Source organism: Trichogramma pretiosum, unplaced genomic scaffold, assembly GCF_000599845.2.
Source record: "Trichogramma pretiosum strain Unisexual culture from Peru unplaced genomic scaffold, Tpre_2.0 scaffold26, whole genome shotgun sequence".
NCBI lineage: Eukaryota > Metazoa > Arthropoda > Insecta > Hymenoptera > Trichogrammatidae > Trichogramma > Trichogramma pretiosum.
This window is the reverse complement of record NW_019641640.1, coordinates 681503-1258218: the sequence shown is the minus strand read 5'-3', so window position 1 is coordinate 1258218 and position 576716 is coordinate 681503. Positions and strand designations below refer to the sequence as shown.

General features: G+C 39.7%; 25 protein-coding genes and 1 long non-coding RNA gene across 44 annotated transcripts in view; 16 read left to right on the top strand and 10 right to left on the bottom strand.

The window, feature by feature from the left end:
• The window catches only part of LOC106652479 (putative fatty acyl-CoA reductase CG5065), a 36774-nt gene extending 4974 nt beyond the window's left edge, over positions 1-31800 (top strand). Inside the window, exons 1-5 of one of the 2 annotated variants that reach the window (XM_014371459.2) lie at positions 1869-2097; positions 21990-22787; positions 23367-23615; positions 23691-24637; positions 25855-31800. In XM_014371459.2, the coding sequence (XP_014226945.1) occupies positions 22578-22787; positions 23367-23615; positions 23691-24637; positions 25855-25996 (1548 nt within the window). In that variant the 5' untranslated portion in view covers positions 1869-2097; positions 21990-22577 and the 3' untranslated portion in view covers positions 25997-31800. Of the gene's footprint in view, positions 1-1868; positions 2098-21989; positions 22788-23366; positions 23616-23690; positions 24638-25854 lie in introns of those variants that run through there. The other variant, XM_014371458.2, reaches the window with a different exon arrangement.
• Positions 31801-34244: 2444 nt separating this feature from the next.
• Positions 34245-52455, top strand: LOC106652489 (protein kinase 4-like). 4 transcript variants are annotated; one of them, XM_014371479.2, is made up of 8 exons: positions 34245-34469; positions 35957-36055; positions 36390-36651; positions 36755-36895; positions 49551-50023; positions 50133-50480; positions 50559-51060; positions 51131-52455. In XM_014371479.2, the coding sequence occupies exons 2-8, from the start codon at positions 35975-35977 to the stop codon at positions 51370-51372; spliced, it is 2049 nt and encodes a 682-aa protein (XP_014226965.1). In that variant the 5' UTR covers positions 34245-34469; positions 35957-35974; the 3' UTR covers positions 51373-52455. The 4 variants fall into 4 exon arrangements, with proteins under 4 accessions (XP_014226965.1, XP_014226959.1, XP_014226961.1 ...); XM_014371475.2 differs by lacking the exons at positions 34245-34469; positions 35957-36055; positions 36390-36651; positions 36755-36895 and adding exons at positions 43569-44209; positions 48271-48377; positions 48681-49318; XM_014371473.2 differs by lacking the exons at positions 34245-34469; positions 35957-36055; positions 36390-36651; positions 36755-36895 and adding exons at positions 41126-41561; positions 48681-49318.
• Positions 52456-53958: 1503 nt separating this feature from the next.
• On the top strand, positions 53959-60446 carry LOC106652570 (CUE domain-containing protein 2). The gene is made up of 5 exons (XM_014371586.2): positions 53959-54370; positions 55736-55825; positions 55907-56249; positions 56327-56503; positions 56603-60446. Exons 2-5 carry the CDS (start codon positions 55737-55739, stop codon positions 56864-56866), a joined length of 873 nt encoding a protein of 290 aa, XP_014227072.1. The 5' UTR covers positions 53959-54370; position 55736; the 3' UTR covers positions 56867-60446.
• Positions 60443-65204, bottom strand: LOC106652568 (chromatin-remodeling complex ATPase chain Iswi). Its single transcript, XM_014371582.2, has 5 exons — positions 64328-65204; positions 63075-64249; positions 62367-62988; positions 61804-62274; positions 60443-61715 (listed from the first exon to the last, which is right to left on the bottom strand). The coding sequence occupies exons 1-5, from the start codon at positions 64866-64868 to the stop codon at positions 61438-61440; spliced, it is 3087 nt and encodes a 1028-aa protein (XP_014227068.1). The 5' UTR covers positions 64869-65204; the 3' UTR covers positions 60443-61437.
• Positions 65205-65810: 606 nt separating this feature from the next.
• LOC106652569 (methylenetetrahydrofolate reductase) lies at positions 65811-69013 on the bottom strand. 2 transcript variants are annotated; one of them, XM_014371584.2, is made up of 5 exons: positions 67259-69013; positions 66957-67183; positions 66721-66896; positions 66327-66649; positions 65811-66245 (listed from the first exon to the last, which is right to left on the bottom strand). In XM_014371584.2, the coding sequence occupies exons 1-5, from the start codon at positions 67483-67485 to the stop codon at positions 66191-66193; spliced, it is 1008 nt and encodes a 335-aa protein (XP_014227070.1). In that variant the 5' UTR covers positions 67486-69013; the 3' UTR covers positions 65811-66190. The 2 variants fall into 2 exon arrangements, with proteins under 2 accessions (XP_014227070.1, XP_014227071.1); XM_014371585.2 differs by having other exon boundaries at positions 66736-66896.
• Positions 69014-69113: 100 nt separating this feature from the next.
• Positions 69114-147774, bottom strand: LOC106652567. 4 transcript variants are annotated; one of them, XM_014371579.2, is made up of 10 exons: positions 147302-147774; positions 99219-99345; positions 85561-87905; positions 84193-84634; positions 84016-84116; positions 74130-82550; positions 73754-74061; positions 73110-73678; positions 71665-72030; positions 69114-71591 (listed from the first exon to the last, which is right to left on the bottom strand). In XM_014371579.2, exons 2-10 carry the CDS (start codon positions 99235-99237, stop codon positions 69955-69957), a joined length of 14208 nt encoding a protein of 4735 aa, XP_014227065.1. In that variant the 5' UTR covers positions 99238-99345; positions 147302-147774; the 3' UTR covers positions 69114-69954. The 4 variants fall into 4 exon arrangements, with proteins under 4 accessions (XP_014227065.1, XP_014227066.1, XP_014227067.1 ...); XM_014371580.2 differs by having other exon boundaries at positions 71665-72009; XM_014371581.2 differs by having other exon boundaries at positions 74175-82550.
• A 5113-nt stretch (positions 147775-152887) lies between these two features.
• LOC111693823 lies at positions 152888-157930 on the top strand. The gene has a single exon (XM_023459616.1). It carries the CDS (start codon positions 152888-152890, stop codon positions 157928-157930), a length of 5043 nt encoding a protein of 1680 aa, XP_023315384.1.
• Positions 157931-161733: 3803 nt separating this feature from the next.
• LOC106652493 (myosin-10-like) lies at positions 161734-176879 on the top strand. 2 transcript variants are annotated; one of them, XM_014371485.2, is made up of 7 exons: positions 161734-162351; positions 171717-171901; positions 172549-173036; positions 173117-173296; positions 175279-175676; positions 175746-175861; positions 175945-176879. In XM_014371485.2, the coding sequence occupies exons 1-7, from the start codon at positions 162347-162349 to the stop codon at positions 175992-175994; spliced, it is 1422 nt and encodes a 473-aa protein (XP_014226971.1). In that variant the 5' UTR covers positions 161734-162346; the 3' UTR covers positions 175995-176879. The 2 variants fall into 2 exon arrangements, with proteins under 2 accessions (XP_014226971.1, XP_023315408.1); XM_023459640.1 differs by having other exon boundaries at positions 175934-176879.
• A 3670-nt stretch (positions 176880-180549) lies between these two features.
• LOC106652525 lies at positions 180550-185854 on the top strand. Its single transcript, XM_014371529.2, has 4 exons — positions 180550-181030; positions 182116-182212; positions 182375-182443; positions 184374-185854. The coding sequence occupies exons 1-4, from the start codon at positions 180809-180811 to the stop codon at positions 184799-184801; spliced, it is 816 nt and encodes a 271-aa protein (XP_014227015.1). The 5' UTR covers positions 180550-180808; the 3' UTR covers positions 184802-185854.
• Positions 185855-187502: 1648 nt separating this feature from the next.
• Positions 187503-190936, bottom strand: LOC106652501. The gene is made up of 2 exons (XM_014371496.2): positions 190758-190936; positions 187503-190661 (listed from the first exon to the last, which is right to left on the bottom strand). Exons 1-2 carry the CDS (start codon positions 190839-190841, stop codon positions 187878-187880), a joined length of 2868 nt encoding a protein of 955 aa, XP_014226982.1. The 5' UTR covers positions 190842-190936; the 3' UTR covers positions 187503-187877.
• A 1409-nt stretch (positions 190937-192345) lies between these two features.
• Positions 192346-193884, top strand: LOC106652561. Of its 3 annotated transcripts, none has more exons than XM_023459637.1 (4): positions 192346-192711; positions 192822-192963; positions 193298-193404; positions 193498-193884. In XM_023459637.1, the coding sequence occupies exons 1-4, from the start codon at positions 192601-192603 to the stop codon at positions 193504-193506; spliced, it is 369 nt and encodes a 122-aa protein (XP_023315405.1). In that variant the 5' UTR covers positions 192346-192600; the 3' UTR covers positions 193507-193884. The 3 variants fall into 3 exon arrangements, with proteins under 3 accessions (XP_023315405.1, XP_023315404.1, XP_014227058.1); XM_023459636.1 differs by having other exon boundaries at positions 193298-193428; positions 193502-193884; XM_014371572.2 differs by having other exon boundaries at positions 193298-193428.
• A 23128-nt stretch (positions 193885-217012) lies between these two features.
• LOC106652402 (odorant receptor 22c-like) lies at positions 217013-218742 on the top strand. Its single transcript, XM_014371328.2, is given in 6 exon segments — positions 217013-217670; positions 217756-218026; positions 218104-218203; positions 218291-218401; positions 218466-218621; positions 218692-218742. Coding segments are annotated over 6 exon segments (1209 nt in total). The 5' UTR covers positions 217013-217150.
• A 4741-nt stretch (positions 218743-223483) lies between these two features.
• LOC106652528 (putative glutathione-specific gamma-glutamylcyclotransferase 2) lies at positions 223484-225680 on the top strand. 2 transcript variants are annotated; one of them, XM_014371533.2, is made up of 3 exons: positions 223484-223813; positions 224572-224722; positions 224812-225675. In XM_014371533.2, the coding sequence occupies exons 1-3, from the start codon at positions 223806-223808 to the stop codon at positions 225274-225276; spliced, it is 624 nt and encodes a 207-aa protein (XP_014227019.1). In that variant the 5' UTR covers positions 223484-223805; the 3' UTR covers positions 225277-225675. The 2 variants fall into 2 exon arrangements, with proteins under 2 accessions (XP_014227019.1, XP_014227018.1); XM_014371532.2 differs by lacking the exon at positions 223484-223813 and adding an exon at positions 223978-224265 and having other exon boundaries at positions 224812-225680.
• A 4239-nt stretch (positions 225681-229919) lies between these two features.
• Positions 229920-232254, top strand: LOC106652473 (putative inorganic phosphate cotransporter). Its single transcript, XM_014371452.2, has 7 exons — positions 229920-230085; positions 230164-230297; positions 230421-230721; positions 230800-231041; positions 231121-231270; positions 231346-231726; positions 231803-232254. Exons 1-7 carry the CDS (start codon positions 230043-230045, stop codon positions 231980-231982), a joined length of 1431 nt encoding a protein of 476 aa, XP_014226938.1. The 5' UTR covers positions 229920-230042; the 3' UTR covers positions 231983-232254.
• Positions 232255-232347: 93 nt separating this feature from the next.
• Positions 232348-235776, bottom strand: LOC106652472 (tuftelin-interacting protein 11). Its single transcript, XM_014371451.2, has 8 exons — positions 235569-235776; positions 235328-235450; positions 235030-235234; positions 233815-234942; positions 233541-233734; positions 232984-233412; positions 232751-232911; positions 232348-232674 (listed from the first exon to the last, which is right to left on the bottom strand). The coding sequence occupies exons 2-8, from the start codon at positions 235431-235433 to the stop codon at positions 232423-232425; spliced, it is 2475 nt and encodes an 824-aa protein (XP_014226937.1). The 5' UTR covers positions 235434-235450; positions 235569-235776; the 3' UTR covers positions 232348-232422.
• A 1033-nt stretch (positions 235777-236809) lies between these two features.
• Positions 236810-245106, top strand: LOC106652495 (cyclin G). Of its 2 annotated transcripts, none has more exons than XM_014371488.2 (5): positions 236810-237085; positions 242762-243403; positions 243484-243741; positions 243820-244028; positions 244155-245106. In XM_014371488.2, exons 2-5 carry the CDS (start codon positions 242798-242800, stop codon positions 244198-244200), a joined length of 1119 nt encoding a protein of 372 aa, XP_014226974.1. In that variant the 5' UTR covers positions 236810-237085; positions 242762-242797; the 3' UTR covers positions 244201-245106. The 2 variants fall into 2 exon arrangements, with proteins under 2 accessions (XP_014226974.1, XP_014226975.1); XM_014371489.2 differs by lacking the exon at positions 236810-237085 and adding an exon at positions 238823-239035.
• A 1238-nt stretch (positions 245107-246344) lies between these two features.
• LOC106652622 (ATP-dependent DNA helicase Q5-like) lies at positions 246345-251691 on the top strand. Its single transcript, XM_014371686.2, has 14 exons — positions 246345-246822; positions 246999-247123; positions 247189-247353; positions 247423-247596; positions 247666-247845; positions 247922-248027; positions 248104-248215; positions 248303-248554; positions 248627-248830; positions 248914-249046; positions 249111-249200; positions 249270-249452; positions 249526-251161; positions 251239-251691. Exons 1-14 carry the CDS (start codon positions 246708-246710, stop codon positions 251301-251303), a joined length of 3540 nt encoding a protein of 1179 aa, XP_014227172.1. The 5' UTR covers positions 246345-246707; the 3' UTR covers positions 251304-251691.
• LOC106652624 lies at positions 247496-254954 on the bottom strand. Its single transcript, XR_001339382.2, has 3 exons — positions 254867-254954; positions 247657-247782; positions 247496-247585 (listed from the first exon to the last, which is right to left on the bottom strand). It is a non-coding gene; the product is annotated as an uncharacterized LOC106652624 (long non-coding RNA).
• LOC106652623 (programmed cell death 6-interacting protein) lies at positions 251991-254802 on the top strand. The gene is made up of 2 exons (XM_014371687.2): positions 251991-252064; positions 252132-254802. The coding sequence occupies exon 2, from the start codon at positions 252159-252161 to the stop codon at positions 254433-254435; it is 2277 nt and encodes a 758-aa protein (XP_014227173.1). The 5' UTR covers positions 251991-252064; positions 252132-252158; the 3' UTR covers positions 254436-254802.
• A 5136-nt stretch (positions 254955-260090) lies between the features above and the next one.
• Positions 260091-264012, top strand: LOC106652573 (acyl-CoA Delta(11) desaturase-like). Of its 2 annotated transcripts, none has more exons than XM_014371599.2 (6): positions 260091-260308; positions 260662-260944; positions 262502-262632; positions 262761-262966; positions 263246-263431; positions 263542-264012. In XM_014371599.2, exons 2-6 carry the CDS (start codon positions 260671-260673, stop codon positions 263819-263821), a joined length of 1077 nt encoding a protein of 358 aa, XP_014227085.1. In that variant the 5' UTR covers positions 260091-260308; positions 260662-260670; the 3' UTR covers positions 263822-264012. The 2 variants fall into 2 exon arrangements, with proteins under 2 accessions (XP_014227085.1, XP_014227086.1); XM_014371600.1 differs by lacking the exon at positions 260091-260308 and adding an exon at positions 260315-260464.
• An 843-nt stretch (positions 264013-264855) lies between these two features.
• On the bottom strand, positions 264856-299273 carry LOC106652572 (scavenger receptor class B member 1-like). Of its 2 annotated transcripts, XM_014371596.2 has the most exons (7): positions 298863-299273; positions 296671-296811; positions 276988-277243; positions 276770-276911; positions 267787-268375; positions 267191-267435; positions 264856-267101 (listed from the first exon to the last, which is right to left on the bottom strand). In XM_014371596.2, the coding sequence occupies exons 1-7, from the start codon at positions 298897-298899 to the stop codon at positions 266676-266678; spliced, it is 1836 nt and encodes a 611-aa protein (XP_014227082.1). In that variant the 5' UTR covers positions 298900-299273; the 3' UTR covers positions 264856-266675. The 2 variants fall into 2 exon arrangements, with proteins under 2 accessions (XP_014227082.1, XP_014227081.1); XM_014371595.2 differs by lacking the exons at positions 296671-296811; positions 298863-299273 and adding an exon at positions 285777-287881.
• A 622-nt stretch (positions 299274-299895) lies between these two features.
• On the bottom strand, positions 299896-303292 carry LOC111693822. Its single transcript, XM_023459615.1, has 5 exons — positions 303219-303292; positions 301741-301898; positions 301431-301676; positions 300447-300596; positions 299896-300041 (listed from the first exon to the last, which is right to left on the bottom strand). Exons 2-5 carry the CDS (start codon positions 301814-301816, stop codon positions 299896-299898), a joined length of 618 nt encoding a protein of 205 aa, XP_023315383.1. The 5' UTR covers positions 301817-301898; positions 303219-303292.
• A 233-nt stretch (positions 303293-303525) lies between these two features.
• On the top strand, positions 303526-311764 carry LOC106652403. Its single transcript, XM_014371330.2, has 5 exons — positions 303526-303672; positions 303739-304154; positions 304238-307357; positions 307437-309323; positions 309392-311764. Exons 2-5 carry the CDS (start codon positions 303756-303758, stop codon positions 311762-311764), a joined length of 7779 nt encoding a protein of 2592 aa, XP_014226816.1. The 5' UTR covers positions 303526-303672; positions 303739-303755.
• Positions 311765-312504: 740 nt separating this feature from the next.
• Positions 312505-522820, bottom strand: LOC106652599 (fasciclin-3-like). Of its 4 annotated transcripts, XM_014371651.2 has the most exons (12): positions 377857-377895; positions 348530-348589; positions 324622-324948; positions 324180-324305; positions 323909-324097; positions 323615-323799; positions 323389-323533; positions 322459-322572; positions 315463-315493; positions 314927-315010; positions 314007-314181; positions 312505-313726 (listed from the first exon to the last, which is right to left on the bottom strand). In XM_014371651.2, the coding sequence occupies exons 2-12, from the start codon at positions 348579-348581 to the stop codon at positions 313532-313534; spliced, it is 1623 nt and encodes a 540-aa protein (XP_014227137.1). In that variant the 5' UTR covers positions 348582-348589; positions 377857-377895; the 3' UTR covers positions 312505-313531. The 4 variants fall into 4 exon arrangements, with proteins under 4 accessions (XP_014227137.1, XP_014227136.1, XP_014227138.1 ...); XM_014371650.2 differs by lacking the exons at positions 348530-348589; positions 377857-377895 and adding an exon at positions 522316-522820 and having other exon boundaries at positions 312508-313726; XM_014371652.2 differs by lacking the exons at positions 314927-315010; positions 348530-348589; positions 377857-377895 and adding an exon at positions 522316-522820 and having other exon boundaries at positions 312509-313726.
• Positions 522821-524219: 1399 nt separating this feature from the next.
• Positions 524220-530246, bottom strand: LOC106652598 (protein suppressor of forked). Its single transcript, XM_014371649.2, has 12 exons — positions 529886-530246; positions 528886-529077; positions 528776-528808; positions 527353-527450; positions 526887-527274; positions 526407-526790; positions 525614-525860; positions 525471-525540; positions 525298-525394; positions 524956-525214; positions 524730-524864; positions 524220-524601 (listed from the first exon to the last, which is right to left on the bottom strand). Exons 1-12 carry the CDS (start codon positions 529916-529918, stop codon positions 524387-524389), a joined length of 2151 nt encoding a protein of 716 aa, XP_014227135.1. The 5' UTR covers positions 529919-530246; the 3' UTR covers positions 524220-524386.
• Positions 530247-568336: 38090 nt separating this feature from the next.
• On the top strand, positions 568337-568765 carry LOC111693821 (probable CCR4-associated factor 1 homolog 11). The gene is made up of 2 exons (XM_023459614.1): positions 568337-568501; positions 568553-568765. Exons 1-2 carry the CDS (start codon positions 568337-568339, stop codon positions 568763-568765), a joined length of 378 nt encoding a protein of 125 aa, XP_023315382.1.
• Positions 568766-576716: the final 7951 nt, after the last annotated feature.

The window sequence follows — 576716 nt, the reverse complement described above, 5'->3', positions numbered from 1 at the left end:
TTACTTGTTACTCGGTCGCGCTCGCTACTAGTCCACTTGTAAGGATATACAGTTGCAGCCTCGAGTTCAAAGAATAGCCATTAGCTTACGTGGGATTAAATTTTTTATCTCGCGCGTGGGTCAATTTGTCTTTATAATAAAAAATAAAAGATCCTCGAAAATAACAAAGATAAAATTATTCGCGTCCCATAAGTTAGTAAGCATATTTGCCTGCTAACAGGATTCCTACGTGTGTATGTGCGCGAGTCGAAAGGCACGTCCCGTTAGCAGATCAAGCCCGTCAACTGTAATAAGCAAGAAATTTAAACGAACGGTATTTATTTTGCGATTAATGTAGTGGAAAATTTGCAGTGATGCTAGTAGTTGGAATGACCGCTCGAATTCTCGAATTTTCGCGGTCAAAACGTTGTTGACGCGTTTGTTGATAACATAAATATGAATAAAACGTTTCTTTTTTGTCTCAAAGATTGCTGGTGTAGCAATGCGAGCTTACGCTACGTGCGAAAATATACTACTGCCCAATTACAGTACGTAATCATTTAAACATTTTACAGTAAAAACATCGTTTGAATTATTTTCTTACATATAAACCTAAGTCAAATTAAACTGCTTGGGGGTTCTAGCGATGCGACATCTATATTCTATGAGTCAACTATGAAATGCACGAGATTGAAAGACCAACATGAAAAGTCATCAAAAAAATATTTTACAGGATCGCACGTTCGTTAAACATGCAGAAACGTTGAATTTTGTAAACTTTAAGCTCGTTAATGTGCTCGCGTATGCAACGTGTCGACTGCAACGGAGCAGCAGCACATCACATCCGTAATTTTCCATCGAAAGTGACCGTTCGGCTGTTTTTTTCTTCTTTCTTTTAATTGAGGCAAACTGAAAGCAATGCCGGCGATTTTCCGTTCTACTTGCGATGTAGCATGTGTATAAACGTCGATGATCGACACGCATACATACGTTTCTCATCGTATAGTTTGTTTACACAATCTTACACACGTAGCTGCGAAGTCTTCCCTCGGAGTCGGATCGCAACGACTTCGTCCCTGTACTGCTGTATGGCGTTGCTTTTTTTTACGCACTAATACGGTGTGTGTGACTTTTATCACGCGGTCGACCTCTGTCCATGCCGCAGCCATCGCGACTCTCGAGGCAGCAAAAAATCGTCGTTTCTTCACGCGCTCTAATGCGAGAGCAACGGCGCGGCGAATGATTACAAAATCCGAGCAATCCTCTCGCCATCGATCGACCATAAGAAAACTCAACGCAACGATCAGACGGTAAAAAAAAACAGCAGCAGCAGCAGCAGTCGCTCGTGGGTACTTAAATACAGTAATTAGGCGAGCAAGATGTTGATAAAAATGCAGTTATAGAATATAGCGATCTATTTATCCATCGAATCGGATGGCTGTAATATTTTTTTGTCCCCCGCTGCAGGATAGGATACTTTACGCACGCGATCGAATGAGTTTCAGCTCGAGCTCGCGCGTACATCGTACGCACCTCTTACTTTCATCACCCCGCGCGCGCGAAGACGCCGAGTTTTCCCCCCGCGACGTTGACGCAGCAGAAGCTGTAAAGGGGAAATTGTCGCGGCGCGCAACCACAGCTGGAGAGCAGTGGTTGTCGACCAAGTGCCGATCGCTCGTTCTTTCGCTCGCGCTCGCTTTAAACGCACATTCATATAGTACGTATATACGAGTATACGCGCGTATTACACCAAAGGAGAGAGGGATATCGCGGCCAAAGCATAGCGGCTCATCCCATTAAGAGAAAGAGAGAGAGAGAGAGCACGCCTCGCTATAAGGGATATATATCCCAGGCGCAACGGGTCCCGCAGCGTCAGTCGGTCGGTTCTTGCCTCGAGCTTCGGCTCGACTGTTCTACTCCTCTTTTGTGCGCGATCACACACGTGTTTTCTTCGTTTGTATCGAGACAAGGAGCTGCTACTACTACTAATTGTGCACGCCAAACCGCGATTACAAACGTTTGTTCTTCGTCGTCCTGCGAGTGCGCCGATTGGTGATTGTTTTCTCATATATTTCTCGCTCCAAAGCGAGCTCTTCTCGTCGTGCTGAAAATTAATCGGTTAGTAACAACCACTTTGAACCATTTTGAAGCTTGACATACGAATCTTCCTAATTACTCGCAATAAAAATTGCTATTAGTGGAATTAAAGAGTCGCAATCGAAAAGCTTGTGCACGCGAAGTAATCCGAAAAGCTGCACCGGCCCAGCCGTGGTCGTTTCTTTTATTGCGATGCGAGCCACGCGCAGCAGTTGTGCATATTATGAATCTCTTCCGCGTTCGGCTGTACGTGCATATTCATATATTGTATATATGCTATATCGTGGCACTGAACTCGAGCACACACCGTTATATACCTTCGACGGCGTACACTGCACTGCACTGCTCTTTCTCTCTCTCTCGCTCGCTGCATCCATGCGTGCCGCCGCCGCCGCGCTTATAATTTATTTATGTAGGTGAGATATATATGATACACATTATATGCACGAGACTCGCTTGGGTGAGCTCGCGTGTATTCGATGCTCTCGCGGCGGAATTAAAAATTCACAAAAAATCAGGGAACGGTGTTTTTTTCACGGAAAGTCAATTAAAAGCCCTGGAGGCTCGCGTCGAGAGTCGCACACGTACGCGCGCGCGCTTGTTGTGGAAAATTCGCGTTCGCACGAGTACCATGGCCCATACTGCTGCTGCACTTGTAAAATATCTATACACACGTAGTAGTCCAAACGAAGCTCTCGAGAGCACATCGCGCTTCGCACGCTTATACATCTATACGATGAATGTCGAGGCTGCTGCTTCTGCCGGAAACGCAACTTCAATTTCTATCGCGAGTACCAAAAGTGCAAATGATGCTGCAGCAGCAGTAGCAACGGTGGCGTTGGCTCGTTTATTGAAGCGCCTGGCATTTTTCTTCTTTTTTTTTTGTTATATATTTCTCTTTTTTGCTTACACACGCACACATGCGCACTTGGGCGTAATTTGCACGCGCACATTTACCACCCGTGGCAGAGATACACACACATATAAAGATATGTAATACAGAGATGATGCATACTCCGGTTGGCGCTCGCGAGCTGTGTGTGCACCAACGCATTGTCGACTGCGCAGAGTGTACGTGTGCGATGTGTGACAAAAGTAGGGCATGACACTGTTTTCACGTACGTGCATACAACGTATGGACGCTGTGTGTTGTGTGTGTATATGTGCAGAAGAGAGACGCTCTCTCTCTCGCGTGCGCGCTTGTATCTGCTCTCGCACAGCCGTAAACATTATGCGCTCTTATAAGTATACGTATATGATCGTATGTATGCAGTGTCGAAAAAAGCAGCAGCTGCAACAACGGCGGTGGCAGTGCACTTTTGATTTTCTAATCGCTTCATCGTACGAGCCTTTCGGTGCGACGCGGTATATCACGCGTATATTATAAAACACGATGCAGTTGTCGTTGTTGTTGTTTGACGATCGATAACGATCGCGAAAAACGACGCGCTTTAAAATTATTGCCATTGTGAAGACGTACCACGGGATTCCAACGAAGGTGTAATATAATAATCAACGCTGGTGGCGGTGGTGGTGGCTCGCGTCAACGGTGCATGACAGTAATCACCGGATCGTTGGAGTGTGCACTGCCTTATGCGCTATTCATATCCTATATACGTAATGTGTATGTACCTACATGTGTGTGTGTGTGTGTGTGTGTACATGGGCTTGTTGGCGGCATGCACACATGCAATATGCAGTATCGCGAGTAGCAACTAATCATCGCTTATTAGTCACGTACAAAGCGATATGGTACGTAAGTGTGTGTGTGTGTGTGTGTGCCGCGTGTATGTTGTGTTTGTTTCTGTTTGCATGTGCGAATGAGCGGACGCGGGAGGCGCAGTGCGGTACCTACTATTGCGCCGGTGTGCTTCGATCGGTGCGTGCAGCCGAAGCATTGACCTCCTCCTCCAGCATGCGCATGCTTGTGTGCCCTAACTCGCTCCGTCATTTTCCAAACGTGTGTTATGTGTGCATACTTACAGAATTGTACATAATCGACGCGCGCCCGAGGAAATCGACGCGTGCCTCTCCTTATGCGCCTCCCGCGTCTTGTTGTTCTACCCTTAAGCAGAGCCCCGCATGCATGTGTACTGCGCGTATAACACACATCGCTCGGTGCAATCTCTGCAACGTGGGAGCAATAATCGTCCTTTCTTCGCGAGCCTCGTAACTTGGAAGTATTTTTGCTTTCCTCTCTCTCTCTCTCGTCCTTTCTTTCTTTCTCTTTCTCGGCAATTTCTTTGGCGTGACTCGTGTACTGCTACTCGCGAGTTTCTTTGTGTGCAGCACGCAACGCCTGAAAAACAAAGGTATATGCAAGTATTCCCCATTGCGGCTGCGGCTTTTTTGCGTACCGGTCAAGGAACCGACGACGCGCCAACATTTCTCTCTCCGGTGTATTACCTTCACCCATAACGGGCAAGACCACTTATACTGCAAAACCTTTTGCGATTTTCTCATTGTCTCCCTGTAACGCAACCATACCTATCGTAGAGAATTTAGCTGTTACGCGGTGAGACCCATTAGAAAAAATCGATGAATACCATCCATTTATCGTGCGTGATTAATTAAACACATTTTTCGAGTTATCGAGTCTCGACGCGATCGTCATTTTGAATTGTTAAGAACTTCTCAATGAAACAATTGCCTATCTCTCCGCATTACTCGCGCTAACTTTTCACGCTGCGTGAAGCGGTTGTATAACGCTGAAAACACTCGCGATAACTGGATCGAGCTTGTCTCACGCACGCCGCAAACCAGAGCTGCAATTCTCTCTCGTAAAAATGATAATGACTAAATTAGTCAGTTCGTTAGCCACGCAGAGTAAGAAGACACGCGTCTATAGTTTGAGTGAATCCCCGCACATTTTTGACGCATCATACTGTTCTTTTCTTTTCTTTTTTCCTCGTCGCCGAGGTTTCACTAGACTCGCGCGAATCCCTCTCGTGCTAAACATCGAACTTTCGAATATTCGATTCTCTCGTCTGTTCGTGCTCCTGCAGCGAAATAACTCATATACATACGCTAGCAAATGTAAATGACTCGTGTGTATACAAACTCGGACTTTCCTTCTTGGCATGGTTATATAGGATTGTACCACTTGCAAATTAGGAGCACCTGTTGTACTTGCGCTGTACAATTAAAAGTGGATCAACTCGCCAAGTATTTCTCTGCGCGCGCTCAATCAAAGCAGCATACATAACTCCTTAATGTCTCTGTGGGTGTTTGCGTATAAATATGCCGCGACTATAGTACATCTGCGGTTTCGCGAGCCACGATGGGTATTTAAATTGTTCTCGCGCTCTCGTGCGGAGGCAGGGCTTAACTCAATATCATTACGTGACATTTCATAAATTAATTCGCGCGAGTAATCGCCGCTCGGCGAGCGCACTCCAAATAAATTAATTCGCAGCGAGCTGCAAACAAGGAGAGAGTCGTCTATACATAATAGCACGACGTGGATGGGCATTTGACGCGAATGGCCATGATTGCACGATTTACAAGTGTACGCGATGATGCGATATATACATTGGGAAAATCACGATTGCTGCACACGATGGTTTCGATCGAGACCAGCGACGCGCTCAACCTCTCACGGGCTTACCTTAACTTTGCTCTCTCGAGATAGACGCGCGTTATATACATCGGCTTTTGACGCTTTGTGACAAGAGAAAGATAGAGAGAGAGATCGATTTGACTAATGCAACGCAGAGTTCCGCAACGGGTTCTTCATCGATCGATCGCGCGACTATACGCGGGGAGGGCCGAAATTATTCGAAACAAAAGAAAAGTATTGTATAGCAGTTATCGCATGACTCGACGGCATTTAAACGTGGCTCGAGCTCGTCAGAACTAAAACATACCTACATAATAATATAAGTGCTCTGCGGGCGAGAAACACGCATACGTACGTACATGCAGCATGTATATATACGTACGCGCGCTCGAGACCGACCTAACGGTAAAGTCGTCATCGACGTCGCGTTTCGTGTGTAATACGTGAATCATGTTTCGAGCGTAGGATGTGGCCTGCATTCCCCCGGTGTGTGTTTGCTGCACTCACGCGAAAACGCATCGCGGAAGATTCGCCGAGTAAGTACTTGGCGCGCGATCGACGATACTTACGATGCTCTCGAGCTGTACATACGCACGCACGCTTGAGGTGGTTGCTTGCAAATAAGCCGATCCAATGGTGCATTTCGCGCCACCGGAATTAGAGCTGTCCATGATATTACGACTTGTTTCTCTTTTGCCTTAATGTCTGCCTTCAATTAGCGGAGAAAGCGCTGCAACGACCAACGCTACTAACGCGCGCCTCTTCTATTTCATTTCTTTCCTTCTTTCTTCTCTTCCTATTCTTCTCCTGCTTACGCTGTACTTACCTTCTCTCTTTATTTTTTTGCTCTTTATACACCAACTTGAACTCGGAGAGCCATTACGCACTGGGGCCAAGATTAAAATGCCACTCTCGTATCTTAATTTCGACTCGTGGAGGACGCGACCACCGGGCGTCGATGCCGCCTTTGTGCTTCGAATATTAATCCACAGCGCGGCTCACCGATGATATCGCGCTGTTTTGGGCCGGCCACAGCACAGAGAGCTGCCTGCTACGGGCACACACACAAAAGTGGCCGTTATAGCAAAGCCCAGCACGCTCAGGTGTATACAGTTATGACTGCTGCCTTTAATTCCGCACGCGTAAACCTAGATCTCATCCGCAGAGCTTGCGCGCTCACTCTGTATATAATACAACTGCGAGCTTTATCGTACGAGCGCATCGCGATACGTATATATGCGTATATACGGGCGCAATTCCAATTATCCTTCAGCAGCAGCAGTCCGAGGGTTAACGGTATTTCGGAGCGGAGCAGCAACGAGCGCGAGATTCTTGCGATCTCCGCAAGAATAAAAAGGGAAAGTGAGAAGAGGAGAAATTGCGACGATTAGAACAGATGACTATGAGTACATTAACTCGAAATCGTGCGTATACAATACAGCACTGATCGTTTCTTCGCGAAGGGGCGCGCCGACTGACCCGTCTACGATGCTCGTCGGTACATTATTGAGCTACATTCGCACTATTTTTAAAAGGATCTCAAGTGACTCGTCCATCTTCGATATAATACAATTGCGAGACAAAGATCTCGAGTACAGCTACGGTTAATACAGTTAATCTTTTGTCATTCGCACTTTTACCAAAAGTTTCATTGATAATTTATACCATTCGTCACCGATTTACATACTTTCATTTTATTAGCTATCGTCACTGGTAGAAATGCTCTTCATTAATAATGATCTAATGGTCGAATAAATTACCGTTCAAATATATTTTTTATAAAGTACATGGACCATCAATTGACTTAGTTTTGGTAATTTTTCTATTACAATTAAATATCAAATAACTTGTAAAAGACCATTTAATTATTTCAAAATATTCAAACCCACCTGAATCATTAATACGATAATACCACTTTAAGTGTTCACCGCCAGGTGGCGAGTACCATTATTTGTAAATCTGCAAGAGGTGAAGTAAAACAAACTGTATAAGTCACGGCACAGTTTTCACAGGATTGTGGTGAAATGACGACAAATGTATGAATAAATAATTACAACAAAATTTCAAATTAACATTAAAAATATCTCCACAACCGGACAGTAATCAGTCTGATATACCATAAAGGCTCTCAGAAATATGGGCACTGAATTAAAAAACAGTAAAATGTGTCATAAAATGTCAACGCAACATAGATTTACTATTACTTATGTATAAGAAATGCAATGCAGTCTCTTTTTAAATTCGAAAAATCCATAGGATTGATAGATGTAAACATATTTAGTTCAAAAATGATGTTTATTAGAAAATAGCACAGAACATTATATTGAAATAAAATGTGGTAAAAAATATTACGTTCTTGGTTAGTATGTGTCGAGTTTTAATGGGTCTTTTTAGCCCAAGTGACTCTTTGTTTTGGACAAAATTTAATCATGAACTGTTGAGCATTTCTACCAGGGGTGCTTTACTACATATGTGTATGAATTCGGTTAAATGAATCATTGAGTAACGTACGATAAAACTTTGAAGAACTATGAGGCGACTCTATGTGTTGGTTTCAATTTATGCAATGATAAACCGTCTATAGTCAAGTTACAGATTGTCCTCGCGCGCAGCTGCACAGGCGTAAATTATTTTTTATTCCATAGTACCGCAGAGCAAGAGACAATATTCCTGCGAGAAAATGCATGAATATTATGGACTTTTAACGGCGCTTGCAACTCGAGATCATTGGGCGAAAAGTCGCACATGGAGATTCGTTAAACTGCAATATATTCGTCGCGGACGTGCCTTGTATACTTTAATAAAGTAACGACTTGGCGACAATCCTCTAGTCCGCGAGTTCTCGCGTTACGTCCNTTTTTCATTCTGTCGCGGAAGCTCTCGTATAAGCTGGGCCGCTACGAGACCAACTTCAACCACCCCGAAAGAGATAAGATAAAGCTACGTAGATATGCGCGGTTTGCTAGGTGCGCGCCGCGCTTTATTATACGCGACGATAAACTCCTGCGCCACTCGAGATGTGAAAATTAACACTTGAAGCTGAATCTTTTGCCGAGGAAAATTACTTTTGCCTACGATAGAGAGAGATAGAGAGCTTTTAGCATTTATCTCAACCGTATTACGGTTAACATGGTAAATAATCGATATACATCATAAACCATTGATAGTTTTTATTATTCGAGAATCCAGGCTAACCTCGTTGTATTGTGTTATATTAGAGTAGTTAGCGAGTTCGATTTCAACTTCTGAAATCCGATACTTTTTCTCTCGTGTGAATACTACACGATTCATCCATTCATTAGGGTGGTTCTCTGTTACAAGTTTTGCGCTTCAATCAACTCCCATACGCGAAAAAAATCCCGACTATATATCTCTGGCAAAAATTGCCATGCTCAAAGCGTATCAAACAAAACTGGTCGGGCGCGCGCTTGGCCCGTTAGGGAATAAAGAGATTTTATGGTGCGCGTGAGTGCGTAGTGTGCGTGCAGCTGTGACTCTCTTGCTCCGTACAGCGTATATAAAACGAGAAAGTTTACTTGCGCGCGCGCGAGCGACACACATCGCGGTTATTAACATACATTCGCTCCGCGTCGATTTTCCCGATCGGCGAATCGCCAATTCGATCCTATGCGATACGTACAAAGGCTCGTATTTACACGTATCGATTCGTCGTCGTCGTATCTAGTCTATAAGACGTTCGTTTAACAAAGCCCAGCTGTACAGCTGCCAAATAAGTTTCCAACTTCTCGGAGACTCTCATTCTCTCGTCTATATAATCGGGCACACACAGGCTGCTGTGCGCGCGAAATTTTATATCATTATATTCGTGCCCCCCTCAATAATTGGTGTTGGAGTCGAAAGTTTGTGCGAGTGTGCTGAATTGGCTCGCTCATATTTCGCCTATATATTCAGCCTATACTTATCTATCTATATATATATTTATTACAAAAAGGATTATCTAATGGTCGCTCGCGATTGGAGAGCTGATTTTCTCTTACAAGATCGTACTTATAGTGTGCGCGCGGACCGTTTAGACGGGGCTTTTCCCGATCGCTTTTCTGCAGCACTGGCCCGCATTCGAGTTTGTATAATGAACAAAACTCGTTTCTTCCTCGTTGCTTGGCTACTACTGCTACTACTCTAGATATATATATTTGAATGGGGAAAAAGGCTCTCCTCCGCTGTTGCCATAGACACGACACGGTCGCAACGATCTGGGGACCTCTCGCGCGCGCGAGGCACTAGTCCAAGTCTACCAGGCGATCGAGTGCGTTTCGACACACACACATATAGGCACTGCGTCGTAGATCGCTCGAGCTTTTATCTCACTCGCGCAGCGTACAATACGCTCTGTGCGTTTGGTGCACTATAAAGTAAACGCTCTGCGTTTATGTACGTGACGGAATCACACGCGCTGCTGCGGAATGACGGCAGCCACGAGCGTAGGAGCTTTCATCATTTCACGCTAATCACACGGCAATTGATATATACGTTTTTTTTTTCACCGTCCTCGGTCGAAGGATTTTTTTTTAATTACGCGACGTGCGACGTGCGTGATCGCGACTCTATATATCTAATACATATATTGCTCCGCGCGAGAGAGAAATTAGAGTCGAGTCGCGCGAATGAACGAGCTAGAATTCGCAATTTTCAATCGAGTTCCGTTGGCAGTTACGATCACGCACGCATTATTTCGATCCCGAGAAATTGAAAATAGAAAGAAGAAAAAGAAGAAGGGGGGAAAAAAAATTACAAGGGCAAAACTAATAGCAGAGTACACGCAGGCTTCTCTCACTCTCTATGCGTTTAATGCCGAGAGTTGTTAATAATTTGCAATATAACGATTCGGAGCCGAGGCTGTATATTAATTTGCGTATATCGGCTAGTAAGCAGTTTTTTACACACACACACACACACTGCATAAGCTGATCGCGAGAGGTAAAATCTGAATTTACAGACCTTGTGTCGCTGCAGCTGCTACTCTATATAATATGCCTCGTATCGATTGCGGCACATTTTCCGACCAGCTCGGCACTTCTCTTTCTCTCTCTCTCATCTGTGTCCTCGACACAAGCTCCATAACGTGCACAGCTCGCCTACAAAACCCAAACGAATCTATAATAGGTATATTTAATTATGGCGAGGAAATTTACATATTTTCGTTTCTACTGTCACTATTGTAACAGATACTGAACTTCGTATATTGTTTAGGCATATTAACTGATATTGTCATAGCAATATGAGTTCTGATGTAGCTAAAATTGAGTTTGACCGCTTGGGGATTTTGTCGATGCGACATCTATCGTCGATGAGTTAACTATGCAGCGTCTTGTATAAAAGATTTCCGAGCTTTACAAATAACTGAGCCTATATCGTTGATTCAAATCTCAATGTTTACTTTCACTGGAGTTCTGATCAATCAAAGCACGTTAAAGGCTCTATCTCCGAAGAGTTCTATTCCTACGATTATATTGTTCGCTCTCTCGCAAAATACTGTAGGCCCTCGTGTGTATTATATTTTTTCATGTATGATTCTGGCAAATCTTTAAAATAAAATTATTTCATTATCGTTACTATTATTTACATTCAATAATGAACGTTAAATTTAACGCGGGCAAATCATTGATAAGCGTCGGATTAAATGCAAAAAACAAAGTATCACGATTGCTGCTACAACTGCCGCTCCTGTCGCTGTAAACAAAATTGGCCTACATTTGACTGGAGCGATCGCAGGAGTTTGATATTCGAGAGCAAAGCACCTGTATACTGTTGCAGATTCGCGACAGCTCCTGTAATGGGGTTTTATGAATTCGCACGGGGGCCGTTATGTCATGGATTATATTAGCGGTTACAAAATAAGCTATGATAAAATCGTAGCGTAATGTATCAAAAAAAAAGCGCGTGCCGGTGTATCTACGCGCCTAATTCTACGTTTAATGCGCTCTTTGGCTGCTTTTGGCTTTTGTATACATACGGTCCGTGCGTGCAAACGAGTTTACATCGCTGCAAATGTTGACGGTACATACGAGTTTTGACATCGTGCTCCGCGTTTAGCTCGTGAGAGCTCGAACTACATGCAGCAGCAGCATGGCTACGTATAGGCTATGGCCTCGCAGCGTACGTTACAGTGTACATGCGCAAGCCAACATCGATTACCAATTAACGCGCGAACGCGAGCTCGAAACTCGCTACGCAGCATATTAAGCCTGCGCGTAGCGGCGCGGTAATTCGTTATAAACATTGTAACGCGCTCGATCATAATTACAGCGAGATATATGCCAAAGGAAAAAGCGAAAAAATTTTTTTTAATAAAATAAAAGCGCAAGCGAGGAATCGAAATTATGTATAGAGGGAGAGATGATTGTATTCGTGGACTGCATGAAATTCAGCAATTGGAATAAGGGACGTAGATATAGCTGCCGTAGGTAATTGGTTGGAGCGTGTATAGGCTGCTACTGCATAAATGCCAGGGTTATCGGATCGTCATTGCTCGCGCGAGCGACTATATAGCGAGCGAGGCACACGTTACATCAGAGAGCAATAACCGCTCAGTATTTCTCTCTCTCTCACTCACTCTTTCTGCAAGCAGAGCTTCACAATATATATACTCGCTAAAATAGCGATGCGCGCGCCAGCCAGCCAGCCACTGTATAGCGAATGCGAAGGTGTCGCCGCGCTCACACATACATACATATAAACTACTCACATGTATTAGCTAGTGCACATGCATGCATGCGACGAGCAGAGAGTGAGAGAGAGAGAGAGAGCGAAGAGCGAGCTTGGAACGCAGAGTAGTAACGGTAGTAATAGTAGAAGAAATCGATCGGGCGCGAGAGGCAGAGGCTCTCGGCGCACGTGCGCGCGCCTGGGCTTTTTGCGCGCCCGCCCGGCTTGCGCGCCGCCAACGCAGAAGAGGAGCGCGCGCCTCCGCCGTGCAGCCAGACCGTACTGTGCCAGCCCAACGCGGTGTGGCTCTATATTCTGCGATCTACTGTATATAAAGCTCGGCAACTGCACACACACACTCGGAGCAAGCAAACGCCTGCCTGCCTTGCCTACCTATATATTATTATTATACGAGCCCTCGAAGGAAAATGATGATGTAGCTTTAGCTCTCTCTCTCTCTCTTACTCTCTGCACGTGCTAGGCTACACACAGCGAGAGCCTATGACCGATTTTCATTCGCCCAAGCTGTAACTGTGCAGCACGGCCGCGAACCAGCTCGGATATTATGCATAATATAACTCGCAGCGAGCGAGCTTGCAACGAGCTTGCGATCCGCCAGCCCTTTAAAAAAGAAAGCCAGGCCGACGCTTTATGTGCAATTTTACTTCTTCTTTTTTTGCGCTACGGCAGTGAAGCTGCTGCGTGCGAGGTATAACACAAGTACCATCATCGCGCGCCGACCCCCGTATTGCGTATAACCTTCGGCTTTTCCTTTGTCGTTCGTTTTTTTTTTTTTTTTTTTTTTTTTTGGTTTTTTTGTNTTTTTTTTTTTTTTTTTTTTTTTTTTTATAAACATACTCATCAGCGAGGAGGAACGCTAAAAAAAAAGTTTTGTTCCCTCCCGAGTCTCTCTCTTCCTCGCTGCGTGTCAACCCTCGAGAATATATAGACTACATAAACCTTTCTCTTCCGCGCGCGAGCAAGTTATATTACAGCTCGTCGTTTGCTCGGCGCTTTTATATACATACCTATATACCTATATGCTAGCTACATAATATATAGTTGCTCTCGCGCTCCGTAGATACAGCTGAATCAGCCGATTCGCAGGCCCGCTTTATCAGCTTCATCGGCTTTTATCAGATAATCCATCTTCCGGCGACGTTGGCGCGCGCTAATAAACCAACTTATATCATTGGAACAGAGAGGCGAAATTCGTCGCAAGCTGCGGGTGGCGGCGGCGGCGGCCCTCCTGCATTATCGATTATCATTTCTCTCGTTCGTCCACCTTGAAACTGATGAAGACGACGAGCTTTTCCGTATTGGATCGTAGATATATATAGGCATAATAACATTGAGTAATCGAGCTACCAAGCCTGCTCGGCTTGAAAGTCCATAATAGCTAATATCTGCGTATAATATCGTCTTGAGAACGCCTCTTCGATCCGCGAGAGATCCTTTGTGCAAACTGACGAAATCACGAAATCGACGTTACCAACTCGAGTTATGCATTTGGCTATTATTAAATATACCCGCCGTTTGCTTGCTCGCTTGCTTGCGCGTGGTTCGTGTAATCAAATACATAACGCGAGGTATTTTATAACGTAGCGCGTGCTGATGACAGTCAATTTCCAGCCAACTTGCCACGCTTATAATTTTCATAAATCACGCCGCGTTCGTATGCATAACGCACTACTCGCATAGAGTCGCGCGCGCGCCATAGAATCCAGCTTAATGAGGAAATAATTGCGGAAAAATTACGCTACAATGTCTACAGCCATTATGTACTTGTATGAATAATAAATATAGAAGCTCGAAAGCGACGCGTGTGCACGCCTATAGCAGCGAATGCTCTCATGTAGGTGTAGATACGTGTATAGTATATAGTAGTCGGGAGGGTGGGCTGGCGGGGGCTGTGCGGATAAAAACAAAAAGTATCAAACTGTGACACACATTCGGGCGCTACAGATATAGGTAGAGCAGCGAGGCTTCTGCCCCCGACACTGTTACTCGGTGCGCTTTATATACGTGTTTTCGTTTGCATCCCCCCGCTGTGTGTGTGTATGTGTACCTATATCTATATGCTATCATATAATAAGGTACGCGCGGCAAACGGAGTTCGTTGACCTCCAAATTAAATCAATACGCCGTGTACGAGCATATGTGTGTACGCTATGTGTGTGTGTACAAAGAGAAAGAATACAGGCGATGGAGGCAGAAAAAAATCCATGGTCACGAGCGCTCGTCCGCCCGCTCGCGTATCGTCTTTCCTTCGTGCGCTGCAGGGCCAGAGGTATATCAAATTAACAAGCCCTCCTCGTGAAAAAAAAAATAATAAAACGAGGCCAAAAAATAAACACCCGAGCCGTGCGAGATGAGCGGAGTTGCGTGATTTTTCGCCGTACACACTTGCCACAGCCTTCCTGTACGTGCTGCAAAAGATGTATACGCGTACGGATCCATCGACGCACGTATTCGTGTGCTTTAACTTTCATTGACTCTCCGGTTTGCGCGAGCTTGGCGTCGTCGACTGCTTACTTATACACACACACACACACACACACACACAGTGGCAGTATAAAATATATGTATACACAAGTAAGCGACTCAAAGTCGGTGTCGGCGGCGGTGGCGGCGGCGGCGATGGCAAAGCAAGGCGCAGGCGTATAACGGGTTCCACGAGACGCGAGAACGGGGTCAGCTCCTGGTGACCGAGAGAGAGAGAGAGAAAGAGAAAGAGAGAGAAGGAGAAGCTGCGCCGCCGCTCGCTGCAACAACTGCCACCGGGGCGCTGGCCTAGAATGCGATATCGCGCATATAAGACGGACCAAAGAGAGAAAGAGAGAGAGAGAGGCTCTTTGGCGACTCGTAGGTATATATTATGCATGTATACGTGTGTACGTATACGTGTACAAAACATGCACTTGCTCGGTCGGACGTTGTAGTCTTAGTCTTGCCTGGTACACATCGAATTGATACCTAACTACGGCTTATTATATTTCGAGCGTTCAACTGCCAAGAATCCGCCTTAGCGCATAATATAGCTATATCAATTCCCATTTGTCGTCTGTTTATCGTCTGTGCTTTTCATCATAATGTACAGTTATACAGAATAGAAGACGATATTATGGGATGATGCGCGACAATTTTGATCTTCACCTGCTGCAGCTATATGTAATCCGGCCAATTTTCAATATTCGCGCCCGAGTACGATTCGGAGGACAAAACGAATTTTGAACAATAAATTTATATACTTATCGAGCTGGATCAAGACGCCTCGAATACGTCTCGCGTGCACGCTTTAGACGAATAACAATCGCCGTCGCTGCTCGTCCATCCATGCATGGATGTCTGGCATGTTGCTCTGCTGCTGCTGCTGCATCAATATTGTCGATAATTATACTTCGCAGTTTGACCGGCTCTCGAGTAGAAGTAAACATTATAGATCGTCTTGTACGATAATCTCTGAAACGAGACATTTTATAGTTAGATCATCGGATATAGATGTCGCATCACCAAAACCCCCAAACAATCAAATTCAATTTCGGTTATATAGTACGATTTTTATATACATATGTATATATAAATCGGTTATTGCGGATTTTTCACCATTGCCTTTCGAACGAGTTTTATCCACCCGAAAATGGAAAATCCTTATTTTTATCTGGAAATGGAATATTGTCCATTATACAATAAATCCCATAAATAGGCCGGAATATAGCTGAATTCAGGAAAAAACGTGCTGTCATTTGGTTGACATATTCAAAAACGATAATTTGAGTGATATATATTTGAGGAAACTATATATTGGTGTATTAGTCCAATCAATGAAAATCTGTCCCTATGTTAAAAAAAAAAAAATTCGCAACCAGAATTTTACGACGGATTCTTATTCTGGGTACCCTAAACAACTAATTTTCATAAAATGCCACTGTTTTTTGTTCCTGCGTTTTTGTTTATAAGCCTTTAAAAATGCAAAAAAGCATATTATAATTTTTAACTCGTAAAGTATAAGTTTTACGATAAAATGTTTCAAACAAAAGTTGTAGGCATTTTCAAGACCTTTATTCTGGTATTTTTTTCATATTTTTTCGTCCATTTGTTTATTCTCTAGGTCGAAAAAACCTCTAAAAGTGGCCGTTTTTACAATTGTTTATAATTATTTATTAAAACGTGCTACGGCAATGAAATCTTGAGAAAATGTAGCCCTCGTTACGCAGAATCCAATGCATTTTTCAAAATCTCGCTAAGTGCATTATTTATCGAGATATTGCATTTGTTTATTAAAAAACACTCCCCTAGTGATTGTTAAATAACTTTGAGTTGGCTCAACGTACGAAGACCAGACACAGCGCAAATTAAAGGTAGAGACCTCCCAGTCAATTTGCAACAATAAAAACAATAATTTTTTCATAAAGACATGAAAAATAAACACCAGATATAAATGTGTACGAAAATTCTTATAAACAAATTGACTTATCTGCCGAACCAGAAGTCGTAAGTCAAATCGAATTTCGGCATCTTGTTCCTTGCATTTTTACGCAAATTTTAAAAAAAAATTGACCTCTTTAACTATATTGGAAACGAAGTTAGGCTTTTTTTTTTAAAAAATCACCACGCCTTTGTTTATAAACATTAAAAGCTGAAATTTGGTATACATTCGAACGAAATGTTGAACTTTTATATGTAAACGAATGCAACTATCAATCACCGTTATTTTTGCAACGATAATATTATTAACTAACAAAACATTCTGACTCTGTCATACACTCGCATGGGTAGCGGAGTGGGGGAAGGCCGAGGCGAGCTGTTCCGGCCGCTCGAAAAACTTGAAATTGACTTTTCAAAATGAAGCGCACTGGAAAAAATAACGTTATCTCGGCTTCTATTGAACCGAATTGCTTCTTTTTTTTTTTAAATTAAAGCTCTCAACAAATAATTAACAATTACATATGTTTAAAACCATTTGACCAAGTCGAAATCCATCTAAATTAATGTTTTATTTTAAGATGGTATATTCTCGTCGGTTTTGGGCGATATAATAATTTGATTAATTGTTATTTTTACTGTGTATGATTTTTATTGACAACTGTTTATTATAAACAAATTAATTGCATTTAACCTTTTTCATTAATGGTTATGTGCAAGTTGTAACGTTTGTTTTTTTTCGAAATAAACTTAATCGAGAAAATTCTTATTAATAATTTATTATGAACAATTTCGAATCGACATTATCATATAATTTATCAGTTTCGAACCATAATAAAAATATTAACATATCAACAGTTATTCCTTCAGTAATAAAAATCAACGAAGAAGAGATTTATTCTCCTAGGAAAAACGAACGACTATTCAACCCCGATGCGACGGAACTAAACGTTTTTTGGGGTAGCATAACCCAGAGCGAGGCCGAATATTATATTAATAAAACTGATTCGAAATTGTTCATAATAAATTATTAATAAGAATTTTCTCGATTAAGTTTATTTCGAAAAAAAACAAACGTTACAACTTGCACATAACCATTAATGAAAAAGGTTAAATGCAATTAATTTGTTTATAATAAACAGTTGTCAATAAAAATCATACACAGTAAAAATAACAATTAATCAAATTATTATATCGCCCAAAACCGACGAGAATATACCATCTTAAAATAAAACATTAATTTAGATGGATTTCGACTTGGTCAAATGGTTTTAAACATATGTAATTGTTAATTATTTGTTGAGAGCTTTAATTTAAAAAAAAAAAGAAGCAATTCGGTTCAATAGAAGCCGAGATAACGTTATTTTTTCCAGTGCGCTTCATTTTGAAAAGTCAATTTCAAGTTTTTCGAGCGGCCGGAACAGCTCGCCTCGGCCTTCCCCCACTCCGCTACCCATGCGAGTGTATGACAGAGTCAGAATGTTTTGTTAGTTAATAATATTATCGTTGCAAAAATAACGGTGATTGATAGTTGCATTCGTTTACATATAAAAGTTCAACATTTCGTTCGAATGTATACCAAATTTCAGCTTTTAATGTTTATAAACAAAGGCGTGGTGATTTTTTAAAAAAAAAAGCCTAACTTCGTTTCCAATATAGTTAAAGAGGTCAATTTTTTTTTAAAATTTGCGTAAAAATGCAAGGAACAAGATGCCGAAATTCGATTTGACTTACGACTTCTGGTTCGGCAGATAAGTCAATTTGTTTATAAGAATTTTCGTACACATTTATATCTGGTGTTTATTTTTCATGTCTTTATGAAAAAATTATTGTTTTTATTGTTGCAAATTGACTGGGAGGTCTCTACCTTTAATTTGCGCTGTGTCTGGTCTTCGTACGTTGAGCCAACTCAAAGTTATTTAACAATCACTAGGGGAGTGTTTTTTAATAAACAAATGCAATATCTCGATAAATAATGCACTTAGCGAGATTTTGAAAAATGCATTGGATTCTGCGTAACGAGGGCTACATTTTCTCAAGATTTCATTGCCGTAGCACGTTTTAATAAATAATTATAAACAATTGTAAAAACGGCCACTTTTAGAGGTTTTTTCGACCTAGAGAATAAACAAATGGACGAAAAAATATGAAAAAAATACCAGAATAAAGGTCTTGAAAATGTCTACAACTTTTGTTTGAAACATTTTATCGTAAAACTTATACTTTACGAGTTAAAAATTATAATATGTTTTTTTGCATTTTTAAAGGCTTATAAACAAAAACGCAGGAATAAAAAACAGTGGCATTTTATGAAAATTAGTTGTTTAGGGTACCCAGAATAAGAATCCGTCGTAAAATTCTGGTTGCGAATTTTTTTTTTTCAAAACCTTCATTGATTGGACTATATACATTATCTATAAACGGTCGGAATCACACTAATCAGTTAATACAATACTTAAAATTGTTATGATTCAAGTTATTTTAAAATCTGTTGTTATAAACTGTAATCTCATTCTTGAAAGAATCAAACGCTTATTCACAGACATTTTTTTAGATATAAAAACACAATAAGTATGAACGCATGTGCATTTACGCTCACTAAATTCGGAGAATTTATTAAATTTTATTTCAAGCTTAATTAAGCGTAAAAAAATCTCATTTTCCTTTTGAACGTCTACCACATTTGAGTATAAAGCATACAACCTGAGTGTTATCGTCACATTTCCCAGTCTTTTATAACATCATTGAAATACGCATTCAGGCAATTATTAATTACAACTTGAATCAACAAAAAATGTGATTTAATTATTTTCATACACCGTGTAGTACAATAGTATTTGCACCCAGTGTTTACAAAACTACGGGTTTCCACCACGTAAAATACCGTACAAAAGCGTTTGTTTAAACAAAATTAAATCAACGTTTCTCATCCCTTTGAGTATTTACGAACGACAAAAAAACTCGAAGATGCGCATCGAATTAAAAAAATATCTCACGCGGACAAGTTAGATGAACTTGTTCATGTAAGTACGCTAGAGCTGAGTTAATTAGTTTGTAATTTCTTCGTTCCGGAAAATTCCATCGCGACAAATAAAATCATTCAGTCTTATCTAATGGAATTGTTCGACTTTGATCAAGGCTCGTGGAGCACGATGAAAAACTGTGAAGCGCGCATCGAAATTATTCGGGCGTAGGTGAATTTGACGCATCGTTTTATTGCGAGAAAATATTTCGATCCCGATTAATTCTTTAATTGAGATAACTCGAGAATAGAGAAATAAATAAATAAACTGTAGAAGAGACAAGCGTGAAAATTAGAAGCAGCCAGGCGTTATTTAATATTTTTTTTCCTCGTATTTCTATCGGAAGCTTCGAGTCGATGTTCAATAACAATTAGCAAAAATATTCCACTCGCGCAATAATTGGAAAAAAACAAAAGAAAGTATATAAATCTCGAAACGCAGCGAGAGCAGCGTTGAAGAAAAGGGCCGCACAAAAGAAAGCATGAGAAAAGTATATAAGCAGCAGCACCCCGAGGAAAAGATCGTGATTGAGGAAGAGGGAAAAGCTCTGCCTCTGTACATGGGCGAATGCGCATGAAAAGCAAAGCCCGCGCACAAGAGAGAAGAGAATAGAATAGAAGTAATATTGCAGAGCACTTGATTCGTTGAACTTTATGTGTAGGAGCTCTGTTGGATCCGAGGGAGAGAGAGGCTCAGGGCGCGTATATTCGAAGCACTCGCGCGCGATACGTGTGCAGCTCTCTTCCGCGGGGGAGGGCTCCAAACAAAAGGCATGTACACTCGAGCACTGCCGCCGCTGCATCCACCCGCACAGATAAGCGCTCACGCACATGTATATGACGCGCGTGCAAAGTACCCGAAGTATCGATGCTTCTATTTATACACAAAAGCAGAAAAGATCATACGCAAAAATATTAAGCTCTCGCAAGCGCGGCAAATGCGTATATGTATATTATAGTGCCGAGGGCGAGCTTTATCGTACGTGCAGCGACTCGCTACGTACAACAATGGTATTATAGTTGCTGCACCCACGCACTCACACACCCGCGCTGTGTTTTTATCGCGCCAAAAGATAAGCGATCTTTTATAAACTTGGTCGAGTCGGCGGCGCATGCAGCAGGTACATACACCCGCATAAGCTATATACGTGGAGTTCAGTAGCTCGTTCATGTGTTTGTGTGCGTGTGAGTGCGTCTGTCTCTATGAGGCCTATTCATGCCTCGAGGGAGGCCCCGCGCGCACGAGACACGGAGAAAACGCTAGAGCACTCGCGCGCCATGACACCAGCTACTGTATACCTGTACCTCTGTGTGTTTATAAGCAGTTTCATTCTCTCACCGACTCTTTGATTTTTTCCCTGCCTTTTTCCCCCCTTTTCATTTCGTTCGACTCGACGCGCGCGCGCTTTTTCTTATGCGTACGGTTGTAAGCTTCGAGTGTCAACTAGACAGTGCTTTATTTGGTGTGTATGTTTGTATTATGTGTGGATCTCCCGCGATCCTCAAGGGGAGCATCGATCGGCACGTTTTAGGTACCAGTAAGACGATTCTGTACTTTGCTGCTTCAACAGGGATGCACGAGTTCGATAAAGCTTCCGATTCTATCTCAACAGTTTTTGGCATTCGCTCATTCGAAATTAAAATTAACGCGTAAAAAAATGTGATTGTCTCTCGCATCGATGACACTACTACTCCAAATTGCATTTTTTCCATGCATTGCCCTGATGAGTGAGTACTCCATGAATCGATACGAAATTTTTCACGATTGGTCGTTTTACAATTACAAAAATTTAACGAGCCAACTTCTATCTCATTCTCCGCGTTTTTACGATGTACATTGGTATAGCTCGAGGCACAATGTGTAATCCTGCAAATGCAGTTTAAATCGAATTTTTGCCTATATAGCTGCGCGCCCGGCTATAGCTGTGTTAGTTTCTGTATGCATGTATACGTGTAAGCTTGACCGACGGTCGCCACGCGAGATGCCCAGCCGGTACTGTATCGATCGATTGCTTATACATATTACTGTCTTGCATAGACTTTTCTACTATTGGCAAAAAAATGTGTCGAACGATCGAATCGCGATGCTGTGTAGTTCATCGAACGCAGCTCAGCCTCGGGTCGGATTTCCTTCCTTCCACGCGCGCGGCACATTTTTATTTCGACAACATAGCATTGCAAAATGTAAACGGATAAACAGAAGTGAACAAAATTTAACAAAACGTTTGTTTGATTTTCCAGGCACGGAATCGCATCCTCTTTGTAAGCGCAATGATCGAGGCATCCTCGTCGAATAAACATCGGCAACAGCAGCAGCAAAAACAGGAAAAGCATCATCGTCGCGAGGCGAATCGAAGGAAGGGGAGCAATCGCACCGTCAGTCACTTGGACGACTCGCAGCAGTGCTGAGAGCAGCAGCAGCAGCAGCAGCTGCCTGCACCCGACGCCGTTACGAAGGGTCAACGAGATCCAAGCACTCCTCCGTCTCCTGTTACTCCGGTGGACGACAGTAGCAGCAGCGCATCAACAGCAGCAGCAGCAGTAGCAGTAGCAACAGGAAGGATAGGTTGGCCGGACGAGCACTCGAGGGCTGCGGCCGCGGCTGGCGCGAGGAAGCGGAGCAATCGTCACAACAGGAGCAACGGAGGAGGACAGCAACAGCAGCAGCAGCAGCAGCAGCAGCAGGCCACGGCCGGCAACGCGCCCAACAGGACCAATAGTAACAACGGCGCCAGCGGCAACAGGAGCAGCAACCCTAGCGCGTCAACGACGACGAGCAGCGGAGGAACAGGGGCAGCAGCAGCAGAAAAAACGCCTGCGGCAGCTGACATGACGACGCCAGTCATGGGCTACGTGTCGGTGAAGGACTTTTACCGCGACAGGTCCATCTTCATAACCGGTGGCACCGGATTCATGGGCAAGGTCCTGGTCGAGAAGCTGCTGAGGTCCTGTCCCGGCATCAAGAACATCTACCTGCTGATGAGGCCGAAGCGCGGCCAGGACGTGCAGCAGAGATTACAGGAATTGCTCAATGCACCCGTGAGTTTATCTTTATCTCTATTATTATCATTATTATTATTTCAATCGAATGCGTTGATTTGATATTGCTCGGAAGTATTTACCGATTGCTCGTATTCGCACGAAATTTACATTACGCAACACAAAAGAATGTCCGGTTCATCGGGCTTAAAGAAACAAAAAATCATTCCGAGTACCGAGCAACATTCAATTATTAGAATCCATCAATTTTAATTATAATAGCGAATTTTGGTTGGCGCTCGACTAAAAAGTAAGTAAACATTGCGACTTGAAAAAGCGATATGCGCTTAGTTTGTTATGTTCGTCGTTATCTTCAAAAATACTTTTCATACAGCTCATCGACTATAGATGTCGTATGGCCAATACCCCCAAACAGTCGAATTCAATTTCGGTTATATGAGAAAAGAATAGTGCCTCCTTGAACAGTTACAACTGCTGCCGAAGAAACCAAAAATTATTCGACGTACCAAGCAAAATTTAAAACGCAGAATTCATTGATTCTCAATATAAATCGCGAGCCAATATCCTCAACGTATGATCGACCCGTTGAAATGAACTGTAAATCTGTCCTCGTTGCAGCTGTTCGATAAGCTGCGTCAGGACACGCCGCACGAGCTGCTGAAGATAGTGCCGGTGGCCGGCGACGTGACGGAACCGGAACTCGGCATATCCGTGGCCGACCAGGAGATGCTCATCCGATGCGTCTCGGTGGTCTTCCACTCGGCCGCCACCGTAAAATTCGACGAGGCGCTCAAGCTCTCCGTCACCATCAACATGCTCGGCACCAAGCGCCTCGTCCAGCTCTGCCATCGGATGCACTCGCTCGAGGTAAGCACACGATTATCGTATACATTTGAAGCGGAAGCGGATGCATATATCGATTAACTCATTGTTTACGTATAGGCACTGATTCACGTGTCGACGGCGTACTGCAACTGCGACCGCATGGACGTCGAGGAGAAGATCTACACGGCGCCCCACGACCCCGAGCAGATAATCCAGTGCACGACGTGGATGGACGACAGCCTCGTGGAGGAGCTGACACCGAAGCTGATCGCCAATAGGCCCAACACCTACACCTTCACCAAGGCCCTGGCCGAGAGCATGCTGCTGAGGGAGGCGGGCAGTCTGCCCGTGGCCATCGTCCGGCCCTCGATCGTGCTCTCGTCGTTCCGCGAGCCGGTCGCAGGCTGGGTCGACAACTGGAACGGGCCCACGGGCATCATCGCCGCCGCCGGCAAGGGCTTCTTCCGCACGATGCTCTGCCACGAGGACAAGGTGGCCGACCTCGTGCCCGTCGACATCGTCATCAATCTGATGATCGTGGCGGCCTGGCGCACCGCGATCCACCGCAGCGACACCATCCAGGTGTACAACTGCAGCACCGGCCAGCAGAACCCGATCACGTGGAAGCACTTCGTCGAGCTGGCCTTCAAGTACAGCCGGCTGCACCCGACCAACGGCGCCATCTGGTACCCGGGCGGCCGCTGCCGCAACAACGCCAGCGTCAATCGGGTCTGCGTCGCCTTCCAGCACCTGGTGCCGGCCTACGCGCTCGACTTCCTGGCGAATCTGCGCGGCAGCAAGCCCATCATGGTGCGCGTCCAGGCGCGCCTCGACAAGGCCGCCAAGTGCCTCGAGTACTTCAGCACGCAGCAGTGGAACTTCAAGGACGAGAACGTGAAGCAGCTCGGGCTGCAGCTCAGCGCCGACGACAGGCAGACCTTCATGTTCGACGTCAGGCAGATCGACTGGCCGTCGTACCTCGAGAACTACATACTCGGCATCAGGCAGTTCATACTCAAGGAGAGCCCCGACACGCTGCCGGCCGCCCGGACACACATTACCAGGTACACGCGCGCGCACGACCCGCTTAACTATATTATGTGCTTTCAATGGAACCGAAAGAATCTCGTGCATCAATCCCCAGTATAATACTGAGTGGATGAGATTGAACTCGAGATTTTGACCGATTTCTCGTCTAGTGCTTCCGCTCGTAAATTATAGATAGTTACAGCTACTCTCGTGAAAAATAATACACATGTTGAATATTTTCAATGAAAAACTAAAAATTTTCAATTCGTGTATAATTTTTATACAAAACTGAACAAATATTTTTCGTAATTGTTTCTGAGGGAAAAAAGCAGTCAAGGTTACTCATTTTAAAACCATAGTAAACTTGAATAACTTTAGTAAAAAAAATTAGTAGATGCAATATGAACCTGCAGTGAATTTTTTAACGGAATCATGTAGTTCATAACAAGCAAAAATTAAGTCTTTAAAGAACGATGTTAATGCGCTCCCACTAGATGTCGTAATGGATTCCGAACGTGAAAAAATAAAGTTTTGTACATATATTTTATAATATATTTTACATAATTCGAACTGAAGTGTATCTAAATTCATTTGACAGATAAGAAATTCGAAATAAAATTTGGCATTTAGAGTTATCGAATCATATAAATTTATTTTGATAATTCGAAATCCTTGTTAATTCGAAATTACAGCCTGCATTTAGAATTTAAAATTATCGAAGTTGTACTGTATATAGTATAATTCTATAAATCGCTACGGTTTGACTGTATCAAGATTCGAACTTAGTAACTGAGTAATAGCCCATCTGCAACACTAGGTTGCTACGAAAAATATCTGTCTAATAAAAGTTTTACGACAAATACATGTTCCATATTCCATAAAAATAATAAATATCTAGATATATTTTTGATTTTGCTCTAAAAATATAAAACATGCGTATTTTTTTACTTGGGTGGACAATCTCTAAAGTTCAATTTCGATGCGAAAGCTTGACGAATTTTTCCTCTACCGCGCTTATATCACGAAAAATACATAATAGTTTATTGTACACAGCCTTCGTCCCGTAGTAAAATTTCCAATACAATAAACACAGTCAAGTTTAAGCTTGAGCTTACGCATAACTTTTCATATTTCATACGTAAAGCACAATCATTATTGTATTAAGTAAAAGTAAGCAAAAAAGTCGGGAGAGATCGTAATCAAAGGCGAATCGAAGTAATTATTTTCTTTCTATTTTCTCTGTCCACTTCAGATTGTACTGGCTGCACAAAACCGTACAGATAGGCACGGTGCTGCTGTTGATGAGGCTACTGCTGTCGCACAGCAGCTGGGCCCGCAGCGCGTGGTTCAGCCTGCTCACCTTCGTGCTGCGAATGTGCCGCATGATTGTTTGACGACTCAGCAGTGCCACGTGGCCCCCGCAGAGGAGGCCCCGTTCATTATTATCCATTATAAGCAGCAACAAGCAGCAGCAGCAGCAGCAGCAACAGCAGCGACACGACAGCAGAAGCAGCGGAAGTCTAATAACGGCATCGGCAATCGGGCATATTGTTAAGGATAAGAGCAGCAGCCCCTACTACTACTGGACGACGTTGCAGCACTGTATAAAGCTTCGGATCGTCGGCGCCCTCGAAGCGCCGAAATCGGCGGCGCGTGTCCTAATCAAGGCAGCGGCGATCGCGGCTTGAATTACCGATCGCGCGTCTCTCGATCCGCCACTCTCGGTCCAGTTTGATTGCGCAATAGGAGAAGGAACACCGACGCCATCATCATTATTCGCCAGCAACAACACAGTCCAGCCATCAGTCATTTCACTATACAATATTATACAAAAAAAATATATAAGTTACGTCTTATATACCAGCGGCAGCAGCAGCAGAACAAGAGGATCATCGCTGAAAGTGAGAGAGAACAGAAGTTGTCTTCGAGTACGATGTTAAATATTATATACAATAGATGTGAAAGTAAGTCAAGTGGATGAAAAAAAGCTAACGTATACAAGCTAAACGCGAGAGTTATTATATATATATAAATGCGGTTTATTGAGGAGTATAAAGAAGAAACAGATACTATATATATGACGATATAACGTGGAAATAAAACATAATTAAAAATATCCCAAGCCACATTGCGCGTAATGTGGTTGTAAGATGAAAAAAAATCGTAGCTTCCAGTACCAGAGATAACAAAACAACATACACTCGCGGAATCGCGACTTTACAGTAGCGTCTACTCACACATCTACACCTATGACATACAAATTAAAAATACACTCCACACACGATACACAATTCACACAAACACATATACAAGCAAACATTGTCGTATCTAAAAGACAAATAAAAATAGTATACTATCTCACGCGTGCGAAATGACAACAATTTTTCCAAAAGCAACCGTTGAAATAAACAAATAGTAAATTATATTTAACACAAACAGCGCAAAAGCCAAGCTTCGTAGTGCGATTTTTGTAGCTTCTTCGAGCCATTATTACTGTTACATATTGTTGTTTATATAATTATTATTGTATCATTATTAAATAACGTATAATCATAATTGAAGAAATTATTGCGAAACATATATTTCCGATGTGAAAGAGAGAAAATTGTTGCGCGACGATTTTTTAAACGAGTCGACGCCGCACGTAAATGAACGAGTGAGAGAATGAAAGGATGATGAGTGACGTGTGTGCAGAATGCATGAACTCGAAGATCTTCTGGAATTTACTTATGCGATAATAATTGTGCGATTTCGTCGGTGTGGCGAGTGCAGCGAACTCTTTAGAGGCCGATATAATTCAAGTATGCTTCCGATTGTCCCAAATTGTAAAACTCCGCTTATACAAGCTAATGAAAGTCCCGTCGCGGTTGTTGTTATTATTATTATTATTATTAAATTTAATTACTTTTATTGTATTTTTTTTATTATTATTATTATCATTATTAGATATTATAGATCGGATACTTCCCGTCCGCTCTTCCAGCAAAATGTACGTTTACGTAAATAACATCGGACTATCAAAAACAAAGTGAAAATTCGATTTATCGACGGTTGAAATGAATGAATCATACTTATGATATCGAGTACACGATATATATAGATAGAGAGAAAAAAAAGTGAGGAACAAATGCACCAGTCAATTTTTTTTATGAGAAATAAAAGAAGAATTAACGACAAACTCGAGTGACAAGTTGAAAAGGCGAAAAAAACACGCATATAATATTTATAACAATATTATATAATAACAAAAAAAAATTAATAAAACAATACCGCATATTATAATATATGACGACTAAGATTGTTTTTAGCTGCGAAGGAAAAAAAACACTGAAAATAAAAGTAAAATAATAATAAATAATTGTTAATTTTTACGAAGAATCCATCGATTGTAATATTGCGAGTTTAAGCGACTGCGTTTTAAGCGATTATGTATTGTAGTACGGAGTATAATTATAAAAAATTCACACAGAAACACACGTTAAGACACTCAAAGCCCATACGTCAGCGTACACGATAAACATTTGATAATAATATAGCGTAAATTCGAGGCGTACAGAGGGATAGGGAGAGAGAGAGAGAGAGTAAACGCGCTTAGAAATCCGATTACCACGTAATAATGAGGAATATGATGATGATTCACGAGGCTCGCGATTCGCCCATTTTCCACGTTAATTAATTATCGGTGGTGCGCGTATATAGAAATCATCCAATCCTTCGGTGAAATTATTGATAATATACAGTACTAATTAATGCAGATAAAAAATAAAAGGAGGGACAGAACTTTTACGCCATTACGTAAGATACCTAGATGGATATTTTTTGCTACGTCCAGTATATTTCATAGAAAAGTTATTAATAGTGAATAATTTTAGGCGAGCCCATCGGTTCCAAAGTTAACAAACTAAAAAAAAACTTTCATAAAAATCATCGCAAAAAAACTGATGTCCGATTCTTCGAGGACACGCGTAGCAGCAGCAGCAGCGTGAGCGGCGTCTCGCCCCCGTCGACAAAAAAGGGTATTTCGTTTTATATTAGAGGTAGTAAAAAAACCGCACGCGAGCGCGATTTTGCCTGGAAAAAAAATAATAAAAGCGTCAACTCGCGCAATTTATTTGGCACACGCCCGTTGCGAGAACTATGCGCGCGCGAGAGAAAGAGAAAAAGAGAGAAGTTTTTTCTTCGATTATTATAGCAATTCCCAGTGCAAGGACTATATTTAATAACGCCCTCGCGAAAGAGACGCTAACCGCGCGTGGGTCGATCGAAAAAGTAATAAAATCAATGCATAACGACGCGGAGAATGAATAATGCAGCCGTAATCGTAACTTCCAATTTGAATAAAGAGAGACATGTGTTCTTAGATACTAACGTTGAAAATACATTAATAGTCAGTAACGCGATATACATAATACGATAATAAAATATTGTCTGCTATTATTCGGATACACTCGTTGAAAGTGCATACATATGTATTGTGTGTCCTCGCGGCGCGCGGAAATTTCCCGCGCAAACTTGAGCGTGTGTGTAAGGAATTCGCGAATGCCCTCTCCAGCGGTTTGTCGCGACGAATTTTTCTCAAAACAAAAATTACGATAATGTACTGTACGTATGATAACGCGCATATGAACATTCGTTTCTTTCGCTTACCCCAAAAATATCTCTATGTATCTTACAGATCTCCTCAATCGTATAAAAATCGGGGGTGTCGGCTGTGTTTTCATCGAGCTTAGGTTTTTAAACGATTTTTCATAAAAGAAGCTTTACGTACACACACACTGCTCTCTGTGCAGTCGCTCGAATATAACGCAGATCGAAATTTGGCAATTTGGCCAATGTTGAGATTTTCAATTCGACTCGGAGCATCTGAAAATTGTCACGCGAGTAGAAGGGGTATATATGTAATTAATTAATCGATATTATAAAAAAAATTATTGAAATTCGGTCACCCGTGTCGCTCGAACTGAAGTGTACTTTCGAATCGCGATTGACACTTTTGGAGCGATTATAAGTAGAAAATTGTGTAAATAATAAAATATAAATACATGAATAACACGGAGTGAAAATGATACAACTCATATGAGCCGTAGTAGAACATAAAAGACTCTCGAATCACCAACTTCTACAGGCTGAAACTATTTTATTGGATCGTATCGTGTGAACAATACGATGCATCGCAAACGATAATGTGTACCAGGTAATATAGAGCAACTACTTGTGTGAATTATACGCGATTATACGAGCGATGAACGGATTAGCGAAGGAGCTATCAAAAGGGCTTATGTACGGGCTCTCTTTGCGTTAATATCGAGTATTATATTAATTAATTGCGCTATTGTTGCGGAGATCGACACGTCTAAATATCTCAGCCAAACTCAAGTTATTATAATCGACACATGAATTCCATTGAAACCTAATCGCGCTATACAAACAATTTTCGTATTTATGCTTGTAAATAATTATAAAATACGTAGACGTTCGAAAATCGATGTATGCATCATCGTCCATCAACGGGGGGGTATTGTTCTTCGGCAATATAATAGGAAGTTTTGAGTTGAGACCATTAAGGAGTAGCGATAATGTGTTTGTACAGAATATTTACGATTTCACGTTACGATACGCTTTAAATTATAAATAAGGTATCGAGTATTGGTTTTTACCGGCTTGCCAAATTGAGAAGTTAAAAAAAAAAGGCGACTTTCGATTATTCAGAGCACACCACACACAAACACACGACACACCCACACAAACAAGTGAATACGAGTGCAGAGTATTTGAAGATGAACAAAAGTGTTGCAAAATATTGTATAGAATTTGAAGTGCTCGGACTGCATTATTACTGAGCGAATGATTTTTATAAAATAAAAAAAAAGACGATGATTGGCGTGCTTTACGGGCACGAGATCTGTGTACGTTAGGTTATTCGTTGTTGAGTATATATTGCTATACTTTTTATTGAGTATATTTTATGTAGAGAAGCTATAAGTTGAGATTTATTATTGCTCTTGTTCGTCGGATGCAATATGTCATTATATTATATTATTGTCTTCGTTGCTGTTGTTCATAAATGCCAGATTATCATTGCGATGCGGCGATTATTATATTCAATTAAAGTCATCGGTTACAAATTATTTAACAATGTGTATATTAGCTAAATGGTATAAAAACTAATTTAAGGTGCATGAGTATCGAACATACAACGGCACAACTTTTAAACACGATGGAATTTGAAAAAAAAAATATGAGCGCGAGCTCGTCGATTGTTAAAAAAAGCGAGAAAGCTTGGACGCGTCTGAGACTCTGCCTTTTGTAATTTTTTCGGACTCTTCCGTTCTCATCGGAAAGTCATCGTCATCATCACCGTAAAGATGCACTTGATCAAATGAAAAAACGTACGTCATTCCAATTTTTATAACCGTGAAACAAAAGAAAATCAGAGAATCGAAAAGATTAGAAATTGAGATTTTCGTAATGTCGCGGGCTGCGAAACATCATCGATGCGCGTGTGCGACTATCCAAAAGCCGAAGTTAATCGGATTTTTGGCTTCAGATTTTTCACATCTTTTCCTATTCGCACTCTATTCGATCGTAATGAGCGAGTTTAACGTTCGATTTAATTTTAATACATAAATGCATTGTCGTCGACTGCAGAGTTTTCTCAGACATCTTCGAAGGATTGTGAGCTTAGTTCCGCGAGTATAGAACTGCTTTTCATTTCAAGAAAGAAAATGTTCACACAAAGTATAAGCGCGAACGTGTTTTTATCTCTTCCTCGATTTGTGATTAAGTTTTTGTATAACTGATGGTTTTTATATAGCCCAAGTATCGCTCGTTTATATAAATGTATTATAAAAGAAAGATTAAAAAAAATTACGTCGTTCGTTGCTGAAATTCTTTACAAATAGATCTTAAGCTAAAGGAAATTATTATAATTTTCTTTTTAACTTCATTATTATTACTTATTACTTTTATTACTATTATTATATTATAAAAATATATATGAACATAAAAAAATGTTATTACATACAACATATTTGGTGCAAGTGAGTTTTTATAGAGTACAATTAATCAATTTTTTTCTTTAAAGTTAGCCGATTGTAAGAGGAACTGTGAGAGCAAACGTGTTCTTTAAGAAATAAATAAAAAAAAATATCAAAGCTTAATGCGTCGCACGGATAATAAAAAAAAAATCATTGTGGAAGTGACAAATTGTTTTTCCTACCACCCTCTCTCAGAGATAATGCGTTCATTATAAAAATACATTATTATAAGGTAGATAAATCTTCCTCTCAAGTATACTTCTGTATAAAAAGAAGCTTCCAAAAGTATGACGAAGGAAAATCAATTTCCAACTTTGGCGATTTGTGAGCGAGAAGTTAGTTTAATATAATATACGTAATTACGAATGAATCAGAGAGCTTGAAAATTAAGCACAGGCTTCAGTCAGTGTGGTAAATCATCCTTCGACAAATGAAGACAACAGTTTTAGGATCTATCATTTTGACTGATAATTACCCAAATTCTATTTTACATTTGTCTCCTTGAATAAACGCTAAATAATGTCTCCTGACCGATCTTTCTAACTACGAATTTGTTGTATTACATGTTGTATAAAAAAAGCAAGAATAAACAGAACCACCTTTGAAACTGAAATAGCTTCCGACGCACTTCCCTCTCAAACTTGCAAGCTTGCGTGTATAGCGTCCTGCAACGAAAGACGAATAAAAATAAAGGAGAATTAGTGAATCCATTTTGTATATTTCGTGCCACTTGTTGCCTGTGCCTTTCAAATAAAAAAAAAGCTACAAATGATGATTGTGACGTTTGATGAGTTACTGGACTTTGTTGATACGTGTTAGTGCGTGTAATCGAGAAAAATATATTTTTTCGTTTTTTGTTAAGAGTGGGCTAGTCTTTAAGAAATCTTCCATTCCCTCGTTTGTTTTTATCTTTTATGATTTTTACTTATTCTCTTTTCTTTTTTTTTTCTTTTATTTTAATCGACTTTATAGGTACTCGATTGAGAAAATTGTCGTTCAACGCTGCCAAGAACATAATTAGTGAAATTACAAATGGCGAATAAACGTGTGGTTTAGTTGATAAAGCTAAATTGAGCAAGTACGCGCGATTATTGTAACGAATTGATATAAATATATATATAAAAAATAAAAAAAGACTTTGTGAGAGAACGAGAGAAAGAGTGATTATGTGAGAAAACGAAATGATAACAGAAAAAAAACAAAATACAAAAACAGTATAAGAAAAACATAAAAAAAATAAAAATAAATAATAATAAACAGTGAAGAAAGTGAAAAACGGTAGCGGTATAATAAAAAAAATGGTCACCAACTAGTCTCGCCTGTACTTACCCGGTCACACAATGCATACAAAATACTTAATAATTATTATTAATTTAATTAACATGGTACTGTACTATTATGAGATACATTAAAAACCGATGGAAAATTCAAAAGTAATCATTTACTAATTGTAGTTTTTTCATGTAACCTTTCAAAATAATATTTTCTTATGGTGTGGAAACCTTACACCCTTGGCTGCTGCAGCCGAAACATAATATTTTTTTTCATGTGGTAAGCATGAACAACAATTGTAATTTATTATTAAACAATTAACAGGTGTAAAAATGCGTGTAAATTATCGATAAAATATCAGTGTCCCGTGTCACGAGCATCACCAGCGCAGGAATATTAGTTTAATAATGTTTATTCAATAACTTTAGTGATTTTCATTAGAATTATAATTGGAAATGGAACTGGGGGTAAGTTTATCCATTGCATCCATCGCTTCGGTTTGACTATAAATCAATGTGTTTTGGACCAAATCGCAGCGTGAACTCGATCAATACTCGGGATCGTCGGCCTGTTACCGATACACACAGCGCGAATAAACAAGTCGCACGGGAGAGAAACGCCTCGAACGCGTCTACCCGCCGGGCTCTCGGCGTTCTCGCGTGTACCGAGCTCGCATGTGCTCGTGTGCGTGCTGTGCGCGGGGCCAAGCGCGCGCGGCAAATGACCCAGTGGCCCGTCGGCGCGTGTGCACTAACTCGGAGCATCGTCGGTGCGGATTGAAGCGCAGAGCCGGACACGCCGCCCGGTGGTGGTGCCATTTATCGATCTGCAGCAGCAGCGGCCACACATATACACGCGGATGGGCACCGAATAAAATACAGCCCCTGCTACGTAACAACTAATGCTGCGCTTCGAGACGAAAAAGGACGGGGGATGGATTTTTGCATCACCCCTGGTCTATATATAGTCGCGTTGCCGTAGACAACGACGACGACGCGGCCCTTCGGTCCCATATTTTTTTAATACATGCACGTGTATATCGAATAGTCATGCGGCATCTTTGCTCCGATATATGTATGGGCGTGTACGGTTAGAACTGCGAATTTTCGAAGCGGCTGCCTTACATGTGATGTATCATATAAACGACGACGCACGAGGCATCTCGGCGAAATTTTGCGAGCAGCCCTCCGCATTGAACGCACACAGCACGAGGCAGACACACCGCAGCACCGATGTTGTTGCCGCTGTTGTACACTGTGTGCCCCGGCACTATCGACTATTTCGCACGCGCTTCTCTCGTCCGTCTCTCAGCTGTGTGTATGCCGAGTTCGGCCATTTTTAGCCATTCGTGCGCCTCTGCACTGCAGTCAACGCGAGCGGACGGAGAGCTGCCTTTATGACACCGCATTATATAGAGACATTCTCCTCTTTCTCTCTCTGCGCTTTGCACTGCATCACACACAAGCATACATAATATAAAGTTCGTCCAATAAGTGTGGCATTGCGATAATTTAGCGCTTCTTTCTGTGTGCTCCTCGTTTGCTCCGTTGAACCAACGGTAAGTTTGTCATTCGTTCGTCATTATTTGTTCTGGCTTATAGGTACTTTTTTTAATGATAACAATTTTGTTGGTTAGATGTTTCCTTCTTTTCTTTCTTTTTTTTTATTTCAAGTTAACCTATTTACGTCTTCCTGTCGTTTAATCAGTTAATTTGCTTTATTTGTGGGCAGTTTTAGCATTGTTATCTTTTGTGCCTTTTACATTTTTGAAATCACGTTTACGCCCCTGGCTTTCTTTACCATAACAGCTGAGCGTAATCGTTCATTAGTTTTTTTCGTGTACTTCCATAATAAAGCATGTGTAGATTATTATTGAAATATTATAACTTTTGTTGCAACTGATTGATTGTATATTACAAGATGCATGCGGAAAAGCTGTTAATTTGAAGAGCAACAAGCGTATATCACGATTACGTAGTATTTAGTATTCACAAGCGATTTATAGAGTTTTAAATTTCTTACGCAGCAACCGAAAACTAGTAAACATTAAATTTGATTATTATCTTTTTACTTTGTGAAAATGAATATTAACCAAAAATCAATCAGTGCATAGTGTTTAACACATTTTTTTAATATTATGTAAATATGTTGCTGCATGTGTTTGAAACAAATTGATGGCGAAGACACATTTTCTAATAATATGCTCCAAATGTATATCAAAACTGAAACTGAAAGTCACTTTTTATCCAAAATATATGACCCTTGATTTTAAGTACTTCATTCACGCGACAGGTAGTATGCTAGTCGATAAAGCAGGTATCCATCGGGGATTCATGGCAAGGTACAGTTGTCAATCGTTACGAACGACTGTAGTTACATTCTTGCGACGTTTGAACTTGAAAATGACAAAATTGTGATTAACAGTTTGGCACGAGTTTGAAATTCATTGAAAATAGAAATATCGTTCGAAGTATGTTTTATGAAGTATTCAATCTAAAGACTATTAACTTTAAATTGCCGTCGCGTCAGGTGTGAAAAAATGTTTTGTTTTGAAAGCACAACTCAAACTAACGGGTATCGTGATAAGCAGATAACGATTGGGCTATAACGCACTCGTGGCACAACAAAGATCGGCATCGAAATATCAAAATGCTGCAATGAAAAAAATTTTGACGCACGGCTCATAAATTTTTAATGAAAATTGAGTGTTATTTAAAAATCTTTCATGCATAAATCGAAAATCGAAATCGTTATATTCGTCTAAATATAACTGTTGTATACTCACAATTAGAATATGTGAACTACCAAAAGATTCGATCGTATATTGAAAAAAAAAGACACATTAGTCCTCTCTCAAAAGAGGGGGTCATGTTGAGCAGCTTCAAGCCAGTTTCAAGCGCTATTCGACCGGCGATTTGAAGCTGTGTGTTAGCTAGCCAGCTAAATTGCCTAAATTGCCAACAAAGCCCCAATAAATATTATTGGAAATTTTTCCGTTCTTGGTTCGTAACGATCTCACTTTTTATTAAAAAAAAAATGTTTCAGATCGCAGCATTCGTAAAAATGGCCGAGGAAAGAGATCCACTGGCTTTTGAAACAATTGACATAAAGGATGAAGTCACCGAGTACAACGAAGAACCAGAGGTAATGCTTATGACTTTTAATATTTTGTCTGAGTCATTGGTAGATACTGTAAACTCAAACTTAAGATTTTGAGCTTGAAAATTCAAATTGTACAGTGCGGCGATCGTTCACAAAATAAAACACGCACGTGCCACATGAATGATCGATCGAGTTTTATTCAAAGTATACACGAATTAGTGAAGCTAATATTAAGTTTTCAATCAGAAGTATGAACCATAATCTTTCATAAAAAGTTTGACCTAGCCCAAGTACGGCTACCTGTATTTACCTTCTCAAACTTAATTATCAGCCTAATCAATACCTTATTTCTCATATATAATTTTATTACGCGCAGTTGATAATGTCAAACAAAGGCGGCCCGAAGCTCATTCACATGGGCTACATGTACACTCTTCACAAGCGTCAGCCGACGACGATACGCTGGCGCTGCGTGCTGAGAAGTCACCCTTGCCGCGGCAGCCTCATTACCAATCTGGAGTGCACCTCGCCCTTCGTGCGAACAATTCACGGCCACCCGCCGGATTACGCGGCGGCCGAGGTGGCGCGCCAACGCTACAAGACCTTCGGCGAGCCGATCTCCAACCTCTTTAATCCAGGTAAAATATATATTTTTGTTTTTTTTTTTTTTTACGAAAAAAAAACATGCCGATATCGATTGACGATCGGTCGATTACAATTGAAGTTTCGTATTCCTCGCAGATGGCACTTTGGCAGCGATTACGATTACGCAGAGGAAAAAAATGCAGGCTTCGTCGGCGATAGCTTCGCTGCACGAACCAGAAATAACGATATCGACCGTCTCGAGCTTTTCAACCGGTCAAATGTTCGGTCAAGACTGTGGTAAGTGTTTTTTCCCCTATTATCCGCTATTACTAATAGCATATAGTTTTACGAGTCAAGTAAAATGAAGTCTTAGGAAAAATCGTTAAAGTCACGAAAGCGTGAAAATGCATATAGTCATAAAGTGCGATGCTAAAGAACTTTGCAGATGAGAAAAAAAAAATGAACAAAATAAACACTTGGCTCGCGAGCAGTAGCGAGCCGAGATATACCCGAAATTTTAATGGAAGAAACGATATTTATAATGTCAGCCAAAATGCCGATCGAGCAAAATGTCAAGGCTAGAAAACGGCCACGCCGAGAAATGTTGTACCTCCGAACGATATTTTTATGCTCTATGAGCGTTTGTATTTATATTTCAACGCCGAGGCTGGAAAATCGGTGCCAACGTGGCACGCAGCTCCGGTCTATCAGACAACGAAATATCGGCATCGGTGACGCTCGGGCAACCTGATGAGCTATACAAACGTCATCATTGTCCGTGTAACACGATCGAAAGATCACAAATAATATGAAGAAAAACACCGTCAAAAACAAACCTGACGAATCGGCGAGATGAAACCCTGGGGATCGTATGCGTTTAACCCGCATATGGTCGCTCATACATATAATACATAAGCTCAAACAAAAGCTTCCAGAACAAACGAGAAAAAATCGTGCTGTATCACGATCTAAAATCGGATATGCCCCCGCTCGGTTGGTTCCCTCTCCCTCGCGCTTATATATTTCGAGTATAAACCGATCGTCCCTCGTACACGCACGCACACGAGTTCATACGCATATATGCTGCATATGTATACTCTGCTATATATCTGCCAGTTTGGAAGAAAAATGTGGTGTTGTGCTGCATGCGAGAGACTAGTCGCGCTTGCGCTGCTTCAGTCGACGTTATGTTACGCGTTGACACGAGAGAGTATTGGAGAGAGACCACACAGAGACAAATTCACACTCACACACACACAAACATATAGGTATACGTATATGGAGCGCGCGCAGATGTTTACGGGTGGCAGGAGGGATAGGCGAGGAGATGAAACGATGTCGAGACCGGCCCGCATTCGGTATCGATTTGCTTATGTTCGGAGATAAGACGCGCTCCACCCGGTTAATGATCGGATGTGCTCGCGCGCGGCCCGACTCACCGACTATACGTATACAGCAAAGCAGCAGAAGCGTAGCATAATAACGATGCGCACTTTATGTACATGTGTATCATAATGGCGAATAAACAACAACAGCAGCAGAGCAGGAGTTCGCTCAGGCGGAGAGACGACGAGGACGACTGCGACGACGCAATTTTTGTTACGCGCTCCTATTTTCGCATTACTTCTCTGTTATGCTCGCAAAAGCTCGCGAGGCGATGAATCTCTGCCTGTCATTTTTATTTATCTAAGAAAAATGATGCACGAGCCGCGTGATACAGAGTCTCCGTAATAGTTTTTTTCCTCGTGCGCAGGCGTTCCCGATTTTTCTTCCACGAATCGATGCCTCGCGTACATTATACGGAGTCGAATGTCCGTACACGATCCGGGATTAGAATGGCTGAGTTCCAACAACAACGGCTTTTCGAGATCCATCGACGAAATAAAAGCATCTCCGTTGCTCTTATCTGACCAACAAAAAAACCGTAGCAAAAAAAAGTAGTTTGCTCGCGCGAGAGCGTGCGAAATGTTACGATATGAAACGGAACGAAAAAAAAAAAATAAGAGACGAGCGACGTTGTACATCCGACCTGTAATGAGTCAAAGTGTGTGCGTGTGTACACACACGTTATATCGTGGAGAGGGAGGATACCACGAGGAAAGGGCACACGTCCGCAACGAGCCAAGGTACAACGGGTGTGTTATACCTTTGAAATGGCTCGAGGAGAATCGAAAAGAATGAAAGCGAGGAGAAATCTGCCCGACTTCCGATCCATTATGTGAGCGCGTGTATGTGCGTATGATATGCCTCTGTGTCTGTCTTCAGGAAGAAGCAAGCCAGAAACTTATTTGTTCGAGGGTGTTGACGTTCAATAAGTTTTTCTTAACTCCGTTCTGTCTCTGTTTGACGAGCCTGAATGAGAAAAGAGAGTATAGGGCCGATGATGGCTTGCCGATTATCCGCGATATCTTTCGATTTTACTCGTGTTCACACGTGCTCGTGACGCATTGTAATTTGATTCAGACGTTACGTATACGATTTCACGGGAAAACTCGTACGGACCGGTAAAAGCTTACACGTATCCAAAAAAAAGAGAGAAGAGAGAGAGAAAAATCGCCGAGTCATAGGCGCATTCTAATTGACCTAGAAAAAAAAGTGAAAGGAAAATCTCATTGTCATCGAAGTGGAGTCATATATATTGTATTCACTCGCTCAATTGGGCACCGAAAAACAAGTGCAAAGAGATTAATTCGTGTATACGCTGCCGAGGAACCGGTAAAAACGATCGACGTATTAACTGTCCTTGTATGATTCAGCTGCAGTCCAGATGTTCGCTCGTAATGTACGGAATAAGTTCGAGCTGTTGTGTGTATGCGTGCGTACGTACATGTACAATACACGCTTGTACGTACCTACACACGAAACACTTATGCGTATATGTAGCCGCAGCACCACAGATGCGCACGCACACACACATTGTCCGTGTTTACGCGAGTGTGCGTGTGCTATGTAGAAAAATACCGAAAAGAGGACCGCGATGTTTCGTCAGCGGCGTCGCCTGCCGAGTACGTATTATTATATTATATGAATACATATTGGATCGGTCGATATGCGGCTTATCCTATATGTGTGTATACCGAGAGCCTCTGCTCGACCTGTTTGATATATCGCTAAGGTCATAGAGAAGCTGCTTTAACGATTCCCGATTTTCGCAGAAATGTTTTTTTTTTGCAGGAATTCGCGATCTATAGGTAGGAATGCTCGTCGAAGCAACACACAGGACTGAGCAGACACCCATGAGTATAAAACGACAATAGAGAGAGAAAGAGAGATAGAGAGAACGAGAGCGAGAGTCAGCGAGTATAAAGTGCAGGTGGAGATGTAACCTAACCTCACAAATGTCTCGTCTTGCAATGCCGATTTATTAGTTGCTTAGAATATCGATCCATAAGGACTAGTCTCTTGGGTTCAACGGGCAAATTGGGCATCACAGAAACGCCGCGTTCGGCATCGCGATCGATCGTGCGTATACATTACGACGCCGCCTCGGCAAACAACAGATAATGGGAGTGTATTTGTTAACGATTTTTGTGTCGAAGGTTCGGCGTCGCATGGCTCGCGAGCATTACACACATAAACGACGACGACGACGACGATGTCAATGCCGATAATATACGTGCGTTCGTATTGTTATATGCGAGTTCTCTCTCGGGCCGCGCGACACGTACGTAATAATAATTGTATGTATGCGCGCTGCTCGGTAGCGGCCGCACAATATATACATATAGCATATACAGACATTAATATAGGCGCACGCAGCAGCAGCAGGCAGCGACACATACGCCGACCGCCCTCGGCGTATTATCTAATCGATAACGTTCTTACTCGCGGCCCGAGACAGCTCCTACGTACGATATACATATAGCGAACTCGGCCTGGCCTGGCCTAGCCTTAGCCTGGCAGACATCGTGCTCGCGTCGATTTCGAGCGACGCTCCCCGGCAATGTCGATCTGCTGCTACTGCCTCGCCAGCACGCGTTCGGCAAAATACCTTCGAGTATGGCATATAGGTGTACATGGAAGAGAGCCTCGTGCGATTTTATACAAAAACGAACGAGCGCAGGCAAACGAGCCATGGCGATTTATATCGTCACATCCGGCGAAACGCGGCAAATATGAGCGCGAAATAGCCGCCATACAGATATTATATCGCGCGCCGAGCGCGAGAAAGACAGAGAAAGGGAACGAGAGGGAGAGAAAGAGGCGAAAAGTCCGGGTGGTGTGTATATGCCGCCTCTGTATGCGATCGCCGCAGCAGCAGCATCGAGAGCATCGCGAGATGATGGGCGTTCGTTCTCTATATAGGTATATAAAAGCATCGCTGCTGCTGCGTCGAAGAGCTGACCGAGCCGAGCCGAGCGCGTTCCGTTGACGTTATAAAATATCCTATATGTAGCAGCAGCATAGCAGCCGGCGCACATGCGCTTTAGCCGCGGACTCGCAATGCGCCTGAGCAGCCCGCAGCACCGCATAGACCTCGGAACGACGCTCGGAGAGCAGCTCGGCCTAGCACGCCACCGATTTTCGATTTCAGTATTGGTTGGGGTTCGGCACCGACAAGAATACACTCTCTCGTACCGCTCCGCACTGTAGCCCACGTTCTCTGCCTACTACTACTACTATATCTACGCTCGCTATACAGTTCGTCACTTCCAGCGTAGCGCCGCCAGTGACTCTGTGTGTATGTGACTGCGCGCGAGTGTGCCCGTGTACATCATTCGAGTGTGTGAGTGCGCGCGCCGATCTTCGACGTTCCCGAAAATCCGATCAATTCGACGAATAGAAAGATCGACGATTTACCGACCAGTCGCGGAGGTATCGTCTAGCAGTACACTACTGCAGTGCTGAAAGCAAGGCAGTGTGTGCGTGTGTCCACTTCGTATAAGCAAGCGCGTAGGAATCGACGATCGATTGTTCGAATGCAGCAAGTCATATCGCAGACGCCTCAACAGTGTTTCAACATGTAAGTACAATCCATCGATTTTAACGCAAATTCGTGTACAATTTCTTTGCGGCAAAAAACGCGCCTGTATTTATATAGAGGCGATGCAGCAGCGAGCGATCGTTATATCCAGGGCCGTCTGACGGAATGGCTGGATCGGGCGCGCACTCGCTCACGTGTTGCTTGCTCGAGGCCTGTAATATACGACGCGTCTCTCGGTGTTGCTGCTTCATGCTTATATGCGAGCCGAGCCGAGCCGAGCAAAAGCCGACCGGAAACCGCGAGACTGGTGTTGTGTGCATTCGAGGCAGCAGCAGCACCGAAGTTGCAACAAAGAGAGGCCCCGAGTGTGCCGTGCCGAGCCGATCTGCTGTCGCCACCGCCGCGCACAACAGTTGCGATCATCGTGCAGTAGTGCGTCGCCCGGCACAGTACAGCGACGAACAGCAACGAAGGCATTACTCATGCGTCTTGACGGTTTCTTTTTTTTTTTTTTTTTGCTTCTTTTTTTCGCGCATCGCCGTCGTTGCCGTCCTCGTTCGCGTACTACAAACAAATACGAGAACGAGCGCGCGCGTGTATAATAATAAGACATACGAGAAGAGTTTATAACGCGGCGATGATGATGATGAGAGTGCAGTCGCTCTTCTCCGTTGGTGCGAGAACATGAATACCATTCATCGAAACGGTCGGCACGTACGAAAAAAAAAAATAAAAAAAATAAGAATGAGTGCGACTGACGCTTTATATTGTGTGTGCCCGCGCGCTTGCACGTGTATGTGTGCATGTATGTACGTTTGTCTCTTTTTCTCTCGTTTTCTCTTTCGTTGGCGCGCTCTCGTATGCCGCAGTTCCGAGCTTCATCTCTTTATCTTCCTCGGGGCTTCTATTCTCATTCGCTCGGGATACATGCTCGCACCTATATAAGCGAGAGAGACCGGTATAAGACGCATTAGTGTAGATAGATATATAGTAGGCGGCATCAGACATCGTCTATCTTTCTCTCTCGTTCGGCAAAATACCGGCACGATGTGTTTGGTAGACGCACGCGGAGATCGGCTAGGGCTAATGCGTTCGTTCGTTACGTTCTCGAGTGTCTCGAATCTCGATTTCGTATCGTGTATATGCCACCATGTGCACTGCTCTCCCGCTCCGAAATCGTCTACATTTATTCCAATGCTGGGATGTATATGCTAGCATTATAACAAAGTGTATTATAATATAGGGAGGACCGGTTGGGCTCTATACCGAATCTCCCGAGCGCGCACGAATCGCGAACGGCGTTCACAATGTATGTAAGCATATATAAAAGAGAGAGAGAGAGAGAGAAAGAGGGGCAGCAGCAGCGAGCAGCATGGGCTCCGGCTGCACAAGTACTTGCTCGGTTCTGCGTATGTATATAGCACATAGTCCAGGTGAAAAATCGATTGCGCACCCTCTCTCTCGCTCTCTCTCTCTCTTTCTCTCGCATATACAAGGGACGCTTTGCGCAACGCCGCTCGCTCCGTCGTCGTCGTCGTCTCTCTCTGTGTGTATACAACGTGTGCATGTGTGTGCGTTTGCCGCTGGCTGGCTGGCAGCAGGCTGCTCGACGCGCGCGCAAAGCAGCATTTCAACGGTTCTCGATTTCCCGGACCGAGCGAGCGAGCGAGCCGAGCCGAGCGCGCGTTTCGCCGTCGTCGTCGTCGCCACCACCACTATAGCGCGCGCTCGGCTCGTCATGCTGTTGCTGCTGCATATATATACACAAACAGGCAGTCTCGCTCCCTTCGATGTGCAAAAGGCAGGCAGGCGCGAGACGATCCGGCGCAGCATCCGAGCCGCTCGTCGGGTGCTCTCACGGGCCGCAGTAGTAGCAGAAGCTGAGCGCACGATATTCTAGTGGAGGGGAGCAACGACTCTTTAGTACTGAGAAAAACGAGCCGCAGCAGCAGCAGCAGCAGACCGAGCTCTCTCAGATCGGTCGATACCTGTATGTACGCCGAACGCGTGTGTCTGTCTCCTCGCTGCTGCTCGGTGCCCCGACTGCACCAATACAAACGCATATAAGCGTAGCATCTCTCGCTCTCTAGTGTACGTACCGTACGTTGTTATATGTATACGGACGGGTTCGTCGACGGAGCTCTCTCTCTCTCTCTTTATATGTGTACATGTGCTCTCGGCGCGGCGCTGACTCGAGACGCGGGGATTAACTAAAAATTTTGCAGGCAGTCGCGAGCGTGTGCAATAGTGGACAGCAGCAAACAGCAGCGCGGAGCAACCACCGCGCCGAACACTTGTTCATTTTTACGCGTATCGCAATTGTTTGTTTGTGTGTGCGGGTGACTGCTGCAGTGCACTCTGCGTGGCTATCAGCGTGTGCGCGCGCGAGTGTGTGTGAGCGTGACACTGTGCTCGATATATTAATATATATAATATAGGAGGTGCGTGTGCGCGAAGGGCCCGTCAGTTGGCCGAAGCTATATAACTGTTTACAACTACTGCGTGTGCGAGTTCGGAGTTTGTTTATATACACACACACGTGTGTGCGAGAGCATCAGGCAATAGCAGCAGATAAAGAGCGTGGGTGTGGAGCACATCGTTCGAAACGACTAGAGAGAAAATCGGAGCACGCTCTTCATTGGATTTTTCGATTTTTCTCGCTTTCTCTTTCTCTCTCGAGCCACGAGGTAAGAACAACTAGGTATAAGCCGATGTATACGAACTCCCACGCGCTCGCCGGCACCTTCGATCTCGTTCGTGCGTTGCGCTAATGCAAGTGCAAAGCATGACTCTTGTATATACGATAACAAACGGTGGCAGCGCGTCACCGTGACGGATCTGTCGCCGCCGATAAAAGACTCGGGCGCTGTGCTGCTGCCTCAACGAAAACAGTTCGCGCGATCATCATCGTCGTCGTCGTCGCATACGTACTACAATACGTATAACTACGTTTATTTCGCTCGTGCACGAGCCACGGGCCACTTATATACATTATTATAACAAACGCGCGCGTGCCTACGTATTTATGTTATATGTGTGTATATATAAGTGCGCGAGTCGCTGCTTCTCTGTCGCTGTATATATATTTTGCGCGAACTGCGGAGTCTCGCGACGCGAACGAGCGAGCGTAGTTTTCGTCGTTAAAGCGCTTGCGCGCATTTGCCGATAACGATTACTCAGTTTCTCGCAGCGCGCCTATGTATACATGTATATTATGCATGTACGCGCGCACGTACATACACACACGCCCACTATACCATGCATTCGACTTCTTAGCTTTTATACATAATGTTATATTATTTTAAAACCGCCTCGTTCCTCCGCAATTGTAATGCATTCGATACCAATCAAACGATATACAGGTTTATAAAATCGCGTTATGTTTGCTTCCTGAGCTGCTGCTGCTGCAGACGCGCAAACACACACAGACGCATACATGCACATGGCAGCAGAGCCTAGTGGAGGCGCGCGCGCCTTTTTCCCGTGAGCCCATGACCGGCTGCCGCTGCGCTGCCATTCTTTGTATATCTTATTTTGTGCGTATGCGTGTGTGTGCGTGAAGCGCCGGCCGCAATTCGGAGGGGAAACAAACTCGCAGTACCGAGTCGCGCTATAGAGCACAAGCTCCGCGTACGTATGTATGCGTGTGCATCGTGTTTTTGCTCTCTCTATCCGCGGCGTGTGAACGCTCCGCAGCCTCGTAGCACCACCACCACCACCACTGTGCGTTTGCCTTCCTGCCTATATACAATGCGCCACTGTGTACAACACATGCCTGTGTGTGTGTATGCGTGTGTACGTGCGAGCGTGGATGCTGCGGAGCGCGTACCCACTGCAACGAGAGCGGGTCGCGCGAGGGGTGGCTTTTCATATAAGCTCGACGACTGCTGCGCGCATAAATGTTCGTATATATAAACGCGCGCCGGCAGCAGCAGCAGCGGCAGCGCACGTCCTTCCACTTGGACTTTATACAACACACAACGTACATATTATATGCGCGGCGCATGTGTGCGTGAATGCGTGTTGTTGCGATATATTGTGTGTGTGCTCTCGGCAGGACCTGCACCTGGCCGTTTCGTCGCCAACTTCCTTGCATTATTTCGTACGTATGCGCGTATAAGCCCGGACGAGGCGCGCGATCGTATCCGATCCGCGCAACGAACGCGCGTCGCACTCCGGTTATTTAAGAACGATTATACTTAATCCGATTAGCGTCTCGCGAATACATATACCCACGCGTATTTACACTGTTATCGATGCTTTTCATGCTCCGGACATACAATTACACGACCTTTGCGATCGTTGCGTCGATACAATATAATGCGCAATAAGCATGTGTCAACCTTTTCATCTTCGGGCGACGTTCGGACATTCTCGTTTCTGCGCGTCGTTTTGAGCGGATGGACGGACAGCCGGGCGGGGGTACGGGGGTACATTTCGCGCGCGCCCGAGAACGAGAAAGCCTATTTTTATCGCCCGAGTGTTTGTTTATTTACCGTCGCCGCGGCACACGCCAGCCTATAGCATAGGCAACCCAGAACCAAGAGAGACGACGGAACGTTTTCAGGTGAAAACACGCGACGAATCGGACGTATACACCACGTGGTTCGTGTAACTCGGCCTCGTCGCCAGTACTCGAAGATCCGAATCGGATGTATCGTTTCTATTTTTAATGCCTCCGTATTACACTGCGCTCCGAAATTAATCCCAATGGGATCCCGGTTTAGAATATAGTACTTATATCTATATAGGTGATCTTCACAAAAGACCTTATCAAAACTAGAGCTTTGGCTTTCCATATTACTGCAACGAAGCAGCAGCAGCACACATTGACATCGAACGAGCAGCTCCAAACGTGCTCCACTGCGACGTACGGACGCAGCGACGCGAAAACGAGAGACAGAGATGGAGAGAAAAAAAATCGGAGTCGCGAGTGTCGTCTATAGCAGCAGCAGCAGCACCGAGAGAGAATCGACCGCGAGAGGGGCGAGGTTATTTTTGGCCATCATTGGTTCCTCCGAATATGAGCACTAATGTGGCCCCGCATGCGATTTCGCCTATATAAAACGACGCGATATCACGGAAAAGCGCACAGGCGCCGTAGTATCGTCGCTTCAAGCTCTCTCTCTCTTTTTTTCGTCGTGCGCGCGCGTGTTTCCTCTCCTGGCAAAATCTATACTTTTACTATTATTGTGCCTCCCCGAGGGAGAGAGAGAGAAAAAGGGAGAAGTGTCTTGAAACGAGCCGTCTGCACGATCCGCGTCAAAATATCTATATAATAATAATACGCACAGAGAGACGCACATCGCATGGCGCGCGTTTCGCAGGAATTATATCTATATATATATAGGATGTTACGCTGTGCGCTCACCTCGCAGAGATGCTCGCTCTCTCCGTGCGACGATCGCATAATATAACGCGCCGCTGCTGCGCGCGCTAAATTGCCCGGGCGTCGTCGCGAGTAAAACGTGCATGTGTGACGCAATCGATATCAATTATCGACTGCAGTTGGCCGAGGCGCGCGTGCGGCTGACGCTTCTCTCGCTCTCTCTCTCTCTCTGCTCCACGATTTTACAATCTCTCTCTCTCAGGCCGTATATAACTCATCTATAAATTCGATACGCGAATGCGCGTATACATGCTTTATAATAGAGAGAGAGAATCGAGAGCGTACACAACAGAGAAGAGGCAGCGGCGGCAGCGGCGATTCGATCGATCGCGCCTCTCGACCGGGACGACGAGCACACGATTTTCCCTGCGCTCTCCTCTGTGCCTGTCTATAACGGCCAATGAAAAAAGATTATCTCTTGTTTGCACAGCGCTAGATTACCTCGGCAAGATATATAGCCGCGCTATACGATTTAGCTTGTTGTGCTCCGGCGTCCCCGTGTGTGCTATATTATACGTGAAAAAAGAAACGACGAGATGTACATAACTATCGGTATTAATATTGACTCGCGTGTGCCGCTGCCGCCTCCTCGACCACAGAAGAGATTTCATGAATGGTGGCTCGTTGGAAATTTGTATACCGTGACTCATCGCTTCCTCTCTCTCTCTCTCTCTCTCATCTTTTTCATTGTCTGTGTGCTGGGCGCTCGATGCCAATATTTTAATGAAATTTTCGGTGAAATTCCTCATAAACCGAGGGGGAATAAAAAAAACCTAAACATCGGTGTATTAATTCGACGCGATCTTTGGCACGCTTTCATATGTGAAGATCTTATGATCACACACGGAGTCAGCTGCTACTACATTCAAGTGGCGCACAGCAGTACCGAGAGATCGGATGGAAAAATCTAATTCGATCGATGTGTACAATACTCGTGCCTCTGACTACGCTGCTCTTGGCTCTCTCGCTCACGTGTCTGCCGATTACATGTATACGTAGTATCGATTCGACGCTTCGAAAGCCTGAGCTAATAGTAACGATTTCCTCGCGACGGTTGAGAGAGCTCGCGCCGCCGCCGCGGCTTCGTAGTCGATTCCGACCAAGGTCGCGTGGCGATACGTAGTATACACATGGTAAAAGGTAACCGATTTTATACCGAGAATCAAGGCGACTCGACGAGCAATAATATCGCGTTGTGTGCCGCTGCCGCTGGCTTTCGATCTTTTTACAATCGCGCGCGCCGGCGACAGCCTCTCTCATAATACACGTCACATTATACCAATTTATAAAACGATCAAGCGTAAGGAACAAAGTAAAAATCCTCTCTCATGCCTCGATCGAATGTTTTTTTGCTTATAGATATAAGACTTCGTCGCCCGAGGTTAAAATATATCCATTTCGATCCACCGCCGCTCCGCACGTACTAAAAAAATTTTCAAAATGAACAAAAGTCTCGACAGGCAAAGGTAAAATAGCTCGACGATTTATCGCCTCGTAGATGTTTTACTTTTTCGTTCGATTTTTCGTTGGTAGTTGTTGTTTTTTTATTACTCCTCAGCCATATGTTCGCCCAGAATTATACATCATTTGCGCATGATTAGTAGGCCGCCTCTTTTGTATACATGTTTTTTTCATATCGTTTTCCGTAGGCTTATAATTTGATTAATAGTATCCACCTCTATACGTACTCGTAGCAAATCGGCCAAACAACCACACAACCACACAACAACAACAAACACTCATGCAATATTTTATGCTCATGTGCGTAGGATGAACACAATGAAAACGAGCAGTAGGAGCCTCCTCGTGTCCCCGGAGTCCAGGCGACCGGGCAAAACCATATCGTGCGTGCGTAGCAAAGCGATGCTTCACGCTATCGGTCTGACCCCGGTCGTGCCGGCGCCCGGAAGCGTCGTGCGTAGCCTCAGCCCGGATTTCGACGACGATGACGAGGATATGGATGAGGACGAAAAACCCCCCCAGTCCCAGCCGGAGCCCGAGTCCGAGGAACACGAGAACGAGGTACTCAGCGTCAAACAGGAGCCCGAGGACATGATGTCCGGCTCGGACGACATGCAGCACGACAACGAGCCCAACAGCACGGCCTCGAGCCAGTCCTCCTCGACCGGGGCCAACGTCTCCAGGAGCGTCTCGGGCGTGCGAGTCAGCTATCCCACGATGACCAGAGTGAGGTCGCACTCCAGAAGCCTCAGGGCCATGGCCAATCCGAGCGCCGTCTGGGCCCACTTCGATCTCTGCGCTAATGATCCGCTCAGGGCGCAGTGCCGAATCTGCGAGGCTGTGGTCGTTAGGGGTGGTGCCAATCCCCGACAGTGCGGCACGACTAACTTACATCGTCACTTGAGAGTTCATCACGGAGGACGACTCATCGGTCGCAGATACCATGGTAAGTAATCAGTCAATCGTTCACCTGATTTCTCGTCGCACCAAGTAATTATTCTATCGAGAAGCAAGTATACCGAATAAATTTTGGGTACGATAGGGTCACGAACAAAAAATCAAAAGACTCGTTTGAAACACCTCAAAGACTTCATTTTACTTGAACCGTTTATGCTTTTATTTAATGTAAATGTTAATACATCTCTTACCAGATAATTTATTAATAATTTTTCCAACAGTATCGCACGAAGAGACCAAAGAAGAGCCTCAGTCAAATGTTCAGTACGCAGAAGAATCCAGATCACCGAAAGCTGTACGTCTTGCTACTCAGTCCTTGATGCGGCAAATGCGTTACATAGCTCCAGCGCCGAGCGCTCCAAAACCAAGTGGTGCATCGCAAAACGTCAAATCCCATCAACAACAACAACAGCAACAACAGGCACAGCAACAGGCACAACAACAGCAACAGCACCACCAGCGACAGCAACAGCAGCAACAACAACAGCAGCGGCAAGCACAACAACAACAACAGCAGCAACAACCACGCCATCAGCCACAGCAGCCGCAACAAAAATCCCGCATCTTCCACAGAGCGGGAAAAACTCTTCAATCGAAGCCGCAATCGTTCGATCAGCACCAATCTTCGATTCCGGTGCGCCAGAATTTACAATCTGCAAAAGTCCCGGTACAGCCCGTTTTACCACCGGCAGAGGTGAGTTGAAAAATTGATCATCTGACGCTCAGCTGTCAGAGCATCAGCGTGTTCACTACCGCCAAATGGTTGTCGTATGTATACTAATTGTTGTTTTTTTTCTACTTAGGTATGTTTGAAATGGAACAGTTATCACAGCAACATGCAAAACAGTTTCCCAACTCTTCTGGACAGCGAGGACTTTGTCGATGTGACGCTCGCTTGCGAGGGTCGCTCCATCAAGTGCCACAAAATGATTCTTTCGTCGTGCAGTGACTATTTGGCTCAACTGTTGCGAGAAAATCCTTGCCAGCATCCCATTATCGTCATGCGAGACCTCAAGTTTTGGGAAGTGGAGGCTCTGGTCAAATTCATGTACCGCGGTGAAGTCAACGTAGTGCACGACAAACTGCCACAACTACTTTTGGCTGCTGAAACTCTTCAAATCAAAGGTTTAGCAGGCCCCAGTCAACCTGAGGTAAATGAAATAAAGTTTTTTGTGATATTGAAATCCCTGCCAATGAGATAACTAACATTTTTGTTCTTTTAATTGCAGCAACCTAAGCCGCCGATGCTGTTACCTCGGTCGGAAACTGCTAGAGCATTTAGCCGTGTCAACAATCAACACAAAGAGGAAAAATCACGATCCCTTCTTAATAACCCACCTTCCTCGTCTGCTTCAAATTCTGCTAAGCGTGGAATCAAGCGTCGTTTTGCTTTAATCAGATCTCGAGGTTTTCCTAAAATTCAATTTCAAAAGCCTAAAGAATCATCTGAGAAGGCTCCTGAAGTCAAATTAGAGCCTCAAGATCTGCCGGTCAGCCCTGGTGATGAACTTTATCATGCTTCGAGGCGAGGAATGGATGAAGATGACGACAATTATTCTGAACCACCTAGCATGGATGATATGCTTACCATGAGAGTTGACGATGATCCTGGCGAAGAAAACGAAGATGATCCTGGAGATGATCAGGAAGATGACGCCGATGAAGATCAAGACGATCGCGATGAAGATCTTGGAGACGAAGAAAACGATGATGCCGAATCTGTTGACACTGGTCAGTATCTTTCATAACATGAACTTGAAAATTAAAAAAAAAAACTATTTTAAAATTTCTTTATTAACAGGTAATGAAGAATCAGACGCTAATTATGCAGATGAGCAGATGGAATTTGTACCGACTGACTTTTTAGAACAAGAACAAGATACAGGTGAAGAAAACGATGACGACGCTACCGAACAAAATATTGAAGACGATGTAAGGCAAAATAATGAAGAAAATAATGAAGAAGAAAATGACGATTTTCAGGAATCTGATCAAGTACCGACAGAACCAAGTCCCAAAAGATCGAAGAAAGATACTTCGTAATGAGATGCGTTTAACTTTCACGCATCTTACTCATTAATCTTCTAAAACTTGTTACTTCAAGATACTTAAACAATTTCCTAAGGGAAAACTTATTAAGTAATTTTTTAATTATTACATTCTTTTACCGAAATTGTCGCTCTATAACTACTACTAAAAAAGGTTTTCGTAACTTATTAGTAGAACATCAAATTTCTGATGTTTTGGTCCTGTATAGAAAGTAGCTTGTTCAATCGAGATAAGATTTTTGTGAAGAAGAGAATGTGATCAATTTGAAAAAATGATTGTTTAAAAGTATTAGTCTGAAATGTTTTCCGTATTATTTTCGCTAGGTCAACTAAATGGTAAACAAAATTTTTAATTTGAGTATCCATTAATGTTGAATAAAAATTTCAAACTTCATTGATTTAAAGGAAAACTTCAATTGATTGAAATAATTGTAATAATGTTAGGAGTGTACATTTTAAGTCGGTCTACTGAAAAAAAAATCAGTAAATTACCGCAGCCAAACATTATATGTGATGCTCATTTTAATTGTGTAATTTGTAAATGTAAATACAAGTCAATATTTTACGTAATCACAACTTAATTCTAATTTCAAATCTTAACATTTCACTGCTGCGTTTTATTTTGATACAAACGTTATAATATTAATTCATCATTATAAGTAGTTTAAATTTCATAATTATTTTCGTTTTAACTTCAAAATCAGACCATTACATTGAAGTTCTAGAAATTGTACGATGTTATTCTTAAAATGCCAAATGTAATGTAAAGTTGATACCTTTAAGCATTTTTACTGTAATGAGAAATTAAGGTACGATTAACTAAATAAGTAATATTTTAAGTTTGTAAAATTTATTTGCATCTGTTTAGCATACAGTCAGTTACATATCAAGATTTTACTGTATGATACACTTTGTTTTTTTTTACTTAATAAGACTCGAGTATTAATCATGTATGCTTTTTATATTTCCTATTGATGATTGTTGTAATCTTGTCGATTTAGCACTGTATTTGTGTGCCATTCATGCTGTATATTTCGCTTACACGTTAAACAATGCATTTAAAAGAATTAAAAAAAAAGTATTGTGATTTTTTTTCTAAATCATTCATTACAGTTATGTAATATTGATCTGTCATAAGACTTTCATAGCTCAAAAATGTAAACATAATGAGTATACGTATCTAATAAAGAGTTGAATGACCAAAAATAGTACGCCAATCTTTTTACAATGCATTTTAACATATTTATATTTAATCGTGTATACGTACTAAACGTACCATTATGATTTCTTTTAATAAAGTATGTTCGCTTTCGCTATCGATTCAACTTCGGATGTAAGTCAAGATGTATTGAAGTTGTGCAACTGGAAATGTCGCGCCAAAGTTCAATTAATTTGAGTACGCACGCATACGAACTTCGCGTTGCGATTAAATTAATGAAGCACACGTACATACGTTGGTTTCCTTTTTGTTCGATACAGCTTGAATTCAAACTAAAATAGACGCAGCACTTCTGCTTTATGTAAAGACGCAAACGCGTGGATTTTATACGGAGAAGAAAAACGTTAAAATCACCCAAAAGAATTTCCTTAGAGCGGAATTTACTCATGTAAACAAGAAGAATAAGGTTTTATCGTCGAAGATCAATGAACTTTTGGCTCGGAGCACAATAAACGAATATACTATATATAAATAGGCTCTTGACATTATGCTTGTTTACTATGCAACGTATGCGCATTTTCAGTGCTTAAAAAAACAAAAACCAAAAGGGGAAAAAAATCGAACGCGATCGACGACAACAGCCGCCGTCGCTGTCGCGATCGCAATAGGTCGTTTTCTCGTGTTTTTACCTATAATAAACGGTGACATTCCCTTTTTTCCGCGCTCACAGAGACTTCTCCCTGCAGACCGCGCGCGAGAGAAAGCGAGTATATAAATAACACACGCGAATTACCTATACGAATGACTCGACCTCTTTTTTTACTTCTTTATCGAGCCGAGGGTATGTACGTTCGATTAGAGCGAGTATTATAATGCAAGAGAGAAAATGATACTCTGGGTTTCCAGTGAGTAGTCCACGCCGAGCTTCGTGAAATACGAATGACGTTGATTTCAACGATAGCGATGCAAAGCTGGGATTAGAATAACGAAATCGAATGGAAAAATACATTATTCAAGAAGGATGGAAAAAGGGAGCATCGATAGTCTCGCAACTCTCTCTACCAATGCGGCGGAGTTTAAATATTCGCCGAAAACCGACTGCTCGCAGACGCCCAATGTTCACCCCCGATGCGAGAGAGCAAAGGGGTAGAGCCGCGAGCACACACACACGCGTATCTTACAGTTGTGTGCTCGCTCGAGGCGGCGTAGGTGTGTGCTCTGTACTGCACGAAGGTATAATATCGCTCTCTGCCTGCACACACACACATTCGAATTGCAAAGTTCTCTCTACCCAACTCCCCTCCATGTAGCGCGTTGGACACACAATGCACACAGCAGCACGAGAGCCGAGCAATGCGCCGCCGCCGCAACCGCCGCTGCTCCGAGCCTTTGCGATTCAGTCGTCATCCAGCTATACGAAACATATACACGTACATATACACATAACGTAGAGTGTGTATACCTAGTGCTCGCGGCACTACTGTCACAGCAGCTCTCGCTTCTCTATATATGTGCGTCTGCGTGTGAACCATAAATACATGTACGTGTGTTTGTAAGTGTGTTGGTCGGTTGGATATCACGCATACAAACACATCTCGGGTATCGATATATCAGTGCAGCAGTAGCAGCAGCATCAGCAGAACTACTCCGCTCTCGCTCTCCTATCGTATATAAGAGCGGTATACGAACCGAAGCAATAACATCGATCCGCGGGCCCGACTTTGTGTACAAAGTGTTTAGAGACGAGAGCGAGCCCTTTGTCATAGCTGTGTTGTCGACTCTTATCTCGTTGCTCGCCCACCCCCAGCCGAAATAAACGTTATCCAGGATCCAGGTTAGAATGTCTTTCGCTTCGTAGACCATTAATTTTGTCTTATGTTAATAATGTGCACGACTACTGTATAAGCTCGAGAGTTGCCTCGTAACCCTTCGATGTTCCCAGCGCGCGACCAACACTGATCCTCGATTCATTTTCCTTTTAAATTTAGCCACTGTCGCGTCTCGTTTCCTCGCCAGTTTCTTTCAAGAAGCGTCAGTTTTTTTTCTCGTTTTTCTCTCAGCCCTTTGAGTGTCGTCTCTCCTTCGCTGTGAACAAAAATTTCCTGCGGGTCGAGTGTGCTAGCAAACAATAATAATTCATGGTTCTGCACCTCGACACGATCCAACAATCGAATTTCCCTTCGTACCGTGCGTGGCTGCGTGCATTTAAAAAAACCGACACTATGTAGATTGTTGTCATTGTCCATTGTCAAACGTAAGCTCGCGTACGAGCCGACGGCGGTGATGTAAATATGTGTTTTGTTTAGTCTGGCCGATAATGATTGTCAAACGTCGAATCTCGTCGCTCGCTGATAACGATGTTCTCTGTGCACGCGCCCACGCACTCGCATACATTTATGTATACACTTATCATATATGCCCATTTATGCATTTAACGAGCAAAGTACACGGTGCATCTATACGTAGTCGTTGCAGAGAGATTGTGTGTGCGTGTGTGTCTGTGTATGTGTGCGTTCGAATGTGTGCGCGTTGTGTTGCACACACTCGTTACTTACGCGAGTGTTGGTGCAGTCTACGTATAGATATACACTATCGCTGCTATATAGCGGCCGCGCTTCGCAGGGTTGACGGAACACAAATCGATTGCGCACGGACAACATACAGCCGTCGTCGTTGCCCTTTTTTTTTGCTCGCTCTCTTTCTCTTTCGGTTTGACACCGTTCCGCTCAATTCTTTACTTTTTCTGCAAAAATAAAAAAAAAATAAATAAGGATTCATCATCCTTCGCGGCACAGCGACTATATACAAAAGCCGTAACGACGACGATGCTTCATTATGCAAAGGATCGTTACAATTGCGTGCACGGGCAGCGCAGCGACTCCGTTTTCATTAATTTCGTCTGCTATACCTTTTCATCTGTATTATGATATGACACATACCCACACACTCGTTATGTATACAACTGAATATCAGCTCCGAACGCGTTTACGAGCGCTCGCGGCGCGTAACATTTAATAACAAAATTATACTCGGCTTGGCGAAATTTATGAATGATTCATTAACACATTCATTACTTGTAGGCAATAATATTACTAATCCGAATTGATAATTGCTCACAAATGTAAAGCAAAACATTAAATCTATGACTGCAATATTCACATTTGAAAGTTCAATAAAGTTCAATTTGTTTTTCTTAAAGGATGAATAGAACCATGAATGAAAAAGAGGAGTTGGTGAAAAAGTCATTATTCAGCTTTGTTAGAAAACAAGTCCCAACTGCCCAATTAAAGTGAGTCATTGAAATCAGTTTTTAAATGTTTTTTTCTTCTATCAAATGTAATTATTGAATGAACTGTAATTATTACTGCAGTCTTATCGATGACATTGTCTTGGGCTATGTTGTAAGCATGGTTGAAGAAAGTGCTATTGAGGAAGAACTGGATGTTGATGGAGTCAGTGAAATGGTTTCAGCTTGTCTTCCAGAATTTTCATCCATAGAAAAAGAGGCAGTCACAAAATGGTTATTCGACATTGAAAGTCAGTTACGTGCTGACTGTAAAGAAGGCAATGGAACTACACAGCAAGTTGATCCGCTGGATTGTATTAATTTGGCAGCATTACTTCCTCAAGAGCCACAGCGTACTGCACGAGTACATCATTTATCAGAAACAAGTGATGCTGGTAGTGATTCAAGTGGAGAATATTTTGCTGAGGTAAATGATCAATGATTTGTAGTATTCTTACCTTTCATTGCTTACTTTTCATTTACCTATTCTTCTCTTCAACTCAGGAGTCATCGTGGGACCAAGAAGTAGCACTATTGCAAGAAATGTTTCCTGAAGCTAGTGCTGCAGAGGCACGTCATTGCTTGGCAGTGGCCAATGGTGATATAGCACAGGCTGCACAGCTTGTTTTATGCAGACAAGAGGCTGGACAAAGTATTGTCAGCAATTGTGCATTGTTGACAGTGAGTTACTTGAAGATAATATTTAAAAAATAATAAAAATATTGCATTATTTTGTATTAATATGGCGTTGCGCTATAACGCGTGTTTATTTTTCCACAGCCTAATGGGCGCAAAGCTAAAGTTAACGACGAGGAATTGAAGGCGCGCATAATTAACCGTTATAGCTACGTCGACCGTGACGACGACTCACGCGAGCACCGTCCAGTGGCGCCGAAAACCGAGCCGAAGAAAATGGTACGTTATCTAGACAACAAAATCGTGTCTGTTAAAGGCGAGCGCTTTACCGAAGTGAAGCGTGGCGGCGAAGAGGAAGACGGCAACGAGGCTGGTCGCAAGCCCCGGGGTCACTGCCATCGCCCGTAACCAGTCGGCACGCCTCCACTTCCCGATCCACCCCCCTGGAGGCGAACTACCACTCATCTCATCTTCGTCGTCGTCGTTGTTGATCGTACAAAGCTCGAAATCGTATGCACTGACAATAACACCGGGAATGCAAATACAGCCAAAGCCGCCACCGCTGATGCTGCTGCTGCGTGACATATACTTATACACTGCGAAACGCGGACATCAAAGTTTTGCTGACTCTCTCTCTCTCATTGTTTCTTATATTAATCGTGTTCCCATAGTAGCAGCTCGAACGATTGCGCGAGCTATCATTCGACGAAATCATTACGTAAGTGCATTATATACGTTGCTATTCTTCATTGTTGAATGGATGTCATTGAGATAAGAAGATTATCCAAAGATTACTTTAGGTGCTGGCAAGGGTGACGCGATTACAATTTCGCGTCACGGCTTATCGAGCATTTTCAGCTCAAAATAAAAATTTCATCGGTAAGCTTTATCTGAAAAGTTAATCGATGAACTTTAATCCTATGATAAATATCAAATTTGACTAACATTTGCATTTTTATAAAAGTTTGGTCAGTTGAACCGGCCGCGGGGGCTGTTTACAGCGGAGCTTAAAGCTTTGAAATCTTGTTTTGATTTCGAGATTAGACTAGCTTATCACGTTATGAGATGCTATTTATACTGTGATTCAGTGGGTGAAAATTCATTGTGTAATCGGAAAGGTTCCACTGCCGTTTATTTACCGTTTCTATTTTCATGCACTGACAACCGGAACGCACTAACTTCTCTAAAGTTAATGAAAAGCTTTACACTACGACCAAATGATGATAGAATTTTTTTATTACTTTTATGGGAATTACGTTTGTTTTTATTTTTGAATATTTTATCAGATTTTTTGACATGAGCGAATGCCAAATATATATATATATATATCTTTATTACGTGTTAATTTTTGAAAAGTTTTTAGGAAGTTCGTTTTGCAATATACTTTCAAGTGACGATATTTAGTTCAATTGTAATTGAGAAAGGGGCTAAATATCGAATAGCAGGCAAATAATCAAAATAGCAAGCTTGGTAACTTTGATGTCCGAGGTTTCGTAAGTGTAAATAACTATAAGGACGTAGCGAATTATTGTTTCGCTAAACTGATATACGACTGCACGATGAAGGCCATCAAGGATGACTGCATACGTGTATTATTTTCATCGCTCTTATTGACAGCCCATCGATTTTTTGTTGAGTCTATACCCTAGTTTTATTTTTAATTTAAGACTGATATAAATAGTGGAAAATGATTTTTTCCTGACTTTACTTTACGATTTAGTTGTATAAATTATAAGGACTCTTAATTCAAAATCATTCGTGTTTCTAATTTGTTGAAAAGTCTTATATGTGTAATATGTAAAATTATTTGTGATATAAACAAGAGGGAAATACGATATAAAGTAATACACGTATGCAGATGTATATGTGTTCAATTAATGTGAAAAGGTAATAATATCTTCGAATATTTATTGTCTTGTCGTGCCGTCCGTTTCTGGGAAATGTGAATTCGCTACGTTCGTGTACATAATATGTGTCGACAAAAGTAAGAAAGATTAAAGTGATAGCGAATTTTTTGGATTAATGATAAAAACACTTCGCATCGAAGTATTATTCGACGAGGATCGAGAGCGCTCTCTAAACATTTAGATTATAGAATCTGTGTTGAACGAAGTCAGAAAAAGGGGGTATGTGATTTTAGGGAAGATAATAATGCAAGTGAATGAGCGATCGTTATCGAGCGGTTTCATACTAGATACGATTATCTCATCTTCTCTTGTTTAGCGAAAAAATTGTATTGTTTCGAGCACGATTTTTTCATTTCGAAGATATCAATTTGATATCGATATTTGTATTCTTGATTGACGATTAATTGTATGATCATATAGTTATGCATAATTTTAATCGAACATTAAGTACGTCAATCGAGAGATTGAACTTTTTAAACCCTGCTTCAGGGCTACTGAAGACTAAAAGGATGATTATTAAAATCATCGAACTTTTGCACGACAGTTTTTCAAGTTAGGCTTAGATTAATTTGATTTTTTTTAACGTGATGTGCTAAACGTATGAAAGTATGCGATAAGTCAAACTTAGTTGTTAATGATGATGATTGTTTTTTACTTTTGTTTACACTTACGTGATAATAGAAAAAAGTGGAAAAAAAGGAAAAAAAATTATTTAAAATAATAAAGAAAACAGCGATAAAATGTCCGCAAACCGTACATGAATACATGTAATTTGTTTTTCGAAAATCAATTCGAAAGCATTTATAATAAAGTTAGATAATTTTACGATTAATTAAAGAGGCTCTAAAGTTTCTTCACATTTTACATTGTCTATCAGTAAATTAGTTCTTCGTCTACAAAAAAAAGATATCATAATCTGACTGATCTTTTTACTTGAATACGTAAAACAGAATTTGAATATCTTACGATACAAACATTTTCATGTTTCAAAAGCAATGGTTTTTTGAAATTAAAAGAACTATTTGTATGGAGCATGTTATCAAAATAACACTATTAAAGTAATAATGACTCAATTGTTAATAATAATGAGATAATCATTTTTTAACTATTCATTAATTGTCATAAGTACTAATACGTCAAAGTAGCCTATGACATGTATAATTTTCACTGTTAACAGTTCGCAAGATAAAAATGTATCATCATTTATAGCAACTTTTAAAATGCTTTGGAGCCTCTTTAAAATAAGGAAAAAAACAAACAAACGTTAGGCAAATAAATACTAAGCCGTTGCAAAGACTCATTTATGATTTAATCAGTAGACAATCTTGCTTTTTATACTGAATAAAATGAAATTTTAAACATACGAATTTATCGTCAGAAAAAATTTTGACAAGTCCGTATATGACGGCTGAAAATTGGTAATTATTGCATTCAATTTACTTTTAACTCATTTATAGATGGATGAATTGTACCTACTTTTCGGAAAAACGATCCAAGCGTTCCTAACGCCATATAATTTACCAGTATTATAATTTATTTATAAATATTTATGAATTAAATTTAATTTATCATATCTTTTGAAATTTTCTTAAGGTATAACTATTACGTCGAATTTTTCATCATGTATTATAGTATTTTACAACATATTTCTTATTTTATTTTAGCGCATTTATTATTACCGTAAATCGTTTAATAATTAATAATATTGAACGAATATTTGAGCAATATTGAGTAAAGAGAACGTTTTTCAAACATCCATCCGTCTACGATATATATTTTACATTTTTAATATCTAAAATAATCATAAAAAGAATATTAAATCAACATCTATACGATAACTCGAACTTTAAAAGTGAAAATCAAATAATAATAATAATTAAATAGTACTTACGTAGTAAGCAAAAGAATAATATTTTTATTTTTCAATTGTGATTATTGTTTATGAAACTTGAAAAATCTTGTGAATCCTAAAAATGTCATTTGTCGTAAAAAAATAGCTGAATTGAATAAATGTTTATATGATATAATATTATAAAAAAATGGATAATAGTCAATAAACTACAATTAAAGTAATGAATGAATTTCATATCGTTTTATTTAGCTGAGAATCATCGCACCAGACTCATTTACTTACGAAACGCTACAGGTATAATGAAAGAACTATCTGTGTTCATTTTTACAAATCTGAATTTAATATTAATTATATAAGATCTGATTAACCATGTTTATGCAGTCAGACTCTTTTTTAAGATCAAAGTTCAGTAGACAAATACATGGTTCCGAGAATAGATGACTAAATAAATCTTGTCAATTTAGGATTAATATTGGAAAAATTTATTTCCTCAAATTACTCTATAAACCGAGGTTTATTCTTAATTACTAATAATACAAATTTAAATAATTATATCAATTATTTGCATTGTAATGTTACTGATTTCAACGATTAGTTGTTGTACTTCGTTTGTCGAATCTGTAAATAATAGTTTGATTGAAACTGGACATTTGATTTGAAAAAGACATTTCAATTAGTTCTGCAGTAAAAAATGTTCAAATTCCTCAAGCTCTAACTAACAGTTTTTTTGTTCAAAGATTTTTACCTTAGTTTAGTTTAAAATGGCTTTATTTGCTGCGTGATCAGACATTTACAGCAATTTTCCATTTTTATTTAATTGTAAAAACTTTGCTACCTGTGAACTTACGAGTAACAGCATTTAAAAATTCCCGAAAAGACTTTTTTAATGGTTCGGAAATTAGTGACTCTTTAAAAAGTTTTAGTAACTGTCAACAGAACAACACATTTTTAGTATAAAAATATGCAAATTATTGTTAGAACATAAAGATCAAATATTTTTCACAACTTCGCTAGGTAAAATACACCTGAGTTATTATTTGTTTATAACACAACTAAATTATAAAAAAATTATTTATATTATCTATTACACATGTATCAGAAAATATTTGCAACTATGAGTTTCACTCACGTTTTCCATTCATCACGCATACTTTTCCGTTCATTCATCATGTCTTAATTTTACTAAGGAATCAAACATTTAAAGTAGCAGTATCAGTCGTCTACTTCTTCTTCTTTCTGGGCTGAGGGGCTGGTAAGCTTTCAACTTTACGTTTAGAAGTTGGTTTAGGGCCCGCATTACTGCCACCTTTTTTCTTCCGTTCCTGTCTTTCACGTTCTTCAAGCTCTTGATTTTCACGTTCAATTAATGTAATCAAAGTATTACATCTGCGCTGAAGTTCTAGCGCTGTACGCGATTTTACGAACCAATCAAATCGAAATTGAGGAGCAGATCGCACTGTTGCTCTTAGTTCTTCATAAACATTTTCCTTGTCAAAACCTGTAAAAACGTTTAAGCGTTAAGGGTTTTTTTTTATAAATATACTAAACATTTTAATTCAACGAAAGCAAAAATTACGATGTTTTACCTAGTTTGTGTAGCATGCAAACAAGGAAGCGATCCTCCTCCTCTGTGTAGTTTTTACCCTTATTTGTACCATAAGCTATTCTGAGTTGGTGGAACGGTGCTCTATACCTTGCCATTTTAGCATCAAGTGCTTTTTTAATACCAGCACGTCGTTGAATTTTAGCTTCGCCTCGTTCGATTTGGGCCATAACACGGTCGATATCTTGCAGTTCATGACACCGCTCCCAAAACACGGCGGAATATTCCATAACTTCTTCTGGAGACTTACCTTCGACATCTTTAGCTATATTTTCGATATCGTCGCGACCATACTTTTCGTTTGCTTTGATGAACTGATTGAAATCACGTTTAGTCCAATTTGTGAATCCTTGAGATAAAAGACGTTCTTTTTCTGCAACTTCTTCATCAGTTAGTGGCTGCGCGTCATCGATTTTTCGTTGTTCTTCTTTTTGGGCTTTAGTAGCTTCAGAACCTAATATTTTTAAAAATGATACATGAATATTACAACTTGTATTTAAAATATAGCTATTTCAGGAGATCTGGAAAAAGTTATCAACAACTTACCAAGCTCTGGATTTTTTGGAACTTTATAGCCTACGGTTTGCCTGAAGTAATAAATTTCTTGATCTAATAGCTCAAAAAGTCTTGGAGGGAAGAATTGGAAGTCTTGAACAATAGGCTGCTTAGGTGGTCTCGGAGCTTTTGGAGCTTTTGGTTCAGATACTCGTAACGCTTCCCGGAAATAAGCATCCACAGCATAGTTAGCTTTACGTTCTCTTTTCGGAGGCTCGATCCAATGACCGATACCGAGAATCTTTTGTTTTTCTCGATAATCTTGTCCTTCAAATTGATAAACTGAGTCTGAAGGAGCATCAACAGTGAAATTTCGTAGTGACGATTCTCCAAGAGTCTCAAGTTTTTCATTCATTTCTTGCGTTTTTGATTCGCCCTTTTGCAATATAGTGTCGATATCATCGTCAGTAATTGCGCTATCTTTTGAAGCAAATACTTCATTAGCACCATGCCTGATTATGTTTAGCATTTCGTCTTTGTTCAATGCTGTTTGTTTAGCATCGACTAATCGTCCTTGTTGAATAACAAGTTTATCCAATCTCAACTTTACTTCAGCACGTTCAACAATTTTTTCTTCTACTGTATTTTCAGTAATAAGACGGAATACTCGGACCTGTGGAATAAAAATGAGGTTTTTTTTTTAACATTTGTCCATTCATGTAACAATAATAATAATAATTATAATAACATCTACTATACCTGTTTCTTTTGACCAATACGATGAGCACGATCCATGGCTTGTAAATCCATCTGTGGATTCCAGTCAGAGTCATAAATAATGACTACATCAGCAGTAGCTAAATTAATACCCAAACCACCAGCACGCGTAGACAACATAAAAATGAACTTTTTGCTGTCAGGTTCATTGTATTCGTTGATTTGCCTTTGTCTGTCCTCGTGAGCTGTGTTACCATCAAGACGACAATACTGATATCCTCTCCAATGACAAAAATCTTCAAGTATGTCAAGCATACGTGTCATTTGACTGAAAATAAGAACTCTAGAATCTTGTTGTTGCAACTTTGGTAGCAATTTGTCCAAAATAACAAGTTTGCCACAGTTATAAACCAGATGCTCATCAGTGGTGTAAGGTGGACCTGGTTCAGCTCCATCAAAAAGATAAGGGTGGTTGCAACACTTTCGCAGTTGCATGAGAATGTTTTGCAGACGCATTTTTTCAATTTTTCCAGCTCCATTTACAATATCAATATCTTTCATAAGAACTTTTGTATACCATTCGCGTTGCATTTTACTAAGACCAACGTAAATTTTCATTTCCTTTTTTGGTTTGAGAGCTTTTTCTACTTCAGATTTCAAACGCCTCAACAAAAATGGTCTGAGTACTGCATGCAACCTTTCAATTAAAGCATTGTCACCCATGAAGTTATTGGTATTAAACCATGAATCAAAATCTTCTGAACTGTTAAATACATCTGGCAATAAGAAATTGAGAAGCGACCACAGTTCGTGCAAATTATTTTGAAGAGGAGTACCAGTCAACAGCAGTCTATTAGCTGTTTTGCATTCACGTAAGATTTCAGACAGTTTGGATTTTTCGTTTTTCAAACGATGAGCTTCATCAACAACCATATAGCGCCAGTTGAATTTTTTAAAGACCCACTTTTCTCTGAGAACCATTTCATACGATGTAACACATACATCCCAATCACCTGGTAACATGACATCTCTGATGAAGGCACTTCTAGTGTCAGAGTCACCAATAAGGACTACTGTCCTCAGGGATGGGCACCATTTTTGGAATTCATTCATCCAATTTTGTAGAGTTGTTTTGGGAACGACAACAATGTGTGGTCCATGAATATTTCTGAAGTGTTTCATGTATCCCAGCAAGGAAATGGTTTGCAGTGTTTTACCTATATAAAAAATTGATTGATTATACATGAAACAATACTAAAGGAAATAAAAAGTAAATACTGTCATATGGTAATTACCTAAACCCATCTCATCAGCTAAAATACCATTGATGCCGTTTTCAAAAAGTGAAATCATCCAATTGAGACCTCGAACTTGATAATCTCTGAGTTCTCCACTTTTGATGTAATTTGGAGAGCTTTCAAAGCGAGTAATGGTAGACACATTCGAGTCAGCAGCAAGCAGTTCCTCATCTTCCTCTTGCTCAGTTTTGCTGTGTCTGTGATCATTGGGATGCCCACCACCACTGCCTTCTTCTTTTTCTGACTTGTCAGACTTGTCAAGCTTATCCCCTTGAGCCATGAGCTTCTCAGATGGTCCAGGTGTTTTGCGTGGACGACCTGGCTTGACTTTGAGGGGACTACCAGCTTTTTCCTTGGAGGAGTTAGTCATGAAATGCGAAAAGATCTCGGTCTGTTGCAGCAAAAAGTCGAAACGCTTGCTGCGATCGGTCTCGAGCTTGGTCTCGAAGTCTCCTCCACGGGACGAGTTGGTACCCGCCGAAGAATCGTTGGAGCTTTCATTGTTGCTGTTGGCGCCGTTATTATCCTCGTTCGACATGATGAAGGCAGCGAGAGAGCACCGACCGTTACGATGGGCAACGAACCCGAGGACAAGAGAAGCGACGCGTTAATCTGTCGTTGCCTGTGTATGTACGGAACAAACGCGCACAGGACACGTTGGGTTATGCTCGTCAGCACGATTCAACTCGGGACGGCAAAAGCAAGCACTCCAAATTCCTGCACAGCAACGCACAGAGATGTTGAGCAAGTCACGAGCGACGTGCCTCTCTTCAACGCTAAACAATAGTTACTTTTTTTTATAGCAAACAGAACAGAGTCGCGGTGTTGTATTGTACGCTATACTAGCGCTACAGACGCCATGTTGCTTATGTTACCGTACCGTACACACATAAGAGCGCTCGCACGTTTGTGTGTGTTAGTGAGCGTGCGGCGCGCGAACCAGCTGCAAATATCGGTTGCGCGCGCATATTTCGACGACTATGAAAAGCCGGCACACATTACACGCACACACTTGTAAAACTTGTGTATGTGTGTTTGTGTGCGCGGCCGGTTGCCGGCTGCCGCGCGCTTCGGCACTCGGATGGCGCGTGGTTTTGGCGCCATCGACGACAAGCCAAGCAAGATAGAATTGCAATCGCGAATGTCGCGAGAACTGCAGCATGCAGAAAACGAAAAAATCGCGATCGACTTGAGTCGCGATTATGTGGATTGACGGTCCTTGAACTGTCACTATTTTTGTTTCATTGAAAGGTTTTTTAACTGGAAAACGATTAGCACGTGGCTCGCTTTATTTGTACGTATAATAATGATAATAATATATAGGTTCATTGTCTGATAAGTTTTTGTAATTTTAGCACTTACCGATCGTGTATTGACTCGAGTATTTTTTTATCGAATTCGTAATTTGCCTTTGCAGACTGTTCCATTGTCAATATTATGAAAGTGTATGAATTATAATGTTTTCAATTGAAAATCTTTATTAAAAATAAGTTCAATTAACTTTATTTCATTCATAATGAACAATATTTTTTTTACATATTGTGCTTAAATCTTCATATATCAATAGAAATACATCTATTGGGAGAAAATTTCAACATTTTATCTTTACTTTTTGGCCAATCAAAAAGTTTCTTAAGTTTCTTGAAGGTTTAAACGTCCAATGAATTGAATTTGTTAATTATTCGAATTGTCACTTAAAGAAAATTGATTCTACCCTTCGAGTGCTTTGACTTATACAATTATTCTTATTTTGCCACTTGCATATTTGCAGATACAGGTACTCGCCATCTAGTGGTGAAACCCATCATACATTTTGAGCATTTCCACCATTTAAGAATATAAAATTATCGATACACATTTTTACTGCAGACCATCCGTATTAAGCTGCTTATGAATTTTACAAACTAACTTGGACCTGAAAATCTCGAATCGAATAAAATCATCCATATTATACACGCAAAATTGACTAGTATAAATGATGAAAATCTACTTTTACCTGTTTAACGTGAATAAATGATAACCGTAACTAATTCCGCTTAGCCTCATCTCCTTGATAATTTTCACCGTAATTTCGACTCCCAAACGACGTACAGCCTCGTCATCGTCACCGATGGGTAGCAATTTTTCCGACAACCACGATGGAATCTTAACTTTGCACAACTTCGTCATGCGTTCGAGTTCTCGATAAGTTTCGAAGGGAAATAGGCCAGGAATAATCGGCACTTTAATGCCGATCGCATGACAATCGTTGACAAAATCTGTGAAGACGCGTGACTCGAAAATTACTTGAGTTATGATGAAGTCCGCGCCCGACTCTACCTGAACGTGCAGAAGAATTACCATTAGCTGTTTTTAGCTGTTTTTTGAAAATTTATTCGGTGATACAATACAATCTCGGCGTGTACTTTATTTTTCAAATAAAATAGATCAAGTTCCTTGGATAACGAGGATTGATGCATTTCCGGGTATCCGGCCACGCAAATACTGAAACGTCGCCCAAACCGATCTCGAACAAAAGAGACTAAATCCGAAGCGTAAATGAAGTCACCTTCTTGGGACGATGTATCTGACATTAAAAAAGTACTTTTACTTGAAAATTTCAATACAGAATTGATATTTTTCGTACCTCCTTGCAGAATAAAAATGTTAACGATGCCCAACCGGAGTACATAATTTAAAATTTCATCGGCTAGATTTCTAGTCAGTCCTTTAGACACCAAATGCAGCAATGTATTGGCGGGGAATTTTTCCACGCATTTCAGACTTTTGCCCAACTCCTTGTCTAATTTTATTGTATTATAATCATCGTGCCACGTGAGAGCATAAAATAATGGCTTACATACTTGAAAAAATCTGTTGGTAAATATGAGGCAAGGCAGATGAAAATTTGAAAAGAAAATGTTTCACGAACAACAATGACAACCTTACCTGTGATAAACGTCAGGTACGTCAGTGGGGAAAAGCTCATAACTGCAAAAGTAATCTTTATTTCTAATTTTCGACTCGATTGAACAGGCAAGATTAACGGACTCCGTTGCTGCAACGGTTGACGGGCGATCGACGATGTCGGCTCGACGACAATCTCCTTCGATGTTGTCGTCGTCCTTGTCACTCGACGTCAACGACTGATCGAGTAGCAGTACTTGACGTCTCATGTCGTCGCCGCTAAGATTGAACTTGACGATCGTAGTAGATTCGCCGCCTGCGCTATTGAATTATTGGTAATGAATGTATGCCGATGCGTCGCGATGATAGCGCGCTGATGCCCGATGTTCTTCATCACTTAATGGCGTCTTCGTGCGAGAACGAGCTCGGTTGAACGCAATATAGTAAGAGAGAGAGAGAGAGATGCAGAACGTACACGAGCGATTGCGCAACTTTGACGGGACTCGAGAAATAATCCAAAAATTCAATTGGCGCAACGATCGATAACAGCAGCTAATGAGATGAAAGGAATATGAAAATGAAAGCCTGATATTTATTATCGAGTCATTTTATTTTTTTTCTTCTTGCAATGCTTATATTACAAAACATACTTTTTCAGACACATTGAAAATATGCTCTATTTACACTAGATGTGTAACATCTCATCTTTACAGAAATAATTAAGATTGTAATTATTATGTATAGGTATTCTCATAGGCTTTTTGTATATGATAATAATATGATTATGGCAGTAAATTTACAATAGAGTCTATTATCGTTCGCACATATAATTTTTTTTCCTACTCTGCGCTCGTTTATTTTGAAGTTTCATGATAGAGTTTTTTTACCCACCTTTGTTTTACATGAATACAGCAAAGTCAATTAAACTTTTGTTTGTTTAATAGATCTAATGTGGCCTAATTTCATCATAGTTAAATTTTAACAATTTTATTCGCTACTCTATGATTTTCTTAATTTCATTACTTTTTTTTATTAATACAAAAAATTCAAAAGAATTGTCTTTCGTAAAATAAATGTAAATAAAAAACCGTAAAAAATATTGTTAGCACAGCGTAAATGAATGCATTTCCATGAAGCTTATTGTTATATAAAGTAATTTATTTGTCAACCTTACTCTCGGTGATTCGGCCTTTTATTCTCTATAAGAACTGGCGATATGTGATAAAACCCGATAAGTTTAGAATGAGAAAAGCACACTAGTGGGTTGAATCTTATAAATTATTAAAGGTCCGATCATTTATGATTAGTTCATGTAATATATGTATTTTTTATTTAACCTCTATCATCACACTCAAAAAACCTTTTATGCTAAAAATTCAAATCGTAAGTTGATTGAACGGATTTCAAAGTAAAAAGGAGACTCAAAATAGATCCTTCTAATATTGTCTAAAAAGTACTTTGCAATCTACTTATTATCATTAATTTTTTCTTTTTCATCGCTTTTGAAAAATCCAATAGTTTATTAAGCCATTCGGATCTCAGTCCATATGTTTATCAAGTTATACATTTATTACAATGTGTATAATACGTGCAGTATGCTTTTTTTTTAATTTTTTTGTTCATACATCATAATTACATACATCTGGTATACAATGAGAAAAGTGATAGCTATTGTTACACACTTCAAGCGTTTATACGTTATTTACAATTAAAATTTGTATTTTTAAATCCTCGAACCTTAGAAGCTAGTTATATAAATTTCTATGTATAATACATTTTATCATTCAATATCACTGTAAAAAGGAAGAAAAAAGTCGAAGAACGTCGTCAAAGTTCATTGCAGCAAGAGCGGAGTAGAAGCGGTATGTATTTGAAGATAAATTCAAAAAAACGCCGTTATCGATAAATATTTATAAATACAAAAAAATTAAAAAATTATTTCATCAACATTATTGGTAAAGTCATAAGCACTGTTTGCAAGAGCTCGATGGCAGTATTGTGTTATAATTTGCAATTATAAATACGTTAGAAGTTTTGATATAATTCAAAATTTTTCACACGTTTACGATATTCGCATTAATATATTAATGAGAAAAATTAATTCTATCACATTTTAAATTGGGAAAATGAATGAAATGATTTCAAACTACTCTATAGCTGCTTAATGTTGCGGTAGTTCGGAGCGACAACTTTAACACAGATCGATCATCCGTAAGAAAATTACAGAATCATTGAAAAACACACGAGCTGGGGATAAGCATATAAATTACATTCTCCAGCACGGGGCGGTTTTTACTTTTAAACTGCATACCCTACTATATTAAACTCATATTTCAAATACAAACACTTTATATAATTCGCAATAAAGTTTCGTTACCTATGTTAAATTTCCACCCTCAGTCGCGTAATTTTATTACATACATTATATATTTATAAACACTAGATATTCGTTTTTTCACATTATACAATTAACACCAGTCAAATTTTTTTAATATTCGCGACTACTTCATTCAAAACATATGATTAATTCGTCGAAAACTCGTATATATATTGCATCGTTATTAAACGAATCAAGCCCGTAAGCTAAATATCTACAACTTACATAAGTAAAAAAAATCTCGATCGGCTAGGCTAAAATACACAATTACCAATTATTGCAATTGAAAGAAAAGCTAATAATCACATATGGGTTCGCAATGTAATAAAACTGTTCAAAGTTTTTAATCATGAAAGACGTATCAATTAGCACTGCTCCGGTGCTTCTTAGCCTTGACAGACTTATTGGCGCTCGTCGCGTTGCCACCACTAGGTGAAAAAGAGGAAGCGGTAGCGGTATCGGCTACAGGAACCATCAAAGATGTTGTCGCACTTTGGGTGCTGAGATTCAAGGCCTGATCCTCGTCCTCGCTTCGCCGGCGCTTCTCTTTCATCTGTTTCTCCATGGCCAGCATCGTGATCATTTGTTTGTGCGAGTGCCCGACGATCCAACCGTGTTGCTCGGGACATTCGTCCTCGGGGCCAACGTCTGGAGCCGGGACATCCGGAGCGACAGACACTGCGGTTGAAGTTGCCTCGGCTTTTTCATCGTCGCTTGAACTGGTGGTAGACCAGTAATAAAGTTGCCTGGTTGCAACGCGCTTCCGACGACCAATAGCAATGCCAACATCTGCGTCCACGTTGTTCCAAGAGCGTTTAGCTTTGAGCTCATCGTCCTCGTCTTTGAATTCCTTGTCTGACTGGGTTTCTTTAATCGACGAGATCTTAGGCTCTTTTGTTGACTTAGATTTTGATGATTTGTTACTGGCAGCTTTGCGTTTTTTCTGTGTAGAGGATGCCTGTTTGAGGCTATCATCGGTTTCTTCGAGCTTCGGTTTTGGTTGAGGTGTTTTTTTCGCGGGACTAGATTTAGCGGTATCTTTAGCTTGAGCCTGTTCTTTCTTATCCTCCTTGTAATCGTCGGTACCGGAGGCTTCGCTGGCCGCGCTCAACCGTTTTTCCTCCAGCTCGCGCATGATGGATTCTTCAATTGCTTTTTGCTCTTTGGCAAACATTAATTCATGCTTTTTCTCGATCGATCGCTCTTTTCGCTTCTCTCTGCTCTCGCGTAGACGAGCCTTGCCATGGCTACGATGATATTCGCGATCGGACTCGTCGTCGGAACTACTGATTTCCGCGAGTAAGCCTTGCTTACCAACGGCACATTTGCGCTGACGCCTAGCCGGTGGTATTTCGGGTGGCGATTGTTCCTCGTGGGCTTGCTCTTCCTCGGACAAATTTTGCTCTCGTTTTTGGTTTTTTACTTCTTTGCGTTTCTTTGACTCTTGGACTTTGCGATTCAAAAAGACGTGCAAAGGTAAGTTCTCGAGGTCTCCTTTTTCGCTGTTTGATTGTTTTTCCGGTAGTACAGGCGATTTTTTCATTTTCTTTTTATTTTCTTTCGGCGAGCTCCGCTTGTTTTTAGGTTTTTTCGACTCCTCTTGTTGCAGGTCGAGAATTTTCAGCGCATCTTCGACAGAAATGTATTGTTCTGAGTTAGTATTTTTATTTTCTGATATCAATTTATCCGATTTTTCTTCAGTTAAATTTTCATTTTCAGAATCTGGAACTGAACTATCTTCTCGGTACCAATCATCAAGTTCAACTGCTCGTTCTTCAGTTTCAGCATCACTGTTAGTGCGTAGTTCGGTTTCATTTATTTCTCTGTGACTTTCATCAATTACCAAAGGATGATCAGATAGTTCAGATTCAGATTTTTTACACGAATCAAGGTCTAATGCTGAACTGGCTGTTTTATTTACGTCATCTCCATCCTCCCAATTTTTTGCCATTGTTTGGTTTTCTGGGAGAATAGTTTTTTTTGAAGTCTTACTTCGATCTAAAAAAGTAAAAAACGATTTACCAATATTTTTCATAGATCAGGGTTAAATTTATAGTTTTCAACCAATTACCTCTCTTTTTTGTGGTGTTACTAGTTGTTGATTTTTTAGTTTTGATCCTTTGATCGTCCAAATTGTCTTCAAGTTGTTCAGGCTCGCTCTCTGACGAAGTTGATGACATCTCGGCAAATAGATTTTGTTTTCCCTTCGAACAGGTTCTCTGGCTTTTTGAAATCCCCACTCCAATGTCATCAGCCTTGAGTTTCGTTACGTACTCGTCCGAGCTGTCATTTTCGTACCATGCGTTGCGAGATTTTTTTTTGGCACTTTTTCCACTTTTACGCTTGTTGTTGGATTTGTTGGAATTTCGACTCGAAGAATTGGGCTGTTCGCCTGATGGACGTTTCTTCCGTCTCTCTATAAATTCGTCCATCGGTCCTAATAAATATTTAATTTAGGCATGCGTGAATGAATGAATGAACCTAATGATATCATGCATAAAGAAAGTTTTCTTAACATGTTTTTTTATTTTAACATGAGCTGAATGACGAGATCTAATAATCGACTCAATAATAAAATAAAATAAAATAATCGAAATAAATAATAATTTAAAAGCAAAGTGACTTGAAAACATACGTTAACGTTTTCGACGATTGATTTTGTCCATGATATCATTATTATGTAGTTATGATGAATGTATGAATAATTTAATTTTTTGCGTAGGTCAAATATGACTTTTAACGTGAAGATTTTTATTAAATATAGTAGTAAAAACATAGTTTAAATGTTTGTAAAATATTAACTGCATAGCATGTATGTTTGTATTAATGAGTAATTTTGTTATAATTTATTAATTATCAGTAGTGCCCACGTGGTTTTTTTAGATAAGTTGCATTAACTATCATTTATCAAAATTCATTCTTTTCTTTGTAATTTACAATTGAAGACAGATTGAGACAACATTTAATGTGGAAAAAAAATTCCCAGAGCTATTATTGAATTGCAATTTTTCGATAGGTTGATAATTATTTGAAAGGTTTCCTTTTAGATGTTTTTGAGTGAAACTGTTTATAAGTTTTATATTTTTATTTGTTTTTTTGGTATTGTATAAAGAATTGGATAAAAAAAGTAAAAAAAAGTAGTGTTTATTGTGTTTTTTATTGTTTCGTTTGTATTTTTTTACTTTTATTTATTTATATTATTTATAATAACGTTTCATTATTTTATGGTTATAGATTATACGGCAGTAACTATCATAAAATCTATTAAGTAAATTAAATTCAAAAAATTTCTTTTAAGTTTAACTCGATTAACATTGTCATTCAATTTTTTTTCTATGTTACAAAAAGTGTTGTAAATCAAAATGTTTGTGTATTTTTTTAGAAAAAATTTAGTTTGATAAACAATTTGGAATGTTCATTATATAATGTATAAATCGTGATGACTAGAAATGCAGGGTAATGCATATAAAAATTTAATAAATATAAATTATTTTCGACAACTTTGAAGAAATTTACCTATAACTTTTTTGTGATCGATCGCTTCCGATTTGGCCAATTCGTTTCTGACCAGCTCAGCATTTCGGAATTTATCATCTATCAAACTTTGAAGATTATTGCTGTAAGCTTGGACGTTTGAGGCATTGGATAAGGTGTTGTCGATGGTTCTCGAAACCAAATCAGACACGCGAAGGGAAGATGGTTCCGTTCCACTGGCGCTATCTTCGTCAAAGTCATAAACGTCCTTTGTTGATTTGTCATGCTCATTCCATGATTTATTTTTCAAGATGTCTAGTCTTTTCCTACGCTCAGCCATACCTCCTTGGAATTGACTTGAACGAATCAATGGAATATTGCGACCCTTATTTGTTATTTTACCGTCATGTCGTGATTTTTCAATAGCGCCAAAGGACCTAGCTTCACCATCTTGATTATCAGGCTGATGACCCTTGTTGTGCTCGACTGATACATTTGCATTGGAAATTCTTTGATTAGGAGAGTCATTTAGGGGTCGATCAAAGACAGTTGGAGTGTTCGATTCCGATGCTTGAGCACATGCTACTTCAGCAAGAAGACTAATCGAGCAACTGAAAAGAAAATCGAATCATTAAGACTTATTTCTTGAACGACAGGTTTGTAATAAAATTGAAAAAAAAACTTACCTCATTTCTGGTTTGGGTTGGTCGTTGCCTCTATCCGATTGATCACTTTCATATTCTTGTTCGTTGGATTTGAAGCTAGACGACGCTGCCAATAGATTTTGACCATCACCCTCTCGCATGCGCAACTCAATTTCATCACGCAATTTAATATTATATTCAAATGCCACATCAAGACTGTCATCGTTCTCCTTTTGGTAATCGGACCCATGAGCGGAGTTTTCGATCATGTTCAGACTTCGACGTTGATTTTGACGATGTTTGTAGTTGTAAGCTCGGTCGCGTACTTCGTTGTCCGGCTCACCAAGCAGCTGCAACAAATTTTCAATCAGTAAAAATGAATGATTACAAACTAAAAAAATCCAAGTCGCCAAATTACCTTATCGACTGATAACAGAAGATTGGCGAATGGTACAGCCTTTACCTGGTCATTGTGAGTGTTGGAAACATCGGGACGAACAAACATTGTATAACATTCGTAAAGCAGGTCTGCATCATTTTTTGAGACTGTGGACGATGGATTGGGTTGTTGATCGGCTTCGTTAGCGTCCGAGGTATTATCCTCGGCAACGTTTGCTGCGGAACTTGCTTCGTTTTCAAAATTCACATGGCTCGATGTTTTACGATATTTTGGCTTAATTTCAGGCTCCTCCTCGTCGCTCGAAGACGAGCTTTGACCATCGTTGTTGGCGTAGTCAGTGAAAACTCGCCGCCCACTTAAATTCCAAGAGCTATTCGACTTTTTACTAGTATCTGGCGTACTTTCCAACGTACTGGTCTCGTTAATTTTTTCTTTCGATAAAGTTCGCGTCGTCCGCTTTAATTTGCGTTCATCGACAGGCGCTGGAACATCGTCGTCGATAAATGCTTTTGATATTAGTTCTTCGGCGCGAAGTTTGCTCTGGCGACTTCGACTCGTAGTTTCGGATCTCTTTCTTTTGAGAACACGACGTGATCTGTGGGCTACATACGATTCATCTGACTCGCTGTCCGATGAACTGTTGTTCTCTGGTCGCGTTTGCCGGCTGCTGGGAACTTCTTTGACTTTTTCACCCGTTCTGCCGAACACGCTGGCGACGATTTTGTTTTTACTTCGCTCGCGTCTTTCGTTTTTCTCGATCATGGACACGTCTTCGGTATCGCTAACATCGCTAGTGGTGGTCTCGGCTCTGATCTTGGTCTCTTTGCGTTTTTTTCTGTGTGACTTTTTGGATAGGTGTTTCTTTTCATTCGCACCTGTTTCGTCGCTAATAGAGGTATCTTTGGCACTTTCAATTATCTCAGACGTCGAGTCTCTGGGTTTTTCAAAATTCATGACGTCGACGCTGGCGCTTTGAGAACTGATTGCGGCAGGCTCTTTACTACAGGCGATTTCACTTGTCATTTCTGGATCGTCGATGAGCTTTTGAATGTCCATGGACATGTTGGTGTCGAGTGAATTTTCGTCGCTATCGAAATCGGTGAGCATAGAAGGAGCCGCTTGATGCTCATTGCAACTCTCACTGGCCGTTTTCTCATTGACATTTGAAAGATCGATTTTGCTCGGAGTGATGGCCAGTTTCGTGACTATTGGAGGAATGTTTATTTCTTGCTCGGCAAGACTCACAGCAGCTGGAGTTTCGGGTTTTTCATCGGAGCGTTTATGACTGGATTTGACGTGTGGTTTGCGTTTGTTTTGAGATTTTTTTGGCTTGAGCGACGATTGTCGGTTAACTTCAGGCGTAAGATTATCTTCAACAACCGCTGATTTCGCTTCGATGGTATTTTCCTCGCGCGGTACCTCGCTATTTACAGAATTTGAAGCAGGTAGAACAGGGTCCAACTCGCTGGTATCTGGTTTTGATTTTTTAGTCGATTTTTTAGAACTTTGGGGCTTGTCGATCTCGGTAGAGGAAGAAGCAACATCGTTGGCATTTTTCGGCGTCGATTCTTTTTCAGAACTAGTGCTGACTGTTTCAGCAACTTTTACCTTATCTTTGTCGCTTTTCCAGCTTTTCGTGAAGTCATCATCGTCATCATCTTCTTTATAGCTAGGTCTTGTTCGATTGCGCCTTGGTCGACAGTTTTCGGGCTGAGTAACGTTTGAATTTATTCCACTGCGGCATGCTCTTTTGGTTTCAGCAGTCACAGTACTGACTTCTTCGTCGTCTCTACTCCTCTTGGATCTAGTTTTCTTTTTATTTTCTGTATCAGATTCAATCGCTTCGTTAGCGTTGCTCGACTCATCGACCATTGAAGTAGAATCATCGACGCGAGTCTGATTTGACGACGTATCAAGCTCAACCAGCTTTTCGACGTGATGTTTATTCTTCTTATTCTTTTTGCTTTTTTTCTGTGACGTGTTTTTGCTAGTTTCAATTTTTTCTTCCTCTACGGGTAACGAGGCTGCAGGTGTTCCCACCGGACTGACATGGTCTGTCAGAACATATTCTTCGTGGCTCATATTTTCGGTAATTTTACAAATCTCTTCGTCAAGCATTTCGTCTTCCAATTCCTCCTCGGGAGACTTGAGAGGAAGTTTGACCTCGGATAATGGTATCACTGCGTTATCAGTATCGATTTTTACTTTTTCTTCTGTGCAAACTTTTCGTTTGTTTGAGTCTATGCACAGATTGACAGGCTCTGAAAGGTCTATTTTGGTGGCTAAATTAATGGGCTGCTCATCCGCAACGTTTTTAATTAAGCTCACTGGCTCATCTTCGTTTATCTTTTTACTACTTTCCCCGTAATCAGAGTCGTCTGCCGAAGATAATTCTTTTTGTTTATTATTTGTATCGTCAGAATTAATGGTAGTATCAATTTTTGAACTATTATTGGCATTGTTTTGCCTGAGTTTAAGCATATGCGACTGAGTGGTATTATGTTTGTTCAGACTGCTTCTGCGAGTGAAAAGCGTATTGCAAACATCGCATAAATATTTTTGTTCTTCTTTTGTCAATTTGGGTTTTTTCGCATTAACGAGAACTTTGCTAGATTTTGTTCCCAGAGAATAATCATTTGTATCTTTTTTATTCGCGAGTGTTGTGTCTTGAGCGATTGATTTAGCGTTATCAGAATTATCAATCTGCTTTTCAGATGATGCAGATTTATCCAAAACCGTATTTTCCTTTTCTTTATCAGAAATTGTGGTATTTTCATCATTTTTCTTAATTTGAACCAACAATTTATCGACTATAAGATCTTTAGATTTTCCTTGGATGTTATTGTCGTTTTCCTGCGGAAGCTCTTGTGTTTCTAATTTGCGCTCTGTATAAATGGTGTCTTTGGCTGCTTTGTTTGGTTCCCCAGAAGCTTCTTGCTTCAGAGATTTGCTAACACTCTCAGCGACAACACCAACAACTGCCTCGAGTTCAGGCTCCGCGGGCACTCCTCTGGCACTTGGTATTTCAATCTGATCTTCTGTAAGAATTGCACTTTTCTTGCTCTTTTTCTTTAAAATAGGCTTGCTTTCTTTGCTCGTATCGTTTTCACTACTGTCCAATTTATTCAGATTATCACTTGCAGTAGATACTAAATTATCAGAAGTTTTGGAAAACGGTTTGACGGGCTCATCGACCAATGGCGATTTTTTCTTGTCTTTCTTTTTTGAATCGCGCTTTTTATTTTTAGAAGAATCTGATACCTTTTTGGCTACTTCGGCAATTGCTGTTTCTGGTTTCTTAAATTTCTGCTTTTGATCATTAACTTTATCTAAATACTTCACTTGCGGTTCCGGTTTTTTATTATTTTTTATATTATTATCGTTCTTTGGGTCGGGTTTTTTCATAATGTGAGCATTGCCGATAAGTTCAAGAAACTCGTTCAGTGGAACGATTTTTCTCTCTTCTTTAGTTTTATTGTTTCGTTTATGCTCGATGACAGGCTCCTTGACGAGCGATTCACGTGCCGATTCTATATTTAGAGATGCTTTCTGATGTTGAGCTTCTGGTATAGCAGGAATGACATTGTCACTGAGAAGTTCGAGACGTTCATCAGCCAATGATACATTTTTCTTTGATGTTTGTTTAGGAATTGACTTTTTCGCATTATTCTTGTCATTTACAACCGATTTTACTTCTGTAATTTTTTGTGTCTCAGCCTTTGACGTCGAGCTTAAATCATCGGTTGATTTTGTCAAAGATGTTTCAGATTTTTTTGACTTTTTATTCGAAACGCGTTTATTTAGTTTTTCATCAGATTTATTATCACTGATAATTTTAACATTCTTTCGGATGTCCCCTGAATTATCACTTTTAACGTCTTCAAGTACGTTATCATTTAATTTTTCAGTTCCATCCTGAGAGTTAATTGTCTTTGACTTACGACTCGATGAACGTTTCTTTATTATATTCTCTTCGTTTACAGAGCTGTCTGGAATTGTTTCCTTATCACTGGGAATCACAGTATGCTCATCGGCTAATGTCACACTTTTCTTAACTTTTTTAGATAAATTGATTTCATTATCGACATTGATGGAATTTTCTGTGATCATTTCTGAATTCTGAGTTACTTCATCTCTTACAGTTACATCTTCAGCTATTGTGACGTTTTTCTTCGTTCTTTGTGAGCTTCGTGTTTTCTCTTTGATATTTGTAATTTCATTAGAACTGTCTGAGGCATCGACAGTACTTGTGAGTTTAACCTGTTCGTTTTTCTTTCTCAAAGATGTTCTTTTCTCTGGTGCACTTTCTGAAACTGACGTTTTTGAAATTAAAGTAGAATCAGACAAATCATCTGCGTCTGAATTTATTTTTTTGATTTTTTTGTTATTTAATTTTTTATTTTTGATGTTTTCAGTATTTTCAGCAGCAGCGGTCTCGCTTTCAATCAAGTCAACTTTGGCTGCTTCATCGGACGGTAAAATTTCACTAGAACTCTCTATTAATGTAGAAGTTGCTTTTTTACTTTTTTTATTTTCCGCTTGCTTTGGAATTGTATCTTCAAATGTTATGTCGTCAACTGAACTAACGGAAGCATCACGGCTAACGTCAGAACTAACATTACGTCTTGAGCGTCGAGGCGTGGACGTTGTGAGCTCAGATGGTTCAAAATCAGTTTCTTTAATACTTGCGTTCAAAGTTGTCGACTTAGTATTCTGTTTTATTCGCTGACTACATCTCTTAGAGGTCCGTTTCGGTACGATCTCATCCTCTGATTCGGACAATGGGTGATATGTTGAACCGTTGCTAGAAATTGAGATATCAGTTTGGTCGCTTTCGGATATTTCTGATTCTGAATCACTAGGAATGTATAAAGCTTTTTGGCGTTTAGACGAGGCTTTGGGAACTTCGCTTGTTTCGGGAATTTTAAATGATTCTTCTGCAACTTGAGACACGATAGGTGAGCTTTCGAGCATGCTTTTTTCGTTTTTCGAGTTCTTTTTCGCAGATTTTGACAGTTGTGCTTTACTAGATTCGTTCTTTGCAACGATAGGCTGTTCATTCTTTTTAGCTTTCTTCGATTTTCCTTTTTTTGATTTATGGACATTTTTATTTTCTGTTTGATTTTGTACATTTGCTTTTTCAACAATCACTGTTTCACTCGGCTGTGCTGCTGATTCTATCTTTAAGCTTGGTTCAGTGACTGAAGATACAATTTCATCAGGCGACGTCGTTGTAGTTTCTGCTTTGTCTGAATTTTGTTCTGTTATATTAGTATTTGGTCCTAAAGTAATCGCACTTTCTCTGTTGTCGATATCTTTTTCGATTTTATTATCTACACTTAAGTCTATACTCACATTTAGAGATTTTTCTACGCTAACCAAAGAAATATTTTCATTACTCGCATTTTCTGATTGTATGACTTTGTCTGTTTTCTTTTTTCGTGCAGTTGTTTTGCCGTTTGATTTTTTAGTTACTTTAACTGACTTGTTACTTTTTTCTAAAGTAGCTAATATGGAATCCAACGTGGTAGAAATCGCAGAATCTGTCAAAGAATTGTGTATTTTTCTTCTGCCCGATTTTATTTCCTTTGACACTTCATCGAGCTTTTCTGTTGCCTCGCTCGATTTTGTACTGTCAATAATCGGCGTATTTATCTGAGTGATTAACTCTTCTTCTTTTTTCTGTTCAATAACATTAGGTATGTTCAAAATTGTGTCCTTCTGTGGCAAGACATTCTCTAAACTTTGTTCATCTGTTTTCTGTATATCAGCGCTAGTTTCAGATTTTGTATTAATTGTGGTTTCTAATTTTACAGTAGAGACCACAGAATCGATTTTTTCAATTGCACCACATGTTTCTTTTGTATTTCTTAAATTTTCTACAGCTATGCTAGGTTCGATAATATTTACAGACTTATTAATATCCAACTCTTTTTCGAGTTTTTGTGTGTCGACTTTAATAGTATTAGATTTATCAAGCGTTTTTTCGGTAACTTTAGAATATTCATTCTTATTACTACTTGCTTTATTAACTAAACTGTTCTGTTCGCCAATATCTGGCGCAACAGTACTTTCCAAATTATTTACAGATTTGTTTACGATTAAGCTATTATCTAAATTCACAGTTGTGTTTCTGTAGAATGAAATTTCAGTTTTAGCCGTTTCAACAGTTTTTGTACTATTACTTGTTTGCACATTTGTATTATCTGAATTGCGTCGTGAGGTGAGATCGAGACAACTGCCTTCACCATCGAGTAAAACGTCTTTCTGCTTTGCGATTTTGGAAACAATTTTCTCTAAGAAAGATCCCTTCCCCTTGCATTTTCTTCTAGTTAAATCTAAAATTATATCGTTCGCGGGTTGATCAGCAACGATCGGAGACGAGATCTTTTCCAGAACATTTTGAAGCGGTCTACTGGATGTTGGCAGATTGCTCTTATCTTCCACTGCGCTGATTTCAGTGCTTTTTAGCGTCACCGGTGTTTCTTCTACTTTTGTTTCGCTGACCGGTTTTTCGACTTTCGCGCTGTTGGCTTGGACCAGTGCTGGAGGTGCGGGGACATTGGCCTCGGCCGCCTTACTCGTGCTCTCGCCACTGCTACTTTCGACTGTGAGCGTGCCACTGCTTTGACAAGCATTTTCCGTATTATTGGCATCCATACCGATGCTCGTCTGGACCGTGAGTACGTTGATGGTCGTATCAATTTTTTCCATTGGTACGTTCACACCCTCAGTCAAAATGCCGATAACACTGCTCAATGAACGCTTTGTCGCTCCTACAACTTTTCCTCTTGAGCCTTTGATTTTTTTAGGCTTAGCTACCTTCGATTTTAGAATTGCGTCGGTGGAATTCTCTTTGCCGCTATCCATATTCGAATTCGAAGATTCGAGAAGAAGATGTTCTATATTCGAGTTCTGCAAGCTCTTTTCCACTGTAAGAATGGCCTCGTTCACCGATGCCACTGCAATATTAGTTTCTTCCGCAGTAGTGGCATCGATTACTTCAGGCGCTGCAATCTGAGCAATATTCTCAGTGGTGACTGGAGCTTCGATAACGGACTCCGGTGCAGGTCCAAAATCAATCTTAATTTGCGCTGGATGCTTTGGTTGTACCGGACAAGCTTTGAGCGGAGTACCCGAAATCGGTGGCTCGTATTCTGTGCTCTTCGCAGCTTGCTTCTTCTTTTTACTTGGAGCCGATTTAATTGTTTCATCTTCGCTGCTTTTTTTCACATTCTCTGAATTATCAACTGAATCGACTGCGACAGCTTTGGCCTCGCTATCCTTTATTCTCAATGACTTCCTTTTGACAGGAGTTGTTTCGAGCTTCAATTGTAACGCTACTTCGTTTAACGACGCATCAGACTCTATGGTTTCATTAACGGCTTTTTTATTCGAATTTTTCTTTTGAGATCGCTTCGAATCTTTCTTTGCTGTCGAATCATTAGCTGATTTTTTGTCAGTAACGATTTCTTGAACTTCCTTAGCTTTTGTAACCTTAGAAATGCTTCTTCTCCTGCCTAAAGAAATTTCACCCTCATCGGAAGTTATTGGAACGGGCTCCAAAATAATCTTGGCTGTCTTTTTGAGAGCTTCTGCGAGAGACCGTCTAGTCTTTGGTTCAGTTTCTACACCCGAAGTTCTCCTTAATGATCTGACTTTTGCTTCTTCGGGTACAGAGGTATTATCCGAAGCACCAGCTTCGCCCGTTGATTCTCTCTTCGATCTCCTACTTCTACTAACTGGTCTCGATTCCTCATCGGGTTTTTCGTTTTTATTCGCATCCTCTTCGAGGCTACGGCGACTAGTCGAGGTCGTTCTCGCAGACTTCTTGGATCCAAGTTTACTCAAGGCTGCATTTGCGTTTGCAGCACTTAGCCGAGTGGTACGTTGGATCGAAGTGTGTGTTTTCCAGGCGAGTTTTGCAGCAGTTCGCAATTTCGAACGCGTAAGTTGCCGCGCCGGATCATTCGTCGGTCTTCTGGTGTTAATACTTGTCGCATCAGGTTTGGCAAATTTACCATCAACCGTCCGATGCTGCAATTTGGCCTTTAGTGCATTCTGTGACAACTGAGAAAGATCGATGTTATTTAGCTTTCGTTTTTTGTCTGATGTCATCAATTTCATTCGTGTCTTTTCAACAGTCGTATTGCGAAGCCTGCCCGTTGTAACTCGCAATTGTGGCAAAGAAGTATTTTTCGAAGTTGAAGCACGCAATCTAGAGCTTTTGATTTCCGTATTTTCTTCAACTTTTTCTTGCTCTGTGCTGTCTTCGTCTTCTTCCGCTCTGTCTTCTTCATCGCGAGCGAGCTGCTTTTCTTCCCGAAGATTTTTCTTCCGTTGGAAAGATTTGGCGTTCTTCAACAATTTGTTACGCAACGCAGCCTTACTCCTGGATATACGATCCGCAGAGTTATCTGTACCTGACATTGATTGTGTCTGGAAGAGAAAATATTTTATTGATTTTTTAAAAATTTCATTTATAACTGGTACATATTATATTTTTGTATGGAAACGTATAGAAAAAAGTAATTATTATTTCCTAAAAATTATTTTTTAAATTGAAATCAATTCATAAATATTGACGATCGCGAAGTTATTTAAAGTATTTAAAAAAATCAATTCTTGTATAAATTTTATTACTAAAAATAATTTTAACTATTTTTGATTTTATAAATTTATGCAAGATCAAATAGTTTTAGAATTAAAATAGATGTCAAACTATTTAAAGGAAAAACTACCGACTGAATAAATTAAATATTTTATAGTTATTATGAACAATTATTAAATTCATTAATAATGGAAGCTAAGCAGTGTCAGTACTATTATGGTATTGACGCGTACCCGTTAATTTTATCAAGACCATTATCAGCGAAACATTTTGGGGTAAGAACTTGGCAAAAAAAACCGATAATGTCACAAAGATCTTAGAAACAGATTTGACCCCAAGGGCTGTGGGTCAAGCTTAAAATATCTCCCCCGGAGCAACCGTGATGCTAATAAATTTATTAAACATGCGCGACACATACAAGTCATCTGATTACATTATTTAATCTCGTGGACTTGTCATCGGATGAGTCGCTTTGTGCGGGGCACGATCTCTACAACAGTCATACTGTATCGTATAATCATCATTACCATAAATACATAAATATAATTTTTATATACCAATGTGTTGATATTATTATGATTAATTATTCATGGTTCAATAACGACGATTGAATATAATTACGAGAATTGTACAATAAATTTTATCAAAATTGTACCCTACGCGTAACGAGCTTGATTAACGGGTTATGAAAATTAATTTAGATTTTAGCATATTCATTGAAGTATATAATGAACTAACAGTGCTAAAATTAATATGGAGCTACTAAAATAGTTATTGTTTCCGGTAAATTGGGATTCTAATATTTTCTAAAAATGAATAACTTCTATATTCAAAGTCACCGGTAAAACAAGTATATTGCTCTTATTATCCTACTTTCTTATTTTCTTTTTTTCAACATTTTCATTCTTTAATTAATATTTTATTTATAAAACATCTGGAATTTGAACGTGTACTATGTGAAAATTTAATTACAGTCAGCGGCTATATATACTTAATGGTGCAAATACGATCTCATATGTTTAATCAATTGACACTTAATATTTTACAATTTCAAGCGCGAATTATATCACATAAAAATCAACTTATGTTTAATTGCATTATTTCTCTGCGAATATTCAATTTATAATTGAAATTACTTAAAATTTTATAAACGATTATCTGTTAATTTCAAAGTAGAAATTTGATTTTTTTAAATCTCTCGTAATGGATATTGCAATTAAAACTCTAACCCTACTGTTTTAAATTTCTTAAAACAATCGTTGTAATTAAAATATAATATGAAATCAAACATACATTACGTAATCTGCCTTGTGATCGGGCAGAACTGCCTTGAAGGACTGTTCTAGTGATCCTTTTAGCTGGCAAATTGGCCAACATTTTTTGAATGCTTTCACCTGTAAACCAATCGTTTTTGTTCAATTATTAAGAACAACATCAACCGCTTCATGTGTTTTTGAAAGCGAAACCTACGATCACTCGGCCGAACTCGCGGTGCGTTATGGTCCCTGGGACGCTTCATGCGCGGGCTCTTGGGCGCCTGTGAATTTTCGATGTTGCGCTTCATGCCTCTGCGTCGTCGTCGGCTGCCGAACGGACGCCACTTGTTCTTTTTCTTGCTGTTGCCGAAGAGACCGCTGAGCCAGACTTGGTCGCCGCCGCACTCGAGCATATGTCGATGCAGCTCCGCCAAGATCGCGTACTGCTTGTGGCACTTGGTGCAGACTTTTTCGCTCAGCGTGCTCTGCTGTCGCGTACGAATCTGCGAGGTGTTCAGCGGATTGTTCACGCTAGGCTGCGGCAGGAAGACCAAGTGCTTGTACAACTCGCGCTGATCCCCGGAGAATTCGTAATGCGAGCACCAGACGTTCGGGTGGGCCATTTGTTTGTGCTCTTCGAGCTCTTTCAAAGTCACCTGTGAACGAATTACGATATAGTTGTAAATATCGTAGATTTTTACAAATTATAGAGATAAAAGATTTTAATGACTACTACTCTGAAACTTAATTTGTTATCATCGAACTACTTTCGTTGTCATTTTAATGATCGAAATTAGATAATAATGACTCTTAGTTGTCGTTACATAACTTGATAAGGAAATTCTTCAATGAATTGACAAAAAATATATGCATAAATAAAAACAAAACAGCGAACAAACTGCATATTGTTGCATACAATATAATTCTACAATATAATTTCAAATTTTTTGAATGTTTGCGTCTAGTATCTCACCCTACAAAAGATGTTATAATAATTATGTTATAATGTAGTTATAAAAATCAAAAATTAACAGTAGATGTAAAAGTTGTATTTGAAATTGCTATATGACATAGATTTGAAGTGTTTTTTTATGACGAAAAGATAAGGCACAAGAAAGAAATGGTTCAAAATCAAGAATGATAACAAAGCGCATAAGTTTATCAAAAGAATCACATAGTAAATATTTAGATCGCATATAAACTAAGAAATGTAACGATTGTAAACAGAGGAAATGATTTCTCAGCTTGTAATCAAATTTTTCACGGGTTATTAAAGACTATAACGATTGAACGATAAAAGCGTAAGAGTACGTAATAATATTTTTAGAAAATAGTATATTCTTGGCACCTAAGGTGTGAAAAACTGGAAAATCTTAGAGAATGTGTAATTCATCAGCCGAGGCGATGCCGAGTACTATTTACTACTGTGAGTAAAACGATTACTATTACTACTATTTATTTTCCGCATATTCATTTGACATTAAAAAATGGTGGGTTATCATTTTTTTATCTAAAAATAAATTTGTATTATAACTATGCAGTGAAAAATTTGCACATAAGTAAAACATCGAGCAAAACTCACGTATTTATCAGCACAGGCCTCGCATATGTAAATCCTGGGCCTCGACCATTCACCCGAGAGTTCAGCGTGAATCGGTTTATCTTCCTCGATGTTCTTTTTTACATTACTTCCGGGAGGCCCACTATGCACTTTCATGAAACTTTGAAACTCACTACTAAACACAGTCGGCGGCTCGATCGACACATTCACTGCAGAATCGCACTGAACTTGAACTGACTCCACTACACGATCCGAATTTTCCGTTGATGAGGAGGAAAAATCCCTTCCACTTGTTTTCGACTCGCGATCTGTTGTGTCTGTAGAGTTCAATTTGATTTTTGTCTCACTAACGTCTGAAGTAGTCCACTGGAAGTCTCCTCCGCTGAATTTTGACTCGTTACCACCGATTACGACCGATCGGCCGAACCAGTGCGTGTGAAATTGTTCCATCGCAGCCGAGGCATCGTCCTTAGAGTCGTCGGAGTCAGTTGAAATTCCAGCCAGCTTCTGTCGCCTACGCAACTTCAACTGCGTCGCCAAATCGAACCTGTCGAGGTCCTCGTTTGGACTGGTCGATTGACCTTTCCCGTCGTATTTGCGCGGGAAGTTGAACTTCTCGAAAGAGAGGCGTCTGCGATGCAGTTGCTTGGCAGTATTACTGACTCCGGGCTTATCGGCGTTCTCGCTCGAGTTTTCGTCAGCGTCGATGGGCCGATAATCGCGCTCATAAACCGGCGCCGCGGCCGTCAAGCTAATGTCGATGGGCAGTTGATCGTACCTCGGCGAGCCACCGCCACTGCTCTCATTGGCCGTTCGCAGAGGACGTTCGTCCGCTGCGCTCGTAGTTGTTGTCGTCGCTGTCGTCGTCGTCGCCGACTGACGCTGTTGGTTCGAGTCTTTGGTCTGCAGCCTGCCGTCGATAAAGTGCGAGAGATTTTCTTGTATATTTCCCACGATCCTGCGATAAAAGGCCTTGTCGAACTGGTTGCTCGAGGCCTCCTCCTCTTGCTGCTGTTTTGCGTGGCTCTCGCTCACGTGTCTGGTGAGCGCGTCGCGGCTCGCGTACCTCGTGCTGCACACGAGACAGCCGTGGTACTTGTCGCTGTGGCTGCCGACCATGTGCTTGAACAATCCCTCGAGATTGCTCGACTTCTGCTCGGAGCAGTGCAGGCAAGTCTGACGCTGCTGGGCTTTGTTGCTGGCCGCGCGAGAGCCAACGGAGCTGCCGTGACTGTGGCGCGACGTCCTCTCGGAGCGTCGGCCGGTGGTCGAGCTGGCGCACCGGTGCATTCGCTCGGTGTGGCGCTGACGCACCGAGATCGTGGCGAAATTCCGATCGCAGTAGAGGCAGAGGATCTTCTGGACGGCGGCCGGGCTCAATCTCGACAAGGCGACTGGCCTCCTCACCGCCTTTTGCGCGTTCATGAGTTGCTTACTGAACGACGATGCTTCCACCTTCGTTAATGGTATGCTGCAATGTAGACTAGCACGTAGTGCAGTGGCCGTGATTTTTTTCGGATCTGCCACTGTCACCCCAGTCTTTGCCACCGTACACGGCGACGTCGTCGTCGTCGTCGTCGATTTGGGTGAAACAGGGCCGTTACTTGCCACCGGCACTGTCTTCTTTTCTTCTTTGGACTCGGCTTCTGGAGAACTTTTGAACGAATGCGGCATGACCTTCGTGTCCGATTCTTCAACAAGACGATCTAGTATGTCCCTGACTACTGACTTACAGACCTCGTTTATCTCCTCCTCTGGCTGAGCTTCGCTGCTTTCTTGTGGTGTCGTCTCCTGCTGAAGCTCCGTACCTTTGACCTCTGCGCTCTGATCGGGCTGCATCGTTGCGACCACTGCGTCCGGCTTGTTCGAGCCCGACTCGTCCTTGGTCGACGACGGAGCTGCTGCCGCCACGTCGAGCTTCGAGGACTCCTTGTGCTGATCCGTGACGGGCACGGGCTCGGGACCGTTCAACACCGTCATCGTCGTGCAAATGTCATCAACCGAGGCGATTTGAGACTTTTTCGCTTCCTGCGGCTGTTGCTGCTGCTGCGGCGGCGCCGTCGATGGCACTTTCTTGCGCAAATTGGCTATCACGTTGCTGAGACGGCTGCGCTTGTCCTCGGCGGTCTTGCAGCTACTCGTGCCGTGCGTCTGACCACTGCCGCTGTGCTGATAGGGCTGATGATTCTGATGTCGATGATGATTCTGATGCGGATGGTGGTGAGCTTGCTGCTGCTGACTCGGGCTCGCGGGCTGCTGACTTACTCGGCTCAAGTCATCGAGACTGTGAGTGGAGGCGACCATCTTCGAGACGCTGAGAGCAGCTGCGGACACCTCGGTCGCTTTGCGCACAGCTACGTCGGCTTCTGCAAAATAACCAAGAAATAACAACTTTATTAGACACGTTCTTCATAATAAGGGATTTAAAAAATCAATTTGAAAAATTTATGAAAACTGTAATGCCTAAAAATTACATAATAAATGTAATACCATAATGGTACATCATTAGTTGCTATTATTTTGGGGACTGATCTGTTATAATTATGTTATGAATATAAAATTTTTAAAAAAAGCAATAATATTACTTGAAGCCTTCACAACTAGATGGCGAGTACCTTCAGATATAAATCTGCAAGTGGCTTACTCGTGGCAATATATATAATGATCGCCAATAAATCCACTTTCAAATTTAAATGATATTACTTTTTTTTGAGAAACACTTGAACATACAAAGTCTTTCCTTGTTGATTATTCAGTGCATATAATTTCAACTAAAGCTTGTAAATTTTGAAAAAGCTGCGCTGAGATTGTTGCTCGGTGTGTAATTTCAGCCTAGCCCAAAAAGCGCGCGCGCGAGAAACATTAGGCTTCGTATCCGAAACGGTGTACACAGTACACACGCACACACACACACACTAGCAGCTGCGATAGTCGAGCATCATCGATTTTCTTCGACTGTGTTTTACGGGCAAAATCTCCGTTCGCGTCCATCCGCCGGAAGCTTTACTGCAATACATTGGAGAATAGCGATGTATGGCAAGGCTTATGGGTGTATGTATAACGTACGTACTGCAGCGCACACACATACACGGTTATACTGCCAGAGCAAAGCTTTCTCTCTTGTTAAAGCCCAACTACCGTAGATACACATGCACGGGGATGTGTGTATCGACAAAATCGGATATACCCAATTCAAGAAATCAGAGCGCACTTTGATGTATCTTTCGCTGCGGAAGACGAAGCCATTGCGAATTTTCGAAATAACAATTGGGTCAGAATTCAGAAGTTGCTATTTTGCAAAAATATAGGACTTTAAAGAATGAATTTTGTAGTGGAAGAAGTGAAATGGAAAAGCGGAAATTTATGTTTTTGAAAAGCTTTTGATCTCCTTAATGTGTCAAAAAAACCATTCAATTATTTAAAAATCACGAAATCATTTCGAACTTGTACTGTATACGAATAGGCGAAATTTTGCAGTTTTAGTTTAATTACATTCGACTGCACGCATAAAAAGCTGCTTTTGGTAAATATACTGTTTTGCGCGCTCTCTACTGAAAAGTTGCAGAGCTTGTCGCGCATGAGAAAAAAAATACACTGCAAGTAACTCCGAGAGCAAAGTAGAGGAGTAATTGTGATTTAGTTTTAAACATAGAAATACTACCATGAACTTCAACAAACAAAATTCGCGAAAAAAAATACCACTGCAGTTTTTACGAGACGAAGTGAAAAAAAAAAATAAAAAACTTTGAGCAACAACGGAAGAGAACTAGAGAGAGAGAGAGAAAGAGAGGGTAAAAGTTTATACATTCTGCCTGTGCTGCAGGTATTCATGTGAATATACATTACATAAGAGACAATGCAGCGCTCGCTATATCGACCCGTGTGCTCGGGCGTAAAAGCTCGAGCCAGACGAGTCATGTATATGGAGAGATAGAGCGAGAGAGAGAGAGAGAAAGAGAGAGAGAGAGGATGAGGACGGGAAGAGTACACCTCACATATATAACCAAAGGTCCATATATCAATTAATGCGCCAGACCAATTTCCCGCAGTTGTGTTGATTCAGATTTTCGTGTGCATATAATGCCACGCAGCAGCAGCAGCAGCAGCAGCAGCCATTCGTGGCTCTCTTTCGGGCGTAGCTCTCTGGCCTTATATATATAGCGTAAGCTAGGCCACACATCATATATATATAATACAACACACATACGTGCAGCAGCGTCGAAATAGCTCGACGCGGCTGTCGATGACCAAATAGCTTTTCTTTGAAGTTTGCTGTACTGCACGTAAGGATCGCACACGTTGTGTTATCCTTTTGAATTGAGAGCCCTGCTGGCTGTATTAGTTGGCATTGATCGGGGAATAATGTTATTCAAATGGAATCACCAATCTCGTGGCGTAATTCAAAACCGTATATACATGTAAGAGCTCTATATCGGCGGGATGAAGCATTTTCATATTCGTTATGTACCATAATAACTTTTTTATGAGCACTTTTAATTTTATACTTCGAAAAAGCTTGGGCGCTTGACTTTTTTTTCCTTTTTAACAATTTTTCGTTTAATATCTTCATCGTATGCATTGAAGTTAAATTAAATGCGAAAAATACATTTATATACGGGATGAAATTTGTAGATTTTTTGCCGAGAGTAAAATGAATAATGCGAAATTATTGCGCGTAATGGAAAAATGCGTCGCTGACGATTTCGAGTTTACATATTCATCACGAAAAATGTTTTAATAATTTAGATACTTTTTTTATTTATCTCGCATACGAATTATTATTACTCAGGACCCGCCCGTCGAGAATAACTCTGCTCCGCGCGCAAATCGTCATAATAATGCTTGAAAAGTTGCAATAAGTATCCAAAGGACGAAACAAAGAATCTCTCTCTCTCTCTCTCCTCCTTTACTTATTTCTCATGATATAAAGGAGTGAAGAGATTCCGGCGAGAGTAAGAGCGAGGGAGCAGAGCTCCACCCTGGCTTGTGCTGCGGTGGCGGTGGCGACGGCTAAAGTCTAACATGGCCCGAGGTATGTCTACATGTATACTTATACGTACACGACTCTTGCGCTCTTACAAATGCAGAGAGCCGAGGAGCAAGAAGGAAGAGAGAGAGAGAGAGAGAGAGAGAGAGAGAGAGAAGAAAAAAACAGCAGCGGGAAGAGATGAGCACGCATGTGTGCGCGCAGCAGAGGCAAACAAAGAATTCCGAAAAATCGAGCGTATGCGCGGCGTGGGTTGGGGACTTAGCATTGAAAGAGAAAGCGAAAGAGAAAGAGAGAGAGAGAAAGAAGGAAAAAGAGTAGAAAAAATCATGGTTCCTACTTATATTTATTGCAAAATAAAAATATGAATGTTGAGGAGACCAGAGGGTCGCAGTAAAAATTATTTAAATTTTCATGCTCGTTTTCTGAAATTTCTACTGAATATTTTTTTATCAAAGAGTATTTTTAAAAAAATTTAAAGGTACCGCTGCCATTTAAAGAAATTTCAGATAACGGGCTTGGAAAATTCTCATTTTTCGAGCTTCCTATCAAGATGCGGTTGGAGCTCTGATCAAGTGTTTTTAAAAATTGAAAAAGTTCAAACGCTAAGACTAATTTTCTTACTTTTCATTCGTGTTTTTCTTGTCTTCGCCTCAACTACAAGTGTCGGCTCTTCTAAGTTACAAGCGTGCGGCTAATAATGTCTTGATTAAAAAATGCGCAGAAACGGAGGTACGGCGCGCGAATATAAATTGATTCACCGATACACGTGTGCCACGACGCGCTGCACGTAAATTGCAATCGCTCGGCATCTCTCTCTGCCTCGGTCTATCTAAGCACGATCGTAAACAGACTCATTCCACAGAGCAGCCAGAAACGTTATGAGCTCGAGACGCACACCGCTCGCTGCGGTATATATACAAGTCGGCGTGCTACTCGGCTGAGGAGATCCCACTCCGATGTATATTATACATTTGAGCGCGCGCGCGCTTGAGATATACGTAAATTTATGTATGTACAGAAGTAACGGTACGAAGTCGACTCGCTGGCTCGCGAGCAGCGCCACGATGCGCTCGAGCTTATCCAGTAACCTGGTTATATGCCGCGCGTATTTACGCGTGTATGTGCAATGTTCATCCATCGCTTTCTTTTTTAGTTTTTTCCGCTCGCGCGTCTCTAGTCCATTGCCAACGGAGATGCGCACTTACGTGCGGATGCTCATTTTTCTGCACTTGCGGGAAAGCACGTTAGCTACTTAATTTTTTCTGTGTTATGTCATTTTATTGAATTGAATATATTTATCCCCACGAATCGAACTTGTTTTGTGAATTCTCATAACTTGTTTATTTTTCAGTCTTTTTGTAAAAAAAAAATGAAGTCTCGGGCGAAATATTTTCATTTTTAAGTAACAATGTACGCGCAGCTGAGCTGAAAAGGACCCCCTCGTGGATGATCACTTAAATGGCGGGAGCGCCATACCGGCGTCCGTCTCGGTGTCATAATGTACTTGTTTATATAAACGTACACTGCATAGTGTGCATACACAACACTCGAGCAGTAAAGAGAAAGACAGAGCAGCGCGAGAGAGAGACAGGGCAGAAAAAGTACAAATTTTTAACGAGACACCAAAGTTACGAGAAGATTAATTGCTGGACATTATGTGCCCGTGAGCAATCATTATATGCGCGAGGGCAAAAAGTCGTCAACGACCTCGGGGACTTTTAATCGTTTCGCATTTTCGAGGTGCTGTAAACAGGAGTCTTGCTCACGCGCGCGAACGCTATGCGACGAAGCGACATCTCGCCCCGAAGCCAGCTGTTGCGTGCTTCGTCGCACCAGGCAAAGAGAGACAGAGACAGCAATGAAAAAAAAAACAGAAGACGAATATACGATTTTCCAGAGAGCAGAAAAATAAAATAGAACTAATTAGTTCTTATTTCCAAACGAGTCTCGAGGGCTAATCGATCTCTAAGCGCGTCGAAACGTCGATCCAAGTATCGATCAGCCTCTCGGTCTTGGCGCAAATGTACACGGCAAAGGCGTTACGTAACTTTCGTTGGTTATGCGGTGGATAGAGAGATACTGCGGGAATAGGCTCCGAGCCACGGCACGTATATAGAGCGTCGATGTTGGAGCTGCAAATGGACGTATAATGTACGAGAGCGGATCATTGAACGATCGTCACTTCTCCGTTCGCAGCTCGGCACTCGTTTATCGATCGATTTATACCACTTACTACAAATTCACGAAACAATTAGCTAGTACGATTTTTTTGGATTTTGCAAAATCATATTGATTGGATTTAGCGAGAAGACATATTTTGCACGCGGATCAAAATTGTATACATTTACATAAAATAAAAACCAGTTACTCGTATGGCAAAAAAAAAATATACGTAATTTATGTTTTTTTCATTGTATGATTGGGTCGAGTTTTTGAATCCATACACCACTTTGTTCGCATTCATAAACATTCATGCGATACATTGAAAAAAGGTTCTAACTGCGTATAACCCCAAGTTGCTCGTCTTGCTGTACTACTTGACATGCGAGCAAAGGCACTGCTGATATTTCTATAGGCGAACTTTTATAACGCGTATATGCTATATATCGCTTCTTTGCATGCGTAATGCTCGTCGTGACACTGCTATACAACAGGCAGAGGGACTCGTGTGTAACTGATAATAGACCGCTATGTATGTTGTACGAGCTACTCGTCGCTCTGCGCGTCCAAGTGCTGCTGCTCCGATGCAATATATAGAAAACGCAAAGACGCGACGACACACGTATAATATAGCCGCATACATAGAGAACGACTGTAGATGCGCGGATGCGCGTGATGGAACATTAACATGCGTGTAGGACGCGTAGCTCGCCTTTCGTGTATGTGTGCGAGCGCGTATATTCGTGCACTTATAAAAGCTTAACGCCTGTAACGCCGCTCAAAAATTCTAGACGCAGTTTTTCTTGATGTCCCAACGAATTTAACAGCTTCGCATGCGACGAGAAAAAGAGAGAGAGAGAAAGACGCAAGGAAATTCCGGAGACACGTTTCTCTCTTCTCCTCGTGCACAATTTTCAATGTGTAACCGACAAAATTCACGCTTCGACGCACGTTTCCACTGCTTTTAATTCTCCTCGAGTGCTTCTCTATCTCTGGGTCTCTCGACGATAGATAAAATTTTCATGTAAAAAAGTCTGTAACGCGCGCACGCCACACGCTGTGCATAGTAGAGCGCTCGATGTGCAATATAATGTGTAATATCGTAAAAGCGACGGTTCGGCAAATGTTCGGATTATAACATGGAATTATAATGAAAAGGTCGCGAGCGCAGCGACACGAATTGCCAAAATAATCAAGTCGAAATTATTATTACAATCAAAAATGAAACTCATTGTTGGTTTTCCCGTTGGCCTGTACATAACATAATATAAACGCGCTGCATTATTTATACCCGCGCGCGCGAGAGAGAAATAATATATTCATTCGCGCCTCTGCAGCTCTCGGTAGCAGCATACAGCCAGCCAGCCAGAAGAGCACGATGTTGTAACTGTGTAGATATATAATATTCTGCAAGCGCTGCTGCGGCACTTGCACACGAGCTCGTCGCGCGCGCACAAGGAAGAAGAAAATAGGCACCAAGTGCCGCTGCCGCTGCTGCAGCTATACAGCCAAGCAGTGGATAATTCGAGCAAAATTGCCCCTCTACTCGCTTCTCTCTCGGCTCGACTCGGAGACTCTTCGTACATACCCGCAATGGAACTTAATTTGGTTCACGAGCGTTTAGAATAGTAGATCAAGCAGAAGTGTACGAGAGAAAGAGAGAGAGACCGAGCAAGCGAGAAAATAGACACGACATACGGACGAACGAAGACATATCGAATGTGCAGGCCCGGCGCAATACAGCAGCAACGGACGTATGATCGGATTGGACGCGCGATGTAAAAAAATGTCGAATAAAATCATCGCGGCAGCTGTGCGCGCGGAGGTGGACAGTGTGTTCCACGCGCCTAGATAGAAATGCCGACAAGAAAGATCGAACTACTCGCACATACATACATACGGAGCGACGAGCGACAATATATATAGCATGTATATCGAATAGGTATATGCACGCGGTGAAAGTGAGAAAAAAATGAGGCTTCGAGAGCAGACCTTTGTACATGGAGAGATAGGAGGAGAGAGACAGAGAACATCTATATATGCATGCATATCCAGCAACACGGTACTGGTAATGCATATATCTCCCGTCCAGTACATACGAGTATAACTATACCGTACGTACTATACGTGTACACAAGCGCATCCAGTAGGTACTAGCCACCAGAGGGTAGATACAACGCGCCAGAAGAGAGAGCAAGACAGATATGCATACACACGGTGGGAGGGAAAATCGATAAAACTACCCCTCTCGGGGAGTTGCTGCTGCTGCTGCTGCCGCCACTGCTACTACTGTGCTCTGCTCTGTAGAAGGGTGTTGGCAGCGGCCGCCAGCGCTAGAAACTCTGGCGCGGCGCTAAAGGATCTATATATATGTATTTCGCTGTGCCGTGCCTCGACCTGCCTGCGAATGTAATATATACATTTCTTCCCCTCCGCTTTTTATATTCCGCCACGACTATTATTGCGACGCGGATGCAAAATAAATTTTTTCCAATTAATTTCATTATTTTTCTTTTTTATCGTATCTTGTTTGTATTTATAAATCGAATGATTGTTGGTACGTTGTAGAGCTATGTGTCAAGGGGTCACTTTGTGCCGCTCGTTGAAATTCATCTCCGACCGAGATATTCGATTTTCTCTCTTGCGCTGTCTGTATACATACACATACACACATGCACATAAAGTACAGCAACACAAACTTTCTGGACGTACGGCAAGAGCAGCAGCAGCAGCAGTACGGAGCTCTCTGCGACTGCACTATACATGGTCGGGGGAGGGGAATCAATTTGTAGAAGTTTGATAGTCGGGAAATCACTCCTGGGTCAAAACATCTAGAATAGCCACAGCCCCGACCGCGCGCGCGGGCTCGCACATATCTAAGTTTGTGTTACAGTATTAAACTGATGTTGCGATTTCGAGGCAAGAGAAAGCGCATCGTCTCTCCTCGGCTACATGTGCTTTCCAGATAAAAATAGAACAGCCAAAGTATAAAGCCGAATAAGTAAAAATGAATCGGAGAACTGTATACATCGCTTACAAGCTGCCGTGAAAACAGTCGAGCGAGAGAACGAGTTCCCTTTCGTTTTGCTCTGGGCTTCCTTTCTATAATACTTACAAGCGCAGCTATATAATGTGTATATAAAGCTTGGTCGCTGCCGCGGCTGCTGCTGCTGCTGCTGCAATCTCGGGGGCTTAATTAATCCATCCCGACATCGTGGATTAGCGTCATCGAAGCCGAAATAATTGCTGCGCGACGCGGAAAAGACCCGCGCGCTGCACGGCGAAGGAGAGAGAATTTTGTATTATACAGTATATAAACTACAACGCGACATCAGGCGCACTACAAGAAAACGTACGCAAAACAAAACCGAGAGAGAGAGAGAGACGAGTATTTAAGCTAATGCCACTACTGCTCGCAGAATAAGAGGATGAGAAAGAATAAGAAACGGACAAGAGTTATTATACATATAGGTACGTGGGTATTATAGTGGGACAATTTCCATCGCAGCTTAATCCGAGATTAGATTCGCGCGCGAGACCGATGTAGTATAGTAGCTAGCTAGACGGAGGTTGAGCTTGCGCATATACACGAGATCGACCTGACACATGCGATTGCACGCGTTTACCTATGTATGCGAAATTTACACGTGCGCGCACTCGTGTATATTTATGTAAAAAGTGTGTGCATTTTATATCGCGCGAGGAGACAACGTAGAGGGTTCAAGCTGCAACTTGTATTCTTGGCGCGCTTACACGCAGCAAGCCAGAAAACGTCGTCAGCCTTGTTACAGTTAAGATTTATCGTTGCACCGTTAACTTTTGTGGTTTACTTCCTCGCGCGCACCACACAGAAAACTCGAGTCTGTGTGCGTATGTGTGTGCACGTACAATACCTGTGCGCGTCGTCGTTCGTCTAGCTTCCTCGCTGCTGAATAAAGGCTTATTTAACGCTGCACGTAGAAGCCACCGCTGCGCGCAAATAACCCAAAAGACTATGTATTATATGCAATCTTCTCTATTTCTCTCTCTTTCTCTCTCGGTTCGTTCACGCCGCGATACCGATGAATCTCACTTTCGAGCTTTCAAAAGCTATATTTCTTATCTCTTTACGTGGCGAATTGTTGGCAGAAATTGCGATCGGCGCATAAAAGTATCGAAGAAAAAGTTCGACCGATGGATGTATTGTCCGCGCTTGTTTACGGTGTCTTATCGAGTCTACTAATGTTACAAAAACAATGTCATTGTATTTTACTTGTAATCGACTTCCACTTTGTCCTATTTTTACAATATATAAAAGCAAATGATAAAAAAAGGCGTTTCCGGGTGTGTTTGAAAATGCTTTAATCATGTAATATAACAACTGATTAGAATTACTGAGTAATTAAGGACTACACAGTTTTCAAAGTTCTCTCTTAGTTCCCCTTCTCTCTTTCTCTCTTTCTCGTTCTCTCTATCTTGATTCTGCAAGATAATTTCAGACCGTAAGCAATTTGCTTACACAAGCGGCCAGTTAATAGTTTTTTATCGCCTACTAAAAAGCAGATCTAAAAACACTTAAAAGACGTAAGGTTAATTGCTAATGTTCGAATTATGGGCTGTATCTCGTTAAGTTGGGCACAAAAAACCACATCGAGCTCGGGGATTCAGGCTGTTTTCCAAAATTTTATTGCGACAAGTATACGTGTATAATTCACAGCTAAAAAGAACAACACATAAATACTTTTAGTACCAGTGTATCGCATAGTTTCATCAAAACTTTGTTGCCTTCATGCCGTAGTCGGCCTTGCCGATCCTCGCCGCGTCAATTTAAAAGCCGCAAAAACTACCGTGTCATTTTTCATTTTTATCCACTATGAGAAGCGAGAGACGCGATCGCCCGTACACGATGATTACAGATATATGAGTTTGTAATTTTTCAGCGCCGAGACGCGCGCCGTTGCTTCTAACATCTAATGCTCTCCTAGAGGTAGTTAATTTTATAGTCGCCTGCACACAAGCGCAACGCGTACGGAGCGCCGATCATGCAGTGAATTTATTAATTTGGATGAGTTGAAAGGCACGAGCAAAAAACGGCGCAGTCGACTTTTTCACGCAGCAGCAGCAGCAAGTCTTTCGAGGCCTTCGAGGTTGGCTTGCACATTATGTATCCGCGCACACACGCAATCATATATCTATATAGGCTTTATACATGAGTATATTCGAGTATACGTTCAGAACTGCGCACGACGATGCGCATACATTAGCTCGCTCCATTCTTTTAACTTCGAGGCTGATATACACGTTGCCGAGCTCCTGCAATTGCCGTACTTATGCATTATGATTTAGCTGTACGTTTACTCAAAGACTAATTATCGATGCGATATTAACATTCATGCGTTTATGTTTTTTTTTTAACTTTTTTTTGCGAGTATTCTATATCGAGAACATACCGCGCTATAAATGGAATGTCAAAAGAAATGATGGGAAAATGGAAGAGAGGGTAAAAATATTTAAAAACATTTTCGCCTTTTTAGCTGAAATATTTTTTCAAAGAGCTCGACAGAAATGCGTCCGTTGTTTTTTCGATCTCAAAAGAGCTTTTAAGTAAAGCAACGAAAATTCGTTGATAAAATTTCACTTTGGAACAATTAAAATAATAATGTAATTTTAATGAAGGAGCAAACTCAGTCGAAACAACAATTTCCAAACTCTTTTACGACTTTTAAAATTGAGCTTCAAACTCGGCGTTCAATGATGCGAGTAGGCTGTTTCGTAAAATACGCTCGTTTTATCGCGTTATGAACCCGCTAAATATAAAGTTTGTGCAGTTTCGATTTCATTAATCTAGAGCTCGTCTCGGTTAAGCGAAGAATATACGTACAATATCAGCCAGATTTCGGTAAACTATACAAATTGAAAAATAAAAAAGCCTCATCTTTATGCTTTTATTGATTTAAAAAATTATAAATTATTTTGAAGACTTGATTAAATGTTACCGATGTTTAAAATATATTTAAAATAAGATAGTTGGGCTATTAACCACTAAAGTTGACAAAAACTAAATTAATAGAATTGAAACTTTAAATAGACATTAATTATATTTGTCGACTAATTAGATGAAATTTATTCATAACTTCCTACAAAAGAAAAAAGTTCATGACCCAATAACTTGAAAAAGTGACACTATCGAACACGATTAAAAAACCACGACGACTTCAATAAATTAGTCATAAACCGAGTTAAAACAGTTCACGAGACTGCCTGAGATGAAAATCATCATAGTGACATTTGCTCATAAACAGATAATCACACTATTTTCGATACGATCATACATAATCGTTAATTTTGAAAGACCAACTGAGTGAGTAGCAAGTGACACCTTCCGCTCGTATCAATATCTGATGAGACACAGGATGTACGTGTTTATAGGATCATGGTGTCACGAGCGACCAAAATATCAAAAATAAAGAAATTGGGGAGGGCTACCATCGTCGTAGCTGTCAAAATGAGCGAAAAAAATAGAAGAGACAATTAAGAAATACAGACTCACCTCCAGGTAGTTCCCTCATACTTCCTAGTTATATGCTAAGGAGAGTAATGACAGTCTCGTTCGGCCTTTTAACGGGCCTTCGAGCTCATCGTCGAGACCCGCTGCCGAGTGACGCAGCGGCCAAAGTCTGCAGAAAATCAGACAAAAACACAAAACTCTCACTAATGGGTCATAAAAGTTTTTTTGTTGTTTTTTGTATACTGTGTCTATTTGGAGATTACGTGGATTTAGAGGAGCTAATGCGTGCTCTATTCTGATAGATGTAGGTGTGCTACGCATACTTCAGACTATATACATAATGAATTTGTTACGCACACTTACACCCATGTGATATATTACAAATGAAATGATATTGCTGCTGGTGATGATGATGATGATGACGATTATAATGAAGAAGCTAACGATGATGATGCAATGAATGATAAAAATTGATAATATAAGAAAAAAAAAGATTGATTTTTCGGATCTTTTTACAGTACTGAAACAACTCAGTCACGTTCAGATTATATTGACGATAAAGTTCGATGATCAGACTTGATCAATCGACGATTGTCAATTTTGCCACTGTTGATGCAGTACTGTTTATGAGAATGAATGGGAATGATCTCTTTACGTATGTACATGTTACAGCGATCGTTTAACATTCTCAATGATCGTATTTCAAAGTGGCTATATACAGACGATAATGAAATAGTGCATTATATAATATTTATAATCATATGATATTATATGATGGGTTGCAGTGCTTACACATAGAGAGTTGAAATTGTAAATTACACAACACTAAATATATGATATATTAAAAAATTATATTAAAAGAATCGTGCAACGGTAAATGTTAGTAAAGGTTTGTAGGATAAATGTATTGTAAATGTAGGGTAATACGTACTATAAATAATCTATTGTACTATATTACACTAAACATTATAATAGAAAAAATTGACAATATGAAACTGTATTTTATCGTTAACTTAATAAAAACTTATATTAAAAGAGTAAATATATTTGTTGCAGTGCATAGTTTCGAGTATCAATGCGTAACTAAATCCAAATGGATTCCAAAAAATTGTAATCGTCAGCAAAGAAGTCAAGTTTTAATAACTGTGCTGTTGCGCGTGGACAGTTCAAAAACTCGAGTCACATTAAATTGCGATCTATTTTAAAATTATTGCACTCGGAACAAGATATAGCTGCAGCTAGCAACTCGAGGCAATCGCACGCAGTCCATCAACCTGCTGCTGCTGCAGCGTCTCTTTCGAGCCAAACACGTCGCACCCGCCGCCGCCGCCACTGTCACGAGCGAGTCAAATTACTTTTAACCAAGTTTAACGTTAAGTCAAGTTTATACGCCGTATACGGAGTCACGCTATACTTGTATTTCATTGTATATAATTCATCGGCGGAATTACAGCTACATTAGAAAGTGGAAGCTGTGCCGGGTCGTTCCGAATAGTGTGTCTGTTTGAGGTTCGCGCGAGTAGATTGAGAGCCACTGAGGCAATCGAACCCACTCGAGGTGTATAATCTTCCAGGTGTCTCGGCGCGCGAGAACAATAATAACAGTTGCAGCGCTACTGTTCGATGCACAAACGCTATACAGTCACTGTCGATGACAGTAATTCAATTGCGATTAAATACGCAATAGATATGTCCATCAAATTTTGAGTCAACTGTCCCGATGATTACTATTTTTAATATTATAAAAAAATCATAGATCTTTACAATTGTAGTAAAGTTTGAAGTCGTATTATACTAGATCGTTATCTACAAACTTCAAATTTCACCTAAATATGTTTTTTTCAGTGTCATTTTCTAAGTAGAGAGTCATCGTGCGCGTTATCTAAGCAGGGGGATAAGAATTTCCAATAAATGTTACAAGCGTAATTTCAAACCAATAGTTAATCCCGCGTATATGCATGAGATTTACGCATAGCAGTCGATGACTGGCCGCGCTGTAAATTGCTCTTTAGTTACGCACTGTATAACGTTTCACAATGGCTCGTCGAAGGGTCAACCCTCAGGCTAAATCAGAATTTCAGGATATGCCGTGGCCTCTGCAGCAGCGGGCTATCTGCGTAGGCGCACGCACGCACAGTCGAGAGCCGTAAGGCCTCTCGATGCGTACAATATGATATAAGCGTTTGACTCGGCGGCGATACTCTTCGACGTATTACATACATATTCATGCAATATATCCAGGGAAACGAGCCTTATCGATATAGCAGGGGGCGAAATTTAATACGATTTTTTTTCTCTCTTCCGCTGGACTCGAGTGCCGTGACTCGGTTGGCCTGGAAGAATGTTTGTTTTTTCTAGACCCTGACAATACGACAATGTGGTCTATTCGTGCTGCGCCAGTTTCTAAAGCACATACACTCACATAAGCAATTGAAAACCCCCCGAGCTTTGGATCGCTGCGGCGGCGAGAGAATAGCGGCCAGCAGCAGTTCGAAAATCGATATTGTACTTGAAAAACAAAATTCATCGTAACCTAATTACAAGATGCATGATTCTCTGGTTCCCTATTGGCAAGAACGGCCTGAACTTTTGGAAGCATTTCGGGGGCGCGCGCGGGCGAGAAAGGCGAACACAACACACGAGGCAGGAATTGTTATATACAAAATGTATCATCGATACATCGCACATAACACTAAAATGTTGTGGATGTGTCGTTGCGAAACAAGGAGTCGTTGAGCGCTCTATAGTCGTGAAGGTGAATATACGTGTGTATGCGTGTAGATATAGGAAATAGTTGGGCGTAGTTCGTCGATCGCAAGTATGTATGTAGTGTACTGGAGGCGAGCAAGCGCCACAGAGAGCATATTCCACACGCCACCCTTCGTCATTCAATCCCTTATCGATTGAGGCAGCTAGCTCCTACTATACCTATACAATGTACGGCTCTCACTGCGTGGCTCGCAATCGGCTCTTTTTACCGCACGCGTCTATATAACAGAGAGTTTGCATTTCTAACTTTCGCCGTCGAAGATCTAAAATTCTCGATTCGAATGTGGAAAAGTCTAAAATCGATAGAACAAGCGAGAGGTGTACAGAGCATGATGCGTCGTAATAACGACATCACCTGATACATAAACACGGTCAACGGGCCGCGCAGCAGCAGCAGCAGCAGCAGCAACACAAAGCACTATACCGCTGCTCGTGTGCGCAAGACGCACTATACGTATCCGGAGCGCATTGATCTGTACAAGCTAAGCACGAAATCGGGCTATGGTCGAAATTTCGCTCGAGCTCGACGTATACAACACGGGTCAGCGCCGGGCGAGGGTTGTACGGCCCTCGCACGGATACGAAGCTCGCTCGCACGAGCTTTCTTACGTATACCTATATACGCTGTACGCACATAACGAGTGTACAGCTGTTATTACTAAACCGATAGGCGCGACAGCTATGCGAGTAGTTCCAAGAGGGGAACTGTACGGTATGGTGTGCGGTATCGTGTTGTCGAAGCGCGTCACGAGATTCGAGAACGAGCTGCGACGTCCATGTATATTCTCGAATGTGTTGTGTATATATCAAAGAGCTCGTGCTCACCTCAAAATATACCACTACCAAATTCACAACAATAGCTCGCACATTAAGAAGTGCTTCTCGATGTTCGTGTGTAGTCCCTTTATGCATGCTGGTGCGCGCGAGCTTTTTACGGTTTATTGTATAAGCGACATCCGCATGGAGCCACGACCAACTGGCTATTCGAACGTCGAGTTCGCGGAAAAGTATATCTCGCATCGAGCTTTTATATTATACATCGGTCATTAATCTTCGTAACTGTGTAAGCCGCCCGAGAACTGGACCATGAATCATTTCTTTTGTTTGACCTGCAAATATGAGTGCGTATGTACTGTTGAATTTGCGACGAGATTCTGCATTAGCGCCAAAAAAAAAGAAAAAAAAAATAAACAATTTTTGACCCTCATACTTGGCGTTAATTAAATTGCCTCGTACTCCGCACTCTTTCGAATCGTAACAACTCCCAGTAGGGTCGTATCGATTATTTTTTCCACCGCCCTTTCTCCCGCGCAGCTCACTCTCGCTTTTGGAGCTTTCTCTCTCTCCCTCTCGTTCTTAACGATAAAGCAATTATTCTTTTTCCAAGAGATAACTAAAGCAACTAAATAACCGAAGGCTATTCCGAGCGATCAGCCACGCGTAGGTCCTATATGAAGCTCGACGATCCACAGTGGTAACGAGCTTTAAAAATATATACCTACGCACACTCACGCAGGATCAGAGTGCAACTCTTGAGGGTAACGTCGGACGCGGACGCGTCGCGGGCTCGACGAAATCGAGTGTAATTTAGTCACGTTGGAGTCTCGAGTTTAATACCGCGGCATTTCTCTCTCTCCCTCGCTGTCCCACTGCAGCTCTTTTAAATTGCTGATTTTGACGCTACGTCGTCGCATGCCATCGCTGCTGCTGCCGCTGCTGTTGCTGATGTGTGCGGCTTTTTGGAACGAGCGACGATTTCCAGTTATGAGAAGCACGAGGAGCTCGCGCCGCGCTGCACTGAAGTAGCCGCGTCATCGTGCTGGCCGCGAAGCGAGTTCGAGAGCTTTGCAGCAGCAGCAACAGCAGAGGCGCGTTGAATTTGACACGTACGAAAATTTAAATAGAATCGCGCAACGAACGATCGTCGTCGCGCCGTACACAACTACATACGGCACACGAATTTACATTATATGTTGTGTACATATATACACGTGCGATGAACAACGAAACAGCTCGAATATACGTACATGTACGTATATACGAAACTCGAGCACGCGCAGCGACAGCAGGGGCATCGCGACGACGATCGGCCGCTGCATCAATGATCATGCGAGTGTGCAGCGTACATAAACCTCGATTTGTGCGTAGCTTGTGTCCAGGGCTTCTACCTGTATATAGTTTTTATTATGCAAGCAGAGGGGGGCGGCGACGGCAGCTTCTCTATCCTTGGAATTAATTTCCCCAAATGATCCTGCAATCGCGCGCGAGAGAGAGAGAGAAAGCTAGGCATATATTCCGACCCCACTGCTTGCTGGTGGTCAGCGCCAGCCCTCCGAACCTTTCCACGACTGCACATAACACAAGCGAGAATATATGCAATGGTGCGTGTTTGTGTGCAGTATAACAGCCGTGCGGTACGTATGTACGCGCGTATACTGCAGTCGTAGCATGCGCTGAATTCCACGTATTCGTGTTGCATTACGATTCCGAGTGTGTGCGTGTGTGCGTGTGTGCGTTTCTCTCTCTCTCTCTCTCTCTCTCTCTCTCTCGCTGTTGCATACTCAACGATTTGCGCATTGGTATATATATCGGCGATTCTCACGAAAACGCCTTTTATCGTGGTTTCATTCATAAAAATTCTTTTGATTGTTTAATTTGGGTATTTGAACACGTAGAACGCGCGTTTACAGCTTTTTTTCAACTATTCGTGCGTGACATGAAAGATATTGAGATTTAAAATATCAACGCGTCCGTCAAATTCCGTGGTGAAATTCCTTGTGCAAAAGTTATCTCGTTTCGAAATTATGCACCCATTGATAAAGCATATACACGTACAATTTACTTATTTTAAAAATAACAGTTTTCGTGATAATCACCCTGGCCTTACACGCGCTCTGTAATTATATGTATGTATACCAATTTCAAGTTTAAATTTGCAACAGGAAGAAAGCAGTACGGTAGAGCCCCTGCGATGAATTTTCGTTATTTCAAACGTAAACTTTAGCAGGTGTGTAGGTACAACCGATGCTTGCATATGTATGTATTTCGTGGGATGTACCGCTGCCGAACTTATGATGTGTACACAGCGAGCTCGAGTTCGCTTATGCATGATATATACATAATGTACGTGAATCTTTGTCGATGATGCAGAGTTTGGCTCTTCTTGCCGCAGATGTACGTATTAAATGTACTACGAGACGTTTTTTGGATCATATTGTACTAAAGCAAGCTGAGTTCGTATATTTTATACACGGCCGAATATTGCAGAGCCAAATCACGTGACGACGAAATTATTATCGGGATTCTCTTTTGAGCTTTTTCGATAATCTTTGAGCGAATTGTAACTGAATCGCGACATCTCATCACGTTACGATTGTATACTTGTAACGAGAGAGAGAGATCGAAAAAATCACTCGTCGAGTTCAATCGGCTGCTACGGCAGTAGCAGCTCGATAGCAGCTTTTATCAATGTATATATTTGCGCAAGTTGCACACTGCATCGTGTAAATATACCTATATACATTTTATATAGATATAGACAAATATATATAGACTCTCTACACGCGTTGGTTACGCAACAGTCAGATACACATATATATAAACCAACGTATAATATGAGCTAGCTCGCTCGCGCGCGCGAATATTATTTTCAACGTTTTATGAGGTCGTTGATAAAGCCGCTAAATCCCCCGAGCGTATTATATCTATACGTACTCGACGAACGAAGCTCGCGCGCGTATGAGTTTCTTCGTTCTCGCGCGTCGTCGTAATATATTACTCTTGTTCTGCTGCTGTTGATGCAGTTTCATTGTTTTGACTCGTGCACCGCGCTATAAACCGAATAATACGAGTGACGCTGCCAAACCGAATAGATTTAAACGCGATCTTTACTCGCCTTTTTTTGCCTGTATATATTTTTATACATTTATACGCTCGCGCGCGCGTGCATATTTAGCGGTGACAATTTTCATATATATCATATATAATAATTCCGTAACGCGGGATTTGCGTATGGAAATAAAAATTCCGAACGAGCGAGCGGCGGGTTGTGTGTGCACGCGGTTTTGCTCGCTGCATAAATTTGTCAGGAAAAACGTCATCTGCGAAACGCGCGGCGCGTCTACGCGGTTTCTGTGTGTGTGAGCAATGTGTGTATATGTGTATTTGTGTCCCCGCCCACACGAGAGCAAACTGAAACGGAAATTAAGCATGATTTTTTCTCCGCGTGTCCTTGCATACATATAGTATACCGCTTGCAAAACGGTTTACGTGTCTGCATATATATCGCGCGATTTCGCTCACCCCGGAGATGCAATGTATGCATGCACTGTACTGTATACCGGGAGGGGTGCGCAAAGTTCAGCGAGCAGGAAATCGAAGCTGAAACAAAGTGAAATATGGCTCGCTAGCTGCTGCTGCTGCTGTTGCTGCTGCTGCTGTACGGGTATTAAGGGGCTATTCTACTTTATCCATTTCAAAAAATCGATTTTTTTTTTATTTCATTTTTCGAAAGTAAATGTCTTTGAAAATATTGTGTCAAAATTTCAGAATGATCAAAGCCTTCTAAGTATACTCTTTGCAACGGCACTCATCTCTTAGTGCACGTTTACGCTTGTACCAGTATAATACGCCTGGCAGCTACACCCCTTTTTTCGAATCTTGGCTCATTATATACATATAATCAGATGTTGTAACGTACTGTATAGGCTTATTATAAGCGCTGAGCACGTGGTTGTAGATGATTTTGAACTTTAATCAAAGTTTAGCTGCAAAGATGTTTAGGCGGCCACACGCAAAATAATAACGAGAGCTTCAACCATTGCGTGTGGATGATGGCACCAAAACATATTTTTTCCGGTGGTGTAATTGTTGAAATTGCAACCAACATGGTTGCTTGTATCTTCAATGAAGGATTTTGCACCGTGCTAAAAATGATGGATGAGCTAAACTTAAAAATCAGATCCTATGCGTATACTTACGCTGAGAAGCGCGACGAGCAGCGCATACGTTTAGCGAACCGCCGTAGCACTGACTTGTCTCAGAAAGATAGAGCAAGCCGCAGAGACACCAGAATGGATGAAAATCAATTTCATGAAGAATCTGAAGGTCGTCTGTATGGCGCCGGTATCGGTGATGAATCGTAAGTATCAAATTTTTAACTATTCGAAAAAAAAAACTTTGAACGCGTTTTTCTCAAAATGATGTTTTTCGATATGGTCCCAGTGATTTCTCAAAAACTACTGGATCGATTCGTCTGAAATTTTAACCACTTATTTGTTACATATATACGTATGGTTGGAACCAAAATTTTGTCAAAATTCAAATTTTTTCTATTTTTTTATAAGGAAAAACCGACAAAAAAAAGGTCGTTTTTTATTCCATTTGCTCAAACGGCCGCCATTTTGTTATTTTTGACCCAAAAATGAAAATTTTGGTCCCAACTATAGCCAACCATGCACTGAATAAAAGGCTTTTTTCATTTTGTGTTTCAGATGTTTCATTATTGCTGAATCAGTAGGACAGTGCGCACCTGTTTTTTTTTTCGTGCCTGCACACATGACTGCATTATACACATATATGTATAGTAAAACTAATAAAAAAAATTTTTTTATATACTTCAATACTACCTTTATCAACCCCAAAAAGATTTAGAATGATACCTGTCATAGATTGCTTAAAAAAAAATTTGCGGAAAATACCTTTTTTTATGGCCGACAAAGTAGAATAGCCCCTTAATCGTTGCGAGCCGAGAGTAACACAGTGGCAGCAGTCGTTGAAGGAATCTTTAATCTTCTTTGGCATCCTTCCATTCCGATTTTACCCTAGTATTGTTTATAAATACCATCTCGTAGTGTCATTTTCTTTTTTATCGCATCGTACTATATTCCAAATCTCGACAGGGTCGCAAAAAAAGAACTCACGATTTACTGCATGAGAGATACTTCGACGAGAGACGTGTTGCGTTAGATGAAAACGTAACGAGCATATAGCACGTTCGTTTTCAATATTTGGAAAGAATTTATAGAGCTCAGGAAATTTCGGTATGAGAAAAGACCGATTCGGGAAGTCATTTTAACAGGGCGGTTACTTTTTCCTGCAGTGCTCCGGCAATGTCCGTGTTCTACTGTGCTCGCGCGCGAGGATTTGATGATTTTAAAGCGCCAGGAGGAGAGCTCGAATGAGTACGAACGTAAAAATATAATCTTTTAGTCTTCTCATTGCGAGCTCGAAAGAGAAAGAGTAAAGTAAAAAAAAAAAAATAAAAGTAAATAATCTCCTTTTTTTCCTCTCTTTCTCTGCCGCTAGAAGAGACACGGTTACACGTAGCAGCAAAGCTCGGAAGAGCGAGAGAGAGAGAGAGAAGATGAGGAGATAGAACGAATCGTCGAGTAAGAAAGAAAGAAGGGCAAACGGTATATGCACGCTCGCGGCCGAGGCAATACTCGAGCAGTAGTAGCAGTAGGAAGGAAACCACTAGTTTTCCGACGAAAAAAGAAGAAAAGTACAGAGCAGCAGTAGCAGCAGCGGCAGCAGCAGTGGCAGGCTCTTTGCTTCGCTCATGCTGCCTGCGTATATATAGCTAGCTAGCACTAGCTTGGCGGTGGCAGCAGTGCCAGAGCTCTGGAATTGCAAGAGAGAGAGAAAAGAGAGAGACTATATACCTATATTCACCTGCAACGTCGAGCGTCATGAAAAGAGAAAATGCGGAACGAGTGAACGCGCGGAGTAAGCGCAGAGAGCGAGAGAGAGAGAGAGAGAGAATAGTCGCCAGGGGAAAATCGATAGCGAGAGATATATAGCTCGTCGGTGCTCTCTCTCTACAGCTACGTATATGCAGGCCCTGCACACGTATAAACGTGTACATATTACACGCCAGTCCAGAAATGTGGAAATGGATGGGCGAAAAAATGTCTGTGCGCTGCATGTGTGCGCGTATATATATTCTCTTTTGTGTGCGGCAGAGCTTGAAAAAGCTCGAGATTATGCCAATGCCGCGAGCGTGCGCGAAATATGTGCCGTATTACCGCAAGCGTTTGTTTCTTCAAAGGCTCAGCAGCTCAGCATCAGCAGCAGCAACGGAGTCGCACGCTCACGCATATAATTGCTGCAGAGCACTTTCCGACTTTTTGTCACACCCTCTTGTACTTGCGCTCGCGAGCGCGCTACATGTAGCTGCCAGCTATTGCCGCGCCGAGCTTTTAAGATTAAATATCACAGTCATTTTTGCGCTTATCGAGAACAGAGATAATCTACTGACGAGAGACAGAGAGACGGAGAGTTGTAGTTGTGCTGCAGCCCCTGCACCCGCGTTACCGGAGAACTATAATGCACACATCCATAGCTGTCTTTGTGTCTCTGTAATACACAATACTTCATAATTATGCGAATGAAGCGAGCGAGCGTCGAAAAGGGTTGTAGGATTAATTCACGTGTGCCTACGCCTGCCATGCCCGCCTGCCTAGGCCTATGCCTACGCCTCATGCAGTCGACGACCCCGCGCGCGCACTCGACCAATGTGAAAATAAGCCCACCCTCGCCCATATATATATATCGCGCAGCAGCAGCGATTGTCAGTATATATGACAAGAGCAGAGTAGTATAGTGGAAGGCTAAAAGGGGAACTGTTATATGCTGCTGCTGCACACCGAGTGCACACCCAGCATATACGGTGCTATATAGCTATACCACCATTGCTAGAATGGAACTACACACAAAGCCGCATTTGAAATTCGGCATACGTCACATACACGTATATAAAATGTATAAGATTGTGGATTTGCTACGTGGACTGAGGGATGTGTGTGTATATGCGACGGAGATGGCCGGTTCGCAATCAACGTTCGACATCGATAGCGATTTTTCAAGCCGGTGCTGCTACTAAAAGTAAAAACGCAACGAACTCGTATATACTATTTATTATTGTGTTTGCAAGCCGCGCGCGCGCAACTGTTTGTACGATGTATATATTGAATAGTCCGCTATGACACGCTCGGTTGTGCACGGACTGCTCCGTGGTCACGATTTACAATATATATTATATATCGCTGCGTATATAAACGAGATAAGTTCGGAGCGCGCACACAGCACAAAGCGGAGCGCCGAGACGCCGCCGTCATCGACGTGAGATACGAAAAGTTATGTACTTATAAAAGAGGGATGGATGTACAGATAGAATCGACGATCGATTGTTTATTTATTCGCCTCGTGCTTGTATTATATACGTACGCCAGATTCATAATACAATATATATCGGGTATAGTGCGCGTTATTGTTGTATTTATGCCGTGTGTGCTTGCATGTCCCGTGTATCAGTAGGTACATATAGGTACGCGTGCTTTCAATGAATTTGACATTTTCGCGTCTGGTACCCATATAGCTATTAGCGATCTCGTATTAGTTGTTGTCCGACGTAATGTATTTCAAAACCGTTCGATCACGGCCACTGCCTACACGCCACTCAACACGCGTAAATAATACAACACTTTTCATCCTACATTACGACGTACGCAACGCGCGAAGCAGCCGTGTCGCGATGTGAAAAATCGCACCCGAAGCTCCAAGCTCGGAGCAGCGGTATACAGCAACATCAGCAGCGGCAGCGATGTCGATAATTTTAGCGCTCGCTGAGTGGTGCTGTATACGCTTCGATGAATATTATAAATTCGCGTATTAATATTTGCACGCCGCGCGTCCGGCTCCGCGGCGTCAAACGGGCGCGCGCGCACGGCTCTCTATATAAATTGACGCAATACAATAACGAATCGACATAATTTCCTCTTCGAAACAAATCTCTTATCTTATCATCGTTATATATACAATATACTGCCGAGGCAGTGGCACCGGCAGCAGTAGCAGCAGCAACAGCAGCAGCAGAGAGGCGCGCATCATTCGTCTTTATCAGCTCTTCTGCGCATCCTTATAAATAAAACTGAATTTGAAAGAAGCGAAAGAAGAAGCAAAAAAATATTTATCTTGCATTGTGAAAACCTTGCTTGCGCTCGCGCGAGCACCCGGCCTCTCGTCGTAACAACTCACAAGAATATATATGTATGCGTGTATATGAGAAAAATAGAGACAGAGCGACACACGGACGTGATTTATGAAAGCTCCAGTGTAGGGGAGAGACGGGCATGAGTGACACCATAACTTCAAACTTGCTTCCTGAAGCGAATTTTTAAAATTTTTCAAATCTGAAACGATCATTGCAAAGGGGAGCTCAAGCTCTATAACATATATTAAAATTAAAAAATTACAATGAAATTTCTATTTTTTATTGAATTTCAAAAAATTTGTCACAATTGCCCGTCTTTTTTCAATGGCCGGGAATTGTGCCATAGGAGTCGGGCACGAGTGTCATGTATATTATCATGCAAAAAATACATATATGTGTAGAATAATATATTTTTTTACTCAAAAACAATGAAGTTTAGAGAAAAAGTTTATGGAATAAAAAAGTCTCCAAATTTATCGAGAAACATTCTCAAATATTTTCAGAATTTTTTGAGATTTTTTTAAGAGATTGCACTCGACGAATTGTCGGAAAATTGAAAATCGTCTCCGAAAATTCTGAAAAAATTTGGGGCTTTTCTTTGATAAATTTTAAGACTTTTTTGTTCTATAAACTTTTTCTCTAAACCCAATGGTTTTCAAGATAAAAATCAAGTTTGGTTTTTTATAAACATTTCACTTGAGGGACGCCATTTTGTTAGAAAAAGTAGCTAAAAAAATTTAGGAAAATTCCTTACGGTACTTCTACATCCATAATTACCTCTCATCATATTTATACCTCGAATTTTATACTGCAACACTTGGAAAAAATTTCTTTAAGTTGATTTTTCGCGCAAATTTTTACGTTTGTTTTTGTTTAAACAACCATAACTTTTTGACGAAGCATCAAATCTTAAATTTGAGCCCGGATTCTGAAAGGGCATTAAATTTTACATGAAATTATGTATGCGCAAAATCTTTTTGCGTTTCAAAATATAAAAAAAAATCGCGTCGATCACGAACAAAAAATTTCATTATTCTGGACGTGAATGGGTTATTGATAGGTCGTCATGTGACACTAGTGCCCGACGGAAGGTGACCCTCGCGCCCGGTTTGAGTACCTTCTTTATTTTGTTAATAACTTTTTTAATATTAATCGTAGAAGAATTAAAAAAAAAGGAAATTAAAGTTCAAGCTTCTAGCTTTCTAGTGATATAAATTTCAAAAGCAAAAAAATGTTTTTAATCGTTTTGCTACTCAGTTGAAATATTGGTTATATTGGATTTTTTAGTCAAAAATTTTCAACAATTTTTTTTTTTTGTTAAAAAAAATGGATTTTGAAAAATTTTTTTTCGTACAAATATCATAAATGATGAAAGGACTATGAAAAAATTTATTTCATAATTTTAAGTTGAAAATTGCATTTTTTATGGGGGTGACACGGTTACCAGCCATGTTCCACTTACCCGCCTCTCCCCTATATAGCACCAATCTGAATGTTTTTCCAGTTGCGACTCTGCTACGTCATATAGCTCTCTCGAGCGCGCGCCTGCATGCGTTCCGTGTATATATATTTAATATACGAGACGAGTTTCCGCAATTCTCGCGCCTGGCTTTTCTCGCTATATATGTGGCAGCAGCGACACATTGGCTCGCTCCAATAACTCGAGAGCGCTATGTATACACACCACTTTAAATATGAGTCCCCGTATACGAGCTGCGGCGATGACCGGGGTCACCAGTGTGGGGCCCAAAGTAGCCACACGAGGCGCTACATCGTTTGACAGTTTCACGCGCAGGATATGTGCAGTGTTTGTACATGTGCGCGGAAGCCCCCGACGTTATATACATTAGGTCGTTTACGCTTCGCACGAGCGTTGACGCGCTATACAGCTATAGTACGCGTGTACTGCGTTGCGTTATTATTATTATTTTTTTTAGCTTCTGGGCTGCAGCTGTAAGGTCTCCCCCGTGAAAAATTATTCCGGGGCCGTGAGCAATACACACGCCACACAAACCACCAGCTAAGCGCGTTGTTGTGTAGTTGTGCTGTATATATAGCACGTATTAAGCGTAGCTTTGGCTGCTGCTGTTGCTATTTTTTTCAGTTTTTTTTTCATACCTCCAGCCAAGTACAGGCGCGCGAGTAATATTACACGCATCTCTCGTGCACTTGTGAACGTGCACACCTTCATTTCGTGCACATACTGCACAGCGTGTACATTCAGTTGAGTACTCGCGCAGGTCCTACGCTTGAGCAGCTTATATTGTGCCCTCTTTATCCTTATCCACGACTCAATCTGCGAGTAACGCGTCGACGCCTTTTGGCCGCTAAGCGCGGATCACGCCGACTGCACGCGATCAACGCGCCAGGCAATTGTCTGCGCGCAATTTGCAATAATAAGCGTTGAATTATTGACAGCCGATCGGACTATCGTCACCCAGTACTGTAGACGCCAATCGTGATTGAGAAAGAAAACGTTCGCCAACGTCGATGAAAAATCAAACGCGTTCACCGCTCGGCACCGCTGCGTGCACAATCTGCATCTGCACTTTTGCGTCGACTCATCCCTTTCTGTATTAAAGTACGCACGCCATACGTGCATCCACTTGCAATTGCCAGCAGCAGCAGCAACTGCGGAACGCGCTCCACGTCGGTCATCGCCTTGCATCGAATTAGCTGCGCAGCAACGACGGGAGCATGTGTGTGCTCGGTGCATCATGTGTACAGTCGAGTGCGCGGAGCACGTGAGAGGCGAAGGGAGAGGGGGCTTTGATTTTCTCTGATTTCCTTTCCGTCATGCACTCGTGATCGGGCTAACAATAGCCGCTCGTCGAGCTTTAAGAAATTCCCGGTTCAAGAGGCTCGAGACGGTACATACTATATGGTTGATTCTCCCGAAATCTGCTTTTTCGGGTATGGAAAACGAAAAAATGGTGAAAATTTTTTTGTCATATTGAACGGCGCGAACTAGTTTACCCTTTTTTAAACCATAAAATATGAATAATTATTGAATCTGGGGCTTTGAGATTTTGTTTTACGAAAACTATGTCCGATTTTATGCTTAAAATCGACTATTTTGGGTTACGGAGGTGACACACACGGAGGTGACAAATCGCTGCTTTGATCAACTATGTAAGAAAAATAAGAAACGCACAAAATTTTCCGCACAACCCGAAATTTGGTCATGAAAAACGAGTCTTTTGACGGGGCGAGCGGTTAAAAAGAATGATCATAGCTCGAGATATTCATGTCCACGGAGGTGACCGTTTTTTTGACACACGTGAATTTTTCAATAGAATAATTATCGCAGCATCGATAAAATGTAAAATTTGAACCCGCAACCTACACCAATCGAAAGCTGGGCTATAATACTTGACATTTACGTATCTAGCGACATCAAAAATGAGTTAGCGACCCAAAACAGGCGGTATGTTTGAAATTATTCAGAAGCATGATTAAAATCCGAGACATTTTTCAATTGCGTGGGAAATTTTTTTAAAACATTTTTCAAAGCCCTATAATAGACTCAAACTTTACTCTGGATGTATAGAAGCTGGTCTCATAGTTATTATAGGGTCAGGTGCTAATGAGAATGCATGGTACATGCAAATAGAGTTGATTTTGAGATGTAGACATGCCACGGAGGTGACATTTGGCATGTATATCTTCACGGCAAATTTAACTGACCCTAAAAAATTGAAATATTTATGTCCTATCATGAAGAATACAACAATATTGAATGAATGACCGAGCCAGTTTTGGCTCATCTTCACTAGTTTAAGAATATGGCATAAAGACATGCAAAAAGCAGATTTCAGGAGAATCAACCATATATGAAATTATCGTACATACGTATGCGAGGGACTAGCCGTTTAATGCGCGATGGTGATCCTCGAGATGCGCGCACGCACGCACATACAAACACGATGCGCGCACGTTGCACAGCCGAGTGCGTTTGATAGCTGACTGGTGTAAAGTCTCGTATACCTGCCGTCGTATGTACGCTCGTCTCTCGTTCGCGTGTGTGCACCTTTCGAGCCGCGTATCATAAGGATGTGTAATAAACTCGATTTCTTGTACTCGCGACTGCGTGATTGTCGTTCCTTGAATCGCGCTCGTATACGCGCACGCTATATATAATACACCGTATACCGCTGATAAATATTTGCCTGCTTATACGCTATACGCGCGCTACCGTACGATGACATTATAATAATGCCAATCGTGTGCGTACAATTATGTATACAGCGATGATTTTTTTTTCCTCCGTCGTCGTTCGATCGAAGAGTGTGCATAAACCAACGGGAATCTCTTCGCACGCTGTAAAACGTGATTCGGAGCTCGGTGATCATATAGCTTCGAATTTTAATCGCTACACGAGAATCAATCAAATCGCCTGGATTATATCGATTTGTAAGACTGATGGTTATTTCACTCGAAGCAGACGCTATATATAATGCAGCATCGATGATTCGATTCGGTGTAAATTTAAGGGCGCGCGCTTTAATTATGCAAGACGGAAGCTGCGCTGCGACGCCTGTCTAAAATACATAGTAATATAATAACCATTCCGTGTGTGCGGAGGCAGCTTTTTTTTTATTTCTGCACCAGTCGCAAACACATATAATATGTGCGTATGGGATTATACCATTACTCGAATTCAGAAGACTTATTTAGTTTCTCGAATCTCCTTATGAATAATGTAAAACGAGCCTCGCCACATCTGTCATCCTCTCTTTCTCTCGTATCTCTCCTTTTTTTGTTCGCTTAATACTCTGTATATATCGTCGGTACGTACAGCACGCACAATTTGTTCAATATCGGATATATTGCATTTTGAAAGTCGATAATAAAACGACGCGAGCGACCTGAGCTTTCTCTCTCTTACGTCTCATTTGAAGGAGACAAGGTGATCAATCGCTATAAGGGATGTAATTGGCCGTGCACGGCTCGAGTCGCAAGTATCGAATCTTTCTCTGTCTCTCTCCGAGCCTGATCAGCCGCCGCGGGGTTCATTGACAGTGACTCATCGACGAGGACGAGTATACTTACAACAGTCGGCGTATATGTATGGATTTCGTAAGGCCTAAGTTCGGCAGCTACAACGATAAGTAATACGACAAACGCACACAGGCATGACACACGCATAACACACAAGCCATCGGTATCGGACTTGTCGCGCGCTCACAAAGGGTAGCTTTTATTGCTCTTTTCGTGCCAGAAATTCCCTTTCTCCGTGAGAGTCCATTTGTGCTGCGCGCGACCGTAGTAGTACACGGTACGAATCTACGTGTGCGCGTGCGGAGCACAAGCTATATACGTTATACAGCCGCTGTGTGTATGGCGGTACGTTACCTACGATATAACACACGTACACGGGGTTACATGCAGGCGCACCGTCGCTTCGTGTGCTCGTGCCTCGAACACAGGCAAACACAGACACACACACACACAGGCACATTTATACAGGGAGACTGACAACACAAGGGAGAGTACAGCTGCGCGCAGGCTTTACTACCCGCTCCTCGCTCGCTCGCGACGGCGCTTTGCCAGGCTACTGCACTGCTCTGACGCATTGTAATTGCCATTGCTATATATACATTATACATAGGTACGAGCGTCAAGCTGAACTTTGAGCAAGCACACGACACACGTATATATACGAATAGCAGCAGCAGCAATGGAAAAGCGCGTATATGTATGCATGCGCATGTGCATGTGTATAATACATACATTTGCTGCGCGAGATGTAGCCGTATGAATTTCAATAAGCCACTACCGCGAGCCTCTCTCTCTATATATACGTCGACTACTATACGTATGTACATAATGTGCGCAGCGGCAGCCATTGCCGCGGTCTATGTGTCTGTGCACCTATGCAGATTTAGAGGCTTGCGTATATAGATAGACGCGCGTGCACGAGCTTTATGTGTACCCGAAATTTCGTGTATATTATTTATCGACTTTACCGCTACTGCCGCTGCCGCAGCTGCAGTTATCATCGTGCGCGTGTGGCGACAACTACGCGCACACAGTGGACGTCATCGAGGAGAATCGCTGCGCGCGAGGAAAACGATCTGTGACGCCCGTAAACGCGTCGATGATCGACGCTTACAAAATCCACGCGCAAGCACATCGCAAGCAATTAGCTCGCGCGTTATAGTATGTATACGCTGTATTCAGCTCTTTTTCCCCCTTCTCCAGCTGCCGCTTAAATACCGTACGCTTTTGTACGGCAGTGCGAATAACGACAAAAAAAAGACAAATTAAAAAATGTACCTACGGAGTTGGTTACTGCTGAACTGCAGTATACGATCGCGGCGAGAGTTTTGTAAGCGAGCACGCGGGTATAAGTTTAATTAAATCCCCATCATTACCATTCCCCTCGAGCAGCCGAGCAGAGTAGAGCTAGTAGCAGCAGGCAGAACCGACTCGAGCTATCCTATATATATTCACAGCTTATATAAATGTGTGTGTATGGGTGTGTACGTACAGCACATCTTTATCGAATGAATTGCTATCTGCTACTGCTGCTGCTGCTGCTGTTCTTGCCTGCTCTGCTTCGGAATATCTCTCTTTCATTCTTATCAGAGAGCAATACGTGCTTAGCTCGCTCTCGCTGTGGGTGAGCTTAAATCTGATTTTGCGCCCGCTGGCTCGAGCGTCGCCTTATATACCTCTATAATCGCGTCGCATCCACCCCACCCTAACCTCCTTCGTAGTCGTCGCACTCACGGATGGCATAAAAAGAAAATCAAGTCGGGGGGCATTTTGCAGAGAAAGAAGGAATGAATTGAAGCAATTTATGCGCGCGTATTCCTTTGAGCGCGACACATTTCGCTGCGTTTTTCCGCCGACTCTTTTCTATTCAGATCCCTTAAAACTAACTTTAACGCCCGCGCGCAGGGGCGCGGCTCGACTGCTTTTTTTATTTTTTTTTGAAAATGCACTTTTTCTTTCTTTTTTTGCCCACCGAGCCACCCTATATAAAAATCTCGCCGCAGTTTGTGTTCGTATATCTATAGACTATGGCAAGTTTTTGAAGCAAGCTGGTAAAAGAGGGCAGCCCGGATTGATCGTAAAAAAAGTGTAAGCGCAAGCGATACTTAAAAAGCGCAAGCGGCCGGACTTCCGACGTTCGAGATTTAAAGGACGAACGCGAAACATATTGACGATTCCCTCATGATTCGAGCGACCCTTGTACATATCGTCCAGAGGCTATTTTCAAGCTTTTTTTCATTTTTATTTCTTGCTGTTTCAAGACTATTTGCTCTCTCTCTTTCGCTCCGGTCGCGAGATGAAAACTCGAGGGTAAGCGGAAAAAAAGTTCGCACTCGCAGATCCGACAATGAATATAAAAGAGATGAAATAAAAAGCGCGGGCTATATATACATCGCCTGAATGATATAAAAAAGCAATGTATTCTTATTCTGCTCGGTTAAGGAATTTCAAATTTAGATTTTCATGAATATTGTCCGGAACTTTCGAAGGAAGAAGAAACCTCGCAGGACGTATGTAATGTTCTTTTTCACATTACAGCTCCACACAAACGATTGGCAACGAGAATGAAAAAAAGAGAGACAGATCCAGAGAGAGAAATATCGGGACAAGAGCAAGTGCGTAAGATTTTGGGATAATTTTTCATCTTCGAGAAGAAAAAAATTAAGTCGGTTGCGAGTAGGGCATAAAAACAGGAATAAGTAATGAATGGGAGAACTTTATAAATCTTCTTCGTTGGAGCAACGGAAAAAATAGTTTGCTATTGAAGTGTTCCAACAAGATGGAATGGTTTTTATGAAAAGGAGCAGAGATAAAGGCACGCTCATCGTAGCTCCGCATCGCAAGCCGTATATATATAATAATGTACCATGTAAGCCGCGGTATACAAACAGCAGCCCGTGTGTGTATATATGACGCTCACGCAAGCAAACACACACTCGCACACCCAAGGCACAAAACAACGCTGCAGCGCGCGAGCTTACTTTTTTTCTGTCGCTCGAGTTACTTTAGCAATAGTAGTAGTGGAATACTACGGGTACAATTTTCTACTGTTTCAAAGAGTACGTACGCGTCTCATTTGTGCGAGCGGTGCAGAGGTTGCGCACACGTAGGTATATACTTACTCGCGCAACTTGAACATTTACTGCGGCAAAACCTCATAAATTGCTTTTCGTTCATCTTTTTCCTTCGCGCTTTTCAGAAAAATAATTAAACCTGCAGCTTACGACCGCAGGTCGAGAGCGTGTACGTTTAGGGCGCGTGCGTAAAACATCCGCACGTGTATGGAAATTAGTTGAAAACGATCAGTCAACAATTATGATATTTTTGCTATGAAAACCGCATCCCGCGATGAAAATAGAACGACGTATGCGTGTATGATCGAATGAAAAATGTATCATGCCGAGAGTTGGATAGCAAGTTAGAGCTTTTGAGTTCCGAGCGACGGCTTGACTCAAAAAAAGTCAGGCTTAATTATTAAAAACGATGCGGGTTTCAAAAGTTGGAGTGGGTTTTAAAAAAGTTTTCGTCATCTCAGTTGGAGGGACAGACGAGAAAGAGAAAGGAAGCATGATCCTGAAATTACTCTCATCTCGCGTATGCATAGAGAGAAAAAATAGATAGGGCGAATTCAAGATTGACGCAAACAAGTGTATATATGTACACGTGTTGGTGTATATACGCTCTTGGTGACTCTATACATATAGAGGACATTACTGCAAGTGAAGTAGCAAATAACGAAGCGCGGGAAATAAGAACGAGTTGCTGCTACTTTTCGTTCCTTTCGTGATGCTGTACTCTGCTATATACGACGGCGACGACGACGACAACGAGAGCGAGGGAGAGGAACGCGAAGGCGTGTGCGAGAACAGCTAAAAAAGCGAAAAATTGCTACAGCAGTGTGACGAAGGTTCGTGTGTATGTGCATCTGTGCGCGCTTGTGAGCGAGTAAGTGCACACTAGTGCACGAGTGCAGCGAGTAACGAGAACGTACATACAGCAGTGGATGTAGCAGGCAACAACGACTATATATATATATTTCTACGCTGGGCGCACATACACACAGACATAGAGAGAACGGGAAAAACTCGTCCGGTCTGTTCTCTCTCTCTCTCTCTCTCTCTCTTTTCTCTCTCATTTCTTTTGAAGAAATTTCCTCTGACGCTCGAAAGAACGAATTCTACCTCTCAGTACGCGAAAGAGAGAGAGAGAGAGAGAGAGAGAGAGAGAGAGAGAGAGCGAGAGAAAGGAAGAAAGGAAAAAAGTTGCTGTAAGCTAAAGTTTTCCATTTTTTTGGAAGGGTGTAGAAGTGTCAGATTGGACGTTATGCGAAGTTTTTTTGCGAGCAGCAATGGTGAAGAGCATTTGATTGAAGTAAAACTTTTGCTGCTGCGGTTTTTTCCACGATAAAACAGATCAGTATACACAGAAAGCACCAAGAGCGCCCATCCACGTGGCGCAAAAACATTGACTTATGACAATTAAAATATTTTACTCTTGAAAAAATGGAGTATAGCGTTCATTCTGCAACGTAATTTTTCTTTCTCGTTAAGCTGAATCATTTATTAACAGACCCAAATTTAAAACTTTTTTGGAGAAATTTGAAGTTACTCGTTGTCATACACACTTGACACTCGTGCAAACGCTCAAAATTTTTCCCCTGAAAACAAACCAGAAATCATTCCTTTGAAACGATGAAATCAAATATTCATCGAAAAAAACTAGATCGTTCGTTCTCAAAGTTAGCGAGCGATGGACGTTACGTAAAAAAAAATTAAAATCTAACGACAGCGCAGAATTGACCCAATTTTGACCAGAAACACCTGCGTGTATACGTAGCTCAATGTTTATATAAGTACGAGCGCTTAACCCGCGGTCAAAGACTTTCCCTACGAAGAAAGGCTAATCCGTTCGTGTACACGTGCAGTCGAAGAAAAGGAGCCGCAGGAAAAATTCCATGCGGTAAAGCTTCTTCTCTCTCTTTTTCTCTCTCTCCAAAAGCTACTCTCTCATCAATATCTTAACAATGTCAAGCCATTAAGTGCACTCGGAGCCGTGTGCTGCTGCTGCTGCAAAGTCAGTAAACTCAGCTCGGAATGGCTTACACAATGCATAACGCGCGGGCACGCGGTAGGCTAGGAAAGTGATGTTGCAGAGAGCAGCGCAGAGCAGCGATCTTCGTCGTCGTCGTCGTCACAAAAGTTCGAGAGAGAGAGAGAGAGAGAGACAGACGCAGAGAGATGTACGCCAGTACTTCTGCAAAGAGACACTTTGGCTTCCGTTGCGTCGCCATCAGCCCCCCGAGGCCCTTTCCAGACTCCTTCGTCGTGAAGCAGCAGCAGCAGTAGCGGCAACACGCGAGAAGATGTAAAGGGCGACTTTCTCAGGATGCTAAAGTTTTGCGACGCTCAGCACCATGCTCTACGCCGCTTCTAAATAATTTTAACGCAGACTTTGATGCTCTATACCTATACACATAGTTGTATACTACACAGCAGTACAACACCCATATACATGTACATCAGCAGACGCAGGCGCACATTCGCGACAGGGCGTAGTCCTTATACTTTCTTTTAAATCTTAGCGATATATTTTATATCTTTATTTGAATTATCTTTTTCAAAAGTAAAAAAAAACTTAGTTCAAAACGTCAATGCTGAATATTTTACGTAAACTGAAATTTTTTACGAAAATATTGAACAACTTTTTATAGGTTTCGATATAAACATAATAATTTCATTTTACAGTTTCACACTGACACACTCTCATTACAACAAAAAATTTTCAAAGCTACGTACCGAAATGAGGATTTTTTGGATATATATAATAAGCGAACAATTTTTTACCACTTGCTAGTTTACAATACTCCATCTGTTGATAAAATCAATAAGCTCAGAATCAGACACTTTGTTTATGTCTGGTGGCATACCTCTGTTTATATGGGTAGGAGAAGCCTGGCCTTGTACAATGAGGATTGTGGTTATCTCCAGTTCTCACATTAAATACCGTCGAAAACATTTTTCGACGTAACGCCCGCGAGGCGAGTGATGAAAAACTTAATTTGAACCAAGATAGGTGGTTCTTCGACCGCCAGCTTATTGAAAAAGGCACATATAGAACACGCGTTTTAACATAGAAAATCAATGATTCGCTGGAGGGAGAACGAGCGAGAATGAGAGACAGCGAGAAAGGAAGATATATTATACGAATTTTCTCTTAGCCGTATGCTTCTGACTGTCTCTGCTGTTGCCGAGTCACCAAATATAAACACAGCACATACACATTCGCCTGCGCGCAGGGAGTTACAATAGAATTGTTGGAATATGACTTGTTGGATATTAATAAAGCTCGCTCTCCTGTCTACCTATATAAAGCGTGTGTGTGCGTGTGCAGTCACAGAGCGCGAGTCACAGCATTGAAATTTATAGATTATCGAAATGAAATATGCCAGAAAATCAGCTTCAACGTGTAAGCGTAATAAGAATTACGATGCACGCGTGCTCGTGTCTCTCAAACATGATACTCTACTGACGCACACACATACACACGCTGTACATCTGGCATTTTCTTCTCGACATGAAAAAGAAATGGTTTTAATGAAAATTGAACGCGAGCTGGAAAGGCTATTCAAAATTCGACTAGTAGCGTGCACGTGTATCATGTTGAAAAGAAACGAGAAACGAGTACATTTTTTTCGTTTCACAAGCGAGAGAGCGCGCGAGGCGATAACGATTCATGAAGTTATATCGAAGCTCAGAAATCTTGTAAGCTCGAGACCCCTATCTTGCTCTCTTTCTCTTTCCCTCTTTCTCTTTCTATACGTATTACATATAATAATAAAATATAAAACAGTCGCGCGAGCTCGAGATAACGAACTGCGCTGCTTTGGCGCGCGTTGATAGAGATAAATCGACGAGATAAAGCTCTCTCTCTCTCTTCGCCGCACGTAAACCGAGAAGTACGAAGAAGAGAATATCGCGCAGCGGCAAAAGTTGGCGAGAGAGGAAAAAGTGTAAACTCATTGGCCGATGTAGTTCAAGCCCAATAGGCCAGTGCTGCACGCGCGCGCGAGGTTGAATCACACGCACACACCGTACGGAGCATGGTCGAGCTCTCTGGGTATTGTGTGTGCAGTGTGCAGCTGGAACGATCGCATACAAGCCAGCGAGCGAGAGCGTGATCACCTTATAAGGAATTGCGGTACCGTGGCAGCTATATACGCTGCGAACATGCATTTATGTATACTTGTGTGTGAGTGTGCAGTGCACCGAGAGGTGTAGAGTCGTTTCAGGTGCACACACTCACTCTTCTCTCTCTCTCTCTCTCTCGCTGTACATAAATGCGCACGAATACATGCGCATGTAAATTGCGAGTACATGTGTGTGTATACGTGAGTCTACAGTGCACACACTGCTGACTGCAGCGCGTAGCTCTCGGCTCGTCGTCGTTGTCGTCACCGCGTCGCCGCTGCTCGGCCTATATTCCGGGCTTGAGTGCTGTGTGTGTGCCGTGTGCGGCCGCGCAACCGAGCACTAGGTTTATTTATACCACGCGGAAATTGTAGCCCTTTTCGACCGATATGCACCTATATAGCTGCGCTTTCTGCTCACTCTCTTTCTCTCTCTCAGCGCCTCTACCCACACACACACACACACATGTATCGCGTACAAATTCCCGTATTTACGTACGGAGGATATTATTGAGAGCTCGAGCAGTCACTGCCTATATCTCGCGCTTGTCTCATTAATTATTATTCTTATTAAACATAGCGCATACTCGGGCGCTATCCTACACTTATGTAATGAAAAATGATCGTTATGTTTGCTGGATCGAGTTGAATCACTCGCTGTACACCGTCTGTGATCCCTAATGATCTTCAATCTTGCATATATATAGATTCGCGTACGTATGTATACCCGCACGCTGCGACCGGTGAGTAGCTGCTCCGAGTCTCGCTGCTGCCACCACCGAGAAAATTGCGTTTTTGCACACGTATGTACATATGCGCTCGCGCCTGCCAACTCGCGCACAACTCACAAATATAATATGTTAATGTTGCATGCGATATTTAAATGGCACGTTGTCCGCTTGCCACTCGTACTCGTGTGTGTGTGTGTGTGTACGCGCGTGCACAAGAGACGCGATTTCATTAACAGCGCGCCTAGTACGCTATAGCACTTGCGAGTAGGAATTAAAGTCGCATGTATATGTATATTTTACACGCATTGACTTTACAATGTGATACTGCTTCGCAGCTCGCGACGACATTATACACTCTCTTTCTCCCTCACTGCGTGTGTGCATGTGTTGGTAAACGAGTGTCCAACTCCCAAGTGCATTTCGCAATGTTATGCATGCACAGCAAAGAGAGTCGAGGTACATACACACGCTGTACTCTAGCAACTCATTCATCCGAGAATTCATATGCTGTACGTATGCAGCGGGCTCGGGTGAAATTTTTCACACGACTTGGCGCAATCGTCGCGAGCAGAGTCTGTGCACCGCGAGCTACTGTCTGAGTGTGCATAATCTGACATACTTATACGCGTGCGCGCGTATCACAAGGCTCGAGGCGACTGCGCGAGCAAAGAGACACCAAGAACGCTGTAATTAGTAAAAATTGATAAGTCGCGAATCGCAGGACCGATAATTACTCGCTCGGCGGTTGTCATTTTTCTATTTTTTTATTTTTTTTACACTGCATATTATTATATATGCCGACGACGCACCTGCGCGCACCGAAAGCCGCACACGCGTCGAGCTCGGAGTAGAGACTTGCGGTCGCGCAAGCAGTTGCGAGTGAGAGAGAGAGAGAGAGAGAACCCACGAGGCACGGGCGCAGATAAGAGTATGTGTACCAAGAGAGAGAACGAGTTAGCTAGCTGTGAGTATATGTACGCGGTGTATTTACGCAGATATATTATACACGTGCGAGACCCTATACGCGGCTGCCTGCCGGCTCGCATTAAAAAACTTTTTACTCCGCTTTTTTGTTCGAGCTGTGCGCGCGGGCGATGTTGGGGTTTTCCCTGCACGCTGATAGGGACATATATATACAGCGGTGGTGCCCTGACACCCTTGCCCACGCTGCATGCAGCCGCTGCCGCCGCCCAAGCTTACACCGCGACGAGATTCTGCGTATTATATACAATATACATTTATAGCTATAGGTTTTTCGCTGCAGTGGCGACTGCGGCGTGATTTTTTTAAAGATTAACTTGTATCTATGCTGAACGCAGCACCTTCTCAGGTCGTGACTTTTCAAACTATTCGTCAACATTTTTGGATAATTTTCGAGTAGGAGCTAGATAAAGGTGGTGTTTCGCACGTACGATTGCGTCATCGTAAATAAGAAAAATGTAGACATTCGAGGAAAAAGCGCTAGATACGTAGTGCACGAGCCAAAGAAGGGCCTTTGAAAAACTGCTGCAGTATCGTGATATTTTACGCGGCGTATTTTATAGCGCAACGCGCGCAAGCCGAGCTGCGAATGCGGCGCGTAATTCTCGCGCGCACATCTCGGCACACGAGCAATCAAAATCCTATACACGACTGTGCTGTACGGTCGTACGTATATTCATAAACAATCTCGCGCAGACTTGTTGTGGCAAGCTGTAATATAATCCATAACGCCCGTGCCGCAGATATTGAACTGTATCGAATTTTGCCATCATTCCAGTTAAGTGCGCCGTGCGAATCATCGAATAAACATGACTTATCGGGGAGGCAGTCGATATTTTTGTTTTGATACTAGGTCGAAAGTGAAAATAATGTCCTCGTTAGCAGACTGTTGAAGAACGACTAGTCTCGGTTAACGGATGTTTGATATTGCACGTCTACGACATTGTAGAAAACTAAAATGTCTTTAGTGTCAATTCAATTTACTCTCTGAGGCAATAATTGATTTTCCCTTTCAAGTATTTCTTTTTTTTTTTCTTTACTACCTCTTAAGTTCAGTTTTATTTTGTTTCTTCTTCCTTTTGTATTGTAGAAGATAAGTAGATGTAAGTTCGAAAAAATTTTCAAAATTTCATTGAGTTAATCAAGTTTCAAATGTATGACGTATTGACAAATGCAAACAAATTTATCATAAAACGAGCATTCTCCTCGTTTTTATTATGATGGGTTGAAGTTTGTTAAGTTGAGGTAACCTTTAGAGTTAGAATTTGAGTTAGAGTTAAAGATTTTATTAGGCTAAGGACTCAAAATGGCCCTCTATAGTCTGGCTCAGTATATTACAAAGCATACAAGGTTGGAAAATTTTTCGATTTTAAATCAAAGGTTATAGTTAATATTTGTCTTTTCTTCTTGCGACTTTGCAATACTCCATGTGTTGGTGGAATCAATAAGTTTGTAATGATAGGATAGGAGCATTGCCTTGAGTTAGCAATTAGCATACGGGTTCGATCCTCGATATTACATTAAACACTGTTACAAACATAAATAGTACAGTCCGAAAACAGGAACAGTAACCAAATTAACGATGATCAATATTCGAACTGCGAATATTTATAAATAATCGATGGATAAATATTCATAGTGTAAAATTGGTGGACTTGACCGCAGGAAGAACCGGGTATCTGGTCGATGCCAAATTCAGGGCTTTGATACGATACGCGTATCAAAGCCACGAAGCGCGGTAATGACTTATTTCTTTGAGTAGTGATCAGTGTGCTACACAAACAAAAAAGAGAAAGAGAAGAAAGGGAAAACGAGTCCATGATAGTCAAAGGCCGGCTCATTATCAGGCCGGGCATTGTCAACGTCCGCTTCAAGCTCTTACGTTTATACGTGGCTAATAGCGTACTTATATGCTTACGGAGTACGCGTTTGAGAAGCGTGAGCTACTCTAGCACGCTTGTGTATTATATTATACGTATAGTTTGTACCGTAATTCTTACGGACAACTAAGTACTTGCGGCATTGCTGCGAATTTTTGTTTCGTTTTCGCTGCGGGTATACGTAGCAGGTAGCAGTAAACGTCCGCGCATTCGCTTTGGTCGAGTATAGCTTATATACTCGATTGGATGCTCCGAATTGCGCATCTCTCGCGTAGAATTTCGATGTTCGACCGGCTCGTTCCCGCTCGTGATTAGAGATCCGATCGATTGTAATTGCTTTTCGTTATACATACGCAGACGTGTGTGTGCGCGCAAGCTCGGTCGCGCTCATTGCATTATCATTCGTGTTCTGCACACACGCGCGTATGTATAACGCGCATATTATATATACGCGTAAAAGCTGTAACGACTCGAGAGTGCAGCACGCATACACATATATAATATACATGGCTTAACCTTCGACGAACCGATATCGTAACGAATTTCAATTATTCCATATAATGCATGCACACACATACGCTCCGTTTCGTCACGTACACGCACAAACGTCTTCTCTCGCACATGCGCATTACACATACGCGTATACATCAATTCGCTTCTGCTTTTTTTTTATTTCTCTATCTCCTCCGCGTATATGTGTTTTTCTCCCGCGTGCGAATGCAAAATTCAGCCAAGGTGATCGTAATTTATGTTTATATTAGCTCGCTACGTAGCTGCTGCTGCTGCTGCTTTACATAAGCAATGTACTCTATACGTGCAGCATTATACGTACGGCAATTTACGCAAATGCACGTGAAAATATTGCCGCGTGCGTGCATGTGTGTGTGTGGATTGCGACGATAAATCGGATATAGGCTTTCACGCGGGTATATACGCCATCGTCGTCGTCGTCGTCGTCGTCGTTGTCGCGGCGCTTGCAACGGGCCCTCCTCGGTTTATCTGCGTGGCTGCGCACACCGTGTTCACGAGCGATTATATACGAGTAAGAGTTTGGAGAGGCTCGATGGCAATGTCTCGAGGTACTAAATCAAGATGACAAATTGTACATAAATACGAGTGTGTACATAAGCTCGCTCTCGACTCGCTCCAAAATCTATCGACATAGAAAACTGCAGTGCGACGTTATTACACGACTGTTTTCAAGGTTAACGCTTGGCTAATGCGCGCGAGTGATTACGAAAAAAAAAGCAAGAAGAATGCGGTCCGGCTCCAGCGTAAAGTCGGCTTACGTTTTTCTCGGAGCAAAATATTTCTTACCTAACTCTGCAGGTCGAATTTCGAGGGACTTTTCCTTCCGATCGTATACGCCATAGAGAACGAATTCGTATCACGAAGAGCTGTTATCATCGACAACGAAGAGGAGACAACGACGACGACGACGACTTGAAAGAGCAGCAGCAGCAGCAGCGGTAGCTGCATGTAGCATCATTGCACGATGCGATAAAACCTAAGCGAGGCTTTCGAGTCATGTATACACGCGATGGCAAAAGCCAAGTAGGTACAAGATTGCGGCAAGAAGTTACGCAATACACTCGCACTTATACATAGTTATATAGCGCGCGTTGTGCAGCATGCGAGCAGCAGCTAGCATACATAGCCAGATATAGCAGATATATACAACAAGCACACAGGCCGTATATAACAAGCGCACTGGCAACCAGTAAAGTGTACTAGAGCTACTATGTACTCTTGGGTAAAATAGTGAAGCACAGAATCACTTTGTACCCTCCTCGAGCGCAGCAGTAGCAGCAGCAGCAGCAGTAGCAAACGCTCGATTCAACTGCGGAAAAAAAGAGAGAATCTTTCGATTTTTGAAACATCAGAGCTTCCGCTCCCGAAAGCCGCTCTCGCTCTCTCCCTCTGCCTTTTTGTTCTCCTCTCGCGAAAATGGCGAGAGATCTTTGCTCGAGCTGCAAAAAGAAGAGAAAGAGAGAGAGAGAATGCGAAGGAGCGCGAATGCAGCCGCAGTGTGTTTATATATATAGCAACAACGTGTGCAGTGCGCCGCAACTGGCAATACAAGGAAAAAATCTTCTAATGGCGCGCAGCAAACGAGCTATAGCTGCAGCAGCAGCAGCAAAGTCGACGACGACTATACGACGACGACCTTTATATATATCGTCGCTCGCTCGCTCGCTCGCTTGCTCCAATATAGATATATATAATGCGCTATACGTGCAGCAGCAGTGCAGCGACGCAGCGCGAGCGTGTATGTATATAGCGGCACTCTCAAGAGTATTATATAGTTATATGTGTGTACGTGTGAGGCAGTGACCCACTTAGCTGCAGTATAGCACTGGCATGAGGCAGCAGTGCATGCGAACAGAGCTATATATATATGTGTATACGTGTATATAATATACACGTACGAGCCCGAGCTCGAGCGCGCGGCGTGAAATTTTACATCGCGCGCGAAAGGAAACGCAAGGACTTGAGAGAGACCTGCTGCTGCTGCTGCTGCCGTTGCTGCCATCGCTGCTGTCGCTGCATACCGAAGGATATTATTTATCAGCGCTATACAAATGATGCCGCACGATCGCGAGACGATCGTTCCGATAGCTGCAGCGCGGAAAAATTCAAGGGAAACGTGCCTAGCGCGATCGTTTATGGCTTTTTTAAATCTTATCGCGTGTGAGCTTGGATTTTCGAATTAAAGAATCACAAGCGCTAAAATTCAGATTGTAAAGGTGACAAAACTCGCGCGTTTTACATACGTCCTTTCGTCGGGGCACAGTCAACAAATTGAACGAACGCCCAGGTGAGCCCGGGGATTATCGCCACCGCGTGAGCAAAAGCTAGCTTCATTATGGCACCGAGAATGAATATATTTTCCTGCCTCGTGCACGTATAAACTTGGAATTCGTTTCCTCTCTCTCCCTCTTAAAATCCACGTGCTTATATCGGGAAAATACGGAGTTATGCAAAAATAATGAAGAATAAAGATCTCCTGCACGAGCTCGTAAATCGAATCTAACATTCATACTTATATCAGCGCGCGAGCGGTGTTCCGTCGTTTCGTCAAAATTTGATTGCGATATGGAGTTTGTCGCCTGTTCTCTCTCCCGAGACTCACACGCGGGCGAATAATATACATACATATAACATCATTTGCATGTAAAATCAATTCGTTCGGCGCGTAAAATTGTACTTCTCGAATTTTAATGGCGAAGAAGTAAAAAAGGAGTCAAAGCGACGTGCGGGAGCATTAAAAAAATATACGACGAATTTATAGTTGCGTTCATCGATTTTTCGTCTCATTTATAAACGAAACTGGACGATTTTCGAGAGTTCAATCTTGCACAGGTTTCATGATGCGATATATATAATTCTCGTCTACGTGGAAATCTCACTTTGACCGAGAGAATCTAGCTCGTAGTAGCAGCAGCAGTAGACGAGAGACAAATAAGTTAATTGCTGTTTGATGCCATGGAAAGTGCAGGGAATTTCGATCGAGCGAGCGCGAGTACGTCTATACAGACGCAGCTGTATGCCGTACACAGATGTTTTAGAAATGCTTTGTTGATTGCTCTTTTCGAGCGGTCTCGGGCATATATATATACACGCGCGGCGCCATTGTAGGCTTTCCCACACTGAAAATTCACCGCAGATAAATTCTCGAAGCCCTACAACTCCTGCTGCTGCTACTGAACGTACTTGGCTATACACAGGCATACATTATGTATGTACGCTCAGGTGCGTGGGTGCGTAATACAGGTATAGTACGGCATAAATATATTTATTATACGGATGCGGATATACGATATATGCAAACTGCACTTGGAGTTACCCAGAGAGAGAGACGAATGCCAAACTCGATTTGCGTTTCGCAATCAAGGTTTGACTCGAGCTTTTCTATAGATATAATATGAATGAAATAACACACCAAGAAGGAATTTGTGAAAATGAACGTTTGTCGATTTTACTGGAGTAGGCAGCAGCAGCAGTGGCCGGCGAATTATTAAAGCGGATGAGCGAGATTTGGCATTTCGATTATCGCCGCGACGCCCTGCGCGTACTTTTGCTCGTAAAATGCGTTAAGTCCTAGATCCGTTTAATTGATTAAAAGCTCTGCTCGCTGCTGCTGCTGCTACGACAATCTATCGGGTAGTAGTTTATCGACATTTTTGAAAACGAAGGGCGAGCCTTGCGCGGAAGTGAGTTTTCTCCGAGAGCCGGGCAAGGGGGAGCAAAAAAAAACTGAAAGTGATAAGTTGACTTGTACGGAGAAAAGGGTGGTGGCGGCGGCGGCGTCGGTGGCTGCTGCTGCTATAGCATATAGAAAGGAGGGTGGAAAGCAGCAGCAGCAGGTATAGGGCTTCCCGCGCGCTTGCGAGCACCGCTGCATACACTACCGCCTCTGGGTTGACTCTCTTTCTCGTGTGCGCGCGCGCATGTGTGTGTATAAAGGTTATATAGCGGGCGAGCTCGCAGACTCGCAGCCATATACATACATACATACACACACATGGGGCGGCGGGTGAGCTGGTGGTGGTGGAGCATCGATCCACACCTTACTCGCTGGAAAGACGCTCCCAAGACGCAGCAATTCCAAGAGGGAGTATAGTTGTACGTTGGATTGAGGCCGGCAGCAACATCTCCAAGGGAGACCGGAGTAAGCGCGCGAGAGAGAGAGAGAGAGAGAAAGAGAGAAAGAGAACGAGCGCACCGAATCGCAATCAGCAGACCGACTCTACTAGTACTACTACTGCTACTGCTGCTACTGCTGCTGCTGCAAATGAGGTTGAGCAAACTTGTTTTTGAGATTCGTCGTGGACGATGGAGTATACAGCTATATATATACGATGTGCGACGTGTATATAACTCTATATATAGGTAGTACACGTACAGCTCGACGCGCAGCTTTTACAATTTGCTATGCGCCGAGGCAGCAGCAGCAACAGCAGTGGCGGCAGAGAGCGAGGGAAGCGACAGATACGCTTTGGAGCGTGAACGCGTGACTGACGCGTTGTTTCCTTGCGCTCTATAGATTTTTTTTCTCCTCCTCCTCCTCCTCCACGCCGTGTAGTTATATAGGTGGTGTAATGTATCGTTTGTTTACGGAGCGCGGCGGGTCTCGAAGGGCGACCCAATCGAAAACGCAAATATCGCACAGCACATATCGCCAGACGTACGTACTACCTATACCGATAAATTCCTCGCTCGTACCCGATCATCCACCGTATAAGCAATAATAAAGATCCAGTGAAGCGGAGGAGAGGCTGTGCACCGACTTCTCAGCATGGGAATGACATTGATATCACAAAGCGATTGACCCAGAGACAGGCAGCACATAATACATGTATATAGCGGCAATGCTAACAGCGGTGGCAAAGACGACGCGTAATATCGGGTTAAATCAACGCGCCTCGAAACTCGACCGTCGACTCTCCTGCTACTTATAATGCGAGCTCGCCAAATCCTTGTTGCTGCCTAGTATACATATTATACAGCAGGGCAGCAGTGGCTTCGAGGCATTAACTCCACGTTATATTACACGCGATCATTTACCCTTTCGTGTGCGTGTGCGTGTGCGAGAGCGAGAGAGAGAGAGAGAGAGTATATATCGACTGCGTGCGTGATTGCTCCAATGTATAACGCGTTATGACTTGGAATCGATAAACTCATACCTCGAGTCACGCCTGTACCTATTGGTAAAATGTAAACTGTATACCTATATTTAAAGAATGACGATAAATTTGTTTCATCTCTTCTCTTCGTTTGAGAATCTTCGATAAAAATGAACCCTTTGACTATCGACCGCTAGGCGGCGCATGTTCAAATTTTGCGAAACTCGTAAACGAAATAATCAAGTTTAGGAGTTAATTGAGAGTTATTATGTTTATGTATTAAGTTTAAATATAGCTTCAGATTTACCGTGGTGTATAACAGCACTGATAGTGACATTAGGTAGCTCTCATTAAATGGATAAAAAAGTACTCTCTCTGACACTGCACAGCTGTTGACGCAGTTTAGAAAATTTGCAAGACTTTTCCTCTCCATCTCTTACCCGTGGCGCGTAGTACTCGCTCTCGTTTTAGTCGCATCACGGGGTACACGAGCGCTAGATGGATTTCCAAGGCAATGTCACCGCGCTCGAGGGAAAATCATCATCACTATCATCATCATCATAGTCATCCTCGCTGCATATTTATTCCATTGCATAAGTTTATGGCGTTTTTAAGCGTGGCGTCACGATATCGACAACGACGCGTCGCTCGTTTCGGTTGCGAGGTATGAATCTTCGCTCGACTGCATTCACAACCATGGGACTCGGGAGTATTAATATATTTAAAGCGTGTGAAGCGCTTAGTACAGATATATATAATAATAATGTGTATATAGAGATGTATTGAGGCAGTAACGCGCGTGTAAAGCCCTGGGAGAGACGGGCGTAGAACAATACGAACGTGGGTGGGGGAGGTTAATGAGTGTCCTTAAAAGGTCGTTCGTTAAATGCTCGAGAAAAGTGAAGTAAGTATTATTATGGTCTCTTTCTTTCTCTCTCTCGACCCTCGTTTTTCAAGCCTTATTCTCGCTCCAAGGTCTTTTATTCCAACTTCTACGCGCAGTTCTTCCAGCTCCTCTTCTTCATCTTCTTCTTTTTCGTTCCCTTCATTCTCTCTCTCTCTCTCTCTTTAATTTTGATCACCTGCGCTTTCTTCAGTGTCTGCACGGGCATAATGGCCATAAGCGAGATGACGATCATCGGGACTTCTGAAAATTAGTCGTCGGTTCTAATGTGAATTGCGCACGGCATACCTCTATCTATATATACGTGCATTAAGCCGCAAACTCGTACACGCATTTTTACACGCGCGCATTGCACCGCGTCGACGACTGTATGCCCATTTACGGAATATTTCAACTGTACGTACGTAGAAGGTATACGTTTCGAGTATGTGCGCAAGCTAAAATCGTCGGTCAATCGAGTGTCATCGTACAGAAGCGTGTCACGTTATATATACCTACTCCGTACATGTAAACTCAAAAGTTTGGGATTTTGACATGCTGTGTGTTGACCGTGTGCTGTACGTGAGGTAGCTACACGAGTCCTAGAAAAAAAAATCTCCATCGAGCGCGAGCAACTTTTCGCTCGACTCGAGGCGGCGGTCGCAGCAGACGCGTTACATCGATCGAACTTGGCGCGTGAGCTTGATTTCTTCCCAATGTTTGGACACTGCGCGCGCACGGATCTCTTTACTTTTGAAATTATCCACGATATTCGCCCTGAGCGTATGAATTTCTCATTTGTTTTCCAAGCTGCCCCGTAGGGGAGAAACAAAAAAGTTAAGCAAAAAAAAGGAATGAAAAAAGCCAGAGTAGGAACTCAAACTCTTCGACGGCCATTTAAAGTTTAAGTAAACTTTACACTTTCAGCGACACTCGTTTAGTCTCTTTTCGGAGCAGCTTTGCTCTGCGGCGCTCGCTGCTGCTGAGCTGAATTCTGCAGGAGAGTCTCCCGAACTGCGCGAGAAGCTTTCTAGGAAGCCAACTTCCTTGTATAGTTTCTGAAAAGGCGAGCTAGTATAGAGAGAGAGAGAAGAGATAGGACATGTCAAACTGCTAGTTGGAGAACTAGTTGGAACGGCGCAGGGCACTTGTCTTGGCGCTCTATACTCGGCTCGGTCGGAGTCCCCGCAGAGCAAAGCTCGATATAATTGTTATTGTTGTTGCAACGCGCGCTGACCTTCCGATTAGCCTTGAACGACGCTCCGATATTGACGATCGCTGCCTCGCTACGGCTTTTGCTAGAAATCGTCGTTTATTGAAATTCAAAAATGGAAATTTATGCATTACGCTTGTGTCTGTTTGTCTGTGTGTGCATCGCATCGCGCGACTGCTGCGCGCTTCCAACTGAAATTAGCCGAATTGCAACGGCGCCGCAGAAGTCGGGACCTTTTTCAATTACATCCATCGGTCGAATTTTCGCCCGAAATTTTCACAAAACCGCTGCTAATTACGCCCCGCGTGTGCACGATATTGTACGCCTGTAGCAACAATAAAGCGCGCATGGGAATATTTTAACGAGTCTGAAATGTCAAATTAAGCCAGTACAGGTAAAATACGAAGAGCAAAGAACAGGTCTAGGCAAGGTTCTCTGCTGGCGCACCGTATATATACACGTATTTTCGTGCGTGCCGTGTCGTTATACTTCCAAATCGCAAACGCGCGCAGCTCGGCGGCTGCCATACCAAAAGTGCCCCCTGGAATCGTGCGAAGAGAGAAAGAGAGAGTGGGGGCGGCAAGAGTCGAGAGTGTGCACTGTGCAGTGGCACTCGAGGTAAATTGAGGCATTTTTCGAGCAGTTTTACGGGATTTCTATTTAAATCCTAGACGCGACTGCAGCTGTTGCTTATGCTGCTGGTACTATTATTGCTATACCTATTCGAGACTTCAACTCAATCGTCCATCCAGTGCTCCAATTTATTTAACACATAAACATTTTGCCCTACGCTGACAATTTTCAGTCGGTTAAAAAAAATGTCTGAATTATACGAAGCAGAGAGAATCGAGTCGAGCGCGGCCGCATATTTAAGCGAATAAACTCCGTCTAATCCACAGCAATTAAAGGCCCGAGATTTTCTGGCTAAATTGAGGCGAAATGCACAATCCTCTTTCTTTCTCTCTCTCTCTCTCTCTCTCTCTCTTTCTCTCTCTCTCGTGTTTCGCCACATAAGTGTTTCGTACGTACACATAATCGAGTCAGTCGTGTCGTGTGTGTACGAAAGTATAATGAGAAGAAATAACGGCAAGTGGGTGAGATACAATTCTAATAATAACGTATAATTGAGCGGCGAATCTCGGTGATAATATCACTGCTCCGTAAAATCATCGCAGTCCATTAAACATTATAAGCATGGCGGCAAAAAAAGGAGATCCGGTCCACCATCAGTATAGCCACTCGGCCAAATTGCGCTCTAGGTGTACGGTTTTATGCTTTTTTTCGAGCAGCGACGCTATCATCGTAAAAAGAGATCATAACGATCCGCTCGCGGAAAAACTCATCAACTGCAAGCGCACATATTTTTATGTTAAAATGCGACTGCTCATACAGGAGCATGTAGCAGAAAGATTCTAGCGGGGCTCATCGCTCCGTATGAATTATTTTGTTGCGCATTAGTGCAACGAGTCGACGAGTGTAGCACCCAAACATGCGAGATTGATCGATCTTACAACGACGAGACTGAAAGAGAAGTTATAATGTGTATCGTGTAAATGATGAATAATAGCTTGGCGGACAGAGCAAAAAAGAGAGAGAGAGAGAGGGAGTGCGAAGGAGGCTACGGCAGCGCAGCAAGTTGAATTTCAGCGGAGCGAGCGAGCGAGCGAGAGTGAGAAAGAAAAGTCTCGCAAAACCACACGTAATATATATAACATCCAAGCGTCGGAGAGTAATGCGTCGAGGGCCGGCAGTAGCAGCAACGGCGGCGGCGGCGGCAGCAACGAGCAGCATACGAAGCAGTGGCAACTGTGCGCGTTGCTGTTGCTGCTGCTGCTGCGTCTCGATTCTATTCGCGTCTCGCTTCGCCGGCATACTGGCCTCCACCACCGCAGCTCTGCTTGTTTGCTCGCATATCGTATGTGTATATTGTATGTGTGCGTCGTATATCGTGTATAACCGGGGCCTTCGCGAATACATGTGTGCGTATGTGTATGCGAGCAGGCAGTTTAGTTTCCGCCCCGCTAACGCCGAACTTCGACGGACAGATCTGCTGTTGCTGCTGCCGTTGCTCGCTGGCTTTTGCTATTAACATTACAAGCGGACTCTCTCTCTCTCTCGAGAGAGAGAGAGAGAGCGAGCGAGAGAGGTCGAGAAAGAACAGTTCTACGTGCGCGCATTATGCCACAGCTCGGCTGCCGCTTCGTCTGTAACGCAGTTTATATAGCACGTAGAAAAACATGTATATTATCCTATATACCTCGACATTACGACGATGAAACGCTTAGAGCCCAACTTGAAAAGCGGACATTTGAATATATTTTAGCCGCTTTTTTTCTCTTTCTCTTTTTTGGCCGAGCATTTCCGAGTGAAAAGTTTTGCTCCGCGCAGCGGCAACAATTTCAAAGCCCATCAGGCGCAGGATTCCTCGAAATCGACTCGATTCAATTCAAAAAAACTCTCGGACTCGGGAAAGAAAACAATTGCCGGATTATCTGATTTAAGATGTATACGAATGGAGCCGCAAACACACACACAAAAATACGGACCTCCATGCAAATTTCGCCTTCGTTTGTATAAGACTTATACACGTTCGAGTTGCTGTATCTGTACACAAGCTCGATTTTTGACAACACATGCGGCTATTAGCTTGCTGCCTCATTAACACGCGGCGAAGAACTCGGAGCCGAGTTGTATCTAACGCGTTCGGCATTGAGAGAGTGCGAGAGCGATCCTAGCTTTATATTTAGATTCTTCGAAGACCAACTGGGCTAACCTCGCATACACATGTACGCGGTTATGTGCTAAAGAACCTGTACGTACAGAGTTCTATATACCGCTAAGAAATGCACAGTCTCAGAACTCAATTTTCGCTCTTACCAGATGCACGTGCTTACATTGTTTCAAAATAATTCCGCTGTTAAAGCTCATTTGATTTCGCTTTGTTTATGCGAATATTCACGAGCGTCAAGAGTGCACTTGGAGGGAAATTAAATTATCTGCATAATTAGAAAATCCTTCGTTACATAAAAGCAAAATGTATTCCAATCCTTTACTTGAATTTTATATTCAAGCTTCGCGAGCTTTTGCGCTGGTGCAGAACCAATTAATGAGCGACAAATGCCTCATACATAGAGCTCAAAATGCAGACACTACCGCCGTTACGGGGTGCAAAAAAATGCAAAGTTGGCCATGATAATAAGCTCGGGGCGCGGCGCTGCTGCTGTTGCAAGTATTAGGTGTGCGCGCGCGGCTATATATATACTTTTCCCTTGCCACCAAGTACATGTAGCAAAGAATTTACTACGTTGGTAGTAGTTGCAGCAGCAGCAGCACAGCACAGCAGCGTGTGGGCGTTGCTCATGCAGCATCGGGAACACAACTTTGTGCAGATATATATACGTATATAAAGTCTCATAGGTACACATAGGCTTTGCTGCTGCTGCTACTGCTGAGTTTGCAGTGTTTCTCTCTATTTCTCTCGCTCGCTCCCGTTCGTGTCGGGTATACGTATATATACTGCGCTCTTTCTCCTACTTAACTTGCTACTTTTGCAGAGGGAGAAAAATTTTTTCACGCGGAAAACTTGAGTAAATAAGCGCGCGCACGAGAATATATGTTTTCTGTCGGTTGATGCTGCTGCTGCTGCTGCTGCTGCTGCCGGGCTGCATTTTACGTTTTTGAACTTTTCAACTTTTATATACCGGGCATAACTCGCGCAGAGCGGAGCTGCAGTTGCAAATCATAAAGGTATATATCATAAAATATATCGTGTAAAAAGCTCCGCGGCCGACGCGCGGTAATACGCACACGCTGTAGTGTACGCAGGCGGGGGGCTGTTCCTGCGCTGCAATGAAACACGACGTCGTCTTTTTCTCTCTGCCTATACTACACAATACGTGCGAAAATCCGCTAGTAAAAAAGTTACTCCCGAATTTCGGAGTCGTTGCGCGCCGCCGCCGCCACTCGCATCTCTATATATTGTTTCCTACGCCGGCGAATCAAAGCCAAATTTCGTCAATGTTTACAGAGAGATAGAGCCAGGCAGACAGTGGCGCGGCGTCGCGACTACGTATCATTGTATACAAGTATAGAGGAAAATGTAGCTCGGTAGTGATGATGGTGATGGTGGTGGTGGTGGTGTGCAGTAAAAAAAGCCCGTTAATCGCATCAATCATTCAGAAAGATACTCAAGCGCGAGAGAGAGAAGAAATCCATCTCGTGCGCTAAAAGCCACTCTTCTCTCTCTCTCTCCCTCGCTATATATATTCCTCTATATATATTCCGCGTGTGTACCCACTCGCGCGTTACCATTATGATTATTGCTAGCAGGTATATCTCTGTGCACGTACCCCACACACATACACGCGTGTATATTGCACACACCGACGCACACACGTATTCAGAAATATACCGCATGTATATAGCGTACGGCACGAAGCTTATACCAGCAGCAGCAAATAGATATACGTTGGTATAGCTCCCTCCATGGCGGCAGTCGTTTTCATGCGCGCGCGTTGGATTTTCGATACTATATAGAACTGCGCTCGATTCTCTCCTCTCCTCTCCTCTCGCTCTCTGCAGCGTCCTTCCTCCTGTTAGCGTTTACGCTTGATTAAACTCTCGCTCGCTCTCTGCCTCTCATCTGCTTCTTTCGCTCGTGCACATCTATCCATCTATATATGCACGGATATAACTGTATAAGAATTCATTAGCTTTGGCACCTAGCGCTGCTTGGATTGCTGATGTACACGCGTATAATATGCACATTAAACAGCAGCGGCTGCAGCATGTGCATTATTGTCAATATATACTCATAGCGATTGTCGATTGTGTGCGCTACACGCGAATCGCCGCGACTGCAGCGTGCACGGTGTACCCAACAGCAGCAGCTCTATGCGCGATTACTTCGTTGCGTCGGAATATATATATTATGCGCGTTCGAGCTCCAATCTGCAACGAGCTGCGATCGATTGATCAATTCATTTACGCTAAACTGCGCTAATGCCAACGCTAACTCAGCCTCTCGCTGTATGTATACAATATTAATCGTTGCGCAACTCCCGCAGCACTAAACACATCTATATGCGCGATGATAATGTTCTTTTTTTTATTGTTGCGAGAAATCGCGAGTTAATTTTCCAACCGAGTGCTGCACGCGTATCGTGCAGTAGAGGCTGGCCTCGGCGACGTCGAAACGAAAAGTGCGCCGTTTATGTGCAACTAACACATAAATGCGCTTCGAAAGCCCTATATTTATAATGAATCATTAAAATGGCTTATTCGAGGAGAAGTGGATGAGCTTTGGCAAAACATCATCGCCCACTCCGATGTTTATCGTCTACGTTACTATATATTATACGCCAGCGGCTTTCCTGTGTGCGGTTGTACAAGTACACCGAAAAACTCTCCTCGTCTGGCATTTCAAAAAAAAACATGACGAACGTTACCATCTAATCTCACGCTTATCTTTCAGTCTCGAGGCCTAAACTCCGATCTTCGGCAATATGGTACAGGCCTATGACCTTTGCGAAATACCATGCAATATAAAGCCTAAAACATTTTGGACTTTCTTTCCGTAACTTTTGTAAATGCATATAATATAAGCTTCAAGGGAAGCTCGTCGGATGATCGCCAAGGGCAGCGGATATATTGTACGTGTACGCGGGGACGATATATGCACATTTTTTCGGGTGACTATCGTAAACATGGACTCTGCGTGTGGCTGACTGCGTTTTCAATGCTGCAGTACGCGCATACACACAACAGAAACCACAGCTCCGAACAGTGGCCACTACACCGCGTATGCGAAAGAGTAGCAGCAGTAGCAGCAGCAGGAAGAGCTCGCTGAAAAACGAAATAGAGACGCTCGCTCGCTTTGGGGGCCACACTAATGCATATGCAGAACGAGCGACGCAACATAAATTCTGCTGCTGCTGCTCGCTCGAGCTATATAGCATACATGCTATATACATACCTATATAGCTGCAGCGTTGGCCACTGTTGGAGTTCGTATCTGTGTACGAGTATGTGTACGTATGGCAATATATACGTATACGTGTCTGTGTATGCGTCGCTCTTTGCAGCGCCATATAGTTTCGGGCTCGACTGCGGACTGCTGTTACTGACGCCGCTGCTGCTGCTGCTTCTCTTTGTCTTTTGCTTCGGAGCTCGAGCTGTGCAGCCTGTGCGCCCGCGCCAACGCGAGGCTATATACATGTATACCGAGCGTATATAGCTTTTCTGTGTCTGTAACGACCTCAGCGATATGCTGCTACAAGCGAGAATGCAGAATATAGCGAGAGCCGTGTATCTTTCCTGCCGCTGCTGCTACAACGCACACGCTCGCTCTCGACGTTGCAGCGGTGTGCATGCAGTATGTGCCGAGTGCTGCAGCGTCCGCGAACTAGCTTGATGAATTTTTACAACGACTTTTACGTCTGTCTAATCATAATTACTCGTTTAAAATAAAGGGAAACTTTTGGGCCGAATCAAAGCGAAGCGTCGAGGCAACTCCGACGTCTTTTTGGGCTTTGTGCAAGCTACGTAGGCGCACGCGAGTATGACACACGTAGGTACATACACGAGCGAGCGAGCGCGCATAAAAAGCATTTCAGTGGTGCAGCAGCAGCATCTCTCTTTAGAAGAGACTGCGAGATATCTGTACGGAGCTGCATCTGCACCTACGTACTGCTGATGCTCAGAAGGAGAGACTACCGTACACGACGAGAGAACGAGAAGCGGTTTTTCTCTTCAAAAGGATTTTATACTTTGCGAAGCTGCTGCTGCTCGTCTTCTGACTTTGGGCTGTCTTTCTATCTCTCTCTCTAGTTTCGGGCTACACGCAAATGGAAAACTCAGCGGAAAAGGATCCGCGCGTACAGCACGAGTCGACAGGTGCCGCAGTATATCTATATTTATATAACCGTGTGCGCGCGCGGGCAAAGAAGATTTAACTATGCGCGTGCCAAAACGATCTTTGTAACGCAGGCGCGCGCAGCTCTCCTCGCGCGCTCCGCAGCTTAACGAGCGAAAAATTTTAACTCTCGCGTATATATACGCGGAGAGAAAGCGCGCGGCGCTTTGCATCCTAGAGAGCATATTTGCATCGACTATTTGTGTAAGCGCCAGACTGCACACACACACACACACACACACACATACAGTTCGTGTTGTGCATGTGGACGCACCACGGAGAGCTCGTTTTTCGACAACCCAACTTTTCCCGTCGGGATATCTCTCTCAATACCGACAGCGATCGTTTGAAGCGCGATGCGAGCCACCCGAAAATATACAGCGGCACAGAGAGAGAGAGAGAGTCGGAATTTCAAAAGTCATCTGTCCTCGACAAAGGAAATAGCATTTGAATGCGATTGACGGCGGGAAAATTGCTTCTACAATTAGGATGCCCTAAAAGTTGGAGAATCATAGAAATTTAACCATGCTGCAGAGTAGAGAAGGAGATAGCGAACGAGTAATCTACAATCATAAGTTCGAACTTGTACTTTTTCCGGATTAGAGATATTTTTCTAATTTAAATTCAAATTAGTCGCTGACCATGTGAAAAGCTAGAATCGCACGAGCGCGATAGCGTGAAATTTTTTTGGAGCACATTATGCTAGTATTTTTATTAAGCGATTCGAAGGTATGTATACCGCGTGTAAGCACCAAGCGAATTTTGAACGCGCAGCGAAAGAAATCTTTGTCTGTATTTTGCATAGTTATGCGGGTCGTCGGCTCTTGAAAACCGGTAGCTATGAATGTTCGAAAAAAGACATCGTAAAAAGAAAAAAAAGAGATTCAGCGCATACGCAATTACGAAATGGTATATGAGAATGTTCTTTTAGAGTGCAGTCTCGAAAAGAGGATAAATTGCGTACGGAAAACGCGTTTGTTGAAGGTTTGAAAGTCGATGGGTTTTCTTTCGTGTAATTATCGCGCGTGAGGCCGTAACTTCGCGATGCCCGTCGCGATTCGATCGATGATAATGATTTTTATATAGATTACATGTATCACGTGCTGGAAGAGCGAAAAATGATCGAAATATCTACGGTAAATCTGCTGCAGTCAGCAGACAATTTTCCAGATGACCAAGAAAATATATCGCTGAAGCTACATCGGAACGGGCGTGCTCAGCATCACGTTGGGCCAAAAAGGAACACGAGTGCGCAGCACAAGTGCCTAAAGAAATTAAGGCCCGCACACTACCTGCGTATATACAGCTCTCTTTCTCTCTTTCTATCTCTCTTCGGGATACATTCTTTTTTTTCTCTCTCTCTCCGGCGCAGCATCTCCCCATACCGCATAGCTCTGTATGTGTGTGTTGCTGCTGCTGCTGGCTCTCGCGCGAGGCCGAAAGAGAACTCGAAACAGGTTTCGCGAGCAGAGCATGAACGCGAGCGAGCGTTATATCGCGCCCCGGGATCCTCTATATACCACACACTCTCATTTTCTCTCTCTCTAGCTTATAAGAGAGAAGCAGCTACAAGGAAGACTCGCAAGAGAAGAACCGTGTGTGTGCGAGCCTGGTATATTATGTGTGTATTATATACAAAATATAGCAGCGAGCCGAGAGCAGCAAGGATTCTTCGAAGTGACCGGCTTGCCAAATAAATATGCGAATACATATTTTCACTCTCGATGATACGATACATATAGTAATATACACGCATGAAAAAGCTTCGATTAAAACAATTGCGCAACGAGATGTGCTGCTGTGTCGTCCTCTTCGTCTTCATCGTCCTCGCCGAGCTCGTCTCATATACCCTCTCTTATAATGTTAAAGTACAAGAGCCCGTGTATGTAAGTTTTTTCGTCCTCGTCCCGGCAGCATCCCGAGGTATGCCAGCCTCTCTTTCGGCGCTCCGAGCGATTGTGTACTTTTGTATACTTATATATAGTGATATAATTATTACGCCGAGCTGAGAATACATTTATATACGTCGCGGGTTGCTTGGAACGCACACACACACACAATCGTGCACACGACATACCTTCGCACGCGGCAATTGAATTGCACGTCGACAATGTCGCGTATATAACGCCTTGATTAACATGTTTCGACAAAAAAAATATGCAAAGAAAGTGAAAACCGATCGGGTCGAATTTATCCCGATCGACTCCATCGACCCTGTCAAAAATTAACTTTTATTTTTAAACGAGTATCATCGATTAAACTTAATAGGATTAACGGCGTTGCGTTGTTTGCTGGAACCGATCAACTAATTGAATTTTTTATGAATTTTCAAATTTCCTACGAGCTTCGATGTAGTGGATAATCGAAAACGCTACACACTAATTTTCTCTATAGTTAATCAATAACTCGGGCGATAATCCGTATTATCCTAGCAGCTAAAACAAAGGCATGCCCCCCTCAAACTCGTTGATAATAACGACCGTGGCGAGAATTCGCATTGTTGTAGTTCGCCAAAAAAAAGTGACGTACACAAATATGTAGCCTTTTCTCTCCGCTATCATACATTTTTTACAAAATAACTGAATGATTGATGATGAAACTCGACTGTTTTTTGTTTTGTTTTTAACGCTGCGCGCCAAACACAAAACTCGCTTAATGGATTGGTGCTCTTTTTTTTAATCGAATAAATACTTTTAGAAATAATGGACTACGTGTTGCAATTCGAAAAAAGGGAGATCGATGCTCGCGGTATCGATAAGCGATGGTACAATAATTCAATAATGTAAATCGAGTCTGGTTAATAGTCTAGTAGGACTATGTAAGCCACAAATAAACACATCGGAAAGAGTAATGATAATAATTTTAGAGATTATAAATAGATTACAAAAACAAAGAGCAACGAAGCTGTATAATTATATACAATCAACGTTAATACATTGCTATTATAGATACAACTTATCATTATTACATTTATGGAGAAATAGTAAATAAGTAAATGGGGATCATCCACTTTGAGTTAGTTCCTCCCTAGTAAACTACCCTCGAATAAGAAAAAAAAGCAGAAACGAACTAAACGCATGTTATAATATAGTATCGATTGTCAGATTTGCGTTCAATGCACTCTTTTCGTCGAATGACTTTTTTCCAATTGCTACGTAATAATTATAAAGAATGTATAACGCGAGAATAGGTGAAGCTGCGCGGCGCAAAGTCGTCGAGTAGCTCGAGCTGTGCTCTGCATGCAGCAATTGGGAGCAGCTCCGCTGCGTTCGACCCTTGCAGCAAGGAAAACGTGTCGAGTGCATAATGAAGCACCTCTGCGGCTATATATATAACATAGGCAGAGTCGATAATTTGCCGAATAACTCGATGCCTGTGTGCTCCTCGTAATTCGGCTTATGCAGCAACTATATACGGTGCATATTATATTCTATATCGTGTGGTATAAGGTAGCCCGATAGTGCCGCTCGAAGCTCACTGCTGCCACAGCGATCGTGTGTTACGCGTTGTTGATTTTCGACGCTGCGCTGCGGCTTGACGGCAGCGACGCGTATGGGTCCTATTATTATTATCATCGTCGTTATTATTTTGTTTTTCTTGCGAAACGTTATCAGTTTTAGAAAATATACCCTCGGCGCTGCGTAGTGGGTACACACGGACTACGGGAGAAATCGCGGATTACATTGAGCGCCGTATACGACACGCCTTGTTTGTCGCCCGGTGCGTCTTGATAGGATAGATTTATATATATATTTATTTATGCACCACAGGCGCGAGCCATAGGTGCTTGGATACGATATACACGTCGATGTGTGTGTATGCGTGTGTGTATACTGACGCATGCTGCTAACGTGTTACTTTCTATGAGTGGAGGTGCATAAATAAAAAGACTTACAGCACGTTCGAACGTCGCACACTCGAGAGAGTATAGGTAATCTATACATAGCTTATGTAGCTTTGGCGCCGAGATCGAGTGAACGCGCATATATGTGTGTGTGCGTGTGCATGTATACGTGTATGCGGCGGTGCAGCAATTCCGAGGCTGCAGCAGGCGGTAGAATATATCGCTGCCTGTATACGAGGAAAATTAAAATTCGCCTCTCGAATTTTCGGAAATGCTGTAAACCCATGGGTTTCTATGTGGTGTGTGCATAAATATTGTACATGGAGGAGGCGGGGGACTAGAGAGTGACGCATGCCAATTTGTTATACATGTATATGAGATATAGTGAACTTCGGACAGAGTTACAATCGGGCGAACGAATATTTGTATTGTTATTGTATAACGTGCGTGACCGAGAACCTATATAGACGTATCTTACGTAGAAGACGATTGTTTCTGTGTGTTTTACGTAATTTTAAGAACCTTTAGAAATTTGTAGTTCAAGTAGGATTTTTCAGATTTTTACGGAATGTAGGATATCTCGGATTTAAACGCAAAATGTGGGGCACCTTAGGCTTTTCTCGCGATCAAGAAAGGTATCTTGAGTTCGTATTGCGTAAAGAAATTCAAATTTAGTTTCAATCAGGTTTACAAAGAAGAACTTTCTATTTCGCGGTGAAAATTTGTTAATATCTTACGTTTTTGAAATTGTATTTAAAGTATTCGATACTGAATATCTCAGACTTTACACTCTAAATATATTTTTACATAAGAATTTGAAAAAATGGGTGGATCGGCTTTTATACAGTTCCCTAGTTCTCATGAGATTGCATTAATATAGCCCGCAAAAAAGAAAATTATATTTATATCAAACTTGTGATGAACTTATGATTGTAAGTCATTTGTCCTGAAGCTGTAGATTATACGATTCTGAACTATAAATGATCATTTATAAATTGGTTCTAGGTTGATATCTACAAAGTTTGAAAACATTTTAGACAAATTGCATAGCTAATTATTTTATTTGAAATACAATTTTGGAAATTTCGGGTATAAACGAATTTTCTTTGCAAAATGAAACGTTTTTCTTCCCACGCGATTGAAACTCGATTTGACATTTTTTTCCGCGGCGGAAATTGAAGAAACTTTTTTTTATGCGAAAAAATTCGGAGATGTCAGTTAGATTGTTATAAAATCCCAAAATATCCTGCATTCTATCTAATATTCTGAATCGTCCTTCAGTGCGCGATGAAAACTTGACATATCCTACCGTTTCGATAAAAATCTGAACAGTCATACACCACGTAAGATGCGTCAATATAATAATGCGCGCGACATGCGAGGAGTAAAAAAAGCTGCAGGCAGCATCGTGTGCTTCGACCAAATGCAATTCAGAGAAAATACCGTGTTTGCGACGAAGAAGAAACTTTACGTAAATAAAAAAGTGAGTAAAAAAATAAAAGAACGTCGACGGCAGCGATTAAAAAAAGCGCGGAGGGGAGGCTAATTGTACTCGAAATAATTACAGACTTGAACCGCGTTATAAAATTGATAAAACGGAGCTTCGGCGATGGATATATAAAATGACAATCGCGGCCGCGAGTTCAAGTTCATACAAAAGCTATCGATGCTCGTTCGTTTCTCGCGCGATGAGCCGCAGACATTGCAAAGCTGCGGCAAATTTACACGTATTGGACATTTTTATGAAAAACGGGTAGATGCGCTGCAACGATCAATCGAGTTTGTTTATTTATTTACTTTTCCGCGACAGCTAATCGGTCAACAAAACTCGCGATGCAACCAAGCTCGTGTTTTGTATATAACACGATTCGAAAAATCGATCATCGATTTGCGTAACGGGGATTATCGAGCACGAGCTAATTACGGAGCTCGAGCGTTCGAATAATTTCAACTTGCTCGAGACGCGGCGGCATTTCACGCGCTACCTGCAGCTTTTTCGACACAATAATGTATAATGATGTTTATGTACACTGAGACTACGAGTTAAACGATACATAGGATTATGCAGCGGATTCTGCGAGTCAACAAAAAAATTCTAAACTTACGGCATCGTGCAGGACTCGTTGGAAGAAACGTTGCACAGTTTTGAAAAATCGAACGATCCACGGGGCGACGACGGTTTAACAGTTGGAAGCTCTCTCTCCTCTCAAGCTATCGTTCTCGTCGCTGCTGATTGTGTCGTTGTCTACTCGGCTATCGCAAACAGCCGGTATATTATAACACTTCCGAATTCGCACACAATCAAAAGTTGCACTCACTAGTACTTATCATGATCATTACTTTGCACCAAAAAAAAGCTACCGCTGCACTTTGTCGTCGAACGAACTCGGTGTTGTCGGTGCGTCGCTGTTTTTGCGGTGGTGGGCTGCTGTTGTTGTTGATTACAAGGAGCCGAGGACGCGCCCCGACGCTAGCTAGTCGTCGCAGAGCTCGGTATAATACTCGACTCTCTCTCTGCTGCTGCTGGTTGGCCTCCCTACGGCACACGCAGCACAGACACAGACACACACACACACTGCACGCAGAGGCACACACACTGAGGCGCGCACAGGGCCTATATATTACATACACCTATGCTGGAATAGGTATATGTGTATGGTATGTAGCAGCTTGCAGCGACCGTAGCACTACCGTATGCGTGTGTATCTATACGCACTCACGCACACACACATAGAACTGCGAGACAGAGATAGATACTCTCCGCGAAGCTACGCAGCAGCAGCAACACTCCTCTTTTGCTTAGGCCATGGCTGGCAAATCAGCGATTCGTCGTCGACTCTATGTATATCTGCTGTGCGTCGTGCAGATACAGAGAGAGAGAGCGCGCGTTTTATTATATATTCTATACGCACTGCGCGCGAGCGAGAGACGAGACTCGCACTCGCACTCGCACTCCTGCTGCACACTGTGTATTATATGACTGTATAAGCACTGCAACTTTTGTGTCGATGCACTATGCTACACATGTGTATATTTATATAAGCATACAGCTACGCACAGACACGGAGACGCGCGGATAGAGATACACTCACACACACTTGTATGCACGCACACTCGTGAAGCACAGGAAAACAACAACAACGATGTAGCGCGCACTGCACCAACTGCAGCAACAGCAACGGCAGCAACGTTAAATGTATGGGCTCTCTCTCTCTCTCTCGATGCGGGGGTCTTCTCTCACTCTCTCGGCGCACCGAGCACACACGTATAACACACAGACGGGCACACAGACACACTCTGCACGCGCAGAGGCACAGACACAAGTTGAAGCGCGGAGAGCACAGCAGCGGCTGCTCGAAATTCTCTCTCTCTCTCACTGGCTCGTATCGGACAGCCGGAGCGCGAGCGACAACACAACGACTGCGTGAAATTTATGTAGAGAAGAGATTATTTTATGCACGTAAAATAATAATAGGCGCACACACGACCGAGCACTAAAAGTATATAATGGTATGTATGTTTTATATATATAACGACAGTCTGAGCTGCACTTGGCTTTCGCGATTATGTATATTGTGTACAGTTTATATAGATATATGTACGTGGAGACAGACGTCCGCGACGCTGCAGCGTACGTTCGTGACTGGCGAGAGCTAGGCATTCGCTGTATTAATGCTTGGCGGCGGCGGCGGTGGCTACGGCGGCAGTGCCAATGTATATAGATATAGGTATATGTATTGTCTGCAGAGAGCGAGCCGTGCCCCGTGCCAGACGGACACAGTGTTGCCAACGGCTTGGTGAATTTTGCGCGCTCGAATAACACTATGTGTATCGTGCGGAGGGTTGTTATTTTTTTGCTTCTAAAAAGCGCGTACTCCAAGACAGAAACGATAGTCGAACTTGCGGGTCATTTTTGGGACTCCAACTTGCATAACGAATAAAACGGGTGCTTCTTATCGATTGATTCCAAAACTTTGAACGTTGTTCGATATGCACCTGCTCAAGCTCGATTGACCGTTTCGGTGTGGTTCAATGTTCGTTGGTCATCGAACGAAATTTGAATTGAATATGGTTGCATCGCTAGCGACATTCTATTCAAATTTTGGTCATCGCAGTGATCGTATTACATAATATTTATTATTTGTTTATAATCGCACCTGCATTAAATAGCTTTGCGCTGAACACTGATAACTTTTTTTTTTATCTGTATCGAAGCAATCTTAGAATCCACGGATGTGGATCGTAAATGAAGATATATATTTTTTAATCAAATTAATCGTCTCGCTCATCGCTGCACAAGATGTTTGAGTAAAGCTTGTATTCAAATAAATCATAATATTTAGAGTCATTCCAATGATTACAACGAAGACCCAGCTTGAAAATGCAATGAAATTGCTATATCTACGAAATTGAGCCACGAAAAAACACCCGAGTGAAGAAGCTATAAAACAAAATCGAAAAATTGCGTTGTTTTTTTGTTTTTGTTAAGGAACTTTCGTGGCACTATTCGATGTTGTGATCTTTTTTGCGGCATTTTTTGATATACAATTTTTTCCTCAAACATTGGCAAATTGTTTTTTTCGTAACAATGTGAGAATGTGATGTAGTTTTTGTTGACATCATCGATTTAAAATAAAGGACCTCATGCATTCAAAACAATATTCTCAAGACGCATATAACTTTCGACCTATCAAATCCGTTATAAATATAAAGATATGCAACATAAAAGTAATATAAAAATTAATGCAACTATAAAAATTCTTAAATTTGATTTGCGATCGATTCAAAATTCACCGGTAATCAAAAGCGCGTCCAGCAATCAGTTTCGTTCTGTAATAGCAAGCTCACTTTCACTGGCGCATAATTTCGCCTCGGCAGATAGCGAAAGAGTCCTAATATATATATATGGACGCAAGCACGTTGCACTCTTGGTGAGATTCGCGCAGAGTTGGCAGCTGTGCCTCGAGCACGATTGGCTGGCCGAGTGCCTCCGCCCACATGCTGTTCCTCGGCGGCTCTTCTTTTCGCTCTCTCTCCATGACAACCGGATCGAGCGCGCGCGCGCACGTGATCAACTTGCAGCGCACGATGTCGGTCGACGCGGCGGCGGCGGCTACGGCTACGGAGTCGGGCCTCTTTTTCTGTTTTATCGTTTATACAACTGCACGACTCCGCGCTGGAGCACTGTCGAGTGGCGACCTCGTCGGGTTTCTCCGTGCGAATTGCAGACCGCGAGCTCGGATGATAATGCACCGACTGGGATAGTTTCAATCGCGTTCGTTCAGAAAATCGAAATCCTCGTTGAAAAAAAAACGCTAAACATAATAGTTGATTATTTGAATGTTCTTACCTCTCATTTGCTAGTAGTACAATAGAATTTAATTATAATTGAAAAAAATCAGGAATTTTTTAATTTATAACGAAATTTGAAATATTCTTCATAAAAAAGTAAAATTATTACTCATCCTAATCAATCATAACGAAAAAATTTTTCTTCAAAATCGTCACTTTCTTTCAAACCATTTTACAGTTCGTTATGCTTGTAAACAGATAAACGAATGTCTCCAGCAAAAATCCGAAAACAAAGGTACTTACCTAGTCTCTTGCAAGGAATTTTAGAAAATAAAATTGAAAATTTTGATCCTTACGGAGACATTTTATTTTGGTATCGTCAGTTCATCTTAAGAAATTAATATTCCGTACGTGATCTTATGCACGAAATAGCTGTAAAAATCCGTTTATTTACTTTTTCTCTTAGAATGACTTGAGTGCTAATATTAGCTCTCTGCAGTGTAGGTCCATATAACTATTTTTATTTAATTAATAACTTTTAATTCCTAAATACATTATATTATTTTTAAGCGCATCCGATTCATACTTTATTTTGAATCGTAGTAAAAATATGTTGATTTTCTGTATCTCATTGATAACTTTCAGTCTTGTGAATTTCATGCAATTTCATAATTTAGAATTGAACAAAATTTTCTCAATTTTATCATTTTTGTCACATCAAAATAGCGTATTAATCCTTTTTTTATGATTTATACGAACTTGACCCGTCAAGTAAATTTATGTAATATTTACATCGTTGTATCTTCCCATCGTATAAAAACTTTCACCACCTAAAGCTCATTCGCCAAACTCGCGTGTCCACTTTCGCACGCACTTGTTGAATGATTCCCTCTTCTGTTTTTGATTCTTCGTTAAGAAAATTCCCTGATACGTCTGATATCGACTCCTTTTAATTTTCGTTTTCGTAAATTCCGACTGTATATTCTTAAATTAATGACGTATTGTGCGTGTGCGTGTAAGTATATTAACGTGCAGCAAGAATTTCTCAAGAATGCCTCAGTCAATTTTATCCACACGAAAGATTATTTTATTTGATTTTATATGAAGATGAATCAAATAAAAGTTGATATTTGAATCGGTTAAATATTTTATAGCACTGTGGGGCATAAATTCACAATCATGACACGTTTTTAGGTGGCATAAGTCGCACCTTCGCTGTGTCCGAAATCACGCCGTGCCGTAAAGTGTTACTTATAGGCTTGTATCGTAAGGATTTTGCTATATTACATCTTTTGGTCTTTTTTCAACATTGTTTTTACGTTTTCCAATACTCTCTCAAATTTGGGACGTTTTCATTGAGCTCTCTGGCAGTTCAATGCTGATTTAGGAATTTTTAAACCCAATATCTATTCACAAGTAACTGTACAGAAACTCAACTACTCTTCACAAACGTAATTTATGCAAATCATATGTATTGTTAAATTATCGATGCTATTGTCGCAGATATTTTACTACCACCTGATGCTCGAATCACCAACTGAACTTAACTTGTTACATCACGTGTATAATATCGTTCTGTACTGTATATGTGTGGATTCAGGGATATGTTTCTTTTGTGTAAATCTTTCTCTGCGTACATCGTACGGATGTTTAAGTTAATTGTACACGTGTACAAATCAAATTTTCGTTACTCTTTCGGTTTAATTTTAGTACGGACATGCGAGTATAGCTACTGCGAATAGCTAATCGACGGTAGAGGGAGTTGGTATCACCAAAGAGCTTATAGAGCTATCACAATCGCGGAGTTACCTCGCTAATATTCGAGTAGTGCGTTTAGTCGCTGTTGAGGAATTCCTCCGTAAGCAAATGTTTACAAATTGGTGAAATCGAAATCTACTCTAGGTGCATAACCTCAAATATTTGTTAGCGGCAACGTACACGCAGGCCAGGCACAGTCGCGCACGGCCCTGCATGTGCCCGAGAGAAGGGGTAAGCGGCCCGCGGACTCGCTCGCGCGGCGAGCCTCAGTTGAGTTCGATCGAGTCACGGCACGGAGACGCATTCCGGAGTCGTGCTCAATAAATACTTATTACTAATTAATACGCTGGCGTGTCTTTACTTTCGCCTTCCCGCCTCCACCATCCTCGACACACGCGCGGGCCATCGCCGGGACTCGGACGTCACAGAGCATCCCGGGAGCGCGCTAATATTTCAGAAGTGGGATTAGCAAGCCATTTGCGAAGAACGGAGCAAGCCGCCATCTTGCCGCGCGTCGACTTTTCCGTCACTGCTTGCCAAACGTAGGGCAACGTACGCACCCGAGAGCGAACATTTTTTTTTGCTTCGTGTTCTTCTTGTGTGTGGCCAAGGGTCAAGTGTAGTGAAACGTTTTGGAAAAGATGAGCGCCGGCAACCGCAACGATTCGAGAAACGCACATCTCCGACGAGACGGAGCAAGGAGCGTCTCAAACGGGCATCGGAGTTCGCCAACGCTATCAACGCTGTCGAGTCTGTCATGGGACTCAAACGACCTGTACGAGCAGGATAGAAGGATGGCATGGGAACTCAACGCCGAGGACAGACATCTTATCGATACGCTCGATACAAGGCCAAGGTATGCGATGCAAAATGCACGTCGTCAACAATTCTCAGAACCAGCATCGATTGGGAGAGGGTTACCAGAAATGGAGTCGCCCGAGCCCGCCGTTTTCTCGGCTTGTGGTGACTTGTATCCGCCGTCAGAGGGCGCCTACTCTCAGTCGGTTCGTATGCACAATCCTAGCCTACAACGGCCGTATGCGCGGTACCCGCCGTATGCGCGATACACACCGAATGACGACGAAACGGCGTACCTAACTTGCAATACAACCATGAACAACGAGCGCGACATGTTCAGACGACATGAACGGCGCGAAACGGAGCAGCAGTACGCAGAGCAGCACAGATTGGAGCAGCGCAGAACGGAACAACATGCAGCCAGCTCAAAACAAGACACTGTAAATGTCACCGACCTAGTGAAGCTTCTTATGAGCTACGAAGAGCGACGAGATCAACGACTTCGTGAGCAGGAAGAAAAATATGAAAAACTCGCCACCCAATTCATGCAGTCTCCTAATGTAAATTCCAGTGCGCCAACAGCGGCGACAACAGCATATCACATCGTGCCGGATTTGAGTAAGGACATTCGAACATTCAACGGCGAAGAAAGCAACGCAGCAGCGAGAGAGTGGTTGCGCGGTATCTCCAGCAGACGAGAACTGCACCACTGGCCAGACTCGTACGCATACGAGACGGCTCGCTCGCACCTCCGCGGTGGGGCACGTCACTGGCTCGCTCGCAAGAAGAATGTGAATTCTTGGGCAACTTTCAAAGCAGCATTCGTCAAAACATTCATCGGCGTCGACAGTTTGACAGACGCATGGACGCGTATGTCAGCGCGAGTGCAACAAAAAGGAGAAAAGATAAGTACTTATTTCCACGAGAAGATGAAACTGTGTGACGAAGTACACATGAAATTCGACGATGCTCGTGAGCAAATCATTATCGGGCTATGGTCGAGAGAATTGCGCAACGTCGTCGCTCCACGTAATCATATGGACGACGATGAGTTGCTGCATGATTTAAAGAAACAACAACGAATCATCTCGCAGAGCTACGACAAAAAGAATTCGAAATCGGATTATGCATCGAGAGCCACTTCACCTGAAGAAAAGTCGGACGTTAGTGAAAGAAAAAAATCACCGACAAGAAGCAGTGACAAAGATTCACGAAGCAGAAATTCAACTAGAAAGGCGCCAGCTCGCAACGAGAAAGGAGAGCTGAAGTGTTACTCTTGTAACTACTACGGACACATTTCAAAGGACTGTCCTACCAAAACGAATGAAAAGAAAAACACACAGTCAACCTCATCGAAGTCTACACCTCCAGCTCAACCCAAAGATGATCGAGTGATTGCTAAAATCGACAGTACTACAGCAGATGCTGCACTGAAGTACTTCAAAGATGCAGAGCTCGACGGACAGGAAATCAAAGCTTTCATTGATCAAGGTAGTTCAGACTGCATTATCAAGGCATCATCAGCACTTCAGTTGGGACTGCGGCTCATCAAGGATAAATTAAAACTACGTTGCTATGGTCCAAAGGAGCACCAAATCAACACCATAGGGTTTGTAAACTGTTCATTGAGCATCGATGGAGTCAAGGCTGATAATGTACCAGTGCGAGTAGTGCCAGACGACTTCCAGCCAATGCCACTGCTCGTTGGACGTTCTTACACCGAGCTGCCCTTCATTAAGTTCAGCAAAAACAAGGATACGTTCAAGTTTATGTATGATTTGGATCAGTTAGCTCAGGAGGAAGCGACATCCTACGACACCTTGCAAGTCAAGGAGAATAATCAGCTTTTACCCAACTCAGTCAACTTTGTGTGCATAGATAATGCTGAACGAAACGTCTCATTACCTCTGTTTAATTTTAGTGAGAAACCGGTGATGCTGCTCAAAGGAGAAAATTTTCCAGACAGAGGAGAATTATGTGAAGCACCGCCTCTGCTGGCAACGAAGAAGCAAGCCATCACTGAAGCTGACGTCGTAATTGGAGAAAATCAACCGGTCGAGGCAAAGCGAGAACTGATCAAGCTCCTCAACGAATTTCGAGACACCATTGCCATGTCGATTGAAGAGCTGGGATGTACAAGTCTAATCGAGATGGACATAAAGGAGCTCCCTGGGAGCAAACCAGTAAATCGAAAGCCGTACCCAGCCAGCAACGCAGAGAGAGAGCGTATCAAAGCCATTGTCAGTGAGTGGAAACGGCTAGGAGTATGCACCGAGACGGATTCGCCGTATGCTAGTCCTGTGCTTATCTTCAAAAAAAAGAACGGCGAAGACAGGCTGGTAGTGGATTACAGGCTCCTCAATCAGCAAACAGAAAAACGGAGTTTTCCTCTGCCAAACATTGAGGATCACTTGGCTCAACTACGCAGCGAGAACAAGCTTTTCATCGTCTTGGATTTGGCACATGGCTACCTTCAAGTACCGTTGGCTAAGGAAGCGCAAGAGAAGACGGCATTTGTGACACCAGACGAAACTGGTCAGTTTACGAAAATGATATTTGGCCTCACCAATGCGCCGTTTTATTTTTCCAAATTAATGAAGAAAACGCTGGAGCCGGTTCGCAACGACGTAGTGCTTCATTATCTCGACGACATCCTTATCGCCGCAAGCTCGTGGGAAACGCTTTTGCTGAGACTTCGGCACGTATTGGAGTGTCTCCGACGTGCTCGCTTGACAATAAAGCTGTCAAAATGTGGATTTCTGCAAGAAAAAATTACTTACCTCGGACTAGAACTGTCCGCAAAAGGGATTTCTCCAGGCAGATTAAAAGTTGCTGCAATAGAAAATTACCCAACTCCAAAAAGTATCCACCAGCTCAGACGATTTTTGGGACTTGTAAGCTTCTTTCGTCGTTTCGTACCACGTTTCGCTTGGATTGCTCAACCTTTATATAATTTGTTGAAAGCAAACGTCAAATTCACATGGAAAACCGAAGAAGAAAATGCATTTCATCTGCTGAAGACCAAGCTTACAGAAAAACCCATATTGCAGCTGTTCGACCCTAAAAGAGAGACCGAAGTGCATACAGACGCCTCTGCAGCTGGACTGGCAGGAATGTTACTGCAGCGAGGTGATGATGGAAACCTGCACTTAGTGTACGCTGTAAGTCGAAGTACTAGCCAAGCGGAGAAAAATTATCACTCTAGCAAGCTCGAGATGTTGTGCTTAATTTGGACGGTAGAAAGGCTGCGCAACTGGCTGATTAATATAAAATTTGTTGTATATACTGACTGCAGAGCGCTTATTTACATCAATGTAAAGAAGACACAAAATCCACAGTTTATAAGGTGGCAGAACGCGCTCAGTGAGTATGATTGCGAGATAAGGCACCGACCGGGCGAAAGGATGCAGCACGTAGATGCTTTAAGTCGTGCTTTTCCCCAAGACAAGTGCGAAGATTCAACAGTTTTTACAATTGCCAATGACACCGACGAAGTCCTACTCTACCAATTCTCCGACGAGGCAGTGCAACGCAAAATTGAAATTTTACGCAAAGATGCATCCGAACGAACGAAAAATGAAGTATCAGAAGTACAAGATTATGAGCTAAGTAATGGAATTTTATTTAAGTTAATTGATGGACAGAGAAAATTCGTAATTCCAAAATCAATGAGAAAAGCCATGATCGTTCGCTTCCACGACCTACACGGACACTTTGGACTAGATCGTACGCTCAGAAAAATGCAAGAATTTTATTTCTTTCCGGGGATGCGACGGTATGCAAGGCAACACATCAAAGCTTGCATCCATTGCATTACGAACAAGACTATGACAGGTAAAAAGCAAGGAATTCTACATCCAATTCCACCGGGTGAAAGACCTTTCCAAATTATACATATAGACCACATTGGACCGCTAGTGACAAGCTCCAAAAGAAACAAGTATATTCTAGTATTGGTCGATAACTTTACCAAATACGTCATTCTTGAACCCTGCAGAGATACCAAAAGTGATCAAGTCATTAAGATATTGGAGAACTTCTGTATTCATTACGGAGCTCCAGACAGAATAATCTCAGATAGAGGCACGTGCTTTACTTCACACACCTTTGAAGATTTTTGTAAAAGACACGGCATTCGGCACACTTTAAACTCGCCTAGACACGCTCAGGCAAATGGGCAAGTTGAAAGAGTCAATAGAACACTCGTACCTGTAATTCAAGCTATGAATGAAAAAGAAAACGACAAACATTGGGACTCTGAGATCAAGAAAGTAGAAATGTGCTTAAATACGACGTTTAACAAAAGCACCAATAAAACACCCTTTGAAGTATTGTATGGTTATAAACATCGCTATAACGAAGGCCTTATGAGAACTCTCACTGTGCAGGAAGAAAATTATACGCCGCCAGAAGAGCTTCACGAAGGAGTAAGAGAATCTATCGTTAAAGAACAGTCAAAATACAAGGAGAACTACGATAAGAAACGCTACAGTACGACCTTTTATAACATAGGCGACATAGTGTACATGCAATCTAATCCAGTTGCCACAGGTGAAAGCACAAAGCTTCAACAAAAGTTCAAAGGACCGTTCATTATTTACAAGATTCTCCCAGGTGACACGTATGGTATTACTGATCTCAACCCAGCTCAAAAAGGCAGTCGTTATGCATCCACCGCACATGTGTCGCAACTCAAGCAATGGAAACCATGTGTTGAAGATGACCCAGTAAGTGATGACAATTCGACCGATGAAGAAACAAACGCAGATGAGTCATTGTCTTCAAAAATCAAGGAAATTTCAAGCTCAGATGAACAAGATAAAAATGCAAGACCAATGAGAAGAAAGAACTTACCTCAACGCTATCAAGATTTTGTTTTGAATTAATGAAACTTTTTTTATTATTATTTAAATTTTAAAACATGTTTATTAACATTTTTTATTTATGTCATTCAATTTTAGTATTTCAAAAAAAATAATTGTTTGCTTTTTAATCAATCAAAAAAAATTATCAGTTGTATGTATATGTCTGTTTATGTAGAACAATAATAATTAAAGCAAAATGTTATCCGCCAAAGCTACCCCTTAACTCGAGGACGAGTTAACTGTAGGATGGCCGAGTGTTAGCGGCAACGTACACGCAGGCCAGGCACAGTCGCGCACGGCCCTGCATGTGCCCGAGAGAAGGGGTAAGCGGCCCGCGGACTCGCTCGCGCGGCGAGCCTCAGTTGAGTTCGATCGAGTCACGGCACGGAGACGCATTCCGGAGTCGTGCTCAATAAATACTTATTACTAATTAATACGCTGGCGTGTCTTTACTTTCGCCTTCCCGCCTCCACCATCCTCGACACACGCGCGGGCCATCGCCGGGACTCGGACGTCACAGAGCATCCCGGGAGCGCGCTAATATATTTTATCAGAGAAAATTGTGAAAATTCACATTAATTACGTGCAAATAGTCAATCGGATAATGGAAAATAGAGAGAACCCAGTTAGGTATTACTTTTTTGATCGTACCACGACTTTATTTTTAAGCAATTACCTTATGAAATGCAATTTTTTCCTAGCGTGAAGAAAGAACCGAATGATACTTGGCCAGATTCAGGTGGCGATTATAATTTTAATTCGATTGACTCTTACGACAACGATCAGAACGTTATAACATTTGCTAAATCATCGGTGAGCTAAATGATTTGAATTATGTTCCGTTCTTCTACCGTTAAAAACTATAACATAATTTTAATTTCAGACAAATCACGTGAATGAGGCTGTTACATTACATGAAAAGTCAGATGAAAAAATATTCGTCGATTTTGAGTGCAAATATGTTCAACCTAAACTCAAATCTTTACCGACAACTATCTGCAAAACTGAATATCAAAGTTATTCCTCTAATGTGAAAATAGAAAACCGAATTCAGGCCAATTACTTGAACGATAAAGTTTTGATAATTTTGATAAAAAAAGAATTCGATTACGATAGTAATTGTAAATTTCATATAAGTTCCCGATTTAAGATTGAAGGTAGAAGAATGAAGAAGGATATAAAAAAATTAAGAGAAGCATCTCAAACCAAATTATCTTACGAGTGTAAAATGTGTCGAAAAACTTTCAAAGGAAAAATTAATCTAACGAGACATAATATAACGACGCATAAGCGCATCAGGCATTATGATTATGAACTTGGTCCATTTAGTTATCAAAGAAACCTCGATCGGCGCGTCAACGCGGTACGAGACCGGAGCAAACTCTTTCAATGTGAGATGTATCAAAAATCATTTGGACATAAACATCACCTCAATACTCACATAAATACGGTACATAATCTCATTAAACCCTTTGAATGTGACATTTGTCACATATCATTTGGATATAAACATCACCTCAAACGTCACATAATTACAGTACATAATCAAAGCAAACCCTTCGAGTGTGAAGTTTGTCACAAATCATTTGGATGCCAGAGTCAACTCAAAAGACACGTCAATACAGTACACAATCACAGCAAACCTTTCGAATGTGAAATTTGTCATAAATCATTTTCATACAAGGGTAATCTCAATAAGCACATAAATGTAGTACATGATCGGAAGAAACCCTTTGAATGTGATATTTGTCACAAATTATTTGGGCTAAAAACAAACCTGAACAGGCACATATCTGCAGTACATGATAGTATCAAACCTTTTGAATGTGAGATTTGTCACAAATCATTTGGACAAAAAGGTACCCTTAAGAAACACAAAATAGCAGTACATGATCGTAGCAAACCCTTCGACTGTGAGATTTGTCCTAAAACATTTGGAGACCGGAATAAACTTAAGAGGCACGTAATGATAGTACATAATCGGATCAAAGCCTTTGAATGTGAGATTTGTTGCAAATCATTTGGAGAAAAGGGTAGCCTCAATAAACACATAAATGTAGTACACAATCGGACCAAACCTTTTGAATGTGAAATTTGTCACAAATTATTCGGATTCAAATGTAACCTGAAATGTCACATAATGAAGAAACATAATCGAAACTCATCCTAAGAGCGTCAGTTTTATTCTCAGACATCATGGATGCAATGAAGACTTCTGTACTATTATTTATATCCCTGAACTTTATGAAGGACAATAAAGTATTTCAAACTGTTATTAATATTTTAATGATTGTAAAAAGCTTTCCATTTACCTTTGTTATATTATTTTACAAGTACTAGAGAATATTTCCCAAACTTTTCTAAACTTTTCTCGCTAATTTAATGAATTAATTTACGTGGAAACCTACATGAAAATCTTGCTGTTTATTTTACATAACTCATATATATAGACTTTCAACAGTTGAATAATGTAATGTCATGCCTTGAAGCATTCAAATAACTCAATTATTATTTTGGAAACAGCGGTATATGAGTTTATTTCGTGCATTAGTAAATCCAATTTTTTTTGAACTCCACTTAATTTATCCAAGGTGAATCAAAAGGTAATTGCCAAAATTACAAATGAAGGCTCTCATAATATGTATTCATGAGGTAAGGAAAAATTTAACAAACTACCATTAGCTAAAATTGATAAAGAATAGATAAAGAACGAAAGGAGGGAATGTTTCTTAGTTCGGTTCCGGGCTCGCAAGTAAAATTAACTCAACATTAATTTTGAATATTTTTAATGGTCCAAAACTGAGTTGGGCATGCAACAAGTATGGTGATCTGAAATTGGTGTATGTGGATATAGTAAAAATATAATAAATACTGTCCGATTCTTCAAAAAACCTGAAAAAATCTTTACATTATATTTTGACAATGCAAGCCATGATTATTTACAAATTCGGAACCTCACAGCGTCTGAAAAAATATTGAAATTTTCAATGCACAGATAAGTATGCCAGGATGGAAAACGACAGTCATTTTAAAGAAAATTTAAAAGTAAAAGAGACGATTTTCATCTTTGTAATTTTCCAATCTTTGTGCACTTTTTGGATGTATTTTGTTTACGCATATCATTTGAACCGGCACTTAAGAATAGAACCTACTTCGTTCAAATAATTATTTTTATTTTATATGAATTACGATATTCGTGCATGAATATTTATCAACCGACCCGTAAAAAAAAATTTTGTATACAAAATAAGCAGCATTTTCGTACTCTAAAGCGTAGATTTTTGAGAATCAAGAAATATTCGCGTAGGAAATTTTTTCTTCAAAATTGCATAGATGAAATCAAAAAATTTCGTGCGCATTTCTCCCTTGGATGGACAGACTCTTCCTCGCATAATATTGTATCGTGAGAATCGTCGGCGCTTCGTGGCAAGGTAATGGGCCGGAAGGGGGATGAAAGACTGCGCGTGCTGCCGACTCCCTAAGTCCAATATCGAGCAATCCTCGGAGCAGAGCGGCAGCCGCAGCCGCAGCTCTCGAGAGTAGATTAACTATACATATTGGCAACAACAGTTCGCGCATAACCTAACTTTCTCGTTACTGCCACTGCTGTATAATACATATGCACGGTACTATATAGTATATACGTATAGCTTCGCGTTTTCTTTCTCTTTCGCTCCACACGGCCAGGATAGGTATGTACTATGTATATGGGTTTGGGTGCTGTACTGGTGCTGCTGCTGCTGCCTGTCGCGCTCATGTCTTCTCTGGCGGCCGCAGATAGTAATAGTGACTGCCTGCCGATGCCTCTCAGTGCGTGTCGAGTGCTCAAACTGCGAGCAAAATATAGCTGCGCCGTCTGCGCCTGACTTGTTGTGTTATATACATGTATATACGACGAAGCGCACACGCGATTTCATGGCGTAAAACTCGTGTCTGTGTGCTCGCTCCGTAGGCATAATATACTTATTATACTCGTGTTATAATGACGCCTGCTCGGCTCTGTGTTGTGCTTTTGTGAGAGGAGGCCGCAACACTGTCACGGACTGCAGTTTTCCATAATATGCGTAGCTAACCACACGCATGCACGCACGAAGAACACAATAAACAAACGGAAAAGGCGACGAGTTCGAGATCAGAGGAGGAACTAGTACTTCTGCTATTCTTTTTTTTTCATTCTTCGGTATCTCTCTCTCGAGAGAAAGAGAGATAAAAAAAAGTGTCGACGCTGCACGTACACAGACCAATGCTTTTCGGAGCATTCAGAGTTTCTGCTTTGACGTAGATGCTGCTGCTGCTGCTGCTGCTGCTACAGTGTTTTGAAGTGTCGCTCTGCGAAACAACAGCGAGGATGCATCAACTCAGCTGAGATCAACAAAAATAAAAAAAAACAACAACAGCAACAACGTCGACGATCGTCATTTTTCCACAGCAGAGAGCATGAGGTGAGTCGAGCATTATTACATTTTCGCACGTTCACTCGACTTATATACCATGACAATAAAATATTGTACAGCGGGATTAGAGGCTCGGGCCTGTTGTCTGCTCGATCGAAAATTTGGCATGGGACGTGCGTGCCTGCCCCGCGCGTACGTCGTGTTTACTTGCATTTATTTCCCCCCATATATATATATTTGTACATATATATCTGCTAAGCTGCTATACACGCACGTCCGTCGTACGAACTTGAATATAGGTATACATTTATTAGGAAGGGTAGACCCGCACATACCTACTCGTGGTTATTATATGTAGTACACAATACGCGCCGCCGCTCGCAGTTCACTACCTTATAAACCTATGCCTATACCTACGTGCAACGAAACAAAAGCTGGGCAACTGGCGGAGAAAATTTGACCTGAAAGTCGAACGCCAAGTGCCGAGAGTTGAACGTACCTACGTGCATACGCCTATATAGTACATCTGCCCATGTATACGTACGTACGTGTACGTGCATCTAAAAGCTAAAACTAGAACCTTTGCCGAGCGCCAGTTTCACCCGAGTACTTTCTTTTTTTCCCCGTTTTCCCGATTATAACAATGGACGAGAATCGGACTCTCGTTGCCCTGTCGATATACTCTCCTATTACTATACAGTATTTTCGCTAATCGTTGTTCCTGTTTTGTCCGTTTTTATTTACATTTCTTTTTTAGCGAATGAACGACGGGATATACTTTTCCTCGTTCTCGAAATCATATTACGTGTGTCCCAGGTTTAGCTTGTAAGCAGAATTAACAGTCATTAATTTTTACGTTGTACACAAAAAACGCCTCCGAGCGTATCACTGGTGTGATACTTAATAGTTTTGGAGCCAAGGGATATTATCTCCACGATTTCCGTGAAAATATCCGTAAAAGATTGGTCCTATTATCTAGTTTATAAACCATCTATCTTTCTCACTCTCTCTCGCTCGCAAGGCTTTGAGATTCAAAGATTCGAGCATGTCTGTTGTATACTTCTACGGGAGATTGGAGAAACCCGTGAAGCGTTGCCGCGGCAGCAGCAGCAGCTCGAGTTCTGTCATGTGTACGCTCGATTGTGGTTTCGCCACAATGTTTGTACGTAATTTGCATAAATGTATTTGCTCTTTCTTACTTCCGAAATAAACCAAAGTATCACAGTTTCTGCGCTCGAGTAAGTCAACTTTGTGCAAAGATACATATTCTTGCTTTTAATTCTGGCCAGTGTCTTCCGAAGGCTCGTGTATAGAATTAAAAATGAGAAATACAATGCCATTCTGTAAATGTGGATGCGACGTTGTATATTATTCCCGCAGTAAAGACAGAAGAAAACCTCATTAACTTGTGGCGCGTGTGTGTGCGCGCATAAAATACAGTACTATATTTGCGCGAATGCTTTACCCATGTGTGCCTGGACACTCAACCACACAATAGGCGAGCGACATTTTAAAAGCTTTTCTCTCTTTTTTTTTTGCTTTTTATCATGCTGTCACGTCGAGAGGAATTTAAAAACACGTTTCAGGATAAATGACGGGGATGAAAAGTAATGAAAATCGCGGAGCACCACTTCGAATCACTGATGAATGAGTTTTCCAACCCATCGGTGTAATCCACTTGCGTTTTATTTTATGTCGAATACATGGGAAGTTGCACACTGACGTGGAAATACCATAATATCCACTCGAATCGATCTACATCTTCGTAAAAGTGCGGATGTTGCTTTCAAAACTTTTTTGAATCATAAGAGATAGCGGAGAGATTACTCTTAGGGTTGTTTCCAAGTTTAATACGATATTTTTTGAACATTTTGCTTCTCAAACTTCGAGCTCATTGATTTACAAAGTGGGAACGAGAATTATTTAATGGCATTTTAAAGTTTTATTTTTTATTGGCGCAAAATGTTAATACCGTATTCTCCGTGTTACGAGTTTTAAAATTGTATTCTCCTTTTAACGCGTAGGAGCCGGCGTCGAGGAGCAGAAGTCGAGAGAGCCGCTGCTACAGCATTTCACGGTGAACTTTCTGGATGATGTATATAATTGTCCTTGAGCATAGATATTTTTGCGTGCGTAATCCTTTAGAAATGCAGATTTATTCTTGATTCATTGTAATACATTCGAGAATCTTTAAAACTTTATTATCTTAGCATCACGTTATTCAGACAGTCGTAGCTGAGAAGAAGTTTTATTTTATTACAGAATAATTTCTCGACCTTATTCAATTCTTTTGTTAAAATGTTTTTAACCGAGAAAAAACTTAATTTCTTCTAGTTCAATTTTTTTTTATTTATATTTTTGCAGTTTTAAATATATAATTTTCCTTTTTGTATATCGTCCAATTGTCTTTTTGTTGAAAAATTTTAAAACCAGTAGCTTATTACGTACAATTACGCATTGAAAATTATTGAGGCGTTATAATTATTAATTGATTCTAAAAGCTATGAGCGCTGTAATTGATGTAACAATTAATTTTTACGTCACTCGACTTTTTTATCAACTTATCGTACTTGAACGAGATCTTTAACAAAGCATAAATATGTATTATGTTCAAACAATGATTCCTTTGGTATTCTTGTACCTTATTTTAATATCGTACATATTTACTATGTCATGTATAACATTTTCTAATATATGCTGGTAAAACATTTCGCGTATGATGAACAAAAATATTTTATAAATTTTTTTATTGCTTTTTTTATTTTATTATAAAACTTTTTATATTTAAATGAGAGCAATATTTTGTGCCGAGATTTTCAGTAAAAAAATCTTCTCTCAGAATTTTTTCTCTAATAAGTGTAAGCGGAAAAGGTTGTAAGAAGACATTAATGCACTTGAGATCTTTCAACTTATATATCTTATATTAGATGAACTTGAAAGTACACTCATCTCCTTACTTGGCTTCATAAGAGCTGAAAATATTTTTTACTTTTTTTGATGAGAGTACTTATAATATCTCGTGCTTATAGAGTATTATAATCATCCATTTACATTTTTAGTGAGATTAAAATTCGTTTTTGACTAATCTCAACAGATGCAGAAAACTTGATGAACTTTGTGTGATTTTTGTTTATTTCTGTTTATTTGCGAGTATCGAAACACATACGCATAAACTCATAATTATTCATGTTAATCACCCTGCCTAGAAAGTCCGAACGCACGATAGCCATTTAACTTCTCATTTGAGTAAATCTGATCGAAATAAGCATAATCTGTTTTAATTTAGCCGATAAACTGTAATGAAAACGTGTGGGGATTTTAAGCTTTAGATGTGCTTTAAATTTTCGGATTTCGCAGTCGATTGGTCGTACCTTATCTACAGCTCACGACTTCCGTAGAGTATTTTACTCTCGCTTCTTTTCTTTTTTTTTATATAACTCTCATCAATTATTAATTATCAGCGTGTTTGCAGACACGGGCGAGCGTCGTTGTAAAAGGACTTTTTCTAAAATTTAAATTTGCTGCAGGAAAATATTTACTGAAGCTGTGCCCCGCGTTAGATACCATTTTGGAAAGAATTTTTTTCTCTCCTCGTTGCTAGGCAAACATTTCTCAGGCTTATAACGCGAGCCTTATTTCTTCTCTACGCAAACTCTCGGAAGAAAAATTCGCGCGCGCTCTGCTAACGCCGAATATCCATTTCAGTTGTAGCCTGCGCGCGTAAGTATACTCTGTCAGTTGACATTACAACTTTTTACGACGACTGCGAGAGAGAGAGAGACAGAGAAAAGTCAAGAAAGAAAGTCAAAATAATTTTCGCGCAAAAAAAAGAAGCAAAGTCGTAATGCCACGGGGGGCATGTCACTGTGTTTGTTGGTCCCCCGAGTGTCATGCTGATTTCTATTATTTCGCGTGCTCACGTACACATGTATATATAACACGCGACTCGGCGAGTGGAACGTATTAGTGTACCTTTCTCGTTGTATACTGTGTCTTAATGCCGTGCCACGGCTCTTCCACACGAGCAGGTGATAAATCAGCGAGTAACGTCGAGTCTTCTCTTATTACGTATTATATTATTATACCCCGAGCATAGCTGCAATAGACAAGCACTGACGCGGTGGCTGTTCTACGCCTCGGATACCAGATATGAAAAGAAAATATTTGGACCATAAAAAATGTTGGACATTCGTCGGCTTAACGAGACGCCACTTTACGAGCCCTAGTTCGTAATTTAATTGAAAAAGTGTCGATCAGTTGATACAACTGTTGATAATGGTCTTTTTTGTCGTACCTGTCAAAGTTCGTCTGCGAGTATTGACAGTTTTCGTTACTGCCCATTAGTGTCTACAAATATTAACTATCGTGTTTAAATTTTCAATACACTTCTACCTCTGCGATCGTTCGTCAAGGCTGATAAGTTTTACTCTGCGAATTAACCAATCATAAACAGTTACCGACGTGAGAAAAAAAAATAATTATCACTAATAAGACTAAAAATTGATTTTCCACAAGGTTGGTGGTATAGAAGACGGTCGATTAAAAGTCAGTAACTCGAGCTCCTTCATTAATTATTACTTTTTTTCCTCTTTTATTTTTAACAAACTGTAGATTAACACCCTGTATATTTCTATCAAAAAAAAGCTTTTTTTATAGTTGATTTATTATTTATCGATAGAATTTTTTTTTCATGATACGATATTAGAAAAGTTCTGGATTCTTTTTTTCACTTTTCTTTTTCAATCGTTTCAATTGAATTGGTCGGATTTTTTTTTTGTCAAATCGTGAAAACGTTAAAGCGAGTTCTGTGAATAATTTCAACCATTTTTATCGCATAAAATTTTTTTCGCAGCGTCAACCTTCGCCTCGTCAAAAATGAAAACGTGCCCGATACATAGCCGCTCTTATTTACCATCGGACGGACTCTAACGAGTTTTACACTGGTCGCCGTCTATACGTCGACGACTATGGGCATTAATTGCTGCCGTATATCCTACATATATACATCTATCTGTCGATTGTTTTGCAGTCCTTTGATGCAGCCAGTGACTGCAGTGCAGCGGGTTTGGAAATTGTGGATCGAGCACGTGCGCGCGAGTCACTTTTGCCCATCATATATGTACGCGGCATACGTCCGACGACCGAGAGATGTATTGCGGATCAATCAGCAGCACACGTGCATATATTGCTCGAAGCCGACAGTTGGAGTAATATAATCCACATGCGAATACGTAATGCTAGGCAGTAGCCGATTTGCGCAACGGATCGAGAGCGGCGAAAAATAATTTCGCTTTGAGTTTATGTACACATGGATATACGATATTACTACGGACGGCAGAAAGCTCGAAGTTTCTGTATGTATTCCATATACGAGCTGTTCGTGTACATAGATGTATAAAGCTGCTGCTGCCTGGTTTCGCGCGACTCGTGGCTTTAATAAGCCCCCGGTCGACGACGTCGTCCGATCGACGCGCGATATTATTATAACTTGAACAGAGAGCGAGAGAACGCGCCTGGTGGCGATAGTCGTGTGCCGTTGCTGACACTAACAAGTACTGCTGATAGGGCACCGCGCTCGGTGCAAAGTTTTGCTTCATCGTGTACATGTAGCTTCGTTCGTACACACACACAGACGTTTCTATCGACCATTCGGCCGTATAATAGTCAGCCGTGCTTTTAAAGGCCCGGAGCAGCGACAGCGAGGTTTTCTTTCGTTCTTTTTCTTTTTTTTCTTTTTTTTTTTTTTTGTTACATTGAACAGCGTGTACCCCGAGAGACTTTTTAGAGGTCTCAAAGCCGACACTGCTGCTCCACTACTACGACTGTACTACTAAAAGGAATAGTGCCCGACGGTCTTTTACCGCTTGGGCTTTGCTCTCGGTGTGCTGCGGCTGCTCCGCTATAAAGAGAGCGCAATTTTTCTTTTCGCATTATACACACGCTATGCGCGCGCTTGGCTCCTAGACAAAATATTCACGCCGACCAAGGAGCCTCGACGACGCGTTTGCCCACCACGCCAAAGCAGCTTTTTTTTACATGCCTGACCTGCGGAACGTATACTCGTGTTATTTGAGAGGGAAATTTTTGTTTTTCCCTTCTTACCTCGAGGACACAAAGCCTAAAGTGTCGCCGTGCGGCTTCTTCTTCGAACTCGTCCATTGTTCTATCATCGACGGAACTAGTCGCGATCGAAATTAATTCACGACATTACATTGTTCGCTTCTAACGATATGTGCAGCGAAGCACAATTAGACGCTAAGAAATTTATTGCTACGCGCATAAGCTCGCACATGATAAAGCCATTTGTACTTTAGGTATGACCAAAGTGCGAGTGGTGAATACTCCATCGCGAGTCTCGGTCGTTGCGTCTCATTTACGCGACACATTATAGCCCCAAGTTCATCGCGCCAACTTTTAATCAACCTTGAATTAATAATTAATCCAACTCCGACGGATGTCGCGCTCGGTGCCATTACCGTGTGTCGCATGATTAGTTAATGCGAAATTATTCGCACCTGTGCCTGAACTTGCTATCCTATCGCGAACGAGCCATTGCGAACGCGATACACCGTGTACACATTGATTTCTTGATTATAGCCATTTGGCACAATGGTTATTAGGGAAATTCTTACTTAGGACACCGAAGCCTATACTTTTTCTATAAATATATGGCAAAGAAATGTATATTATCCGATATAATGGCTCCTCGCAAGGAACGATACATTTTTTTAACTATTAGAGTAAAGACATAAATGTTGCTTGCGTACAATGATTCTGGTTCTTGATTTATTGCATATTTTACTTAACCGTAAGAAAGATACAAAACGCAAAATTTACGGCTGTCAGTTTCAAGGGAGTTTATTGTCGCGAGTTTAACTTGTCACTAACTTGGTTTCATTAATTATAAAGCATTTAATGCATCCGTTTCGCGTGTAAGACGCTTAGTCTCTTGGCGCATTCACTTGTCATTTAGTCATTTCAAGAGATAAATTGGCTCTAAATAGAAACAACCGTGTCTTACCGAATTAGCAACATCGCAGCAGCATATGGTTGAAATCGATTTGGATCCAATGTTAATTATTTCATTTTTTGACTATTCGCATGTGACTTTACGTCTATTTTTATACCACTCCTTCGAATCTCCTCTCTCTAAAAAAAAGGAAGTACACAAATATACGGAAAGTAATGGTACAAAGGGGCTTTAAGACTTGATCCTGCTTTATTTATACGCCTCGCGACAGCAATGTCAATAATCCATCGTAGCGCGCCTATATATATTCGCAGAGACAGAGAAGCAGCGGCATAGCTCCAACAAAAATTGCACTTCGCTCGATATATACAAGCGCCGCCGTCTGCGCACAGTTTTTACTTAATGTTACAGTTTTTCAATCTCGTAGTTTCCTGTGGCGCATCAAATATTGAAGCTAAAATGAGATACGTAATAAAGCATTTCACTCGTGCTTTGGCATTAATTTTTTTTCTCTTCCATTGCTTTCGTGTAACAGTTGGCAGCGTGCCCTACACCCACCATCGAAACGAGTCGTTTCTATACATTCATTTTTATTTATTTCTTGTATTTTTTTTTATTTTTTTACTTTTGTCTTCCGTCAAGTTTATCACATGGTTAACGCGAACGCGCGCAACCAAAAGTAATTACGGTTAATTCCCTAGAAAAGCGACGTGTTTTGCAATGGAAATGAGAAAATGTAATACAGTAATGGATGGTTTCAGCGCGGCCATTAATTTAACAACCGAGTGTGTAGTGTGCGGCGCGCGATCAGCGCGCACGTCCGTCGCCAAGAAGAACGTATACGTTGGCGCTTTCCTGAATTTATACGCAATTTTTGTGCGCCTCGACGCCACTTCGACACTTCGAACCGCCCGATGTTTTGTATACACAAAAACACAATAGTCGAGAGTCTTATTGACGTTGATGAATTTGCGTATAAACACGTGAGGCGAAACTTATACCGCGCTCGATTCGAGCTTTTTTACAAACAAACTCGCACGTGGACGCACTTTACGCCGCCGCCACCGCCGTCAACGCGGGAACAAGAGTCACGCACGCGAAACAACGGTGCATCCTAAAACATTTTCAATATAAATGCTTCGGGGAGTGCATGATAAATTAAAAAACCCGTTAGGCGCACGTGACACGCACGCACACCTGATCGTAATTCTAATGTTTATGAAAAAAAAACTCCTCTAGATTTACCATGAATATACTCTAGGGTGACCGAGAATTTTATTTACGGTAAAGTCAATTTTCTAAGTGCTTCTACGAATAAGGAGAAAAATTTAACTGCAGACGCGCGTCCAGGTGAACGTCGAAATTTCGAGATTAAAAAATAAAAAAATAATTCTTGTCTCCTTCGCGGCGCTGTGACAAGTTATATAAATTAATTTTAAACGCGTCGAGAATTGGATAAAAATAATACCCCCACGTGCGTGGAAACGAGAGGGTTTCATTTCGCGATCGTAAAATTACGTTGGCCCGGTTTACGTTACGTTCGCGTAATTGGGCAATGCGTAATCAACTGCACAAAATTTCATATGCCTGGCATATGGTGCTGCAATTTTTAATTCGTGAATCGATTGTTCGAATTTTCACTGCGGAACGTGCCCCCCGCGCATCGCTGCCGGTGAGTTACGACTTTGACCCAGAAAAAATCACTCCCATATATCTTTTATTTACATTTGCATGCGGCATCGCCCATGGCTCACTCTATTATAACACGCAGACGGAAAGTTGAGCGCGCGCAGGAGAAAAGTTAGCAGGATGAAAAATATTTTGCTTTAATTCATTTTATTCGTCTATTTTTCGTGGCCGTCTATCTCTCTCTCTCTCTCTCTTCTCTCGTCGTTACTCGCTCATAACTACATCACCGGCGCGCGCTTTCACTTTGAATAAAGTCCGCATCTTTTTTTTTCCGCGTGTTTTTTTTTCTCTTCTTCTTCCATCCACCTCGTCCGAATGAAAGTTTTATGCTCCTCATAACGCTCGGGCAATTTGCCTAATGTATACCCACAGTGCCACCGTTGCCTCACTGCGAGCGCGAGGTGAATTTTTTTTTTCCTTGCAACGCGCGTACACGATTCGGAACGGATGATACGACGACGAAGACCAATTTTATGTTCTAGACGCGGCAAGGTTTTTCTACCTCGTTTTTTTTTACTAGAACGAGTTCGTGACTTTGTATATTTTTTCCACGCGGTGCGCGTCGCGCGGCCGCCTTATCGCCTATATAGATATCCGAGCGCTCAACTTATTTTCAAATATACTCGTACAGTATATAGCTCTGCGTTGAAATAAGCGTTATTTTCTTCCTCTACAAGCACGAGGTCTTACAAATACAGTTTAAGACTTATTGAATTTTTCAATTTTTTTTTAACTTTTCTTCGTTTATTTACAGCAAAATGAGCGGCTCGCGACTCGCCAGGGGCCGGGCCAGCCGCATGGCGATCCTGATGGTCTCGGTGGTACTCATCTGCTGCGGCTACTACGTGTACCGGCAGACGCGCGCCGAGATGGATAAACTGCGCGAGCTTCACACAAAGTGCAACCAACAACTGGATACCCTCCAGGCCCAGCTTCAAGGTACATAGCATGTATACTTATATACTTACAAGCTCGTAATATCGCCGCGTTCGATGTAAGCCCTTCCAGCCGAGTCGAGCTTGCATTAAACGTCTTTTAATTAGCAGCAGCTCCTTTTAAAGTCTTGCACCAACGCGAGGGCTGCTGCTGTTGCGAGCTGCTGCAGAGCTCGGCGCGTTTTCTGCAAGCTAAAGCTTCTTTGCAGGGCTTGCTCGGCCTACGCCTCGCTCTCGAAAAGTGGTTTTATCTCCTTCAGATTCTCTCGCTCTGCTTGCTTTTTAATAATACGTGTATATTTTGCCGCGTACAATTTCCACCTTCAAAGTTTTTTCATATTTATTACTCCGAGCGCTCGGTGCGCAGCCAGGGTATAACGTCAAGCACTCGTTGAAAAAATGTTAAAATCAACTTGCCTTTAATTTATGAAAGGGATCAACGAGTGCTTTTTTTTGAACGAAATAAAATGTAAAGTCATGGATGAGCTTTCAGCTTTAATTTCGAAAGAAAACTCATCGAGTCGAAGTTGTGAATGGCAAGATTATAAATTGTACCCGACTGGATCGATAGTACTTTTTTTCTCGCTAATGAAGTCGTGTTTTTTCACGTAGACATCCTACAGATTCATTTATCTCTTTTGTCCTCCGCAGTGATATACGAGTACAAAGTGCAATTGGAGAAAACGCTGTCGAACGAAAAAAGCGCCAACGCCGCGGTGAAGGAGGAGCTGCAGCTCAAGGCGTCGAGGGAGCGCTCGATGCGCGACAAAGACATGGTCGAGGCGCAGCAGCGTTACAAGTCTCTGCAGCAGCAGTACAAGATCCTGCAGACCGGCCACAAGGATCTTAAGGACGACTGCGAGAAGAAGGCCAAAGTCGCCTACGAGAACACCAACATCTGCGAGACCAAGCTGGTCGATCTGAGGAAGCTCTTGAAGAAGGAGAAGGACGAGAAGGACGACCTGTCCAAGTCGCTGGATCATCTGAAAAACAAGTGCATGGACGAGGGTCAGAAGAAGGAGCAGCTCGAGGAACAGTACGAGAACTTGGTCAAGACGAATCAAAACGATAACGGCGAACTGGCGAGACTGCAAAAGCAAGTCATACAGCTGACTCGAGAACTCGACAAGTATAACAAGGTATTTGGAAATAATTTTTTTTTACGTTTTTATCTCATTTTGAGTTTTTTTTGTTAACATCGAATTCGCTATTATTTCAGAATAATGTGGGTAATCCAGATATAGATAATGGCCAAATATTGCCCAGGTACTCGAACTCGGACATCAACGACGTAAATCCAGCTAATAATCTGGTCGTCGAGGAAAAGTCCAACCCCGCGGCAATCGACAAGGACCAGATGCAGATGAACAGGCCGTCGTCGTCGTCTTCTCAGCATCAGGTAAGTCCGTCGAGCGAAGCTTTACAAGCCGGCCAAAATCCGCAGCCTCTCCAGGCACCCCAGAACAATCGTCACCTCGTCGATCTTCACGATAATAATCAAAACGACGACGAAAACAACAACAACAACACCATAAACAACAACAACGACGAAAACGACATGTTGCAAAACATCCACAGCGACGACTCGCTACACGAGATCAAGAGCGACGTGCGCTTTGCCAGTCGGGGCGGCAATATCGTGCCAGTCGGCCCGAACGAACCGAACGAATTGAACGACCAGCCGGAAATCGTTCCTCTAGCGAGTCCCGACGAAAACAAGCCGGAATCGCCGATAAAGTTCGCATATCCTTCGGAGCGTGATATTAATGGTCCTCCGGTCAACGATCAAGTCAAAGTTCCGCGCGTCAGGCCGCCGGTTTTGATTGCTATGCCGTCGAGCACGGAGAATCTGTTCAAAAGCGAACCGTCACTGCCGGAACTCAAAGATTTTGACTGAATTCGATTGAGCCCAACTCTTGCCGAGTTGATGTACAATTTAGAATTAGAAAGTAAATAGAAAGAGAGTGCGAGTTTCTGGCATTGTGACTAGTTTCTACTGACAAAAAAAAGTTGATGTACTTTTCACAAAACTTTTTTCACACGACAAAAGTATTGCCAACAAAAATGTGCCTTATAAATTTTATTAAAAAAAAAAAAAAAATTACATTATATGACTCGTTATGATCTCATCAACTATTATTAGTAAACAGTACGCATGGCCTCTCATTTTTCTCTGAGAAGTAAATGAAATCAAAAGACATTTTGATTATTTAAAAAAATGTTATTGAAGTTAGAAATTACATTAATGTATGAGCTTACATTAATGAGATATATATTGTTTTTCTATGTTTGAAAATTTTATATTCAAGTAAAGTATTTACACTTACTGCAGTAGAAATTTACGTGTTATTAGATCGCATTCTTATGAGAAAAAGTAGCGATATTTTTTCTGAACAGAAAAAATTGTTGATGTAAATGTATGCTTTGAATTTAATTTAAGCTTTGTAAATAATTTTTATGTAGAAAAATTTCTATTATACTATTAGTTTTGATTTTCACATTCCACATGCATAGTTTTTAAATACTTTATTATAAATAGAGTGATTTTGTAAAAGCCTATATTATTTGTTTCTGTAATTAATGGATTAGGTATGAACTTTTCTTTGACCGTTTTTAATGAGATTTCATTGCCATACAGCTATCACGGTTAAGTTAAAAAGAATTTTATTTTTACGTCACCGCAACGTCACTAGCGAGTATTAAATAGATTTAATTATTGTAAATTACAATGGCATTTAGTTAATAAATAGTTATCGTTTTTTATTTCTTTGAATTTATTCTTTTACCATCCACAAATTTTTCAATTTTTTGATAATTTATAATATTGGTTGGTGGATTAATAATAAATTTTTCATAATTGTATTAATTAACAAATAATTAATTTAGTATCGTGAAGTATTGATCGTCATTTTGATACACATCGAAATTTGATGTACTGTAAGTATTTATTTAATAATGTATTGAAAGGTGACAGTCCATAGCATGTTAATTCACTCATGTAATATCATGGAAAACAATTTTTTTACGTTTCATAATTACAATATTTTATTTACTCGTACATCACAATCAAATTCATGAATTTTTCTCTCAGCTTTAACGTTAAATGACATGACTAATAAAAGAAAATGTACTGTACTGAATTTCGGTAATGGCTCTTCAATAAACTATAAGTAAAATTGATGGGTTGAGTATCATCGTTAAGAAAATAAAACTATTTACATCGTATATTAATCATAAGTACATCAGTCTCAGGGATCCAATCATTTCACAATTATTTGGCTTTATCTAATTATACATTTAAACTAATTTTATCCATTGCTTATTTAATTCGATAAATTATATATTAACAACTGATTGAATAGAATGACTCTCTTTTTGCAGGCTCAAGTCTCGGGGATGATGAATAATGCGGTGCCGGCGCCGTTGAAAAGTCCCACCGAGAGCTCAAGCAAAGCCACCACAGCGACAACGACGACTGCCAAAGTGAAGCTACCCGTAGGCGTGCCACCGATACCAAGACTCATCGAACAGCCCAAAGAAGATATCGAAAGGCGACCGGCGGGTAAAGCTGACTCAGAAGCACAAGTCGATCCTGGCTTCGCCGATCCCAATCGGGATCACGCCAATGCGAATAGAGACATTCGAAAAGCTATCCACCAATTAGAAGCTATGAAAAAACTTAGACACGAGGCCGTTGGACACGATCCCGAGAACGGCTGGTACAGAGTTGTTAAAGTTGGTCAACAAGAAGTCGGTGAAATGCGTCAAGAAAAGAGCGGGTGAGTTTTCATAATTTAAAACGTATCTCATATAGTTATACTTCATACGCATTATCGTTGAAATCGCAGTTTAGAGAATGTCGCTGGCAACGAGGACGTGGAACAATACGACGATTACAATTACAAAGAGACGCACAATAAAAACGGTGACTTACATTTGGAGGAAGGAGAAGACGAAAGAGAAGGTGCGTAATTGATTGGATCATTGTTACTACTTTGTTTTTCTTATCATCTACTGAGATGTAATATTAAATCAGATTTACTTTAGATGAGGATGACTACGTCCACCACAATGTCAATGACATCAAACACGAATAAAGTTACTTCCACGAAGAAACCTAGATAAAAATTTTGTACAGTGTTGACAATTTTTCAAGAGCGAGCTCTATATTTTATCTTGGAATCCGTACTGAAATATGAACCTGAGAAAGTCTGTAGAGTGCAAATATGTTGTTAGCGGCAACGATGGTTAAAAAACTGTATTTTTATAAAAAAAACTAATAAAAGTTATTGTAAACGTAACGTTAGGGTTTTTAAGGTACTTAACATACTTAACAATGTTCCAAAATATTTCATAAGTCGTCTTGTGAATAGTATGTAGTTGTATATAAGTATAAATTACAGTTAAATTGTAAATTAAAATTACTTAATGACTAAGGTGCTACTTATTACTGCCATAATTTTACTAACTTATCGTTTATATTTTTATAATTTAAAAAAAACAAAAACAATGTACTTAATATGTTATTACAAGTTATTTTATAAGTTTAGTATAGTTGTAACATATACTATAACTATATTTTCTTTGCAAAATTTTTGTGCGGGTATAAATGAAAAATGTCATTTCTGTTTACGGTTTTGTAACTAAAAAAAAATTTTATTCTATAAAAACGTATGATGTTTTTCAGTTCTTCAATTTCTTTTAGACGGTACGATTACCTAAAAAAATTAACTATAAAAGATGACTATTGTTTTTTAAGCAGTTCAACTTTTAGTCATTGTGATGTAAGTTAAGCATACTGACCATTTCTTAATTATGAAATAGAACGAATTACTATCAATTATAAAAAATAATTGATGATTTCTCTTTTATGAAGTAGATGTTATTAGTTTAAGGAGAAAATTTGTATAATGTTTGTTGAGGCATTTTTGTATGGTTAGAAATATTGAAGATCAAAATATATATGTACAGACATTTTTACATTATGTCACTGGCAAAAGTATTCATTTTTACGAACCCTCATTATTGGTGTTTCGAATTTTTGTACAATTTTGTACGTTTATATAAGTCATAATGATGGTGAACATTAATTAGAAAATTTTGAATTTGATTCATCATTTCTTTATTTATCTCATTAAAAAATTATTTCTTCAAATAATATAATGGTGTTATTTTTCAAAACGTTTGTTACTTTTAAACAATTTATTGGTTTTTTTATCTTTATGAATTTGAAAATATACAGGAAAAACAAATGAGCAAAAATCATTGGCTCCCACACGAAATTCTTCACACGATTAAATGTACGTTGAGTTTATTATCGATTATTGCATAATCTTGTAATGGTATGTCATACCTATATAGACCTTTCTAATTCATTATACACGCAACTTACTGTAATACAGTTAAATTCTGGTTCCAGACATTTGAAGTATCTACATCGAAATATTTCTTTCTTTTTTTTATTAATAATGAACATCTTGTTTTACTTTCACTTTTTCATTTATTAAGTAATTTAAAATTCAATATTTTCAAATAAATTTATTGATGATACAAAATTCTGATTCATATATAATATATTATACAAAAAAACTTGGTAACTTATTTAAAAGCCAATCTGTTCACAAATGCTTTTACTAGAATTTTTATAAGTTCAGTCGAGGTTTTCATTTCCATACTCAAACCTGCTTTGATTATATTTTTTTATCAGCCGGATATTAGTATGCAGAATGAAAAATTAAATATTCCTTGCACTGCGTTACGACTTTTTAAATAATACTCCACATCGAGTTGTCCGGCCCGGTGGACTTTCTTTCGCTTATGTCCTGAATATGTGACACGCATGTTCATTAGAACATATAATAAAATATCTTTCCAGGTAGTGAAAACCTCAGAAGTATTGAGGTATGGAGCTATTAAGTCAGGCGATTTTCAATCTCATTTTTTTCATTTTAATCATGAAAAAAAACTATTATTCTGCAGTAACAAAAAAAAAAATTGCACGATTGCAGGTTCAATTGTGTATAGTAGTTCGCCGATTGGATGGGTCAGCGTTATAACCTTCGGTTCGTTTAATGTTAAATTTATCAGCATCCTTTAGAGCGCGGCTATTAATTGCCTTACGCCTGGTACGCCTGCTCGTAAAATTAAAGTGATAAAATTCTTCGATGCCTCGGTTAAAAAAAAAAAATATTTCGCTGAGTCGATCAGCCCGTGTTTTGCGTAATAACTGCTAAGTACAGTAAATAAATAGATCAATAGATTTTCAATTTTTCATAAAATGAAATCAATTCTCCAAATTGTTTTTCTAAATACGATTTTGAAATCAATCATTGACCGTCAAAAAAATAGATAACGATCAGTTTGAGATAACTACAGCATTGTCTGTGATTGTATTACTGACTCTTAGTGATTTTTAAAGGGAATAACATACTTTATCGGTCATATTTTCCAATCAATTATGAGAACAGGTGGATTGAAGGTTTCTATGAAAATATGATTTTTGAATCTTTTGTCAGATATCCATATGATACATCATTTCTGACAGCTTATCATCGGGTATTTCAACTGAAATATATGAGGATTGGTTACTTTCAAAAGAAAACTCAGCTACTTTATTTGAATCAAGGTCAATAAGCATTAAAGTCTGAAAAAATAATTATACCAGAAGCGTTTGCATTGAGATAAGAAGTCTCTGTAATTTACAAGCGGCCGTTAACCGTTTTATTTCCTCGAAGAAAAAAAATAAAGGAACAACATCTCGAAACAAATACACGAGCCTCTCTGCTCTATATGCCAGTCGAAATTCAAAGTAAAAGTAAAAGCGTCAAGAGTATCGATTAGATTTCTCTCTCTCTTAACAAAATCGGCTACGATGAATGGGTTTTTCTCTTCATTGCGTACATGTATACTAAAAGGCCCACCGAAAAACGTATTTGTATAGCACCTGCGTCAGCGTCTTTTCAAGCGATCGCGTTAAAAAGCGAAAAACATATACCTATACGGCAGCAGGACTTTCGCAAGCGGCCGAGCGCGGGCGCGTTTGAATCGATTTCGTTATATGGCATACATGGAAATTCGCGCATGTTTCGATCGGACCAATAATGTGTACCGATCCCATTTATCCACGGCATCGACGTTTTACGTAAGAAAAGTGTGTGTTTATATCACACACATACACAGTAACAATCGCGTCTACATATTCATGACAAGAGCTGGGCCAACGCCGTAATACACAAATCTCAAAGAGTTTGGAAATATTTTTCATACAGATTTTATAAGGTATATTAAGGCACTCGCGGACGAGGCATAGGAGGATATTACATTTAACCAGATTTATGCTTGTGTACAGTGAAGAGAGAAGTCTTAATATTTTTCCTGGACGAAATTTCACCTGTTACGCATTGACCTCGATCTCCAATGTACTTAATAGCGAGACTCGGCGGCGGCGAACTCGGAGAAACGGAGAGCCGTGGGTAATTCTAAGGTGCTGCGCGCGGAAAAAACAAACAAAAATTTCCGCCAGTGAAAGAGAGAGACAGAGAGAGAGAGAAGAGTCGGCGCTCGTCGTAGCGGCAGCTTTTCAAATTTTCACGCGGCTCCAACTCCGCGCGCGCAAGTCGCTGATTGCATTTATACACGCGACTATGCTACATAGGTATAGACGCGAGAAAGAGCGGAAACTTTGTTAGCGGAAGGTCAAAAGTCGCTAAAATCATGTGCAACGCGCGACGATACCGTCGACGTCGCCGCTGCACACCTCGGCTTGCGCTGCTCGCGCGCGCGCGTAGTCAAGCAAAGAAAGTAGCTTTCCTCGCGCGCCTCGCGAGAAAGAGAAAAAAAAACTGGAACGCCGATGTGTGTATATCATGCATATAAACGTAGTGGTACGTGCATATTTACGCGTTGGTTTTCTCCCGCGAGGCGCGCGTGAGAATATAAATACCATAATGTGGGCAGTAAGACTGCAGCAACAACAACAACAACGAAAAGAACAACAGAAATCGGAGTCGGAAAAAAGGATATTATGTGGCTGTGTATAGAGAAAGATGTAGAGGGCCCAAAGCTGTGGTGCGCGTCGCGATAGAATGTCGCGGTCGCGCGGCGGGCAAAAGTTTACGACGATCGTGGGTCTATGCGCGGCTCGACTTTGCGGCTGCAAAAGACAGTTTTTTTCCTCAAACCAACGCCATGCACTTGTGTGTCATACTATGTCGTGCAGTGACTGCGTTACACATGTATCAAACATAGGAAGTCTCTGTCGCACGCGCGCATACATATACTTATGTACACGACGATGTATATAAAAATATATCCCACGCAGTTGCGCACGCGAGAGGGACCCTATATAACGTTAATACACGGTATTAAAACGGTCCCCCTTCTCTCTCTCTCTCTCTTTCTTTCTTTCTCTCTCTGATATAATTGCGTTTTCCATTGAACGGAGTTTGTGTATAGCGACCGGCGGCGGCTACGTCGGCCTAGCTTCGAAACAAACGCGTATATAATACGGCTATACGAACTCACACAGACATAGGCGCGCGTACACAGACACATACACACACATATTGGAGAGGCCAGCGCACGGCCCAGAATCGTTCCTCTCACTATATACACACTCCGTGCTGCTGTGTACAAGCCGTGTGGCTGCTCCGCATTATATAGTGATATGTTTCCCGTTGTGTGCTGGCGAGCGTCAGTCAGTGCCTGTCTCTCGATCGCGTCGAACACGTAGCGTCGTTCGAGTAAGAGCCTTCATTTACATACATACACAGCGGCTAATTTTCTCTTGTTGATCAGGCCGTGCCAAACGATTCTCGTGTGCAGTGTTTAGTGCTTAATTTTTTTATCAAAATCTACGAGTGCCTTTCGTAAACAGTGTCTTTGAGTTTTTGTCCGTTATCTCCATCCCATCATGGGCAAATTGGGTTTCAACTTTGACGAGAAGAGGGCCGCAGCCGAGACCGCTCGAGTTCCTGCAGGAGATCAGCCAACGGCGGCATCTCCACAGAAGACCATCCAGAACGTCGAGAGCGGAGTCGTCATCACGAGCAAGGAGCAGAACGAGCAGAACGAGTATCTCGAAGTGAGCGATCTGCTGCTCGCCATCGAGCAGAGAAATCGTGTCATCAGGAATGTGAGTATAGGATATATTGCTAAACCTATAATATGTACGAGTTGCAGAGGCGCGCGTGAAAGCATTTTAATATTTTATATTTTAACATAAATCGCGCGTGTGCGTTGGTTAAAACGAGAGAGAGTCTGAGCTGTCGCAGCTCTCTCGACCTCGTGGCGTTTTCAACTTACTCTCGACGATCGGCTTTCTCTCCCTTTTACAGAGTTCTGTCTATTCTTCGGCAAAACTTTAACGCCATGTACCAAACTATAATATACAATGTCTGTACGCGCTGAGTAACATCGCCGCCTAGTCGACTCCGAACTTTTCCTCGCGCAAACATATACACATTCTATATTTATATACATCCGCGTGTAATCCTCGACTGCGACTCGGCGCGGCGTGTGCTAAGTAACGCTTGCGCGCGAGATCGTCTTTTGACACTTGTTGATGCACGTATATACACGGCACGAGTTCTAACGAAGAACCGTACGATAGCGATCGTGCTTCAGCCCTATACATATACCTTACATATGTGTATGAGGAAAATATGCCGCGCGCGTGTACCCGATTTCAACGGCACGACACAACTCGCACGATCGTCGTGTTCCTTTTTTTTTATCACGTACAACGCAATTACGGGCCTTGCGATATATGTAATTGGGACTTTCTTTCGGATGTAAACGATCCATCGATCCGATTCTATAGGCTCGTTGAAAAGTATGTAACGTAAAAACCAGTATGTAGAGACATGAAAAAACATGTGCGGGTTCGAGACTATTATACCGCTACTCCACAACGATCGAGATGATTATCTCGCATTACAATTACAGTACATGATGATACAAAGGCGCGTCCGTCCGATTGAACGCGTCCAATCAATCATCCAAAAACATTCGTTAGAAAATAGACCCCATCTCCTGTCATCCATGTATTGTACTATAATGTAAGATGTCGATATTACACAATTAGGCAAACGATTGTGGTGGCGTGCGTCTTTGCTATACAATGACATCACACACAAACTCATCAACAATCGTCGTAGCTCACATGCACACGTGTTTCCGTGTTTACTTGACTAATTTTTCGTGCATGTGTTTTCACAGCTGCGCATCTTGCTGCTCTGCTCGGTCGCCTTCATCGCCTGCCTGCTCGGCTTCGTCATGTACACCCAGCCAGGATGGTATCGCAGCGAAAAAACAGGTATGCACACGCGACATCGTCGTTATTCATTATTATTGTTATTAATTTCAAAACTCGGCCTGAAATTATGTGCCGTTTACGCATTTTTTTCTTCTCACTGACGAAATGCTCCTTTTTCTTCATTGTTCATTATTTTTTTCTTATGGTTGTGTCTCATTACAGTGGCCACGCACATGGAGAAGTTGGATGAATACTCTCGCCGGTTCGAAGCTCTGCAAGGACAATACGACGGTAAGCTGCGACGATGTGTCGAAATCATTGTATATATTTCCATAAAAACGAAAAATCGCAATGTCTCAACGCGTTGGTCGCAAAGACACAAAAAATAAATAAAACCAAGTCATCGGGTTGAGTCCAGCAAACGCACAGTGTATCCGGATTGTCAAGAGCACACTCGATCCGGCTCGTTATTTTTTGTGTATATATATAACTCTTAACTCTTTCGGAATTTAACGACGCGACGCGAAGTCACGTACATATTACACGCGCGCACACATACATCGAGATATGTATATGAACGCGCGCTGGCACATAATAAAGCACGCATCGATGCAAGAATGCGCGGCTCGGAAACGAGTTTCGGAAAACGACGGAGATGCACAATGAGAGATGACGCAAATGACAGAGAGAGAGGATAATCGTCGCGCGCCGTCGTCGTCTAACGATCGAACATTTTGCCGATATGGCTCGCGTAAATGCATTGTCCGGAGAGAACTGAACGATAAGTGCTCGAAGATATATAGTCTGCAGGATGCTGCGCGTGTAAACGTCGATCCTCGGATGTGAAACGCCGCCTAAATGCGAATTCCTGCTGCTGCTGCTGCTGCTGCGCTCCGAAGTGGAAGACTAATTGCGCGGATTTTCGGCGCCGAGTTGTATACAGCGATGAAACAGCGAAAAAAACAAAAAAAAACATATTCGCGCCCGGCCAATCGGAAAAAGAAAGCTTTTTGTCGCTAATAAAATACACATCGATAGATGCCGAGCGTTTTATCACCCGCAGGCGCCTAAAGAAATTAGTAGGTCGCTCGCTTACTATATATCTATATCGCGTTTCACATGTTTCCGTAAGCTAAGCGAGTACGCGCGACACTGGCTTATACTCTGCGCGACTGTATAGGTATATGTGTACGACTTTATGTCATTGTGTGTGTATGTAAAGCCATCCTTCCTGGATATACGTATATACAGTCTCTTTCTCTATAGGATTTTGTATGTGTAAACACTATTTATCATTTTACGCGCTTCGCGCTCGCGGATAGAATTGCCGAGGATGACGCCGCTGTGCTTTTCACTTTTTCCAAGCCGCTCGCGCGCACGCACAAGATCGATATTATAAATATAAATTTTATACGTGTAACGCGCACGTTTTGTATATCGTACGCGCGATCGATATTATAAATGTTGAAAATAACATGTATAATAATGGCCTGCTGCTGCTGCTGCTGGCCTATGCGGAGAAATTGCGCGCGCGCGCGATTTCACTTGTTCGACAACAGCGATGATCCATGAAAAAAGACCGACCGTTACGTTTACTGTCTAACTTTGACGTACACTTCGACTTGTTTTTTTTTTTTTTTTAATACATCGACTTACTTTCCATCCTCTCGCTCGCATACATATTATTCGGACTTGGCAACAATGAAACGATTTTTTCGTGTATCACTATTATCGTCGCAGACGCGTCTCTCTTTTAATTCGATTTTAATTGGTGTCAAGACTGCGCGCATCGATTCGGAGCACATTGCCTGCAATTAACGCGTATTTTCTTCTCGCCTTTATCGGATTTTTCATTGTATACACGGAATACGAGCGATGCGCAGATCGTGCCGCAGCCCCAAAGTACTTAATCTTCGTTTATTCAAGCTGCATGCGCGCGCGATGCTTATCAGCTGCAAGAGATTATGCCTTCAAACACAACGACACGGCCGCGTTCCGTTTCCACCTGATAAACTCGTACGCCTCTTTAATTTTGAGTGCGTCTAAGACAATTCATTATTCATGAATTTAAGTGTTTTTGTTATCGGTACAATGTACCGTAAAGTTTGAATCGTTTTTTGGAATCGAGAACTCATTGACGAGAATCCAGATGATCGGGTTAAGCTTGAAGATAATAACACTTTATTTGTCAATATGTACTTATGAATTTTGTCATTTTCAGAGATAAGATCGGCCACCGTGGACGATGCCAGAAAATGCTCCCAAGAATTGATGACCGTAACAATATCCCGAGACCAAGTCAAGAACCAGCTCGAGGCGGCCAATCAGCAGATGCAGGAGCACAACACGAGATACGACTCGCTCCTGAAGAGCTTCGAGGACCTCAAGAACACCGAAGACGAGCTCAAGTTCTTCCTGAAAAAGTCCGAGGACGAGCGCGTCGAACTGATCAAGCAGTCCGACGACTTGAAGGAGCAGCTGAAACAGATGAAAACCACGACGACGACCAAACGCCCGAGGACGACCACGACCCCGGCGCCGAGCCGCTCGTTTTTCGACACGCCGCAGCTCAGAAAGATCAATGACATCGTCAAAGAGATCGAGAGCGTCGGTCGCGTGGTCGGGCGCGTTCTCAGCGACGCCTTTTAAAATGGGAATAAAGGGCCGTCGAACCGCCTATTGTTAAATTGTTGTGCGAGTGCGAGGTGAACTGGTTGTAAATAGCTTTTTTTATACGCGTTAAAGCGCAATTCGAGAGATTTTTCGTATTGTTTTTCTTCTTTAATAATGAAAGCAGTATTTTGTGTTTCTTTTAAATTAAAAAATTTTATGAATTTTTTTTTTATTAAAAGATTATAAGTACTGAAGTGGAAACGATTTCTACCCTAACTAAATATCATAATATTATAATAGAATTTTTTGAGATTTCCTTCGAGCGATGGTTTCTTGATTTTAAAATTTTATTTTTTGTCGTACGTATTGAGCGATGAATGCATTTTTAGACATTTGGATGAGATTCAACGTTGTGCAGAGCAGATACACAAGTATTCGTAATTTTTAATGAATCAACGATAACTCTGTTAATCGATGAATTGGGAAGCTAAGCTTTTTTTTTACCCTGGTAATAAATAAATGGATCATATTCATAAGTTTTACTCATGTCAAATTACGAATGCGATTTCTAACAAAGGCATTTCGCGTAAAACAAATTTATGCGTGTGACTCATCGGCCAAACGACAAACTCTTCTTTCTCCCTCTCTCTTTAGACACGCATTAACCTCTTTAATCGCAACGATATTTGTAAATTATGCTGTGAGAATATGCGATTTTTTCGCAGTCGCACGAGATGTATTAGTAATGATAAAAAGAAAATTTTTTATAACGGAGTTTATAATGAAACTTCAATGGTTTTAAACTAAGAAAAAAATTTGTTATCAAAATTTGATTGAAAACATTGAAAGTGTATTTTTTCGAAATATTACTGTTATTGTTGTTCAATTTATACGAATTTATAATATAAAAAAAATTGACATTACATCACGCGCGAAAGAATCTAATAATTTAAATGAACTCATCTATTTTCTATACATAAGTCTATGGCTAAATGAAAGAGATGAAACTTGTAATAATGTAAATTGTTAAAGTGTATTTTTGCATACCGTATTACTTGATCAATAAAAGAAAGTAATTTATTCTATACACGTTAACTTAGTTATCATTTAAATACTCATGTTCTCTAATTTAGTTTTTTTTTCCAGTTGTCGACTCGAAGTAAAGTTAAAAACTGTAATTTATAAACTGTCAATTTTTCGAGTTAAATTTTTTTCATCTCTCAAAATGAAAAACTGTTCCAACTGAGGAAAGCTCGGCAAATAATGGTGTGTATGGTGAAAAATTCGTCGGAAATTAAATCCGAGCGAATCTTTGTAATTAACTTTAACTTATCTTGCTAAGTAGTACCAGTTCCTAGTTGGAAGATTTTAAAATTCAAATGGCATATCTCTGTTACGAGTTGTGCTTTAGTTTTTTTTGTCTCTCTCTCTCAGCTCTCTCGCTCTCTTTTTGTTAAATTTTCCATGTTGCACGCCGCTGGATTTAAATGAAAAATGTAAATTTTCAAGTAGCAACAATTCTGAAATAAGCTACGCCATTATCATATAAATGTTTAGATCCCAGGTTTAACCCTTTGGCGCATAAACTCTAAGCTGTCTAACGAAAATTCATTATCTATAACGAAGCTCTCCCCCCGGCGTAGATAGGCGTTAAACCTTAACTCAAACAATCCGAAGGGCCCTCCCGCCCTCGAATATGTTGCGGTGCGGCTGCTGCTGCTGCGCCTGTGTGTGAGTGCATTCGAGTGGCAAAGTTTCGAAAATGTTGGCTCCCGCCGCAGCGCACTTCAAAAGCTTGTCGTCTACCGAATGACGCGCAAGGATCTCATCACGTGCACTGCAAGAAGATAGCTCTAATGTGCGTCGCGTCGAACTTTAAAACGGAGAATGTGTGCGCGTCTGCGTGCGCGTGATGTGTTTTTGAACGCGACGAGAGAAAGAGAAAGAGCGAGCGAGAGCCAGGACTCATTTAGTTAAGTGGATAACAAATGCCAAAGTTTTGCTGCTACGCGATCGTCTTCGCAGTCAGCGGGTGGAGTTTTGTCAATTTTCCGACGAAAGGTAAAAGTCGAAGCGAAGCAAGAGCGACTAAATGTGCGACGTGCCGCGGGTAAAAAAAATTGCACGCTCTAAAATGCAAAGTTATACTCCTTTCGCGGCGTGTACGTACTATACCTTCTTTTGCTCATCGCCTATAATGTATGTGCGGGCGCTAGCTGCTGCCGACAATGCCGACTTCGTATTGTAGTCTTTGGGATTGTATTATGTAATGCGCACCCCCTCGGATCTTTTGTACGCGTACATTTCTCGTTCGCTTTTCTTTTTTTTTTTTTAAACTCTTCTGAAAGGGTAAAATATACATCCAAGAAGATGCATGACCGTTTTTTTTTAGATTTTGTTGCTCTCTCAGTTAAAGAGTTTTTCAAACTGCGCGACACACAGTGTACAGCGTTGTTATTGTGTGTAACAGAAGTTGCATTTTTGAATTTTAATAGTTCTTCGCCTCTGTGCCCCATATTTCGGATGTAAAATCGAGTCAACTTGAAAATGTTATTTGTAAGCTCGTAATTTTGGGAACTCATTTCATAGATTAAAACTTTTGTCACGTGCGCTACGAGTTAACTCTCGGAGGATACAATGTTGTTGAAAAGTTTTTAAACTGATTCGTGACAAAATCTTGAAGTACAATATACCCAGCATTGTTTATGGAAATAATTATTAATTGAAGCATTGCGAGTTACTGTTTGTGATTGGTTTATTTTTGCTAAAGTCTATCTTGTAAAATCATGACTAGTACATAGTTTATTCGTTTTTTCTAACTTTTAAATTTGACTATGTAAAAAACAATTACATATATGATATAAAATTTGACTTATAGAAAGGAAAAGATTACAAAAAAATTATACATCATGTTATAGTAACCTTGATACACATTTGGGGCCATCAAGTATTCAATTATTATTTTCATGGATCAGTACTCACATAAAACGTGCCGTAATTCTTTTCATGAAAATACAAATTGAATTATCATGAAGCTCGAGCGTGCGTGATCATGGTTATTGTAAATGATGCATTTTTCACGAAATTTTTCTTCCTCTGTAACAATCAGTTTCTAAATATACACTTCGTTCCGCGGAACATTCAAATATATTACGCATGTTTCGAGTAATTTCCAAAAATTCATATTTTTGGTCTCGTTGAAGTACTCTATCAAGAGCTTGACGTACTTCCACCTGAGGTCGTCATCGCTCGTATCCATCCACGCCGACTCGAAATGCGCGATCACGCATCTTACCGGCATCACCTTCAAAGCGGCCTCGACGAAGGCCATCCTGACCGGCTTGGGACTGTCGGCTAAACGCGGAAGACTGTGCTTCAGTTGGTCCATCGGCCAGCGGTACAACAAGGACACGAACGCGTTCGGCATGTTCGATCGCTTCTCACAGAGCGAAAAGAATTCGATGGCGAAGGACAGCGTGACGGGGCTCTCGACGCGTGGCATCGACTCGGCGATGGCCATGAAAATCTGGGGATGGACCTTCGACAGCTGACCGATCGGTTTTTCGTTCTCCAACAGATGCCGCGTGACGATCTCTTGAAAAGTCGGCCCGTCCACCAGGTAGGACAGCACCTCGACGCTGCCCGGCACGAGGAGCTCGTCGCTGCACTTTTCGACGTATTTGATCGGCAGATCGGCGTACCACTTGATGCTCTTGAGGAACTGAGCCACCCTCGATTTCTTCCAAGCGATTTCACTATCAGATCTGATGCTCAGGACGTTACGACAAACCTCGAAGTACTTTGTCCAATTTATCCAGATCGAGGGCCGTTTGTGCTTGAGCAACAATCCGAGTCTGCAGACTGGGATGCATTCGAGAGATCTTTCAGTCGACTTCAACTCGTAGTCCGTGAACGTTTTGAGCGGGAGCAACTTTCTCAATTCCTTCGAGTTGATATCGCGTTCTATGTCGTCGTCGATCATCGATCGCATTACGTGATCGTAAAGCTTGACGAAAGGGCCCAGGTCGAGACTCTTGCGCCCGTACTTGCTGTGATGCTTGTTGGCGCTCTTCGCGGCATTTCTGTAGGCACGCATCAACTTGATTCTCTTGCTGTCGGGTAATGCCGACCAGCTTATTATGTCCCCGAGCACGTACTTGGAGAAACAGTTGAATAATTTTTCAAGGTAGTCTCGCTCTTTTCTTTTATCGTTCTTTAGTGGCCAGCACCAGTTGTCGATACCAAATAGGTACAAATGGACAAACAAACATTCGTAAAATTCGTCGTCGCGTTCTTTGACGACCAAAAAGATCTTTATGAGTTCGACCAATAGATTTGCCAAAGGTTTTTTTTCAGGATCTTCACAAAAGTCGCGATGGTTTTCCACGCGAAATTTGTGCACAATTTTCATCAGCACTGTCCAGCTGTTCTCCTCCAGAGTCGTCAGGTCGATATGAGTGAACAGCGTCTGGAGCCAATCAGTAGCTTGCTTAATGTCTCCATAATCCATTACACTCTCGTAGTAACTCAACATTTCGAACGTGTCCAGCTGGCTGTTGTGCAAGCAGCAAGCGATGAACAAATCGGGAACGACGTTTTCATCAAATTTATTAGGAAGATATTCTTTGATACAAATCATCGTAGCTCGAAGCGGTGTGAACCCTACCGGAGTGCTAAAATTGTCCTTAAGATTTGGATTCGCTCGTAAAAAAGTGTCCCTAAAAAACCCAATATCATTCTGTGGCAAGTAAGGGAATATGTAACTCAAATACGAGGGATCTGCGAAAATCGATTGGCCATATTTTTTTTCGTAAACACCTGCTAATAATCGAAGTTTATTCTGTCCGCCAAGCTTCAAAAACGTGAAAATTTCTTCATTGACCAATCGTTTATTGAGTAGCAAACGATCCATCGAAGCCATTATCAGGGCTACCCTGTGTTCCAGCTTCAACTTGGACCAAATGCCCGAAAAAGGAAATACTTGCCGAAAGTATCTGTACTTTTCAAGTACATATATTTTTTTATTTTTTTTCTTCTTGAATATAATCATAGCTTGTTTGCTCTTCGGTCTGTCACACAGATCAGCATGATAGCAAATTATATCTATCTCTTTGGGTAAAAAAAAGGACAGATAATCCAGCGGATAATAGGCAATGAATTTTTTGGTGAACCATAGACTCCACAAGTAGAGCCTGTCGTACCATCGCTCGAATTGCCACTTGCCAATGGTGTACCTGTAATCCACCACTAGGATCGGACGCTGCCTGCACAGCTTTTTCATCAAGTCTCGCGTCAGCGGCGTCTTGTAATTTTTCAAGGCTTCCAGGGTGAAGCTGTGCGAGCAGGCCAGCAGCAACGGCAAGGCCCTCCTCTCGTCGAAGGCTCTGGACACTTTCTCGTAGAAGGACTGTGCTTTGGCTCTGTCAAAGCGCAATGTTTTCGCCAGCTTGAACATGACAGCGCGAAACGTCCTGGCCGACGCGCGAGTCAGTATGTGTGGGATGTAAAAGTCAGGCTCCGTCAGGTAATAGTCCGCCTTGAAAAACCAGTCGGCGCTCAGAGCCAATTTGACGATGCATTTGGCCGGCCAGAGCAGACCCTCGATTATCAGCTCGTCTATCCGTAGTTGCTTGCCGATGCGCACGCGTAATCGAGCTCTCGACAGCTCGGTCGATAGGTGATAGGCTTGACGGTTATTCAGATTCATGCGAATTAAATTCTGCGGGCGTTCAGAATCGACGCTTATAATCGACTCGTAGGGCGCGAATCTTTTGTAAAATTTGCCTTTCTCTTTCGGGTACCAGCCCTGGAGAGATTGGATCCAATGGAGCTCGTTTTGGGGTTCACGTTGCTGGTATTTTTTCCAATGAATTTTACCGTCCGAATGGGCGTTTAACTGTGACATAAAAAAGGAATAGATTTGCTTACGTTACTTGACTGCAAGATAGTTTGCTCGAACGATACGCATGGTCGAGCCTAAATTATCTCTTACCATTAAAAATAACTCCCATTCTGATACGTGATTTAGGCCTGCTGCCTCCGAATACCTTCTTATTTCATTCAAATTATGCTCCATTTTGTAATCGCGCCTTTTTTTTAAGCTTAGGGTCACTTGATAAACTAATTCTTGGCAAATTCCAACGTCCGACTGAGGATAGCTCAAGCTATACTGAGTTCAGGCCAGTTTTGAATTACCAAAACGTGTATACAATATTCAATCGAGGTAAACATTGGGGTTTGTTTATGTTTTTGAAACTATAATTTAATATCGCGCGATCTTATTTTCGATCCTATATTATATAAATTAATCGAAATCATAAATTTGAAAGTATATTTCATATTCAAGAGCTGGTGCCAAAGATTACAGTTTTTTAATTCTAATCAGTTAAAAAACTATTTTCATTTTTTTTGTAGCTCGGAATGAGTACCTTTGTTAATCGTCAGAAGCAGAAACTCTTGAGCTATGAACTCCGGGTCAGCTGGTCAAACTACAGTTGATCCTTACTCGCATTGTAGACCTTAGTGGATTACTTCCATACATCATTGTTTCACTAAAAGTTTTGACAAAATACCTGCTAATTCCACGGCTACTGCGGACGATAAGCTAGCTTAAGTGCACGTGAATTATTTCGAATGAATCATTGTCAACTTATTCTTCTATGCCGTTGTTTTGTGTTAAGCTTTATTTATAAATAGATTTTTTAACAGGGAATGAGTTTTTTTAATTTTATTTTAACGAAACATTTTTTAACGCTTCACCGACCCATGAAAATCATTTCAAGGCTGCTTGCTTGCCATTCACATCAGGCTTGCTGGATTGTTAATTTTTAATCGACTTCAAATTAACCACCGGCAGGTGAAAATAGGATAATATTTTCCCTCTTACATAAGTAATAAAGCAGAAAATCTCTATCCAGCGTGAATATTTATGAGTGAAAATTAGATATTCCGTACAATATATATTCAGGCAATCGTACATAGGCATGCTTGCGGGCTGGTATGCTAACAAGCTCCATTCAATGCCGCGGTGAATTATAACGATGCTCATGACTATATTGGTAAATTAGATGTTTTTGCCCATCGCGATTGAAGTGCTCATTATATGAAACATGCTTGAATTCAATGGCGAGCTCAGTGATCAGCAACGATAAAAAGGAACATTGCATTTATTACGCTCACTTCGGGCTGCTTTCATGAAAATCGCATTTTGAAAATGTATAATTTTATTCGTCAACGTACAAACGTACACTGAATCATTTTTTGAGCACGAATAAGTTAACTCGTTCAAAAATAAGATAGAGTGTTTTTATTTATTTTCTTCAACTGGAGGAAATTCAGTCTAGTTTACGGAAACACTAATGAGAGGTCTTAGAAAAAAACTCATTGTGAAAGTCGATTTACCATAATATAGCTTGCTCCCGGAGGCGGCAAAAATTAACGTTAAAAATAATATTTACGTTTCACCACACCTTATGCTTTCAAGTTCACTCAAAAAGGTCGTAAATGAAGCAGGAGCTTTCAGCTGATCGATCGAGCTTTAGCAAGAGCTCGAACTTGACAGACGTGCATCGACCGTCAAAGCGGCACCTCGCGATGACGACCGAATCTAAAAGTTATATCATTTCAGTCATGATATTTGCTGATAAATTTTTTTTCGAGATAATGATTTTGTCACTGATACGTTTAGGAACTTGAATGTGAACCGTAGCAAGTGCCACCTTGAGTCAGTTACTGTCGAGCTCACGTTAGCGTCGCATCGTTTAGTACTTCGTTTTATATATAGCAGCCACGTGCGGGACAGTTGAAAGAAAGAACAAAAACAAAATAACATCACGATGGAAAGTGCGATCAGAATCGGCTCAGATGACTATCTGCCGTCTTACAACGAAGCCACTGGAAGGGCAGACCCTCTCGACAAACCTGCATTTGCGTCAGAAAAATCTAGGGTAAATTGTGCATTCTACAATTTGTGCATACGTAAACAGTGTTTCAAAAAAAAAAAAGAAAAAAAATCAATAATCCTCGACTATACGTGTAAATTTTTTTTTGCGCTCAGGTGTGCCTCGTCATATTACTCACAGTGATCGTAATTCTAGTCTTGCCTACGGCCTGCATCGCTCTCGCTTACAGCTTTCAATACTGCAGGCCCTGTGAAACCGAATTCAGTCACACACGGAAAATGGACATACTACGAAATCGTAAGTTTTACACTTTGAGCGTTTTCCCACCTATATACATAAGGTCATTAGTCTATATCGTGCGAAGATATCGGGGAAAAAAATTTTTAACTTGCGCGTCACGTAGTAAGCATACATCGATACATATCTTCTTATCTATGTACATCGCTTAAACTATACTTCCAGCGGGTTTGTATGTATACATAAAGTGTGTCACTAAAATTTTTATAATCCAATGCAACGAATGTTCGATAAAGCGAATTAAATTGTAGTTTTGACACTTCATTGCTTATTCATAATTTTAATAATTGGCTTAAAAGTGAAAGGTAAAAAAATTATAATTCATGTTTTACAGAAATACTGGGGCTCAAAGAAGACCTTGAAAAATTGCAGATAATAAATAAACACCTTCATTCGCTGATAAAATTAACGGTGACTCCAGTTCCTAATATCGATCTCCAGGTGAAGTCATTAAATTGAAAAAAAGTACACATTTTTGACTGAGAATTTAATCTAAATTATTGACCCACATAATGTACCAAATGCTATTTTCAGGAAGATTAAAACGGAATAGTTTTCAAAAAAGCACTGGTTAATTAAAGCATCTTATAACATTTAAGATAATTATTCAAATAAAAGCTAACGACACGTTCATCAAGAGAGAGAGAGAGAGAGAGAGAGCGGCTGGCGGTAATGGCCTTTAATGAGCAGCAGCATCAAAGTATTAATCAAACGACGTTCAAACGTAGGCGCTAATATATCCTGGCGTATATAATCGGGATGACTAATAAAGCGTGCGGTTAGCCGAGATAAGAGTGTTGGAGGCACAATACGTTATTGGGTACATTATCTCATCTCCTCGCCAAGCTTTGCGAATAATCTCCTCTAAGACAATCTAGAACTAAGACACGAGTGATTATTTCATGACTTTTATAATCTTGAAAATTCAAGTTTATTAGCGTATAAGTTTCTAAAAATATATTTTCGCAATATTTGGTATAAAATAAACTTTTTTCTTGGTATTTTAAAGCACACCGTTTTGTACGTTTCTGCTTTATGTTATTTGTAAGTAAATGGCAGGTTCCTTCACTGCTTTTTACGGCTGCTGGAATCAAACCTGTGGGACCAATTCGATACAGGAAAACATTCGACCTCTCGAGACGATCGAGGAGCTATCCTATACAGTTCCGGACATTTACGTGCACATACGCATAGGTGAGATGTATTTTCGTTTTATTTTCGGCGAATCTCAAGTTGATCGCTGCACATGCATTGCAAACTATAAACTTCAGATTGCTTTTGTCCATAAGTTCACACGTGAGCTGTGTTTAAGACAAAAATATGAACGCTCGTAATTTAAAACACAGCTTAATACCGCGATTAAAGCCGGTAAATGCTTTTTATAGATGAGAAAGAAGCTCAACACTTATGCCGCGAAGGTTAAGTTTATTTTAGAACTAATGCGCGTTTTTTTGCCAGAAAAATAATGTTCAACTAAGAAGGCGATATTGCAGGGAAACTTTCTTTGAGGAAACTGATTGCAAACTTTTCTTATATGTCGAAATCATAAAAACTACCTTTCGAAGCTGTTGCACTATTTCAAGTAATCCAAAAAGCTTACAAAGTACCTCCGGCCAACAAAAAAAATTAAAAAGCAGATTTGATGGTATAACAGAAAAGACATAAAAAACGAGTGTATCCCCTTACATTGAACAAAATAGTTTTTCCAGATTATACGCTGAAAATAATCCGTAAAAACAAAGTGGAACAAAAGGAGGATGCTATTTGAGAAAATGGTAATTGTAGGGATTCGTGCACAGTTTACCTCAGGAAAGTGCGTATTATTGCCGAGGCATATGAATGAAATCTCAGAAGAAAATCTTCGCTTTCTTACAATAAGCTGCTGCTGCAGCATCCGAGGCTGCAGAAAATTCATTTGTTTCAGACGAATACACTTGAAAATTCTTTATCTGCCTTCAACATCCCTCAATGGCTCTTTGCATTAGTTAAGCGCGTGCGGAGAGCAGCAGCGACGCTACGCAATACTTCGGAGAATGAGATTTTGTTGTTTTTGCCCTGTCCAGGATATAGCCTAGGATTTATATAATCACCCTGCGAGTAACAAGAATAAACTTTTCGAAAAAGTTTTTTTTTAATACGTTTTCCGGAATTATATAAAACTAGATCCATGCGTTATAATAACTTTAATTTAATATGACCCAGTTGCCACATCAAAATCTTAACAGTTTCGAAAGTTTTTTTTTCCTCGCGTGAAATGCATGCCGTATGCACAAATTAACTTCGGCAACAACAGCAGTAGCCGCATGAGCAGCAACAGCAGAAAAAGAGAGAATATCGCTCGAGCGAATCGCCGAACGATTTCAATTAATAATCACTCGGTAATTAAAAATTTTATAAAATCCTCGATTGAAATAATACCGAATTCAAATCCAATTCACTGACTTTCAAAGCAAAACACATCCTTTAGCGCCAACCAATATTTATATATTTTGTTCAAACCAGTTGAAATAATAATCGCATTCATAAATAATGACAGCGAGTTTTAGCTAGGTAAAAAGTCGATTTCGTATAGGATGAAATGTTCGACAGGAGCTTTTAAATCCGGACGATTCAATGAATAATATTTTTACTCTTGGCGTTATTTTTTTAAAAACAAATTTCAGTCAATTGAAATTAATCTGACTCGAAAACTTGGCGCGGGTAAAGTTTACCATTTTTAGGCGACTGTTAATCGGCTTATTCCGTTTATCTTATCATCTAAAATCTTCCATTGCGAATAAAAAGGTAATATTCGAGTTTGTATTTTTAAACATTGAGTAAATTAAGTGAATTGACGCAATCGAGTTTAACAATTTTTTTCTGCAGTACCAAGCATACAGACCATTTCTTTGGGTGGCTATATAAATCATTATACCGATACACCTAAGCACGACTGCAAAAATCGAGCGTGCATTATAAATTGCAGAAAACTTTTATCTACGATTCGCAACAATCCTGCGGCGCTGTATTATATACACATGAGCTTTTATATGAGAAAAATTGCCGGTAAAAATTTATCGGTTTAATAATAATTCTTACGTTTCTCGCGAGTGCGCTTAACACGCATACGCAGATGATACGAACTAAAGCAGGCAAGCTGACTAATAATTCATCTAAGCTACCAGTAGTTTTTTCCTTTATATTTTCTTTTTTACTTCGTATTTACGCCCAACAAACAACCGAAATATTGATCACGCCCGCCCGCATACTTGGTCGCAACGGCAGCGGCGGGGACGCGCACATTAAAGCTCAAAATCGCAGCCGTATTGTTGAGGACCAACAAAGCTCCGGTGCCAAGCTCGTATTTAATTTCACGTATATTATACAGTATATATACGTTAGGTTAAGTAATAAGTACTTTAGGTCTTAAAATGAAAACTTTCGGTTTATAAATTCTTTTTTACTCCACTTGTACGCGGTTTTTCACATTTTCATTATAACTGGAATAATGTATAATAAAAAAATGAAAATAGATGTTATTATCTGCTGTATGATGACGGAAATGGTATTAAATTAAGTTGAAATATAATATGACGACTTTGTTCTTTATGCCGAATCGACGTCTCGTAATATTCGTCTGGAAACTGAGTTACTCGCACGTATCGTTGGAAAAAAGGCATTTGATTTCAAGTGTTTATGTGCGGCTCATTTCTGGGAACGCATGGGCAATAAAAATTAGACTCTGCCTGACAAAGTGACACAGTGAGATGCTGACACAGGGTCTGGTGATCTGTGAACAGAAAAAGGACCCAGATGAATCAAAGTGAGGCAATTTTCGATAACGACTTTACGAGCCTTGCAGAACAACGACGATCGGGCAGTTCTCGTGAGTCCCTCGACAGCTAAGCATCGAAGCTCAAAGCATCTCTGCTAGTACCTTTGCATTTCAACTTGGTTTAGTTTGAATAACGCTACCGTTGCAGCTCAATATTTTAAAAATAAACTTCATAGTCCATTCATATCATAGTGCTTGTTGCAAGAATAGTGAATTAGTTCCGTACCTGTCATTCGTGCATAATTCGATATCGTTCATCACTCCCTTGCCATAATCGAACGTTCATCTGTTGTAACCCAAGAGAGCTGCAGTGAGGGCCTACCAACTCAATAAGTACCGCATAATACCAATAAAGAACTGATAATTTACCACAACCGATTCAAAGAAACTCAACGACATGGACGAACGTGGAGAGAAAACATTAATTTCAACCGTTAACGAAGAGGTACCAGTTATGACCCTCCTGCAAGTCGCCGCGAAACTAGGAGAAATAACAGACGTACGAACGACGTACCGCCGAGAGCGCCGTTGTAAAACCATAAACATCCGATATCTCCCATACGCCTATCCGACAAGAGCGACGATTCAGGTCCCCGTTGCACCAGCAGAAACCCCAGCACCGGCTCGGCCAGCCACCCAGAACATTCGCCAAATAGAAAAAAGACCAAATCATACCGACGCAACCGATCGAATATTCTGTACTATACCACCAAATTTATCCACCGAAAACATAATTACACAAATCCTTTTAGAACACTTCATGCCTTTCGGACCGATTGAATATTATCACCTTATCAAATTATCACCATACGCAAGAGCTGCTTACGTAAAATACTTCGATCCAATGCACGCCAAGCGTGCATATGAGAACGTTCATAAAATGTGGAAAGCCGTATTCGCAAAAGACAGGAACATAAGAACCAAATACCAGGGTCAGATCGCGATGACGTATCACAAGGAATGCGAGTCCTTAGTCGAATGGGACACATACGACCTACATGTATCGTCGTGTGAAATACTACGCAAATTTACAATTAAAAAAGAACCTGTTTCATATACAGCACAAACAACACCCTCATCAAATTACCGCTAATACTAATAAAGAGTTTATATTTTGCAAGCAATTCAAAGTGAGTTCTCAAATTTCATTTTCTATCCCTCACCACCTATCACCTTATTTCCTTATCTACTATATAATATAAAAAGCTGAGTATTGATTATAAAGTCTGCATCTATCTTTCGTTTAGTGAAAATAAACGACGAGTCCATCTCTTTGCCGCAAGGGGGGTACGATCGATTCAAAATCACGCGTGTGCTTCAGACCCACACGAAACTTAGAGCCGACGTAAAGACTGGTTCACTGGTTAACTCTAGGCTGGCTCAACGTATTAAATGTCTTATAAGAAAAGAAGAAACGAGGTCTCCTAGGATCAACTTATACTCTAAAACATCTTTGACGAATTATGTAATATACTCACCAGCGAGTTTATTAATGATTGGTTATATTCGATACGAAGATGAAAAAAAAACAAATTCGTTATTAATTCAAGCCCGGGCCAGTAGCCGCGCACTCACGAACACTTGGCATTGATTAAATATTAAATCGTTTAGAAAATTTAATTTGCTCGATATCGCCGAAACGTTACACATACGCGAGCGAGCGCAACGCCTTTAGGAAGGAGCTGTTCGTTTTTTAATTTTGTCATTCAATAACTCCGTGGCACCGGTATTTAATGGAATTTATATTCGCGCTGATCCAGACTTCGATATGCAATATGTCTATATCTATGGCAATCAATTTAAGTCCATTTACTACTCTTCACGCTCTGTACTGCAGCTGATGAATTCCATTCCGTGTGCACAGTCCTCGGCTCTCTCTTTCTCTCTCTCTCTCTCTCGATTGCGTCTGCATGCAACCCTATCTCCATCACTTTTCCAAGCGATAATTTCAAGAGTCTTCGTTTCGATCTATATACCTATAAGAGTAGGTACTTTGATACTCTCTCGGAGGCTATATATACAGTACACACAGCGAGTGGAAGCAATGGCAGTATACACTATATAGGATGAAAGAAAGCTCCTGCGCCGCTGCAGCGACTGATGGACCGTAAAAGAAAATGTAGTCTCGAGATAGAGAGCCGAATTAGAAAGTAATGATTCGAAGGGGGTTTTGTTTCGTCGACGTTCAAATATATATATCTGTACATCGTGCGCACCGCGTGACTATATACAGATATATTCCAGCGACTCGCGCGTCTCGGGAAATAGGGCGGAAAATGGGCTTGGAAGCACGCCGACGGGGGAGGCGGGAGGAGGACGCGTGGGATATTATATATGCTGTATACACGCGTTATGATATACGTATAGGTAGGCACCCACGCACGCAAAGCTCGTTGCAAGCTTATATATCTATTGGCTCGACAATGTGCGACACTTAAGAAGTTGCCCGCGAGAATAATGGATTTATAAGGCGCGTCGGAGCCACTAAAATCTTCGCAGCTATGCGAATGTCATATATTATATCGGCCGAGGCTGAATCCGCGCGGCCGTATAGGTATAATAATGAGTAATATTCCTCGACGCTTCTGGTATTGTGTAACGGGAAGGCGACAGCATCAGAATTACGTATCACGTACAGCACCACCTCTGACCTATAGTAGATGTAGTATAGAGGCAAAGAAAGCGAGAGAGCTCCAACCGACGAGGATAACGAGAAAAAGACTAACAAGGGCTTTCTGATCTCAGTTGACCGTCCTACTTTTCACGTTATTTCGATTAGACTCTTTTTCTTTATCTATCTCTCTTTCTCCTTTTTTTTCTCTTCTTTTCGCGCCGCAGCTAGCTAGCTCGGAAGACACTCGTCGACCGCAGTACCGAGTAGTTCTCCTCTGTGTATGTGTTCGTGCGCGATGAGAGTACAGTGAAAAACTTGGAGTATATATACTGCCGTGACGATCAATCTATGCTATATACACCCGCACACGTACTCGCTTATACGAATCCTCGACTACTTTCTCTCTTTCTCTCTCTCTCTCTTCCTCGTCGAGTTGCGATGATAGCCAACTCCAAGGAAGATGTATCGTTCCGAATTTGCTGCTGCTGCTACTGCTACTGGTGCTGCTTTTTTTATACCCTCGGCATGTCGGAGCTTTCAGACTTTGCGTCTCGGTGCTGGTGTTTCATGGATGTATGCTGTGTGTACGTCGATCGTTGCGTTCCACGTACAAGACATAATGAATTCACAATTTCTGGTATACAGAGTAAAAAAAATATAAGAGAGAAAAAGAAACGAGGGGAAAAAACACGAGTGAAGGAGAAAAAAAAGCAGCGCATTAAGTACATAAGTACGCGGGTCAAAATTGCACGACTGGCTTATTTCTGTAATGGCTCATCAGAATGCGCATGCAGTAGCTCGATAAATCACTCGGCTACGCTCGCGTAAGTATCCACGCAATCCTTTGCCCACGAAGCTGCTGCTGCCGCTACCACTGCTACTACTGCCTTCTTTTCAAGGAATGCCACTGCTTATACTACCACTGCTACTGCTGCAAGCTCGTGATGAAAAGCGTTAGAGGCTCCTTTATTTACAACAACAAGGCCGCCGTCCTTTTTTCCCTCTTTTTTTCTCTTTCTTTCTTCCTTTTTTATCATACGACAAACTTACGAGTCATTTTTATATTCTTCATAAAAATGAACTCATTTTTTTTTCGTGGCAACTACATAATTCGACGCTCTTCACGAAGAGTGGCGCGTTTACGTTATGAAGAGAATAGAAACGTGCTACTCTTCGTGAAGAGCGTCGATATATTATCTATATAACTGTATATATTCGCATCGTGGCAGCGTGAGCAGACTATGCGAGAGCAAATAGAGAGAGAGAGATAGAGAGAAAAAGAGAGCTCGAAATTTTTTATTCGTCAAATTGAATCCCAGAAAGCAGTTCATAGAAATCCACGTTTTTTACGACGAGGGAGAAAACAAAAAAAATCATATTGGCTTTCCCTAATACAACGATTCGAAGCAAATATTCCAGCTATAAAATATTATATCGTAAAAGTATTTGCGGGAGAGAGAGATTTTTTTCCTCCCCCTGTTGATGGCTAAAAAAAGGAAAAAAATGACGACGATAATCAATTCCGTTATTGTCACACACAAAGGTTGGTTGGGGATATTTTCGTCGGGCCATAAACAGCAACGGTGGAATATATAAATGGCGAAGGCTGTACGTCACGCAACAAACGAGGTCCATCGTCGCGCGCTCTGCTTTCGCTTTCAGTCGCACGTCGTGATCGTGCATATGATCCAAACGAGCAGCGCGGCGCATTACGTACACGCGTTTCTTTTCCTAGCAGCAGCAGCCCATGCATATTATATATAGCAGCAGCTGATCTGCATGCGATCGTTTGCAGTCGACGACGTCGAGCTCCATTCGCTCGGAACATTAGATTCTATTCTTCTCGGTTACACGTGTTTGCGTGGGGCTCATTTGTAGCTCGGCGGTAGCGGCAACGGCAGTCGTGGTAGCTATCGATCGTCAACGAGCAAGCCGAGCTCCGGCACAAAAGCTAGGTCGAAATCTACAAGAATCAACAGTTTTTCAATCCGAGCGAGCGCGCATGGATTTACGCTAACTGTGTTGTATACCGTGTACGTATGTAGGTAGGTGAGTTTTTTTTTACCTCCACTGCGCGAAGAGCTCGAGAAAGGAAAAAAACAAAAACATCGTCTCTCTCTCTCCCTCTTTCCTCCCGCAGCTGGTTAGATTACATCGGTCGTTCGCTTCGTATATAGTGGTAGTAGTGGTACTCTCGAGAGCTTGCGAGCTTGCGCGCGCTCAGGCACAATATCAGAGGCTTTACGACGTCACCGTTTTCGGCGCGCGTAACCAGTTATACTCTTTCTCTCTCTACTGCTACCACTACTACTACTACCATTACTACGCTCGGGGATTCCATAATAAAGTTCAAAAGTAAACAGCGGGAGCTTATGAATATTTCAGCCGGTCTATCAAAGCTCACGCGCACACAGTAGCAGCTACCATAGATCGTGTCTAGAGAGAGAGAACTTGCATGTGCTTTTATTCATTTTGAATAATAGAACACATGCAGACGTTCGTGTAGCTGTGATAAAATTCCAGACGCGTGCGGTACCCACTCGGTGGTGAACTGCACTGCGCACTGCACGCCCGAACTAGCTTCTACCTTATTTTTTTTCGATGTTGCAGCTCGAGGCAGGGCCCGAGCGTTATCGCTTCCTCGGCGGATGGATATAAATCGAGCGATAATCGAGTTACGATATTTTACGACGTTTACACGCTCGTATATGAGGAAGAAATATATGTATAAGCCTTTAAAGATGACAATTTCATTATATTTTTTTATACTCCCCTGCGGACTCGATTATCGAGTGCGCGTACGTGTGTGTGTGCGCGCGCGCGTGTAAATTTCGAAAGCGCGCAAAAAAGAGCAAAGCGTGTAAGCATTCAAGGGTCGATGGAACGAGCGATGGTTCGGAGCTCGCAAGAGAAGTTTTCTTTCAGATTGCTCGTTTACTTTTACGCAAGCAGCTCTCGCGCTCGGAGCAAGAGAGAGAAGAAACTTTAGATGGTTAGGCTAACGCGCGCGAGGGATGGGTGCGGGTATATACGCGTGTACGACGAGGTCCATTAAGCTCGCAAGCGCCGCAGCATCGCAAAAAATTACTCTCTCTCTCTGCGCGCGCGGGGCTTCGATCCGTCAAACCGATTCTCCGTGCGTCCGAAGTAAAAAAGCTCTGTAAGCGATGTGTACGGCACACATACGCTGCGGAAAAATACAAACTGCGCCGCATCGAAGCGCAAATAGTATTGTTTTTCCTTTTACTTAGCGTCGTCGTCGTCGTCTGGCGTCGCGACTCGAGATATTATTGTATCGTGTGTATACGTATCGGTGATATATAGCTGTGCGACAGATAGAGAAAGCGAAAAAGAGAGAGTCGGGCACACTAAGCGCTACGGTATCAGTTATAAGCCTGTTAAGGCCGGCGACTAGATAGATAATTTTCAAAACGAGGTGCAAACCAGAATTCCTTCGTATAGGTACGTATGCGACTGTGCGACGCGGCACGAATGAAACCCGCGCAAAACAACGCGCATCGTAGTACGTATATACGGCAGCGGGGCGGGCCGCGAGGCTCATCGACTGCTGCGCCGACGAAGAGCTGTCGCACAAATCTATATAATAAGACTCAGCTCGTATACGAGTCTATTTCGTTTTATGTAATGTGTAATACGCGTGTAAAGTATAACCGAGAAAAGAAAAGACACTGATCAATATGGATTTGGCCTTTACCCTTTTTTTACCTCTTCTCTCTCTCACCTTTTTTTCTTTTTCGTACGATCTCGTATTATAACGCAGAAGGTGTTATTCTTTATCATTACTAGGCGGGCACGACGACGACGGACGATATCGTCGGGGGCGCTCTCGATGTCAGCAGCTTGCGGGCCACGCGTCTTATCTTCGTTTCGCGGGAGACCAAAATCAGCATGCTCACTTTTTTTTGTCACCCGCCCGCTGCTCCCCTTACGTATACAACGTCGCTTAACAACAACGTCGTCTGATTTTCTTTTTTCTGTCTCATCGTCGTCCAACGTACACGACCATGTATGCGTACGTGTATTATATCGCGTTGGTATAGGTACGTGTGTTTCGGTGCCAAAATCGATATCGTACACTGGCTCTGCGGGCGCGCGTATATAGAGAGAGAGAAAGAGAGCAGTTATACGGCGAGTTTTAAGTTGCGCGACTCGTCTCACGCTCCTGACATACCTATATATAATATCGCAAGGCTACCAATGGTCCATACATCATGCGCGAGAGCTGCGCACCCCCGCAAGCTCGGCAACGGCGGCAACGGCGGCGGCGAAGCTTGGCCAACCGATTATTCGTTTAAAAGGATCCTTTTTTTTCTTTCTTAAAATGGTATATAGCGGCGAGCAGCAGTAACAGCTCGCGACGCGACCATTTCTTTTTTAGTGCGCTTTTGCCGCTTTCCATCCCTGACTATATACGTCTTTATGCTCCATTGAGCTTCTATAAAATCCATTCGAAAATGCGAAAAAGTTTGCGTAACGCTCCGTGCGTAGCGCGTGTCTATATGTGTGTGGTTGCGAGAGAAAGAGAAAAGAGAGGAAAAGAGAGAGAGAGAGGAGGTTCTTCCGAACGATCGACGGATGGCGTCATCGCGCGCAAAGCGATCGGATCCATTTACGCGATCAGCACTACACACGTGTGTACCGCATAATATAAGCTCGCGCGCAAAGGCCTTGGACGATCGACGCTTTGCGAGAGACAATATTTCCTGCGTGTCGAGCAGCAGCAGAGCAGAGAAAAGGCGCGCCTGAAAATGCGTTATGGTTTTTTCCTTACTTTTTTTTTATTTTATTATTTCGTCAACGCCCTCCGACACACGGTGGAAGCTCTCCTCTCGATGTCCTTAACAGCTTGCACGCGTGGCGGCGGCAAAGTATAATATTTGCGAGCGCTATAGGGTGTCGTCGTCGTCGTCGTGCGGCGAGGCGAGCCGGTCATTGAAAGGAGGCGCAGTCACGGAATAAATACACACACGCACACGTAAGTATACGAAAGAGGGTGGATGTGGAGGAGGAGGATCGATCGCACGTATAGCATCAGATCTATATCGATATATGTATATGTACCTACATAAATTTGATGTCGCGTGCGCGAGCATACATACGGCCTGGGTATATTTGCAGAGAGCTATATAATGTCTATAGAGATACAAAAGAAGAGTCGGGAGGTATGTGCATGTGTAGTGCGCTGGTGTTGCGGCGATGACGATATAGACAAACATCTCGAAGTGCAGCTCGAACTCCTCTTCTTGCAAGAGTAGTAGGTACTACGCTCGAGCTCGCGGAGTACGTAAGAGCGAACGTATTATAGTAGGCTATATAAAACACACACACACACACACACCCAACAATGTTGTGGCAGTTACAATGCGAGTCTAACATACGTGGCTCGGGCGGGATAGCTCTTGAAATACGTCTCGTAGTTTGGCGCGCGCATACACACACATGCATACGTACACGTATGGCCGTAGTAAAGTGTCTCTGCGCGCGTAGCTATGTATATGCAAAGAATTACAACTGGAGGGTATAGTGTTTCCACGCCGTCGTGGTGGTGGCCCATTTCGCCCGTCTCATGCAGCAGCAGCAGAAGCATGAGAAGCAGCAGTGGCAGTGGCAGCATGAGCGGAGGACGAGTGTCGGAGGGAGGATGCGGAGGGAAAGGAGGGAGGGAGGGCGGCGGAGGCATATACATGTGTGTGCACGGGCGCCAAGTTGGCGCGCGCTCGAGCTTGCAGTAGTAGTGCAGTGTGGCGACTATAGATATCATATACCCTCTCTATATGTATATATTGCGTAGACTCTCTTTCTCTCTCTTTTGCTGCCACTGGCCACGACGGGAGGGAAATACGTACAGCAGCAGCAGTAGTAGTAGTGGTGGTGGTTCGCCAAGAGAGAGAGAGAGAGAGAGAGAGCGCGAGGGTTATACTTCGCGCGGCACGAGGCGGACTGCTGCTATACACTGCTGCTGCTGGTGCACGACCACCCCAACTCGGCCGTATATATACACACGACGGCGATGTTATATATCTATACACACATTGATGCTACGCGATCGCGTCGTCGCGCGCCAAAGCCAAGCAGCAGCAGCAGCAGTAGCAGTCCGCTTCGCAGCGTGTGCTGCTATGACATATCCGAGCAGTCGGCCCTAAGCCGTCGCGGCGCGTGGACCATTCGGACGAGGACTATAATTAAGTCTATATTATTATTGTAAAATATATGGTATAGCTTGAAAGCTTTCTTATTTATATATTACACTAGTGTTCCTTGTATACAGATAAGTAACGTATAGCGATTACGTATTTATCCGACCGGGATCGAGCTTGCAAGCTCGAGCTGCTACCACACAGCTGGTTCTCCGAATTATCGCCTCTGCAGTTCTCCGATATAATATCGATCTCGTCTGTGCGTGTCTCTCTCGCGATCGCTTCTCTTTCTCTTACACTTTCTCCGTTGCCCTATCTGTATCCCTGCAGCCATGGCTTATTATCAGCACGAGCAGCGCTACAAGGACGAGCTGAGCGAGCAGATATTGCGACACCAGGACCTTGAGCGGGGTCTCAATCGCATGGAGGACAGGCAGCAGCAGACTCGCAGCCTCGCCGATCCCGGACCAATACTCGCCCACGTCGTCATGGAGGAGTGCCGCGAGGCCAAGATCAGAAAGCAAGTGAGTATATAGTAGCGTGCGACGGCGGCGGCAGCTGCACTATACCAGAGTCCTTTTAATCAATTTTCTCCTACACTTACTTACACGCACGCACACAAACACGCGCGCAAAATCACGCGTGCGTGAAAATTGTTACGAGCTTAAAAGCTCGCCGCGAGGCGGTCCGCAAGCCAACAGCTGCATTATATATTATACACACACACGCACGTTCCTTCGTTCGCTCGCGTGCAAAAGTTTTGAATCAACAAATGCGCGCTGTGCGACAGCTGCTGAGCGCCTCCCGAGCTTATCCGATGATTTACTCCTGCGAGTAAGTTATATACTTTAGTCCTGTATACACACACACAAAGTCGAGAGTAAGAGTGGCGGCATATTTAATTTCTATGAAACTGGCCCAGAAAGCCCCGAGCCGAGCGGATCGCGCGCCACTGATTGTCCGAGCGGCTTATTGCCAGCTATCTCGTCACGGAGAAAGCCCGAGGAGAAGCTCGCGCGGTGACCGATAAAAAGTTCGCATTACCGCAAGCTCTTCTTCCTATCCTTCCTCTCTCTCTCTCTCCCTATCTCTCTCGAGCGCACTCGCAGCCGTTTGCCTCTTCTATTTTTAATCAACGTGAGAAAAACCGTCGGCTAGATTTCGGAGTCCTGCGTGTGCGGGGGGTGTGTTTGTGTGTGTCTCGCTTTCTTCGCCGCGCATAAGCGATGAAGTTTGCGCGCAAATAGCGAAAAAGTAGACTAAGCTCTCTCGAGGCTTATTCCAATCATTTCTCATATAGAATTTACTATATCCCCGTCGTTTCTTTTACTCTCGACGAGTTGGCCGCTCGCCGCCGTCGTATTTCTTTTTTTTTTTACGGCCCGCCCGCTCGCTCGTCGCACAAAGCGCTCGAGAGAGATTGCCAAACGCGCGCGCGCGCGCAAGATCGGCCTCTCACAAGCTTAAAAAAGTTAAAAGCTATAACTTTGTATATAAATACATAAAGACGATACGAGGGATAGGAGAGAGAGGAAATTTCGAGGACGATATAATGGCTTGGTGCATTACTGCAGGCGCGCGCGCGGATTTCTCGCTTTCTTTTCTGCGCGAGAAGATCTCGTATAGAGAGAGAAACAGAGAGAAGCGCGGCAAGTAGTTACGGGCAATATAAGTCAGACGACCATTTAGCTTTTACGACTGCAATCCGCCTTTCGACATTTTCCAAACTCAACCCCTAACATAGTTTCCAGCTTTTTTTCTCTCCTATTTTTTTTTTATTGCAATTACTTCATTATATATAGTGTAAACAATATATTAAGGCCGCCGCTTTATGACACAGTGAAAATTCCATTTGAATTTATCCGACTGACATCCTCGGCGATCTTCACGCACTTTATTTTTATACGCGAAATAAAAAATAATATACAATTGTTCTTTTTACAATGTGAGACTAATTTTTTTTTTCTTTAAATCTCTGCTTATTCTAGAACAGACAAATAATGATATCAGTAGGTACCACAATAGGCTTAATAATAGCTGTAATTTGGTTCGTCGCATCGAGATGAGCGATCGGGTGAGTTTCCACTTTATTTCATACCTTTTTAACTCTGACGCCATCAATCTTCGCAATTTTCTTCTTTTTTGCACGCAAAATTGAATACGATTGAAAGTTTTATGACGAAATATTTAGTTTGCGTAAAAAATAGCGTTGATTCAGCAAAACTTGTACAAGCGTTTCTAATGGCTCGCGTGCTCGCATCGATAGCATTTTTTGCTACAATAAATTCATGATTTTCTATGTAGCAAGCTTAGCAGATTCTCTGCTGCACATTGTGATGTACGCAAACAACTTAGGAAAAAAAATTTTTTTTTCAAATTTGCATCCTATAAAACGTTTTAATACTCGACAAAAATTACTGGGAAAAATCTTACGTATTATACTATTTCCAATTTAAACGTGATTGAAGTGACAAGCATCTATCGATTCATTACACAACTAGTAATTATAGTTTGCTAGATTTATAAATGACTTCGTATAGATTTATTTATGATTTGCTCTCAAATGAAAAATATGGGTCAGTGCGTCTGCAATACCTGAGGTTTTAAAAGATACTCATAATTTGATTAATAGTAATTCATTAGATACGCGTTAAATACTTCGATAAAATTTGATGGATACGTTAATATTAGTATTTGCAGACGTATCGATAAAAATCGTTTAATTTTGACCAGAATTATATAATGCTATCTTTGTATCATTTATGTCACGCTCATCTCTCTGTATTGAAAAATCAATAAAACATATCAAGTAATGAATCAAAAAAATATTTCATGGTGTTCATTATATATTTTACTTATTTCTTCATTTGGTTCAATTTTTCACTTATTTTTCAGATGCGCCGTTAACTACTATTGTACAATGAAGAAGCCGAAATATATTAGGTGCCAAGCAAAACTAATTATACGAATGAAATAAAGAAGAAATTTCATTTTCATCCGCAGTCATGGATTGTACTTCTCACCCATTCTAATTAACTTTGCTTTGAGTTAATTTACATTCGTAATATTTTTGTAAAATTAAATTCTTATCGGTAGACATTCTTCTATTCTTAATTATTATAACAACGAGGCAAAGATCAAAAATATTTTCGTATTACGAAAAGCATTTTGTACAGTATATAACGTGCATTAAAAAATGGAGTGCATCGGTTATGAAAAATTCTCGTGGGAAATCAAAAATAAAACTTCACTCTGTTTCATTCACTTAAGATATCAAAATATTGTGGTTATTAAAATTGCACAAAGTACACGATAATGATATTTCATTTGAGGAAGAGAAAAAAACGACATTATCTTTCGCAAATATTTGCAGTGCTTGGTTTTGATACTAACCGCATAATAATTAACTTTAAAGAATCTTTGGCTTTTTCCCTTGGATAAAATTTAAAACAAATAAAATAACTATCAAAACTTTGTATAAGCATAGATTATATAAAATAAATTAACAAAATCCTTCGAAAATCTGAAAAATTTCCTGTTTAAATGTTAAAACAAAGATTATAATTATCTCTATCAATGCTGTGTATATCGAATTCGCAGTTCACCCGTAGTAAGCGAACTCATAATGCGTAAAAAAGGAAAAAATAATATAATATTATAAATACGCTTAGACAGCGTCACTCACTATATGAGTAACAATAAACGATGATCGAAATATTAATAGCTATGTATAAAAATAGAAGATTTTCATACGACTGACGTTTATTTAAAATAAAAATAATTTTTATATAGTAGAGAATTAAAATTTTTACTATTTATAAAAATCAACAGTAATAAAAATTATGCAACGCGAATAAAGAGATACGCGCATTATTCTTGAGAACGATTAAACGAAATGATCTCGACGATCGAGAGTACAGTTTTACATTATAGATAGTTACATTCAGACTACGAATGCTTCATGGTACAAAATAAACTATTGCTTTTGATTTGAGTTATGGTACGTTGGCTTGCGTTGAATACTTATTAAATATTTATCTAGGTGTAACGAGAAATAATAACAAACTGCTGTATTAATGCGTACCAACTAAATTTTCATCGACGTTAAATAACAAAAGTTTTCATTCGATATACTTTTTAAGTAAACAATGAATTACATGTATGCCGTTAAACATTACCTCGAAAAACTGCCCATTCGCATTGTTCACACTTGTACATGTGGGATGATTACATATTATAACAATAGTGCGCGTAATAGTCGTCGAGTGTTATGGAAAGGGCACGCATGGACAACAAAAGAGAATGTATTTCAACAATGGTTTTTTTCAATTTATATTTCATTGAAACAACAAGTACTCTATGAACCTCAGCTTTTCGAGAGCTGTACTTAATGTTTCGTTCTTTTTTTTTCGAACACCTTGTAACGGGGTCAAAATGACATTTTTTTCGCAATTTTGCCCTTGTCTAGTGAAATTATCGACCCAGTTTAATAGAAAAATGTTCAATGAACTCAATCATACGAATCAATAATTCTTTTAAAAAAATATATGTCAACGAATAAAATATGAATCTGTAAAAGAAGACAAATTGGAATTTTTAATTAAAAGATTATAATTAAAGACGGAATAAGCAATCTTCCTAGCATAACGTTTTGTTGAAACTGTAATTGCATCTAATTCAATCGCAAACACGAAATACGTTTGTTTGATCACTAAGTTTCATGTTAACTGTATATGTATATATTAATGGATATAAATGTTCGATATGATTTAAGCGACCAATGTTACGAATGTGAAGTCACTTTCGATTTTAGCATAAAATACATACATAAATATAGATATACACTTATATTATTACATAGATATTATACTGTATTACTAGTTAGTATTTGGAATATATTAATAATTATTTTACATTAAGAAGCATAAATAAATTTAAGAACGATACGACCTGTAATGAATTTATTTATAATTCGTATTTTTTTTTCATATTGTTCTGAACATTTCGCCTATCTTCTTTTTTCCAGCTACGCTTGTCACGGAAAAATACGCGATGTTTTTCGGAGCTGTCAACGAAGCAAATCGATCCACGCGCGGGTGCATAAATACCGATTCTTCTTTTATTTCCTCTCTTCAAGCAGGTGTTGTTGACGTCGGACGTTGAGCTCCCTTGTTCACACACACATATACAGATGATACTATGCTAAGCAATGAGCTGTCATATTTCAGTTGTAGGCCTGCGTATAGATTAGCATTCGAAGTCCTCTAAGTGTTTTAATCTCATTAGGCTAGCGATGATTCCCCGTTCAATTACAATCGTGAATTTCTTCTTCTTACGATATCGGCTTTTTTTTGTTTATAGAGACGAATGAACGATGTATTGCAAGAAAGAAAGAAACTTTGAGTTATTTTTATTTTATTACGTATAAATATAGATTTTAGTCAGAGAATAAGTAAAAAATCAATAACTCATTAGACTCGAACTTTGAAGTATTAAATATATTTTGCTCGACGAGCTGTTCGTGACAGAATATATCTATTAACAATTGGCTTACTTTTTGAATTTAATTCATGAGCCATTGATTCGTATACAAGTAATCTAAATTGCATAAGTCTTTGTTTACAATAATAAAAATATTCACTACATACTTTACATTAGAATCTGTAGATCAAAAAAGTTTACAATTTTAGAAGTCGAAAAAAATAAGCTATCGATGATGAAGATACAGTAGTGGTATTAGTACTGAAAGCCGACGCTAGAGGACTAACAGTATATAAACGCAATACCTATGTATACTTAACGCAGCATCTCAGTATAAATCGTCTGACTTTTATAATGTAGTCATAATGAAGAGAAATCGATCTCCTTCAAAGGGCACACACCAATTGATGTTCCTATACCGAGCCCGCACTCGAGCAGACATTCCAAGCCCCGGCAAATGAACAAACGAACAAGTACCCGGAGTAGTTGTACGTAAGCGTGTGCACTTTAACAAGTGTCACGCATATCTCGGATACTTGGCCCAAGTAATACAAAGTGATGTCTCTTTGCAGAGACACAAGTTTACTACTACCTCTCTCGCCCTCAGACTCACTCACTCTCTCGCTCTCTCTCGTTCATATGAAGAATGTGAAGCAAGCATATGAAGGCAAGAGCTCGGTTCATTCGTCACGCGCGTTCACGAGCTGCGATAGCGACGCGAAAGGAAGATGGCTTCGTCGTCGCCGCGTCGTCACCCCTGGAGAATGATAATTTGCTCATCTTCTTCGCTGAGTTTTCCAGCTGCTATACACACGACGATGACGATCTCGTCTCGCGCAGCTGTAGCACATCGCTCGCGCGGTTGGGGAAGCCGCAAGAAACTATTCCGGACTCTGTACGTGAAGCAGATATATATCATCGAAGAAATTTCATATTCTTGGAGGCAATAAGAGAGAGAGATGCGTTTCTAGCCCTGTGCAAGGAGGAATGCAAAACAGTGCACACGTACGTATAAATATGTAGAGCGAGAAGGCGCATACTGTACAACAGGCTTGTACGCGGCATTATAATACACGTTTGTGTTTGTTAGTATGTGTGTGTGTGTGTGTGTGCAAGTGAGAGCTGCATGTACGTACCACTGTTGACTGCCTGCCTACTGCTGCTACAAATGCATACATACGCTGCATCGGGACAAAAACAAGACAATACGAGAGAGAGAGAGAGAGAGAGAGAGAGAGAGCTATGTGCGCGTACGCGTATAATCGAAATGGCTTATCACTCGGCTGATGCGCGCCCCGAGCCCGAGTCGACTCGGGCCTATATTACTATAGATGTACGTGCTAGGCAGTATCGGAGCTAAACGCAAATCGTGTTCGTGCAGCAAGTAGCGTATATATCGTCGTGAGTCGCAAGCTCGGCCTGTACCAGTCGCAGGATCTAGAACAAGGTCTATCAAATGCGACCATGTGTGTGTGCGTCTATGTATACGTGAGTGTTTGCTGTTTCTCTCTCTCTCTATCTCGGTTTTGCTGTGTACGGATCGTCTATTGATATATGCACACGCGGACCGATCTCCGAGCTTGCGAGAACGAAACGCAGAGCTTGCGGAGACATAGATGCTGCGGCGCGCACGATAGAAGAGAAATGGGAGAGAGAGGGAGAGAGAGATAGAGCGCAGAGCGCAGTCTTGCGTGAAATTCGAAGCGCGAATTCAATTATTGTTTTTACGACAAAAAAGTTTAATGAATTCAACCCCCCTAATTATCAACGATCTAAGCCACGCATTCACTTCGTCTTTTTTCTTTCGTGAAAGGTAGAGGACAATCGAGTGAATAATTCCACGCACAAAAAACTTTAATGCAATTTTCGTTCCAAGAATAAACTTCATTTTTAATCACGCATTCGAGTGAGTAAAGTAAAAAAAAGATCGCGAGTAACCGTTGTTATTTGAAGATGTTGCTTTAAAAATAAATCGTCCGATTTCAATGCAGTCGACTTGCTCAACAGCCGTATAAAGCTCGACCAGATGTGTCGTGCTCTACGAGCGGCATCCACTCTTCAATAGCATGAAATATTTATAAGGATATTTTACAGGATATTTTTTTTTTGTTTTTTATAAATACAAAAAGTGGATGCCATCCGTTATCCGATGCACCGCATCGGTGTTGCAGGGGTCCGTGAATCAAGCGAGCTTCAACACCCACGCGATGGCGAGGAGCGTGAGAATAATGGCCATTTTACGAGGTGGCTGCACTCCGAGAGAGCACAGCTCGGTCGTTATATATATATATGCTGCACGAGAAGCGTCCATAGAACAAAAGGATGCCGTGCAAAAAAAAAGAAGAAAATTCAGATTCTCGATCAAAGTGCGCTGCAACTCTTATTCTTCTCGCGCGCGAAAAGTGTAATAAAAAAAAAAAAAAGAACAAAGAAGAAGTTCATTTTTTCTCTTCTCGCTCGACACATAGTTGTCTTCAAGCCCGTGAAAATGTATGTGCCTGTGTATTAATCTCAGACTTATTAATGATGAATGGAGTAAAAGACGTCGTTCGAAGTAGTTTGCACAGATTAACACCGTAATATTGTACTTCATGAATAATTTCGAGCACGGCATTGTGTGCTGCATGTTAAAAGTTTCTCACGATGTCCCGCATATGCTGCAGCTATTAATTAAGCGCTGATATAAAAATGTCAATGGTGTAAAATTGTCGATTCATCTGTCCCATTGTTATTTAAACTCATTTGTCGGTGCACGATAGACTTTTGCAACTAAAAAAGGGCTAAATTTCTTCTTATCATCGATGTTGCTTTCATTCAGTGACACTGTGCTTTTGAAAATTTAAAATTATCATTTCCATATAATATACCATTCTTGAGAGAGCTATTTTCAGTATCTCGTTTCTCACGTATCGAAGAATTTAATATCGAAGATGTAAAAAACTTGATGTGCTATAAACAAACGTAAAACTTTTTTTTCTTCGGAATGATAAAATATATAGCTTCGTCGATACACAGCTGCCATCAATAAGTATAGCCAATGATCTTTACTTGAGCACTGCAATATTGAATTCAGCACACCAAAGATGTAAATTGAAAAAAAAATCCTTGGCACTCAAGAAACAAAAAATTTTATGAATGAAATGAATGTGATGGATCTTTATAGTACTTTACGATACTAGTGGCATAAGTAACACTTTTTGGCACGGCGTAGTTTAGCCGTTTTGACTACGGTCCCGAGGCGGACGCGCGGATGGTTATGGACCGCATACATATGCTGGTCCGTAACCACATGAGTACCAGGCTATACGTAATCTTATACGACGAGATGGCGGAGGATCTGACGGATGAGGACGACCCGGTGTACCTCCAATACCTCAGATTGAGGAAGAGGTTGCGTTATTACGCTGGTCGCACGGACGAGGAAGATTATCCTAGAGTCGCGCGCTGGTTACCAGGCGACGAGGACAGGGTAAGTCACAAGTATTTTTCTCGTTTATTCATGACCTTATTACCTTCTCTTTCTTCTTTTGCAGTATGATCCTCGGCGTGTGCGCCATTAACAGCAACTATTTTTTTTATTTTTTATTTATTATTTTTTATTTTTTATTTTTATTACTTTATTACTTTTTAATTTAATTTTTTTATTTATTAATTATTATTTTGTAATTATTTGATTTATTATTATTCTGTAATTGGTTAATTTGTCTTTTTTTTAATAAATATGTTCGGAGGGGTCACTGTAAGTGGAGGACCTCATGGGTAGAGGCGATGGACGGGGTCTCTACCACTCTTCTATGTAAAAATAATCATGCGTGGCATAAGTTCACATTTATGGCACGCTTTTCGGTGGCATAAGTCGAACATTCTGGCACCGCGGCGTTCGCATCGCACTCGCATACGCTCGTGCGCTAACCTCACTTCGCGTTATCAGAAAGTGCGACTTATGCATCGGAAAAGGGGGCATAAATGTGAACTTAGCACAGTGCTATAAAATGTTGTACGATACTCGTGACATAGGGGACACTTTTCGGCCCAGCTATTAGGACCCTCGCTGCGCTCGGGCCCTAAATTGCACCGTGCCAAAAAGTGTTACTTATGGCACTAGTATCGTAAAGTACTAATATTAATATAATAAAACTTCGGTTCTGTAGAGATAAGTAGGCGGATAATCCACTATTTGAATAAACAAAAATTAAATTTTTTTCTTTGAATTTAGATAAAATTATGACGAGATGACTGTATACGATTAAGGGAGTCAAAGTTACTTCAATGCTGTTTTTGAGGAAGTAAATGTTTAACAATAATTCTAACACTCGATTGATTGATTTTGTGAATCGCTTCTTAAAAGTTATCGTTCTCCCCTTTTTGAAGCAGGAATTGGTGACGCACGATCGATTCCACCAAATTACGAGACACTCAAAGCGCGAGAGATCGTCTGTGATCGCGACGAAGATTACTTCGAATCCTTTCCAAAATCGTTGAAAAGTCGTGATTTTATTAATTTTTATTGTCATTATGGCAATTGCATGGCCCGTTTTGCTCGCGAATTTAGTATCGGAGAGTTTTCCAATATCGTGCTCTTATACAATTATTTTTACTTCTCCACTTGCAGATGCATAGATACAGGTCCTCGCCATCTAGCGGTGGGGGTTGACTTTAATAACGATTAAATTTCCGTTCATTTTTTGTACAATCAAACGCAAAAACCAAATCAGTATTGAAACATTAGTTTTCTATTAAATTGTTTAAATTGAAGTAAAGAGTTTGTCTTTTTAGTTCATTTTTTTCGAAATAATGCGTATGTTAGCTTTTTCATAAACTTTTCGCGCAATTTATGTAAAAAAGTATATCAATACTGATACATTCGTTTTTAACAACAATTTCATCTAAAAGTATTTTTAATAACATACGGTAACGGTTATTTTAATATTAATAACAGACTTTAAAGTAAATAAATCTTCATTAAATTTAAGAGTTTTTCAAAACTGTATAGTTAACAACAGCAAATTAATTTGCTTTTTAAGATTACTATTGAATATAAGCTTTTGATAATTGTTTTTTGTGTACTTTTGTGTGCAAGGTATATTGTATTTTTTTTGTATTATACTATATACATTGTGGCTTATGAACATGATCTAACGTAAGATGATAAAAAACCTTTTTCCACACAGTTAATCTAATTGATTGTTTATTTACACTACCTCAGGCTTTTGTTGTATGTATTATAAAAAAATGGTATTATTAACACGAATAAAACATTGATTCCATCAACTGCTTGCTGTCGAGAAGAATAATGTACGCGTTGATTCTTTGAAATAACAAAAGTTTCGACTTGGAAACGACATGTCGCTTAAAAATTCATCCATCAACTAAACACTTTTTGTTGAGCACTATTCCATGCAAAGATATTTTCTTGCTTTTTAGTTAGATGAAAAAAAATCCCACCTGCAACTTGTGACACAATCAGTGCAATGCACAGAGAATTGATTATGAAATCATCACCTAGGCAAACAATAATGTGACCACTGTCATGCGGAGAACGATTTTGTAACGAGCACTTGTTGTGATTGCAAGATAAAAATGTGTCTCGAATTACATTACGATCTCAGTATCAACAATGATTGAAGTTCAAAACAGAAACAGAAGACTAATTAATAATGAATCCATCTCGATTCAATACAATTACATCTCGGAAAAATGTATTCCAAAACTTATTTTTACACTGAACGAATTCGAAACTAATGTTACGCTTTTATCGAACAACTTAAAGTTGAGCTCGGAAAACAACAACAAATAAGGAATTCGTGCAACTTGAAGAAGTTTTATTTTCAAAGTAAATATTTCATTTGGAGCATCGAGGAGCTCTAGATTATTCTTTGCGCCGCAGTTATAGATAGATAATTGCATCCGCGAGGAAAATTAGTAGTTGCATGAATACTAAATTGACGTGCTTATGTTTCTCTGTCGATAGATGGAAAAAAAGTACCGATTCACATTTATTTTATACAAGTAAGAATTGCTCTGCAGTTTCGCCGAGATAAAAAAAAGCCAAGATCAGTGCGCGTATACAGGAATCGTGTATTTTAGAGAAAAGTTTACGGCAGCTATATAAAGTACACAATGACAACTACTGCTGCGACCAAGGAGCGCGGGCCATCGATACGATATAAAAATGCATTTAGCGAAGCTAAAAAGTTAATGTCCTGGAACAAGTATCTCATGCTGCCCCTGGGCTTATGGCCGAGTAAACCCAACGACTACATCTTCGTTACGTTTTTCTGCTTCTTTTATTATCATTTATTTCTTTACCACGTGGTGCTACTCGTATCGATAAGAAGTTTTAGCCTTATGAGAATAATCGGCGCGCTGATGGAAAACGTTACGATGGTCCAGGTGTTCTTACGTCTGTACACGATGAGACGATACAACAAAGAGTACGGGAAAATACTCGAGGAATTTGGCCAAGATTTTTCCGAGGATAATTACGAGAGTAACGAGGAAAAGAGAATCTTCTTGTCTTACAATATCCAGTCGAAACGTTTCATTCGAATCGTCGTGATTTCACTGGGTCTCACTGCAATGTTGTACTTCACGAAACCTTTAATAAGACAACTGAGTACGTAAAAAAAAAATAATAAACGTAAATTTTAAATATAAAACAAATAGGTGCGCGTTGAAACCCCCGCATGAACTTGCAGGTATACTTAAACACGCTCAAAAAGGAGGAAAAGCTTTTACCTACGATTTGCCATATCGCATTTACTTCTGGTATAAAATAGCGGATCTGAATATTTTCATATTGACTTACGTGTCGCAAATACCACTATTGTACACGATTGGCTTTACACAAACGGCAATGGATTGCCTGACCCTTACGCTCGTTGTGCATCTGTGCGGTCAGCTCGGCGTCTTATCAGAAAGAATCAGCAAGATCGATTTTATTAATGGCACAAGTAAATTGATCCGTGCCATCAAGAGACATCAGGAATTGATATCGTGGGTACAATTTCGAACAAGCGAAAATTTTCGATAATTACTATAGGTTTTTCAATGCAATTCTCTTTTTACATTAGCACGGGATTGATGCTACGGAAAATATATAGAGTATGCCTCTTGGGACATTTTTTAGGAGCAGCTATTAGCATATGCACTCTAGTTTATCAACTGCTCATGGTGCGGTATTATAATGACAAATACTAATTAAGAGAAATGAATATATTGCAATATTTTAATACTACATTAATTACATCAACGTTATAGAGTATATCAACGGGACAAAAGACAAATTTAGTTACTTTTTTTGTCTACGGTTTTTTGAACATTTTTCGGCTTTACACACATTGCTGGGCCGGAGAATATCTCATTCATGAGGTTTTTTAATTTAACATTACCCATTTAAATTTGGTTAAAAATTATTTCAATCACTTTTCTACAGAGTATTAATGTTTCGAATGCGTTTTATCAATGCGAGTGGTACAAATTGCCCGTTGAAGATCAGAAAAAAATAATTTTTTGCATTAGACGATCTCAAAAAGCTCTTTCTCTCATGGCAGGAAATTTCGGTCACTTTTCTTTAGTGATGTTTACAAGTGTGAGTGTGTTTAAATTCGAATTAAAAAATCATATCAAATTGAAAACAATTGAAAAATAATTTATTGCAGATAATGAAATCAGCAATGGCATATTTATCGTTTTTGCGTAACTTTATATAAAATCAAACATAATAGTGTAGTAACTTAAGAAGTAATGCATTGCCATACGAGCTCTATAAACGTTTTGTATATTATTACCATCAGTCTCATTAACTTTTCAGGAAGCTCATTTAATTCATATAATATCACAGCATTTCGACATAATGACATATTTTATCCATGTTTGAAAAAATATCTCGAAACGTAAGGCATAACATAAAAATAGTGTACCTGCGTTTTTTCCTTGTAGATTCGAGATGATAAAGTAACATACACGATAATTCAAATTATTACCGAACATTTTTCTACAACACCTGATGGGTACTTTCATTTTTTCATTTTTTGAAAAACCACGAATCTATTTTTAGTCAAAATGCGACAGTAATCTCTGAAAATGTTTTTGAAAATTTTCATTTTCAGTTCAGCTTCGGTATCTCATGCACTTGATTCATAAGGAACGCATAGAGTTCATCAATGAAAACAAAAAACTTAAATGTTAAAAAATCGTTAAAATACTGATGCCAAACGCGAATATAGATGTTTCACATCAACAATCACTGCATCAAAGAGGCCAGACTATTTATTATATCCAAGTATCATCGATAAAACCGAGTATACCGCAATTTCACGTATGCGTTGAATAACGAACATCTGCGTATACTTGGGAGGAACCTGAATTATATATACGTACCCTCGAAATTTTTCCTTGGTTATTCAGCGCATATGTAAGTATATGGTATACGCGGTTTTACTAGTACTATAATATGTAGGTCCCTCTCAGATATTCGTGGATATACGGTATATAACGATATATGTGATTATACATGGTCATATTGCACGGTAACACGTGGTATACTGGTATTTAAACTTTCTTTCTATTTTTCATACGGAAAAACAAGCTTTTTTACGTGTTTTTACGCGTGTCTTAACTTAACTTTAAATTAACTAAATTAACTTTATTTTTTGGAAAATTAATTTTATTAAATTAAAAAAGGGAATTTAAAAAGAATTTAAAAACAAAAACTTTTGAATAACCATTTAGAAACTTTCAAGGTATCGTATACTGGAATGATTTTCGCGGCCTTCATACGAAGTTACAGATCCGAACGCCCCAAGGGGCTTTTCAGTGGTAATCGCTTAATTCATTTTTGTTGTTATTTAAATCCAGACTTGCTTCGGAAAGCTTGAAGGAAGACCAAGCTTGTGGCTAGGCTCATACAGTTCCATTCGCACCTTCTGTTATGACGGATTTTAGCCAACGGGCAAGCAGTTGGAATAAGTCATCGTCGATATCCCCGCGTAAGCCTCGTAGATCTATAAACCAGGACGAGCCATGTTACCGACTCGCGCTTGAGCGAATTCGAAACCGACTGCTTGGGCTAATGGACACAGTTAAAGAGGCTAAGCCCACCAATACGCATTTCCATCAACAAGCGAACGAATAAATTCGTACATTTAAATAATTACTCAATTTAAACACATCAAGAGTTGCAAAAAAATACTATAATCACGTTGAAAAATTAGCAAGCATCTTTCATTAATTTACACTTATGCATAATTTTTATTGGCGTGAATATTTGTTACGTGATCTAGAAAATCAAATTCTAACGACTCTAAAGTTACGTGTCAGAATTATGACGTGGTGGCGCTGCTCGAGAGCGCTTACCACAAAAGCGCTTATTGGGCAGATGGTAAGTTCCAGTGAGTATACCATTGCTCGATAAATATGTTTCTTAATTTCGTTAGCAATGGGAAACGTTTTTTCCATCGAATTTTTAATTTGCGTGCAAAAGTTGAAAAAATTAATTTTGGTTTAACCAACATTTTGTTATAAATTAACGCTGTAATGATAAATATTGAGTATATTTAAATCATTTTCGTAATTTAATGCGCAGAACTTAAAGAATTTTACTGACAGCTGCCTAACATTTTTATTTTTATTATTTCTATTATTTTTGAACGCATTTGAGCTTGATTTTATTGTCGAGTGACGTGACTAGAAGTTGGTCAGGCATTCATATTCAAGCGATTAAATTTTCACATTAGTTACATTGCAAACCACAGTATTTTTTCTTATGTATTCTTGTTATACGCTTATAAACTAATATAAAGTTTATATTGCCGTTTAAAATTAAATTTATAAGTAATAAACGAACATTTCCTATAACAATAATTTTAAAATGATAATATAAATACATTTTGATTGTTGACTTATAATTAGATCTGAATGATTGTAAAAACCCAAAATATCTTGAATAAATTTTTTATCGCATTTATCTCAAAAAATGAACTCTTTCAAAAAATCTTAACAACATTTTTGTTTGCTTATACGGTATAAAGTAATTAATATGTTTATTCGTTTCAATATTGCATTAAAGTTTCATAAAACCGATTTCGAACTTGAACAATATGCAGCTTTAGTACGTAACAATCCATTTAGTCACGACTGAACAATTGCGTAAACGATAATAAATTAACTTCAAAATACATTAATTTATAAGTGATCAATATAAACATGAGTGATCAATATTTCTCAAGTTTACTTCATTTTGCAGATTAATACAAAATAAAGTACTTTACAAATGCAAAAGAAAGGGATCCAAGTAATTGTAGAATTGATTGCGAAGTTAATTGTGGTGTACATTTTCTAGATCAAACACTAATTACAAGTACATACAATTATAATCTAAAACTGGATCAAGATAATCTTTTGGTCAATTTTCCAATTAATCTTTTAATTTAGTTCTAATCAAATAGTGCTTTCATGCACATTTCTTTCGCAATAACACAAGCTTACTCTTTAAATTGTTGCGTAACTTTCATTCGTACTAAAACTTTTTGAAGTAATTTTTATACTTTCAGCATCTGACAAAAACTAGATTGTGACTGAAAAACATAATAGATTTCAATGTTTCTCTAAGGTTAATTTCAATGCTTCATTGGCTAAAAGAACATTGTGGAACTCGACTTTTAATGAATCTACGAAGTCACGCAACGAGAGACAAGTGTTAAATGGTTGTCATTAGTTTTTAGATGTCGTCAAAACTGCAACTCGCGTGAATCATCGTGACTTAGTAAAATATATCATAATCCTTGCCGATGTGGTTAAAGATTTCGTAAGTTTGACAAACTCGGTGCAATTGGTAATGGTCGGCATTAAATAATTACGACTTTTGTCAGCGTCGTGCGTGAAACACTTTTTGTGGTTGAAGTTTCAAGCTTAGAAAACGTTGTGTTGATAGACGTCGCTGGTAAAAATGAAATGTTTACATTCTTGTACTGTATTTACATTTACAGAATTTTTTAGGTGTCAATTTTATGTGATACCGTTACTTAATGTCGATATGAAAGATATGAAGATATACTCAATAAAATTTAACGATCAATTTATTTTAATATTAATTGCTCAATTGATCGAAAGATTAACTTCCTAATGAAATGAATCTTGTATACGATTTACACTCTTGTGTGTAAGGATTAAATATTGAAACGCGCTGGATACTGATAAAAAAATTCTTCAACGAGATAAATAAAGTATCAATTTATCAAAATTAGATAACATTTGTTTATGTCTGCTACAGTCTTTGTTTATCTGATTTTTTAAAAGCACGTTTTTTTTGAGTCGTTAAAATATTGATATTATAATAGTAAGGTAAATGTGTATAAGGGTTAACAAACTTAAAAAATCGACATCTATATATCTGCTCATTACAATATTTTTGTTCGGTCAGTAGTATTAACTTTCTTTATTTGACTCTTTAAAAATGTCCGCCGGAGTAGTATGATTCACAGAAAAAGAGTAGTATTACAATAGCTTTTCAGCTACCAATCGATTTGGACTTTAAATCGTGAATCATTGATTCATATACAATTAATCGTTCACAAGTATTTACCAAAACAAAAATATTGATTTCATTCTCTACCTTCGAACTAAATAGATCAAAAAATGTACAATTTTAGAAGTCGAAAAAAAAAAGCTAATGATGTCAACCTCGATCTCATTTGCACAGAGCAGTAGCTAAAATTAAAATAATCACATGAGAAATTCTGGAATAGTTTTTCCAGCCTCGCGAGCACCGCAGCGCAGAGGTAGCGCGAGGCTTTTGTGTCGAAAAAAGAAATCGTTTTGTATACGTTTGAGTCAGCGACGATTATTACAGGGAAACTATATCATTTTCCGCGCTTTCTTTGTCAAAAAGTTCAAACAACCAATTGACTCGCGTGTGGCACACGTGGTTTGCCCATAATAATCCAATACAAAGAGGTCTTGTCGACGAATTCTTATTATTCAATAACTTTGGGTAAAAAAAGAGTAGAGAAGAGAAAAAAGTTTAGGTAAAACTGTTATGACATTGAATCATGCATCGCGGGATCGCGTCTTCCGCAAAAAATTTCCAAGGCCAAGGCAAGGGGCGGCAGAGAGCATCGCCCAAGCACCTTGAAAAGTTTCATCAGCCGCGGCACGCATACGAGCCGTGCGATGCTCCTCTCTTTCTCCAAAAAACTACATAATAATAGCTTTGCGGAGTCTCTTTCACTTGCGCCAGCCGCCGCAGTTCGTCCGATTGGTGTGCGTGTATACATGTGATTAATACACGTATACACGATGAGCGCGTGTGTTCATCGATTGTCAACCTACACTACAAATGTGTATCGAAGAACAAGAGGCAGAAAAAAGTGTGCGAATACAGACGACGCGCTTACGCACACACGCACACGTCACATGCACATGGGCGACGGTTTTAGAGAAGCAAAGCCGATGAGAAATCCGAAATGACGCAAGCTTTGCATCAGCCGCGCACGCGAAACTTATATACACACAAGACTCGGTGTGCGCTGCGCGCGAGGCGAGCTTCAGTCGCGCGAGGGAAGCCTGCTGCTCGCTAAGCGATGGCAAACGGCACATTCGCACTCCGTCCGTCGATCGCTCCACATCGCAAGAAGCTGGTGCACCATCGTCGACCAGTATATAGTACCTAAGGCACATTAGACAGTCAAGCCGGATTTTTTAATTAAACAAGAAATCCATCATCAGTATTATCAATCAACCCTCGTGTTAAGGCATTTTTCTACATTTTACAAATATGATAAGGTGAGTGTGTATAAGCTTTCTATTTCGCCCGTTACCACCTATATGCTCGGGCCAATTTCTGTCTTGGCATATTCGCACGTACATACTGACGGATAACTGTACATTTGTAAATAATATAGCTCTTTATTTTTATTTTCGACACGCACTGACCTTGTCAACTTATAAACGTGCCCAATCTTTGTTCTTCTTCCGCTTGATCAACGCTACGTTGAAAAAGCCCGCTCGTGCTTGCTCTCTCGCTCTCTTTTGTCACGATTTGCAGTCGATAAGAAAAAGCTCGCTTGCATTCGATATTTTATTATGTCCATGCTAATAAAAGTAATGACAGCTTATCGTACACTAACAGTGGCCATATGTCAGCGCTTGTTGATTTATGACATTTTAAGTCTAGCCGGGGTGTACCATTCTCTTATTTTCCTTTCTCGTTCTCTCGGACTTGCTGTCCAAGACTCGTGAGTAATTTAACTGTCTATATCTCGCGTTCGATTTGTTTAATTAGTAGTATAACCTATTCATGAACAATGTAAATATGTCTAATTTATCAGCTGATCAATAGACAGCTCCAATAATTGCAGTTTGATCTTGTTTTTAACCACTCTGCACTGCCTTCTTATGTTTTTATTTAATTAAATTTTCCCAGTTTATATAAGTCATCAAGTGTTGATAAGTCATAACAAGTGTCATAAATGAAAATCATCTCAACATATAAAAGTTTTGTGTATTGACTCATACTAAACAAAGATTACTTTTGCTTCCAGTAAACAGGAAAAAGAAATGTGGGTCTTCGGCTACGGATCTTTGATCTGGAAGGCTGACTTTCCTTATGAAAAAAGAGTCGTTGGACATATTAAAGGATTCATAAGAAGATTTTACCAAAAAAGCACTGATCACAGAGGAGTGCCAAGTCGTGTAAGTTTGATGAAGCTTGTATTTTTTTGAGATCAACTTTTCTGTTGACTGTCAAAACACTGTTTTATTGTTATTTATCGATTTTTCAGCCCGGAAGAGTTGTCACTCTTCTCTCTTCTAATAATCCTTTAGATGAAGTATGGGGATGCGCTTACAAAATTGCAAATGAAGATATAGAAAGTGTCACCAAACATTTAGACTACAGAGAAAACATGTATGAACGAGTAGATGTGCTATTTCATCCATTCAGCAATTCACAAGCAGAGGCCACACCATTTCACCTCAACATTTATATAGCTCGTGAAGTCAATCCAAACTTTGCTGGTTATGAAGATATCGATACTATTGCAAGTCACATAGCGGAATGCGTTGGAGCAAGTGGACATAACACTGAGTATTTATATAACTTAGCTCACTCAATGAGGGCTATTGCTCCAAAAGTCTATGATGCACATTTATTTGATTTAGAAAATGCAGTTAAACGTATTGAAATGGTGAAAAGTAAAAAGGCTTTAGAAATCGATCGGCGTAATCATAATATAGCTATTAAGTAAATTTTTTGACTATAGTATTACACTATTTGGATTTTTTTAAATCGTAAATTTTTATGAAAAATTACTAGGCTAAAAACTAATTTTTTTAAAAGGTACTGAAAGTCAGCGCCACAATGTGCTTTGGTGATTAAAGCTACATACCACTAGTTAAATTATTGAATCTAACCGAATATGATTATTGCTGTTTTGAATTCCATATTTATAATTTATTAAATTTATGAACGTTTAAAGGAATGTGAAACAAGTCATAAATCATTTAATGTAAATAATTGTTCTGACGAATGTAAAATTTTACTGTTATTGTGTGAAATATCTCAATTCTTTCTGGTGTTAAATTAATTTTCAAAAAATTTCTTCTCATCAGAAATATGTGATATCATTTCAAAAAAATAAATTCTTTTATTTTTAAAAAAAAATGAAAAATTTTTTAATGTGAATGTAAATATCCTGTGTAAACGATTATTTTAAATCCATATTATTGACTAAGTTTGTTTGCAGACTTTAAATAAATTTAATGTTAAATTATTTAACAAATTGAAGCACATGCTTTTATTACATTATTAGCTTATATTACATCAATATGTCAAGTGAAAGTGAATTTTAAGTACTTCGTATGTTTCCGAGCATTGGACATCCGTCGGTAGCATATGGGATAGAGAAATCGGAAAGATTAATTGTTTTTTTTTAGCTGCTTGATACATCTGTCTTGTATTTTTTATAACGGAAATCGATATGACTAAAATGCGTGAATTACTGATCATGGGTTACCAGAATATGTTTAGTGATATTTCTTGTAGTTTATCTCTACAATTTAGAAATTTATACAATGTAAAAGAATGACACGAATAGCAATTGTAAAATCTTTGAGTTCTGAAAAAAGCTCTGGAAAAGGTAAGAACTCTTTGAAAAAAAATAGTACGATCATTCTTTCGACTCTGAGATACTTTTCAGTTCTTTAAAGATTCTCGTTATACAATCCTATCATACGAAGGTTTCAGTAAATTCAATTATGATGAGTAAGTTGATATCATGGTTCTGCAGTAAAAAATTGAAAAAAGGAAAAACTTTACCCTCGCATCAGCATCTACTTACAGTCATAAATCCATGTAAGCCTTTAAGTACTTAAAACGCCACATCTCGTTTTTTTTTATGCAATTATCATGGTTAGTGGTTACTTACATTATTGCTTGGTCACTCGCCTATCTTGGTATGACTCGTTCCGACTTTTCGAGACTTACTGACAACTACAAGAGAACGATCCCGCCTTATTGGCTGCAGTTTGGCGCCACAAGTGCACGGTTCAGTGGCACACGTTTGACGTTACTACGCCGCCGCGCAAACAACAAAGGAAGATCGCATCCACTGCCGCAAGTGATTCTCGTGTAATAAAGTAAAAAATACTTCAAATTGTAAGCGATTGTGTTGTGTGAGGGTGTAAAACGATGGCCAACGACACGAACTGTTTGAAGAAATTGAAGAGTTTGCGAGAAAACGTCGATTGGGAGATTGAAAAGGAGAGAATCGAACTTCTCCGTCAACTTTATCCCTTGATCAGTGATTGGGAGGGCCAATATCCAAACCTCCAAGATATTTTTCGTCCGGAAGAAATTGATTGGCTTCTTACTAAAGATGTGAAAAGCAGTCGCTACCCAAGCAACGGAGTTTCATTCATCGATTTTGTGATCAAGACTGGCTACAAGGGCGAGCCCCAAGTCGATAAACATGGCAAGCCATTGCTGAATCGCACCACGGCACTGCACGAATTGGCTAGAGGCAGATACTCAGTCGTGATTCTCGATCTATTCGTAATTTACAACAGGTTTGACGTGAATTACACCGACGTTGACGGTTACACGCATTTTCACGTGGCCTGCCAGTCAGGCTGTCACGACGTCGTCGAGAAATTCCTTGAGCTCGGACAGAATCCCAATGTCCTCGTGACAGAAACAGGTTATTCGCCGCTGCACTTGGCTCTGATCTACCGCCGGAAGACGATCGCCGAAATGTTGCTAAAGCATGGGGCCAATCCGAATTTGCCTAACAAGAAGGGAGAAACTCCTCTGCACATCATAAGCATCATTGATCAAGATAATGATGACATGATAAAGATATTATTCGAGCTCTGCGACGACAAATACTGGCCTTTGCAATTGGATGCCCGGGACAAGTACGACCAGACGCCACTGCATGTAGCTCTGGAAAACTATAACGACTGTAACATGACTGTGCAAGGTTTGTTGTTGAATGGTGCGGATCCAAATTTAGTCGATGGTTTCGGAAGAACAGCTCTGCACATTATTTGCAACAGCTGCATCGACGACGATGATAACGATTACAACGTAGCAGAGCTATTTTTCAAGATAATTGACTACGCACATAAGACAGTGCAGGTTAATACCTGGAGCAACGAGGACCAAACGCCACTACACACTGCTCTGTCCTGGGGCTGTAAAAAACAAACCGTCCGAGTGCTTTTGGAACGCGGCGCAAATCCGAATTTACCCAACACCAACGGAACGACACCTCTGCACGTTATTTGCCAGAGAGAATACCAAGATCGCGATGACGACTTGATGGAGGCCTTTTTCCAGATCTGCGACGACAAACATCTAACGTTGCAAGTAGACGCCACGGACAGTTTGGGCCGGACGCCGCTGCAATTGGCCGTGGCAAATTTTTTTCCGCATTCTGTTGACGTATTGTTGGATCGTGGTGCCAATCTCTCCAGCTTCGTTTTTCCCACTGCGAATTACTTCGCTAAAATATTTGAAAAGCGAGCCTATGCTATTTTTTACAATTTCCGATTGAAACTAGCTTCTGGTGCTTTGACCGTCGTCGAGTGCCTAGAGAAAAAAGGATACGAACTGGATCGAAGTGACGCCCTGACGATCATGAAATTGTTCGATAAACATGAACTATTCCAAAAGTCGACGGATCTTCAAAAATCTTGGTTTGACGACGAATACTTCGTGTACGCTGCGAAAGAGTCTATGATAAGTCAGAATCTTTCGCTTTACGACCTGATGCGGTTACGACCCAGAGAAGCGGAAAAATTAGTCACATGTATGAAATACTACAAGTTTGTACGCGAAGATAATTTGGATTTACTCCACGGAAATCATGGTCGAGAAGAGTATCTGTGCGAGATAATGTCACGAAGATTTTTCCGACGATGGGCATTGGACTCATTTCTGGAGTTGACACACTACCGACTGCCGATTCTGTGCTGCGAAATAATCATCGAGCTGCTAGTGAATAAAGATTTATGTCGTATTTTCTTGGCAGCTACAGACCAAATTCACGAGGACCGTAAAAATGATGTAATATCAAGTGCAATAGAATGTAATAACAAGAGACCCGTACGAGCTAAGAAACCTCCAAAAAAGCTACAAGATTATGTATGGTCAAGATTATGAAGTTTCTTAATATTTACTCTTTATGTGAAATCAATAGATCTTGCAAGTCTCTTTATTGAACAGTTATGAATAAAAATTAAATGTAAGCATACTTATACTTGAACTCTAATTAATTTCTGAAAGTTTTTCTACATAACATGAAAAAAACCACTAAAAAGAATGAGTTTTGATTTTAATATTTACTTCGAGAAGTTTCAAAAATACACTGTGGGGGATAAAAAATATACTTCAATCGTTTAATTTGCACTATAAATTTGTCTATTTGTCTATTGTGACAGACAAATTTTTAGTGCAAATTAAACGATTGAAGTATGTCACACTCGCTTTTTCACAACTATCATACAAACAATTGTACTCGCCAATTGTAAAACGTATTAACTAGTCGCGATCTGTTTTTACGCGTTTTCCTCGGCTTTGACATGATCACCACGCACGGGCAAGCTCAATACCTACTTATGTCGTCATCAAAATGATTCTCACACTAATAGGTGAGTATAACCGAGATATTTCTATTTTCAAAATACAAATGCGCCAATTAGGCGCTTAAATTAATCAACGAGGAAAATAAACTTTTTTTACGATAAGAAATGTTAACATAAATTTCGTAAATTACTTTTCAAGCTTATAGTTTTTTATACTTTTCCAAATACATTGTTTGTTAAGTATCGCCGAAGTTCACCTTTTTTCACGATCAAGAAGAAAAAATTATGAAGATTGATTCAAACATTTACTATCATGTAGCGTATTGTATGAATAGTTGGTATTACTTATTCGTATACATGTAAGCAGCTTGGCTCCACAAATACACTTATCAAGCGATTATTTTCTCCTCTTTTTTGATCTCGATTTTCAACAATTTTCATTTCAAATCGAGTCGAATCAATCAAAGCACATTGTAAAATGTTTCACTTTGACATTTATCACTTTTTTAAATGCATATATAATAACAATAAAAAATAAATATATGCAAGCAATAGTAATATTTATGTTTTGAATAACTATTATTTATTACAACTTGCACATATCTCATGCAACGCATCGAACTCTTGCAATACCTTAATCGATTCTCGTTACTCTAAGCATCAACAAAAAAAAAGAATTGATAATATTGTAAAAATTTTTTTATACATCCTTATCAATGCGAACTTGAGAAAAAGGAAACATTTTTATAGGTTGATGAACAATATTAATCGATACTATTATATCAGTTCTATCACACCTGTTCAACGAATAACTATAGTTTATCTTTCGCACTCCATGCAAAAATCTCGATTAATGTTACGAATGTAGCTTTTCTCTTTTACTTGTTTTATGTGTTATTTTAATTAATTTAAATTATAAACTATCACGATGGAACAGACAGAAAGAGAGAAAAACTCAAATAGCAGTGCAAGTATGACGTTTTTAAAGTTGTGGACAGCCGACGTGAATTTAAGTTGAAAATTTATATTTTTATTCCAATGACTCGTAGGCACATATGGTTATAGACACGTTCAGGTACTCATGTTGGCATTCGGTATGGCGATTGGATACACCCTTCGCGTCTCTCTGTCCGTCGCACTCATTGCCATGAAAACTCGGAACGCTACCAATCCTAACATACGAGTAAGTACGCACAAAAAAATTAGTTCACGATTATTCGCGGACTGCTCTAACCACCGATCGATAGATAAACAGATATCTAATGCACATATGTTTCACAAAACAAATTAAAAAAAAAACGTCAAGGTACACGATTGGAGCCTAGCGATCCACGGACTCGTGCAGAGCTCGTTTTACTGGGGCTACGTGACGATGCAATTGCCGAGCGGCTATCTGGCCAACACGTTCAGCGCCGCGAAATTGCTCGGCGTCGGGATGTTGGCTTGCTCGGGCTTGAACCTGCTGATGCCGATCGTGGCGGACGAGTACGGCTACGAGGCCGTGCTGGCGCTTCGCGTGCTCATGGGAGTCGCGCAGAGCTGCCTGCTGCCCTGCTGCCATGCCATACTGTCGAGATGGGCACCGCCCCGAGAGAGATCGAGACTCGGTATAGGGCCGATTTTTTCATCGTCGCAATTTGACACTAGCTGATTCAAATTGCAATTCTTTTCAATGTTGCACACAGGCTCGTTCGTGATCAACGCCGCGCAATTCGGCACGTTCACGAGCATGCCGATCGCTGGATTACTCGCCAATTCCACCGTCGGCTGGCCGGGTATCTTTTACTTTTTCGGTGCACTCGGGCTCCTCTGGAGTCTGCTGTTCTTATTCATCGGTTCCGACGAGCCGTCCAAAGATTCGCGCGTATCGGACGAGGAGGCCTACTACATCAATTTCAGCATTTTCAGAACTGCGGGCTCGAGTGGCGTAAGATATTGAGCATGCATCGAGGTGTAAATTGTTCAGAAAACATTTTTCCACTGAGTGCGCGTGTTTTTCTTTGCAGAAACGCTCGATACCGTGGACTGCGATTTTCACTTCGTTGCCCGTTTGGGCCCTAACGATTATTCACGGTGGTAACAACTACGGATACTACACGCTTGTCACGACGATGCCGAGTTACATGGAGTCCGTCAGCGGCTTTGACGTCGAAGGGGTACGACTCGAATATTTAATTAATTTTCTTCGATATCTCCTTGATAATCGATCTTTGCCTTCAAATTATATACAGTCAGGTGTCATATCGGGCCTGCCGTATTTCGTCATGTGGCTGTTGGGCTTTCCGTTCGGAATACTGTCGGACCTCGCTGTGCGCAAAGGCTTGTCGACGAGATTCGTTCGCAACTTGAACAACACGATCGGCATGTGGGTCCCTGCCTTGGCGTTGATCTGTCTCTGCCTCGTCGACGCGATCACGAGCAGTCAAGTCCTGTCGGTGGCCGTTTTCGTGGTCGTCGTCGGAATCAATGCCGCCGTGTCCTCGGGCTTTCAGATCAATCACATCGATCTGAGCCCGAATTACGCGGCGACTCTCATGTCGATTTCAAACACGGCGGGAAATATCGTCGGTATTTTGGCTCCTATCATCAGTGGTTACATCGTGCAAGATGAGGTAGCGATTAATCAGAATGTACAATGAGACCTATCGAGAATGTTTTTGACAAAAGTCTGTTTTTTTCTGTCTCCAGAAAAACGTATCGCAGTGGCATACAATTTTCTACATAACAGCAGCTGTATACATTTTAACGAATTCCTTTTTTATCATTTTTGGACGAGGAAATGTACAACCGTGGAATAACGACAATACAAAAATACGGACTACCAGTACCACAGTTAATGAAGTTTATACAATTGAGCACAATACGTAAAGATTCCAAAAACTCGATCGAATCGACGATTGGTGAAACAAAATTTTTTCAATGTTCAAAGTAATTCGGATATTCAACATTTTTTCAAACATAGTAATAGTTAGTATAATTCATATGTGAATTTAAAGGAAATAAGATGTCTGAAGTTAAGTTATTATAATAATTATAAGACTTTGACTAAAACACAAAAAAGTTCACTAACTGAAAATAGTTCAACACTTAATAATTTAAATTAAATTATTCTTTAATTTTTTAAATGTCATGCCTTTGCAATTAATAATGTTGAAAATAAATATTTTTTTAATGAAACAAAAAACTGAGTATAGAAATAGGCAGGATAATGATAATTCTTCAAGTAAGAAATATATAAATAAATATATTTTTTCACATAGATTCTCTTTTTTTAAATTATTGTTCAACTACTAACAATAAATTCATAATCAACTTATTTCGGCTGTGTCTAATAGAGTACTCAAATTCGTGGGTAGCCAAGACGAGCCGTTGTGACACGTAAATATGCAATCGCCATCTATGAATGCTTGAATATTTCCGACTTTGTATATTTGTTTTCCGTCACGGTATCTATTTACAAGAGGCATAAACAAGATTCCTCGTTCTTCGCAACGTTTTTGGACTAGATCTTTGAAACCTTGCGGCACCTGCGACGCGCTCCTGACAGCCTCTGCTAATCTCTGCAAGCATAAAACATTTGAATTAGATTCTTTCCTGATAAACACATGCATTTAGTATTTGAATAAGATGACGTACCTCTATTCTAGGTTGAGACATTTGCGATACTTTAGCACTTTGAGCTTGAGTGCGCTCTAAATTCATCAAATAAGAAACTTGCTCTACGGATCCTGGCAGCAAATCACCTTGCGGAGTTGATACCGATCTATTCATCATATCGAGTGCTCTTCTAAAGTGCTCTGCGGAAAATGATATTTTGAATTAAAATTATGCAACTTACGTAAATAAAATAATGAAAAAATGTTTATTACCTTTGATTATGGGCTCAGCAAGAAGTTTATCGCTTAACATTTTTTTCCAACCTGTGTACCAGTTGGTAACTTGCTCGTAATTTGGAGAATGATTTAACCATATTCCCAAAACTTGTAACCACTTTGGGAAGAAGAATTTATCAAGCATTGATGCCATTATATGATTCGGTATTAGATCTTTCCAGTCATACACCCAATGCCATTGTTCTAACATTTGTGAATGAGGATTAATAACAAAAGCTTGAAGAACTTGTTGAAGCTTCGGTAAAATATGTTTGACCAGAAAAGCGTCCAAATCGCCTTTTGCGAAAACAGACACCCATGGTTGCAAAATGGACTTTGCTGAGTGATCTGAGGGATGCCATGCTGTAAGAGCGTTCCCTAATTTTCTCCTAATTATTGGATAAATTTCAGTATCCATTTTGTTCTCTGTAAAAGATAGTAAAAATAAATATTTGAATTGAATTTATAATGAACAGAATAAATCACGCGATTTTTATTTACATTAGTTATTCATTATTTCACATGATTTGATTAAATGAAAATATAGTACTCACTCATCAATGGCAACCATGGATGAATCCATGTATGAATCGGTACAGTGTCCGTGACAGGGTTCCATTCTTCTACTTCGTTCGTTAATTTTCGCAAGATAATCTCTAAGAGATTTTCCATAATCCAGTAAGGTAGAATGGGGGCCCACATTTCTATCAAATCAACCAAATTTTCCGGTTGGCGACAGATCCAATTCCTAAATTAAAATAAGAAAATATTTGAAAAAATTGTAAAAATTAAATATTTCAATTTGAATGTAAAAATGATGGCACTTACTGTATTGCAATTCGTACAGGTGGCATCCATGAATTCCAAACTAGCTGATCATAAGGAGCCATAGATCGTCTCTGATCATAAAGGGCTCCATTTTGTAAAATTTCTTTCCATTCTTCAAATAAAGATAGTGGTAAGTTGGGCTGTAACAATGGGCTCCAAAGGGAAAGATATTCTTTGAATTTTGGTGATATAAATGTACATGCCAGATCTCCTAATCTAAATGCCTTATACTCGTCAAAGTGTCTATCTTGTAGATACTTAAAGGCCTCTGCAGTTTCCTTCAAATTCATTTCACTATTTCTTTCTACTAACTTATTTACAGTAGCTAAAACATTTTCTAATGTTCCGATCAAATGTGCGTGTTGATCACGAACTTTAATTAATGTCTCTTTTTCAGAGTTTAAACAAATAATTCTGTCACTTGAATAAGTTTTGCGTCTGTCAATTTGGATTATATTTTGTTCGCACATGTCAACCAATGTATCCAAATTATGCTGTAATTCTGTTAAAGTGAAAACTGCTTTTGTTTTATCATCAGTTACAACATTTTCATCTGGTTGTTCTTGTCGCTTTCCTAGAGCATGTTGATACCCACTGAAAGTTTTCTTTTCTGGTTTGGTCATGTCAATAACATTACATTTAACAATGTTTGTATCAATTGTAGGTACTTTTCTATTTGTTTTTCTTCCATCTTCTATTATTTCATCCACACTTTTGACAGAGTAATTTGATTTTTTGTTGCTTTTTTTCCATTGTGAGCTCTTGGCTTGTTTTGATTTTTTAGCTTCGCTCTCTTCAATGCTTGCTTTTGTATCAGCTATTTTTGCTACTTTTTCTGGTCCATAGGCACCGATGGCTCCTCTACCTTTACGCAGTTTGGCCTCTACTGGAGCAGCAATACCTTGTAGATCTTTACCCAAGCCTTTGCCTGGTTGATAACCCATCTGAAGAAGCAGCTTAGCTCCAATTCCTTTTGTGTGCTGCTCCCAGGTACCCAAACCTTGTCTCATGACATCTGTATTAATTGGATTTCGCTTTTTTCTCAAACCAGCAATATCATCTGGTTGAAAATTAAAAGTTGATGTAGATTTTGCTCCAGAAAAAGATGGCCTTTCATTTTCAGATTCACTAAAAAATATTAGACATGAATTATTAAATATTACAACGTCTGACAAAAATGTATACATTCTTTTATTTACTTATATCTAAACTTACCTAGAACTGTCTTTGATTTTGTTATTATCCTGGGCATCTTCATCTTCTTCATCATCTGAAATATCCATTTTCTGCTTTTTTGACTGTCCAGCTTGTTGTACTCCTCCAGTAATGAAACTAATTGGAGCAGAATAATCTTTTTTACCTTGCCTTTTGAATGATGGCCTTGCTGGTTCATCATCACTGTCACTATCGGCCCAAACTCCTGAAAAAACCATGGATGTTTTGTTGAACACAATTTCATAAAACTTCAAACTTGATAAAATATTAATAAATAATTATTGTCCGTATTACTTACCTAACATTTGCTGAGCTTTCGTGTATTTTCTTCGAGGACGATTGATGTTGAACTCGTTTTCCAAATCATAATCGGAAATCTCGAATTTCTCCATATCTTCAGCCATTTTTATAGTTTTTTATTCTGTTTAAATATTATAAATAGTCAAATTTAATACGAGGATACTTAACTACACTTTCTCTTAAAGCACTGAGAAAGCTGACATGTTATTTGTAAACAATGCAATAAAACTGATACATACACAAGTGTCCAATAGCCAAAAGAGAGGTTATAGACAATGAACAATTGCGTAGTGATTTGAAAATCACTTTGCAGCCAAAAATTAACCAATTGATTTATTAACGAGCTGACAAAATGTCCTAATAGCTATGACAGGATAGTTCTAATTAATGACAATCAAAAATAGTAAGACACTTTATTTTGGATTGTGTGAGCTCGCATTGTGGATGCTCAAGCGCAACTGACAGTGACACCAGACACGCTTCAAGTCGAAATAAAGAACGCGGGGAGGGGAAGGTAACTGCATTACCATAAAGAGGTTCTTATAAAGTTTAAACAAAATTAAACCTAAATGTTAATAACTAGTAAGTGATAATCTTTTGATTAAAATAAAAAATTAATTTCATTAGGTTTTTTCCAATGAGTAATTCCAAATAAAACATATTAAATTGTGATTAATTTGAATCTAAGGATTTTAACAATTATCAATTCTCTGAGATCATTGTGTAGTTATGCAAATAATTTCTTCAAATCGTTCAGTTGAAAAAAAAACACCATCATACGTAGAGTAAATTTTGAATTGAATATGTTATCTAGAATAAACAAATTAATTCATGTTTTGATAATGCTATTATAAAAATCAGGATTTTCAATGAACATTTTCTTTTTATATTTTTATAAATTATAAGGTCAAGACATTTTAGAGAAGCACCGAAAAAAATGATTGATTTACTTGGTATATATGTAATTAAAAATTTTTAAAATTAGAAGTTTATTTGGTTCAATTTTCATTCAGACAAAAAGTGGATCTTATCAAGCATAGATAGATATAACGACTACAAGTGCGAGAGCGCACCTGTCCATTATTAACACTTAAAAACCATAGTTTGGTAATTATCAACTTTTTGATATTTTCTCTTTTCCATTTCATTAATGGACAAATAAAGATTATCTAGAATCATTGCTGTCGAATTATTAATTGTGGCTACGTCGGCTGAAATCGATTATTTTTACAATTTTATCCGTCAAGCACGCGGATTCGCTTCAAAAATCAGGCAAACGACCCAATTGTGCATCTTGCATGCACTTTTTCCGGGCGCTTGACTGTCAGTAAACTGCAGAACCGAACGCACTCGATTTCTCCAAAATGCAACTCCGGCGGCGCGAGTATAGAATTTCGCAATCTCTCCGGCTCTTTGTGTGCTGCTCTCTCTTCTGCGTGCTGATATATTTTGCGATCGCGTCAAAGTGAGTCGTCGCGCTGGGGCGCATATCAGTTTGTGCCCACAGCTGGTCGCGCGTGCCTCGCAGCTGTGCCGACGACCGCACGGCCGGTGTGGACTCTTAGCCAATCTCACATACACACCCATCCCCCTTTCTGACTCTCTTTCTCTGTCTCTCCCTCTCTCCCTATTTTTTTCCGTCTAACCCGGTGAACGAATCGACCGAGAGGCCAAAATTTCGGAGCCGAATGCAGCGAGTTTGAAAATACACATCGCTCCAACTAAGCAGAGGTCAGCCGCCAAGCCAAAAAGCCAGGTAAGTTTTTGCATCTGCGATGTAGCCGAGTGCGTACGACGCAATCGCCGACTCTATATTTGCGCAGCGAAACGCCGAATAACTGTGCACGATCCCTATACACATGCATATATAGGTATGCACGCATACACACAGAGTACGCACATACACGGAGAACCGTTTGTTTTTGTTTTCGACCGAGAGCTCACGCACACTCATACAAAGCCTACGCCCTCGTACATGCTATCGTATATTAATGTTTACATTATACTCGCTGATATGTTGCTTGCAAAATGCATCGCTGCACTTTCGCTTCTCTTTCTCTCGCTTCTCCCGAGCGAAGAAAACATTTTTGTTATATTCGACGTCGTGTACATGCACAAAATGGCGAGAAAGAAAAACGGCCATAATCAAGACTCGGATGGTGGATAAGGCCCCACTCTTCTCCTACTCGAACTCTCCTTTGTTGCTCCTGCATTCGAGCTCGGTATTGTTGTTGTCGGATCATTTTGTTTTTTAATTTTATTTTGTTTTTGTTTTTTTGCAATATCGCGCGAGACTTGTTTGCTCGTTATTAATTATCATTTTCCCAGTGCAGCAATACGATACGTTGAATTTATCGTGTTTCGAGATTTATCATCTGCTTGTTCAATCTTGCCGAGATGCCGTGTTGTTTTTGATAATATTATTATAAAATTGCAATGATTCTTCAGTAATATTGATCATCTTCGATACGCTTAAATCAATCAAAACCATTAAGTAAGTATAGTTCATTTGAATTGTCAGATAAGTTGGCAAGAGCAAAATATACTTCAAATTATGTATAATAATTTGTTTTAAAAATCTGAAAAGCGATAAATGCATCGCTCTGTTTTAAAAAATTCTTTTCGCATTATTTTCTAAATTCTTCCTAATTTTCCAAACATTGATGCTATTATTTACTAAGCAATCAACTCAAAAGATGAATAGGTTTACTTTCAATTACTATAACAAGTTTCAGGATCTTTTAAAAATTAAATTATGAGCTTTTCTTAAATACGATAATCCGCAAAAAAAATTTTTAGAAGCCCTGATTATGATCGATACGTATGAAATAATATTGCCATAGAAATTCATTTAATGGCCTAATTTTATTTGAAATACATTGTTCTTGACACCAAATTAATATATAAGCCATTGAATTGCTAAGTACATTTATGCGCAAAGCATTGATAAAAACTATAAAACAAAAGGTGATTATAATACTCGATCAATACATGTTCACTTTCATCATTAAAATTCGAAAGCATGCCAGATATTTCGCTTGAATATACATATAAAGAATCTATGCAAATTTGTGGATATCATGTGTTAAGTAAACGCATTAAAACTCGCCGAAAGAATTTTGTCACGGTTACAATATACGCAAAGCGACGAAGGTTTAACGTATAGGGAAATATTTTACTGTAGCACGATAAAATTCAGGGATCGATTTTTCCTTTGGATAGCTATATAAATTTTTATCTTCGTCATTTAACATTAAAAAAAAATATGGCAAATATCGTCCACTATTTGCAATATATAATCTATCTACTATATAGATTATATGTAATATCGATAACGAAGAGTATAGCCAGACTCCCACTTCTCGGTGAAAAATTCAAAACTTCTGGGGCCTACCAATTGTCATATGAGATAGGCGTGTGCGCGCGCAATACGTAGCCGCCGACGCCGACTGCCGAGCCTTATAAATACTGCCTAGCAGCCGTCCAGCCGGTTAGTCACTACACAAAGCTGAAAGCATCTCCCAACGTGAAATTTTTTTTTTCGCGTCTCCCTCGGCCTTCGTCATAGCCAAATACTTAACGTATTTTATGGTTCGTGCATAGAACAGTGAATTTAAATAATTCACTCAGTGCTGTGACCAGGTGCAATAATTGTGCCCAAAGGATTTTCCAGAGTTCTCGAATAGTTCGAGATTGACTGATACACGTATGTTTTTTGATTATTTTTATTATTTTTCTTTTTTCATTTCTTTTTTAACTTTAAATACATTTTTAACTTTAAATATACTTGAGTCTAATCATCAATTCCCTCTACTAAATTATCAATTCATTATACTAAGGCTTTGTTTCAATTCGTGCAAGTACTGATGAAAATTTATATCTTCTGATTTTTTTTCTTTACTCGATGATTCATGAATTAAAATAAACTCGAAACTCACTGAAATTAAATTTTTTACGTCACTAATGTGTTATACTTTGACGATAATCATTTAAACCTTGACCTTTAATTCGGATTAATTGATTATTTTTAAGTTATTGCAACAGTGCATTCCCGCGTTCGCGCGCCATTTTCTAGCGTCTACTTTTTGACAGTTTGACGCTCTCTTGATATAGTATCTGCGTGAGACTTCCGTATTCAAGGTTTATACAGTAACTTGTCTACTTTGTCTTTGTACAAAACTCAATTTTTATGTCAGAAATATTGATTTTTCTATACTTTCGTTAGAAATAAAACAACTCAGCAGCTTTAATTCGAAAATCGGAGTTGAATAAATCAATATAATTCGCATCTGCCTAGCAGCTGATGCAATACCGCGTTTCTCTTTGTCCTTAATTTATTGTAAATCGAGGTCCTCAATCCTGCTCCGTTTTTGACGTAAATGTAGCACATGGGGTTTTTTTACACATTTAACCAAAAAAAATTTTTTTTTTCGACTAAAAAGCATACGACGCGACTCGCTTCATGGCACGGCGGCACACGTAGCTACAATGATATACAACTTAGCTTGGGTAACGGAGGCTCACACTTTCGAAGTAAAAAAATCATCATTAATTTTTTTTTAAATTTTCACTTTACACCTTATGTGAAGATTCGGGTCATTACAACTTCTTTGTTGTTTGCTTCATTTTTTTTTCTATTATACTTCGTGAAGGTGCCAGAAGTATCGATCGCTATACGTCGGTACAAGCGTACGTGAGTCGCTTCTTTTTAAATGCCAAAAAGGCGTGACTCATAAGTAACCGTAATATAAAGGCTTCAAAAGAACATCCTCAAAACTCAGTTTCATTGCTAAAATTTGGAGTCGCTCGCGTTAAATTTTGTTAAATTTTCATCATTTTAAAACTCTACATTGTCTAAGAAACAAGATTTTCCAAGATTAAATTCGTTTTCAAGTTATTAAAATATAATACCTCTCGATTTTCTAGATGATTCGACTTATTACACTTCATCTTAACATAATTCTAGTTAATACATAAAAAAAGGAAAAAATTAGAATATTCCCGAATGCACGTACGACAATTAATGATTTTTTTACTCGAAATCGACGCACCGATAAAAATACAAAATTTCGTGTTCTGACAAGTTTCGGGAATGTAGAACGTATACATATGCGCGAGGCGTATGGCTTGCTTTCGAGTCGTTTCGTGCTCACGCTAGTACGAACATGTTCCGACGCGATCTGTGAATTACCACTAAGATTAGAACCAAACGAAAAAGAATGATCGAAATTTCGATTACTTGTTCATTTGCGCCTCGATGATCGTTACAAAAAGTTGCTTAGCACCAGTGACTCACAATAATTTCGGTTTTTTCTGCACATCCGGACGCAATCTTATTGCTCAAAAAGATGTTACATCAGCGCGTTTCTTTATTATAACCGAAAAATCGCTCGTATGTGACGTACGCTGGCGTTCGCTCTGGCATTTAATTTAAAGTTAAAAATCACATGACATTACACGTTCGCGCGTATAGTTTAAAGTCTAATTACTCGTCTGTTATCTGCGTAGCGAGCCCACAGTCTTAGTAAATGAGAATAACGCTCTCTCTTATTTATTGCTACTATTAGCGTCCGTTTGTTAAATTATCAATGGCTTTCAAAATCGCACGTATACATGTACATAATTTTGATCTTAGCATTGTTCGGACATCCGAAAAAAGTCGGTTCGGAGTCGGTTAAGCTGAAAGAAACCACTCCCCTTTTCTCTTTTTTTCGAGTGGATCTGTCAATTCTAAATAGAACGGATCGTTACACTATACGGTACACTCGATGCTTGGGTTTGTATACGCAACAGCTGACGTGACTTGCCTCACATTGCCTCGCGTTTATCGGCGCAAAAAGTTATTTCCAATCTCTCTTCAACTTACTCCTACATTTATTGTTTTTTGAGATAATATTAGTATGAAATATGACTCCGAAAAAAAATTTTTTTTTATTATTTTATTATTCAATAATATCACTGAATTGTAGTTTTCATTTATCACGTTTAGTTTTTCTCTTGGCAAATTTTCATGCCACTGGCTCTCCCTCATTGATCAATGATCCGTAATTTTTCTGCCCGTTCCCTGAAGTTTTCAAGTTCCCCAATTCCGTAAATGGAATGAGGTATTGGCCTTGGTTCGGCTACATATTGGGGTCAACAGCACATATGTTATCATTATATAAAAATAAAATAAACTTCTGTACGATGGGCGGGAAAAAAAGGCGCACATTCCTCTCGACGTGTCGCGCGCGTAAGTACCTACGTTAACGTATAGGCAAAAAATTTTTCCCATTTTCGGCTAGTGCAGATCAGTCGTTAACTTGCGTCATCCGTACAGTTTAATCGCGAGCGCTTAACGACCACGTACTGTATTATCTGATGGATTCCAGAATAAGAAACTGAAGGCGCGTCTTAATAACACTTTTCAGCATATAATACGTAAACAACAACAAAAACAGACTGCATATGACTATGTATATAGTATGTATATGATCGTTCGTCACGTAGGCCGATGCGACTATACGAGCGAGAGGTCGTTGTACGTCCATTGCCGGGCCCCGCGCCTCTTTGTTGTAAGCGACGTATACGTGTATATAAGTTACATTTTTGCATATCGCGAGCATCGACGCCTCATACTCTCGCGTTCACGACTTCGGAGCTATATAATATAGAGTACAGACTGTTTAATGCACTCGAGTGGCTGTTTTGGCATAGCCTTTATATACTGCGAGAAGCAGACTTGCGCCTCTCGGCATAATGTCAAATCGCAAAGGAGGCCAAAAGAAATTTATTATAAACCTTAGGCGAGAGTGCAACAAACGACCCACATAATATCTCGATGATTTTCTCTGACCGAATTCAATCGGCGATTCGATCGCAATAATAAGAAACGTTTATTTTAAATAAAAGAAAATAAACTAAGTAAAAATAAACAAAACGAAACACAATAAAAATAGCATTTAAAAAATAACATATATTTTTCAAAGCTGGTGAACTGCTGGGCTTTAAAAAAAACAAAACACGCCTATGAAAAAGTTTTCTCATGCGTCAAACAGTGATGCGCGCGATGTGTTTGTTTACTCATTCTCTGGCCTATTGCATCAGACCACGTCGAAGCTTCTTTTTTTTTTGTTTCTTTTCACGGTCATTCGACGGGTTTGACTATACCACAGAGCGTAGGTAGAGAGATGTATAATATTATGCGTTAAACAACTCAGCTTTTGTGTTGATCAACAAACATCGTGCAAGCGAAAGAATGTATTCGGCTCGAGCGACGTGGCAAAAAATTTTTGCTTCAAAGTGATACTTCTCATTCTATATTCTTTATGAATTTTACCTTTTTTCGAAAAAACAAATAGATTTTAGCAAAGTCAATATTTATCTATAAGTATATTTATTTGTTTAATTTTTAGAACTTGTAATTTATAATTTTTTTCACTTTATGTTGCAGTTCGTCAAACTAGTCACACAGACAGCTAATCTCAAAATGTCTTTCACAAAAGCATCACCCTCCAATTTCCCATGCGACTATTACCCCGAAAGAATGTCGGAGCACGAGCGAGAAATGTTCCGTCAGATCATCATCATGGGCTCGGAATCGCTGAGAAAGCTGCGAGAGAAGGCGGTGGAGTTCACGCCGAAACTGGCGTTGACTCAGTCAACCGAGTTCGAGCCCCACGGCTACGTCAGCTACGCCGATCGCCATGGGCTGGTTCAATCGCTCAAGTACTTCAAGGTGTTTTTCGATCAGAGCTCGCAGGTTCTCTGCGCCGCGGTCAACTTCGTCGATCTCATTCTCACGAAAACCATGGTGAAGACCAGACATCTGGAGATTCTCGGCGTCGCGTCCTTCACCCTGGCGGCCTCGCTGTACTCCAAGGAGCCCGTCGACATCGATCGCGTGATCCAACTGGCGAACTACCACTGCTCGCACAACGAAGTCCAGCGTATGATCAAATTGCTCACGACGAAACTCAACTTGGAATCCGAATTACCCACGACCGTATACGACTTCATCACTTATTATGAATTAATTTGCGACAATATACTGAGCTCATACGGTTATGAGCCGTTCATCGGAAAACTCTTAGTGGTAAGCATCGATTTATTTATCTGTTACTCGACCTAACATTTTCTCATAATCAGATGAACTAATGAATTTTCACTTTACAGCACAGTGATTTGAGATCGAGAATGGAATGGCTACTTTTGGACGACAAATGCGTCTGCACCGATCCATCATTGACAACGTTGGCTCTGTTTATTTTGTACATCAATTATTCTTGCGATCAATATCTAAAGAATCATCAAATCGCCAAAGGAGCTCCGACCATAATAGTCGATCAGTACGAGAGAGTTGTATCTAATTTAAAAGAAATATGGTACATTATGAATAATGTGTTCCCCGAGTACCTTTTGAACTACTTTGGTGTAAGTATAATAGTTCATATATTTCATGCCAAATTAACTGATCATGATTTTTTATTAATTTTATTTCGTATATTACAGGTTACGAAAGAAGCTTATGAAGTTGTAAAGGACGATGTAGCTGCTGCCTTAAATTCATACCACGAACAAGGACGTACATTGTATTGCCAACAAAAAGTCTGGAAAGTTGGCCATCCACCGAAAAGAATCTTAAGACCCTTGAAAAAGTTTGAAACCACTCTGCAAGCCATCGAGGAGAATCCTCCACCGAAACCCAAAACTTACTCCAGGTACGTTCAGAAAGATAATGAAATTGCGATAACCGAATATTGTTCTGAAGTCAAACGACCGATAGAGCTATTCGATAGCAAAAATTATTTTGGACGAAAATTGATTAAATTTTGTTGATATTTTAGAAAAAGCCTTAAGTTCTCTCGTCGACGAGTTCACAAACGCCATTGAATTGATGACACTCTTCACGATGGCATGCCAACCGCATCGATGAGGACTTGGTCAAGAATAACGTTCTGAACATTTTCAAGTGGATCGGAAAATTTTTGGGAAAAAAATTGGGTTTGTTAAAGTAGTGTATTACGTTACTTCGTAATTAGTGAGCGTTTAGAAATTGAATTGAAATAGATTCACAGCAATTAGCAGTAATGCTACCGTTGTGATTTACAAGAATTAAAAGTTAAAAACAGTGATAAAATCTTTTAAATGAATATTGTGATAAACAGCTGGGTTTGGTTTTCCAAATTAAATATCCACTACGTTATTTTAATATTTTACTATAACCAAAAGTAATATATGTGTATATACATATGCGTATACATAAAAGTCAAAAAAAGATTAAATTATTTAAGATGAAATCGAAAAAAAAAATTAATAAGAAAAAATTCTAAAAAGAAAGTTTATTAGTATCGATTATAATCTCAATGTAAAAAAAGAATCGCAAAAAGAAATATTCTATTCATGTGCAACAAGGTCATAATTAGATATGGATCTAATTATGATTATGACTTGTTCCTACCTTCTTCAAGCGTTCTGAAAAAGTGCAAAAAAATTACTATAGTATTGTAATATTTAATTTCTTAGATGATTATGTTTAAGTAAAATTAAAATATTGTTGCAATTAGAGAAAGACACTCAAATGACACCTAGGTATATTGTATATACTATTACTTTTCAAGTTTGATTTATTAAATCATTGAAAGTAATAGTGTTTTTTAATTGGCAAATGATTTGCTAAAAAAACTAGTGCTAGTCTCAAAAATATTTAAAAAATTTAGTTTTGCGTTTCGACTATAATGCATTTTCTTATTTAAACTTGTACATAACGGCTGAATTTGGACCAATGACTATTAAGAACATCATTCAATCAAATGACTGCTTTAATAACCTTTTGTTAACTTTCTTAAGGTGCTGTTATGACAAGTATAGCAACAAAAAATAATTAAAATGAATTAATCTGATGACTACATTATTCTTCGAGAATAAAAATCTTAGATACTGAAATCATTTTTCGAAAAATTATGAAATTCTCATGTTCATTAAAAATCAGATTTGTAAAAATTTTTTTATAAAAACTTGATATTCGAAAAATTAATGAACTTGTTATGTGTGAAGACTGTATGATTTATTATCTTACCGTGCAAGATAAAACAATCAATTCTAGTATTTATAATGCGTTATTATTGTAATTAAATGTGACCATAAGAGATAGAGAAAAGTACAAAAAAATCAATTCTTCACTTTATTTATGGAGATATTAATGTGTAAAAAATAACTAATGAAATGATTTAAATCAATTTATATATTCTATTATTATAAGTAAAAGATTGAAGATCTCACTCTTTGAAAATTTCAACTGTTTGTATCTTTTATTGTGTGTTTGAGTGTAGTTTCGAATTGTATGGAATATGTGTTAAAATGATATGAGATTAATATTGAAAAGGCGACATCAATAATTATCTTTACTTAGATTTACACGAAAAATGTGATAAACGAGAATTTCTCATGTCACTCTCAAATAATGAAAATTATAGTATTATAATTAATGTGTTCGGTCAGAAACACATTTACCAAGTTATAATTTAAAACATACAGAAATGGGCTTCGTTTTAGAAGCTTTAATTTGTATTCATGATTCATTTTTATTGTAAATTCTTCACAGAACAATTGCTCATCTTTAGTTGTAAATAAATATCATGATATATTAAGCACATCAAAAGTTGATTTTGATAAAAGATAAGCCTAGTAACAATAATAGCCTATGATCTGCGTAAATTATATCGAATCATTTTATACTTATTAATAAATTTGTCAGAAATACATACTTTTTTATAAAAAAAATTAAAAATAAACAAAAAAAGTAAAAAAAACAAAACATTATTTTATTTATTTTACATATTTGAACACAAAACCCACAGAAATATTATGAAATATTATTATGAAAATATTTTCACTGTAACAGTTAAATAATTCAGTGGATCGAAAAAAACTTTTCTAATTAATATTTCTCTTTTCAGTTTATCAGTTTATTTAAATTTCAAAGTTACATTTCTCTTAAAATAAAATTATAATGATAAAACATGCTTCATTCGTTATTACATAACACAGTGCATTTTTTTTATTTCATAAATAAACTATTTGAACAAGTACTATTTAACAAGTATTTCGAACAAAATAGAGTAAAATTCAGTGCGTCTACATGAATTTGCATTAACTATTATGTTACATAATTGAAATTTGTGAACAATGCATTCACTACGCACACTTTTAGCGCTTGTGTGTACCCGCCGCACCAGCTGATCGCAGAGAATCGTGCTTTTGTTGTCATGCTAATATGCTATGCTAAGCTACTACCCATTTCTCTATATGGGGATACTTGAAAGTTAAAATAGCGCTTCGAATCGTGAAATTACGAGTGTCTTATGCCTAATTTATTCTTTTTTTGATACATTTTCCAAATGAGCAAAGAAATTTTCTCTGAAGAAAGACTGAAAGCAAAGTTAAAAAGTTGCTTTGGGCACAATGATTACAAGAGCGATTTGCAGAGAAAAGCCGCGGAAGCTGTTTACAAAGGTAGGTTATCATGACTATTTTCGCACTTTTCCCGAAGACGGGATTTTAATTTCAAATCATTTGAAAACACTATTTTTTTTATTGCTGTGTTAACTTAAACCATGGATTTCATTTTAATGACAAAAAAAGCCTATGTTCACTAAATGCAATAATGATCACAAACCACTTGTTTTTAGGTACAAAGGATGTTTACATCTGCATGCCAACAGGATCTGGAAAATCCTTATGCTTTCAGCTACCTGCGGTCGCGAGAGAAAATTCTTTTGCGATTGTTATTTCACCCTTAATCGCACTTGTCAAGGTTAAATTTTGTTTGCATTAATTTAAAGTGATGACTCCAATACTCAAGATTTTAATTTATTTTAGAATCAAGTTGATTTTTTGACAAGTAAGAACATTTCAGCTCAAGCTTTTAACAGCAAAACACCCAAAGCTCAGAGACAAGCCATAAAAAGTGATATGTTATCATCTAAGCCAAAAATGAAATTGTTATATGTAACTCCTGAATTATGCGATACATCATCTTTTCAGGTATGTAACAATTCTGTAAACATTCTTGCAATGTCAATTGAATAATTTTTATATCTCTTTATATTTTAGAATTTGTTGTGTCAAATTAAGCCAAAAGTATTGTCTTATTTTGTGATTGATGAAGCTCATTGTCTTAGCCAATGGGGGCATGATTTTAGGCCCAGTTATAGAAAGCTTATTCAGTTGCGTGACAAAAGACCAGAAGTACCAATAATTGCTCTAACTGCCACTGCTGCCAAAGAAGTAATTTTATATTCGTGTATTGAAACCATTTTATTATAAAAAAATTGATTATTTCCTTACCATAAATAGGTCAAAGCAGATATTTTCAAAACTTTGAAAATGGATCAACCTTTAGTATTTACTGTACCAGTGTTTAGATCAAATTTATTTTATGATGTTTTCTTCATTGATTCTATTCCTGATCCTCTGGAACATTTAAAACAATTTATAAAACAATCTCTTGGTTCCCATAGTGATTCACTACCTAAGGTGATATTTCAAACATTTTTTTAAATAGAAAGGTAATATGTTTCAAACATTTTTTAATAACAAAAATTATTTATAGGATAAAAGAAATTGTGGAATTATTTACTGTAGAAAAAAAGAAACCTGCGAAACTTTGGCAATGAAATTGACTTCAATGGGAATTAAAACATTAGCTTATCATTCAGGTTCTTTATACATTTTATCTAGAAAAAAATTGTAAATATTAATCATAATAATAAAAATTCTTAATCATCATTTTAGGTTTAAAAAGTAAAGAACGAATTGAAGTCCAAGACTCTTGGACCTCTGGAATAGTTTCTGTTATTGCTGCTACATGTAGTTTTGGGATGGGTGTTGATAAAGCAACAGTTAGGTATGCTTTTTTTTAAATCTATCGTAATTATTTGTTTTTAATTCAAGATGGTTGAAAAGTTAATGAAAAAACAATATAATCTTTTAGATTTGTTTGTCATTGGACTGTGCCTCAAACTGTTGCTAGTTATTATCAAGAATCAGGAAGAGCAGGTAGAGATGGGAAGAAATCTTATTGCAGGGTATACTTTAGTCGTGAAGAATACAATGCAATTAGTTTTCTATGTCAAAATTCTGTTGATGAAGAAATGAACACATCTCAATTTAAAAGTCGTCAGGAGTACCAGCAAAATAAATTGAAATCATTCAAACAAATTGTTGATAGTTTTACTGGAACAAAGTATGTTTACTATTAACTACATATGAGAAAATTATTATTTTTAAACACTAATATTTGGAAAAAATTTTTCAGATGTCGACATGCTCTTTTTTCAAAATACTTTGGAGATCCAGACCCTAAATGTATAGACAAATGTGATGTTTGTAAAAGTAAAGATGCCGTTAAAGAAAAAATTTCAAAATTTGAGGGTTCGCAACAATTCAATAAACCAAGAGCTAGAAAATATGACCACTTAGATAGTTTTGGTTTGGACAAATATGATGGGATGGACAAGGGGTAAATTGATAATTTTGTGTTGATGTTTTAATGAATATATTTTAATATTTATTTTATATATAATATGCAATTGAAAATTTTAGATCATACGATGATGATGATGGAGGATATGGAGAAAGTAGGGAACAGCTGGAAAAAAAAGCTAAAGCTGAAGAAAAACAACTTATAAAAGATCAGTTTAAGGCACGAGGGGGTGGAAAACCAAAAGAAAATGACGTAAGAAATATCTGCAAACAAATATTTTAAAGTCCAAAGACATAACTTCCTTGAACTTTTGTAGATTAGAAAAATGAATCTGGAATTAGCAAAAGAAGCCCGTGTTATTGCAGCTGAAAGTACTGATATTAAAATTAAGGGATTGACAGTTAGCGTAAGCTTCATCCATTTATATTTTCACTCAAAATAAGAATAGCAATTTTTATGCATATTACTTTTATAGGTTCGAGAACTCTTTGTAGACAAGATTCATTCATGTCTATGGACAAATTATCAAACTTGTGCTAGTGAATGTAAAGAATACTTTAATGAAAATGATATTGTTCAAAAAGCCTGTAAAATTGAATATAGTATTATTTGCAGTACAATAGCTATTTCAAGATATAGATTCTTAATGACACAAAAGGTATTTCTAGATGAATCATTAAAAAAAATAAAAAAAAACAAACATTATAATAACTATATTTATTTTTAAATAGATAACACAAATTCAAGCAGCAACAAAAAATAACAAGCTATGCAATGATTTAAAACCATGCCTTGAAGTTTCAAACAAAATTCAAGAGAGTGCTAGCTGTTTAAATATAAAAAAAGATGGCCCAGAATGTGGAGGATTTATGACGGCATTTGAAATGGAAAAAAGTAGAAATAAACAAATTTCTGATCATATATCTTCAGAAATACCTGAAAAAGATGATGATTTATCCAAAATATCATTTAGCAATGGTATGCAGAAAACATTAAAAAGTGAAGATAGTGAATCTAAATTCTCACTTTCCGAATCAATGACTAAAATGAATCAAAATGGTTTTACAACTGCATTGCAATTTAAAAGAGACAATCCTACATATTCGTTGGAAAATCAAAATAAAGATTGTTTTGAATCATCTTTGCAAAAAGATGTAATCAAATTTGAGCCAACATCTCCAGAAACAATGAAATATTCAAAGAAAGATAATTCTTATCTAAGTACAAAAAATGTGTCTTCCTTGCATTGCAATAAAGTTGTTGAGAATTCGTGTGAAAGTTTTGCAGATTCAATGAATGTTGAACAAAAAATAGAATTTTCTGATGAAACTCGCATGTCAAATAAAAAAATCAAAGTTATACCAGCAGGTTGTGATAGCTTTAAATCAGCCTTACAAATTTCAAATTCCAAAACTGAAAACAAGCAAAAATCCAAAAAAAAGCCCATTTCTCGGTCAATTACAGATTTTTTTAAAACTAATTCAGAAAAATCAAATTCATCATCAACTAAAGCAAAAGAGAGTACCATGGTAACAGTAAAGAATGAAGAAAAAAGTTTAGATATACTACAATCATCAAAAGAATATGAATATAAAAAAAGTGAGTTCGACATTTTAAAAACTGATGAAAGATCCTCTACTAATAAATTAGAAATTGCCGAAAAATCAACGATAGAAAATAAATTTAAAGTTGAAAACATTAGAAAAAATCAATCTAGCACGTTCAAATTAAAAGTTCCTACTAAATGTAAGTTAGCCTCAGATTATACCGATCTTTTTGGCCCAAGCAGCCCAGACGGAAGCAGTCAGAGTAATAATCACCAAAAATATAAAGCTTCTGATAAAGGAGCAAAATTAATGGATAAAAATACATATAAAGCTTCTGATAAAGGAGCAAAATTGCTGGATAAAAATACACATGAAGCTTCTGATAAAGGAGCAAAATTACTGGATAAAAATATACATAAAGCTTCTGATAAAGGAGCAAAATTAATGGATAAAAATATACATAAAGCTTCTGATAAAGGAGCAAAATTACTGGATAAAAGTATACACAAAGCTTCTGATAAAGGAGCAAAATTACTGGATAAAAATGCAGATACTTCGAAGCGTAATAAACGTTCCTATTCAGATATAAAAGAAACTGAAGACCCTAATGAATCATCACAACAATCGAAACGTCCAAAGATGCCTCATGAAAAAGCGTCAACTAAATCCCCTGAATCTGTAAAAGTTCATAGAAAAACTTTCTACATATTAAAACCGATAGTACAAGAATATTACATTAGTGAGTACATACCAGATCATTCTAAATTTAAAGATATTTTTCGAAAAATTCATTTGGATGTATTAGAAAAAAAAATATATGGTAATTATTACTTTTTAATTTTACAAAATTCATCTACACAAAAATAAATAACTTGTTTCTTGTTTGCATCGTTACAGATACAGAGAGAATACGGGATTTAGCCGTCAGAAGAATCAAATCAAAAAAGTATCTCAAAAATTGAACAGATGAGAGTGTACTTGCATTGTAAATATTAACGTTCATGTAAATACAACTGCTTATTATGTAGGAAACAGTACAAAAAAATGTTATAAGTTTTAGATACTAAAAGCTCTTACAAACTCGAAAATTTTCAATAATTTTCAAGTGTATGTAAATATTCTTCGTAAATCATGTTTAGTTCATTGTGTTTGTGATTTCTAATAAGTTTTGAAATCAACATGTGACGCCACGTAATCAATGTTTATTCAGATTGTGAAAACTATTAAAAAAATGTATTATATTTTGTTATCATCACACCATGAAAATCTAAGTAATGGAAAACAGTAGATGAACAGGTACAAGCTGTTCATATTTTTTATAACCATACATCGTAGACGCTATATAATTATAAATATTGTAAATTTTTTCATGTACTATTAACAGATGCTATTTTTCGAATTTACACTGAAGAAAAATAAAATGCATCAAGTCCTCGTGTTTTTTTAAAAAAGTGTCTAATTTTTTTAAATTTAAGAATTCATAAAAAATTATGATCTATAATTTTCCAACTTGAAAAAAAAATCAAAATCTAGTTGGGCTATAAAAGACCAGTCACTGCGCTTAATTTTAAATTTGGCGCACTCCGGTCTGTCACTTTGGAACACCTGATTTATTTTCGCGATTCGCGCGTTCGTTCCGTGTTGGCGTGTTACGACGTATTCTTATTATTCTCACGATGGTATTAGTCATGCGTTGTTAAGTGGTGTCGGTTAATGTTAATCGGTAAATTTGCTGCTACGATTCATTTTTCATAATTTCAGTTTTGAATTAATTGTGATCTGTTTAACAGTGAGCTGTATCGTTTAATCAAGCAAAAATGACGGAGTGGATCTACATCCCCTTGAAAAAAGCATCTGACATCGACGTCTCCAAACCTCTGCTGAACGCCTTTAAATCTATTTACAGTGGCACGTCAGGCCAGAAAGATTACTCAGACATCGTTGAAAGCTTTAGCAAACTACGCAAAAATGCCTTGTGGAAAGCTTTTGAAAAAAGCGAAAGCGCCCTGGAGATCCTATACAGATATTATGATCAAGTTTGCGTATTGGAGAAAAAAATACCTTCTCATGAATTGCAAATTCCTTTCAAATGGAAGAATGCCTTTGGTGGAAAACAAAGCCTCACTGTTCTTGGCTTAGGTTATGAAAAGGTCTGTGTTTTATTTAATATTGCAGCTCTACAAAGTATGATTGCAGTCTCTCAACCATTAGACAACGATGAGGGCTTAAAACTATCTGCAAAGCTGTTACAACTTGCAGCTGGAATTTTAAACTCATTCAAAGGTAGTGTTATGAGTATCATTGATTCAGAGCCAACGCCTGACTTGCGTCCAGAAACTCTTGAAGCACTTGCATCGCTGATGCTTGCACAAGCAAATGAAATCTTTACCTTTAAAGCCATTCATGATAATATGAAAGATACTATTATTGCTAAACTAGCAGCTCAAACAGAAGAATTCTATTTTAATACTTTGAAATTAATGCAAAAAGAAATTTTCAGAGCATTTTGGGATAAAGATTGGATTCATCTGATTACAGCAAAGCAACTTGGATATAAAGGATTAGCTGAATTCACTCAATCGAAAGTATGTAAAAAAAATAACAAAATTGGTGAAGAAATCGCCAGACTAAAAGTTGCAATAGAATTGTTCAATTCAGCGCTTCATGAGTCAAGCAAACTAAGATTTTTTGAAGATAATCGTGATAAGGCTTCCAGAAGATTAACGGAAGTACAAAAAGATAATGATTTCATATATCATGAAAGAATACCAGATGCAAAAGAATTATCACCAATCGATAAAGTAGCTATTGCTAAACCTTCACCAGTTCCTGAAAAATTCAGTTCTGATTTTCTAGATATTTTCCAGGAGTTATTGCCTTCAACTGTTTATCAAGCTATAAATAATTTTGAGTCTGCTAAGCGTGATTTGGTTAATTCTGAAGTTGCCAAATTGCGTAATGCAAGACAACTTCTAAATGGAACATTGGCTAGTCTTAATCTCCCAGCCGCTATTGAAGATGTTAGTGGAACTGAAATTCCTCAATCTGTGAAAGAAAAGGCAGTAGCAATTCGTAATGCTGGTGGTATCGAATTTTTAGAAAAAATGATGAATGAACTACCAGATTTATTGCAAAGAAATGATGATATTCTCAATGAGGCTGAAAGAATGCTTAATGATGAACAATCATCAGATGATCATTTAAGGACTCAATTTAAGGAGCGTTGGACAAGATTACCTAGTACAAGGCTTACACAGCAATTTAGGTTGAATTCTCAAAAGTATCGGGGAATAATAAATAATGCTAAAAATGCTGATAAAGTTATTAAAGAAAAATATAATGAACATCGGGAACCAATAAGTTTGTTATGTATGGCTCCAGATACTTTGGCACACCATATTCCTACTGGAGCAGCTGTTACAGAAAGTGGAGCTGTCAATGAATTGAGGAGTTTAATGGAAAGTGTTGCAACTCTTAAGGCAGAACAAGATGCTATTGAAAATGAATTACAATCTAAAAGTATTGACTCTCAATCAATATTTACTCAAGCTTTGGTAAATGGAGAACTTGAAAATGAAAGTAGCTTGGTTGTAGGAACATTGGATAAATACTATTCTTCTCTAAAAGAGCAAGTAGCTAGGTCACTTCAAAAACAAGAAAATTTAATCAAGGCCATCCAAATAAAACATGGAGAATTTTCAAGAGAGCAACAAAATAGTGGTAGTACTCGCGAGATGATGCTTTGCAAATTAGCCGGAGCTTATGATGTTTTCATTGAATTAAAAGGCAATCTGCAAGAAGGAATCAAGTTTTATAATGATTTGACACAATTGTTGATAATATTCCAAAGCAAAATTTCCGATTATTGTTTTGCGCGTAAAACTGAAAAAGAAGAACTTTTGAAAGATTTAACGCACAATCTGAGCGTCGACAATCAAGTGCCAGATGAAACTGCTGGAATGCAAAGGATGACCTTATCGCGACCTACCACTGGTGGTCAGCAGCTGCCCTACCCAACTTCAAATCAAGGGGGAATGCCTGTACCTCATGGAAGCTTTCCGCCTCTGCCATCAACGTACAATCCTTACAGTTAAAATATGACTATCAAGATTGTTTCATCATCTGCAAAATACTGCGTTTTATATTTCAACTCAATGTTGAAAAAATTTTAATTTTTATGATAAATGCTATATTCTGGTTTATTCATGCTTATGTAATAGATTATATATGTTGTATCTGTATTTACATTTTGTATTATATATTGGGTATTAAGCCCTGTTACTATTGTTAAAATAGCTTAAATAAAATATTTCTTAATATAACTATTTTCTTTCCAATAATATAATTTTACCAAAATTATTGTCTTCAATTGTACATTGCATTATAAAATTTAAAATGGTATAAAATTATTAAGTATTATCAATTGTAAGACAACACCAAATAAATCAATTTAAACTTTTACTTTCATTTTTTGCTTTGAATTATCTATCGTAATCTTTTTATTATTATATATTCAATTCATTACCTTCAAAATGACTCATTTTTTACGGGCTGATTCAAAAAACCAAATGAATAAAAGAAAAATTTAACACTTTTAAACTTAAAAATCATTGTTCTGCTGCGCGACGTGTCAGCTGCTTACTAACTCGTCACTTGGCGTGATATTGAAAAAAAAAAACTGCAAACGCTTCACTTCAACACCGCGAGTGATATTGCATCGAATATTCCAACGCTGTGGTAAGTACCATGAATTGTTTACTTTATCTTGGGAGTTCAGATTTCACGACATATGTCGGGGATGCACTGCGATTTCTCGGTCGATTTGAAAACGTTCATTTTTTGAAAGTCAATATCACAAAAGCTACTCGTATGCTATGGACATTTCATTCGATTTACAAAATGTAATGGGACTCGAAGAAATGATCATATAATCACTCATCTTAAAATTAATTAAACGCAATACTATAATTTTTACCTTTAATTCGTACTTTTTTATCTCAATCCAAGTTGATAATTCGCATGGTCTGAAGTTGGTGCGATGACACGATTTATTAAAAAATTAATTGCTTTTAAAATGTGTAATTGATTTTTATTTTTTCCGTGTCAAACAAGATTTGTTTCTCTTCGGATAAAAAACCAATGATAACTTTTTGTAGTGTTTGAAATTCAAGTAGTATAGTAAAAAAAACAAGAATGTATTTAAAAACATTGATAATTCTAATCAATTGAAAGATACATTCAATACTTATATGAATGAATGTTTGAACTTGAATTCATATTTTTTAATAGAATTGCAGTTTTCAATTGATTATGATATTTCATTTCCGTTAACTTTATCACCCATTCTGAACAGTTTCAGTAAATTGATATTTTATTAATATAAATACTACTATTGAAGAACATAAAAAGACATTCATTTGCTCAGACTTTAATTTCATATATCACGTGTAAGCCACATTGCAAAAAAATATAGAAATGGTTTTCTTTCCTTATTTGACATAGTTTGTGCTGAATTGTGAAAGAAAGAAAAAATGACCTATCTCTTGAAGAAAATCAAATACCAAAAAAATATCCGATAAATGCAATTAGATTATCGTAACCATTGGAATAATTCGTAATGTTCAATGACTAAGTTCATCGAGTGCACATCGTCGAACTTATTGTCATGATTTAATCACGTGACACGGTCGGGAAATAATAATTAAAATAATGATAAAATGTTGAACAACGAAATCGGCAAAAGTAGTAGTGCTTATATCGGCAATTTTTTACTTGTATCTTTTAAGCTTGTTAAACTTTGCTATTTGTGTAAATGAGTAAGACTCAGTGCAGCTTCGTTTTCCCTGCACGGAATCGATAAATTTTTGGAGGGAAATGATAAAAAAATTCGCGAAAAAAAAAGGAAAAAAAGCGGAAAGATACCGGCGTTTTTATTCAGTATTCACGATATTTTGAAACTTTTTCTCTCCCCAACTATGTTTTAAATTATTTGTTATTCGAAAGGCAAACTTTACATTTTCGTTAGCCATCGCGTCACTCTAGACGCTATGAATTATTCATAATTTCGTTGACACGTTGAACGTGCAGAGAGAGATTTATAATGGCCTAATGCATTATGATCTGTGTCAATTAGATTTAAGACCATCGTGAATCATTATATCTACAAAGCTTAAATAAAGAGTTTAGATTTCGATTTTTGCACACTTTTTTTAGAGAAACTCGAATTAAGATTTAATACATTTTTTGTCCCTCTATCAAAAATATTTAAATATAGAATTTTTTAATTTCTAATCGTTCTTTTGTCTTCCAAGTTACAAATGAAATTTCCTCCTCGTATTTAAATTAGGATTATTTTGAATATAGGGAAAAATGCATGTCCGCTACAACTAGACGTAGAAAACTACCTCGGGTAAGGTCGACCACATTTTTCCATTATTCATTGAGTCAATATATAAACGAGCGCGAGAGTCGAACAAACAGTTGGGAAGACGATGAGTTTACAATGGAAATTCTTCGATATTTACGATCCAAGTTTTCCAACTCTCTTTCCAACTAATTGGCTCAATTTTCATTCCCGCGAATAGAACAGTAATCATGCCGATGATCGCGGCGGCGCCTCACCTCCGACCGATGTCGTATACTTCTTTTGCCTATACTTTGAATTGCGCACATAATCCGGACGTCTATAGAGCAGTGCAGTAGCAGCGAAGAAGAAGCAACTATATAGCGCCGATGTTATTGTCTATCATTGCAACTGTATAATTGACGCGTCACGTGCACGCCGGGCCGAATATAGTATAGCTGCTTATGCGTACAAAGAAAAAACGTGTCTATCCTCGTATTTTTTGCATGCTAATTTCAAAGACGACCGAGGCAGGAAAAGACGTTGTCGAATACACATTTTCTCACAATTATTTACGTCGAAAACGGTATTTAAGCCGAATCCATTATTATAAACGAGGCATACATTGCCGTAGCGGCGATCGATTGTCGTGCGTGCTCACGTCTATACACATTGAATTCAAAAACACAATTGTAAAATGAAAAATTTGCAGTGCGATTGGCGCGCGAATTTCGATCACGATGCGATCGAATATATGGATGAAAATTAATCGCTGCGCAGTGCAGATCGTTGGAGAAACGTTGCTCATTGTTTTGGGACGATTACAAAGAGCTGCATCGGCGGCTTATAATGCCGTATCGATGCTCCAAAAGTCGAGTCACGCGTCGGTGTCGATCGGCATCATGATAATATTATAAATGTATAAATCGTTCGGAATATTATTGTTATGGAAAAATGTCTTCGTATAAATACGCCTCGAGCTGCGCGGATACGCGCGGGGCACGCGTGCGCTCATTTGCAATTGTATTTCATCATCGCTTAATAATCGACGCATCGTCGGCGGCGGAGTTTTCGCGCTAATTAAACGCAGCTTAATCTCATCAATTTCATGATTAATGAAATCAGCGGCAGACGCGCACTTTACAATAATATAACACAAGACGCACACGAAACGAAATGCGATGACTGGCCACTTTCTGCGCCGACGGAATTGCCGTCCAACAATAAGTATATAATTTTTCCCAAGTTCATTGCACTTTGCTCGGTGTTATAGGTCGATCAGTCATACATACAGGAACTCGAGTCGTGCTCCCCGATCGATTATTATTTAAGCTTCTTCGTAACGAGAGACGAGAGAGAAAGCTATATCATATGTATAGAATATAATGGCTCGTATCATATGTGTGTGCTGAGAGAAAGTCGAGCAACACCACCTGTGCGTTAGTCCGATCCGACGATCGGTATACGCATGATGACATTGCGTGCAGTGTGGCAAGGTTGCGCCCCTCCCCCTCGAATGCCTGCTGCCTACATATATATTGGAGAGACTTTATATATATATATGCGAAAGTCGGAGTCGTGCGTGTGTAGCTGGATTTCGGGAGTAGTTCATGCACGCGATCTTGAATCTCGGGGGGCACGCGCAAATAATTCGGATACGACCACGTAAGATCCACGTGCGAAAAGTTATTAAGAGGATGACTCGGCAGGCGGACGCATAGAGGTGACACGCGCTGCTGCGGAGGAAGAGCATCTCGCATCGTCGATTGGCATTTTAATTCCTTTGCATGTATGCGAGAGAAAACAACGTAACGTTCGTAAACGCTTCGTTCTCCGTTCGTTCGCGACTCGAGAGCTTTTTCTTTCCTCTCTCTCTTAGTTATTCCGGGTTTTATTGTAAATGTCCCGTATCGTTGCGCGACGTATAGGCTACTACCATTTATTGATATTCACGCGAGCTCGCGCGACATTGAAAAATATAATGCTTCAAAGTCTCGAGATATCGTGCGCCACTGTGATTCGTGAACTACATGTGCGTGCAATCTCTAATGCCGCACATAAGTTTGAAAAAATGTTAAAAACGCACGATCGTGCGGTTTTCTTTCTTAACAGAATTGCAGTTCAGACTGGAGTGCCGCACGCGATGCCACGATTACAATAATGTATGTCACTACCACTGCCGCGTGCACGAGATCGACAAGTGCACACACAGTAGCAGGAAATTCGGCGCGCGACACGTGTGAGTGTTTGTGTGTGGTACTTAAATGCCGATGACAAATATGCAACGAGGCAGAGCACATTACGTGCGATGAATTTTTAAGAAATAGTATATTACTGCCCTAGGCCGCGAAAAACAGAAAAGTCCCAGAGTATGTGTAATTAGTGGCCGAGGCGAAGCCGAGGCCGATAAATACGTGCTCTGATGGGGCTTTCTTTTTTCGCGACATAGGCCTGTATACTATTTTTCATACACAGTGGCCCGAAAATCACTCTTCCCGCTTTGCGCAGCAGCAGGGAAGTATTCACTTTCGGGCCGCTGGTATGAAAAAAATTACCTAAAGCTATAGAAGTATTTGAAATATTACTTCGGTTCTAATTACGACATACGGCCGTGGCGGCTCGTTTTGCCTATCGGTTATCCGTTATCCGACGTTAGCACCTTATCTGCACCTATTCTAACTACATAGACGTTACGTATATAATTCTGTAGCAGAACGAATGGATCATTGCTAGCGAGCATAACCACGACGAGTCTCTGTACATACATTACGCAGTCATAGAGTATATCTAGGAATAAACGATAGTTTCGCAGTCAACTTACACCTATCGAAATTATCGTACGTTTATCCTAAATGTCACGCGGCCCTACCAGCACCAATCCCGGCGCAGACGACTTTGCTCCCAAACTCTTCGGCGAGCAGCCAGAGCGAGAGAGAGACGCACGCAGACGAAACGTCATCGACGTCAGCATCTCGAGCACGTTTTCAAATGCTGCTGTTGCTGCCATTGTATACATCTGACTATAGTTACATGTATAATAGGTGTAATAGATGCTACATAACTCCGAAAAGCTAATATAGCTGCGGCTCTCCCGGCTCTCGGCTCAAAACGGCGCTGTTGCGCGCAGCTCTCTTCGGCTCTCGCGACGTCTGCGTCGTCGTCTATCGATGTTTGTGTGTGTACTCGTAATCGTAATGTACATACACATTAACATGCGCTGCGCTGCTTGCGCGCGTGAAAATGTCCGTATGTATGCGTGTGGTGGTGCCGATGACTCGATGCTCGGCAGAGCAGCAGCATAAGCAGCAGCAACTCTAAAAGTCTCTCTCTCTCTCTAAGCAACGCGCGCGCACCACTTTTTTTTTGTTTTCTCTTTCTCACTCGCTCGCGCTCGTGTGTAAGTTCACCCGTGCGTGCGCCAACAACGGAACGAAAGAGCGAGCGAGTCAGAGTCAGTCGTCGTCGTCGTCGTCGTCGTCGTCGGTGCCCCTGTCTGCAGTCTTGCTCCGTTATAAGCACGCTGTACAACGCTCGCTAGTCGCTGATCAGTAGCAGCACAGCAGCAACGCAGCGGCACAGTACACATACCTATATAGTCGTCGCCATTTGAACTTTCTGTACGACGTGCGTAGCCAAAAATCCTTTTTTCGACTCGTCCTCTTTTCTCTCTGCTTTCTATCCTTTCTTTTCTCTTCTCGCTCGCCCGAGCTAGCTTCGTTGTATACTTTACGCGTATAGGCCCAACAGAGGCAGGCTCAATTATTGCGTGACACGTCGTGTGTAAGTTGCATTACAATACACAGTGCAGTGCGAGTAGAGAGTGCCCGTGCCGCGTAGCGCAGTAATCGAGTGTGATTCGGTGGGCCCACCAATTTCAATCTAATGACGCGTCAGCGCCTCTGATTTCCCCCCTACATTCGTAACCTTTTTGTTGTCTAACCGTAGTAATAACTCTGTGTTGTCGTGTGCATCAACAGATAATCAAGATGCCGCCAAACGAACAAATCCGTGACATCTGCGAGTTCGAGAGCAGCCAGGATGCCGCCGTGGACGAGGGCAAGATCAGCGAGGAGGAGCGCGCCAAGCAGGCCAAGATCCAGGCCGACATCAAGGCCTACGAGGAACTGGTCGCGATGCCCTTCTACAAGCGCCCCGACATCAAGTGGTTCAATCTCTACTTCATGGTGATGCTCCACCTCGGGGCACTCTACGGCTTTCTCACTTTCCCTTACTTTGAGAAGAAAGCCACGACCGTCTTCAGTAAGTTGGACCTGCGGTCTTTTTTCAATTCAACCATGCAATGTCGCCGCAACTGGTGACTTTTTGTCACCATTATAATATAGATGTAGCGTCCGGTGCCCGTCGTCGCAAGCGTCGTCGCTCGAGTTTGGCGCAATATGGTCGAATAAAGTCTAAAAATAACAAATAACATTGTCACGTAGAGATCTCGCGCCGTATATACGAATTATCGAGTCCATTGCGTAACTGTTCTGCATACATTAGGGATTCAAAGACGAAACGACGACGTGTTGCATCCAACGACGTCTCAGCCTCTCATAGTCGCACACGATCATTTTTTTCGAGCTCTCTCTCTCTCTCTCTCTCTCTCTCGCGGAGAGCGTGCAATATATCATATAGGTATATAGCAGAAGCCGCCCGAAAATAGTGTCGTCGTCGTCGTCTACGTGCGCGCGAGAGGCACCTTTTAAATGCAGTACGTGCATTCGCGGACTGTTGCCGCTCGATCGGCATCTTTGCATTACGTGGTCAATCGCTCGAACGGCCGAAACATTCTTTCGTTATAGATACCTATATATATGATGCCGCCCATGTATATCGTCGCCTCAGCGCAAGAACCGCACAAATAAACTCAAGTGGCAAAAAGGTGCCTTAATCCTATCCTTTTAACATAGGGATAAGGTTGTTTTTGCCCCTTAAGTTTATTTGTGCGGTTCTTGCGCTGGGGCGACGATATGTATGTGCTACAGACGACGGCTTTTCGAGGAAGTACACGCACGACTATATATGTATCTACGTGGATGCATCTGCGCGATCCAATCCAGCGAGCTATACGTGTATCGAGCTTGAGCCCAAGTATATATCGCCTGTCTTTTTCTCGTTCTCGCTCAACGCGTGTGCGCGGCTGCGGGCCGTTTATTCAAACGCGGCTCCGTATACATTTATCGACAGCGGCGCGGAACGCATCCCCTACCTTTTGTCTCCCTGTGATCACGTGTTCAGCAGCCGCTTCGGAGCAGCAGCAACGCAGACGCCGCCACACACGGACACGCACATTGTGGCGCGTGTTTATCGGCCGCGTGTTTATTTTATCTAACTTACCGGTCGGAATTTACGCGCGAGCTCTGCAGCAGCTCTCTCTCTCTCTCTCTCTAAAATCTCAAACGCGGCGCGACGACGATGGCCTGTTGCTGCTCGCGTGCCCGCGATATCGCTTGAACTTGAAATTCAACCATTGCACGAGCACGTGCAATGTATACTCAGTTTGGAGGAAATAAAAATATGATCGTTCGATTACAAGCGGATTTCGAGCCGCTGCGATACGCGCGAGGCTCTCGATTATACATGAAATATCAAGCTCCGAGATCGTCGCTGATTTATCAGCGACTAATTATTATTGAAACAGACGCTGCGGCAAATATTGATTTTCATCGACTATCTAATTGATCGTGGCTTTTGATTGAACAATGGCGCGAGAGAGTTATGTATGTGAGAGACGAGCCGAGGCCAAAATTAAATAAACATTTGTGCGTCGTTCCACTGCCTTATGCTAAACCGAAACTTTAATGCTTTTTCCAGGTATCTTCATGATTTGCCTCGCTAATTTTGGAGTCGCTGGAGGAATACACAGACTATGGGCTCATCGCTCGTACAAAGCCAAACTTCCTCTCCGAGTTATCCTCATGATTGCTTATCTGTCATCCGGACAGGTAAATTAGATAATCGAGCTTTGGGCAATTGCTGTGCTTATCTTGAATTTTTTTTTGATTTCAAGTTTTAGCTGCAATCTTTCGAATTTTCTTTAACTAATGCACGATAATTTAATTTTTTTCAACAGTACTCGCCACTGTACTGGTCGAGAGATCATCGTGTCCATCACAAGTTCTCGGAAACCGATGCCGATCCCGTCAATGCCGCTCGTGGATTCTGGTTCAGTCATGTCGGCTGGTTGACCATGAAGAGACATCCGGAAGTTGTCCGCAAAGGAAAAATGGTCGATGTCAGTGACATTCTGGCTGATCCAGTGGTTCAAATTGGCGAGAAGTACGTTTCAAATATAATAAAAAAATAAAAAAACAGTTTTAAGCTGATGTCGAGTCGAAACGATCAGTCAACCTTATCTGCCACTCTCGTGTGATTTTGAGTAATAACATGATAAATTAGATGAGTTATAGTTATCACAGAATTTTGAACTCATGTTTACTTGTTTTGATTCAATATTCTGAAGAACCGAAAGGCTTTAGCTTAATACTCGAATTTTATCACAAAAAACTTACGAAATATAATATTTTTCTATTTTTATACGTCATTTTTTCATTATAGATACTTCGAACTTTGGAGACTGTTGTTTGCCTTCATCATCCCAATTCTCATCTGCGTTTACGGCTGGAACGAAACTTGGTACTACGCTATTTTGTCCCAAGCTTTTATGAGATACGCATTTTCTCTTAACTGCACCTGGAGTATCAACAGCTTTGCCCATTTAATTGGTGGTCATCCTTATGACAAGTAAGTTTCCAAACAAATTTTGATTAATTAAGTTTAATCGATTTTATCAATAATTTTAGTTACATTTGCCTAGGCAGACATGAATTTACAAAAATATTATCTTCTTTCAGATTCATCATGCCAGCTGAAAATCTCGTCATGTCCTTCTTCACCGGTGGCGAGGGATGGCACAATTATCACCACACTTTCCCGTGGGATTACAAAACATCTGAGTTTGGAAATTACAGCTTGAACTACACCACCATCTTGCTCGACTTGTTCGCCAAGATTGGCTGGGCGTACGATATGAAACAACCCTCCAAAACTTTGATCGAAAATGTCATCAAGAACCGTGGAGATGGAACTCACGAAATTTCCCGAAAAGCAGAGAAAGCAGAGAAAGCGCATTAAACCCATAGAAATCTAACAAATTCTTTTAGATGATTTTTCATTATTCATAATAATCAACTCATTTAAAATAAAAATCATTAAATTTGAGCGAATATAAGATTATCATAATGTGAGACGCCTTATGCTTTCGTTTCAAATGAATTTAAAAAATTGCAATCATTTTAGTCAATAAACGGAAAACGTTGATTTTACAGATATTCAGCAATTATAATTATAAGCTATCAACTTCGAATATCGTGCATACTTTAAGTGTTCACATAACTACTTGAAATTTTTCTGAATTGTGCGGTTCGACATAGATAAAATCATTTTTTTTTTACTTCAACGAAAATTTCACTTGTATGAGAACCGTAGAGTTTCAAAAATAGGTATAAACTGGTCACACTAAATGACACGTGATATTATATGGAATAGTTTTATACTTATATGAATGAATTAACAACCACAAAATATGATGGTTATATTAATGGTGTGACTGGGTGCATGTGATAATGTAACGTACTTGATAACGTTACACTACGGGAATGAACATATTGTTTTGAATGTATGCACATATCATATATCCATATTCATTATTAAATGCGAATTTTTATTAAACATTTGAAAATATTTGTTGCTATTTTGATAATCATGTATTTATTTGATGGCGTCGACTTATACGAGCTTATGCTGAAAAAAGCGAACGTTTGACGAAATTTTCAAAACTTTGAACATTAGCTTGAAAGCATAGATAAAAAAAAATTAGCTTATATTCAACTACCTAGGGATGTTATGGAATTATGGTGCATTGTAGTTTTGCAATGTAATGACGATCATTAAAATGTAGTCTCCATATTAAACTTTGAATAATTAAATCAATAAAACATTTAATACTGTTTAATTTATGTGTTAGAGCAATTTTTTCTACAGTAACCTTATTTAAATTGTAAATCTTGAATAAGCATAATAATCCAAAGATAAGATTGATTTTAAGCGGTTGCAGTTAATGAATAATTGTTTACAGGTTGAGAGAGAAAATAATTTTTTCAAATCTCTTAATTATAAAAAATTTTTTATTTAATGACAAAGGTTTACATTCGTATACGTAAGGCACAATAACTGGCAAGACTGATCATAAAAAAATATCAAGAGATTATTATCCGATTTATTAAATCGAAAGAGAGCATTCATAGGATTATCATAAAACAAAATAGTAGGTGCGTTACATAATCGATTATTTTTTATCCTAGTTTGAATAGTATTAAATACTATTCGTAAAATTATTTAGAAAAAAAAACATTTTTGTAAAGCTGTTCACCCTATATAATTTGGTGTTCGCACGGTTAAGAAAACTTTTGCGAAGCTGGAATAAAATTGCTTATCACGATGAATGAAAAATCACAATTTGATAACATAATCGAAATATAACAATCTGTCATCCACTTAAATGCTATCGATAAACCCTAGTCTTTTAAAACATTTCAACATAATGATCAAAAATCGTTTTAATCTAGAGAGCTCAACTTAATTTTTCCACTGAATGTTCATTAATTGTTCTTGTTGAATTATTGCGAAATAATATATTCATAACATTCATAATTATTTTTAAATACTTTTTCATTTTTTATTCAAATACAACGAAAATAATTAATTCCTTCATAAAATCACAGAGAAAAATAAAGAGAAAAGAACAAATAACGAACAATCTTTCTACTAGTAAACTGTTTATATTTACAATATTTAGTCTATCTACAAACTAATTACTTATTGTAAAACAGTTAATTGTAATCACTGGACCCCATTTTAAAAATATTACATAAAAATAATTTTTTTCTGCATAAATGTATATAGGTACAAAGTTGACTTTTCGAGTCGCACAGATTAAAACTTATGCTTTTTCAGATACCTCGTTTTACACCAATAATCAATATTGTTGGAGCGACCCATTAACTCATTGCAGTTTCTATTTATAAAATAAAAGCAGCAATTATTGCAGGTATCTGAAGTAACAAGCTATTATTTAACGCATATTTACATATTTACAGTATTCATTTGGAAATTAATCGAAGTTACTTTTAAAATGCATAAAAGTAGTTGAGATTTTCAAATTCATACAACTGCTTGTGAAATAATTATCTACTGTCTTTTGGTGCACAAAAAATGTATACGATTTACGTTTAGCGTATAGCGATTCTCTTTTATCTTTTTCCTTTTTTTGGCCGCGGAATTGTCATAGAAAAAAAAAACGATCAAAAAATTGATAGAGAGCGAATAAATCACAACGCGAACGACGATGAACGAACAAATTAATAGCACACACGAGACAAGAGGGAAAAATGGAAAGTAAGATTTTTTCTGCCCATCGATCAATCAATCGGCTATGAGACCGATCTGATCACTGAAGCACAAGAAAGATGATAATATTACACTTAGATGAAATCTTTGGGATTTCTTCTGTTCGTAATTGTTTTTTTTTTGCTTATATGTACATGATTTTACTCTAATAATGGACGGATGGAATCGTTTGTCAAGCTGAATCGCGACAAACGATAACGCGCGTAGTAATCTTAACGATAATGTTAATTATTCTCTTTGATGCTTCGATGCTCCGAGTGAAGTTATTACAAACCAAAAGCACCATAAAAAAAGTGTGAGAAAATTACGAGTAGAGACAAATGAATTCTTAAATGGCGAAGTAATGAGCTTAAATTATATAAAGTAAAACAACGTTACGCTAACGAAAGAACAGTAGTGAAATCACGAAGCGCGGCGAAGAATAAAAACACACTCGGCTTTTTTTCTTTGGGCATTTGAAGAAGAAAAAAAATTATTAAAATAAACAAACGCGACGCTCTGTCGGAAAGCTCGAGCGCCATTAAACGATGTCCTCGCGTAATCGCGTGAGCTCCTGAAGCAGTGCCGGGTCGATGATCGTCGGCTCCTCTTGCTGGAACTGTTGCTGTTGCTGCTGTTGCTGCTGCTGCTGCTGCGACTTTTCCGTCTGCGAGCCCTCGGTCAATAGACTGTTGTAGAAGCAGTCGGCCTCCTTGCTGATTTTCACAGATGTCCTGCGCTCGTGCAAAAAGCTCAGACGTTTGCGCTGGAGCTCGGACTCGAGCCACTGGCTAGTCATCTCCGTGTCGGCCTTGGGTTTGTAGAGGAGGATCTTGAGGACGCTCCAGATGAGGCAGATGGCGCCGCCGAGGAACAGACAGTAGATGGCGATGTCTTGCATCACCGGCAGAGCAGTTAAGTACAGGTAGAAACGATTGTTCAAGCTGTCCGGAAGCTCGTGCATAGCCTGCATAAAAATAAACAAGTCGATCGTTACAGTTTGATTCGTGAAAAATGGCAATGCATTGAAAAAATAACACGATCAAGTGTACTTACGATTTCGAACCAGAGCAGAGGCAGGACGAGATTCGAGAAGCCGTCGACGTTCTCGATGGAGCTGATGTCCTGCAGAGCCATGTTGATTTGGAAACGGAAAGCCAAATTAACGGGCAGGCCAGATCTCGGCTGTACGTAGATGAAGGACTCGTGCTTCTCCTTGACGGGCTCGAGACCCTCGACGGCGGCCAAAAGCGACGGGTCGGTTTGATAGAAGTGAGGATAAGTCAGAGCGATGGGAAAGCCTGCAATTAAACGAAAAAAAAAACAAGGTCAGACGATGAGAAAAAAACTGCGTCTGCGAGGAATTTCGTTTTTCTAATGCTTTTGACAGAGATTACGGTTGACAGTTGCATTTCAACTGCGAGGAAAAGCAGGGATAGACGCAGAAAAAAAAAACGAGCGACAGGTAAATCGTTTCGTAATTCGCACGAATGTGTCTTTTTCAAAAAGACGTCGCGCGCAGCAAACAATTCCGACTCCAATTAGGCGATAGCCGCAATCAACGTTATGAAAGAATTATCACCTGCGTTCAGGCGCGAGCTCGTAAATTACACCAACGAAACGCGAGCTTTTTATCGAGCCACGTTACTTACCGTAATAGCAGTCGGTAACGTCGATCATGCCGTAAGGCAGACAGTTGCCCTGCCTGCAGAAGCACTTGTTGTCGGGATTGTACAGGCCGTTGTCGAGCTCGTGCTCGGCGAACTTGTACTCGTAGGCCTGCAGGCCCTTGATGGTTTTTTCACCGACCCTGATGAGCTTGCCGCTGCGGCACAGACTCTTGCGATAGAACTGCAGCGTGTCGTTGGGCTGGATGAAGCTCTGGAACTTGGTGGCGTCGCTGGCGCCGCGGACGTTGGCGCACTTGCCGGTCCACTGGGGCAGCTGATCGCTGCCGCGATACGTGTCGATGGTGCCGGTCAAACGGGCATCGGTCTCGCCCGTGTAGACGGTCTCGTAGTCGCCGTCGAAGTCGTACATGCGATCGATCAGCCCGAGCCGATCGAACTTGATCCAGCTGGGCATGACGTTGTTGCCGATGGTGACGAGGGTCGACTCGTAGCCGAACATGAACTCCTTGGCGGTCATGGCCACCATGGGCTTGGTGTCGGTCTGACGGATCAGCATGTTCAGGCCCCAGCGTTGAACGAACGACGAGTCCTTCATCACGTTGGCTATGCTCTGTAACCGAGAAAAATCGACATTGCGCTCGTTAGTCAATGATTTTTTGGTATTAACTTTAGAAAGATATTTAATCGAATGTATTTATCGAGTAAACACGTGCGCAAATATTCGCGTTATAGTTTCGATTGAATCGGACGTACACAACGAAACCATTTTTTGCACTTCGACTCGGCAAAACACAGAAAAAAAAACAGGACAACCTTAACGAATCGTCATAAATTAAGCAGCTATCGATAACCGCCGATAACTTTGTAAAAAATAGCCTCCCATTCTCTTTCAATATTCATTTCTCTTTGCGCGCGAGGCTCGGTCTACATTATCGCAGCAGGCAGCGATCGCGGTGGATTTAATTTTATGCCAACGCTACATGCTAAATGAACTTTTTGTCCCGCGCACGTGTACATGTGCGCCGCATTTATATACTTGCATTACGCGCGAATTTGTCGCGAAACTCGTTCCATTCCGACTTCCACGTCCACGAAATATATGTGTAGCGAACGTCGAATGTTCGTTTGTAACTACGTTCAGCTACCAAAGTGTGACGGTTAGGAAGGAAAAAAGAAGACTGGCATTCGAGTCGCTCTCTCCGAGACGAGAACATCTTTAACCCTCAATAAAATTATTTAATAGAAATATTAATATATATCTTATTATTTCTATATATTGGTGACCCACGACTACTACGATCCGGCTTTGGAGAATTCTTTTTTTCACTGGCGATTCCTGATTTTCCTGCCACTTCCTGCCACTTCATACCTTTTCCTGACATTTGATCGGCATCTTTGAACATGTTTCGTGACGAAGATCCGGCTGTCCTTCGCGAACGCAACAATCAACTGCTGCAAGAATTAGAAGCTTTGCGACAAGAAGCTGAGAATTTACGCAACAATCGTGCTCCTCTTCAAAATATTGCACCGGATGAAGCTGCCGCCGCCGCTGCCGCCGCTGCTGCCGCTGCTGCCCCTGCTGCTCCGGCCGCCGTTCATCGTGTAGCAGTCAAGCTCCCTCCTTTTTGGCCCGATAAACCAAGCTTATGGTTTGCCCAAGCAGATTCACAATTTACGCTATCTGACATCACTAGTGAGGTAACAAAATTCCACTACATTGTGTCACAACTTGATGCGCGCGTGGCAGCCGAAATCGAGGACATTATCACGCATCCTCCGGCATTGAACCCATACACTTTCTTGCGCACCAAGTTGATTGAGCGACTTTCTGCTTCCGAAGAACAACGTGTTCGGCAACTCATCAGCGAAGAAGTCCTTGGCGATCGCAAACCCTCGCAATTTCTTCGTCATCTTCGTTCTCTCGCCGGTACTACTATAGTACAAGATAACCTCCTTTGTCAACTATGGCTCCAGCGATTGCCGTCATCAGTCCGTGCCATCCTCGCAAGTCAGTCCGACACGACCTTGGACAAACTCGCTGACCTGGCTGACAAGATTATCGAGATTGCTCCTGTTACTCCGTCTTTCAACGTCCATGCAGCATCAACACCATCGAGCTCATCTGCCTTTGAAGACAAAATTCTTCAAGCCATCGAGAATTTACAACGCCAGGTAGATTCTTTATCTTCTCGTTCTCGGCCCAGCTCTCGTGATAACTCGAATCGTCCTAGACAACGGAGTAAATCTTCTTCTTCGAATTCCCGCAATTTAAATCAGTCTTCTCGTTTATGCTGGTATCATAGGAAATTTCAAAAAGACGCAAAAAAATGCATTGCTCCTTGTGATCTCGCGGAAAACTTTCAAAGCAATCAGTGATGACGGCAACTGTTTGCACGTCATCGTCTAGCCGTCTTTTTGTCGTTGATAAGACATCAAAGCATAAATTCCTCATTGATACCGGCTCCGATCTTTGTTGCTTTCCATTTGGCTTACTTCGACAACGTCGTTCTCCTACGAATTTTGAATTAATCGCCGCAAACGGGAGTAAAATCAAAACCTATGGTTTTATTAGTTTCAATTTGAATCTTGGTTTACGTCGAGATTTCATTTGGCGATTTATCATAGCTGACGTTGACATACCGATCCTCGGGTCTGACTTTCTTGCGCATTATCATCTTTTGCCTGATTGCCATTCGAAAACAATTATCGATGGTATAACAGGACTCCAAGCAAAAGGTTTGCTTCAGTCTTCTTCGCAATCTAGTGTCAAAACGATTCAAATTCAGTCAGAATTTTCTGATCTTTTATCTGAATTCGCCAGCATAACTCGACCACCTGGCTTGCCTCGTATTATNTCGGTGGATAAAGATTGTCGTAATTGGGCTAGATCGTGCCATGATTGTCAACGATCGAAAATTACACGACATGTACATGCGCCTATTGGTACGTTTCAAACGACAACGCAAAGATTCTCGCATATTCATATCGATCTTGTTGGCCCATTTCCTCTTTCTCGGTCGTTTCGGTATTGTCTCACGATAATTGATCGTTTTACTCGTTGGCCAGAAGTCTGTCCGATTTCTTCCACGTCGACAGAATGCATTATTCGAGCTTTGTTAGACTCTTGGATTTCTCGTTTTGGCGTTCCACACGTAATTACCACTGATCGTGGTGGGCAATTTACGTCGCATATATTCTCGAATTTTATGAATTTATTTGGTATACAACACAATTTCACGACGAGTTGGCATCCAGCTAGCAACGGTATGATCGAGCGTCTTCATCGCCAATTAAAATCGGCGCTCATAGCTCAATCTAATTCTGACTGGGTCTCTTGTTTACCTTTTGTACTTCTCGGCATTCGTTCCTCTTTTAAAGAAGATATTAAATCTACGGCAGCTGAGTTAGTTTATGGGGAATCTCTGCGTCTTCCTTCAGAATTTTTCTGCTCAGACTCAAGATCAAGTAGATCTAGCAATTATCAAGATTTTCTGGCAGATATTAGAAAATATATTAGCGATTTGCGTCCATCTCCAGCCTCAAGACATGGAAATCCTAGTATTTTTGTTTTCAAAGAATTAAAGGATTGTTCACATGCTTATCTCAAGGATTGTAGATTTTTAAAAGCTTTGGAACCGCCATACTTGGGCCCATTTGAGATCATCGAGCGTGATGATAAACTTGTTACACTCAAGATTAATAATTCGCCAACTAAAGTTTCTATTGACCGAGTTAAACCTGCATTTCTTTTTAACAGTTCAATTACTTTTTCTGTTCATGATGTGTTCTCTGTTCCTGTTCCTGCCTCTACTCCTGATCCTGTTCACTCTGTCAAGAATCGCTTGAGCTTCACTGAACCATGACCTTCATACACTGCCAAGGGGGGTATTGTAGCGAACGTCGAATGTTCGTTTGTAACTACGTTCAGCTACCAAAGTGTGACGGTTAGGAAGGAAAAAAGAAGACTGGCATTCGAGTCGCTCTCTCCGAGACGAGAACATCTTTAACCCTCAATAAAATTATTTAATAGAAATATTAATATATATCTTATTATTTCTATATATGTGTGTATCTCCTGGATGATAAATATTAAAAGTTTGCGACGCTATCGTATCGAGCTATTATAATTATGTGCGCGCGGCTAGCTCGAGTGGGGCGGCTAATAGGTGAAGATTTTCTCGCGTAATAGACCGTAACGTGTAACGGTGCCGAGAATGTTACTGCATAAGTGATGTAAGATGCGCAATCGCGACGATGACCAGAGGATTAACTGTAAAAATGAGCAGTCTTCGACGACCGGTTGCTTATACAATTCGTACGACAATTCGAGTGTTTGCTCGTTGAATTAGTTTTTTGGGTATACGTGACTTTTGCGAATTTCACCAAAAAAATCAAATAAATCTGCAAGCGTCGCGTCGAAGTCGAGATGAGCATTATCGCATTTTTCAAACAACGGACATCTTTTAACGCATAGAGAAAAAGAAAAGGCAGAAGAAGAAAAAGAAGAAGATAATCGTTTATCAGCGCTCGCAGATTAAAGACGCGTTTTTGCATCTTTTGGCTTAGGCCGCGCGGGATGCATGTGCCGCACGCGTATACACCCCGAGAACTCGGCGTTCCATTTTCGCAGTCACGTTTTCAACTTCGATCATTTCTCTCTTATCGGTAGTGGCGCACAAAGCTGCACACAAACTCGCATTATACGTGTGTGTGCGTGCACGTATATTGTGTATCAGCTTGGAATATTGTACGCGCGAGCTCGTGAATCGTTTGTAAACCTAAACTGACCGGCACAATAAAGCAACAGTTCACTCTGCTCTTGATTTTTCCACGCGGCAAATTAAAAGTCGACGTAATTAAATTGAGTCCATTAGGCTATGATGCCACTCGCAAACTTTTTCTCAATCTACTCTAACCTTAACAATTTACTTGAACCTCAATCTCTCTAAACACCCTTAAATTTTCTATACACTTATATTTTTTTTTTCATTTTGTCACTTGCAGATTTACAGAAATAAAGGTACTCGCCATCTAGTGGCGGATGCTCAAAGTCTTATTAACGTATTCAAAGTAACTGAAAACTGATTTAAATTTTTAATAATGATTTTACATTTTAAAACATGTATAAACGATCATTCTTTAGTTATTTGGTCATTATAAATGTTGAGCATTTGTATCAGGGCATGTACAATGTGACAATCAATAATAGAGCAAAATGTCGATGATTGTCAAAGTTTATGAAATAACATCTCTCGTTCGGATAATCGATCGAACTATATATTACGCGCCAACTGTCCGACAGACACTTATCGAATCATTGTCAAAGGAAAGATGGATTAATTGTACATCTCTATTTTTCAACCTCTATTACGAATGAAAATTAATTGGGGAAGCAAAAAAAACCGACCGAAACGTATGTTTTGGATAAGTTTCCTCCGCAACTGTGACAGGTTTCAAATCCACACTGAAGCGACGAAAATTAACAAAGTCATCCAGAGTCTCGAGACGAAGCTTGCGCTGCGGATACGAAGAAATGCGCTGTTTTGGCGAATAACTGCTATAAATACGCGCGTTGCAATTTATAAGATTAATCGAGAAGGTTCGAAAACCACTTACAGACTCGTTAGAGAATTAAACTCGGCTGAATTCGAATAATACCGTGTTAATGTCTTTTTTTTCACTGCTCTCGAGAGTTATCGTGAAATATATATCCTCTTTAATATTCACATAGCACTGATTCATCTGTGCGAGAGTTTGGCGACTTTGCCGCGAGTCTCGAGTCTCGAGTTTAGAGCGCGAAAATCCTTTATGTACGCAGCCTCGAGATCGGTGCATCGTGGGTGAATCGTAATTTTTCAAAATTAATTCATTCGAAAATAACGCAGTACGGGCGAGAAAAAGTAGCAAGTCACGGTTGCAAAAGTAAATTAGCTACGAGGCATCCTTAAAAGCCTAAGAAGCAACGACCGCAAACTCGACGCCTCTCTCGATTTCTCGCCTCACAAACGAGCAATAATCCTAAGTCCGGTGCACGCGCACCCGACCGACGACTCGCGCGTACGCTACAGCGCGTTAAAATACCAAAGGTTGCATAAACGTGACAATCGGGCGTCCAGCTTCACGAGTAGCCGCACGAGTCGCGTGCAGTCCGCGGATTTTTTCGGCGTTCAACGTTGCGTGCGAGAGTTTGACTATTTGCATTGCGCAATTTCGGGGAGAAAAAATGCGCGTAACGCACCAACGACGATTGTTTCGACCAAAAGAAGCTTATTGAAATAAAAAAAAACCATTATTCAGGTGCTCTCGTTATAGGCGCGAAAGAGGCAATAAAAAAGTTACACACTGTTGCACCGGTCGCAATTGCTGCTGTCTCGCGCGTATACGTATAATACGTAAATACGTTTTTTTCACTCGAATTGTGTGTGCCACGAGCGTACGTCGAGGATTATTAAACGTGACATTAATATGGCCATAATAACCGAGCGCGCGCACGACGACGACGACGACGACGACGACGCGAGTAGGAACTTTTACGCGGATAAATATTAAAATTTTAACGTAAAAGACGTCAAGATCAAGTTGCGGCGTGGATAAGCGGGTGTGCGTGGCAGGAGCCAGTTGCGTTGGGGATCGTCCGCGATTATTAAATACGCTGCTGGGACATTGCGTAATGATTGATAATATAATAAGCGCCTCGCGGTCATTGGATCATCGGCGCGTATGTGTTCGCGTTCGCGCGAGCTTTTTTTCATATCGCATGATTGTGTTGTCTTAATTACAGCTATAAGCCGTAAACGAGCTAGTCTAGATTTTTTGCGCTCATATGCGACTGCCGCGTTGCTTTGCTGCTGCTCCTGCTGCGGCTTACGATCCTCCGTACGCGATGACGGAGTTGGTCGTGCGACGCGCACAAGAGGCTAGTTTACGCCAGACTCGGTGATTATTGAAATGTATCGCGCGATCGTCAAGTGTCGTCGTCGTATTATTCAACTCGTACATATACCTGCCTATATGTATATGATACGTTCGTCGCAATTTCCGAAGTTTGTTGTCGTTTTTTTTCTTTTTTTTCTTCTTCATCTTTCTCGATATTATATGTACGGAGCTGTCTTTTAGCAAAAATACTAGTCGTCCTTGATAAATGCGGAAAGCTTCCGGATTATGCGCCACCGCCGCGAGTTGCGCAGCTTTCAAAGGCTCGTTCGAAATTTATGCGCACTTTGATATTTAATTTTAGAATTGCCGCAATGATCTCGGGTCCGAAACGAGAAAATTGCAGCGGCAGCTCGTGTCGAGCTCTTCGATAACCCGTTGATCGTCGGACACGTTGCGAGATCGCATTATCAACGACGGCCGATGCGAATATCTTTGAGAGACCAGAGATCGGTCGGTTATTTTTTTTTGCTCGTTTCACATGATTTTCATGTATGAAAATATCGCGCCATTGACACGCCATGTGATGCTCGACCGACCCAATTAGGGATTTTTACGCGCACCGAAAGCGGAGCAGAGCAAGATTCGAGTGCAATGTTGCGCGCACACATCGAATTAATTTTTCTTTTTGGCTTTAAAGATAAGGCGAGTGCAATGCAGGAGGCGTGTATACGACGGTCACGTTTCGATCGACGCGAAAAGAGGAAATTGAAAGAGATAAAAGGCTGCTGCTGTGTGTGCGTACCGTCGTACACTTTTGTTTTCGCCAAAGACATGCGAGTGCGTATGGAGAGAATCTTTGGCCACGTGCGCCGAATCGACAATACGCGATCGACTGCGTTTCCAGAATTTTAACAGAACCACGCGAGAGTTGCGCGTCGAACAGATGATTTTGTGATCAGGCACCCTAAAGCCTCGTGAAAAACACTGCAATGCTTGTTTTGTGTATGTTATAATATGATCAAGTGGCAATTTTCAATATGATTGAAGTATATAATAAATTATAACGACGCTCGCGGCCGAAAGCTCACGCGTCAATGTAGGGCACGAACGATAGCCACTATCTCGCCTCGTTGTTATTATTTTAATTCGTTCGTTGATTGATAATTTACCCTATACGGATCTACACGACTGCACGTGCACGCGCGAAGCTGAAATAATTAGTGCGGCTTGTTGCATTATATTATATTTTTGCCGGTACTCTTGTCAGTCTTGCACGAGGCGAAGAAGACGATCAAAAAAGAAGAAGAAGAAGCGATAGGAGCGAGAAAATACACGACTGCTGCAGGAGGCAGTGATAATTTTCTGTAGAAGATAAATGACTGTTGCTTTTATGGGCAAAATCAAAATACGAGTATGGTCGATTTTCAACGATTTACCGATCTTCATCAGACAACTGCACCTAGGCACAGAGCATTACTGCATATACGCGCGAATGAGAAAAAGCTGGCACCGAAGCTCGCGGGTGAACGACCGATCCTCTCTCTCGCGATCGCTGCTCTTACGGGGTTTAAAAATAAATTTTCCCGGAATTCTCTAACGCACTTTGCGCACGGCAGAGAGAGAGAGAGAGAGAGAAAAAAAGCCGTGGCAAGCGGTGATTAATGCCGCGCGCAAGTAGAAATTCCCCTGGCGCACTCGGCGGCGGCCTTGCCAAGGACAGCTTTACGCGCGGCGCGCCTTCACCGCACTCGGCCCTTTTATCGATGCTGCTGCATCTGCTGCAAAACCGTATAGAAGTCGTACACACGCACGAGCGGTTATTTGTGCGCACACGATCAGAAAAACAGGTTCTCCGGGTATATGCATTTTCTTTTTTCTCCCATATAGCGTGGAAAAGGCGACGGCTCGGTGGCGCTCGCGAGGGTGGCGGCGGCTATGCGTAGCGCAGGCATACATGGGAAATTCAAGGTTGAATCGATCGTCGGCAGCGGTGGTTTTACCGGCGCTCGAGTCCGCGATGACTCGCCGGCGTCGCGCACTTCGGAAAGTTTTCAAATCCGTTTGACGTGCACGCGTATATGTAATATAGTATTTATAATATAATATATATTGTAAATCTGCCACTTACCAATAAAGCGATGTTGGCCATGACGACTATATCCTCTTCGGTGCCGTTGCTCAGCTCCGGCACGAACTTGAGCGGGTGCTTGGGTATGCTGGACACGGTGCCGTTGGGATTGAACGTCACGTTGCCGTGCTCTAGGAACTCTCTGTAAAATTTAATAAAATCGCATTTAGTATACAAATTTCCCTGCAAAATCTGTTTATTATTGATGATATACTCACTGATAGACGTAGGGGCCGACCTCGACGAATCGCAGCTTATCCTCTTTGCGCGCCATGTAGGCCTCGGCGTTGGTGCAGTTGAACAGGTATATCTTCACGTAGAGATCGACGCTCGGTTTGCGCCAGATCTCGTAGATCTCGCCGCCCGGCCCGAAGGTCGCCTTCCACTTGAAGATGAACTCGTACGGCTGGATGACGAACACGAGGCAGCCGATCACCAGTCCCAGCAAGCCCAAGCTCATCAGCACGAAGATGCCTGAGGAGAAGATCAAAATGCAAGGGTTCTGGTTATTAAAGGCGCTTTTCATTATGTTCCTTTGGCTATAATATCCATAAGTCTTTGGTTCAAATTCGTATCTTCCCTTATAAGTTACAAGCGGAGGTGCTTTAATAATACCTTATGCACGCCCTGCAGCAGCAGCAGGTTCAACGCGAAATAACGAGTACACAACGTGAGATACGACGAATTACGGATGCGTTCCATTACACGCGCGTACACGTGCTATACAACAGGCTCCGAGTCTCTCTCTTATCTTCTCTCGCTCTCCGCTTCTGGACATTAAATCAGACTCGACGTCGGGGTAATTAATAAGCGAGCGCGAGTACTCAAACACACGCCTCGTGCATGTAATAAAGAACATCGAGAACTTAATTTTGCGCGTGTGGCGCCGCTCCAAGTTGTTGCAAATTTTTATGTCTCTTTTAAGTTGACCACTTTTGATGGAATCTCGCGGACGAGGTGAGATTCTGAGACTCGGTATATATCGAGACGTCAAAAATTATTGATGAAAAGCTTAAGTATAATGATGTAAACTGCTCTTCGACGTTTCAGCGATAAGTTCGCGTGAATTTTTCGACTGAATCGCGATATGCAGTTTGTTTGTTATGTTTATGTTATTGCGACGCTTCTTCGCAGCTACACATAATAACAAATAACGAGCGATAACGACGACTACAACAAAATAAAATGACCTAGTTTCCGAGTTTTAAATTGTACTCGCGAGTCCGATCGTCTGTTATCAGCAAGGGAGAGAGCAGCAGCTGCCGAGAGACTTTTTCGCTGGCAATGTCAGATGTACATCTCGATCTCTCGCAATATATCAATGCGTCTGCAAAATTAACTTCATCCGCAGTGCACTCGTGTAAAAAAAATTTTATATAATTATTAACGCGCGCGCGCGTCCAAGTGAGCGATCGTCCTTGAAAAATCGCGTGGCGTGGAAAAAAAATGTCAATTTTACATATCGGCTAAACGGGCGGGCGGGAGGGAGGGAGAGAAAAACGTCAGCTTTGTGTACGCGCGCACCATATTCAATCGATCAAGTTTCTTGTCTCGCGAAAGAGTTGGATGAGATGGACAGGCGCACCGATGCGGAGCAAAAAAATCAGATCGTTCGTACAGTTTTGACCGAAGCTCATGACAACTATAATCTGTTTTTCCGAAATGCGTGCGTTCGTCGACTACGCATTTTTCTTTCCCCCCCGGCGCAGTCCTGACTCACAGTACGTTTTCGCGTAATATTCGTCGCGTGTGCGCGAGAGTCGGAGTCGCGCCGCAGTCGTTACGTGAAAAATGCGTAACACATTACTCAAGATTTTTATAACGAGTATAACAATATAAAGACGCGCTATAAGATCGCGGCTCTTTTTCCTGATTGCGGCTTGTCATCGTCCAACTCCGAGTGATCCCGATAAATTATTCATTTCGACGCCTTCGCACACGTATATATTTTTCACTCGTATTTGCGTGTATATATAAAACGCATGCACAGACTTTTTTCCGAGTCAAAGGAAAACCTTGAATCCTCTAGCGCGAACAAAGAGCCAAGGGAAGTTCGACGTGTATACATGACAAAAACAAAAGAATACGCATAATCTTTTCCTTTCTTTCTCTCAGTTTTATACCGCGATAAATGCATCATCGATATGTGTTTATTGGTACATAATAAATTAAAAATTTGCTTCTGATTCGATCGTTGTTTACTCGTCTCCTTGAGCTTTGCCCGCGCCGATATTACAATACGCACACACCGTCACGTAGCTTCGTCCGATAACGTCAAGACAACACATCCCCCGGCTATGATTTTCACGTGGTGCGCTCGAGCTCGAGATTTTTTTTATTCGTCTCGAATTTCCTCGTACGGAAATTCGATATAGGTTTTAACTTTTGACGCCAAAGATTTTTCCCCGTTGTTATAAGAGCGCGCAATTATACGTGTGTACCACGACGACGAATCGAAGATCGCGCGTACGGGGGGCAAAAAAAGCGCGAAACACTATGCCGCGCGCGTTTGACACGAGTTTGACGTTATAAGGATCGAAAGTGCACAATTAAAATGACGCGCGCTGCTCACATTTCAATGATCGGCTCTCGGGGGCGATAAAAACGCGCGAGCGCGAATCTCATCGGCTCTCGTAAGCAATATCGTCTGGCTTTTCCTCTTTTTCGAGCTTCACCTACGCCGCCGTGAGTGCGCGCGAGCGAAGATCGTAAAAGCTTAAACAGACGCATTTGAATACCAATTAGAGTAATAAAATATGATTTATGGCGATTTTGAGGCACAAAAAATCGCGATACAAAAAAAAATAACTCAACAGAACATAGACTGAAATTCTCGACGATGATTCACTTTACGATCCAGTGCGATAGGAGCGTGTGCGACATGGTGTAACATAAAGATGCAGATGTGAATGACTTTTCCTCGCACCCATATGTGTATGATGTATCGGAGAGGCGCACGTGCGGCATCGACTCGAGAGACGATCGCACATTTTCTCAGAATATTGACGTAAATTCGTATCAAGGAGTTGTGTACACAGCAAATTTGATATCCGAGACGTTTAAAATTTTCAAGCGCATAACAAGCTTGCTTACATCGGATAGCCGCGGTCATTATTGGGTATTATTATTAATTAATTGCTACAATTATTGCCTGCTTCGAAAAACAATTTTTTTTCGTCTCGACAGTATTGGAAATGGTAACGGAAAATTATCAGTGTAAAAAAAAAAATCTTTCTTTAATCACCGAGTTCCAGACGTGTTCGAGCCGACTCAATTTTGCAGCGTTCGATGGAAAAGTGCTCAACAGTAATAACGGCCGAACGAGCCAAAAATTGCAATTTGAACTGTTTTGAGAGCTGATTTTGGCAATTTTTTCTGTTACAATTATGTTAAAAATATTGAACACATTATAAATAAACTGAAGATGACAATTTAACTGTCTCAAAAAACGATTGTACCACTTTAATCATTCACCACTAGATGGCGAGTACCTTTATCTGTAAATCTGCAAGTGGCAAAATCAGAATAATTGTATATGAGTCAAAGCGTGGGTCATGCACCTATATGTATTGTGAATTACCTGTATTACCTTATGAATTAGAGATCGCATGCTCAGTACAGTGGGATCATATCCCATGCTACAAACTCGGAAGACGGTAGAGCGTACACGTTACGCTAAAAACTACACATGCACCGGCCGCAATAATAACGAAGTAGCTCAGATATAACAGATCATTTCTCGAGGGGCAGTACGAAAAAAAAGAAGTCCGTCGGGTTGGCATAGGCGACGCGTAACTCTACTACGCGTGTATCTGAACTAAACGATCGCCGCGCGGTCTCGGAGCACGGAAGCACTTTCTCCGCGGCGCGCACATAGAAATTCTTTCTCCGCTGCGGGTACCTCTCTATCTGCGCACGGCTTTATATATATAGAGCATCGATCTATATAATACACATCTATTACGAAATTCGACGGATTTGCATAATGTGCGGGCAGTCCGTGCCCTACTGCGGTAATTCATTTGGGTAAATCGATCGTATATACATACAGTGCACGGTTCAAAATACGTAACAGGTGAACGCACGGGTGGGCACGCGGGCCCCCAATCTCTCGGTATACAATTGATCCTTGCAATGCCACACCGCGTCGTGTTGCGTCTTTAATGGGCAGCAGCGTTGCGATTATGTAAAATTAAATGACCACGTAAATGACGAGAATTTGTCCGAAATAACCGATTGTGATCCTCTCGTTACGGAACCGTTCTCTTAACGATCTTATGCGTTTGTAGTGACGAGTAGTCACGTACAGCTCGACGAGAACCATCAATTATACTCTGTGTACCGTACCGATCCTTGCGTTAACCACGCGCGATAATCGACGAATTGCCTTTTAACGTTTTTTTTCCTCGTCGGCGCGCACGCTATATATTTGCAAATTATATTTATGCGCGCCGAGCGAGAATACAATTTTTCCGTCTTATCGGCGTAAGATATACATACATACGATTACTAATAATAGACTAGTGCACGTCCGCCACATACTTGTTGATACGCTCGCGTACGAGTAAACGTCGTCGTCGTCTCGAGAGACATAGTCGGGATTTTCGCATTGTCTCGGCAGTAGTTCGAAGACCTTATGTGCATTTTACCCTTATCGCAATTATATAGAGAGACTCGATTCGACGGTATAGGTCAAACGTGACTCGAAACGGCAGCAACTCATAGTGGTGGTGTACGCGAGAGATCGCAGCTGCGCTAGTTCGCTCTCTTTTATCTGCTCGCTGGCATTGCAATTGTAGTGCGTAAGCAACGGCCATTCACGGAAATCGGCCGAACGAGTACGATGACTCTCTTGGCTGGCCGTCGAGAGCAAACGTTTTCTGCGATCACGTGCTGCGATCTCTCGATCGAGCGCATCTCTATAAGCAGCTCTCGGCGAATATAAGCTGCTATGCCCATATTCGTCCTTTCGAGACACGTGGCTGAATTAATTACAGGAGTATCGATATATCGAATCGGACAGGCGTTCAAGGATCGATAGACGATCTTCGTGCTACACAAGACGCGCATCGTCATCCGGCGGATTTTCCAGGCGTTTCTATATAATATACTCCCAATGCAGGAAACGATAACGCGGTTAGATTCACCTCGGCCAGCGGTGTGTCATTTCCACCGTGTTCGCGAGCTTATGATTATCTCGTCCGTGCGATCTAAATGCACGATGTTGGCCTGTACCGCGTGAAAATGCGATGAGTTTCAACAACAAGTCGACGATGGCCATAAATTTCGTCGACAAAGAGCGACGTTACATTCGCGGAAACGACGTCGCGCTCGAGATCGCGAACGAACGAATTGGGTGTGTCGACTATATGCTACTTATTGCGAGAAACCCGAGACTCGCGAGCGCAGCAGTCGTTTCAATAAGCGTAGGCAAAACAGCATAATTGGAGAAAAGTTGAAAGGCTCTTTAGATCGGGAGCCGATCGGGATGTCATACTTTATATCGCGAATTCCACTGGCGTGCGAGATCGCGCGATCTGGAAAGTTCCATTGACCAGCGCGCGCGCGACTTGTTCGTCATTTATATATGTGTGTGTATGCGTGTTCGGGGCCCCCGTGCTGGCAGCCGCCGATGGATGTAAACCGGTTCGCTGCAATGACCCGCTATATAATATATGCTATATATTATAAATGCGCGTGCATGCGTACAAAGGCTCTCGCGAGGCGAGCTTATCTTCGCGAGCGAGGAACTTTTCGTGTAGCGCGCGACAGACGCACTCACGTGTGCGCGTCCGATATAACGCCTAGTCATCCTGGCCCCATGGCGTTTTTCGGAGCATCCCAACCGGTTTAATTCACGTGACGCGCGAGCACATTAAGACGCCAGCAGCCAAGCAACAACAGATCTCGAGCTTTCGAGGACCCATGTAATTTTACATACATACCTACATATGAGCATTCACCGTATAGGACAACAGTACATTTGCGAGCAAGCGATAAATGGCTTATTTATAGCTATCGCGATCCTTTTTTTTTATGCCCTTGCTAAGGCGAGTCGTGTCGCGGAGGCTATTCAAACGTAGCGTAGGTGCACATGTACCGTACACCACGACTTTTTACAATGATTGGGAAATACCGGGGGAACGCTTACTCTCTCGGATGTGTCGCGCGCGACAATTGAAAATCGCATTTTCAATTCCCGAGAAATTCAACGAGCTATGATGCACCGCGCGCCGTGTGTGAGTTGTACTTTTTACCATAATTGGCCCCAACCCAAGGAGAATCGCGCATACAATACGTATAGCCTGCACTGCACTAAGCGCGACATAGCACAACGAAAGATCCGTTTATCTTGCTGCTGTCATCGTATTGCTGCGCGTCAATTTTCTAAGTGAAACAACAAAAAAAAACACACAACGGAAAAATAAAATAATTAAAAAAAAAAAAAAACCGCAAGCGAATTGTTGTTTACACGTCTTTGATGTTGAACCTAATAAAGTCGATATTCGAGTTGTTACTTTTTTTTGTTGCTGCGTTGCTTTCAAAGATGAAAAGATTCCCGAGAAGCAATTATCGCATCGACGTCATAGGCTACCAGCAGGACCTGCCGCTGCTGCTCGTCTCACGCTTTAAGAAATTGAATGTATATATTTTTGGAAATACAATGACGCGCGCTCGACGATTTGCATCTAGGATTAATTTTTTTCAGCGGCCAGAAATAGGATTATACGATAGGCGGTGCGCTTCATAGTATAGTCATAGTATAGTATTTAGTTGTAGCAGTAGTAGTAGTCAGTCGTAGTCCGAGCCTGTTATTTAACCGATGATTGTCTATAAAACTTTTTGACGCAAAAGCGCGCAGGGGCTATTTGTTTGTCGCTGATGTAATGCCACAACAACGGAGATTGATCGCGCAAAAATTTGCCGCTGTTCTAGCACTTTCTTCCTCGTGTGCTTAATAAGCATACACCAATATTATACGCGCGTTTGAGGTCAGCAATGAAATTATATTTACGACTAGTTCTTGCGACATGTGCGCACCGAACACCTCTAGGGTAAAAGCAGATTTAATATGCAATGCAGATTTCTGCTCTGCGCGAATGTATCGACTTTGCTAGAGACTCGGGCGGGATTTTCAAAGTCTTGTCCTAGCTGAGAAAACGCTTATCGCGATGAAGTAAAATATTAATTTTTTCAGAAACATTTTCATTCAATGTTCGAGTTCGTACCATCCGTGCAAAGTGTGCACGCCGAGCATCGACACTTTATAAAAGTTTATAGACCACACAGTGTCGGAGATCGGCGATGCAATAAAAATGCATGAATTATTCAATGCGCAAACTTCGATTCGCAGTTCGTGTCGGCTAAGCATTGTATAGTAATCGCTCTATTATATGGACGAATGAAATCACAATGGAATTGATTACCGTAAATACTCATTCTAATTGATTTTTTGGCTTCTATTTTGTTTCGCGCCTTTCCTTTGTTTACCTTTTTGTCGAGCTGTAGCCGATAAAGAGGCGCATTTCACTACCAAACGAACGACATTTTTCGCTCTTCGAATGTAATTACGTAAAGGATAACGACACCGAAGATGGGATGGATTCGTGGAAAGAAGAAAATTAACTTCGATCTCTATTTTCTCTCTCTCTCTCTCTCTCTCTCTCTCTCTACTCTCGTTACTCGAACGAGAAAACCAGAGCATTATTATTCGCGCGGTGCACAGTCCTTTATTCGCGCCAAGGTCGTCCGGTTTACCTATACTCGTGCGCGCGCGTCATGGGGCGCTGGTCATTAGAGGAGTGCATGGCTCGGATTTGCCGTTTTTTCTAGCAAAAAGAAGTCATAGTTATGTACCGATTTTTAACGAGAGTAAGAAGAGTTATTCACGCCTGACGTCATTGTGAGAGCTGAAGTACGATATTTTATAGGAGATTTAATTGTATGATTTATCAACTTTAGGATTATTGTATCCAGAGCTTATGTTATTTTCACAATCGATTGAGTCGACAACTAGTACTAGGTGTTTATCAATCGACAATGAACAAAGTGGACTTTTTTTCACATAATCGCGTTAGAATCGTCAATTCTCTGACAAGTAAAAGATTTTGGCTTAGTATTACGCATCAGTGATAATCCGAAGTTCTCGTACGCAGCGCGCGCACCGCCGATCGCGATCATTACACCTCGCGCGCACGCGAGTAAAAAAATACCTCCGCGCGTGCGGAGCAAAAAATTGTTTCCTGATCGCGAGCGTTTTCATATTACGGATATATATCTATACGGCGTACGCGCGCAGCCAGAAGAAAATTGCAGAAACTTCTTGAAAAATCCATGCGACAAAAAATAATCATCGACCCGAAAGTACGATAAGTTTTTGCGTAGTTCGTCGCGCAGGTGCGCACGCGCGCGCAAAAACTTGCAGTTCTTTTAATGAATACGTAGCTCATATAAGCGTTAATTAATTCGATCGCGCGAGAGCCATGTAATAAGGCGACACGAGAGTGTGTGCGAGCGGGTGAATCGAGACAATTTCATGTTTCGACTTTTTTTTGACGCCGTTGGATACCCAACCAATTTGATCGATACGCGTTCCGAATGAATAGTTTCGTTTTTTATCTGGTGAATAATTTTACGAACGAGACTACCTGACACCAGAGAGTGAAATAAAAATGTTTAATTGAGTCAAGAAATGAAGCTTTCAATCGATAGCGAAAAAATTCACACGAACTTTAATGCGCTCGATTAAAAAATTGATCCAGTTATGGAACGTTGTAAAATTAAATTTTTACGATCCTCAATTACAGTAACTTATTTTCACATATAGAAGTCGTCATAAAAAGCCACAAACAGTCGTAAAAAATTCCCTCAGAGAACCAGAAAAAGCAAAAAGAGAATCGATAAAGATGGAAATAAAAATCGAAGAAGCGGAGACGAAAGCTCGTGGAAAGCACGAAAGCTCTCGAGTTTATTAAAAAGAGTCGTGTGTTGCGTTTGCAAAACTTACTTCTCGACCACCTGAGTCGGCCGTCCGAGTGCATGGGTATGGCATTGCTGAAGTATCGATTGACGACGATGGAGGATTTTCGTCGGAGAGTGTGCGCGGCTTCCTGGTGTGGATCGTCCGGGCTGGCTTGCGTCGGCTCCCTCCTTGACTTCTGGCTGACCATGGCATAGTGCTTGCCGGAGAGTCGGCTCCATATCGACATCAAATCCTTCATGATTGCGGCTTAAGTTTTATATCTCGCGATTCGAGTCGAGTGAAAATTCGTTACGGACGAAAGTCTCGATTGAAAGAACTAGCGAAATTGTTTATATGGCAGCTTGCAGCCAGTCTCAAACGGAATCTGGCGCAAGAAATTTATCACTCGGTTGCAAAGTATAAAATATCACTGGCAAATATAATATTGGTCTCTCTCTCTTTTTATTATTTCTCTCACGCACTTGTCACACAGTAGGACTGTTGTCAAATGCACAAGTACAATGCAGAGACGTGTGTATTTATGCGTTGGGACGTGTGTGTATATCAACAACGTGAGTATACCACAGAGACGCTCTCGCTTCGCGTTACAGAGCCAAAGTGTCGGGCCGGCATCGCCGAGCGCCAAAGAAATATCGGTTTCTCAGCCGGTGGTGGAGGCAGCGGCACGTGGAGCTCGAGCCAATCGCGCGCGTCATTCGCTGCTGCTGCTGCCGCCGCTGCAGGCCGAGATCGCGCGTATGCGAAAGATCTTCCTTGCGCACACACGCGGATCAATGAACTTTTTTTACTCGCACGGACTCGCTCGATATCTCTTGTGTAAGCTCCAGCAGCAGCAGCAGCTTGTGTGCGAGCGACTTTTTTTTTGCCCGTGTGTTGCACTCCCTCCTGTGCGCACCGCTTCGAGTCCATTAGATGCTTTTTGGATTGTGTTGTTGCGCCGAACGACGCACTTCTCTCTAGATCTGTACTATTTCGCGCGCGGTGATGCAATGCTGTCATCTGGCGTGTGTGCGCACGCGAGGATTCGCGAGCCTCGTATAAGCTACGACGTTTTTGCGCACATTTCGCTATTTCGAGTTTCGATAGATATATTCGACTGTGGAATTTCAAAAATTTCGTGACCTTGACGAGATTTGCGCACATCGATACACCTTGTTACTTTGATATACAAAGGTGAACGACGACGACGATGGCGTGGTTCGTGATACAGCAAAAACTTTATCTACGCAACTATATCGACGATGATTATTCTTCATTGTAAATTCACATTCTCTGTCCTGTTTTCTTCGCTACTTTTTTGTCCTGATCTGAGAGGAGGTTCTGGCAAGTAGGTGTACATCGTTCGAACCCTCATTGTGCATCGCGTGACTCGTCGAAAAAAGGTACACATGCACCGGCTCTCGGGCTCGGCGCTCTTTACGCGTAGCATTTTCTATCGTATATTAAAAGATACAAGATATCAGCTCACCCTTACATCGTCCGATCCTGTTTTCCCTAGTGCTCATTTTTCTCGGCTACACGTGTGCACAGCTTCTCCCTCTCTCTTTCTCTGTCTGCTCGCGGATATTTTATATACTCGTATTATAGACAGAGAGATAAAAATTTCAACCGATGTTTCGTACATGAGGTATGCGCGCGTTTATCACGATTCTATACATGTGTGGTATGTATGATTTTTCCTTACTTTTCGTTTTCTATACGAGCGCAGCATGTATAACGACGGACAATGAATCGGATCTATCTCGAGAGCATCGTCGGCGCGATCGGTCCTGATGCTGCCGTTAATGCTCACCTGGCGGCGCGCGCGATGGTAAATCAGATCCGAGAAAATCGGTCTCTCTCGCCGTCGCTTTTCAACGAACGAAGAGGGAAACTTTGGGAATAATAACCACGCCAGAGCCGTACTATATTGTACGTACGTATAATTAGTGCAAAACAGCCAAGAGACAGAGAGCGAGAGAGGGAGATTAAATATCCGAACGTCTAAATCGTGTAGCTTAATTGAGACGTTCATATAAGCAACAAGTTTTCCACGCTCTGTCTGCGCGTGTGTGTGCATGTCACTCAAATAATTTGTTGTTGAAAAAATCGAGAGCTTTTTTCACAAACAATTAAATCTCTAATGTATACTACTATTCGGTAAAGAAAATCGCGCGCAAAACGGACAATTTTTATGCATAACCGATGATGATGATGAATCGATTTTCTGCGAATAAAACGTTCTTTGCTCCAGTGCGTGCGTATATATATTTTTTTGTTGCAATCCTACGAGGTATATCACCTTACTTTAAATTACATACACTTGATCGGATCAATTAATGAATGGGTTTTAATCGTCGGATGATCTTGTTATGTACATGGATATTTTTCTTCAAAACTTTTCGATGCCTTCGGGAGTAATAAAAAGATTTGAGGATAAAGAAAATGATGTGGTTCGTTGTGAATCTTATTGAAATTATCCTCGAATAATACTTTTACTAATATACAAAAAAATGCTAGTAAAATTTGTACTGGGATCATTTTTACTTGTTATCTTTAATAACGTGTTTTAACCCTAAGCTTGAGCTAAATTATTTTTATGTAAAGAAAAATAATTTACGTGAACATCGCAATAACACTGATAGTTTTTTCTTCCAAAAATACCAGGAATAACAAATGAACTTATTCTGTTTATAATTATTCTATCGCTTCGAAATAACATGTAAACTTCCGATAGCGATAAAGCCATGAATCAACGAGAAGAATGTGTGTTTTTCCCGTATTTTTTTTACTTCAATGCAAAGGTCTCTTAATTAATTAGAATAGCGATTTAGAATATTTTCCTTAAAAATAAAGTGAGATCCTGAATTATCAGGTGATGTACAATTACGTCGCAAACTTCCGTGGACTATTTCCTAAGAAACATGTCTTACAGTGCAAAGATAATAAAATATCAAAAATATAATATTAATAAAATGTATGACATTTTTCGCGATAGGTGACCTTTTTCGCTTTAGAACGATCTAGAAAACTACTTGGAAAAAAAAGATCAAAGCCATAGTATTAATGTCACCTATTCATTTTCAGGTTCACATGTATACGCGTTGCGTGACTATGATTTTGAAATTAACTCCATGGGTCGAGAGCCTGTTCATTTTAATACTCGGCCGACGTCGAAAAAATTATTTAATGCCGCGTGTTTATATATAAACCGATAGATATTTATATTTATATAAAAATTTAGTATAAGTTTGACCGGTTATGACTATATAACACCGGACGTAAGCGAAGACGTAAGTTCGCTCGGGACACGCGTCTATGGCTTGATTAGCAAAATCCTCGCATCAATTAACAATGAATGTCATTATCGGTCGACGCGAGAGGAAGGTCCATTTAAATTGGATGCAACGATCCGCGGCGCAAGGAGAAGCGAGAATTGAATTTGCACTATCATAAATTGCAATTAGAAAAGATATTTCTAGGATAAAAACCCGACAATGTTGTATTATTCGCTGTGTCAGTTGCATAAAAAAACGCCGGGACTCATTGGACTTGTAATAATATATTGAGCATATATAAACTTGACCATAGAGTAGTTTTTCTCTTGTACCTTGGGCTGGCACAATTCAATAGCATCGATCGTATGTTTCGATCGGCAATTCTAATTTTGAAACGTCGTGTTGAGTGTTTTCCGACGTGCGTGGATATGTTTTGCCGAGAAAAATCAAAATGCTCATTATTTGGATGATTATTTGGAAAATTCCTACGGATGTGACATTTTCTTTCGGCGCTCGTAAGATAGAAATAAAACCAAACAAGCGACGTTGAAACGAGTTATTTACGTGTACTTAATTGTGGTTTTTCTTTTTGCAGCGTCTCATTAAAAGAAGTTAAGAGCAAAAGTAAGTGCGGGGAAAAATCCTCGGATTATTACGCACAGTCATCCCTCGCGCGTTGATTCAATATTTACAACGTTAATAATGACCTAATATGTAAACGCGTTACAGTAAAATTTGGTATTCGAAGCGATCATCCTTATTTTATCTTCGCTCTTAATTTTCACGTAGCTTTTAATTCAACAATTCAAGATTTTTTAGAAAAATATAATTTCGCAACGCATCGAAAATAAAGGAAGCTATGAAAATGTGTCAATGGTCGATTTCTGCGGGATACGCGCGGTTCCCAAAATCAGCTTTCCCGCAGGCGCGACCTTCTTTTCGAAAAATGTAGGTACCCGTTTCCTCCACTCACGCACTGCCCGCGCGCGGTGCACTCCTATACGCTTACATCGGTTTGCATTTAGACATGGATATTATATATACAACGGGCAGGCGCGTAGCGTTCGCATGTATGCGGCGATGTGCACCTTTCTCTCAAGGTTCAAGAGAGGCTGTGGGATATAATATCTCGAGAGAGAGAGAGATAGATTCTGGAAGGTTCGAATCTGGTCTGCGCGCCGCCGAACGCAATGATCAGAAGTGGCCTAACAAATGCGCTCTCCTGCCTCTGCGTACTTGTTTTCTCTCTCGCTCGCGCACCGGGTTTTGCAACGCATGCGTAAATGTTATGTGTCGCCCCGGCGAGCGAGTGTGCGTAACTGTGCTAATCGGTGCATACCATGTGCGCCGTCGTCGCTGCCTGTGCCCGTAATTACATTAACTCCCTCCCGCGTGGTCGCTCTCTTAACTATCTGGATATCGAGAGAGAGATCCAAAAAACCATCGATGTCAGAGAGACTAAGAGAGAGAGAGAGAGAGAGAGAGAGAACATCGGTGGCGAGGCCGTCAAGGACTTTTGCGACACTACGCAATTTAACTTTTTTTTTTGTTCAAACTCTCGGATCTCAAATTGCCGTGCGCGCGTGGAATACTGCTAGAACGTTCATTCAGCGATTTATAAATGGAAATGTTTATCGGTGTACTGGAAGCTACTTTGTGTACGATTAAAAATAAAACAAGTTTGGAGTATGCACAGCCCGATACACTTGCAATTCCTCTTTTAGCATACATTGCCTTCGTTCGGCCGATAATAAATCAAAAATAAGTGTAAGACCAACCGTTGAAATTATGCGATTAAAGGATTTATTTATCGGAACTTTTCCAATGATAATATTTATAGTTCTCAAATCATCAAAGGATTTTTCCTGCGATATATTATGATGCACGGATTATTCATTCTTTTTTTTTTGCCTTTTTCGACCGTGATCGTGCAAAATTGATGAATACTTAATTATTTTCTCGTACATTCTTATTCGAGAAATATATACAAATATAATTTACAATTAGTTTTTATTAGTTGTACATGTGCTGGTAGGAATTCTCAATATTTTATGGCTAATTTTTAACCAACTAAAAATTTTCTAGAACATAAAAAGGTCATCAGAACTAGGCATATACTAAGGGCAATAAAAATTGTCTTCATAATTTTTCAAACCTCTGATTTGACTTATACTACTATTTTGATTTTGCCACTTGTAGATTTACAGATGAGGGTACTCACCATCTAGTGGTGGAAGTTAGAAGTTGTATTATCGTCTTTGACGCGATTTAAAATTAGTCTGAAAAAAAGTGCTTAATACTTTTAACATAATTGTCTCAGAAAAATCGCCAAAAATAATCCATCAAAACATTTTTAGTGGTCATTTTCTGGTCATTACAGCATTATTACTGTTAAGCATTCCGACGAAGATTTTTGATCAGTTTTAATTGTTATATAAATATGAAGGGACTTTTAAAATCAAATTGTCATGGATCAAAAAACACCGTCTGCACAGGTATATTGAAAAAAAAAATTATGAGAGAAAAGCTTGTAACAAAAAATACATTTTCATCAGAAAATGTATACAATGGTTTTTTAATTGAAACGAGGTTATTAGGGTTAATAAAAAGTAAAATTTTATCTAAATTTGAGAAATGAAAATCGATATCGGTTAAAAAATTCGTACTTGAAAGTAATGAGTATTTCATAATGTGTATTTTCCTGTATACTTCCTCATGGGCGGCTAATTAATTCGTACGAGTTGCAAAATGCACAAGTCATCGTCGAAAGAAAATCAAGTTCAAGAGAGAAAGCAAGAAAAGGAGGAGACGAGTTTCGAGGTAACTTTCCGCGGCCCTTTAAAGACCAAGTTATCCGATACATTTGCTTCATCGTTCAACTCCAGCTCCTCCTTCTTCTGCTGCTTCTTTTTTGATCATTCCAGAAGTCATCGCACTTTTGGTACGCATCAGGTTCCTGTATACTATACGCGCCGCGGCCTGTGGGCATCGGAAATTTCCACTCGGCGAAATGTATACACGGAGGTGTCATTATTGTCTGGTAAACACGCCGGACGTAAAGGATTATCAAGCGCGAATCTTGTTTTCGTGTTGCATAGCGCGTATATATAGCGTGTGGTTTTGCCCCCTCTCGTCGTCGTGCCCCATGTGCACTTGGGTGCCCAGGCAAAACAGAATTACAGAGAGACGAAAAAAAATCGCGAAGAAAAAGAAGAAGAGCGAAACATGCACGGGCGCATTTTCAACGTCACGTGAAAGGCGCATACGCACGAGAGTGTGTGCGAGAGATGCGACCCATTTAACGAGCTTTTCAATCCCCCGACGACGACTCACCATCACGTGCTTAACCGGGATTTAGATCGCGCGATACCGAATTTTGTAGTTCTTGCCTTTATCGCTTTCTTAGTGTTCGCGCGCGAAATAACAAGTTTGCTTTGGTTCATTTTTCAACATTTTCAAATACCTTTCGGTTACTTTAGATTGTTGATACTCTAATAATACTATTTGGAAAAATTATTGACTTCAATTTAATCCCTTCAAAATTGTTTTAAACGCGAAGGGGGATCAAATTTTCTAAAATATCGTAACTTGAGCAAACATTTAATTGCTAATTAAAATATGACATAACATGGCAATGTTTCTTATATTAACTGTTTATTATTGCACCTGTTAACGCAAAAAAATTCTTTTCTGCATCTTCCTCTCCATCACATGCCATTAAATCGCATAAAATGTTTAGTTTCATGAAAAGTAAACCGTAGCACAATTATGTTAAGCTCGCAGAACAGGTTCAGCGCAGTTTGCATTGTACTTTCAACTTCGTCACGATTATTAAGATCGGCGTCGTTATGTTCATGCGCACGCTCGACGCTGCGATAGATAGTAATTACACGCCCCGCGCGTACTGTATCGTTTTATTACCGAGCCATTACGGCAGAGCGAAAAAAAAGAAGCAGCTCGAAACGACACATATAAAAGAAGTAAAACATCGAAAAAGTACAAATGTATGCAATAAATATTAATAATGCGCCTCGCACAGGACCATTATTGTGTGTATAGTAGTGTGTGTGTGCGAGGCGCGCAGCAGAGCGAATCGGTCGCACAGCGGCGATCCTCGTGCGTCATCGAAATCCGGAGAAAAGGATCCATACAGGCGCAGCGCGATAAGTCGACAGCGTGAACACGATCGAGACGCGCGTTGACGATCCGCGAGAAAGAAGAAGAAGAAGAAGAAGAAGAAGCAGAAGAGCAAGAGGAGCAAGAAAGTTCTTTATCTTAGGGTTTTCGGGTTGGTGCGCTACCGGTCCCAAAACGCGCTCGTGGCATAACTCGTAACTTTCCGTCCGCGACCCTTTACTCGTGCGCGTGGTCCTTTATATATGAATATAGATATAGATATAATGCGCGTGCGAGCGTGTACGGTTAAAGAACGAGAGAAAGAACGAGAGAAAGAGGAGTCATCGCACCCTGCCGCCGCCACGATCTCGCGGCGGAGAACGCGCGACATGATCCTGGTGCAGTGTGAGCAGCGCCGATGGAAAATTACCGGTTCGCGAGTCGCCGCCGCCGTCGCCGCGCATATATGTCCTCATATACACAACCGATAAATAAATACATATTCGCGTATATATATAAGTTATATAGAGGAAGGATAATAGCTTTGATAATACGTATATTTTCCAGCTCGGACTCTTTCCACTGCGCGCGGATTTTCTAAGCGTGTGGAGCGCATTACTCATGCTTCCTTTTATCGGATATATCTCGCAGCGCAGAGTGACATTGGTTCGCGAGAATTCGGTATGGTTTTTTTTGTTTTTGTTTTATTTTCGCGTTGCGAGGCGCAGATTCTAAAGAGTCAGCGAATGTTTTTCGTGGTTTTCCAAATCCCTCGGGAGATCTTTCGAGAAGCCTGCGCTCGTTTTACATCGTTTGTTCGATGCACGCGACCGAAGTTACCGTAAAAAAAAACAACCCAAACATTAAATGACAAATTATCTTGTGAACATGAAAATTAAACAGTTAGGCCCGTTTATTTATTTACCGAGTACCTTCGTACGGCCTCGGAGAATATGGCCCTGACCGTTAAATCACACGCACGGCGCGTGTGTGTGCAACAAAGGAGAGCACCCAGAGGAAGAAGCGAATTAATGCCTATGACGTCTTCGTTTCTCCGTCTTTCTCTCTTTCTCTGCGCTTTCTCATTTTTTCTGGATCGTTGACCCGTCGCCGCATAAACACAACACACAACACCACCTCCCTACTTTTTATGCATACCTATACACATATGCTGTACCCTAATAAAACGATGAAATACAGATCGTGACGTCTATGGAAAGATACCAGCGCATAACTTGAGAATTTTCAAAAGTCAAAGGCGCTCGATTTAGCTGCCTTTGAGGATGCCCTCTTGAGATGTTTATGTTTACGACAACCGAGAGATTCTTTTATGGTTATACTATAGTCCACATATGGAAGAAAAAAAATTTTGGTGCGCAGTAGTAGTTAGGACTACAAAAAGTCATTGTGTTACGACAACTAATGCAACTGAACATTTTGGTTACAGCGACAAAAGCTCACTTTCTTACAGCGACTAAAAATATTGCATCGTAAAAATACTTTATAGCAGTTCGCAGGAATTTCGCACCGAATAGCAATCGGTGAAATAAAAGCAAAGTAGGGCAAAACTTATGTATTTTTATTATTTACAACTCAAAAGCTGCATCGCACGAGAAAGTAAGAAAATAAACAAACTACGCGAAGAGATGGGTCATCGGGTAAAACTGAAAGCACGTGAATCGATCTTGAATTGTATTCAAAGCGAGTAATAATCTAATAATAATATGATATCGCTCATAGAAAAAAAATCAGTCTAACGTTCGAAGCTAAAAATCCTCGTCTGTCACTTGTGGAAAACCCATTATTTAACGCTAAATTGTTGGAGGCAGCGGTACAAGTAAAAACCGTCAGCAAAATATCACAACAAGAACAAATCCTCGATAAATCATCGAATTCGATAATTATAAACTTTACTCGCGATTAATTCAATCACTAACGCATGAATAGAAGTATCAATGCTGTGTTCAGTCAATTAATCAATCGAAGAGCTATTCCAAAGTAGCGTTAGGCAACTTCTTTTTTTTTCTTGCCTATTTAATTCATATTTGCATCTGATCATCGGATGCTCGTGCATCGCGCCGATGCTCATAGCAGGTCGCGTATAAAGCCGATCTATCCAATAAATAAAATCGCGACACTATGCAAGTGCACGCGCGCGCGCAACACGAAACGCGATACGAAAATTGGAATGAAAATGCGAAACGACGCGCACTGTGGCGGCGCAGCAGCACATTATTATCTGTAATCTTCGAATTCGTACGTGGGCTTATCCGTCACGTGTCGCGGCGTTGTCAGTAGTATAATATAGTTGAAGAGAGACTTTTTTCACTCATCAATCAATAACGAGTTCTTGAGACGCTTGCTGCAAGCCTCGATAGCCTTAACCTTCGTGTGATAAAAAAATGCAGCATTTGCCGATTTTTGCTCGAAAAATTATGTGCGTAAATCTTAATGCTGACACACGACTCTTCGATCGGCAGCTCTATTTATCGTTTTCCCCATTTTTCAACCTTCGATTTTTCGTAATCGTTTCGGGCAATTTTCCTCCATACAGAATCACATGCGGTGTACTTACCTCGTGTAAATAAGTATAGTATGCTAATTCAAAAATCATTCACTGATGGTACACTGCACCATTTTTTTTTTGCTCTCAAGAGAATGCAATTATAGTATGTAATTGTTGCATTTAATATTAAATTATCCAATTTGCAGATACTTTTGAAGCTTATAAGCTAATTGAGTTTTTCCTTGATTTTTCCCAGTGAACGCGAACCGAGCTTGTGCTCATCAAGGGAATGAAGATAAAACGACTTTAGTATTTGCAGATTTAACAAGAAAGTTCAAAACAAAGTGCATTAGAATGCTTACGAGGTAAAAAGCACTGATTCAGGTAAACCTGTTTCGCAGTACTTATTATACTCGTTTATTGTAATGGGCAAGCGAGTAAGATTTTAATTCGAGTCACCCGCAGTCATTCATTTGGATAAGTATTTTACGCTCGCAAGACGAAAATATTAATTCATAGTTATATGAGCATCAGATCCAATTCACAGATGAATTTTAAATTCAATCGCTCAAGCACTCAATGTTGTTTTTCGCTAAGAATCGAGTTGATTCGTCCAAGAACTTTTTTGAGTTTAACATTTAATAATAATACGTCATACGATTAAATATAAATATCGTAAAAATGCCCATGACTGAGATGTCTTACTCTTATTCAATTAAAGTATCAAGCAAAAATAATTTGAAAAAACGTCAACCAATTCATATTTAATCGATTGCTTTCTCTTATACAAAACATGAATGAAAAATAGCACAGTATTACTTACCACGAGGTTTGAAAATAAACCTTACACTTATCCCATCATCGCGACAGTTTAAGGCCTTTATACCCCTTAACAAAGAGCAGCATGAAGAGAAGATTTACGATAAGGACAGACATGAATTGCGTCATGAAGCATCAGTACGGCACAGTGCAGTTATAGAGTGCAGTGCACGGGGAACGTGTGATTTGTGTTTTTGTTTTTTTTTTAGTTTTAGTTTACTTTTTGAAGTCGGTTGCAGGGGCACATTCGGCGAGTCCAAAATCAGGATGTCGGTCAGGCCCAGAGTACGAGAGCGAGGTTGACAGTCCTGGTCTTTCCTCGACGCATCTTTTGCAGGCACCTCGAGCTTGCTGCATTGACCTGCAATGAATGACAGTTCATCGTTTAATATCGTCTACTATTCAGAAGTTGTAAGGCTTGATTAATTATTTTTTACAAATCAATCGCTCGGCCGCGTCGATCATTAATCAAAATTTTCTATTTAAATCGATTCTAAAATAAAACTCAGCGATGACTCTCGGTCAATCAGTGGAAATGTATTTCGGCCTCGATTAATTACAGAAAATCTAATAATATACAATAATGCTCAACACTTCATAAATTAAATTTTTTTCTATGCTCCGTCTCGCATACGTAAGAAGATATTTTTGAGCGATCCTTCGAAACAAAAAATGATTTTGTCTTTTTAAGGCAAATTAGCATGATCGATATTTGTTTATGAGCACCGATACCAGCGGCAAAAAATCGTTTGGAATCATTAAAAAAAAAAATTAGCTTTGGTGTGATGGCGGCGCTTTACTTGACGATTTCCGTCAATTGATTATGCAAGCATATCTCAGTTTTTCTTTTGTATGTCTTATCGACCACGATATCATCATAAATAACTAACAATGTTATTATTTCATCCTAGTTCCACAATATAGTAATGCAGCAGTATGCTAAATTTTCAATTTTTTTTTTTATTATTTTATCGCAGACGGAAAACAATATTGCTGACACGATCGCTAAGCTGTCAGAGAAATTTGCACACTTTTGATTATTCAAGTTGCATAATTATCATACGTGTAATTACTTTAAAAAAATCCGAGTTATGTTATGGCTTTTACATTAAAAAAAATGTGAGTAACCGCAAGCAGACAAGAAAGTGATAAAGAGAATCAGTCATTGGGAAGCTGTAATCTATTAACATGAATGAGTATGTAATCGTGAAAGGCATCACGTAGCAAATCACCGATGATGAAATAATCTGAAAAGTTCGACTAAATTTTCTGGTCAAAAAAATAAAGGAAAAAATCAACTATGTGAATTTTTCTTGTTGTCAATCTTTAATTCAAAATACCAGCTGAAACTGAACTTTAAAAAAAATCACTATGCTAAACCAGTTTCAAATGTGCGAATTTCGATATGGTGCAATTTGAATTTTTTGATAAAATAATATGTTACTCAAAATTCGCACCGAATGCGAGAAACAAGCTACCGTGTTTTACCGAAAATAAGCCGTACCCCAAAAATAAGCCTTGATCGAATTTTCGAGTCTCAAAAGAATATAGGGCGTATTCCTAAAATAAGGCGTACTTTTCAACATAATTTTTTATCAATATGTAAACAAGATTTAATGATTAATCTTGTAGTATTTTGCAAAGAAAAACGTTTAGAATATCGATTGGTCCAAAAATGATGCAGTAAATATTTAAGTCTAGCTATCAGAGTAGAATATGGTCATGGCGAGAATGACGTTTTAACAATTTACGAATAATATAAGTCATGTTCCGATGATAAGGCGTATGCGTTTTACAAAAAAAAATATAAGGCATGGCATATTTTCGGTAGAACACGGTAATTCTTTCAAAAATCTTATATTATCTTTTTATACGAGGATAACTAAAATTTGTCTCTTATCGTTTGTCCGACATTCAACTTTTAAGTTTCTCGAAACAAATAAATAACAGCTTATTATTAGAACAGCTCATTTTATCCAAAAAATATTCAAAATATACAAATGACAGTATAATTCAATGTAGACTTAAAGTAGCTAGGATACAAACTTGTTAAATCAGTAATTAGAATAATAAGTGGTAGAAAAGTTTTGTTACGCACGTGATATGTAAATGCGATATGATTTGTCTGCGACTTGCGACGCTTCTTCCAGTTTTTTTTTTTAATGTTTCAACTATTTGATCATCGATAAAAGTGCCTAGTGCGCCAAATCGCTTCAATAAGTTTTTAATCAAAGTGCTTTATGTGGTAGTTACATAGCGGAGGCGAGATACGTGCGTGCACGGATCATTTTTCAAAAAACGAAAAAAAATTTTCCGCAATTTTTTTTTTAATTGAATTTAATTACCGACCAAGCCCGTCTCATTTACCCATCATGCAAATTAAAAAAATGTATTACATAATAAAGAACTTACGCCTTCGTAAAAATCCAAAGCAGAGTAAATTCTTCATCTTGACGAATTCTCGTTACAGAATCTTCGTGGAAATCGACGGTGGCACAAGATCCAAATCCAAAGGTCGCCTCGATGGATTTTTCCGAGCTTTCGAAGCGATTCCACGAGCTTGAACGTGGCAAAGAAAGGAATTCACTGTAAAAAAGTGATCGGTAATGGCCGAGCCAGCTGTTGAATTCGTGCGACGAAGGCCTCGTCGCAACGATATATCTCTCTCGAGCCAAGAAGTGATAAGGTCGCGTGTACCGCGCGAGCCGCACCGCCACCAAGAAGAACTCGCAAACGAGAGCTTGTGTTGCTGTAACGGCTACAACTGACGACGAGCAAGACGTCGACTGACGGTTTATCTATTTGGGTCTCTCGGTATGCTGCTGTGTTGTTGGAGTACGAGGAGCGCCTCAGAGGGAGACGAGAGCCAATGATCATCGTCACTATACATTACGCGAGTACATACGTACACGAGTGTGCGTGTTGTATCGCGAGAGCCTCTCCTTTTTTTTTCGTCGTTTTTCTCGTTGCAACAGCTGCTGCTGCCGACGATGCCACCGCCGCAGCATGTGGTACACATCGGAAAAGTGGCTGCCCTTCGTGCAAGCTTGCTCGACCTACCCTGCAACTAGTTTTGCAATGCGTCCCTATTATGGCAGGACGAGTGCGTTTCGTTTGGAAATAGCCGCTGCTGCGTTCTGAACGGCAGCGGACCCGAGTCGGTGGGGAAAACATCACGTTTTTTGTCATTACCCACTATGCAACGATGAATTTTCAATTTCACTCGTGTTTTTTTCTGACAAAGCCAATTGCAACGCATAAAACCTAAATCGATATAAGCGTTTCTTTGTTTGCTTGTAAACTGTGATTTGCGCGACAATCAGAGAAGACGACGAAACCCCACTATTGCCGGGTAGACTTTTTTTATTGGTTTTTAATTTTCTATTTTTATCGACAATTTTTAAATTCGTTCAATTGATATCTTCGTAGTCGAGATCTTTTGTCATCATTTTTTCTTGGGCTTTTCGTCAACTTTTTCGTCTTCTTTTTCTTTAAGTTTTTCGTCTTCTTTTTCTTCAACTTTTTCTTCTTTCTTTAATGCCGGCACGTTTATATTAATCTCATCGATTTCCTTTTTCGTCAGCGCAAACTCTGAAATAAAGTCAAAAAGAATTGAAAAGGATACGATAAAGTATTTCTCATTCAAAGCAGTATGTCATCGCGAACAAAAATTTGAGGCAAAGCTGCATAAAATTAAATTTGACGAAAACAGACCGTAACTATATATTGATATGTGACGTTTGCGCCTTTTCACAAATTACTGTATACACGCGAACTATTTTCATAGCGTCTTATGCATGAAAAATATTTGCAAATAATCGACTCTTAAGTTGCTTCTTTGAAGACACACTTTGCGAAGTGTACTTTAAAACCCGTACGGTCAATATCCCATAATTATTTTCGTAAGACTCTTTTTGACATATAAATTGACGGAGTTTATCGCGTCTCGATATACATAAAAAAAAGGTAGCCACGAGTCGAGCATCTTTTACAGACCTCCTAAGTCTAGCAGGCTAATATCGGAGTAGGTAGACTCGCATTCCGAGTCTGATTCCTCTTGTCCAACCTGTTTTTCACATTTTCCGTCGGATTCTTTTGTACTTTTTTCCATTTGGGATCCTAGGGCCATCACGTAATCCAAGAAACCTTCAATAACAAAAGGATGAATTTATTGACCAGCTCTATCTCTGCGCGCGCGCTCACGCATCGAGTCGATACTTTCCTTATTGCGCGCGCGGGGAAAAATTATTCGCGATTTCGAATCACGATCCTGGTGCGCGCGCGTTTATTTTAAGCTCGCGCCACACGACGCCGCCGTAGCCGCGTGCCCTTCAACGCGGAAAATTCTCTTGGGCCTTTCGATATAATCGATTACGGCGGAAATTCAAATTGCAATATTTCCGAGCGAGTGCCCACGTCATCGCGGCTCACGTCAATGACTCTCGAGAGTCGCTCGCGCGCTCAGCGCAAATTATCGAAATTTGTGCAAAATATCAGTTGCACAACTAAAAATTATAAAAAATTCGACTACATCGTATGTGTGGAATGACTCAGGTCGACCGCTGCGTGCACATCGCGACGCGATGCCTGCACCGTGCCAGAGCGAGCGAGCGAGCGCGATCCGCGACATACACGCACGTGACCGCTGTGGATTGCAGGTGCATAGATATGAATATAAAAGTATAGATCAATGTATTTTCCTCTCTTTTCAAGAAGCACGTGCAACACCGTGGCGTAGCGACGTCGAATCGCACACAAGCGGATGTGTAAAATTGTTGCGAATTGTGGCCAAGCGCAGCTCGCTCGCTCACTCTGGCTCGTTCGCGCGCGGACCAGTTTCATTGACATTAATAAATTAATATTTTGCAAGCGGCACATCTTTCGCCGCGCGTAAACAGCGCACTAAGACGCACGGCGCTTTTTGGTATATACGTATTTTCAAATAAAAACAACAGATGTAATTCCGTCGGTGACGCTTACCGATGTTCCACATCTTTTCTAATGCTTGAATCTTTACTCTCGTATTCTGCTCCTCCATGAGTTGCTGCACTTTTTCCTCGTTCATCACGCACAATGTGTGCGACTTCCTGACTCTCTCTCTTATTGCCAAGGATGGTTTGATCTTGGCCATGACTTTGCTCGATCCGCACGTTTGACGCTTCAATTTCTTGTACTTACGCTTCGGACACGGGGTGCACGGAACGCACGGTGGATCCTTTTTCTTAGCTGTAGAAAAATTTTTCCCTCGATAATGTCGAGCAGCGATGATACGTGGAGATAATCAACGAACCTTTGCAATAATTTGCGGGGACGGTTGATCCACCGCACCTGGAGGGTTTGTTACATCCACCCCTTTCACATCCCATTTTGAGTCACGTGTCTCGAGTTTCCTGAAGAATGAACGTACGTTTATGAATTCTCAGCTAGTTGTTTCGCGTCCACTATTTTCTAAAATAGAAAGTCAAAGAATCATTAAATGTATACTTGTCATTTTTAAAATGCTCAGTAGTTAATTTCATTTAAAGTAAACTAATTGTTCACGAGGAAATTAAATTTCATTCGATGTTCAAACAATAGCTATCGAAACCCTTGAAAAATCGAGGATATCTATTTTTGACGACGAGCTTTCTACATATGTGCATTCATCAATATTATGCGAATCGATAAACATTATAGCGTAACGTTTCTTATCGTCTGTCGACGCAATGAAAACACGAAGATTTCGTTGTTTGTTGTTATAAAATTAATAATTTTGCCCACGTTGTCACAAACGTGACTCTCTCGATCGTAATGTATGCATGTGACGAGAGAATTTTTTAATCGTACATGCCATTATTTTTATATAGTTTTTAATCTGCAGACTTTTTAAAATTTTCTGGTGGCTAATTCCTCCGCATAAAAAGATTACAGATAGTGTGACTTTAATGATTGCGTACTTTCACTCGATAATCGTTTCAATGTCAGTTTTACGAGTCAATCATTGGGGCGTGCAACTTACAAAAAAATTATCATCATGAATTAAAAAGTCAGATAATTTTAGCGTCACAGATTTGTAAATTGTACAAGATTCGTTAAATTTCGATTTACTACTAAAGAAAATAAACCTTACAATGTGACTTTTTAGAGTGAAAATTGTTAATTCACGGAAAATCAGCAAGTGTAAACCAAGTCATCAATTTCCACTGACATTTACGCAGTTGCATTGAATATTTCAAACACAATGTTATCTTTTCTTCCTATTTGGTCAATCAGCGTTGATAAGGTCAACGCAACATTTTCAGCAATTTTTTTTCCAGAAATTCCTGTGCTTGCACAAGGCAAAAATTATTTCAATCGATTCTCAGTAGGAAAAAACAAATTCCAGTACCACCATTATCAATAACTGTAAACGAAAAGTACGCTATAGAGAGATCTAAAAATAAACTCGTATAAGATCGTCAATGAATAAAGAGAATATTTCCATTTGCTCCACGCTATACACGGGAAGACACGTGTTGACTGCAGCCTCGATAAATCAAGCCGCCTTTAATAATATAATATGTATGTTATAAACAGGCCGACTCGTGCTTTTTCCAGTATGCATCGTTACATATTCCGCCCTGCACTTGTGACAGAGTATGGAAATTATTGCCGGCGAGTTTTGCTAATGAAAAGCATCCTTCCGCGAAATTCCTCGATGGCTCGCACAACAATAAATATTTGTTTACCTTACGATCTTTTCCATCCAAAAGTGAAAATTTCCGCGATATTTATAGGTATGGAACTAACCTCAGGCTGGAACGAACTTGTTTTACAACTCAATTCCTTACTATTGATGCTTCTTCTTGTACCTTAAGATGAGAAATTTTTTTCTTTTTACGCGCTAAATGATCAAATTTTGATATTAAATAGTTATGAAAAAACAGTAATAAAATTTAATCGAAAAATTACAATATTCCAACATTTTTCTGAATTTCGAAACGTGTTGCCAAGATAATGACTTTGCGAATGAAGTTGGTCACATGTTTTACTATGATTATTTATATTTAGGTTAAATTCTAGTCACTTTCAACTTCGCTTTGAAGCGTGAGTTAGTTTCAAACTTTTGGACGATGAGCAAAATTTTTGTTGACGTAGCCATTATTTTCGCAGAATTATTTAGATGTTTAACTATAATATTCACAGGAACGAGTGCTTAAATAATAAATCCCTAAAAAAATTATAAATTTTCAAAAAAAAATTGGTAAGTTTCTCGAGTAATTGTAATATATCAAATCATTTATTTATCAATCATTGTCGAAATAATTAGAATAAAGCCGATAAATCATGGGTAAGAAAAAGTCAGAGTCAGAAGGGGCACAAAAAAAGGCAAAAGATGAGCCAAGAAAGTCAAAAGTCGACCAAAGAAAGTCCATAAGCGAAAAGATCGAGCGTCTGTGCAAGTGCAAGAAAATCTTATCGCTGCACGACATGCACGATTTCGGTAACTTGGCCAAGTACCCGCCGGCCACTCCGACCCCCGCCATACAGCAACCATGCGACGAATGCAAAGACGAGGTCCACGCGACGTACGCGAAACTGCACAAGGCGCTGGCCATACCCTACGACCCGCACACGTTCGTTACGGTCAAGACTGATTTGTCGGCATGCCCGAAGTTCGAAATTCGTGCCGGTACCAAGCACATGAAATCGGAAAAATACTCGGTTTTGTCGTGTGGCTTTCAGGTGAGTTTGCTCGTTTCTGTTTTTATAAAATTACATCGTGTATAAAAATGTCACTCGAAACCCGTGCTCGCTCTACCCAACAGGGCGTGGCTATCGCGGGAGCGGCGATCGCGACGTCGCACCACATGAAGCCCACTTGTTGGAACAGCGAGGTAATCGATCAAGTGCTCGACGACGGCGATCTTTGGTTCTGCGAGTCGTACAAAGACATCAAGACCAGCGACAGGCGTCGCGTGACTCTGCGCGATCTCCGGGTCTCTCTCAACGTGCAGAACGAGCATCAGGTCACGCTGGACGTGGGCGACCCGGTCTACACCGGTACGTTTCGCTCCGAGAACATGACGATCATGCACGTGGCTCGGGCTCTGCTGCTCTTCTTCGACAACTACAACTCCGCCGTGCTGACGTCCTCGGTTCTGAACGTCGCCATGTGGCGAACCGGCAACAAGTACAACTTCTTCGATGGCCAGGCTCGCTGCGTCAACGGCGAGGTGATCGCGAAGCCAAACGAAGACGGAGACAGCGCCAAGCTGATCATCGTCGATAGCGTCGACGCTCTTCTGCACTTCATACTGGAGAAGAGCAACGTTAATAACGAGTCCTTTGTCATATACTCGGTCAGGGTCGGCAAATCTGAACCGTTGGCCTCTTTGCCGACCGAGGAAGAATTGAAGGAAATGGATAAACCGATGATTCGAACCGACGGCTTTGTTGTTCGTGAGAAGTATCGTGCGGTACTGCAAGGCACCTATCACCTGGAGCACCACTTCATAGTCGAAGAGCTGCGCACTCGAAGCCACTTGACCTTCGCCCTGGGAGCTCTGATATACACGAAGCTCGTGCAAACTAGAAATTGGACCAAGACCCTGCTCGATTTGATCTTGAATCAATCCAACATCTATCTGATCGATTTGGCGAGGGCACTCGATAAGCGACTCGACGAGACTTTTCAACTGACCGTCGACGAGCTGCTCGGCGACGTCATTCTCGGCGTTTGCACGGCCAAGATCAAGGTCGAGGAGAACGTCGTGCCCGGCCAGACGAAGGGAAAAGTCACCATCGACGTTGGTATCAGAACTTTTTTCGAGACGTACACTCACGGAGTGATCGAGCTGAAAGGCATCTTCTACGCCGTTTGGCGAGTGAATCATAAATACTACTTGCTCGATCCTTTCGCTTGCGACGAGAACGGCTTCAGAGTCGATCCGAACGACGAAGAGAGCCAGGAAAAATACGAGACAGCCTCCGCTTGCGTCACCATGAACTCGTCCCTCGATCAACTCCTCGAAGTACTCATGAAAAATAACGACATTAAAGACAAAGATCCGTTTGTCATTCACGGAATCACTGTGCTATATATCACGGTCGGGGACGGTTCCAACGATGAGGTGATATATCGCGACCCGAACACCAAACGACGTCCAGAACCGGAGGAAGAAGAAGAACCGGAAATCACCGAATGCGAAATCGTCGACACGGATCCCAAGCCGCGACCCCAAGAAGGTCTCACGACCGAAGAAGTAATTCAATATCCCGATCTAATGGAGCGAGTCGACAAATTTATAACGTCCTATGAGGAGACCGTGAGCTCGGAGCTCGTGAAAATCAAAGACTATAAAATAGTAAATCCCAATAGGATAATACTCAGAGGCACTAAAAATCTCTCGGATAAGGATTTCAAGCCTGAGAATCAAGGACAACAGGGTATTATAACGGCAATAACGGCTGTCGCCCAGGGTAGACTGTCGTGCACAACTAAATGGGATCCTGCCGTGATAGATCAAATTATCGTCAGCTCGAACGATATTTACGGTCAATTGGTTGATTACATCGAAACTTATGTAGATTTCGACGAGATGCGACTCTCGATGGTTCCAAAAATTTTTGAGTATCAAGAGAAGCAATTTCACTTCGGCAAGCGAAGCCGAGTTCTCCAGGGACAATCCAATCCTCTAGTAAATCTCGGCGAGGCCTTGGAGCGATATTTCGCGCTTTACGATCAGTTGATCCTTGAGAACAAAAAACATCATTACTGTATATGGAAACGAGCAGATAAATATGGCCTTTTCAATCCTTACGGTTGTGATGAAGAGGGATGGCAAAATATAACCATGCCAGCTGGCTTGGTCATCGTTGATAGCATCGTCGAACTCGTTAACGTGCTCTACGGAACTTTGGACTATTATGAAAATGATTTTATCATACATTATTTTGATTTAATTCAGAAATCAGAGGACGACGATAAAGAAGTGGAGATGCCCAAAGTCAAGCCTTTCGGGAAATTTATCACTAAATTTTTGCCTCTGACTAATGATGATTTAGCCGACATAAATCCTGAAGAGGGAGTAGATGATGACGATTCTGTGTTTATATTGTTTGACGAGAATGACGAGGGTCAAAGCAAGAAAGGCAGGTGTAGAAGGATTCGGAAAAAAGCAAATGATGCCGGAGGTTTGGCTGCTCTGTTGGATTCGGAAAAAGAAGAACCGAAACAACCTGACCCGCCACTGCGGTTAAATCTGGCACTGGTCACTGGAATGGTAAAAGTCGAGCCTCCAGTAGACGAGGAGGAAATATACAAGAAAAATCTCGAAACTTATTATGAAAAGTTAAAGTACGATCATCCACCGCCTTTTACCACACCGCCTAAAAAGACTGTGTGCAACCTCCTGCGCTCAAAATTAGCCTCTAAGTCTGCGCACTCTTTGCTCTCGAGGTTCTCTATTGACTCGAAATTATCTGTCAAGGAAAAAATCGATTCGGATGAAGTTGCCACCATAAAATCAACCGACGAAGTCAACAAAACGAGTCTAATAACTCTTCCACCAGAAAAATTCTTCTATTCTAATCGTTTACCAAACGGTATGACGCCAATAAGGGCTGTAGACGACATGTTTATAAAGAACGAAATTGTGGAAGATAAAAAGGCCGAAGAGTGCCAATTAAAGCGGAGGGAAAAAGAAATTATAATGGTGCCCGAGGAAGAAAGGCCTAGCATATTGCCGATCATCATTCCCTTGGGTCCTGTCATAAGGACGCCAATATTCATTCGCACTCCAAAAGATTGTCCAGATAAAATTATCCGAGAGTGTCCAATATCTGCAGCAGAAAGAAGAGATGTCGTCATGAGGAAATTAGCCTGCGGTACCGAAAACCTTTTGCTTGAAATAATGGCTCCTGGTTTCAATTCTTTACTCTGCGAAGTGAGTTTATTTTTTATTACCGTACAAAAAATAAATTACTTAAAGTTCTGAACATTAATGTGTCATTCAATGATTTCAGGAAAAGGAGCGCGAGGGACCTTGTGTACAGCAAGCTATAGCTATCAAGCAAGAAGCTGGGGAAGTTGTCAAACAAGAGGCTGACGAAGTTACGGTTAAACAAGAACCTGGCGCAGATTCAGTCAAGCAAGAACCCGGTGCAGCTTCACTCAAGCAAGAACCCGGTGCAGCTTCACTCAAGCAAGAACCCGGCGCAGCTTCACTCAAACAAGAACCCGGCGTATCTTCGGTCAAACAAGAACCTGACGTAAAAACGAAACAAAAATCTGGTGCAACTGTAAAACAAGAACCTGGCACAACACAGGTCAAGCAAGAACCCGGCACAACACAGATCAAGCAAGAGCCCGGTACAATCGCTGTTAAACAAGAGCCCGGTGAAACTGACGTCAAGCAAGAACCCGAAGAACAAATTTCAACTACACGACTAGCATTAATACTGAGATCCGAGTTTAGCGGTTTCGTAAAAACCAATGATCCAACCATTGGAATAATCAAGGCGGGCATGAGCCTTCAAGACCGAGAATCCTCCGATGTCACTCACTACAAAGATTGTTATTACGCCTCGATGTTTTGCATCATCGCCAAGATCAGCAAGAGCGTCGACAAATTCAATCGAAAAATCTTGGATTACATAATCGCTTCGGCTAAGAAAATCGGCGACGCTATCGGTGGCTTGAAGGTCATTCAGACACGAACATTCCATAACGCCATCTTGATGCAAAGCAAGTGCAACCTCATAATCAGCGAGATTCGCTACGCCGATCCGGAAAACAGTGAATACGACAAATTACCCATCGTGCTCTGCGAATTCTTCAGCAAGCATCAAACTGGCATAATTAGTTTTCTAAATGCGTCCTACGCTTTTTGGTTGGCCGACGGCGTCTACTATCTGTTTGACCCGTACGGTTGTGACGAAAACGGCTGCGCCAATCCGGCAGGCGCAGCCTGCGTTATGCGCTGCCGCAGCAACGAGGCATTTGTTGCGAGGCTAGAGAGTAATGAAGGCAAATTTGCCAATCAGCCCTTCAGGTTACATTCGATCGCCATATCTCATTACGAACGGATCAAGTCACCCAAGAAACGTAAGGTCAAAAAATGCAAGGTCAAAAAGCCTTGTCCACAACCATGTCCACAACCAACGCCGATAATTGAGGAACCAGAAGAGTGCAAACCAATCATTGAAGAACCAGATGAAGTCATTATCAAGCCTCCTCTTATCGAAAAAATAGATTGGCTCACATACGATAAAATCGAGCCTCCGCAAAATTGCGCGATTTCTGGTTTTCAAGCGATTCCGAATTACCACGCTTCGGCGTTGGAGGTAGACGTTTTAGAAAATGACCCTACCAGGCCGATATTGGGACCTATGCGAGAGAACGAGAAAAAGGAGATGGTCCGCATGAATACCTACGATCGCGAGTTTCACGAAAGAACCTTCCTGGCGGAGCCCATGTCTCTCTGCATCATGGCCTGGGCTCAGATCTACGACCCGGCCATCTGGAGCATTCAGACCGTCAAAGGTCTTTACGAGGCCTGCAAGGAGTACTCGGCGGACAGTCTGTTTGCCGCGGACGACACCAGCGTCAACGAAATGTACGACGATCTTCTGACCGAGTTCAATATCGCCAACTACACCTTCAGAGTTGTCTTCGCGCCACTGCACACTGGCACTTTGTACGCGACCTCGGGCTGGAATTTAGCGGTATCGCTGCAGCGGATTTTCGACTCTCCAATTTATACAGGAGCTGTTCTGTGTTGCGAGGAAAAATTTTATGGTGTTATGAAGAGAGGTAGAAGATATTACGCTTGGTGGCTAGTCAAGTGGACCAAGAGCATCAGGATAATTGTTACTGAAGACCTGAAAGATTATTTAAAACTTCTTGTCAAGGTAAAGTAAACGATGTCAGTCCATTTATTCAAATATCAAGTTCATTTCAACTATTTTTATTGTTGCAGGATTTGGATAAAAATTCTGCTGCTGAGTTTTCCATGAGAATCGTAACGATGTCATACGCCGTGATGGTTGGACCAAATTGCGGTGACGTGGATGGACTTCACCAGTCCATGATGCCGACGGATTCCATTCCTCAAGTTTATCGCAAAAATCCCGAAGATTACGACCCGAAGGACATTTTCAAGCCGATCGATAAAGATCATGCGACCACCTTTGTGCGCGGCTCCGTCGCTCTCAATGAGAGAGACAAAGTTACCGAGCCCACGGTCAAACGGTGCTATTTCGTTGCCTTGCTGGCTGTGCTGATGAAAAGGGATCTCATTCAAAATCCGATACCCGCAATGGTCGACAAAATTGTGGAGCTCGGCGAAGCCATTTACAAATTGATGCCAGAACCGAAGTATCACACGAGTCATATTTTGAAAGACGCCAACTTGATGAATCGCACATTCGAATTTTGCGATGTCGCGTACGGGCCGATCAGGCTTCAAAACGAGAAAGACCCCGGTATGAAAGATTTCTTTACTGTCGTTAGAACGGCCTTGAAAGAATACTTTGAAGAGAGAACCAGCGGCATTATTCATTTCACCAACTGTTGTTACGGATTTTGGTACTCGGAAGCGACTGAATGTTATTATTACCTTGACCCGTATCAATGCAACGAAAAGGGACGAAGAGTCGAAATCTGCGGCAAAAGTTGTTTTTGTGTATTCTCCACAGTTTGTGATATGGTCCATCAAATGTGCGCCAACAAATCCCCAGAAACTAGTGGCTTTTTCATACATGAAATTCACGTCGAGGCAGTCAATGCATTGAACAACGATCAATTTGTGGAAGATCCAATTTGGGCATACTTAGATTATCATTGGAGCCAACGACACTGTCCCCGGCCCAGATCATCGAAAAAGAAGCCAGGTGTAATTGAGAAAGCGAAGATACCTATTTGGAAAGCCTACGTTGTCGAAGTGCCGAACATGATTTACTCTGTGTGGGGTTCGATTGGCACTTTTGATCCGCAATTCGAATGTCGAGCTGGCAAAAATCAAGCGGCCATTGTCGTTTGCGCTTTCGCAGTGCGCAATTTGTGTCATCCCGCTGAATGGACTGGCGCTACACTCGACTCTATAGTCCTTGCCGGTGATACTTATTACAAGGAGAGTAAAAATTCTGACACCAAGTGTCAGAACAGATTCCTTCTATCACAATCCTTGAAAATAACGCCATTCCAATGGGACATCGAATTTCTCCCGGGTATCTGCGGAGTGCTGTACGGAGAGAAAAATAAACGAAGTCTCAGTGAAGCTGTAACACTTGGTTTAAAGAGACAGCCTCAGCTGCTGCTCAAGTGCGGTAAGAAATTTGTGGGCATTCTACAAACTACAGATGGTTATTATGCGGTCGATTCATCTTGGACGGGACCACCATTGTTCCGTAAAAATCACGGAGCCATTTACGCGATTCGATGCAAAAATACCAATATTTTGATTTATGTTTTGACCAAAATGCTCAATACGAATCAAAAGGTGCGTCTTACGGTAACTCCATTAAAAATGGACTACAAGCAAGAAGTTGTTGCTTGCAAATCAACGATGCCAAAAACTAGAATGATTTTAACGAGACCAATGAAGCCTGCTCCAGGAAGGACTATTGAACATGATAGTCTTGTGTCCGGCAGTGTGGCTGTACCGGAACAAGATTCTTATCTCATGTACAATAGAAATTTGAAATTAGGATTGGCACATGGTCATACGTTTGAGATGGAAGGAATGAAAGTTGAAGGCGGCTGTAAATCTAAAAGATTAAAGAAGACTTGTGGAAGGAAGAGAATAGAACCAGAAGTAGATGGACCATACGACGAAGGTCCCAGTATATTGTACCGAAAAGTTAGCCTGCCGAAACAATTGGATCTCGCCAAGTATGCCCTCGAGGAAGCTGCGGCGCTTAAAAGGCAAACTAGCTTATGCCCAGAGATAATATCTACTTTATCAGAAAATTATACTGTGGACGTGATACCTGGAGTCGCTGGAATGGCCCAAGTATGTTCAAAAGTTTCATCAAAAGGAACATGTCCTTTAATGGACCAACCCGATAAACTCAAACCTGATCGTGATTGTGCTTCCGGAATCGATCATTATGGACCAATTGGTTGGCAAGATGTAGAAGAAATAGACTTAACTAACAGTTTCATTGCTGACAAGACTCGACGGGAATTTAAAAAATTCAATCAAGAACTTAGCAAAGATTTATACAAAGAGGAAAAGCAAATGACTGAACAAGAATATAATAATAGGATGGATATGTTGGAACTTACATCAACTTCAAATTCTGACTGCAATAAAACCTCTGCTCCTTGTACGCAAAAACAACCTAAATAAACTACATAAGAAAAGAATAAAATACAAATTTTACAATACAATTGTTTTATGATTTATTATTGAAAAAATTTTACAAGTTTATACTTATGATTATTTTATGAAAAATACATTACTCAAATTATTACTTATATTTCTCAAGCACTACAACATACATATCATTGCATACTTTAAAAATGTACAAATATCAGCATATCTTGCAAGTAATAATCAAATGAATCAGATTACTGTCTTTTAAATTACAGAATCGTACATTTAATAAAACAAAAAGATAATGTAGTACATATAGATTTTACTACTCTAATTAATATTATATATTAAAGCACTGATTATAAATACATTATAATCCACAAAAGCAATAAAAGAGTCGTAACGTTTAAAAAAATTCGATGAACTTACTATAGTAATTGTACACTTACATATTATTCATTTGTCAAAAGTTTATTTTTTTAATTTTATATATCAATTCACATCTAAGATTTGGTAGAGTGATTAATTTAATTAAATTACTTGAATATTGTACTTGTACGTTAGCTTAATTTTCGATAGCAAATTAAAAAATACTTATTAAAATATATAAGTATCATTGCATTAGTTCTATCCGTTAAAAAATTACACTTTCATTTTGTTGAAATCGAAAGTAAATAGTACATTGAATATCATAAAAGAAAAATAAACTTTTTTAATTCATAAAAACAAAAAAATTCAAAAATCTAAACAAAATATTTCTCAATGCTTACACGTTCAAAGCATTAAAAAAATATTTATTACAACCTTTAAGTACTTGAACATTTTCTATGAATTTGTGCGTAATGCGCTTTGTGCGTTCGGCAATGATAGAGCTTGACCTTCTTCAATTGTTTGATAAACTTTTAAAACGAAATTATTTAATGTTATTATTTTATTTAGTTTCAAGTATGAAAAATAGGCACCATAACTAACTAAATTATTTTACCAAATGTTTCCTAGAACATTGGGTAATATACTTGATACTATCATTTGACTTAGTATGAGTCATTTGAGTGTTTGTAAAGTAAATATATAAAGTATTAAAAATAATTTTCAGATATAGCGCCATGAAAACATTAAATTTTATGAAGAGGAAATCAATATTTTTAGGAATTTTATCGTTATGTAACCTTTAAACTTGCATATTTTTATTGTGATTTTTTGTAGGATCAGAAATATATGATAAGTTCTTTGGATGCCTTTGTTATCGATACAAATTTTTCCTGCATTTATTCGCTCTTGAAAATGAATAATTTACGATAGTAACATGGCATCAGAAGTATTAAATGGTTTCACACTAAATTACAAAAAATTAAATAAGCACTGTATGCGTGACTTTTTACATTCCATCACATTTTTACGATTTAGAAGTAGTGCAAGTACTAAACTGCTAGCCCTACATGATAAAACAAAATTATTCGCAATTACGCATCTTCATTTTTGTGCTTGCACCACATTAAAACTGGTCATAAAACAATTTTTGCTTGTCATAATACTTTTTAATTTAACCGTTCCTTGATAAAATAATATTCTTCAAAAAGTTGTTGAAACGTTTAAAAGTACTGTTACTTCAAAAGCAGACATTTACGTAAAAATTTTCATCGGGAATTAAGATGATACATGTTTTTTATTTTTTAATTTAAATGTCAAAGTATGTAGAAATTCGAATAAAAGTGGGACATAAGTCTTTAAATAAATTGAAATCTAAATAAAAACGGGTTGTGCGGTCTCGTAAGGATCGCGGAAGGTAAAGAACGTATATCACTTGTCAGGCGTTGGGTGGCTCCCGTCAGTTTTGCTGTAGACAATCTCAGCGTATTCGGTTTTCTCATCAGTAAGACGTCTCGCGGTGTTTTGTTGCTGTTGAGCCAAGTCCAGTTCGGCATACACAATACCTCCCTCGTGGGTTCCAGATGTAGGGGTTTCAGCAGCAGTGGTTGTTTCGCTTGTTGGTGCCTGCAAGTACCCGAATACAATAAAATTGATTGTGTCACATTTTTTTATTGTAATTATTCATATTATGTAATTTTCAAAGTAGACGAATTGAACCTAAGGGAGTCTTCTTTTTTACGGAGTCTTTATGTACAAAAATATACAAAAGATTCCTGGTTTCGCGAATCTTCTATTTGATTATCTGAGATCAGAATGCAAATATACCGTCAATTTGAATAGGACAGGATACAATTTTCAAATTCTGAGGGAAATAGATGAAGCGTTATTAGTAAAATTTAATTACTTTTTCATCTTCCATTGTAACGACGGTGCGCACTGTGTCTGTATCGGCTCCAGATACCTTATCTTTGTTGCGTTTGAAAAGCTGCGAAAGGTTGATTTTTGGCCTAAGGCGACTGCTATTCTTCGTAGTATCTACTTCTGTCCTCGAGTAACGCCCAGTACTTTCTGTATCACTTCTACAGATGAAATGAAAAATTATATTTTAAAATTGTAGTAATAAAATAAAATGTGAGTGAGTTAAATGTATCAACAAAATAATGTATTGAGTGTGTCCCGTGAAATGTTTGATTTTGACTAAATGTTAAAAAATCCACCTTAACTCTCATACAAAACATCATCTCTTAATAAGTTCAGAATTTACTAAATTTCAGATATTTTAATATAATATTTAATATTATAAATGATTTTTTCAAAAATTATCATGTGATTAGTGTATGGAGTTATAATTAATATACTTGGAATGGTGTGAAAAAGTATTTCTTAATTCTTTTACCTGATCGTAAAAATTGTTAATTTAAAAATGTTTAATTTGTTCAAATGTCAAACCCATTAAATAAAAATGTATGTCTTGGTTTAGTTTTAATAATTAAAATTACTATAATTTCTAAATAAATTATCAACACACGAGGCATTAATAAATTACAAAATCAATTCAACTAAGATGAAAACAGATTTCAAGCCCAGAAGCAGAAAGCAAGAGAATACAAAGAGAAAATAAATTTGAAAAGCATCGAATTGATAATCTAATAGCACATGACACTTCATTATTGCTAATAATTAGTCTGCAAGTAAAGAAATTTCTTTTATTTATCGTATAACCAGAGAACTTGTTTCATAAAACCGAAATATTATGAATTACGATGTTATAAAGCGAATGAAATATGACGAAATTAATAAAAAAGTATAGTATACGCTTCTTGCCTTCGCGGACTGGCATCGTCTGTTTTTGTGGGTCGGACAAAGCGACGAAGTAGTATTATGCTCTCCGCCGGTTCTGACACGTCTCTGCAAATGTGCGAGTCATGCAAACAAATCATAAACAATCTACATTTTTTCTTTCACTAGCTTCTATTTTGTGCTAAAATTTGATAACTAAAATACCGATTTTAAGAAATCTCTATACCTCAAATGATATGCCTTTAATGGCTAGTATATGAAAATTAGCTAGAAAAAAATAGCTTTAAATCAGACAAAAGAAAGTTTTTGTTTAGTTGAAGATTTTTAAATAATCACTTTGTTAAATTATTCAAAATTAGTTTTTATGGCTTTCAGTTCAGGGTATAGAAAACTCTTAATTGTATTACAATAAAAATTAATGAATAAAAATTCAACACGCACATGTTAATACCAAACAAAATTACTTCTGATTGACAATAAAAAAAGGAAAATCTACAAAATATTAGTAACAAGAGTTGCATAGAGAATAACTAATTGTAGTTTAAGTAAGAATTACTTACGATTCTCCGATGTTTCTTTTTGCTGAATCATCTGAAATAAATATGATGAGAAGGTTTTAATCATTTTCGTTTATTCCCATGAAAAATCAAAGTAAAATAAATTTTGAAAAAATGCTTAATAGACCTATTTTCTAATCTAAAAACTAGATTTAATGAAATAATAATAATAAATTTGGGGTGTAAGTCATAACATAAATGAAGTGAATATTTAAAAAAATGTAAATCTTTATAAAATTGAATGATATTTAAAATAATCACTAATATCCTAATGTATTCATTAAAATTTTAATTTTTTAAATCAAATGATAAATTAAATCTGATGCTTCAAAGGATATAAGGGAATATTTAATTTTTTTTCTAATTCAACCTTTTCTCATTTAAAACAAATGTTTTATTTTAAAAATCATATATTTGTTAAATATAATGCTATAGCGATTAATGAACTTATAATTAATATTACGTACAGCATTCGTATGTATATTTTTTTACTTAAATACTCAATCATTTTTATCGTAACCCTCTTTTTTACAATTCTGTCTTCAAAACAATGTTTACTATACAAGTTCAGGATAAACTTTTTATTTTCGTTTTCTATCCGATTTTATTTTAGCATAAGCATGAGTTTTTAGCATTCAGTGTCGTAACATTTATTTTTCTTAATTATTGTGAATCAGAATCATAATCATGATTTGAAAACTAACACTAAAAAGTTTAATTCATTTTTAACCAAAATACTTTAAGAAGCGTTTTCAAATTAATTTTTTTGTGGTTAATTACTGTATGTCTACTAGTATATGAATTTAAAAAATTGATTTAAAGATACAAAAAGTATAAAATATCGAAAAGTAGAAAATGGCATATTTATTCATTAATTTCTTCTACTAATATTCGTCAGTAATTTTGTTATAAATCTTATGTATGTTTCAGAAAACGCCAAGTCTGAACAGTAATAACAGTTGTTTTTATTTTATCTATCGTTGTAACATCTAAACCTTAATTATTAACATAAATATATATTTATATATGTAAAGGTTTACTTCATTGTACGGCGAACCATTACGCCGTCATCCAAATTTATAATTTTCATTATTTGTATCATTTCATCTGGTATTTGACACGCGTGAAACATAAACAATAATGCTGATAAGATTATGATAAATAAAACATGTTCATCGAAAAGTTGGAGTAACTAATATTAAAATGTACTACGAAGAACATTTGTACAATTAAAAACACGTGACTTGTATAGGAGTTCCTTAAATTATAGACTTATATATTTTCACTTAAATTCGTGTTATTTTCCCCTCCGCTCGAGACATTATTCTTGAACACGCATCGAGCGTTTTGTGTATTATTAATACTTTGCATTGAAGATCTCTTTTCATTACTTTTTTTAACATTATGATCACATATTTGAAACGCATAATGTATTGTTCCGTACACACAAAACCACTTATGTCGACCTGGAGACATAATACGATAATATGGAAAACAAACATACTTGAAATTTAAAAATAAGCTATAATATGAACTTAACAATGACAAATTTTTAATAGCCTTATTTTTACTTTTTTTAATTTTTATATCTTCATCTTTTTTTCATTATTTGTTGTGACTTTCAAAATATATATTTTACGTTTTAATGTCAATCGTACGGATTTTAAATCAATAATTCGTTTTTCGAATTTCAGCAAAACTTTCAAAAAAATTTTTTCTAATTTACAGTAGGGGGAAAAATATGTTTCCCAAGTGCTTCATGTATCGTATTACATGTTATCCTTTTCATTGCATAGTTTCACTGCTTGCAATTTTCAATAGCAGTAGTTAACTGATAAAATGACATAAATACGAAAAATGTACTGCAACAATACCATAGCATGGTTCTGGTCTGTACATCTTTTCATAGTCCAAGTTAGTCTATTGTATGTATTGTAACTTCAACAGTTGTTGTTAAAATTACTTCTCTCATTCCTTAAATTTCTCCAACTTTGAAAAGTATTGAATAGAAGAGTAAATCAGCCGTATAATTATGACGTTTTTAGCTATGGGAAAATTTAAAAATAGTGAATTGTGATTGGTATATTTAAGATTCTTAAAAGTTGCCATAACTATTCTAGAATTGTAAACATCAAGTTAACTTTATTTTGACATTTATATCATTCTGTTTACCCTACTAAACATTATTACGATAAATGTTATTTAAGAACGACGATTCAGCAACTAGTACGTAAATCCACAGAATAGTTGCTACATTTGCTTTTGCTCATTTGCAAATTGAATGCATTAAATACATTACTTCAATATAATTTTTAGTGTAATGTTTAATTTCATCATAGTATATATAATATATATATATATATATATTTATATATTTATATTTATAATATGTATATTCATATATCTTTCTTTTATTTTCATTGTATATACATCATGCATATGATGAAATTAACCGTTGATCAATGATACATAGAATTATTTTGCTGGATGAGAAATATAAAAATGTATCGATCATGCTGCAAATGAAAACTTTAATTTACTTCTTTTCTTCGGTTAAGTTTTGTGTTAAATTTATAAAAGTTAACAATTTTTGCACGTCACCTTTAAATTGTTTTCTAAAAAGGAATTGGGGAACATGAAGTGTCTCACTTGATCATCGAAAGTATTTTAAACTCAAATTTCTTTATTATTACAAATGGTCATTATTTGTTCATTCTTTTTGAAAAAGAAGTTTACAAACGTTAAATTATGAGTAAATTTCAGTATTAAAAAGTTTTACAATCTCATATGAAGGCAGTTATTCCAGTTCGTATTTCACCAAAAAATAATTACTTATTAATGAATTTTATGCTTTGACGTATTATAAAACCAGATAACTTAAAACAACTGCTCTCATTTATTCATGAGTAAATAAATCAACAATACACGCACATAGCTATTGATACGTGGTACTTGATACATATAAATTAGTAAATCACACAACACATCTGTAAAATTACCAACTTAATTGTCATTGCATAAAAAGCAATAGTTTCATACATAAAATAATGTTTTAACATAATTTTCAAAAACGTTTCATCAATACTTCATTAAAGAGTATTTGATGATACTAAATATTGTTATTTAGATAATTGCAAGCGATGAAACATTATACATTTGAAATTTTCAAAAAGAATCGCAAATACTCCCAGAGTAAGTGTAACAATAGATGCATGTTATATAATCTGTAGAATGTATCTTATTTTCATATTTTAGTTAACTCACGTTAATCATAAAATATCGGTCAATTCAAAATCTTAGCTTTTTTAAATAATCTATATGAGATTTTCTTTCGATTACATGCTTTTTTCTTAAATAAGTGAGATGTACGACATGCTTAACAATAGACTAATGCGCTGGAATGCATGTTACTAACAGTTATTAGAAATTTGTATTATAGGATTGTTCTATATTTAATTATTTAAGCTATGTCTTAAGCTATATACAAACTCACGTAGAAATAACGAAGTAACGCTCGTGCTTCTTTCATACTAATACACTGACGCGCAAAGTGTACGGATAAAAATAGAAAAATGAAAACGAATAATCAATCCACCACACTCGCATTGTAAAATGAAGAAAATATTAAGAGTAATAAAAACAGATAGGCAAGTCATTTGGCCTGACCTTACTTCATTTTGATATAAAACGTAAAAACGCGTTTTTATAACATTCAAAGCGTGCGCGAATCACTCACAACCCCACAATGATCAATCTACAATGTATATTTGCTTAAAAAATAGTACAGTTAACATAAAAAGATAAAGAGAGACGGATAAGAGATGAATACTATTAGTTCTAAGATAGTTTTAAGAGGCGATTCGCGTTTGACATGCTGACGGTGAGAATACCGAACCAACCATATTTTAAAATACACAGAGAAAGAGGACGGCGCAGCTTGCCCGGACACAAATCAAATTTTTTTAGTTGTTATTTTCTTAAAGCCGTTAGCATTTTTAATACAAACGACAAATGGCTGCGGGGGGCCGAGCGATTTTTTCCAGAACACGGCTAGATGTTACACATTTATTTTTCTATACATAATGTTCGAATTGCCACATTTCCGAGTATTTTAGATCCGTTTTCAAGTGTTCTTACTAGTAAAATCTGTTCGTCATTAAATTTATTGATAAACTATGTAAATTTCGTTTATCAACTTATAAAAAATTGACTATGAAAAACGGCAATGACACGACCATCGGAAAATGAAGCGATATTCGGAACAAGGAATCGTCGACAATTACAAATTTAGACGGGCGTGTCAGTCTTTTTTTCGAGATCTTTTTTGATGATGTCGTTGCGTCCGTTGACGTATTCGTTGCTTGCATGAATCGGATTCTCTTGTCCGTGCTGGCTTGGTGGCAATTTCTCGTCACTTATTATGTGCTGATCTTGCTCATCGTCCTCGTCGCTGCCAGGCGTGATGTGTGCTTCACTGCCGGCGCCCGCGCCCCCAGCGGCCTCCTCGTCACTTCTGCGTCTCGCTGTAACAAGCAACCCCACCATAATCGGTCAAAGGCAATTTCTTGGTTTTTTTTTCAACTAGTTTTGTCTTTTTACACAAACGAGGATTTCTTTTTAGGTTTTGCAAATTTACTGATAGCAAGCTTTAAGATTGTCGGAATATACTATATCTATTAATTCATTTTTATTGAATTATACTTATTTGTTTTAATATTCCGGCATTCTTATTTTTTCTATTTCTTAAGCTATGAAAATAAATTTTTATATTATTTGTCAATAAAAGAATAGTGCGGAAATGAAAATCCCAGAAATTGTGCTCTTAATGATTCACTTTTTTTATGATGCAAAAATTATAATTATGGATATATATTTATAAGCGTAAGTTTCATATCCATTAGTATTATTGGAAAGATATTTTCAAAATTAAAGAATAAATGTATCGTGATAATAAAGCGATAATTATTAAAAGGCATACATTAAATTTATCATTGCTGTATGAAATCAAATAAGCGAGTCTATGAAATGTAATGATGTTAAGTTTTAAAGGAGTGAACATCTAGAAGAAAGTTATGACATCCAAAGATAATGCCTTAAATATTGAATTAGTTAATTAAGTATTTGTGCTGTTTGAAATAATGTGAAAATCGACATATTATTGTAGAGACTAAAATACAATTATAGACTTGTTTATCAATTTATCAAATAAAAATTTAAATCGATTTCGCAAAAACTACAGAAGGGTACTTTTCATAAGTGTTTACTACATTATTTTTGATCTATAACAATGCATAATTTTTAAGTTTCAACTGATTATTTACTTTTGTCACCTTTAAAAATTAAAATTGAATTGATAGACTTGTTATGTTAATTATGAATAAAATTAGACAACTTTATTTGTTAAGACAAAAATGATAATTAATTATATTTGATTGAAATTTTAAAATTAAAATTAATTTTTTTAAATGAATTTGTCACGGTGAATTGGAAAAGTTTAAAAATATGTTTTCTTAATGTAAGGTGTGGTTCCAAAAAGGCAATTAACATTATATATATTTATATGATCTATTTACATTTGCCTTCGCCGATATGTAGCGGTTGCTTGTTCTATTAAATATATACGTGCCATTTTGATACATCATTAAGTACAGAATAGAAACAAATCATGCAAAAATATCATCAATAAATTAAGTTCATGCATAAGACAATTGATTTCAATTTTTTTGTTTCTCAAGAATTTGAATGGGCACGTTTGTTAAAAAAAATTGTATTCATCGATGAAAGATATCTATAAAATTTATGAACATTCAATGCATGACGCTATAACTACGGAATATGAGTTTTTACTTTTTGACATTTACATGTAATAATTACATTTAAAAATATAATGGTAAATTTTAGAAGAGTTTAATCAACTATTAATACAGATCTTCAATGTTAATGTTTTGAATAAAGTAAAAAAGAATTATAAAGTATGTTTAAAATAACTTTCTAATAAATAATGATATTATGTTGTATGACTCAATTAAGCCTGAATTGGAATTGGTCTACAAATTTTTAATTTGAATAAGCAAGTTTAAAATAATTTGTAAATGCAATTCTTTCAGTTTAATTCAAGTTTTCCATAACTAGCGAACTCAGAGTGGAATAATGCAAAATTATTACTGATTGTTACAGAACGTCTAATAAATAATTCATATACAAATAAACTTGTTTGGAAAAATACTTAAGGCTCATATAATTATCAAGATTCAAGTCCAAGAAATCTAGGGTTCTTTATTCATTAATTCATTAAATTTAAAAGTTTCAAAAGACAAAATGTATAGTGAGCTTTAAGCATCTTTTATAACAAAATACGCAGCGAAATTTTTTGGGGAATAATAAAAAATTGGATGATGCTTTATCTGAAGTAACTGATTATCTCAGCAACTTACCCCTGGCCAATAACATGTCTTAAAACATGAAATTGCATGTTTAATGTTGACGTGTTTCTTGATATTTTACTTGGCTTGACTCGCATGCTGTCCGAAGAGTAGCAGCGAAACATACAAGACAATTGACACAAACGATTTAATGTCAGATGTTTACTTATAAATAATCATATGTATCTTTAAAATATTTGGATAAATTATAACATCAATATTCGTAAAAAATTTAGGTCGTTCAATTATCGTTTACTCTTGACATTAAATAATTTAGTTCTAATATTCTTAGACATTATGATTTACAGATATTCTTATTGTAGGTATGTACATGATTTCGTTTCGTGATCTAATTATGCTTTTGTGCCTGAGAAAATATTATTGAAAGCATAATAACAAATACTAAACAGCTGTTATAAAATATTTGCCAACTACACCCGTAACCGTATTGTGTATCTACACGAGTTTATCACTCTTTTGAAAATAATTGAATATTCAGATTTTGTTGCAACAGATAGAGATTCAAGTGAAATTTTTCTTACAAATTAAGCATAGTTTTCAAAATTTGATTACTTACCGGTAAAGCACCAACGACCAGTCATACGAGCAAATATAACCAGGAATACAGCAAGGGTTAGTACAAGAACTCCAAGAACGATTCCGATGATTGATCCAGCATCCATGTCGACTCCTAAAAATTTATTTAGGATATTAATAATTATTTATTACTTCAACAAATATTTCTCTCATTCATAGTTATTATAAACACACTAAAAACTCAAATGTAAACACATGCATGTAGTCGTCACGAAACATAAATAATACAAATAATTTTTTCTACAAATGTCGTTACTTTTTCTAATTGTTCCTAATTAAAAAAAAGAATCTGATAAACAAAATCTAAATTTAAAAATATCTATGTCTAATAAAAAATAAAAAAATGATTGGGTAAAAACATTTTCTAGAACAGTAACAAATTTATGTTGTTGACATTTACCTAGTGCGTGCATGTGTTCTGAGATCTTACCATAGAACTGATTGAATCGACTTAAAGCTCCTGAGTATGCATGAGGTGAAATAATGTTTTAATTAGAATATACTAGAAATCGGATCAGATAAAAAATTTAAATTACATTTCTGAGAGAACGCAAGGTTTCATCGTTCATTTAAAATTTATGATTAGGTGTATTTTGAAAACATCAAATTTTTGAATTTTATTAGTCAAAAACATTGAAAAGTGTTGAACAAAAAAGCAATTGATTGCTCGAAGTGTGGAAAAGATGAATAAAACAATGATGCTAAAGAAAAAAAGTACTATTACAATCATCAAGTATTGGCGAATAAAAGGACAAAATAATTACAATCACTCAATTATACGTTTTTGCTGGGAATGACGATCAAAAGTGTCAAGATCAAACGCGTAAAAGTGAAACATCATAAAATAGACAGAATATTATTACATTATATTTATATTACTTATACTCTCGATATCATTATGATTACTGACCTGCAGGTGGTTCAGAAGATGATGACAAACGAATTTTATAAATTTGCTTTCCTTCAACATTTATAGCTTCCAAGGTGTAAACGTTTTCAAAGTCTGACTTCTGCACGCTGTCAATTGTCAAAACTACGCTCCAATATCCACGTCCCTGAACACATTAACCGTTAATAATTATTGCAAAAACAGAATATTCATTGATAATTAATTAAAACATCTAGTATTCAATTACCAAATCAAAAGGAGAAGATGTTTGCAGGCGGTTGTTTGAATCATATTTGCTAGCAGGAATTTTCAAGTCTCCAACGTTCCAAATGAAATCAGGTTTAGGGTTGGCATGGACTGTAACGTTGATTTCACCACGACGGCCAATAGAGAAACCGAAACGTTCGATCGGTTGTTGAGGTTGTGGCTTGACTAAACATAAGGAAAATGATATAATTGAATTCAATGATTTATTTTTAGCAATTATTTTTTATGTTCAATATAAGAATCCTTCAAAATAAAAAATAAAATAAAAACTCACAGTATACTTCGATTTGTTTGCTAGTTTCAATAGGAGCCTCAAGTGCGATATGACTGGCAACGCAGCGAAGAGTTTTTCCGTTATCTTCCGGAGTGACGCTTCGAGATGCATTCAGCATGGACGGGTTAGCAACATCGACTGTGCGTCCAAGGATCATTGGTCTCTCATCGTAACCAATCTGTTCATTATCTGTAAAGCAGCAAAGACATCACGCATGATTTTCTTAGCTCAAGTTATCGTCAACGTTAGCGCTGGAACTGACAATACTTACCGAGATACAGAGATACATTCGCAGGAGGTCTGCCCTCATAAGCCATGCAGCTGATTTCCATCTTTCCACCAGCTTTGTAAACGCCATTGTTCCTGTCCAGACGAAGCACCGGGTATGATGGTGGTTCTGTGAAAAAGTTTCCGTATAAATTTCTTATAAATCCAAATGTATCTTTCTGTTATGCACGATGTATAACACAGCCAGACCATGCTACATTGCAAAACTTTAACCCATAAAGTATAATGTGACCTAAAAGGAGCCAAAATCTGATATTTGAATTTTAGCTTTAAAAATTTATTTCAAAAGCCCATTTCACTTTTCATATTCTTCTTGTTTAACTCAAAGTAAAAATTGTTAATCACGATAAATTAAGGAAAATATCTTAAAGTGATTTAAAATAAAAAGAAAACAAAATTTCACTTTAATAAAAACATGTACTTACTGGCAACGATAAGACGAACTTTGTTTGAGCTCTCGGTTTGACCAGTTTCGGGTGTCAGATAGCAGGTGACTTCTCCATCATGTTTATCTTGGATTGATGAAATTTTAATACCGCATTGGCCATTGGCAAAACCAGTGCCGTAGTAATTTATGACATTGTCAGACGGTAGATTCTCGCGCAAAACGAGGGTCGGTTCGCCTGGTATGACGAATCGGCAGAAGTGTATTGGCACAGCCGCTTTGCACAGAATCGTCTGACTCTGGCCGAGTATTACAGCCACTTGGTTGTCCGGCTCAATTTCAATCAAAAGAGGATTACTGACGTATGCTGAAAAACAAATGAGAGAAAAATATTAAAATAAGATCAGAAAATCAAGTCAGTTATTTATTTTATACTATGTTCAATGGTAATATATATTCTGGAAAAATTTTGCGGTCACACCTCAAAATTGATGTCTCCGACTTTAGTTAATAAATGCAACAACACTGCTGGTATAGAGACATTTGAGGAAGCGAGCAAGGCGTCCGTAAAGTGCAATAAGTCTAATAAGCTAGTTTCCTCTGTTGGTTGTCGAGGCGCTGACACAGGTATATTACACGGGCAAAGAAGGTAAATTATACCGAGCGGGGTGCGGTACAACCAGTGGCAGTGGCACACTGGTGTCGTTTCATAGCGTAGCGCGAGTAGACAGCCCGCGGAAGGCAAGATTTACGGGACAAAAAGGAGAGTTGATTAAACCATCCTCTATTCTTGCACGCACTTCTCTCTCTCTCTTCTTCCCTTCATATAATGCGAAAGCCCTGCACTTTTTCTCTCGCTATGAGTGGGTGTGTCAAGCCCTGGCGAATCTGACATTTGTAAAATTTATGCTTTTTTGCGCACTGCTGCTCAGTGTTTCTTAACTGTTTCTCGCGCTCGCCTGCGTGATAACGTCTTTGTGTTTAAAGGCTTTGAGCATATTATGGCCCTGCTTCGAGGTTATTATTTTTCTTGATCTAGCTTTTTTCTCTTTCTGAGCTTGAGATTTTTTTGCACTTTTCTTTCCAACCGATTATCTTTTAATAATTAATATTTATTTTAGGTAAAACGTTTGTTTTTTATGTAATCAATATGACAAATTAGCTTTTACTGCTCTTTTAATACTCAAATCAGCGAGTTAATAATCAATTTTTTTAAATTGATTCAAGTATTGATGTCTGACACGATTCAGTTTTTACTACTTAAACCGATAAATATAGAGTATAAACGAAATTTTTCATGACATGATAAAATTCATATTAAATAATATTTAGTAAAAGAGAAATTACTTGAATAACTTTTAACCTTATTATCCATATGGGTAAGGGAGCTGCATATCATTTCGTCACATACAAGCTATTTGTAGTCAAGGGCTAAAGTTTACTTTGATTGTTTCATCCACTCGTACAAATTTGATGCACCACTTCTCTCTATGAAACTTCATACTTTGGCTTAATTTTGTTCTTGTTATTACAACAATAAGGCATTTGTCTTACAGATGTAATCAATCTTACTTCAGCAACCTTGTACTTCATTTAATTGACTTTCTCTGTTATAGTTCTCAAGTATACGTCAGTTGAAACTATTACAGTATTTTTTAGTAAAATTTGAAAGTTAGCAAACGTTTTATAGATGCTAGCGGCAGTTACCAAATTGAATTCTCGTCAATATTTTGTGTTTATTTATCTAGTTTAACTAATATTGTAATTAATTAACTGAACTCGTTTATACAAATGACGCGTACGAAGTTGAAAAACTTTTTATTGCATATGGTGTTTGTATGTTACTTAGTTATACCAAGTCGTTAAAACTTTAGAAGCAAATCTAATTTCGGAAAAGCAACAGTTCAAACGGTTCGAGACAGGAGAAGTAAGTTCGGTCAATAATTCAGCTGCACCCGAGTTTCAAGTAGCAGATAATGCGCCTTGCGAGTCAAGAGAGAACACTAGGAACGAGTGAGAGAGAGCGAGAGCAACTCTCGGTGGAGAAGCAATAAAACGGACGTATATAGTGAAGCAAGGAAATCTTAGGTCGTGGTAACGCGTTTCGAATCGAGCACCTACAAGCACAATGTTACATGGGACTCAAAACTCGCTTGGTAATTCTCAGATCTTTCACCTCTCTCATACACAGCTCTCCGCAGAGATTAAGGGCCGGTTCTATACCGCTAAATCAACTCCTTCGAGAGATGTTGCCGAATTTGCCACTGAATTTTTCTTACGCGCGAATTTCTGGACTATAACAGATTTGAAAAAAAAAGATTTATAACGTTGAAAATAAACGAGAAATTTTTAACGCTTTTGTTTGAAAATAATCTCATAAATTTCAACTGATCATCGTTTAAAAAATGTCACCATTCCATGTTTAAATTTAATTTTCAAATTAAATTAAGGCATCTCATGAAAATAGTTAATAATAAAAAATTGAATTTACAAAATGATTAGATTTACTGATTCTGTTAGTCGTTTAATGTCTGCAACTGATGACGCAGATATAGCTGTGAGAGTTTAAATGGATTTAAGCTCCCCGATGATGACATTTAAATTGAGTTAAAGAAAGTATATTATCGCCATTAAGCATTGATAGGAATGGAACGTGCTTTAAATTTATCGATAACCTCATATTTTACAGAGTCTCCAGAGATATTTTTTTGAATAATATTAAGATTGAATGTACTTTTTTCCGAACACACAACATAAAAGAAACACAGTAACAAGAGACAAGTTTTTTGTATATAGAGCATTTCCTTTCATGGCATTTGAAAAGTTGAAAATTCAATGTAAATTTTATTTGCATACAAATCAATGATTTATCGTACAAAATTGTTCTTGCACACATCCTTTAAGTGAGTTCATACACACATACGTACATGTAGATATTTTTATGGCTCAAGTTATATTTCTCAATGCTATAGACCATCCCGTATGCGATTTAAGCCGATGATACGTGACGTGCCCAAAAAGCTTTGGGTCTTTCACGTTTTCAAGAAGTATAAAAATCACATCACTGAAAAATTATTGAAGAATAAATATCGAATTAGAAAGAAAAGTAGCGGAATTCAGTATTTTCTTTGAAATCAGTATGAAAAAATTATAGTTCAGAATTCTTTTTCTAAGTAGATCATGAATCGTAATTAAGCTCAAGAGAGTCACTTTACACCGATGCAGTTTAACAATGCTCCGGTGATGATTTTTTTTTACTCGGTAATATATATATCAGTGGCACAAGTACCACTTGGCTTTTGCAGTGACGCTGCGGTCGGAGTCATCCCTGAAGAACCATCCATTAGATGCTAAAATAAGACTAGATAGAACAACGAGCAGTGGTGCTACTGGCGATGAGATTACTTTGCGCAAAGTTCTTCGTCTCTTAGAGCTCTTGTGGAAAAAGTGTAGAGAAAAAATCGTAGCGAATTCAGATGAAACTGAGGTAGGAAACTTGTACAAGCTTATGATTAAAGAATGCCGCAGCCAAAAGCAACGAAAATCATCGGAATATAAGGGTTTTATAGACTTCTTCCATATTTTCAGATAACTATTCAGTTAGAAACATCATTTCGTAAGAATTATTTGATACTTTATAATAACCGGGTCTTTTTTATTCTACTAAAAAAAACCGGAAGTCAAAGATTTCATAGCCCGGACCCATTCCAAGACACTCGTATCGAAGTCGTGAGGTTCTACTTTATCAAGTAATAAATTGCACCTTGTGAATTTCATTCTCTCCAAGAACAACTTTTTGAATGAACTTGCACGGGTATAAAAGTTTTAAGAGTTTTCCGTCTTGATTAATTCCTTTTATATATATAACAGGCTCTATATAGTTATATTTGACAAGTTTAAGTGCAATTTTCAGTGCGACCAGTAATTAATCTTATTTTTAAAAATCATGTGATGTGTACGCAAAAACAAGCATTAAATATGAAAGTTTACTTTTTCGCCAAACTAAAATATAATCCATTTGCAAAAATCATCAGCATAAAGTAGGAGTTTTGCGCTTGGCCCCACGTATCTTTCGGCGCAAGTTTCAAATCTCCAGCTGTTAAATGCGAAACGTATAGCCGAGTAGTTGCATTACTTTCAACTGCCTCATAAAATTTCGTCGCCCGCTAGCTAGCATGTGTATTTCATAAAAAAGCTTTCGCCCTAGAAAGGTTTAGCGTATAGTCATTTGCATAGTTTATTCTCGTGAAACTCTTCTTTATTACACCACTGCGAAGAATTTTAAAGTTCATCATACGAATTATTCATTCGGTTAAAAAGTTGTCCCAAATCATCCTAATCTAAAGAGATGTTTTACAAATTCATATGGCATAACTCTAAGGTACAAAAGCTTTAAAATTTCAAAATGTGAAAATTTGAATAATGAAATATCGTATTTTTGTAAGTGAAACATTTTAAATTTTCATGCAACAGTTAAAATTTAATTAAAATTTTTAATTAACACTTGGATTTAATTGTTTCCCACTCCTTTTGATAAATTCCATGGAGATCTGATTGAATTTGTAAATGACTTAAATCTATAGCAATGAATTTCTATTTCATGAAGTGTCATGTGCAGGTATTTGTAATTATCGATTTGAATCTTCATAATTCATTTCTAAGAATTAATTATAAATTAATTGAATTGGTCAAAACGTTTGTTTGTCAGTGAATTTTTGCCTGTTCTTTTCCCTTGAGAATAAAAACTATTGACTTTTTTGATGATTTTTAATGATAATTCTAATATGTAAGCTTATTTTTATTACAGATTAAATCGTAATGCAGTGTAAATTAACCGTTTATACGAGTTGCACTTGACTTTATAAATAAAATAAGACTAATAAAGCATGCAGTTTAATCTCTACGTTGCTTCATTGTCGATCGTTAAAATAGGCGAACTGAAAGCAGCTTATTTCGTTCTTCAGATGCGTGTACCTTGCGAGATATTGTCTCGGGCCACTGCAATAAAGCTCGTTATGAGAGCACTACTAGCGCGATATACGCAAGGTACGCAACGCAAGCTTTACATTAAATCTATGATGCTTTGTTGCACGTAATCATACTTGGAAATGTACTTCAAAATCTTGACGGTATGTCAAAGTCTTAGATAAAAATAAGATCGATTTAATAAATTAATAAGAGAAAAATACTTAAAAACATAACATAACATTGTTTGTGTTGTTTTACGCGGCAACAGAACTCAATAAACAATAACAGAGACTATAGCGGCAATGAACGTCTCTCGATCCGCATCAAACAGGAGCTGTTAGTACGTCTCCAGCTCGTTACGTTCGGATATATATGCAGAGGGTTGTATGCATATACGTGCACCACCTGCAGTCTATTGTTCTTTTCACCGAAGAGAAATGCAATTGGCTTTACTACAATACACGGGTGCCTGCGTGCATGTATGGAGTCCTCGAGGGTACACTCTTTTTTATGTAAACTAATACTCATCGTTGCTCTGTGTCTGTGAGAATGCAATGAATGAATTCAATGGAATTTTTCTAAAAACAACCCGTAGAAGTGCGGGTTATCGGTTTGAAAAATAATCATCGTTTTCTGATAGCGGTAATTTACTCTGAACATATAAAAAGACAAGCACGCTTTAATTCGAGTGCAAGCTCGTTCGGATAATAGTACAATGGCATTATTTGTTTTGAGCAGGAGAAAATCTCGTTTTGCATAGAAAGTTCATTTATCATTCGGCAGGAGGGTGGCGCTCGACTTGCGTCTATTTTTCTGGAAAAAAAACTTGCCCAACCAGCGAGCAAACTTTATTTTAAGGGAAATGTTGCATGCTTTAACGCGTTTCTACTGTATATATTATAATATCGAAAGAAGAAAACACTTAACAAATCATAATTACTTTCACTCGCACAATTCTGAAAACCCCACTAGCGCGCGAGTACTTATTTTAATTTACACGAGGCAAATGAAAGAAAGTAAAGAAGGCTCGAAAGCTAAAGCATGGAATAAAAAATGGGTATACATTACGAGATTTTTCCCACTTTATTCTTACACTACGATCGCATTTTTTTGTTATTACTTATGCCTTATTTTGTATTTAAAAGTATCAGCAAAACAATGGGTAATGAAACAATTGGAAAACGAATTCACGTCTAAAAATTGTTGGGAAAATCAAGTAACCCCTTTGCCGATACGAAAATTCTGCAGAAAAAAGCACCTCGTATTTCCATACGTGAGGCCAAAACGGTTAGCCGGCTCGACGTTTTACGTGCTGTTCGTTCTTTTTCTATGCTCTGTTTACTGCTGTATGTATACAGACTGAACATGAAGGATGTTCGGGGGCGAACGGAATGGCAGAAAAAACGCAACAACAAAACCGCGACGTGAAACAACCCCCTTCGCATCAGGATGCTGCAGCAGCGATACAGTCTTCTCGCTTCTAATGAGCAGCTTGATATCTTATTTTTCTTCCTTTTTTTACGTATACAGATGATGCTTTAAAGGTACAGTACTACGAGAATGAAGAGGGAGGAATTCTTCTTTGTATTTCATCTGCAAGACCGTGTGCTTGATACACTGAAATGACGTATAATAAATTATGTAAAATAACAAAGATTATTTTACTCTTAGAAATGTATTGCAAATGAACAACTTAACGTTTTTGTATTATTTAAAATGATAAAAAAATTATTGAAGTTTGTATGTGAGTAGGTTGCACAGATGAATTCTACAGTTTTTTTTTCATCTTTTAAACAGAAATTTTATTTTGGAATGTTACCAAGTAGGTCATTTAGAGTAAAGGAGCAAAAAGGAGTTTCGTAATAAAGTAACATAAAAAAATTCTTTTTTATTCAATATTCAATTGAGCTTCCTAAATGTAACATTTACAAAAAATAATGAATCACTTAATTTCACGTAATAATTTTTTTACTCTCTTGGTATATAAGTCGTTAGCTAATCTCAGTAGATTCAGTTTTGAAGGATGATTCCAATTTTAAACTTAAGGTGGAAAAATTTTATAAGTTTTTCATCAAAGAGCTCGATGCCCATGATCACAGTGACGATGCATCACAGAGCTATATAGTTATGACATGAAATGTTACGGTACAGATCTAAAATGACTAAAAAATATTGAACTACTTCAGCATGCACATGTCAAATGACTCTTGGAGCATTTGCAAGAGTCATGATCACGCTTATGCATTTATTTACACCTCGCTGTGCAGCAAAGAATGACGATTGCATACGCGTCAAGGGTTTCACGAAGAAGCACATGTGTGTGCATACATACTACTATACTGACATATACATATATAATGTTCACGCTTCCGGCGCGTCACTTCTATAGCTTATCTTCTTCACTGGTCATTAAACTTTCCGCTCAAAGGGTATGCAGTTTTGTCGCTTGCAGCTGTTGTATGATTTTTTTGTATACAAAGAAAACTCATAACCAGTCTACATGTAGATGAATGTGATTCTTTATTTTTTTCGAAACTTTGCAAAATTTTATTTACTATCAACAATCTCAAAATAACTATTTTGTACTATCCAGTTCAAATACTTTCCTACTTCATTGGCTCCAATGCATTTACTATCAATTTTTTCCTGTAGTCTGTTCCGAAGTTTTTTTTTGAATGACTGATCATTTTTTTTCTATTATGAGTCAAGAATTTTCATCTTTAAAAGAGATATTCAATTGCTAAGTTTACGATGCAAGGCGAGAAAAAAGTCCAAATGGTTATAATGTAATCATCTACGCTTTATAATCTTATTGCAAATGCTATTTCTTGAACGAAAAGTAAACCTGCGCGAAAACGTTGGATAAAATGCAAAACCAAGATTGATAGACACAATTATTTATTGCACCTTCTATCTTATTGCGAATTTCTTAGAAACAATTGCAAGGATCAATATTGAAAATACCTAGAAATGTGTACACGCAATTCCTGATGTAATTGTAGAAATACTCATTTGATAAAATCGGAAAAATGTCTTTCTTTCACAAGCAATTGCTTAAGTCCACACTTTTACTATAGTTTTTATCAATGAATTCCTAGAAAAATTTATTTGAAAGAAATAGTATTCGCTCGTTCGAGACAATATTCATACTATGTAAACAACACATGTCAACTAACCACGAAAACAAAATGACTTTTTTTGTCGTTGTTCTCTTGGGACAGACAAAATTACAATTTTAGCTCGTATCAGAAGATAGGGCGAAACAGCAAGTAGACACTAACAGCCACTTTGAAGGGTATTACCATAATAATAAAAACCACACATAAAATAGTTTTATACATGAGATCAGAATTCCACCGTTGGTGGAAAACAAGCGGAGACATCGATTGGATTTTATCCTTAGTTTTTTATGTCTACTTGCACACCAGACCAATAACATTAAAAAAAAATTATAGATTTCAAAATGCTTTTCTTTTGAAATGACTATAATTACATAAATAAATTCTGACATAATCAAGTTTAGAGCGATATTATGATACATTTTTTAAAAATACATTATAAAACTATGCTTTTCAAGAATTTTACATTACAGTGTAATAACATTACGTTTGACAGTACTCCACGTACTACTACTCACTCATACGAATGCCGCAAAGGAAACATAAACATTTCAACGTAATTGCGTTTGCTTTAAATTTTCAGGTATGTGGGTAACGTCGAGTGGCGAAGGTATGCGAACACAATCAAGACATTTGAAGCTTCTCTAAAGATTTGAATTAATATACCTTGAAAAGCCCGCAGCACAAGAAGTAGGATTTGTCGAGCTCGTAATTCTCTCGCAAACAATTAACTAGTTATAGAAGCGTAAGTAGCTATCTTGGTTTCAATGAAGTTTAAAATAATTTTTTTTCGAAGTTTTTAAGATTAAATCGCAATCTAAAAATATTTTTAAAAAACATAATCTTGCCAGCAGCATCAAAGCTGTTGCATGGGCAAGGTTCAGGTGCATATATAAAGAGACATACAGGGAACATTAACGGGTTTATATTTGCCAACTACTTGGCCAGTGCGACACGCGAGTCATCAAAGTGCGTTGAGTTTGCCCGTCGAGTTCGTTTCTTCTCTTTTCAGTATGGAGCTCTCCGGACGCACCGGCCGTAGTGTGCAAGGCTCTCGAGCTGTTACTTTCCGGTGACACCGTTCAAGAGTCCGTGTAGTACGCGCGCTCTTTCTCGCTCTCTGTATTATAGATGAACACGTGCGCGTATGTCCGTGCAGTGTAACGTATGCAACGATTGTGTCGCGAAGCTGCACACAAAGCGATGGCAATTATACATTTGAACTTCGTGTGAGGCCAGATCATCTCACTTATGTATGCCCGCATGAAATATAGCGTCATTTAATTGAAAAATCAGAGTGAGATTTCAAACTGTCGGAAGCGTGTTTATCGCTGTGTTAATATCCAAAGAATTTGTAATTTATCAAAAGATATTTTTCTTGATTCATTGGTTTGCCACATAACAGTGGTCAAGTTACGTAAGTCATACTTGCCAAGAAAAAGAGACCGAAGATCGCGGGGCTACATTCCGTTACGGAAACAGCAAACTAGACACGAGGAAGGAAAAACACTCCGAGGCACATTGGCTACCGCTCACTGAGTACTCAGAAAGCCCGGGGGTGCCGAGTGATAAGGTGTCCAATATAAAATATAATCCCACAAGCAATAGCCGTCTTCAACTTTTCAATTTAATTTCCGCAAAAATCCCTGTAGATTATTCCAAGCTGTAGATTGTTGCGACCTTATGCTTGTTCTCTCAAGACTGTGCGGAATAACATTTTTTCATCGAGCGCAACGCAACGCATCCCGTTGTGCAGCGAATTAACATGATGCCAAAGGCGCAGGAATAAATTTGAAAAATTGAACTTTACAGATCATATACTATATACAGTTGCAAACAGCTAAGCAATAAGTTATATTATTAATTGTATAGTCGACTCCAATCGCTTTATACATAATTTTCTTGAATTATACAAGTTTTATATTTTCAAATTATTCTCTGCATTGGGCGATGACAATTTAATGTAAATTTTCCAACTTTTATTTTCAGATGTGTTTTGCCACTTGCGGTTTTCATTGTTTCCATAAAAATAGAAACAACTGCTGCTGACATTAAGGATATTTTTGATGGAGAGCTGTGATCGTTTCAAAAAATTTCTTGAAGCATATTTTTATAAACAATTCCTTTATAATAATTTTTTTTCTAATTCAAATTGAATATCTGTCTCTAAAGAGTCTATGTTACTATAATTATCACGCTAGCTCACTATTTTTTCACAGACTATCCCGATTTTTTATAGTTGAGTAAAAAATAATAAATAAAAATAACTTTATGTTTGTTTATTGGCAAATTAAAGGAGAGATATTAACGTTTCCAGAGATATGCATGCTAGAGGAGACATTATCAACACTTTGACAATACATACAAAAGGGCGTACGCACATAATAGCATAGCAGTAGAGCTCGGAGTTCTATGCAAGTTACATAAGCTCAACAAATATTTGCCCAAGAGCGACGTTTTCACGGGGTTAAGAAAGCCAGCGAAAGAGAGAGAGAGAGAGAGAGAGAGAGAGAGAACGAGAAGCAACGAGCAAGTGAGAGAGAAAGAGAGGGGCGTGAAGAGGACATTGAGTAGTAGACGTCAACGACAGAGCATTATCCGTCGAGTGAGTCTAGATAGTTGCAGTGAAGCGACGACATTGAACGTATGTATGCGCGAACTGCGGAATTGCACGCAGATATTTGCGGTTTATAGTCTGATGCACATCGCACATCGCAACCTGTACCCATCTACTAAGTAATATTATGTCAGCTACTTTTTTATACCACCGATGATCCATCAAATAAGTCTTCGCTTGACATTTATTTTCTCGACAAGAATGAGCCAGCATTAAACTATTAATATCACGAGTCGATTTGATTAGATTTTAATCTTCTTCATAGTGCACGAGCGATACATAAAACAAGACGTTTTTTTATCCAAGTGATCGTTTCTTGCTCGTTGCCGACGAAGCTGTATCGTCCGCGTCTCGGTAACGCTCGCGTATAATCGCGAAACTCCGCGTCCCTCAAGAGTAAAGGCTACTCTTTTGGGACCGATTATCGTCCATAGGTGCGTGCTGCACGTTCAATCGACCAAGTAACGCTGGCGAAGCTGTAAGACGCTCAGCGCATACTGCAAAGTCAGAAACTTATCTTATCATGGAAAAATGAATATAACTTTGAAGAGCTTTTTTATAGATTAGTATAAAACAGGAACTCAACTCTTTCTTCTTCATTTCGGTATCGTTTTCATTTTGTTTTGATATTTCGTTTTTTTCCATACATAAAATTATTAGCAAAGACTCTTAAAATATAAGTGAGAATATTCATGAAGCTTTTAATAACTGGAAAAGCCGCAATAATCTTTCTCGGCAGCAAAGGACTTGATTATGTGTATACGTTGTATAACAGCTTGGACAAAGATACCTCAAGATGATGAAAAAGCGACACCTTCTCCCCATAGTAATTCCATGGATAAGAAAGTTTCGCCATACGTTATTTTACCTGCACAAAGTGCACACCTACACGTTAAGTGTAATATTGCTCTGGCGAAAAGAAAATAGCTTATGTGAGAGATTGATAGAACACTTTGTGGAATAGGTATAGCTTAGAAAATCGATCATTTTGAACGACAGTTTATTCAACAATGTATGGTAGCTGGAAAGTGATATTTCCACGTTGCTATAGATATCATAACAATTATTTTATTGTTATGCCGAATAATTCAATTAATAAAAATTTTGAGTCAAAGTTCATGGAAGAAGAGTCATTCAATATTATTTAATTAACCCACATGTTTTTTGGGTGGTAATGCCAAAAATCTCTAAAAATAAATATAAATGGCAATCTGCCAAGGCTAATTATAGCTACAATTTCTTGATTTGTTTTGAACTTAAACTACAGAAGTTTGCAGAAACTACGAGAGCTCAACGCCAACTGTATGCATTCCAAATAGAAAAACATCGAAAAATAAAATCTTCAAATTCGTAGGGAGTTTAGCCTGTTTAAAAAAGATCGGCCTTGCTAGCCGCACATGTGTACGTGTAAAATACCAGCAACAACAACCGAGATTCAAGTTGAAATTACGAGCAGCAGTGTAGCGCGAAATTAGTGTTTCGGCTCTCTAGGGTCGCACGCAGGAGCAGATGACCATCCGAAACCATAACTCACTAAAGCAGCCCACGTTTTCCTGTTCCTTCGTAATTGCACGGCAAAATCTGCACTAAAGGCTTTACTCTTGGCAATCGCATACCAAATAACTGGGATCTTGCGCTGAGTGCCAGTACACGAGGATAACAATGCCATTTACGAGCGAAACAGATCTGTTTTCTCACGTAATTCGAGAAAATAATATATTTATCGAAAAAATTTTCATTTTCAAAGGTGAAATTATTTTTCACGCGTGAGTATGCAAATTGCATGAAAAATGATTTGTCCTGATAAAATGCACCTTATCTCAGTTTACAAGTGCCAGCGTATGCATTGTAGACTTAAATCGATATTATGCGTGAGCGAAACAAATACAATAGCCACATATATTTCAGCCTCTCATTCCAACTACAAGAGTGATCTTTTCAACGTGAATACATTTCAAAGTTCTGAGTCGTGTCTGACAACAAATCTACGAGCCTGTCAGACCTTTCAATATGAAATATCACCTCAGATAGTACTACCATTCGGTTTTTTTATTTGTCGAGTCAGTCGTTAAATTTTAATACTGGACGCAAAGCAATAGAGATGTATCAGATTGCAGAATGACATTGCAAATACGTGTACAAAAATAATGTGTATTGTTAGGTGAAACGAGCCGATTAATTTCAATTCGAATTTTGATTTTCTTATCACCAAATGTCAACAAGCATGCCGAAGTAGTGCCATTTTCAAAATACTTATGAAGGACAACATTTTACTCAATAAAGAAATAGTCCTGACACGCATTTAAATACGTTCGAAAATTAACAAAAAAAGTGCAATTATATACTTTAAATCCCTCGACCTCGCAGATACTCAAGAGCACGTTATTCAAACGGAAAACTTTTCATTTTTGTATGAGACCAAGTGCGAACGTGTACTCTTTGAAGAAATCCCCAGCTAGATTTGAATTACAATTGCTCCCTATGCGAGCACTATGTACTTCTCAGGAGACTCTCACTACGGGTATAATGTACAAGAGGAGTATAAGTCGCTAGATATGTTTATTTAAAAATTTACAATCGGCGTACTTTTAATCAAGTATTTAGTTTAAGTATATGGGTACACACGATATTTGCATTGGTTATTATTCCTTATGAGCTGAATGAGTATTTTTCGCATGAATACAACATTTGTTCAATATATTTTCCATCAAATATTTTAAAAATTGTGTTCTACTCTTTTTCCTTCTCTCGCTATCTCTTGAAGATTTTCTTCTTTTTTGTGGGTAGAAAAAGAATTTGCTACAGAAGTTTCCTCATCAATCTTAGCAGAACTTATTTACATGCGAAACGTAAACTGTTTTCAGCACACTAAGGAAAGTAATTACTTGAGGAAACAGTACCACTTCAGCTTCGTGAGAGAAAGAAGGATAAAGATACTAGACACAAAACTAATGAAAAATGTTCCCTACAGAATGAGAAAATAAACTTGAAATGTTAATCAAGTGCATAAACGTATATTTGTTGTGGCTAATGCTCAAGATTACAATGAATGTAATTTAATACTTGGAAAAAATATTGGTTTACCTTATTAACATTATATAAGTTTGTAATTATCAATCGATTCTGGACAATTTATGCTATGATCAGGGGTATTTGTATGGACAAGAGTACATATTGTGCAGATTTTTTGTGCATACAAAAGAAATTGAAAAAGAAAAAAAACGTGCGTATTAACGACTCCAATCGACAAACAGTAGTATGAAACTTTAACAAGTTTAAAAGAGGCTTCTCAAAGGAAACTACTATTTTAAAGTTTTAGAATTTATACCGTTCTGTATGCGCATAGATGTGTCAAAGTTAGCCGCACTAGCCGTAAAATTAGGGAAATTTCACAATCGTGCTCCAGTCTGCAAGTGCATATATAGGTAATTATTATCTACGGCAACCTACGTGCGCATATGAGCAGCAAACGCAAAGTCACGTATGCAAAGTTTATCTCAGTGCGAGTTTCTGCTTTCAAGAATTGGATTTGGTAATTTTGGTCTTGAGCATATGGAGAAAATTGAGCCGAATAAATATTTCACGCCACAGCAAACATCAGTATCGGAACATTCAGTAGTTATTCTTAGTGAGTCTTGATCCCTATAAAGCCGTTAAAACTTTCGAAGATTCATCAGAAACATTACAATATAAATGATTGTGTTACTGAACTGAAATACTCTGATTACACTAACATAATAATGATTTCATCAAAACTACTTCTCGAAAACTTCAGGCAGCCTCAGTTAGTCGCGAAAATTAACCTACGCAAGTTGCTGACGTTTAGGGCCCTTGACTCGAGCATTTAGTCACGATGATGTAAACAACTAATAAACACGAGGAGCAATAGTCAAAATGATGCTAGAAAACAAAGCACAATGATAAACAAATGACTTTTTCAAAACGAACTTGCAGCATATTTTGTTGCTATTTACATTATGAACGCTTCAATCGATAAATCGATAAATCAATGTTTAGCAACAAGAAGACCACCACCGGCGGATGGCAGGAATCTCTACGTGACCAACGTCATCGTTGTCAGCGATGAATACCGCAAAGCACACTCGTCATAAAGCTCATATAACAGGAGGCCGCGCCGCGCGCACGAGTCCGCTACCGCATATTATATAAGCCTTTCCGCCGGTGCGCGTATTATTTGATATGTGAACTCGCGCGCCTCTGCTGGCATCGAGTTTACGAGCAGGAGCCAGAATTATGCAGTTCGCCACCCGTTGATAACCCCGGCCACCTCAGCCGGATATGAGCTTAATGTAAATTATGGCCCCGTGCATAAGACTTAATGGCAAAAGCTTGTATCAATCTCCTGTTCTCGGCAAGCTTTTGTCCTGTGCATTTTACTATGAGGAGGTACCGACCTCTCAACTCCACCAGCGTGTTGCACCTAAGTTCCGAGATTCCACAATCATGATAAAACGAATGCGACCCGTCGTTGTTTTATTTCTAGGAAAAATCCTCAACAAGTGTAATAATAATCACAATATTTTTCCATTTTCGGTTTTGATACATCTTTCGTATATCGAGTGGGCTAGACAGCAATCGAAATTCTATAGGCGCGACTGCTCAGAGAAAATTTCCCTCGAGACGAGTCCACGCGTCGTCGATTATTATGTGGCTCTTCGATATATATTGCTCTTTGCGACGTTCGTCGCGCGCGTCCTGCCATCGTTTCCGCGTTGCGTTATTCCTCCAGCGCAGCGCTGTATTCAATTACTGCCACTGTAGGATCGTTAATTTTACACACTTTTTCCTGCTTCGCTCTTTCGCTTTACCGCATCGATGTTGTGCTTTTGCTTCTTTATGATCTCTTAGCGTGGAAACCGTAAAAAAATTCTCGAAGGGTAAATCATTGGAGTCCCGAATCCCAACGATAAATAGAACGAAAATTATCTTTGAAAATTCATTAAAATTTAAATATCATGCAAATTCGATAACACACGAGAGAGCTACAAAAAGCATCTAGCCCGGTATATAAAGAACGCAAAATGTGTAAAAAAGTTAAGATTAAAGTTAGTGTGCAGTTCACATGAAGCCGAAAAAACAAGAAGCAAAAACGGCAGCGCCAGTAACATTATGACGACGATCGATATTCCATTTTGCTAAGGTTTAGCGTTTTGCAAATGCTAAGAGAGAGTTCCGAACGAGTTCGAAGGTGTTCTCTATATGTGCTAGTCTCGACGAAAAGAGCTTCTAGTCATTGCACGATGTTTTCCCTTCCACGGCATAGAATTTGATGTCAAGGCGCAGCGTTCGGTGGCGTCGAGGTGACTCCTTCTATACGTTTAATATAGAGGCAAAAGCGAAGAGAAGACAAGCAGAAAGACGAGCGCAAAAAATGAGACAGAGTCAAGAAGATGCTGCCGCTAGCCGCGGCAAAGTTGAGAGATGTAGATATATAGGGGGGAAAAAAGGAAAAGCGCATGCAGGCCGCAGCGCGGGTAGAGTGTACAAAAGGCAAAAAGAGAAAAATAAGAAACTCGAGTCTTGGTCGTCGTTCGCAGATGGAATATGGATAAAAAAGCTGGCGAGTTTCTTTCACTACTACTCCTACGTATACGGCTCCGCATACACGGATAAGAATATATTGTGTGTTGCGACTGTGCGTACACATGTAAACAAGTTGGTACAGCAGAGAGACAGCGCTCTAATGAAATTTTTTGTCCACCACACAGTAAAGACATGTAATTTTCATATTTGTTCAAGATATGAAGAAGAATGTTCCTAAAATTTCAACTTCAAACATGTTAAGTCAGCCGACTACAACTGGAATTTTTAGACGTTTTCTGTTTCATATTTCATTCTTAAATTTTTACCACGAAAACAGCCTCTTTTATTTATTTTTAGGGGCTTTTCTTATGATTTCGTCATCAATTAATATCTTACACATTTTCGTAGCGATGCTCTCTATTGAGTCGCCTATAAGCTAAAGCCAACTTTGTTTGACACTTTTTACGATAACGTTCATGTCAGCAGAGCTAACAAAATTCACCTTTCCTGTGAAAGTTTCCTTGCAGGCAAACTGGCATGGAATCACAAGACTAACATTTTCAAGTTCACTAAAAAAATATGCCTCAAGTATACTCGTGCGGCATTCATCGAAAAGTTCGATAAATTATTTAAAAATTAAATTAAATTTTTATTCAAGTCAATTTTTCCCACTTTTTATTCGTAAACAGACTGCACGATTACACGTTAGCCATTTCACGTGTTATTTATTTCCTAAATACTGCGGCAAAAAACGATAAGAAAATCCTTGATCTAGCGAGAAAAGTTTCGTAAGCGATTACGTTTTCGGCTGTTTCCTGCGAGAATCTTTTTCCTATCTAGTGTGACTTAACGCAGGACAATTTGAGCTGATGCAAAAAGAAAATAAGAGTAAACGTTGGATTACAAAGATGGAAAAAGTTTCAAGCAGCTTTTAAGCCCGATGAGAAACTACTTAGATAATTTTTTTGAGAAAGTCTCGTCATCGTCACGTGCAAATTTTACTTATGCATGTCGTAAGACAAAGGTAAATGTTTTTATACACGACGCGTTAAAGACCGCTGAACCTTCAGTGAATTTCCATGCAAATGCAAAAAGGCCATTTGCTAGGGTTATGTATACAAAATAGTTACCGCAACCACAACGAAAAAAAAATGATACGAGGAAGAAACGAGACGGAGGTGACGCGAAAAGAAAAGCTAGGGACTAGTGAAAAGGAACGCGCGTATTTCGTACTGACACGCACATAACAATAACGCAGAAACAAAGGACCTCGAGCTTTACAATGCACCGTCCTTCTCCAGTTCTGTAGTTGAAAACTCATCGCAATGATCTGTCTGCAGCGGCATTGTGTATATACACGCTGATGCCGCACTTGGAGTGAAGAAGATATAAAAAATTACGCGTCTTTTTTAAGTTATCCACGGCGCAGTACACATTAATATATTAACATGCTTGTTTGAAAAAATTCTCTGAACAAACGATGCAGGTACAGTTTCCTTACTCAGATAATATATTATTCTTATCATACGAGTCCTGATGGCTATTTAATTCATTTATTAAGAGTTTTAATCTTCTAGCAAGTTTTAAGAAAACTTTTTTGTACATATTACTCTCGTAAATTCTATTATTCTGCAGCATCTTCATTTTTCACTTCGTAGAAGAGTTCTGCTAGAAGCAGTATAGGGAAGAACAAAAAATTGTTTGTGGGGATGAAAATTTACGAGGGAATAGGTGTCGGGGAGGTGGCCACGAGAAAAAGTGCGAGGAACGAAGGCAGCGGAAATTAATTCTCCTATCTGTTTAAAATCTGATTTGACCTGCGGCGAAATTTGATACTAGTAGCTGTTATGAAATCTCGAAGGCTTTCTCTTTACTTTACGAAGTATACGAATTTCCGTTTTTGATCGACATTTTTGATGAAGTTCTATTTAGAATTTGCATAACAACGTTTCTTTCGGGATCAAACAAAGTGTTAACGTTTATTTTTCAATTTTTAAATTTTTATTCAAATTGTGTAATTTATGTGAGTTTAAAAGCTTTCAAGAAATGTTGCTATATTGAAGTTTATTTCCATGAGAAATTATTTTTTACGATTATCAAAAGTTCAATGTTCTTTTTAACTTTCAGAATTCTTTTATTTCTTGTGATGTTGAATATTTCACTCAATTGTTTTGCATATTACAGAATAACGTTGTGAAAATGATTTTACTTTTTTCGCGCAATTTTGTTTTGATAGCGAAGCTTTATCATGACAAGCGCAAATCGAATTTGCCTTTCGGACGATCGAACTTTTTTTTCTGTCTTCGATGCGCGAGCGACGACTGCCAGCGGCTATCGACTTCCTACTTTACGGAATTCTGTCTCTTACTGTTGCTGAATTGATCGACATCAGCTTTTTGCGTCAGAAAGAAATGAAAGATTAAGTAGACACGCCTTTAATATCTTTCGTCAGGTGGGTTGAAAAAAATAACTTATAGCATGTCGCATAATAATTCCAGGATGTTTTTCACCATCTTGAAGGAAAAAGTTTTGACGGATTTTCTCATTGTTGAAACCACCTGTCAACTCGGAAAGTTTTTCCAAATTCATGAAAATAGTTGTAAAAGTCATCAAAAATTTGTAAAATATTCCTGCGTTTGCGTACAATTATGACTTTAAAAAATCGAAGCATAACCAGAAAAAGTTCCAGAGTCGTAACAGATATGTCTACTTTTTGACGAATTAACTCTAGTCTGAAACCAGCGGATTGAAAGCATGTCATATTTCCTCAAGCAAGAATACATACAGAGAACTGAGGCGGGTAACCTCGAAACACTGAGAAAACAAGCAAGTTTCGAGGCAAAATCAGAAACGATAATACAGTCTTATTAGGCAATTTCGGTAGTCAAGCACAGCAGTAGCAGTTAAAATATGGCGCAGAGCACAATGCAAGCTCCACGAGCACGTACATGTATTATTTACCAGATGCGTGATATGGAGTATACTGTAGAGTATGCCACTATGTTTGTTACTGCTATGATATGCACAAACAACGCGAGGCGGACTATATCAGCCGCATTCGACGGTGTGTCGTACTTTATAATATGTAGATTACATTCTCCTCGGAGAATAAGCAATTCACTGCCATTTGCCGAGACAAAATCTTTAAAAAATTTTTGCCATGCTATTCCTCGAAGCAACTTTAATCTGTGCCCAGAAAAACTGAGAGAATGTACAAAATTGTAGTAGTTGGTAGCAAATAAAGTCACTTCTAAGCGCGCTCGAAGTCTGCGATCAAGCTACTAATGCAATGAATCCAATTCATCAGGCGTCGCCGTGTATCGTCCATAATAAACATGTTGCTACATCCATACATAATCGTACGTGTGCGCCGTGTGTAATGGAGTTTCCGAAGGGCGTTTGTGCGTGTATATCTGACCATGTTAGTTGTAGGACAACTGCTGTAGCCGCTTGCGCGCGTGCACTCGCCTTACCGGCCCGCGCGTGCTATAGTATTAGGAGTTGAGCTAGTAGTTCATAGAGGATCAGGCGAGCTCGATAATGAGGTTTCCAAGTACGGCCTGATGGTCAAAGGTGATACCTAACGCGCGCGTACATACTACTAAGCAACTATTAACTCGAAACCACATGAGTACACAGCCCGTGCATGCCGATTTTGCGAATCTTGAGATGATTCGATCGTTCCCGGGAGCTAAATTTTATTCGCTTAATCTTCCGCAAATCAATACAACTACGTAGAGAGCTTTAAAAGTTCTATTAGCTTTGGCACGCAGGAAAATGTTAATTCTCATTCGGGTTCATTTCTGGGGTGAGGTTTGCCGTAATTTTACGGGATAGAATGAGCGATTATCGAAGGGCTGATACAAAGGGCCGATTCGAGCTCACGTCTTATCGCAACTTTGGTGCAATAATTATATTATTGACACGTATACAGAGAGAGAGATGCGCTCACTCGTACTGTAAACCCAAACAGATGATGCGGGTCAAGCAGCAGAATAGTCCCCGGTGCTATCGGACTCGGTACACACGACTGAAGCTTGCGCAGTTATATGTTCGTCGTGGGTCTGTGTGCACGTGAATATACGTATATTTGCTTGCTGGATTGTGTATGCGTATGCATTCACGCCAGCAGACCCACCTGCGCTGTGTGCGTGCTTGTCTGCAGGAAGCATTGATTTACAGCGCGTGCATTGCGCACTCGATTCAATATACATATCTGTATTCGCTTCACACATACACAGCCACGTCGACACTTGGCTTGCTTTGTAACATTGTTGGCTTTATGGAAAAAGGTGCCAAATATCGAGTGATCTGTATTCTGTAATCGAAGCACGTTGAAAGTTACGTAACGGCCCGTAAAGCCCATCTCGGGTGTCGATGAATTCTAATAAAATCATCGAGTTTACGCGTCAAAAGCTCTCGCTATATCGAGTATGATTGATAGGATCGAATGGAAAGAACCCTTTGTCTTTTCACCCCGTGTGTCGAACTTTCTTCACGACCGAGTACAATTCCGAGTACGGGGCAACGGGTACTTCTTTCCCCGTGTATGTGTATGTAGCAATGCACGCGGTGCCAAGTTAACGAAATTCGAGACGATCAATTTCGAGTACGCATACGACACATTCAGGAATTCACGAAAATCCAGACATTCGTCTCTCGCAATCGTGCAACGGCAACTTGTACAGTAGAACACACAGCTCGTTGGACAAATATCGATCAATACAGAAATACGTACGCAACGCGCACTATATATACGCGTACACGGATGATATAGCCGAGAAAGCTGCTCGGAGAATGATTTACACGAACGGGCTAAGCTAGGCTGGACGTTATCGTCAAAGACGTGTACGCTATACAAGTTCGAGCTGCTTCGTCGGAGGTTCGCGTAGACGATAGAGCAACGCACGCGTCATACATAAGCACGGAAAATTAATAGCACGCTCGCGCGCACGTAGTAAGCTATAGCAAGTAGGCGAGCTGCTGCCACACCTATGTATACCGGCAGAAAAGCGACGTATAACTTTTGGACGCTTGCAAGTTCGACTGTGTTGCGCTCAGTTAATTTTACCAGTGAAATGGCATCGAACGTGTATAATTACTTGGACACCGATCTCGACTCAGATTAAAAAAACAAGTTATTCATGCGATGCGCATCGGGGGGACGAGGTAATCGAAATGCCTCGCTTTGTCCAGATAGACCTAAAAAAAATTGAAAAATGTCGCTCGAAGCTCGTCGAATGCGATAGAAGAAAAATACGACAACGATATCAAATATATCAAAGAGATAAGCGGAAATGAGGAAGAAATAGTGGAGAAAAATAAAAAGCCAAGCAATAGACATTGGACCATCGCGGAGTTTCAATTTGTCTGGTTCCGTTTAATTAAACATTCCCGCTGGTGCTCTGAAATTTTCAGAGTACTTGACGTCAATGTCCTAGTCGTATTCGGCGCATTTAATTTAAGTCAATGTGCAAATGGTTTTTCTAGATTTATGTTCATTTTCTTTGAGTGAAAAATATTGTAGCTATTTTCTTATGAAAAATAAACACTCAACAAACCTGAGAAAGTTTTCCAATACTTTCAAATATCAAATTTTGAAGTACCAGAGGGGTTGGTTTCAGTAAAAGTAAATATTTAGGAAAAATTGTGCATACGATACGCGAACTACGCCAAACCAGTGTGACAAAAGCTTCCAGCGGTAAAAGCTCGAGCTATAATTATGCACCACACAACAATAGACGAGAAATGCATAAAAAGCAAGGAGCTGCTCGCTCACCTACCACCCTTTCTTGATGACTCTTTATGCTCGTAAAGACATCTCATTTCATTCCTAATGGCTCTCAAATGTGTATACGGGCAGAAAGGGAGGTAAGCAGAAGGAGGTGAGTATAAAGCGACGTATGAGCGAGCGCGTTCACTCGAACGCGTCAGGTTTATACGGACGATTTTTCACGCTGGGAGAATCTTGAAAAAATTTTCCATTCAGTTTCAATTTTTGGTAGATTACGCTTGTCTTACTCGAGCAAATGCGAAAAAATGAATTCAAATAATTTCAAGTAACCCAAGTGATTCTAGGTTAGGTGAGTCGATTCCATGTATTTTGCGTAATTTATCGGTTTCAGATATGAAAAAAATGTCTTTATTATCGTGTCACGCACAAGCATGCACCAAAAAGCACAATGATAATCTCGAAGGCCCATGATAATATCAAATTTTATGAGACGCATCTTCGTGCACACACGCATATCGCACAGATACACAACACTGTGCGCTTCGCATATAAGAGGCCACCCTTTGAGCGCGACGAATCGTTTGCGCGCCAGCAGTGAGCGAGAAGGAATTTATCAAGAGCCCCGGCGTATAGTGCGCAGCACAATATAAAGGCACGTCGAGTGATAATTGAGTTGCGCTATTGCTTGAAACGTCTTTATTCGCCGTGTGCGCAATACATATTATCCGCGCGCGCGCAAGAAGGGGGTTGAACCGTGACGAATTTCGCGATTCGTTAATTTTCCTTTGTTACGCCCGCAACTCCGTGATGGGGCTGATGTTACGTTTTGTTTACCGCTCCTCTCTGCACGCTGGAATGATGCAGTCGGGGGGCGCGCGCGCTATTGCGTTGAATATATTTAATTTGAACTTTGTGAGGCACAGTGACGATGCCATCTAGCTTTATGATTTGATTCGCACTTACTTAAAGCGAGGGGAAAAGTCTGCGAATGAGCAGACTTTGATTGGAGCTCGGAACTAATTTCTGCATTGCGACCGAATGACTAGGCCAAGGATCGCACGATCAAACAATAAAGAGTGGAACAGAATAAAAGTAACGACGATTTTATAACGAATGGTGCTTATTATTAAGAAACTAAGTGGCATAACGACAAAAATACTAAACAGGTCTCATAAATTCTCAAACAACCCTTTACCTTAGTAGCTGAAGTAAGGCACGCGGAGCATTAAATTTTTCTCTCCCGGAAAAATCAACAATGTAAAAACATTCAACGATGGGGATAGGAGTAATCGAGTAAATTTTTTATGGTACGACGCATTTAGAAAGTCAAACAATAATTCGCGGCGGAGGGTTGAAAATAACAGTCTAGCACGTATTGGAGAGGCGATGAAAAGTGCGAGCTCTGAAATAATTTCACCTCAACGTGACGCTTTTAAAAACACACCGACTCATACAGGCTCAAAGTTGCGCTTGCTTTAGCCGGTGCTATATATAATGTGAGAGAAAGAAAACTTAAGGAAAAAGAGGAGAGGGGACTAAAAAGGCTCTAGGGCTCACTTGCCAAGAGTAAGGCGGAGGAGCTTTCGACGTGAAAGAGAAATAAAGATGGAGAAAAGAGGAATGGAGGGCAGCAGTAGCAGTATCCAGGTCTAACTTTTTGATAGAATTAACGGTTGAAAGTCAGTTAAAAGTAACGAAGCACACCGAGCTTTGTGAGAAATCCCTTTCCCGGGCTGGCCTATCGACAATTGTCGATTTTCTTTCATGTCTTAAAACTCGAGTCACTGTACAACTCTCTTCGTGAATAAAAAAAAAAAGAAACAGAAACTCGAAATACAATCATTTGTTTTAGGAATTTTGAGGACGTACGAGAATGCAAATAATTTTTAAAATTAAAATAAAATGTTTAAAATCTAGGAAAAAGTATGGATTTTTATGAATCTCGATTGCTATTTCATTTGCTTACGATCTCTGCCCTTGATATTTAGAAGAGTAGTAATGGAGCTGTTTGCATTCATATGTTTACCTGTAAAAAAAAAAACAAAAAATTAATTAACATTTTATCTTTACAGTGACAAATGAATGTTATAATAGTAAATCAATATCATAAGGTCGTGTCTGCATCATCAGTCTTGCTTTATTCGCGGTAAGAAAAAAAACGGTCTGTATGTCGTCCACAGAAAACAAACCCATTTTATTCCTGGCAAAGAGCAAACAAACTGCCACGTAAAAAACTCTACGTATCAGCTATCAGTTACCTATAAACAAACAATCGCTCGTTTTTTCGATTTACCGTAGGTCCGGCAATTAATCATCTCTCGATTTTCTATGATACGCAGGACTCTATATTCACTCAAACGCAGACATCTATTATAATAGGTATTGAACCCGCTACGTTGAAAAAAAGTTTAACGCACGCTCGGGGAATTTTTCAAGTCTTAATTGAATTTATATATTTTATTACACCAGCCCAATCAAGGGCTGTACGAGCAAGACTGAATAATTTTTCTTATTTTTTTTCTCAACATTATAGGCAAGATAAAATCATTTTTATTAAGACGGTACCTTGGCCGCACAAAATGACTGATGGTCGTAGGTGATTGATACGCCCCGGGCTCACGAGCAAGTAAAATCGTAGAGAGGATAACCCTATCGCATGTATTATATACATGTATATATGTGCGTTTACTCACACATACAGCCGCACTTACACACAAGTAAGCGGGTGTGCACTCACGTCGTGGGAGTTACAGGACGACGTTGCGCAGACAAACTGTCAGTGTATGGCGTTATACGCCAGTCTTAGTTGCCTGACCACACGCTCATTTATCTGGATCAGCGCGTTGCGATCCTTTCTACTCGAATAAGCACCATACGCTCTTACTTACGTGCTCTACCTACGCTAAGATGCGCACCGTGTACGCATACAACGAGAGCTGCTCCACGACTTAAGGTCAAGCAAAGGCTGACTCGTTTTCTTACCCATAAGCTCACCCTCATATAAGTGTGACGTGCACTACTCGAATGTGCATTCATATGAAACTACTGTTGATCTTTCCATCTTGTAAGAGTTGCATAAAGTCAGTGACAGTCACGCGAAAATAGAATTAGAATTATCGAAAAGTTTGATTCGGTAAGTCGTTAAAGATTTTTAACGAGTATTAAATTTGATGAGCTATTGGATTTAATGGAATGTATCAGATTAATTGTTATTTCTATTGTAAATTACGACAGACTCGAGAATAAATTTGTTATATATCTTACTTCTTAAGTCCTCGGAAGGGTTATTTCTACTCTACATCATTTACCTAGCTCAGGGCGTATATATAAAGGCGAAAAGATGCAGCTGCTCGTAAATTACGAAAGTACGCTTAATCAGTGCTCACCACTTAATTGCTTCGCTAATTCATCTTCGTGGACGCCCAGATATAGCCTATGCTACACTAGCTGTACTTGTCATCGTCAGCAGATGTAGTCTCTCGCTACGTGCCATGAAGATCAACGCCCGACGAAGGAACTCACCTATTCGATCGGTTACTCTGTATACCTATACAGACTTACAACGTGCTGGTCCATCGGGTTTCTGCACGAGCTTCAAGGCAATTTTCCCCGAAATCCAATGTATCTTCAATTTTGTACTCGCGTTAATCACGCTAGTACGCCAACTCATGGGGTAGCGAGGATATATTGAATTTAATCACCCATTCGCGTAATGTAACAATAATTTGACTCGAATCCAAATGTAGGTTATTGTCCAAATGTAGGTAATAAATATACAAAGCTATCGATATTTTTTCCGTCCTTCCCACTGTTTTTTAGCCCCAATCAGGCTGAAAATTAAGTCATAGATCCTATGTACAAAACTGAACACGCGCTAAGCGAAGTAGAGTGATCAAACGATTATACGAAAACTTATGCGAGCCGCGGCTATAAGCGCGTGCAAGCAATGCTGACAGGGCAAAACTTTTTGATAAATATCGCGCATATGCATCAGTGAGCTTTTGTGTCTTGTCATCGCGCCGATCATAAATTACGCGGTTAAACCTACCAGCGCCAGCTGCGTTTATCTGGATACGCGGGCCAAAAGCTTTACACATATTTTCAATTCATTTATAAATGTTATGCGCAAGCTCTGACTTTTTTGAAGTGTGTTTACCAGGCTCTTTGATGTCGCGCGTACGCGACTTTTTTTGTTATTTTTATGTGACTGGGCATTTTATTCATAATAAAACGTATTTATCGAGGGTTTTCGGATAGAAAATGTTGATATGTTTTCAAGCCTATAACTCGTAAATGATCGAATGATTTATATTTTATATCAAACAAGCCCGATATTTATCGGTTTACCCTCAAAAGACTAATAATATAAAATTCATAACTAAATGACCAATGTATAAGAATAATATATCACTTCACGATGCGATAATGTGAAACCTATAAAAATTAAATCACTTAAACTTTTATGTTGCATATGTGCGTGAAAATTTAATTGAACTAAAGGACAAAGTTAGTCCCTCTCTCTCTCACTCTTTATAAACGACAAGTATCTACAAAGCCGTTAGTGGCACTTTGACCGTCTCTAGCATTACGGGTACGCTTGCTCTTCGCCTTCATATTTACGGTACGAGTATTCTCTTTCAACCTATAAGCTTTACACGAGCTAATTTAATTTTTAAATTTAAAAAACTGACTTGTGAGCAAAATTGTGTTATTGAATTGTATGTAAAATTAAATTCTAGATTTAATAAAATTAATTTTATTAAAATATGTTAGAGTTGGAATTTTTAATATTAACGTTTATTTAATAATAATCAGGAAGGAGAATTTCCTCTTAAATTAAGATTATATCATGTGGAATACTATTTGAGCAAGTAATTGGTCAATTTGAAGATTATGGAATAGAAGTCGGATAGTGCTTATAAGTAGGTAAGACGATTGTGGTACGGTTCGTACGAATAATACAGAAAATAGAGCATTCCACAGGAACAAAAGCACAGCGGAGCGTGGACGAATATGTTGCCGTTACCGCTAGTCTCGAGTGAACCTCTAGACACTTTTCGGCAAAGTTCTTCTGTGCATTCGCTCTTGGCTTACAAATAACCTGCAGAAACTTGATTTAACGTCTGAGATTAATTGCAAGAGCGTGTGTACTTACTCGTGGCAACGCCAGCGCGTTGTAAGCATGCCAATACCAATTGCATTGCCGCGCGTATTTTGGTAAAGAGCGATGAACTGTAAAGTTAATTTGGATCCTTATACGACTTTTGCATATAAAATATGACCAGATGATGAACTCGTTTGAAATAGTACGTAACATCACTATCAAACATCATCATTTCGAATTGGAATGTTCGGGTATTGACCGAAAAGTCGAGGAAAAAATATTCTTTTGAATTATTTAAAGCAAAGTCAGCTCACGTTCCAAACATTCATCGTCCACCAGCAGGGCACTAGGTATTCTTACCGTAGCATCTAACAAAATACGAGTTTCGTATGTGCACAAGTTTAAAACAACATCCACCTAGTGGCTTTATATAAACTAGCAGCAACTGCTGGAAGTAACAAACGATAAATTCTACAGTCAATTTTTAAAATATAGAATATATTTTCTGATTAACAGTATTTTCCACAAGTTGCAATTTAATTGTTTTGCAATCAAAGTCTTAGTATACATTTTACACTTCAATGACTGGATGATTCGAGAATGTATAAAGATTTGAAATCTGTTCGGTACTAATTAATTTGAGTTTTATTATCGGGGTAACAATTTTCTTTTAAAGCGATAAATTAAGTACAACTAATTTCAACTTGTCTACTAGCTAGCGCAGTTCGTTGCACGCGGACAATTCGTGTGAATATGACGTAACGAATAGTTGAAAGGAGAGATACATAATAGTCAAGGGGTATCGCCAGCAAATGGCCTCTCCGCGACATAAAACTTGACTGTCGGCGGACTTTGAGCACGGACGCGTGTATATATACTGCGGCTACTAACATATTACCGAGGTGTAGTGTCGAACAAATCGCTTAAAAATTTTACGAGCCTGTGGCGCAGCACAGTTCTACTTTGAAACCCTTTTTTTCCTCTTTCAAACTGATCGTTAAGCAGTGCACTGCTACCATTGATTCTCGTCCGCGCTTGATGTAATACTAATGTTCTTAGCCACTTACGACGCGCGTACTTTAACTGCAAGAGAATGAGGGGCCGCACTATATATAAGCTTCCAGGGAATATCGATGTGTTATCGGAAGGCTCTTAGTGCTTCAAAATTTATCGTCTCCAGCGAGAGAGCGCCACCGAAGTAGAAAAAAGTTTGAACGCGCATCCGCGCCTGATCGTCGTCGACGCCGACTTTGTCGAGGAAAAGGGTGGAAAACGGGTGCTACCAATACTGCCAGACGATTTTCCCAACTTTGCTAATTTAATGGTCTATTGAAAAAACAACTCGAGCTGGACCTCCTCGGAAGCGATACATCGCGATGGAAAAGGAGCTTCCCACTCTGCAGTGCTTGAAAAATCATTCGACTCCCAAAACTTTCGGCATTACTTTATAAGTCTTATTCGTGGAAGTATCTCATGTAAAAATGCAGTCACAAAATCGTTTGCTCGTAAATGCTTCATCCAAAATCAACTATTTTCGGGTTCATAGCATTTTTATGCCATTCAAAAAATAATATCTACCATCTAAAAAAAATTCTCCGTCCGATTTATATACTTCGTGCACATCAAAGCATTGCGTTCAAATTCCCAGGCAAAAGCAACGAAAACGCACAAAGACTGTTTACATAAACGCGCTTACGAAGTTGCTCGAAAAATTTTGGGTCGCGAGATAAATTCTCTGCCGGGCCATCGAGCTTGCCTGCAGTGCAGTTGAGAAGCAACTGGACTGGCACAAAAAGCTTTTTTACATGCCTCAGATGCTAAGCCCATCGTTGAATCATCTCGAGCACTTCTCTAGGAAAAAGAAGAGCTGGAAGCCTCAAGGTGTGGCGGATTAATTATGCATGACTGCATCATGAGCAAAAAAGCTTACTTTTTCCTTTATGATGCATAGTAGTTGTGACAACTTCCTCTTGAGGCCTTTCGATGTATCGGATATAGTGCACATTCCCACCGATTATCGAACTTTTGCTTAAGCGCCAACAAAACTCAAAATAGAGTTTGAGAAATTAATACTAGTAAGCTAACTGATGATTTATTTTTATTTGCGTAAGTTAGAAGTTTTTTAAAGAAAATTATGTTTATCGTGTTAATGAAATAAAGCTGACTTTATATTATGATGCAAGTTATATGAATTGAGATTGGAATCTATCCACTTTTAATAAAAATCAATTTATGCAAAATGCATTTGCAGATTTGACATCGGCAATATCACTAGAAAATTTGATAAATTTATAGTAATGACTGATAAAATTTTATGTGCTGAGTGTAATGAAGACTGCCAAAACATTATAATTCCAGAAATACATTCTTTCTACCATGAAATATTCAAAAGAATTTTCATTAGACAATACAAATTTATCATAAGGAATAAAAAAAAAGGAAATTTAACTTCATTTCACCTCCAGCGAGCAAAACGAGAGCACTCAGTGAGTGCTTGGTGGCATACTCTCTCGCTGATGTGTGTACTACGTGCATCAGGAAGATGAGTTGGGTACAAAAATATCGGCGGGCTGCGGCAGCCGCGTGGCAACAGTAACAAAGTTTCTGCATTTACTAGACGTGTTCTGGCTGTATACATGCGGGAGTGACAGAGCTCGCGTATGTATAAAACAAAGCCTTCGCTTTATACATATTGTATACATATGCCCCACAACCCACACATACACACGTATACCCATACCCAGGATTTAAACGGCGAAGATGCGGGGAAGAAAGGCTCGGATGTACGTGCACCCACACATGAAGATCACAAAAGTAAATTTCTACAGAAACCAAGAGGTAATTCAGGCTTTTTTAAATAGTTGGAAACCCTCGCGGGTGTCCCCATCAATGGCTACGCGGGTTCGTGAGCAACTCGGGGGTAACTTGCGGTGCTAATTTATGGTACGACTATTTCTTAGCAAACAAAAATGTGACTTCAGTTTCTTTTTCTTCTTTTTCGATTATCTTTGGGATTTCTATATGATGAGGTCACCGATGCGTCGTTTATTAAAAACAAATCGATTTTTTTCGACTTTTGATACATAAAAAAGTTGCCTAAAAAGAATCTAGAAGTACATTGATTGTATTCATAGTGAAAATATAGCTCAAACATAACTTGTTATTATGGAGAGTCACGTGATCTGAATTTAGAAAGTAAAGGCCAGTAGTAGTGTTTGCAATATGTTAACCTTCAATTAATCACCTATAACTGGACATGGAGTGTAAAAAATAATGTAACATACAACTGTGGGCTGAAGTGGAGGTCTGCATCTCGCTCGAAAAGTGGACGTCAGCCGTGAGAGCTCTTTCATTAGAGAAGTTGGTTTTGTTGTTACGACTACGACTCTGGAGAGACAGTCGGCGGGGCAGCAGTAGCATACACTCGTCTGCTCGCTCGCTCTCTCTCTCTCTCTTTCTCTTCCTCTCTTTACTTCATATAACAGCAGTATCTCTGTATGTGCTACTTAGAAGAAAACCACGTGAGCTTTCGAGGTTTCCACTCTCTCTCGAGCTGCGAGTTTGCCAACACCTCTGCTCTACGCACGGCAACAACGCACGCACCTAAGCGCATCCGAGTCTGTGTGTGCGCGTGTGGGTGCGTCTCTGTACAGAAGTCTCCACGTAAATGTGTAAAAGCGCGAGCTTTAATTCATGTGAGAGGGAGGTATTTCAGAAGCAGCACTGTAACAGTAACACAACAAACTTTCTCTATAATTCGACAGAGAAGCTGTTGTTCCCTCATTGTGGCAAATACAACGTACGCATTCCGGTGCGTCGCGTCTCGCATCGACATAGGGAGGCTAATCCGAGTATTCGAAATCATGCTTTCAGGCAAATTTTCTTATTTTTTAAAATTTGTAGCATCACGTTGAATTCGAAGCAAAAATTAAATGAGATTATCACTAATGAAAAGAATGAGGTAGGGTGAGAAGAAATCTCGCGACAGGGCAAAACTCATCGATATCAGAACGTGATGAAGAATCTCTTCCCAATAATAATTAAATCGAGTCTGAGAGAAGGAGGGTGATGATATATATAACGTTCGAGCTGCGAGGTGATGAACGAATCTTGCACTGCACACACGCAGCAGTCGTGTGTCTCTGGCGCGATGCAGCAATACGTACGTGAGTGTACGTGCGCGTGTACAGTGTAGGGGGACGCGAACGCGCGCGCTCGAAGACAATGACACATCATCCTATTTAACATTTAACGAAGCTCATTGCAAAAGCAATCAAAACTTGGATCGAACTCTTGCACTGGTCCAAGTACCTCGTCGTGCGCACGCAATTCACCCTTTGAATACTAACCCGAAACGCGCGCGCGTTGTGCCCGTACTTCATCCCCACTCTTCTTTCTTAAACCGTGATGAATGTATAGCAAAAGCACTCGTGTCTTGTGAGGTGGCTCCCTAATACTGCTTTAAAATGAACAAGTAAGCTGATTAATTGTTTTTCCCATCGCTCGTATTGATCTTCCAACGGTTAGCTAATAATGATTAATAATCGCCAGACTTCCGAGGGCATTTAATTGTCAATAAATTTTCTATTGTTAGAAATAAATTGCTTGCTATATTTATTGGTTATCTTCCATCGAGTTTAAAGTATCGAGGTGCGCAGATTCATTCGACTGCGTTAAAAAGTTCCACGCTCTTATTATTTTTAATACTTTCAGCTGTACGAAAATCATTGTCGGAATAGCCTCGGTGAGACTGTTGAAACATCGATTTTATGCCGGAGCAATTACTTTTTTTAATAAACTTGTCCCTAACGCAGTCGCTCGAGATAGTTAAATTTATAACCGAAAGTTCGCAAAGACTTATATATAACATAATTACAACGATACTTTAAACTTTGAAGAACCTTATAAATGTTTTACAGACTTCAAGAATTAAACGCTAATGAAAACGGATGAAACTCCTTTAATACGTTCAATACTTCAATTCAGTTTGGAATCGCGAATCTTGCGTAGGATCAACGAAGTACAAATTTTTTCATAATGCGAATGATCGTTCAAGTATACAATGAATAAAAAATTACGTTCATTGTGCTTTTACAATTTGAGGAAGCACTGCAATCATAATTCGTCGGTAGTTTATGGGTTTATGTATTGTAACGTCCTACGACGAATAGCCTACGCCAAGGCAACCCGCCAATTCCGCGCTCTGACTTAACGCGCCTGCACGCACCGATCCGGCCTACAAGGCGTATTGTGGAAATATTCAAACTAAACACATTTTAAAATCAAAAAAATTATATTTCGATGTCTTACTTGTACATAGCTTGTAACTTGTAGTTCGAGCGTATTATTCACGCGCCGAGCGACCGTTCCATCTATTTTTGGAGTTTATTACTTTTCACACCTTTCTCAGAAGCCATGTGTTCACCGATAAAACGGATTTCGACATCGAACAATCTCGATCTTTTTACATGTAGTTCTGATGAATAATGTTTTAGGCTATATCGCTTAAACAAACTACGCCTCGATGTAGCCATAATTATTATTAAATTCTATTTGTTAAGACGAGTAAATCAACACCAGACTCAACTACTTCCCTAGTTAACGAACCGACTCAAGAGCCGTCGGTTTATTACACTACGATGTGTTAATTATTAATTTAACTACGAAACAACCTAGTGTAAATCAATATTATCAATGGTTTTTAGTAATTAATGATCTACCTTTAGCGATTGTTTGTTATATTTAAGTTGCGTCAGAACTAATAATTATTATCGGTCATGCATTATAGAACTCTATGCTAACTAAACAATTACAACTATTTATTTAATCTAAGTTCAAGCAAAATAATTATCTTCCATTTTGTACATTGAAGCACAAATATATTTAGTTACAAACTCAAGTTACAATTAATATTCATTCGTACGATATTTATACAATTGTTAATCTTTACATAACTAAATATACGTGTGCTACAATTATATTATAACATTAATATTGATATCATGAATTAATTAACCATTTTTCTAAGTAACATTATAGCGGAATGTATGAACTATTATTTATAATCATTTTTGTAACTATTTTTGTAATTAATTATGTATTATGAGGTATCGTTGGAAAGGAAAACTTCCCTACAATCCTAATTTCCAACTCCCATATTTTTACTAACTACGGTTTTCCAGCCTCTCCAATTTAAACATTTAAATTCTCCAACACCTCCTACTTTTTCCATCCCACTCCAGCCAGGCCCGCAAATCGTATAAATACGGGGGCCCTGGAGAGTATAAGAAGCATTCGTCACCCAGCTTTCGCTCACCGAGCATTCGCTATCTAGCAGCATTCGCTCACTCTCTTGTCAGGCCTCGAACAAGTAACATCTTTGTTCGGCCTGTAACAAGTCATAACATTCGTAGCTATCGCTTTTGCCTAGAGCTAGCTACTCTCTCACTCTCTATATATCTACCTATCTACCTACCTACCTACCAACGCACCTCTTTTATTATTTTATTTACTTTCAATAAACATATCTTTTTAAACAATTTATTTGCTATTTTCTTTTATCGATAACTCTATTCAGCTGCTATCGACACATTGTCGTATGCGCAGAGTAGTTATCCTACACCGTGATTCTATTCAGGAGCTATCGGTTTATTGCCGTATGCCCAGAGTAATCACTCTACCTTCTCCAACAATTTTATTCAGCTGCTAGCAACATAAGTGTTGTATGCGCAGAGTAGTTGTTGTATCCCTACGTGATTCTATTCAGGAGCCATCGGTTTATTGCCGTATGCCCAGAGTAATCACTCTTCCTCCGACAGCAATTTTATTCAGCTGCTAACGACATATTGTCGTATGCGCAGAATAGTTACTGTACACCTTCGATGATTTTATTCAGGCGTTACCGGTTTATTGCCGTATACCCAGAATAGTCTTCTCCTCCGACTGCAATTTTATTCAGCTGCTATCGACTTCGGTCGTATGCGCAGAATAGTTGCAGTGCTTACCAGTGATTATATTCAGGTGCCATCGGTTCATTGCCGTATGCCTAGAATAGTCGCTTCCTCCGACAGCAATTTTATTCAGTCGCCATCGATTTCATATTGTATGCACAGAATAATTGTTGGCTTCCATCAATAATCACCAACAAGTTGCCAATGCACACTCTGTCATGACCTCAACACACATGACCATCATATTGATTCACACAACCCTCACCTTATAACCAAGATAACCCTCGAAAATGATCTAAGAGGCTAGTGGTTAGTGGGCATTGCCTAGACCAATAGACAAAGAGATCCAACGGCGTCATTACAGTATAGACACGTGTGCTCACGCGACGCGACTCAACAATATGATTTTTTAATGCAAATTGCCAAGCTCCATTTGAATAGCTATAGACGTTTGCCGCGTTTTGCTCAGCCTTATGCGACGCCAGAGCGTGAGTGGACTTGTAATTCACGAGCTCATATTTTTTACAGCTTCACATGAAATTATAATACAAACGCGTACACGCATCGCATTATGTAGCGAAAAACAATATGAATTTATAATTTCAGCGGAAGCCAAGCTCAAATATTTTTCGTTAGATAAATCAAGCCATTTATTTTTGTACACGCGTAAATTGTAAGGCGCGGAAATTTGTAATTTTAATCCGAGAATGATATTCGATGAATACGTATGTAAAAAATGCCGTATCAGCTGAAATATTGACTAGCTATCTAATTCGAGTACCTCCTCAATGAAAGAATGTCGGGAACACGATGTCCAATCGATGCTCTCGTACAAGCACGCGCATTTTTCGCACACGGCAGCTCGAGCAACGAGAACATGCGCCGTCAGTATTATTCCCGGCCCTTTTAAATGCCGCTTGAAAATCGTTATATACGTGTATAATGTAATACTTGAATGTACGTAAAATGTACTGCAACGAGGCGGCCGAAGAGTATGTACATTTTTCATTTGTGCCCAAGTTCAAAAAATGTAATTACGAGCTTTCGTTGCAATGACACGATCATGTCTTTTACCCACAGTTCTTCTAGTTACGACGTAAGTCGAGACTGATGTCTCTCATAGTTTGCCGAATAAAAATAATGAATAATGATCCTGGCGAGAACGAAATACATATACAAATTTGCACCGTCGCAGAGCTCTAACATATTAAACAGAGAGTCGCAAGTTACTAGCGGTGTAGCCGCTCTTATATCTGCTTGTCATTAAAAGGAAAGCATTGGTATTCATGTCTGAGCACACTCGGATATATACACGCACGGAAAATACACCCTATTCGCTTTGAATGCGCGTCTTTCGTATATACACAATTTTTTTTCTTCCACAGGCAGAGTCGTGCAATGACCTCGCGGTAATTCTAACCTTTGGGCTTTTTTCATACTTGACTTTTTCTCTCTCTCTCTCTATCTCTTGACCGTAGCAAGAAAAATAAAGAACCACAGAAACTATATGCAACGGGTGCCTTTGAACGATCATGCGAAATATTTCGCAACGATGCCTCGTTCAACTAACTAAAAGGGGTCCTTTTTGACATTAAAATTTAAAAATATACACGTAAAATGTTATTTGTTTGGAGCTGCATGTACACTAACTTTCAAAAATGTGTGTTGAGAAGGTTTATTCAATTTTAACGTTTTTTCACATTCTTAAGTGCGTTTATGATTTTCTAAGTATACACTTCAAAGCAAACGAACAATTAAAGTTAGGGTTCAATCATTTTTGAACGAAAATTACTGTCATGAAGTTTGAAGAAATAAAAACAAAAGGATCGTTAGCTAAGACGCTCGTGCAAAACTTTTCTAATTCTAATCGACTGGAAATTTGAAGTAAGCTCAAGTTTCTTTGATAGGCCTTAAATTATACGGTACTTACTGTTTACGTAAACTTATACAGTGACTAATGTTATTTCTCGAATGAACATACCTGGAACAAAATAATAAAACATATCATGAATGATGGACGTTAGGACACGGAGAATAGCGTTTAAAAGCACACTTTTAATGGCACTATTAACACTTTCAAGTGTCGTAGTTTGCAACTGCACGCACACACACATACCTTTGCACACTCACACACATACACACACACACAGAGTAAAAGTATTATAGCCAAGAGAGAACGACTCTTCTTTTATCTGTGCGCCGAGTTCTTGTAGAGTATACAACGCGTTTGTTACGACCACGGCTGTCATGCCAAGCGAATAATGTTTACTCGCATTACTTTCGCATTTTGAGCCATGATGAACTGGGTGATGCAATATTGTAATTTATTTTATGTTTTTTATAACATTGAGAAGTATAACTATGATTTTCTGAAAATCGATGTAAATGAAAATAGGGAATTTTCAAGAAGTCCATAGTTTATGAATACGCGGGAAATATACTACATAGAAATGAGATCATCGATCAGCTGCTAACGGGCACTCCAGTACAACCATTACTCATTCGATTGATGACGTTTAACGTCATTTGGAGCCGCGTTAATCATTGACAGGCGGAACGGTGAAATTGGATGGTGATGGAAAATAATCGGGTTTGATAAATGCTAAAATTATATAATGAAGATTTGCAAATAGATCAAAATTTTCGATTAACAAATTTTTCACGTCTTTAGACTTAATTAAGAAAAAAATTAACTAAAAAAAGTAGTAGTTTAAGTCATGATCGATAAAAAAGCGGCACGAGTCGATGTTTAGTCAGCCGCAAGCTCAAGAGTCAAGTTCGTATACAACGGAGATTTTTGTTTTTCTCATTTTTTTTTGCATGTAATAAGGATGAAAATGACATTTATTACAGACGATACTATAAAAATAATTTGTCAGAAAAATATGTACTTTTCAATTACCATATTAAAAAAAAATGGCGAAAAATTAATTCAATTCATGATACTAATAACTTTTCGGATTTTAATAAACCACATAGCATAGCAATGATAAAAATGGTAGTAATCCATCTTCAAATAGAGATGGTATAAACTAATTCCAAAATTCGAATAGACTCGGGCATGCAGTCATCGTTTTAATTTGTCCGAATTGTTAGCTCTGAAATACATTGACGTTTACCATTAAAACTCGGCACCGTATTCACATTCACGTATTTTCATCAAAATTGCGTATAATGACGTCGGAAAATTAAATACATGGGCGAGTACAAAGGCTCTAATTTATTCCCTAATGAAGTTTATATGTCGACTTACCCAGCGTGTAGCATGTACGATGATGCTGTTATTTTAATTCTTGCTCTTCCAATATAGAACCCAGTATAACGTCATTCAAATGTAAGGTAATTTTTTGACGAAATCCTATTTTGTTAAACATTCGATTTTCGTCCCTACAATTTTATTGAATATTTAAAAGTAAATAAGATAATAAATCTTTCAGATTTGGTCGTAAGCTTCTAACGATAAATGCTCGTAGTCAGAGGTATGAAATGTCATATATTGACAAAAGATACGGTTCTTTTCAACGGTTCACTGAACATAATGTTACTTTCTGAATGGTAAATTTTTATCTAAAAGGCAAAATGTGGATAGAATTTTTTTACTAAATAAATTCGTTTTCACGCTGTCCAACGTACTTCGTCACAAAGTGACAGTTCATCGAATCTCCTGTGAATGCCGAAGTCAACGAACTGTAATGCTCAATCGTAAAGAGATGCAAAAGTTACATGTGGATTTTCAAACACAAATTTTACGTAAATATCAGAATTATCGAGTGGAAACATCAACCCTAACCCTTTTTACACGATGGATTATTCGTAAATTTCAACTAGAAAATACTTCAATGAATATAAGAAGGTCAACAATATAAGAGTTTTATTGTTGACCTCGTAATAAAGAGATCAAAAAAGGTCAAGCAGCTCTATTACATTAATTTAAACATTTTCAAGAAGCTATTTTGTCTTTAGGCCAATAAGCCAAAAAATAAAAGTTAAATAGGCGTTAGAAGTGAGAGAAAGTAAAGTCTTGAGCTGCCCTATATAACTATGCTATATAAAGCTGCAGTATAAGAAAAGGAACAGTTTAGTTGCGGAAGGGCAACGGGAGTGAGTTTCTTGATCCGCGGCTTTTAACTTCCCGGAAATCACTTTCCTCCATTATTTTCCCGATGCTTTTTCCTAGGTGAGGTTTTTCGCTTAAATCACGTCCGTAATATATACATATATATACAGAGTATACGTTTGCGGCTTTGCTACAAACGTTTTTTGCGAGAAGCTTTTTTACATATATATACACGCATAGTATAGTGTAAGTGACTGCATATAGTTTGAAGTGATTCTCGCGCCAACGACAGCAATAGCATTTCATTGGTATTTGCATAATACAAAGCTTTTCGCGTTTGAGCGTCTCTTTGAAAATGTAGCGGAGCCTTATTATATAGCGTTTAATAAGCATGAAATAAAAATTAGTGTTTCTTTCTGTAGCAGCAACAATTTTTTCTCCAATACAATTAATTTTACAGATATTTTCATCGATATTGCTGATCAATAAAGAAACTGTAACGAATCAGGCCACGCAATAAATGATTCTCCTGAAAGAAGCAAATTCAATTCAGCGACTCATATGAACATATTATTTTCCATGTACTTTTCAACGCCTTTGAAAAGATTCAAAAACTTTTCAAACTGACTAGCATCGAAGTTTATAATAATCTATTCGGGTACTGCATCGAAAAAAGGTGTCTGACTGTTGATCGTTTTTGACGCATAAGAAAAAGAGTTTTCGCCTCGACGTCGCCTGCTGCATGCTTTTCGAATAGACACAGATAAAATAAAAAAATTCAAACTTCGCGCCAACAGCGACGCTTGATTTTCGATGAGTTTTCGAAACTTTTATATTACTCTCTATATTATATTTGAACCAATGCCTACTGGGAACTAGTGCACTGTGCAGACGGGATTATTGAAATAATGTTGTTCACTTCTTTTTATGATTGAATTGGTGAGTGTGCGTTGTTATAAAGTGACATATCATTTTTTTTCTCTAAATCTTCATTTTATCGATTTTATTGAATTCCAGTGCAAGGTAGAATTCGAGGTATACGAGTTATTTAATAGGATGATTTAATATGACAATTACCTCTACAATCAATTAAAGTTAATTCGAGTTGTTTTGAAGCATCCGATAATTGTTAACAAACATTTCAGTCAGTCAAAAGATAATTGTCTAAATCAAATGTAACTAATAAATGTAATATTATGCTATATAAAATAGAGCATCGGGTGAGCTTCTAATTGCTCGACATGGGTCAAATTTTCTGGTAATCCAAGGTGCCCTTCATCTTAACGAAGCCAACTACCTCACACCTTTCGCAGTATTTTCTCTCCGAGTTTCGTCGTCTAAGTCGTAAATATGTCAGGTCGAAAAAGTTGTAAAAGCGCACACGTGTGCGTTAGCCAACCTTCATTCCCTCTCAGTTCAGTCGGTCGTAGAGAACTGAACTTGCCAAAAACTTGTAGGACGAAAAAAGAATTCGGGGCGTGTCCAGTGTGGATAAACTTCAGACTTCGATTTCGTCACCCAGGACACCACTGCTATATAAGCTCGCTTCTTTTCTCTACCTTCAAGCGTATTATTTTTCCTTCCCTAGTGTATAGTTCTATCTTGAGAAGAAGAATGCGTGAGAGCTTTATTATGTTTTATAATGCAACATGCGGATTGAGCTCTTAAAACGATTTTTTGATTCTTTCGTCAAAGTGTCAAAACTTTTTGAAGCTTAGGTTATTTTTCCTTAGAGAGTTCATACATTATTACTTGAAAAAATTACACGAAAGCTCGAAAATTTCGAAAATAATCATAAATTGAGCTTTATACCCGTTTTAAGCCGTATAAATGTGCGGCTGAATTTCGGTAATACGTAGTTAATCAAAAAATTCTCATCATCACCGTAGTAAAACAGCCGCAAGCAGCGGAAAATGGCAGGGACTGATGGAATTTTGGTAACGCAATTATATTGACCGGACGAAATCCAATTAATTTTGATTGCCCAATCTTCACGCAAAAGCTCATTCGTCAGATGCGCAAAATTTCTAGGAAGAAAAAAAAAATGAAGGCATAATATAGAGCTTGTAAAAGAATTTTTCACAAAGAGTCGAGAAAAAGGGAGATATTGTTGTATCATTTATGATTTTTGCCGGCAGTAATGATCGTATACATATACGGTGCAGTAGGTGTATGTTAGCACTGCTCGTTACTTGCTCAGATCGAATCGTACGAGCGGAAGTTAACGTGGCTGCGGGCGATTTTATCCAATTGCAATATGTATTTTTTCCTGCATTTATATATTCTTCGAGTACGTAGCCTGCTTCAAATACATAGAATGAAAACGAAATTTGCCCTTTTTTCCATATTTATTTAAAATTGATATATCGATTGAGCACAAAAATCAGACTGTTGCCAAAAAATAACAATGCCAAGCGGAAAAGAATTACAACCGCAAGTGCAGGTATTCTGTATGAATGTTTTTAAACTGAAATTTACATTACTCTCAACAAAGTCGATGTTCATTTAATATTCAAGCGGGACTGGCTCGAAAAATTCATTGTCTTTGTGGCTAAAAACTGTCCAAAAATGTACGCGCCGGGACATAATTTATTTTTCATTCAGTAGCAGTTTTTATAATGAAAATATACTCATTGGGTGTCAGTGAGAACAAACAAAGAGCTTTGATAGTCAATCGATGAAATTTTACAGTTAGCTCGAAGCATAATCATGTACTTTGATGCAGTAATAGAGGTTCTGGTGAGCTGCTCGTAACAGGTAGTAGAGAGTTATTATTCGTTCCATTTTGGAATGTAACACCACTGCCGAGTTATAATACACCGCACCATCATTCAACGATTCATAAATCAAACGTCGTAACAAGAAAACCAGACTGATATGAACATGTGAATATATAAAGGTGTGCACGTTAGCGTACGCGAGAGGGGATGTAGGTGAAGCCGAATCACGCGCGCCTTGTTCTTGAGGAGTTCCAGAGCGTTTCAAACGCAAAAGCCTTTGAGTAATCATCATTGCCATATATAGGTACCCACGTAATATATGTCTCTGTTTATTCATCGACTACGATATTAAGCTTTGCCTCATATACAGATCCGTCTAGCCCAGATAATTGTCAAGATCATTTTATAAAGTTCAAAACGTCTTCTTAGATGTTGTAGAATATGAATTTAGATTTAATTTCGCTAACGTAAATAGAATTTATATTTCTTATAGAATTTTTATTACTTAAAAAAACTATCAATACAAAATGTGCTAATTTCAGCTACGCTTGAAATAAAATTACAGGGATAAAAATTAGAAGCAGAGAGAGGGACTAAATAATTACCGAGGATGAAAGTGTGATAGTGCGTCAACGAATAGTATAACAACGTAAAGCTCATTGAGAGTCAGGAAGCAAGTGGGAAACGGTGTCAAGCCAGTGCTTATAATCGAGTTACCGAGTGACGCGCCAGTGTTGCACACATTAATCACAACTATCAATGACAGCCCCGCGATTAATGACCATTTTCACCCGACTCTATTTTTGAATTGGATATTTTTTCAGTTTACTTGCTCATTCGAGATAAAAGCTGCCGCTCTTCGTCCCTTACGATTTTTGTCGCAACCTCTCTAAAGTCAGTTTGAAGATAGCTTAATAGCCGCGGATCGATCTTGGAAAAGAAACGACACTGCGTTCGTTTGATAGGTTTTATCGCGATAGACCGATATTGAGTTTTATTTTCACGAGACTGTAACTTTTCATTTAATGCGTCGAAAAGTAGCGGGGCTATAAGATCAATTGTTGATGATTTTTGGACCGATAGAGCATGAAACATCATGTTTTTTCCAATCATCATAAATTTCTAATCGTATAATGAATTATAAATCAAAAGCGTCATATCGGCTGATAGAAGGTAAAAAGGAACAATATAGCGATAGAATTTACGAGCGAAATATTTTCGCACAAAACACACAACACTCGCGCCACTGTGCGTTTGATGCAATAAATTCATAAATATATAACGGGCCACGTCATGACTCATAGATTCCGAAAGCAAAACAAAAAAAAACCTCCACGCATCGAACAAACAACGAAGCGAGGCATGAAAGGTCTTGGAAAATTTAGGAGCATACATCGACGTCCGTTGCATTGCTAGGTTTGACCTACTGAAACCACGAGTTCTCTTTCCTTTCAATGACACACTGCTGCGCGGCTATTGCAACCGGTGTACGTACGTACGATCGTTTGTTACGGCATTCCTCATACCGGAAAATTGTCGAACGAGAGAGGCAGACGCGAGCAAACCTCAACCGCAAACGTGGAATTTTGAAATCGCATCTACATTCGTTATGGACTTCGGGCTATTTTTGACTCCTACCTTGCGACTGCAGGTTATTTCTCGCCCTGCAAGTTGTCGCCTGCCACCCATGGGCTCGTATCTGCGCATTCACGTTTATTCATATAAATTCATACGCAAAAAGGCAATTGATTTGGGATAAATGTACGTAACGTATGGTTTGTTTCATGGCATCTCGTTATACTTTTCTGCACGCCAATCGGTGCGAGTGATAAATTAACTGTCGAAACCCAATAATGTCATAAGTTCTCTTTTAGTGACATAGTTTTGGCGCAGAAATAAAAATTGGAGCGGAATATTTAACGAGTATCGCTTAACATTGAGTTAGCCTAATAGTACGTGCATGTGGATGCATATGTATTTGGAAGTGGATTTATGCTAATGCACGCACTAATTGTACACGATATATACCGCTGTGACTGCTCTCTACCTCGTGAATTTGTCACCATATTAAAAATTTATGGTGCAACAAATGGAATACTCTTACATCTTAGAGAGAAAATCTTACTATGCTTTCTTTGAAATTATCTTTTATCTTTTGTTGATAGTTATTGTTTATGAGTTACAGCTTAAAAAATTTTAATTTTAATAACCCTTTCCTATTTCGAAAAAATTTAATTTTACAATATTATAACTGAGCTCTCCTAGTCCTTTGAAGAAATCGTGACAGTTTTTAAAAAATTAAAGTGTTTTTTTAGCTGAATTTTCAACAATGATACACGAAGCATAATACATTAGTTATTATTCAGGTATGTACTAAAAATAAGAAGGGAAAAAATTAAATCAAGTCAAATCGAAAAGTTACTAAATCGTTCTATTGTGCATAATGCATCGCGACACCTGAATCTGAGTATGATGAATCATGCGTCATGTTAAATCAAAAATAAGCATCAGCGGTATATTATACGCTGCAGTCAAGCTAACATGTGTTATCCGACTAGTTTATACTTCCACGAGAAATTACAAATTGCATGTTCTAATATGAAAACCAGCCACCACCGCCAGCGCCCATAAACCCGTTATCCAAACAAAATAACAATCGAGTTATGTAAAAAATTAAGTATGCTTTTATGAATGAAAATATAAATTTTACACTTACAATTAGAGTAGTGTTTTTGCTTTTTTAAATTGAAGTTATAGCAAGGGAAACGTAGCGGAATGGCAAACGATTTTATTACCTATGCATGTAGCACAGTCGTTGTTCACAAAATGACTGTTGACGCTGTACAGTTTAAGCGTGTGCTCCAAAAACCACGAACAAACACTTACACAAATTGCTTCAATATTCGTTATTTGAATATGCTCATTTGCTGTAATATTCATTTGAGCCTTTCAGAATCGAGGTATTGAAATTTGCTTCGCACACGCAATTCACTGAGTGATGAACAGCTATACTATAATAAAGGCCAATTTTGAAACCATACTTCAGTAAATTCCATGAAGAGAGGAGCTTTCATGATTGAATTGGTAAAAAATCATGCATCCGTTCAGAAGTATAAGCTGTGGTTGCGATCAAAATTTTTCAAAAGTCGAGAGAAAGGCATTGCGCAAACATGGAGTCCATAAGTTTTACTTAGCAAAAATCATAATTCAACTCGTAGGCGTTCATCGATGTGTCAAGGAAGATAAGAGAAAGAGAAAAGTAAATTACACCTATCTGCGCGTAAACATATCGATGCACATTCTTAGGACTTTCAGTTGTACGCAAAGTGTATAACGTATGCGAGTTCTTCAATGCATCCGCGTGGTTGCACTCCACGATAAAGAGTCAAAAGCCAACGCCATCCGCGATGTTTTGCAGCGGAGAGTGGCCATTTCAGCTCTCTCGCATATGCGCGCGAATAAAAGTTTGTCATCGTGCATTTACTCGAGCGCATGCACAAATCGCTTTAATATATGTAATGCATATTATAAATGACTTGTGTGAACTCTGGTGAATGAGATAAAGTTTCGTAATTATTGTTTGCGTTTATTTAATGGAGGTATAATACTGACCTGTGACAGCGCCTTGAATACACTGCCCTGATTGTATTATGATAATCCACAATTAATCGCCTGTCCATTTTAGTTTTGACGTTTATAAAAAAAGCTTCGATACATAACAAATAAAATTGCACAAATTAAAGTAACAATCTATTATCGATGCGATGAGTGCAGACAACAAAGCAAAATCAAAATAAACCTGACACGTATTTAATCTTCACGGTTTTGAGTGTGCGTTAAAAGCGCATTATTTCATTTGCGCTTTAAAGTAGCGAAAAATGTTGAAAATGAAGGATTTAAAAAAAGCTGCTGTAGAGCGTGGAAAATGAAAATAACCACGAGAATACGCATTAGAATCAGCAACTTGTATGACGAGAGCGCACTTTTGAGTCGTAGCTGGAGAGTAGCTACTGTATTTAACGGAGCAGCAGGTCAAAATATAAATTTTGATGCCATCACATTATAAGAACAGGGCTGGAAAGTCGTCAAGGTAGTAGAGAAAATGAAAAGCGGTGGATACGCGACCCGAAAGTCGAACGCGCACGAGACAGCCCACACGTATGAGCGTGTGTATATACCAGTCAAGCGAGAAGGGTGAAAATTCCATGGTACCATTTTAATCGAGAAGTTAATTCGGTCCGTACGTTGCGTGCATGCGTGCAGCTCGTTATTTTCTTGAACGTTTGATAAGACTGCTCGCTGCTAATGAGTTTCGTCTCATGTCGATGAAAATTGAATTTGGGGAGTTTTTGAAAAGCAAACAAATTTCAATTCCATGTCCAACTAAAAATCGTTCAACTGATAATTATTTTGATTCACATTTTACTCAATCTGAATGAGCAACAATAAAAGAACGTGGAGGAAGTGAGATATTTCTCCGTAAAAAAGGAAGCGTAATACAAGATCGGTTATGATAACCAATGGGAAAAGAAAACCTTGTTAACGAAGTAGGAAAATTCCAATTAAAATAATTAAAAGATACGTGAAGATGGGAACTGGAAGTTTGATGTAGCTCGTGTAGGTACAGCGTCAGTAGCAAGCAAGAAGAGATGGTTTGAAAACACTCGAGACAATATAAGATATAACTACACAGACTACACAGAACGTAGTACATCTAGGGACTAGGGAAGTTTTAGAGAAGCATAATTGGTGCCTGATCTGCTGCACAGCCTCTGGGCAAAACTGTATTATACTCGTTAAAGCTGACTGTTGAGCTTTTCTCTCCGATAAAGCCTATTACGCGCAAATACAGAAAGTATAGATACGTACACGCCTTGCGTTTTAATTATACATGAACCAGTGTTTCTTACAGAGCTCGCAAGGTGCATCGAGATATGGCTGCCGTGTCTCGCTCATCATGCAATTGTTGCAGCAAAGGGGGGTTTATCGTGATACACCCGTCAACGGGGCTGAGTTGGCGAAAATTTCTTCGTGGCATGTGTAAAGTACTCCTCGATTCACGTCTGTTCTGACTCGACCGCGCGCACTGTACGTTTGGTCGAAAAGTAAAAACTTTTTACGATAGTGTAGCCTATAGCTGTTACGAATTAAAAGCGTGTTTTGCCAAAGTAAACAGTTTGCCAGCGAGCGAAGGGGGTACAACATGTGTGTTAAAGTAGCAACTCGAGCGGCAGTGGGGCTTTTACGTGTCGGAGTAGCTCTCGCGGCTTTGCAATTAGCGCGTGCCTGCACCGACGCTGCTGCCGCCACTGCTGCTGCTGCTGCTGCTGCTTTCTTCCGCATGGCAGCTCTGAGTTTACACGGAATGGGCATTTATTAATTTTCCCAAAGCTTTTTTTCGACTTTTACGTGTATCTGCACTGGACTTTACCTTGATGAAATACTTTTTATTACTTTTTAATGCTTGTACTTTGCACGAACATTTATTTCATTTGAACGCGGTTATTACGCGAACGATTTGTAAGAATAAAACTATCTGAATACGAGCTTAATTGCACTTTATTTAAAAGTCGATGGGCTAATTATAGCTTCAGCAGCTTCGGGGAAGTGAGCATCAGATCTTACAGAAAGTTAAAGAGACCGCTCCCATTCGGTGGATTATAAGGTCATCTAATCGCTGTAGCTGGTTTAACCATGGAAGCAGAAATGAATCCTTTAATAACCAGAGGAGCATAAAAAAATTTGGAAGAGTGTAAATTCAAGCACGAATTGCAGTAGTATTCGACCTTTCCAAAGAATTTTATATTGAGTCCTGTTTATAAGAATAATAGTAAAACCACAGTTTGATATATTGTTTGTACAAAAAGTTTCAACACAGATGAAATTTCACCAATTCAATTGCACACAACTCCCTCTTTTTTGTACCAGAATAATCATCTACATTTATAGCATTGACTGCCTTTATTTTAGTGGTGTAATTAAATTATATTTTATATAGCCCATGTGCAAGCAGTTGCGTTAATAAGAAAATTGGATTAGCGAAGCGGTTTAATTGATAAGCACGTCAAAGGGCTCCAATCAATACTCGAAGAACAACAAATACCATGTCCGCGTTAACTCGAATATTGCAATGCGTCACTGACTCGCAAACACAGACACGAAAAGTAAAGTCAGCGCAAGGCGACGCGGAAGTAATTGGATTACTGTAGGCAAATTTTGGAATTGAGAAGTCTAATTTGGACCACACTCTTATGATTCTTTCGAAAAGTAGAAAAAAAGTATTTCACGAAATCAATTTTAAAAACAGCTAATGTGCAAAAAAAATAATTGACAAATATTGTTGTCTAGGCACCAAATAAATAACTAAAAGTGTAAATCTGTAATGGAACTTACATAAAATACTTCAGAAATGAGGTAAATAATACAAATATTTTCATTTCAATCTCTATTAACAAAATTAACTAGTTACCTGTACACTTTGCGTGAGTTAATTAATTTCTAATGATAGGAAATGATAGGAAGTAAAAATGGTGCATCATAGTCTTCGTATATAAAAGCGCGACAGACTTATTGTCAGCTTACAAAAATTTCTTAACCATCTTAATCAACTCATTTTGTATTTCGAGCTACACAATCATTAATAGTGAATTCGGACAAGAAAATTCTATAGTCAAGCCTGGACGCGACAGCATTTTACAGAGGTGCACATTGATGGTTTTTGTCATTACCAGACATTTCCAAACGACATTGGTATACCTCTCGCCGACTTGAGGCCAGCAGTACTTAGTAGTCCAAGGCGCGTCGATTAAATTGTATTTGCGAGCGCGTGTGTGTACGCTTATCCTCTGGAGAGGGTGTGCGTCTCGAGTGCGAAACAAATTCATTAAGCGTAATGTCTTCCATAGGTCTTGTTTTGTTTCCTTGGATGTGTGGGACGACAAAGTTAGCCCTACATGAAACGGGCTCATTTAATTAAGAGCTCAGAATGGGACGATATATACTTTTATATACTTGAAATACTCATATAGCCGTCCACAGTTTTGAAATCTAACTTTGTTTGAATTCTTAAATATCTATTGTAATATTTCCAATTATGCACTAAATGATTTTATTTTTATCATCAAATTTTTAAATTCAAAAATTATTAATTAGGCGTTGGTTTTCACTTTATTAAAAAACGAAAGGAATAACGCGATGATTTGAAATTTTATTCGATAAAAATAGAAATACATTCATTTTCACTATGCTAAATCTTTTTTCATTATTTAATCTGCATTTACGCTATCGTGATAAGATTTACTTAGAACTAAAAGCAATGGACTGTTGACTTTAATAACTTTATTACGAAATTAAGTGGGCTATTAGATCTTTCTGAAATTCTATTCAGGTACCCTCAAGAGACGTGCATCGTACTCTAATTGTGGCATAAAATAGCGTGTAAACTTTTATGAAACTTCATTGCGTTTATACGTAGCATCTGCGGTGATATTATAAATTTAATTTTATAATGACCAAAAGTAAAATGCGTGCATCCTGCTATTCAATGATACAAATGTCTCGAAGCCAAATTTATATATTCAGTCTCATCTGAATTATATTTTAATGAATAAAGCTAAAAGTATAACTCAATCTTTTATTAATCTTATTTTTTGTTAATTAATCAGGCTCCATACTTTTTACGCTGCCTTTCAGATTTGTTCAGCAGTTTGACGTCTCCCTTCTTTTGTCGCTATAACCGGCGTTCCATGTGCCCATAATCTTTTTCCAGACGTCCATCAGCGGACGAGAATTTGCCTTTACTTTTTTTGACCTGACCACTGCAACGACAAAGCCACCTATCCGTTCCGTTGCGGTCGGAGGCAAGCGACTATCGACCAAGGGAATACGAATTATCGAGGAAGTGCAGCTTACTTGTCAATGTGTTCTCAAAATCACGGATAAAAGTTAGCTTTTCAACAAGAGCGATAAATTTTATGAAAGGTTTTCAAAAATTTTGATCACCTCAATTGCGTAACTATCTTAGGTCAGCAAAAATGAAATGAAAGTGACAAGTAATGCACGAACTTTACATAAAAATGTAAGAATCATATTTTCTTTATGAAATTTTTATTATTGAGTTAAAACTAAAAAGTAAACTGAGATCAGTAATTGACTCATAGGTTAAAAATTCATTTACTTGAAATCAAACTGCATTGTTCGATTTTTATCATTTATGCAAGAACAGCAAGCAAGTAATCAGAATAATTAAAATTCAATAGCAACCAATAAATACGAATTCATTCATTGCAAAAAGTTAATTCCCGTATCGGATGCTATTGTTCGCCAGAGAAACGCGAAGATAGAATGAAAAAAGCATATAAAAGGTAGCTCGAGAGAAAAGAAAAGAGTGTACGGAAAAAAAGAAACTCGAGGCAGAGGAAAAAATGCAAGTTCGAAAGAGAGACAGGAAAAAATGAGCAGGTACGCCGAGAGAGTCCCTCTAGCGTTACAGAGGTTAATGGAATATGCCAGTGGACGTAATGGCTTTAACGAAAAAAAATTTCCCCAGTCCAATTCAGAGGCCACTCGTTAACATGGATTTCCAGAACTTTACGTTTCCTCATTGGCCTTTTTGCATCTAGATTTATGGAAAATAGAATAGCAGGCTCTCTGCGCTCGCTTTTGTGATATTTATTTCCGAGACAACAGAATGCGTGTTTCAAAGACTATTTATATGAACTAGGTTCAGATGTGTGCTATGTTACAACTGTCAAACAAGAAATTACATAAATTTGTAGTACTGTTTCTTCAACACTATCTAAAAATCACAAATGGATTGCAGTTACATATGTGCACTTTTTATGATTCAAATATATGATATATAAATACGAATTGAAAGTGATATAGGTTAGAGATAATGCATAATTTTGAATTCTTAGCTATTTAAATCAGTCTATTGGTAAGAAATCTTTGATCAATAAGTTGAAAAAGTCTTTGAACAATATATTATAATTTTGTAACTCGGTCCAATTAGGACAACTTATAAGTAAATAAATCCACATGGTTTTCATCATCGTGACTTTTTTTCATGCAATCATTAAAGTAACGAATCGCCATCAAAGTTCAACAAATTGGCCTGCTACAAAATTATAACGAGGCCAAAAAATGTCTGATAGTATCATGTCCGCGGAGGTATGTTTGCGCATTTATAATATTTTTCTAATATAAAAAGCGAGGAAAGCCTGCAGCAACGCAGTAAGCGCAGAAACCACGAGTCGACCGAATAAAAGGTGGCGATCGAGTTTCATTAAAAGAGAGAAACTGAGACGAGCTTTTAGAAATTCGCGTCTCTGAGGGAAAAGCTCTTGAATTTTTTTACTTCTACAAGCGCAGCGCGCGCCGAAAGAACTACTTGAACTGTTTCCACTTTGCATACTCGTGATGAGTGCCATCGTGTAGCTTTGCGCGAGAAAAATGAGAGGGAGAGGTAAAATGACGCACATGGCACGTGGACCAAAAGAAAAGGCTGCAGCCGTGCGCGCGCGTTGCAGGTCGAGAGTCCAACGCGGAAGCTCAAGGTACAGAAACGCTGTAAAGCCAAACGTAGACACGTATGAATAGGAAGATGATGAACGAGTGACAGGTGGCTGCACCAAGAGAGCCAGAAGGAATAGATAAAATGGGAATTTTTGACTTGGCATTATGATCTGCGTGACACATTTCTTTCTCGTTTTAAAAATATAGAATTCGATTTACTTCAAAATATTTTTTTGTTTATAACGTATATTAGTATGAAAAGCCTTCATAGGATCGGTTTTTCATTTGTTTGCAGTGATACGTGTATTTATACAACGTAAGCTACCCCGCGTAAAAATATTTATGTCATTTTGAAGTTTTCTAAAACTTGACAAAACCTATGTTCCGAGGAAGTTTTCACAAGTTTGTCACCGAGACACAGTCAAAGGGTCGAACAAAATTTTTCCAAGTTCTCTGGACGTTGCGAAAACTTGTCAAAAAAATTCCAAAAACTTAAAAAAACTTGCAAAAATGTGGCCCAAAAGTTTTGGCAAAGTTAACATAACTTTTTGCAAAGTTAACATAACTTTGCAAAACTTTAGCCACATTTTCTCAAATTTGTTCAAAATTTTCGGGAAATAGAAAAAAATTTATTTTCCGGACTCGCGCAAACACTAATATTAAAATTAATCCACGCACCCATTATTTCGTTAAAAAGCCTATTTTAGCTTTGATTGCACGCCCGAGGAATGTAAATCGCGCACGGTTATATCGACACATACACGAATTGCACACAAATTTAGTCGCGAACAGTCACACACGATTTTCGGAGTCGCTGTCACCGACATTCACACACACTACTGAGTCCCACAAAAAATTTAATGACTTTTAATAAAAAAAAATCTATCCACGCCGAACAGCATCTTCGACAAATCCGTGTTCATCTAGTTAACAGGAGGTTAGTTTACTAATATCAACAAAACAATGCGTGTACATGTCAAAACAAAAAAACAAAGCCAACGAACTAACCTCGTTTAAATTAGAGACACACGGATTTGTCGAAGATGCTGTTCGGCGTGGATAGATTTTTTTTTATTAAAAGTCATTAAATTTTTTGTGGGACTCAGTAGTGTGTGTGAATGTCGGTGACAGCGACTCCGAAAATCGTGTGTGACTGTTCGCGACTAAATTTGTGTGCAATTCGTGTATGTGTCGATATAACCGTGCGCGATTTACATTCCTCGGGCGTGCAATCAAAGCTAAAATAGGCTTTTTAACGAAATAATGGGTGCGTGGATTAATTTTAATATTAGTGTTTGCGCGAGTCCGGAAAATAAATTTTTTTCTATTTCCCGAAAATTTTGAACAAATTTGAGAAAATGTGGCTAAAGTTTTGCAAAGTTATGTTAACTTTGCAAAAAGTTATGTTAACTTTGCCAAAACTTTTGGGCCACATTTTTGCAAGTTTTTTTAAGTTTTTGGAATTTTTTTGACAAGTTTTCGCAACGTCCAGAGAACTTGGAAAAATTTTGTTCGACCCTTTGACTGTGTCTCGGTGACAAACTTGTGAAAACTTCCTCGGAACATAGGTTTTGTCAAGTTTTAGAAAACTTCAAAATGACATAAAAATTTTTACACGGGACATCAATAAACGTGAAGCAATCCTGTAATAAAGATGCGAGCTGTCAGCTTCGATTATCCATCGATAACAGTTTATATTGTTTTGTTTTCATATCCACCATTCGAGTAATTTTAAGCATAAAATTGAAGAAAAACAGAATTTCTAACGAACGAGCATTTGAGCAAAAAATCAACCGAGTTATGATCGAATGCACTACGTTTCCCGTATGCGCAGAAACGGCATTCTGAAAACAAGCGAATTGGGAGTCACTCATCTGAAAAGGACTTTTTCCCTCGTTTTTGTGTGTACTTGACGTTCGATCATATTTCCTGCATCGCACAGTCAACTTGTCATATTTTAAATAAATCACTTGTGCTTATATTGTCGTTTTGCTACATTTTAGTCGAGAACATGCAGCATCTGATTTAATTTTTTCTTTTTGAATCTCATATGAAAGAGACTTTAGCTTGATACACATTCGAGGCGGGAATGCGATCGTAGCCAGTATATAATTCGAAGCACGTGGCTCACGAGGTCAATAAGCGCAAGAATACACAATCTATCATTCATTCGCTTTGAGAAAAAGTATTCGCTTTGGCTCATATTCTCTGCGAGTTGCACGCGCAAAAATCAACAAGGCATAAATCAACATAATTAATAGCACAGAGTGAGACGCGATTTTCATCCTAGATAAGAAGAAAAGCTGAGCGTTAATTTATGCGGCAAGTAAACAAAGCACCTGCGCGCAAGGGCTGAAATCTATTAAAATCAACAATTCTCTTATAATAGTTGTTGTATTCCTACACGAGAGGCCTTTTATATATATATCCGTGCACTAATCTCCAAGACGATGACGGCGATGAGGAGTTTAGCTCGAGTGCAGCGCGGTGGCTTCTTATACGGCGCCCGGCTCACGCGATTCTGCTGCTGCTACTTTTCGTGGCGCATAAATCTTGGCAGCGGCGCTCGCGCACACCCCAAATATAATATAAGCTCGCGGAGGCACGACAATAGAGAAGTTCTAACAATACATGCGCGCGCATTGCAGCAGGACGCAATCGTATTTGGGTTGAAGATTCACAATAGAAGCTGCGAAGTATGATAATTATTGGTTGTATTTACCGGGAGTGCTACTGTCTTCCCATAGTTAATGCGAAAACTGACAGCAATTTAGCAGCGAATGGTAATATCGATTGTCACGAGAGGCTACAAATGTAATACCACGCAACCGATTTCATTTTGTAAACTAAGAGCGAGTTTAGTTGAACTACTCGGCGATGTTGGCATTCAAGCAGTGGAATATTTAGTTGATACAAGAGAAAAATTAATAGTTCATTCATAAATACCATACACATTCCTCACACATCGACGGAAAATATTTGATAGTGAACTCCTTTACCTGAAACATAAAATTATAAAAATCAGTATCGATTGAACTACGATGTTATTTATGTTTATTATAGTAGAACATTTTTAAGTTACCGAAGGTCGTTAGCAAATACATAAGGAGGCTACACAGCATATGAAAGGTCTTTCGTACGTAGGGTAAAAACTAGAAAGATAAGCTGTGCGGACGGATGGATGGAGATGGCTCAGTGGGTATTCCCACAAGAACATGTTTCCATCATTTTTTCACAATCCAACTGCATGGACATTCGATCATTGTGCACACAAAAACAGACGCGTGTGCAGTTGTTATTTCACGTATACATGATCGAATCCATCGAGAGAGAGAGAGAGATGCTGTACATAGATATATAATTCTGAGAAAAAAACGCGAGCAAGGATTTTCTCGCCGAAGAATTATGCTTGGAGGACCGTTATCGATGGAAATATTCGAGACAACAGATGCTCGGAATCAGCTGCTGCGCGCGCGCCTTGCCCTGCACAATATACACAATATATATATACATATGCTTCGCTATGTATAGCTCGGCAAAATCCTATCTATTACTTTTCCGAGACCGCGAGCGAGCGAGCTAGAGCGAGAGGAAGGGTGGGAGCCAAGGAGAGAGAGAGAAAATCTGTAAGAGCTGCAGAGTATTCAGGAGCTCTTCTGCATTCACGATAAGAGCCGAGCCAGCGAGACGGCTCGAAAATAGGCATGATTCATCGCCCGGCAGAGTTTTATATACATTTATATATACGAGGAAGAAAGCATCGCCCCGGATTGGCTAATGAGTAGATGTCTGCGAGACAACTATGAAAAAACTAAAAACAAATAAAGAAAAAATAGCTTTGCTAAAGCTACGTTATTTGAAAAAAAACCTAGGTTTCGAATTGAAATTATTATAATGCGTCGATTGTTTACTTCGAAACTGCCAGAAACATGGCGGCCATTGAGCGAACCCCGATATATCTAGCAATTATTATTCAAGCTTCGTTCTCTTTAATTAAAAATCTAAGAAAAAAAAAGATGCTGCTCAGAACGTAAGAAAACGAACGCAGGGGGTAAGGCGAGGATGGAAAAATCTTTGCGCGTGTATTCTTTCATTGAAATTTTTGCTCTTTTGCGGTGGTGGCGGCAGTTATAGAGCAACAATAAGAGTGCTCGAGGCAGCCGCAGCCACGGCATCATGCAAGTCTTGAAAACAAAAAACTTACGCCACGAAAAATCAGAGAAAAGAAAAGCGATACTCATTTAGCGAAGAAATAATGACCAGCTAGCGCGCGAGTGAGGTGTATATTATGAATATATACCCATCACAGAGGATCCAATTATAATGCCTGGTCCATTCCAGTATATATCATGAGTGAGTCGTAAGAGAAAAGGGGAGACGAGAGAGAAAAAAAGCAGAAAATAAGGACTCCGAGCTGCCGAGAGCGTACGGCAGTGCTGCAACCGCGACTGTACATGTCCCAATGAAGAGAGATGCGTCGAGCACGTGGACAATTGAAATGCAGATTGATACAAATTGTTTTCAACGCTTGACAACAACAAAAAAACTGCTGTGTACCCTTCGCGTGCAAGGCATCGTACAGTCTGCTGCTCTGTCTGGGATGTATGTCTGTTATCGGTCCATTCCATGTTCAACGCGATCGTGGCAATCTTCCGCGATTCTCGTCGTTGGATTTTCACTGAGAAATTCACTTTCCCCGCGTAATAAGTTCATCGTGTCATCACTGTTTTTTTACCGTCAAATTTGTATATCGTAAGCGATTTAGCAAGTGCACTAGAACATCATAAAGTACTCTCAAATACGTATTCTATTGGATGTACGAAAATTTGTATATCATCTCAAGCTCGAGTGGGCAATAGCCGTAAACGGGGGATTAGAAATAATTTACGGGACTAAGAAGCTCTCGGGCTCACTCGTATACTTATTTGTTCGGATACGTGGGCGCGCTTCACAATGTACTCCTTTTTGCGCAATCGCGCGGAAAATCGCGGAAAGGGAGCCCAGCAGCACTTAGCGCTTATTATACGCGCAGATAATCTCGACGATTAAAATGAATTTAGTGTGATGCATTAATTACACTCGCAAAGGTCACAAGAAGGGCTTTTATTTCTTTTTCATCTGTATGAACGCGGGCGCGTCTTTGCAGATAACTCTCCAGGCGCTATACACCATTCGTACGCGTTCGCGTTCGCTTTTGTGCGATGTTACTCGTTGATTTAGAAAATTGGGACGAGTGCGCTTGACAGCTGGATATTACACGCGCTGCAACTATACGAGGAGCTTTGAGTAATTAGGCACGAACTAATTCAACGCGATAACTTTGCGACTCGATTAGACTAAAGCGCGTCGATTCTGCACTGTTCTGTAATAAATCGAATGTTCTTCGCTTTTGCGTTGAACAAGTAGGTTAATCATCCTTCAAAATATTTGTCATTTCATGGTTGAGAACGTTTCTAAATTCGTTTTCTATTGCTAAATGAAGAAGTTTTATTCCACTTAACAACTTGTCAATGTCCTGTTATTGATGTGAAACATCTTTATTAAAATTAAAGATAATCACATAATAAACCTTAAAGCGTTAAATCCTACAACTGCAAACTATACGCGTTCTTGCAGAACCAAGTTCGTATCTTCTTTATTATATGATGCAAGCATTCTCCATTGCTTACAGGCCCTCCTTTTTTATTCGAACCCTCTTTGCTATTCTCTTTGCCGATCTTTCCCGACTTGCTTGAATTTTCGGCGCGAGAAATTATGTTTTTTACGCCAAGACGTGCGTTCTTTTCTTCGGCAGAATAAACGCGTCATGAAAGAGGTGAATTTATTGCGCAGTGAGATGAACACCAACGAGTTTTCATATTTTACAAGATAACAAGTTGAATAAAAAAAAATTGTGCCTCGATTTGAGCTCATTGTCTAACTATCGTGCACAACAAAGATTTTGCGTAGAATAGACGTGGATTTCTAAAACCAGTCATGAAAAAAATAGTTTACCCTCATCTCCATATGTACGTCGCACACGCCTCGAGTTTTTTGCCCAACCTGAGCGCACCTCTTTTCTTCCAGAGCAATAAAGCATGCAGCATTCATGCGCATAATGCGATGCACAATCCCGTCTCCAGTGAAGCACACACATACACTCAGCGATTCCCTATATATATGTGTATATGTATTACGTAACCTTGCGTGATCTCGATGAATGTATATACTGTACTGCCTGCGTCGAGCTTGGTTCTTTTTCTTCCCTCAGTTGCATCACTCGCTTGTGGAGTGTACGTGTATGCGTGTGTCTGTGTATATATAACAGGTTCATCTCTAATGAACGGAGCAAAGCAGGAGAGAAAAAAGCAAGGAGGGCGCGGCTCGTCCCGGAGATAAAGTGCGGTAGAGACAGAAAGACGAATAGACATGCAAGCCAAGAGGTAACGCAAGCGAGCGAGAGAAAGAGGGAGAGGGATTTATATACGCACACACAAATACGCACAAAGGCGCACGTGTATTCAGTTGCGGAGGTGCTGACGGAATCGTTTTCGAACATCTCTTAGGCACGGGAGCGATTCCAAGCAGGGATCATTTTGTAGTACATAAAGATCTTGTATTTTATTTCGAAAAATTTTAGATTTTTTATCGAACATCTTTTTGCTGGAGAAAAATAAGTGTAATTAGAAAATATGTCTCTTGAAATAAGTATCAGTGACTCGATGGGTGTACAATTTCATTAAAGTTGCCGAATGTTTTTTCAATCAATAGCTACATCATGCAGTTCGAGGTCATATTATAAGAGTGGATTTACAAGGAACAAAGTTACGATATCTACATCTACAAGCGGTGGGCTCCTTTTCATTCGAAAACTAAGAGAGAAAGAGCGAGATGGGAGGTATGAATAAGTAGGATATTTGAATAGATGCTCTTGAAGAGGAGCCACTTATTTCAATGCAACTCTCGCATAATAACGATTACCATCGCTTAAAGTTTATCCAGAGAAATTTATATTCATTCCCAAAGAATCTCATAATATCGTCAATACAAAGACTTTATTTATTGTATGGATAAACTTAATTGCTTTTCGACTAAATGGATTGCGTAGCTTACAGGCATAGCAAAACTTTCATGTAGAGTACACGCAGCGGAGACGATTAAAAAAAACCAAGACGATTTGAAGACGCAAAGAAAGTAGAATTATAAGCAAAGTTTAATATTACGCCAGTCGAGAAAACTTGTTTCTAGTACACGCGCAAAAACATTAAAACGCCATCTTGGACTTTTTAATGAATGAAAAGAAAATAAGGATAAATGCATCAACACATAAGAATCTGCGTACATCGCTAATCGTACGTCCCATTTCAAGGGACATGAAATTGACAGAACTGAAATTAATGTGTTCATCATCTTAGTTGTGCTAAGAAACTGTGTGCGTATAATACCTCGAGCATTTGCATAACGAAAAAAGTATGCGCATAAACGAAAATGAGATTGCCAAAAGTCGAGAAACAGAGAGCGAGCGAAAATGTAAGAAACGCAGTAGCTGTTCTTTACACGCGCACGTGTATGCATGCGCGCGTGTTTGAGCGCGAAAAATTTGCAAGAAGGTGGAAAATTGAAGATTCTCGCAGCGGGTGTGCGCGCAGAGAGCAGCAGTAGCAGCGCAGTTTCATTAACAGCCATGAGAAAGCATGTCGCTAGTATAAGCGAACAGCTATACCACGTGCAAAAAGAGGAAGCTTGCCAACTTTTAAATTACGTTTCGACGAAAAAAATACAGCGCGCCCAACTGTAGTGTAGGCGCGCGCATGTTGTTGCGCACTCGTTGTCACTATGTAGAACTATGTACGCGCTCGCGCACACACTACTTTGGTCGTAGGTAATTTACCTTCTTTTGTTTTCCCTACGTATACGCGAACGTAAACTTCTTTTCTTTTTTCCTTTGTCTATGAGGGGGAACCACCACGCGCTGCTCCTTCGAATGTAATTAGCAGGACCTACCTTTTTATCGAGCTGCGACACGCGCTTATTTCTTTAGCGAGCTCGCTAAAACACTTTTTCAGCGTTTTTCCTCAAGTGTCACCTCGATTTACGCACCGAGCGCCTTAGTTGTTCGATTACTTTCAAACGACTCTTTTTAGTGTAAGGATTAACTCGAGGTTTTTAATGAAATAAAAATTTTAGTGTTAAAGAGCAAAATGGATTCACAAAGGAGCAAAAAGTACACCAAACTTGCTGCTTGCTTATCAAGCGCTTTCATAACTCGAACAATTTTGTGCCATACCGTTGTACGGTTATTTTTCGTGACAATACTGAGGGGAGAAAAACAATAATCGCGTTAAGCCTGACAGGCAGAGAAATACGTGTGCACATAGACACACTCCTAATTAACAAAGTGATGAAATCAAGCTTTCGACGCGTGTACACACCTCGAGCGCTTTGCCGAGAGCTTATATAGAAGATACGCAGTGGAATGTTTAATAGAAAAAATTAAATGCAGAGAATATTTTTTCCTAAATCCACAAGATAAAAATGAAATATATATGTGCTTAAATTTAACAAAAGAGCAGAGAGCATTCTGTGCGATTGTTTTTGCGAGAAAAGTTTAATACTGGTCTAGTGGCAGCGGCAAAAGAACAGAATGAGAGTGAGTTTCTCTCAACAATTGTATTATCAAGCGAAAGTCATCCCTACTACTCTACTCGTTTCATTTACAAAACATTCATCAATTTCAGTCGTGCACAATAATCTAAGTTCAATACCTCAAGATCGAAAGTCAAGGTGCAATAGAAGTCGGAAAAAGCTGGAATAGTCTGCGGAGTCAAGCAAGCAAATCCTCGTACGCTTGGCTGACGTACCCTCACGTATGCGCGCCGACTGCAGTCCTCGAAAGAAACCACAGTAAAGGTCGCGAATCGAGTAATAATTTGTCACGCATGACGTCGTGAGAATAAAGCACGCCCTCGCCCCCCTCACCATTCGTCGTATCGCGCCGTGCAGCAGAGAGCCTTTCCGCTGTGAATTTAGCGCCTGAACCAAATAAATTAGTGGACAGAATTTATAAGCGTTACTTCGGCGGGATTCAACGGGGCTTATGGCAACTCATAATATAGGTGTCGATGAACATGGCCTATTAAAGATTCGACCGAGCGTAAAATTGCGAGTGAGGATCGCTCGCATTATAGGTCATCGGATGAAACGCTCGTCGGATTATGCCGAGTGAATTATGAATTTACGTCATGACAAAATTCATAATTCATCTCACTGACTCTTTTATCTCTCATTTTCGTTTGTAAAAAATCCACTCAAATGTTTTACCGCTTAAAGCGAGCTGCAAACTTTTCCTAAAGGCAAAAATGACGATATTTCGTAAAAAAGTGTACGGGACCAACTCGCACTTCAACACAATTACGAATTTGACGATGAGCAATAAAGAAAAGGCTACCTACATTAAGTATTGCAATCGACGAAGCAGAGCAATCACATAAAGCATCCGAACCCACACTTCTTAACTCTTTTACTCCTTTCTCGATCCCTCGAGGTATACCATCGTGTTCGTACACACACGCATTTATATACAGAGAGAGAGACACGGTGTTATTGCGTGCGGTTGCTTAATAAATCTCGCAATTAGGCGTGTCTCTTTAGCTGCTTTTGCGCCCTTCTATACGAATTGCCTAAGGCTCGATAATAATGAAAGTACGCGTCGGATGCGTGCGTGTATGTGTATGTGTGCGAGAGAGAGAGAGAGAGAGAGAGAGAGAGAGTATTGCTCGAGCTCCCTCGAAGCCAGCCGGTCGGTCATCATTCAGGGCCCGTTTTTCATGCGAGCTTCCTCTTTGCCCCGCGGTATATACGCGTATACTACTCGGAGTCGAGTAGTATAATACAGGGCCGTGTGATGTCATGCGTACTTGATTCCGCTAAAGGGGGGAGTTTATTCATTGTCGCTGTTACTTTCGCTGCCCGATATTTGCTTCGAGCCTATATATTTCCTGTGCTCGGGCGCGCGTCAAGACTTTTCAAAGGACTATGTACCTTTCGTTTTTTTTTATGCGAACGCGTCGCAACTGCCTGCGCGCCTATGTTATAATTGCTAATTTATTAATGCGCATCACACCTCCTGACACATGCCTTCGTTGTGCTCTCTTTGTAACACGGTTAAAGAACGTCACTCGCATGCTCCGAATCCACGTAGTCGTTGCTGCTGTTGCTGTTTATTTTCTTATATATCGCTCAAAATTATACCTTGGATATAGTCGTCATTATCAGCTCTCTCGTGCAGGTTTATTAATCAATTTTAATTAAAAATTTGCATGTTAATGTCATATTATTATGCTAATCGATCCCCCTTGTATTTGCATGGTAAAAAGCTGTTCCAACAAGCATACTTTTATCGCACGACCAAAAAACCCAGTTTCGTTGTTTCTTTTTTTTCTCAACTCCCACCTTCATTTAGTTGACTCGATTGAGGGAGTAAAAAAGTTTTTCAATATCCGAAGTAGCCTAACATTGAATAGCGTTGTATTTGTAGTACAATTGACTCTTCTCCCGAAAAAACAGTAGTTTTTTTTTAAGTAGAAAACTTCAGTATTTCTGCTGCAGTATTTGAATGGGCTTGCAATAATGATTGAACTTGTTAACTATAAGGTTCAAATTTATCCAGTATATTCGCATGTATCGCATTAAAAGCGCGTTGACCGACAAATTTGCCATACCGTGCATTTTTTCAACTTTATGAAAACATGGTATCACGAAGTATTGTATAAACTTTGCTTTATCTGTATTTAAACTGTTTAATCGAATTGTAAGCGCAGCGTGCATTCATCTCGTTTGTGAAACTTAAAATTTGAAAGTTGAAATTCGCTTTACATTGTTGCTATGCTTCTATAATATTCAATCGAGCAACAAAAGTTAATGCGAAAAAAAAGAGCGGCAGCACACGCGCGTCAAGGAGGAAACAAAGCACCTCTCGAGTGTATACATAAAGCGCGTGTACTTTTTGCAAGCGAATTTACCGGATTGTTTGGCGCTGGTATCTAGATTTTTCAAGAGCCTCGAAACACTATTGCCGCGCGGCCAGGAGCGAGAGAAAAAAGTTTGTTTTTAATTTGCTACGCAGACTCAAGAATAGGACTGCAGGAAGTTTCAGTTTCGCATCGGCACGAGAGGAGAGGAAATGCGATTTTGCACTTATGCAAGTTCTGCCTTAATGAGTCGGATTTGTTTTCAGTTGCCCCGCTGTACTGCTGCTACGATCAAAGTTTTTAGAACACGTAGAGACTGCGGCTTCTTTCTGTGCGAAATAAAAATTTCTCTTCAACCCGGCGCAGCGGCTTCGAGAGGAACGAAATTATAATGTAAGCTGTAACTCTTCAATAGAAATTCTTCGCACTAATTTAGTATTCTTTCATTTAAAAATTGAAAGGTTTCCTTTTGAATAATTGAAATTTTTCTCGCTAAAAAATTAACCAATGGTAGATTAGTTAATTTTTTTACCAGGGCTACAACAATTTTTTACATAAGTTTACAGTAGAATATTAATTATAAAACACATGTTTTACAACAAAGCAAAATTAATTAACCTATTGACACAAACTTGAACGTGTGAGTGTATATTGCTTAACCTGAGTGGTCTGTTCACTCATTCAATCAGCATAATTAAAGGTAGTCTACTGTTGAACGGGAGGATCAGCGGAGCACATTTCAACTGACACATTCTCAAAGTCACCAAGAGATAGGAGCCCGGAGTTATTGTATATTCGAGGCAGGTCGACACGAGCAAAAAGATTTCTGAGGCTGACGCCCCTTCCAAAGGTCAGGCAATCGTCCAAGGGCTTTAGTATGTGTGATAAATTACACATGTACATATGATACTTTACACATAAGAATATCTCGTCGTATCAAATATGTTATAGCAAAGTTTTAAAAGAGGCGTACGCGCATAATATACAGCCTCCGGACTTGTATTTTTAAAGCAGGCTTGATGTACAACGAACTCTATTTAAAAAAAAGCAATATATTAAAAAATAAATGAACAACTTAAAAACAGAACAACTCACGCAAAGCTTTGTGCTACTCTACATAAATTTGTTGAGTTATGTAATTAGTTAGATATCACTAATGTCTCAATTTGGTTGATCGAATCTTTAAAATTATACTGATGTTTACTCCAAGTTAAGCTATGGTGTATAATTTTAGCCAAGTCAACTGAATGAGCACACGCATGTAGTGCATAATTGCTATTTAACATATTATATGACAATAGGATTTATTAGCGCGTGTAATGAATTAACCAGTCGAGTTTCACGTAAAAGCCTCATTTCCACGGACCGATTCGACATTTTCATCACACCGAATGCAACGGCAAGCAACAACTACACGTCAAAATAGATGTACGTGATCAAATTCTCCTCGTACTGCCACTGCTGCTGCTATTTTAATAAAATGACTATGTATACGTATGCATTTAGAAATGAGTTGTGGAATAATCTTGAGTAGCAGTAACATAGAGTAAGCATCTGTCACGTTTAGTGTACACTGTGCACGGGACATCATCTGGCAAACAAACCTAGAGCTTCACACACACACACGCGCACATACACTAGCTATGTGAGCTCTACACTGCTGCGAGGATGCGCATAATCCAGGACCTATAACGCTTGTTGCTGTCCTCTTGCCTCGTTGCTGCCGCTGCTGCTTATTCATGCCAATTCGTAGCTACACAGCAACAACGGACGACAAAGCTCTAGCACACACACAAACTCACGCCCTCCGGCTAAACAACGATTGCTGGAGTGAATTTCACTTAACCACACACTGACACACATACATACGCTATATGCGGCGCCCACGCACGCACGTATGTGAGCTTGCAAGAATTACGCGAGGCTAGTTCTACTGACCGACGCGAGAAATCAGCATCCATTTGTTCACTCTCTCTTGGGGCGATGTGTGCCGAGAGGAAGTTTTGTTCGACGTGTTGTTATCCGAGAAACTCGTGCAACGATATCCACGTTGGAGTGAGAACACATGCGCATGTATAATGTAAAGACTTGAGTCTGTGCATAAAAGCTCAGCGTTGAACATGCACTAGAGTAATGCACAAGTTGACATTTTTATACTTTATTATGAATATAATTACCTTCAAGTAATACAAAGTCGGAAGAACGTTTTCTTGTAAAATTTTTCCCTGCTTTGAAAATGCGTGGCATGATTTCAAGTCAGATATACCTTTAACTCGTACGTATGCACGTACGTGGGTCGTTCGACCGCAAGCATGCACAAAGGAAAATTGCTCGTCACACATCGCCTTTGCATCGGTTTCTGTCCTCGGATAATACACGTATACGATAAACGAATTCATGGGTGATAGAGGCAACTATGAGAGAAGTTGCGAGCGCGCGAATCCAAAGGCTTCAGTTGCCGCACAAGCATATAGCGAGACCACTTGAATTCCCAGACGTGTTTTAGCTCCGATCAGCAACAGCAAGCTAGCTATGCCCCGAGTTCCGTTGCACGGCGAATTTAATCTGGCCGGTCAAATAAACGCTCCGCATAGTGCACGCTCTAAACGCGTGCATCGGCATCGCTCGTTACAACGCAACGAATGCTTTCGAATTGCTACGATTTTCGACGTTGCAAAGAGAGGCAGCAACGTTAACCTCGGTACACGTAATTTAATCGTTAGTATTGACATTAATTAAGCAATACCGAACCACAATTCAGATAGCGCTTTGCTCAATGTACTAAATAATTATGTCAAAGCTATTGACGAGTAATCTGCAGCGAAAAATGTCACAACTTCGGAAATGAATAATACCTTCGAGTATAGTCGTGCATATGATTGAAAAAGAAAAAATTATTATTGGAACAACACAGCCTATAGGGTATTTTTGTTAAGAAGTTTCTCGGCAGATGTGGAATTGAAATACGTCAAGCAAAATGTTATTACGCGGGCATTGCGAAACTACTAGTCTTGTATATATGTACGATTGTCATTGCTTCCACAACGCAAGCTCAGGTATGCTCGCGTTCGTCATATAAGATAATAGCGGTGAGTGTAGCGCGCATTGCAATTTGTGTGCTTGATCAACGTCGACTGTTCATCGTACGCAAGCGATCGATCGCACGTCGAGCTCGCCGTGTATTGCAATGATAAAGCTAAGAGAGACAAAAAAGCCAAAGTCAAGCTTTTGTTTCAAGTTACTTGCGGGTTACTGTTGTATACAGGCGCGCAGGCATATCTTTCAGCGTCATCATCATCGTGCAGAAAAATCTACGCGGGTCGCAACAGAAGCCGCGCATATACCTATATACGCAATCAACACACGTGTATACACGTCGTATAGCGCAACGAGCGCTGCAGCTCGGGTCAGTCCTCGTCTTGGCATTAATTATATCTAATATTTTATTCACGCGCTCGCTTGAGTGGCAACGCGGCAGTGGCGGCGGCAGCGGCTACGTGTGTATATCATAGATTTGCGTGTGCGGTGAACACAGCGCAAACTATACGTCCCGACGACACGCGATCAAGAGGCTAACGCACTATACAGAGAGAATATCGTACTCCAGCCCAGTGTGCGGATATACATATACCGGCGTGTATGTTGCACCTATATACCGCTACGATATACTTTTTTCAAGACTGTATAGAGATTCAACAGACGTCGAGAAACCCGAGAAGTGTAAAATAAGACAAGTACACACGCTTTATTTAGCTAAGATCGGCCGTAGATCTGGGGTACAAAAAGTTCAACTTCTGATGTAATTTGCTGTGACGCATGGCTCGGTCGCGTCCGTCTTGTCGATCCCGTTTAGATTCTATATCATTTACTCGATACGTCAAGCGTTAGGAAAAATCAAGAAACCGACTGCGGGCTACGGAGTGCACGCGCACTTATTCCTGCAAAATTCAAGAAAAACTGCCACGATAATGTTGAAACGTCGCAAGCTCTTTAAACCGTACGCTGCTAAGCGATCGATCCATATCTGTGCGCAAAGGCCGATACATTGTTCGTTTGGCTCATGCATCGATAGGTCGACGCGATTCGCTTCGTACACCGCACCATAAGCTCCGCTGTTTGAGTTCTCATAAAAGCCAGCGATACTCGCGCTGATACAGCATCTAAACACGCTCGTAGCCGGTGTTGCGCACACACAGAAATATTCATATATTTACACGAGAAAGTTACTGCTTCGATTGCAGCAACAGCTTGTACCTACACGCCGCTCGTACAACCAGCGCGATTTGCCAAGCTACGAATGCACGCCCGGGCACCGCGCATGTTTACAGTTTATTGACTCGTCTCTCTCTCTCTCGCTCTCTCGATGTAAACGACAACGTAACGCCAGAGTTTGAGGATCGAACGCGGTAGAACTGGTATACGACGAACTTCTCTATGAGCGAGTGAACCGTGCGCTCGTTATTTTTTTGAGCGCGCAGAGGGTGTAATTGAAAGTAGGCTCGCGCGCGCTTTGGGGTCGCTCTGGAACTGCTGTATCAGCTCTCGAGTTTACACGCCCTTCGCCGGGACACGAGCTCGCTTCGTATTATATCCCGTGGACGTGTGTATCGCTGCGCAGCAGTGCGACCTTTGAAGTTCCTTAAAAACGTATCATCCCTCGAGCACGATCCTCCGAAATCTTTTTTTCCCTAACGCAAGCACATTTTTCAGTTTTTATTTTCGACTCCTAGTTTCGTCCTCCGCTACAGCGCGAGGGAACATTTAATCGGAAGCAGGGCAGCTATACAGCGCGTATCCGGCGTATGCGCCGACCATATGTACTGTCGCGCAGGTATTTGCCGTAGATTATTGCTTTAATGATGAGTAGTTGATACGTTCGAATGTACACACTATGCGCCCAGCAACGGCAGCATCGTAAGCTACATTCGCTGCTCTATATACGCGCGTGAGCGCAGTAATTGCACATTGTTGCGAGAACTAAATTGCAGACTTCGTCGAGCCAACCCCTCAATGACGAATGATTGATTGTGTCGCGTGTACTGCTAGTTTATATGAGCGCGCGCAAGCGGTATATATACCATACACGGCCGATAGCTCAATGTACATACACTTGCTGAGCGAGCAGTTGAAAAAATCGTGATGGGTCGCTCGGAAACACGCGACCGTGAGATATCCCGCGGCTAATGCTTATTTAGAAAAACGTGTCCGTTTGAAATTATTAATGCGCGCAGAGTGCATGGCAAGTCTCTATAGGCCGGCCGGCCGGCCGGCCGGTGTCGTGTCGATGAGTGTATCGCGCCGCGCACGGCAACTCGTGCATAAACGTCATGAAAAAGTCATTTGTACGGAAAACAAAGACGGGGAAATTGTATCAGCTATCGGTGCAATATATGCAATTTATTCAAATTGAAAAGTCAATATCTTTTGCCAATTTAGCTTTTTCCTTTAAACGTGACTCGCTTTGCAAGTGCTCCGTTAGTTTCTTCTTACGACTCGTAATTGTATATCGTTAAGGCATTGCGTTTTGCGACGTCGTACTTACTTGAATGTACACGGGCAACTTTTAAGTTATTATATTCTTGTCTCCTTTACTCTCGAATTCAATCGATAATATTAATATATAATATCGTTGCTAAAAGAACAAAGCTCGAAAATGAAAATGAAATATCCTTGACTCGGTTGGTAAACGCGCGTCTTATTTCGAAATTACGAGTATTATAAATCCGCGAAAAAAATTTTATACCTATAATAACCCGCCAGACGCAAGCTTATGCCCCGGCCAAGTCATCGTCAAAAGTGCAATTATGCATTAACGAGCTCATCAAGTCCTCGGGTGGATTTTCGCCGGCTGCCAATTAGTCGGCCGTAAAATTCACGCGTCCACCCACTTTCACATTCTTCCTTTACAAGCGAGACGAGGGATTTTATCCCCGAGCATATATATCCGACGTGCTTAAATAGCTTTTATGAATGTAGTCGGAGCACGAAAGAGTATGGGTCACGCGTGCTAGGTATGAATTAATTGATCGCTCGAGCTCCGGGCGCGCGCGCGCGGCTGTTACAAAGTTTGTCAAGGGAGAGAGATTGATTTTGAATGATTGAGAGCTGGCTGAGAGAAGCCGAAGATCTAGAAAACTTTTTCCATGTATTACGCCTCGAGGATAAAATCTTGGGCCGAGGCACGCGCAGCGCGCTTTCTTCGCGCAAGCTACTATACCTTTCGCGAGTGTGTGTGTACACGGCCAGATCGCTTGCGCTGGCATTTTAATTACGTTATGTATTATATACTAATACTTTAATTAATGTTTTGCAACTCTTCTAGTAGCTCGAATAATGAGTTTCAAGCTCACCGTAAACTTTCCCCAAATTGCAGAGTTTCGAACCTTGAAGATCAGCTTACCTGAAACAATAAAAATAACGATATTTTAATTTCCTTTTGTTATTAAATACTCGCATCAATCAAGATTAAATCATGAACCTAGATTAAGGGTATGCACATTTTCGTACAATTCAATTAAGAAAAGAAGTTAAATAATCACTCGCTGAAAACTCAGTACTTGCTGCCAATCATTTGAAGGTACGATTTTAAATGGATAAACTGAGAATTAAATAACATTTAATTGAGTTACGAATACAATTATAAATGATTCCAATGTTTTAAAGACACCTACTTTAATAATTGTAAAAGTATCTCTGTCATTAACGGCACGCATAAATCAATTTTCGAATTGAATTTTTTTGGAAGCTGTAAAAGTTCAGTGGACCCGAATTCTCTACATACCCATGTAACAATTTAATTTAATAATATTAAAAAAAAGGTTAACGTCACTTGATACGCAAAAATTTATCGATTCCCTAATAAAAAGGATACACACGTATTGAAACTGCAACAGTCTCCAAAATTTTAATGCTGGAGCTTGCAAGAAAAAGTCTTTATCAGTGAAAGAGAACGATAGAGAGAAAGGACTGGAAAAAAGACTAAAGGGATATATAGAGGAACGACAAAGATGTAAAGATATAGAAAGAGAAATGCATCGATCCCCGGCTTTCATCCCTTTTCATCGACTCGTGCTCTTGCGCCATCAACTATTTTCCCTTTATCTTCATTGCTTTCTACTCTTCCTCGTCTTGATTGTTATATAGATGTATGTATATAGTGTTCAAACGATCCTCCGGCGCCGCGCTGTTTTCCGCCATCCCCTCTCATGCAGTCTCATTTATTATTCCGTCCAGCTGTGTTATTTGCGTGCTTTTGCGAGCTCGCGAAAAAGGGAGGAAAATCCTTTTTTCGAGGATCCCCAAGGTACCAGAGAAATCGAAAAAGCGAGCATCTTTGGGAATGCTAATAACGAGCTAAGCCGTGAAAAAGAATATCTTTTTTTTCTACCACCGATGACGTGCGTAATCACGCAGGTTTTATGGATTTTAGCTTTTGATTTAGCTTGGTCAATTTGGTTTTCTAAAAGCACCGCCTTGTGTATTATTTAATCTGTACTCAGCTAAAAGATGCTTCATTTAAAATTGTTTACAAATATTGCTTTATCAAGAACTGATTTAAAAGTTTAATTTAAACTAGCAGCTTGTGTACTTTCATGTACTTTGGACAAATATACAACAAAATGAAATTTTTTAAAATGAAATCGTGCTATTAATTGTAAACTTTTACTGCGTAAATGTTCAACTTAACCCAACAAGCAATATCATGCAAATAGGCAGTTCAATTGTTTCATAATATTATGATTTTCTTTGAAATGTACATGCAAAGTGTTATCTCAATGCAGTATTTCCTTTGTAAATTACTATTTTTTTTGAGCTTGAAATTGTTATTTCTACTTTGATTAATAATTTTAAGTGTTTGCAAAAACAAAGAGACTTTCAAAATTTTTCAGACCATTTATCAGGTTTAGAAAATAAAAAATCGTTTATCTTACAATGTGAATAAAACTTTTTTTAAATACTCAACAATTGTAGAAAAGCTTGAAACTAGATTCTGAAACGTATACATCGTTAGAAACTCGATCGCGTCAGTCTTTGGAGACCAATAAATCGTTAGCGTCAAGTGCAGAAAAAATAAAAAAGGGTTTGTTTCAGGTAAAAAGTCTAAAAATAGCGGAAAGACAACTATGAAAAGTATAATTATCTTAAAAAATGTATTTAAAGTGTTTTTATTCATTTATCTTTAGGGGTGACGTTAACTACGTAATTCACATTAAAAAACAAAAAAAAACATTTTGGAAAACTACTTGAGCGTAAGTAGACATTAGGTGCGCAGCTCCCTAAAATAAATCTTCTCTTCTACGCTTCTATACATCTGGCATGAATGACTATACTTTTTTGATCGTTATCCGTAATACGACGTTGATAAGTAACATTGTTGAAGAGATAGGGCGACTTTCACAGTCGTTACTTTTTTGAGATTGCGTCAGCCTAAATTACAACTTTTCATCACATAAAAATTCATGAGATTTTCTTTTATAAAACAAAGATTTATATTGAAAAATGTATCAATAAAACAGATTTATACAGCAGAATAAATATCACAAAAATATAATAAACGTTTCTGTAATTCGATCATTTATACGATAAATAGTATAAAATAATATAATTTTACTATTAAGAATATTTCCTATTTTATGATCTGAAGAATAACTTTGAACATACCGGAATGAACTGCAGTCTATGTTGTCTTAAACATAACCCTCCACGGACGAATCGTTCCATATAAATATAGAAGTACTTGGGGCCAGTAAATAGCTTTTCTTTTACTAAAATAAAAGGGTGCTAACTAATTATAATGACTTTTATTTAATAGAATTTTCCTGGAGTAAGTGACTCGTCAAAAGAGCTTTGAAATAATTATTAGCCGTGGGTAATAAGTTTTTGATACTTTTCAATTTCAAGATATCAATACAATATGTACAAATATGTGCATTTAGGTATAAAAAATGTATGTTTTGGTTATGTGAAAATTGAAGTAAAATCCTGTACTCATATTATAATAAGGTCAGATATAAATAAGGAACATATCAATGCATCGAACACTAAATAGATTGGTTTAACATGCATTAGGTAATGGATAGAATTAATGGATCGTCATCGTATGTTGTATCAGGATAATTCAATAGATTTTGCCTCGGGGATAATTTGAAAAGGTCATTGCCACCTGCTGTACAAAGTTTCGGTCGATTTACATCAAACTATGGCTCCGACAGGATTACGTCATCGTTACAATATATCATCTACAAGACATTTGCATTAAACATAGTTTGAACAGTCATATTCGGATATGATACAATAATGTTTGTGCAAACTAACAGTATATTTAAATTTCATTTTTTAATAAATTGTATAGATCATGGCATGTTATACCAAACTGAATTTTCCAACTCAAATCGTGAAAATGTAACACCAAATGATGACATCAAAAATTATCATAAATTCGATAAGCGAGTCTAAAAAGGTTTAGACTAATGAGAAAAAACGTCAACGAGTAAAAAGTGTAGCCTGCAGGTTGCACCGGGCACGAAGTCATTTCCTCTTTGAACCCGTAACGATGGCGGTGCGCAAGCCCAAGCGAGCGACAAAATACGACACAGATCTGGTTGCTACTGCTGCTTGGGTATGCGCTTGTGCTGCATTACACGTCACCAGCGTCAGCGCTGAGCAAAGTTAAGGAAATAGCTTTCACAGGCGCGGGCAAGAGACGCGCAACAAGAAAACGTCACGTATGTAAATTTTCGACGTCGTCTTCGCGCACGAACGAGCAGTTTCGCCAGAGGGGAATCGTTTTCTCGCCCCGAATGTTCCGCACACTATGTTTCGCGCCAATTCGAAACTGGTTTCGCGCGAGCGATCGAAAATCATACACGTATTTTAAGTTTTGCGCGCGGAGTGTAATACCTATTCCATCTGGAACGGGGCGCGACGAATTGCGCGCTCTCTTCCAGTTAATATTATCGGCATTATTATCACCGCCTCGGGACTGACTTCAGCGAAATTCGATTATATTTAATAAATGTCAATGTACGTAAATGGATTCGCGTTATGCCGAGAATCTTTCGATTCAGTTTACTAAATATGCAGTATACCGACATATTCTGTAATTGAAACGCGAATTTGCACTCCGAGCATTTATCCGAGTTACAGGTATGATCGGCCCGTGTATTTATGAATACCTTTCGTGCATAGACTGTTAGCTAACAATTAGATCAAAACAAATCATTGAACTTTCGTATCATCATTTCCTTGTATCAGTTTTTATTTTCCTTTCGTGTAACTCAATTTTTTCATCGACCAGAACAAGGTAATCAATTACGATTCTCGCGCACCTGGTTCATAAACTTACACTAATTACGAAAACAAATATTTTGCCTGATAAAATGTCCGAAACACAAAGCTGCGTTAATGACAGAATTATTCGCGAAGTTTGCGTAGGACCTCGCATCGTGCGCATACATACAGACGCGCTTTATTAACTGCATTGGCTTAATTGACCTACGATGACGTACATCATCGTTTACATACGCGCGTCGTGCACGATCAGCCATGATTTTCATGCTGTAGCTTACAATATACATTCACGTGTACACAGTACATCTTCTGATTAGCACCTTCTGTACGCCAGATCATCGTGTACCTACGGCTGCCCATCGCTAAGCCTAATTGATGACTGATGATACATAGCGAGCCACAGAGATAATTAGCTGGAACTAACACAAGATTGATAGGCCAATTTTTATTTCGGACTTTATTGCTTTATTATTGTGCTGAAGATTCATTATAGAAATTAGAAGCTCGTGTTACAATTTAATTTAACCATTTTATGTTCTACATCAATATATTACATAAAACCTACCGACGAATTTCCGCAGTCAATCTAGGTAAAAAGAAAAAGTCGATGAAGGACTTACTTTGCCAAACGCTTGAGAGCATTAGCATAAAAATATCGTTACATGCCTAAAGATTTTTTTATTGGCGCTGCTGGCCCATCGATATTGCATAATTTCCATGCTTTACCTCGCTGTGTGGCAGAAAAGTTGATTTAAATTGAATTAAAATTAGCTCATGGACATTGCTTGCTTCTCTTTTTTTCATCTAGTCAATGATAATTAGCTCAGAAGAGGTCCAATTATACAACGTAGGATATGAGTGGGGTACAAGTATCGCAGATTTGCCATGATCGTTCGTTGATACCATAGCGCCACACATGTTCTATATTACTCTAATTAATTTAGCGGATTCATGACTGTATGCTTTTAAATACGCGACCATGTTAAATGCTGATAATCATTGGGCTTATAATTTACAAATGGCATTGATGTACTTAATTGAAAAAGCAGCTACCCCAGGACAGGAAAAGGACACGCTATTAATAATTCATTGCTAGTTGTCGTGCCATTTCCGTGTTGGCCTCAAACCGCTAAGGCAGGCAATCCCACATTTTATACGGAATATAAGTAATAGTGAATTTTATGGCAATTCTTTTATTAACACAATCATTTAATTATATCTTTATGCTCAAAAAATTTGTTTTAATCGTAATAGAACTAAGCATAACATAGATACTTTCTATTTGCCAAATGGCATTTCAAATAGCAACGATATAGATTGCAGGTGTCTATAATTGTACTGAAAGATTCAAATTTTCTCGCGAACGCATTTCAGGGGCACGCGAAAATTGGCTCAAGCTTATAAAAGTGGAATTGACGTGTATGCGAGAAAACAAACTGCGTGCACAGTGCCGCGCATGTATATTCATATCCTGCTAGTGGCCCCTGTGCAGTATACAAGCGAAATACGGCCACGTATAAACGCACAGCTCCGCGGTCATAACGTAATAAAAGCTAAAAATCGTACGTAGCTTGGAGTAGAGGTTTCGAGCTACTCGTATTCGTGAAACGATCACACAGCAGCGAGTCTTTGTGGTCTGCCTAGTTTCGACTATATCACGGTTTATAGACCGAACGCCAGCGTATTCATTGTCAAAGGAAAATTTTGACACACACTCACGGGCGCTCGCACATTTTGTCGTGACAGGCTGTTATAATCGCGCGGTTGCCAACTGTACGGGCGCCACATAATATACGGCGGGGTGCACGTCGTGTCTCGGCCTAAGCTCAGCTGGAACATACACACACACACTGCACACATAGGCCTTAGACCTACCTAGGCCAGAAACTCGAATTCGAGTCACGAGAGGCTTTCTGGCTGCTAGCGTATCAACCTGTATTAAATACGTATGCGTGACACCGTGCCGTGAGCATACACAGAAGCTCGGCGCCGCGCGTCTCCCCGAACACCACAATGGGATACTTAAGTAATGAGATAAGTTGGTCCACACAGCGCGAGTGCGGTATAAGTTGCACAATGGGCGCGGTGAATAACCTGCGCCGAGCGCTTCAGCGCGCTTTTAATTACACTTGCGATTAGTCTACTAAAACAGAAATTAAAGCGATGCTATACACAAGGAGCTATCATCGCTTTGCGTTCTCCGCGCGAGCGCTATTATAGCTTTGTATACCGCAGCATGATATCATTATTTTCCTTCTTCGCGCATTCGCGCGGGAATGATCAGGGGGGGGGGGGAATTATAATTTCAACTCGAAGAAAAAGTGATGACGATTAAAGTTGCTATTATCAAGAGGTTTAACGATTTATTTTACTGGGATACTGGGTCAAATGCGTAGCACGGAGGTTTCATTTTATATTTGTACCGCTATATAGTTGTGATGCGAATGAACTCGGACATAAATATATTAATCGAGCGCGAGAAATCGAGTCCAACAACGGGCATCAATCAACGAACGAAAAGCGATATCGCTTTTCGCTTCGACGCCCGTAGAAAGGAGAGACGATGAGCGTCGAAAAACGTTATCGAGCCCGCACCGTACCGCACGCGCGAACCGTCCGATATATTCCATATTTTACGGTTTCGTACCGAATAGCGAGAGATATACAGTCACAGGAAAAAAAGTCCGAGGCATGGATGTACGTTGTGCACGCGTCGCAGCTGCAAATTGATAATCAGCATAACTAATTAGGCTAATCCAATATTCAGATCTGGGTTACCGACATACAATATACACACACACACACACACACACACAAGGCCAGGTATAGCGCGCACCCTCGGGGTCTGCTAAAGGAAAATTTATTAGCAAGGTACGCTCACTCACACACATAGTTTCCCGAATACAGTTGCCGGAAAGACCGATAAGCGCCGACAGCGAGATACGCGCGTGGACACGACTGTATACTGCCACCGCCGCCGCCGCGCGACCTACACTCCGGGTATAAAGGTAAAATAATTTATTAACGGGGAGGGGGTATAGACCGGCCCGAGTATAAAAAAGGACTTTGTGTGGCACACATCGAGTCGCAGCATATTCATCGCACGCGATGAAGATTTCTATCTTCTCGTTGGCTTGTTACGTCGACCGGTCCGTACGATTAAAAAAAAAATGAAAAAAAAGGGAGTGACTTTTTCGTCTTCTTCGTGTCAAGTGTACAGGATATTAGTGCGGGAGAATGACCAGCTTCCATTTAATTATTACGAGCTGTAAGCACCCCGCGCTTACGAGCCAAAACAGGAGTCTAGAGTTGCCCGCGTTAATCCTACACATGGAACTCGAGGGGGTACGGTTTACTATTTTGACTAAGGAATAGTACAAATTTATGGCAGCCTTGTTTTGAGATATTACTTCCCATGAAATGGTCAGGACGTGTATGGCTCGCCGTAAAAATGTACTTTCGTATCCCGTTATTATCCGTTGCGTGTTTCACGAGAGCCAGTACAATAAAAAGTACATCCTGTCGTTCGGGAACCTACTTTTCATATAAAATCGAAGAATCGTAAGATATTAAAGAGTCAAGACGAGATAAAATCGAATCCACTGATAGAAGGAATAATGCAGAGATTATTATAAGAATGACAAGGATGTAAAGGTAAGCCGCTAACAATATCTCAGCGGAGTCGAGCTTAATATACATACGGCGCACTTCTAGCTGTAGCTCGAGTAAAATTGCCGTTGTTTCAGTTAGATTTACTCGCGTACACCAAGACGCTTTTGGATGTTTGTCGATATACATAACAGCTGCTATATATAAGACTTGTCCCAAGCTCCATAGCACGCGGATAAGACGTTGGTGCATTCTGGAATATATGTATACGTATGCCAGGCATGAGCGTGTACGTACTATATCCATATACGTACATAGAGTCGAGCGAATCTGCATACAAGTATAGATTCTCTCTTGTGACTCGGTGTCTGCCTGCCGCGCGTGTATACCGTATGAGCTTGAGTAATGTCGGCGCGAGCATTTCTCGGCGGAGTGTGCGGAGAAGCGAGCTTCGACGAGCTGACACAAGCAAGTTTTAACTCTAACGCCGTGCCATCATCCTTGTCGGTCCCGAATGCGTTACTTACTTCCTCCCTCTCTCCCCATCTTGCTCTCTTCCTCTCTCTATCTGTATGCGAAACGAAACATTTACTCTTACGTGGCAATTTTACTACATTAAATTTGGTTAGACTCACTCGTGTCAAGGAAAGAAGGGCTTTTTCAGCTTCTTAGCTTAGCTATGTGGAAATGAAAAACGACTACGGATACGCATCGGTTTACGCACAACCCCGTTAACCCCTGCCGCCCACCCACCTACCCACTCTCGCCATGTGTCGGCATGCAGAATGAAAAAAAAACAATTGATGCTTCGCACGGTTCAAGCCAAAACTTACATTACATCTTTGATAAATGTGAAAAAGTCGGGAAAGCATTTTGAACATATTACATTTTGGTCGTTTTATTATCCACGCGTGGTGAATTTTTGAATTTGGCAGACAGCTCTCCTCATAGTATATATGGATAATCAGCGTTACACATTGTGCGCACCGCAGTCTTTACTTGTTGGATTAACGTTGAGATCCAACGACTGCCAAGTCAAGATTAAAAGCTTCGCTGACTGATTGAAAAATTGGACGGCTAGCGTATATCGATTGAATAATATACCATAACAGAAACGATAGAGAGGAGCTGCCAAGCGAACAGCGGCGAGCTATATTCGTGAGCGAGAATTAGTCACGCGACGTCAATGAAACTTGGCGCATATAGCTTTCTGGAAGTTTTTGTACGACCTAGGCCCACGCACAGCTCATCGACCTTTGTAATACCGATCCTGTTAAGATAAACAAGCGCTATTTTAACGACGTACGGTTATACTTTCATAAGCGGCGTACAAAAGTTCTGATAACATTACGAAAGGCAGGGAAAAATTCCGTTTCCGCACGCGCTCGTACCAAAACCGCTGAATATTGAATGGATATCGAAAATCGAACGTGTAAAGACCGAGCCCTCGGATAGAGGGTATAATCGCACGAAGAAACCGGTAAAAAAGCAAAATGATCTCTGGTAATTTTTTTTTTTGCATTGAAAAAGCATTCGTGCGAAACTCGAGTAATATCGAATTCGAGACGCTGATCGAAGCAAAGAACTTTGACAAAAGTCAGGGTGAAGTATTGTGCATGCGGCTAAGGATCGGACATGGATCTATTTAGCTTATCGCAAAAGACGGACGTGTCGAGCAAGAATTATGCATTATAAGAGCTTGTCCCCCTAGTTTCGATACGCAAATTTTTCGAATATATATTTTTAGGCCATATGAATGTCGTATATTTGGAGAACGAGAAAGCCGAATGCGATAAAAAACACATTTCCCAAAAGAAACATGCTGCTCGCAACATAACATTCATACACAGGAGTAGTTGGCAGGCGGCAGAAGTTTACATATTATCGAGGAAAAGGAAGAAGTAGCAGCTAGGAGCCTGGGCGCTTGAATTTGCTGGTGGTTTCAGCCCGTCTTGTGCACTTAAGGCACCCGATGCGGAAATGCAATAATACCTTACACGGAAATCGCATAAATTTAAGAGGCTCCTGTCGCGAGACGCCAGATGCGCTATTTTCTACGTTTCAACGCGATGGGCGAGAGAGGGTGGCACGGAAAATTCGAGTCTAGAATGCGGGGACCAGAGTACGTCGACGATGTACTCCACACGATGTTATGCTCCGTACGCTGTTGATCGGCAATTACCATGGCGCTTTATCGCCTCGTGTACAAGTGCTACCGCGGAATCTCAATATAAAAATTTTCTCTACTGATACGGTGAGACTCGAGACAGGATAGGTGTACATATACTTGGTGTAATTCGACAAGGAAAGTCTTGTGGCGTTCACTATAGGCCACGTACAACCAATTTTCGATATTTCTACGAAGGGTGAATAATGCTTGACAGTTCTATTTTGAGAGGGCGATGTGTAGTACTCACTTTGAAACCCCTTATCATGAAATCAACACGTCATCGAATCGAAAACTCACCTGAAAATTAAAACGAACCAAATTAACATATATTAATGCAGGATTAATAAATTTCTAATCACAAGATGAAATGATTGATTCTTGCAGTAAATTGATACGACATATTTTTCATTTATTCTCTTCAGTATACACTGAAAGATCCATCAGATCAAATACGACTGCAAACAAGAAAAATGATTTTCCTAATGAAAAATCTCTCCTCAGTAATAGTTCGAACATTGTAAAAATGAAAAGAATGAAATATTGTCAAGGGCAAGAGTGCTCACGTTTTATTGACAAGCGCACAGAATTATTCAACGAGAAATTCAGATGGCAATGATTTTTATAAGCATGAAAACTAATGTTTCAAAACATTAAAAATAGTTTAAATAGGCTTTATTTGGTTCTTGTCGTAATATTAATAATTTCAAAACATTTTTTATCGTAACTTTTACTTTGATCGCAACATTTTTTTTTGGAACAAATTTGTCACGAGAACTGTTCACGTAATGAAAATCGTAAGCAGTATATAATATTCAAGGAAAATTAATTCTACGTTGGTGACAAATTATACATAAAAGAGAAATTCATAAGGATAACCTTAAACACGAGAGAAGTAAATTATTATTATTGATTATGATTACTATTCGTAGTCATCGAGCATGAGAAATATGCTCATCGCAAGCTCTGGCGCGGATGGGAGCACGCGTTGGAACGCACAATTTCATTGTAATGAATATCATACTTAAACGTGTGTACCATGAAATTTTGAGGCTGTGACGGAAGTGCCGCATATGTTACTGTTTAATCCCAGTCCGTTGCGGCTGGTGCCGTCGTACGAATAATTTAATTTCAAATAACAGTGTCGTTAAGGCATCAAGGCACTTTACAAATTCAACGATATTAAAAATTCCATTGGGTAGGAGCTGGAAACTAGACTTTTTACGATTTCGCATAACGTAATGTGCGAGACAAGAGGCATAGGTGAATTTATGCACGTATTCAAATCATAACACCCCTCGAAAGAAACCAAATTTGTGCTGTGTATACTCGCTGCAATATCCTTTTTTCTTGGCTCCCTATCGTGACTAGAAGAGGAAAACTTGAAGTGAAAAGCAGATATAATAGAGTGGATTCCAAGCAGTGCAATTTTCTAGGATAAAAAAGCCTGGGATTCGCTATATATTTTAGAGCGTATAGCTACTCCGGTGTAGCTTGTCAAAACTGAATGGACTCTCGATTGGACTCCTCTTGGAAACTAATAAAAAGTATTTATACCTATATAGTTTGCACTCGTGCGCTCTCGGATAAAGCGTACGTGTTTTTCAAGGAGAATAAGGAAGAAGTGCGCTGGAAGTATCTCGGCGCGAAAAGAGCGTGAGAAAATAAAGGTCCAGCCGTGAGAGTCGCGAGTTTATAGGAGAACAATATACAATCTGCACTGCGCCGCCTGAATTTTATAGTTTGCGCGCGAAATCTCGCGCAAGGCTGCAGAAAATTTTTGGATTCAGTATCTGTTACCGTTACGAGAGGGTTGATGTCACGCGATTTCTCTGCTACGCGCATGATTCTCCACGCTATAGATCAAAACGAAATATTTATATCTCGTCCTTATATTTTCCCCAGGAATTCAATACAGTTCCAGTGCGATCGTGATTCAAAAATATTAAAAATCGCGAAAAAATACCTTGTCTGTGCTGTGTAGTGCGCCCGCACGTATTTCGTGCATATATTATGCAAGCTCGAGAAAGAAAAAATTTAGTGTCAGCAGAGATGCTACTCCATAAGTTATTGTTATAACGCAATAGCCAATGTTTTATACAAGACTTCTTCGTTTATACGTGCGATGTATATACCCGTGTGTATGTGCAACTGTGTCTGTACTCTGTGTATGTATAAATATCGCACAGCCTAAGTATATGTACACGCGAGCACGAGAAACTCACATTGAGATTTATTCGCGCAGTATGTATACGGTATTTAGGTGCTAGGGCGCGGCACGGTGATTCGTTTTCGTATTTCTTGCGTGCGAGCTTGCGAAAGTGCGTCCATAAATTTTTCCTTACACGCGTACAAGATGTTCATCTGTACAAGCATTATATGCGCCCAGAGCTTTGCATCTGACTTTAGCCTATTTGTTTGTAATTATTTGCAGGGTGTAAAATTCAAGACTTCTTTTGATACAAACTAACAGTTTTTGCGCTACAGTATTATAAGTCCTAATCATTGATTAGCAATGCCATGAATTGTAAGTTTTTACCTAACCATATTTCAATATGAGCCGATGCAGAATTGACAATGCAAAAGCTTTTACTCGCAACAGAAATATTTTGTGTCATGACAATGCAAGGTGATAAGATAAGTTTAATAGGTAAACTTATTCAATTTTATTTTATCATTCAAATGAATCTGATTCGCTTCATCAATGGATTTCCACGCCAAGTTATTTCCCGCTGCATAATGAATGTTTTAGATTCAAAAATTTTTAAATTAATAAAACATTTTGTAACAGGCTGATTATAAGAAAATGAAATTTTTTGTGCTGATATTGTTTTAAGCCGACTGAAAACGTGATAAAAATTTGACCTTAAATTCTATTCACAAATATATTCGATAAATGTCACATTTACTTATTGGATTTTCGATTTGACATAAAAATACCAATTTTATAGGTGGTACCGGATGAGCTTTTCACTCTCGTAAATAGCATTCGATTATCAATGAGCGTTATCGCATCTCTAACAGCTGACTCTTTGCTAAACGGTTTGCAAATAAAAAAAATTATTAGAGCATACGGAAGCCGATCTAGTTTACTACATTGAAGTTATCGAAAAAAAAACAATTGCATACATACAAAAGCGAGTATACAAAAAGTGGAAGAGATTATATCAGAAAAAAAACAAAACATAGGTGAAGTGGACGTGAGCTACGGGAAAGCTTTAATACATACGTATATTAATATATTTTATATTTGCCATTCGAAATACTAAATCTCGGCGCACACAGCGCAATGTTTATGTTTATGTTTCGCTCAGACGAAATGCTAACTCCGCATATACTCGCTGAAATGCTTCGTAAATCTACTTTGACATACACATACGCACAGAAACGCATGAGAAAAAGAGAGAAAATCCTCTTGTGCCTCATGGGAGAGCTATACAAGCTCTTTATTGATATTACAGAGACAGATGTAAACGACCCACGAGACGATAGTCGGATACTTTTTATGAACCTTTTTCTTATATTTTATATTTAATTCTTTACCTTATTTATCAAATACAATAAATTCCAAATACTTAAATTTTCTAGTTTTTGAAAATCATCTTTGCTCAAAATTCAATGTTATCGGAGGTAACTGTCAATAATATTACGATTTTAGTATGAATGTAGTGTGATCTTTTCGATCATGTACTCAAAATTAAATACGCGTAAAAATAAAAAATATAGGAAAAAATGTACAAACAACTGAAACACGTCACTAAATAATATCATGTTATACTAGGTGGGTAGTGCGCTTTAGCTTATAAGCAGCTTCTATGCTGTATAAAAGCGAAATATAGGCCGAGAGGAATGAGAGAAAAAAGAAACAGCAAAATGAATTGTGTACAGACAAAGAATATATAAAAAAAGATACCTGTATGGATGGAGATACTACTGCTGGTGGGATCTCTCAGACAAAGAATAAAAAAGTAAAAGGAAAAAAGTAAAGTAAAACGAGAGGAGAGCTTGCCGAGACGCTCTCCAACGACAAATTGGTTTAATTTCGCGCGACATCGTCGTTGCCGTAGCCACCCGCGCCTCGCCGCTGCTGCGAGGAAAAGAAACTCGACCAGTACAACATGCTACGTACTTTAAACATCACGATGCCTCGAAGCTTGAAAAATGTATTAGCTTCAATTCTGCCATCAGTTATTTTCTATCGTGATTTATAATTCGCTGATTTCAGCTGAGTGAAATTTGATTTCAAATTTGTAAATTGTTTAAACGCAAAAAATTCTAATATCTAAATAAGAACAATAACTTTCTTTGCTACATGATTCTGAATTTCAAATAAATATAATGAGATATACTGTAGCTACCAGAATTCAATTAAAAATATAAAAGTACACGGCAAATTAAAAGATTATTTATATTGCTTAAAAGCTTGAAATATTAATTGAGAAAAATCCATCATGATGAATTGCTTTCTATTAGCCTAGAGGTGAAAAAAGTGAAAACAAAACGCAAAGTTATGAACTATACTGAATTGATAGCAAATTTCGTAAAAAAAAGTTTCAGGAAAAATCCTATTTTGATCGATTTGATATTTGCTCCATCATACAAGATCTTGACAAATTGAAAAAAAATTCAGTGACTCTTGTTAGCATGCATTCTATACACAGTTAATTAAAGTGTACGCATAGCGCTATTGAATTTTTTTTATCAGAATTCAATAGTACATAGATTCCATTATGGTCTGTCAGGAGTGTCCGAAAGTTTTTCCCGGATTCCTCTTTCACATTTGTATAAAAGATGAAAAAAAAAATGAATGAAATAATAACTGCCAGCAAAATAGCTTTGACGCCATTCCTGTTCTTTAGTGTTTTTTGAAAAATAAAAATGAAATAAAGTAAAATTTATATCTCCTTGTACGATGTGAAGAAAACTTTGATAAAGTACCCTAAAAAATAGTTGAATTTGTTTAGCTTTCATGCACAAAAAGGCGTCAGGGTGTTGTACTGTGTCTCGCGCGCGCACACATACACAGGCACAAATGTGTAAAAAAGTTAGGCGAGATTGTTCATGAAATTGCCTGGTATTGTCAGAGTCCAGAGAGCGCAGCCGACTCTGCTGCTACTGCCGCTCGCTTCCCCCGTCGAAAGAGAATGTACGCCGAAAGTTCGGGAACGAGGCTGTTATGCGCGCGTAAAATGTCTCGTTATGAATGTTTTATGAAGCTGGACGACGGCGCGGCTTCGGTGCAATGTAGCGCCAGAACTCGAGCCTGTCCTGCGTGTAGTGCGTTGTACACGTCGGAGCTGCATAAAACATCTGCAATCGCGTTATAGCCTGCTGCCCCGCCGCTACACACATGCGCGATCATCGTTCGTGTGTTGCGCGTTTCATTGGTTAAAACGAATTTTGATTGATCTGATTTTGGACAAAACGCCTCATCTAGCTAGCCAGTCCTCGCGCATACTCATTTTACATGCGAATCGAAATTAGCCTCTGCACTATGTGTACAGCTGGTTGCATTCAGCAAGCAGCTGCGGTCTGCGTACATTGGAAAATTTGCTCGCGACTCATTCAACTTATGCATACATGAAGCTGGGTATTGGAAACATTCGTTGTTACGCCAGTTTTTTTCGCGCATTTGCCGCTTTATTGAGCATTGAACGTGATTGCAGCAATTGTGAATTTTTTCACACAGCGTGAATTTTAAATAAAATTCCGATATATAAACCCAGATCTTAGTTCAATGAAATATAATAAGAGAAAGCGCCCGGCCGAGCTTGTATTTCTCTCTACTTGATAAAGCTCGTCCGATAACGTGAAACAACCCGGGAACATGCTACTTCGCCAGTTTCAATTATTATGCTTGTCGTAGTTAAAAACTGGATTTGAGCCAGAAGGAAATGATAATACACTTGAAACAACTCGTCGATATCAAATTAATGAACATTGAATATTTCATGAATTTTGTTCATTAATGCTTTGATAAATTAGACAAGTATTGTTATACTTGATTTTAAATTGAGATATTTTTATGAAAATAGAGAATGATTAAAACCAGTTGCATTCGATACGTTTTGCCGGATAAACTGTTGCTTTAAGTGACTCGGTATATTGAACTTGATCACATTACAGTTGACTTATTAAACTATGATGAGTGAATCTAAATTAATTTTGATTAAATGAGGAAATACTGGAGCAAATTTAAAATTATTATTTTCGAACAAACTATTTGAGGATTCCAGTGAATATTTTCCTAAAACGTGGATGTCTTTACTTTTTTAGACATATACGTAGCTTGTTTAGAAAAATAAAATTCGAACGATTCACGTCGAAAAATCATTTGTCATAAAGACGAGACACAAGTTAATTCCAACGTACGTCTGAGAGTTTATCACACAACAGCACGAAAAACACAAGATTATCGAAAAAGCTCGTACACGTACGTTCAACCGTGGAAACGAGGATGCATTAAGTGAAGCGAGCTTTTCCACGACTAATCACCAATTTGCTCGAGAGTGTGAGCGAAGAAAAAAAACAACGTGAAACAGATTCTACACTGGTAAGCTATCGCTGAGGAACATCCATACCTACACGCTTTTCGCGCGCGCGCGAGCGAGAGAGACAGAGAAAGAAACGTACCGTAATGGGGCAACCCTACAACTACAATACTGCAACGAGAGAAAGCACTTTGCTCGCGCGCGCACGAAACAAAAGCAGCAGAGAGTGTGGTATGAAGGAAAATAAGAGAGCGAAAGTAAAATTCTTAGCATGTCGCGAGATAATAAGGCTGCGCGCACGCGGAGTCAGGCACTTTGCCAAACGATGATTCTCGTGGATTCCGTGGCGGTTTTCTTTAAAAGCCCACCCGGATAATATACTTTTTATCGCACGCAATGAGCTTTCAACATCAGCGCGGGCTATTCTTGCGCCGAGCTCCATCGTAATTGTTAAAATGATTCCGTACACAGTGGAAGAGGCGAATGCGCGAGCTTTTGCAAGAGTAAAGTATCAAGACAATTGCGCTGGGATACGCACTATTGAATGAAGTACGAACTACCATCGATCATAATTAAATAATTTACCTCGACGGAATAACGTCGAATTAATCTTCGATGCCCTCTGAACGTGCTGGCCATGTTGAGTTGGCTCTATCATTGTAATGAAGAATGATCAGTAGGCGGTCGCGCGCACTCATAAAATGAGAGGAAGGCAGGGATTAGCCAAAGACAGACCGATAACATGCGAATTTATTGGCGAGGCTTATACAGCAGACATTCTATTGAGGATCTGAATTTCATCGGCTTCGATAAACGAATTGCGCTCATTAGCCGAGGGGGAGCTGTGGCTGAGCACGGAAATTGATACGACGTTTCAATGTGTTAAACCTGAAGTGAGAAACAGTGAAAATCCAATATTGATAACAAACTGAGGCAAGACTTTGGGTATAAATGGGAAACAGGCGAGCTTGGGCACGCGCTCGCGCGAAATCACGCGAGCGGCCCGGCCTAATATAACGTTCGTCGATACGACCGGTCCAAGTGTTATTGAGCAATTTTCGCAAGTTGGACGTCTCGATGAATCGTCGGGTGTATTGGTCCCAGTTTCGGTTGAGCCAAAAGTTTCGAGAGCCACTGCCTCGTGCACTACCTCCCGGTATGTGCGGGTGTATGCGAGCGCGTGTCATGAGCCAAAGGAGGTCAAACGCATGCGGTCAAATTCAATGGGCATGCCTCGGCTCTCGGCGACGCTGCGCACTGCACCCTGTGTGCCGCGCACCGCTATACCATTAGAGTTGCTCGCGTAACTTTGTTAATTAAATGAATATTCTACCGAGCTATTAAGGCTTTGCACTTGCAGACGACAACTGTGGTGGTAGTAGAGGTAGAAGCAGCAGCAGAAGCGGCAGAAATGCATGTACAGTTGATAACGAGTTCGATAGTCGAATTGGCTGGATTAAGTCCACGTTCAGATGAATCTATAAGTTTGTAGGGAGCGTGTATGTTCCGTTACGGTGTATTCACAAACGATTATGATTGCTATTGTGTGTTTCCGTGCTTGTCTCTAATTGAAAAAATTACATGAGCTCCACATAGCATTTAATGGCATGTAAGGATGTTTATGCAAAATCAGTTTCAAGCGCTCGAATTATTCAAATTGTATGTAAATTATTTGACTCACGCTAACAGTTACTTTTAATGATAGCATCACATTTACCTGAAACAGAAAGATAACAACAAATTAGTTGAGTGATAACATAGATAGGATAAAAATGTCGAGCTTTGCATTCAGGAAAAAAAAATAGTTAAGGCCCGAGTACGTCTGTGTTGGTCGAATTAGAATTTATCGCTCTCTATATTGTTCGCAATTGAACCCATACTAACAAATGGTTCAAGTACGGTTCAATTAAATCTGCCTGCAAGTGCGTCCGTTAAAATCCACACGTATGCAATATATACGGCCTGCAATGCTATATGCCCCCACACATACATAAAGTACGAGCAGACCGAGTAATTCAGATAGCTATTGACGCTTTTAATGACTTCGATTCGGAACGCGCGCGGGCGAAAAAAAACATCGTTTATCTTGCTCAAGAGCTCGTGACGACGGCCCAGTTTTAAAACAGCAGTTGCAGCAGCAGCAGCAGTAGCTCGACGATTACTTAACTTCAGAGGGAAGAGACCGCGCTCGCTATAATATCTCTAGCGATCCGTAATATCTCGGGAATTCAAAAAGTATCTCAAGAATTTTCGCGAGCTGCAGCGCGCGGACTGCGTATTTATGAATGTTAGCCGCCGCAGCTAAATCATTCTTTTCTTCACTCGTATAAACCATGAGTCTACGCGTTCATATTTTTCTGTAATGAAGCGATCGCATTATGGCTTATCGGTCGGTTCATAAAAAAATGCCCGTGTATTCTTGCACAATTTAATAAGTGCGCCGAAAAAACCTCGATGCTGCAAGTGCAGCTACGAGGCGGAGCGATGCACGCGAAGGCCAAGTGAACCCCGAAGAATAAATACTTTACTCGACTGGCTTCCGGAGAGACTCATTTACGGTGTCATTTCGCACAAGCTAAATCCCCGCCGCAGCGCGTCGTCTTGCGCGCTAGCGGACAGCCATGTGCGGCTACACGGCTACGAGAGAGACCGAGAGCTATAGTAACAAGAGCGGGCTATTCATATTTTACTCTTTAACGCGACGATTACGTCCCGACAAAGGAGACGCGCGCACGGCAGTGGCTGCGGAGCAGCTCCACGCAGCCAAGAGAGCTCGAGCTTTGAACGCTTCCCGTGTCCAAATAGGAAATGAGCTTTTGCAAGCTCGCCCAGGAACCTTGCGGCCTTTCTTTGGCCTGATCATTTCTTTATTCTCTCGTCTCATCGCCTGCGTCTAGTCTTAGTATGTTTATGTATGAGAAATTTCAAAGTAAGGATAAAAACCTCCTCGCTCTCTCACCCGCTCTTTTCTCAAAGCCGGAGAAAGCTGCGTAAGGACTAAATTATTTGCGCTTGATGAAAGATGGGCGAATTACAAGAGGGTTCGCCTTGATTCCAGCGGGGATGGTTATTTACATACGCTTCTCATCCGGCTGTGCAGATACTTGATTTATCACACCGAACTGTATAAACCGCAATCTTGATTAAATATCGTACGAGGGGAAATAAAATCGTATTTGTTACGTTATGTTTTTAAAATAAGAAAAACAGATTTGAGCATATAAAACGAAAAAAAAAATGAGACCGTAAATTTTCTCCCCATGTATAAGTGAGCGCGACGTGCATACTTTACGCGAAAAGAAGATTACATATTGATTCGCATGTCAAGTATATTGTACGCCACGAAAAGCTGGGGCAGCCCACGTCGTATTTCACATGGAGAATATCAGGCAGGGATTTCGGCCAACGCATTCGCTCGAGCAAAGCCTTGGCTACGTCGACAGCTACAACGACGACGGCGACGACGACGGCGACGGCGATACTCCTCCACCGTGCGACACATTGTTCATACGCCAAGCTTAGCTTAATCCACTTCTTACTTCGCACCTTGGCCCCATAGTGCGTGCGCGTAAAACTTCTCTATAAAAAAAGATCCCTTTTTCGTCGTAAATATTTATAATTTAAAATTCACCTTATTCCAATCTCTGCATTTTCGAGTCTTAAATTCATTTTTACGATTTAAATAACCAAAACGAAAATTTATTTAAACGATACTAAAAACTACTAAAGTAATGTTGACCAATATTTGTTTAGACCGAATTTGAAGTTTGAACAATGCCACAATACCCCATGATCTCTTATCTAGCCTATAATCGTGTGTTCTAGAGATCCATCATGTATAACGTAAAATTCATTTTAACAACACTTTGCTGCTCGACCAAATGCAAGTTTAAACGCTCGTATAACGCTCCCGTCCTACATAGCCAAGCGTGTGCAAATGGAATCACGCTTCTTCTTTCTATTCTTCGGTTTTGCCTTGCGTCTCGCGTATGATGCATTTTTTCATTCTCGAAGCTGGCGGCGGCAGCCAACGAATATGATAACCAACGGATTCGAGAAAAAAAGAAGATCTCACATATTTATATACGGCAGCGGGGCGCGCGCGTGTGAAAAATAAAACTATCTGGTATGCTGGTATTATATTCTCAAATATTTAATATCGCTGAATATTATGTGCTTTTTATGTTCACGTACGATCTCACTGATCGCTTGAAATATGTGTAGACTTAAACTGTTTAATCAAACTTTTATTTAAAGTTATTCGAGAAGAATCGCTTAGACTTTGTGTCAATGTAATAACTCAAAGTAAAAAATCCTGTACTACCTTCAATATAACAAGTGAACGAAAGAAGACAGAGCATACAATAAAGTTCGAAGAAAAATATCGTCAGCGTAATGAAAACTAAGTAACAAAAAGTCATCTCTTATTTGCAGGTATATGTGCAACTATTAATATTCATATAGTAAGAAAGAAAAATTTTGCCATTCAAAGTCGCGCGAAAAATACGCGAGTCGAGCTGCGACGAAGTATCCCTTCTTTCTTTGCAGTTGTAATGCTATACCGCGCGACGGACGGCTCAGCGGCGGCGTCGTCGTCGTCGTCGTGCGAAATAAAAGCCACGTCTGCCGCTCGTTTTTTTACAAAGTATCTTTTGCGCAGCGCTCTCGCGACTCGCAGTATGGCTGCTCTCCTTACGTATACCGAAAACTTTTTCCCTATCATCCTATCGAGATTTCTCGTTTGTCTCCGCGAGTTCACACGTAAAACCGGACTAAAAGCAGCGCTGCGCCGAGAGGCCTTCAATCTTCGTATTTACCCGCCGCCCGGCTTGATGGATGCAGCCACGGAGCGCAATGAAACTCGTCTCACGAATCATGTCTTGCGGCGCGTTGAAGAAAAACTACACAAACAAACAAAAAAAAGGCCGCTGCTAAAACTAGAGAGGCTCCTCTTATCGGAAGCTAAAGAAAGATGTTTTCTCGGCGATGAAAAACCACGAATACATCGATCGTAAAACTCTGCGTAGACGAGGCATTCGTTTCAATGAGAAAATAATTTGAAATAATTCCTCGCTACAGATGTATGTTTGTGGCAGTAAAGCAAAATTGCGATTAATTGAGGCGAACTATGCCCGTACTGCGGAGTGTACGTGTGCAGTGATCGACTCGATCGTGTAATATTTTCTTTCCTCCGCGTGTGTATTATATAGTAATACACAGATATACGTGGTATATTATACATCAAGATATTTCATCCCTGGAGGGCACTTTTCTAGTGCGCAGCGTGCGGACCTCGCGCTGCGTGCGCTGCGAATAATATGAGGGAGGCTCTGTGTGCGTACTAGAGTCAAGAGATAAAGAAAGAGAAAAAATCACGTCAGCTGCATGCTCGTTAAGTGCGAAAAGTCGGCATTTCGCTACCAATCCACACCGAGCAGCAACAGCGGCTGCTGTAGGCAAATAATGATATCGAGTGTGCGAGAAGGAATTGATAGCAGCTGCTGCTGCAGCAGTTGATGCTCGAGCCGGGCCTCTCGAGTAGATTTTCCTTGGTGATTGGCGAGCTGCGAGTATAATTCAAACTGGATACTCTTGCACTTGCCTTTATCTCGCTTCGCCCATTCAGACTTGCGTGCACGCGCGCGGATACTCAGCTACAGATCAATATTATTCTTCTCGTTGCTCTGAGCTGTATCGCGTACCTATAGTGCCATGTAGCGCACAATTATCCAAGGGACTATAATTCGGTAGGAGAAAATCAGTCATTGGAATAACTATACAGCTGCAACGTCGTCGCGTAAAAAAGTCCAAGAAAATGAACAAATTGCGACGATGTGAGAGTCGAGTTCTCAGCTTTTTATCAATCGCATCGAAACTCGCACGTAAATGGCACTTGTTAGCGTTTATATAAACGAAGTGGTAGCGAGCGAGCGCATTCCTACGCGCCAATCGGGACGACCGCGCACGACAGCCGGCCCAGATGCTTGGCTATTATATGCATTTAACCGCCGGCGATGCATCATGAGCGCAACGTGTGTATAAAAGTCGACGGAGAAATCGAAAAAAGTAATGGAAATATTGGAAAGAGAGTGAAAAAAAGTTTTTTTAAGCCCAGCAAACTGTCTGCAGCTATCAATCTCGGTACGTTCGTTAGTTAAGGCAAGCCTTTTAGCCTCCGCAAAAGTTTGCTCTGATTGGTACGTTCAAAGGTGACTCTTCATTGTGTTGAAACTGTTAAGACATTATTAAAAAACTTGTTAGCTGAAAGCTCGCTAACTTATAGATAAGAAGTTTGATTAATTTACATTTCTATAGACAAATATTAAGTTGCAGGCCGGGTATTCATTGAAGATCAGCCAAGATGAACTTGGCGACTAGCCGGTGTCATTATAGATAAAGTTCTTCAAATCCTTAATCATACGAATTGAACATCAAATTAACAATACCCAGCATGGCTTCGTGGACGAAGCTAAGGTGAATATTGTTCCGTAAGTATCACATGGTATCGCGAAAAAAATTTCAAACTGAAATATTACCTCACTGGAGTCATGTTTAAAGAAACCTTGAACTCAAAGAAGAATAATTTGATACTCAGCGCGTCAGCTTCGAGGTACGAATAGAAAGTTGGCTGCATGTATGACTTTCTATACGAGAATTAACAAAATATTTCAAACGAAAAATATTTTCAAGAAATAAATTGAGCAATTATTCTTTTTATTTTTATATTATGGATAAAATGAAGAGTTATTTGTTGAAAATTATTTTTATGATGCACTTTACTGTAAAATATATGTATAAATAGTATAGCACGTTTGGTTTTTTTTCATTTCAAGATAATTCATACGCGGAAAATACTGAAGAGGCAAAAATATAGCCACAGAGTCACGGAAGTAATTCTATACGATGTAACCACGCACGTAATACGAAAGCAAAAGTAGCACTACAGTGTGAGTATATATATCATCGCCACGAAAAGGAGAAATCTCGAGCACTAGGCGCGACTGTTGCACGTACGCGCATGCACACACAGTTGAGAAAATGAAAAAAAAGCGTGCGTACATAGAAAAGTAAAAAAAGACGCGTATCCTGTGCACTAAAGTGCACTTTTTCTACTCTTACTCATTGGAAGAGTTTCTGTAGTAAATCTTGATTACTGCCTCTACAAGAGCATCACCATCTTATATTTACGTCAAAATATATATTAATTGGCGTCTTTCGACTATTCGATCACCAAATCCCCGACTTTACAACATATTTTTGTACTAAGCCCCTTCAATTTAAAAAAGTGTGAAAAAAATTGAAAATAAATTTTTTAATTACGACGCAATTTTGAAACATTCGTCTCAATAAGTATTTTTCTCAGGCGAGAACTTGATTAGTTCGTGATATAATAATAAATATAAACTGGATATCGTCAAATTACGAGTTTAATAATAAATTACGATTTATTGTTCGTATTTACTAATTTATGCTCTCGCGTGATACATCTGTCGTGACGAATTGATAGTGTGTTCACTGGTGCGTCCCTTCTGTGCATATGTATAATTTATTTGTAACGCATCCGAGTAAATCAGCGAACTTCAATTTCACACAATTTATGATGTGATGCGCATCGCATTTATGATGTAATTATATTTTGGAATTCGAAGTAACTTTCTAATTACTGCAGATCAAAATTTCTTGAAAAGCTCAGTGAGTATAAAGAGTCGATGAGGCCGAGTCTGATAATCAACTCGAAGTTTGTAATGCGCTATATTTTAATGAGATTGATATTTAACTGGTAAAAGGTTTAGAATGAGTAAAAGTTATCGATTTTTTCCTCTCGATTGTTGTTTACTCTTAATGTTTGTTGGTAATTTAAAGGTGACATGCTACATAAAAGAACGTAAACAAAGTCTCGGTTGCAAGGGATAACTCTGCAGAAAGTAAAAATTTGCATGATAATATGAAGTGACAAGCAAAATATTCCAAGTTAAAACTATCCTGTTTTTGCACTGGAATAACGTGATAAACTTGTAAAAATTCAAGCTTATCAGATGACGATGGCAAATAGAAAGAGAAATGAAAAAGATGAATATCGGTGCCGCGAATAAGGAAATTGAAAAATACATTATTTTGATGAAATTCATGCCGAGTTTCGTAAGGAAAAAGTTGGCTATTTTACAACGTTTAGTAATTTGATTTGAACATGAAAAAATGAAGAATTGGTGTTTACATTCTCACGTACACGTTAGCCATTAGAGTCGGCAAAGTTCAAATAAAGCTGGAGAGAGCACAGCATGTGTACAAGCATGTGCTGCAGCGACGCGTTGAATCTAATTCTCAATTTTTTTTTGTTATCGGCTAGTACATCGACGTGCATAGCTGCAAGAGAATGAGTGGAATAAAAGAATAGAAAAGGATGTTGCTGGTTGCAATGGTCAAATTCGCGAGCTCTAGTGCGCGTCGGGTTGTTTGTGCATGAAGCAACGCCGTATAAATACTAGCACCCGTTGGGCTAAGTTCGCATTGGATCGTATCCAAGTCAAGCCCTGTATTTTCCATCAGTATTTGAGGTTACACATGCTTCTCTCTTCACTGAGAGGGGAAGTGAGAGAGAGGGAGAAAGAGAAAGAGCTTCATCTCGTGCCGAGCTTCGTGTTTACCAAAACTGACTGTTGATTGTTTTTTTCGTCTTATAACGCGTTCGAAAAAACAAAATAGTAAAAGCTTTTCTATACATGTATAATATATGTCCCACGAGTCAAAATTCAAATTTCAGACTAAAAAGAAGCGTAAAAGAGGACGACAAAAAAATCAAACTCTTCAGCACGAGATGCGCACTTTTCCGCGCAAAATTCTGAAAAATTCAAAATAAAACTCGCGAGAAGTCGGAGGCGCGCACGGCGCGTGGAAAAAAAGTCCAAAGTCAAAAAAGCGGATCTAAGAGAAAAGAAGAGCAAAGCCAAGAGTGAAAATGCGAAAAAGGTAGGGGCGAAAAAAAAGAATCCTCAAGTTGGCAAAAGCTCGGTGGCAGCGGCGTCGGAAATGCCCGTTTCCGCAATTTATTTTTACCCCCGGCTGCACGCGCACCGGACTCCAAGTCTTATGGAACGTGGAAAAAATTGAATCGCCCGTCCGGGAGCAGCAGTAGCAGCAGCAGCAGCAGCAGCAGTAGAAGCGACTCCCATACATGTACATATAGGTGTACACACGTATATATGTGCCATATACATTATGTAGCGACGCCCAAGTAGGTTGTATGAGAAGGGCTACATAGAAATAAGGCGGGTGGTGTGCGACGGGCTAAATTTTTCATTACACTCTGACACATTTTGCACGGAAAAATGACGGGCGCACTCGCGTATGAAATTGAAATACGTCGAGCGATCGAAAATCCTCCAGCTGCAAGGAGCAAGAGAGTGAGAGAGAACTCTTATGCAGCGCCACATGTGCAAGGCAATGTGAATGAGCGAGGTCATGCTTCTCGTAGACGCGCAGAAACTCGAAACGCAAATGGTACATGCGCGATTTCTTGCAAAATTACACGTATAGATAACATGTGCGTACCTTATAAATACAAGCATTAGTATCGAATTAGAGGATCGTCTATTCGTATCGCTGGCAGAGTCTTGGCTTTTTACATGGAGAGCTCAAATGGGTTTTATGTTATCAAGCTAAATGATCATTTTTAGCAATGATCGGATAAAATACGATAGTTGTTATGGATGTTTATGCTTTGGTAAAAGAATTTATAGAAGATGCAAGCGAATCGTGGCATTTTTCCGATGAAGCAAATAAATGTTACTGCCTTGTAAGAGCAACAAAATAATTCCTCGGAGCAGGCCGTGCCGACTGTATTAATAATCCGAGAAATGTGTCCTAGTGAGAGCGGAGAGCATCTAGTAGCTGCAACGAGGAAAATCGCTCGGCAATTCGTGCGCCACACCTGAGTTCCGCTCCCCGATACGAAATAACTTCATAATCGCAGGATGCTGCAGCCAAGACTAAGAGTTGATGTTGCTGTTGCTGCTGCGTCAAATGAACGAGCAGAGAGGGAAGTAATATATGTTTCAATTTTCTCTCTTTACCTTTCTCTCTTCGGCTGTGTACACGCGATGCCACGTGTGGAAGCATTTTTGTACACTTGTAGCACGGCAATGTGCGCGGTAATGATTTATTTCTGTTTCAGTAACGACACCCTTAATTCAAAATAAATTACAGCTACAAATCTGTTCGAGATGTTTATTGATGGCCATAGATTTTATTAGTGGCTTGTAGTTTTCAGCGATCCCGTTTCAATGGGTTTCGAGCTTGAGATTTCACAATAAACTAGGCCGCAAAAATGTGAAAGCCTCGATATACAAGCAGAGCTCAAGAGACTGTAAAAAGTGTCACTAATAATTCAGATGCAATCAGGATCGCGTCCTCTGACCCCACAATACTCGCCACGTACTCGTGCACAAAAGCGTCTCGCGTCGTGCGCGTTCGTCTTATTCTTGGGAGGGAAAGAAAGAGAATGAGAAGCGCATAATCTCCTAAAATTGCAGACCGACGTTCTCGGGCACAACTTGGATTTATAATGCACACGCACTCTCGCAGACTCTCGTTACGTGGCACCATGATGTATACTATTAGCATAGGAAATCGTGTGTACAGGGCTTGTGTGTGCGCGCTTTAAAACGGTACGTCATTCAATTACACTCGCACTTTGTATACATTTACATGCATCTATCTTCCTTTGAAGAACGGAACATTGCGGAAAAAAGCGAGACAAATGCATTGTCTCTCCGTCTCTCTCTCCCTTTTCTTCTTCTCTCAATAGCATCGATAGTTTATTATTCGTTGTTGATGCTCCGTTTAGATTCAGCAATTGTGCTCGTCTTACATAAATAAAAAGACGGACGTGCGCACACAAGAGGAGACATTGTTTTGACTCAGCCCTGATGCAAAGGCTTACGTAAATCATGAATGCTATTTTGTACTTATAATGCCAACCCTGCAGCGAAGCTACAATCATCGTGCCCTTTTATGAATATAAGCAAAATTGCTTCTCGAGCGAAGATCAAGCAGTTTTCTTCCCATAGCGAGGAAAATTATCTATCGATAGCACGAAACGTTGGCGCGAAGATGAAGCCATAATTTTGATATTATAGTGGATTTCGTGACCACAGGTGGATTTTATACTTAAAACAGAAGTCAGCTCGCTTTGCCAACTACGCCAGATCGTCACGTTCACATTTTACATCTTCCCACACACGTATTTTTTCTTCTGGAAAATGGCGACGCAAAGGAAAAAGCTCCGACAGCTCGAGAGTAATTTAAAAACAGGTGTGGCCGTGTGCCGGCGAGTTATCGCAAGCGGCGCGCGAGTGCTGCTGCGCGATTTTTCATGAGACATCTCGACACCGCTGATGGCACGCGTACACCCCAAGAGAGCGAGAGGGACAAAGAGAGAAAGAGAGACGAAATGCACGAGTGACTTTATCGAGCCGGATAAAAAGCTGCATCCAGTGATATGATAATAATATACGATAAAAAGCTTTCGAGGGGATATTCATCGATTCAGCGTTTCCGGAAAGTAGGTCGAGTATTTGATGTACGAGAGTACCAGTCTGCACCTCTGATATAAACTTGCAGTCCCGATTTGAAAATTTGCCTATTTATAAGTGGTAGTTTCGTTTCCGACAGCGGCCGGATACGTTTTACTTTTCGCATATATCGAAAGAGAGAGAGAGAGGGAGAGAGAGAGAGAGAGAGAGGCTTTTTCATTATTGATACTGCACGACCATATCGTGTGCAAATAATTCACATTTTTGACGCAATTTTTATTATCGAATAAAATATAGTCAGTATAAGACCTACTGTTGAATCAAACTTAAGACTTGAAGCAAATTGATCTTTAAGCTTGCATCGATGAAAAAGAAATAAAACACGACTAGTAAGTCATTATCAAGAATCGAGTTTCACTGCCATTAATGCCCTTCCTTTTTTATTCTTGGGATTGAGTTGTCGAGGGATTAGAAGCTCTCGAGCGACTGAAACAAAAGATACTTCGGCGATCCAGACGTGCGAATGGCCAAGTATTTGTCGACGAGAGAGACCCGATAAAGCGAGTGTTTATCAAAATGAGCCACTCGCGAGATGCAGTAGTAACCAGAGAAGTGTGTGTGTGTGCATGTGTAGCTGGCAACGAGTTGTACTTTTTTGTTCAAAGACAAGAGGCACGTACAATTCGTATAGATATAATAAATCACAACGAGTAATTGAATACTCATGTATCAGAGATTGGCATAACTCTACCAGAGAGTCTATATGTGTGTCGAATCGATAAAGAGGAAGTAAGCGCACGTACGCGCCCGAGAAATCGATGAAGAAACGTGTAATTTTTTTTCTTCTTTCTCGCCCGACTCGCTTTATGCTGCCTTTTCTTGCTGCATATTTATACGTATATATCACGAAGCGTCAGGCGCGTGTGCTGCAACACAAAGATGTCGCAAATCTGTATAAAGTGAACACATTTAATTTCGGGCCACATACTCCGACTCCCAAGGCTCGTAGCTGGAGCGCAATATGAGTTTTCCACTGCTTGATCAGAACATACGGGGGGCCCTTTTATAGCCATTTTTTTTTCTGCGGAAGCCTTTTACAGCTTTTCTTATGAACGCTCGAACATGTCGCGCACGTAAGAGATTTTCTCGTGCTTATTCCATTGAAATTTTCTGTCCCAACGCGCGCGCGTTAACTGTGCAAAGCCAGAGCTGACTTCACTAACTCTAACGCATCTAACGCATGTTCGGAAAAGCGTGTGCAAACACTTCAACTCTCGTAACTGATATGGAAGAAAAGCTCGCGAGGTTGAAATGCGAAATAATTTCTGAAATTCTCCATTGTTTCTCCGGCATTTTTTTAAAACGCTTCAAACACAGCGGAATCAAAGTGAAAAACCTCTTTGATAAGGCGCAAGCTTGTATATAACATGGAAAAAACGTGCGTATTTCCAGGAAAAAAAACTTGCGCGTACAGCTGAGAGAGAAAGAGGCAGAGGGAGTATGCACGCTGTGTGTACGTGTATAGGGTCACCGTAATAAAACGATAAAAGAGATCCGTATCCTATTGCTGCTATGCACATAGGCACGCGCGTGTGTGTATGAACGCGCGCGCGTTGGCATATACAAACAAGAATCGCGCTGACTGTTTATCTACTTATCGAGGGGCAACAGGCATGCTCTGTACGGCCCAGTGAATCCGCAGAATCTCTTTTCTTCTTCCCTTGCCAGTGGCTGCTGCGCCACTGTTGCTGCTGCTGCAACGTGAAAGATAATCATATTTATGCGCGATTCCAACGAACCGTTACTTTACCCGTGCGCCCGTGTGTAGGCTTTAAAACCGTACGAAAAGTTCAACTGTTCGTTTTGAGCGTATGCGTATACGCCTAACTCGAAGAGACACATAGAGAGATCGAGGGAGAGAGAGAGAGAGAGAGAGAGAGAAAGAGCGACACAAAGACGCGATAGCATCGCGAGCCCATTGTTTAATCGACAAATTGCTGCATACACGATGATCAGGAGGGACCATAATCAGTCATGTGCTGTCTTCATTCGTCTTGTTGACATTTCTATTATTGCTAGTAATGTTATTATGTGTTTTCGCGAGAGATATCTATCTTAAACGATACACCATTACACGAAAAAGCGGCTTCTTGATTTATTGTCAAATATCGATTTTTTTTATCGACGAGCCGGCAGCTATACCATGATGGTATTGGTTGCGACAAATTCAGTAATTAACGTTAATTACTGAGTAAGAAACACTTGTAACTCAAAGCTGAAATATTTATAGGACGTAAAAAAGTATTTTGTGAGATTCACGAGCTCCAAAGGTATACTGCACCACACGCGTGTACGAACCGGAGTGAAGGCACGACATAATTAGGCTTAATTTTGACCTTCGCCGTATGTCGTAACGTACGGAAAAATGCGCAATCAACGCCTCGAACATTACGTATCTCTTACGGCTATAAGCTGATGCCCTCGGCGCACGCGATTTACCAGGCCAATGACCAGCGTTCGGATGTCGTATAAGTCGGGTTCCCCCTTTACTCCATTCTTTTTTTTCTCTTTTTTTTCATTTCGAGCATTCGCAGATAGTAGAAAGAGAGCAGGTGGGCAGACCTCCTCTTTTTCGCATGTACCTACCTCGTTAGTCCGTTATAATGTATAATGCAAGCGTGTGTGTATCTTAAGGGGGGAACGATATTTTTGGACGAGAAACAGTAGAAGGGGGACAACGAAAGTCCGAGTGTGTAAGTGTCAGGAACTGCTGGACTGTGTAATTTTCGTGTCAATTTTCGGGTAGTTTATTTTCGCAACTGGTATAATAGGGTAGACGTAGTATTTAATCATACGTCATATACGTATACCCTCGCGCATTTGTATCAGTGTAAGTGTAAACTTACAATTTTAATATATTTAAGAACGAATTTCATCTACAGAAGTTCTTCAAGTCTGCAACGTATTTTGACATTTGAGTAAAAGCAATCATTTTTTGTAAAATTGTACTTGATACTTTTGCGTCGTTTCATCTCTTTTATGTATTTAACATTAACTGGATAAGTGAAAAAAGTACATGAAGTTTATTTTTTCACTGTAGTTTGCATTTTTACATCCACTCTCGTAAATGGATCTTTTTTCAAAAGATGTTAACTTGATTACACATTGAGCTAAGAGTATATTATTTATTTTTGCTGGGTTCGTGAATGACCAGAGACATATCTTGACACCTACACAAACTGACCCGATCTGAAAACTCTGTGCTGAAACTTCTCGCAGAGAGTTATTTTTCTTCTCTCGCATTTGTGTAAATTTCTGCTTCGTGATCATAAGGAAACGAATAGGCAAACAAGCCAATCACATTAACATAATTGAACTGAAGGCGCTTGCACTATCGCAATTATAGAATGCAGCGAATACAATATTTTCTTTCAGGGTTGCGCATACGAGACGTTTGTGATCTTGACATATACGACCTTAAACGCGCATAGTTGGCTATGAAATAAAGTAATTAGTTTTGAAATTTGCATACCTCGTGCGCTACTGTTTGTCGAAACAATCAAGTAGCTGCCATTAATGTTTCTTTGATCGATCGCAAGCAATTACGGTTATAATTATGAATAATTCAAGTTTATTTCGTTATGCAACCGTGATAGAATGTTCAGTCGTTTGATATGGTTTTTCAAGAAGTTCGCAACAACAAAAAATAAAATAGGAGTTTCTTATCTCGATTTGCCGTTTCTTTGACAAAACTTAAGATTGTAGATAAGTGCATGTAGATTTTTACTCATAGCATCATCTGGTCAAATGACATCTAAACAGTTGTGCCAGATGGTAATTGTCCTTAATCTTAATGAGATCTGAGGGTATCATCCCGCATATGATACGAAGGTTGGGCCGCTGCTACCAACGTAAACTCATTACAAGCCTCACATCACAACATGTACGACGCGAGCTGTGCACGATCAAGCGTATGTAATATATTGTGTAAGGCTTCATTTGTCATAATCTTGAGACTTAAGCTTATTCTGAAAAGTGACAAGACGCGCACTGGACTGCTCTGAGGGGGGTCGATAACCCCCTGCTTGCGGAAGTAAAATTGATTTCCTGCTGCAATCGAAAATATAGCTTGGACGTATACGTTTAAAGTTATCCTCGTGTCTCAGAGCTCACGTTTTTTTTGGGTTGTTAGAGAATTTTTAATTACAAAAAATATACCTAACAGTTCGTTACCTGAAAATGGATCGCATTATAGTTTTCTTCGACTCGATGAAATTAAAGATTCCAAAAAATGTCCTTTTGGAGTTCGTTTCTTATAATGACATAGGTAACGATAACGATGTGTGCCTATATATAACGCTTCGACCAAATTATAGCAACTAATTGCGTGCGAACTCGAGGCTTGAACGCGTACGTACACACACACGCGCACAGGCACGCACACATACAGAGTAACTTTGGCGCAAGTTCTGCATCGTCGTCAACGTCCTCGTCGTTAAAAGCCATCGCGAATTTTCAATAAAACAGGCTTCTTAGTGTCATTAGGCGACGTAATTAGGTATCCAGCGCCGGTGCTCTTTGGCCTATAGCTCTCATTTAATCAAGCATCTCTCAAGCTCCTGTGACGCTCGACATATACGCTATGCTCGCGCAGTCGAGACTGAGGTATACGAGGGACCGACGATGCAAAACTTGTCAGGGATGAAATTCTTGCCTCTGCTGCGCGTGTGTGACGCCCAATCTGGTGAGAATGTTCGCAGAATGCCGAGGCTGCTGCTGCTGCACTGCTGCCTGGCCGCAGTTAAGTAAACCAAATGTAATAAAATTAAATTCACCTGCAAAAGCGTATAAATTGTGAGCTTTTTGCTCGTATGCAAAATTAGCTACGCACGCGTAATAATTGCATTATTTTTTCATGCGAATTCCTAATTGTTACGTAATTTAAACGCGAGGTGGTTTTCGCGAATACCGTAAAGCCTTTATCAAAGCTCGAACGAAAATGAGGAGAGAAACAACAACAGCAAAGTAGCCGTAGTAGTGGAAGTATGGCTGCAGCGTCGGGTACTCCAAATTGAAATGTTTAGCTATTACTCCCAGGAGAAATAATACCTGGAGAGTAGATTAAAACTCGAAGGTACGACTGGTACAAATTTTCGTGATTCGTTTTCTGAGAAAAAGCGAGAAAAGAGAAAGATATTTTGTATAGAGGACGATTCCCACATGGCATGGAGTGTTAAATAGAACAACATATATTACGATTAAGATCGTCCGGTCTGCTGGGGCCGTTTGAGCAATTTACACGTGAGAGAGGAGGTCTCGGAGTAACTACGAGAGCTAGTTTTCTTCGCCGCGCCAAAAAAGTCGCACATTTTCTGGCATTTATTAGCTGGATCTATATCTCTCTCTAATTTAATTATATACAGTCGACTTTTTTCCATTAGCGCTTGTGTCGCGAGTCATTAGGATCAATATTTTCTTGGGGTTTTTTTTCGTAATTTTTAAGAAGAAGTATCAAGCTAGCCAATGCCGTAATTTCCTCACAGAAGAAATATTGTTTTTCTTGGAAAGCAAGAGTAAAACAATTTTTCGTGAATTCGACGAGTTTCGCGTTAAAAATTTCATTGCGTATGCTAATTTCAAAAGTCTCGGAATAATATGAGCATCCAAAAATCGATTGGCACGAGTGTCGTGCGAGGCGTCGTAACTCACTCACAATCAATTGCACCTGCGATCAAGAGTCGGTACGTTAGCCCGAAAACCTGAGATACCGTACACCATTAGCAGTTGTTGTCTCGGCCACAAACAACATAATATAAGCCACTCTAGACGATGCGCGCCTCTATACTATGGTTAGCCTAGTATTAATTTAGTTTCGACTAGCTTTCATAGGCCGCACTGTTAGTGCCTCGAACAGAGAGCGAGAGGCAATAGGTATAGAATACTGGCGCAAGCTGCTATAGTCACGAGAGCTATTAAATCGGTTATAGGTCCGCCTGGAAAATCAATTGGGCCGCGCGCAGTCTAGGCATGTACGTAGACATAATTCACTGTCGTGACAATGCCTTGAGAGGAGAGAGAGAGAGAGAGTTTACCTTCAAGCACACACTAACTGCAGGTGCTACCTTGGTACTCCATCATGCACTGGGTGTCTAAATGCGCTCCTTCAAGTTCTCTCTGTGCGCGCATCATCTATGACCTCATTAAATTATTCAACGGAGGAGTCTTAGTCCGTCTGTGCTTGATTTTGCGAACAATTCGAAGAGATGATATCATTTTTCAAGGCTAAAATGTAATATTGGAATGCAGAAGTATCTACAATGGTTAGCCAAGTTGCCGAAAGTCTTTGAAATGCAAAAAAATTGACGCCGAAAAATATAGGAGCATCCGTTGCATCCGAGCCGATCAGTATTCTACGCGAGGCAGAATCGATCTCCGGCCAATAGTTCGACTTTTGTAGTTTGAGAGGCAGTATCCATGATGATAGCATGCAAATTTTACATTGAAAAAACAGTTAAAGTGAGCGATGTTTCGATTTGGCCTTGCGCCAGTTCGCCTATGATCACTCATTATGCGAATCTCGCTGACATCCCAGCCTCTATCCCAGACGCAAATATCGGAGCTTCGCGCATATTAAGCATCGAAAGCTCGCGAATCACTAAATGTAGCCATTATAACTTGTTCAGGCGATTTATCGTGCACGGGAAATTCGTCGAAATTGATTTTTCCCGGCTGAAGGGGAAAAAATTGAAAGATAAATTTTTAAAGAATTTGATTGCAAACGATATTGAATAATAAAATCTATATTCAACTTCTTGTGCAGCTGATATGAAGATAATGAATTCTACTAGTCACTCCCTCTTCATTTCATAATTCACTTGGATTGTCCTGCAAAATCTCATGAAAGCTTGACCTTACATCTTTTGCCGAGAGCAGACAGATAATTTATTATTTTTTACTTGAAACATGATTAGACATTACCCTAACAGTTGTACAACATTTTTTGAAAAATTTCGCACCAGTAATTATTGATTGATTATTACCAATTAGCTCTATGCATTTCAAATTGAAGGATACTTGACTTAGTTTTCATGAATCACTAAGTCAAATAAGTGTATGGCAGATGAAGTGTTTGAGCTCTCCTTAAGACCATAAATTATTATTCCCGAGCCGAGAGACAGATGGATCTTAGGGTAGCTTGATAGGTAAAGTGCTATACGGCCTACAGGGAAGTCGAGGCACAGAGCATAACGAAATCTTCCGTTACGTTGCAAAGTTAGTGCCGGTACGAGTTAGACCACTGAGACTACTCGTCTCTGAGCTGGACGTGTCGAATCCTCTTCGCTTCTCTAATTCCCACTGCTAAAACAGTGTCAGTGTCATGATGGCGTTCATGAAATTGGAAAATCATCTAAGATCGTATTTTATGAGTCCCGGACGTAAACAATTAAGCCTAGATAGATGTAACTATCAAATTTGCTTCCAAGTACAAATTTTATCAAAATCTTACGTTATTTATACAATTATTTTTACTTTGCCACTAGCAGATTAGTAGATGAAGGTACTCGCCATCTAGTGTCAGAGGCTGACTTTAATTATAATTGACTTTTCATGCAATTATTAATCAATTAACCCAAAAAATAAATTAGTTTTAAAACATTCATTTAGCATCAAAATGATTAAAAATATAAAATATTTTACATAAATAATAATTTTTAACAATTGAATTTAATATAATAAAAATTGTCTACAGCATAGAGTCAAGGAGCGTAAAGTCAGTTGAATCATATAATTAGCATTCAATATTCTACATAAAATTATTCGATAGTGTGAAAAGTAACGTGTAAGCGAATGCCTATACTTACATACAGGTAGGTTAACCACTCATGAATAATTTATACTCTATGACACATACCTGAAACCAAAAAACAAATATTTAATTAATTTTACTCACACCGACACACGAAATTGAATATTTTTGTGCTATTATAATAGCAGCTCATTAAAATCAGATCTCAGAAAAGTTCTCATAAGCTAAACGAATCTAGTCGCGGTAATAATTATTACAAATTACGCTGAATAAATTTTACAATTTTGGCAAAATAAAAATACTCACTGATAACATACGTTAAGCGAGGGAAATCGTTACCTATGATATGTCTCATTCGAAGAGTAATAAGCATTTATTGTTGAAATCGCTCTATAAATATCTTTCTAATAAAATGTTTAAAACGAGTCTCGCACAAATCTAACGGAAAAGCACACAACTGTTCAAAACGCTGAATTTTCAAACATTAGCCAAACAAACGATCAAACACGCTCAGCTGGAAAACAAAACTCGGTGTGCAGATCAATGCAGAAACTTCGATCGTTACAGTAACAATCGATTACATGCGCTATACTATGTTTAACAACGAGTATCGCGTTCCAGAGGTCGTGTCATACAACGACGAGCAATGCTATCCATGCGACGCGCAACGAACTCGCACCGGATAAGTACTCACGCGCGTAGTTTATTTGGAATATGCAAGCTGGAGTCAACGCTCGCGAGTCGAGTCAACTAAACGCTTGCTTCTCGCTCGTTTCCCAAGTTTTTACGTTTTTAATGTGCCTATAATGTACATTGCTATTCTCTGTTGAAGTGCAACTTTCGAGCAGACGACCCGAAAGCTGCGAACGAGAAAGCGATGTCTATCCCACCGAATGGAGATTCAAGGATAGCTTCGAGCCATTTGCTAGACTCAAGTAGAACATACATCTTGTACTTTGGAACAGAAAGAGAGAGAAGAGTGGATTCTATAGGTGTGTGTGTGTGCGTATAAGTGGAGACGGCTGAGAGAAGGGAGCCGGCGCCGCCTAAAGGAAGCGCAGGTGCGTCGACGATTGGTCTGCTACCGCGCTGGGTAGAATTTCTTAATAATGCTTAATTCACCCGCTGCACAAGCCTTTACTTCCAAGGAATTACACACTGCCGAGCCGCAACTGGCATCGTTATATACATATATAGATACCTCGTAGCTCCTGCGTAAACTGTACGTATATATACATACATACAGGCCACGCTGCTACGCTCGAAAAAGAGAGAATGAAAGATTATAGGGGCTTTTAGCTGGTGCGAAACTGTGTATACCTTAATTTGATTTTATTTGCTACGAGAGTGAATTATTGCGTGGTATCAGCTTGGATTTTCGATGAAAAAAAAACTGACACGATGCTCAAATTTTTTTTGGCCAAATTTAACTTGCTATTTTGTTCAGGCTCAACGGCGATTTTCGCGCTTTATCAATGAAATTTTGAAAAAATATTAATCAACCCGAACAGACAAATTTTGAGATCGTTCGAGCGCCTTGTACGACGACAAGCTGTATAGTTTTAAATGCCCTAGGTCTTTTCAAGTAACACATGCTATTCAAAAAGGCTTTAGTTTGATAAAACTAAGCATCACGCAAAGCATCAATATCTCTTTTTCCTTTGTTTAGCTTATTAAGACCGAGTAGGACACGTGCGCGCAAGAAGATAATCTAGGTTTTAACCCCTTGATAAGAGGATGGAGATGGCTACGGCGCAACCCTTCTCACGTGCCGTATGTGTCTTACGTTTCAGTTTATGTTGATTCGATGAAAAGGGGGAAAACGCGTGACTGTGCCAACGTATGATGGATTGGCATATGCGAAGAAATAAACACGATTCGACGGAGATTATTTTTTTTTACCGATTTGTCCAATGTATGACACTCGAAGACCGAGTACATGCAATAACAATAGATAGTTTTGCTTCGATTTCACAAGGGACGAGGAATTGCAGTTTTTTTCATGTAATCCACATGTTGATATTTTATGCAAGGCATATAACTAAGGTTTTACGCAAAGGACGTTACAACACGTCTCTTTCACATATTCATAGTAAAAGGGACCTGTGCTAGGCAAGTTGCCTCTCGAGAAACTGCCAGTCACCAAAAGCTCGGCAAGCTTTACGACGATAATACGTTAGTCAGCTACAAGCTTCCTTACTGACTTACATGGTCCTCCAGGCATTATATGCGTCGTGAAATTTGTTTAAGCGTCAAAAACATTCGAGTAGAGCTCGAGCTTTGTCACTGTACATGCGGTGATGGAATATATGTTTTATTAACGGAAATGACTGCGTAAAGGGCTCGTGCACGTAAAGGCAAATAATGAGAAGCTCCCTAAGTTGTACTTCATGACCGTATTTATGTTAAGCACCTCGTGAAAATATAATGCAATATTAACGTTTTTGGCTGATGTTTTTTTTCAATTATTTCAGTTTTGTTTCGTTGCACATCAGTACGGGAATTGATATCGAATTAAGCTCACGTATTTTCGCACTCTGAGTCATCGATCTTTGAGTATATCGCAATCTAAAAATGATCATTACTATTTCGTTGATCGAGCTGGCTAATATCCTATGCACAGTCGTGAAAATGCACACGTAAACTGCAACGTACGAAATAATTTGGATTTATTGTGCGTGTATTACATTGTATGCGCTCATACAGCACGCGCCGAAGCCAATTCAGTGAGCACAAATAATGATTGCTTACAGAAACACGTAGCGTGCAAGCTCTAGCAAACATTGTGTTCAATAATGTACCACTATACGCACATAATGATTTTGTAGCCCAAGTGAAATTTCCGAATGTATATGAAATTTCTGTCTTTGATAATCGAGCGATATAGGTAATAAAAGCTCATTACTCTCGCTTTTAAACGCATAATAAAACGATCGAATATAAGCTCAAAAAGTGAATGAGAGCAAACATTAAAATTGATGTTTTTTCATTATAATCGAATCAAGACAAAAATGTTATTGATGTTACGCTTGAGTACAACGAAGGAGCAAACTTTTATCTGAAGTCAAGGATTTATGAGGCCATTTTCGAGAGATTCGTTGGTTTCTGCACGTCTGAAAGTCTTGGAATTTTAGCCACCCTACGAAAACTTACCGATCTGTTAACATACCTTTTTTGAGTGCAGATATCTTTCGCGATAATAACCATGGCGAAATGATGGTCATCACGGTGGAGAGTATACAACCCGAGAGTTTGCGCGCGGGCACGAAAAGCTTGTGGGCAGAGTTCGACATTGCGGCAGTAAAGTTTTTGTGGCCGAAGGGCTTTTTTCTCTTTACTACGCGGTATTCTTTTTATCATGGCGAAGCGCGGTTGTTCTTTCGGAATGACCAAAGAGCGTGGATACGTGAATACACATTTTTACTTTTGGCAAATTATGTCATATACCGCCCGATGGATATTGGATACGCATCGGCTGCAATAATATTTGCTATCGAAAGAATTTTTTTTTACTGCAAATACAATACGGCGAAAAAATAATTGGGATTTAAAGTACAAAATATAAAAACTTATTTTTTCATTATTTCTGGAAACATATTGCTGAGACAGCAATGCGGTGCATAATAAGGCTTGGGCAAGTGAAGTATAGAAATAAAAAGTATCGAAATCTTTCCCATAAATGTGCGTGTATGCGCCAACTGCATTTTATAGAATTCTGATGATTTAGTGCTCAATTAAGTTGCCCACATTTCGCCCCTTTGTCGAAGCCATACGTCAAACTTCTAAATAGCCCGACAGTGCGTAGTTAAAAAAAAACGTTGACCATTGCGAGGTTCCCTTGAGCTGCAGCGCGCGAGAAACGCTCGTGAAAATTGGCACAGATTTCCAAGCTTGACTTTTGTTCCCAACGATAACAGAGCTCGAGCGTGTTTACTCTTCAATTCGGTGCAACGCGGCACTGCGGTCCCCCATTTTCGCAAAGTCTGGAAAATCAATTTGGGTACAAAAGGGGGCTGAACACGCTCACACACACGCGCGCGTTTCCGGCATCGATTCTCCGCAGCCGCAAAGATTATGCCGCGTACGCGCACACATACAGCTCGCTCGATTTCGTCGGATTCGTTGCGCAGATGTTGTTACGTCTTTGTCTACCTTACGGCCCGTTAATTTTACCGAGATATAAATTCTGCCGGCGTGGCTTTCGCTCAACGTAAAGCTCATAGTTCAGCGACATCAACGTGGTGAGTATTCAGTCGGACGACCAGGAAAGATGCGACTCGGACGCCGATGCGAACTACATTGCTCCGAGCACAACATAGCCCACCGGACGCGAAATGACGCGGGCTTTTCTCTCTCTCTTTGGTCGCTCGCAAGTGCGCACCATAGGTCGGTGCGGGTGCCTCTACGCTATCGCGCGAGGTTCTAAAGTGTCGGGAAAGGCCACGTGGCGGGCGCGCGCGGGTGTGCGCGACAAATAAATAACGCGCGCTCTACGCCTCGTTTTACATTTTTATGGGCCGTAGGATATATATGCCCGTGTGTACTGCGAATGAGGCGGCGAGTAGCAAAAAATCCACACGCACGCGCGCGCGATTGCGTGTGTATGAGCGGAAAAAAGGAAACAATTCCCGATGATGCACGCGTGCTCGCATCCCGTGTACCAACGTCACGAGCTAGCCCTGTGCACAAGAAAAATACGCTCATTTTTAGGCAACTGTTTCGAGCTGCGTGAATTTTATCGCGTCGTTAAATTTGTCTGCAGTTACAAAATCGCTGTATTAATTTGGCAATGCGGATTTTAAAGGGAATACGCGCAGCCGCGGTAAAATTGCCGGTATAAAATTGCACGAATATATATGTTTAATTTTCGTGAAATTTCATCTATAAGCGAGGAAGACCTGCGAGCGCACAAAATTCGACATAGCCATATAAACAAAATTGTTGTCTGCTTATTTAAAATGAATGAAAATATTTTTCATGTTTTTTCGTTTGCTTTTTATTGATACATCATGAATTCAATCCAATCAAGTCGGCTCTGATTAAACCTGCCTCCGCTCATTGTTGAGAAACAAATAGGGGGAAGATTTATTTTGTATCGAAGCGAGTACGTTGGAGGAGTATACGATTGTTCATTTGAACGTGGTATTTTATAACGGTATTCAAATTTCAGCGATTTAACCACGAGAACGTAATCCCTTGAAGCAAGGGGTGATTCAGTTAAATTCTTATTTCCATTTTCTCCGTTGGCTTTAAGGATGAGGTATCTCGAAGGATTGTTCAACTCTAAAGCTGAGGACACGTTTTATACGTTCTTTTAAAATTTATTTCATTCCACTCTAAGCTCCAAGCTCAATATTATGACCACCTGTTTAGTGAATACTTAAGATGAAAAATAGAACCTAACGAGCTCTAATTAACACTCATCCTTACGGAAAGCAAAAAAATCACAATCACGGGAAAAGGAATCCAAACGGAATCTCCGGGCTTAAAATGAGATGTAGCGAAGACAAATAATGAAATGGAATACCTCTTGAAGCGAAGATAACTAATCCTTTAGAAGATAAAAGGGTATGGTAATGAAAAGCTTGGCAGGTCGCTCTTTTGATTTCTAAACTTGCGCACGCTCGCACGCAAGACATACAGTCTTCAATCTGAAAACCCAATAAGATGCTATTTGTCAATAGCGGGGGTCGTAATATTCCTCGAGTCTTATTACGCATACGCTAGCTCTCTCAAGTCAGGCGCGCACATCGAATATTCGAAGGAGGAAAACTCGAGTCTACCCATCGTCTTGTAAATTCTTCTAACTGTATAGTTTTTTTCCTCTCAACTTATAAGAGAGAGAAAAAAGGAAGCCAGACGTGATGATACGTAGGAAGGAAGGAAAAAATTATGCGCGAGCGTCAGGGCCTAGTCAAACGTGTAATCTGACGAGGGCACGCCAAGGGTTGCCCAACATTTGAAAGGTAAACGTTTCTGCCGAGATAAAGGACCGGGGAAGAAGAGCAGCGGTAGAGCAGCGGCAGAGCAGCAGCAACCGTGGCAGAGACTGCTCACAATGGGATCGCACGAGCTTAAAATATCACCAGCAGACCAGAAACTCTGCTCCACGCATACATCTACCAACTGGCTGGATGGTCTATGTATGTACGACGCTGGCAACGCTATGCCTTAAAGCTCTCGTCCCTCGAAAAGAGCTTGAATTCCTACGTTGATTGAACCAAAATTCATTTCCCTCGCGAACGGTCTTTGTATGCAATTTTCACGATCGATTCACCCGTTACTAGCAGACCAGCCTCTCTCACTCTTTCTTCCTTACCTTCTAAATGTGATAACGTGTGTGGAAGAGGACAAAGGCGATTTAAGAGATTTTACGAGATATTAAAAACAGCCCTTCGAACCTGATCCGTCTATCATGGTCTCTCTTTCACGAGTGAAGTAAAATCTTGAAAAGACAACTTACACCCATCTACCATCAAGCAAGGACTTTCAGGCCGAGAATATTACGATGAACGTATAAAAATGCAAAAGATGTAGATCATGCACGTATAATGAAGTAATGAAGAAGCAGCATAATTTTCTGAATACAATTTGAGAGCTTGGCGTATCAAATAATTCGACTCATGAATTTATATCCCAAAATAACATGTTTGTCGATTAACCATAAAAACCACAAAATCATGTTTTGGGAGTTATTTTTTTCGAATTCTGAATAAACTGATTTTATAATCTCTACCATGCGAACCTTCAAATGAAGAGGACTAAGTAAAAGTAGTCTAACTTTTGACCATATTGTTAAGGTAAATAAACATGAAACAGTTACTTGATGGCCAATGCGTACACGCCATGAAGTTTTAGTTTGACTATGTCAATGAACTAGAATACATCAAGTCTCCAAATCAATCTGAATTGTTCAACTTGGCTCGAAAAGCGAAGAATTATTCCAAAAACCGTTAATATTTCATGTGTGAAGACATACAAGTATATTAAAAAAGACTCAGATACAGCAATAATTCAAAAAACCTTCATAAAATGTCGTCCCTGTACCTAAGATTGACCGAAAACGCACCACCAAGACACAGGTACCTGTGCCATATGCAGAATAAGTATGCAGAAAGTATAAAGGATCTTCGCGCAATAGCACAATTATCAATATTTGCTGATTATAGTAGAATAGACATAGAAATGCGCTTAAATTTAATAGAATTTTATTGGAGAGAATTTCATCAAAATCACGAATTACTGAGAGAATATTTCAAAAATGATGAACCAGATCAATATATACAAGATCGATTATATGAAGAAATTTCGGTCGATTACAGACTTGGAAAAGATTCCTTAGAAAGAATTCTGGAGAAACAAAAACTTTTTTATGGTAATGCTAGTATTTAATATGATGAAAAAATTATTGTACATAAAATTTTAGTGAACTGTGTTCTTAGAGTATGTGAATTTAAAAAAAATTAATGACAATATTTGTTTGTGAACTTACATCGAGTTGAGACATTTGTAAAAAGTACAACGATTTTTGTACAGATTTTAAACAAAGTAGAAGACAGAAATATTAAAGAAAGTTACGAAAATAATTTTAAATCAAAATTTGATTGTTTGATAAATAAACTACTGTTCCAGCGACATAATAAAAGTATAATTTGTACATTAGCAATCAAGTACAACAATAACATTACCTTGAATATTTTGAATCCGGGTAACTTTATAATTCGAAATTTATAGTAATAAACTATGTTAATAAATTATAAATTTCAATAACAATTTTGCATGTAAAATGTATCCTTGAAGAAACTTATTTTATGTAAACCCGTACTTTATCCAAACTCGATTATGAGCAAAAGTAAACAGACGAAACATTCATCAGGTGCTCCGTAAATACATGACTCGTCTCGACAATGTGTCATTTCTACTGCTTCTCGGTAAGATTTTTTTATTCGTGCATGCGCCTTCGTCATGTAACAAAAACAGAAACACTGCAGAGATAAATGTTAAAAGGCTTGTATAGGCTCATGGGAGTGGAAAAATGCACGCTTGCACCAGGGGTGAATGGAAAGCACAGTCACAGTTGAACGGGGTAGAGAATTATAAAAGAGAGATGTTAACTGGGAGAGCACACAATGGCACAAAGAGAAAGATGAGTATTTTAGGTATACATAGATAGACAAACATATTGAGAGAGAAAGAGAAGGGCAAATAGATACAGCAAGGTAAAACGAGCTTCAATTTTAAATAAATACCAATAAATTTCAATGTTAACCTCATCGTAAAGCAAAAAAATTTTTTTATGAAGCTTTTATAGATATTGAGAGATAAATTCAGTAATTGAATCATCTGACTGAAAAAAGGGAGTACTGTAATTTTTCCATAGCTGTAATACTTGAACGCAACAGTTAACGTCTCATATATTCTTTTGAATCTCCGACGTATGGACTTTGGGATCGATGAGTCGTGCCAGTGCACGCAAAAGTTGCGCCGTATTCATTATCCGCAATGCCTCGTACTGACGTTGCAGCCATCAGACTTTGCATTCTCTGGGCTTTTATTTTTTTTTTCACTCCCTCGTCGTTGCGTCGTCTATAGACAAATATCGAGAAAGTAGAAAAAAAAAAGACAGAGGCAGAGGGAAAGGGACACTTTTTCTCAAGCGCTCATCCCTTGCACGTATATTTCAGCCCCGAGTCTCGAGGGATTATTAAGGGAAAGTTAGATACGACTGCTTTTTTCGCCTTAAATCGCGTAAAAATTATTGCTCGAGTGCAGTAGCCGCGGCAGCAGCTAAGCCAACGAACGGTACACAACGAAACTAGTTTATAAGTAGGAGCATTTTATGGGGAGGGTTTGTCAGGCGAGCTCGGGATTGCCGCACGATGATGAATGATCGTCGATGGGGAGGCAAAAAACACCGAACGCGCCACGAAAATATGACGTCTTGCTTTGTAGTAGCAGCAGCATGCATAGCACGGCCACCACGAGAACAGATGTATACGTATAAGGTACACATATACATACGAACTCGTTCGCATAATGCCGTGTATAACGTGTGTGTGATGGAATTGATTTTGACGCATGCACACGCACACGCTGGTCCCGATAATCAGCCCGTACACTATTATACGATTTTCGAACGCGAGCGAGCGAGAGAGCAGCGCGCGGCCCTCATAAATCAAAGCTCTAACAGGGCCGGCTTCCATCAATCACCAAGTCGACCGATGTAATCATTGTAATTGTTGCCGTTTGCCGCGTTGCGTGGGCCATATCGGCATCTTGCAAAAAGTTTCCGTATACCGATCGTATACACGCACGCGCGTCCAAATGACTTTGCCATTATTGAATTCGAACTAATCGAGCGGCTACGTACACGCGGCTAAATGTGATCAGTTCGCGCTTGCCGCACGCACTATAGTACCGTACATATCGTAGCATCTGAAGTTGGCTTATTGAATTACGCAAAAAAATGTCACCGACTACTTTGCGTACAATAGCGTCGCGGCATTTCGGCGTCGGGTGACAGTACGAAGTCTATACACAGCTCTGAAGCTCTATTTATAAAGTCCATTCTTAGACCAACCAAGGTCTTTGCTCTCAAGTTCGAGATATCAGTTACACCCGCGCACAGATGCGTTGGCGCAATCGTAAAACGAGCAACGTGGATCTCGTAGGGCAGCGTCGTCGGGTAATTGCATTATTGCATACACGTAATGGTCTTATCGTCGATGCAATGATAATGCTCGTCTCTCTGAAATAAAAAGCCAATACGATATCCGTGACAGTTATTACGACGAACCCCCGAAACTTATTGAGCGTACTGAATATCAACTATGAAAAGTTTGATCAGCAAGGAATAAAAGAAGAAACGACAAACATCCTTATAATATGGTTTGAAAAGTAAATAATTCGACATAATACAGTTGACCCCAGTCCACATAATCTAGAATGAAAACAACTACAAGTCTCACTCAATGTGTATGTATTCGGCCGATCTTTGGGGTAGCCAGCACCAAAGGAAGAGCCCATACATCAATGATTCGAAATAATATAAGAATTGAGAGCAAACACGCGGGCCTCTGCGAATCGAGTCTCGTAAATATATCGAAGTCTGAAAGAAGCTCGCAAAAGCGATGCGGAGCGGGTCGTGTGCGTGTGTCACGGCATCATCCGGCCGCGCGCACGCAGTATATAATACGCATCGTCCACATCGTCCTCGTCGTCGTCCCAATGCCGTGCAACGACACGCGCGACGTTCGCATGCTGCATAATTCGTCGCTCGGGAATTTGAAAATAAACGACATTCCCGGCTACGCGTCGTGCGTATATAGCTTCCCTCTCTCTCTCTCTTACGTCATCTCGTATGTATACGCCAAATTCAATGGCGCGCGCGAGCGCACTTCAGCCCCCTTCGACAACGTATAAATATACCGTTTGTATGCGGCGACTTTCTTTGCTCCTACAAGCCGATAATCGCATCTATATATACGTATGGGTCAAAATAATACTTTTTTACAAAACCGTGCGCACGTATGTCACCGATCTTGACGCGCTTTTGGTATGTTATAGTACATGGTAAAAAGGTCCCAAAAAAAAATTTTTAGACCCCCTCCCCCCTCCTACCCCCCACTTCCGGTATAAACGTCCATTTTCGATCTATATTTTTTCTGAGGACATGAAGCAAGTAAACAATCTGAAAAAATTCATAAAAATACTTTTCCACAATCCAAACAACCTTGAATTTTTTCAGATTTTTTGAGTGCTTCAGGCCTTCAGATAAAATCATTGAAAATTTCAAAAATCGAGATACGGCGATATGAGCCGATGTAGTACTCGGAAATTTTTTCAGTTATTTTTCGCATTAAAAAACATGACCTCAATTTTTTTCAGATTTTTTCAGATTACCTAACGCACCTTTTGAAGCCAAAAACCGATTTTTTTGACGAAAATAATTTTTTTAGGGTAGTACGGAGCCTCGAAAAATCTGAAAAAAATTTTTTCTTGTTTTTTTTATCAAAATACGTAATCCCAAATTTTTTCAGATTTTTTAATTGAAGGCGATAGCTTCTAGGGCCGAAAAATGCTATTTTTAACAAAAAATGGTTCCTAGAACCCGATGGTTCCGGTGAAAAAATTTGAAAATATTTTATTTGAATTCCTTGTCAAATTTTAATAAATTTTGACCGTTTCAAAAGTTCGATTGAAGCTTCCTAGCTCATTTTAGAGCATCAAACGAGTTTTATCATTCCTTAATGTCTTCAGAAACGTCTTCAGATATTTTGCACTAATCTTTGTCCTGCTCTAAAATGAGCTAGGAAGCTTCAATCGAACTTTTGAAACGGTCAAAATTTATTAAAATTTGACAAGGAATTCAAAAAAAATATTTTCAAATTTTTTCACCGGAACCATCGGGTTCTAGGAACCATTTTTTGTTAAAAATAGCATTTTTCGGCCCTAGAAGCTATCGCCTTCAATTAAAAAATCTGAAAAAATTTGAGATTACGTATTTTGATGAAAAAAACAAGAAAAAATTTTTTTCAGATTTTTCGAGGCTCCGTACTGTCCTAAAAAAATTATTTTCGTCAAAAAAATCGGTTTTTGGCTTCAAAAGGTGCGTTAGGTAATCTGAAAAAATCTGAAAAAAATTGAGGTTATGTTTTTTAATGCGAAAAATAACTGAAAAAATTTCCGAGTACTACATCGGCTCATACCGCCGTATCTCGATTTTTGAAATTTTCAATGATTTTATCTGAAGGCCTGAAGCACTCAAAAAATCTGAAAAAATTCAAGGTTGTTTGGATTGTGGAAAAGTATTTTTATGAATTTTTTCAGATTTTTTACTTGCTTCATGTCCTCAGAAAAAATATAGATCGAAAATGGACGTTTATACCGGAAGTGGGGGGTAGGAGGGGGGAGGGGGTCTAAAAATTTTTTTTTGGGACCTTTTTACCATGTACTATAACATACCAAAAGCGCGTCAAGATCGGTGACATACGTGCGCACGGTTTTGTAAAAAAGTATTATTTTGACCCGTATATATACGGTATGCAGCATCGAGTTCGGTCAATACACGTTCGGAGCCGCTATATGCGATGTTACGTAAAATAACACGAACCGCGCACAGACCAACTCTGCACGCGTAAAGTATAAACAGTAAAGCCTCCCCATTTAGGTGGCAATAATATTTCAATCGAATCGCGTGACATCGCCACTTTTTCCCGGCGCTCTGCACGTTCGCTTCATTCCATCGATTTATAATACATTACGTTTATTATAAATGCATGGGACCAGCAGCAGCCGATGGAAACGAATGGTTATATTACACTGATGTGGCAGACACAACAAGCATCTAATGCGATCGAAGCGCGTAGCTGACTTATCGCTTCGGGAGCCGCTCGTGGCGTGAAATTATTGCTTCGGCTTATAAATTGGCACGAGAAGGTAGAAATAAATATTCAAATAAAATTGAATCCGACTTATCGGGTCGAGAGCAACTTGTACGTAGCGCACGAATACTTACACGCGTGTACGTGTGCGCGAGGTACGGTGTACCGGCTCTGCGCTTGGCCATCCGAGCAATAACAACGCATGAAGGGCTGAAGAAATGAAGAATCATACATCACGAGAAAAAACTGCTCGGCAGAGCGTTTTAACACACAATTAAACTCTTGGCAAAATACATGGTTGCGCATGAAACATGACTATCAATCTTGGGTGTGCGCGACCAGTGTTACCGGTCAGTGCAGCCCTGCTACTACGGTGCTTGCACGGGACAGATGCTCGAGTCGAGCTCGATCTATTACAAAGTTTTGCTCGCCGCGGAAAATGCTCGGGCAACGTGAACTCGTGGATCATGAAAACGAGATATTGAATATCTTTCCAAGCGTTTGCTCTCTCGTTCTTTCTCTCTCGCCGCTCGGAGCTACAATACGATATTTCGCGCGTCGATCCGGATGCCGTATCGGCAATATCGTGCTCTCTCTCTCTCGAAGCGCGCGTGTATACTCCTTCGCACCTCCCTTTGTATAAACAGAGTATATCGGCGGTGCGCGCGAACGAACGAACGACGGCTTCTTCGCCCTTCGTCTTATCGCCACTAGCTGTGTGTGTATACTCATAGAGTCCGCACTCCAACGTGTATATTGCCTTGCCACTCGAAGGCCTCTTACCCTCCTTATCTCGATCTCGCCGCTGTTTTCTCTCGACTCCGCAGTGCCGGCTTATATCCCCAAAAGGCGTGCCCAAGCGAGCAGCAGCCCCCTTGAAACTGAAAAAGATCAAGCCAGCCGTTGCAATTTATTTTGCTTCTCTCTCCTGCTCGCTCACTCTCTCTCTCTCTCTCTTTCTCTCGCAGCGCACCGGTGTGTTATTTCTGCGTCTTGCATCCGTGCCCGGGCGCTCGCGTCTCGACTTTGCGACTAGCGCTTGGCTGGCGCGTATATATACAGCATACGCTCGAACGTACGGTCCAGTTTGTCACCCCGTATGAGTAAATTAAGCTACTCGTTCTCGCCGTATAATTCACTTGCAGGAATTCGCATTTCCTCTTTGCTCGGACTTTTAGCCGTCCGAAAACACGAGAGCACGCCACCCCTGCAACGCGTATACTATGACTACTTGCTCGTGCGTGTATGTATGTTTTGTATTTTTTCAGCGCGCGTGCGGAGCCGCCGTATGCGAGAGTTTTGCTCTTCCATTTCCTCGCTATACGACGCACTGAAAACGCTTTGTTGATTGACTGATCGTAATCCTCGATACACACAACGTACACATGCGCAAGTATAGCTGGAGAATCGATTCGTATACGAAGGTTTATACGCAAAGTCATGAATTTTTTATTTGTTTTCCAACGAGTGATTTCCATCCGATACGGTGCTTGATCGCGTTTCATTTGAATTTAAATTGATTCGGTTTGAAATTATCCTGCTTGTTGGAAAACCATCTTAATGTTGTACGGCTTTATGGCTTCTCTGCGTCGGAGTAGGCATACAGTAGTTTATTTTATGCCGAATGCTCAATAAATACAGGTGGGAGTAGAGAATACTTTTTTCGCTAATTCAAGTATTATGAATTGGCGTATTATTGTTTGCACATCAAACGAAAATTTTCGTAAATAATTTTTCATATGTTTTATCTTATGTGGCATGTTCGATCAATATGAAAATGGTAGATACGAACGATACAAATAAAACGAAAAAGCTCAACAAGTCCATAATCTCGAGTATGAAATGCAGGAATAAGAAGTTGCCAACGAGCTGAAAGGTTTCATCCCTAATCATAAGCAGATTACACGACAAAAGGACGCTCACAAAGGATCGAGGCGAAATATTCATTCATTACGTGCAGTATGTCACTTATCGACGTATGCGCATCTTTGAACGAACTTTGTATCGGATTCGAGCAAACAGTTAAAAACAAAGAGGGCAATGAATAAAACAGGACTGCCATATCTATCGGTGTCTTGGAGAAAGCATATCTATTCGGGGCCGGGCTTTTAATATTCCAAACGCAGCCTGGCTTTGAAAACTATGAGATAAAAACTAGAGCAATCCCCTTGCGGAATTAAATATGTACGCAAAAGACGGGCGCACGCCTTGTATCGCCATTCTGCATGAAATATGAGCTTTGTCCATTAAATGCGGCCTAGCTCCTTTCTCTGCCGTGTTTATATGCAAGGGTGATTGGATATTACGTTGGCGGCTACATCATGTCGTCGTCGTCGTAGTCGTCGTGTCGTTTGCGATGTTTTGCCGCAGATAAGGGTCGAATCTGGTTAAATTCAAGGTTCACTCGTTTTCTCTTGAATATACTGACGTTGATTGGCTCGAGTCAGCGCGCCCGCGCGTAGTAACGCGAATTGACGAGTTTGCGTCCCCGCGGGCAGCCCTGTGCTACATGCTTACGCGTATGTATTCGTACGCGTACTTGCTACACGCGTTCCCGCGTATATGGAGCTAGTTTTGAAAGCTTTGCTTTTGATCTTTCACTGATTTTAATCCCGTTATCGAAGCTACACTTACGGCCATCCGCGCGCGCGCGCTTCGTTTCTGTTGATTCTTCTCTTACATATACATTACGTCGAGCAACATTTTCGCTGTGGCTGCGGTAGAAGAGGAGCTGTCTTTTTCGAGCACATACATATACTAATCCCCGAGCTTTCAGATTTTTTCCCCTTAATTAGTGTATGCTCCACGATTTTGCGTGAGTGTGCACAATTTGAATGAATAATGCGCTTGTGCTGCTACTGCTGCTGTTGCTGCTGCTGCTGCTCCTGCCTCGAGTTAAACAGGTTTACCTCTTTTACTCCTCGTATCGGCCAAAGGTTTTTTTTCGAACTCGAATGCCTCAACGAGCTCCTCTGTCACTGCAGAATATTTTTCTGCGCTTCCGTTGTATGCACAAGTCTGCTGCTGCTGCAGTCTCTTCGCCAGCAAAAGGCAAAATCCTTGCAGCTTGGTGGTCGAAATAATTTTTTAACGTGAAACATATTAGCTTGAACGAGTGGAAAATATGTACTCTCGCTTCGAGCGGTTTTGTTCGCGTCCGAAAAAAAGTAGAACCGACCAGGACAACGGGGAACTTTTTTTTATTTTACGAAATACACTCGACTGCGCATCAAGTAGGGGAAAAGTAAACCACCTCATTGAGCGTATATAACTTTTTTCAAAACTTCTACTCCGCTCAATCCGCGATTACGTGCATCGAATAAGACAAATATTTTAAGGGTTAAGTGCAGCGTATGTAATGTCGACTGTTCTTTTGTGCCGAAAATAGATCATTTTTTTTCCTCTTATACCGACACGTAGTATGGCGAGCCACCGAGCTGTGCACATAAACGAAAATTCAAAGTCTAGCATAATACGAACTAGCGGCACTCGCAAGGATGCGAGTGCATTCAATTGGCCGTTCACGCCTCGCAGAGTATGGTGTATTTGAACATGTTTCTCTACTTTTTTACCACTTGCACCGCTATCGGTTATGGTACATTTCACATTTTCATACAATGTTTATTCGTATTTTTTCTTATTTTTGAAAAAATGAAAAAAATAATTTTTTCAAAACTTTATAGCGTTCAATTATCGAATTAATGTCAGTATGAGCGATTTAGTAAACATTTATTCATTTCAAATTTCATTTTACAATCTGTCCAATCAGTGCAGCTGTGTGTTTCACCGCTGGAAATCTAACGGCAATCCATAATCTATTGACCCTCGCAGATGTATAATAGATAATGTCAAAGCGTAACCGCATGAATTGCACGCAATTAAAAGCTTTTGTTAAAAGCGTTTCTGCCCCTGTAGGTAAAAGTGTTCGGTACACAAAAGAGCAACACGCACTTCATCTAATGCAATAAAAACCACAAGAGAGACAGAGATACCAACAATGGCCACGTAGCGTAGTACTTGCCAGCTGAGTCACAGCTGAGCATCGGAGTTCGAGCCACCCTGCGGTACATGGTCGCTCGCTAATACACGCTGCTGCGCGCTAGACGGCTCGGTGTATTTGCCAGCCAACCAGCCGTGTACGGACTCACCTCCGAGACGGAAAAAATGAACATGGCGAGCCATTGAATTCGTCAGCAAAATGGGCAAAAAGAGATTGCGATAAGCATCCTCATGCATAATTTAAGAAGAAGCAGCCACACCACCGCTCGCTGCCGAACGTGGGAATAGCCAGAAGAGATTTCGCAACGAGGACATCGTCGCTTTTCCGGACCGATCGCTATCTTCGACACACAGTGACACACGCGCGCGACGACGCATACACATACACGCTGCACACCCAGTATCATCCGGTGCGCGTCTTCTTTTCCCCCAGGGCAATAAAGTCCTCAAAGTGCAAGAAGCAACACAGCAGTGCAGCGATGCGCGCTTCGCTGCGCGCGGGGGCGCAATGCTATCCGCGAGCAAATCTCCTTCAATTGGCTATTTATGAGACGGGCTTTACAGTTTCTACGCTCCCTTAGATTTGTATTATATATAGCAAGAGAGCATGTACCAGATGAAGAAAAACGTACCCCGCTACTACCCGCACTGGAAGCACGAGGCAGTTATCGCTTATTTGACCGAGGCTCGTTCGAGCGTAATGATGAAAGGAAAATTATGACGTGTATGTATTGCCAAAACTCGAGCTAGGGTTATACCATGTGACTCAGAATATGATTTCGGGACTCTGCAGGGATATAAGAGGTACGTATACCGAAAAGGGGGCCACACGAATTGCGTTTGCTGAACTCAACGTTGACAAGGATGACAAGAGAGAGATGTTTCAACGTAAAAATTTTATTGGCCTTTTTTTAAATGTAACTAGCAACTATATGACGCACTTTGCCCCTCCTATTGAGAACTTGATCGAAAAAATACACTAAAAACTGATATTTCACAGGACGCTTTACAAGCCATCATAACCCATATAAATTGATCACGCTTTTTACCTTATTACTTTTAAAAAAGAAGATATTACGGTCTGGACGATGATATCATTTTTATTGATAAAGGCTCAAGTGGAAAAATCCTACTGACAAATAGAGTCTATCTTTAATCGAGACAAATATACACTTTTAACACCCTTTTCGAATCCAAATTGTGAAAATATCGAATTTAATTTCGAGAAGTAGATACAGAAAAAAATATGTTCACCATATGTGAGGGAGAGAAACATTCGAGTGGAAAATTGGAAACTTACAAGTATATATAAACTTGATTAAATCTCTTAGCGTGAAGTGTTGTTTATTTTTCCCCTATTATTTTCATCACCTACAATAAAAATTAGATGCTTGTAAGGTTTTAGTCACTAAAATTTTCGTCATTAAACACTATTGCTAAAATTTCAACAAGTTTTTGATATTTTTTTCAACTGTTATTCCAATAATCTGCATGAAATTCTCATTTTACTTCAAGTAATACTAATTGGAATAAAAATAAACCAATTCGAGCAATATGCAAATGAAGCGTACGCATACGTATTAATTTTTTGCTTCAGTATGCAAATGACAAACTGCAATGTTAATTCCCAAAAATAAAAGTACACCCCGACAAAGTTATAAAGGGTTAATGTCACGCATGCACGAGCCTCAAAGTACACTCTGTTTGATTTTGTTGAGCTTACCACACAAGGTTAATCTCGACCTATACCGAAGCCGAGACTAATGAAAAAGCAATCCGCATATCCGATAGACCTAAACATCCGCAACTGCCACACAGAGCAGTTCTGCGGCTAATCAAATATTTTTTCAAGAGACGAGCCGCGTGGCGCTCCGGGCCTTATTTGAATTGATCCGCTACGTATAATATGCCTGGCTCGGCTTGTCTCGCATACACCAGCAATTGCTTTGATGATAACGCAGAGGTGTACACGCGCCAAAAAAGCAAACGCAATCGAAAGCAAACCCCGTGCGCCATTAAGTCATCGCGTCCATCGGCTGCCGCTGAAGAAAATTGCGCTGATGGCCGAACGGAACTTTTCAGCGCGCGAAGCCCGAACACGGCCAAAGCTCAAGATCTTCATCGAGGCCGTCGATTGTCCGTAATAGGGCAATAAGGCAGTTTAATTTGTCGCGTTGACGACACCCTTTTTGGCATCGCAAGCGCGATACACAGGCGGCGACGCTTTATAAGCCAGATTCCGTTTGCCCACCGGTCTTGGCCGCATATTTCCTCTCTTATTCGCACGCCCACCTAACAAGCCCATCTCCGTTTGCAGATCAACAAACTGCAATCAAATACAAATTCGAGGTCTCCTCGAAATTCGCCGTCTGCAATACAGGCTGCTGCTGGCGGCTGCTGCTTCTGTGTGCTTATGCGCGTGCGAGCTTATACAGACACAGAAACAACCCCTTGCTGCGCGCACAGTTCGCAGGTTCGAGTGAAAAGGGACAGTTGGGCAAGCAAAACGAGGTAGTACGATATTGCGCGTGTACATAATCGAGGGTGCACGACGAGCGCAGTTATTGAATATCGAACAAGAGATGGAGAAACTGCGACGACTCAATTTCGAAAGTATAAATGCCCAGAAAGAGTATAAATTATACTACTGAAGCGCCCGAGAAAGATGGAGCTATAACGTTTGCATACAGATTTTTCTTTATCTCACTCTCTCTCTTTCTCTCTCTCGGCCCCCGACCCCCTGACGCTGTAGCATACATATGTATGGGACGTACGCGAGTAAGCGAGCGAATGCAGAATATAAATATAGCTATATTATGTAAAACAATCCGCGGTGATGCTCATTGCGAAGCGAGGGGATGGGGGCCTCAACGCAGATTCGCCCGTACGAATTGATATTTTAAGCCTAGATTTGTGCAAAATATTATTCCAGCGTACGAGTGGTGCGTGTGTGTATACTTTATTGCTCGAGTAGCGAGATTATAATTCTCGACTACTCCGCGCGCGCGGCATATCCAAATTTATTGCGACGTTTTATGACAACTTAATATACTCTACTCTCTGGATTTCGAAAATAGTATAAACGAATTCGAGGGGTAAATACGCATGCAGCATCGGATGACTGTGGATTTGTTATAACTATATGTGTGCAAGCACGCAAAGAGCTTCATTTAGAAAAAAGAGCATTTGCAGAAGAAAGATAAAATCGATTTTAACGCGCTCGAAGCTCGATGCTTATTGGAGAGCCAGCAGCACAAGGAGCGACACATAAATGCCTGGCTTGACAACGCATATATAGGCTCAAAGCTTTCACTTAGTAGCATCCAAGCGTGGCGGTATACTAATAAGCGCTCGACACTACTTCAGTGTTTGCAATGGTAATTAGAAGTGTAGTGTAATCGAGGCACCGCCGCAGCTGTATTCTCTGCTCTACTCCTGTCTCTCTCTCTCTCTCTTTGCATACGCAGGCTTGGGAAAATATGAATTGTCGTCGTCGTCGTCGACACATGCGCGTGAAAGCGACATTATCATTTCGCGGCCAAGTGAGCATCGCATACACCACAAAACCTTAAATATACTGCGCATACACGCACACACCATATTCGAGCGCACTCGATGTTTGCTCTCGAGGAAGCTCCAAGCTTGGCGCAACGACGGATTTGGGCACCAGCGAAGCGTCGTATTAGAGAATACGGAGGCATACACATATCGACCCCAGGGATTTGCAGCAGTGCCATGCGAAAAACTGATGCTCTTTTCTCGTTGCACGCACGCAAACGCGAGGTCTGTTCCAAGCCTGTCAAGAAAAATAAATATCTCGTTGAGAACGTGCCACTGCGGAGTCTCGCCTACATAAGTAACTACTTAATGCGCACTGCGCGGGTCATTAATTCCTTTGATGAAACATTAATCCGTGTGCAGTCTTGCATACATAGACGTCAAGCAGCTCCAAGTGGAATAGTAAATTTGATCAATCGATGATATTGTTTTGAGAAAAATTCGGTTCACAAGAACAATCTCTCTCTCTCTCTCTCTCTCTCTCTCTCTCTCTCTCTCTCTCTCTCTCTTAGCTTACGCAAATAGAAATATCCTCTAGAGCGATTCGAATTAATGAGCAAGAGAAGTGCAAAGAAAACTTTGAAAAACTCGATCAAATACTTTGTTCGAATATCATTCCGAGCTAGCATGAACACTCGATCGGCTACTAGGAGAAAATTTGCAAACGAGGTAACGCGACGATATATGCTCTCTCGATGACTTCTTTTTTTCTTCGTCGCCCGAAAGTCGTACAAAGCACGGAGCAAAAGAAAAAAGTATCCGCTTCGAGAAAGAAAGAGAGAAGGCAGAGAGAAGAAGATATCGAAAGAGAGTAAAACTATCGAGTTCGCGACTAGCGCAGGATCTGAAACTTTACCGTTGGGAATGAACTAACGAAAGATCCAGAGGAGAGCTCATGCTTTCAAATAGGATGGCGCGTGTGCGGCGCGACTGACTGGCTTCTGTATCTTCGTAATACAGGCTGGATTGGCCCGAGAAACATATTAAGGCGAATGTCGAACTTTAACTCGGCGACGAAAAGAAAACTCAAACGTGCTGACTCGTCCCGGAGACATCAGTCGATTTTTTCTAACTTGCGTACATCTTGTGCAGAGAGAAAAAGAAATGGTTAACATTTTTATCCCTCAATTTTTCTTCGATCGCAGCTTATTCATAACCAAAAGGTACGAGAATTTAAGGAAACAATATATCAACATGCAATTGTTTAAAAAAACAACTGAAGAAAATCGCTGAGTAACAACGAGTTGTCATTTCAAGTATTGTGAAGAGTTGGATATTTATCCTTCTATTTAAAGATTATTGTATGATACTTACTTTGATATTCGAAATTTGAATAAAAGTACTCGAACCTCGTTAGGTTCTTAACTGTCTTATTCATATGAAAAGAATATTCCTTTGATGTCCGGACCATAATACGTGTGTGTAGCGGTATTGATCGTGACAGGGGAATGTAACTTATAAAACAGACAGCACGAAGCACGCGATCTCACTCACGGCGCGCACTCGTCATGACCCATTGAAAAAGGCACATAAGTGTGTGTACACATCTATTTACAAATATGTTTCGTATGCGGCGCGGCCCTTCGAATACCCGGCGACTGTCGCAGCGGCGCGTATAGTAGTGATGATGGTCAAATCGTATTTTATAATAATATGTCGTCGAATGAAAATTACTCGCCATCAAATATGAAAAGGAGGGTATACAAACGTTAATACAAGAGAGAAAAATAATGACAGCAGGTTGCTCTCGCGCTCGTGTGTCCTGTTTCGCTGTGCTAAATTACAGCTCTTTCTCGATCTGTCATACGTGACTTTGTAATATTATAGGTTTATCGTAACAGATACGACCTTAAAAATGCCTTGAGCCATGTACTTTCAGCCATGGCGTATTGTTTTCCCCGGTGGTGAAAATAAAAATCAAAAGAGGCGTATTTATATATAATACAGCCAGAGGCTAAGGTCCGCCCTTTGCGCTCGGCAAATTCGAATATGACCCTCACACGCGTACGCGCGTATCAATGTGGAATTTCATTAGTTCCTAAAGTAGGTGTGTATGCGCGCATTGTGCGAACACACGTATAGAGATGTACCGGCGTCGTCGTCTACTTTTGGGGTGCAAGTAAAAATGTAATAAAAAAAGTGAGCAGGCCAGGGGGTTGCGGGATGGGGGCAGGAATGGTTAGGGAGAGGGAAGGGGAGAGGTGGGGTACAGGTCTGGCGAAATAAGTTCGCGGACCTCATTGGGGAAAATTAGGGGATTTTTCGAGGCGAGGCGAGTCAGACACTCGATGGAGTGAGCAATATCTTATCTTTACAAGGCGTAATAGACTGATCAAGGGCGAAAATGTACGTTGCGGTTGCTACAGGCTTGCTGCGCAGTTTACCCTTATTTATGCTCCTCGTGAATGGGACCTTTTGTTTCCCCCCAGCTCACCTCGCCTCGATATATCACTCGATAATATTTCCACGATTGGGTAATTTCATCTTTATATGCTACATTTTCGTGATTATACTCCAACTTCTTAAGGGCGCATTACCTCGGCTTTCTTATTGCTCTCAATTTTGCGAGATAAAAATAGCAAGCGAGGTACTTTGATATAAATCCAGTTTCCATCCACTTCTGGTTTTTCCTTTTGTTCCGTTGTTGCTGCAAAAACTCTTTTTCGAGCGACAAATAGCCAATAGGAAAAATACACTAGCTATCTCTGTAAGGAGCTTTTGTACGTCAACTCGCTGAGTAAATGTCTATAAACCCCCGAGACAAGGACGCAAGTACTAATGACAGTACACAGCAGCGCGAATGCAATAAGAGGTACACATTGCAGGCGCAGCGTGTGCTCGCAAGAGCGACAAGGCGGCACAATACTTGCTACAGAAAAACAACGGGAAAAAAATCAGGAGAAAAGAAAAGAAAGAGACAGTAGCGGCGGCGGCGGCATCAGGGAAGAACAAAAGATTACGATTTGCGAGCGCGTCACTCTCCGTTGCTGTGTGCAACGGCAGTGCGCAGGCAGGCTTCTATTGCATTTTCAGGTGATCAAGCTAGGAAATAAACGTGGGCCAAGTCTTGAAGGCACATCACAGCTCTAATGTCGCATTCTCTCATATAATAAAATGGAGCGAGTTGCTCAGCAGCTTCTATATAAACATTTACTCCTTGGACAGCTAAAGACAGAGAGAAAGAGAAAGGAGGTGCGATACTTACGCGTCTCTGTAAATCTTTATTAACAAGTTCGGGAAAGATCAGGCACGGTCGTGCTCGTAAAGTCGGCGCGCGAGGACTATTATACACACGTACATGCGTACATATAAACGTATGTGTACACGCATGTGCGTGCGTGTTATATAAATAAAGTCCGACAGTAAACACAGAGTGTGCCACCGTACAGCATATACAGAGATAATAATACGAGCTGCCGCGAAACGATTACACGATGAGCCGCGCGGGCGCGTGTATACATAACTCTTATCCAGACTTTGCGTCGCTGCACGCGCGACAATAATAAATGCTGCTGCTTCTCGCATGTATATTATATACGTGGCAAACACAAAGGACCGAGCTTCTAATCGGCAAGCTTTTATAGACTCGTCATAGCCAGCGTATAATCTTGGACTACATAGCGACTTGGCGTTTAATTGAGCCGACCGACCGACGTACGGTTACTACTACGACCCGAATATATAGTAGCGGCGCTTCACATGCATTGTTCAAGTTTTCTATCTAACGTTACGTCATGGATGTTACTGCTGCCACCGAAATTGGCCTTCAATTGTCATTTTCATCGAGAAACTCACTATACCTTGAAGAATTATTGCTCCGTATCTTGCCTATGGTAATGAGCGCATTCCTTACCTGAAACAATAAAAAAAAAATATTTCATTAATAATAATGTACGACAGATCAAAAGAAATATATTATACAAGTGTTGATATGAGTGAAGCATTTAAAAAGACCTGTCGCGTTGAGCTGGGCTCAAAATTGAACGGTTCTCAAATTGCTAATTTCGTAATCACGACCCCGTCGCAGGCTCATCTTCATTACGAGCCGTGGCAGGTGGTAAACACAGCTTTGGCTGTAGCGAGCGCGCGCAGCCACGTGCGAAGCTTCTTGGGCGCAATAGCCGCGTTATTACATGTGCACCTCTCTCTCTCTCACTCTTGGTATATATGTACGCCGAGCAAAGCTTTTTTGAAAGCCGTACAGCTTTTCATGAATATCAAAGTAAGCGGCAACTTCGCCGCTCGTTCGTGGTTAAAATACTCAACTTTGTGCGCCGTGCGTAGTTTATACGCTATCCAAGGATCGACTGGCAAAGAGAAAGAGCTAGAGCGGCCAGCGAGAGGAAGAGGGAGGAGGAGGGAGGATCACGCGTACAAGAAAAGGTTGGCACTACTCCACGCAGGAAGTCATTAGTTCGAAAAGAAGCAAGTGGAAGAAACGTCGGCGAGTAAATTGCGCGGCCGCGCGTGAGTATACAGCGAAAAGTTCCGAATATACGACATAAATTTCGTCCGTTGAAGCTCCCGGGATCCCCTTGAAACTCGCTCCCCCCGCGCGCTTACCGAAGCTCTTTGGATGTAGAGCGCAAAAAATGCACACGCTCGCTGCTGCTGGTGCCGCCGCCATATACCCGAGTTACACGATTATGACGATTGGGAACGATTTATCGCCCGGGATATCTCGGAGCGCGCGCGCAGCGACTTGGCAGTGCCATTTTCATCATAGGTATCGATGATCTCTTTCGACTTTTTTGCTCTCTTCATCCGACTGCTACATACATAAACGATGGGGCGCTCGCTTTAAAGTACACACGCGATTGGCCCCCGAGTCACGCTACCCGTCGCTCATTCTTTCATATTATTATATACTTTTGTAGGCAGTTTCTATAAAACAGTTCCGGCGCGAATAAATGGTACGTCCCACGTGGGACGTATACACGGTAAACAGAGCTCGAACAATCCTCCCCGATCCGTCTCAATGAAATTTCAATTATTACACCGCGTACTCGATTACCGTCATTGCTAATGGATAAATATCGAGCTTAGCTTTTATAGCGGCGCGGCGTTCATATTAAACGCAGTCGTGAAGTCACCGCGCGCAGGCTGTCCCAAAACTTTTAAAAAGGATGAATTTACTTATTCATGGGCTCACAGCGCGGTGTATAGCCGGGGCACGTTTTTACTGCGCAAAAATGTAGATCGCGAATGTTTAGTTTATAGGTCGTGAAGGTTAAGAGGCGGCGGCGGCGGCGTCTGCTCTCGTATATGCACACGCGCGTACACACTCACACACTCGACTTCCCGCCGCAGAAAATTTACTGTAATGCTTTTCTGAAGTATTTACTTGGTAATTTCTTACATCACTTATACACAGCTATACACGCGAGCTCGGATGCTAGACACCAGAAAACGACGACGATGCTCTCTCACGACATACATCACGTCTTTGTTTTTCACGTTTTTCAATACACTTTCCCGCGCGCGGACGTACCGAAATGGATGAAAAACGCGCATTTCTGCCAATTTCGCAGCAGTTTTACCGCCTCCGCGCCCAAAAGTACGCGGAACTACTTTAAGAATTCCAAATGTACTGTCGAAGGCCAAGTATCGTCGAGCACTTGGTTATTTAGATACGATACAATAAATTATTGTAATCGACGCTAATGCGAATACCAACCAAGAGTACATTATCCGACACGTAAGGTTTGTATGTGTGTCTGACATCGCACACATACACTCAGTCAGTCTAAATTCAAATACTTCGGTAAGAGATTGTAAGTGGCTATTAGCTAACAATACATCGCATATTTATGCACTCAGGAGCTTACAACGTAAAGCATACACACGGTGGATTTTGCGTTTCTTCGTAGACTGTCGTAAGGTGGGTAGGTACGCATGGTTTCCTATTGTCACGATTGGGATTTCTCTCGTTATTAGCGCGGGCCATCTTGAAATGGATTAAAGCTCGGGCAGCGCTGTAAACAAACAACCGTACGGCAATTCCAACAATGAAGTTGTAACGAAATATCCCGGGCTCTTTGAAACAGAGTGGCCAGCACTGATATTGCGCTGCGTGGCTCGTGCTCGTGTTGCATTTTCACTTGATTTTTTCCAGTCCTGTAATGTAGAAATTCGCGTAAACGCACTTGAACCGGATTAAAGGTCGAGCTGCGAGCCGAGCATCTCTATTGTCGCTGAAACAATGCCATTGGCCCGTACAATAACTAGGATCATGTGCTCGCGATGCGTGAATCAGCACCACGCACACACACGCATAATACTTTGACGAGTCGAATAATGAGGAGTTTATCCACGCGCATTTTCCAGCATACGTACTACACGCGCAAATTAATCATTTGAATTCGTTAATGCGTAAAATGAAAAAAAGTCAAGATAGCCGCCAACTAGTGCTATTTTATGGTGGAAAAATGAGAGTCGAGCCGATGCAAATATACCGGCCCCGCAGCCGTTCCGTCCGATTCGACCTGCAGTCAAAGCTCGCGACGCGTACACGCGCAGATGTGAAGCGATGCATTCGTGCGCTCCGCGTCGCATTCAAGGAATATTATATAACACAGTGAGGCGAGCCAGTGGGGCTTTGACCATTTGCAATTGTCGGGAAAAACTGCCACCTGCGCGAGACGCGATTACCGTTTTCCATTAACGGATCACCTACTGCGACTGCACGAGCTCGTACTTTTCAATTTGTCGCCTATGCACTTGCACTGATTACTGCTGATGATACTGCCTACTGCTGCTTACAGAGCGCATCACAAAATCCGTTAAATTTACATATTTTATGTAAAATTGGACATCGCGAAGAGACTCATTTTACACGCTTGATAATTTCTCTACGAGTTGATTATATTTTTTATCCTTTTTTTTTATTATTTTCGTGGATGAACCTTCAATTAATTCAAAGCAAAAGTTATTTCACGTGTTTGCATTCATTTATTTATATTCTTTATAAAGTTAAACGTAGAGATTGAACTGAACGATTAGAAATACACGCGAAATACCAGAAGACTATCAAAGGTGAGTTCTTCAATTTATTTTTTAGTAGCTTTGCATCGCAGTTCTTTATACACTCGTATACAATGCAAGCGCATACACAATTTAAGACGATGATGCTTCAATTATTCGTACCAGTGAACCTCGCGTCCGACAGACCCACTATTGATTCTTCACAAAGAAATCCTTTTCCAAAGCAATGGCAACCCACGCGCACTCCTGCCGAACACTGCAGCTCGAGGGAGGCAAGCAGGCAGAGCCAGGCTTTGTTGAATAAAACCTTATCAAAAAAGTCCGTGTGCACGCGGTCTTATTAACGAATCTGCCCGACCAGGACATTGTATTGGTTTTGAGAGAGAGAGATATTTTTTTTTCTCTTTTTCGTTTTCTCATGCCGCAAAAAAAAGGACTGACATCAAAGAGCCTAATTTTATTTCTAGTCGTCCTACATCTTAAACTTCAACGGAGCGTGTAGCAATAAAGTAGACGCTGAGCTACGGTACACAATATTTTTTATACCCACTCGCACGCGCGGTACTCAGGGTACACCTTGAAATACAACGAAATCACTTTCTGCATTCTCGACGCTTTTATGAACTCTAGTGTATTTATATCCTTTTTTCTTTAGACTCTTTTGATATAGTGTAAATATTAATTTGCTAGTAATAAATAGATTTTTGTAGGAAATCAATAGAGCCAAATAAATTGTTACGAATAAAAAATAATTGAATTTAAATAGAAAAAAAATTTTTTCGAAACAAAATGTCATTGCTACAAACAATTCTTCTCTCTATAGCACTATAATAGTATGAATATTTAAAACATAAGTAGCTCAGTTTCGCGTAGGCTGTCAAAGAACAATCCATTTACATTTAATAATCAGATTATGCAATCTTTCCAGCTACCCCAGCAATGAAAAATCAGTATCAAGAGTTGAACAGGCTAAAGCTGTTGAAAGTCTAAAAAAAAAGAAGGGCGGAAAAAGTTTTTATTCTGAAGCAATTCATCTGGGCGATAAGAGACTTTTATCTTTTCTGCAACGCCCCTATGTACCTAAAATATAAACACGTATTCATTTCCAATATCACAGGTTGAACAGGGTGCTGCATGCGCTTGTCTTTTCAACAAATCTTAACTGCTGAACATCATTTTTGTCCGACATATCAGGAGAGGAAAGAGGGGGTGGTTCGATAACCAGTAGATAAGATAAGAGACAACGAGCTTATGCAGTAAATAAGACTACAGGATTTAGGCAGAGTAACGGGAGGGATTGAAAGTTGCCGGTGCTCAAGATTCAAAGTGTAAAAGTGCCCGCAGGCGCATTACCAGACGAAGCTACCGACACATTCGCCATATAGTTATCTTATTCAAGTCAACTCATTAAACATGCACTTAACTCCTATTATCTTGCTATAAGTTGGCAAATAGCAACTTGGATTTTCGTGCTCGCAGCTTGCATGCTCCATTCACGTACATCTCTACCAACTTCGTACCTAACTTACGAAAATGAACATTTTACTGGGCGAGCTTTTTGCCGCGTACACGCATTTCAATGACTCGAGCGAATGATAAATTCGATTTTCCCGTACTTGAATTAAGAGCCCGAACGAAGCTCAGTAACAAAGTATTTCCCAGCGTCGAGGCCAACTTTGTTATCTTTTCAAAAATTTTTGCTTTTACTCTGTGCACTGGCAGCGCTCTCCTACTATTAACCGGGCAATCCTTTGGCCCTTTTAATTAGAAACACTATCGCAGCTGCAATTCACGCTCATTTTTTTCCACGCCTAGTCCGTGTAAAATGTCCTTTTACGATGCCTACACTACCAATTCATCACTATCAGACACAATGGACTTTTATCAAAACGGATTTATCGGTCACGTGCAGACTGTAGCGCTCTCACAATATTCTGACCATTCGTTTAAAACAGATTGCGTACATTCGAATTTGGATTCCATACTCTCGTATTACGATGAACCCTTTTCTATCTGATGCAATTTAAAGAGACAAATGCGAGAACTTCAGAAAATGATACTATTTATTAACTTTTACATGCTAAATAATGGTCCAAGAAAATGATTTCCATAAAAAATTTTCACTTTAAATACAATAATTATAAATGTTGAAGAGGTCAAAGTAACTAATTTTGCCACGGGCAAGTACGATTTTATTGTATGGCTTATTATATTTGATCATTGGCAAGATCAACGTAGGGCGTTCAAAATTTGTAGTTTTATGCTCTTATCGCGGGTTGTTTTATAATAAATTACCTGGTTACAAGAGCGTACTTAATAACTCAGAGTTATCAGATCTAGGTTGATTGGGCGAGTGTTATCAGCAATTTTTTTTCTCCATATGAGTAGGCTTGTAACTTATTCATTCGACTATTAAAAGAAATTTAGGTCATATCGACCATAAAAAGATTTGTTTTGAGAAAAATTAAAAAAACATAAAGCATTTTTTTTTAATAACAATATAGATTTTTTGAAATACATAAAAAGTTTTATCTTATTCTCCGAGTGATTTTTTTTTTTTTTTTAATTAATCAAAGAGTTCGGGTAAAAGTTAAAAGAATATTGAGAACCACAGCTCGAATACTACTACTTTGCTTATAGAGCGTAGTGAGAAAAAAAGGTTCCGAGGTTGCAGCTGCTGCACTACGCTTATAGATCGCTGTGCCAACACGCGACATATACGCAGTTTGCGAATAATTAAAGCCTCTTCCAAGAGCGACGTTAATTCTCTGGTTCGCATGCAACGCAGCACCCAAGGCGATATCTTACCATAATGTATGTATTACACAGAGAACCGAGAAAGAGAGTAAGATTGTGGAGTTGTTTGCTTTGGGCTGCGCGCATGTCTCTTATGCAGAACAAGAATAGAGAGAATATAATACGCGAAGTAAGTCATTTTATCCGTAGTGTGGATTATGTCACCGTGCGCATTTCTACCTCTATTGGGCTGAAGATTAGGTTTATATTTTTGTTTCATTTTGCTAACCAATTTCTTTGAGCACTGCCTTCTTGAAATTCATAAAAATACAACTTCACGAATTTCAAAACAGGTAGCTTGTCTGGTTTTTCTCCCCGAAGTTGTATAAACTTTTTTCGCACACACTTTTTCAATTGTTACCAAAGAAAAACATACTTATAAACGTTTTCTTTAATAACTCGGTTAGTAATTGGTTATGCAAAAATGGAAAAATAATACTGCAGGGCTCCGACGCCGAAAATAAGAGCAGCATCTTTAGTGGAGAATAAATAATTCATACGGCAGCTTGACAAAATATTATTGAACCAAGCAGTTATTCTGAAAAAAATATATGCGCAGCGACGTCGCCTATCGCTCGTGCAGACTCTCGAAAGCTCCGCGGCGTTAAACACAGACCTGTGCGCGCCACGGAGGCGTATTGTTTCAAATCTCAGCTGAAAGTATTTACACGAGTGAGATAAGCGAAGTTGAAATATAGTTAGAAACTTTCAAAGAAAGCGTAACACGGAGTAGAAATTTTGCTAGACCAGGCTCTCGCGCGCACGAGAGAGAACTGCACTGCTGAAGAGAAGTATCGGAGAGCCGCAGTGCGCGCCAAGCTCGGAGCTATCCTCATTCCGAAGCTAGTTGCGCGACGTTATAAACTAAATTTACACACTTTATGCATTATTCAAGCAATACAATTTAATTTCACCGGTAGAATATTCCGCACTGCACTGATCGGTTTTTATCATCGGCGTGTAAGCGTGCGCACGCGGCAACTAATTAAATAATACTTTTCCGGCCAGTGCGAGCTTCTTTAATGCGAAAATTATAATGAGAATGAATAATGAAGAGAGCCCCGTTGGAACGTATATATGCAGATCGGCAAATACGCAGCCCACGCAGCTTGGCTCCTTGGCCCTAATAATTAAAAACGATCTTGCTTCGCGCAAAACTGGCGAACGAGCGTTGAAATTTCAATTTCGACCCGGCGCGCGCACCGGCCATCCTCGCGTCTTAATAAAGATTTATCCACCCAAGAGGAGCTGCACAGTGAGAGCGAAAAAATAGAAGGACAGAGGAAGGCGAAAGGCCTCTCGTTTTTTGCCCCTCTATCAAGAGACTCAAAACAATAATGCACGCTACTGCGGATAATGAGTACAAACGACGACGTATATACAATGGCGCTGCGCACGAATACGTGGTGTAACGCAGTGATCCAAAAAGTACCAACGTCTTATTATCCGGTTGAGCAGAATAAGGAACTGCTGATGTCCCCGTTTGAACAGAAAAATTCACTTAGCCTCGAGCCAATAATGTGTATCCAAGAGCTGCTGCTGCTGCTTTTGCTACTGCTGCCGTGCATTATATACGCACGCTTTTTTTTGCACGCCGATACGTGCCTTTTGACTACACATACGTATGCACACAAGCGCCACTGGAATCATTTGCGATGCGAGAAGCGGCAGCAAAGTCGCGCTTCTTCCGTGTTTGCCTTCGGTACACATTTGTATATCTCGCCAATTATTTGCGAGCCGCGGTGAAAATCCTGTGCGTAATGCAATTGAGGCTACGTTACTTATTCATGCATAGGACGTGCAATTGAATATCAGATATAAGCTCGAAAAATTTTAGTTATGGACTCATGTGAAAAACGAAGGATACGTTTCAATTTAATCGGAACAGGATAGTGATATAAATATACTTCAAATTCTTTTTAAGAATACAGAAGAAAAAAATGAATCGGAAAATTTAATAAAACTATTATTATTAAAACCTCCAATTTTTTATGAAGGATGAATTTTTTTCAAATGTTACTTGGAACAGCATCTATTTGTCAATTAAATTTAAGGTAAAAAAGACGAAAACTAAACGATTTTAATCAAAAATTCCAAACTAAATGACATCTCAAGTAAATATATAGCGCTTAACGCAAAAGCAATTAATACCAAATAAGTACGGCGCATTTTTAACATACAAATCAAGCTAGGACAACAGGGCCGTTTTCGTACTGACTGGTCTGAATGAGCTTAGCATATAATACCAAAAGAAAGAAGAAGCAGCAATCATGGGATAGGAGCGGAGGATTACAATACAGAAGTTCAGCATTGTGTGCGTCGTCGCGAAATCACGAGAATATTTCGCACATGAGCGCAGGGACAGCGCGTGGCTGAGGTGCCGGGCACAATTCAACGCCATTGGCTTACAAAGCTAAGTCCGAATTGTGCGAGTGTACATGGATACGAAAAGTGTGTATGAGAAATTGAAGCACGGGGAAGCGCTTAATCTTTTCCTTTCGGCTCATTGTGTCCAATACGTCAGTAACTTCATCAACAATATAATGCGAGCAATCTGTCGATTTTTCTTTATTTAATCTTTACGTACGTTTTTTTCTGTTCTCTTTTGTCACATCCAAAGGATTAAAATTTTCAATAATAGAAAAGTAACACGGGTTGAATCATCCAAAACTTATTTTAAATCAAGTCGATTAAAACAAAAGCTGTTCAATATTTTGAGCATCGTCAAGCCAAATTCTTAATAGCAGAGAATCGCATTGCTCATTGTCAATCTGCACCCCGCTGACATAGACCAGACTAGCACATGCATTACAATGCAATGATAAGACAAATAAAAAAGGGGAGTGAGAAAGAAAAAAAAAACAAGACAAAGAGTGCGATCGTACATCCTGTGCTATCTGAAACTGGTGAAATCGAAAGTGTAACCCTAGGCTATTTCTTTCTCTTTCTCTCTCTCTCTATCAACGTTCGATACGTTCGCTAGAGAGTATAGAACACGCAATAAATCGCGCATTATATCTAAGCTAGAGCCAACGTGCGTAGTCCTTTATCTCCAGAGGCCCACACGTACTAGTCAGTACACTGCGTAGTAGTCTGCTGCTGCTGCTGCTGCTGCTACATAGCTCGAAGAGAGAGAGAGAGAGAACGAGAGAGTAGGTACACGTAGTCGCCAGGGCGCTCCGCGCTCATATATACATTCAGAATCATTAAACGGCTGACTAGTCAACTCGTTATAATTAATCCGGATCAAAAGGCAGCGCGCGCAGGGGAGCCGTATACACATACAGCGTACGAAAGCCTATACTGTCATCGTACTCGCGATATAGCCGCGTGTACGTATAGTAAGTGAGGGAGGGTGCCAATTTGATGTCCTGCGCGGAACCATCGCGCGAGTATACGCTGGCTACGCTTATGTACGACTCTGCAGTGTGTATTGCAATCAACAAGATATTCAAAGGGTAACGATAAATTGACGACTATGACGACATTCAATGTGACGATTCACATCATACGAGATGATGTATTTATGCGAGCGTACGAAGAGGCTAATAACAGAAAAGTAAGACAGATGCGAGTACAGGATTGGATTTCAAAATAAATTGGCTGCTGACATCGTTTCAGCACAATTAGAAATGTGAATCAAAGACGAGCAAGACTACACGAGGTCAATGTTGAACTTTATTCTTCCTGTCCTCTTTCGTTGGTCAAGTTCTTAGCTTACTTATTTTGGATCATTGCCTCGGACAGTTTACAACCTGAACACTGGTTATACCACGTTGAGCGACATTGTTTGTACCCTCGATTTCAAGTTTTAGAAGCAGGAATCGCTTCATCGATGGTAATTCTCGATCGGTTTCTGGTCGCGAGCCAACTCAGGATAGCAGAAAATAGCCGAGGTCCAAAGAGCCGACAACTGAACAACGAATTACTTTATTGTCACCAATGCGCTTTCGACTGGAAATTTCTTCTTCGCTCGTAAAACGTAGCCACTACTATAGCGTCATTTTCTCGTATACTGAATATGCACGTGAGAAAGATTTTAACAGAGAAATAAAAAGGGGCAGCTTGAAGACAACTAATAAGCACAACTAATTACAATTAGATGGTTTGAATAAATTAAATATCTGGGGATTAAACTCGAAGGACTGGTTATTGAAAATAAATGCACTTTTATTACTTAATAAACAATAAATGAAATTAAAAATGAATAATATTTCAAATTCTTTCAAATTCCCGTCAACGTCATTATAAACAACAATAAGTTAGTGGCCAAGAAATTCTTTACGCTGGAATGCATGTTCTGAAGCGAATCCAATTTTCGGTGAGTAGCTATGTACATGCAGGCTATAGACGGGCCGCAAGTCACCGGCTACAAACGGTGAATAGTTCAGTGCAGTGTGCGCGCGACATTGCATTTTGCAACTACTGCTGCTGCTGCCGTTGTGCTCGTGGCGGCAGCCACTCTGACGTCTAAAAGTATCGGAAAAATGTCTAAGCCCTGTTGGTATGCTGTTATATGCTCAGTTCATGTACGTAACCGAATGACCACGATTTATATAAGTTTTATCGCATGAATATTAAATGGCTACATCTTTGACGGGAATGCAATTTTCATTGTACTGAAAGATATTGCAGGAGCGCTTATAATTCAATGATATGTAATACTTTGACTTTCGGCATAAAAAATATCTGAATGAAAGATAGGAAAAATTGTAATGATGCATAAAATTTGTCAACAATAAATTAAAAAATTTATATAAAAAATATATTAAGTGCCCTATGTGTAGGAATGAAAAAATTAAACGAAATTAAATAATAACGTGTAAATTAGCTAGTTTTCATTTAGATTAACGAAAAAAGAAACCTGTAAAAAAAAACGAGAAACAAGATGGAATATTTGACGACAGTCAAGTCACATACACACAATTTAACTGCACATTCGACAAGATTCACAAAAGAAAGAGAGTAATTCCCTGCGCTGCTTCGGAGGCAGCTAATTAATGATTGCATCGTGTATACATGCCTATATGAGTTTAATGAAAGACTTTATTGATGACGCAAGTCTAATTATGGTATACGCTCGAGCTCTCCCTTCTGTTTCTGACTTTTCAGCGTCGCCGTTTTTTATGTTTCTTGTTTCGAACAATGTACAAAATAGCCCGTTCAATGTCCATCACGTCGAAAAACAGTTGAGAAACCAGTGTATATGAAGATTTGTTAAAGTTTTCTTTAAGTTGGGTATAAGAAGTCAGGCAGGTTAAAACTGTCACACATTTGTAAGGATTCAAATAATCTATCGTCTAAAATTACATTTGATCTTTTCAGTTTTGACAGTAGACATGATTTAATATTATGATTATTTACGTCTGAAAGAAATTTTTTTATTATTATACGCATGAGGGGGACATCGTGTAAAAGTAGCGCATTACGAAACACGTGCCGGTTTTCCACAATAGTGACTTTATTGTTCTGCAGTAGACAGGTCAGAGGCACCAAAAATATAATATTTAGGTAGAAGTCTCTTATTCCCTCAAAAGTGAATATGCGTCTATATAAATCATGACTTTATTATTATACATAATAAAATGTTTATTCTTTTATACATTGTCTTTTTTTGAAGCAAATGAATTCGAGAAATGTATCGTAGTCTACGTTCTCAAGAATTGTGTTTTACGATTTTCTAGCCGGCAAAAAAAAATGCTCGTCGCGACTAATAACGGAACCGGACATAAATCTCTCCGTTTCATTTACATCCATACAAAGCACAACGTAGCACACGACAGCAAAGTGCACATGATACGTGCGCCGAGCTAGCGCGCTGCAGTCCAGACGTACAAACGGCGAAACACGATTTTCTCTCTCTCTTTCTCTCTTGCTCTTGGAGCACAGAAAACTACTATCACGAACAACATCTCTCGGACGGCTGTTATCTGGCAGGGCCCATCTGCTGCAGATCTTGCTTATATGAGCGGCTCGCAGCCATAAAATCAAACAAAACGCGCGCAACACATGCGAACAAATTCATTGAAGAAAACCGCCGTATATATGTACGAGGCGCGCTGCAACGTGCTGCAAGACCCACCTCGTGCAACGCAGCGGGCATCCATTTATTACACGAGCACACGCACACGTCGATTTGTACTTTATACACACGATTATCTAAAAGCAACATCTTCGCAAGCGCAGCGCCACATCCTTCCGTACGTAAGAGAATCGAACAAGACGAGGGTCACGGTCTAATCATACTCGAGGAGCGCAGTCGTGTATTTTTAGTGCATGTACACCAAGAACGTGTACGTAAATGCACGAAGGGATTGTTGGATCATAGTCGAGGGAAGCGGGTAGTTAATGCATCGAACTTTTTACCCAAGAACGTTAAAAGCTTCAGAAATGTAACTCGAAACATTCAAACTCAAAAGCTCATTGTGAACAAAGTTTTGAATAGCTTCAATGCTTTAGCGTGATACCTTTAAATTTTAACAGTCATAAAATAGTCCTTTAACAGAACGCATAATATTAATATAATAGAAATTAGGTAATAATGGTATTAGTGAGTAATGAAAGACCTTGCTATATAAGATAAATTGAAGCTTTAAAATGTCAGTGACTTTCCACTGTCATTTACAGATTAAGAAGACACTTGCGGACTCAAAATAGAAAACAGAGCATCACAAAATTTTGGGTGAAAATATAGGTTCTTCCGTATGCGCTGGAATAAAAGATGTAACGAAAAATGGGGATTTGCTTTCAACGCATTGAATATGCAAGAAAAAAGTTGAAAACTTTTCCGAAAGTAAAAAGCTTTTGCATATAATACGTAGCAACACGTGCACATCTTGCTGGAAGCGCTCGTCGGTTAGGATATATACTTTATGCAGCAGTCGCAAGCGGCTTCCACCAACATATACACGTGAAGGTAGAAAAGTAAGTATGCGTATGTGCATACGAATAAATAATGAAATTGTACCGAGTAACAGGAGCTTAAAGTTCGAAATCGAATGAGCACGTACGTGTAAGAAAGATATTATATATTATGACCCAACTATACCGTGCGAAACTCCAAGTGAGGTATGTGATAAAGCAATGCAATATAAACTATCTATTCCAAGAAATTTTTCCAATTGAAATAATGTTAAACGTTCATTCAAAAGATGAATAAACAGTTTCGTACTTGAAATTTTCATCAATTTCCTAATTTGGCTTTTTTAAAGGATTTGCAACGTTGAAATAACTTTACAGAATAAACGGCTAAAAGGGTTTTAGTACTCAATCACCGATCGATCGACCCAGCTACTGGAGTAACATTAGGCTCTGCGACGTAGATAAGAAATATCGAGTCTGCATATATCTCTGTTTTCTATTTTTACTACTTCATTGTTTCCTTTATTATTTATTCTGCACTGCATAGCTCCGCAGAGTACATAAAGCAAATTGTTTCTCGATACCGATCTTTTCTTCTCTCATCGCAGCACCACCCGTTGAGTTTTTTGCTCTACAGCACCACTGCTGCTGCTGCTGCTCTTGTTGTTGTTAGAGTACAAGTCAAGCCCGAGAGTTCACGAGATATAACCCTGAAGGATAGCAGACTTTCTTTATCCATAGCTTGATCTTGCTCCAGACATGGCACCGAGATGACACGCGGACACGAAGAATTACTCCAGTTGTTTATATGCGCGATTCTCGTCTCAGAAGTCCAATAGTCTGAACCAAACTTTATCTTATCTTCAGGCTGATTCAACTTTTGTCTTGCGTTAATATATCTGATTACTTAGATGGGGTTGCAGGATGATATGACTTCTTGAAACCTGACTCCCGCACTGGCCGTTGATATAAGTTTGATAAAAGGAAAAAAAATGGAACATCGAATGAAATAAGAGATCAAAAAAGGACGTATTCTTTTTGTCAATGCAAAAATGTCATATTAACTTTATAAACTGAATAGAATTGGTGCTCGTATATCAAATTATCCGTATTCCTTTTCCGCAAACTTAAAAAATATATCAGTTTTACGTTCTATTTGAATCCACGAATTCAACTGTACGAGTGAAAGACGACTTATTTTTGGATTCTGCATTTTTATTTTAAAACTGAAATATCGCATCAAGGGTCAGATACTTCATAACTTAATTAGCTGCTGTTGAACTGTGTAAGAGAATTTTTGAAAAATGAATTACACCAAATCAAAATAATGTGCAACCGCGCCAAGATTCGAAGCTCGCACATGAATTTGTCGAGACCCACAATGCGATATTATAACTTTCTTTTTGTTTACCCAGTAGGTCGTTTCTACATCGTCGATGTAGCTAATAAAAAGTGTTTGGTTTTGCAGCGTGAGCTAGTCGCGCGACAACGAGAGTCTCTCGCTGCGCAAGAAAAAGCAAACAAACCGGTCATTGCTACCGCCGCGCGCGCGCGCATGCATGCGGTATTCAAAGCCGCTGCTGCTACTATGCTGCGGCGCTTATATATTATACGATAGCGCGCGCATCAGCGTTCGGATCTCCACGATGCAAATTCATTTCCGTATCCGGCATTATTTTGCTTTCTCTCCCTCGCTGTGATTTGCCGTAGCGCAGCAATGGGCCTCGGCGTGTCGATGCGCGTCGCGGAAGAGACACACTTACGAGCTCGGCAGTCGCGCAAATGCATTGTCTCGACCAAGTCAAGCAAATCCAAGCACCAACGATGCATGAACGAAACTGCCACCGCTGCCGCCGCCGCGCGCGTCTCCGAGGTGCGAGAGAAGCTCGTTAGCCAGGCAACTTGTGTGTGAATGCGAGTGTATACACAAAGCTCGACATCAGACAGCAGCAGTGACGTCTTGGAGAAGCTCGGCGTGTTGACTTAACGGCTCTCTGCGGACGCGGCCATTCGCGTTGAGAGCTTTGCTTTGGGCCGCGATCCAAGCGGGTAAATTACACTCGACGCTCGAGCTGCGGGGTCAAGCACAGTTCGAGAATCATAATCGTGGCAACGGCAGCAGCAGCAGCAGCAGCAACAGCACCAGAAACAACTAAGCTGTGCACTCGAGAGTAGTCTCGGGTAAAGCCTCGAACAGCTTTGCACGACCGGCGCGAACCGATTTATACACGCGGACATGTACGTAGGTTGCACGTTTATACCCACTTACGCGAGTAATAAGCGAGGGCCTTTTTTCAATAATTTACTGCGCGTTACGTGCGTACTACTAGACTATGGCGCTCGGAGTACAGAGAGCATAGAGCGCAAATTCGAGCTGCAAAGATAAAAATGTAATTTGCGTTTCACATTCAGACGCGTGCTGCAGCAGCGCGCGCGCGAGCTTTTCGTGCACGTAGATTCGATTAAAGACTGCGAGCAGCAGCCAGCGGTAAGTGAACAGCCGAGCAATCGCGTCACCCTGGCCATTCATTGTCGTCGTTGTCGTCGTCGTCGCTGCAGCAGCATAGTCGTTACCGCTCGTAGTCGTATATAAAGCTGGGTAACGTAAAAATCGTTAAAATGATATTTAATCTTTGTAACTCGATAATGGAACAATGCGATTATTGTACGACCAAGCGAACGTTTTATCATTACGCTAGGTCGCTCTATGCGTGCGTTGCAGGCGAAAGAGAGGCATATAACCATAGTCGACCTAGTGGAGAAAAACTTCTGCACTACGTAAAAAAAGGAAAGAGGAAACGTGCAATGTATCGAGGAGTTTTGACTTTTCACAGCTACCATTATGAGTTGATATTAGTTTCTTTATAAATTTATGGGTTAAGCGGGCGCAAATTGAGCATAAGAGAAGCAGCGCGTCGACGTCGTCTTTGCAGTGCACATTTGCCCGAGGAAAAATGCACGCAAGGGAGAAAGCGTTATGAGCTGTATACAGAGCTGCGGAGCAGTAGCTAGTTTCTCGCGCGAGCGGCGTTTTATATTATAGACGAAGCGGCGCGGCGCCGGCGAGTAGTGCCTCGCTGCTGCGTTTATGTGTGTCAGAGAGCAGTGTGCACGGTAGCGTTGTGGGAACACAGCTGCTGCTACTACTGTGCGGCCCGCGCGCAACTATCCACAGGTGCAGCCTATACACACGTGCATGCATAGCGCAGCAGCAGCAACGTTGTGCCTGCCTGCGAATAAAGGCTGCGGTGCATAATGTACCCAAGGCAAGTTGCTATACACCTATATAGCCGAGCATGTGTATACCTTTATAGCTACCTGTGCGAGCGCACTTTATCATTATTAGAGGAGTAATTAATGGTGTCGATCGATTCTTCGCTCGGTGCATTGCGTACGCAATTTATAATACGAAATTCGCGCGCGGGGTTATTCTCCGAGTGCTGCGGTCGATGTGTACGCCCGATAAGATGCATAAAGCCGTACCACTCGAGCGCGCGGATTCTCAAAACCCACTTGCGAGTTCGCTCGAGGTGTGTTTACGCAGCTCGTAGAATCTAAACATAGGGGGCTTATAATGCAAGATAAATGTGGAGTACGCGCGGCAAGTATAAGAAAAACAGCTAATATCGCGCTTCTCGCTTCGGCATTCAAAACTCCTGCTGCTGCTGACGCCGTAAACTTATGCACTTACTCTTTTTTCACCCGATACTGCGGACGGTCTAAAAACGCCCGAGTGTGATTTTATTTTATCCGACGTCTCCGAAGTTCTAAATTTTTTATTGAAACTGGAAGCGCAGAGCTGGGATAATTATTTAATTGCACCGATAATCAACGCCCCGGCAATCCAGAAATAATACCTTTACGCGCGGTGTATAACGGGCCAGGATGCATAATCCACTAGCGCCTAAATAGCAGAAAAAATAAAATTTCTTAAATCTCGGAACATCATTAGTGCTGCGCGCGCGCGCTATATCTGTGTCATGCATCTAGGTAATTTTTAATGCAAACGCATTGCTCTTACAAATGACTGGCTGTCCGAGAGCTAGCTCTTGTTGAAAAATGCCGAACATTAAAATTTCAGCTGCACAACTCCATTCCGCATACGCAAGCTAGCTTGCAGTGCGGAGCGACTCTAATGCGCATAATTCCCTTTAATGAAGCTAGCCGTAGCAAAACACGATTTTCTCTCTCGTCCTCTCAGTCTCTCTCTATCTCTCTTGCTCTTCAGTTCGCTCGGCAAGTGTTATACAGAGCACACATATACTATTTCAAAGTGCGCTCGCACATCGAGCAGTAGCAGTAGCAGCGGCAGCGGGTCATACAGTTGGTGCGAGCCCCGTGTGTCCGCGGTTCTGCGGCTAACCGTCGCGAGCAGCGCGTGAGAGAGCGAGAGAAGAGCTCGACTACTCGAAAAGAGCACGAGGCATTATATGCCTGCGCGAATCACTAATTACTCTTGCGCGCCCCCTTCCCCCCTGGATATAGTTGTCCAGAGGTGGTTGTCTATGCAGATGCGCGTATGGCGCTCACGTATTATAATGTCATGCTAATCCATGCGCGTATTCAATTTTGCCATTATGCACGGACAAATCAATTTGCAAAAAATAATCTAACCGACCGAGCCCCCGTAGAGAAGTGTAAAAATATACCGTATTTTTTCGGTTATCGACGCTGGTGAGATTTCATTTATTCACGAATACTGGAAAAACAAAAATTATTTTTCGAAATGAAAATCAGCCCCGAAATACCCACGGCTAATATTAATGAACAACGAGGGGCAAAAATCATACAGCATGGAAAACGCATCCCTGTGAAGCCAGACGTTGGATCAACTTTGTACTTATATTAATAATAATTACATTACGTTTTCGAGTGGCTCTTTTGCTTACGCAGAGTAAATTCGCACGCACATAGAAATAACTATTGCTATTATTTACCGTGAGGCTGTTGAATTTAATTGAAAGCTTTAGCAGCGGCCCAGAATGATGAGGCAAAGAGGCGAGCTTCCAGCGCGCAACCGTGTTATACTGTGGTATACTGTGTATACGTATTTTTCATTGCACTTGTGTGCGCGCGCGGGCTTTGTGTATACATGGTTATAGAAAAAAGGAGCAAAACTCCAAAAGGCCAAGAAGAAATACGAAGCAAAAGAGGGATGTGATTTAATGAAAATGAAAGGCTAACAACTGATGCGCGCAAGGGAAGGTAATGCACACACAAACAGTTAAAAGTAGTGAAAATGAAAATTGCTAGCTCAAAAAACGAGATGTGCTCACCCGTTTCCCTGTCCCGCTGCTACAGTCAAATATTATATACAAAAAGCAACGAAATTAAATGCACAGTTTAAGTACGAAACTCATAAAGCAGCTCCGAGTGCATGCGCATTATTAAAGTTCACTCCTGTCACGTAAATAAAATATAAAATACCTTTTACAAAAAGCACGCTAAGGTAAAAAAACGTTTCACGAGGCATTTGCGAGACGTGTTGGATCGAGTAGGAGGTACATATATGTACGAGAGCTTCAGACCGGTCGAGCCGATAAGAGAAAAAATTTAAGACTGAGCGTAATCGGATTTCCTCGAAATCGTCGTCAATCCCACCTACGTAATCTCGCTTCGACATCCACGTAGCAAGTTGTCCGGTGCGCGCAAGCTCCGCAGAGTCGTACAATGCCAAAGTCACTCTGGTCACTCACAAGCAGCAGCAGCAGCAACACGTCTGAGCCCCGATGCTATCGGAGGACTCGAGACTCTCGTCTATGTGTTCCAAGTACACTTACTAGTATGTTAGAATCGTGATGCCAATTACGGAAAAACGTCAACTCGACGCAGTTGCTCACTCAAATGAGATTTAAATTGCTCCATTTGACTATGCGCTAAATTATGATGAGCGCGAGAATAGATAGATGATATTAAATGTACGTTAACTTGAAGCATTATAAAAACATTTAAAATTGCAAGTAATTGTTATTGCTGCTAAATCGGTGGTATACATACTCTGGAAAAACATTTTACAAATCTCAATCGTGAATAAAAATGAATCTATGCATTAAAATGAAACAGTCCAAATTGCAGTACCAGATACTGACATCGAGTTTTCGTGTCACGATAGTCCAGCGCGTGTGCATGTAAGAGGCTCGTCGAGTAACCAAAACTCGTTCAAGTTCAATAGCACGTGTAGCTTGTTATCGAGCACCACAACAATTTAGCAATAGCCCCGTGTCATCATGGCAGCAAAGTATATTTATAGCCATTCTAGCACGCACACACGAGATGCCGATATACTGTTACACGATTTTAGCTCGAAGCTGCTTGTTATGCATTTGAAGTGTGTTTCCTGATTTACGAAGTTTCCATCTTCGAACATTTCATCACGATCGAGTACGTTTCAATTCATTTTTTTTTCATCGAGATATTTTATTCGCATTTTATCTTTTAAGTACTCAATGCTCTTAAGAAGATTATTATTAAACGTGATTTCTCTCATAAAAACGGTATTATACGGATTCTATAAAATTGTTATTATTTGTTTATGCTCGATGTAATGCATGATCTGGGAAATAATGCAATGTAAAAGGCCATGTCATGAGGATTATTTCATAAGCTCTCAGTCAGGCTTTTTAATTTAAAAAATTTTCACGCAGAAAATGCGAATATTCAACTTACGACTGATATTATTTCATTTATGTCACGTTATGATGAAAATTACCTGCAACAAAAAACAAGAACAGATTAGCATAATTCAAACGTAACATTTTTCAAGTACTAAAATCAGTTTATGAAAAGGTGAAGATTAATGCTGTATGCCCGTACAGTCAAGTATTTTTTGATACATTTTTCGATAGGCAAACACAGAATGTGTACTCTGTTCTGCAAGCTAAAACGTTTGGAACAAATGAAGAAAGCACGAGAATAGTTGTAACGCATTCAGGTGAGATTACGGTATATACGTGTATGCTACCCGCGCACACACGCGCAACAAAGACAAAAGCGCCTTTGCTACTGCTGCTATACACCGATGTAGTCGGTAAATCTGTTCACGTATTCAGCAAAAATAAAAGCTCATAACCTCTGCGCGTGTGCATGCGCATACGTATATGTATATAAAGCAAAACTACAAAATGCACTTTACAGCGAGTGACGTATACAGGTATGTCATAATGTAGCTTTCTTGCATGTGCGGAATTTCATTTCCAATAAAGACTGCCACGACAGTTAAAAATCTTCTATATTTTGTGAAATGAATTTAAATGCGGCAAATGCAAGCACATTACTGGAAAAAATGTTCAACTGTACGTGATGAGTTTTATCAGAAATATCATGAAGGTTGTGCCTCGAAGCTAAATATTTATACCATAATGTTTACGTCTTAATCTTAAGGATACATTAGCACTAGCACACGTCTCGCTCGTAGCTCGAGGCTGATACACATATAAAAATTTATACGTTCATGTGTGAAGCAGCAGTTGTACCGAGTGCAGATGTTACGTACAGTAGACCAATTTCCTTTTCGCATTACTCTCCGGCACCTCGCAGCAGTATAGTCCAGTCCATTGTCTTATTTTTTTCTCGCTTTGTCTCGAAGCGGTCCATAAAACTGGCTTCATCCATCTCGCCCGGAAATTCCGTTCGCTCGATATCGATATACTTATACACGCACGATTCAAGCTCGGTGTGTATTTGCTTCTTCATTTGTGCGTATTTCACGCGCGTCTTTTTTTCCTTTGACTGTATAACGGTTCAGACGCTCGGCTCTGATTTTGTCAAGCGATATAGAAATCGAGTCACTATTTGTTGCGTGCATAAATATAAGCGTGCACGCACGCTTGAATCGTTTCAGAAAATGCTGATTTCTACATAAACATTATATATTTATGACGAATCAACTACACAATTTTTTTCCATCATATCAGAAAAGTTCGATCGAGAGCCAACTGCAGTTGCTTTCACGAGAAAATAATCGGACAATGAACCTTGAAGTACCCTCTAGTATTCCAAGTTAATTATTTTGCCGCAATTGTTTCGTGAAGCGTCACGCGGATGTTTTTTGTATTGTGAAGTTTGACATCGTTAACTGGTAATTATAAGGACTTCTTTTTCTATGCCCGTTGGCATTATTGAAAACAAAAACCACCACTGATTCCAGCAACTGATGGAATCTCGAAAAGTAAACCAAAATTGTCGTCATAAATTGTGCAGCTTCGATAATAATGAATCAAATTGAAGGGAACGAGTAATTTTTTTCGCATCGAGTGAGAAAATCTTCAACCAGAGTAGTTTCGCTAGATGGAAATTTATTTCTGTGCCGCAAGAGCTGAGGAAATACATGCACCAAATAGGCAATTGGCCTCTTCATTTGCCATTTTTCAGAGGCTAAAATGCGAATAAAACGTTACTTCCTCAATTTGATACAGACGTGCAGCAATCGTCCGACACGACAACGCAGACAAGAAGGATAAATGAGGTCATAGTTAAAACAAATCCTCATCGATAAGTGCAAGAAAGTGAGAGAAAGACAGAAAGAGAGAGAAAGACAGAAAGAGAGAGAGAGAGAGAGAGAGAGAGGTACTCCAGGACTCTCTGATAAATATAGGCTACATATGCAGTTATATTATACACACACACGTGTGTGCTGCTGCGCAGACCACGCACACGTTTAACGGGACCCCGTAACTGCTCGTAAGCCTACTAATCGAATTACATCCGACGACTGTTCTTTCAGCTCTCTCGAGCTCTCGAGCTTGAGACGTGTAGATTATTATATAGTCATGCTCGACCCACTTTGTGTGCCACCTTAAGCATCGGGTGAACGGCACCATTAAAACGGATAAAGGATTATGGCTGATAAGAATTATTACATCGAACTGCGACAGGTACACTTGTACGTGCACATATTTACTTGCTTTCCGCGCGGCAAATCTCCGTGTGTTGTGTACCTTCGTGTGCCCACTCGCTCACGACTTTGATTCGATTCTGCATGCATATTTTTACGGAAGTTTCCGTTGAACATTGCGAACTATTGTGCATATGGCGCGCGAGAGATTCTGCAACTGCCCACGATTCACTGATTGACTCATAACCGACGTAAGACATTTTCCGCGGGCTATTATTAAACACGACTGGATCTGAGCAACCTTGTGATTCACGGTATATCATCGCCGTCGAACAAACGAACTAGTTACTATAAAGTAGCATTAATACGTTTAGCACGCCGAACATAAATGGCCACAGAGGAAGCGCATCGAGTTCACGGTTACTGCCATGGTGTGCAATTTATTGTTATTATCATTATTTTGCCTTTTTTTCAAATCGGCAAAAGCCATTAAAATGTACAGATAAAATTTAAATGCCTATAGGTTAAAAGTGTTATTATTTTATTGCTTTCCAAAACATAAAGTCGTTTTTTTTGTTGTAGCGCGCATGTTTCCCCCAGTGAATAAGTCGTTATCCTTCGCCAATGGATTAACATACATTCGCGCGCGCACATCGACGCTGGGAAATAAAATACCCGATAAATTCCCTATAAATAGGATATAACGCATTAGGAAAATTTTAAAATCGTATACATGACATTGCGCGCGATAGGAGTAAACAAGCGACATTGCGCGGCGCGTCGTCGACGACGACATTCGCACGACGCCGCGCGTTCACGCCCGTGTAAACATATCAGTAAATATAAAGCAACAGTAGCAACAATGTACACCCCGAGAGAGAGAGAAAAGTATATATAAGCGGGAGTGGCAGGCGCGGCTAATACGCATGAATATTTTCTTTTACTATTATTTTTTTCTTCTCTTTTTTTTTTCTCTCTCGAGAAAACGAGTTTGCCACGTATATATAGGCGAAGTATAATATGCTGTAGCTCGCGCGAGCGGCGAGTATATACTGCACCGCAGTGTGTTGCACTACATTAGCATCATAATCATCGTCGTAATGCAGCATTCATACAAACGCGTAATGTATAACGCGCGGCAGCTCCTTTTCTTCTTCGCACGCAAGGTCAGACGCTTAAAAAAGCGCACGCCAGCAGAAAAAGATAGTCTTGCGATGAAAAATATCCGGCTAGCAGGTAAGGTTGCCGCGCGAGTCTTTTGTTCGTTTCCATATCAACTGCTTTATTTTCTGCAAGTATTACTAATGCGTTTACCGGGGGTACGTCAGAGAGCTGACAAGTGGAATACGGAAGGTGATCCATTTGACGATTTTCATTGCCATGTGCGTTAGATTATTAAACGCTAGAAATGGGTCTAAACGATCATTTGTTTGCTACGTAATTGCATAAACAAAGAACACACTTTAGAAGTCTGACACAGTAACGTAATTAACACCTTCTATTTTGTAAACAGAAGCTAGTGCGTAGGAATGGCGATCCTCGTATTATTTGTTAAGTTATTAAGGTAATTGAGGTAAAAGAATTGAAATTAAAAATTATTTTTAACCAAGTGTAGCCACAAAAAGCAATTAAAAGTGCACACACAAGTACGGGTATACATTTAAATGTAATTCATGAGTCAGCAAATGATTCACGCCAAGTTCTTATGTAGGATACGCGTGTTATTAATAAGTTTCCTGCATGCATAATAATAATAATTATTTTTCACCTGGCGGCAGCGCGGTGGAGGCTCGCTCGATAAGCACGTCGACTCGAGGCACGTAGGTATAGTACGTAAACACGCACTATCGGATTCGTAAGTTATCGCCTCGCGTCCAACTCTATCGTCCGAACGCCCTGATTGTTCGAAATCCCCGCATGCAAAAAGCTCTCCCGTAGCTTCGTAGGACTGCGGTGTCGTCGCACTTTGCACGTGAGTGAGAAAAAAAGTCTAAGCCCAGAGGAGGATCGTAGATATGCTGTTTTACATTCGCACGCCGGAGAAGGGTAATATTTATACACGTATGCAAACTCGCCCTTCTTGCTATATTAATGCAAATTTCGAGGATAAGCATTCGCACCTTATACTCGCACTGGAAACAGATAAGAGGGAATGCCACTTATCCGATGTCATTCGCTTCACCGCACACGCGCGCGCGGCACTCGAAAAAAAGTTTCTTATTTCGATCTTTTCCCAGCTCTCTGCACTTTTTAGCGTAGTCTCGGTGTCCTTTTTCGTGTACAGAGCACGCCGAGCTAGCACCGGTGGCAGCGCGCGAAGTATACGCCGGCGAAAGAGGGAGGAAGTTTGCAGTGTATCAAGAAATGCGGAAATGCAAAGAAGCGCCGCAGCGAAACGGCGGGATTAAAAGTTATTTATATATCCAACGAATTTCGTGAAATTTTTTTCCCAGACATTTCCGGACGACGGATTTTTTTTATTTCTCAAATCTAGATCATTTCCAACGGATTACGAATGGCTTCGAGTGCGGTGCACATTTCACTAGCGCGACGACGACGAGGACGTCGACGGCGGCGAATATGACGTTTTAATGAGGTTGCATATAGTATAATTCTCACATAGTCGTGCATATAGCGATCGATTCCACTGCAGTGGAAAATCGCCGTATCACGAGGAAAGAGAAAAACAGAAGAAGCGCGCCGCGCAACAGACCGATAAAAATGAAAAAACATCATTACTTCGACTCCGGCGTTGCTGCTGCTATATACCAGGGGGTTCTACACAAAAGCGCAGAATTCGCGAATGAGTCTGCTGAATATAATACGAGAAAGTCCTTGCTAGCTGCGCAAATCAACCGCAATGTATATGCATAACACTGAAAAAAAAGAGGAAAAGCGATCGAGAACGCGGAAAAAGGCGCGTAGAGAGAAAACTAGAGAGAGGGGGTAGGGAGCGAAAGAGAGACCCTTTAAAAAGAGAGAACGAGCAAATGTGCAATTCACAGTTCGACGAACCTGCTGCGCGAGCGCGAGAAGCGCCAATTAGCATCTGGAGTACCGAAAAAGTGATGATGATCAATGCAATGCTCGCAAATAATATAAAAAATCCCCGCACATATTGCAATTCAACGATCGATGCGTGTAAGAAGCGGCGCGCATATTCATATTATAAAGTTCGCGTAGCTCGTTAAAATCACTGACGTATTATAAACCCCACGCTCGATCGATGCGAGCTTCCATATTTGATATAATAAATGCCGGGAGATATCATGTTTCTACGCGTATAAATCAGCAGCTGCAGCCAGGGTGTAGACACGTTTCAAATTTAGCATCGAAGCCTACATTTCAACGAAACGTAGGAAAAAACAAATTCAATTAATAAATCTCGGCGTCCTTCTATCCCGGCTGTTGCCACTGCTGCTGCTGCACTTGCTCGAAATAATCCTTTGTCTTTAGACGAAGACGATGTAGCCCCGCGCGCCGCGCTTTTGTTTGTCTCGTAAATCAGCAGCTCCCAAAAGCTTTGACTACACCGTAAATGTGCTTTCAGCTCGTTAACCTTACGCTCGGAGCACTGATTAACTTTTGTATACGTATGCGCCGTGTATAAATCTATCTGCGCGAAATCAGCGCGCGCGAGCTGCGGGGGGAAAACGGAGAAAATCGCTCGGCACAACTCCGCGCCGGCTTTATCCTCGCATCATTTGGCCAAGCGATCGTCCGCGAAATAAGAGAAACTCGATGAGCGCATAGATACAATCCCGAGCGAACGCTTATACATGTACATCCGCTACGATTTGCACCAATGAGCCCGAATGAAAGTTTCTCTCCTCGCCTTCGCTGCCGCCACTGCCGTCCGTGCGTCCGTGCGTTTGGAGGGCCCCCCGCCTGTTGTACTGGCTGCACTTTACAGATGAAACGTATATATTTTTTGATCCGCTGATTGAAAAGCTTGCGTTATGTGAGCTCACTCTGCTTTTCTAACCGATCGATTTGACTCAGCGAGTTGTACCTACCGCTCGGCCGAAACAAAACCAACATAGCGAAGCTCGATACCCCCATTCCCTCGCCGGTAAGCACAGTTAACTCGTCTGCAGCTTGTTACTCATTGCCCGCATCGTGTCGTATTTTTCCCAATATATATTCATACCGTCCGAAACATCCGACTTGGAGATGGACTTTTATAGGGATCACGAAAGCGATGGGGATTTCTTCTAAATTCCACGGGCACATGAGCACGCCTGAAGAGGCCAATGTCTGGAATTGTTTTTCTGCACCTGCTTGGTGGTTTGTATGCCGCGGGGCAAAGACCCTACAATATACACACGGAGGCAATGCTCGAATTCTCATTCTCGTCGCGCTTCTCCGAGCGCGCCTGACCAAGGTGCTACACAGCAGCAACAGCAGCAGCAGCAGCAGCTTCGCTTATACGTAGTTTCGAGTTATCGCTCGGCTAATCGATGGACTCCGAACGTGATTGTACTACCAAAGCTTTGTGTCGAGCGCACAAACCCGCGCGACCGATCGAAATTGCAGCTGCACAGTTATATTGGCTCACTCGGGGACACGTTTGTATAATGTCAATCAGCATTCGCCACGAGACTTAGGTAAATGTCTCCGTGCACAAGTTTATATGTGACACAAGTGCTGCAGGTTGTGAGGTGCTACTGCTGCGGTTGCTACTACTATTACTGCTGCTGCTATTGGTTCATTTTTCGCGCTTGATCAAACGTCTTATCTTATTTCTCGGTACTGCATTGGTTCACGGGTGTTTTGCTTTATCAGCAGCCCTGTTGCTGGTCGTGGCGTGCTGTTTTCAGAATCGCTTTATCTACTTTTCTTTTGCACTTGCGCCTTTTAGAAGTAAAAACATTCAATCTATGTGTACGCGATCCTGAAATTCACATGGAATATAGCAATATCGTCACCTAAGCATTTCCACCGCGCGCTAAGTAGAATTTAATTACGGTACTATATTTGAATTTCCGAAAGAAAGAGGGCTATTGAACTTCTCGCAATCTCTCTGAGGTTGCCCTTAGTTCATGCTCAATTAAATAGACTAAAATAAATTTTCATCATTACTTAAGCAACGATTCTTTCTGTAAAAAGCTGAAAGAGTACCTCTCACGGCGATCAATTTTATGAGACATGATTCATGTGCTTTCAGCGGATTAAGTATGATTTACGTGACTTTTCAATGACAAATGAATTTACAAAAACCTTGCTCCAGCAGCAGTACAGTGCAGAGTGCGAATTCAATTCTGCATGTGTGAATCAACGTTTTTTACATTTATATTGTCCGTCATTAGAACAGATCGTGCAATGATCGCGCTGGTTGATTTACATATGATATCGCTAGTCTTGAGTTTCCGATATTATGACGAATAATCGGATCTTAATGGAACCACGTCATGCCAATATAACGACGATCGCGCTCGAGAGCGAGAGCGACAAAAAAAACAACATCCTGCATCTTCGACTCGCAAGTTTCGGATTACATATAAACAATTTGCATGAGTCTGAATCGATGACTGCAGAGACGATGACGAACGTTTATCTCGTCGACATAATCACTCAGACGATATTATAATATAAACATCCTCTTTCGGATTTGTTTAATTGATATAGAGTTACGGGCCCTGCCTTCGTCGCAAACCACTCAGCGCTGCAATTGTGCTTTATTAAATATATTCAAGAAATTAATGAATGATAACTGCGTCCAATGCAAGATCAAATTTTAATTTAAAATAAAAATATTTTTTTAAATTGCAACGAAAGGTTTCAAATTTTAATGTAGTTGTAAGAAGTAAAAGATCATACTTTCAAATCGTGCAATTTTCTCTTAAACACGAACGAATCGTGTTCAAAGAACACCGTGAAAAGTATTGCATTTGTGCGAGCGAAGAAATTTTGAGCAAGTGTGTTCGAGTAAGAGAACTGCCATAAGCGCACGTTTGAACCACTCGAGAATCAAATTCGATTTGACAGCTGCAACGGCTGAAGTACTGTACACTGCGGTCTATGCTTTTTTATTTTTGCGATTTGAGAAAAAAGGGAAGTACTAACGGAAGTTCTTTGTTCTACTGTGTAGAAAATGATGTGTCAATGAATAAAATAGCTGTCAAAAAAAAGCAATAAATACTCGGTTAGTAAATACGTGCCCGCTTATTTTTTATTTGCGTCCCTATCGATTTATTTCATTTTTAGAGCGAACAGGATGATTACGTTTTTGAATTCAGTTATAGCAAGTCGATTTTTAAAATTGAAGCTACGTGGTTGTGAGTTTTTCTGTTATAAATGTGTATTTTTTCCTCGTGATTAATTCATATATCTAAAGGAAAATAATCATTCACACTCATACTCAAAACAAAAAATTCAAAAATTATGTAGAAGGTGGCAAAGCCACAAGAAATGATTTACCGAAATACTTTTTACGTGTAAACGATATCCACAGTAATCGATTCATAGCGGTCGATGACAGAAATTTCACGCGTTAATTGGTCCTAATTTCTATTTATGGATTCACTGCTTGTATTAACACTTCATAGTACGATGTAAAACGAAGATACAAAAACTCGCAACATCAATTATTTTTATGAACTCTTCATTCATTTTTAAACGGTGAAACTTGAATATTACACTGGTTCCTGAATTTTATATATTATTTTGTACAACTTGGAAGCAGCAGCAGTGCAATTATACTCGATATTATACCATGTGGCCAGCATATAGAGAACAAGGCACTACGAGATTACTTCAATCAGTGCCGAAGCAGACGACGATGTTCGGTAGCCAGTAATAGGCAATGGTATATATCGCGAGGGTATCTCGAGGTCGCGTGCGGAGTTTCCATCGATTCCCGAACATTGCCATAGTAGCGAGGCTGCGAGCGCTCGACTTGAAACTGCGCGCGATATCTCTAACTATGTATCTTCGCCGGGTCCTGCACCGCCGCCACCACTACTGTAACTGCGGTTGCTGCTGCGCGACTGAAACGTTTTGACATTTTCAATTTGCGGTGTTTTGCGGAGAAAGAGAGAAAGAGCTATATCGTCCAGGGCGAGCTTGTACGAGTCGCACCTCCTGCACTGCACTACATGACTGATCGACGTCGATTTTCGATTTAATATTTGATACTCGGGTTAGGGATTAGACGTTCAGATGCTATCGCTCGTGACGTATGTTTTTCTCATTTCTTTATGCCCATCCATTCGTTCAAGCTCTGGCAATATTTAAAAGTATGCGCTCCGTGAGAGCATGAGCACATTTCTCCGATATTCATATTTCGCAATTTATATAATCATCGTTGACTGCGATTCATCTATTCACCGCTCGAACATCTTCTCTCCTATCGAATGAGTACACTCTTAGCTGGCAGAGATGATCGAATAAAAATCCGTCGCTATGCGCGAACAAGACGCTGCGCGTGAAGGTACATCTGCATCTAAGAGAAAAATCTTTAATGTGGAAATTCATCGAAGCAACTTATATAGTCGCCTATAGAGAGAAAAATCATTAATACTCCCGTTCGTCGAACGCGTCAGAATGATTAGTGATTCTCCGTTAAACGATGTTTTTCCTTTACGCTCTCGAGATGCTCGAGACCTTTGCGTGTGTGCCATTATCCGCTAGCATCGTTACATTCTCACACCGAGCTTCTTCGCGTCTCCGGTCAATTATGCATTCTAATAAAGATCGTGGCAGACAATTTGTAACATTTGCATTTAGTTTCGAGTTTAAAAATAAAAATTACAGCGATAGAAAAAACATCAGTCACATTTCCCAAGCTGCCTCATATATAAATGAATTTAATCCACAGCAAAAATATACCATCACACTCGTACTTGTGCAACTCGAGAGTCGCATATAAATGATAATTTAAAAGTATTAAATATCCCCGGTCAAATTATGGATCAAGCTAGAAGATAGGCAGCAATTAAGTTCGCGCAAATGTATTATTAGATGTTTTCTGTTCAAACGAATAAACGCTGATTCGAGCGAATCTGATAGAAACTATAATTTGCTTTCAAGTGTAAAAAGAATCACGAGCTCAAAAAATAAAATTAAAAATCATATTTTCAAAGTATTCGAGAGCGAAGCCTAGCGCAGAGCTCATGTGTATAGAGGTTCATAACTGCACAGGAAAAAGTATATATACCTCTCTCTCGGTCTCTCACTCGAGGTATTATATGCGTGTCCCGGCCGGCAATAGATTCGCTTGATAAACAGTAGACCGGAGTTACGCAAGCATAATCTTGCTTTTCCACGCTCGCCCAAGTGCCCGAAGCAAGCTATACCCTTTTTTCCAACGCGTTTCGTTCTTTGCTATATCCTGTGTGCGCCTGACAACAATGTTTTTTAATGTTTTTGTCACCCACGTACGGTTGCTTGTTTCACCGCGCTTCAAATGTGTATATTTCATTCAAAGTCAGGTAGAAATTGCCATGTACAAATCAAAGTATCGTTTTACAGAATTTTTAAAAAAAACACGACGTGCTACGTGTCACGAGCAGTGGATAGGAGCATTGCGTTGGTAGTTTTTCATCCATCATCGCGTTGCCCTCACAAAAATCGGTTTAATTGCAATCGAGTTAGCGGCTGCAGTGTGTAACGGAGACAAATTACGCAAGTTCCATATTATATATAAAAAAGCAAGTCTGGTACGTGTGTGCACGGGTTTATCTATCTCCGTCTTTCGAGAGTGCACACCGTCAACGAGGCATGTAAAACGAGCCCGAGAGCTCCTTCTCTCCAACTTGCTCTCGCAGCCTCGATGTGTAACTCAGTTCCACTTCTTTGTTTCTCGATTCTAAGTTTCTTGCTTCTTACATCGAACGCACACCGGCACTAGCGGCAAAGAAAATCTATTACGCGCCAAGTTGGCCAGCTGCAGCAGCAGCAGCTTTCACTGTCTATGTAGTGTGAGAGAGAGAGGGAGAGAGAAACGCAGACTAAGATTAGACTCGCATTGTTTCTCTCGCTTGAGTTTTGTACAGCAGCCGATTCGTAAACTATTGGATTTGAAAATTTCGCGATTTATTGTTTCGAATTCCTGCTTTACAAACAATACGCGAGGATAGGGTTGTTTTTACTTTTCGGGGAAACACGAACGTTACGGGCATTTACTGTAAGCGATGAAATAATAAAGTTTCGCTCGCTGTCTCTCTTTTCCTTGGCGCGTATGGTATATTATGTAAAGCGACCTCGTTTGTGCATGTGTTATTCCAGATCATCGCGATAAAAAAAATAAAAGCAAGACTTTTGAATTTCTTGCCTGTTATCGGATGAGACGTACGAGCGAAATTCAAAAGACTTTTCTTGCGGAGCTCGAGATAACGCACCGCGTGTAGTTTTGCAAGCACAGGTGTGCGTTTCACAGAAAGTACATATACTGTTCATAAAAGCCGCGCGACGAAGAAAGGCACTTGCGCGCGTATTAAACAGCAGTTAATCTTCGACACAATATTAGTATATCGCTCCCAGAGTTTAATAACCCGTGCGAGTGCGCGTGAGCCACAAGTTAGAACTGTGACGAGTTTGTTCAACCTACATCGCTGAAAAAATTCATACGCTTTTATCGTCTTTATCGAATTAAATCTTTATTGATGAGAAAAGCAGAGTTTGACAATTTGCTTGATTTAATAACATTAGCAGAAGCTTGGTGGTCGATAAGCGCGAAAAATTCTGCGCCAAAGCTAAAATCTTGAAAGATCAAATGAAATCAATATCTTCTGACTACTTTCTGCAAGCCGACTGAAATCATTTCACTTTTTTGATATCGCTGAAAAGCCGTAGATTCGATCAGTGCGCCAGTCATAAAATAGACACGTAAAAAAAGTTTTCCGCCCAGACCAAGCTTTATACACTCTATAGCATAGGGCTTTTAGGATATGGAGAAACTTGGAGAATTCGCAGACTCTGCAGGAAACCTGCGGAAATAATTATTAATCCAACAAACCGAGGCGGCGCTTGTTTTTTTCCACGCTTGCTGATTGTGAAATCCAGCTGTAGCTCCTAAAATGCTCGATCGATTTGTATAATACACGCGTTCGAAGGCGATGATGAGCCGACAGAAGCTTTGTATATAGACGATGTTGCCGACACACGCGGCGGAAGAACAAAGCAGAGCAGGAAGGTTTCCCTTCATTATTTTTCGAGTCACCGCGCGAGGCAGCTTTTACCCGTAGTGGTAGGGGTGCGATGAACCGCAAAATTGTCGGACTATTCAATTAAAAGTCGAAGGACCAAATGACTTTTTCCAGAGCTTTAGCCCGGCGTGGCCCGACTAAGAAAATTTTCACCCTCGCGGCCAGACTCTCGAGGTACACGGAAAAGTCAACTCTTAATCCAACTTTTTTTTCCTTCTCTTCTTCTAAGGACCGATGAGAGAGAGAAGAAGCGAGAGTGAGATAATAATCTCTAGCCAAAGAGAGGAGAGGTATTAATATTCACGCAGCACAGAAAGTCTCCCCCTCCGCATCTTTTCCATTCTTGCTGCGAGCTCGCGAGAGCTTTTGCTCTTTTGCCTGTCTTTTTCGTCGTCGTCGGCGGATGTATAAAAAGATAAGATCGGCAAAGCACGCGGCCTCGAGAAAAAGCAGTTCTCTCTCTCTCTCCTCCCCCAGCCGCGCAATGCATACTTCTGACCACTGCGGGCAGCGCGCAGCAGAGTATTCAGAGTCGATCCCGCAAACGGTCGTTGCAGGCAGATGCTGCAGCTGCGATAAGGCGCTTTTTAGCGTTCTTACGTGCTGCTCAGTATGTCCGAGAAAGAGCGAGAGTCGACTTTTTATCCATATACGGCGTAGTGTGCCGCGCGCGGTGCGTGATTTACACAAGGGCAAAGGTTGTTCGGGCATTGACACACACACACAAGATACTTTTTGTGCATCGGGGGCACATTACAAGATACCCAAATGATATATGATTTCAATTCCATCCAACACACTCGCAGTGCACTCGGCTTTAATTGAAAAATAAGCAATGACCTGTTTGTATGCCCCCGACCAACTAATCTCGTATTCATAGCCGACGCGCATCATCGTCATCTCATTAGGAAATAGGCTCACAACCACCGGTGCATATATTTTCGATTACTCTTTCCCTTCGGCGTCGCTCTGCTCTGCGCTGCCGCCGCTGCTCTCTTTCTCTCCCTTACTCAGCCGCCGAGTCCAAAGTCAATTTCTTTAGCCGTGAGTGAGATCTTTAAGGCATCGTGATCAGTATGCGAAATGCGCGCACGGCGAGTACATAGCTAGCGTATACCAAGCCGCGCCAGAGCAAATGTATTACCCTGGAGTAGTCGTGTACACGTAGAAAATCTCCCTCTTGCTACAGCAAAGTCATATAGCACACGAGAAGACATCGCTGCTGCTGCTGCCGTTGTTGTTGTTGTTGTTGTTGTTGTTGTTGTTGTTGTTGTTGTTGACGATGCAAAGTCCCGACGACTCGATAGCATCTCCTCCTCGCGTAATCAAACGTACGTTCGCTCTTTTTCCGAGCCCCCCTTCGGGACTCACTCATCGCGCGCGACCTTTTGTAAATACAGCATATTTCAACCGAGCTCCGATGCCTTTGAATCTCTCTTTCTGCGCTCGGGTGAAAAATCGTTGGAAGCGTGCGTGTACGGTGCGTGGATCGAAGCGGACGAAGTAAAACCAATTATGAATTTTATGCCGCGCGCGATCCGTACCCAGTGTCTAATTATATCGAAGGGTAATTGCTAGGCGACTCGCTGGATGAATCACTCGACGACAGATTTCTCCGAGGCACAGTACTTGCAGCAGCCTCGTACATCTCCTCTTTCCGATACACATGCGAGCTTGATGTTATATATTATGTGCATCTACGATAAGTAATGTAGCGAGTATACATTCGTTCAATGTCTCGCAGTGCACGCATCTGTACGAGTTCTCTCTCTTTCTCTCTAAGCGAAAGAAGGGAAAAAAGTTAGAGAAGAGGCACCACAGAGCTCCGAGCTTCCGGCAATTGTCCGCTTACGGAACAAGCTTATTATTGCCGCGCGCGCAGGATGTGCTCTCTTTATGGACCATAGATATAGTGCAAAACCATATAGCCACGCAGGAAAATTGTCTGCTCGTGCTTATTTTTGTATACCTTTACGATTTGACTCGGAAAATATTTCGGATTTTAGCGGCGTTCGGTCGCTGTTACTCTTATTGTCCTGCGCGTGCCCTGTGCGCTTTTTCCGAAAACATGAAAATTTCGTTGGATTTTGTATATTCAGAGCGACTCGCGAAACTATACCCGCGAGCCGATGATAACCATCACTGAGCAGTCCCACGCTTGGGTGTCTCACTGAAACATGAACCATAACTAACGAGTTATGGTAGTTATAGGAAATTCTCACAGGCCAGCTCGAGCGAACGAGTATACCTGTACTGCTCTGTGTATCGTCTCTGCCTCGATGCCGATCATTTTATTATTTTCATTGGCTCGCGATCTGTGCGGTCAAATTTAATTTCTGCGAGCAACAATACCGCAACACCGACTGCGGTCGACTGAACTTGTCCCGAGCATTATACTGCTGCTGTTGTTTATCCAAGAGAGTTTCAACTGTTTTGCATTTTTTTTATTCGATGCGCATCAAAATTTTACTGCGTGAAAAACTCGTCCGGGAGTAAAAATATAGCGATTATTACAAATCGCGTTGTTACGTCCAAGTTGAATGACTGCCTCGGAGCGGAATATTGTAAAAATAGGAAAAAAAGAATCCTTCTAAAGTTACAAGCTCATAAATCTCGCGCTCTCGCAACACCTATATATTAAAGTTATTGGTGTGATTCTTCTTCGGAAGTCTCGATGAACAAAGCATTTCTCCTTATACGCTTGGCTATATAATTACTTACTCATCAGGCGCCGTCCGTGTATGATGCTCCGGAGAGCTTAGTTTAGAAAAAAACAGTGTAGGTATACAAAAAGCAAGGCGAGCTCTCGAAGCATCGCTCGGGAATGAAAACACGGTCTTTAACATTCCAGCGTCCATAAATGTGCCTCGCGATTTATAACGCCGAGCGAATGCATGAACTTTGCTGTCGAAAATTCAAACAAAAAAAAGCTCGATCAAGTTATTGTTTAATCGAACGAGACATGTTTCAAAACGAGCCAGCGATAAATTTCTAGAAAAATTCTGAAATTTATCTCGACAGTTTCGTCACTGTATAGCGCGAGTCGCCGTAACGATTCGATCGCACGCGCCAAACGATTGCCTCTCAAGGACTCGCAGAAAAGCAAGTCCATAACTGTTACACCGGAACTGCTACTCCGCAGCAGCAGCAGCGTCGTATTTCCTCAATACACGCCATGCGAATATACGATGCAAATTTTCGTGCTTTCTTATCGTCACGCCACTCTGAAAATGACATTAGCCTCTCGTCGAAAAAAATAACACGCCAACCGTGCAAAGTCCCATACGTTGCAGGCATAACTTTTGAGAATTATGGATATGCGTGTATGGAGAGAGAGGTATCAGCGGCGCATAAACAAATAGCGGAGCGTAAAAATAAAAACGTGCCACGAGCATTTTGCGCGCTTCTCTCCCCCTACACGTATCGAGTTGACGTGTTTTTGTTTTCGCTGCGCCATTCTTTTTCATTTTATTTTTTTTTTACGCTGATTGTACAAAAGCGCCCTCCGCTTGCGATACATGTAACGTGCAGTGAGCTGCAGCTATATGCCGCGTGCAGTGCGCGCGCGATCAAACAGGTGGAACGTGCGCAGCGCGCGATGCAGCAAGAAGTATAGTATAGTAATCGGGTTACATGCAACACGACTAGATTAAGTCGCGCGCGAGCCGAGTTTATTAACCTCTTTCGAGTATAACGTAGAAAGTGTTCATAACCACGATGTCTCTGAACTGTTGTGTGCATTATGTCGAAGACAGTCATTGTGAGCTAAACAGCGACGTTTGTCAAGTTTTGATGTTCGTCTGTGTGGTATAGTACGACACAAAGCCAGCGCAGGGAGCGAGAGCGCATCGATATAATTTTTCGCATACGAGCTGTTTCTCTTTCTCCTGCACCCGCATGGATAACACTCGTCTATGTACGAGTTTTATCTACATAAAAATTTCAGTGATAAAGCAAAGTGAGAATAATGACGCTCGAAATTTTTTTGTTCTACCAATAAACCACCACGATTTTCGCCGTGTTTTTCTGTTGTTGGAAAATTTATTTCCCAATGCATATACATAAGTCATTAGTCGGGAGAGAAGAAAACGTGCGGAAAATGGCTCTCCTAGTATAACGTGGCTCGGCGCGCTCGCTCGCGCGCGAATACGTGTATAAGTTATACACAAAGTTACGTAATAATAACCCATGGCGTGCAGTCTGAGAGATGTATTGCTCTATCGGAATTATGTAAATGCGTTATTATTCAACCCGGCGCGATATGAACTTTATAAAATCATTGCTGCGGAATAAAATACTGATTCATTAAGCGTAAAGTTCATCTGCGGAGTTTACAACAGCGCAGCAGCAGCACTTTCACTTTATCCGCGGCTATTATATTCTGTGTACGCATATGCATGTACGTAGAAGAATTTTTGAATGGCATTGCGGCGCACACCTTGTATATAACTAGAAGATTCATCGAGTAATTATTAAGCTACAAACATGTTTTGAAATGGAGTACAATCGAGAGTTTTTTTACCCGACCGACTGAAAATGTTCTATTGTTACGGCGCTTTTGAAAAACCAAGGATATTACTAGACATTTTTATTCTCGTGAAATCACGTTACGATGATGGCATCATCGCGCGCGAGTTCCGATTGACGATCGAAACGACCCGACGAGCTGTATAAAACGGCTCACGTCCTATAAATAAAATCGAGCCATCATCGAATCATCGATTACTTTACGTAACGCCCGTTGCACACACATATATCGGCTACGATTTGACTGATTCAACCTTCGAAACATCGTCCAATTGTTCCGCGATCTGCAGCTACAGCAGCAACGCGAGCAATATATAAGCCTTGGCATTGCTCTGTGTTCTTGCGCGCCGTCCGAATTGCTTGTAATAATTGATCTTCCGTTATTTATGCGTCGAAAAACAAAAGCAACTAATATAATACAAATAGCTACCGCATCATTGGTGGTGTACACATTGCGCGCACGGGCTCGCATGCAATATGCATACAATGCCACGCGTGGTCCTATGTATGCATAAATGTGTTGCCAGACCGTCGGTTGCTCGCGTTTATCTCGTAAAAAGTCAAGAAAGACGACGACGCGCGAGTTCATAATGGGGGAAGAGAAAGAAAAGAAAAATAAAAGAAATACGACGCCTCTCGAATGCGAGTATAACATTTATAAATATTTATGTGGCGCGCCTCAAGTGTATAAGTACGCGCGACTTGATGCACAGCGCGTGCGAATAAATCTAATCCGAGCGCGCAGCACCCCACGGTCGATCGATCGCGCGCGAGTTGCATCGCTACTTCCAAGCGCCTATATGTATAAACAAGCTGCAGCTCGTATTTTCGTTTTCCTGTTTTTCAATGAAACGTACGGTCAATTTTCCCAGGATACATTATACACGCGCGGAAAATGTGTGTTAAATCTTGCAGGTGAGGTTCTGCGAAAAAAAATGAGCGTGATACGTGTTTATTTAACGTTGAGAAAGTATAAGTGTGTCGTGCGCGCCGTATAAAAGATACTCGCGAGATAAGTGCAATAATCTTAAAAAAGTAGGACAGCTAAGACTGGTACACCCAGATCCAGATGCGATCATATGGTACGAAACTTGCTTCGACGAGAGATATATACCGTACACCAGTGTACAGTTCTCGAGTGAGCAATATCCATTCTTTTAAATTCGAAATTTAATTTCAACGTGAAGCTCGAAGGACATCATAGAAAGTTCGATTAGCTTTTATTTATAAGATCGATTACTTTTGCCTATAATAATTATTTTTAAGACTTGTCATCACTGAGAAAAAAATGAACGTGCAATGTATATCAACATTTTAAACCTCCAAACTCTTGCATAATTTTATTCTCAACTAGATACACTGTGTATGGAGTTTGCTCCTATGCTGTTCCCGTCAAGCTAATATATAAGGGCCAAAATCGTCCTGTAATTACGGCAATTTGCATTAGAGGCATGTTTATGGATTCAAGCATGTTACGAATGCATGAAAGCGACGGTGAAAAATATTTCAAGCACAATTTTAGTTGATATTTTCCTATGTACGTGTCGAAATTCGCAACTCCGCTTTCCAAGAATAAAGATGGAAAAATTGCCAAGCGAAATCATCTTGGTCAGTCGTGTTGCAGAAAATCTTATAGTTCGATTTGCGTCTAGTTCAATGCATACATAACTTTAGCAACTTTTTCCTTTCAGTGTGCATTCAAGAGCTGAAAAATACTTGCACGACTCGACATGCTCTCTTTACCATCAAAATCACGCTACATGTGAGATTTCAATTTTTATTTTAATCGCATGATAAAAGTTTACTTTTCCGCGAAAGAATGAAATACTGTAATCATTTGACTTGAACTATTTTTTTTTTAAATATAACAATTGTCAGTACAATAAAAAGAGTTTTTTGAATTTATAAAATGATATGAATGCAAAAAAATTAACGGAAAATATAACGACCCATACCAAGTAAGACAATTTAAATAAGACACTTTCCAGTCTGTTGATGGCGCCCAGACTGAATAATTAAGGTAAACGTAATTTTGCGCAAATTACAATAGCAGTAGACCCGGCAGTCCTTTTGCAGCGCAGTATAAGTCAGTTCCTTTCATTCCAGTCATCTTAAAGGCGACAAAAGTGCAAAAGCAGAAAGCGTGACTACGGCGTGAGCGCGCGAAAAAGGAAGATCGAAAAATAAAACGAAGAAATGCGGCGATGCAACACAGTAGCGATATACAGTATACTCCAAGCAATAAATTTAAGTAACGCAAAACTTTATTCAAAAAAGACAATATAAGACTGAGCGTACGAGTGAAGTTTTTTAACCATTTATATCTGTTTGCTAGAATTTTAAACAATAATTTTTAAACGTATGCGAAGATTTTTTTCGCTTATAGAAAGAGCAAATATTCTTAACCAGTTATCTGTTAATACTTTTAGGAAGATTCGTTTTTTGAAGTTAAATGGTTCAGTGCTTATTTTATCAAGCTTGAAACTTAAGAGCTGTAAAACAAACTTGCGGTTTCTCCGTATCACACATAAAACTCTAAGTTGCATTGTCTCTCACCTGAAACAGAAAAATGAATTCAAAATGAGATAAAATAACATAGTGGGAAAATAATATAAATGTAATAACGCCAAAGTGTGTGTAATGAGCTCGCGCACACAATCAGTCGTGCAGATAGCTTATATTATGAATAATAATTTGGCCAGCAGCACCACACTGACAAGCTGAAAAACCGCAAAGTTCATCGCGAAAGGCGCCACGCCAGCATCGTCCATCAGGCACATCGTATATATCGCGCATACATATATAATATGGGAGTACACGTCGCGTGCGTGCACTGCTGCTCGTGGGTCTTAAAGCATTCCGCAGCTCATGAGTCGACTTTTGGAAACCCTACAAAAATCCCAAGTACATATTTTTTTTCACCGTAGACCTCTATATATCTGTGATACGTACGCCAAGGCAAGGAGACTAGCGAATCGTGTGTGTGACTTTTAAAGCACGAAGATAGGGTGGTTTTCTTTGTGCGTGTTAAAGCTCTCGAAAAGGTAGTACCGCGCGGCTTCTTCTTCTTTTTTTGGTGTCTACGAGTTCTTCGCTGCAAGAGAAAATGCGCGCACACACACATATACGTGCGCAATGTATGTGTTTTTGCAGTCGCAGCGGTACTGGCGCAGCGACAGAGAGAAACGAAATAAAAGAAGTTTTTCGCGTCACGAATGCGCTTTCTTATCGAGCGTATCATTGCTGAGAATATATATGAGCAAGCCGCTCGTAATATATATGAGAAACAGCGACGCGTCTCTCGGCTAAACGATTCATTATCTAATGCGAGAAGAAGAAGCACAGCCAGCAAGAAAAAGGCCAAGTTATCGCAGAGCGCGCGGCAAAACTAATGTTGCACGGAGAGCGAAGGCTCGAAGCGCACGCGGTGGGGAAAAGGGGAGCAGCAGCAGCAGCAGCAGCAGCAGCGAAGAGCGACGGTCAGTGTCAGGAGCGAGATAATAGATGGAAAGGAAATCCGACACGAGAGCATCTGTGTGACTGCAGCCTGACGGAGCTTAGGCCCTTTATGTAGCCATGTCGTACGTCGCGTCGCTGCCACGTTACGCTCGCTGCTCGTCTCCCTCGCTCTCGGCTCACTCTTCCTCTCGAGAATACGGACTGAGCCTGTCCACGGACGTTTCGCGTATACCTACCTGCGCGTGTTCTCGCTATATACGTATATTCGTATAAGCCCGTTTGTATGTGTGCGATAGTCGTCGCGCGACATTGCACCGGAGAAGTGTGATTTTAGAGACTATTCCTGTCCAGAATATATACACGCACTCATCGGGCCCGGTAATTAGGAAACTTCGTCGAAAAACGGAGTTCTTCTGATCTATACGCACGGAGAGTCGCTCGAAACGGGACTTTGATTTTGTAATTCCTCGACCGCGCGCGCACGAGTCTCGAAAACTACGCGTGCGAGAGGGGCTTTGAAGTCGAGCCGGCAGCAGCAGCACGGTGTGTATATAGGTATATACGTACCTATCGGGAGCAGCATGTAAAAACGACAAGTCTTGCGGGAGAGCTTCTGTGAAAAGAAACACGTGTATATAAGGCGCACACGAAGCAGTCAGCGCGCAGGTGCTATTATGTTTCGAATGAATAGCCATTATGTGCGAAGATTAACGTGAAATCGCAATAGGCCTGTCTACCTACCGTGCAGAAAATCATCGCGTTGAATCATTTTTGTATCAGTGTCAGACAAATCGGCTGAATTCTGACGTAAACCTATTCAAAATTTTTGCTGTAAAGGGCAGAAATCATCAGACCAACAACATGGGCCAATTAATTTTTCCATGGCATGCGTGCAGGATGACACGTAAACATTTGCTATCATCGAGTCGATTGAATTCAACATTTTATATAATTTTTATTTAGGGTAGTCAGACCAAACATTGACCGGGGACCAGTGAATGACCATTTTAGTAAATATCATATGAAAAACAATAAAAAATTATATTTGTATATACGTTATTCAATTCTCAAAAGTTGTCATTTTACTGGACGAAAGCGGTCAATCACTGGTATAAGTACCCTATATTTAATTTTTAATTTTCAAAGGCTGCTTTTTTGGAAGAACCAGCAGAAAAATTAAACCTACTTGACGTTTTAGGTGAAGCGTACGGTTATTCATAAGAGGATCATTATAATTGAGATGAACGGGCCATATATCAGTCACCCGTAGATTTTGCTCAAGGTGTACTAAGAATTTGGTAACAAATCCTTTTTAAAAGAGAAAATAATGACTCGAGGCAAGATTCGACATACATTAAAATCCAATAAATCATGTGGAATCTTTGTGAAAACAAGTAAAATATTATGCGAAAAAAAACTTGATTCACAATTCAAAGATACACGAACACCGTTTAGTTATCTCCAACCAAATTTGCATGCATACGATGTTTTGTTTACATTTGTCAAAGAATTGAATCATTGCTACAAAAAGTGATGTATCACTGCGAATCGGTGCAATAAAAACCTATATCGAAGAGAATGAACGAGTAACCAGTCGACACCGCAAGTGCTTAAAGGCAGCTGATAACCATCCGTATAAATAAACGCGTCTCAAAGAGCGATCTCATTGGCTAAGAGTAATGCATCAAGGGCAGAAAAAAAGGAAAAGAAAATTACGTTCGCGCATTCGGTCGGAAAAACAACGATCGCAAGGAGGAAGGCGATGTATTTGTGAGAAGTCGATAAGAAGCCCGCGAAGAAAGAGATTGAGAGTCGATAAGAGAAAGGAGAAGGAGGCGGTGGGCCTGCCTCGTGACCCACAAGTAGCAATGACAACTGGAAAAAAGGCTCGTGTGCGCACACACCTCGACGGCGGCGTCACGGACAATAGAGCCGACACGAATGCAAGAACTCGAGTTATATCTTTCCCCCCTCGATTCGCTTCTTCTGGTTCTCTCGGCGGTCATTTATAATTTACGTGTGGATGAAATTTAACCATATTCCGCGCGTTAGCGTTCATCAATCCTCGCGACCGGTGGTGCCATTCTCCTTTCGTGGGTGGAACAGTAAGAGGATCTGCCCGGGTTCTTGTATTACTTGGTGTGTTGTATTATATTATATCCATATACACCACACATTGGAAAGGGGGAGGGGGGCTTGTATTACCAACACACATACATACACACACAGCTCAGGGAGAGCAAATTTTCACGTCGGATAATGAGCCGCTTCGAGACATGAACTCTGCACATTCGTTGCGTCACACGCGAGCCTTGTCGTCGTCGTCGTATTCATATTATGAGCGAGCGCCCAGCTCGCTCGCTCCTTATGAAATATCGCAATATTGTCGTTGCGAGCGCCTCGGGGCTTGCGAGTGTGAGCCGGTCGAGATTCGAGAGGTATGGTATAAGTAGTAGTAGGTAGTAGTAGTCTTCCTCTTACTCGAGCCCGAGTGATAATATACCTCGGGCTAGAGTTAACGGGTGCGTCCACAGTAGCCATGTTAGCCGGGATATCCTGGCACAGCTAGAGCTACGATACAAATAAAACCAAGTAATACGGTTATTGCAAACCGCTTATTTAAATTACTTTTTTTAATTTTACCCGGCTCGAAAATGTGCATAGTGCCCGGTGTTCTCCTACTCGCACTCATTTACTATATTGTTTTATAGAACGCATTCCAGTTTAGTGATAACCTGGGCTTTTAACTGAGTCGCACCTCGGGTACGAACCGATTAAAATAGGTTTTAATCCTGAGCCTTGGTGTAAAACCAGGTTTTTAACTAGATTTAATCTTACATTTAATCTATTTTTACCACCATCGGATACTCACCATCTATATAACCGGGTTTTAAACAGTTTTATATGATTTTTTACATCTGAGTATCGGCCAACATTCTATCGGGTTAAAGCTCGATTATTCACCGGTTTCTAACCAAGATTTTTACCTGGATTAAATTCGGGTTTTGACCTGGATTGAACTCAGATTTTTACCAGGATTAATCCTGGATTTTTAACCCGGATTAACCCTGGATTTATAACCCGCATTTTTAATCCTGGATTTATAACCCTGATTTTTAAATCCTGGATTTATAACCCGGATTTTTAATCTTGGATTGATAACCCGGATTTTTAATCCTGGATTTTTAACCCGGATTATACATCCGATTAATCCTGGATTTTTAATCCTGGATTTATAACCCGGATTATACATCCGATTAATCCTGGATTTTCAACTCGGATTTTTAACCCGGATTTCCAAACCGGATTATGACCCGGATTTTCAACCTGGATTTTCAACCCGGATTTTCAACCTGGATTGTCAACCCGGATTTTCAACCCGGATTTTTAACCCGGATTTTCAACCTGGATTGTTAACCCGGATTGTTAACCCGGATTTTTAACCTGGATTGTTAGCCTGGATTTTTAACCCGGATTTTCAACCTGGATTGTTAACCCGGATTTTAAACCCGGATTTTCATCCTGGATTTTTAACCCGGATTTTCAACCTGGATTGTTAGCCCAGATTTTTAACCCGGATTTTCAACCTGGATTGTTAACCCGGATTTTTAACCCGGATTTTTAACCCGGATTTTCAACCTGGATTTTTAACCCGGATTTTCAACCTGGATTGTTAACCCGGATTAATCCTGGATTTATAACCCGGATCATAACCCGGATTAATCCTGGTTTCATAACCTGGATTTTGACCCAGATTTTTACCCAGATTAAACCTGGATTAAACCCGGATTAAATCCGGATTGAACCTGGATTAAACCTGGATTAAACCCGGATTAAACCTGGATTAAACCCGGATTAAACCTGGATTAAACCCGGATCAAACCTGGATTAAACCCGGACTAAACCTGGTTTAAACCTGGATTAAACCTGGATTAAACCCGGATTAGACCTGGATCAAACCTGGATTAAACCCGGTTTTAAACGCGGTTTTCTACTGGTTTTTCACCGTATTTAACTTTAGTTGTAAACAGTTTTCATCTTGGCTTTGACTAGGCTTATATGTAACTTTATTTTTCGAATTTGACGCGACTAGAAGTATACTATTAGGGTTTGGCAAACTTAGTGATAGCACCGGACCGTATGGGATTTGTTGGTCTCGATAAGTACAAGCACCCTTAGGTGCGTAAGTTTTCGAGTGGTGGTTGAGGTAGAGGAATGGTTAAAAGGGTAGAAAAATCACATTCTCGTCCTTGTAGCTTTTCCATGAACAGCAATAAAAAAAAAGTTCAATTAAAAGTTGTAGCTTGTAATTAGACCTTTAATTTGAGCCTAACCACGATCAATTACGTTATTTATTTACCGAGAAAAGTGCAAAAAACCGTCTAAAATGTCCATTTTTTTATTGCATTTATTATAAACAATTGCAGTTCAATCGGAACTTACAATACATCAAAATGTAAGTCATTTCGCGACAAAAAAAGGAACTTTTAAAAGTTAAGATTGGACTAATAGTTTTCGAGAAACAGTCACTTGTCTGAAAAAGCTCTCCCTCGGACCTAGGCTATTTCCCTATTTTTAACAACAATATAGAGACCGTTCGACGCCAAAATGGAAGTTTAAGACTTGTACTTATACGTAGCAAAAAGTTTTAGACGAAAAATCGAAAAAAATACGTTAAAAAATGCGCCTCTTCGAAGGCTGATTAACAGGGCGCAAAAATTATCGTAGAGAGCTCTATTTTTTTTTTCATTACCCGTTGAAGGAGTACTTTACGATGATGTATGTAAGATTTTGATTAACAAATTTCTATAGTCCAGATGCAAGTCTAAGCCATCGATTTTACTGTTTTTTATTACCTTCAATTATTAATTGAGCTAACTTTAAAAAGAAAATAAAGGTATTTTCCTCTTCTTTTAAAAAATTTGTTTTGTTTCGATTGAGCAGTGATTTTTAAATTTTATTTGTCTCTGAATTTTCATTCCTTTAATTAATAGATGAAGATGTTTCACATCTTGCAGCTGTTCTTAAACAGCTGATTTTTTTCTGATTTTTTCAATTTTTAATTTGTCGTTAATTTGTTTTTTTTTACTTTTCTATTTTATTGGAAATCACATTTTCAAAAAAAAAATGACTCGTACTTTAATTATTTTCTTTAACTTTCAATTGTAGCTTCGAAAGTACATTTTTATTAATTAAATTAGTGCATTGAACGGTTATCGTTCGTTGTATGTTAATATAACATGATAAAAATGTCGACTTCCCTTAAGAAGACACACACTCATAGACACGTATACATGAATGCATTGTTGAACATCAGATTTGAAAACATGCATGATAGTGCGTAGAATCTCGCGACGTATACGCATATACGTATTCTATGTATTATCGTACACATAAGCAAGAGAGAGAAAGATATCTCAACGCAGTCAATGCCGTGAGCTAAGCTGACTGCTGCTTATGCTGTTACATTGCCTCGTGCGTATACGTCGTAAACACAGTCATACGCGCGTGCGAGAGAGAAAGAGATTCGCGCGTCGAGTTTCGGCAGCGGGCAGCCGCAGAAAGCAGTTCTCTAGCTGGCGCGGCAGCCAATCACAGTGCGTAGCACAAACCGAAGCTGTATAGGCAGTTCTACTACCAAAGTTTCGCTCGCTCGGATGGACGGACGGACGCTCGGTTTTTACGGGTTTACCCCTGATGCCAAACGCGAATATAGATGGTTCACATCAAAAATATTTAGACTTTCATAATAATCGCTTCTTTCGAAACGTCAGCCGAAAATAAGAAAAATAAGGAAAATAACGCAAATTAAGGACGCTTTTTAGGGATGTGGACTCTGAAAAATCCGTTAGAGACAAATTTTCCCAAAAAGTACATGCGATTCCCTTTTAAATGATACCAACCACATTTTTTAGCTACTTTTCAGTGCCAGAAACTCGATTTCGATTCTTTTTTTGCAAAAAAAAAAGTGTGCGCCGTGTATGAATTTCCAAAATTTTCAATAATTTTTTCTGAAGGCCTGAAGCACTCAAATAATCTGAAATAATCGTAAACCCGGATTAAACCCGGATTAAACCCGGATTGAACTTGGATTAATCCCGGATTAAACGTGGATTAAACGTGGATTAAACCCGGATTAAACCTGGATTGAACCTGGATTGAAGCCGGTTTAAACCTGGATTAAACCCGGATTAAACCTGGATTGAACCTGGATTGAACCCGGATTAAACCCGGATTAAACCTGGATTGAAGCCGGTTTAAACCTGGATTAAACCCGGTCAAAATTCAGGTTCAATGAGGGTAAAAATCCGGGTCGAAATCCGGGTTATAAATCCAGGATTAATCCGGGTTATAATCCGGGTTAAAAATCCGGGTTAAAAATCCGGGTTAACAATCCAGGTTGAAAATCCGGGTTAAAAATCCGGGTTAACAATCCAGGTTGAAAATCCGGGTTAACAATCCGGGTTAACAATCCGGGTTAACAATCCGGGTTAACAATCCGGGTTGAAAATCCGGGTTAACAATCCGGGTTAAAAATCCGGGTTAACAATCCAGGTTGAAAATCCGGGTTAAAAATCCGGGTTAACAATCCAGGTTAAAAATCCGGGTTGAAAATCCGGGTTAACAATCCGGGTTTAAAATCCGGGTTAAAAATCCGGGTTAAAAATCCGGGTTGAAAATCCGGGTTGACAATCCAGGTTGAAAATCCGGGTTAAAAATCCGGGTTGAAAATCCAGGTTAAAAATCCGGGTCATAATCCGGTTTGGAGATCCGGGTTAAAAATCCGAGTTAAAAATCCAGGAGTAATCGGATGTATAATACGGGTTATAAATCCAGGATTAAAAATCCAGGATTAATCGGATGTATAATCCGGGTTAAAAATCCAGGATTAAAAATCCGGGTTATAATCCGGGTTATAAATCCAGGATTATTCCGGGTTATAAATCCAGGATTAAAAATCCGGGTTATAAATCCAGGATTAAAAATGCGGGTTATAAATCCAGGGTTAATCCGGGTTAAAAATTTAGGATTAATCCTGGTAAAAATCCGAGTTCAATCCAGGTCAAAACCCGAATTTAATCCAGGTAAAAATCTTGGTTAGAAACCGGTGAATAATCGAGCTCTAACCCGATAGAATGTTGGCCGATACTCACATGTAAAAAATCATATAAAACTGTTTAAAACCCGGTTATAAAGCTGATGAGTAACCGATGGTGGTAAAAATAGATTAAATGTAAGATTAAATCTAGTTAAAAACCTGGTTGTACACCAAGGCTCAGGATTAAAACCTATTTTAATCGGTTCGTACCCGAGGTGCGAATCAGTTAAAAGCCCAGGTTATCACTAAACTGGAATGCGTTCTAAAAAACAATATTGTAAATGAGTGCGAGTAGGAGAACACCGGGCACTATGCACATTTTCGAGCCGGGTAAAATTAAAAAAAGTAATTTAAATAAGCGGTTTGCAATAACCGTATTACTTGGTTTTATTTGTATCGTAGCTCTAGCCATGCCAGGAAACCCGGCTAACATGGCTACTGTGGACGCACCCAACGATCTTTTCGAGGGGACGCCTCTGCCTGCTCGCCACTCGTGGCTTACGCCACTCGAGAGCGGTCTCGTCGAGAGATGGCCAATTTCGAAGGATATACGATCCGCTGTGACAATTGAATGTTAATTCGGTTAATTAAATTTTGAGAAGGATTATTTCCAACGTATTTCTTTGGGCTCTCGGCTCTCTTTAGGGCAAAGAATATCGTCTCGGCTGCGCGCAAAACCAGGCCGTAGGTAAGGAATTTCTTGAAAATATTTCATGTGTCGCTGTGCAACAAAAGAGAATCAAAAATGCTCCTCATATATAAGCGCGTAAATAGCAAAGTTGCTTATTTTCTCTCGGTTCTCTTCGCTTGGATGAGAAAATTCTCGAAAGAGAAAGCTAATTGCCACAGAATGCGGAGCATTTTGACCGTACCAATTAGCACACAGGTATGCATAGTACTGTGTGCGCACACACACAAGTATATAGCAACGAAAATTGTCAGCCTTTATACGCGTTTTGAAAAAAGATGAGAAAATGTGCGCAGGAGCGCCAAGAGAAGCGCCATAGGGCGTAAAGTACGCGCGCATAACGTGAGCAACGAGTGACACTCACGTGTATACACGAACATATTCACATTTAGAGTGAAAGGTAAAGAACGAAAATATCAGTGCGAAAAACCATCCCAGCCGGGCTACTCGGCTTTTTCCGTGTTGTTTCAACTCTCGTATATACGTGCAGGATTATACATTAATTTTCATTATAATATACGAGCTTTTTTTTATGTTTAATATACATTTTTGAAACGTGATATACCTCGTATTTTTACATTAAATAATTTTGCGCTACAACGCGATAAGAAACCTCGTGGCGCGCACACGCAATCTTCGGGGGAGAGCCAACCGTGTTCATTATAATCGTCGCGATGCATAATATATTCTCGTAATTTGAAAATACGATATAATTAAACGAGGAAAAAGAAACAATTTACTATCAGTTTTTCTCAATTGAGCATCTACAAGGCTCGTTCTTTCCCCCTTATAACATCTCTGAAAAGACAGAGAGAAGAGAAGCGCACAAGTATCTACGTATCGCGCGCGCGTTGCAAATTTTACTGAACGCGCGCGCGAGCATGTGTGTGTGTGTGCAAGCGAGGAAAAGAAAAAGGGAGATAGAATAGACGATAGATGCCTCTCTCTCACTCGCATGCGAGTATAAAGTGCGTTGAACTACGGCCTGGAGTAACCTTGGCAGCTTCGCGCGCAGTCGTCACGCGGTAGCAAAGCGAAGCCAGAACCTGACTGTCAGGTGAAACCGCGCGTCGACTCCTTTCCCTCTCTTGTGTTTCTCTATGCCTGTGCGCCGTGTATGTTGCACGTATATATCCCAGGCAGGCTTCCTTTGCCTATACACACTGCGTATACACACACACACACACACACACATATATGCCGCGCGCAACTTCTTACCGCTTCCCATGAGATGTCACACACGCGTCCTTAACACCTTATTCCTTATATATACTTGCGGAACTTCCACCACATGGGGATTTAAAATAGAATTTCGGCGATATATTTTGCGTAATGTAGAGTCTTTTTGTCGATGGAAATGCGAATGTAATTCGAATATATTACTAAAGCTTTATGAAGTTCCACGTGTGAAACTATGATCCTTTCAAAGAACTTTCATTTCATTGAACGTTCATATGTAATATAATTAAATAATCACTCAATTAAAAATGAAACGGATATATTTTGCATCAGGTGCGTTGCACATGTCTTCACCATGTAACTTTGCAATACCTGTCAATGTGTGTAATTACACGAATTTATTCTCATCAAAATTTATAGAAATAAAAGAACTATTCAACGCGGTAAACAAGAAGCAAAACCAGATCAATGGTATGAAAATATCTCATATTATTTAAATTTCATACCTACAAATACATATTCGGAGGGAAAAAACTTTGCAGTAGTCGTAAGACGATTCTCTCAACGCGATATCGAGACAAAATAACGACGACGTGTCTACAAAAAAGGAAAGGAGCAGGAAGGGGAGATAGAGCCTTTGAAATTCACTGATTCTTGAAATACGACTTGAGATTTTCTTGCGTGCACCCGCGCGCTATTCCACGGCTATACACAATGCGATGAACCCCTCCGAGCATTTCAATAAATTTTATTTGTTCCACTTCTCGCTTTTTATATTTTTCTCCCCTCAGCTCAGTAAAAAAGTCGCAATTTAAGAAAATGCTTGTTCACACACTGTTACATCTGCATGATTATTTACATTTTTTTGGAACGGCACAACGCTGAGCAATTACGTTCCAATTGAAGACATGCTGCAAACGATTCTTGCATAAGAACGTCGATGTTTCGATTTTTGTCGATACAAAGATGTTTCTCGAAGGGAAATTCTAAGTGAATTTGAAATGTCTCTATAAATTACCGTCAATTTTTTTTCTTAGCAAACGATATCAATTTGAACAGATGGGAAAAAATTGACAGTCTAACATAAAATTTAGTTATGAACAAAAAAGATGAGTGGTAAAATAAGTTGGAAATATTTTAAAAACTGAAGCGGCAACTGCAGTTATTCATGAATGAACAAATAAACTTAACATTCATCGCTTTGTAAAAAAAAATATAAAAGAATGTATAAGTCTTTGACTAATGAAATAACATAAAGCCTGACCATCACACACGTTTCAAGTATACTATGCGCCAGCACATGTACGTGTACAACGAAATGGAATTTTCTTTTTTGCTATGCAGCAGCAACAGTACAGTGAACTATGGTGAGCAACCAATACGCTTGGTTAATCTCGAATAAGAGTGTCGATTACGTCGTGATTTTCCGAGGTCGACTTGTCAGCATTTTCCATTCACAAAGCTACAACACACCGGCGACAAGTGTTTTCTAATGCCGTGCATGTGTGACTTGAGAGTATTTTGCTTTTGAAATGAGTATACTGGTGGTGTGTATGAACTACAGAATATACGAATGCAAAAAAGAAAACAAAGAAATTTAATCTTTGAAAGGTTTATGATTGCAATATGATAAAGAGACTCTACAAAAAATGAAGAAAAAATTCATCTTAAGTCAAGTTACTCATATATGCTAAAAAATATTGAAATAAATAAGAAAAATCTGGAACAAAAAGCCGTCATTGGTAAAAACAAGAGTGGCAAAGAGGCAGTGAGCGAGAGAGAGAGAGAGAAAGCAAAGTTGGTCGTCAAAAAGCCATTTGGTTAATCCTCGCGCGCTTCGTGGCTGACATTAAGCGCCGAATTCATCCGATAAGCGACGTCGAGTGCGAACTGCTGACGCGGTTCTGACTATTATACGCAGCGCATCCCTGCCACTATACCGCATGCGACGATAGCTGACGCCATGCAAGGCTTCTTATATAGATTTCCCGAAACGCGTCGGAAGCGGTAATTTGTTTCTTACCGCGTCCAAGTGCTCCTCTCTCTCTCTTTCTCTCTCTCTGTCCACTATAATACTGCACCATCGGATAATAGTTTCGAGGACATATAAAACATTCGAGCAGCGCGTATAACGCGACTGACGAGGTTGAAACTTGGCGAGATTATACTCACGCGCTTTCCCATGCAAATACGGAATCGTAAAGTACCGAAACTGCGAGCGAGCGAACGAGCGAATGAGAACTGCGGTGGATAGCGGAGGCCTTGTCATTATTGTAGAACAAAAAAACCAACTTCCTCTGTCGTATGAGGAAACTTTTTAGTGGTGTCACAAGGATCCAATTTACAATTTATGCTTAGATCACTGCATGAACCGTACTATTCGCTTGCTCAATTTAACACACATATTTCTGGAAATTTATCCAGCATGTGTATTACGAAGTAATTATAAAAAAAAGTATATAAGCGGAAAAAGGTGTACTCTTGACGTGTGAATAAATCTATCAAGGTTCGCACGTACAAAAGATGTATTTTGCAATGGTAAAAAGTCACTTCACAGCGAATTGATCGAAACTGGCAGCGGTAAGGGCAATTAATACATCGATTAGCGCGACAGAATGAAACGAGTTGTATGTATACACACAAAAAAGTAAACCACCATGTATGCTGACCTGTTGCGCTGCACCGCCACAAGCTGCAGAGGCACTCGTGATTCTATTCTTTTCGTGCGCACTTGTTTCTTGCACGCGCGCGCCCCAAACGAAAGACTTGCCTACTTTTTTAATGTACGTTTATATATATGCCATTGTTCTATGAACTTTTTCATGGCGTACCGACACAATGATACAATACATTTCTGCAATTTCAGAGGATAAGGCGGCGCTTTTTTCGAATTACACACACACGTACACACGACCTTACTTATGTATGGCGCATGTTCTGTGAGAGCCTCGCATTGTCACCCAAATCCTTCCAGCGTACATTCATTTCGTTTTCGATCCTTCAACGCCGTAGCAATGGGAAGTAAAAGTTTAAACTATCACCGAGTCGTTTTCACAGGTGCCTAATTGCGCAATGTACGTTGCATTTTTTCCAATTTAGCATGAGAACATGTCTCCAGTGTCTCTTCACTATGAGCCGACTGGCGCGCGAACAAAAACAACAACGCTTGAAAAGAATCGTCTTGAATCGAGGGCAGATTAGGATACTCCTACTATGTATACACACAAAAAAAGGACTTTCACGAGATTACTATGTATTAGTAAGGCTCAAGCTCTAGGAGCATTACTTAAGCACACCTGAACACCTCGCAAAGAACAAGATTGAAATTAAAAGCGTCTTATAATGGTATTATTGTGGATTACTTTAATTGCATGTTAAGACAATGCTTTTTTTTAATTAAACTTAATATTTTGTCTTACTGAAATTGACATTTCATAAGTTTTTTAATCACAGTTATTTGTCACAAGCCTAACTATTTATGTTTACATACAAACCTTTACACAGAGTTACATTTGCCATCAAGGCATAATTCATTTTGAACATTTCTACCGATTGACAAAGAAAGCAAACCAATGCATCAATGATACGTTGCTTTCAAAGGTATAATCTAGTTTCATGTTCTGAAATAGAGCTGAACAATAACGCACTCAAGACTGCTCGCACAATGTTTATTTTCAAAACAAAGATCTTACGGAAAATCGACTTGCAACCGCATTTACTCATGCTAAGATTGTTTATAAAATGTTTTATTGTTTATCGAATTGGATATGGGGAATAATGCCCACAGTAGGAAAAGTCAAAAACTTCATTTAATGCTTATTACAGTTATGCTCCATTTTCAAATGTATTTCTTAAATGTACCGAAGTAAACATAATGCCTAATGCTCACTGCAGAACAAGTGCAAGTCATGAATAATGAGAAGCTATGGGTAAACTTTTGATAGATGTATGGGTATGAACTAAGGATGAAATATGCATAATTAAGCTCATCGGAATGTATCTATGATCGAGAAACAAGTAGCAAAAATATTTTCTTTGCGTCGTCATCATAAAAATAATCAACAATAATAACGGTGTTTTTTTCTGAGTAATCTCGCAAAATTATTTTTTCATCGCGCTTGATCACACATCCGATGATGATAAATTGGTCAAAGTACAAGAATTTTGCAACATTGAGAATGACTAACATTCGCAAAAGTGTCTTGCACTAATAGGAGAAAAAAAATTAACGCATAATTTGCAGTGAATCACGCGAGTGACGAAACACACCGCCGCGCGAACGCTAGGTGCATGCATTGTACATGACTCCAATGACACAATGAAGAAGTACAACTATTTACGATCGAATGAACGGCTAACTCTAGCTTCCGCCACATACCCATTCACACATTTTTCTACGTACAATAAGAGCAGACTAATTTTAATCTTATCCCGAGCATCAGTTGTCGATCTATTTGCACAGCTGCAAGTAAAGAGTCACTTGACTTTTTGTTTGACGAATTGCTGTATACCGTATAGTAAAAACACGTCTCTTTTTCATTCAATACGCCGATCGCATTTTATTTTTTTCCAGTTGAATCTATCAAAGATAATTTGATAATTATACATATAATAATCGTCAACCGATCGTCAGGCGTAATATTCTGATCAGCCTCGTTATGTGGATAATTTACATTTTTTTATCGAGATAGTGATTTTGAATTTAAATGATTCATTCTCCAATTATCAGTTTTTCCTTCGTCATTTGTGTAAACGCTTCTATATTATTCGAAAAAAAAGAAAAAAATATAATTTATTCATATATTTAAAAAAGTATAGCTTAGCTGGTGTATTTCAAGTGTAAGGGAGTTAAAGCAACTCAAGTCAAACATCTCTTTTGAAAAAACAAACGAAAAGACTAGAAATAAGCAAATAATAATTTTGAAATTATGTAAACCTGACGCTTTATACGCACGCGTTCGATAGTAGACTCACATGACTCGAGGGAAGAAGAAACCTCAAGAATTTGCGCAGAGGAGTCTCGAGCTGTGGTGTAATAGATGAGGATGGCTTCGCATAGGCACCGTAAGTACCCAAGCCGTCTAGGCCCCATAGTCTATCGTTTGCGCATTATATAAATAACGTTTTTTCCAAGTGCTTTTTTTGCATTAAACGAGGTTTCATCATCTACTTGAAAAAATTAGTTCTGCTGTAAATAGATAAGAATACAGATGCATTTTTTTCACTAGTCAGCAGCACGTCGACGCGGGAGACAACGTCGTATTTTCTCGTCAAACGCAAGGAAGCTTCTGCACAGCGCGTGTATACACGCACACTTTTTGTGCATACACAACGAAATCTGTGCATTGTACAGGGACGACGAGACTTGCGCCGTGTACAAGAAGCAAGTGGCTGCGACGTGGAGGTTCACGCCCTCATTGAATCGTACTTGAAATTATCAACAGCTCGGCTGCCCGAGTGGTGTGGATGGGTGTGCTGCGAGACCAAACGCGGGCATACACGTACACCTCTCATGGCGCTGGACGAAGTTCCCTTTAGCGAGAGAATCGTGTCAGCCAAAATAACCATAATCAAGCCAAATGATTAATTACTTGGAGCTCGTTCGGACGTTCACTCGTCCGTTCTTTTCCTTTTCTTTCTTTTTCTCTGGCTCTTAATCCACGAGTGAGGAAGAGTGTGCGTGAGGATGCACGTCACTTTTTGCTTGAGATTGTTTCCTCTTGATGAAGTGTAGAAAGATCGCCACCGATTTCACGTGTGTTCATATAATATGCACAGCTCTCAGAAACTGCATAATATGATTTAATGAATTATTTAACAGCTTATGAACGAGTGCATATAACTGATGTTGGGCCGAGCCTTAATAACAACAAGAGTCAGCAGATATTGATTCAATGCGGAGGCCTCCGCAATGCCTTGAGGCAACTCCAACTCGCATAGAAAAGGATCAATAGTAATTTTTTTTTCACATTTTTTGCTCACGTTTATCGACAGTACAACAACAATAACATCAACAACTACAACAACAATAACAGCAACTGCAATTGGGCTTTATCTGGAGGTTATTACGGATTTCCTGTGCACCAGTGAAGCAAAATTCAATAACTGTACCGCGAGCGATTGCACAAAGAAGACACACAGGAAGTCAAAGGCTGACTTTTTTGCGTGACTCCTTTTTTAACGGTGCGAGCGAGAGAACAGTCCATTTCTTTTTAACTGCGAGGCTTTAAAGACAATGCTTTCTTTGGGCTCACAGCATGGATAATTGTCACTACTCTCGGCGCGAGAGAGTTCAGAGACACTCCGTCAATGAGAAGAGTGACTTTCTATTGAGTTCTTGGACGATTTCGCCTCAACCGCAGGCGATCGATCTCCAAGACCGCACTATACTCGGCTTTGCTATTAAATTTAACCGTCTAATAGGTGGCTATTTTCACGACGCTTGTTCGAATTTAATCATCGGTTTCAATATTTTTGGGGGAAACTCTAAAGCTACGCATTATTAATTATTATAGATGAATTTCGGAAAGAACATCGCGTTTTATAAAGTATACAGAATTTCCGCGGGGATACTTGCTTCATTTTATGCTTCCGGAGCAACGGGAAAATTTAAATTATGAGTTTTTATTTTGTAATGAGCGAAGTCACTCGCAACAAGACTGGGAGGCTTACGGTTCTGATTTTTTACAATCGTACTGTTATTCATTCTTTAAGACTTACTTTATCCGTTGACTTAAGGGCTCAGGTAATCTTGATACTAGGAATGTAGTTAACGTTTTTTTTATTAGTCACTCATTTTAATTGAATATTTGTTAAACAGTGACTTGGTCGTTCTACTTCCCATGTTTTTATTTGTATTTTTGTAGAATCCAATTTTTGAAAGTCTTACCTGTAACAAAAGATAATAAAATTCATTAGAACAGAGTAATGCATGAAAATTCATAATTTTTTTTTTTTTTGCAAAATTCTGTCTTATCAGTATTTAAAACAATTTTGGAAGGAAAAAAAATTTGCATCACATTTCTTAATCAAAGTATGAAAAAGTTAAGAAGAAAAAGGAAGCATGAAAAATGAAATTTCAAAGACGGTATTTATGAATGTTTAGATACGCCCCGAGTCAAGTTGAAAATAAAAAAATATCCATTCCTTGCATCTGAAGAAAAATGAGTTAAAAGTAGTCAGATAAAATTAGGAAAGAGACCAGCAAATCCCTAGGCTACATGTACGATTTTATTAATAGAATGTCCCGTTTCTGTGTTCAGTGCTACGTACAAACTTTATCCTCACAGTAAATCGTTCAGCTTTGCTGTTGCAAGGACTCAGTGAATCGTACTTTTATACATACACACATTTATATACTTAGCGCTCTACTTTGCAAGCACCTGCACCTAATCTAGATTGAATCCTTTTTTTTTCGTTTCTTTACCATACTGCTTGAAGAAGGTATGTTTTCATTCATAGACCATATTTTAATAAAAAATTAGAACAGAAGGTGCTTCAGAAATTTTGGAATTCTTTTTCTTCTCCTAAACAAAGGCTGAAAGGAAAATGATTCAGGGAACTAGATGTGTTGCATTTTGAGAACAAGATTTCATAATTTGTTTCAAGTCTTTCAAGGGCTATAAGAATTACATGCACTTATTATACTGGGAACAGAATATGATGGTGTAAAATTTGACATTCTTTTTATTATTGAAGGCTTCTTTTGCTTTTAAGATTGAATTATAGTATTGATAAATTTTTTCAAGTTACTTGTGATTTGTGAAGTTATTTGAATGTAGGTAAATTCATTTGAATTTCTTTGATTTTTAAGAAGTCGGATGAATACCAACAAACAAAATTAACGTCTGTGAGGTAGAATGAATGTCACAAAAAAAGTAACCAAGCTAAAAAAGACCAGAAACAACCGATTCATGTTTGAAAAGCAATGTACGCGAATCTCGGTCAAAATAAAGTACGCGAATATTAGGCTTTTGGCAGGTTTCCTGAAAAAATAAAAGTTAAAACGTGACGCGAGCTCGTGCGGTAGTCTGTGTATGAGACTTCCTGTCGAAAACTAGAGCTATTCTATATGCTACTGTAGAACAAGCATTGGGTCCATTGTTGTGTATTTTAGGCACTGGCTACTGGGCCGCTCTCACTTTGAATTCATGATTTGTATTGGATTTGATTGCGGTGATATTTGGCAAGGCTCCTTTTATCTCTATTTTTTTATTACCAACGGACGGTGTATTATTTTAATTTGAAAGACGATCATTTCAACCTACTGCAGTGAGAGCCAACTTTTTTATGAAATACTTTCAAATAACAAGATCGACAATATAAACTACTTGGTTCTTATGAATGCACACTCAAATCTTTTGCTTCAATGAGTTGAAATTTCGTCTTACAAAATTATCAAGGTATTGGTGAGGGCAACTAAGGGCTCGAGTAACAAATAACTTCTATTTAAAAATAAAATAAAATATGACTTTTCTTTTGAGCATGATTACCAAAGAGATAAAAAAATAAGGTAATGTTGAGGAGAAAGCGCGAGCGCAAGAGAAAGAGGATAAAAGAGAAAAAGACGGAGGGTTCATAAAAAAGAACGAAGAGTGTAAAAAGTAAAATAAGAGGAAGCAGCAAGCAAAGTACAAGAGAGGGAAGGATAACGGAGCAACATGCAGCATAGCGAGGGTTAGCTCCTCCGTATGCTCTATACAGACTCTAGAGTGCGCGCGTACTCTCTCTTTCTCTGTCTCTCCGTCTCTCTCACTCTTTCTGCCAAGCCACTAAAAGAACCTGTCGAACCGGTTTTGCTGGTCACTCCTCCCCCTTTATCCTGACGTCGCAGTCAGCCGCCGATTCGCGAGTATAGTACTTCCAAAGCTCGAGAGAAAGAGAGAGAAAGAGAGACGTGTCTCGGCGCGAGGCTAAAACTGAGCGAGCCTTCGGACGTACAATAATATGCGCGTGTAAGGGTCAATCTGCAAAGGCGCAGAAATCTCTACCACACCTGCATTTGTCCGATGTGTGCATTGATCTTGGGCTGAAAGTTGGTTGAAACAGGAAATACTCCTTTAAACTCGGCTACATGGATCTAAAAACAGGTGAGCTAATACGCGTCTTGAGCAACCATCGATGCTTTACGTTTCACAGACGAGATTGGCGCTACTGACGTTAAAAATCGTTATCTTTTAAATTTTTATAAGCTACACGCGGATGTTTCATTTATGAATTTTTAAATAAATTTAATAAAAGATTCTATATAAACTAAAAATACACCTTCAATTGAGTTTAAAATAACGTGTATAAAGATATAATGGTATTGGTAATAATACTTTGGAGGAATCACGTATAGGGGCGCGAGGGCATTATAATGTTCGGGTTTTTACCGAGTACTTTGGTGCACATGCTCTCGGCACCGCGTATATAGTATACATGAGAACTATATACAGGCAAGCGGGGTCTCTCCTTCGGTTCTCTTTCTTTCTTGCCTGTGTGTGCTCGTGTCACGGCTTATAGTTTCGCGCGCAATTTCAGACTTCCCGCTCTCGCGCTACTCTCCTCGGGCACGGCATGCGAGAGAGCGTGTGCTGCATATAACGCGCGCAGAACACGGCGTCAGCGGTGTGGTGACGAAACAACACCACATCGTTTGAGAGCGCACCGAGAGCTATAGATGCCTAGACCGCCAAGCTATATGCTTAGATTACATTCTGCCTAGTGGCATGCATATGCATACTCTCTGATCGACTTTTGTGCACTTTGAACACGTATGGACTAGCCCACAGATAATATTTATGCGTACACTTTTATGAGAAGTTGGTATTATTGCTATTTACGTCACGCAAGTAGAAAGAATTAATGATGGACTATATCTCAAAATTTGGAGTACTTTCACATTTAGCAGTCTTTTTGTGTATCGAAGTTCCATAATAAGTATACCCACTTTGCAAAATATTCCAGAAAAATAAATAATACAAAGAAATGGACTGAACTATTTGAGAACATCTAGGCGAACTTCTGCAAAATTAAAAATTAATACGAGTTCTAAAATGAGTCTACACTTAGAGTAACTGGGGCACTCCTATTCTATGTAAATGTACTATAAGTGGAGTGTTTGCATAAAACCATTCAAGGTAATCAACACTCATTTGTAAATCCAACTTAGCACTTAATTTCTTAATTCTTTTAAAAGTTCTTGATTTGAACAAACATGAATCGGAAGTGCAAATGAAAAATGTTCATAGTATATCTGAGATGCATAGATTTTTTTCGAAGTAAGTATGATGTGTCGAAAGAAAAGCAAAAAAATCAAAAATTTCCAATTCAATATTCATGTCAAAAAACTAAGTAAAATATTTGAGTGAGTACTACGAATAAGAGAATTTATTAAAATGCAAATAGATCGAAAATAAAACTAATCGTATGTAACCGGGAGACAGGAAAATCGACGAGTATCGACTGAAATTGGTCCGGATTAGACAAAACAAATACAAATTCTCTATAGCACGCTTGGATACTAACACGAAATTATTTGCAAGATATATTGATTTATGTAAGTTATAGCACAAAATGGATAAAATATAAATTAAACAAAAAGTAAAAAATCGACCGACCAAGAGAGAGTCGCAAGGTTGGTGGGTTGAATGGTCTCGAAGAGCGCAATACTCACAAGAATGATAACAGGGCCGCAAATATGGTGCTACGTACCTTTCACTGTTCTTTGTTCGAGTCTGCTATTCTCTGACGCCTCGAGTTCAAGGAGACTTGTGCGCGATTATGGTGTACGCGCGCGCTGTTAAAACGACGCGCAAATCTCGATGCGGGCGGGAAAAAAATCGTTTCTTGACCTTTGTTGCTGCTGTTACTGCAGCTGTTATTCTTGTTATCGGCGAAGTTCGTAATACAATAAAGCTATTGCAACAGACTCCAAGAACATACCAAAAAATATATGACCTGGGGGTTTTGACATACGTTTGCAAAAAGCCCAAACGATGTTGCAATACGCAAAAAGAAATTAAATACTCTGGCCATATAACATCTACAAATAAGCTCGTTAATGAAAAAATATTGAAGATCCAAATTAAGTGTCACTATTGACTGTGGGTAACTTGTAAGATACTAATTACACTCGAAAGCGATTCAATAGCTAAAGTAAGCGTTAAATTATTCATCAAAACTATAATCGCTTACTAGATATGCCCAGTATAAAATGCGCATAATAGAGATAATAGAAGAAAAAGAAAAGAAAAATGCAGAATACTCAGGAGTGTACAGCTTTTTGCACTATGAAAATATTCTCTTTATTACTAATTATTTTGATCGACAAGTCTTTCCTAGTAACTTCGTAAGCCATCGGGTATAGATGATGGGAAATTTAATTTTTTCATTTCAAGACTACATTGAGAGGAGCGGCTATACTTTATAAGCATGGTCAAGTACAATATACGCTTATTTCAATTATACGATAAATTCGATAACTCCCCTGCGTGAACAGTTTTCATTATTTCTTAATGACGATGAAGAAGGATAAAAAATAACGTCAAATTGAATTTAATTATGCATTTACTCATCTTCCATCCATGAAAGGATCGTGGTCACATAATTGTTTCTTATCATAAATTCCTTGGAACTAAAGGTTCTAAATAATTTTGCATGTTTCAAAATGTAGGTTAGTAACGATATCCGTTACCAGGAAGAATACTTCAATTATAAAAATAAAATGATACGAAATCATACGCATTGAAGATTCTTAATGAAACCAAGTCATCATCAGATAGAGAAATTGCAACACAAATAGCACGTGCAAAATGAATCAGGATTAAGTTCCTGCTGATCTTATAGCAAAATATATGATTAATGTTTGTTTGTTTTTTTAGAAAAAAAATTAAACGATTTTCTAGGCAAAGAGAAAACAACAAAAGCTGATTTAACTTTAGAGGATACTTTCTAAAACGTGAGAATGTACATTAGCTTGATATGTTGTGATTAATCTTGAGTTTAACAGCTGCAGCAATGATAATGTTGTGCAAGAAATCATCATTTTCTTTAGTTAGTCAATAAAATCTTATTAGAATAGACCGATAGGATTGTGTTATTACTGTTGCATTGATTGAACACAGCTTCTTATTTCTAAATGTCAGTACAGTTATTTGTGATTCTAAAGTAATTGGATAGGGTCAACTCAACAAAAAATTGTATTGTCAAAAAATTTTAAATTTTAAAAGCTTCATTCACCAAAAAGGAAAAAATAGGGTGACTAAAGCGATTAAATCTACGTAGAAAGAGTCGAAAATAGTATTACAGTCGGTACACAATAAGTTACAGATGTTAAGAGCTTAGTGGCTATTGGGCTTAGTAAAATCGTTTTGATGGTGTTGCTTATTTCCCTAACAGTGTTAGAAAGTAGTCGACATTTCACGTTTCTTCGACATTACAAATGTATTATTGAGGAAAGAATGCAGGTGATGACATCATCGTAGTAATATAATCTGCAGTTTGGTAAAGTTGCAGTAAAGCGCTGCAGTAAACGTACATAAGGACAAAAGTGAATGGCTTCAACTTGTAATGTCAAAGAATGTCAGAGCGAGAGAAATAATTTGTAATACAATTTGTCATTTTATTCGTATGATTTTTAATAAACTACATCATTAGATAGTATTACATACAGTAAGGACTAGCAGCATAATTTTGTAAATATGTAAACATTTTTTACGCAATAACATTTTTCGTATAACAAAGAATCTTTTGAACAGCTTCAGTGTATTGTATAACCACTTTTTATAATTGGAATTTTCTCACGCACCGTTCGCGATATGAGAACCTTACGCAAACCTTGCAACTAGTATGAGAAATAAGCAAGTAAAGATTGCAAGTTCATTTGCACTGAAGTATTTTTAACTTGAAAATTAAGTGACTCTTTTTTATGGAATAAACCTGTGCAGAAAATTAGGATGATACTTTTTCGATTTCAAGTATTAAGAATGTTTGATTTTGAATGTGGATTTGGAAAAAAGTAAAAAAGAATGTGAAGAACTTGGCTATTAAATGTTCATGTTCTACAACCAATGAACTAGCAACTAATTTGCTTTTTAGTACCTGACCTCCAGCAAATTACCTCTTTTTACACGTAGCATTTCAATTTAATTGATAACAGCCTTGACTATTTTATTCGAGTCCAACTAACTCGTGCTTTGAAACAGCAGACCAAGCCCTTAGATCTCAGAAACCAGTTCAAAAACGGCTATTTCGTTTGCGCCGAGAGGAAAGAGAGAAGCATCAGCTTGATGAGGCACACCTGCTACGTAACTTTTCAGGTATTCTGGGCGTTTCGCCTTCTCTTCTTCAATGTGCAGAGAACCGCAGTTGCCAAGCCAGAATCCGTAGAGTTGTGATTTCTAATGCAGCGAGAAGCAAACTTACTTCACATAAGTATAAAACCGAGATATAATAGACAACAATGTAGTTACATTATAATAGTACTTATTTTTTTCTGCTGCTTACTACGATTCACAAGTATTGTTCATTTTCCCACTAGATCGAAATCCAAGTTTTTTCGGAAAATACGTAATGTTTTTTTTTTCATTCAATTATACATGCTGAATAATTAAGTTATCGGTATTTTCACATCGATAATTTTTGAGAAATAAGCATAAGTTTATACAAAATTTATAAAATTAGCAGTAGAAACTTATCATTCGAACGGTATACCCAATGAACATTAAATTTACTACATAAAAACTTAAATAAGCTTGAAGTGTCAAAGATTCCGTTATAAATGTATAATTTAAACACCGATTATCGTTGATTAAAGGGTACAAAGATATATAAAATAAGATGCATGTATTACCAAAATATAAAAATTATGCACTTATGTACATAAATATCTTGAAAAATGATCATTTTACTGACCTTGATAAAATCATTAAATTTATAATTACTAAAATGGGGAGGCACTCGAGGTACTGCAGCCACTGAATCATCCGTATATAGCAAAATTCAAGTCGATTCTTTTAAGAGGTTGTTAAGAAGAGCGTCTCTCAGCCAATTCATCACTGCAAGTGCAGACATCGCAAATAAAACAAAGCGCGCGCAAATAAAGAGAGCTTGGACATTGATGAAGTTCATGTTTGACGAAGGAGGGAAGTAATTTCGAGGCTAATAATCTAAAACATTAGAGAGCGATTACTCGTAATTTAGCGTATTCACAGGGTTCCCAGACAATAATAAGACCCTCCTTGGGCACAAGTCGTACGTACACTACACAGCTCTATTGATTGTGTATGTGTGTTGTTCGTACAACGCGTATTCATGTACACATTCACGGCATTCGGCTGTCATCAATCCGATCACGAGTCGCACACACAGAGAGATATCTATCTCCGCATGGCTAGTTCGGCGCTTTAGCGAGTTTGATATACATACAATAGCTCGCATATATACGTGCCAAAGAACCTATATACAGTACATAAACAAGTGTGTGTGTGCGAGTACTTGTGTACGATCGTGCACATACGTACATATATCATACGTACGTATGCTGCATGCATACACACATAGCGTACGGAACGGCGGCTCACGCAGTGGTAATTGGGTCGCTGCACCGCGTGCATTCGCACTGTGCGCCGTGCACAGAGTACTTCAAGAGAGAGAGAGAGAGAGAGAAGGAGGAGAGAGGAAGGAGGGGACTCTGCCGATGCCGACGCTGCTGCTGCTGTTGCCCGTGATCGTCGTCGCATGACGCAAATTACAACTTCATATACAAGAAATCTACTTGCAAATTATTGCTCGACCATAGCGGAGAGTAGTACCCATAATGACGCGCGAGGAGCACCGGCGACACGCCCACGCTCACTGATTCTCTTACTCGGGGGCACATTCGGAGTACTGATTTTGTTTTTTCAACGATATTTCAATAAGTTTGTATGAATTGAAGATTTGTACAAGCTGACGAGTCCATGAAAATAGACATAATTAGTTGTAGCACTGACTATTTGAAAAGTTACAAAAATGTAGAAAATTTCTTTTCTAGAACTCGTTTCTGTACATCTATTTCGAACGAACCTCATGGTTTTAGTCTAATTCAATTTTTCCCCTACCTCTCCTAGCGGTGCCAATTTGGCCAATTAATACTGTAAAGGCGATTTAATTATCGACTTCGCCATACTTTTATGCAAAGTAGCGTTATTTCGCTCAGCACATTTTCGTCGACGAGACTCTGCTGCTCTACAACTCTTCAATAATTCATAAACCTTAACAGCTAGATCGAACTATTTATTACGCTGGCATACTAGAGCAGTTGTACAAACTAAAGCTACTGATCTATTGAACAACTTTATATGTAGCTATGTGGTATACTATTGCACGTATACTACTGCTGGTCCATTGTTTAGAATAGTAAATAATGAGCATCTTAAAAAGTAAAACTATGTCTTTTCAATGGCTGTTTGTGCAACCGACTAAAATATTTAGGACGATATGCCTGACTATTTTAATTTTGCGTTATTATTTTTCATTAAACAGACTCACTGTTAAAAATCAAATTAAAATTTATCGATATTTAACAGCGTAAAACTCTACGCGAGTACAGGTTCGAGGAAAAAGGCAATAGAATTTTTTTTTCTACAATTGTTTCATCGATCAACATTTCACTAACGGTATCCAATACTAGGTCACAATCATATGAGAAAACTTAACGGCTGACTTATTTATAGGCTTTAATTAATTTAACTTTTTACTATGAGAACTCTTACACATATTTGCGCGCGCCTATAATTTGATATGCGTTTAATGCATGACTAGATAATTAACACATTTTTTTCATACGTGAGAATTGAATAGGGATCATTTCAGTGCGTGCGACGATGTCAAATACTTTCGACCTACTTGCAAATTCATATGAAGCAATGATGTATTTTCTAATCGATAAATCAGTCTTTTGTTATAAACATCCATGAGTCAACCGCGCACAAAGCAAATACAGGTAAACAGAATCGAAGCCCTCGAGACTGAGACCAGTAAGTACGAGCCGAAAGTCCGAAAAACATTAGTACGAAAGTCAATGATGGTAGTATTCCACAAAGCAAACAAGTCCGCTGGCAGTATTGTAGCTCGCTTCGCGCAACTTGCGCGACTCTACATCGCTGGCGGCTATATGTGCAGCGCAGTCGGGCGAGCTCGGGCGTACAACACTCCGTATTATGCTACAAACATACCTCAGCGGAGGCAGGTGAATCGATACTATCGCTCGGAAAGAATAATAAGCCGAAGATCCTTCGAAGTCATTTTGTTTTCCTCGCGTAAAAAGGCGCGGAGCGTTTCGAATAAGTTTGCCAGTCTGTTAGTGACGTCGACTGTATCATGTACCGACGCAGCGCCAAACAGACTCAACTTTGTGGTTCGCTCTTGGCAGCGCAGAAAACTGCCGTGTATAGGGTACACGTGCACACATATATTACTGCGAAATAGAGAGACAGAGAGAAGAACGACTCGCGGCTAAAAGGATGCGGTCGTTCTGAGTCGGTTGTACACTGCAGAACGGCGCGCATAACTGCAGGAACGCCAACTTCGAGCGAACTTGACGCGACTGAAGGACGTAGATTTTGAAGTGTATATATGCTGTCTGCAACCGTGAAATGGAGGGCGCATTGGTTTCGTACTTGTTGCCATGCCGCTGTTTGCGCGAGCTGAGTTTTTGGAGAAAATTAATAGAAAAAAAAGCGAATGGTCTTGTTAGGCTTATTAAATATGTTTAACTACTAAGTGATTAAGTTTTGAGACTTTTTCTCCTTCGCCAAACAAGTTTGTCAATGATATATATTGTAGAGTTTTCAAAGTTCGAATGCGGTTTACGGAAATTAGACAGTTATTCGTGAAATAACTTTACTTCGGCTTAGTTAATTTTGACATTTATTTATATTGCAAAGCCATACAATTAATTATGTACAATTCAAAATTTTAAATTTATATTTTTAAGCTTTTTCAATCGATGGTGTAAATTTTTTAAAAGCAAAATTCCAAATGAATTAAATTTTAATGGTCGAAGCGTCGAAACGATTGAACGAGCAGACACCTGGCCCACAGAATTAATGGTCGATGACCTGAGACGATGCGCAGTTGAGAAAAACAATTATCATGTAAAAGAGATGCCTCGACAACATGTTTTCTTTGTTTCATTTCGTGCAGCTTGTTTCATCGATGAAAATATACAAACTAATGAGCAGAGCATCGAGTATTTTCTTGGGAGCCTTACGTTCGTGTTTGTCTTACAGTTTCCAAAATAGAAGAAAATGATGAAAATACATGGGTAGGCAGGAACAAGTATTGTATCGTGCGCATACTGGTCTACCAGGATGTTCGTAGTAGCAGATATAGTATAGTAACGAAACGCGTGCGTGCGTGCGTATACGCGAGCAGTGCACGGTGCACACACGGTCTCTCCGGAACGAGCATCAAGGACGAGTAGTATTATCGCGTAAGGGTTTCCTGAGCCCACGCAACAACCGGAGCCGCCGCCAGCGCCCAACATGGAACGAGTCGTGGCGCGCAATCACCGTATATGTCCACGTGGATCCACATCGCTTGCACAGCAACATACATTGTACTCTTCCTCTCGTCCGAGGAATAAAAGAAGCAGGAGGGAAAAAAAATAATGGCAAAAAGAGAGAAAGAGAGAGAGAGAGAGAGGACGCGCACACCTACCATGGCTATATGTGTTAGACCTCGCGCGGCCAGGATGGAATCGCGATCGGCCACTTGATATGACGCTAACGAAATAACCGGTTAGACCGGTTCAATATTTGGTTTTCTGCACTCATACACATACAAAGGCCCTCTCTCTTTCTCTCTCTCTCTTTCTTTCTTTTCGACCGTTGAAGCAATCATGTATTTTCGATGTTCGAGAGAAAGAGAAAGAAAAGTTTTGAGCGAGCGCGGGCGTGCAGCACCGCGCGAGCCTGTCTCGTTTGTGCGCGCGTGCAAAAATTACGATACGTACGCAAACTACGCACGTGTTTTCAAAGACCTGATATTGAAACTTTTTTTTCTTTTATTTATTTATACAAAATGATGAATACGATGATTTAACTTTAATGTGAATTTTTTCAAGTTTCAACATTTTTCATCATTTACATCATCGTTCGGATTTTACTATCATTATTAAAAAATTTGCGTGGACGTATCATATCAAGAGTTTGTTATTGTTAAGAAATTTCAAAAATACAAAATTCAACAGCCCGAAGTATCTACATCGAGGAAAAAAAGAAGAAGAGTGTAATTACTGACACAATAAGTTGAGATTGGCAAAAAGTAGTTTGTGAGCATTCCAGAGAGTGAACATTTTATTCTCGAGCTTCATAGAATTGAGAGAGAGAAAGAGAAAAAGAGTGAGAAAGAAGATTGCACAGCATAGCGTGTGTATAGGAAAATACAGTTGAGATGATTAAGCCACCGCGGCGTGGACTGCAGGCCTCTCTGCTGCTTATACTGCACTGCAGCTGCAACGGGAGAGGCAAAACTATACTACTGTGCAAAGTCAGTCTGCAGACTAGTTTTACGCATTCTTTGCAGAAAGTGTTGATTCTATAGTAGCACCGATAGTACTACTTTCTCTGTCAAACGACATTGTCGCTATATATACATACAAACTCGCGAGGAGAGCAATTACACTTTTCACAGCTAGCTATAATCTTCAGCTGTTTGTTACGACAATGCGACGACGAGACTTCAATGAACTCTTTTTTCCTACTTTTGAAAGTTTTACCTGCGCGAGTACATTTTCACATTCATGCATTCAAACCTCTAACTCCTATGCAGAGAGTTCGCGCGCATAGAGCACGTAATATGCGAAAATTGCATAAAAACTTGTTTTGTGCAATCCGATGTTGTATAGGATAAGCTCCGAAACGGCGTTAGGTTTTAAAAAAGGTATTACTGTAAAATACAAGCAAGAGTCAACCGACTCGCGAGTATATAGTTTGAAAGGCAAAAAATTACACGCAGAGGATGTATTAGGTGTATTACACGAGAGAAAGCATGAAGGAAATTAATAAATAAAGAGAGGACGTACATCGTTGGAGTTGCGAATGTAACGTCAAGACCGAGAAAGAGTGAATGATAGAGAGAGGGAAAGAGAAAGAGAGAGAGAGAGAAAGGTTAATGGGATTTATATGCATCACACAAAAGTGCGGGAGATTGAATTATTTATGTAGTCTTCATCTCTTTCGCACGGAGCAACACTGCATCACCGTCATCGAATGTAAATAAAAATAAAACGAGTGAAAGAAAAAAAGCCATGCACGAGCGAAAAAATAATTCAACTCGTTCGTCTGCTATTACATCAAACCTTTTGCAGTAGTGCGCGCGCCCGCGAAGTTTAGCTCTCATTTTTGCTCTCTGAGTATAGTGCCACGGCTCGCAGGCCAACTTAATAGTATCGAATCGACCTTGTGTATCGGAATTTACGGCGTGTATCTTTCCTTTCGCCGCTATATTATATACGTGCATATTATTAATTGCACTGTTTGCAAGTCTCGCGGTAAGCTTATTAAAATTCACTCATTAATGTTTGACTTGGATAATATTGTATATAAATAAATATTACATATCCAGTGCACAGGAAAATCCTGAATTTTTCGCATGCGAATGTGCACGCTCTCTTCATGCTAATTAAAATAACTCCACCAGGGGGATTCAAGAATCATGTTTATTTTTTGACAATTATAGATTTAAATAAATATCAATCAATGTTAAAAATACATGTGTTGCAACAGCGATGAATAATTAATAGAGAAAACACTGATAAGGTAAAATTATCATGCATGGGCCTAAGAGTAATCATCAATATAGAAACTGAGTGAGTGTTAGTTTATTACTCAACGTTACAAAGAAAGAGTGCAAACATCAAACCCAACTGTCTACATTATGAATCGAATATATCATGGAGTACTTCGATTCGATAAAAATTTGAAGTATACATTAATAAGCCATGGCAAGGCTGTAGTCATGCGTGATCGGGGGCGATCGGCGGCTCTATCACGCGTCTCACAAATTGCACGAGCGAACACGGAGACAAAAAAATTGTAACGGCTCGTATTCATTACACATTTTTACAAAAAATAGAAGCAATTCGCAGTGTAGTTATTTCAGCAAGTCGTACACTGATTCGACTTCCGATTCCAGAACGATCGGACTTTCACGAGATTGAAATTGGAAGTAGGTATTATATACGAAGGAAAATAGTGGTGTAGTCATTACCGCCTCGATATACACCATCGTCGTATGTATGGCTATATAGCGGGAGCAGCCGCGTCAATCGGCAGAATATAAACTGCTGAGGTGTTGAAATTAATAAAGACGCGGAGCCGTGTGTGAGAAAACCGACGCACTCGTGATATATTACACGCTTCGACGGATCATGCCCGGCCTACGAGGCGAATCATGCCAATATATAATACTACACGAGCCCAGAAAAGTCAAAAGCCCGATTCTTGTCTGCGCGGATATTGTATGTATAGCGAGCGAGGCAGGGCGAGCGGCAGGTGTAGCTCTATTCTAAACGCTGCGCTAATGTTTTAAAACTCTCTTTCGCCGATATAACCTGCTGCTTGCGTGCCGCCGCTGTATATACCGTCCCGCGAATTTACTTTATACAGTTTCTCTTTTCTCCGTTCGCCGTATAGATATTGCACGCGTATATAGACGCTCGTATACACTTGTAAAATAGACACGTTTTACCTCAACCGAGAGATTTTTTGTATTTTTTTTAATTGACTGTACGAGGCAGCAGCGTCTGCGAAAATAGCTATTCGATCAACGCGCCGAGAGCGTATATTCGTATATATTATAGAAAGCCGTGATCAAGGATTGTGTGCGTGAGCCGCGCGCACCGTTCGCTCGTACGTGAGTATGGGTTTGCGTGAAAGTGGACGACGGTATGCCGACGCTCGCGCGAACTCGCATATGCCTCAACACATACAAACACAACCGTACCAGTACTTTGTACAAGCAGCAGCACAGCATCGGCAGCGGAAAAAAGTGACGAGCAAAAAATTACCCGTGTATATAATCTGCATTTCACACGCTTATTACCGGAAAGTTTCGACATTGTTTTGCCGCCTTCGCGTATTATATGCTCGTTTGTTAAAACGTTTGCTCTCCCACCGTCAACCCCTTTGTCACACTCGACCTTCGAAATTTTAAGCCTACCGAGGAAGAGTCAAAAAATAATCTGCGAATTTTTGGTGGCGATGAAAAATCTCCGGAATCGCGAAAGGTGTCAAATCCTCGATCTTGCACTGGTCGTTACGCAGTCACTCGTGCACACCAACTTCAAGAGAGGTAAACAAATACGGCCATTGGAGATGCCAAAAGGGCCGGGCTCGAGCGTTACTATTCATCGATGACATATAAATAACGCATAGGCGCGTTTCGTGGAAGCATACCGATACACGGCCATTAGTTATAACGCAGCTCGCGCTCGGCACCATTTATACGCGCTACAAGAGCGAGCGAGCGAGCCCTGGCTGCAGCATGCGTGTATTTTATGTTATACGTATTGAACGTTATGTACGTCGCCGTGGCTCGCGAGGCTTTCCGCAGGTTGCAATTTTCTCGGCCGATGGAATGTGGCTCCGCATCACCACTGCCTCCATATACTACCGCCGCGGGCTCGCCGCATTGCCGCGCGTTGCTCTCGACGTTATATTACTAATATTTCTGCGTATAACGGCCCTCGCGTCTCATCGTGGAAGGAGGGAAAAGCGAGCCTCGCGAGAGAAAATTCTAATGCACCAATGACGGATTATTTCTCGATTCGTGCATCGTACATATATCCTGCAGATAGTTGAAGCCCGTTCGGTATGCCGCAGCGAGAGGAGAGACGCGCGACCAGTTACGAATGCGATGGAACGCGTTCGAAATTTGAAATCGAGATCGTTGCAAAGTGAACGTTTTGTCGCTTGAATCGTCGTACGATACAATATTATCGTGCTCCAACAAGTTGCTGCCCTGATAATACGAGCGAAGGAAGATTTTCGCCGAATTCCATGAGAAATAAACACAAACCTTGAATCGAAGCGAATCCAAAGATCGCCAGCATCAGGAGACCGTTGATCATCTTGGCGGTAGCTCGGTACATCTTCGTAACGGGGAGATATTTGTTTTTGTCTCTTTCTTCGTTTGTGAATTTGCAGTTGTCACACTCGCGCACACAATATTCCTAAGAATATCACGATGTTACAGATGTATTCTATAGCGAATAACCACAAAACAATAATATATTCTCGTTCACGTAGCAAAAACTGTGTCGCTGATTCACTAACAAAATTCACACAGATTGATTTATTTATTTATTTTTTTCAACCACCGGGGAAAGAACGGAGGAGAGGGGAATATATCTTGATATTTTCACGAGGGCTGTTGTGTATCAATCGAACGTCAAGCACTTGTCATGCGTTGTAAATTTTGAAACATAAACTGCTGGAAGAGCTGCTAAATGCACGGGGATCCGTAATAACTCTCTGCGTGGGCAAAAGCTCGGCGGCGGTACAGCAACGACCGGATGGCTCGGCGCACAGAGTCCGTCTGCCGGCTAAGCGCGCGCTAAAAGACGGCGAGCCGATTCGAGCGCCATCTCGGCTCGACTTTGCCACCCTCTCTTCTTGATATTTCTCTCCTTGCTCCGTGTGCTGCAGTTGCTCGCTTTGAATCTGCAGTCTGCACAACGGTGTTTTTCGCGAACGCACCGCGCCGCGTACGCGTATTCTCCTGCACTGACATGCTAATGCTGTGCTTCTGCGAATTACAACGCTCACCGATCCGAACGATGCGCGTACGAAAAAACGGTTGACGATCAACTTCGAATTTTTAAATTTTTATGAATCAACCGATGAGAGAGTTGTAAGATTTTGAATAATTGACGCTAAATCTTAGGATTGGTTTCAAATCGTGTTTAATAGAATAATAAAAAATTATTCATTTTAGAATCTATATTTTCAAAAAGTTTTTATTTACAATAAGAACATTCAATCAATCATACAATTAGCAACATTATACCGGACTTATACTAATGAATTAATCAGTTTTTTTACATCTCACCATTACAGTAATTTAATTTACGTAGCTTATGCAACCTTCGTGATGTATTAATTTTTCGCTTTTTATATTTTGAAAGTATAAACATATTTGTTTAAAACTATAACCAACTATTACAAGACTATAAAAGTATTTACACTTAACTGATCGAAAAAAAAGAAAAAAATAGCTCACATTTTGATTATATTATATTTTAAGCTAATTCGCTCTGCACGTCAATAGGCGAACTTCAGTCTGCGCATCTTTTTAAATAAGTTATTAGATAGGCTATGACAAATTTTTATGATTTAATTGACAGAAGTTTAAAAAAATTACAACTCTGAATTTCATTTGAAAAATACATAAACATTTTTATATACTAAAATATCTAGTCATTTAATGCACCAAAAAGAATTTTACAAAGATAAGTGATTAACGAGCACAAAAGTGTAGAACAAAGAATTTTCAGACATATGAACCAATTCTAACTTATTTTAAGTGTACAACAGACTGAAAATCGTAGGTTTTTAATCGTAACAAGTTCATGATTTTGTACTTATATCAAGTTACCAAATATTATTTGACATTACATCTACACGCTGAACTAAAAAATATGAAAATCTACCGTATTTACAATAATTTTGTTACTTATAGGTCGTTGATAGAGAATTTGACCAAAAAAATTATGGAGTACATAGTACTCAACTTATTCATATATCAATGACATGAATATACATGTCTGCATAAACTTAAATTCGATTAATTCATTAAACAATTGAATGCAAATCAATCAAGTAGCTCAAAAAATTGAATACCGTATTTGAAAATTACACTCATTTTTAAATATTGAAGTACTCTAAATTTACAATAAATTTATTTTTCACGATTTTTTCCGATAATTATTAAATTAATTAAGTTCATATTTACTGAAAAAATTGTCTTTCACGATTTTTAAAAATTTAAAGTTTACAATTTATATCTAAGTCATTAAAATTGAACTTCGCCATAAATTCATTACTTTTTAGAAGTTAATGATATTGAGTATCAACATCATATTTATAGTCTATTTAACGCGTTTTTGTTGCCTCAATCTGTATATATCATTTGCGGGAGGTGGAGGTAAATCCTCTTCTTCACTTTCTTCACCATTAATTCTAAGTCGCTTTCGTTTATTAGGGAGACTATTTCCTTCTGCAACTTCATCAACAATCCAGTGAACAGATTTAGCCAAATCAAACAATTTGGTGTCACAACCATTGTCTGCAACCGGTGCAGGGGCTGTAATAATCAAAGTGAGTATTTTTATTAAAAATACAGCTTTCAAACAATATAGCAATAGTAAATGCCAAATAGTTTATTGAGTTTTATAACGCTGTCTAAAGTTAGGAAACCTTATCTTAACTTACCATGTTCAGGTAACTGTATACGACTGAATACATCCATAAGCATATCTACAGCTACAAATGGACCTCTAAAACAGTCCGGTGGTGGTAGTATAGTACATAGCTGAGCAGCTGATGGTGGCAATGGAAAAGATCCACCTATAAAATTTTAGCAATCAATTAAAAATAAAATTCAAGTTGAATATAAATATCATTAATATTTTTTCACAAGTTTTTCACAGTTACATACCTGGAACAGGGTGTTCACCAGGAAGGGGGTTTACTTTTGGTTTGAACGGAATCATTTGTGATATGTCTGGTCTAGGCAAAGCAGCAATTATTTCTTCGGAATCAGCTGCTCTTGGAGCTGGGCAAACACCATTTCTATTAGTCGTTATTACTTCCATGTACCCAATTGACTTTAATTCAATTGGCGTGCAAGGATACAAATCCAAGAATTTATAACGATCGACTAATTGAGCCGTTTCTTTGCCCTCGAATTCTTTAAGCTGTAATTACATTTTAGATTATATGAATTGTTACATTATTTTTTTGTCTTAACAGTAAAAATATGTAATATTTTCCATTTTACCTTATCTAAAACTGCACTCCTTCGTTTTTCAACTTTTACTATACTGGCTAAGTCTCCTATGTTTGATTCAAACTCTAAGAATCGATTCCATATGTCGCTGAAGAATAAAAAATATCACGTTAAATTTATTCATTGACAATTAAAACATAATAAAGATGTATTTCAGAACTTACACTGATTTTTCTGGTTCCAAACTTCCAGAAGACAAAACCCTCTCGAACAAAACTCTAGTATTATTGTCCTCTGCAAAAAATATAAATTCCAATTAACTATGAAGAATAAATCAATTTCAACAAACATTTTTTCGTATATTCACCATTTAAATGTGATAAATAATCAATGTAGCAAAGAATGTAGTCAGGATTATCACCAAATTTTTTCAAGCCTAATTCGAAAATGCGAAAGGCTATGTTTTTATCTTTAGTACAGTAATATTCCATTAAGGCTGCTGCAACGTAGATATGGTGTTTGCATCGAGAGTCTTCACGAGCCCTTTTGAAAACAGTTCTGGCTGATTTGATACCTTCTGCACGCCGAGCAAATTTCATATATTGAACATAAGCCTGAATCAAAAAATTGAAAAAATTGTTGATCAAGAAAACAACAAGAAAAATTATAAATGAATAGAAATGAAATTATATTGTGTAAATTGTATTATAAAGTAGGATATATAATTTAATAATTTGAAAGAAATAAAAAGTAATAATTTTTTAAAGATTTATAATAACGTAAAAAATAAACAAACATATTTTGTTGATGTAAGGCGGACCAATGAATACATTAAGATGTGTTATCAATAACTCATCCACCTTAACATGTTCAAATTCGATTGAAAAAATGTCAAATAAATTTAATATCTCAATGAATTTTATGTATGAGAAAAAGGATTTTTTTCATGATGTTTGATGTTTCTACAACCATTGAAAAATATAATTCACCAGTTATCAACTCAAATTGAATTGTAAGGTAAAATTATTAGCTTCAGTATTTTAAATGAAATGGTCATAACATATTTTTAATAAAAAATATCAATGTTTCTCTGAATAGACGTTGATCTTGACTATGGATCAATTTCCATGCCTTGTTAGAAAAAAAAATTTACAACTTACCAAGGTTGGATCGATGTCAGGCATATCAAGAAATTTTTGGTAAATTTGATGCACTTTTTCATATTTTATTCGCCCCTCTTCAAAATCAGCATGTGCAAAGTATAACAACATATTTTTTGACAAAAGGGTATTTGTTGCGCGTTCGAACATTGATGCAGCTTCATCACTCAAATTTTTTGCGCCATTTACGTCACCTTTTTCGGTAAGTATTTTAGAGCTTTGTTCAAGAAAGTGAGCAGCCTGATGCCAAACGGCTGGATGATGACCGAGACATAGTAAACATTGATCTATTGCAAACATGACTCTACGAGCAACCAATGAAGTATCTTCAGTCCTCAAAGGATTGCCTTTCTCCCAAGAAATATATTTTTTCCATAGTTCAACCTGAAATAAAATCATTAATAAAATAAATATTCAAGCTAAAATTAATAAATGATTGATATTAAAATATCATTTTCAAAACATATAAAAACTATTTACTTGTTTAATTTCATCAGGGTGTCCAGTAGGAGGTACACTAGGAGCATTTCTGTTAAGTCCTCTAGTGGCTGCTTCCAACTCTTTAGCTACTCTTCTCGCATTCATGTAATCTCTTGATCTTTCAACCGCCATTTTTTCTGCTATAATTGGATTGATATTTTGCTCAAATGCCATGTAATCTTTCCATAATTGCTCCATATTAATCATCGGATTCACAACACCACGTTGATAAACTTTACGTACTGCGCTGATTCTTTGATTTTCAGCATATGAACCTACTGCTTCGACACTTTTAAGAAATACAATATAATCATTCCAAATACTATATGAATGTATATCCATTCCAATTTTATCTAAAGCAAAGTCATAAGCTTGAGCCATTTTTTCTCTACAAAATTTTTTAAAAATTATAAATTAACTGCTTTTACACTTTAAACATTTGTATATTAAAAAAATTATTACTTACTTATAAGTTGTTAAACTTGCTTTAGTTTCTTTCACGTATGTTAAATATAGTTTCCACAGTTCTATATTTAAAATTTTTATAAGACATCTCTGGAATAGCTGTCAACCAACAAAAATTAAGTATTAATGAAAAATATTGTTAAATTCATTGACTTTCTCCCATCGAGAAAGAAAAAGGGTGTTGCCACCTACTTACTCTCTGACAAGAAGTCAATAATTAGTTTATTATCTTCAAGAGTTTATAAATAAGTGTACACATACTTAATGCTAATACACCACACATTGAAATATAATAGGTTTAAACAAAATTATATCCAGTATTTTTTAAAAATGAGTAAATAAACCATTGATTTTCGAATTTCTTTTATTTACAGATTAAAAGTATCAAAATATGTATTTTTTTATTTTAGGGATTGAAAAAATTTAAACTTTTCATTCTGAAAATGTTTTTATTTTCATTCATTTTTATTCCCATTTACTTATATGAAGCATATTTCTTAGAGACTAAAGAAAATTGAAGACTATGAAATGACATAAAATGAACTCTTCCCATTTTTTCTTATAGTTGCATAATCTATTTCATGCCCTACTGAATTAGTAGTGTTTAAAAAACTATTTGAGATGTAGTGATGAATCATTTAATGTTATTTCTAATAAGACTATTTAATTCAAATGTATTGTATGAAATTCAAGGAAAGGATAGGCATCTGATGATCTTAAGATCGTTATAAATTACTGCATTTTCAAAATTCAGATCAAGGAAAATTTTTATGGAAATGAAATTCAAAATCAGTAAATGAAAACTCAGGAGGGAATATAAGGCTGGTATGTTTAGAAGGTTATCTTCTTTTTATAAATTGATAAATTTATAGAAAAAATTATCATCTAAATCAACTCAAATATGAAATAATATAATAAAAAGAAAACCACCTCCTAAACACTTTCAGCATAAAATTTGTCAATGAAATACGCGAATTTTTCATAGAGAAAAGCATTTTATTCACTTCACGACTTTGTAAAGTGTCATTATCACATTTCACACTTTGTATTAACCTATGCTATTAAATGAACTATATTATTGTATGACTTTCCTGGCAAGACTTTATTATGTTTATAAAAATATAAATATTATATAAGTTACTTTGGTAGGAATATATCAAATGCTAAAAAAAATGAAATAATTTTCCTTAAAAAATACATTGATCAAAAGTAGTTTTTTTTTAAATACTTTGAATAAAAAAAAATTATAATGCTAATATCACAGTTTAAAGCTTTTTTTTCTTTACAAACTATAAATATATCAAAATGTATTTTCAAAGGTTTTTCATTTTTTCTTGTATATGATTAATTGTATTTTATTGAAAGAAATATTTTGTCAAACCACTTATACATTATTAATTGCAAAAGCCTCAGCTCTAACATACCTTTTCTACTTTTTCATAACTGCGGTTCTTCATCTGAAAAAAATTAATTTATTAAGTATGTATTCAATTTTGTAACAAAGATTAAATTCCAAGTGAATACAATTAATTACCTCTTGTTCAATATAAATTTTCCAGTATCGACCAGCTGAAGGAAAAACAGCAATGAGTTTTTCAAAAACAGGCCTAACTTCAGCTATGGGTCGATTCTGTGCTTCTCTGATTAATAAAGCCCATGCCTCCAAGTCGTATGGTGTTTCATTGACTGTCTTTTGAGCTCGCTGCAATTTCTCGTTCCCCCAGTCCTACAGGAAATTACGATCAAGTTTAGTTTCTTTAATTTTTGATCAAATTAAAATTTTTGTATGAATAGAATTAATGAACCTGTCGGTTCATCACTCAGAGTTATGTACTAGTTTCAACTCTGAACGCTCACATGAACGCTCTTCTATTTTTTATGCCATAAAATATTTTCAGTAATGAAAAAACCTTAATATCCTTTAAACTATCTTGAAAAACAAAAATATTAAATTTGGTAAAATAATCAGGATATTCACACCGGTTTTTTTCATAATATTTTTCCTTTGGTATCTCTTGCTTATCTATTTTCCAGATCACCAAAACACAAAATTAAGCATTTTAAGTAATATCCACCAGGAGTTTTTGAAAGTACCTTAAACTAGTTACTAAAGTAAGATGTATAAGTTATTTTACCAAAATTTATACAGTTTTACAAAATTGTACTTGAAAAAAACATAAACTAGTATGTAGTTTTGAAAGCAAATGTACCTAATTAAAATATAAAATGAGTAGGAATTAAAAGGTAAAAATTTACTTGTTTTCAATTCAAGCCTGTTATTGGTTGCCTTTCAAAAAATGAAATGAAATGAAATTAAGAGATATTGTAGATTACTTCTCAAGTAATCCTGAATCACATGATTATACAAAGTAAAAACAAAATGTCATAAAAGATAAACGGAGACTTGTGGGTTATGTTCGATATTTAATTCGTTCCCAAGCAACACTAATTGTATGAAATCAAGAAGCGAATTAATAAAATTGGTTGAGCAAATTCATTTATTAATGCAAGCAAATTCGTTAGCGTGAACTTACGAAATCGTCGATGTCGCCCATGTTGACGTCCATTATGATCCGTTACTTGGTTTTAAAGCAAGCTACGAACGGCGTGGCTCTTAGATGCTGATGCAGCTCGATGCTCCGTATCGTCGACGAGCTGACCCTTCAACCCCGGATTCCTCGTGCAAATGCGTCGAGAACGCCGAAATGAGTTTTCGCCGACCTTCGGGAGTTGCTCCGTAGGTGGAATTACACGATTTATTGCGTCTTCCTCTGGATACGTAAAGTCCAACGATGCAGCTGCTGTATCTGCAACTGTCCCCACCGACTCTAACACACTGACGACTGAAGAGTGTAGGTATATGTATACGGGACGAGCGAGCACGTGTGGGTGTGGTGTAATTGTACATACAAAAGTGGGCTGTGTCTATGTGGCTACAGGCTGCGCATACACAAACTGCTTGTCTCGATTCTTCTTGAAAACGCGCGAAATTTGAATTTATTCACTGTTAAAAGAGCTAATCTCTGATTATTTTTAATAATAAAAAATTAGTGAACACATATAAAGATGCGATAATAAAGCGAAATTTGCGAACAATATATAAATTATTATAAAATACAACATGGAAATCTGTGCACGTGCGTAACGCACTCTGAAGCTATTAAATTAATTTATTAAGTAATAATATTGATGAATTAATATGTGTAAATTTAATATTCTGGAGCTGTTCTAAACCGTCTTAAAGGTCCCTTCGTTATTAATGAGAATTTTTCATAGTTTTATTCACGTTTCTTGGCAATTTGTTTTAATACAATCGCTTAAAAATAAACGGAACAGTGTGAAAAATAATGTTCTAAATTTTTAAAAGACGTTTGGTTATATGAAAATTTTTCATTTTTTATTTAGTTTTTCACTGAAAGAATTTTCAAAATGGCTTGCAATTCAGACGGTACAAAATTAGCTTTCGATAAATTTCACTTAAACCCATGCCTCCAAAAGTTCTGAACGAATTGTCACAAAAAAGCCAAGACAATTTTTTCGATGTGAGGTGAGATAATTTTGAATGATTTTGGATAGCATTTCACAATTCTTCATGCGAAATCAGGCTAATTCCAACTGATGATAAAGATTACAAATTAATTCAAAAAAATTATTTAAAAAAATAATCATACATTAAGTACTTAATTAATAATACATTTATATCGAAAACTATTTACGAGTATTTACAAATTAAAACTTCTTTGAACTTAACGAATCTTTAATAAAAATGAATTCCTTTTCCTTTCAACCTTTTCAAGAATGCAAATTATTGTCAAAAGCTTATTACGCGTGTTTGTGTTGTGTAGTAAAGAGTACTCAAGCATTTGAATCCTTACATACTTTGCGTACATGAAATACAAAGTATACGTAAAGCCTTTTGATGTATCAATGAACAATAATAAGTATATTTCTTCAGTACATCTACCAACTTTGATGTTCTTTACAGCAATATACAATGCACATAATATAAGGCTAACCTTTACAAGATTTGAGGCATCTGTGCAGGAGGCCATTGTTTATACGCAGCATACGGCAAAACTTGCCGAGTGCGTTGGAAACGCGCAAGTTTACAACTGGCAAAGTACACTAGTCTACGATACTGTTTACCGATGGCATACTTGGCGCGCAACTTTTCACTGGCACTCAACGCTGCCGGAGATTTGCCGCCGCCGCTGTCGAGTTGCCGTTTCGCCCTGGAAATTTAATACAAATCCATCATTTTTTTCTTACACACGCAAGTTGCTGCTTTCCTCCAGGCTCCATGTAAAATGAACTCGTTGGAGTGTTGTGCGTTGGTGTCATTTTTCACTCGAATTGCACGGAAAATCGTGCCTCACTTACATTTGCGAAATTTCAAAAACCCAATTTCAAAGATTCTCTAAAGCCGGAAAATTTCCCGCAAAATTGAAATTCTAGGTCCCCAGGAAGATCATAATATCGATAAAAAATTAATGAACAATATGTGCTACAATTTACATTTGGATGTTAACAACTTTATTTTTAATCAAATGGACGTCCGAAATTTCACCGAAGTTTCCAAATTCGATCAGGAAACTTCAAAATTAACGTGAATCACTGAGTACGTGTAAGCTGGTTAGTCTATAACTTGCCCGGATTGCGGATATATATTGCTGTAACTTCAGCAACTTCATTCAATTAAATGTTGTAATTCTAACACGTAACAACATTCTTCGTTTTCAATCAATGTACCTCACTGAAAAGGGATTTCTTCGCTCACGTTACAAATGAACTTTTCGTCAAAGAAACCCCTTGAATTATTCGTTTGATTCTTTTGGCTTATTTTAGCTTATTCGATGATGTTTACTCTTGCGTAAAAAACAACAAGTTTATCGCATAGTAGACTTATAAAGCCTCAAGAACAAGCATTCAAGCTTTGACTTCTTCGTTTTTGCAGCCCGAGCGTATTTGTACCCTCAGGTCAAAGCTCCAAATATCTCTATTTTGCTCATTGCTCTTAAGAGACAGAAAAGCTTTTTACTTCTTTGCTTGCTGGCTACATATACGAACGTACATGGATATTGGAATATCTTTGCATAAAACTGGAGCGTCGTATTTTTTTTCTATGAAAAATCTCAGATGACTGGAAATATTGTAGGTCATTTTTTTTGTAACGCGTATTGCGCAGCAGCAGTGATGATTATTCTCTTCAATTGGGAATGATTTTGTGGCTGTCTGAACATTAAGACTATTGTATTAAGGTATTCTCAAAATCTACAATATAATTCGGTTTTATGCGAGCAAGTTACCTCGTGAAATGATGTGAAATGATTGTATGAAAAAATATATATATATACGAATGTTATCATTAGGCAATTCATATATTAGCTAAAAAATTGATTTATTCATTTAGGCGTTCAATTCCCTCTAAGATTAGTCATTCGTTTTTTAATATAGTTGTAATGTCTTAATATTTGAACGGATCTATTTTTGTCTTTTCAAAATTTTTGAAATAAGTACCGCCATTTCATAAGGCCTAATCATAGCCGTACGTACGTAAACACCATAACTACTTGACGTTACCATAGTATGTATACATCATATGTTTTATTCTTTTACCTATAGTTTTCATATTAATTGTAACGTCCTACGACGTATAGCCTACGCGAAGGCAAACCGCCAACGCCACACGCCGACCTAACGCGCCTGCACACACCGATCCGGTCTGCAAGGAGGATCGTTGAAATCATTGAAATAAATATATGTCGATTCAAAAAAATATTCGTCACTGTTTTACTTATGCATAGTTTGTATCTTGTAATTCGAGCGTGTTACTTACATGACCGAATGACCGTTACATCTATTTCGGGGCGTTTTATTGCTTTTCACACCTTTCACTCCGAGCCATGTATTCAGACTTTTTATTGACTGACGTCATAGGAGTCTTCTAGATTCTTCTACTTCCTTCCCAATCATCAGTGTTTTTCGGCTATACCTTATAAACAAATTATTATACTTTCTCAGTATACTATTTGTAAAATTATAGTTTTTAAACCAAATTGATCGGTACAAAACTTGATCTGGTGCGATACCCAGAACCATCGCAACAGCCGATTCAATAAGCTGTTACGGTTGGATTATCTATTACATTATGTTTCTTTATTAAACATTGTTTTAAACTACAAAAATATCCTAGCGTTAAATAATAACAAGATCATCGTTTGAATATGCGCATAGCGTTGAATTAAATAATAAAGTAACTAGAATATTATTTGTCGTGTCTCTTTCGCCGTTCGACAGAGCTACTCATTATTATCAGTTAAACATTATATTAAATTTATGTTGAACAAATTCGAATCACAGCTATTTAATAGATCAAATTTATATTCAACTTTATAGTTAATAATTTGTACATTGTTGTATACCTATATTTAGTTTGACTATTAGCAACGACGCTATTACATAATTATGAACAATTATCATATACCAAAGAATACCAAATATATGATAAAAGTATTAAACCATTATTAGTCAAGTAATATACAGATCCATTCTTTACACTTGTTTCAAATGCCATATTTTGTTTACAAAATTTGTTAATTTATAAACGTTTATAAAAAAATTAACTTTTCAACTGTTCACTGATTATAAATCACAAGTCAAATCATGTGTAACATTTTAAGACACCTTTGCACCTTTTTATAATTTTAAGTTTATTAATTTTTTAATTCAATAGTTATTGAGTAAAACAAAAAAAGAAAGTAAGGCGCAAGTAGCCGAAACCCGTACAGAGAGTGGGTCAAACACGACACATAGTCAGTTCTCTACAATCACTCGAACGAGTAACATCACGCGTTCGTACTAGAACTTGAGTGCCAGTGTCCGACCTTGTGGTGTTGGTTCCAGAATCAAGTTGGCTTACTTTTTGGTCATCACCAGCGGTCAAGTCTGCATTAGTACGGGTATTTAAGCTTTAATTCTAAGGGTGAGTTGTATTTTTATATTTCTTTACTTGACTTAGTTAAAAAAAAAACGAGACTTGGTTTTTCACAAGAGCAATAGAAAGTTATTGATAATCCTACCTTTATGAGCTATAGTACTCGATTACTATACTGGAAACACCGCTGTTAATAGCGAGAGTAAATTATTCACCGTTTTTTTTCATAAATATCATATTTTTTGAGGCTTCGTCTGGTTTGAAAGTGGATTTTCGGGTTCAGGGATCTGATTTCCACGAGAATTCAGATGCCCATTCGTGTGTTTGAAATATTTCTGAAATATTCTTTATATTCAATTCGACATACGTTCACAATGTGTCCGCAACGATTGCACTTCCTACAAATTAACGTTCAGTTAATATCGTTAGGACGTCATTCAGATGCTTTATGAACGAACTTGTTACAAATTTTACACTTAAAAGCCCCGTTCTTTTTGTGATGCTTAGTAGTATATCCGAAATGATTGCACAGTTGGCAAATCTCATCTAACATCATTGAACAATTCTTACTTGTACAATCGCCACGGTTACAGATCTTAAACAGTTTATAATAATTACAATTACAATTTTATTTTATAACAAGTTCAAGCTTAGAATTTGACCTCAACTAACTTAGGACTAAAAATTAAATTCATGTTATTTAAAGCTGTTTAATTTATAATATGCTCGATTTCCTTTAGTCGCGATTCACACCTTTTACGATGCTAGAAAGTGACCGTTAGATAAAGTTTTGTAGAAAGAATCGTTTTATTACTGTGTGACTTTAGAAATTGTTTTCTCAATTAGCCTGTGTTTACCCAGCTGTTCGATATTGTTGAGTCGGTTATTAAAAAATGAATACATCGTTGCTCCACATTTCGATGTGCAAATTTGTAATAGATATCCTTTTACTTTATAAAAATCACGTAGATATAGTTTTTATTATCGCTCTGCAACGTTGCGAGAGATGCACATTGAATAAATAATTAATTGATCTTAATTTGGCTAGAAAGAAGTGACAGAGGATAAATAGAAATGAAAGATACGCGGAATGTACTGGGTACATGCAACTTCAAACTTTATTCGTAGGCACGCATTAATTAATAGATTGACTTACGATTAAGCTACTCGCTAGTAATTCACGAGACGATTCCTGGTGGTTGCGTATATGATTCCGATGACTTGGCCGTCGGGTTGGTTGGCGCAGGGGTACAGCAGCACGTCGGAGGCTCGGTTACTTACAATTACAAGTCTGCACTTTGCTAAGCCAAGCTACATAGGCTTCGCACGCCACAAAGATAGCATTTCGAATCGTGCAAAGGCCTTCACGGCTCGTCCTTAAATACCATAAATTTTGTCCCAAGGTACTAATTGATATCGGATGTGTCGCTTACACATTTACAAAAATCTCGGATGTTTCTCAAGCAACTCGTAATTCGATTAATTTTTCTCGCGCAATAAGTAATTAGACATCATCAGGTGTGAATTTTCACACCTTTTCTATTTCCTGTCTCGCAATCTTATTGTGGATATACTCACTCAACATTAAATTAACTAATAGACATGGTCCCATGTCGCTAGATACTCGTTATCTCACTGGCGTAATTCACAAGCGTATTTTTTCTGTTATTTAGTTGTTACAAGGGATTGTTGTTGATAAATTATTTTGTGTATGTGTAACGTCAATGCTACTATACAACAATAATATTCACAAATGATTTTATTCTTGCTGGGGAGAATAATGGAGAATGAATAGAAATAAATCGGTAGCCACTATTACAAGGTATTCGAAATTACAATTTTTGGGTGGCTCAATTTCGTCAGATCTCACGGTCTAACTCTCTTTGCGCCTGCATGCACTTTTATTGTTAGTATTTTATTGTGACCGCCGATTCACATATGCGCAGGAGCACGGTGTGCTACAGTTGTCTTCTTACCTGCGTGACCTTTGGTCCAAATGTAACATACTGAGGAGCTACATAAATAAATAATTACAGATCTTATTCTGGTCGGAGAGAATAGTAGGATTGATAAATAAAATGTGAGAACACTCTAAATATTGGTTACATTAAGGGGTAATTTATTCTATTCTAACGACTTACAAAACTCGCGGAATTATACTTAATTTTAAATATAATTAAACTAACATACAATTGTTATTTATTTAGACGACTCGCTGTTGTGTCTCGCTCTGCGTCAGATGTAGTTGTTCGCTCTTAATGGGCTTCCTATCCATCGGTGATGAGGATCCTCTACCTCTATTTCTCCTATAAACTCGATACAGTTAATTCGCACTTACTCGATGCACTTCGTTACACACTCTCGGTGATGTTTCTTTATAATCAAATCAAATCAATCAAACACACTTAACGTATTTTTGAACGGAGAATTAAGACTTATAAAATTACTAGTTAGAAAGAGAATCGCCTCGAGGCTTTACGGGCCCTCGATATATATCCCAAAAATCAGTGCCGACACATTTCGCGTGTTTTCAATATTTGACTTTACTACTACCTCGTGCGTTGGTTCGTAACTTTCACTTATCTGGCTCGTGCTCGTGTAAGGTGGGGACTTCTGATCTTCATCTATCTTTTCAAAATTCTCCTCCGAACATAATTGATGCGATGTTACGTATATAGGCGCTCGCTCGTGTGCCATATCGAGGTCCGACGACACATCCATTAATTGACAAGATGTTTCAAATGGTAATATTTGTGTATCTATTCTGATAGTATTAGATAAATAATCAATATTGCTTCGACAATGTTGTAATGATTTAGTTCCTAATAAACCGTCTTGAAAAATTGGAAAATTGTCACTAACTATTTGAAATGTTACTAATGTTATTCCATTAATCAAAGCCGAAATTTTTCCCAAGGTCATTATCAAATCAAATGCAATTCCCTTCAAATAAGCTCTATTACCATTAATATATGTATTTTTACTCCATTAATATAAGGATTTTTGGCACTAACATTAATAGTATAAATCGATGAATTTACCGGGTCGTTTGTTGTTGTACTTGGGCTTGTTCCGGAGGTGCCGGTTGCGTATTGTGCAATAATACAAAACAGTTTTTGGAAATGTGACCTTGTTGATTACAACGATAACAAACTCTATTTTCCCCATTATAATTATTACTCAAACCATTATTGTTATTGAAATTACCGTTATTGTTGGCATTATTATTATTGTTATAATTCTCGTTGTTTCTGAAATTTCCATTATTATTTTGATTGTAATTTTAATTGTTATTTTGATTATAATTGTTATTATTCCCGTAATTTCTGCGATTGTGATGATTATTATAATTGGTATTCCGAATGTCATTATTTTGATTGTAATTAAAATTTTGATCATTATTTGAATTTTGAATATTAAAATTATTTCTGTTTCGCGAATTATTATTGCCTCGATTATTATTTTTCTTATTTCTGTTTGTTTGCAAAATTTCGTAATTTAAAACCTTCACCGATATCGTGACCCGATTGCTGGCGCCAATTGTAAAGTACTTATTTAATATGATCGTTTGTAATAACTTCTGGTACTTTTTGCCTATATTTATGTAACGGGTGGATTATTACATAAATAATAAATTATTTCAGATCTTATTCTGGCTGGAGAGAATGGTAGGTTCGATAAATGAAATGTGTGAACACTCTAATTATTGGGTACATAAAAGGGGAATTTATTAAGATCTATTCGAATTACAAATCTCGCGTACTTATGCTTATTCTTAAATATAATTAATTTAACATACAATTTGTTTATATAGACGATTCGTCGTGGTATCTCGCTCTGCGTCAGTAGTAGTTGGTGTAGTAGGTTCTCTCCGTACTCGTTCTGTCCGTCGGCGATAAGGCTGTTCTACCTCGATTACTTGCATATACTTGATACAGTTTATTACACACTCACTCTGGTGCACTACGTTATACTCTCTCGGTACTATTACTTTAAACTCAATATCACTCAAACCAAATCAATTATAATCAATCAAACACTTTTAACGTACTTCGAACAGAGAACAGAGACTTATAAACTTATTGAGCGATGTCGAGTAGCCAAGTGACATAGGCTCCGCGTACCACAAAAGTTAGAAAGAGAATCGCCTGCGAGGCCTCACGGGCCCTCAATATATATCCTAAAATCAGTGCAGACGTAGATACGAGTTATCTCGCGCGATGCCCATGTTAGTGGCATTAATTAATTTTTGTTCAATTTTGTCTTTTAAACCGTGTTTAAAGCATTCAATCGCTATGTCTTCAACGCTTTTATATCGGCCGCTTCCGTTAACTTTTTCACTTCCGGCATTCTACGTACTAATTCTTTTAATCTGTTAGCAAAAGACATTACGCGTTCGTTTTCGTGTTGGTATTGTAAATCTAAACGCGCACGTAACTGGTAAGGTTCAACCGCGCTAGTAAAATAATCCTTCAAGTGTTTTTTAAAATCGTCGAGAGTTGCAAAAGTTAAGTCAATAATTGAATTTGTGGCTTTTCCAAATAAACGTGATCTTACGAGAAGTTGTAGAGTAGCTTTTTGGGTTCCCGACACCATACTAAAGGTTTCATTGAGTTCTTTAAAGAAAACTGACAAAGGGATGTTATACCCAGTAAATTCCAGAATCATTTTAAGTAAAATTTCATAGTTAATTCTTTCCACCATCTCGTCTAAGTCAATTGGATCGTTTACGTGATTAGGACCTTCGGGTTGTTGTTGAATAGGGATATGATTATCAGTGGCAGGGTTATGTGGATCGAGTAGTTCTTCGTCAACTATGAGCTCGATTTGTTCTGGTAATGTGTTGTAATGACACCGGTTGATCTCTTTATCTATTGGTCTAGGCACAGCCTAATAACCACTAGCCTTCTGAGTCACCGATAAATCAATAGCGGAATCAAGTTTGAATTAGACGGGTTGCTTACGCAGAAGCGTAGTGTCGGTAAAGTAGATTGGAATTGAAGGAGATATGTTATCGACTGTAGGTCGTAATTGGCTCGACAGTGTGAGGTTGTGTCCTCATGCTTGAGGTGACTAATGGAAGTCAAGGTAAGGGATAGTAACTATCTGTTGCCGATCGCGTAAAAATAAAGTTACTTAAGGATGACTTAATCAGTGCTGCGGCAGTAACTGTCAGCAATTGATTGATGTCAACAGAAGGGATCGCAACTATCTGTCGCTTATAGCGAAAAGATAAAATTACGTGGGAATGACTAATCTAGACTGCAGCAATGAACTGCAGTCGACAGATTGAAGTCGTAGTAAAGTAACTGTCTGTTGCTTGTAGCAATGATAGTGTTACTCGCTGAATTAACTATCTATCGCTTATAGCGAAAAGATAAAATTACGTGGGAATGACTAATCTAGACTGCAGCAATGAACTGCAGTCGACAGATTGAAGTCGTAGTAAAGTAACTATCTATTGCTTATAGCGAAAAGATAAAATTACGTGGGAATGACTAATCTAGACTGCAGCAATGAACTGCAGTCGACAGATTGAAGTCGTAGGAAGGTAAGATGAACAAAATATGTTTACTCACTTTTTATTTATTAATTCCTTCTATTTATTCAAAAATAGATGAGGTCGTTGTCAGCTGGGTTGAATGGTTAAGTTCAAATTGAACGGAGAAGACTAGCTCTGAGAAGGAGCGATAGCCGTGATGCTCACATTTCAGAGATCGAATTTTGACTGATCGGAATGACCTTTTTACTAGGCGAGCTATGGCCTATTTATACGAAAGTCCCATCAGCGAGGCGGATCTGCCGACGGACTCGTAGTGGGAGAGAGTGGACGGAGGAAATCAAATGTTTAAATTAGGGAGGCTGGAAAATTATGATTAGTAAAAATAAAGGAGTTGGAAATTAGGATTGTAGGGAAAATTGCCTTTCCAACGATATCTCATAATACATAGTTAAATACAAAATGATTGTTAATAATAATTTCATATAATAAATACATAGCTAGTTGACAATTATTGGTATTGATATTTTATATAATTGTTGCGCACGTATACTTAGTTATACAAGCAATAATTAATCGTATAATTCAGGTATGAGTTGATATTAATCGTTAGCAATTTGTATTTTAAAATAAACTTCTGGTTTGCCATGCAATTTCCAGCATGAGTCGGCACCATGACCTTTCGCTTCGCAGTATTAGCACACTATTTCGCGCTTACAATCGCGAGCTGTGTGTCCAACTTTCTGACATAGTTGGCACTTAGGGAGGTTAGGGCAATTTTTGGCAGTATGATTGGCCTTTTTACACAGTTGACAGAGTTCATCTGTCGATGTGTTCGATGTTTCTACTGACATTACCTTTTTGTTGGTAACTTCTGTAGGTTGAAGAACCTTTCGCCAGTAGAATTCTTTTTCCTCTCTGATTGCCTTTTCTACAATGGTATTAGCATCAGTTTCCCCTCTTATGACAGGGTATATGTCTCGGTTGATACTTCTTTTAAAGGACTCGATAACCATAGCGCTGAGTTCAGCTTTAAATGCAGCATCTGGTTCTGTGTCCGTACCACCCTTTTTCACCTCCAATATCTGGCGTTCGATTTCTCGAATGCGATTGGCGTAACGAAGGACACTCTCGTCCTGTTTTTGGTAAATGTTACCAAGCTCGCCTTGTAATTGAAGTATGCTGCGAGATAGGCAATAGTAGGTCTCCAAGGCCTTTTTAAACTCTGAGACCTTTTTGTATTCCTTCCCTTCGATTGCCTTTCTTGCCTCGGTAGGGAGTTTGATTTTTAGCCACATTACTAGAGTGGCTTCTCCATCAGACCCCACCATCGATTTAGCATCTTCGATTTGTGAGAAGAATGTGGAGAGATTATTTCCATCGAACTTTTGGACAAGTTCGAGGACGTCCTTTACCGTTATATTGTAGTTGATCGTCATTTTGACAGGATCTTGCTCCTCTTCAGAGTCGCTAGTATCAGGTGTGTGGTCACCGGATCTGTCAGGAGTATTGTTTTCGGTCAACTCAGTTTCAGCACTATTATCAGTTTCAGACGGTGCTATTTCACTGGAAGACGAAATTGCAATGACAGGGTCAGAATTAAGGATAGTAGGATCTACTAAACTGACTTGACTGGCTGACGGTGCAGTAGGACGTATAGGTGTTCTAGGAGTTTTATCAGTTGCCTTAAAGGCAAAAAGTTCAACTTCCTCCTTTTTAGAAGGATCGAGACTAGCGGCTGCACGAGTTATTCGCTGATCGCTTGACGAATTGTCATTAGCAGGTTCCGTGATATCGGATGCTGAGTCGGATGGATCAGACATGTGAATTCATTGAAGTAATTAGTTCAACAGAATTAGTTCAAAGATTCTTTATTTAAAAGCATGTAAAACAAAACAAATACAATAATTTATGAGTGATTGAATTTCCTTGAAAGTTTGAGGCGTAGATAAGTTCGCCTGGAGGTCGAGCGCCTTTGAGAATGCTCGTAGAGGCTTCTTGCTTCCTTCCTTCGGTCAGATCGCCATCTTTTCCTTTCAGCGATTTTCCTCTTTTTATTGTAATCACTTAGCCAGCTTGGATCTGGGTCGATCTCGCCTTTATGTGTTGGAGGGCCAGGTTGCTCGGGTCTTTCAATAGGCATGCAGCGTCCGTACTTTACTTGCCGCTTCCTCCTTGCTCCGCTCTTCTGTCCTGCAGTCTTAGGAGCTACTGGATTCGCACTGCTTGACGGCGCACTACTGTTGTCCCATTCACGAGGAGTTGAGGATTCCTCTGATACTTGTATTTCCGCTGCTCGTATTATGTATACGAGACTGTACTTGCCTATATTAAGTATATAGGTCTTTTGATACTGGTATTATGAATACCAGGCTTTTCGTTGCTGGTATTAAGTATACCAGGCTTGTACTGCTCGTATTATGTATACGAGACTTTACTTGCCTATATTAAGTATATAGGTCTTTAAGATGGAGAGGAAAAGGTTGAATAAAATGACTTACTTACTCTTGCGTAGAGTGACTAGGTTACTGTGGCTACAGTGAGGTGTTCTTGCTATGTGCAAGAATAAGGATAAGTAATTTTTCTATGCTCAAACGAGCGTTTATATACCCGTGGGCTCCTTCCAAAATCTCAGCGCAGAGCCACGCTGCGAGCTGTGATTTGTCGGAAAGCCATAAAAATCTCGAAGCGGCCGTTAGACGCCGAAGACGCTAGCCACGCTGTAACTTTTGCCGCTCTAACGGTTTATTCATTTTTCAAACACTTATAACTAATTACATGTTTTGTTGAAAAATATTTTACAATGATATTATTGTTGCTGGTGGCGAGACGATTACATAGATACCTCATAAGCCGTATAAATATTTAAGTTTATAGATGGTAATTAAAAGTTTATATTGTTTTTATTAATTAAAATAAAGTTGGCAGTGATTACGTCGATTAGTTGAATTGAGAACTTGCTACTCAGTGCCTACGTAATAGTCTCGGCTTTTACATATGGTAATTATAATTTCTATGAATAATTAAAGTCGTATTTACATACTTGCATAGTCATGCACGTGGCGAAGTGGTCATCGATATAATTAATTATTTAAAACTATAATCATGCTGTTACATACTCCGTAGTCGGAATTATAACAAGAAAGCTTTTATATAGTTGTAGTCGCTTGTTGCGTAGGGGTAGCGTGGAATGAAGGATAAAGTCAGAAATATGATAATAAACTTACATGTATTTATTCGGAATTGTCGATGATGGCACACACAAAAACAATACAAATGATTTACAAAGTTACACTTATGAAGCTACTCGAATGATATGCATACAATGCATGTACAATATTAAATATATTTTATAAACTTTGATTAAGTCGCGTTGACACTAGAATCGATACGTAGTGTATGATTTCGTAGATATGAAGGAGCTGCTGAGACTCTTTTCTCTCTCTAAAGTTGCCCCCGCTTCACCGGTTGCAGCGTATGTAGCGAGCTCGATATGGGTCAATAATTGACACATATCTTGCACGCGCGTGTATATTAGTAGACCCGGGCCCGCTTTCTTCCCGAAATTCGTGAAGTCGCGGTCACCGCAGTTTTACAGCTTTTCTCAGATATTCATTCACACTCGCGGCCGCGCGTGTTCATTTCTTTGCCGTGCGAATTATATTTTCGCAAGAGTTTAATAGCAGAGGCCTAATAAATAGGTAATGGATTTTAAGCCGCTCAATTCGGCATCGTTTACGCTGGCTGCGCGTGTCCGAAATGATGTTACTTTTTAATTGCCGTGTGTGTCATCGGAGTTATGCATAGAAAATGCGCGAGATACATTAAATTGTAATACATGTGTCGCTGCTCGCTAGCTGCTTCTCACAGTTTTATCGGTTTCTTTTATAATTATTTTTTATAGTAAAAGGTTGCATCACAGGCTGTAACAATGCCATGACTATCTTAGAAAATATTGAAAGAGTAATTTACTAGTGGGTTTAATTATATATAAAATTTAGTTTGAATATCTACTCAATTATTGGTTTCTATCTATAAAAAATATGTTTTCAACTTTACTTGTAATTAATTACTTACTTACTAGATCTTAATTTATTCATCTAAACCATGAGTTTTAGATAGATGGAGTATAAAGTTAAAATAATAACAAAAGATATTTATGTCAACAAAATCAAATCAATTCATGGTAAGTCAGTATCTGTGATTGATCTATGGTAATGAGGAGGATTTGGCGTGTGTCGGTATGAATGATTTCTAATTTACGCAGCATGAGATTTCGGTTGAGATTTCTTTATTCAAGCGTGAAGTCTTTAGATGTAACAGTAGATTCTTGTGACTCCTTCTTAGCAACTGCCAGGTAATTAGCTAGAACCTCGTGAGTTTCAGAGGGAGTAATTTGTTGCTCCTCGATCTGTGGATTTTCTTTCACAGACTTCTCTTTACTTGGTATAAGCTTTAGCCCAGGAGTAGCCTCCTTCTTTGATGTAGGTAGCGCAGGATCGGCTTCTCTCCTCAGAGTCCGTCGGGTCTTGGGCTTATTTTCCTTACTCGGAGTCCGCCGCTTAGAACTAGCTTCTTTTCTCGGAGTCCGTCGCTTAGAACTAGCTTCCTTTGTTTTGTTTCCAAACGTGATAGGCGTGAGCGAAAAGGTTGGTTTATCGTTACACGGCTTTGTTTTTACTTCATTAAAAGGTGTAAGCGAAAACTTTTCCTTTTTCGATCTGGTAGTACTACTTGATGATTCAAGTTTAGTCCTACGGACCTTCGTTGGTTCAAAGTTGGTCAAATCCTTGAAAAAATCGATAGGATTGACGCCTTGAAGGACTGCAGGTGATTTCTGTGCAAGCTCGTTTTTTCGTTCAATGTACCTTTTTAGGTGGCTCTTCAAGACTCGTTTATTTTGCCTTCGTATAGCTTGGAGAGCTGCCTTACGGCGTTTGGCATTGCTTATACAGCGAGACTTCTTCTTCTTCTTATCTTGCTGGTTGAGATTATTATCGTTGTTGCACACTGAAAAATGTCGAACGAATGTAAGTATTTGTTACGTGAAAAGGATAAAGGCTCGATGTATAAATATACTGATTCGAGTCTTGTAGAAGAAGATTTGTAAATAACTGAAAACTTAGAGAGTGAAAGCGCAGGCTAGAAATCTCCCCAAGGAACCTCCAAATTTGTAATGACGCCGGTTGATCTCTTTATCTATTGGTCTAGGCAATGCCCACTAACCACTAGCCTCTCAGATCACTCGCTTGGGTTATCCGGTTGGGAGGAATTGGATATATGAATATCGAAACGTTATGCGTAAATGCCACAGTTGGCTGATAGAGAAGATAAGTATTCTGTCCCGACAATAACACAGCACAGTTCAGCTAATTACAATGTGAATTCTTATTTGTAGTTAATACATATTTTAGAATATTATTTTTCTTATTTTGGATTATTCCGAAGTGTGTGGATCATTATGTAAGGTTAATGTCTTTAAAATAATTCTCTACGTACGACAAGTTTTATAAGGTCTGTACGGTAATGATGAAGTACAATTCTTAGATGCTAATTACAGTTGGATTTAACAAGAAGTTGGCAAGATAAGAAAAGAAACAAAAAAATGTTTCTATTTAAATATTTATGTTAAGCACTGCGGCTCCTCGCCGTCTTGCTTCTTCCTCTCTGACCCGGCTGACCTGGTTTCTTCCCGGGTTTTGACGAATTCGGCTAACCAGTCGTTGTCTTGTTCTGCGGGAGGCTGGTTAGGTGTGGGTGGACCCGCTTCTCTCGGGAGGTGGTTTTGTGGTCGTCCACGGCCGTACAGACGTTGACGGTTCTTTCGGACCCGGCGCTTTTCCGCCTTAGTTCGATGTACCCGGGGCTCAGCATGAAAATGGGGCCATTCAAGTTCTGCCAGTCATCTTCTTGCTGAGGCGGAGGTTGTCTTTGATGGGCCACCTCTCCTCCTTGCCGTGGTGGCATTGGGTTGATGTTGTTTTCTGCTTGGTTATTACCTTGGTCTGCCATTTTTTCTTATAAACTATTTAACATAATAATGGTTATAGTGACTAGTATAAAAAAAATTTTCTATTTTGAGTTAGTTCTATCTACGGAGAGAGATGAGGTTAATTGGTAAGTTGAATTAGTGAATGAGGTAGATATGGTATTAGAGTTTTTAGTAGTTTTTTAGATTTCGGCAATTTTTGTTGATGAGCAAGTGAGTTTAAATGACGGTGTAACGTCGTGAGAAGCGAAATTTAATAATTGATCTTATTCTGACTGGGGAGTATGAAGGATTATAAAAGAATACAACTGTCGTAACCCACAATTACAAATGGCAAACGAATACAGATTTATTCACGGGTACTTATATCTAATTACATGAGTTCTCTCTACTTAGACTACTTAACGTACTGTTGACGACCTTCTGGTGTGAACGATGTCTTGTTGGTGCTCCGTCGGTTGTGGTGGACCCTCAATGACCGCTGCTGTGTCCGCTCGTCTCGAATAGCCAGGATACTCAAATGTCCCACACTAGGAACAGGCTGTATGACCGCTCTCGACACACTCTAGCGCGCACAGATATCGCTGACTTTATTACAATGTATAAATTAATTCAACAAGACTCTCGCACTGACGCTTAGTTGTCTACGCTTTTAGTACAAGTCCGAATAATACAATAATACACGTCTGAATATAAAATCGCGGTACAAACTGACGTGAGCTCTGCACACCGTATCAGATGATAGTAGAATCGCCGCAGAGGCCTCCGTGGGTCCTCAATATATACCACTAGATTTCGCATACAAAAATAGGAGAAAGTACCTGTCATCACCTGCTCATCCGTGAGAACCTGACGACAGCTTTTACTAATTTTTACGAGTTTATTGGTCTTCCTGTTAAACCGACATCGCCTCAAATTTAATCAATGCTTTGTATGGCGTGTCTATTTCACACCTTTGCAAGAAGTGTAGATTTCGATGTTCTTTTCATAGAACTCGATGTTTTTACCAATTTTATAGTTTTGTTTTTTACTTAGCTTGATGTCGTCAGATCCCGTAGATCGAGGCTAGCGCGTCTGCTCGCAGAGTGAAATCTCATGAATATCGCTAATTGTTTATAATATTCGAGTGGAACGTGACAACGGTATTAATTTGTGAATAATTCGTTGTTATTTAATGACATTATTTCGACATATGTTAAGGGAAAGGAAAAGGGTTTGATGTTGCTTCTTCTTCTTTTGCTCGTCTTTGGTAATCGGCTTAGGATGGCAGCAGGTAATCGATCTTCTTAGGCAACTCTGGATCCATGCTACTAACATTCAGGCTTAAATTCGGGAGGTAGAAAAATTGTATTGTTTCTCCTACCCCCTGTTGCGATGTTAGTGTGATATGCTTGTATTTGGCTTGACACTTTTGTAACGACTGTCGAGCCGCTACTTATTTTAAATAATATGAGATCTTAATCTGGCGGGGAGAATGTATAGGTAGTAAATAAAAGGTCGTCTGCTTTCTACGAAGTACAACAATTATTTATTACGCTACCCTTAGATACTAATTACAAAGAATATATCTTAAACTACTCAACATACAGCTACGGACGATTCTCGGCGTAGATCGTGGCTCACTCTGCAACTGGTTGGCTGGCGTTCCTGGTTGGCTGCACTGCACTAACTGCACTAGTCTCGATTACAAATTACACTCCGCATTAGACTCGCGGCACAATTTAATACAATACAAGTCTGAATAATGTAAAATCGCGGTACAAAGTGACGTGAGCTCTGCACACCGAATAAGATGATAGTCGAATCGCCCAGAGGCCTCCGTGGGTCCTCAATATATACTACTAGATTTTGCATGCAAAATTAAGAGAAAGTACCTGTCAGCACCTGCTCATTCGTGAGAACCTGACGACAGCTTTTGCTAATTTTTAGCAGATTGCCAAGTTCATTGCTCTTCAGGCTAAATTGGCATCACCTCAATTTTGATCAATGCTTTGTATGGCGTGTCTATTTCACACCTCTGTAAGAGATGTAGATTTCGATGTTCTTTTCATAGAACTCGATGTTTTTAACAATTTTATAGTTTTGTTTTCTACTTAGCTTGATGTCGTCAGATCCCGTAGATCGAGGCTAGCGCGTCCGCTCGCAGAGTGAAATCTCATGAATATCGCTATTTTAATATAAATTGTTAACAATAATTGCGCGGAACGTGCCACTTTGGCCTCAGTTGGAAAATTCCCACTCCTTGGAGAGCTACATATTCCTTGGCGTCTTCGCAACTTACGAGGAGGCTATGCTGATCTTTTAACGAGTAAAGCCACCCGTTGGTTGTATCTAGGTGAATCCACGTATCTCGATTCTCATTCATAATCATTACATTGCAGTCTGACAAGTTGGTTAGTGTAGGTTTATGAAGAAGCATGTACTCATAATCGGCTGCTGTGCTGGCCTCTATCATAAGATGTTTTCTGGGGCAGATTTTCGATGATGATCTTGCTTGCAATTCTGTAAGTCGTCGGTGTTGAGGAAACTGTAGTATTGTGCGTGTTCGTTAACTGCTATATACTTTGACCTATGTAACGTCCAGAAGGGACTTAGTGTTGCGAACCGAAAGTTCGCGTGGCCTCGGATGATGATTTTAGCCTTTTCTCGTGCCATGTCCACGAGGGGTGGTAAGAAAGTTATACGTTAAATTAGCAAGACGTGATTAAGACTTTAATTATAGAAGATAATTTATTGTATCTGGCTTCTACATTTACATTTGTTTTTACAGATTCTCTTTTTTTTGGAATTTTAAACGCATCTATCGCTTCGATACATATTTTACAAACATTAGGACTGTCAATCAATTCTATCCCATGTATACATTTTTTTATTTGTGGAGCTTCTTTAGCTTCATTTCTTTTTCTCGCATTCTCTCTCTGTGCGTCCCGTCGGGCTGCTTCCTGAACTGTTAGTTGCGATCTTTTCAATTTCGCGGCCGCTTCTTTGCGGCGTTGACAAAGGAATTTATTTCTCTCGTGCGGCTGGAGAGGCCGAAGTCCCCGGTCTTTGTCAGCCTCGATTGCTTCGAGTTTCTTTTTAATGCGTGCGAGCCGCGACAATTGTTTTTTCTTTTTATATTGGAATTCGTTAAATTTGGCTTTGCCCGATAGTGTAGTAGCGGGCACAGCCGGTAAGGCTGGCTACGCCCATGAGTTTTGGTAGCGGGCGTGGTCGGTAACATTAGGCCACGCTCACAAGCGTATACTCGTGCGCGTGTCTCTGTTAACGAGTGAAGAGAAAGTCGTTACGTAGGAGTGTGTTGGGTCCGTAAAGATGGCGTCTCCCTTATCTAACGGGAACAGTAAAACTTTGATTCGTAACAAAGAGAATTCGGGTACTTGTAATAAATTTTTTTTTTTTTTGTAAAAGAGAATTGTATTTTTTGAAACCCGTTTTCGCGGACATGATTTTAAAAAGTAACTGGACTGTTGTACTTCTTTGATTTTATTAATTTTTGACTCTAATGCCGCGACTACTTTACTCTTGAAACTTTAGCAGGGCCACGACGTGAGCTGTTGTAGCTCGTATCTACTCTTTGTGTGTAGCTATAGTGTTTGAAAAGAAGTATAGAGGAAGAGAAAAGAGTTGAAATTTTAGCGTTAGTTTATAAGCTCCTATATGACACGTCGACTCTCAAGTGGCTGTAACGGTTGGTTAGTAACATAATAATATGAGTAAGGTAGATCTTATTCTGGCTGGAGAGAATGGTAGGTTGAATAAATGAAATGTGTATTGACTCCAATCTAGGGTACANGTTTAATTATATATAAAATTTAGTTTGAATATCTACTCAATTATTGGTTTCTATCTATAAAAAATATGTTTTCAACTTTACTTGTAATTAATTACTTACTTACTAGATCTTAATTTATTCATCTAAACCATGAGTTTTAGATAGATGGAGTATAAAGTTAAAATAATAACAAAAGATATTTATGTCAACAAAATCAAATCAATTCATGGTAAGTCAGTATCTGTGATTGATCTATGGTAATGAGGAGGATTTGGCGTGTGTCGGTATGAATGATTTCTAATTTACGCAGCATGAGATTTCGGTTGAGATTTCTTTATTCAAGCGTGAAGTCTTTAGATGTAACAGTAGATTCTTGTGACTCCTTCTTAGCAACTGCCAGGTAATTAGCTAGAACCTCGTGAGTTTCAGAGGGAGTAATTTGTTGCTCCTCGATCTGTGGATTTTCTTTCACAGACTTCTCTTTACTTGGTATAAGCTTTAGCCCAGGAGTAGCCTCCTTCTTTGATGTAGGTAGCGCAGGATCGGCTTCTCTCCTCAGAGTCCGTCGGGTCTTGGGCTTATTTTCCTTACTCGGAGTCCGCCGCTTAGAACTAGCTTCTTTTCTCGGAGTCCGTCGCTTAGAACTAGCTTCCTTTGTTTTGTTTCCAAACGTGATAGGCGTGAGCGAAAAGGTTGGTTTATCGTTACACGGCTTTGTTTTTACTTCATTAAAAGGTGTAAGCGAAAACTTTTCCTTTTTCGATCTGGTAGTACTACTTGATGATTCAAGTTTAGTCCTACGGACCTTCGTTGGTTCAAAGTTGGTCAAATCCTTGAAAAAATCGATAGGATTGACGCCTTGAAGGACTGCAGGTGATTTCTGTGCAAGCTCGTTTTTTCGTTCAATGTACCTTTTTAGGTGGCTCTTCAAGACTCGTTTATTTTGCCTTCGTATAGCTTGGAGAGCTGCCTTACGGCGTTTGGCATTGCTTATACAGCGAGACTTCTTCTTCTTCTTATCTTGCTGGTTGAGATTATTATCGTTGTTGCACACTGAAAAATGTCGAACGAATGTAAGTATTTGTTACGTGAAAAGGATAAAGGCTCGATGTATAAATATACTGATTCGAGTCTTGTAGAAGAAGATTTGTAAATAACTGAAAACTTAGAGAGTGAAAGCGCAGGCTAGAAATCTCCCCAAGGAACCTCCAAATTTGTAATGACGCCGGTTGATCTCTTTATCTATTGGTCTAGGCAATGCCCACTAACCACTAGCCTCTCAGATCACTCGCTTGGGTTATCCGGTTGGGAGGAATTGGATATATGAATATCGAAACGTTATGCGTAAATGCCACAGTTGGCTGATAGAGAAGATAAGTATTCTGTCCCGACAATAACACAGCACAGTTCAGCTAATTACAATGTGAATTCTTATTTGTAGTTAATACATATTTTAGAATATTATTTTTCTTATTTTGGATTATTCCGAAGTGTGTGGATCATTATGTAAGGTTAATGTCTTTAAAATAATTCTCTACGTACGACAAGTTTTATAAGGTCTGTACGGTAATGATGAAGTACAATTCTTAGATGCTAATTACAGTTGGATTTAACAAGAAGTTGGCAAGATAAGAAAAGAAACAAAAAAATGTTTCTATTTAAATATTTATGTTAAGCACTGCGGCTCCTCGCCGTCTTGCTTCTTCCTCTCTGACCCGGCTGACCTGGTTTCTTCCCGGGTTTTGACGAATTCGGCTAACCAGTCGTTGTCTTGTTCTGCGGGAGGCTGGTTAGGTGTGGGTGGACCCGCTTCTCTCGGGAGGTGGTTTTGTGGTCGTCCACGGCCGTACAGACGTTGACGGTTCTTTCGGACCCGGCGCTTTTCCGCCTTAGTTCGATGTACCCGGGGCTCAGCATGAAAATGGGGCCATTCAAGTTCTGCCAGTCATCTTCTTGCTGAGGCGGAGGTTGTCTTTGATGGGCCACCTCTCCTCCTTGCCGTGGTGGCATTGGGTTGATGTTGTTTTCTGCTTGGTTATTACCTTGGTCTGACATTTTTTTCTTATAGACTATTTAACATAATAATGGTTATAGTGACAAGTATAAAAAAATTTTCTATTTTGAGTTAGTTCTATCTACGGAGAGAGATGAGGTTAATTGGTAAGCTCCTTAATTTGTGCGTTGTATCTTTCCCCGTCTTCTTCGCTCAGGGTGCCAAACAGGTATTTACTTACAGATCCGATGAAACCTAAAGGTACTGCACGCATCCGAATGTTGCGCAGTTCATTAACTGGTGGGAGTGGTTCTACATACTTTGAGGGCTTCCACGGTTTGGGAAAAGTGAGTTATTAACTGGTCGAGTCTGTCGGTGAGGAAGTTGACTCGGTGTAAGGTTTTAAAGCACATGTCTTCATCTTTACTGGTTTCCCTTATCTTGGTGAGTGTTCTTATCATATCTGGCATGGACTGGATAAGTTTGGCAGTGTCTATGAATACAACAATATCCCAGCTTGTACTATAGTATCGGATGTTATCCTCTTTCTCAAAGTATATCCCTGGACTATGATCAAGATTTTCGTTTAAGTAGAGGTTATTGATCCCCATGACGGTGGTGATTAACAGGAGGGGGAGGAGCTTTTCCATCTATAATAATATTAACATATGTAGGAGATTCTAGCTCGGTTGGTTTGCTTTTGTTGTTTATTTGAATCCTTATATTATGATTATCTAGGATTTCCAAGACCTTGAAGGGACCAGAGTAAGTGTCGTCTTTCTTTTCTGCTTGATTTCGTAAAAGGAATATACAGTCACCAGGCTTGAATTCTTGTTAATTTAATTTGCTATCGTTGGAGGCGACGAGATTGTCGCAAGCGATCTTTTGAAGTCCGTTCAGTCTTCCGTCCGTTCAGTGGAAAATTTAATTGTACATGTATCTATGGCTCTGTTTGGCCCAATAGTAAGGCTATATTCGCCCGAGAGTGTATTCTCTCGATTTGATAATATGGCTCTGTGGCCCAGTAGTGTATGGCTCTGTCGCCCAAATAGTATTTTACGTTATGTTTCGCGCGAGTCCGGAGATTGATCGTTTCTTGAGATTGGCGTCTCGCCCGCACATGCTCTCTTCCTGAGAAAGTCACGGCATTCAAGAAGGAAAGGTTCCTCTTTCGGTGATCTCCAACATCAGTACTGGATGTTAGAAATGATCAATGTCCCCGTTCAAAGCATGAGTTAGCTTTAAACTTTTTTGTAAGAAAGTTATACGTTAAATTAGCAAGACGTGATTAAGACTTTAATTATAGAAGATAATTTATTGTATCTGGCTTCTACATTTACATTTGTTTTTACAGATTCTCTTTTTTTGGAATTTTAAACGCATCTATCGCTTCGATACATATTTTACAAACATTACGACTGTCAATCAATTCTATCCCATGTATACATTTTTTTATTTGTGGAGCTTCTTTAGCTTCATTTCTTTTTCTCGCATTCTCTCTCTGTGCGTCCCTTCGGGCTGCTTCCTGAACTGTTAGTTGCGATCTTTTCAATTTCGCGGCCGCTTCTTTGCGGCGTTGACAAAGGAATTTATTTCTCTCGTGCGGCTGGAGAGGCCGAAGTCCCCGGTCTTTGTCAGCCTCGATTGCTTCGAGTTTCTTTTTAATGCGTGCGAGCCGCGACAATTGTTTTTTCTTTTTATATTGGAATTCGTTAAACTTGGCTTTGCCCGATAGTGTAGTAGCGGGCACAGCCGGTAAGGCTGGATACGCCCATGAGTTTTGGTAGCGGGCGCGGTCGGTAACATTAGGCCACGCTCACAAGCGTATACTCGTGCGCGTTTCTCTGTTAACGAGTGAAGAGAAAGTCGTTACGTAGGAGTGTGTTGGGTCCGTAAAGATGGCGTCTCCCTTATCTAACGGGAACAGTAAAACTTTGATTCGTAACAAAGAGAATTCGGGTACTTGTAATAAATTTTTTTTTTTTGTAAAAGAGAATTGTATTTTTTGAAACCCGTTTTCGCGGACATGATTTTAAAAAGTATATGTGTTGTACTTCTTTGATTTTATTAATTTTTGTCTCTAATGCCGCGACTACTTTACTCTTGAAACTTTAGCTGTTGTAGCTCGTATCTGCTCTTTGTGTGTAGCTATAGTGTTTGAAAAGAAGTATAGAGGAAGAGAAAAGAGTTGAAATTTTAGCGTTAGTTTATAAGCTCCTATATGACACGTCGACTCTCAAGTGGCCGTTGCAATTCAGCTTTAGGCTATCGAAAAATCCTGGCAAGGTCGCCATTTTTGTAACGTCCAGAAGGGACTTAGTGTTGCGAACCGAAAGTTCGCGTGGCCTCGGATGATGATTTTAGCCTTTTCTCGTGACACGTCCACGAGGAGACGGGACACGAGGGGTCGGCTGAGGACCGGCGACTTGCGAGCGACGTGTATTTGTGAGGAGGAGGATCACGTTCGACCCGGCGAAACGATTGCTCGTTCATCGCCAGGGCGGCAGTGAATGTATTAGGATGATTATTTATTTAATATAGCTTGGCATGTTTGTAGGCAGACAGCAAGTAATTTAGAGAGTAATTTTATAGAGAAAGGAGAGAATTTATTATTGACATTATGCTTGGACTTAAATTTTCGTTGGTTGGTTGTACAACGCGAACTGGACGGTTGGCTTGGAAGCTGGAGCTGGACAGAGAGCACTGTACTATAAGTCGCTAAGAGCACTTTACTTTTACTCGCGGAGCGCGATTTGAGTGTACGTATGTACTGTTAGAATGCTGGAGCACGAATAGATAGAGTCGACTGAGGTTTTTGGTGACCTAGTCGACGCTGGCTTTCGGCGGCTGAGATTTTTATTGCTCTTTGAGAGCCGCGATAGGCTCAATCTATCGTAAGACGACGTTGCGCCGAGGTCTTTGTCTCTCTGTCTTTTTCTAATTTCCAAGCCGACCATCGAATGTTCTCGAACATTGTACTTACATTATTGATTTAATATTTATTGTAAATGGTAGTTATTAATTGTTCTATTTATGGTTTTATTACATTATTGTGGTGATTTTTATACTTAGCTGTTCGTTTCTATTTCGGTTGTCCTGCTGTTCTTCACATTAACATTGGCTGTTTATTGTAACTTAGGTTTCTTATGGACTTATTGTTTATTGAGGAAGGCAAGGGAAGGTGTTTATGAAAGAAAAGAGAGTCTGTAGAGATCGAGGTGTATTGGTCTTAATCTGAGACCGATTTGGGGTGAACATTAGTTATTAACTCATTCGGGCGTTTTGCATATTGGTTAGAAATATTTGCCATGTGCTTCATATTTTCGAACATTCGTTTTTTCGATCGTTCGATGTGGCCTTTCCCGTTATCGAAAACGTAACCGTCGAGTTTTTATGGCGGTCGTAAAAAAAGGTGTTGGATTTCTATAGCTACGCGCCGGGCCGTTCGGGAAGTCCCGAGTAGCTCGCGGTTTGCTGCATTTATGGTGGGGCTGCCTATGGGCAAGCGTTTTGGAGGTTTTCGAAGTTTGAATTTTTGTGGCCTATCTAGAGGCGACATTACAACTATGAGTTACAACTTCTTACAAGTAAAAGGAAAGAAATGAGTAATATTTTGAGTTAAATAATATTTTTTGAATATTTCAACAAGCCGTCATATAATCGACTTGTCGACAAGCGTCCGCGATCGGACCGTACAGCCGGCGGGTTGCGGTAGCGCAGGCTGACTTGGTAGTCAGCGCGTGAGAGTCTGGAAGGCTGCCTTACTGCAGGCTCGACCCACGAGACGTTACAGGATAGATGATTTTACTGGGCTAGCTATAATTCGTGCGTCCCGCGATAATTGTTTTTTCTTTTTGCCTTGGAATTCGTTAGTCCTGTACAGATATGGATATACATATGTTATTAACAAAGTCACACATAAGTGAATATAGCGGTGTATGTTTGTGGTTTCTCTTTGTCGTGTCTCTTTTTTTTTCTCTATCGGGGCTGTTATTCGCGCTGAACCGGTCGGTATATGTTGTGTGTACCTTACGTGTAGGCTACGACGCGATCGCGCGCAGTCGGTAACTTGGTCTCGCTCGATAGTGTGAGTCGGGCACGGTTGGTACGACTGACCACGCCCATGGGCGCGGTCGGTACGCTGTCGGTAACATTTGCCACGCCCATGAATATAATTGTGCGTGTCTGTACTAGTGAGCGGCGAGAAAGTCGTTACGTGTGAGTGTATTAGTCCGTAAAAATGGCGGGTCTTTTATTAACGGAAACGATACCCGTTCGATTTGTAACGAAAAGAATTCAACTACTTGTAAACTTTTCGTGAGAGAAAATTGTATTTTTGAGACCAGTTTTCGCGGACATGATTTTAAAAAAAGTATATGCTTTGACTTATCTGATTTTATTCGTTTTTTTTTTATTTTACTGCCGCGACTACTTTTACTCTTAGAAGATTTTTTTGCAAGGGCCACGAAGTGAGCTGTTGTAGCTCGTGTCTTCTTTTTGTCTGTAGTTATCTTGTATTGAGAAAAAAGTATAGAGGAAAGGAAAAGAATGAATTTATTACAAAAAAACGGCTGATGTGACAATCCTAACGGTGGTATTTAAGGATCAATAAGTATCAATGCTCGTAAAGGAAGAATAATCAATAAATAAATATTTATTGGAAAAATGAAAATAACTTGTACTAACTCGAGGTCTTCGTGTACTCGAAATTAATAGTGGTGAGTACTTTTATTGAATGAATATTATTTCGCAAATGAACTCCATTCATTGGCTAATTACTTATTATTAATCTTGTGAAAAAAAAGTCTCAATTTTGTTTGAACTAAGTCAAATATAGAAAAATAAAAATACAATTTACTGTTTAGATAAGTCCTTCACTGCCCGTACTAATGCAGGTCCCTTAGACTCGACCATTTCTGATTACTATAACCAAAAAGTAACTAGATCACAATATACTCTACTGTGGAACTAATATTACGATATCGGGTATTTGCACCCAAGTTCTAGTACTAACGTTTTGTTTGGTCGTTTGAGTGTTTGTAGACAACTGCCTTTTCGTCGTTTTTGGCTTGGGCCTTCGTGACATCATTTTTTGTTTTTTTTTTTTACTTAATAATTATTACAATAAAAAATTGACTTTTTAACTGTTCACTCACCACTGTAAATTATATGTCAAATCACGTGTAACACTGTAGCGTTAATTTTGTATAATACTTTTAAGTAAATATGTAATTTGTCAAGTATTTTTAAGTATAACGAATAATATATCATGCAAGAAAATGAAAGAAAATATATTCTAGTTTATCTTTATATCTGCAACTATCAAAGTTGTGAATTTATTATATGTCAAATCACGTGTAACACTGTAGCGTTAATTTTGTATAATACTTTTAAGTAAATATGTAATTTGTCAAGTATTGTTAAGTATATCGAATAATATATTATGCCAGAAAATGAAAGAAAATTTATCCCAGTTTATCTGTATATCTGCAACTGTTAAAGTTGTGATTTATTGATAGTTGTTTGGGCGATGGGCAATATTGTGAATGAAAGTTGTAACAATCGATGAAAATAACTGTGTCCCATTTGTTGTTAAAATGGGCACTTTTTAATTTGCTCGTTGAGATAAAGCGCACTTTGGATGGTCAATGCCACGAAGCAGGTTAAAAGAAGACAGATGACTCTGTTGGCATGTACAAATTTACTTTATTATTATTAACTTGAATTCTTATGTTATGGTTGTCCAGTATTTCCAAGACCTTGAAGGGACCAGAATATCTATCGTCGAGCTGTTCAAGAAGCCCGCGCGTAGTAGTGCGTCTGACTGCATGTGTAATGAGTTGCCTGTGTGTTGGCGCTTTGGAAGGGTTTGGAGATTTGAAATATTGTAGCCTATCTATAGACGATTGTACAATTTATATGTTTGAAATGTTACATAAGTAAACTTCAGTATACCGCTGATAATATCTTTTGTCGGATGTATAATTGATATGTAGTCGATGAAAAGAGCATATATTATTTACGTATTTTTACTCAATTATTTAAAAAAATCTGATTATTTATTAAATGCGAAGACGAAAAAATAACATAAAGAGAGTAGTAACTTTATCGTCAGGGTTTTTAAAAATTGGGAAAATCTTGATGAATTAAAATCAACAATCTGCCAAGCATTCATCTACCAATATTGGCTAAACTACGAAGCTTCTGAATGGTTTAGCATATACCCAGACGCAAAAAGTTACTTCTCGAGCCCATTTTTCCATTTTTTGGTAAAGAAAACCGGGAGAGGAATGGGCTCTAAACGAAGAAGTTGAAAGCAACAAGTAAGTTGTTTTAAAATTTATTCTCATCCAAATAATACATCTTTACTAGAAGATTCAGAATTCTATGTGCAACTCGTAATTCACTTATGCAATGCGATATTTAATGTTTCAATTACGACCTTAGAAGATAATTTAGCGTATTTAAAATTAATTCATGATTCATTTAATTTCAGAAAATCATGAACAAGGAATCAAAAGAGTACGAAAATCTTTCGAAACTGCGAATATCATTTCCACCGACAACGATGAAGAAAGAGCGGAAAATATTGTTGCTGATCTTTTTCAAATCTTAATCGATGAGTCGTCATTGACAGGGTTTTTCGCCGACTTAAATACGAATGCAGAAAAATTTGATTCCAATAACTTATCTGGAGCTCATTGCTTTTAAAGTAAAATTGATCAGGTATACCTGAAAAAATCGTGCTTGACAAAAAGCTCAACTTTTGAACCTTCCTCCAGCAAACGCATGCATTGGACCCAGAAATGTATGAAACAAACAACGATGTTGAGCAGATATAAAATAGAACGCTCATGTGTGTACGTATGTGGGTGCAGTGTGTCATTGATGTGTGCTCGATATTAAGATTATGAGTAGCAGTACACTGTCGCAATAGTTGTAACGACAATATTCGTTTTTGTTACCACAACAGAATGCTTAATTAGGTTCACTATTTTTCTGCAACAATAGAAGTCCATTATGTGCTAGCAATAGGGAAAATAATTGTAATAAAAATATTTTTGTAATGTGAACAAAAACGAGTTAAGTTATCACAACTAACGTTTTTGTATCCGATATGAGAATGTTTTGGCGTGTATGTACTGTACTATACTTATGTGATCATTAAAATAATATAAAAAAAAGGGTTAAATGTTATACGTGTTTAAAAAAAGTCTTATTATACGTTATGGCTAAATTCGTTTCGATTCGTCGTAAGTTATTTTAAAAATGTGTTGAAATAACAATAAATAAATCGGTTTTTGATGAAAATTCTAAAAATTTTACTAATTGCTCATATCTCAAAACTAGTCTATTTATCCTTTTTACTGATTGGTTGAAAAAAAGTTCAATAATTTTTAATTCATTTAAGTAAATTTATTTAGTGAATTTTGCTATGATAATGTAATTACTGTGTAATCCCTTCTTCCAAATACTGAAGTGTTAAACCAATAAAATCATAATAAAAAAAACGGTATCAAAATCAATCATCGATATGTCCAGAGTGGTGGGTTTGTTCCCAAATCCCATTTAGTTCAGATGCTGTAAACTAAATGTCAATGTACAATGAGAAAATTGTATACCAGGCCTGTTACCTAATCAATGTTACTGGCGAATTATCTGCGATGATGAAATGAGTTCTTTCAAGTTAAATCTCAAAAATTCACAAGTAAGTCATAAATTAAGTTATTGAAAAATTAAAAAAAAATAATTTGTACATAAAATAATCAAAAATTATTTGCCATTTCCGAGTTTACAATACTTCATTTTTTGATGAAATCAAAAAGCTTCCAATCGAATGTGACACCTTTGTTTAAAATAAATTTCGTTATAATACAAAACAAATTCTGGAATATTGTCCTTACATTCTTCTACAAAAATATAACTTAAAATTCATTGAAGAGTGGAATCGAAGTACTTGAAACGCAAAATTGTATAAATAACATTAATGGAAAGCTAATGATTTAAAAACTTTTGCATATATTTTTATAAGACTTAGAATACAAATCCATCACGCGTAAGAACTCAATGAATTTTTTAACAACAAGTAAGTTCGTTAGCTAATGAAATTTGAAAACGATAAAATTCTCCAGAATTCCTGCATTATCTGTCTCACACTGTGTAAGAATCGCAATATTATGCTCAAAATTCAAATGGATGGGGTGTTGGTGGCATTATGACTACAGCCAGCCGATAGGCAGTAAAATCGCAGTAAAAGCGGCGGCGCACTTCTTGCTGGCCGAACCTTGCTCGGGAAATCACCTTGGCGATGCGAATCGCTCGCATTGCCTCGTGCACACATAGCCACACCACACTCGCTCGCGCACATTTCCTATCGGCGGCTGAATCGCGTCTACATATATTTTCTCCACGAGCTCCTGTGTGTATATTATATAGCTCTATATACATTCGCGCCTTGAGCAGCGATGGCCTTCCACGAGCTCCACGTGAAATATAATATTATCGACCAGCTAGTCACCTCTGACATATCCTACACATGCACGCGTTCGGCGTACGGCTCGCCACAACCGCGCGTACACGTTGATGACGACAACGCCGAAATAATAAACGAGCTCAAGTTCAAGGTGTAAAAATCCGCCTTTTACGCGAATAAACTATAATATTACACCGGCTTTTTCGATATGGTATAGTTCTGCTAATAAAACTGCTTGTAATTTGGCTTTCGCACCTACGTCCGGTTGAAAACGATTATCGATGTTCTCTCGGTACGGGTGAGCGAATTTCGCACCCCCAACGATGTTAAAATTAGAACCAAAAAAAAGTAATTCTCTATCGTTCTGCCTCTTTTCACTGTTCACAAAAATAACATTTACATTTCTTTAAAGCTCACACATCAGTTACACCTGACAACGATACATTTTGTGCAGCGTGAATTTTTTTCCTTTTTTTTTACTTCTTTGAAGAGCATTATTTTTCCGTGCATTAACGAGCAGCTACGCTACACGAAAATTTGTGAAAAACGTTTCTGCGACGCATGCTTATGTGTGCGCCTGTTGCAAAGTTTGCTACGTCAGCAGGCGCAGAGAGAGAGAGAGAGAGAGAGAGAGAGAGAGAGAATGCGACTCTCTTCGGTCTTTTATGCCATGTGTGTATGTATCTATGCTCGCGCAGACAAATGATAACACATTCGCTTCGTGACTAATGTTATTACACGTGCCACGTTTTTTCTCTATGAAAATTTTTGCTTTGACAAGAGGCATGTGTGTCGAAAACCTAGCTGCTTGCGCCCCAAGCCACAAAGGGATTTTTTCGCGTGTGATATTTTGCAATTTTAACGCGTAATTCTTGAATGCAGTACATTGAACAATTTTTGCGCCCAAGAATGTGAAATTTATTACGACCTGTTGATGTAAGAAAATATCATCGTTCTCATAATTTTTCTATTATGTTTCTTTTTGGGACGCAGAGATTACAAAAATAATATCATCAAATACTCGTGCGTATGAATCTTTCGCATAAATAATTCATGTCCATGTGTTGTTTACACTTGTTGAACGCGAATTATTTTCATCGCGAATCGGGGGAGAAAATGCTTACGCATAAAGAACAAGGAAAAATTATACATTCGAGTTAGTTCAATTGAAACGAATGTGTTCAATAATATCCATGCACTTGGTTCTGGCATCCGAGACTGCACGTGTGTGTATTGCCGCGTTCGAATTTGTTATTTATTCCTCCTGACGATAATTCGATACGCTCATAATACGCTGAAACACGAATCGTACAAAAATCTCGATGCGCCAAACTGATGTGCTTTAGAAACGATAAATTAACTTTTATTCATAGTATATGTACTCGAGTGTTTGTATGCACTCAACGCTGCGTATGTGTGTGCGCGTGTACTTTTGTATTCTTTCGTTTTCACGATTGCCAAACTGCAGCTGAAATCAAAACTCCACTTCATAGATATTAACTTTGTGACGCGTGAAAGGTCTATTAAAATAAAAAGTTATAAGCGGTGCGCGCGCGAGATGTACAAATGTTGAACTGGGTCATTGCGCGCTTTTATATCGCTAGCGAGGGCGAATTATCTGTTTTACCACTGTGCGCCGAGCGTAATGAAAGGCAAATGAAGCGAAACCGTTAAATAAGAAATGTGATATTTTATCGGGGCAATTTTCGGACAATTACCGCGACGAGAGGAACGAGCGAGAGATTTTTCGGTACGGATGTAACTGTTAAAACGTCGAGATTAATGATCGTTACACTACAGCTCATTATGCCACTACTCCAGGAGAAAAACTGCGAATTTTTTCGAGCCCTGTGCAAACGAGGTGTGTCTAGGATGCTCGAGATCGGGGGAAAAATTTTTTACGGCTCCCCAGCCCACGAGCCATCAAAAAAGTTTGCATAGAGTTCGTTTCGCTGCGCACTTCCGTCCTTCCGCAGCGGGCATTGATACTCATTTTGAAAATCCACTCGAAAAAGCGCAATTTTCACGAAAGTAGCACATCGCCCCGACGCTGCTGCTCGCTTCTCGGCCTCGCGAAATTCAGCTGCTACGCTCGGCTGTATTTTTAATTAATTAATTAAATTCCGAATTTCTAACTTTCGGGACAGAATGAAGTTTCAAAAAAGGCTAAAACGTGAAGTTCTCGTTCGTACATCTTTCGAATCTTACTTCCATTTCCGATGAAATAGAACACTCTGAGAACTTGCACGAATCTTCAATTTATAAAAAAAAAGAACTATCGTAATTTATTAAGTAGGTTAATTCGATTAAATTTGTATAATTGACGTAGATCTCTGATATGTACTCTAAATTAATTACAGCCATTTTAATCAAAATTATACTTTTTAAAAATTATTTCAAATTAAAAATAATCCATCAGTTGCATTACCACTTATTTGTCCTCCCAATTATTTTTGAAGTTGATGGTTCATTCCTTGAATCCTACTGAATACATAATATTTTTTGGTTTGTAGAGTTACCACTTATTTTTTGTAAAAAATCTACATTATAGAACTCTTAGTAAAAAATATATGGAATAAATAGATAAGCAAATGCATACGAATCATTCAACAGCTATATAATATTTTCCTAAAGAGAACAGCAAAATCTGCATGAAAACTTAAAAACAATTTTACAAGGTTTATAAATATCTTTGAAAAGCTCGCAGTCATTTTCTCTCCATCTGTACTTAGTAAATTGATAAGTTTCGAAAGTTTAGAAGTGCGCCGCATTATTCTTTCAAAACGATAAACCGCAGACGATATAGTTTTTTTATATAGTGGGAGGGAGAGAAGGGAAAAACGACACCCCGCTCACGCTCATCGATGAGCGATGCGCAAAAGTTCGGATTACGTGCCGCGAAACTACGTACATACCATCGCGTACGTATAGATACGTAAGTGGCATCGGATGTAGGAGAATTTTGATCGCTGCACACATACGCAGCAGCGTTGGACGCCTCTGCTATACACGTACACGTGCGCGAGCTGAGCGCAATTTTTCAACTTTGACGAGGACGAAGATTGTTTTATTTTTTTCGCCTTCCTTTTGAAAAGTACTGCGCGCGAGCTACACGCGTGCTGCTCAAATCCAATTCTCTCGACGTGACAAACTTATTTCCCCCATCATGCAGGTTCAAACATACGTTCAGAAAGCAAAAAGAGGAGTACACACGCGGAGCCGAGGAAAAAAGTGTATAACTCATAAAACGTGGTGACACTAAATTTGACTCTTTTGTCTCGCGACGCATTTCGATATAAAGCTTTGACGAAAGTCTCGCTTTGACGTCCATCTGATTTTTGTGCGCCACGTACGTGCACTACACTTCGTGCTTTTTCGTGCGTGAACGAGCCCACGCCCCTTCCGCTCGAAAAAGTGTCCACCTCCACCGCGAGATGCTTCAAAAGCGTCCAAGGCCGGACGAGGTCAAGCTATCCCCCAAAGATTCACGCAAGCGATACACAGACATCGTATTTTTAATATTTTTCACAAAACGAATCTCCGAAGCTATCGAGGATTAGGTCGGGTTCGATTCTGCCTGTAACATTATCAATTTCTGTATAAAAGCAAGTAGAAAAAAGCGTGTAAGGTCAGACGCGTTGGCGTCGCTAGTCAAGCGATATCGCTCGAGCTAAATTTCCAGGTAAAATCGTAAAATACATAATGCATGCTGCAAGTGTGTGGATGTGTGTGGCAAATTCTACCAACAACCATTGAGCCGCTCATACCTGTCTAATAATGCACTACTCGCTCGACGCCCAGGCAAGTATACGCAAGCCAGAGGCTCAACGGCAAAAGCGCCACTGCACACACTGCCGCGCTACAACATAGTCAAGTCGATATATCTATACAATGTATACTGTTGCAGAACAGCAGCAAAGTTAAGCTTTTCTCGCAACGTAATCTCAAAGTCGCTACCTTATATACAGTACATAAACTCGAAACGTGAACGACGCGAGTGGAGAGAGAGAAAAAAGGAAAAACTAATAGAAACGTCAAGACGAAAATAATAGTGAAACGTAAAAGTCAAAGTGGCGCGTGCGTGGAATAGCGAATATAGAGAAAAAGCTCGTGCTATACGTATATAAAGGGCAAGAGTTGCATATATATACGAAGTCGGGCAAATTAATAGGGACGAGTCGCGCGACACCTCGAGCAAATTGAATCAACGCCTACAGCAGTACACCGCCTTGGCAGCGCGAGATTATTTTTCCGCGTCGAATGAAAAGTGCGATGGTGCGATATAAGCAATAGTAGCGATTCGATGATAACACTACGACGGCGGAGCTGCGTAAATAATTCATCTCCCAAATGGATCAGCTCTCGCGTAAAAGCTCAGGACGGGTAGTCAGAAAAAAAAGGAGGAATTTACGATATTCTCGCTGCCGAGTATAAAAGTAGTATAGCCAGGGATGCACTCGGGCAGTGATAGTATACGCGTTGCAATGTATACCATAATACGGACGACATCGTGTGATTTTTCAAGCGTGAGAGTTTCGAGCTCTCTCGCAGCGCAGATAAGATACGCCACGCGTGTTTTAGAGCTCGCCCCTCAGCGTCCATGTAGTGTTTGTTATGTATACGTGAACTATATAGCAAGAGACACAGCTAGAAAATATATGTGCTGCAGACTCGCACTCACGCGCGAACGACTACCGAAGTTACCAACGACTCGTTGCTGATGGTCAACAAGGAGCGAATGAGCCGCCCGAGGGCGACTGTAATATACGTGTGCAGTTCACGTATAGCGCGCTATATAGTAATACACGCGCAACTACTCCATGTATATGCACTTGTAGTTAGCTGCACTCGAGTTTGCAGGGATTGCGTGCAGTTACTGCTGCTGCTGCTGCTGCTGCTGCTGTTGCTGTTGTCTCGATCGACCAGCGGCTGAATGTCGTTTGAGGCGGAGGTCAGGTGCCACCGACTAAAAGTTAATGTCTCACCTGTGGGCAACTATACCACTACTACTACCATCTACGTATACAGTAGCTCGTGAGCGTATATATATATAGAAGCTGAATTTATATATAAGACGGAGCTGCCGAGGAAATCCGAGCAAATGGCCGGAAGAGTCGCTGGCTTGCGCCTGCATAAGTGTCACCTGCTGCTGTCCTTTTATGTGTACGGCCCGTAGCACGCGTTACGTGTATATAATGCATAACGTATTATGTACACGTCTCGCTCGACTAGATCGTGCCATTGGCTGGCGAGCAATCGCCCACGCGACAAACTGCCCGCTACCGATACATTTATACACGAGCTCGTATTTACACCGAGTAATATGCAAATCCTTTATATCGCCTCGTCTGGCCGCGCACGAGGTCTGTCCCTGTTTATCCGGAGCTTTTTTCAATTTTTGCCGCTTCTGCGTTTGCGCGCTCCCACGACGCTACGAGATTTTATGCGAGGTTTTATGTGCGCGTGAGGCACTAAAAATTGATTTTCCTTGCAAATTTCCGAGATCGATGTCCAGCCCAACGGGCGTACTAAAAGCTCTTTCATGGCTTTCGTTGACCATGTTCGACGAACTTGAGAAAGCCGAGTCCTACGTAGCCTATGTATTAATGAGTATACACGCGCGATTTAGCCTTAAGATTGTACACTATCACGTTCGTACAGCACATACACACACATACACACGGACAAATTGGGCTACAATCCGACTGAACAGTACACGCGTGGATCGTATATAGGATGAAAGGATTGCCTACAGTGCCCTGCCGTGGGAATTAAATAACGACTATAAATTTAACCACGCACGCGATTAAAAGCCAAGAGCTTTTCCACTTCTGATTTAATTGCCGGACCGTGAAACTCTATACGCGATATGCGGGCCGCGCAACTTCGTATACTCTTCACGTGTATCTCTTTGTTGTGTTGCATGCTACCTCGCAATATATATACACGTCCACTATCTCGAACTTTCCTTTTTCCTACATTTGAAAAAAAAACGAATCACTTTATGCATTCGAAACTTGCGCGTCAACCCAGAAATTTTTACCTGGAGTTGTGCACGTATTGATTCAAGAATGCACGAAAAAACTTTTGAAGCATTTTTTGGTTATTCATTATGAAAAGAGCAATTATTTGTTTACAATTATACATTTTTTTCAATGGGTTTCGTGCTCTTAAGAAAAGTTTTTTAAATTTCTTTTTAGGATAAAATCGTTTATCAAACAATGTTCATCTTTAATATACATATAACTAGAGCCTTAATCTCACTCGCTATGCTCGTTTGGTATTTTATACTTTTTTTGAGAAATTTCTGATTTTGATTTAAAAGAAAAAAAAGTACTATAATAGTTCTATATATTATTAATGCTGAGCGAAACGAAGTCGCCTTCTTTCAGCTTAGTGATTTTTATCGTTTTTTAATACTGCGGGCGCGAAACACGGATTTCTAACCTTAAAGTAGCAAAAAACCCTAGTTTCTCGCAAGCATAGTTAAAAAATATCATTTGCAACTAGTCCGCGAGAAAGTTAACTCACCCGGAAGTCTTTGCACCCTCATTCCTCAATCCACATTCACTTGCATTAATTTTTAACGCATATTGCATATTTTCCTACAACTTTAAATAAATTGACGTAATTTGGCAGAAAAATTGTTTAATTACATGAATTCCCAATCGGGTACCCAGGGCCCTGTTTTTTTGGCAGAAAATTTCGCGGTATTTTTTTGGCGTAAATTTGTGACAAGAAAAATTTTGTGAAAAATTTTCGTGCTTTTTGACAATTATTTTTAAATTAAAATTTTCTTCCGACAAATTTTGAAAAGATTTTCGCAAAACTTGAAAATTTTTTCCCGCCAAATTTTCAATTGATTTTCAAGTTGGTGGGTAATTTTTTTTGAATTTGGGCGGGAAAATAATTTTGAAAATTTGGCGGAAAAAAATTGAATTTTGGCAGAAAAGTGTTTTTGAATTTTTTCGAAAAAAAAAAACTGTAATATTTGGCGGTTTTTTGTAGCAAAACGAGGGATTATGCACAAGCCGAAAGGGAATTTTTAGCTCGTACAATTTTTAAATATTAAAGTATATTTTGTAACAAGGGTGCAAAGCAGTGGACTCATCCGGGAGTTGTTTTCACCTAAGCGTAGCGAGAACAAAGTGTATTCATATTGTTTGGAAATGTCAATACTTTAAATAATGTTTTTAGTTTTTACAGTCAAGTTTATGAGAAAGTGTTATAACGTGATATACAGATTAAAGTTGAACGAAAAGTAATTCAATTTTTATCACAGCGTGCGGGAAGTATGTGTTTCCCGAGCAGTATTGTAATAACAATACTTCTCGCAATTACATACTTCCCGCAACTAGTGATAAAAAATAGTATACGTCACTCGTGCGCGTGGTGCTTCTCGCACGAATCTCAGTTTGTTGCCCGAGCGCAGCGAGGACGTTTCGGACGTTTCAGAGAACGTAATGTACTATATGAACTCTGTAATGGCATACTTAAGAAAGCGAATAGGGTTTCAAATTCTTCAAAAATTATGTTTGTGATTGCTTTTAATCATAGTTGTTATATCATCAAGTCAGACTTCTATATAGTTGAAAGTATATCTATTTGTTGTATAGTTTTAATCCAGCTATTTGGCATTAGCTATAATTAATAATGCATTCAATTGTGGTTTATGAAGTGGCTTCATAACACATGGCATTATGAAACAAAATAAAAATCAGATGTTCTTATAGATCAAAATAATTGTTAAAAGCGAATAGAGTTCATGAAAGTTATGTTATATAAGAGACTGCAAGATTTTCTTTGTACGATACTTTATGATCTTGATCATAAGTATTTAACTTAAAATATATAAGACTTAAGGAAGGATAGTAGAATTTGTGACACTAGGAATGGCTCTTGTCTTGTATAAACAACAACTTTTGATTTAACTTTTTAAATGTTTATTAAAATTTAATTATAGTTCATGAGAAAGTGTTATAATGTGATATAAAGATTGGCTGCAGTAGTAAAATTTACTCGGAGTTCTCGCTAAGCATTATTTCTTTTTCTTTTTGACTATTATCCCCTCTTTAATTGCCGCGATCCTCCGTGCCGTGCGCAGCACTGCAGTCGCCTAATGCTCGAAAGTCTATATACTTCTTATTCTAAACGTTTATCGGTTAGTTAGCATTAAGCTGCCAAGTTGCGCACCCAAGCTCGTTCCTCGCTCTTGACTAGACAGAATAATCAATTTTTACAACAATCACCAAGTTTTTAAAATGCTTTCCTTAAACAAGCAAAACATCACAGAAGTGTGGAGTTATAATTTAGTCCAGGCAATGAGGGATATGAGAGAACAAGTGCCAAGTACTGCGTTCTTGTCATTCGACACGGAGTTTCCTGGTGCTCTCAAACCAAGAACAAAGTGCATAGATGAATGGACTAACACAAACAGTACCGTTCGAGATTCAAGTCCGATTCAATTCGGCTTCACGTTTTACGGAGTGAATGGAGATGCGATCTTTTCAATTAACGCGTGACAAATAAACTTCAAGTTCGACGTTCTCAAAGACCAGTTTAATCCTGAAGGCATCGCATTTCTCCAAGAACATGGGTTTGATTTGGACCGACATCGTGACGAAGGAGTCAGCCACGAGCAGTTCAGGAGATTCTTTTTCAACAGCGGACTATTTTATTCCAGTATATGTTGGGTTACATTTTATGGCAACTTCGACTTGAATGAAAGTGTGTACAGATCAATGGTATGAAAACCCACAGTTTTTTGGAAGCTCTGTCACAATATTTTCCATGGACGATTGATGTAAAAGTGTTAATTGAACGAAATTACGTTCAAATGCGGTCAAAAAGACTTATTAAATTAGCCATTGAATTGAAAATTGACGTTGAAAATGTTGAACAAGCACATCACGCCGGCTTCGACGCTCAAGTAACTTTTGTTTGCTTTAATTATATTTGTCGCTATACAAGTTCATTACCATTACAATTTTATATTAGAGGTTAGAAATATCTCTTAAACTTGATTATTGCTCAAAATCATCTCATAATCCTGAAAAGCATAATAGATGTAGCATAACTAGCTACAATAACTGAAACAGCTTATGAATTTAAAAGAGCACAATGTTGCGTAAATTTTTCGGCGACATGAAGAAGTTTCATGAACAATTTAAAGGCGAAAACAGCTCCAAACGCCACCCTATTTCTGAGTCATCGTCGACTTCTACTATTCATATACTATTTGAATGGGTGCATGGACAAGTTTTGCATTGATCGAGAAACTGATTACACTCTACTTATGTAAATAGATTAAAGCAATTTAAAAATTCATTAGGTAATTGAATAATTCAAAAAGTCAACGACTCTGTAAATATGTAACTAAATTCAAGTAATTTTATAATTAAATTTTAATAAACATTTAAAGTTAAATCAAAAGTTGTTGTTTATACAGACAAGAACCATTCCTAGGGTCGCAAATTCTACTATCCTTCCTTAAGTCTTATATATTTTAAGTTTAATACTTATGATCAAGATCATAAAGTATCGTACAAAGAAAATCTTGCAATCTCTTATATTACATAACTTTCATGAACTCTATTCGCTTTTAACAATTATTTTGATCTATAAGAACATCTGATTTTTATTTTGTTTCATAATGCCATGTGTTATGAAGCCACTTCATAAACCACAATTGAACGCATTATTAATTATAGCTCATGCCAAATAGCTGGATTAAAACTATACAACAAATACATATAGTAGTTTCAACTATACCCAAGAAAAATATGAATTTAATGGCGATAATCTTATTCTGAACTCATTTGCTATAAAATTTGAAGAATTAACTAGGTGTAAAAATTGTTCCTGAAAACGATACGTCACTGATGAGCTCACTTTATTTAACATTTCCCGACGAATTTCTTGACAATGGCATACCCCATCAAATAAATATTTTAGATTTAATAAAAAATTATTGTAAAGATGCCCGGAAACAAACGTGCCAGAATTTTTTTATTAAATTCAGAGCACGAAGTAAGCAAAAATGTTTCAAAATATCCCAAGTTTTTATTGCTTGCATTAAAAAGATACTCGCCTTCAAATGAAAAATAAGATCATTCTAACTTATAAAAAAGAGATGGACCTAAAAGTGAAGCCAATCTATTCGGCCTCTGATTGGTCGACTGACTTTTGACTCGAGTCGAAACGTAATAAAGTGACATCTACGGTCATAATAGCAACTTTTTCGAAACTGACTGAAAGATGTACGCGCGCGAAGCGCGCCTGAAAGTTGCTAACCTCAAAACACAAATAAAAAAATTGATACGCGCGTCTTAAACGTCTAGTTAGTAAACATTTTTCATTGTATAGATTTACATGACATCAAGTGAGGAAATATTTATATTTTTTTGTTCATTTTTAAAGTTATCGATTGCTCATGTTATATTTCATTTTGTTTTACTTTTAGATCCTCCGAATTTTCAACTTTGACCGATGCAATGTATAAATTAAAAAGTTTTATTTGTCACGAAGGTCGTCAGTATCTAGTGGACATTACACCTGTAATATAAAATTGAAGAATACATGGTTCCACGTAAACGATGATATAATCTATCAGGAACCAAATGAAATTTTTTTTAAAAATGAACGTATAAAAAAAGAAGTTTACTTCATTGTATATGAACAATGTTAATAATTAAAAAATTATTGTCAAAGATTTCTGATTTTTTAGTAAACAAAAAAATTAAATTATTTATGAAAATTATTTATGAAAATTATTTGTACTGATATTTTACTTCCTAAACTTCACACTTCACGCTGTTCAAATCATTCGCCAATAGTTATGTTGGCACTACCATGCAGTGTCGATAAAGAAGTGACAGAGCAGACGCTTGCACGCTCTTCACAACCCTGCACACGTGCGATACGCGATGCCTCCGACGCAAGGTGGACGATGCCACACGAGTCGCGATGAAAAACGAGACGTGACGCCGATCCGCCTCGCGTGTGACGAGTCGAAACGAAGCCGATTCACGCCAATAGACAACACGCGCGAGCGCAAGCAAAATGGCGTCTCCCGACGCGGCACGACACTAAGCAATAGACGCGAATACCACACACACAATCACGCGAATACGCACATACGTAACCGACCAAGCTACTGATTACTTAATAAGATTATCTTAAATTACTTGATGATGCTCTTCGTTCTTCGACTTCTCGATGGTGAACGGCAGCTTCACGCCTCTGCAGCAGCACGACAATCTTCGCCGAGCGAATATAACCTCGCTGTCAGCCGCGACACTATGTCTCTCGCACTCTTTTCTCGCCGGTAGATCTCGGACGAAGCGAGCACTTGCCTTCTCTTGGCTATACAGCGATCCACGCGGGCTTGACTTGCCCTTGCAAATCAAGTGCAGGCGTCGATACTCGTCTCACTCGATTGCAGCTCACGGTCTGCACGTGCTTGCCTCAGGCACTTTGAATTGCACACGTAACTTCAATACTCTCGATCTTGGTCGCGAGTTAACCTATTGAATCTTTGCGTTTTGCACGATCCCCCTGCTCGATACGAGGACTCGCGGGTTACTCTCTATTTCGCGTCTGCTTCTTCTTCTTCTTTTCCTTAATGGCCTTAGAATCTTCGTGTAAGAGATCACCGGTCTGCCACATTACACGCTTGGTTTCACATATATTATTATTACTACTTTACTTTAATTTTACTTTATATTATTTGACTGCAGGTGGTGTTACTTGCTAAAAGAAGCAGTATATTTTGATCAATGAATCGTCTGCTGTTTCAATGAGACGTTTGATGTTTTGTCGATGGGCTGCGTAGGGATCGAGTGTGGAGATGATAATTTATTATTTATGTATTTGTTTTATTAATTGATTAATAAATGTGTTTGTTTATTGATTTATTTTTATTATTTTATTTTTTATTTTTAGATGTTCAGTTTACATTTTTTTAGGAAGTCTGTGATGAATTTAGCTGCTCGTTCTGTGGGGTGTTTTAAGATCTAAAAAGTTGATGTGAGTATTTGAGATTTGTTTTTTTGTGAGTAATGTTTTAATTGGGCCATTAGTGATATCCTCTCCCTCGCGAATCTAGGTCAGGAGAAGACAACGTGGTCGATATCCGCCCCACAGGTGCATGAGGGAGAATCCTTCATGTTCTTTCTGTGTAAGCTTTCGGTTAGAGAGTAATGATTAGCACGAATTCTGTTTATGGTTGTGATGTGATATCTTGGGTGGTTGTGGTGAGCGTACCAAGGTTTTGAAGAATTTGGTGAGAAGAAGTTGTCAAAGTAAAGAGTGCCTTTGAATTGAGCTTCACGAAGAAGTCTGAGATTAGTAGTGGCCTTTGTGGTTTTCTGACAGGTGATTATGAAAATCTGTATAAAAGAGTTTTAAGGGGAGGGGTGAACCAGCCCTAATGGCTCTTTTAGCTAAATTGTCAACTTCTTCGTTATATAGGATACCAAGGTGGGGGGTATCCATACTAGGTTGATTTCTTGATTGTTTTGTGCAAGGGTGTGATATATTTATAAGGTGTCTATGATAATTGGAGAGGTATTTAATTTTTTGATTGGAGAGTAGTTTTGGATGGCTTCAAGTGAGTTTTTAGAGTCAGTGAAGATTTCGCGTCTGCTCCGCTAGCCTGGCACGTGCCTGTCAGCACTCGCGAGATGGCGGCAGGTGGTCTACTTTTGCACACCGTCGCATTTGATCTTCCGGTAACAGATTTATTTTACGAATTTAAGCAAATATGCTATAAAAATAATAATAGTTAATACGTGTCTCATTAAAAGCGGAGAGACCAAAGGAAGCGCGTACTTCCAAACTTTCTATAGAATCACGTAAAACGTAGTTCAATGATTTAAATATAACACAGAAAAGTAATTTCAACAATAAATAGAATAAGAAGCGGGTTCAATTGTACGAAAAGCCACTTACACAAAATAAAAATAAAAAATGACATCTTATGTAAATGTGAAAGACAAGAAGAAACTGTCGAACACATCTTCTGGCAGTGTCATTTACACGACGAACAGCGAGAAAAAATGCTCAAAAAACATAGAAAATTGCAGCCTTACGCTCCGTCATAGCTATAATAAGTCAAATCAACCAAAATGTAATTAATACGATCTCTGAATTCATTATTAATAGTGAACTCAATATTTGAGTTGTGTAGTAAGAAATGAAACAAACGCATTGTCAACGGCTGGTAAAACAGTTTCGAGCGAAAATATTTACTGATAATAACTTCATCAAATATTTATGTACAATTAATCTAATTTAAGCTTATATGCATATATACTAAATAACATTGTAAATTACACCGTCGCATTGTCGTGTCGCATCATGCTGCTGACTCGTGTTACCCGTTGTTGATCTTGATCTCAGCTCTGCTGCTTAGCTGAACTATTTCTTGTCCTGAAAGTACCTCAATATACATGCTACTCGCTTGGCCGGCACGGTATCTTATCGTCATTACGCTTTCCACGTGTAGCGCGTGTGACGGTTGCCTATCCGTAGGCGACGACTGTGACCCCCGTCACAACTTTTAACCCACGGAATATTCGTATCACGATGCAAGTTTTATTATTTATATTTGCATTTTCCAAATGTGAATCATTGGCATTTTTGTTGAATTGAATGACGTAAATAGTTAAAAATTCTTACAAAAATATTATTTTGATACAGCGTGCGGAAAGTTCGTTTTTCGCTATCAGTAGAATGCTTCGAAAGTAAAAGATCCCAGTGGTGTGGCTAAAGCGTGCGGAAAAACGAACTTTCCGCAGCTGTATCAAAATAGTTATTTATGCAACAAGTGCCCAAAAGGCGTTTTTGGGAACGAGTGCGCGGAAAAGGAAACGAGTGCCGGCCATGCTGGCACGAGTGGGTTTTTTTCTGCACACTTTGCGCAAAAAGCTGGACACGTGTTGCATACAAAATTTTATGCAATAGTAAGCGAAAAATACTTAATTTATACTTAATAATTACCACACACCAGTGTCAAAAACGCTTTTTGCGCACTAAAAAATGTGCGAAAATACATTTTTTATCACAGCGTGCGGGAAGTTTGATTTCTCGCACGCTCAGCCGTGCGGGAAGTACGTAATTCCCGAGCAGTACTGTAATAACGATACTTCTCGAAATTACATACTTCCCGCACGGCTGAGCGTGTGGGAAATAAAAACTTCCCGCAACTCGTGATAAAAAATAGTATACGTCATTCGTGCGCGTGGTGATTCTCGCCTGACGTAATGTACTATTTCGTCATACTATTGCATAAAATAGTATACTCAACTCGTGCGGAGTAGGTGATCTGCACTCACTGCGTAATCTACCATTTTCGTCCCTGCGGCCAAAACGAAAAAGTTAAGTTCTGCTGGAGGATTCATGAAAAATAGTATACGCGCGTATGAAGCGAAAATGAAAGCCTCAGAGCACCGGTTTATCAGTCTCGGCTTCGCCTCGGACGATAATTACACGTGCTCTGAGGCTTTCCAGTTTTCCACTTCCTAGGCACGTAATATATACTATTCTGCAACCGAGAACTTCTGAATCGTGAACGTCTATAAGTAAGATATAAACGCGAATATGTAAATGCGAACTAATGCTTTGATAAGCTTACACGAAATTATTGTGAGCCTCTCCTTTAGATTGGGCCAACATACGATTCGGCTTTCGCGTGTGTACGCATACACACGTGAGGAATACGTATACATTATACATATAGAGCAGTCGATACAGAAGCGATTAGGAATCATCGACAATCCAATTGAAGTATCTCTGGCTGGCGTGCACTCGTAAACATCTCGCCAAGCTCCAATGATCTTATGTACATAATAACGCGTACGGACGTGTGTATTCAGGAACGCTTACGTTGGCTCGCTCGCACATTTGCTCGAAATCCTGCTGAAACAGCTCCGTGGAGTATTGCTCGCACACGAGCATACACAGAACAGACATACACCGATCTGCTCTCACCTTCATATATATCTATTATATTTGCAAGTACAAATTTATGCCGGCAAATTTACGACGCTATAATGCACGCGAGCGCTCATAAATCGTACTTTGATAAATGTAAATTAATCACCGCGACGCATGCAAAATTTAGTACGAAGGTTTTTTTCCAAGGGTTTTTATTTTCTTTTTTTTCGAACGTGAGGGGGCGACGCGCGCGATATCTGCTATTCTTTAAAATGGCTCGTTATAACGAGGGCAAACATAATTTCTCGGCTGCGCAAACGTACGCTTGTACGAAATTCTCATTTAATTGTAATCAGGGAGAGCTTTAAAAGATGCTTTTAAAAGTAAACGATCGGATGCGCTGAGCGTACGCTAAAAAAATGAAGGGTTCATCAATGCTCATGCTCTCGAGAGCTCGAAGCTCTTTACTTGAAAGCTTTTAAAAAAGTGCAATCGCAGCTGAAAAATTCAAATAACCTTTTTTTTTGCAGTGTAAGGAACGCATATAAACAAGTCGGTAGCATTTTTTTAAAAATGTTTCTTTTTAAAATAACTAAAAGTTTGCCCGAAGATCAATTCATCACTCGGCCCGACGGCTTTGTAACGTTCTCCATCATCGTTGCAACATCGGCGTGCGACGACCATTCGAAACAGCAAAAACATCGAAGGTTACGCTGCGAGCTTAAATGAAAATGTCGAGTCGTCATGACCGAGAGAGAGATAGAGGGAAAGAGAGAAAATAAAGTAAAAAAAAAAAACACGCGGTGAAAAGTGTTTTTGACGCTGTCGAGAGCCAGGGCTAAGCGTATAAGTCACGCGACCATAAGCGATAAGGCAGTATGCTCGAAGAGTAAAGCACTTTTTCAGAGAACGAGAAGGAACGAGTCTTGATGGAGCTTTTCATTTCCCAGTTCGTGTATATCCACATACACACACATACGTACAGGAGCGTCGACATGACGAGATGATGAAGATTCATTTGGGAACTGTATAACACGGAATGGCAGACATAGTAGACTACTACTGGCGCTACTGCACTGTTGCGGGGGTGCAAAAGAATTAACGCTGACAGATACTCTCCCTCGGCAACCTCTCTCTCTTCGAGTTTAATTTTTACTCTTTTCCTCCGATGCATCGTTTTTTTTTGCCAAGCGCCCAGAGCAAACGTCAACACGAGGCTATAAGGTATTTACTCGGAGGGTATATAGCTCGAAGTTATCATAGGAAGAAAATAGAGTATACAGAGAGAGACAGCTGGGCTGGTGACAAATATGGCTAAGCTTCATCCCGTGCCGACTGTAAAGGATTAAAGTATTGAGAGATTTTACCATTTTCCTGGGCTCTGGATACTTTTGGGGCGAGCTGGTTGACGCTCGCGAGACTAGTTTACATAACAGCAAGAGCACACTTCGGTTCACCGGGCGGCTATGCGGATTTTCGCCAAGAGGCAAAAAATAATTGCAAAAAGAGAATTATTCGCGGGTGGGAAAAAATATGAAATTGAAAGGCATAAAGCCGTTTGACTTCGATTCAAGCTCACAATTATCCTATTAAATTATTTCATTTGAATGACACGAATCGAGGGCTAGAACATTTCTTTTCTCTTCACTCTTAGACGAGGGTAATTCGGGGACGATGAAAAAAAGCCACGAGCAAAATTAATGCAACAGATTAAAGAATACACGGCAATTCTGCGGTAATTAAATCCCACGAGAAAATGACCAA

Excerpts from the sequence above, each read along its gene's own strand:
- LOC106652528 (XM_014371532.2), top strand. The coding sequence starts at position 224,114 with ATGTCCATGCTAATAAAAGTAATGACAGCTTATCGTACACTAACAGTG. Across the intron at positions 224,266-224,571 it reads GGACTTGCTGTCCAAGACTC|TAAACAGGAAAAAGAAATGT; the intron begins GTGAGTAATTTA and ends TTTTGCTTCCAG. Across the intron at positions 224,723-224,811 it reads ACAGAGGAGTGCCAAGTCGT|CCCGGAAGAGTTGTCACTCT; the intron begins GTAAGTTTGATG and ends TCGATTTTTCAG.
- LOC106652472 (XM_014371451.2), bottom strand. The coding sequence starts at position 235,433 with ATGGCTGAAGATATGGAGAAATTCGAGATTTCCGATTATGATTTGGAA. Across the intron at positions 233,413-233,540 it reads TCCATGGTTGCCATTGATGA|AGAACAAAATGGATACTGAA; the intron begins GTGAGTACTATA and ends TATCTTTTACAG. Across the intron at positions 232,912-232,983 it reads TGCTGAGCCCATAATCAAAG|AGCACTTTAGAAGAGCACTC; the intron begins GTAATAAACATT and ends CATTTTCCGCAG.
- LOC106652495 (XM_014371488.2), top strand. The coding sequence starts at position 242,798 with ATGTCTTTCACAAAAGCATCACCCTCCAATTTCCCATGCGACTATTAC. Across the intron at positions 243,404-243,483 it reads TCATCGGAAAACTCTTAGTG|CACAGTGATTTGAGATCGAG; the intron begins GTAAGCATCGAT and ends TTCACTTTACAG. Across the intron at positions 244,029-244,154 it reads AAACCCAAAACTTACTCCAG|AAAAAGCCTTAAGTTCTCTC; the intron begins GTACGTTCAGAA and ends TTGATATTTTAG.
- LOC106652572 (XM_014371595.2), bottom strand. The coding sequence starts at position 285,990 with ATGAAGGATTTGATGTCGATATGGAGCCGACTCTCCGGCAAGCACTAT. Across the intron at positions 268,376-276,769 it reads TGGCCAACATCGCTTTATTG|AGCATAGCCAACGTGATGAA; the intron begins GTAAGTGGCAGA and ends TCTCGGTTACAG. Across the intron at positions 267,102-267,190 it reads CTCTGCTCTGGTTCGAAATC|GCTATGCACGAGCTTCCGGA; the intron begins GTAAGTACACTT and ends ATTTTTATGCAG.
- LOC106652622 (XM_014371686.2), top strand. The coding sequence starts at position 246,708 with ATGAGCAAAGAAATTTTCTCTGAAGAAAGACTGAAAGCAAAGTTAAAA. Across the intron at positions 248,216-248,302 it reads GTTGATAAAGCAACAGTTAG|ATTTGTTTGTCATTGGACTG; the intron begins GTATGCTTTTTT and ends ATAATCTTTTAG. Across the intron at positions 249,047-249,110 it reads GAAAACCAAAAGAAAATGAC|ATTAGAAAAATGAATCTGGA; the intron begins GTAAGAAATATC and ends GAACTTTTGTAG.
- LOC106652599 (XM_014371650.2), bottom strand. The coding sequence starts at position 522,388 with ATGTACCGAGCTACCGCCAAGATGATCAACGGTCTCCTGATGCTGGCG. Across the intron at positions 315,011-315,462 it reads AAAAGAAACATCGGAGAATC|AGACGTGTCAGAACCGGCGG; the intron begins GTAAGTAATTCT and ends GCACATTTGCAG. Across the intron at positions 314,182-314,926 it reads GACGATGCCAGTCCGCGAAG|AAGTGATACAGAAAGTACTG; the intron begins GCAAGAAGCGTA and ends TTTCATCTGTAG.
- LOC106652501 (XM_014371496.2), bottom strand. The coding sequence starts at position 190,841 with ATGGAGCATAATTTGAATGAAATAAGAAGGTATTCGGAGGCAGCAGGC. Across the intron at positions 190,662-190,757 it reads AATGGGAGTTATTTTTAATG|TTAAACGCCCATTCGGACGG; the intron begins GTAAGAGATAAT and ends TTTATGTCACAG.
- LOC106652561 (XM_023459636.1), top strand. The coding sequence starts at position 192,601 with ATGGAAAGTGCGATCAGAATCGGCTCAGATGACTATCTGCCGTCTTAC. Across the intron at positions 192,712-192,821 it reads TTGCGTCAGAAAAATCTAGG|GTGTGCCTCGTCATATTACT; the intron begins GTAAATTGTGCA and ends TTTTGCGCTCAG. Across the intron at positions 192,964-193,297 it reads AATGGACATACTACGAAATC|AAATACTGGGGCTCAAAGAA; the intron begins GTAAGTTTTACA and ends CATGTTTTACAG.
- LOC111693822 (XM_023459615.1), bottom strand. The coding sequence starts at position 301,816 with ATGGGATGTGAAAGGGGTGGATGTAACAAACCCTCCAGGTGCGGTGGA. Across the intron at positions 301,677-301,740 it reads CCCCGCAAATTATTGCAAAG|CTAAGAAAAAGGATCCACCG; the intron begins GTTCGTTGATTA and ends ATTTTTCTACAG. Across the intron at positions 300,042-300,446 it reads TAGCCTGCTAGACTTAGGAG|AGTTTGCGCTGACGAAAAAG; the intron begins GTCTGTAAAAGA and ends ACTTTATTTCAG.
- LOC106652567 (XM_014371579.2), bottom strand. Across the intron at positions 82,551-84,015 it reads CACAAGGCAGATTACGTAAT|ACACAATCAATGTCAGGTAC; the intron begins GTATGTTTGATT and ends TTTCTCTTCCAG. Across the intron at positions 72,031-73,109 it reads CGATCACAAAAAAGTTATAG|GACCGATGGACGAATTTATA; the intron begins GTAAATTTCTTC and ends AATATTTATTAG.
- LOC106652473 (XM_014371452.2), top strand. The coding sequence starts at position 230,043 with ATGGAACAGACAGAAAGAGAGAAAAACTCAAATAGCAGTGCAA. Across the intron at positions 230,722-230,799 it reads CCGAGAGAGATCGAGACTCG|GCTCGTTCGTGATCAACGCC; the intron begins GTATAGGGCCGA and ends TGTTGCACACAG. Across the intron at positions 231,042-231,120 it reads GAACTGCGGGCTCGAGTGGC|AAACGCTCGATACCGTGGAC; the intron begins GTAAGATATTGA and ends TTTTCTTTGCAG.
- LOC106652598 (XM_014371649.2), bottom strand. The coding sequence starts at position 529,918 with ATGGACGTCAACATGGGCGACATCGACGATTTC. Across the intron at positions 525,541-525,613 it reads TTATTTATCACATTTAAATG|AGGACAATAATACTAGAGTT; the intron begins GTGAATATACGA and ends TATTTTTTGCAG. Across the intron at positions 524,865-524,955 it reads TGGTGAACACCCTGTTCCAG|GTGGATCTTTTCCATTGCCA; the intron begins GTATGTAACTGT and ends AAAATTTTATAG.
- LOC106652569 (XM_014371584.2), bottom strand. The coding sequence starts at position 67,485 with ATGAGACGTCAAGTACTGCTACTCGATCAGTCGTTGACGTCGAGTGAC. Across the intron at positions 66,897-66,956 it reads CATTTTTATTCTGCAAGGAG|ATACATCGTCCCAAGAAGGT; the intron begins GTACGAAAAATA and ends TTTTAATGTCAG. Across the intron at positions 66,650-66,720 it reads ATAAAGTACACGCCGAGATT|GTAGAGTCGGGCGCGGACTT; the intron begins GTATTGTATCAC and ends CTGCACGTTCAG.
- LOC106652489 (XM_014371473.2), top strand. The coding sequence starts at position 41,518 with ATGCAGCAAGTCATATCGCAGACGCCTCAACAGTGTTTCAACAT. Across the intron at positions 50,024-50,132 it reads CCGTTTTACCACCGGCAGAG|GTATGTTTGAAATGGAACAG; the intron begins GTGAGTTGAAAA and ends TTTTCTACTTAG. Across the intron at positions 50,481-50,558 it reads CAGGCCCCAGTCAACCTGAG|CAACCTAAGCCGCCGATGCT; the intron begins GTAAATGAAATA and ends TTTTAATTGCAG.
- LOC106652525 (XM_014371529.2), top strand. The coding sequence starts at position 180,809 with ATGGGCAAATTGGGTTTCAACTTTGACGAGAAGAGGGCCGCAGCCGAG. Across the intron at positions 181,031-182,115 it reads GAAATCGTGTCATCAGGAAT|CTGCGCATCTTGCTGCTCTG; the intron begins GTGAGTATAGGA and ends GTGTTTTCACAG. Across the intron at positions 182,213-182,374 it reads GTATCGCAGCGAAAAAACAG|TGGCCACGCACATGGAGAAG; the intron begins GTATGCACACGC and ends GTCTCATTACAG.
- LOC106652573 (XM_014371599.2), top strand. The coding sequence starts at position 260,671 with ATGCCGCCAAACGAACAAATCCGTGACATCTGCGAGTTCGAGAGCAGC. Across the intron at positions 262,633-262,760 it reads CTTATCTGTCATCCGGACAG|TACTCGCCACTGTACTGGTC; the intron begins GTAAATTAGATA and ends TTTTTTCAACAG. Across the intron at positions 263,432-263,541 it reads GGTGGTCATCCTTATGACAA|ATTCATCATGCCAGCTGAAA; the intron begins GTAAGTTTCCAA and ends ATCTTCTTTCAG.
- LOC106652623 (XM_014371687.2), top strand. The coding sequence starts at position 252,159 with ATGACGGAGTGGATCTACATCCCCTTGAAAAAAGCATCTGACATCGAC.
- LOC111693823 (XM_023459616.1), top strand. The coding sequence starts at position 152,888 with ATGAGCGCCGGCAACCGCAACGATTCGAGAAACGCACATCTCCGACGA.
- LOC106652493 (XM_014371485.2), top strand. Across the intron at positions 171,902-172,548 it reads CCTCCAGGCCCAGCTTCAAG|TGATATACGAGTACAAAGTG; the intron begins GTACATAGCATG and ends TGTCCTCCGCAG. Across the intron at positions 175,677-175,745 it reads ATGCGTCAAGAAAAGAGCGG|TTTAGAGAATGTCGCTGGCA; the intron begins GTGAGTTTTCAT and ends TTGAAATCGCAG.
- LOC106652568 (XM_014371582.2), bottom strand. The coding sequence starts at position 64,868 with ATGTCGAACGAGGATAATAACGGCGCCAACAGCAACAATGAAAGCTCC. Across the intron at positions 64,250-64,327 it reads AGCTGATGAGATGGGTTTAG|GTAAAACACTGCAAACCATT; the intron begins GTAATTACCATA and ends TTTTTTATATAG. Across the intron at positions 62,275-62,366 it reads TCCAAAAAATCCAGAGCTTG|GTTCTGAAGCTACTAAAGCC; the intron begins GTAAGTTGTTGA and ends TAAAAATATTAG.
- LOC111693821 (XM_023459614.1), top strand. The coding sequence starts at position 568,337 with ATGAGGGATATGAGAGAACAAGTGCCAAGTACTGCGTTCTTGTCATTC. Across the intron at positions 568,502-568,552 it reads TCGGCTTCACGTTTTACGGA|TTCGACGTTCTCAAAGACCA; the intron begins GTGAATGGAGAT and ends ATAAACTTCAAG.
- LOC106652570 (XM_014371586.2), top strand. The coding sequence starts at position 55,737 with ATGAATAGAACCATGAATGAAAAAGAGGAGTTGGTGAAAAAGTCATTA. Across the intron at positions 55,826-55,906 it reads GTCCCAACTGCCCAATTAAA|TCTTATCGATGACATTGTCT; the intron begins GTGAGTCATTGA and ends TTATTACTGCAG. Across the intron at positions 56,504-56,602 it reads GCAATTGTGCATTGTTGACA|CCTAATGGGCGCAAAGCTAA; the intron begins GTGAGTTACTTG and ends ATTTTTCCACAG.
- LOC106652403 (XM_014371330.2), top strand. The coding sequence starts at position 303,756 with ATGGGTAAGAAAAAGTCAGAGTCAGAAGGGGCACAAAAAAAGGCAAAA. Across the intron at positions 304,155-304,237 it reads TTTTGTCGTGTGGCTTTCAG|GGCGTGGCTATCGCGGGAGC; the intron begins GTGAGTTTGCTC and ends TCTACCCAACAG. Across the intron at positions 307,358-307,436 it reads TCAATTCTTTACTCTGCGAA|GAAAAGGAGCGCGAGGGACC; the intron begins GTGAGTTTATTT and ends CAATGATTTCAG.